General features: G+C 42.6%; 6 protein-coding genes across 21 annotated transcripts; 2 read left to right on the plus strand and 4 right to left on the minus strand.

Moving 5' to 3' along the window:
* The first annotated feature begins 22,442 nt into the window (after positions 1-22,442).
* On the plus strand, positions 22,443-63,673 carry Ccdc66 (coiled-coil domain containing 66). 3 transcript variants are annotated; one of them, XM_090320682.1, is made up of 18 exons: positions 22,443-22,526; positions 24,906-24,970; positions 25,603-25,628; positions 33,973-34,420; positions 36,557-36,722; positions 36,884-36,987; positions 45,381-45,499; positions 46,631-46,693; positions 53,116-53,366; positions 53,556-53,640; positions 55,661-55,822; positions 57,301-57,445; positions 58,121-58,246; positions 59,893-60,380; positions 61,487-61,527; positions 62,184-62,404; positions 62,610-62,731; positions 63,478-63,673. In XM_090320682.1, exons 1-18 carry the CDS (start codon positions 22,516-22,518, stop codon positions 63,562-63,564), a joined length of 2,730 nt encoding a protein of 909 aa, XP_090176808.1. In that variant the 5' UTR covers positions 22,443-22,515; the 3' UTR covers positions 63,565-63,673. The 3 variants fall into 3 exon arrangements, with proteins under 3 accessions (XP_090176808.1, XP_090176826.1, XP_090176817.1); XM_090320700.1 differs by lacking the exon at positions 22,443-22,526 and adding an exon at positions 22,927-22,992; XM_090320691.1 differs by lacking the exons at positions 22,443-22,526; positions 25,603-25,628.
* Tasor (transcription activation suppressor) lies at positions 51,481-117,725 on the minus strand. Of its 10 annotated transcripts, XR_016533002.1 has the most exons (25): positions 117,269-117,724; positions 107,198-107,343; positions 105,307-105,399; positions 104,493-104,565; positions 103,611-103,702; positions 103,111-103,272; positions 96,280-96,404; positions 90,898-90,929; positions 89,897-90,002; positions 89,099-89,202; positions 88,684-88,787; positions 86,489-86,561; positions 86,312-86,383; positions 84,399-85,100; positions 78,332-78,723; positions 77,174-77,318; positions 76,431-76,490; positions 72,136-73,058; positions 70,485-70,607; positions 69,731-69,890; positions 68,561-68,669; positions 66,892-67,070; positions 66,542-66,706; positions 65,586-65,785; positions 51,481-53,299 (listed from the first exon to the last, which is right to left on the minus strand). XR_016533002.1 is itself a non-coding variant. In XM_090320645.1 (24 exons), exons 1-24 carry the CDS (start codon positions 117,606-117,608, stop codon positions 53,289-53,291), a joined length of 4,491 nt encoding a protein of 1,496 aa, XP_090176771.1. In that variant the 5' UTR covers positions 117,609-117,725; the 3' UTR covers positions 53,212-53,288. The 10 variants fall into 10 exon arrangements, 9 of the variants coding, with proteins under 9 accessions (XP_090176771.1, XP_090176741.1, XP_090176722.1 ...); XM_090320645.1 differs by lacking the exon at positions 65,586-65,785 and having other exon boundaries at positions 53,212-53,299; positions 117,269-117,725; XM_090320615.1 differs by lacking the exons at positions 51,481-53,299; positions 65,586-65,785 and adding an exon at positions 64,521-65,508 and having other exon boundaries at positions 72,136-72,935; positions 117,269-117,722.
* Positions 117,726-128,942: 11,217 nt separating this feature from the next.
* LOC150066484 (uncharacterized) lies at positions 128,943-130,084 on the plus strand. The gene is given in 4 exon segments (XM_090352928.1): positions 128,943-128,948; positions 129,457-129,697; positions 129,700-129,720; positions 129,723-130,084. Coding segments are annotated over 4 exon segments (630 nt in total).
* A 15,011-nt stretch (positions 130,085-145,095) lies between these two features.
* Positions 145,096-434,412, minus strand: Arhgef3 (Rho guanine nucleotide exchange factor 3). 5 transcript variants are annotated; one of them, XM_090320712.1, is made up of 13 exons: positions 434,240-434,412; positions 399,154-399,246; positions 349,429-349,495; positions 290,150-290,212; positions 184,676-184,783; positions 169,136-169,306; positions 164,844-164,906; positions 161,778-161,874; positions 161,561-161,637; positions 155,327-155,584; positions 150,557-150,727; positions 148,220-148,406; positions 145,096-147,617 (listed from the first exon to the last, which is right to left on the minus strand). In XM_090320712.1, exons 2-13 carry the CDS (start codon positions 399,195-399,197, stop codon positions 147,265-147,267), a joined length of 1,659 nt encoding a protein of 552 aa, XP_090176838.1. In that variant the 5' UTR covers positions 399,198-399,246; positions 434,240-434,412; the 3' UTR covers positions 145,096-147,264. The 5 variants fall into 5 exon arrangements, with proteins under 5 accessions (XP_090176838.1, XP_090176835.1, XP_090176836.1 ...); XM_090320709.1 differs by lacking the exons at positions 349,429-349,495; positions 399,154-399,246; positions 434,240-434,412 and adding an exon at positions 320,893-321,063; XM_090320710.1 differs by lacking the exons at positions 290,150-290,212; positions 349,429-349,495; positions 399,154-399,246; positions 434,240-434,412 and adding an exon at positions 210,433-210,626.
* Positions 434,413-453,202: 18,790 nt separating this feature from the next.
* On the minus strand, positions 453,203-532,507 carry Il17rd (interleukin 17 receptor D). The gene is made up of 13 exons (XM_090355078.1): positions 532,382-532,507; positions 486,108-486,165; positions 478,831-478,956; positions 474,250-474,368; positions 473,619-473,739; positions 470,518-470,562; positions 470,269-470,420; positions 466,912-466,977; positions 462,251-462,305; positions 461,653-461,763; positions 459,515-459,699; positions 455,780-456,719; positions 453,203-454,417 (listed from the first exon to the last, which is right to left on the minus strand). The coding sequence occupies exons 1-13, from the start codon at positions 532,505-532,507 to the stop codon at positions 454,305-454,307; spliced, it is 2,217 nt and encodes a 738-aa protein (XP_090211204.1). The 3' UTR covers positions 453,203-454,304.
* Positions 532,508-558,494: 25,987 nt separating this feature from the next.
* On the minus strand, positions 558,495-560,128 carry Hesx1 (HESX homeobox 1). Its single transcript, XM_090355089.1, has 4 exons — positions 559,823-560,128; positions 559,100-559,299; positions 558,736-558,837; positions 558,495-558,642 (listed from the first exon to the last, which is right to left on the minus strand). The coding sequence occupies exons 1-4, from the start codon at positions 559,977-559,979 to the stop codon at positions 558,544-558,546; spliced, it is 558 nt and encodes a 185-aa protein (XP_090211215.1). The 5' UTR covers positions 559,980-560,128; the 3' UTR covers positions 558,495-558,543.
* Between the last annotated feature and the right edge of the window lie 12,398 nt (positions 560,129-572,526).

A 572,526-nucleotide genomic window follows, 5' to 3' on the forward strand; every position in this document is an offset into this window, starting at 1 on the left:
TATCTCATATGGTTATAGTAGTTTACCTCATTATCTGATATATTGTACATCTGTGTATTTGGCTATTTGAAATAGGATAGGGAAGGGGGAAAACAAGATGAGGGGCGGAATGGAGGGAAGGAAATGGGGACCAAGACATGAGAAAGGGTATCAATGTATGTGAAGTAATGCACCTTCTACCTGGTGAATATAATGTAGCTCTTCTATTAATTACAATAAAATATATGAAAAAATGTATAATAGGTTTAAGCCAGCTGCTGGCGCCTCACACTTGTAATCCTAGCTACTCAGGAGGCTGAGATCTGAAGATCATGGTTGAAGCCAGCCCATGCAGGAAAATAAGAGACTCTTATTCCAATTAATCACCACAAATAGAAGTAGTGCTCTCCCTCAAAATGGTAGAACACTAGTCTTGAGCAAAAAGAGCTCAGGAACATTGCCCAGGCCCTGAGTTAAAGGCCCATTTCAGACAAAAAAATTATATAGGTATGTATACACACATACACACACAACAGGTTTCAGACACGTGAAGAACAAATACTTTCAAATTATATAACAGTAACTGTAAGATGCATCTCAGTTCATATTTTAGTGTGAAAACCCAGTGTAGAATTGATGAAAATTAAGCTGGGTGCGGTGGCTTATGCCTGTAATCCTAGCTATTCAGGAGGATGAGATCTGAGGATCTTGGTTCAAAGCCAGCCAGGCACTAAAGACCAGGAGACTCTTATCTCCAGTCTCCAGAAAAGGGGAAGTGGGGCTGTAGTTCAGGGTTAGGGTGGTTGCCTTGAGCTGAAGAGTTTAGGGACAACACCCAGGTCCAGGGTTCAAGCCTCAACCCCTCCCCACCAAAAAAAAAAAGAATTGATCAAAATTAGAATCAATTGTGACAACCTGGGAACTTAACATATCACAATAAAATATTTGATAGAGTCTACCCTATGTTTGTATGTCTTTCTTTTTCTAAATCAAGAGATTCTAAAAAGTGAGCATACAGTGAAGCTAGATTAAAAGATTCCTAATAGTATTTTTTACTGTTTGTAATTCAGAAAGTCAATGGATTTAATGAGTTGAGAACTTCTGAATTATCATGTGTACCAGGTTTTTGTTTGTTTATTTATTTGTTTGTTTGTTTTTCTGGTGTCAGTCCTGGGCTTGAGCTCAGGGCCTGAGCACTGTCCTTGGCCTTTCTCAAGGCTCTACCATTTGAGCCTCAGCACCACTTATGGCTTTTTTTCTATGTATGTGGTACCGAGGAATCGAACCCAGGTCTTCGTGCATGCTAGGCAAGCACTCTACCACTAGGCCAAACTCCCGGCCCCCATGTATACCAGTTTATCATGGAGAAGACAATTTTTCTCAAAGTCACAGTCTAGTTTCTATTCCTTACTAGAAATCTATTTTGTGACTATATTTTCTATATTTTGCAATGTCTGCCATTTATCACAAAACTACTCAAAATGAACAATCACAAACTTACAGAACTAAGAAGATTAGAAGGATCAATAAGATTATACCAAAACGCCCAGTGCAGGCATGCCTTCTATGTCCCTTCCTCCTGCAGGCCATTCAGCCTCCATTCCACCTTCATTCCTGGTAAACAGGCATTTCCTGTTTATTTCACCATTGAAGCCCCCTAAAAATATATTGTGGTCATTAAATCTTCTTGAGTAAGTGATTGGGCATCCCTGCAGGGGATCTTACCATTGATCTAAGAGATCCAGTCTTTGCAAACAAGCTGGAGAAATCTGTTTCAACAGCAGACAAAACCATGTTTGGTTCCAACTGATCAAATCTATGTCTTCTTTTTTTCTTGCCAGTCTTGGGGTTGTCCCTGAGCTTCTCTAGGCTCAAGGCTAGAGCTCTACCACCTGGGCCACAGTACCACTTCCAGCTTTTTCTGTGTATGTGGTACTAAGGAATTGAATCCAGGGTTTTATGCATGCTAGGCAAGCATTCTACTACTAGGTCACACTCCAGGCCCCAATCATAGCCTTTTTATGGCTGTTTTCAGGAAGAAAATTTCTTTAAAAGTATTTTTAAGTAGTTTTACAAAAAAGTTGCCATTCAACAAAGCAGCTTATGAATGCAGCGTGTCTTGATCAGCATCACCCCTTCGAACATTCTCACCCCAATCCATCCCCTCCCTCACTTTTCTTAGTTTTGTAAGATATATATTAAATTACTTTATCACTTAACCAAGTCGTTAGCATATATAATACATCTTGATTTGTCACCCCTTCGATGTTTTCTTTTTGTCCGTTGTGGGGCTTGAACTCTGGGGCTTGGGTGCTGTCCCTGAGCTCTTCAGCTCAAGGCTAGCGTCCTACTCCTTAAACCATAGCCCCACTTCCCATTTTCTGGTGCTTAATTGGAGATAAGTGTCTCATTGGCTTTAGTGTCCAGGCTGGCTTTGAACCTGGATCCTCAGACCTCAGCCTCCTGGGTAGCTAGGATTACAGGCGTGAGCCACCATGCCTGGCTTTCTTTCAATATTTTCACACTCTTTCTATCTGCCCTATTTCTATACCTTATTTTTAATTTTGTGGTATATACAGTAAATTATTCACTGTATTCTTTCCTCTTCATCTCTCTCCCCCTCTCCCCCTACCCCCCCCAATCACTGTAAGTACCCATTTCCTGGTGTGTGTGTGTGTGTGTGTGTGTGTGTGTGTGTGTGTGTCCTGGGACTTGAACTCAGGGCCTGAACACTGTCCCTGAGCTTCTTTTTTCTTTTCAAGGCTAGCTTTCTACCACTTGAGCCACATTACCACTCCACTGCTGGCTTTTTCTGTTTATGTGGTGCTGAGGAATCGAACCTGGGGATAGTGCCTGCTAGCCCAGCACTCTGCCACTAAGCCACATTCCCAGCCCCAGCTGCTAATTCTTAGAAGAGAGCTCTGGGTACCTTTGGATCTCATCCTGAAGGAGGGGCCTGCCTGACATCCAGGCTGTCCATCATAGAATCCTGCACTGCAAACCCTCCTTGGCCTGAATATATTCATGGAGAATATTTCCCATTACAGCTAATCATGTGTGAATGATCAGCAGACTCTGGGAACTGTAGCCAGAGATGTTCCTCTTCTCCTCTGGAAACTAAGGACTCACAGCCCTTTGTGATGTCACCTGTGACGTGGGGCCGCAGACATGTGGGCACATGACTGATGAAGTCAAAACATAACTAAAAATTGTCCAGGGGTCAGCAGGCCACAGGCTGCTAGGTGATTTTCTAACCCCTAGGGTCTGTCCTGCTATCATTTGCATGTGCTGGCACCAGAAGGGCTACTATCAGTCTGGTCCTGCATTTGTCCAATATTCTGATGTTTCCAGGAGCACAAGTTGGCCTGGATACGGTTCTCCCGGGACGTCTCCTGGCACTTTCTCCTCAAAAGGTTCCAGTTCAGTGCAGAGGATCAGTGACTTAAACTGACCGACTGCCACATCCCGAAGTTGTGTTCCTACCTGTACACTTTCCAATACTAGGACTTGAACTCAGGGCCTGGGTGCTGTCCTTGAGCTTTTGTTCAAAGCTAGTACTCCCCTACTTCAACCACAGCTCTACCTCTGGCCTTTCCTTTTTCTTTCTTCCTTTCTCTTTCCTTCTCCCTCCCTTCCTTCTTTCTTTCCTTCCTTCCTTCCTTCCTCCCTTCCTTCCTTCCTTCTTTTCTCCCTCCCTCTCTCTTTTTTCTTTCTTTCTTACTTCCTTGTTGGTGACCGTGACTGTGGGGTCAGTGACCTTGGACCCGCACAATTGAGTACACAAGGAAGTAAGCTCTTATCATGATTTTGGGCTGTGTCAATAGCTTCTCATTTAACCTGTTTTTATTTGCGAGGGAATCCCCATCACAGCAAAGCATCGAATGCAGTGAGAAATACAATGTTTAGTGGCTTCCCCAGCAAGGGGGGTGGCCAAGAAAAAATTAGAATAAGTATCTACAGTAACATGAACATATTTTAATCGGCCAAATGATGGAACATGCGTGACATCCATCTGCCAAATGTGATTAGAAAGCAGTCCTCGTGGATTTATACCTAAATGGGGGGCTGGTGAAAAAGGGACACAGTTGGAGCAAGTCTTAACTATTTGACGTGCCGCTTCTCTAGATAATTTAAACTGTCGGCGCAAGGCTCGGCTGTTTTGATGATGGATGGCATGTGACTGCTTAGCAAGTTCAACCTGAGTTAAGTAAACTCTGGTGGCTGAGTCAGTAACTGCATTGCCCTCACTTAAAGGGCCAGGAAGATTAGTGTGAGCTCGAACAAAGCCAAAAAAACAAGGGTGGTTGCGAGAACAAAGCAAAGTTTGTACTTGGCGAAATTGGGTCTGAATATTGGAGTTAGTAGTTCCAATAAAGGGAACAGTTTCTATGACTTGAAGAGCACGAATTACATATTGACTGTCTGAGTATAAGTTAAAGGGCTCGTCTTGTAACAGGACGAGTGCTTGTAAAACAGCCTCTAATTCCACCTCTTGGGCGGAGGAAAAACCTGTAACCCAAGATTGAGTTTTCCCATTAATGGTCAAAGCAGCCGTTCCATTTGAGGATCCATCTGTAAATACCAAAGCGGCAGAAGATAAAGGCGAGGCCTGTACTATGGAAGGAAATAGAAACGTATGACACGCAGCAAATTGGAGAAGTTTGTTCGACGGGTAGTGATGCAAAATTTTTCCCGTATAATTGGCCCAAGCAATGGCCCAAGGATCGCAATGGGCGAATAGCCAATCCTGTTGTTGTAGATTATATGGGACACAGATAAAATGAGGTTCCTGACCTAAATATTTACGGGAATCCACTCGGCACATATGTATCAGATTAGCTACCAATTCGTAGTAGGGGGTCAGCACTTTGCCGGGTGTTGATGGTAGATAAAGCCATAAAAGTGGGCCATCCTGCCACAATACAGCAGTTGGGGAGTGAGAAGTAGCTAAAATGTAAACTCCCCAGGGTTTAGAATAGTCACAATAGGTCATTTGTTGCTGGGAAATTGCCTTTTCTACAATTTGGATGGCCCTCTTGGTGTCAGGATTTAATTCGCGCAAGGATGTAGGGTTGGTATCTCCTTTTAAGAGATCAAAAAGGGGTTTTAACTCTCCTGTGGAGAGCTTTAGATAAGGCCGAAGCCAATTTATATCTCCTAAGAATTGCTGAAAATCATGAAGAGTTCTTAAGTGGGAAGTTTTTAATTGTATTTTTTGGCTTTTAAAATAGTGTGGGCCTAATATATGGCCTAGATATGTAAAAGGGGGATGTTCCTGAACCTTTTCAGCTGCTATTATAAGGCCAAAGAGGCTCAGATCTTGCTTTAGTTGTCCAAAGGCTTGTCGTACGACGATAGGGTCAGAACAAGCCAACAAGATGTCATCCATATAATGAACAATATAAACAGAAGAAAATTTTTCACGAGTGGAAGAAATGGCTCTAGCTACAAAACTTTGACATAAAGTTGGGCTATTTGCCATGCCCTGTGGGAGCACAAGCCAGTGATATCGCTTCATGGGTTCTTTAAAATTAACAGAGGGGACGCTGAAGGCAAAGCGCTTACAGTCTTGGGGCGCCAGGGGTATAGTATAGAAACAATCCTTCAAATCTATAATAATCTTATAAGTATCCTTTGGGATTGCCATGGGTGAAGGCAAGCCAGGCTGTAGGGCTCCCATCAGTTCCATGGTGGCGTTCACTTTCCTCAAATCCTGTAACAGCCTCCATTTACCTGACTTTTTCTTTATAACAAAAATTGGAGAGTTCCATGGAGAGTTAGAAGGGGCCACATGCCCCAAGTCCAGCTGTTCCTGTACCAGCTGCTGTACTGCAATGATCTTTTCTAGTGAAAGAGGCCACTGTTCAACCCATACCGGTTGTTCAGAGAGCCAATTTATGGGATCAGCATGAGGGGGAGGGCAAACGACAGCTCCCGTCAAGGGATACCCTAATCCTTGTCTCGTAGGGTGAGACTGGGGTTGGAGTGGCTCTAGCTCCCCCTGTGCTGCTCGGCCTAGTCCCCTAAAGGGGAGGAGGCCTTGATCAAGTAACTGCTTAGTGACCGCAGCACTAGGACTAAACATATACACTCCCATTTTTTCCATGATATCACGACCCCATAAATTAATTGGCAGATGATCCAAGACAAATGGCTGAAAATGACCAGAGTGCCCTTCCTCATCTCTCCAAACAAGGATCGCACTGCTCTGCTGTGGGTCAGTCGCTTGCCCAACCCCCTGTAGGGAAGTCATAGAGGTTGTCAGGGGCCATTGGGTTGGCCAATGTTTTTTAGATATCACAGACACATCTGCTCCTGTGTCTAATATTCCTTTAAAGGGCTTTTCTTGTATAAATATAGTCATCTCAGGCCTCTCTTGTTTTATGCTTTGTACCCAATAGATATCAGAAGATCTAAATCCTCTCTGTCCACATGGGGAATTAGCAGTCTCCCCGGGAGGTAAAGGCACAAGTATTAATTGTGCTAATTTTTGACCGGCTGGGATCGATACCACGTGTTTCGGGGCAGAGGCCATAACTTTGATTTCTCCAGTAAAATCCTGGTCAATTTTGCCAGGTGTAATCTGTATCCCTTTAAGGGCTGAGCTACTTCGCCCTAACAGCAATCCAGCCACTCCTGGGGGAAGGGGACCGAAGACCCCCGTGGGGAGAGCTTGTGTCCCCATCTCTGGGGTCAATACTGAGCAGGTGGAGGAACAGAGGTCCAATCCTGCACTGCCTGGGGTGGCACGGAGGAGGCTGGAGACTGATCTTGGGGGGTTGTTAGAAGATGCACTTGTGGCCGAGAAGAGGGAGGGACTGCCCCATGGTTTTGCGGGGCCAGGGGCTGGCCCCCTCTCCAGTTTCCCGAAAGCGGGCGGCCATTGCGATCTGTTCTTGACCTGCAATCTTTAGCCCAGTGCTTCCCTTTACCACAGCGTGGACATGTGCCAGGTGATTTTTCTCTCTTTTGCCTGGCCTGGCGTGGGCATTGCATCATCCAATGTCCTATTTGTCCACAAGAAAAGCAACGCCCTGGGGGTCTAGCATCCCGAGAATGCCGCTGACCTCTATATTTTAGAAACTCAGTAACAGTCTTTCCTTGAGGAGCGGCGGCTAAAGTAAGGCCTTGTACATGGGAGGGTCCAATATCAGCACACAGTGAAATAAAGTCCGTGATTCCTCCCTTATTCCTATGGGGTCTGATAGCCGCCTGACAGGCGGCGTTGGCATTTTCATAGGCTATGTGTCTAACTATACTCTCCCTTGCATTCTCATCTTGTACTAGGCAGTCTGCAGTCTCCATTAATCGAGACAAAAATTCTAGATAAGGTTCATTCAGTCCCTGTTTAACTTCTACTAGATTTTTTGTACGATTGGAATTGCGTAACTTTTTCCAAGCCTCTCTCGCCGCAGCATTTATTTGTAAATAGGCCTCCTTTGCATAACCCAATTGATCTTCGGTGTTTTTATAGGTTCCCTCTCCTAACAACTGATCAACAGTGTAAGGCAGGTTCTTAGACCTATTTGTTTCAATTTTAGCCCGACACTGTGCAGTGAACTCTGTCTCCCATAATAAGTACTCTCCTGCACTAAGGCATGCTCTGGCAAGCCGCTTCCAGTCATTTGGGCATGCAATACCAGCACACGCGGCCTCCAATATTACTTGAGTAAAAGGGGCAGTTGGCCCATATTGGGAGCAGGCATTTTTTAAATCCTGTAATAGTTTAACAGGAACAGGCTGATGGTATACTTGTTCATCATGATCAACTAAACTAGGGAAGCATCGAGGCCCTGAAATACCTTCCCTCTCTCTAGCAGCCTGAGTCAGGTTTAATTGCGATGCACTGTGCCTGGTTGTAGTGCCTGTTAAAAGGGACTTGTTGCTAGGGCCTTTAGGCTTGCCTAAAGGTTGAGAAAGGGATTGAGGCCGTAAGGCTGCAGCCGGAGGCGGTGGGTGTGAGGGGTAAGGTTTAGAATCAGACACCATAGTGGCCTGAGGGTCATATCTCTTTCCTACTTCTGGGGGGGCTCTCTGCTCTGTCCCCATTTTCGATAGAAGATGTAGCATTTCTTCTAACTTCTTCTCTATCGTAGCCACCCGGCCCTCCAATGACTCATCATAACTTTCCTCCTTGGTATTCAGACCTGAATTCTGATACTCAATATCTACTGGTTGTTGTTCCCTTTGCAAGATCTCACTTAGACTCTCTTGGGCTGCGGCATATGGCTCAGCCTCAGGTTCTTCAGAAGGGTCCTTTAACTCATAAAGTTCCCTTAATTCAAGATTAAGTTCAGCATTTTCATGTAGAGGATCTATGCATTCACTTACTAAACTCCATACAGTAGCAGCCTCTATTGGGGTCTTCTCGGGGCCATATACATCATAATAATCTAGAATTCTTTTTCCTATCCGCTGCCAGGCTTTTTGGAATTCCTCCTCTATAGACCTCGGGCATGCCTCCTCGACAAACTGTAGGAAGCTCTGAAGCACCCCTTTTTCCACCTGCGTTCCGTGGGCTTCAAATAGGCCTGTTAAGATCGGTAGAAATAACCCATGGCTATTAGCTTGACCCATAATTTTTACTCCTGACTATACACTCTCTTAAGATCTTCTCTTAATAGTCCTACGATGTGTTACCACAGGGAGGGGTCCTTCACCTTCGTCCCAGATTTTCAGGGTCCCTGTTCAGGCGCCAGATGCCGGGGCCAACCGGCAGCAAACCAGGGTTCGCAGATTGGGGTTCCTGAAATAGGGGGCAAGGACTATGAAAAATTAGAAGAGAGACAAACAGATGGGGTTCAGGAGGGCTACAGCCCAAATCAGGAGCCACAGCTTAAGAAGCCTGTCGCCCAAGACCGTAGCCCCGTTTATTTCCAGTTCTCAATCTTAAATACACTTCTTTAAACTAGGGAACTGCCAGGGGCTACATTCGTACAAACAGTATCAAGTCTGAAATAGGTTGAATGAGAAGCTATCAAGTCCCAAACAGGTTAAATGAGAAGCTATTGACACAGCCCAAAATCATGATAAGAGCTTACTTCCTTGTGTACTCAATTGTGCGGGTCCAAGGTCACTGACCCCACAGTCACGGTCACCAACACTTCCTCCCTTCCGTCTCTTGTCCTTTAGTTCTTTCTTTCTCTTGTAGTCTGTGAAGTCTTACAGACTTTCTTCTCCGGGCTGGCTTTGACCCATGATCCTCAGATCTCATCCTTCTGAGTAGATAGGCACAAGCTACAAGTGTCCAGCTTTCATTTCACTTGGTAAAGTCACATTCAAGCCTTTACGTCTATAATCTGCCCATCACTGTCATCCCCATTTCTTACCCATAGTGAGCACAAGCACGGACTAGGGGAATCACCCAAGTCCCATGCTGGGATCCAGGCCCCTGGGGAGGAGGGAGCACTGGTAGTGAAGCTTCACTTCTAGCTGCCTTGGACTTGAGCCTTGCAGATGAAACACATTTTTGTTGTTGTTGTTTAGTTGGAAGAATTCAACTATGCAAAGTTTATATAGGACCTATTGAGGTGTGAAGCCATTTGGTACTGGGTTATTCCATGTGGAACCAGCTTTCTAGTCTTTATGGAATGTGTACAGATCAAATACATCACTGGTCTGCTAGCAAAGCATGGGACAATGTAATGGTAATAAAGTAAGATGCACAAAATTTCAACACTGTGAACATACCACTCGGGCCAACAGTTCACAAACATTATTCTTATTTTAATGTAAGTTTAGATCTTCCTCTTCCTTTTCTTTTTCTTTGTGAGTCCTGGGGCTTGAACTCAGGCCTGGGCACTGTCCCTGAGCTCTTCAGCTCAAGGCTACCACCCTACCCTTGAGCCAAGCCCCACTTCCCATTTTCTAGAGGTTAATTGGAGATAGGAGTCTCAGGTTCTTTTGTGCCTGGGCTGGCTTTGAACCTTGATCTTCAGATCTCAGCCTCCTGAGTAGCTACGATTACAGGTGTGAGCCACCACTCCCAGCACATTTCCAATTTTTTAATACTTGCTTTTATTTCCCATACTAGATTCCCATCCAGAAAATAATTGCTTATTCTTACATTTTTAAGTTTTTCCACAAAATTTTCCTGAAGTATTTTCAAAGCAACTTATCACACTAATTCCATTTTTTTTTGCCAGTCCTGGGGCTTGAACTCAGGGCCTGGACACTGTCCTTGGTTTTTCTCAAGACTCTACCACTTGAGCCACAGCACCACTTCTGGCTTTTTCTATGTATGTGGTACCAAGGAATGGAACGTGGGTCTTCGTGCATGCTAGGCAAGCACTCTACCTGTAGGCCAAACTCCCGGCCCCTCAGCACATTTTTTAACCTTAAACTTACCTAAGATGGCACAAGTCTCTTTTCCCTTCCAGGAAGGATTTGAGGAAATTTAGTGATCCAGATACAAAGGCAAGTGATAGTGTTGGAAATCAGCTTCCCTGAGTATTAACTGCACTTACTCAAACCACAGGATACCCTTCTCTCCTCTAGTATGCTCAGTATCCCAGAGAAAGTCCACAACTCCTCCTGAAAGCCATGACAGCCAATGGCAAACGAAGCCACAAAGGATTTGAAGCCACTATGATAGAGAAAGCACCTCCTTGGAGAAAGCTAGTGTTCTAAGGTCAGGTTAGACTGTGTACTACTGTGATCTGAGTAACACAGCGGCAGAAACCACAGGAGGAGTTGAGCACAAACTGAACTTCAGCAGGGGCCTATCTGTTAAGCATCTGTCTCAGAGATATCTGTGGCTTGAGCACATTTCTCAGCTGATGAAATCAGACAACTATCAGAGGAGAAAACAAGAACTGAACAGCCCCGCACTTAGCTGTGAAACGTAAAATAGAGCCAGGCTAGGGAGTCAGATGGACAGAAAATTGGGAAAACTTTGGGAGTTTCATTGGCACTTTTCTTGTGGCAGCTGTACTGTGAGAATGTGGCTTTGAGAAGCCAATAAAAAGAGCGGATTGTGGTAAACTCCTTTATAGCTTGGAATTGCCATAGAGATAGGAGCTGCTGTGCTCATTTGTGGCCACTGTGATAAAAGAATGTATCAAAAGTAGTATTATCGCCTCCTGTTGTTTCCATTTAAACAAGGCAAGCAGCTGTCTGTATGAGTGGAACCCCTTCGTTCCTGCCTCAGGACAGCGCATCTTCATTCTCAACTGCTCTTCACGAGACAGAACACTCCTTGACTGCCATTAGTTCTGACAGGATCCTGGGGAAGAATCCCTATCTTTAATCTTAATTCCAGCTGTTCAGAAGAAGCAAGATGACAGAAAAAATAAAGAGAAACCTGGAAAGAAGCCATTCCACAGTGTTTTGAACACCACAGGATCCCCCTTCTGTCAATCACACTACTTCTATGCTTTATGTCTCAATGTCCCCTAAATACCTGAAGCCTGAATCCTACATATAGTGCCTGGGCCACATCCTAGATTGGGGTCTGACTTTGAGATGAGAGTTAAGGTCTCTGCATTTATGCTGTGTTTTTCCTTAATAATCCCGGTTTCCCTACAGTCAATATAACATATCAACTAATTTATGTGAAGAATCTGAACTTATGTGGAATTAAATTTCTTTTTTTTAATATTTCATTCATTGGGAGAATAAACTAGTGATTTCTCTGAATTTTGCTTTGGTTCACATATCCTGTGAAGCATATACTTGAATCTTGCATGTAATGTGAAAGCTTGCTTAGTTCAAAACTGAACACCTACCAAAACTTTCCCTCTCCAGCCAAAGCCCCATGGAAAGGACAGCTTAATAAGACAGAAACATTAAGATAACAACATATAATATTTCTAGTGATTGAGAAAACACTCGCAAGAACAGAAAGGTGAGTGACCCTGGCGTGATAATTAAATGGCATGGATTTGTGTGATTCCTTGGATTTGAACTCAGGCCTTTGCACTGTCCTTGAAGTTTTTTGTTTCATTTTAAAGAGTACCTCACAGGAAGATCTATACCTTTGTCTGTTTTGAGAAACACTGATTTACCTGTCACACAAGTCTGGATAAGAACTACTTTGGCTGGTTAACCTAAGGCTTGCTTATACTATTTCCCCCCAACCCCACTAATGACAATCACTCATTAGCTCATTGTCATTAATCAAGAATTTTGAGCAATGTTTATGAGATAATGGCTTGAATATTTGTGGCATTGGATTATGGATACTAGTAACATTCACTGAACTCAGGACATCAAGCACAACTTGAGAAAAGAACACACAGAATTCTGAAAGGATCTTGGGAGAGCCTATTGGTGATTTAACAGTGAGGAGGAGATATCCAGGCAGTAGACAGGGGAGAGAATGGAGGACCACTAAACAGAGAAGCCTTGTTCCAGAAGACCATCCATTCTTGAGTATACCAGGAAAAAAAAACATATACAGACCGTGCTGTGTTATCCTCGTAGAAAACTGTAAGATACCTCAAATTATTATTTTTTTGGTTTGTTTTTTGCCAGTTATGGTGCTTGAACTCAGGGTCTGAGCACTGTCCTTGGGCTTTTCTCAAGGCTAGACCTCTGCCATTTGAGCCACAGCACCATGTCAGATTGTTTCTATGTATGTGGTATAGAGGAATCAAACCCGGATCTTGCTAGGCAAACACTCTACTACTAGGCCAAACTCCCAGCCCTCAAATTATCTTAACTCTTGATGCGATTGGACATTGTTACATGTGGGCCTGTGATGTACTGAGGTAGACAGATTATAGTTGAAGAAGATGAGAGAGGAAAGGCCCATTGTTTGGGTCTCAGGTATCTCTTTGAAGTCTGCTAAAAATATTTGGTACTTTCTACCTCATTTTGACCACAGACACTCCTTTTCCCAGTTGTCTAGGGCATTGCAGGTGCAGTCAGTACAGGCTGAGCTCATCCAGTGTCCTGCTCACACTGAAACACATCTCTTACTGGCCCTGCATTTCGTCTGGCAGGTAATTACCATGTTAAAGAATGACTTTCTTGCACTGTGCCAAATCCTGAAGCAAAAGAAGAACTCAGGAAGGTCAACTCTCAGGTATCCATTCGTTTGGAGAACCTTTTCCACTTCCTCTGGAAAGAAACTTCTCCACCTCTCTCCAGACCTCCAGATCTAGAAACCTCTGCTCTGTCTTCATCCGGGCAATACATGCCTGGAGGCAGGTTTTGCAAGCTGGAAGCTCCCTTTGTTTCTGAAGTTCTTCAGAGGAAGGAAGCAGTCTTCCAAATGCAAGTCTCTGAGGGTCACAAAAGACCCTGAGATAAAAGTTCAATATAACTTCATAGTAACTCTGTGTCTGGGACCCCATAGCCCCACCTTCCTCTCTTAAATTGAAAGATTGTTACAGCCTTAGTTTTAACTGATATTGGTTGGTTTCCTACACTTGAGTTTCTTCTTCCACTGCAGCACTCAACCCACTCCAGTTATCATAAATAACCGTATTTTCACCATTGTCAATTTTAAGGAATAGTTTTACAGATACAGAGTTTACAAACATTACATTTTCTTGTAAATATATTCATTGAAATATCCAGTAATCACATTTATCTAATGTCAGAGCATCAGTATGATAAAACTATACTGTGTGATACTCTAATAGTGGACATTTCTCACAGAGATTTGTCTACACCGCAGAGCAAACAACACCAAAACAGAACCCTAATGTGACCTATGAACTCTGACTAACAACGATATCCATGTGAGTTCATCAGTAATCACAAATACATCTCTAGTGCCGCGTATTGATCTCAGGAAAGGCCATGCATGTGGGATGCAGGGTATCTGAATAAAAATTCTGCAATTTCTGTTTAACAACTCAGTTGAGAAATGAACCTAATATTCATCTAAAATAACTCTTGGGAATAACTAGTCATTGTCTTAAATATTACTTTATGAGGAATAACAATGCAAAATCTTGAAGAGCCTGGTTTTAGTATGAAATTATGATCTCTTATGGATGTATATGTAAAGGGGTGAAACAGTTTATTCATTTAAGATTACAAAGATTTATAGTTCTAGAGACAAACATAGAGCTTGAATCTTACTGATAGTTTTTTTTCTCGTTCAGGGTCTCATTATGTAGTCCAGGCTGTTCTGAAACTCACAGTCTTCCTGCTTGTGTCTTCTGAGTGTGGGGATGTGTGTTTACTAACATGCGTGGCTTCTACTGGTAGGTTAATAGAGTTTCTATCATCTTTGCTAGTGTTCTGGATGCAAATGATCTGTTTTGCCATTCCTGGGACTTGAACTGAGGGCCTGAGCACTGTCCCTGGACTTCCTCAAGGCAGAGCTCTACCACTTGAGCCACAGCTTCACTTCCAGCTTTTTCTATGTATGTGGTACCAAGGAATCAAACCTAGGTCTTCATGTATGCTAGGCAAGCACTCTACCACTAGGCTAAACTACCACTTGAGCCACAGCACCACTTCTGGCTTTTTCTGTGTATGTGATACCAAGGAATAAACCTAGGGCTTAGTGCATGCTAGGCAAGAACTCTATCACTAGGTCACACTCGCAGCAGCCAGGAGGGTTTTCTTGATACATGGTTTGGCTTTGCCTGAGATACCTGTTGATAGGCATTATATGGAAGTTTCTGAGCTTTTAGTTTACATGAGTCATGTCAAGAACATATATGGATGTGTTTTCTCTTCTACTGTTCTTAGGCATGGTACACACCTGACAGATTTTAGGTCAAGAGGCATGTTGTAAAATCATTCATCAACATTTCTCATATAAATTTTTTTTCTGAGTCCTACAACATAGAGACACAGCTAGAAAGAAAAGCTCTTCTTTTCATTGAAGAGTCATTCTTTGGTTCCTTTCCACTTTGGTTCTGTCCAAAGGAAAGGAGATATACGGAGGACCTATATGTGCTTAAGAGTCTGGGACAATGATTCACACCTGTAATTCCTTCTACTTGTGTATTGGTAGGCTCATAGATTGAAGCTAGCATAGGCAAAATTAGTGAGACTTCATATCAAAAAAACAAGCCAGGTGTTCTGGGATATTCTTTATGCTGGAGGCATAAGTAGGATCATAGTCTGAGGCTGGCCTGGACAAATACATTATGTTCTGTTTGAAAAATAACCTAAAGTAAAACGAGCTAGAGTGTGATTCAAGCCACAAGCTCAGCAAACCCCAGGTCCTGAGTTTAAATCCCAGGACTAACTCCACCCTCACCTCCAAAAAGGAGCATGAGCACTCAACCTCATATATTCACAAGAGTTGATAATAAATGGTACGTCCTGCATTATCCATGCAACAAGGGTGAAAACCAGGCATTAATAGGGATTGTAGACCACAATGTCAAAGAAACATAAAGAAGGCAAGGAGGCTTGAAATCTGAGGATTAGGGTTCCAAGCAGGCCAGGGAGAATTTTTGTGTTCATTTCCAATTCATAGTATTTTTCCTTAATTGTTAAAAAGGAAGTGCCAGATATTTTTTAAATTCACAAAAACACAAATCTTCCTCTTTCAATCATGAAGTTTGGCATTCAATCCTGGAAGAACAAGAAGGATTGCCAACTCGATTTCTTTTTATTTTAACTAGATGATAGCATTGTTGGCTACAAAGAAAATGGCTTTTATATATGTCAAAATGAAACTCAAATAATCTTCCCTCTCTATAGTTTAAGGAATTCTGACTGAACAGTTTTGATTTATTATCAGAAGTGAACTCAGATATCATAAAGCACAGATTTTTCAAGAGTTTGCCTCTTCCAAACAATGTCCTTTCAGTGACAATTGAATTACCCTTTCCCTGACCTCCTCCTTCACTCTCCACAGAGACTCTCATTGTGGTGTGAAGGAAGAGGGGCAGAGTCCTCCAGCCTTGCTTCTCTAGGAGGGAGCAAGCTCCATGCCACCGTGCAATTTCCCTAGCACTGTGAACATTCAGGCATTCTTTATCACATGCTCCATTTCCAGCTCTTAATCCCATTGGAGAAGGAACAGACAATTTCCCTGAATGCTTATGCACAATGAGTACATGTTATTTGAAAGGGTCAACATACATGTTGCATTCATCTAATTCCCATTTGTGCTTTTGAATCTTGAACGATCTGCTTACTCTAGAGAGGGCTCCCTGCTTGGATGAGATGGATTTGAGTTCTACTGCTAGGAGGTGAGCCAGAGCTACTTTCTTTATAATATTGCTGTTCTTCTGTCTAGTTGTCCTGTCTTTTATTGATAGAAAAATTTAAATCTTTAACTTCTATGTGTTTGCCCTATTGAGAACTATGAAAGACAGAAACTATGATGAATCAAAATATCCTATAGCAAAGAGTGTTATACAATAAGGAGCAATTTCAAATACACTATGAAATTCAGAAATAAAAGTAGATTTGAAAATTAAAGGCAAATAAAAAGAATAAATAAAAATGTCCAGTGAATATATTTAAAACATCACCATTTATAGTAATCAAGAAAATGAAATTAAAAGAAATCTGTGCTTCATTTCTATGAAGTCATCAAAAATTTGAATGTCTAGTCCTATTAAATGTGGGAAAAAATGTAAAGAGATGGGGTTGTTATATTTTTAACGCAGAAACTTGACAACACAAAATAATTTAATCTACCATTTAGGAGAATACAATTTCAAACAAGTTGAAAAGAAATTCAAATTCTCATGAAAGAAACTTAAGTATTTGAACCAGAATGCATTCAAAAGGTCATGCATTGCAACAGTTTAAAAATAACAAGTATAATTATGATATAGTGGAACGTAAAATATATTCATCCAATGGAATTAATGTAGCTATTGTATACAAAGAAGTGGTTCTATACACATTCTTTAACATTTTTATTATTATAAAAGAGTTGTACAAAATTCTATAAGTTAGGTAATGCTTCTGAACAATGTCATCCCTTCCTTTACTTTACTCTTTCTGTCTTTGTTCCCAAGTTGCATAGTTCATTTTTTACTTAGTGTATATTGAATGCTATGCCTGCATTTATACACCCTTCCTCTCTTCATTCTTGTACTACCTTTTGCCCCCCACAAAAAGACAACCAAGCTGGGTGCAGTGGCTCATGTCTGCAAGTCTAGCTAATCAGGAGGGCAAGATCTGAGGATCAAGGTTCAAAGCCAGCCCGGGCACCAAAGGACCTGAGACTCTTATCTCAATTAACCTCTGGAAAATGGGAAGTGGGGCTTGGCTCAAGGGTAGGGTGGTAGCCTTGAGCGGAAGAGCTCAGGGACAGCACCCTGGCTGAGTTCAAGCTCCATCACACACACACACACACACACACACACACACACACACACACACACACACACACAACAAAACAAAAACAAACTACAACAAATATATCCCCATATCCTGGCAAATGTAATAGCTCTTTAGCTGTACAGAGGAATTACACCTTTGGGTTCCTCCCCTAAGTGTATCTTTCTTTAGTTTGTTCCTTTGTGTGTAAATCCACGTTAACCTTGTAAATGTTATCATGTCTAGTTGTATTTTAGATCTAGCTTTTGTTAGAAAATATGTACCATTTATCTTTTCTGAGCTTGGCTTGCTCCACTTAACTTTCATCTATTTTTCTGCCATTGACAAAATATTATTATTCATAAAGGAGTCTGAAAAATAAAATTTCAGCACAAAGAAAGAAAATATTAAGGTAACACATATGGCATGCCTGTTTTAATGAGACTCCTCAAAATATAACACTATTTAAAATATAAAATTTTCTGCTACTCTCCTCCTACAAGGATCAAATTTAAAGCAATAGGTCAACAATCCCCCAATGTGTTTACTATCTTGTAAAGAGAGAAGAAGGAACAGAGGTGACTATTCTGTTTTGAAAAAGAGAGAGCAGAGGAGGAAGACAAGGGAGAGGTAAAGAAAGATGTATAGATAAGAGCAGTGTGCAGAATGGGACCAATTTTCAAGCTAGGCATCACAGTACATGCACACTGGATTCATCTGGCACTGCTATGTGCTGCTGAGGGGCAGAAGCTGAATTGTCAGAACTCTAGCCAGGGCCATGTCCAAGAGAGAGAAATCCTGCCTCTTGGGTGTCCAGGCTATGTGGCACTCATGCTCTCCAAGTGCTCAGCAACAAACAATCCCACATCGGTCTGCCCATCCACACTCAAATAGACAGAGGTATGGATATCAAATAAATAGAAACCTCCTAGCACCACTCGTTGATCTCTTATTTGACCATACATCCAAGAACTGCAACTTCTCAGAGACATTTCCTGTACTTTCTGTTCTGGTTGCCTTCTGGTCTCTTGATTCTAATTCATTTGTCCAAGTAATTAAGTCAGATAGAAGATTGGCACTCACATTCTGTAAGATTATTATTATTAGCAACCTAAGATTGTGTTGAATTTCTGTATTATTCACTTATCAGAAGTACTTATAGCATGTATATATACCACACTCTGTAGGAGCAGATACAGCATTGTACCACAGAGCTGCATGCCTCTCATGAGGTGGCCTTACAAATAAAAATTACACAGATCTTAACTGAACTGAGCACTTTGGGTTAAACTAATAGGGTGAAATTACAACAGTTCCAGGACATGTAATATGAACGTAGTATTTTTTATGGCTCAAACAGGACACAAGTTCCCATATTCAAAACCTTGTAAATAAAACTCAATGACAGATTTTTAAATAACACTTTATTTCTACTTTAAATTCGCAAAACATAAATCACTGAATAGCTCTCAACAGTTATTTGATTAGGGAGTAGCTTTATTAATTGTAGAATTTAAAGTTTCTAACTCCTTTAAGAATAAGAGATGGTATAAAAATTTTGGATACAAATCATCCCTTTATGGAAAAATATAGAGACCAGTGAGGGTTATAATTCTCTTAAACATTATAAGGTTCTGTGTGAAAAGAAAAGTAAATACAAGGTGAGGACCAGTAGCTCATACTTGGAATCCTAGCTAAATCACAAGGCTAAGATCTGAGGATCATGTTTTTAAGCCATGATTCTTATCTCCAGATAACCACCAAAAAAAGCCTGAAGTAGAGCTGTAGGTTACAAGGTACAGCCCAAGCTTTCAGCAAGAAAGTCAGGGAGGGAATGGTGCTGTGGCTCCAGGTGGTGAAGCACTAGCAGAAAAAAGCTCAGGGACAGTGCCCAGACCCTGAGCTCAATCCTCACCACTGACAAGAAAATTAGAAACAAAAAGAAAGAGAGAGAGAGAGAGAGAGACAGAGAGAGAGAGACAGAGAGAGAGAGAGAGAGACAGAGAGAGAGAGAGAGAGAGAGAGAGAGAGAGAGCGCAAGAGGAAGGAAGGAAGGAAGGAAAGAAAGAAGGAAGGAAGGAAGGAAGGAAGGAAGAAAGAAACTCAATGATTGCACCTAGACCCTGAGTTCAAGCTTCAGGACTAGCACATACACAATAAAGTAAATATGTTGAACTAAAACCAGTGCCAGTGATAAGGATAGTTCTTCACTTGTCACAAATTCTACTTTAAATAACTACTTGAATTATACCACTATTACCAACATGCATTGAATTATTTGCCTCAGCTCCAGATTTCAATACTAATGGCCTGACTCCTTGATTAAGTGCTATCTGACTGAAACTCCAGAGAAAGATAGGAAACAGTTTGTGGTAAGCCATATTTTTTTCTCATCTGTGCACAGACCTTGTGCAATTTGAATCTATACAACTCTATTTCCTGCTTCATGGTACAATACATAAAGCAGGCAACACATCTGTCCACAGCCAAGCAGGTGAAGATCCTGAGCTTGGAGCTCTAGGCGGAGGTAGAACAGGTCACTCCTGTGCTGGGGGACAGAAACCACTTGTCACTCTCCAGCTTGCTGTGTGTACTCCTGGCTTACACCTTTTCTTGTAGACCAGTTTACTAATGATTAGGGAGATTAAGGATGAAGTTCTTAAGAACACCATGGATATGAAGTATAAAGGAGGATTACACAGTAGCCAACAACTGTACCTGCAGTTGGTTTGGGTCCTAAGGTAGTTTTCCTCTTAAGGTATTTTCTTCACTACTTTCAAGAATCAGGTCCATTTTCTGATTATTATCACAGAATCCACTATGGCCCAGATAGTGACTAAAGTTCCACCAAATATATCCAGATCAAAGTTTTGCCTTATTCCCCTCATGATTTTCTTTCTTTGCTCTCCTGTTCTCCCTGTAATACTTAAGACATTTCTCAGAATTTCCCAATTAAGACCTTCATCCCTTCACACTTGAACGACTTGTATCATTTAATTTTGTCCTTCTATACTGTAGCTCTCTTTTGGTTTGTATTAAGTCCAGGAGACGGTCAAGACATACTAACTTCCTCTATGGAATTGTATTCACAAACTCTGCTTGAAATAGTTTGTAAGGAAGAAAAAGAGAAAATGAGCCAGGCACTGGTGGCTCACATCTGCAGTTCTATCTACTCAGGAGGCTGAGACCTGAGGATTAAGGTTGCCATCCAAATCAGTATAGAGTTCCGTGACTCTTATTTCCAATGAATTAGCAAAAAGCCAGAAGTGGAGCTGTGGCTCAAGAGGCAGAGTGCCAGCACTGATTAGGTAAAGCCAAGTACAAACAAGAGGCTCCGGTTTGAACTAGAGATGACAGAAAAAGGAAGGGTATGAGCAGAAGCAACAGAGGCAGCGGCGGCGGCAGCAGCAGCTGGTTATTGGTGGTACACAGTGTAATCTCACACTTGGAGTCTGAGGTGGGAGGATCCTAACTTTGAGGCCAGCCTGTACTACATAATAAGAGGCTGTCTCAAAAAGCAAGGAAACCCAAATTCTCTTCACAATTCTGCTTTAGGAAAAGGGCTGTTAGCATTTTTTCAGTGCTAAAACATCAGAGCCCAGATTATTTACTAATTGCACGGGCATAAATAGCCTGTGGGGAGGAAGATGGTTAAAATGGAAAATGTATTATATATTATAGTGAGAAGTAAAAGATGGGAGAGTGAGAAAGATTGTAATGTGCATGGTTTATTTTCTCCCTCAAAGGTTCTTTCTCTCCCCTACTTTCCTCTTTGCATTCCTGTCCACTAGGATATGAGCATCTCTGTCCAGAACACCTCACACTAAAAATCTCTTAAACCAATGCTCAGGTGAGTTTTAGCTTTTGTTTGCTACCAGTCCTGGGGCTTGGTCTCAGTGTCTGGGCACTGTCCTGGAGCTTTTCTGCTTAAGCCTAGGCGTATACCAGTTGAGTCACAGCTCCACTTCTGTAATCTAACCAGTGGTAGATTTCAGAAGGGATTCCTGAAGAAAGTAGCTTTTACAAGTGAGGCTTTTACAAGTGAGTCATACTCACACAACAATGGATAGAGATATGTTCTCTGGTGTTCAATTGTTCCATAGAAAGTGGCCATGGGCAAGTTACTTCTCCTTGTGACTTAAAGGTATAAAGGCTTAAGTAATCGTTTAGATGTATGCCTGGCACACACACAAACACACACATACACACTTTACTGAGCACTTGTGATGACTACTATTTATTTATCCTTAAGCAGTTATACAAAGGGGTTTCAATTCACCGTAACAATTTATGAGGTCAATGCAGGTTGATCAATGCCACCCCTTCCAACCTTCTTCTCAATCTCTTGCAACAGTATTTAAAAAGAGCTATAATGTGTCCAGCTTGAGAGAACTCCAGAATATGGAAACAAGAGGTTTATCTTTGTGATTGTTCTTCTTAATGTACTCTGTGAAGTTATTTCTTTTCTCTTCTTTTCCCCTTAGTGTTTACCTCATGTTGTTACTGTATCTCACTCTGTCACCTGGTATTTTGTACATACGTTTATTGTGCATTTGTAAATGGGAAGGTAAGGAAAAAACAAGGGAGGGGCTGAAGGAGGGAGAAAAACACGGGTTCAGAAAACAAGGTTCAAGAAGTAATGCACCTAATGAATGTAACTGCAACCCCTCTGTACATCACCCCAACAATAACATTTCAAAAAAAAAAGCTACAATATGTCAGGCTTGAGGTCAGGCTCACAGGAAGACACACACAATGTGCCTCTTTTTTTTTTTTTTAAAGAATTTATTAACGTTGATTTTTACATCATATTTTAAATGACAAGTTTAACATACAAGTGTTCAAGGAGGGAATCTCTATTTACAATCACTGGGACTCAGCATTTAGAACTCAATCACAATTAGGCTAAGGGTTTGTATGTCATAGAAACATTAATTTATGAAATAAAATTGTCTATAGTTTTGTTTGTTTTTAAACTAAATCTCCCGAAGATGAAATACGGAATACGGAGTGTAAACGAAAGCATTTACAGTTTTGTTCCTCCCAGTTTCAACCAACCACACTCGAGCTGAGGTGTTTCTCTGAAGGCCGCCAACTACGCCAAGCAACGGAAGGTCTCAACGTTCTGCTCCATCCGGTCCACTCCACTTCCGCTTCCGGGGCAAAGGACTCCCCACGTCTCCCCAATCGCGGAGCCCACTCGCCAGCATCCTCCACTCTGATTGGTCGATTCTCCCAGCTCGCCGGCTCTCCCGCATCCAATCGGAGTAGCGCTTGTTGAGCGGTGCCGGCAACTGTAGTACACAACAAGGACTCGTGGAGAGAACTGGCGGTTAGGCCATGAATCTGGGGTAAGTCGGGATGTGGAGCGGGGCCGCGAGTGGGGTTCGGCTGGCGGCTCGCGGGGTTTCGGGAGGGGCTCCCGGGGTGGCGGAGCGGGGATGCGGGCCGCGGCCCTTCCTCCCGGCTCGGGAGCCGTCGCGGGCCGCTTTCTGTTCCTCGTCCGCCGCTGACGCCGCGGGAGGAGAGGGGCCGGCGGAGAGGCGAGCTTGGCGGCTCGGGAAGGAGGCCGGCCCCGCCCTCTCCTCCGTCCCCTCGCCTCGAGGATCCCCGGCGCTCAGCGGGCGCGCCTCGCTGCTGAGCGGAGACGTGGCCTCTCGTCCCCGGGACCGCCAGGCCCGACGTCCCCGCACCGCAGATGAATGGAAGCTCACGTTCTAGAAGCAGTGATTGCCCAGTAAATCGGTCTGTGCCCCAGTGGAGTGCAGACCTGACAGCAGTTATATGCAAGATCGTCCCTTTCTTTCGTCGGTTAAGGTTCATCAACACGGGAACCCTTCCAATTCATCCCTTCCGACGTATTGCCTTTATGGTACTGGTACTGGGGTCTTGAATTCAAGAGCTGGCAATTGTCCCTTAGCTTTTTTCGCGTAAGCTGGCTCTCCACCACTGTAGCCACAGCTTCACTTTTGGGTTTTTGCTTGTTAATTGTCGATCAGGGTCTCACAGATTTTCCTGCTTGGGCTGGCTTCGGACTGCAGTTCTCAGATGCAAGCCTTCTGATTACACGTGTGAGCTATTGGTGCTCAGCCCAGTCATTTTCCGTTTAGTAAATACTGAGGTGTAATTTTCTCCTTCCTAGGCAAAGCTGTAAATTTCGCTTTTTCTGATCTGACCTTTCTCCTTGATGCTAGCTTTTTTTCACTTCTGTCTCAGTGCTAGTGTTGTTGGTAGTGCCTAACATTTTTTATTCTCATGTTGTCATATTAACCAAAGTATATTGTCATGATAGTAGCAAAAGAGTCACTTAATGTGAATATGTATTATTCGATATATATGTGAATATACATATGTACATACAAGTATATGTGTATACATTGTATGTACACCTATATGTGTGTGCACACGCATACATATCCACTCATGGGCTTGAGGGCAGGGCCTGGACACTGTCTTTGAGCTTTCCTCAACGCTACTGCTCTACCATTTGAGCCACAGCACCACTTTTGGCTTTTCCTGTGTATGTGGGCCAAGGAATCAAACCCAGGGCTTCCTGCATGCTAGGCAAGCACTCTACCACTAAGCCACACTCCTGGCTCTCAAAATTATTATTATTATTATTTGCCAGTCCTGGCGTTAAGTTCAGGGACTGAGCAATGTCCTTGCCACTTAAGCCTCAGCACCACTTTTGGGTTTTTCTATGTATGTGGTACTGAGGAATAAAACCTGGGTCTTCGTGCATGCTAGGTAAGCACTCAATCACTAGGCCATATTCCTAAAATAGTTTTTAAAATGGAACTCTAGGGGCCGGAAGTTTGGTCTAGTGGTAGAGTGCTTGCCTACCATACAGGAAGGCATGGGTTCGATCCTCTGTACCACATCCATACAAAAAAGTTGGAAGTGGTGCTGTGGCTCAAGTGGTAGAGTTCTAGCCTTGAGAAAAGTCCAAGGACAGTGCTGAGACTCTGAGTTCAAGCCCCACAATTGGCTAAATAAATAAATGTGGAACTCTATACTCAAGAAGTAACTTTTATGACATTGTTAACAGTAATTTTCAGGACTCCACACAATGTTAGCTAAATGAGATCATTATGAAACCAATAAATGTTAGCTAGATCTGCCTTGTTCCATTATCTAGTTGAGGAGTTTTAGTAACAGCATTATTTTTTGTTGTTTTGTTTTCAATCTAGAACTAAAAGTTAATAAATGATATGAAGCCTGGCGTTGATAGTTTATGCCTGTAATCCTATTTAGGAGGCTGAGATCTGAGGATGGAAGTTCAAAGCCAGCCCAGGCTGGAAAGTCCATGAGACCCTTACCAACAACTAACAACCTGAAAACAGGAAGTGGAGTTAGGGCTCAAAGTGGTAGAATACTAGCCTTGTGTGTAAAAGCTCAGGGACAGCATCTAGGTACTGAATAAGCCCCAGCCCCACCATTGACAAAAAATTGATAGTACGATAACAGGATTAATTTATTGCTTACCAACTATAAAAATTAGACTGCATTTTGAAAATGACAAATTCTTGGATTATTGAAAAGTTTCTAGGAAATTTTTTCTTCCTGTAGTTTTCTTTCTTTTGAATTGAAAAGCATTTTAAATTGAAAGGCTATTCTGATATGTACAAATATGCCTATATTTTCAAAGGATCAGATATACTTTCAAGGCTCAGGCTATTTAAAACATTGCATTTTTTAAAAATAATGACATACCTTCTTTTATATTGCAGAGATGGTTTAAGGTTGGAAACTGAACTGCTCCATGGAAAAACCAAGATAATATTATCTCCTTATGGTATGTTTTCTTACTGGAAATCTAAAATGTTAACTTCAAAATTCCTATATAAAATTTATGACAATCAGCAATAGTTTTACTTGAAATAAAGTGATATTTAAATACTTGCAAAAGCTGTTTTCCCCACATCTTCACATTCATTGTAGCCAAGTAAAGACAAAAGACATTATTGCTTTCTGCTGTCAGTATTCAGGTTAATAAAATTTAGTATTCTGATAGATTTCATGTGTAATGTTTGTTGGTTCTCTGTGTTTGCATATAGTGAGTATTCTTACTACCTAATGACAATTGCAGGTATTCTTTGCATCTAAAGAAAATTATAGTGTAACTATAGTTGCTAACATCATTTTTAAGTATTAGTTAGAAAAGTCAATGTACTTTGATACTTTTCTAGGTTATTTGTCTTGAGCCCGGCCCTCCATCTGCTTTTAATTTTACCTGGGGATAATGGCTAAAATAAATGAAAATGAAAGACATTGAACTACATTGTAAAACTTGGAACATGCATGCATTTGAGGTTAATGTGTGTTTTAATATTCACATCTTTAATACTAACTAAAAATTTTTTCTATGTTACTGCCCTAGTATGTTTTTTTGATTGATAGTTTAGTAATTTTTGTTTTCTTTTGTAGAACATAAATCAAAAATTTCTGTCAAGGTAAGCCAAATGACTTTGACCTCACTTGTTTTCCAACGTAAATTGTACTTTTCTGTTCAGGGGTTTGAAAATAATTCTTGGGAAATATCTTTGCACTTTGGGGTTTGGAAGAATGCTAAAGAGTTACTGTTGCCCGTTTTCAAGCTGGACTTTTCACAGAAATGAAATGTTTTAGAAAGCCCCTAATAACCCTTTTCTCTAGATCAGTGCTGTTCAGTAAAGTTTTCTGTAAAAATGGAAGAGTTTTAAATCAGTACTGTCCAGTATAGTATCCACTTAGTCACATGGAGATTTACCACTTTAAATGTGGCAAGTGTACAGAGAGACTATTTTTAATTTTTAATTAAAATTGATAGCTATTGCATGAAGCAGTGATACTCCAGAGATGTTGAAAAATATTCAGGCTGGGTGCCAGTGGCTTATGCCTGTAATTCTAGCTACTGAGGAAGCTGATATCTGAAGATCCCGGTTCAAAACCAGCCCAGGGACTGGAAGTGGCACTGTGGGGCCAAGTGGTAGAGTGCTAGCCTTAAGCTGAAGAGCTCAGGAACAGAACCCAGCCCAAGCTTCACAACCAACAACAACAGCAACCAAAAAATTTTTGTTTTTTTTCTATACCCACACATAAAAGGAAATTTGGATCACAAGTTTATCTTTTAAAAATTATTAGATAATTTTCCTGTTTTTTTAAATGCATAGCTAATACATGGGCTCAAAGGTTTTATATACATTTGTCTTTCTCCTTTAAAAGATTACACTGAGAGCTAAGAGCCAGGTGCCAGTGGCTCATGCCTGTAATCCTTAACCACTTAAGAGTCGGAGATATAAGGTATAGTTCAAAGCCAGCCCAGGCAGGAAAGTTCAGGAAGCTGGAAGTGGAGCCATGGCTCAAGTGATAGAGCACTATCAGGAGCAACACCCAACCTCCAGAGTTCAAGGGCCCCACCCCTTGTAAAAAAAAAATGTACATTGAGCTTAATTGGTAATTTTCCTTTAGGACAGTATTGTGCCCTTGTTCTGTAAACTATATTACCACTTTATTTTCCCAGTGCTGGTGATCCATTCCAAGTCATTACGTATATTAGACAAGCACTCTGCCATTGGAGCTATAATCTCAGTCCTTGAGATTTTGGAATATGGTCTTGCCAAGTAATTAGGCTGGGTTTGAACTCATGATCCTCCTGTTTCTGCTTCCAGGATTGTAGCCATGTGTTAGCATGCATGATAACTATTTTTTGTATATATTAGGAATTTTTTTCCATTAACAATATTTCATCTTCCTTTTCTGTAATTCACAATAACCTGTTTATTCAGGATCTCAGTGACTTTCTTTGTGGATAGAATTCTATTTGGATGATGTATTTTCCTTTATTCTGAGCCCTTGTTAGTTTTTTCATTTATTTTAAGTTTAATCAAATCAGAAGAGTTGCTTGAGTACCCAGCAGATTAATCATTTGATAAGGTCACTTATCAAAATAATTCCAAAAGCTACGTATAAAAATTATTTCCAGGCTGGGAGTTTGGCCTAGTGGTTAAAGTGCATGCACGAAGACCTGGGTTCGATTCCTTGGTACCATATACGTACAAAAAAGCCGGAAGTGGTGCTGAGGCACAAGTGGTAGAGCTCTAGCCTTGAGAAAGTCCAAAGACAGCACTCAGGCCCTGAGCTCAAGCCCAGGACTGGCCAAAAAAAAAAAAAAAATTATTTCCATATATGTAAACATTTGTTTTCCCTTTAATATTGTTCACTTTCTGCAGTTTCAGTGATTTGTAGTTAAAGATTTCTAAAAAGTAGAAAATTCCACCGGGAGCAGTGGCTCACTCCTGTAATCCTAGTTACTCACTCCTGTAATCCTAGTTAGTCAGGAGGCTGAGATCTGAGGATCGTGGTTCAAAGCCAGCCCAAAGCCTACCTGGGCACTAAAGACCATGAGACTCTTATCTCCAGTTAACCACTAGAAAACCGGAAGTGGCCCCTGTGACTCAAAGGGTAGGGCAGTAGCCTTGAGCTGAAGAGCTCAGGGACAGAATGCAGGCCTCCCATACCCCCCCCCCAAAAAAAGAAAAAAATTCCAAAAATAAATAATGTATGAGTTTCACATTATTTGCTATTGAATCATGATAAAAGCTATTTACCTGTTTCCTACTCATAACTCTAATCTTTCCTTGGTCCAGCATATCCTTGCCTTATAGTCATCAAATATCTCAGTTATCAGTTTATTGTTGAGGTGTCAGAGGTGCTCATATTTGAGTTCCAGAGGTGCTCAGATTTGAGTTTTGCTCCTATGTGGTTTCAGGCATCCACTGAGAGTTTTGCATTGTTTCCTTTATGAATTAGAGATAATTTCCCAGATGACAAGCTGATTGTAGTCTCTTCAGGGCATGACCACTCAAGTGTTCATCTTTCTGTTGATGTCCTAGTCAGATTTGCTTTAGTGACCATGTTTGTAAAGGTCTTCCATTTTCTTTTTAACTAGCTGAGGATATCTGGAGATGCCCTTTCAGTCTTCTGATAAAGTTACTGGTTTTAGACATGGTAGACTCATTACAGAACTTGTCATTTGTTTAGGGATATCTAATCTTGGAATTGTTGATCTCCTAAGTGTTATAATACTCCTACAGTAGTAATAGTAATAATACTAATAGTAACAAGAGTAAGACCTTGAGTTTAGACCTCAGTAGCGATGTATTTTTGGTATCATTATTTTGACTTGATAATGTTATCAAAATAACACCTTCTGAAACTATAACATAAAGTAGTTTGCCTGGATCATGCCTGTAATTCTAGCTACTTAGGAGGCTGAGATCTGAGGATCAAGGTTCAAAGCCTGCCTAGCACAAAAGGACCTGAGTCTCTTATCTCCAATTAACCTCTAGAAAACAGAAAGTGGGGCTAAGTTCAAGGGTAGGGCAGCAGCCTTGAGCTGAAGCATGAAGAGCTCAGGCACAAAGCCCAGGCCCAGGGGTAGGGTGGCACCCTTGAGCTGAAGAGGTCTGGGACAGCGCCCAGGCCAAGTTCAAGCCCCATGATACCCTCTCCCCCCAAAAATCAAAAGTTAGTTGAAATATGAAATGTTCAAAAATTGGAGAGTGGAATATCATAATATTCTATGTGAATCTTATGAAATTATGAGAATTGAAGGGAGGGCTGAGGTTGGGAGGGAAAAGGGAGAAAGCTGAAAGTGGAGATATTGATCAAGATGTATTATACCTATAAACTAATAATGTTGAATGGTACCTCTTCAGTTTTTTTTAAAAGGCATGCATACATTCATTCATTCATTCATTTATTTATTTATTTATTTATTTATTTATTTATTTATTGCTAGTCCTGAGGCTTGAACTCAGAGCCTGAGTGCTGTCCTTGGGCATTCTCAAGGCTTGTGCTCTACCAGTTGAGCTACAACACCATTTCTGATTTTTTTTTCCCATGTATGTGGTACTGAGGAATCGAATGGGTCTTTGTGCATTCTAAGCAGGCACTCTACCACTAGACCAAATTCCCGACCCCTTTTTGGGGGGAAGGAGGGGGTGCATTTTTGATGGCACTCTCCTGTAATCCTAGCTGCTTGGGAGGCTAAGACAGGAGAATTACCTGAGCCTTGGAATTAAGACCAGCCTCAGTAACATAGTTGGGATTTGTCTCAAAAAAGAAAATCTTTTTCATGAATATTTCTACATATGAGACTTGTGATATTCTAAAGGAAGTATATATTAGTGCTAAGTAGCACATTTTACATTTGAGATTCTTTGATTCTTCTGCAGAGCCTAGACCCATATAAATTGTGAAGTCAGACAGTATTAAATAATTTGAACATATAGTACTAGTAGAATTCAAACTGGGCAAAAGAGAAGCATGATATTTAAAAATGTTTCACAAAAAAGTTTTATGACATAGGCCGAGAGTTTGGCCTAGTGGTAAAGTGCTTGCTTAGCATGCACAAAGACCCAGGTTTGATTCCTCAGTACCACAGACATAGAAAAAAAAAGCTGGAAGTGGTGCTGGGGCTCAAGTGGTAGCTCTCTAGCCTTGAGAAAGGACAGTGCTCAAGCCCTGAGCTCAAGCCCAGGACTGGCAACCCCCACCCCCCAAAACAAACCCCAAAATTTTATGACATAAAGGCCATATTTACCCAGTTAAAATGAGTCTCATCCAATTTTGGGTCAGATTGCTTTTCATTGTTTAGTAACTTGAATATAAGTGCGTGCGCGCGTGTGTGTGTATATGTATGTATGTATGTATGCTGATCCTTGCATGCAAGTTCTGGGTAGGAAACAGTTTTTATCCCATGACTCAGAACATCTATCATTATAAAACTCTGCCCCGGCCTGCAGGGTAGTCAACTAGAGCTCGAGGAGGAGTAGACCTGAATGAGAGACAAACCAGACACGAAAAAGGAGACCAAGACAGTATTCTGATCAAGGTCTCAATCTTTATTTTGCACAACAGAATGTATATGTTTAGCAGAAAGATGATTGACGCAAGCAGGTTGCCTAGTGATATTGCTTAGTAACCATCTCTATACAACATGTACCTGAAACAAACCTGGGGAGGGGGTCAGGAGGTGGTCAAACTGTTTTTGCCAAACAGGATACATAAATCAAGTTATTTTTGCTTACAGAATATTGCAATTGGGTCGTCATGGAAGGGGTAGTAGAAACAATAAGCAATTCTTTCAAGTTACAGAGTCTTACAGCTACTGAGTTCTTTTAGTTTACAGAAACTTATAGTTTCTGGATATCATAGTAACAGTTATTTGGTTCCCAGCAAAACTCATGCAGCTTGTACTCAGGGTCTAGGTGCTGTGCATGGGCTTTTTGCTCAAGGCTCTCATTCTACTACTTGAGCCACTCATTGTTCCTCTTCTGGGCTTTTGGTAGTTGAAGATAAAAGTCTCATGGACTTTCCTGTCTGAACAGGCTTGGAACCAAGATCCTTAAATCTCAGCCACCTGAGTAGCTCGGCTTACAGGGCTGAGATAAAGTAGTCCAGCTGTATTTAAATCTTGATATGATAGTTCATCAGTTTTTATAGCCTCCCCTCATCTTTCTATAACATGTTTGAAATTGAACTGACCTCATGTCACATAAATTGCCTTTTATTTTTTTTGAATATAAAACTATTGACCACTGTTCACCATTATTTACAATAAAGTAAACTATATAGTTGGGTAACAATCTGATTACTACAATTTTTTTTTTCTGGCTTTTGTGGAACCAGTAACCTAACACTGAAAAAAATTGAGCCTACATGTTAAGAATGAGTTAGGGTAAAGAAAAAGCATGCAGATCAGCAATTATAAAATTTTGTCCACTCATTTAGGCCAGCAGGTCCTAAATAGTTGAAATCTAACCAGTTGATTTTACATTTCCATGAGCAGAGTCTTAGATAGCTCTTGATCTATGAGCTTTTAGTATATAGATTCTAATATTCTGTAAAGGAATGCTCATTATGGAAACTTTTAATGAAAGGAAATCAAAATTTATCTTAGTTGTCTCATCTGGGTGAGGGAAGCTGTTGATAGAGATACTTTTCCTTTCAAGACATTTTGCAAACGTATTACATTTGCTATCTATGGCAGAGGCAGGAGGACCTAAAGCTGAGGCTAGCCTGGCTACCTAGTAAGTTCAAGGCCAGCCTGAGCTGCCTAGTGACCCTGTCTTAAACAACAACAAAATAAAACAAGGGCCAGAATGTAACACAGTGATACATCATTTGCCACATATGCAAGGCTCTGGGTCTGATGCCCAACACCTCTAAATAAGCAAAATCTCTGAAACAAAAAACTACCTATGTGAGTATTTTGTTTACACACACACACACACACACACACACACACACACAAAAATTCAGGATGGTCCTTCAGCATAGCAGTTAAAGACAAGTTGTTCTGATTAAGTAATGACCAAAAAAAAGTTCATATATATATACAGATATATCTATATATATCTATATATATAACTATAAAACAATCTGTTCCTGAATACAGAGGAAATATACCATGGTATTAAATATTCTTTTCTGATAAAGGAAGCAACTACAGAAAGTCTTATATTTGTTCAAAATAACCAGTGCTATTGAGAGAAGAAAAACCTCAACTCTTAATACTACTTTTAAAACCAACACATCAGACTTGATTTTCATTAGAATGTGGTTGTTTTGTTGTGCCCAAAGTTCCCAATTCCCGGAAAGACCACCAGAGTCCAAGACCAATGCAAGCAACAAAGAGCCATTTATTAGCAAGCTTGAGCTTGGTCCTCCATACCTAAGAAACCAGTGACGCTTGAGGCCCCCAGTACAGAATTAGCACAGCTTTTATAGTACAGAATAAACAAGTTTTTTTTTTTTTTCCTTTTTCATTCTCACAGCCTTAGCCTTATGTTTTGGTTAACTTTTACATTGGAACACTCCTTCATTTCTTACTGGCTTTAATGCAGGATGGCCTTGCTAGCTGTGGAACACAGCTGCAGACCTAGAGATGACCTTTGAATGTCCTTGCTAGCTGTCTGAGTAAACAACTGATGAGCATCTTACAGTTCTCCTGAGAAGAAACAGTTGGGGGATTTCTCAGACTTCTGCAGAATGGAGGCTGCTTAGAAATAACTTTTTACTGAAGTTCATCATGCCCAGGACTGGCAAAAAAAAATAATAATTTCAGGCATGAAAGAGCAAAAAGATATTTTAGATTGAGATATTCATATTATCTAAAAGCTAAAACCAGTGAGGTGCTAGTGGCTCATTCTTATCATCCTAGCCACTTAGGAGGTTGAGATCTGAGAATCAGATTCAAAGCTAGCCTAGGCAGTTAACTAGCAACAGTAACTGAAAGACATAACAGAACAATGATGACAGAAAGAAAAGAAAGAGATCAAAAGAAAAGAAAGAGAGCTGGGATATGGCACAAGTGATAGACTACCAGCCATGAATGAAAAAGCTGAGTGAGGTCAAGTTGAAATCAAACTCTAGTAACAGAACAGCAAACCTAAAGCCAAGCTTGAACAAGGTAAAGGGAAGAAGATAATAAAGAGATGCTTTGAATATGGCATGGTTGTGTGTTGGACTTTCTTGAAGGAAGGAAATTTGGAAAAGGTGAGCCAGATGAAAACTTTTAGGGCATTTAATATTCTTTGACCCCAAGGGTCTTGTCTAACATTTGGGATGGGAGATGGGCAAAGAGTGCTGGGGATTGAACCTAGGCCTGTTCTCAGGCAAGTTCTCCATCTCTCTCTCTCCCTCTCATCCCTTGTGTCCTCCACCTTCCCTTCATTTCTGTAGCCCTTGTTTAATCACTTATGTCCTCAACACTTTTCCAGTAGGAGCAAACACACTAAAAGCTACAGTTAATATTACGTTAATTAAGTGATGTTTGAATAATTTCAGTTGGTTACAGAAATGTACAATGGATTAAATGGAGGACAAATGACATAGGTAAGCTATAATCTAGTAGTGGTCATCGAAACCTGAACTTAGGCTTGCCCTTATGTGAAGATGAGAAAGTGGTTTGGAAGCAAGATAAAATCGATATTTCCTAAGTAGTTTTGGGTGTAAACCTGGTTAAAATGGGCTTTAGGAGATGGAAATGGAGTCTAGAATTTAAGATGGAAAAATAATAGCATGTTTGTATGGAAACAGTTGCGAACATCCGAAAAAAAAAATTTGATTCTGGGGGAAGCAAAGAATTGCTAGAGATCCTCAAGAGAAGGACTGTGTAACACGAGGGCAGCAGCTTCTGTGGGTATAAATATTAAACTCTCCAGCTCAGTGGAGGTAGGAGAGAAAAATTGTTAGGGGTTTTGTGAAAAAAGTTGAATAATTACTAAAAGAGCAAGGAAGTAATTGGACTGAGGAATTATATGACTGCTACTTAGCATTTAGAGTATTTGCCAGAGTTGGGATTTGCTAAGTATGCCTGACAGAGAGAACGGAGAGCACAGAATGGAAAAATAAAGTTTAAAATTGTTAAGAAAGGAAACAAAAGCTGAAGGAATGTAGAATCAATATGTTTTAGACCCTGGTCCAGATAGGATTGTTGAAATTGGGATATGGGAGGGTGTGTGTTGGAAAAAAATAGGGGATGTTAATAATTGTTCATTGTTTGAAACTGAGATTATGGAGACTTGATAACTGTGGGTAGTTACAAGGTCATGATAAGATCACTATGGGAGAGAAAATTCTTAGTGTGAGTGGTGCATGTCTTAACCCCAGCACTCTGGAGGCAGAGTTCTAGGCCAGTGTGGGCTATATAGTCAGACCCTGTCTCAAACATCAACAACAAAAGTTGATTTTTCCATGGATAGCAGTACATGAAAAGATTGAACACTTCTTTTTTTCTTTTTTTAACAGATGGGAAATAAGAACAAGATTACAAAATGTCCTTTAAGAACAAAGCATGCTGGACACATTCTCAAGTCAACACAAAATACTTATCCTGTGGGTGAAAAACCTGTGCCAAAGAAGATAGTTGGTTCAGAAACTTCACAGTCAAAAAGTGAAAAAAATAGAATGACACTTTCCCCCACTAAGGATTTATATAAGCAGTATGCAGATAAAGACTGTCTTGATAACCAAACAGAAGTATCATCTGTAGCCCCTAATATACAGAAAACTAGAAATACCATAAATCCAGCTTTAGAAATTAAAGAAAAGCCCCACAAAAACCCCAACATAACTGAAAACATTGATAGCAGTGTGGTGTGTCTAACACAAGACCAACTACGACAGATTTTGATGACTATAAACCAAGGAAATGGATCTGTTTCTCTGACTAACAATGAAAACAATGAGAAAACAAGTAAGATTTTTTTGAGTATTTTTTCAGTATGTACTTTAGAATTTCTGATTGGTTGGCTTTTATGCAACTGCCTCTTAAATTTCAATTTAACATTTCTTTAAAAATAATTATTTTAGAGAACATGTTCTATTATCTAAAATTTCTTTTTTTGTTTTGGCAGTCCTGGGCTTGAGCTCAGAGCCGGAGCACTGTCCTTGGACTTTCTCAAGGCTAGCACTCTACCACTTGAGCCTCAGCACCACTTCCAGGTTTTTTTTCTATGTATATGGTACGGAGGAATCGAACCTGGGTCTTCATGCATACTAGGCAAGCACTCTACCACTAGGCCAAACTCCTGGCCCCTAAAATTTCTTTTGTGGTTATGCCATATTTTAGATTAGTGCTCAAAATATTCTTAAGAAAACTATAGTTTCTGCCGGTTTCAGTGGCTCACGCCTGTAATCCTAGTATTGAGGAAGCTGAGATCTGAGAATTATGGCTTGAGCCCAGCCAGGATAGGAGTCTATGAGACTCTTATCTCCAATAAACTATTAAGGAAAAGCCAGATATGGTACTGTGGCTCAAAGGGTAGACTGCTAGCCTTGAGCAAAAGAAGCAGAGGGACAGCACCCAGGCCCCGAATTCAACCCCAGGATTCATACACACAGCTTTTAATACAGAAAATTGTACATATTTTAGAATTTAGGAGGCTTGGCATTTAAGGTAATTATAAAATTATGAACATAAAGCAATGTTTTGTTTTTTAAAAATGGTATTTCAAATGAAAATTAAGATTTCACTTTAGTTGGTGACAGACACTGTTCCCCCGTCCTTGTACATGTTCTGCCTTCAATTCATGCTACGGTATGCCTTTAATCTTTTAGCCAATGTCAAATACACTTACATAAGCCATAGAGTGTTACATATTTTCTGTTTCACAATGTCAGGGCCTGTCTTATGTTTAAAATCCTTTGAATTTTATCTCTAAGGAATTGCAAATATGAAGGTGATAGAGCAATATCATTGTTTTTATTAGCTATTAGCAGAAAAGATAAATTGGACAGTCTCCTTTGGCCTCCTGTCTTTCTTGCGGGTCGGGTACCTCCTGAACATTCCTAACTTGTTAACTGTGGAGTCATTTACTTTATTTTAATTCATAATTTTCTATGTTAAGATAAGGGAACTTAGGGGCTGGGAGTTAGGCCTACTGGTAGAGTGCTTGCCTAGCATGCATGAAGACCTGGGTTCGATTCCTTGATACCACATACATAGAAAACTAGAAGTGGTGTTGAAGCTCAAGCAGTAGAGCTCTAATCTTGAGAAAGCCCAAGCCCAAAACTGGCAGATTACTAGCTCAAACACTATATGATATAAGAATCTTGTATTAGCTATACTTTCTTTTTTTTTTGAGAAGGAGCTAGAACAGGTCTGGAGCTAGCATGTGAGCCCTTTACAGAACATTTGATGTAGTAACGTACAAGTAGGAAGGTAGGCCATAGAGATAATGGTTCATAGAAAAGGGTTTTGTTGTTGTTTTGTTTTTCTTCAGTCATGGGCTTGAACTCAGGGCCTGGGTGTTGTCTTTCAGCTTTTTTTCCCCTCAAGGCCAGCTCTCTACCAATTTGAGGCTCAGTTCTACTTCCAGCTTTTTTTTTTTTTTTTTTTTTTTTTAAAGAACACAATCAAGGTAATGAACTTTTACTAAGCTATTTAGATTTATTTCTTTTTAGTTTGTGATTTGTATTATCCTATAACTTATGAAAGTATGTTCAGCAGGAGTAAAAAATGAAGTTTCTTTTTCTGGTGCTGTTTATTTTCTTGCTTGATACAAGGAAGCACTCTACAACTAGGCCAAACTTCTGGTCTCGGCAACTACTTTTTCCACTGACCCAGTCCCCCCCCCCCTTTTTTATTAAATAATTTATTAGCATTTATTTTTACATCATATTTCAAATGATGTCTTTAACAGGTATTCAAGAAGGGAATCTCTATATATAATCACTGGCACTTAGATTAAAAAAAAAACAAAACACCAAACTCATGTCATGGGATTATTGTGAGAGTTAATGTATAAGACTTCTTTAAGTTGTACAGAAGTATGGCAAAAATTATAATAAATGAAGTTCAGTGTTAATTTAAAAACATTTTTTCCCCTAGGTCAGGATAGTCTACATTTTAAAAATAGTCCAAATGAGCCAGAGGATGAGTGCATCCTGGGCTTACTACAAAAAGATGAAGCTGTTTCATCCATCCTAGTTGAAAATGCATCTCTCTTCAATAAAAACCAGGAGGCGTCTGAAAAATACGAGCAGAAAAGTGTCGTGTATGTAACTCATCCTTGTATTTCTTGGATCAAGTTGGGAATATGGTTTTGCTATATGTAGAGACCTTGCTTCTTAAAAGATTATTATTATGGATGGAATTACCCATATAGAAATATGTAAGTGTTAAGGTTTCTGTTTCCTTTTGTGTGTGTGTTTTTAGAAAGAATAAATGGCAACCAACTGACATATTTAGTACTCTGGGGGAAAGAGAACGTGATAAAAGTTTGTTGGAAGCAAAAAGAGCCCAATGGCGGAAAGAGCTAGGTAAGTAATTTTTGTACCTTCTGTTCTAATTTTGTTGGTTTATGAAGCAGTGAATGAGTCATTTTTTACGTATTATTAAGTCTTTTTTTTGTTACATTAGATATCTGTGTACATCTGTAAATGCATAAAAAGCTTTATAGTTTCACATTACCCTGTATCATCTTTTTGTTTGATATGTGTGATGTCTTGTAGCCCTTGTAGCTGAAGCAAATAGCTTTTTTTTTTTTTTTGACAGTACTGTGGTTTGTAGTTAGAACTTCCTTAGGTAGACACTCAATACTTTAGCTATGCCCCAGCCTTCAGACAAAAATTTGTAAACTCTCCTAACTTTCCTCTTTCCTATTTTTCCATTATAGAAATCATATGGGATTAAGAATAGCTGCATTTAAAAAATAATTCAGCTGGGAGCCAATGGTTCATGCTTATAGTCCTAGCTACCAGGAGATCTGAGGATCTGTAGATCTGTGGATCTGGTTTAAAGCCAGCCCAGGAAGAAAAGTTCCTGTGAGACTTTTCTTTTTTTAAAATTTTATTGTTGCAACAATGTATAGTAGAGGGGTTACTGTTATATTTGTCAGGTAGTAGGTGCATTACTTCTGACACATTCCTACCCCATCTCGTGTTTTTGTCCCTGTTTCCCTCCCCTGCTCTCTCCCAGTCATCTTGTTTCCCCCCTTCCCTTCCCTATTTCAAATAAACAAATAAACGTATATACAACATACCAGGTAACCAATTCAGATACCATAACCACATGAGATTAACCATAAGGGCAAAAAAAAGAGAAGAGAAATAGTACTTTAAGAACAACAGTCATACAAAGTAAAGCTCTTGTTTCCATATCCTAGAGTTCATTTTATTTAGTCTCATCCTATATGATTTTATATCCATCAGTTTTGAGCTATTGTAATCCTCTGCTAGGAGAGTCCTAGTGTGTACTAATGATCACAAATGAGGGAAACCATGGAGCCTGTGTTTCTTTGGAACTGGCTTACTTAATATAATTTTTTCCAAGTCTTTCCATTTCCTTATGAATGGGGCAATGCCGTTCTTTCTGATGTCAGCATAGAATTCCATTGTGTATAAGCACTATATCTTTTTTTTTTTTTTTTTTGCCAGTCCTGGGCTTGAGCTCAGGGCCTGAGCACTGCCCTTGCGCTTTCTCAAGGCTAGAGCTCTAACACCTGAGCCTCAGCATCACTTCTGGCTTTTTTTCTATGTATGTGCTACTGAGGAATCAAACCCGGGTCTTCGTGCATGCTAGGCAAGCACTCTACCACTAGGTTAAACTCCCGGCCCCAAGTACTACATCTTCTTGATCCAATATCTACTGAGGGGCATCTGGGTTGGTTCCATATCTTAGCTATGGTAAATAATGCTGCAATGAACATCGTTGTGCTGGTGGCTTTAGTATAGCATTATTTCTGGACATTTGGATAAATGCCAAGGAGTGACATTGTTGGGTCATAGGGGGGCTCTATGTTTAGTCTTTTGAGGAATCACCATACTGCTTTCCACAGTAGTTGAACAAGTTTACACTCCCACCAACAGTGTAGTATCAATCCCTTCTGGCCATATCCCTGTCAGTATCTGTTGTTATTAGATAGTAATGGCCATTCTAAGTGGCGTGTGGTGGAATCTCAAAGTTGTTTAGATTTGCATTTCTTTTATGGGCAGAGTTGTTGAGCATTTCTTCATGTATCTATAGGCCATTCTTATTTCCTCTTCAAAGAAGTCTCTAAGTCCTTAGCCCACTTTTTAATGGGATTGTTGTTTCTTTGAGGATTTGTTTTTGAGAGAATCAAGGTTTTGAGCTGATAAGAAGCCCTTGTCTGTTGTATGGCTAATGAAGATCTTCTCCCACTCTGGGTTTTCTATTTAACTTGCTAGCTACATCCTTTGCCATACAGAAGCTCTGCAGTTTAATGCAGTCCCATTTGTTTAAACTTTGTTTAATTTGTTGTATTTCTAGGTTTTTATTAAGAAAGTTTCGACCTGTGCCAAGGAGCCCTAGTGTGTATCCTATTCCTTCTTGTAAAGTTTTCAGGGTATCTGCTTTTTCCTCAAGGTCTTTGCTCCATTTGGAATTCTGGTCCAGGGCGACATATAAGGGTCCAATTTTAGTTTTCTACAGGTACTTACCTGTGAGACTCTTATCTCCAACAAACTACTAAAAAAAAAGCCAGAAGTGGGCCAGGCATTGTTGGCTCATGCCTGTAATCCTAGCTACTCAGGAGGCTGAGGTCTGAGGATCATGGTTCAAAGCCAGCCCAGGCTCTCATCTCCAATTAACCTTCAGAAACCAGAAGTGGCACTGTGGCTCAAGGGGTACAGTGCTAGTCTTGGACTGAAAAGCTCGGGGACAGCACTCAGGCCCAGATTTCAAGCCCCATGACCAAGCCCCCCCCCCCAAAAAAAAAATTAGCCAGAGGTTGTACTTGACTTAAGTAGTAGAGCCCTAGTCTTGAGTACAGAGAGGCTCAGGGACAGCACCCAAACCCTGAATTCAAACCCCAGGACCAGCAAAAAAAAATGTAGTAATAGTAATTATTATAATTCATTGAGCACCTCTGGTTCATGTATGTAATCCTAGCTAGAGGAGGCAGATACCTTAAGATCCTACTTCAAAGCCAGGTCAGCCAGACAATTCTGTTAAGACTTTTCTCCAATAAACCATAAAGTAGGTAGAACTCAAGTGGTAAAGTGCCACTGTTGGTTGATAAAACTAAACAGGAGTGGGAGGTCCAGTATACCAATACCAGGGGGAAAAAATTTACAGCTGGTTGCAATTTTGTATATTTTTACTTAGAAGTTATTATGAAAAATAATGACTAACGTATTTACTTTGTCCAGACTTTACCCTTAATATTGAGTAGACATTAGTAATTACTTAATTTTACAGAAATAAAAAATGGACAGGTTTTTGAGATTAACAGAAGCTACTCCAGTGCCATAACTAGAAGGGGTTGAATTGAAAATTGACTCTGAAGTTCAGATTTGTAGTTTTTAATTCTTTGTGTAAACTGAATGAAATAGATAAAGAAGTAGAATTTTAGAGTAATGCAAGTTATTCTGAAAAAAAAATAGGAAAACAGATATTCTTTTTTTTCTTCTTCTGTTGGAGTTTTTTATTATTAAAGAATTTATTAATGTTGATTTTAACATCATATTTTAAGTGACAAGTTTAACAAACAAGTGTTCAAGGAGGGAATCTCTATTTACAATCACTGGGACTTAGTATTTAGAACTTAATCAAAATTTAGGCTAAGGGTTTGTATGTCATAGAAACATACTAATTTATGAAATAAAACATTATGTCTATAGAGTCATAGGTTTTTATGTCTATATAGTTATGTTTATATTTCCATTACCATGTTCATAGCTTTGGGTATGCAGTTATTGAGTCCTCTTTCTTGTACTCTTTGGATTTAATAGCCATGCACCTTTTGTTCCTTAGGTCTTGACTTGTCTCACTCAACATGATTCACTCTTGATTCATCCACTTCCCTGTGATGCCATTATTTTATCTTGTCTGTTGGCTATGTAGAATTCCATTGTGTATATATACCACATTTTCTGGAAAACAGATATTCTTAACATTATGTTTATCTTTTTGTGTGTGCTGTACTTGATTGGTTGTGATATATTTTTTAATCCATACCCTAACAATTCTTCCCTACTTTTTGAGTTAGTCTTTTTTTTTTTTGTCAGTCCTGAGGCTTGAACTCAGGGCCTGGGCACTGTCTTTGGCTTTCTCAAGGCTAGCACTCTACCGCTTGAGTCACCAACACTTCTGGCTTTTTCTTATATGTGGTACCAGGGAATTGAACCCAGGGCTTCATGCGTGCTAGGCAAATAAATACTCTACCACTAGGTCAAACTCCCAACCAGTCTCTTCCTTTAATAACTTTTATTAGTATATATCATTAATGTATCATTAATGTAGGGTTCTCATGATAATTCCATAGATATATGAACAATTTCACCTTTCCAGCCCCATCTACTACTACTCCCTCCATCTTTCCTTTCTCTCTTCTTTCATTCTCTCTCCTTCCTTCCTTTCTTTCTCTTTCTTCTTTCATTCCCTCCCTCCCTTCTACCATTTGAACCTCCAGCCTGTTTTCTGTTTGTTGTTTGGAGATGGAGTGTCTCAGACGCTTCCTCTTAGGCCCAGCTTCAGCCTTCTGAGTAGCCATGATGACAAGTGTGAGTCATTCATGCCCCTTTACAGTGTTTTGTGGGTTTCATTTTGCTACCTTCATGATTGTGTGTGTAATGTACTTCAGTCCTCTTCATCTCCTCTTTCTACTAATCTCCCCTACTCCCCCATCTGCAGCAGTCTTCCTTCCCTCCCGCCCCCACCTTGGGCACTGCTCTTAAGCGCTTGAGCTCAAGGCTAGTACTCGGTTCTGGGGAATGGAACCCCCAGGGCTTTGTGCATGTTAGGCAAGCACTCTACTACTCGGCCACACTCCCAGCCCCAACAGTTTTCTTTTTACACCCATGTCCCATCATCATGATTAGCATTACCAAGATCATTGAAAGTTCATATGTAAGTGAATGAATGTCATAGTTGGCTTTTTAAACTTGGTTTATCTTACCAAACATGATGATCTGTAGTTCTATCCATAGTTCTGTAAATTACATAATTTCAGTCTTTATGGCTAAATATAACTTCATGGTATGTGTATATGTATGTATGTACATACATACACTAATGCATATATGTCTTTATGTATGTATAGGCATATATGTGTACATGTACCTGTATGTATATATGTATGTACATGAACATATACTGCACATGTACCTGCATAAATCTGCTCACATACATATATATGTATATATACTACATATTCTTTCTCTATTCCTCCACACCTAAATTGATTCTACAGTTCGGTTATTGTGAAAAATGCTATAGTCAATGTGTGAGTGAAGGTATTTCTCTAGTGTGCTGACTTAGACTTCTTTGAATCTTTGCCCAAGAGTGGTATTAACAGAATTATAAGCTAGTTATTATCTATCCTTAGGGTGTTTTGGCTGACTTCTTTTTCTTTTTTTGGGGGGGGGGGTATGTGTGGAGGGAGGTCAGTCGTGGGACTTAAACTCTGGGACGGGAGTTGTCCCTGAGCTCTTCAGCTCAAGCCTACCACCCTACTCCTTGAGCCCTAGCTCCACTTCCAATTTTCTGGTAGTTAGTTGGAGATAAGAGTCTCTGGACTTTTTAGTGCCCAGGCTGGCTTAGAACCATGAACCTGAGATCTCAGCCTCCTAAGTAGCTAGGATTACAGGTGTGAGCCACTGTGCCCTGCCCTGCCCTGCCCTCCCCTTTCCTCCCCTCCTCCTTTCTTTTTTTGTTACTGGGATTTGAACTCTGGACTTAGAGTTTGAACTTGGGGCCTGGGCACTGTCCCTGAGTTCTTTTTGCTCAAGGATAGCTCTCTACCACTTGAGCCACAGCTCCACTTCTGGCTTTCTTGCTGGTTAGTTGGAAATTAGTTTCCTGGACTTTCTTGCCTGGCCTGGCTTCACATTATTCTCCTCAGAACTCTGACTCTTGAATAGCAAAGATTACAGGTAACAGCAGCACCTAGCGTACTTTTAAGTTATTTTTGTTTTTATTTTTAATGAACTTCCAGACTTCTAATGAACTTGCAGACTGTTTTTCACAGTGGTCATGATAGTGTACATTTTTACCACAAGTGTACATGGCTCCTTTTTCCTGCATCCAATTTAGCATTTCTTGTTTGTTTTTGATTATAGTCACTATGATTGGAATGGAATGGAATCTGTGTAATTTTGATTTGCATTTCTCTTATGGATAAGGAACTTGAACATTATTAGCCATTTATGCTTCTGAAACCTATCATTTGCCTGTTTATTATATTATTTATTCTTTTGTTAATTTAGGTATTTGAGTTATTTTTAAAATTCTGAATATTAATCCTTTATTAGTTAAATGTCTGAAGATTTTTCTCCCATCCTTTTTATTATCTCTTCATTCTGGTATTTTATTTCATTTTAATTTTAAGCATTTCCATTTATCAATTCTTGCTCTTAATTCTATGCAGTTGGAGTTTTATCCAGAAAATAATGGTCTATACATACATCTCAGTTTTTTCTGTGTTTTCTTATGTAGTTTTAATGTTTCAGTCTCATGTAAAACCTTTTATCCATTTTGCAATGACCATTGCATAGGATGAGATGAAAGATAGGAGTCTAGTTTTCAGTCTTAAGCTTATAGATAATCAGTTTTCTCATCACTATTTGTTGAAGAGATTGTCTTTTTTTCCAATATATATTTTTGGCCCCTTTGTAAAAAATTAGATAGCTGGAGCTGTGTGGTTTCATTTCTGGATATTCTATTCCTTTTGTCTTTGTGTTGGTTTTGTTAATGTGGCTTGATAGTGTCATTCACACTTTGGTATTGTGGTACCTGTAGCATTGCACTTTTTGCTCAGAAATTCTTTTACTCTTTGAGATCCTTCACATTTCAAATGGATTTTTATTTCTTCTATTTTTTTTTTTTTGCCAGTCCTGGGCATGAGCTCAGGGCTTGAGCACTGTCCTTGGGCTTTCTCAAGGCTAGCACTCTACCACTTGAGCCTCAGCACCACTTCCGTTTTTTTTGCTATTTATGTGGGGTACCGAGGAATCGAACCTGGGTCTTCGTGCATGCTAGGCAAGCACTCTACCACTAGGCCAAACTCTTGGCCCCTATTTCTTCTATTTTTTAAATAAAGAGTGATATTGGGATTTTATGGGAATTACATTGAATCTATAGATTGCTTTCTGTAATGTGGCCATTTTCCACAATGTTAATTCTCCCAATCCATGAACACGGTATATTCTTCTATCATTTGGTGTCTTTAAATTGTTTTCTACAAGGTTGTATAGTTTTCACTCTAGAGGTCTTTCATTTCCTTAGCCAAGTTTACTTCTAGGGTTTTTGTTCCATTATTATGAATATAGTTGTCTTCCTGATTTCTTTCTTAGTCTGTTTACTGCTGTTTTGTCATGTCACCTTTTATTTATCCTGCTACATTGCCAAATGTATTTTTATTAGATTCAGGAATTTTTGGGGGGATTTTTTTTTTCTCCCCTGGAAGTAGTAGGGTTTGATTTCTACCTCAGGTGCTGTGCTGCTAAACACACATCTAGTCCTGTTTCTCCCTGGTTATATAAGCTTTTCTTTTTTCTTTTGGTCCGTCATGGGGCTTAGACTTGGCCTGGGCGATGTCCCTGAGCTCTTCAGTTCAAGGCTACTGCCTTACCCCTGGAGCCACAGGCTGTTTAGTAGGAGATGAGTCCATGAGACTCATCTCCCTGTCTTGCTTTGAACCTTGATCCTCAGATCTCTGCCTCCTGAGTAGCTAGGATTACAGATGTGAACCTCCAGCATCTGGCATAATCTTATTTTCTTGACGGGATTGGGATTTGAACTCAGAGTCTCATACTTGACAGGCTGGTGAGATACCACTGAGTCATGCATGTAGCCTGATTCTCATACGTTATTTTTAGCCTAGGGTTTTGCTTCCCACCTAGGCAAATTCCCTGAGGTATGATCCACCTTTGATCCACATTTTTCCTTGACTGTCTGCTGGGATCACAGAGTATTCATCACCACCTCCAGCTTCTTGTGTAGGCAGTATCACAGATGGTTCTGCTCAGGCTGGCCAGGCCCTATAATCTTCCCAGTCTCAGCCTCCCACATATCTTGGGTTAACAGATACATGCCACTCTGTCCAGCTATGTTGAGGAGTCTTGTAAACATGTTTGCTCTGTCAGGCCTTAAACTGTGGTCCTCTTTCTCCCAGCTTCTCAACTAGTTAGGACTATAGGCATGAGCCACCAGTGTCCAGCTCTGCACTGGCTGTTTTTGAAGTAGGTCTCACATAGTGGCTGAGATGATAACTGTATTCCACCATATCCAGCATCTTCTATTCTAAATCACAATCCTCTGATGTACCTAGGATAACAGGTACATCCCTCAGCGCCTAGCTATTTGTTAACAAGAACACTTGTGGACTTCTTTCTACCCAGGCTGGTCTTGAACTTTATCTCAACCTCTGAGAGAGCTAGAATTATAGGCATGAGTCCCCTGTGCCTGGCTTTAGAGGAAATGATGTTTAGAGGTATGATGGGTCTGTCATACATAGCCTTCATTATGTTAAGGGACATTCCTTTCTACTTCAGAGCTTTTTTATTATTAAACATGTTAAATTTTGTAAAAGTACTATGCAATTTTCCCTCAGTTATATTTATATACTGTATTAGCTTAAAATCAATTTTGATGAACTCTGTTGGCAATCTGAATTCTTTAAGGTCATGATTTGTTTGCATGATTCTTTCTTTACAGTTTTTGTACATATTTTTAAAAAGGACATTATTTACAGATGAACAGGTTGCTTTAAAGAAGAAGGAAAAGGAAGCTTCTGAAAAATGGAATAATCCATGGAAAAAATCTGAGCATGATATAGTGTGGGAAAAACTTCAAATTCCTAATCAGTCTAGGGTAAGAGTACCAAAATCAAGTGTTTTGCTTATGTCTTAACATAATACAGGTTAAGGTAGCCATCTTAATTAGTTTTTTGTTTTTTGGGAGTATGTGTGTATGTGTTACTGGTGGTCCTTGAACTCAGGGCCTGGGTACTGAGGCTAAAGACTGATGCGTTAACACTGAGGCACAGTTCAAGTAACTAGGATTGTAAGCAAGTATGAACCACCAGCACCTGGCTTAACTTTGTCTAACTTTTTTTTTTTCTCGGTCATGGGCTTGAATTCTGAGCCTGGGTGTTGTCCCTGAGCTCTTCAGTCCAAGGCTACCACTCTTCCGTTTGACCCACAGCACTACTTCTGGTTTTCTAGTGGCTAATTGCAGATAAGAGTCTTATGGGCTTTCATCCCTGGGCTGGCTTTTGAACCTCAGTCTTCAGACCACCTCCTGAACTAGTTAGGATTACAAACACGAGCCACCGTGCCCTGCAACTTTGTGTAACTTTTATAGTAGTTGAGTTTAAATATAACCCGAACTGGTTTGCTATGTCAGTAACTGGCAAGTGAGGAGGCCCAGCCTCCTAAACCTCCTATAAAGGAGCACTGAGGTATTTTTAAAATGCCACAGAAGGGCCAGGAGTTTGCCCTCGTGGTAGAGTGCTTGCCTGGCATGTACAAATACCTGGGTTTGATTCCTTGGCACCACATGTGTAAAAAGAAGCTGGAAATGGTACAATAGCTCAAGTGGTAGAGCTGTAACCTTGTGGAAAACCCAAGGATAGTGTTCAGGCCCTGAGTTCAACCCAGGACTGGCAGAAGGAAAAAAAAAGCCACAGAAGTAAACACTAACCCTGTAATACCTACCAACCACAAAACCCTGCTTCCAGGTCAGCCTCAGTGCGCACTCTGTGTTTTGTTTTGTATCTAGTTGACTTATTTTTCGTGGCAGTAGCAGAGATTGAAAGAACTTCAGGCTTGCAAGGCAGGTGCTGTATCATCACCTGCGCCATCCCTACAGCCCTCATGAAGACATAGATTGCGTTATTGTAAATATTACATGTTTACTTTTAGATAAAGTGCCTTTATTTTTCTTTTCTTTCTTTTGATTAATTTTTAAAGACTTTTTCTGACTCTTCAAATATTTTCTCAGTCTCCTTGTCAGGTTACAATGGCTGATGGGTATTCACTACTTAGAGATAACCAGATTTTAGAGGTAAGTCTGAACTGTCAATATTTAAATCCCTTATTACTTATTTCTATGTAACCTTTTTACATTTAAGGACTAACTCTGAATCTCTCTACTTTTAATTACCAGTTTTTGCCAATGTATTAGATAGCTTTACACCATATTTTTGACATGCATAATCCCATCGCATGAACATTTACACTTTACCCAGTGAAAATAATGCAGTAACCTAAAGAAGTGATTGGGATGTCAAAAGAAGCACCCTGTCTGATGAGTTAAGTATCTTATGGAACCCCTCTCCAAGTTAGGCAGGAGGGATTTCATAAGATATTCTGTTCTGCACCATGTAGGGCTCTTAGCATGTTAATTTATGGTAAGGAAAAGAATATAAAATTTAAATTGCATTTTTCTGCCATCTCTAAAGCACTTTTACATATTGTTAAATGCAATACGTTAATCTTAAAAATCCACAGAAGTAGTCTGCAGTTCTTGGTAGTAATACTGGTACTGGGGATTGAACTCTGGATTTTTGAGCTCTTTTACTTGCCTTTTTCGGGTCACAACTAGTTCTCTGTCATTTAAGCCACACTTCTATTTGGTTCTTTTTTGATTAATTAGAGATTAGAGTCTTGCAGATATGTCAGCTTCCTAGTAGGATGCCAGGCATTTGCCACCAATGCCTGGCAGTATGTCATTTTAGTTATTTTTATTTTTTTAAAAGAATTTATTAACATTGATTTTTACATCATATTTCAAATGATATGTTTAACAAACAAATGTTCAAGAAGGGAATCTCTTATGTACAGCTGGCACTTAGTTTTTAGAACATAATCAAAATTAGGCTAAGGGTTTGCCATTTATTTTTAGTTATTTTTATTCTTTTTATGGATTGTGGGGCTTGATCTCTAGCCCTTGGTGCTGTCCCCGAGCTCTTCAGCTTAAGGCTACCGCCCTATCCCTTGAACCATAGCCCCACTTCTAGTTTTTTAGTAGTGAATTGGAGATAAGTCTCAGGTTCTGACATCGCCCCATTTGTAAGGAAATGGAAAGACTTAGAAAAAAATCATATTAAGTGAAGTAAGCCAGACTCAAAGGAACATGGGCCCAATAGTCTTCCTCATTTGTCATAATCAGTAGAAACCTTGGGCTCTCCTAGCAGAGATTTACAATAGAACAGAATCTGGCAAAATAGTATGACACCAAATGTAAGGACCTCCAGGAGAAGGAAACAAAACCATATAATGAGTGACTGTTGTCCTTAATGTACTATGTTATCTCTCATCTCTTTTGCCATCCCTTGGTTATCTCATATTGTTACAATATTTCACCTTGTTATCTGATATATTTTATATATGCTTAATTGGTTATTTGAAGTTGGATAGGGAAGGGGTAAATCAAGATAAGCGGAGGGAGGGTGGGAGGGAAATGGGGAGCATGTCATGAGAAAGGGTATCAATGTTTATGAAGTAATGCACCTTCTATCTGTTGAATATAATGTAACCCTTCTATTAATCACAATAAAAAATATTAAAAAAAAAAGTCTCATGTTCTTTAGTGCCCGGGCTGGCTTTGAACTGTGATTCTCAGATCTCAGTCTCTTGAGCAGCTAGGATTACAGGCATGAGCCACTGTGCCCAGTTAGTATGTCATTTATTATGATTAGTTTTCATGGCTTTATAGATCATGCTTTATTTGGGGGTAAATCATACTATGATTGTTAATACAGATACCAGTTTAGCTAGAACTGGTGGATTACACTTGTAATCCTAGCTTTTCATGAGGCTGAAATCTGAGAAGCCAGCCCTGTACAGATTTTTTGTCTCCAATTAAGCAACAAAAAAGCCTGCAGAAATGGCGCAAGTGATAGAGCATCAGCTTTGAGTGGAAAAGGTAAGGGACAATGCAAGAGCAAGAGCTCTCGAGTATTTTATTTATTAAAGAAATTGAATTCAGCATTATTTTATTTTTGCCAGTCCTGGGCTTGAGCTCAGGGCCTGAGCACTGTCCTTGGACTTTCTCAAGGCTAGAGCTCTACCACTTGAGCCTCAGCATCACTTCCGGCTTTTTTCTATGTATATGGTACCGAGGAATTGAACGTGGGTTGTCGTGCATGCTAGGCAAGCACTCTACCATTAGGCTAAACTCCTTCTACTTTAATTAGAAGAATTCACCGTAAGTAAGTAACTGGGCCTGGGAGTTTACTTGTTGCTTTTTTTTTTTTGCCAGTCCTGGTGCTTGAACTCAGGGCCTGGGCACTGTCCTTGGGTTTTTTTCAAGGCTAGAGCTCTACCACTCGAGCCACACCACTACTTCTTACTTTTTTCTATGTATATGGTACTGAGGAATCGAACCTGGGTCTTGTGCATGCTAGGCAAGCACTCTACCACGAGGCCAAACTCCTGGCCCCTTATTTATTTTTTGACAGGGTTTCTCTATGTAGCTCAGAATCTTGATCATCCCAGGTGGTTTTGACTCCCAAATGCTGTAAGTTTAAATTTTTTTTTTTTTTGGTTGGTTGTGGGGCTTGAGCTTGGGGCTTGGGCCTCTGTCTCTGAGCCACAGTGCCACTTCCAGTTTTTGAGTGGTTAATTGGAGGTAAGAATCTCAGGAAGACTTGCTTCGAACTGTGATCCTTACATCTCATCTGCCTGAGTAGCTAGAATTACAGGCATGAGCCATTATGCCTGTCTGATTTAAAAGATTTTTATTAGCCATAACTCCAAAAATGAGAATGTAGGTCAAACAAACATGAAAAACTGTGATCTTAAACAGTATGCCAAAACTTTTATTGCTTTTCTGGTTCCAAAGGGAGTTTTTTTTTTTTTTTTTTTTTTTGATACATAACTTACTTTAATGAATTTGCCTTTAACACCAATGTAAAAACAAGATTTCTGCTCTTCCAACTATAAATTCAAATTCCAAAACAGACCAATAATATGTAAAGTTTAATAAGATTTGAACTAGAGTATCAAATATAATACAGAATTCAATTTAATGCTTTGTCAAATATTTAAAATAAACTTCTAAGTATTCCAAGTTATCAGAAGAGCTCCCCGAGAAGAGGATAGTACATGTTGGTGCTTATGTATTTGAAATAAAAAAGCAAAGAACTCAATATGAATGCAATTGGAGTACTTCTAAATCATCCTGCAATACCTGACAGGTAGTAGGTTCACGATCTTGGTGTAAGAAGTTACATCACAGAGTTTTAATTAGACTTCTAGACCCCATACAACAAAAAGAGAAACCCTACTAGTATATAGTATTTTTTCTTTTTTTATTTTGCCAGTAAGAGGTCAGAATCACTCAAATAGATGACTTACATAAGGCTCTGTTTCTGTTTCTGTTAGGAGGTACCAACATATGTGCAAGAACAATTCTCAGAGCTGAGGATTTGCACATGAAAGCAATTGGCTTTCACTTAAAGTAAAATTAATATATATACATGTAGATTAAGGCAAAACTTAACCCTGTGCAAATTACCAAAAGACATTCAAACTGAAAATTGATAAGGCAGCCACTGGAAAGGAGGCATAAAAAAAATTCTAGTGGAGGGCTGGGAGTTTGGCCTAGTGGTAGAGTGCTTGCCTAGCATGCACGAAGACCCGGGTTCAATTCCTCGGTACCCCACATACATAGCAAAAAGCCAGAAGTGGTGCTGAGGCTCAAGTGGTAGAGTGCTAGCCTTGAGAAAGTCCAAGGACAGTGCTGAAGCTCAGAGCTCCAGCCCAGGACTGGCAAAAAAAAAAAAAAAATTCTAGTGGATATCATAATTTTTGTTCAGTCATTAAGATAGCTACTACCAGTGTGTTCAGACCAATTAAAGCTGGAAAGAACATGAGAAACACAGATCAGACTGTCTCCTACTGTAGAAACAAATGCGTTCTAGGGAAAAACATAAGCTAGGCTCAAAATGAAAAATTTAAATATAGGATTCATATTTTTACAAATTACAACTGTAACCTGGTGCCATGCCCACACCTGTCATTCTAGCACTCAGGAGGCTGGAGTGAGAGGATGGCAAGTTCAAGGTCCCTGAGAGACAGACAGACAGACACACACACCAGAAAAAAATGTTTTTTAAAAAAGGGCATCAAATAGACTATAGATTGGGACTCATACTGAAAAACATCAGATCTTACCTAAAAACATTAGTGATATAAAATTAAATTTCAAGTATATTTGCATCTAATGTGGGCAAAATTATAACATTTATCAAATATAGGCTTGGAAATTATTTTCACTTTATCAAAACACTAGGGACAGTTTACCACAGTTTTTTTTTTTTTGCCAGTCCTGGGCTTGGGCTCAGGGCCTGAGCACTGTCCTTGGACTTTCTCAAGGCTTAGCACTCTACCACTTGAGCCTCAGCACCACTTCCAGCTTTTTCTATGTTATGTGGTACCGAGGAATCGAACCCGGGTCTTTGTGCATGCTAGGCAAGGACTTTACCGCTAGGCCAAACTCCCAGCCGCAGTTCTTAATATTCAAAACTAGATAGGAATTGTTTCTAATTACAAGGAGCCATAATGGTGTTTAAATTTGATGAACTAAAGCCCAATTCAGATTTAAAACAACAATAGCTAAGTTTTGAGAAGATTTAAATTTTTGTAATTTTACAATAGGTTTATTTTTAGTAACATTTAAGGGGTTACCTTTCTTTTATCAACGTAAACTATTCAGAGAAACGAAAATTTTTTATATGAGAAAAATACATTTACATGATAGACTCATCCTAATACTCAGGAATTACAATTATGAAAGTGGTAGTCTCCCTGATAAAGGGTACTGTTTTTTAAATCCCAAATAATCTAAAAAGTGCTTTAAATTGTTTTGGTATTCATCTTGGAATATCTCATTTTACTATGGTAGCCTTTTTTGCCGGGCAGCTGGACGGGATTAGTAGGTAGGTTGTATCTACAGCGAGGAAGGAGCTCTCAACTTGGGTACCATGAAGTGACATGGACCATTTTGGACCTTTCAGCGTCATACCAAGTGCCCTTTATTAAGTTTTTACAGGTTGCTTTGCATATGTGTGCTGTTAGTGGGGCTTGAATTCAGAGCCTGTGCTCTGGTAGCTTTTTCACTCAAGGCTGGTTCTCTACCACTTGAACCACACCTCCATTTTTGTCTTGTTAATGATAAACTGGAGATAAGAATCTCAAGGACTTTCTTGCCTACACTGGTTATGAACCGTGATCCTTAGGTATCCGCCTCCAGAGTAGCTAGGATTATAGGAGTGAGCCACTGTCATCCAGCTTAAACTGCTTTAAGTAAAGAATTAAGCAGGCAGGTGACTCAAGCCTGTAATCCTAGCTAGCAGGAGGCTGAGATCTGCAGATCAAGGTTGAAAGCTAGGTTCAAAGCCAGCCCAGGGAACAAAAGGACCTGAGACTCTTATCTCCAGCTACCCCTAGAAAAGGAAAGTAGGGCTTGGTGCAAGGGTAGGGTGGTAGCCTTGAGTTGAAGAGTTGAGGGACAGTGCCCAGGCCAAATTAAAGACCTATGATCCACCAAAGAAAAAAAGAAGAATTGAATTAAATGACAGTATGAGTGTATTATATTCTTTTATTAGTATATTTAAAACGTTTCTAAGGGGGCCTGGAGTTAGCCTACTGGTAGAGTGCTTGCTTAGCATGCACGAAGATCTGGGTTCAATTCCTCAGTACCACACACATAGAAAAAAGCCAGAAATGGTGCTCTGTCTCAAGTGGTAGAGCTCTAGCCTTGAGAAAGCCCAGGGTCACTGCCAAGGCCTTGAGTTTAAGGCCCAGGACTGGCAAAAAAAACCAAAACCCAAAATAAACAAAAAGCCTTTCTAAGGATGAGACTGTACATATCAATAGTATAATAGAGTTCTTTGACATATTGCTTCTCCTAGAGATAAATTCTTTTTTTTGTGATAAATTTGAATAACTTTGGCTCGATTTGTAATTATAAAGTAGTTATAAAAAAAAGAATTGAACTTTACAGGTAGTTTGGTGATTGTTGTTTAGGAAACTGTACTGTTGGAACAGCCTTTCAGTGCTGTGAAACAAGAACAGCAGGGAATATGGATTGAAGATTTAAGTAAAAAAACAAAGTGATTGGCAAAAGAAAATAGGAAAATATATATTCAAAGATAACTTTAAGAGACCGTATAGCTAAAGGAAAAAATATTCAAAACCCTTCATCATATAAACTCGAAACTGCCTATCAAGACAAAGTATTCCACATTTGCCCAAACAAACCTATTTTTTAAATAGAATTTCCCAAATGTTTAAATGCTTCAATTTTTCCAAACTTGTACCTAAATATATAAGGAACGAAAGCAGTATAATTTGGTTTATTCTTATGAGGCTTCATTAGCTCAGTGGTAACTCTTAGAAGTCATATTTGATTTATACATTTGGGATTTTTCATTGGAATAATTGGAAACTTTCTTAGTAGTTCTTATTTGTCACCATCAGAGTCAGGAACATGACAGATGGGCAGTGCATTTTGATTCATTAAAGAATCATCCTGGTTCTCAGTCTCGGCTGTCATCTCAGTTCACACCAAAACACCCGGAGTACTTCTGTGTCTCCCCTGACACTCAGGATCTGGCTGATGTCAGCAGTGTATATACTCTTACTCCTGGAAGTCAGATTGAACCTTCAGAGGAAGAGCATATAGTAGAACCTGTTAGCGATGTGGCTGTGGCAAACAGTCAGAAAACAAAGTAAGTTCATTCTTTAGTATTTATTGATTTAAGAAAGTGTATTTTAAGAGAATTGGTAGTATGTCTAATTGGTTTTAGGTTGGTATTTTTGTGGGAAATAGAAATGATTAGTAGATATCTCCAGCAGAAATGGTTAATTTTGTTGAGCCTGCCTTATTTTTTGATTAGCTAATTTATATATCTTGTCAGCTTTCTCCGTTCTATGACTGCTCTCTTGGACCCAGCACAAATTGAGGAACGGGACAGGCGACGACAAAAACAGTTAGAACATCAGGTATTAAATTGTAAAGCATTGTTCTCCTTAGTAATGGTCAGCATATACATACACCTTAAGTAAATGGAAATTACAATTTTGGTGTAAGCTTATAGGCAAAGGTCCTGTTCCATTCTATGATAAAGCTAATGATTATCCTATCTGCCTTGCCACTGCTCTCCGGGAGCCTTTAACATGGAAGTTCTGCTCATGATTTTAGGTCAGCCTGATTATTTCCTCAGAGTTCTGTTTAGGCTGATATTTCTTAAGAAGGAACTATAATATGGGGATTGACATCAAACATCGAATTTTGACTAAGAAGTCTAGCAGAGGGGGTGGGAGGAGGGAAGTAGGGACAAAAGCTTGAGAAGGTATCAATGTATGAGAAGTAATGTACCTACTATCGGCAAATATAGCTGTAACCCCTCTATACATTACCTCGACGATAAAAAGTAAAAAAAAAATCTAGCAGAAACCTTGAGCAAGCAGCTCAGGGACAGTGTCCGCAAGCCCCAAGATGGCAAAAAAGAAACAAGAAAGCTAGCAGATATTATGACATTAAAATTCCTAATTTGGTCTAATCTTAAAAGGACTTAATTCTAATTTTTTTTGTGGGTTTTTTTTTGTGTGTGCATGTCCTTAGTCTTTTTTTTCCCCTTTTTTCTTTTTTGTGGGTCATGGGGCTTGAACTCAGCCCGAGCGCTGTCCCTGAGCTCTTTACCTCAAGGCTACCACCCTACCCTGGAGCCAAGCCCCATTTTTTGTTTTCAAGAGGTTAATTGGAGATAAGAATCTCAAGTCCTTTTGTGCCCGGGCTAGCTTTGAACCTTGATCCTCAGATCTCAGCCTCCTGAGTAGCTAGGATTACAGGCTTGAGCCACAGCACCAGCTTCTTTTTATATCCCTTCCTAAAATCATAACTGTTTTTTTTTTGTGTGTGTGTTTTATTGACATTTGGTCTTACTTTTTTGCCTAAGCTCCTAACTTGTGGGCTTAGATCATCTTCCAATCTCAATCTGCTGAATGGCTGAGACTACAGATTCTAGGTATCCAACACTGTACTGAGCTGTGTAATTTTCTAAGCACTTTAATGCATGAATAATTTGTATAGTTAATTTTGAGTATTTAGTTGGGCATGGTGGCGCATGCCTACAATCTCGGTTATGTCAGACGCTGAGATCAGAAGGATCACATTTGAAAGCCACCCTAGGCCAAAGAAAAAAAAGGTCATGAAATTCCATCCCATTGGGAAATGGTGATGTGCACTTACCCTAGCTGTTGTGAGAAGCATAAGATACTAAGACTCTTGTGGCAAGACCCTGCCTCGATAACCAGTACAAAGAAAGGTTTGGAGGCATGGCTCAGTAGAGCACCTGCCAAGTAAAAAGCTCTCAGTTCAAAGACAGTACTACCCATTTAAAAAAAAAAAAATTAGCTTGGGCACAGTGGCTCATGCCTATAATCCTAGCTACTCAAGAGGCTGAGATCTGAGGATCAAGGTTCAAAGCCAGCCTGGGACCTACCTGAGACTCTTATCTCCAATTAACCTCCAGAAAACAGGAAGTTGGGCTTGGCTCAAGGTAGGGCAGTAGCCTTGAGCTGAAGAGCTCAAGGACAATGCCCAGGCCCAGGGGTAGGGTGGTAGCCTTGAGCTAAAGAGCTCAAGCCCCATGACCCTCCCTACCCCCCCCAAAAAAAGTAGAGGACCTTTTTTAAATTTATCAAGCAGTATTTAAAATATTATTTCTTCAGTTGCTTTTTTCTTTTATTCCCCCCTTCCCCCATGTTGCTGGGGATCAAGCCTAGAGCTTGATGTGTGTAGTAGGTAAGTTTTTTTCTATCAGTTCTAATGGTCATAGTAGAATTGAAGAAAAAAGAAAGGGAAAAAAACCATGCAGAACTTAACTAGACAAATAGATCAAATGAAATACAAATTTGTCATTTTAATTTTACTTCTTTGCATAATAGTTTGAGTGTAAGAATTGATACTTAAATTTATTATTGTCACCAAAGCTCTGATTTCTGTATTATTTATGACTAGAAAGCAATCACTGCACAAGTAGAAGAAAAGCGCAGAAAAAAACAACTGGAAGAAGAGCAAAGAAAGAAGGAAGAACAAGAAGAAGAACAACGTTTATTACGGGAACGAGAAGAAATGCAGAAACAGTATGAAGAAGACATCCTTAAGCAAAAACAAAAGGAAGTGTGTATTTACATTTAACTTGTGGAATTAACAATGTATGTTTTCAGACAAATAACTTGGAAGTTACTTACATGTGAACTCAGGGCTTCTTGTTCTCATGGCTTTTTTGCTCAAGGCTGGCACTCTACCACTTAAGCTATACCTCTAGTTCCAGCTTTTTGCTGGTTACTTGGAGATGAGTAGTTTCTGCATAGGCTAGCTTTGAACTGAGATCCTGGGATCTCAGCTTCTTTGAGTAGGTAGGATTATAAGCATAAACCACTGGTGCCCAGTCTTACAGGCTGTATTTTGAATTGGTGGAAACATAAGTGGAGACATTAAAACTTTGAATAAAGTTAGGAAGATGCCAGGTGTGGTGGCTCATGCCTGTAATCCTAGCTACTCAGGAGGCTGAGATATGAGGATCAATGTTCAAAGCCAGTCTGGAACTAAAGTTTATGAGATTCTTATCGCCAGTTAATCACCAGAAAACTGGAAGTGGTGCTGAAGCTCAAGGTGTAGGCCTTGAGCTGGAGAGTTTAGGTTCAATGTCAAAACCCAGAGTTTAAATTCCACAACCAACAACAACAAAAAAAAGGAAAACGAGAGAAGCTTTTATGTTTTTGTCACACGATAAAATTCTCAAATGCTGTCTTTACTGCCTTTGTGCTAATGGAGGGGTCAGGATTAGTTATAATAGCATAATGCTAGTCATCCATATATTTGATTATGATCTACGTATTAGGGGCTGTGTATATTTTATTCGTAAGCCATGATTATAATGTAATTGGCATTTCTATCCACATCTACCAATAAAAAGCTCATTTTTGCAAAATGGCTTGGATTGATGGAAGAGTTTATGGCTGTATTAGTGGTTCTCTGTGCTAAGATAACAAAGACTATCTTAATATCTAGGAGAACTTTTCTATTAAATGATTTAGACCTGGTAAGAATGTGGTCAGGTGCCATGCTTGAGCCAGTTCACAAAGAACACATCATATAATGACATTCAATTTCCAAAGACTAAAACTTTAGCAATAGAACATTTTCTTTTCCCATTTGGCATTCTTCACTGATTATTAGCTGGGAAGTGTGGTGCGAGTCATTTTCATTGACATAAATCATCCCTTTGTGTGATAGCTATATGCACATGAGAGAAATCAAAGTAGCACTTACTTGAACAGCAAAAGTTCATAAATGCTTTATTCTTTCAATATTTATTATAATCTTAATAGAATTACAGAATTAGACACTAGCTTTTAAAACTTAGAAAACTTTCATAAGTCTGAAATGAGCAGAAAGGTTTTTTTGTGTGTGTGATTTCATATCACAGCTGTAGAAAGCACGTTAAAAATGTAAGCTCCAAAAGGGAAGGGCTTTTGCTTGTTACCTGTTGTACCACAAGGATCCAGACAAGTGCCTGGTACCTAGGAAAGCTGAGGAAATACTAAGTGAGAGTAGTCAGTTTTATTTAATAACCGACATGTCTGTGTTGGTAGGAAATCATGACTCTCAAGACAAATGAGCTATTTCAAAAAATGCAGAAAGCACAGGAGCTGGCGCAGAGACTGAAACAAGAACAGAGAATCCGAGAATTGGCTCAAAAAGGACATGATACTTCTAAATTGATGAAAAATCTTCGTGGTAAGTGATTAACCAGAATTTATACCTTTTTGTAGATGATTTTAACTGCTTGTCTGTTTTTAACATTATGCAATAAAAAAATTTAAAGGAATTTCTGCTCTTTAGCTAATCGAGCTTTAATAATATAGGAGTGATTTTAGGTAATTTTTTAGAAGTAAAGCTAAAGTAAGTTTTCAGTATTTTGCACATAAATTTTTCTTATATATGGTTTATAGCAATCCTGACAGAGACAAATTTTAGAAATTTTAACAAAGAAAAGTTACTAAGTGATCTCTGTAAATACAATAATGGATAAGAATGCAAGAATTTGATGAAGTGTGTGTGTGTGTGTATGTGTGTGTGTTTTCCAGTCCTTGGGCTTTCTCAAGGCTATGGCTCTACCACTTGAGCCACAGCTACTTCTGGCTTTTTCTGTGTGTATGGTACCAAGGAATCAAACCCAGGGCTTTGTACATGCTAGGCAAGCACTCTACCACTGTGCCAAACTCCCAGCCTTAATGAAGTTTTTTTTTGCAGTGTTCATTCTGATCGAAGTTCTGTGTTCAGTTACTGTCATACATATTTTTTTCTGTCTCTATACATTTCCACCACAAAGCTGCATTCCCAATCTTCTATACATAAATTTCTGTCAATAACAGTAATATAGCATTTAAAAAATATTTTTCCCATTGCCAGTAGATGCAATGCAAATGGATGATAACCTTTCAAGTTCAAGATATGACTCCGATGAAGCTGGCAGCAAAATGAATTCATGTATCAGTTCTACTCCGTCTCCTAAGAAAGATACTAGTGTGCAAACAGGTATTCTTATAGAAACTTTTACTAGAAATTTCCTTAAGACTAAAGCATTGGTACTGAGTTCCATTTCAAATATAAAACTTTATGAGAATAAAATGATCTATTCTCCTTTTTTTTCCTTTTTGTTGATCATGGGCTTGAACTCAGCCTAGGTGCTGTCCCTGAACTCTTCAGGTCAAGGTTCCTGCCTGGAGCCACAGTGCCACTTCCAATTTTCTAGTGGTTAATTGGAGATGATTCTCATGGGCTTTAGTGCTGGGGTTGGCTTTGAATCTCGATCCTCAGATCTCAGACTCCTGAGTAGCTAGAATTACAGGTGTGAACCACCGCCTCCTGCTTTTTCCTTTTTTTCTTTAATGGTATTGGCTCAAACTCCACCATACCTTTTTGCTGGTAAATTGGAGGTATGGACCTTATGTACTTCCTTGCTCCAGTTGACTTTCAGCCATGATCCTCCAGGTAGCAAAGCATCCTGATTAGCTATGATTAGGAGTGAGCCCTCAGTGCATCTCTTGATTTTTCTTTTTTTTGTACAGGCTTTATTTTAGATGCAAATCATATAAATTTACTTCTCCCAGACCTATATAGGTTTGGCAAGTGGTTTACCATTGAGTTATACCTCCTACACACAACTTTCCCTTTTAACGGGCATTACTTGGTTTTAGTTTACTAATTTTTTTATTTTACCATTTGAGCAGTCACCATAATTAATTTTAGAACCTTTCCTTCAGTGAGATCTAGTAACCCATTAATAATAGTCGCAGAAGAATCTCTTCATATTCTAGACATTTCATGTTACTAGATCAAAATGTTTTGTGTTTGGCTACTCTGACTTAGGATAATAGTAAGTACATTATTCCTGAATGGTAGTCTGTTGTATGTATAATACTACATTTTGTTCTTTATTTGTAGTTTTGGGCTATTGTGAATAATGTTGCTTTTAACATTCATGTACAGATTTTGTGTTGACAGAAAACAATTTCTGGTTTATGTGATAATTGTCAAACTGTCCAGATTCCAAAGCAGTTGTCCAGCCACCAATGTAGTAGGGTTCTAATTTCTGTTTGTGATTGCCAATACTTGTTATGGGTAGCATTTTAACCACTTCTGAATTGCATTTTATGAGCATATTTTAGTTGAAGTAAATAGGCATTATCTCTTCCCCACCCCCTCTATAGCCCATGCCTATAATCCTAACTATTCAGGAGGCTAAGAATATGGCAGTTCAAAGCCAGCTTGAGAAGACTGAGTGTCTATCTCCAGTTAACCAAGAAAAGGCTAAAAGGGGAAGTGTTAAGCAGGAGCATGAAACCCTGAGTTCAAGTCTCATTATTGGCACAAGAAAAAAGAGAAATAAGGTCTTAAAGAGATACTGTAAAACATGTTTTATGTAGTGGAATTAGCATTAGTAAAGAAATTGATACATGCTTCACTTTCAATGAACTTTTGAGGACTTTATGGCTAGGGATTAAGCCATTCATAAAACAATGCATATGATTCCATTTACACCTATGGTAGCATACTGGTTCCCACTGGGATGGGAATGAGAGGTTGGTAGTTTCAGTTTTAAAATTGTAAGTCTTAAAGTGTAACTAATAAACTTTGTTATATCTTTATGCTTAAAAACTAATCATCTTTTTTTTTTTTAGATGACTTAAATACAAGAAATTTCGTTAATACACCATACTGTGGATCAGTGACAGAAAGGGAAAATACACATTGTTCTTCTCCTGAGATTTCTATAGAATTTGATGGACAACTTAACACTAAGAAAGACAAGCAAGGACTAAGTCAGGACAGAGTAGCCAACTTAGAAAAAGAAAACAGCTGGTATAATGACCAATGTAAACAGCCTGTAACAGAGAAACAAACAAAACTCATGACGAAAAGTCCTAGAAGGCCTGCTTGGAATATAAATAAGCCTCTCAAAAGGTATATTCCGGCATCTGAAAAATATCCTAAACAGCTTCAAAAGCAAAGAGAAGAAAAAAAAGTAAGAAGGCAGATGGAACTGCTTCAGTTGGTAGAGAGAAATAATTCTGAACACCTTTCTCACAATAGAGGCACTTCGCCAGAAGATGTTCAGTCATCCTATCCAGAAACAGAGTCAAAAATCAGGTGGCATCTAGGCAACAAGGTAAAACTCCTCTATCTCATTTTTAAATATGCATGCATTTCTAAATTCAAAACACAATCCTTTTGTTTTGCCAGTCCTGGGGCTTGAACTCAGGGCCTGAGTACTATCCTTGGGCTTTCTCTACCACTTGAGCCACAGCACCACTTCAGGCTTTTTCTGTGTATGTGGTACTGAGGAATCGAACCTGGGTCTTCATGCATGCCAGGCAAGCACTGTGTTACTAGGCCAAACTCAGGCACTATCAAACTTTGTGGTATAGTGTTTGTATGAAGCCCTGGGTTTAATTCTAGATACACAGAAAAAGCCTTGAGCAAAAGGAGGCCAGGTTCTGAGTTCAAGCCTCAGGAGTGGCCAAAAACAAAACCCACAATTCTCTGTAAACATGTATGCTTTGAGCTGTTTGTCTGAAGGAGTTAGAAAACTTTTTGTTAGGGATCAGCAAATTAATTCTATAAGCAAATCTGTCCATTGTTTTGTAAATGAAAGGTTTGTAGAAACACAATCATACTTGTTTTATGAATCATTTGGGTGACTTTATACTGCTATATCAGAGCTGATTAGGTGTAACACAGACCATATGGTTAGAAAAGTTGACAAACTTTAGTACTTGGCCCCTAACTGAAAAGAATCTCAAAAACAAGTTGGGCTTGGTGTGTTTCAGGTACCTGCAAATGGTACTAAGAAGGTTACAAGTCTGAGAGTGGCTAGCTAGAAGTGAGAGCATGTTGCAAGTAGCAGAATGAGCACTTGGAAAGCTTGAGGCTCCAAGTTCAATTCCAAGAACCACCGGAAGCAAACATTTACACCTCAGCAAACTTGTTTAGCACTTGGGAAGCTGAGGCAGAAGACTAAAATGAGTTCAAGGCCAGACTGGGTTACACCGTGAGACCCATACATACATACATACATACATACATACATACATACATACATACATACATACATACATACATTACATATAATGAAAGCAACAACAAAAATCCTGTTTATAGTCTTATAAGTAGCCAGTTGGAAGGTACAGAATTAGATTTGTTTGACTGGAGAATACTGACACTATTAGAAATAGATTTCCATTATAAGTATGTGATATCACTTGATCCTTTTAGGAAGAAGAACCTATGAAAATGAATTCCATCAGTGAAGAAAGGTATGTGGACTACTTTCATAGGTATTGAGTGCTTTGAGATAGAGGAGGTACAGAATATGTGCTCCAAGTCTACTCAGGTTAGGCACAAAGATGAAGATAAAAATGTAAGAGGAGTATACTTACCAGATGGTTAGTAGTTTGAGGGATAAAATAGCTTTTAGCTGGACTGGGCTTAATAGAAGGCATGGATGACATTCTCCTATCTTAAGGTATAGCTGGACAGTTTTTATTTACCTCATGCATGAGTGCTGAAACAGGCATGATGCTTGGATTGAATCAGGTAGGAAAACTAATTGGAAAGAATAGTAGTTACTTAAAGCTTTTTAGTCTGTCTTTTCTGCATGAGCTAGCTGGTTTAGAGTTGGCTCATATTGGATTTAGTTCCGGTGATGAGGAAATAAATTTATGAGGAGTTATTTAAGGAGAAATAAGACTTGTTAGCCCAACCAAAACTGTAATTTAATTCTGCTTTATATTGAGTACATATATGTAGCTAGTAAAAACTCAAATGAACACCCTTCTCTTGCCCTGTGTTTCATGAATGAAGCTTTAGGCTCCCTTATGTGATATTCCTAAAGGTGTGAATTATTGAATTAAAGAGATACGTTTATTTTTAAACTGTAAAATTTCTTATTCAAGCTTCTTGGTCTGTATAGGTTACAGTCCTCACCAGCTCTAGTAGTAAAAAACAGAACTCAACAAACTCAAACAAACACCTTACACTTACCACTAAAAAACAGCTGCAAAAAAGAAATAGTGCCAGAAGATGGTGAAACACCTGGGATGCAAACATGTAATTTTATTCCTTATGTTCGAACAAATGAGATATATTACCTGGATCCAGATGCACCCTTGTCTGCGCCTTCCACTGATCACGGTACGTAAACCACATATGGAAGATCTGCTGAACCTTCAAATTCATTCCTAAAAATTCCTACTTAGTTCTACAGAGCCTCATAGTTCTACAGAGCCTTATAAACCTAAGAGTATGTATGTGGGTTTTTAGGAAAAATAAATTTACTAATGAATCTTACTGCAAACTAGAAAGGTATTTGGCTCTTATAAATTTTGTCTGGTTTCAGATTGTAATCAAGAACAACGACTTGCGCTTGGCTCTGTCAGGGATCCACTTCTTAATCCCAACTTGGTGAAGAACCGGGATCGACAACAAGCGATTCTTAAGGGACTTTCAGCTCTACGACAGGTATAAGATCTTGTGGTGTGGTCGTGTACATGTGTAGCATACAGGTGGCCAGAAGGCTCACAAATTCAAAAAGATGAGCCTGTCTCAACTTTTTTTTTAGTATGACATCATGAGACAGTTGTTATACTGAGATAATTTTATTAAGAAATGTGTACATTTAACATCAAACATAATAAGGCCTGAAAATCAAATTTGTAAGTATGTGTTGGCAGCTGAACAGTATTGTCTGATCCCAAGAATATAGTTCAGCATGAAATGATTGGGCCAGTAAGCTCACCAGACATTTTCCCATACCAATTATGAATTATCACAGCTCTCTTATTAAACAGGCATACTTAAGATTATAGTAACATTTTTCTAAGAAACTTTGACTCTGGATTATAGTAACATTTTTCTAAGAAACTTTGACTCTGGTTATTTTCTAGTGTATGACCTCTAAACACTCCCCCAGTATCTCCCTCCCCATTTATTTCAGAAAGTTGGTTCTTGTGTTACCCATTCTTCCCCTTTCTAAAACTAGAAAATCATCCTATACTTTTACTCAGGTTTTTTATTCATTTGAAAATGGTAAGACTTTACAAATGCCCTTAATTATCCTCTGAATTAAAAACTGAAGCTAATGTAACTGACTTTGGAAACTCCTGAGGTATAGAGGAAAGAGCATGATGTACACACCCACCAACAGAGTGGCTACTCTTATTTCGCATAGCTAAAATAAACACTGGATGTTTCAAATGTTTTTTCAGGGACTTCTCCAGAAGCAAAAGGAGTTGGAAACTAATTTCATGTCTTTAGCTGCAAATCAAGAGAATTTTAGTTCTTCATTAATGTAGAAGGTCATCGTTGTCTTCTAAACAGTACTCATCATTCAACTGTATTTTTTAAATAGCCTAAGTATCTTTTTAAAAACTTGCACATTATGCAATAAAAATGCTGTTAAAAATGAATAAAAACATTTTTTTGTAGAATTAAAAAAAAATTTTTTTCCTGGTTCCTTCAGTCTCGTCATTTAACTCCTCTATACATACTTTTTACCTATCATAAACAGTCTGGAGTTCCTGTTTAACCTGTCTTTCAGACTTGCTTCCTTGTTTTAAAAACTAAGGACTATTAAAAAAAACTAGCCAAGGGGGCTGGGAGTTTGGCCTAGTGGTACGCTGCTTGCCCAGCATACACAAAGACCCACGGGTTCGATTCCTCAGTTCCACATACATAGAAAAAAAAAAGCCAGAAGTGGTGCTGTGGTTCAAGTGGTAGAGCCTTGAGAAAGCCCAACGACAGTGCTCAGGCTCTGAGCTCAAGCCACAAGACTGGTTTAAAAAAAAAATGTTGAGAGCTGGTGGCTCAAGTCTTACAGGTGGCTGAGATCTAGGATATCAGTTCAAAGGTAAGCTTGAATGAAAAAGCCAAGTGAGAGCACAAGGCCCTGAGTTCAAGCCCTAATACAGGCACCAAAATAAATATAAAATACTAAATCTTCACTTTTATTGCAATACCAAAAATTGTGTTTAGGCTAAATTTTAATAGCATTTCTCTTAGAAATTGCAGTTTTCAAACTGAGCTACAGGTAGTTACTGTCTGTGAGTTTATTAGTTCCACACTATGGTGTAGTAGGTGGTAATTCTAAGAGCCAAATCCAATATGTATTCCCAGTTTTCTAAGTCTAGTAATTTAAAATAGTTCCAAATTGCCCAGTGACTTCCATAAAACAAGTACTAATTATTAAATTTTAAAACAATCATAGAAGCTCTGAAAATCTTAATTCTCCAGAAACTTTAAAAAATGCTGCTTGATGTTTATTATGTACATAAGTTTATTACCTAGATGAAACTGCATTGTTAGATACATCTTGAGGTATAGAGCCAAAATCCTATAAATATTAACATCAATGGCTTATACCAGCGTAAAAACACTATACAAAGGCTTTTATCTAAAATAAATAGTTGACAATTTGTTTCAGCAAAATCTGACATGAGAGGAAATAAAAGTCAAGCCATTGCTGTTTTCTATTAACATCTAATTTTACATATAAAACAGACTTCAATTTGAAGTGCAACTACAGGTAACAAATGTAAAACTTAAGTGTCAACATGAGATAATTCAAGTACAATATGTTAAAAAAATATATTTATTTCAGTTTTTAGATGCTTCAGATGTTACAGGCCATCATGATTTAAATAAGAAGGAAAAACATTTTAGAAAGGATAAGAACCTTTTGTTTAAATGAAATATAAATTGTTAATTCGCTTTTAAGAAACAAAGTTCACAACAACCTGTTATTAAAAACAATCATTTTTTTTACCCTTAACTTAACGGAGATTTTTCTCTAGTGAAGCTTTTTGTAAGAAGGTAAAATTTTTCATTTTCTTGAGACTGATTTGATGAAAGGGCATATGGTGTCCCCAAAAACGTCTGATGAGTAAGAACATTAAAATGACTAAACTGATGGGACACACTTAATTCATTGTGATAAACCCAAGAATGGCTATATGAATCTTGTTCTGAATTGCTGTCCTCTCCTTCAGAGCATACTATAATAGGAGCTCTCTCTTCACAATCAATTTGGTAAGTCTTATCTTCTAATAAACTTTTTTGCACGTCAAGAGACGATTGCAATTCAATTTGAATATTCTTTTTTTGATCTGTTCCACTTGATCCTTTGGTTTCTTTCGCCAATATTTCTGAATGAAAACTGCTGAACACTTCTATATGTGAGATTTCATCCCCTGAATCCAGAGACATATCCTCTTCGTCCTTTTCATCGTTTTCTAAAAGAGCTACATTTAAAAAACAAAAAGTCCTCCTCTATTGAAATATACAGTATGTTTAAGTTTTAAAATTATACACTACTCACACAATATAATGCGTCAGGATCTGCAAGTCCACAGTCCCTTAAAGCTTGGTCTTCTGCCACAAGTTCACTTAGTCACAACACTCACACTAGATGTGAATGTCCAGACAATCCGATGCTACAAGCTTCTGCGAAATGTGTTCACGTTTAATGTTGGGAAATCCCAACTCCCAGCTCCAAAGGGGTTAATGTCAAAACAGCATCTAAAGTTATACGGTAATTCAGTATTTCATAAGACAAATATAAAATAAAAGTTTTGACATGTAGCTTTATTGAATTAGTAAACTGGTTAGCTCTATTGACTATCTCTGCTTTTCAAAACCAATTTCATTTGCGTAGTCTGGAACAAAAGCAGAGGCCACCTCTTCTGTGAGATGACTGATCTGTACTGTACTGTCTTGCAATTAAAATTGCTTCCTACACAAAGGGAGATTTAGCACTCCAGTGCTAAATCTGGCTTCCTACGATTCTTAACAGTAGCAGTCAATAAAGTTTACATACCTTCAAAGATAAAGAGCATAGTCCAAAGTGTGCATGGTCTACAGTGCAGATGAATGTATACAGTCTTTAAATAACTTTATTGACTACAGTATAATATCTGAGCAGATCTTGTATATGCTGTCTGAATGGCAAATACCTCAAAACATTTCCCCCGACACTGTTTTACACTGGAGTGAGGAGTTTCAAAGAGTATTTTATTATTTGATTAACCAAAACCATTTTTTTTTTTTTTTTTGTGGCCAGTCCTGGGGTTTGGCCTGGGCACTGTCCTTGGGTTTTCTCAAGGCTAGAGCCTCTAAAATTTGAGCCACAACACCACTTATGGCTTTTTTTCTATGTATGTGGTACCAAGGAATCAAACCTGGGTCTTCATGCATGCTAGGCAAGCATTCTACCACTAGGCCAACCTCCCAGCCCCCTTTTCTGTCTACCTTAAATAAAAGCTACTGAAAAGTTACCTGACTGGGACTCAAGAGTCTCAGTAGCACCAAGCGATGGAGGATTTTCTTCTGGGATTACGTTGTGATAGCCCACAAGATTTTTGAAGTTTTGCATGAAGTCTTCAGTAGATGCAACTACTATTCCATTTTCTGAGTAGCTGGAAAATATCTTGATATTCTTCTCTAAATTAAAAAAAAAATCTTCAAGGATATAGGCTTTATAATATACATGGACAAATAATGCCTGCCATATGTTCAACAAGCCCCTTCCTCTACATGTTCATAATCAACCACACCCATTCATGTTCCTGAAATTCCTTCAAGCTGCATTCCTTTATTGTAGTAAAAAGCTGAAGAACACCCTATACCTGTTAAAAAGACGATGTGTCGTTGTTGTATGTTTTGAGCCTGGAGCCTGATGAGGCAATCCAATTCAGGTGCATTTCGAGTTTGTGAATCACAGCTGTGATATGACAAAATTTCAACTAGATGTTTCTTCTGATAGACATTCAGAAGTGTTAACAGACTAAGAGCTTTGGCATTCAACCTGTGAAATTAAGCACAGTTATCTATATTTGCACTTAATGAGCAACCCTGTAACCTAGCGTGTTTTGTGTGTGTGTATGTGTGTGTGTGTGTGTGTTTGGTAGAGGTGCCTAAATCTCAATCAGGCATTTATTTAATAAATTACACACTTTTAGCTTTATAACTTAACATTAATGAGAAATAAACTTTCTATACGGTAAGAAAATTATTATAATTAGGAAGGTGACGGTCCTGCTGTTATTAGCAGTTAAACCTTTGTGTCTCAGTGGTTATATTCAATAAAAATTTGCTTTATACCTATTTCATAAGCTTTGAAGATGAGTACCTTCTAAAAAGGAAATCTACACAGAGCTAAACAAATTAGCCCTGCCACAAAATGTCAAAAAGTATCACATAAACAAAAGTTCTATGATCTAAGTTTAGGAAGGATGAACTATAAAACAATTTTGAACTAGCTTCTGGAATCTTAACACAATTACATTTCGTGGAAATGACCTTAGGAAGAATACAGCATCTCAAACTAATCAGTTCACGAAGCCTCAAGTAAACCAATACACCAAATATTACTTTGAGGCAATGTTAGCAAGGCTTCAACTAAAGAAAAATAAATTGAGATCATGCTAGAGCCATAAACAGAATAATCCAAGTGTACCTATTCACAACCAGAACTTCAAAGGTCTAAAGAATACCAGCTCCTCAGCTGGGTGTGGTGGCTCACACCTGTAATCCTAGCTACTCAGGAGGCTGAGATCTGTGGATTGAGGTTCAAAGTCAGACTAGACACTAAAGAACACCAAAGACCATGAGACTCTTATCTCTAATTAATCATTAGAATACATCTCATTCTTCAAAACTGGTAAGAAAAAACAGTAAATATACAAATCAAGTTCCTCTGACAAAACTTTTTTGCCAGTCTGGGGCTTGAGCTCAGGGCCTGAGCACTGTTCTTGGGCTTTTCTCAAGGCTAGCACTCTGCCACTTGAGCCACAGCACCACTTCCAGCTTTTTTTCTATGTATGTGGTACTGAGGAATCAAACCTGGGTCTTCATGAATGCTAGGCAGGCACCCTACCACTAGGCCAAACTCCCGGCCCTCTGATAAAACTTTTTAAAAAATTAAATTACATAGCCGAGTGTGGTGGCTCATGCCTGTAATCCTAGCCACTCAGGAGGCTGAGATGTGAGAAAGCCAGCACTGGAACTAAAGAACATGAGACTCATATCCCAATTAACCACTAGAAAACAGGAAGTGGGGCTGTGGTTCAAGGGATAAGGTAGTAGCCTTGAGCTGAGGAGTTCAGGGACAGCACACAGGCCCAGACTCCCCCTTCCCCAAAAAGAAGAAATACCAGTTCCTCGTAAGAAGGCCAGAATAACTCAGTATCTACATTTCCAATCAGCTACAGACAGTTGTGAAAACTGCTCATAATCTAAAAACATAGGGAAAAATGATGTTAGAAGTTAGAAAGTATATCAATTTCTAAATTTTACCTGCCCAGTTCCTTTAGTTTTTTCTGAAATTTGCAATGCACTTTCCACTGCCATTTTCCTTCTGGAGTGCTAAGTTCTTCAAGGAATGTTAAAAAAATTTGAAGGCTCTCTGTAGAGACAAGGAAATGCATTTTTAATTTAATCCACTCCACGCCTATATTGTAGAAATGCTTGTTATATAAAACCTTTCTTTTTAAAAATTTTTTCTTCATATATTTTTTATTATTCTCAATAGAAGGGTTACATTATATTCACCAGATAGAAGGTACATTACTTCACAAATATTGATACCCTTTCTCATGTCATGGTCCCCATTTCCCTCCCCCTGAAAACCTTACTTTGTTATAGCCTCATTCATGCCAAAGACAGGTTGACATAGGCCTAATTTACCTTAACACCTGTGTAGGGACAGGAGCATGGCCTAGTGGTAGTGTGCTTGAAGCCCTGGCTTCAGTTCCCCAGAACCACATACACAGAAAATGCCAGAAGTGGCGCTGTGGCTCAAGTGGCAGAGTGCTAGCCTTGAGCAAAAAGTGTTCAAGGATAGTGCTCAGGCCCTGAGTTCAAGCCCCAGGACTGGCCAAAAAAAAAAAAGAGAGAATGTAACATCTCTGCCTTAAAAAACAACAAAACGAAAAACCTAAAGAAAATAACAGTATCAGAAGGAATCAGAATGGAGGAGCAGGTACTTTACAGCCAATTTACAGGCATCTATTTCTAAGGACTAAACAGACATGAAAGAGAAGTGATAAAAGCTCAGGAAAAGATGGAAGTACACTAGATAATCTATGAATGACACAATATAAACACAAAAACAAGTCCTCAATTTTTTTTCAAAATCTAGAAAAATCTAGGTGCTCACATCTATAATCCTAGGTAGTCAGGAAGTTGAGATTTGATGATCTGGGTTCAAAGCCAGCCCCAGGCAATCAAATTTGAGAGACCCTATTGCCAATTAACCATCAAGAAGTTGGAAAAGGAGGTGTGGTTCAAGTGGTATAGTACCAGCCTTGAGCAAGAAAGCTAAAGAAGAGTTCAAGAAAGCTAAAGTACTGATGTTAAAGCCCCAGTACCTGCACACACAAAAAAGAACAAAAGAAAAACCAGAAAAGACAGAATATATATACTGAATATATACAATATATACTGAAAAGAATGCAGTAATCTTACCAATTGTGACAACTTCTGGATTTAGAATTGATTCATCAGATACAATAAAACCTCCAGATACAAATAATTCATTGTATGTATGATTTTTAACATCATCCAGGCTATCAACACCAGCAAAACTAACAGTGGGGAGTTTCTTTAAAGCTACCAAGCCAGGTACCTATTTTAAATACAAAACCAAAAGTACAGTTTTAAGGATGCATAAGGATTCAAGTGTGAAGTAACCTACAAGAAAAACCTAGTAAAATGTAATAGAGTTCATCTATGTTATCGAATGGCAGATGGCAAGTCACTCAAAAAATAGTATTTTCAGTATTATTTCCCCAAAATACACTAGGTTAAAATAGATCTGAAAACACAAAATAGACAAATGGTAACTTGTCTGTGGCCTATGACTGTATTTGACATAGGGCAAAAGATTATATGCTTAGGGGAATCAAGAAACCAGAAGAGGTAGGCTCATAAGACTGACTGAATACCATCAAATCCAAGGGTAGAGGTGGACATATAAATCTACATGACAGCACTAAGAGTTCACACATCCCCTACCATTCAGAGACTCAATGTTCTTACTTGACTTAATTTGAGTGACAAAAGGATCGCAGAGATTTGCAGGGGTACAATGACTTGAACAAGCCTATTTGTGGACAGGCCCTTAAGCTTTACCTTCCTTAAAGCTTGGTTTTAATAATTAGTTTTACTCCTATAAACTAAAACTTAGCAACAAAATAGCGACTTTAACTTAATAGATTACCTTGTGAATAAAACCTGCGATGTCTTCATTTTGGATAATAATTAATAGTTTATCTAGTTCTGATCTTCTTTCCAAAAACTGTTCTGGATGACATTCTGTATTGCCTAATTTGGTAAGATACTCCTGTGTAAGAAAACAACTAGATCAGCATTAAAATGTTTTTTCATGGGTGAACAAATGCAGCACTGGTACTCACTAGACACTATGTTGAAAATGAACTAGACAACTTGTGGGTGGGGATGGGAGGGAGAAATGGAGACCACGAGGGAAGGGTGACATTGTCTAAAAAGAAATGTATGCATTACCTGACATGAAACTGTAACCCCTCTGTACATCACCTTTATAATAACAATAAAAAATATAAAAATAAAGTTCTTTTTAAAAAAAATTTTTAGAACACATCAATTTAACACTGGAAATGCAAGTTAAACTGATCAAAATTTCTGAGCCACTCTAGGTTATAAGAAACCTATTTATAGTCTTCCTTAGTTTTCTGTAACAAAACAAGCAAAAATTCCACTTGTGTGGTTAAATAAATTCTCAAAGTGAGAATAAGCATTTAAAACTCCCAAGGCATTAAAAGTTAAATCCTATAGTTAGAAATACTAAACCAGGTATTATTCCAATGTGCTACCATGTATATTCCTTTTGCTACCTAATTTTATACCCCTATGTCCATACCTAAGTGTGTGTTTAATCCACGTACCTATTAGTGTATACTGGCGGAGTGAGTAATGAACATCTAGCCCAAAGGCCTGCGAAATCATTTGGCACCTGATGGAACAGATATAGGCTTGCCTCTATCAGCTGCCCACTGCCTGTCTACCTCCAGTACTCACATTATTACATGGCTTGTAATGACATTATAAATATCTAAACACCTCTTAGGAGAATAAAAGTTCCCAATTCCTGATGGTAGACAAATATTCCTTATAGCCAATTAATTGTCTTTCATGATTGGGAAATCAAAGGACTAGCATAGTTTTGATTAATAAAAGCTACAGAAAACTGTGATATGGCCAAGGTATTCAAAGCAACAAAAGAACATACCCAGTTGGGCACTGGTATCTATCTCACAGGAAATGTAACTGTGGTTCAAATGGTAGATTACCAACCTTCAGCAAAAAAGGGACAATGCACCGTAGAACACACATACACACACAAAATGAGTCATCAGATCACCTATGGACAGTTTGGTTTTCCTAGACGACCAATAAAACACCATATGAAATGAACACTAGCAACTTATTTTTCCTTCTTTAAAAAATAGGAAATGAAGTCACATTTTAAACCACTGAAAGTTTTAAAATAGTTGCAGCATGTACAGATAGGATGTTATTATTTTTTTGAGCTATGCTGAGGATTAAACACATACCAGGGAAGTATTCTTGTCACTGAACTACATTCTGACCGTCAAAGATATGTGTGTGTGTATATGTGTGTGTGTGTGCTCTTTACATTTCACATCAAGTAATGGATTTTAAAATACTATATCACAGGCTTTGAGTTTAATTCAATTTACTCATCCTTTATTCTATTCTGAATTGTCAAATATGTAAAAATGTATGGTCAACTTTTCTATTCTACTGCATAAAGATCAGACCAATAAGACAATGTCTATTATTAGTACTATTACATTTCATATAGTTACCTTTATTTCTTTAGAGAGCACACACTCTTCTTCTTCATGAATGTAAAACTTCACAGTATTTTTCTGGACATCTTTCATAATTTTAACCAAACTATTAAACACTTCAGGCTCTAACTGGCTTATAAAATTTGAAAGAGCTGGTGGGGCAGAAATGGTTATATCGCTGGGTGATTTTGTTATTTCTTTTTCTAGTGGTTCCCTAGCAATATCACCAGGTACAATATGGTCTGAAGTCATCATTAAGTCTGTGGCATGATGGGCCTGGTTCATTTCTATTTCAGTTAAAGTTGAAGAGGAATATTGCTCGTTAATGTCTTTTAATCCATCACCACAAAATGGCTCAAGGAGATCTTTATTGTTGAAGTCACTTGAAGAAATGGAAATGACATGCCGTCCCATCGTATTGAACATTATCGTGGTACCAGAATCATTAAGACTGACTGGTGGCAAATTGCCACCCTTGATTGATGCATTAATAATGATGGTATTGAGTTGTTCATGTAAACCATCTACAAATTCTTGTACACCAGCTTTGGAAGTCTTAGAATATATAAACTCAGAAAGTTGTTTCATCTTCTTTCGTGGTGTAATGACAGGTGCAGATATTTTACTAATATATGGAACATGCTTATCCTTCAAAACCTCTTCTATCTTCCTAGAAAAGACAATGAACTCTCCTAACACTGTTTTCTCTGTAGTTTCACTCTCAGCTGGAGGCTCTGCTGCTGGCACACACTGCTCTTCAACTGTCATCACCTGACCTGTCAATATATCATCCTCACTGGTGCTCTTTAGTATGTCTGTAAATGGAGAGGATGGAAACTGGTAATCAGAAGTTCTCTGTCTACTTATTACCCGCGGGTCGTTAGGAAAAGTTTCCTGTGGTGGTAGACACACCAGCTGTTCTTCTGGTGATTTCAGACCTACACAAGAAGAGTTTACTATTACAAGAGCAATCTAAAAACAGCAGCATTCAAAACAACAGCAACAATAACAACAAAAATGCCTCAAATCAGAAAAGGGACAACTCTATGTTTGGACTAATTATGCATTGGAAAATGAAAATTTCAAATGCAAACAAAACCTTGTTTGTTATGCTCTCTACTTGTGCGGTAGTCTTTGGATTTCAGCAGGGAGAACAACATTCCTTTGCTTTCTTTCAAAGTGTCAGAAAAAAAAATGGCCTATTCTGCATTAACAGTGGCTAAATGATTTGCTTTTTCTGCTTCCCTACCAATTTGAAGATTGGGTTTTTAGCAATTTCTATATTCCTCCATGTTTGAATTATGTATAAAGCAATGGAAAGAATGCCAAACACAAATGCTGTGTTTAGGACTCATTCTACCTACTTTCAGACTGGCTATCATATATGGAGTTGGCTAGTGGATTTTGTACAATGTCATGGACTTTATTTTATCAGGAAAAAAAGCTCAGTAAGACAAGAAGGGAAATACAGGTAAATTAAGGTCTTTCCTGAACATTTTGATTTTGTTTGAAAATAGTTCTAATTTTAGATAGAGGTGTTTCAGTTAACCCATGCTAATGGGACTATAGACTTGTGACAATCAGCTCAATCCATAAGATCAAAACATGACCTTGAGCGCATGTTTATGAGCCATGGTGACATGGTGAGCTGTGTGATGAACACCCATAATCTTGGCACTTGAGAGGCTGGAAAAGAGGACTGGGACATGGGCCAACAGCGAGACCTTATGGTAAGGGAAAAGAATTATCACAGATACTTGTCATTGGACAATAACAGCCATAACAAGTCTAGCAGTAAATAAATAAAATGTCTGAGTAGACTTAAAACTATGAGACTGGCCATATAAAATTAGCCAGGAATGTCCCAAATTTACAACATTAAAATACAGTTCAGGATGCATACAAAATGTCCCAAAGAAGCTAGGTATCCTGACCTTTGGGTCTTTAGAGATATAGATAGGGAGGATCCTTGGGTCTAAGGCCAGCCCAGGAAAATGGCCGCCCTTATCCCAACAAATAAACCGTATGCAGTAATGTACATTTGCAATCCAACTATGCAGGATTACAGTCTAAAACCACAACACACACATGCTCCCTGTATAAAAATTAAAGCATCAATGTTGATTTCTCCATCCATGAAGATAATAATAAAACTGTCCTTCCTCAAAAAAGCAAAAATAAGGCTGAAGGCAAGGCTTAAATGCTAAATGGCCTACAGAGCAAGTATCAGGCTGAGTTCAAGTCCACAAGGGCATTATGAGAAATGAATGGGTGAGCCACTGGAGAAAAAAAAAATCTAAATGGATGGTACTGTTCAGTATTTTTTAACCCCTTAAAATTATGTGCTGTGCCAAACATCTGATTAAAAAAACTATCAATAATTTTAAAACTGTACTGGTTTTAACTTTTTAAAATACAAATTCTCACTATGTATTCCAGGCTGGCCAGGAAAAAAAAAACCTCATAAAGCTTCACCTCATACTTCAAGCCTTGCAAGAACTGTACCATTCTGCCTGGTCTTGAAAAAACCTGCATCTAAATTGTATAGCTAAACATTAGGGAAAAAAATCAGCTTATTCCTGAAGGATTATAGATTAAAAAAATTTCCTTGATCATAACTTAAACCCAATTGGAGAAATTTCCACAGTAAGAAACCCTAAACCAAACAAATCCCTTACAGAAATTCACATAATCATCTAATTTTATTTGGCAAGAGTGTCCTTATATGATTTTATAATCACCAACTCTGTGTGTGTGTGTGTGTGTGTGTGTGTTGGTTATGGGGCTTGAACTAAGGGCTTAGGCGCGATCCCTAAGTTTTTTTGCTTAAAGTCACAGCTGTATTTAGCTTCTTGGTAGTTAATTGGAGATAAAGGAGTCTCACAGACTTTCCTGCAGCGCTGTCTTGGAACCGCAATCCTCAGATCTCAGCCTCCTCAGTAGCTAGGATTACAGGCATGAGCCATCAGTGCCTAGCTCAAAAATTTCAAAGAAAGTTTCAACTATAAACAACTTAGAAGACACCTATACATGAATATCCATAACAATGATTTTTTTTTTGTAATCAATTGCTATTAAAACATTGCAGTATTTTGACTTTTTGTCAGTCCTGGGCTTGAGCTCAAGACCTGAGTACTGTCCTTGGACTTTGTCAAGGCTAGAGCTCTACCACTTGACCCTCAGCACCACTTCTGGCTTTTTTCTATGTATGTGGTACTGAGGAATAGAACCTGGGTCTTCATGTATGCTAGGCAAGCACTCTACCACTAGGCCAAACTCTCAGCCCAGTATTTTGACTTTTAAGCCAAAAGACGTTTAAGAGTTAAAAGAGAAGTTGTGAGTTCTCTAAAGGTGAAGTTATTAAGGTATCTATACTTTCAGTTACAGAGTTATGACTACAGTATCCGAAGTAAGAGGAATGTTCAATAATACCTACAGAGCATACTGAAAGCATATCTGTGGTTCCTAATGAGAAAGAGTTGCTTATATATAACATGCTTAAAACCCAAACAGAAGGTAGAGGTAAAGAATCCAACACACAAGGAACTGTATGGGTTCCATTTGTCATAAGTTCAAGAGGCAAAAATAAATCTGTGGTAATGTACTCACTAGGAAGCCACAGAAGAAAATACACTATACCTTGTCTTGGGTGGTGGCCGTATTGTATACATATGTTAAGCATTTATGTGATATATACTAAAAAAAAATATACACTTTCCTATTTGTCACACGCTATTTTTCTTGTACTTTGTAAAATATTTTCTGGAGGAGATAAATTCCGAAAGGATGGAATCTACTTTTGGATTTACTATTCATTTCATTTTCAGTCTCAAATCAAGCAAAAACCACCACAAACAAAACCCACATGCTTAAGATTTCTGTATAATAAGCTACATGCTACAACAAAATGGAAACAAAAATATCAACATCAAACTCTTAAGCAAGAAAATAGTGTCCAGAGTTGTCTGCATAGAATTGTCTTAAACCAAATACCTATAGATATGATATATTATATATAGTCTTTTCAGATTCTTATATGGCATTTTTCAGAAATGCATTAGGAAAACATTCCAAATCATCATCTATTATAAAAAAATAATCCATGAATATTCAGTGACTTCCCTAAAAGTCCATAAGAATATTTGATTCAACTCAGTTTAATAATTTAAATATAAATATGATACTGTGTGAAATTCTCTGTATTAGCAGAACTTAAAGCAATGCCCTACTGATGAAGGAAAATGACAAAATGCCAAGCAGCAATTCTACTAAGGACACACTCGAAAGCAAAGCAAAGCAAGCCTTCTCACCTGGTGCTTGTTTCTCACCATGTTTCCCCACATGGTCTTCTGGACTTCTTGCATTTGTTCCTGAAGGAAAGCACCCATTATTTGCAGACTCTCTTCCTTGAACCCTATTAAGCACCTTTCAGCTAACCCCAAATGCTAAGAAATCCAACAACCACATCTTTTGCCTAAGAGAAGAGTTATTCAGACATAGGAAGTTGCTTCTCTTTCCATTCAGGTGATGATGCCTATCAACACCTAGATGTACTGCTTCAAATGACTCTCACTATAAAGTCTGAAGGTGTTTAAATGAAGAATTGTTAGGATCATCATCACTTATCTCTATTCTATGTATCCCACTCAAGTTGGTTTCTGCAGCTCAGAAAAAAGAGTACCTGTTCCCTTCTTGCCCTCTTGAAGTAGAGAGCAGAGTTTAATAAAAGCCTATGGAAACTCTAGCCTTGGAAATTCTTAGAATCTTTGCAGGTCTCATAGGTTCTAAGTCACAAGGAGGCAATTTTTCAGCAAAAAGTTGCTCATTTTTCCTTTCTAAAGTTTAAATAAAGATCTTTAAAGAAAGAACAGGAATAGGAAACTTGTACTATGAAAGCATTTCCAAAAATATTTAACAAAGATGAATAAGAACTTAGAGTACTAAGAACATGTATTTATGCACACAATAATTATAATATATGCAAATAATAACTTTTAGCACCATACTATACTTGACCAATGGTCTAATGTGTTTCTTGAGATATTTGCATTACCTGTAATGGGAATCAGCTTCCAGTGTATTTCAGTCTCTTCAACATTATTCGACTTAGATTGTTGTCTATGGAATCCATGTTCAGTGGGAACAGTGGGACACAAACTGCACTCTTCAAAATTATTGACGTTAATTAAATTTGCATCCTAAAAATTAAAGTACATATTCAATAGCTTTATTTTCAAGTCATTTAAAAAGAACAGACAACTATTTCTCACAGGAAATTCCAACTTCAATTTAGGTATTACAAAAGAGTAGCAGCAATATAAGAAAAGGCTATAGTCTCAATTTATTTACCCTCTCCAAACATTACTTCTGTAATGATTTAAAGCAGTGATTGATAAACTTTTAAGATACAGCACCAGTCAACAGTTAGCTGTGGTCAGTTAACTCCTGTCAACTATGTATTAAATATACTATAAATAAAGTATTAATACAGATTACTACTATATATTCCTCATCATATAAATCTCTAAACATTTCATCCCTAAAATAAACATCTCAAAATTACATGGAGAATGGCTTGGATATACACATATGACTTATTCAAAAAATATGACTTATTCAGAAATAAGCCTTTAGAAATACGGTGCCATCTAGTATTGTTCTCAATTGATGCAGACATTTCTTCCAGGAGCCAAAACTGTTTGTTGCTCAGCTAGAAATCAGTACTCTAAGCACACACCAAAATTAAAATGGATTCCTATTCGCATGAGAAATTCAAAGCACCTAACCTTATTTGTTACACTGGTGCACTGAGTTCAGCTGCTTCATCTGCTTCACCTTTTGAGTTTTTGTTACTGCCAGCAGAATGTGGCCAAAGTTTTGAGGATTCAATTTTATTATGAAACAATATGGAATTAACTCCCAATTTGCCATTTTTGACAAACATTGTCCAGCCTTACTTTCATCACAACAGGGAAAACTTAGACTACATATACAGCCCTATAAGCAGGAAGGAAAACAGCTACTTCAGCATTTATCTCTTGGTAAAAGAAGTTACAAGTACCCTCCAGGACATACATCTTTACTTAGAAGTACTTCTTAAAAACAACAACAACAACAGCACCCACAGCACACACCCACCCATCCTCTCTCCCTCTCACATATATACTTTCTGACAATTGTACACAAAGATAGCCAAAGAATACATGCTTACTTCTATCAAATGTAGCTTATGGTCAGTGCCTACTTCACTGGCAGAAATAGTAACAGGAAACTTTAAAGATGTGTCAACTTCTAGTAGTGGACTCTGAGCATTCTTAAAATGTACATTTTCAATTTTTGCACTAGTAGACTGCACATATTCTTTCCCATCTGATGTACAGTTTAACTCATACTCATGTCCGAGTTCTTCATAGGCATTATCAGTACTCAATCCTAAGGCTTTATTCACTGTGTCTGTCAGGGATGCATCAGAATGGCGTGCATTTGCAAGTGTTTCAGAGAGCCAATTAAACAGTGTATTGACATTAGGATTATTGGAGTTAGAGGTATCTTGCTGTTGTAGTCTCAAGTCACCATCATGTAAGACAACAGGTTGTGGAGACTCTGAGAAAAAAGAAAGAAAAGTTTATTTCTTGAAGTTTGAAAACCCCCATAAATACTTCAACAAATAAAATACACTTTAAAAATTATTTTTCAGGGCTGGGAGTTTGGCCTAGTGGTAGAGTGCTTGTCTAGTATGCATGAAGACCTGGGTTCAATTCCTCGGCACCACATACATAGAAAAATCCAGAAGTGGTGCTGTGGCTAAACTGGTAGAGCTCTAGTTTTGAAAAAGCCCAAGGACAGTGCTCAGGCCCTGAGCTCCAGTCCAGGAATGGCTTAGAAAGAGAGAGAGGAGAGAGAGGGAGAGAGAGGGAGAGAGAGGGAGACAGAGGGAGACAGAGGGAGAGAGAGGGAGAGAGAGGGGGAGAGAGAGAGAGGGGGGAGAGAGAGAGAGGGGGGAGAGGGGGAGAGAGAGAGAGAGAGAGAGAGAGAGAGAGAGAGAGAGAGAGAGAGAGAGAGAGAGAGAGAGAGAGAGAGGAGAAAAAGTGTGTATGTGTGTCCATTTAAGACACAGTTCCAGCATTTTTTGGGGGGTAGGGGGTAGCTACCTGGAGATAAGAATCTTATGAACTTTACTGCCTGGAATGGTTACCAACCTATGAGTTGCAGACATCAGCCCCCTGAGTAGCTGGGATTCCAAGTGTGAGTCACTGGTACCCAGTTAACTCCATTTTCTAGAATAAAATAAATCCTTCCAAAAATTATTTAAAAATTACTTTTAAACCATCCATTGTGGCCAGGTGCTGGTGGCCTATGCCTGTAATCTACTCAGGAGGCTGAGATCTAAGGATGTAGTTCAAGGCCAGCCCAGGCAAAAAAACAAAACAAACAAAAAAAAACTCCCTAAAGACTGGCAAAAAAAAACCCAAAACAAGACAGTTACCTCAAATGAACTACTCAAAAATCTAAGTGGCCGTGTGGCTCAAAGTGGTAGAATTCCAATCTTGAGCAAAGAGAGCTCAGGGGCAGTGTCCAGCCTCTGAGTTCAAACCCTACAACCCCTTCCTCTCCAAAAAAGAAAAACCCATGAATAGAAATTTCAACTATGCCATGGATTTTTTATAAATACACACAACCATGTATAACTATGGCTCTAAAATTTTACACAAAGGCTTTAACTCTTATTAAGTGAAAATTAGTATATCCTAATTTAGGATGCATGAAGTTGTAAACATATCAGGTGAGCACTCTAACAGTAGGCCACACTCCTGGCCCAGCTGTAAACACAGATAATATGTATTAATAAGACTAACTGGGGCGAGGCATGGTGATATACACCTGTAATCATTGCTTTATATTCAGGAGTTGGTGAGGCAGAGGATATCACTTCAAGGTTAGCCAAAGCAAAGCTAATGGGATGCTACTTGAAAAATAAACTAAGGCAGTGAAAAAACTTTGAACACAGATAAAATAGTACAGAAATGGGCTAGAAAGCCAAATGCCATGAATTCAGTCTTTGGTACAAAAAAATAAAATTAAATTAAAAGTTAAAAGTTAACTTTAGGAAAAAAAATTAACTTTAGGGGCTGGGAGTTTGGCCTCGTGGTAGAGTGCTTGCCTAGCATGCACGAAGACCCGGGTTCAATTTCTCGGTACCACACACTTAGAAAAAGCCGGAAGTGGTGCTAAGGCTCAAGTGGTAGAGCTCTAGCCTTGAGAAAAATCCAAGGACAGTGCTCAGGCTCTGAGCTTAAGCCCAGGACTGGCAAAAACAACAACAACAACAACAAAAAAAAAAACCCCAAAAACTTTAGGGGCCATGAGTGTGGCCTAGTGGTAGAGTGCTTCCCTACCACGCACACAGCCCTGGGTTCAATTCCTCGATACTACACACACAGAAAAAAAGCCAGTAGTGGTGCTGTGGCTCAAGTGGTAGAGCTCTAGCTATAGCCTTGAGAAAGCTCAAGGACAGTGCCCAGGTCCTGAGTTCAATCACCAGGACTGGCAAAAAGAAAAAAAAAAGTTAACTTCAAAAATTAAGCTTGCTGGGGGCCGGGAGTTTGGCCTAGTGGTTAAAGTGCTTGCCTAGGATGCATGAAGACCCGGGTTCGATTCCTCGGTACCCCACATACATAGCAAAAAGCCAGAAGTGGTGCTGAGGCTCAAGTGATAGAGCTCTAGCCTTGAGAAAGTCCAAGGACAGTGCTCAAGCCCTGAGCTCAAGCCCAGGACTGTCAAAAAAAAAAAAAATTAAGCTTGCTGGGCACAATGGCTGTTGCCTGTAATCCCAGCTACTGAGGAGGCTGAGATCTGAGGATCAAGGTTGAAAGCCAGACTCTTGAAAATGGAAAATGGGGCTTGGCTCAAGGGTAGGGCAGTAGTCTTGAGCTGAAGAGCTCAGGGACAGGGATAGCGCCCAGGCTAGAGTTCAAGCCCCATGACCACAAAATAATTAATTAATTTAAAATTAAGTTTAACTACTGTTACCTTATTAAACTTTGCCACCAAATCACAATGAAAGATATTTCAACAAAGAAAAAATACTTGCATTTATTATTTTGTTAATTGTTAGGAGATGCAAATTATACTTAAACTACTTAAATAGAAGATTTAATTTTATTTCTATTTCTTTAATACTTCTGTCTGTAAGGCATTGTCCACACTCAAAATCTAAACCAAGTATGCATCTGTAATCCTAGCATTCAGGAGACTAAAGCAAGATTGTCACAATCTCAAAGGCAGTGCAGGCTCTGTAGTGACTTTTTTAATTGCTGGGTACCAGTGACTCATGCTTATAATCCCTATTCAGGAGGCTGAAGTAAGAGGATCATGATTCAAAGCAAATACTAGACAAGTTCATAAGAACCACATCCTCTAATACAATCGAAAAATAGTTGAATTGGAGCAAATAAGCAAAGCAAAAGTAATTCTGGTATCAGGGAAAAACAAGGTTAAGTCTTTAATAACAAGAATACTTAAATTCATATTAAAGGCAGGATACTAAAGATACTGAAATCTCTGTCAAGCATGCCAAAAACAAAAGGAAGTATGTGGTAAACATATTGAGACAAATCCTAGCTACTCGGGAGGCTGAGATCAAAGGGTAGTGATATGAAGCCAGTCCTGGTCAATTAACCACCTGGAAACTGGAAGTGGCACTGTGGCTCAAAGTGGTAGAGTGCTAGTTAACCTTGAGCTGAATAGCTCAGGGTCAGTGTCCAGGCTGAGTTCAAGTACCATGACCAACAAAACAAAAACCAAAAAACATGTTGAGAAAGAGTTCCAAGCATGTATAAACCTTACTCATCTCCAGTGCCAATATATTTAATACATTTTCAAAGGGAACATTCAGAAAGTCATGTGCTTTAAAATACAGGAACAGGATTAGGTAAAAAGTGGTATTAGGATTCTTCATGTAAGAAGACTACAATGTGTCACAGAAATATAAAAGCACAGTACACAAATTTACATTGCAGTCTAATTTTACAACTATAATAATTATGACTATAATATAGAATTGTAGAGTGGGAAAAATTATGTGTAGGGTTACCTTTTTTTTTTTTTTTTTTTTTGCCAGTCCTGGGCTTGATCTCAGTGCCTGAGCACTGTCCTTGGACTTTCTCAAGGCTAGAGCTCTACCACTTGAGCCTCAGCACCACTTCCGGCTTTTTCTATGTATGTGGTACCAAGGAATCGAACCTGGGTCTTTGTAGAGGAAATAAGAATGGCCTATAGACACATGAAGAAATGCTCGACATCTCTGGCCATAAAAGAAATGCAAATCAAATCAACTTTGAGATTCCAACACACCCCACGTAGAATGGCCATAATCAAGTAATCTAATAACAACCGGTACTGAAGGTGATGTGGCCAAGAGGGATCACTACTACACTGTTGGTGGGAGTGTAAACTTGTTCAAACACTCTGGAAAGCAGTATGGTGATTCCTCAAAAGGCTAAACATAGAGCTCCCCTATGACCCAGCAATCTCACTCCTTGGCATTTATCCACATGTCCAGAAGCAAGGCCAGACTAAGGCCACCAGCACAACGATGTTCATTGCAGCATTATTTACCATAGCTAAGATATGGAACCAACCCAGTAGATGATTGTATCAAGAAGATATAGTACTTATACAATGGAATTCTATACTGGCATCAGAAAGAGTGACATTGTCCCATTCATAAGGAAATAGAAAGATTTGGAAAAAATTGTATTAAGTGAAGTAAGCCAGACCCAAAGAAACACAGGCTCCATGTTTTCCCTTACTTGTAACCATTAGTATACATTTAGGACTCTCCTTGCAGAGGATTACAATAGCTCAAAATCCATGCACATAAGCATATAGGATGAGACTAAATAAATTTTAGGATATGGAAACAAGAGCTCTATCTTGTGTGATTGCTGTTCTTAATGTACCATGTTATTTCTCTTGTTTTTGCTCTTATGGTTAATCTCATGTTTATACTATATCTGACTTTGTTACCTAGTACATTATATATACGTTTATTTGAAATAGGGAAGGGGACAAGCAAGATGATTGGGGGGGGGTAGGGGGAGCGAAAGTGAGAGAAAAACATGAGAAGGGGTATCGATGTATGAGAAGTAATGCAGCTACTACCTGACAAATCTAACTGTAACCCCTCTATATGCTACCCCAATAATAAAATACAATTAAAAAAAAGAATTAATAAGCCAAGGTCACAAGGAGATGAGAACATGTACGAGGACATATAGTCATATATAAATCTAGGAAAGAAAAAGACTTGAAAGTTTGTATAAACAGAATAATCAAATAAAATTTTATGCAATGACTGAAATGGTGTCCAACAGTGATATGTCTGGTGAAATGTACTTTTAACTAATTTAATCTGTTCAACAAAGTTGGAGAAGAGACAGATTGATGGAAGATGTGATTTTGATTAAGAAGCCCTGGATGCATAAATGAACACATTAAATTACAACTTCCTTGTACAATTATTTGAGGTCTAAACTATTTTTAAAAATTAATAGAATCTGTCACAATCAGTAATAATGAACAACAGCACAAAAATGTAAAATATTACACTGATGGTCCTGGAGCGCAAAAGAACTTTATTTCATGCTTATGGACTAGCAGTGTTAAAAATCCAAAAACCCTAGAAGAAAAACATGTTTTACATTACTTGCAATACTTATAATAGCACACTAAGAATCTATCATTTCTGTCAACTGAAACAGGTGTATAGCAAAACAAAGTTAAAGTAGAAAAAGTCAGTTATTACTAAATTTATATCTAAGAATTTCACTTTAAAGCTCAAAATGTCCCCACTTGCATTAAGCAACATCCTGTAAGAACTCAACATTCTAATTCATTTATGAAAGTAAAAGGGTATAAAAAAATTAAGAGCTCTGATCAGTATAACAGCTGAGTATAAATTTTGCCATACACTCCTAAACCAAACAATTCAGAAATCTATTGTATCAGGCTTGGCAAATGTTTTCAGTTCAGAGCTACGGCGATTACTTTAGACTTCGTAAGTCATGTAGTCCCTATTCCAACTCTGTAACAGTGTGAAAACTGTTATATCCATAGAAAGCAGTGGGCAAAGCTATATGCCAATATGATTTTATTTAAAAACATGAGTTTTTATTTGGCCCCAACCTTTTTAATTTGCAAGTTGTTATACTAGAAAGAAAAAGAACTCATTTTGTATATTTTCATTTGTTAATATGAGCAATGTGCTTGCTATTTACCTTCAAACTGATGGCAATTTTCAGGTAAATTACTTGTTTTGGCGAGTTTTCTCATATTTTCAGGTAGATCCTCAAGTTTCCTCTTCATGACTGATTTGCTTCTCATATCTTCGGTGTCTGAGTCCCCACCTACATTTTTTTTCCTACATTGAATTAAATTAATCAATTCTTTGACTCTATCCTCATCATAATCTAAAGAATGAGATGATTTTTGCTTTCTAGGTTTTATAGTTTCACTTCTTGAATTATTCCGTTTTCTAAATTTCATTTTTGTGCCATTCATTTCTTCTTCTTGAACTTCATAATCTGAAAGTGGACTAAACTGCTGAAGTTTTCTGTTTTCTTCAAATAGCTCTTTCAATCTAAAAATAGGTAACTGATACATTTCAGGTTGGAAAATATATGTATGCAAACAGTCATCAATATGGGACTTATTTTTGGGGGCTGAGTATAAGAATTTTCTATCATCTAATCGTGCATCATAAGAAAACATGATAAATTCTCGTTTCCCTGAGCCAAAACCTCGCTTAAAAAATTCACTTACATACTTTTCAACAACAGAATGAAAATTTATCGTATTTATATTTTTGAATTCCTTTCGACATTGAATCAAAGCAAATTGTAAAAACTGTGTTATTTTTAACACATCTGGCATGTTCTCATGCCTTTCCTGTGGTGCTGCATTGGTTGGACCTTTTTGTGCTGTAAATAAAACAAAGCAAATCATATTATTAATTAAGGAACTAATCAAAGAGACTTACAGAGTGTCAAGGATGTGTAACAACACCGATACATTAATTCTCAGCCAGATGAGTACCCAACCCATAAATATACACAGTATAGCAAATATAAACATGCTTCTGTCTAAAATATACCAAGAAGAAACTATAACAAATGAAAGAGCAGAAAACATGGTAAGATTTTCATTTTCTATTATGCCTAGGCAGTTCAAATGGCAACAAGCAAAATGTACGGAAGACAAGACAATAGTCATGCAATAATGATACCCCCTCCCCCAACTCTTTCTTTCCTCCCCCCAATCCTCTCTCCTCTCCTCTGTTCTGTAATGCAGCAATTTTGGCTTCACATGAACTATCTTTTCCATAAACAGACATACAGGCAACTAAATACCCAGATTGAAAGACTCATCCTTAATCTACAAGGAAGCAACTTGTAGGATCTCTTTTATGAATAGCACATTTTCTCTAACATTAGCGCCCCAAATTCTTACACATTTGGAATGATCTGATACTCAATCTGGCACATGACACTCGAAAGTCATTAAAATTTGGACAAAAAAATTGAACTTAAGAAAAAAAAATCACCTAAGACCTTCATAACCCATAGTCCTGTAACAAATATAATCAAACTTAAGAGTGAAAGCACTAAAAGAATAAAAAAAATCACTAGGCACGGTTGGACATTCCAGTAACCTCCAGATACTTGGGAGGCAGAGATATGAGAATGCCAGCTCAAGATCAGAATAAACAAAATGTTAGTGAGACGCTCTTTGAAAAGGTGGACAGAGGGTTCACACCTGTAATCTCAGCTATTCAGGAGGCAGAGGTAGAATGACTGAAGCCCAAAGCAGACAAAATTGTGAGCCCCTGTCTGAAAAATTAACTCAAGTAACAAGTCTGGAAGGGAAAGCTCAACTGGTAATGTGCTTGCCAATCAAGCACAAGGCCCCTAAAAGTTCAAACCTCAGTGCAACCAAAAAGAGGGATTTTTTTTTGTACCAAGAAAAAATCATAAAGAACATATTAAGACTGCTAATTCCTCTAAATAACTTCAGTTATTTCCCAAAACATGACGTAGAAAAAGAAAAAATGCTGGTAAGTTTTTCATCTGAAAAATTCAAGTAAAATGTAGTAATCACTTAGTAATTAGATTTCAGTATTCAAAGAACTTACATGTAATTATGGTTCTAGGTTCTTGAAACAGAAACAGGGCATGTAGGACTCGAGACTTGACTGTATGATGTTCTATAAAATAGAAGCCAAATTTATTAGCAAATAAAACAGAAGTCAAATTTGTTAGCAATTTCTTTAAAAAGTTTAAAGTGTAAAAACTAAACAGCAATTACCTACCATAAGGAGGAACCATCTGCTGAGGAGAAAGAAGAAAAAGGTATCCTTGGTCTCCCAAAGGTTTAACAAGAACCTGAATTTTTGGAAGAGGGAAAAAGTTATATTTGCCTTAATATCATTCACTGTAAGGAAGACAAATAGCACTTTCTGATAATTATTAAAAAAAAAAAGGAGGGGGCCGGGAGTTTGGCCTAGTTAGAGTGCTTGCCTAGCATGCCAGAGACCTAGGTTCGATTCCTCAATACCACATACACAGAAAAGCCAGAAGTAGTACTGTGGCTCAAGTGGTAGAGCATTAGCCTTGAGAAAGCCCATGGACAGTGCTCAGGCTCTGAGCTCAGTTCCCAGTACTGGCAAAAATAAAAATACAAAAAATATTTTAAAAAATTTAAAAGAAGAAATCAGGCATGCTCACACCTGTTGTCCTAGCAATTTAGGAGGCAAAGGATCACAGTTCTAAGCCAACCCAGGCATCAAAGTCGTAAGACTCTTAACTGTAATTAACTACAAAAAAAAAAAAAATCAGATGTGGAACTAGTTTTGAGCATATATCTCAGGACAGGGCTGGGAGTTTGGCCTAGTGGTAGAGTGCTTGTCTAGCATGCCTGAAGACCCAGGTTCAGTTTGGTACCACATACATAGAAAAAGCCAGAAGTGGTGCTGTGGCTCAACTGGTAGAGCTCTAGCCTTGAGAAAGACCAGAGATAGTGCTCAGGCCGAGTATAAGCTCCAAGACTAGCAAAAAAAACCAAACAAAACTCAGGGACATTGCCCAGGCCCAGACTTCCAAGTCTTGGGACTAGAGCAACAAAGGTTTTTTGTTTTTGTTTTTTCTATCTTTAATAAAAACAATGCTCCCAATTAAAAAGCCCTTTTTAATGGTAAAACAAAAACTGCATCAACTGACTGCTGATTAACAGAATACAAAGCAAATGAAAATTTCTCATTCCCATAATGTAATCACAATATTATTGAAATAATTTTTCCAATTAATTATGAAACCAATTTGTTAATTTTTTTTCTGAAACTATATAAAGACTAAAGACTTCTAAAATTGGGGCTGGGAATGTGGCTTATCGGTACAGTGCTTGCCCAGCATGCATGAAGCCCTGGCTTCGATTTCTCAGTACTACATACACAGAAAAAGTTAGAAGTTTGGCTGTGGCTCAAGTGGTAGAATGCTAGCCGTGAGCAAAAGAAGCTGAGGGACATAGCCCAAGCCCTGTAGCAACAAAACAAACCAACAAATAAATAAAATTTGAGGGGTTTAGTTAAAAATGGTTAAGCACAGCTGGGTGCTGATGCTCATGCCTCTAATCCTACCTAGCTACTTAGGAGGCTGAGATCTGAGGATTGCAATTCAAAGCCAGCCCGGTAGTAAAGTCTGTAAGACTTTTATCTCTAACAACCAAAAAACCCCAAAATGCTGGAAGTGGAGCTGTGGCTCAAACAAACAAACAAAAACCATCATAGCTAGTTTTGAACAAGAAAAAAAAAATCAAACCAACAAAAACAAAACAAAACAAAAACCCCAAAACCAAAAAATAACGCCATGGCTTGGATTTTCAACCCCAGGATTAGCACCTGGCAGAAAAAAAAATATGTTTTCCGTAGGTCCTGTCAATTAACTAGAAGTTCTACAACTTTGAATCTATGCCTTCAATCTGAGCAATTATCTGTTGCAGTTCCTTTGCAATGTCCTGTTTGCAGCAGAAAAGCAGATTGTGATAATCATCTGTGTGAAAGGTAAACTGTCCCTCAATTAGTGTCCCTTCCTTTTATGATATTAATACAAACCGAAAATGCTCAAGAGATCATCTAGTTCCTCTGCTCTTCTGTGGTGAAGGAACTTCTCTGAAACTCCTCCAGGGAGGAAGACTGGGATAATGGTCAAGGAGGCAACACCTGTGCCTTGGGACTTTTTACCTATGCGCAAATCTTTCTCTCCTAGCCCTATTTAAAGTGAAGCCAATGTCTTTGTAATTCTGAAGAGAGGAGTACCAGTAACCTTTCCATGGCTGTGATGTAATAAATCTTCTATCTCTGCCCTCTGCCATGTTTCTTTGGCATCTGGAGGCAAGTGGCCAGACCTAATTTGGGACTTCCGGACTTTGGTTATGGGGTCTAAAAACCAATTTTTATGATCAAAGATATTTCCAAGGAAGATAAAGAACATCCAAACAGCTATCACTCACAAGTTTTTCTTTCTCCAGTTTTTGCAGTAAACTCTCCAAGTTATTTCCAATTCTTGGCTTTTCTACAACTTCATAAAGGCTACAATACATCCCATTCTTCAAAACTGATAAGAAAAAATCACAGTAAATATACAAATCAAGTTCCTCTGATAAAACTTTTTAAAAAATTAAATTACATAGCCAAGTGTGGTGGCTTATGCCTGTAATCCTAGCTACTCAGGAGGCTGAGATGTGAGGATCAAAGCCAGCACTGGCAGTAAAGAACCTGAGACTCTTATCCCAATTAACCACTAGAAAACAGGAAGTGGAGCTGTGGCTCAAGGGGTAGGGTGGTAGCCTTAAGCTGAAGAGCTTAGGGACAACCCCCAGACCCAGAGTTCAAGCCCCAAGATTGAAAAAAAAAAAATTAAATTACCTTCATTTGGACCTAAGTAGGTTTCCTTATAAAATAATGCTGGAGGAATTTTCTGTTTCAGATGATCAATGCTCATAACTGTTTCAACATCTAACTTGTCAGGACTGAAATAAAAAGCATGTTGCCACACTTGAATTTTAAATTCTAATAATGTTACCCTTCTCCCTCTCCCTCCTCCCTCTCTCCACTTTCTTTTCCCCTCCATCAGAAAAATAATATGCTTTATTTTGAAGAGTACTTGATACAGAATGCTCAGTTATCTATATAGAGGTAAACAGATTCCTAGCAACACTGCCACCTTCCACATTCTTAAGCCAGAAGCTAATCTATGTCGATTTACTAACTACAAACAATAAAATTTTATTTAAGATAAAGCATAAACTTTCATTACTTTTTTGATGTTCTGGAGAATTAAACCCACAGTCTTCATTCTACTACTATGCTACACCTCTGCCCTCAATTACAAACTGTTTAAATTTTCCCTAGCCTCTAATATTTCTTGTGGTGTCAACAAAAAGATCATTTAAACCTTTCTGTTCTGTTTCAGATCTATAGGACCTAAAATAACCTGTACAATTTAACTTAACTAACCATATCAAAGTTCTTTTCAACAACAACAAAAAAAGTTAACTTTTATGTCTACTATATGCAGAACACCAGCTGGGCACTGGTGGTACATACTTATATTTCTAGCCACTTATTTTAACTTCATAGGGAACAAAAGTGTGGAAAAAAAGATAAAAGCTAAAGAAACTGGAAACTGCAATGGTCAATAGCTATTTAATGTTCTATACTTACAGTTTAATAGGCAAAAATGCACGAGTGGATGACCTCAAAGAAATATAGCACAGAAGCTTCCCTTTATTTAAAAGTTGTCCTTGCCATAGGGTGTAGTTACATTTATCTAAATGAAAGTAATAAAAGATCAATTGCTTAATTCCAGGGAAGTAAATATATATTTACTAAAAGTAAAAAATACCTAGAACCAAGGTTTAAGTAGAAAATCATAGAATTTAAAGCACCGTTTGCTTAAAAAAAAATTCCAACTTTAATAAGTAACAAACTTGTATGAGAAACAATGACAATATAGTCACTGCCCTCTTAATTCCCCTAAAGGAAATTATATTAAATGTGGTTAACTATATGAATGCCCACAATGTTACCTATTTGCTCGTAAGTTATTGTTAATGTTGCTTGTAACTCATCTTTTTTTATTTTTATTTTTTTAGCTTTTACATCAACTTTATTCTCAGAGCCAAGCGTTGTAACAAATCCCAACTTTGCCAACTGCTGTAGGAATCATATTCCTTCTTAAATGTACCAAAATCTCATATTCCACCACGAGTTCTGGATGCACCTGTGTATAAGGTAATCATCTTTACCTTTTCTAAATGCAAAGCCTCTGCTGAACTTAATAGTTTTAAAAAGCAAGTAAGCCAGGCATGATAGCCCATACTTCTAATGCTCAAGCACTAGGGAAACAGGCTTTTTAGTATGAGGACAACCTGGACTATTTAAAAAATACAAGAAGTGGAGGGTGGAGGCTGAGGCAGGTAAACTATTTTTATCTTTAAAGATAAAATTGTGGTTTGAATAGTTTTACTTTTTTTTTTTTCAGTTAAAGACTTCTTCTTAAAAAAGTATGCAGGATGACAAAATGTTGATTCTGTATCATAACATGAACTTACTTGCTTTTCCATACTTTTTCAGATTTTTATTACTAAAATAAAAACATTTATTTATATTTTATTATTGAAATTTACTGTTTCAATTTATAAAACTAAAAAAAAGACTCTTACCTATGTTTCTATCTGCATTAAAGCTGTTAGATCTACAAATAAATTTTTAAAAAGAAAAAGAAAATTATTGTTTGGCAACAACATGAAAGTTAACATTAAGGGTCTTGAAATTAAATGTTAATTTTTGTTTGTTTGCAATGCTGGTGGTCAAATTCATGGCCTTAAGAATGCCAGGCAACCGGTGGACACTAAGCTACAACTGCAGCCCTGACCTTGTTTTGTTTTGTTTTGTTTTGTGCCAGTCCAAGACCTTGTACTCAAGAGGCCTGGGCGATTTTTGCTTATGAATAACATTCTACCATTTGAGCCATAGCTCTATTTCCAGATTTTTGGTGGTTAAATGGAGTCGACAGTTTCAGACTTTCCTGCCCACCATGGTTTCAAACAACAATCTTCAAATCTCAGCTCCCTGGGCCAGGAGTTTGGCCTAGTGGTAGAGTGCTTGCCTAGCATGCAGGAGGACCCGGGTTTGATTCCTCATTATCACATACATATAAAAAAAAAGCCAGAAATGGTGCTGTGGCTCAAGTGGTAGAGCGCTAGCCTTGAGGAAAGCCCAAGTACACTGTTCAGGCCCTGAGTTCTAGCCCCAGGACAGGCAAAAAAGAAAAAAAAAATCTCAACTTCTTGAGTAGCTAGAATTACGGGTATTAATCATTGATGCCTGCCCATAAGTGCCCTTTTTGTTTTTGTTTTTTGATCCTCCTGAACCTTGAACTCAAGGCTTGGGCTCTGTCTATCCCTGAGCCACTTTGTGCTCAAGACGAGCGTTCTACCCCAAGAGCCACAGTGCTTTTTCTGAGTAGTTTATTGGTGATAATGGTCAGGGTTGCACAGGCTTTCCTGTCCACGTTGGCTTTGAGTAGTGATCCTCAGATCTTAAGCTTTCTGAGTAGCTATGATTACAGGCATGATCCTCAGATCTCAGCCACCTGAGTAGCTAGGATTACAGGTGTGAACGACCAGCGCCCAACTTAAACATTTACTTAGTGACTATTAGTTATAATGGTTTATGATTCTGAATATTAGACTCTGAGGGATTTTTTTAGTTGTACTGGAATTTGAACTCAGGGCCTTGTGCTCAGCATTTGTGCTCATCTGGCATTCTTATCATTTCGACTATGTCTCCAGTCTAGCTTTTTGCAAACTGTCTTTTGTTTTCTTTGGTACTGGGAACCGAGAATGTTATATTTGCTAGGCAAGCACTCTGTCACTGAGCTACATCCCAGCTCTGTGTTATTTTTTTATTTTTATTTTTTGTTGGTCCTGGGACTTGAACTCTGGGTCTGGGCATTGTCCCTGAGCTCTTTAGCCCAAGGCTACCACCTTACCCCTTCAGCCACAGTGCCACTTCCAGTTTTCTGGTGGTTAATTGGAGATAAGAGTCTCATGGACTTTAGTACCAAGGCTGGCTTTGAACCGCCATCCTAAGATCTCAGCCTCCTGAGTAGCTAGGATTACAAGCATGAGCCAACGCAAAGGGCTCTGTGTTATTTTTAATGGCATACTGCACAAGAGAAAGAAAAGCATAAAGAACAAATTATATTTGTAACTATGCATTAAAATACTTAATGAACCAAAGACTGCTTAGAGAAAAAGTGCTTACAAGAGACTTTTACTTCCAATTTACCATGGCAAACATAGAAAACAAACTGTGATTCAAGTGGCTGAGCATTAGCCTTGAGTGAAAAGGCTGAGGGACAACACTTGGGCCTGAGTTCAATCCTCAGTGTACACACACACACACCACACACACACTTTTCTCCTATTATCATAATTATACAAACTTAAGGGAGGTAAGAAAAAAAATTACACAGCTAGTAGCTCACTCTGGTAATCTTAGCCATATTCAGGAGGATGAGACCTGAGGATTGATGTTAGAAGCCAGCCTGAGTAGAAAAGTCTCTGAGACTCTTATTTCCAATTGACTACCCAAAGCCAGAAACAGACCTATAGCTCAAATGATGGAGCAGCACCAGCCTTCAGCAAGAAAGCTAAGTTCAATCCAAATACTAGCACCAAAAGTAAAATAAAAAACAAAGGAGGGCTTTTCTTTTAAAATAAATAAGTAAATAAATAATCCTGAGTAGCTAGGATTACAAGCGTGAGCTAATGCACAGGGCTCTGTTATTTTTAATGGCATACTGAACAAGAGAATAAAAGCAGAAAAAACAAATTATATTTGTAACTATTGTAAATAGGGCCAGGAATTTAGCCTAGTGGTAGAGTGCTTTCCTAGCATGCACGAAGACCTGGGTTCAATTCTTCAGTACCACATAGAAAGAGTGGGAAATGGTGCTCTGGCTCAAGTGATAGAGCTCTAGCCTTGAGAAAGCCCAAGGACACTGCTCAGGCCCTGAGTTCAAGCTCCAAGACTGGCAAAAACAAACAAACAAAAAAAGATCCATTAACAGAAATTAGTTCATTAAACCCTGACTTCAAATAGTTTACAAGTTAATGAAAAAGGTATACAATAAACATGTAGAGTTATCAGATGGTGACAGCTTTAAGTTCTATGCAGAAAAAAAATTATAATGGATTTAAAAACTTTTAAAAGAATAAAAAATAGACAATGTTTTATTACATAGATTAATATGTATCTATGACATACAAACCCTCAGCATAATTTATGCTCTAAATCTAAGTGCCGGTTTATATATAGAGATTCCCTTCTTGAATACTTGTTTGATAAACATGTCATTTGAAATATGATGTAAAAATCAATGTTAACAAATTCTTTAATAAAAAAGAATAATAAAAAGGCCAGGAGTTTGGCCTAGTGGTAGAGTGCTTGCCTAGCATTCACAAAGACCCAAGTTTGATTCCTGGGTACCATACACATAGAAAAAGCCGGAAATTGTGCTGTAGCTCAAATGGTAGAGATCTATCCTTAAGAAAACCCATGGACAGTGCTCAGGCCCTGAGTCAAGCCCCAGGTCTGGCAAAAAAAAAAAAAAAAAAAAAAAAAGCTGGATGTTAACGACTTACCCTTGTGATTTTAGTTTCTCAGGAGGTTGATAATCTTAGGATTTTATATATCAGTTTGAAGCCAGCCTGAGCAGGACAAGTCTGGTGAGACTCTTATCTCCAATGAACCACCAAAAAGCTCTAAGTGAAGCTGTGGCTCAAGTAGTAAAGCACCAGTCTGAGCAAAAAAAGCTAAGGAATAGGGCCAAAACCCTGAGCCCAGCATACATACATACACACATATAAGAAAGGACTTACTAGCTGGGCACCAGAAGCTCATGCCTGTACTCCTAACTACTCAGTAGGCTGAGATCTGAGGATTGTGGTTTGAAGCCAGCCTGGGCAAGAAAGTCTGTAAGACTCTTATTTCTAATTAACCGACAGTAAACTAGAACTGGCATTAGGCTTAAGTGGTAGAGCTCTAGCCTTCAGCACAAAGAGGCTCAGCTCATGAACAGTGCCCAACCCCTAAGTTCAAGCCTCACAACTGACAAAAAAAAAAAAAAAAAAAAGGGCGAGGGCATTATTGAGATTGTCAGTCACCTTTAAGGAGTGACCTACAGGACTAGAGGAAAACAGCTATGTAGATAATTAGGAAATTGATGGGACAATAAATGCAGAGTCCTAAGGTGATAGTATTCATGACATACTCAAGGTAAAAGATACATGGTCTACATTTGACTGATATGAGTATCTAGCACTGCAGACCAAAATCAAAGTAAAGAAAATAATCTGGTGCTAGTGATTCACACTGTAATAACATAGCAAGCTTAGTGGCCAAATTGTTTTTGTTTTTGTAAAACACGCTTAATCTACTCAACCACCTGTGAGTGGTTACAACCACCTTTATTGCTAAATTTACATTTTCAATTGGTTAAAATGTCTTTAGACTCAGAAGGCACAGAATAGCAGAAGTACAACAGTTGGTGGGAAGCACAAGTCCAAGGATTTTTAGGCCAGGTTAGTTTAAGACCTAACCCCACAAATAACCAACATAAAAAAGGGGCTCAAATAGTAGACCGTCTAGGCCCTGAGTTCAATATTCAATACCACCCAAAACAAACAAAAAACAGCTTGAGATCACCACACTGAAGGAAAGGGGCTAATTTTGCTCATTGGCATTTAGGGACTTTATATAAGGGCTTGTAAAAAATCACAAATGAAACCCAAGATATGATAAGGACACCTGCTCAGCTATGTTTATCTCTGCACTATTCACAATAGCCAGGCGATGAAAACAATCCAGATGCCCTATTGCAGATGGATACAGAAAATGTCATATATATACACAATGGAATTCTACATAGCCAACAGACAAGATAAAATAATGGCATTTTCAGGGAAGTGGATGAATCTAGAGCAAATCATGTTGAATGAGACAAGTAAAGACCAAAGGAACAAAAGGTGCATGGTATCCTTAATATGTGGCTATTAGATCCAAACAGTATAAGAGCGAGGACTCAATATTTGCATACCCAATGCTATGGACATGGTATTGGAAATATAAACATAACTACATAGACATAAAAATCTATGACTCTATAATGTTTTATTTCATACATTAATATGTATCTATGATATACAAACCCTAAGCCTAATTTTGATTATGTTCTAAAAACTAAGTGCCAGTGATTGTATATAGAGATTCCCTTCTTGAACACTTGTTAAACATGTCATTTGAAATATGATGTAAAAATCAAGTTAATAAACTCTTTAATAAAAAAAAACACAAATGATACTAAATACTGGTTGAAATCAAAATCACTTAGCTTTTAAAAACTCCCAGTAACTAGTCTTCCAACTAGCACATGATTTAGGTTAATTTTAGTTTAATTTTCAAGAAACCTAAGCTGGGCACGGTGGCTCACGCCTGTAATCCTAGCTACTCAGGAGGCTGAAATCTGAGAATTGCAGTTCAAAGCCAGGCTGGGCACTTCAAAGCCATGAGACTATTATCTCCAATTAATCACTAGAAAATGGGAAATGGGGCTGTGTCTCAAGGGTAGGGCAGTAGCTTTGAACTGAAGGACAGTGCCCAGCCCCAGAGTTCAAGCCCCATGACCTGCCCCTCCTCCCCACCTCCCCCAAAAAAGAAAGAAAGCTAATATACAACATTTTAACTTTAAGAACTGACAAAGAACCAAATGATGTCTTAGTAAAAATTTAGTTTCTATTTCTATATTCAACAATCTGTCTTTCACAGATGATTTGTATTTTCTGGTTTGGTTGGCTTTTTCCTTGTTTTCCCTAGCAATGCAACCTTTAAACTCATAATGACCAATCAGGTATCAGACTGATTTCAAGAAAAATGGAAAGGGATGGGGTGGGACCACATGGCAGACACACATCATTCTGGAGGACCTGTAAAATTCACCTCTTTCCAACCATACCTAATTGCAAAACTCTATTTCTTACCTCAATGAAGATATAAATTTGGGAGTTTGTATTTCATCTTTGTAAGTAAAAGATACAACTGCATATGGACAGACATGTCTTGGTCTTCGCCTTAATTCATCAAAGCCATATTCATAAAAGTAATACTAAAAATAAGAGAACACAAAATTAACTTCTATGAATATGTAAAAAGTGAAATCTTATACTTACCTTTCTTTTTTTAATTAAAGAATTTATTAACATTGATTTTTCACATCATATTTCAAATGACATGTTTAACAATTATTCAAGAAGGGAATCTCTATTTACAATGACTGGCACTTAGATTTTAGAACATAATCAAAATTAGGCTAAGGGTCTACAGGTTTTTATGTCTGTGTAGTTGTGTTTATATTTCCAATACCATGTCCATAGCATTGAGTCCTTGCTCTTGTACTGTTTGGATCTAATAGCCACATATTAAGGATACCATGCGCCTTCTGAACCTTTGGTCTTGACTTGTTTCACTCAACATGATTTGCTCTAGATTCATCCACTTCCCTGCAAATGCCATTATTTTATCTTGTCTGTTGGGTATGTAGAATTCCATTTTATCACATTTTCTGTATCCAATCATCTGCAGTAGGGTATCTAGATTGTTTTCATTGCCTGGCTATTGTGAATAGTGCAGAGATGAACATAGCCGAGCAGGTGTCCTTATCATATCCTGGTTTATGATGTTCAGGATAGATGCCCAGGAGTGGTATGGCAGGATCATAGGGAAAGTCAATTTTCAGTTCTTTAAGAAACCTCCATACTGCTTTCCAGAGTAGCTGAACTAGCTTACAGTCCCACCAGCAGTGCAGCAGGGTTCCTTTTTCTCCACAACCCCGCCAGCATCTGTCATTGTCTGAGTTCAAAATCTTGGCCATTCCTGTTGGGAGTAAGGTAGTATCTTAGGGCTGTTTTTATTTGCATTTCCTTTATGACCATGGATGATGAGAATTTTGTCATATGCTTTTCTGCCATTTTAACCTCTTCTTTTGATAAGTCTCTCTTTAGCTCCCTTGCCCATTTAGTGAATGGTTTGTTGGGTTTGGGGAGGGGATTAGTTTCTTGAGTTCCCTGTAGATACTGGATTTTAAGCATTTGTCTGATGTATTATTGGTAAATATCGTTTCCCAGTTGGTTGGCTGTCTTTCTACTTTAGTGGCTATGCTTTTATCTGTGCAGAAAATTTTTATTTTTAGGTAGTCCCATTTATCAAGTCTCTCTCCAGTCTGTTGTGACCCTGGGATTCTGTTCAGGAATCTTTTGCCTGTGCTTATGAGTTCCAGTGTCTCTCCAACTCTTATTGTGTAGCAGTTTCAAGGTTTCCGGTCTGACATTGAGGTCTTTGATCCACTTTGAGTTAATGCTTGTGCATGGCGAAAGGCTGGGGTCAATTTTTAGTTTTCTGCATGTGGCTGCCCAGTTTTGCCAGCACCAGTAATTGAATAGGCTGTGATTCTTCCACTGTATATCTTTGGCTCCTTTGTCAAATACAAGTTGACTGTAGGTATGTGGTTCTATTTCTGGATCTTCTGTTCCATTGATCTTCTGGTCTATTTTTGTGCCAATACCATGCTGGTTTTGTTATTATGGCTCTAGAGTAGAGTTTGAAGTCTGGTATTGTAATACCACCTGCATTGCTCTTTTTGCCTAGAATTGTTTTGGCTATTCTAGGTCTTTTCTTGTTCCATATGAACCTTTGGATTATATCTTCTCTTTCAATAAAGAATGTCTTTAGGATTTTGATGGGGATTGCACTGAATCTGTATATCAATTTTGGCAGTATAGCCATTTTCACTATGTTGGTTCTCCCTAACCATGAGCATGGGATGGCTTTCCATTTCCTAGTGTCCTCTTTAATTTCTTTTGTTAGGCTTTTATAGTTTTCATTAAACAATTCCTTTAAATCTTTGGTTAAGTTAATTCCTAAGTATTTTATTTTTTGGTGGGCTATTACAAATGGGATCATTTTCTTGATTTGGCCTTCTGTTTGTGTATTGTTGGTGTACAAGAAGGCTACTGACTTCTGGAGGTTAATTTTGTACCCTGCTACTTTGCTAATGTAGTTTATGAATTCTAGGAGTTTGGGAGTGGCCCTTATTGGGTCACTGAAGTAGAGGATCATGTCATCTGGGAATAGGGATAGTTTAATTTCTTCTTTCCCTATGTGGATCCCTTTGATGTCCTTTTCTTGCCTTATTGCTCTGGCTAAGGGTTCCAGCACTATATTGAAGAGAAGTAGAGAGAGTGGGCATCCCTGTCTAGTTCCTGATTTTAAGATAAATGGTTCCAGTTTTTCACCATTTAGTATAATACTGGCTATAGGTTTGTCATATATGGCTTTAATTATTTTAAAGAATGTACCTCTTATTCCTATTTTTTCTAGTGCTTTCAACATGAATGGATGTTATATTTTGTCAAATGCCTTCTCCGCATCTAGAGAAATTACCTTTCTCCTTTTGACAAAGAAATTATTTAGGTATCTGAGATTAAAAAAAAAAACTGCTTTAAGCTAAAGCTTGTCTATGTAACCAAAATAAATTTAGTATTTCAAATGTATTTTGTAATACATAATTTTATGGGTACCAGTGGATCAAGCTTGTAAATCTAGCTGGGACCTGAGGATCTTGGCTCAAAGCCTGCCAGGGCAGTCAAACCCTCCACAGGCTCCTAACTCCAGTTAACAAGCAGAAAGCCAGAAGTGAAGGTGAGGCACAAGTGTGGATCACTAGCTTGGAGTGGAAAAAGACCATCGAGATTCCAAGGCCCTCAGTTTAAACCAGTATCAGCACTAATAATAAGTGATTAATCATTATTAGTATGACAAATAATAATGTACTTGAATATATCAGAGTTCATTATGCCATTCTTAGATATTTCAAGTTTACTTCTGAGAAGTTGACTACAGGGGCTATATAACGTATTTCCTATTGAAAATATTACAAGTGGAATTGCTAAGTGTCAAGCTCATCCCATAAAGCCAAAAGCCAAAAGTAAAATACTAAGAACACAAATGAAACCAATCCTAACTATCATTTCGCATATTATTTCAATAGAAAAAACACATCTGAGCTGGGCACTGGTGTCTCATGCCCATAATCCTAGCACTCAGAAGGTGGAGATCTGAGGATCATGGTTTAATACTAACCAGGCTAGCCTGGAGCAACAAAGCTCAGGGAAAGCACCCAGGCCCGGAGTTCAAGCCCCAGGACCAACACACATGCACAAACACATGCATGCATGTGTGTGTCTGTGCACGCACACATACACACGCACTCACACACTGATGAGTACTTTGTAATTATAACTCATACCTACCAATAATGCCACTACTATGCAGAGGGTAATGAGTCATATCCTTAGGCCTCTAAAAGTCCCCTTTTTCCCAAAAGCCCTCAGCTGGGTTGGGGATATGGCCTAAGTGGTAAAATGACAGTATAGCAAGCACAACACCAAGCCCTGAGTTTGTATCTAAGCACTGCTCCTCTCCTCACTCACTTAATAAAGACTAAAAACCTTCAAACACATGTCTTTTGTATTGATTATTCAAAAGAAGTCTGGGAATCAATCTAGTGCTGGAAAACCTGATCTGCCTAAAAGTACAAGGCTCATTACCATAAAAAAAAGAAAAAGAAAAAGAAAAGAGCCACATATTGATGGCTCATGCCTGTAATTCTAGCTCTTAGGCAGAAAAGTCCAAAATACTTCATCGCCATACTGATCAGCAAGAAGCCAGGCTTGAGGCAATGGGTACAAGAGCTCCAGTACTGAGTAAGCAAGTTGAGCAAGTATGAGGCTCTACATTCAAGCTCTATACCCTCTCAAAAAACCTATAATACATTTTACATTATACTAACAATAAAAATTAAAGAGACAAAAAAGAAACAATATTTCTAGAGAGGCTAACATCACTTCTTTCAATCCATTGGTACATATAATACCTTTGAACATTTTTTATATTTGTTTAAAATAATTACACTGGGCTGGGAGTTTGGCCTAGTGGTAGAGTGCTTGCCTAGCATGCATGAAGATTCTTTAGTACCACATACATAGAAAAGCAAGAAGTGGTGCTGTGGCTCAAGTGGTAGAATGTTAGCCTTGTGGAAAAAGCCCAAGGACAGTGCTCAGGCCCTGGGTTCAAGGCCCAGGACTCCCAAAAAAAAAATAGTAATAATAATATAATAAAATAATCACACTGACTATACATAGTTCAATGCCTGGTAAAATTCTAATTTCAAATTAACAAGCAAAAAGCATGAACTGGGTGTGGCTCAAGTAGTAGTGAAAAAGTCATAAGGCCTCAAGCCAGCAACACACACACACACACACACACACACACTCAATCATAAAGAATGAAATTCTTTTCAGTAACATGGATGCAAATGGGGACATTATGTTAAATGAAATCAGTCAGACAAAAACCAAACTACTGCATGTTCCTGCTTCTTATGAGAGCTAAAGAGTTAATCTCATAGAAGCCAGCATGGTGGCTCACGCCTGTAATCCTAACTACTCAAGAGACTGAGATCTGAGGATCAAGGTTCAAAGCCAGCCGGGACACAAAAGAACCTGAGACTCTTATCTCCAATTAACCTCTAGAAAATGGGAAGTGGGGCTTGGCTCAAGGGGTAGGGTGGTAGCCTTCATCTGAAAAGCTCAGGGACAGTGCCCAGGCCAAGTTTAAACCGTATGACCCACCAAAAAAAAAAAAAAAGTTAATCATACGGAAGAGTGGATTCTAATGAAGGTGAGATAAGCATGGGGAAAGAAGTGATGGAGATAAGACCTTGTAGGGCTGCAATTAAATAGGAGAAATCTTTTCTTTTTATTGTGCTGAGGATTGAATGCAAGGCTCAAACATGCTAAGAACAGACTACCACTGAGCTAAAATTCCCAGCTAAGAATAACTTCTAATGTTGTATAACACAGAAGAGTAATTACAGTTTATAACAAGTAATTGTATTAATCAACTAGAAGAATTTTTTTTTAAGTGTGTGCCGGTACAAGGCTCATATTCTTACTCTTCCAATCTTCCTCCAAGGCTGACAGAATATTCTATTACTTGAACTACACCTCCATGCTCCATTTTTCTTTGAATCAAGATCCTTCAGATCTCAGTCTCTTAAGTAGCTAGGATTTCTGGTACCCAATTAAGGTTGTTGGTTGTTTTTTGCTTTTTTTTTTTTTGCCAGTTCTGGGCTTGAGCTCAGGGCCTGAGCACTGTCCTTGGACTTTCTCAAGGCTAGAGCTCTACCACTTGAGCCTCAGCACCACTTCCGGCTTTTTTCTATGTATGTGGTACCGAGGAATCGAACCTGGGTCTTTGTGCATGCTAGGCAAGCACTCTACCACTAGGCCAAACTCCCAGCTGTTTTTTGCTTTTTGTGTGTGTGTGTGTGTGTGTGTGTGTTTTAAGTCAGTTATGAGGCTTGAACTCATGGCCTAGGTGCTGCTGCTAAGCTCTTTTGCTCAACACTACCTCTACCACTTGGAGCCACAGAACCACTTCCAGTTTTCTTGTGGTTAACTGGAGATTAAGAGTCTTACAGACTTTACTGACCAGTGCCCAGTATTATTATTTTTTTTAATAGTACTGGAGATTGAATCCAGGAACTCACATAGATTTTTGGGAGGGAATGGTCCCAACCAAAAGAAATAAATGTTTAGGATGATAGATATGCCTGATAACCCTAATCACTATACTCTGAATACTGACTGTCACACTGTATATCAATTAACAATAATTTAGGAAAGAAGGAAAAAAACTAATGTACAGTTTTCTGTATTATACCTGATAAACCCTAAAAATTAATTCTAAGTTTGGAAATTAAAGTTAATATATAAAATTATTAGTCTGATATTTCAGGCAGTCTGATATTTGCTTTGAAAAATAAGCAGTACTTTATTGGACCAGAGGATTTTTAGACGAGAAAAATTTAAATTTCAAAATGTTACCCCATGTCAGTGGCTTACACCGGTAATCCTAACTACTCAAGGAAGCCGGAGACCTGAGGATCATGGTTTGAAGCCAGCCTGTGCAAATTAGACTCTCAGCTCTAGTTAACCATTCAAAAGTGGGAAGTTGTGCTATGGCTCAAAGTGATAGAGCAAAAGAGTTCAGGAACTCAAGCCTGAGTTCAAGTCCCGACAACCAACAAAAAAATTTAAAAAATTTAAAAAATGTTATGACTTGCTAGGCATGGTGGCTCATGCCTGTAATCCTAGCTACTCAGGAGACTGAGATCTGAGGATTGCTGTTCAAAGCCAGCCTCCTAGGCACTAAAGAACTTGAGATTTTTTTTTGGCCAGTTGTGGAGCTTGAATTCAGGGCCTAAGCACTGTTCTTGGACTTTCTCAAGGCTAGAGCTCTACCACGTGAGCCATAGCACCACTTCCAGAAGAATCGAACCTGGGCCTTTGTGCATGCTAAGCAAGCACTCTACCACTAGGCCAAACTCCCAGCAAGAACTTGAGATTCTTATCTCTACTTAATCACTAGAAAACAGGAAGTGGGGCTGTGGCTCAAGGGGTAGGATGGTAGCCTTGAGCTGACAGCGCCCAGGCCCAGAGTTCAAGTTCCAAAACAACAACAACAACAAAATGTTAGGACTTATGTTAAAAGGCAATTTCTGTATAAAACCAGGCTTCAGGGATACTACATTTCTGAGTCATCTTGGATACACTAAACAAACTTGAGTAATAAAGATTCTGAGAAAACCAGAAACTGATATAGTAGAGGAGAAAACAAGAGATATTTTCAAAGTTTAATAACAAAATAGATATAACAGGTTGCATAATTAAAATGGATCCCCAGGAACTTACCTGAGTAAGCTCATAGGCTCTGTAAGCCAAAAGGGATGTAATTCTACCGGCATTCTTTGACACATGGCATTCATGCTTTGGTGTTGGATCCAAAGCACTCTTATTTAATGTAGGTTCCAAGTTTTTAACACTCATGGGGTCAAATATGCTCTTTATTTTACCCTAAAATAGAAAAAAATAATCTCTTAAGTATGTATCCAAACATGACTTTCACTACATGAAATATAGCAAGTAAACAAATTCTATTAATAAAAACATCACTAATCTAAATTACATCACTGACACACTAACCTGTCATTCTTTTCTTTGGAAAACAAACTGTGAAGCATGGCTAGCTTAGATCAAAGACAGCACGTAAATCTCTTAAAGACAGCTTCATATTCTAACAGGTATGGACTTTTCATTTCTCCTAAAGACCTGGAAATTGAACTCTTAAACTGCTAAAATTTAAATTTAAATCACATGGTATCTGATACATGTCTATATAAAGTTAAAATTACCTTCATTATTTTAAAAATAACAACATCACCTATCGCCCCAGCTTCCAAAGGATTAGCTTGCAATAAATCAGCATATCTAGATAGGTAAATACCTAAAGAGAAAAATATGAGCTTGAATTACACAGAAATACCAAAAAAATCCAAATCGTTAATCAATAGTAGAATAGAGATACAAGATATGATAGGGGTGTGTGCGTGCATGTGTATATTGGGGATTGAACTTAGTGTTCTGAACTTTCAACTTGTTTTTTTTCTCTCCCAGGCTGCCATTCTACCACTTGACCCACACCTCATTTTCAGCTTTTTGCTGGCTAATTGAAGATACAGTCTCATGGGCTTTTCTGCCTGGTCTGACCCAACCGTTATTCTCAGATTTTAGCCTCCTGAGTCACTAGGATTACATGTATGAGTTACCAAAGCCTGGTACTATCTGGTATCTTTACAAAGAAAATGAAATGTCAATCAAGACAGCAGACATTGAATCAAAGTAAAATGAAACGGGAGAGAAAAAATTAAAACTGAAGAAATTTTATAAAACCATGTGGACTAAAACATTTCTGGGAAAGAAACGGGAGCACCTTGGCCTTGAAATTTTGAAACAAGTGCTTTATCACCCTAGCTGTACCTCCTACACTTCTCATTTTTATTTTTTTGAACATGGTCTTCTATTTTTTGTTCAGGAAGTAATCCAATAATGTACCACCTCATCTAACGTAACATTTTAAAAAGCAATCTCTGGGGCTGGGAATGTGGCTTAGTGGTAGAATGCTTGCCTAGCATGCATGATACCCTCAGCCTCCTGAGTAGCTAGTTACAGGAATGAACCTGGGAATTTTTAAATGGCAACTTAATGTTAGGTAAATCTAATGAGAAAGAAATTACCCATGGAAGGACTGCCAAGAATCGTTATTTTGGACTGGCCCACCTGCAATCCTTTTTCACATATGCTTTGAACCTAAAAAAAAACCAAAATATTTCATCACAACACTGAATACAGTAATTTGTAAATTTGTTTTAAATATAAGCTTCTAAGCTATATATAGTCTACTTTAAAGAAATTTCCTATGCATATTCCAGTTTATGACTAAATATTAGTATAAAAATTAGTCCGTCAAAGCAAGTGTATCAGGAATCCATCTTTATTCTAGTTATGAGACAGTCTTAATTCCTCTTACAATTCAACCATTCTCCTTTTAAACAAAATTTTAAAGAAAAAGTAATGGCTACAATAACATAAACAACAACTCTAGATAGTAAACATATTATCAAGTATATTCTAGGGGAATAAAATAGGATTATCAGAGGAAAAAAAAAAAACACTTGAAAAAGAAATTATAGAAACAACTAGTTAATCACTCTGAATCCCATCTACCAAGAAAGTGTTAGTCTATAATTAAATGAATTGTTGCAAACTGTGAAATCAGGGGCCAGGAGTTTGGCCTAGTGGTAAGAGTGCTTGCCTAGCATGCACCAAGACCCAGGTTCGATTCCTTGGTACTACACACTTAGAAAAAGCCGGAAATGGTGCTGTGGCTCAAGTGGTAGAACTCTAGCCTTGAGACAGCCCAAGGACGGTGCTCAGGCCCTGAGTTCAGGCACTAGGTCCGGCAAAAAAGAAAAAGAAAAAGAAAATAAAATTGTGAAATTAGTTTCAAGGGAACACTGTCAACTTATTTTGGCTAAAGCGTTAACTCACCTGGTATCGATCAACCATGAGAAATGCATAGGATTCTGAAAGTTCCTTGTCTAAACGGCCATCAACCTTAAGTTCTTTTCGTTTCTCTGCAAACTAAATAAAATGAAACCCAATCTGTAATAACTACTTGCCATATTATACTTTAAGCTGAGTAAAATCTTTTTCTAGTTTCAACAAGTTTTTTTCCCCAAGATCCCAAACCAATCAAAGTAGAAATATTTTTTCTTTCCCTATTCTGCAATTCATTTTTTTTCCCACAGTTGCACTGCTTTTTCATTCAAATAGTTGAATAAACATCTAACATCTGTGAATTTTTTGTTGCTGTTTTGTTTTTGTTCTAGTATTGAGGCTTTGAGCTCCTGACTTTTTGGCTTAAGGATAGTGCTCTACTAAAGCAAAGCTTGAGCCACAGCTCAACTTTCAGTTTTTTGGAGATTAACTGGAGATGACTCTAAGACTTTAATGCCTGTGGGTGCTCTGCCATGAGTGGCTCCAAACAGCAATGCTCACATCTCAACCTCCTGAGTAACTAAGGGTACAGGTGTGACCCACCCAGCTCCCAGCCCCTTGTTAATTTAAACTGAATTTCTATCTAAAATTTGTAATACTCCTAAAAATTATAAATTCATGCTTTAATCAATCACCAACTATATAACAGGGTGGTTAATAAATGACCAACTTTAAAAAAAAAAAAACCTATAATCTCAATCAAGGTAAGGATATATTCTCTTTTCCTTTTCCTCTCTCCCTTTTTCCTTTTTCCCTTTTCTCTGTGATACTGGGGGCTGGGACTCAGGGCCTAGGCACTGTCCCTGAGCTCTTTTGCTTAAGGATAGTGCTCTATCACTTGAGCCATAGCTGCATTTCTGGCTTTTTTGTGGTTAACTGGAGATAAGAGTCTCATGCACTTTTCCTGCCCAGGCTGGCTTTGAACTGCAATGCACAGATCTCAGCCTCCTAAGTAGGTGGGATTATAAGTGTGAGTTACCAGCACCTAGCTAATACTGTACTTAAAAAATAATTATTCTCCTTTTTAGGCATATTAATATAAGCTCAGGGTAAATATGAATTGGTATACATTTCTTGGCACTGCTAAAATGAATCCTAATCTGCTGGCTTTACTTAGCAAATACCCAGAGATGGTATTTGAGACAGAGAATACCTAACATTTTACATTAGTATTCTTGCTATTACTATTCACTAATAGGAACTTGAGTAAATTTTCATCTAAAATTTAAGAAACAATCCCAATTATACCATGAAACTACATCAAACTCCTAAACTTTTAATTTTTTTTCTAAATGTCACTATCATTGCTACCTTTTGAAGACATTTTCATTGTTAAATTAACCACTAGAAAACTGGAAGTGGTCCTACGGCTCTAGAGGTAGGGTGGTAGCCTTGATCTGAAAAGCTTAGGGACAGTGCCCGGGCTGAGTTCAATCTCCTCAACTGACCAGAAAAAAAGAAAGAAAAGAACAGCATTTAGAACTGGGAGGTAGCCCACCATGCACAAGACAATGGGTTCATTCCTCAACACTGCAAAGAAAACAGATGGCATTTAAAACTTTACCCTTCTATAACGTGGCTTTCAAAAACTAGTACTTCTAGAAAAAGAATTTGTTACAGAATGTCAATTAGTTCTAAAATAAATCATAAACCAGGTGCCAGGAGGTCTTGACTATAATCCTAAACTACTCAGAAGACAGACCGAGAATCTGAGTTTGAAGAGAGCCCAATTAATCAGCAAAACACTGGAAGTGAAATTATGACTGAAATGGTGGAGCACTAGCTCAAATGGAAAAAGCTAAGAAACAGCACATAGGCCCTGAGTTCAAGTCCCAGGTGCACACACACACATGCATACTTACAGAAGCAACTTAAAACATACCTCCTTTTCCAAAAGCTCATTATGTATTAAGCAAGCCCGCTTGTAGTTAAAATTTGTAACTGAGGTTTGTTCAAGGTAAGATGAATGGAGAATGTTTAAAACATCTTCAAATTCTCGAGAACCTGGAGTTAATGGCTGAAAAAGTGCTAAAAATAAAAAAAAATTAGTTGTAGGATTATTCCATCCTATTAAACCTATTATACCTATTATAAAGGTTTAGTAAATTAATTTTAAAGTAAAAAAGATCAGGACTATTTAATTTTTGTGATGTGTTAGTCATACTTAGTATACTACAGAGTAAGCCTTGTCTCAGAAAACCAAAAAGCCAGCAGCTAGTGGCTAATGCCTATAATTCTAGATATCAGGAGGCAAAGATCAGAGTTTCAGTTCAATGCTAGCTCAAACAGAAAAGTTCATGAGACTCCACATCCTATTGCCCAGCCAAATGGAGGTGTGGCACATGTAGTAGAGTACCAGCTGAGTAAGCAAGCAGAGTAAGAGGCTTGAGTTCAAGCCTTGGTGTGTACATACATATACATATATACATATACACACACACACACAGTTTTCACTATAGACAAAAAATTCATAAACTATGTTTATTATATTCATTTTTATTTATTTTCTGCCAGTACTGGGGCTTAAACTCAGATCCTCAATGGTGTCCCTAGCTGGTGCTCTACCACTTAAGCCACAGCTTTACTTCTGACTTTTTAGTAGTTACTTCAAACCATGATCCTCAAATCTCAGTCTTCTGAGTAGCTGAAATTATAGCTGTGAGTCACAGGCACACAACAACAACAAAAACTTGCCCAGGTGCAGTAGCTCTGCCTATAATCCTAGCTACACAGGAGACTGAGATCTAAGGATTATGGTTCAAAGCCAGCCCAGGCACTAAAGACCGTGAGACTCTTATCTCCAATTAACCACTAGAAAATCAGAAGTGGCCCTGTGGCTGAAGGGGTAGGGTGGTAGCTTTGAGCTGAAGAGCTTAGGGACAGTACCCAGGCCCAGAGTTCAAGCCCTAAGACCAACCAAAACCAAAACCAAAACCAAACAACAACAAAAACAATATGAAAGATCAACAAATACCAGTTTAGATACTCTTGGGTCACTAAGGAAACCAATGCTCTACTTACACATACTCTTAAAATATGCCATCTGGCAACTATTTATAAATAAGCTATTATTAATGTATTTTCTTCACATAGTAATTAGGATTTAAAAGATATGTTGTTGCTGGCCATTGGAGGCTCATACTATGATCCTAGCTACTCAGGAGGTTGACATCTGAGCATTACAATTTGAAGCCAACCTAAATAGGAAAGTCTGTGAAACTCTTATCTCCAATTAACTACCAAAAAAGCCAGTGGGTTGTAGTCATTTGCACCTATAATTCTGGTATTCAAAAGGACATTAACAGGAACAAAGTTTGAAGCTAATCCCTAAATTTATGAGATCTCTTCTCAACCAATAAAAGGCTGAGTGCTGTGTTATACCATTCAGGCCAACTCAGGCATACAAGTAAAGCCAGGCACTGGTGGCTCATGTCTGTAATCCTAGCTACTCAGGACGCTGAGATATGAGGATCATGGTCCAAAGCCAGTCTGGCTTGAAAGTCTGAGACCCTTATCTCCAATTAACTACCAGAAAACTGGAAGTGGTGCTGTGGCTCAGGTGGTAGAGCACCAGCTCTGAGCTGAAGAGCCCAGGGACAGAAGTCCAGGCCCTGAGTTCAAGCTCCAAAACCAAAACAAACAAACAAATCAAAACAAAAAAACGGAAGTGGTGCTGTGGCTTAAAGTAGTAGAATAATAGCCTTGACCAAGTGTTCAAGTAGAGTGCTCAAGCTCCGAGTTCAACCCCCAAGAATAAAAAGAAAAAACAACAAAAGCAGAAAAGGCTAGAGACATGAAAAGTGGCACAGTGCCTGCCTGATAAATTCAAATTCCAGTACAAAAACAAACAAATAGAAACCTTATATCCAATATCCATTCCTGAAAACCGAAATTAGGTAACATTTGACATTGCCCAAAGTTAATGTTCAAGGCAGCTGGGATTGAAAATTAAATTCCCTAATTGGTGCTACAGCACACAAACACAATCCTTGCTGCTCAGAGGGGGCTGATGATCATGATTCTAAGCCAGCGCAGGCAGGAAGGTCTGCAAGACTTTCATCTCCAAGAAGCCAGCAAAAAGCTGGAAGTGGAACTATGACTCAAGTGGTAGAGCACTAATCTTCAGAAGAAAAAAAAAAAAAAGCTCAGGGACGATGAACAATACCCAGCCCCTAAGGTAAAGTCCCAGAAACAGCCAAAATTTATATCTATCTATCTATCTATCTATCTATCTATCTATCTATCTATCTATCTATCTATCTGCTTCTAGACTCCAAACTTGCAAGTAAAAAAACAGAAAATCAGAAGACATAAACACCTGTAAGCTTCAAAATAATTTGGCACATGCTGGCATTGATAGTTTTGCAAGACTTATGAGCAAAATTATAAATATCCAAATGGCCGTGTCTGTTCCAATCCAATAGAGAATTAAAGATATATGATTGGTTCCTCACTCTATGGATCAGAAAAACACGGAGGAAATATAGCCGTAGTAAGTAAAGCTATAAAAAGAATAAGGAATGGGGCCTGGAGTTTGGCCTAGTGGTTAAAGTGCTTGCCTAGCATGCATGAAGACCCGGGTTCGATTCCTCAGTACCACATACATAGAAAAAAGCCGGAAGTGGTGCTGAGGCTCAAGTGGTAGAGCTCTAGCCTTGAGAAAGTCCAAGGACAGTGCTCAGGCCCTGTGCTCAAGCCCAGGACTGGCCAAAAAAAAAAAAAGTTTAAAAAAAAAAAAAAAAAGAATAAGGAAATTTGTCAGGTACCAGTGGCTATAATCCTAGCTACTGTGAAGGCCAAGAACTAAGATCAAGGTCTAAAATCAGCAGAGGTGGTGGCAAATCTGTTCCACTTCAAGCTCCAATTAACCAGCAAAAGAAAGAGAAAACAGAAATGGAAGGTAGATCCCCAGCAAAAAAAACAAAAAACAAAAAACTGTGAAACCCAGAGCTCAACATCCAATACAGGCTGGCAGAGGTGGCTCACACCTGTAATTCTTGCTACTCAGGAGGCTGAAATCTAAGGATCTCTGTTCAAAACCAGCCCGGGCACTACAAAGCCCGTTAGACTCTTATCTCCAATTAATTACCAGAAAACTGGAAGTGGTGCTGTGGTTCAAGGGGTAGGGCCGAAACCTTGAGCTAAAGAGCTCAGGGACAATGGCCAGGCCCAGAGTTCAGGTCCAACAACAGACAGGGGAAAAACAAATCCAATACAGAGAAAACAACAAAAAGAACAAAGAATTACATTATATGTAATCAGATCTAGGGTTTGTTTTTTTTTTTTTTTTGCCAGTCCTGGGGTTTGAACTCAGGGCCTGAGCAATGTCCTTGGGCCCCCTCAAGACTAGAGCTCTGCCACAGAACCACTTCCAGCTTTTTCTATGTATGTAGTACTAAGGAATTGAAACCCTGTCTTTGTGCATGCTAGGCAAGCACTCTACTAGTAGGCCATGCTCCTGTACATAAGAGGCTGAGATCTGAGGACTGCAGTTCAAAGCCAACCTGGGCATGAAAGGTCTGTGAGACTCATCTCTAATTAGCCACCAGAAAACTTTGAGCTTGTGCTCAAAGTGGTAGAGCACTAGTCTTGAGCTGAAGTGCTCAGGGACTATGCCCACACTGAGTTCAGGCCCTAAGACTGGAAAAAAATAATAATAACATTAACCCATGGAAGAGGAGGAAATAATTAGCAAAGGTGGTCTGCAATTGAGTCAACAGCTGTTCTACTAGTGATTAATTTCTTATGATTTAAAATAGTTCATCTGTTCCGTTAGAATTAATCACTTTTCTTTTTAAAATTACTACACAGAAAAGAAACTAATTCCTGAAGTACTATGTCAACAAGATTGAACATAGTGTAGAATAAGCAATGAACACACTGAGAAAGATCAAGCTGAACTAGTCTAATTTGATTTTGGGAGGCTGTGATATGGCCAATGAAAAAATTTACTTCCGTTATTTATAATTTGTATATTCTATGAGGATGACCTAATTCTGCTGAAATTTTCCTGTTTTTGTTTACACTAAGTAGGGAAACTCATCAATCATATCCAACTACTGAAACAACATGGAAATTTCTTTTAAGAATGAGGTGTAGAGGTCTGGGAGTTTGGCCTAGTGGTAGAGTGCTTGCCTAGCATGCATGAAGGCCAGGGTTCAGTCCCTCAGTACCACATACATTGAAAAAAGCACGAAATGGTGCTGTGGCTCAAGTGGTAGAGCTCTAGCCTTGAGAAAAGCTCAAGGACAGTGCTCAGGCCCTGAGTTCAAGCCCACCACTGGCAAAATAAATAAGAATGAGGTATAATACAGTCAAATACAGATTCAATGCAATCCCCATCAAAATCCCAAAGACATTCTTTACTGAAAGAGAAGATATAATCCAAAGGTTCATATGGAACAAGAAAAGACCTAGAATAGCCAAAACAATTCTAGGCAAAAAGAGAAATGCAGGTGGTATTACAATACCAGACTTCAAACTCTACTCTAGAGCCATAATAACAAAACCAGCATGGTATTGGCACAAAAATAGACCAGAAGATCAATGGAACAGAGGATCCAGAAACAGAACCACATACCTACAGTCAACTTGTATTTGACAAAGGAGCCAAAGATATACAGTGGAAGAATCACAGCCTATTCAATTACTGGTGCTGGCAAAACTGGGCAGCCACATGCAGAAAACTAAAAATTGACCCCAGCCTTTCGCCATGCACAAGCATTAACTCAAAGTGGATCAAAGACCTCAATGTCAGACCGGAAACCTTGAAACTGCTACACAATAAGAGTTGGAGAGACACTGGAACTCATAAGCACAGGCAAAAGATTCCTGAACAGAATCCCAGGGTCACAACAGACTGGAGAGAGACTTGATAAATGGGACTACCTAAAAATAAAAATTTTCTGCACAGATAAAAGCATAGCCACTAAAGTAGAAAGACAGCCAACCAACTGGGAAACGATATTTACCAATAATACATCAGACAAATGCTTAAAATCCAGTATCTACAGGGAACTCAAGAAACTAATCCCCTCCCCAAACCCAACAAACCATTCACTAAATGGGCAAGGGAGCTAAAGAGAGACTTATCAAAAGAAGAGGTTAAAATGGCAGAAAAGCATATGACAAAATTCTCATCATCCATGGTCATAAAGGAAATGCAAATAAAAACAGCCCTAAGATACTACCTTACTCCCAACAGGAATGGCCAAGATTTTGAACTCAGACAATGACAGATGCTGGCGGGGTTGTGGAGAAAAAGGAACCCTGCTGCACTGCTGGTGGGACTGTAAGCTAGTTCAGCTACTCTGGAAAGCAGTATGGAGGTTTCTTAAAGAACTGAAAATTGACCTTCCCTATGATCCTGCCATACCACTCCTGGGCATCTATCCTGAACATCATAAACCAGGATATGATAAGGACACCTGCTCGGCTATGTTCATCTCTGCACTATTCACAATAGCCAGGCAATGAAAACAATCTAGATACCCTACTGCAGATGATTGGATACAGAAAATGTGATAAAATGGAATTCTACATACCCAACAGACAAGATAAAATAATGGCATTTGCAGGGAAGTGGATGAATCTAGAGCAAATCATGTTGAGTGAAACAAGTCAAGACCAAAGGTTCAGAAGGCGCATGGTATCCTTAATATGTGGCTATTAGATCCAAACAGTACAAGAGCGAGGACTCAATGCTACGGACATGGTATTGGAAATATAAACACAACTACACAGACATAAAAACCTATAGACATAATGTTTTATTACATAGATTAATATGTATCTATGATATACAAACCCTCAGCCTAATTTTAATTATGTTCTAAAATCTAAGTGCCAGTGATTGTAAATAGAGATTCCCTTCTTGAATACTTGTTTGTTAAATATATCATTTGAAATATGATATAAAAATCAATGCTAATAATTTCTTTTAATAAAAAAATGAGGTGCAGAGCCAGGTGCAGGTGGCGCACACATGTAGTTCCAGTTACTCAGATAAAATCTGAGGACTGAGGTTCAAAGCCAGCCAATCAGGATAATCTGGAGACTCTATCCTCCATTACCCAGCCAATGCCAGACCGTAGTTATGCGTCAAGTGATGAGTGCCTGCCAACAATGTGTAAAAAAGCCATGTATGTGAGTGAGTGGTCCTGATTTCAAGTCCCTGTACTGGCACATACACATAAACAGAATGAGGCTTGGCCCCAGTTGCTTCAAAAGAGAACTGCAAATGTTGCGGCAAGATGGAGTAATGGGAGAAAAAAAAAGAAAATCAGCCATTAACTGTCCAGGACTAAATTAGTAATGGAAACCTAGGAACTAAAGAACTGAATTATGAGATTCCATTGTGATCTATAGAAATTAACTAAAATGAACATTTTTCAGAAAGTACATCACTATTCCATTTTCTAAGAATTTCAGAGGGAAATACTATATCCAGTATATTACTAACTTTACCTTTGATGTCAGATATAGAACAAAAGATATGGAGAAACACCTACTAACAACACATTCTACACTTTCTAAGTGGAAGGACAGTGTCGCTTCACAGTTCCACCATTAAATATTACATCAGAGATAATATATACTCTTCTAAAATACCTGCCTTCTAGCCAAGAACTAGTGGCCTGTACTTGCAATCCTAAGTACTCAGAAGGCTGAAATTTAAGTATGGAAATTTGAAGGCAATCTGGACAGAAAATTCTGAAAGATTCCAATTAACTATCAAGAAGCCAGACTCGGAGCTATGGCTCAAGTGGTAGAATTCTCTGAGTTCAAGACCTAGTAACCGCACAAAAACAAAACAAAAATATATGCCCTTCTAGTCAACAGATCATTATCAATTAGTCAGTCAGTATTGACTAAATTACATTCATAGTGAACATAATTTCTCCATGTCAAAATTCTCCAAGGTTCAGCCTGGGCACAAAACAACCTGAGATTCTTATCTCCAATTAACCTTTAGAAAACTGGAAGTGGAGCTTGGCTCAAAGGTGAGTGGTAGGCTTGAGCTGAAGAGCATCCAGGTCAACTTCAAGTCCCATGACCCATTTTTAAAAAAAAAAAACAACTCCAAGGTTGAATGCATATTAGGTATTTCTAAACTTAATAAGGAAAAAACTTCACATTTTAGGTCCTAATAAAGATTTTTTTTTTTTTTTAGCAGGTACTGGGGTTGAACTTCTAGGCCAGTAGCTCTAGCTTGGCTTCTCTGCTTATGGCAGGCACTCTTACCACTTAAGTCATGCTTCCACTAAAAATAACAATCTTGCTACAAGTTGAGAAGCGTCTTCAATCTCAAATTCCAGTTTCAAAAATTTACTAATTGACCTTAACTCCTCAGTACTTCCACTTTCTCATCTGTAAAAAGGAAATTGTACCTACCATACAGAATTGTAGAGATTTGTTAATCTATGCAAATATGCTTAGAATAATGCCTATTATGCAGTTTGTCTGCCAATATTATCACTAAATTAAAATGAAAATATTTTGGATGTTATCACTATAACACAGTATTACTTGTAAGATGTTTAAAAAACAAAAAAAAGTAATGTCCTAATTAAAATGTCCCTAGCAAATAGGCACAAAGGTCTGTAATATTAAGATATCAATGAAAGAGAACTCTTGACACTGAAAAATTGGACAAGACATATTTTAGCAGTGCACAATACCTGCACCAGAGGAAGCAAGAGTGTGTGGCAAGTCTTGACTACACAGCCCAGACCATTTCAAATAACCAGAATACATATCTATTAAAAATAACTTAATAGTCACAATAACGATTCTGACTTCTTTGAGTAAGAGTATCTAGCCAAACCTATACATACTGAGACCTTTCAAACCTTCCAGCTGATGGTATGAAACTACCAATACCTACACTTCATTTTAAAAACAATAACAAGTTGAACTGATACACTAATTTCTCAGTTTAGGTAGGATAAAATCTGTGGTGGTGGTAAAATAGCTGCTTATTTGTTTTAACTACTGCTCAGAATATATTTAGATAAGTTAACAACTATTTTCAGTAAACATGAAAAGTTCATTGTTATAACCCTTACAGGTGAGAGGTAAACTCTTTTGTCTCTAAGCAAAATGTAAAGTATAAGCTGTTTCTCAAAAAGAATCATACTCCAGAAAGAAAACAAAGTTCTTATTTCTTAACTCCTCATTCCACTTTTGAGTGTGTTTAAGTGTAGTCTATTACACAACAATCTCTGGATTTGGTTTATGTAATCCAAAGAACACATTCGAAACAACTTTCTAAGAGTTTTCAGACCAATTTTCCAGTCGTAATGAAAGTGCAGTTTTGTTTTTAACTGTAAGTAGCCAGGTGCTTGTGACTCATGCAAGTGATCCAAATAACTCAGGAAGCTGAGACCTGAGAATCGCAGCTGGAAGCCAGCCTGGGATTAAGTTCCGGAAACTCTCATCTTCCAACTAGCCATCAAAAAGCAGCAGCGGCTTCTGAGCACTAGTCTCAAGCATAAAAGCTCAGGATTGACACCCAGAGTTTCAAGCCCAAGGATCAGCACAAAAAATAAGTAAAAGGTGTATCATGGTTCTACATATTTTTAGGGATTAAATCCTATTTTTTGAGCTGGATGCTGGTTGCTCAAGTGGTAGAGCACCTGCCTAGCAAGTCAAACTGCAGTACCTCCACCACCACATACATGGAGTCTTCAAAAGGCTTTTATCAAGTTGAGAAAAATAACTAAACCCCTCTACCATAATAAAAATATATTTCCAAGTAGCAATTTCTACTGGGCATTTATCTTCCACAACCATACAACTTCATTAAACACACCCGAAGAACTGACTATCTTGGCCTATATCTGGAAACAAAACTCCTTTCAAAGGTATTTCTAGAAACATGCGTCGTGTTCACAGACAAAATTAGCTTCCTTTTTTCCATAAGGTTTCCCACCTCATGTTTTCCTCGGCTCTGACATCTAAAGAAACTTTCTTTGCACCTTAACTGATAAAAACTCCAAAGTATTCTTGTTGTGCAACTGAGGCTGGTTATCAAATGCATGAAGCTTCGTCAAAAAAAAAAAATCTGAAGCCACAGAGAAAAACTGCGAAGAAGGTCTATCAGAAAGAACTTTAAACCAGATCCAGGATATTTTAAATGGCTGGACAGTCAAAAATATTGTAATAGCAAAAAGCAAGTTCTACAATATGGCATTACGTTGTTTTTTTGAAAGCAAATAGTGTAACTTTCCACAGTGGCTTCAAAAACCAAATCTGGACTTCCTTAGAACCTTAAATTCAAGAGCAAGGTGGAGTCTTTAGGGTATAAAGGAATTTTTTTTTGCTCCATAAGGAAATTGTGCCAAGAACCCACCTTTCCATTCTTAAAAAAAAAAAACCATACCAAGTATGGATTTAAAGAGAGATCTCATCAATCGAATGCCTGAGTACCAAGAGGGAGGAAAAAAACCTACATGGTAATGAAGTGTGATGGAAAAGAAGTGTGCATGGATCACATCTACTAATGGCGATTTCTAAGTAAAGGAAGATGCTGACATGAAGCAAGTAGACACAAGAGAGCTGGAGAACTTCCACAGAGAGAAGCACTTGTGGTCCTGAGCACGCCACAGCCTTGGAGAAAGAAAGCTCGAGAATCCACGGCCACGGGGCTATTTCCTTCCATAAGGAGACTTGTCAGAAGCATCTCTGGAGGACACGCCAGCTTCTCTGCTTTCGGGGGTGGGGAGGGGCGCCGGGCACCATCTTTCCTCTCGGGGAGCAGCAGCCTTATGGACAAGCTTCAAACCTGAGCTACTTTTCCACTTCCACTGCTTTCCTCGGGCGCCGAGCGCGGCAGCTGTGCGGCGAGGGCCGCGGGCGTGTGTGCATGAGTGCGGGAGGGAGACAGAGAGGTCCTACCGAAAAAGATGGAAGGGAGAGAGGAAGAGGGCCGGGAGGAGGGGGGAGGCACCACCTTTCTTTTCTCTGCTCTTCCTGGGGATCTGAAAGGTCCTCCTAACGGGCCTTTCGGGCTCTTCAGGGCCTTTAGGCGGAGCGGCCGGGCCCGGCTCGGCGGGGTCGGGAAGCAGCTCGTGGCCGAGGCTCGGGGCGGCCTCGGGCGCAGCGGTGTCCGCAGGCCCCGCGCCGCCGCCGGGCTCCGCGCCGGGGAGGCCGCCGCCGCTGCTGCCGCCGCCGCCGCCATTTTGTGCGGAGGACTCAAGCTTCGGGAATGCCGACTGCATCTCCTCGTTGGCGTCGCCGTCCCAGCTCGTCACGGCCGGCAGAGAGGGGTCTGTCTCCACCGCAGTCGCCATCGCGCCTGGCTTGGGGAACCCGAGAAGATTCGGCCGGCAGGCTGGGGGGAAGGAGCAGCAGGCCGGCTTCGCCGCCTCGCTGCTGAGTCCCCCCACCCCGGGCCGCCGAGGCTACCGGCCGCGCTCCCGGCCGACCCAACGGCTAAGGGGAGAAGCGTCTAGACGAGCGTCTAACGTGCGGCTCCGCGTAGAGCGGCTCCGGCCCGGGCGGCTCCTCGGCCGCACCCCACCCCGCCCCCACCCCGCCCCCGCCCCCACTCCAGCCTCTTAACGTGCTCGCGTCGGGGCCGGGAGGGGGCGGGCCTTGTCGGGCCGCTCCGCCAGTGGAAACGCAGCACTCACCTCAGCGGAAGCGGACAGCCAGCGCCGGGGGGGGCGGAGCCTCGGGACGCCGAGCCCGCCAAAAGGGGCGAGCTGCAGGCCGGACTGCAACCTCGACGCCGCGGCTATTGGTGGCGTGCTGGTCCTCTTTGGCCCTCGGAGAGCGTCCGGGCCGCGCCGCGCCGCCTCCGCGACGAGAGCCGGAGGCGGGCTCGGTCGCATTCCTTCCGGCGTCAGGCGCCTTCTGTCTGGGGGTTGAGACCACCCATTAGGCCCAGGAGTCATGTGACCTGGAGCTGGCTTTAAAGCTGTGGTGTTGCCTGCCATCCACCATTTCTGCCTGCTCCGCCTTTCCAGGCTTCAGTAACTAAGTGCTTGAACCGGAGACACCTGCTTGCGAGACCAAGTGCCTGGTATGCTTTCCTCGAATTTACAGTTTGGGTCGGTCTGTCTGTCTGTCTGTCTGTCTGTCTGTCTGTCTCTGGGACTTGAATTCTGGGCCTGGGCGCTGACCCTGCCTCTCCACCACGTTGATCCACAGCTCCACTTCGGGTCTTCTGCTGGTTAATTGGAGACAAGAGTCTCACGGACTTTGGTGCCCAGGCGGGCTTTGAACGGCCATCCTCAGATCTCAGCCTCCTGTGTAGCTAGGATTGCAGGCGTGAGCCCCAGTGCCAGTCTACAACCCAGTCCTGAGGGGAGGGTGTAAGGGAAGGAATATAGGCCGGACTCCATCATCATCAGACGGGGGAACCGTGAGGGGCACAGACCTTCCCGCGGGGTTGGAGGTTATCCAGGGACTGGGTTGGGGGGGGGGCTTATATAGGGCTTAACGGGAAGCAAAAATTAAAAGATGGGTGATGGTCTCTTGAAGGCCCAGGCTCCTTCTGGGATGTGGGTTCTATTATCAGCTCGGGACCAAAGTAGAATGACAAGCAGATAAGCACACAATCCTTGACTCAATCCTTCTCATATCCCATACATAAAAGGATTGGGCCTAGAGGGAAGCGGCAGATCCTTCAGAGGGGAGCTGCTGAGTTTTACACATTTGTACCTTCTTTGGCTTTTGAGTTTTTCCTGTAGTAGATATACGTAACTGTAACACACGCACACGCGCACACACATGCACGCGCACACACGCATGCACACACATACACACACATATACATGCGAGCCAGTTGATATAATCCCTTAAAAGAAAACTTGACAGGTGGAGATGTCTTTGTTTTGTGCTGGTCTTGGGGCTTAAATTCAGATTCTAGGCCCGAGCCTTGGGATTTTTTGCTCAAAGCTAATGCTCTGCCACTTGAAGTTTATTGGAGATAAATTTCACTTTCTTGCCTCAACTGGGTTTTTGGAAGTTTATTGGAGATAAGGTTTCATGGACTCTGTTGCTCCTGCAGGCTTTGAATTGGGATCCTCAGATCTCAGCCTCCTGAATAACTACGATTTCGGGTGTGAGCCAACAGTGACCAGGCTGAGATCTCAGGATGAAGACTTGAAGCCTGCCCTTATAAGTTTATGAGATTTACCTACAAGTTACTACCCAAAAAGCTGTTTTTTGTTTGTTTTTGTTTTTAGTTTGTTTTTGTTTTTAGTTTCTACCTAGCAAGCTGAATTTACTGAGTTTTTTTCATTTATTAAGCAGTAAACAAAGCAATTGACCTACTTTATTTCCGTTTAATCATCAAAACAACATGCCAGGGAGATATCATGTTGCACAACTTGTTGGGAGATATGAAACAAAGTTACAAATCAAGATCGGAAGCCTGGAACAAACTAACAATCAAGATTGGATGCCAAGTTCATATAATTCCCTCGGGAAATACTGCTTCTTCAAGACCTAACCTTCACAGCAGCCCTGCACTTTTAAGCATTTTATGAAGGAGGATTGATACTTAGGCTCTCCCAAGAAGCAGGATCAGGATTGGGACAGAGATCTCTGTTCCTAAATTGTATCTCTGAAGAAACTGATAGGACAAAAAGATAATTGTAGTAAAACTGCAGTCCTTGTCAGATGGGTGCCACTTAAAAAACATTCCCCCAAGAACCAGAAGAAAGTTGTTTAATAGATAATATGGAAAAGCCTTCACAAATTGCCCCTTCTATTTGAATTAGGAAATCAAGGGTAAATGAAGTTAATTATTGGTTAGTAGTTAATTTAACTTTTTAAATGATGAAAAATGAAGATGGCTTGGTTAAAGAACATGGAACATTGTTTTTGAAAGTAACTTTGTTGAAAGGAGTGACATTGATCAGGATGAATTGTATTCCTAAACCAATTTGTTAATTGGCAACCCCTTTGTACAACTATATAAAGAGTAAGGGGGGGGGGGGAAGCCCTATAGCTAAGTGCAGAGCTACTTCAAAGTAACTAGTGGCCCAGAAGCTGAGATCTCAGGATGAAGACTTGAAGCCAGCCCATATAAGTCTATGAGATTTACCTACAAGTTACTACCCAAAAAGCTGGAAATGGTTCTGTGGCTTAAGTGGTAGAGCACAGAGAGGCTCAAGGACAGTGGTCAGGCCCTGAGTTCAAGCCCCAGGACTGATTATACATAGATTTTTTTTTTTTAATCCTCATAGTGGTAACATAACTTGCTTTTTGCTTTTTTTGCTGGTTCATTAATTACATCACTAAATGCTCCTTTTTATCAAATCAGAAGATTAGTAGGCCAGTTGTGGTGGTTCATGCCTGTGATTCATGCTTATAATCCTGACTACAGAGCTACTCAAGAGGCTGAGACCTGAGCATCATGGTTCAAGACAGCCTGTACAGGAAAGACTTTTTTTTTCTTTTTTTGCCAGTCCTGGGCTTGAGCTCAGGGCCTGAGCACTGTCCTTGGACTTTCTCAAGGCTAGAGCTCTACCACTTGAGCCTCAGCACCATTTCCGGCTTTTTCTATATATGTGGTACCAAGTGCATGCTAGGCAAGCACTTTAACCACTAGGCCAAACACCCGACCCAGGAAAGATTCTTATCTCCAGTTAATCACTAAAAATCGGGAAGTGGAGCTGTGGTTCAAGTGACAGAGTGCTAACCTTGTGCAAAAAACAAACAAACAAACCTCATGGATAGCACCCAGGTTCTAAGTTCAAGCTCCAGCAGACATACACAAAAGTAAGTAGAAATCAGTTACAGGCAGGACATTCAGTTGGCAAGCCTGCTTTACCAGAAATGTCCTAGACTGTGTTTAAGGAAGCCACAAATTGAGGGGGAAAAGAGTACCTAAAACTAAAGCCAGAGAGAACCATTAGTCTTTCACAGACGTTTTATTAGGAAAGAAATTGCTTTTCAATGTGTATTATTTATGTAAAACAATGAACCATGTAACTTGAGGATTGGAAAGAGAGGATGGAAATGGGGGAGAATGAAGGAGTGGGAGAGAATGAAGGAAGGGTGACATTGACTAAGAAGCATTGTAATAACCTGACTTAATGGAGTGGTAATCCGTTGGACAACTACTTAATAATAAAAAGAGTAAAAATTTCTTTTCCATCCAAAATCAATATAAAAATCCTAGTGAAAGCCATGTACTGGTAGGTGCATCCTAGCCCAAGCAGCAAAGTCCATGAGATTCTTCTCTCCAATTAACCAGCAAGAACCAGAAATGGAGGTGTTAAGAGCACCATTATTGAATGTTTTGCTCAAGGATAGCACAAAACTCTGTGTTCCAGACCCAGTACAAGCACAAAATTAAAAAGCAAAACCAAAAACTTAGTGAACATTTTACATATTATTTTATAAGGTCTAAAAAATGGAAAGCTCTAAAGTACAACTTTTTAACTATTAGATTCCACTTGGAAATATTACTAACATTGAATATTAGAAATAGTTTGTTGGGGACTAAGCACTGGTGGGTACTAAGAATATAAGTAAATGCACATTTACTCTGTCACATTTTTACATCTCAGTTGGGAACATATGTAAAACAAGCACCTGTAAAAATACTAAGCAGAAACCTAAAAATGAAATAAGTAGTCCTCTTGGGAGAGGCAGAAAAGGGGCTATAAATTTGCCAAATCTCACCTAAGTCAGAAAAATCAACATTGAACTACATAGCTAAGGGGGGTGGGGTAGGGGAGGGACAGGGGAGGAACTACCAGAGATGCAAGAGCTACCACAGGTTAAAAGTAGAAGCCTATGGTAAAGACATAGCTCCAGTCTGTTGTCCTTTACCATCAGTAATGGGAAAAGCAGAAACACAAGAATACTGTATTTAGATTAAAGCCGAACAGTAAATAACGTGTCAGAACCACAATTTCTGTACAAGCCTAGGAACAAAATATTCATGATAACTCCTCATTTTAAAAACAGGAAGAAGAAAAAAAGAGCCAGGTACTGGTGGCTCCAGCCTGTAATCCTAGCTACTCTGAGAGGCTAAGGATTACAATTTGAAGCCAGCTTGGAGCAGAAATGTTCATGAGATTCTCATCTCCAATTAACCAGCAAAAAGTCAGAAGTAGATGTGTGGCTCAAGTAGTAAGTCTTTAGCCTTGAGGGGTGAAAGCCAAGTGAGAACTGGAGGTCTTGAATTCAAGCCCCAGCACTGGGCGGGGATGGGGTAGGACGCAGGCCAGGTGCTAGTAGATCAAGTCGGTAATTGTAGCCACTCAGGAGGCTGAGATATGGAGATCATGGTTTCAAGCCAGCCTGGACCGGAAAGCCCACGAGACTCATCACCAATTAACCCCTGGAAAACTGTAATTATCGCTGTGGCTCCAAGTGTTAGATCGCTTGCCTTGAGCAAAAGAGCTCAGAGATAGCACCCAGACCCTGAGTACAAGCCTGACAACTGACAAAACAACAAAAAATAGTAAGCTAATCAAACTTAATACACAAGGCCCTAGGTTCATTCAACGGCAAAGAAAAACAACTTTCATTGAAGACTTTGTATGTATAACAGGCTTTTCTCAGGGCTTTACTTGTGCTAGCGCATTAATCCTTATAAAGGTTCTAATGTTGTTCTACTTTTATAGATGTAGCTGCTGCTACTGCTTTTTTGGCTTATATTGTACAGGAGAGAGATATCATTGTTTTCTCTTTAAAATGGTTAAATTCTATGAAATCTTCTCATAAACACAAATAGTAACAAACCAGAAAGCTAATGCAGGTGTTTCAGAAGTATCCTTGTTTAAGTATAAAGGAATTATAGAAGCCAGGCACAGTGGCTAGGTACTCCTCAATTTAAAGCCCTAAGATGCACATAAAACTTTATTATAATGGTAGTACCTTCCAAGTGAATATATTACTACTAGGACAAAGCTTGTCATTTGAAAAAGCAATTTAAAAAGCAAATTTTATGTGTCTTTTAGGTAAAGATGTATATTTTGGTGCTCACAAATAATTTGAGGGTAAGAGGTCACGTTGGAAGATTCCCTGGAAGTTGTAGGGAAAGATAATAAAGGCCAATCAATAAAAATACCATTAACACCTAATAATTTTAAGGACTAATCATATGAGTGAAGACAGTATTATAAGATTATAGCTCCATTGTCCATAAAACAATGTAGATTTCCTTGGAAGGCAATAGAGGGAGAGGGGATTGTGTTTGAGGCCTGTCCAAGGTGGTTATGAGTAGGGGACTTTTCAAGATTCCATCTTGGGCCAGGATGGTGGCTCACGCCTGTAATCCTAACTATTCAGGAAGCTGAGATCTGAGAATCAAGGTTCAAAGCCAGCCCGGGCACTAGGGCACTAAAGTCTGTGAGACTCTCTTCTCCAATTAACCACTAGAAAAATGGAAGTGGCACTGTGGCTCTAGGGGTAGGGTGTTAGCCTTGAACTGAAGAGCTCTGGGACAGTGCCTAGGCTGAATCCACATGACCCCCCCCCCAAAAAAAAGATTCCATCTCAACAAATAGATGGGCACAATAATAATTACATAAAAATAAGTTCCTAGCCCAAGTCTGCTCAAGAGATCTTGTCTCAAGAAATAGCCAACACAAAGGGACTTAAAGGGTTGAGTACTTGGCTAGTATGTACAAGGTCTTCAGTTCAGGTCCTAGTACTACTAAAAACATTGAAATTCTCATATCTGTGAGTTTGAAATTCTAACATCTATGAATTTGGAGCTCAATAATTCTATTTCTGTGAGGTTATCTTCTTTCCCCCAAAGAATTGTCTGGTTACTTCCTGAATATTTGAGTGTATTTCAGGGAAGCATGAGAAAGTTTTAGGCTAACAAGAAACTGAACTGTGGTTGACTTGTTAATGTCTAAAAAACAAAACAAAATAAAACACCCACAATGGGGAGCAACAACAAAAGGAAATCTCAGTTGAAAACAATACAGTTAGGGATCTGGGTAGCCCTTCACCCACACAGCCATTAACTAAAATCCCCAACTCAGGCACAGGAGGTTAGAAGTGGTACTAGGCTTTTAATTGTATCACTTCTGAACTAAGCTCTTTAATATTAAAGACACAAATGAATGTATATTGACATAAAGTTCAAGAACAAATCTTTAAAAATCTATGACAGTAAAAGTCAGAATTAGCCAGGTGCCACTGGCTCATGCCTCTAATCCTATCTATTCAAGAGGCTTTGAGGATGTGGTTTGAAGCCAGCAGGGACAGAAAAGTGAAAAGTCTCTGTGAGACTCTGTGTGTGGGGCGGGGGGACAGGGTGTTATGGAGCTTACATTGGGCCAGGGCACTGTCCTTGTATTCTTCAGCTCAAGGCTACCACCCTACCCCTGGGCCTGGATGTTATTCCTGAGCTCCACAGCTCAAGGCTACTGGCCTACCCTAGAGCCAAGCCACACATCCCATTTTCTGGATCTTAATTGGAGATAGGAATCTCATGTCCTTTTGTGCCTAAGCTAGCTTTGAGCCTTGATCTTCAGTTCTCAGCAATCTAAATGTTTTTACTCCTGAGGCATACAGGGGTCAAGAATACATTTGCTATTTTACTAACAGACTGAGAATGTGGCTTAGTAGTAGAGTGCTTGCCTAGCATGCATGAGGCCCTAGGTTCAATTCCTCAGTATCACATAAATAGAAAAAGCCAGGATTGGTTCTGTGACCCAAGTTGTAGAGTGCTTGCCTGCAATGCATGAAGCCCTTCGTTCAATTCCTTAGTACCATGAACAGAAACAGCCAGAAGTGGTGCTGTGGCTTTAAGTAGTAGAGTGCTAGCCCTGAGCAAAAGAAGCTAAAGGACAGTGTCCAGGCTCTGAGTTCAAGCCCCATGACTGGCAAAAAAAAAAAAAAGAGAAATTTCTAATATCTCACAGAACATGATTTGGGGTTATCTCCAATAAGTATTTTCTAGAATGTGACTTACTTTAAGCAAACTGGATCCATTATTTGGGAATATTGATTTCATCCAAATATAGCTTAGGATGTAAACTTGGCACCAGTACCTCATACCTGTAATTCTATCTACTCAGGAGGATGAGATCTGAAGATTGTGGTTCAAAACCAGCCTGAGAAGACAAAAGCTAGAGATGTTAATCAGCAAAGAAAGCTGAAAGTGGAGGTATGGCTCAAGTAGTAGAATAAGAGGGTGTAAGGCCCTGAGTTTAAGCCTCCTTACTGGCGCACACACAGTAATTCACATATCTATTCAAGTATCCTTCAGGTATATACATATGTATGTATGTATGTATGTATGTATATATTGTGCATTTGAATAAACAGGTAAACATTACTTGGCAAGTCCAAGGCTTGCTGAAACCTAAAGGGTTTAACAGTTTGGTGGGATGAGCTAGCAGCTGACTCATCAGGATCATTTATGCCATGTCTGCTGAACAGAGTCCCAGGTTTATATTAACTGCATGCTTTGGCCAATAGAGTTCTATAAATTGGGAGGCTGGTGCCAAGGACAAGAATTATACAGAAAAATGTTGCTCAAGAAAAAGTAATATACTACAAAAGTTAGTGAAATATGTGAACACTTTCAAGAGAAAAGCCTTTAATTTTTTAATTTTTAATTTTTATTTTTTGCCAATCCTGCGGACTGCTCAGGACCTGAGCCCTGTCTTTGGGCTTTCCTCAAGGCTATTGCTCTACCACTTGACCCACAGCACCACTTCTGGCTTTTCTATGTATGTGGTACTGAGGAATTGAACCCTGGTCTTTGTGCGTGCTAGGCAAGCACTCTACCACTAGGCCAAACTCCCAGCAGAAGCCTTTAATTTTTATACTGCTATAATAAGGGAGGGCAATAGAAAGTTGCCTGGGACTGTTTTAGAGGGGATAACTTACCTCACTATTCAATTTGAAAGAGGATTAGTAAGTTGGGAAAAAAGGAAGAAGCATATAAAAAAATAATTGAGGGCCGGGAAAGTGGCTCAGTAGTAGAATGTTTGCCTAGCATGCATGAAGCTCTGGGTTCCAGAGCTCTTAGTACCAGATAAACAGAAAAAGCCAGAAGTAGTGTTGTGGCTCAAGTGGTAGAGCACTAGCCTTGAGCATAGAAAGGCTCAGGGACAGTGCCCAGGCCCTGAGTTCAAGTCCCAGGATTGGCAAAAAAAAAAATAGTTGAATAATGCATTAAATATTTTTTGGGACCAACCTGCTATAGGACTCTCAGCTGAACTATAAAGTAGATTCATCCCAATTGTTCATGTATTGTGTAGTGCTTTCATACCTATTAGTCTTCTTAGCCATTGCCAGAGAAACATTGACACTTTGGCACAATACCTTCATGAAAGAATAAACAAACCATGGAACATAAAGTCTGTAAGTTAAGAACAGAAATTACTCTGCATTCTTTCCCAAAAGAATTCCATTTTGGCTATTTAAAACAAAATTCCATTTGGGCGGCTAAGGCAAAAGCTCAAAGCTAGCTTGGGATATATAGCCTGTCTCAAGCAAATAAATAAGTAAATTAGCTTTAAATATAGCTTTAAATGCCGTATTTCAAATATCCTTCATAATATTCCCCAGTTAAGCCAATTTTACCCAACTAACATAAACATAAGTAAAAGTGTTGGCTAAAGCCAGGAATTTGGCCTAGTGGTAGAGTGCTTGCCTAGCATGCATGAAATCCCAGGTTTGATTCCTTGGTACCACATACACAGAAAAAGCAGGAAATGGTGCTGTGGCTCAAGTAGTAGAGCTTTAGCCTTGAGAAAGCCCAAGGACAGTGCTCAGGCCCTGAGTTCAAGCCCCAGGACTGGCAAAGAAATAAAATTAAGCTGGGTCCAGTGGCTCATACCTGTAATCCTAATTACTCAGGTGGCTGAGATCTGAGGATCACAATTCAGGCACTAAAAAGTCTGTGAGACTCTTGTCTCCAGTTAATCACCAGAAAACTGGAAGTGGCACTGTGGCTCTAGGGCTCAAGCCTTGAGCTGAAGAGCTCAGGGACAATGCCTAGGCCCAAAGTTCAAGTCCCATGACTGACAAAAAAAAAATTAGCTAAAAAGAAACCTGTAAAAATAGTGCTCTAGCAAAAATAAATAAATAAAAAGAAAAAAAAGAAACAACAAAAAAAAAACAGCCAATACAACCTCACATCTTAGTACTCTTCAATGGCTCTAATAAGATGGACAACTAATTATTATAAATTTTCTTCTAAGAAGTCCTTGGAAGTCAGCCAAGTTTAAATAGGGTAATTATGGATCTATGGTTGCAATTTACATAAATTGTAAAAATATAACACCAGCCATTTATCTAATTGAAGAAAATGTGGTTTTAGGTTACTTATAAAGGAATTCTATTTGTGGTTAGAGCTATTTGATGATTAGTTCATCTCTTGAGAATCTTAGTTTCTCTTGGGAAAAACATTGTAATAATGCTCAAAAGGTAAAATTTTGCTTTTCTAGGCAACAACTGAAAACATGAAACAAATACCACCAAGTGGGAAAATGTTTTGAGGGTGGCAAATAGGGGAAGGCCCAAGAATGGAGGAAAGAAAGTTGGGAAAGAAGGGTATATTCGAATATAGCACTTGCTGTATTTGATGTACACTGTGTAAAAAATTGAACTATAACTTGTGGGTAAGCACAGGAGGGGACACGGAGAGAACCAAGGATGGGTTGACATTGACTAAGAAGCATCTGAATTCATAACAACTTAAGAACTGCAATCCCTTTGTACAACTATGTAATTATATTTTTAGAAAACAAGCTGAGTATCAGTAGCTCACACCTATAATCCTAGCTGCTCAGGAGGCAGAGATCAGAATATAGTGATTCGAAGCTAGCCCAATTAGGAAAGTCCATGCCATTCTGTGCTCCAGTTAATCAACAAAACACTGGAAGTGTACTTGTGACACAAGTGGTAGAGCACCAGCCTTGAGCTATAAAAACTCAGGGACAGTGTCCAGATCTGTGCTCAAGCCCAGGACCCACAAAAATAAATAAGTGAATAAATAATGTAGTAAAGGATCAGGAATTTGGCCGAGTGGTAGAGTGCATGCCTAGCATGCACAAAGACCCAGGGTCGATTCCTCGGTACCACATACATAGAAAAGGCTGGAAGTGGTGCTGTGGCTCAAGTGATAGAGTGCTAGCCTTAAGATAGCCCAAGGATAGCACTCAGACCCTGAGTTTAAGCCCCGGGAATGGTGGCAAAAAAATTTAAAAATGTAGTGAAAATGCTATTTACATACATCTCTGATAAAATTAACATTAAAACAACAATCTCATAATGTTTTGGAAGATATTTATACTAAAGATGTTGATTATTTTCCATGATGCTTTGACTTTCCTTTCTCTGGAAGCATTCCTCCCATTCCTAATTCCTTTCCTGCCCCATGTTCACAGGCCCTTAAGAAGGTGTTCTGGTTCCTGTCAGTGTAACAGGCAATGTAAGCTATTTAAAACCATCAGATTCATTCTGACATTTCTTGCATGCCACCAGATTCTATTCCTAGCATATGCAATAGCTCTTATAATCTCACATAATTGCAAACAAGATACTTTTAAGTTTAGGAAGTTATTCAAGCAAAATTCTACTTCCCTATTGGTGTAATACTTATGTATCCCCCAAATGCCTAAATTGAAGTTTAATCTTTGATTTGATTGCCTTAAGTGATAGAAGCATTAGGGTGTGATTAGATCATGGAGGTGGAGCCCTCATTAATGAAATTAATCTTATTGCTGGGGTTCTTGACAGCTGTGAAGACAGAAGGCTAAGAACCAGAACCTGGTCCTCAGCAGATACTGAATTGGCCAGCTATTTGATCTTGGACTTCTTAGTCTCTAAAAGTAAATCTCCATTGTTTATAAGCCATCTAGCTTATGGTATTGTTATAGCCTAGACATTTATTTCTTCCTTACCTAGAGAAAGCTAAAATATGACCAAAACTCAATGTGCTGACACTGGTGGCACAAGCCTGCAATACTAGCTGTTCAGGGGACTGAGATCTGAGGATGGCATCTCAAAGTCAGCCTTGGCAGGAAGCTGTGAGCCTTGACTGAAAAAGCTGAAGACCGTGCCTAGGCCCTTAGCACTGGCATAAACAACAACAGCAAAACCTCTTAAAGCCTCCATTGCATATCTGTTACCTAGGCAACTGGCACACCTGGAGACTGGCACCTTCCCTTTTCTGAAGTCACATCCGGAACCACCTAGGTCCTGCCTCCTCCCGTCCCCCCTCCCTACTTAAACTTGGACCCTGCCAGGCGTTGCCCCTTTTCTCCTCGGACGCTCACTTGGTACTTTCGCTTCCTGACGCCGCCGAGGTCGCACGCTCGAGGCCTGCTGGTCGCCGCCGACATTCACTACGTTGCCTCCTACCTTCTGGCCGCCCTTGAGGGCAACTCTTCCCCCAGTGCCAAAGACATTAAAAAGATTCTGAACAGTGTGGGCATAGAGCGGAGGATGACTGCCTGAACAAGGTAGTGAGTTGAATGGGAAGAACATTGACGGTGTCATCGCCCAAGGTGTTGGCAAGCTTGCCAGTATGCCTGCTGGTGGAGCTGTAGTTGCTTCTGCTGCACCTGGCTCAGCAGCTCCTGCTGCTGGTTCTGCCCCTGCTGCAGCAGAAGAGAAGAAAGAAGAGGAGTCAGATGCTGACATGGGATTTGGCCTGCAAATCCTGGGTAGGGTTTCTACAGAAATTCAGGATACCCTAGGTTCTACATGCTCAGTCTGCCCTGAAGAACAGCCTCTCCCCGCTTCCACTTCACTGGCCTTACTGAGTCAGCAAAAGATTTCAGGCTCTAAGGTCACTTCCTCATCCGCTGAAGACATTTCCTGAACTGCCCCAGTCACGCCTCCCTTGAACAGTGAGAGGTTCCTTGGGCTCTGAGGTCACCTCTGCATCCGCTGTGGTCCCACCTCCTGCCTTTCCCCATACTATCTGGCTCAACAGGAGTCCCCTCTGTCTTCACATGCTCCATCTTGTGCTGGCCTGCAGTTTGCTCTCCTCCCAATAAACTCTTTCCTCCCTGGACCATGTGGTGGGTGTGTTGTTTGTTGGTTTGGTTCCAGCAAACCTTATACTAACCACCCCCAAAGTGACTTTTTCTCCATACCCTCTCTACCCCAGTCCTTTTATTAAGGCATCAGTACCAGGCAGTAAACCATAAAGTAAAGCTGCTAGGGTTTTTTTTGTTTTGTTTTTACATTCATTAGTTGTATTAGGAGAGTTTCACTGTGACATTCCCACATACATGTACATTGTATCCTAACCAAACTCACTCTGTGGCTTTCCCTTTTCTACTCCTTAAAACAATTTCATTCTTGGAAGCTTACCCACCCCCACACAACCAGCTCTTTTGAAAGATTGGCACTGAAAATGAATCCTTTCCCACCAAGCCCCTAGTTTTTTTTTTTATTGTACTTAGTAAAAGGGTTACATGATATTTGCCAGATAGAAGGTGCATTAATTCACATACATTGATACCCTTTCACATGTCTTGGTACCCATTACCCTTCCCCCCACACTCCCCACCCGTCTTGGTTTTCCCCCCTTCCCTATCAAATTTCAAATAACCAAATACAAACAAATTCAATGTATCAGATAACAAAGTGAGATACTATACCAATATGAGATAACCAAGGGACAGCAAAGGAGATGAGAGACAACATAGTACATTAAGGACAACAATCATTCATTATATGGCTTTTGTTTCAATATCCTGGAGGCCCTTTCAATTAGCTTCATACTATATGGCCTTATGTATCAAGATTTTGCTCTATTGCAGATCTCTGCTAGTAGAGCCCAAGGTTTCTACTGATTATGACAAATGAGGGAAACCATTGAGCCTAAGTTCCTTTGAGTTTGGCTTACTTCACTTAATATGATTTTTTTCTAAGTCTTTCCATTTCCTAACAAATGGGGCGATGTCATTCTTTCTGACAGCAGCATAGAATTCCATTGTGTACAAATACCACATCTTGTTGATCCACTCATCAACTGAGGGACATCTAGGTTGGTTCCATATCTTTGCTATGGTGAATAGTGCTGCAATGAACATTGTTGTGCTAGTGGATTTAGTATGCCCTTGTTTCTGGATGGTTGGATAAATGCTAAGTAGTGGAATTGCTGGGTCATAGGGGAGTTCTATGTTTAGCCTTTTGAGGCACTGCCACACTGCTTTCCATAGTGGTTGAATGAGTTTGCACTCCCACCAACAGTGTAGTAGTGATCCCTCCTGGCCACATCCCCTCCAGCATCTGTTATTATTCGTTTTCCTGATCCTGGCCATTCTAACTGGAGTGAGGTGGAATCTTAGAGTTGTTTTGATTTGCATTTCTTTTATGACCAGAGATGTTGAGCATTTCTTCATGTGTCTATAGGCCATTTTTGTTTCTTCTTCAGAGAAGACTCTCTTTAAGTCTTTGGCCTATTTTTTAATGGGATGGTTGTTACTTTGGAGATTAGTTTTGGAGTGATTCAATTTTTTGACAAGCCCCTAGTTTCTAGACAAATAAACCACCTCTGCCTAGTTCAGCCCGGTGGGCTGGGCTAAGCAAGTCTCACAAATTAAAACCAACCAGGAAGTCTTGAAGGTGGGCTCTAACTCAGAAAAAAAAAAGGCCCCCTAAATGAAGAGCCAAAATAATTTGCTCCATCCCCTGTCCAGTCTTCAGGAGAGCCTTTTCTTTCACTTTGCAATACACTTCTCTTCTGCTCAAGTTTTCTCCCTTTCCTGTTGTTTTCCAGAGCCGGGGACAAAACTCAGGGCCTTGCACTTGCCAGGCAAGGGCTCTTCCGCTGAGCTAAATCCCCAACCCTTCCTGTTGTTTCTATACTATCTGAAGCCCTAGAGCCCATCACGCTTGCATGTCAGATAATTCATTTGATGATTCATTGGTCTGGCTGTTGAACAACTTGTATATGCCAAGAACTGTATTTGATACAGGGAATAAGATGTAAGTCGCAGTTCTCATTCACAAGTACACTCAAACTCCTAAGATCTTTCTCACAGGCTGCTCCGCTTCCCCTGATAAATATCTACCTAGCTACCTACTTACCTATTGGTTGCACAGAGTTTGAACCAGGGCCTTGCTGTGCACCTCAACCCTCCTAAAGCCATTTTTGGAAACAGCCCTGGAGTTAGGGAAAGCCTGAGGAAAGAAGTACCTTGGAGCATCAAAAGAGTCCAGATTCAGAGTTCTGTGAGAAAGAAAAAGGAAAAGGGAGCCCTGAGACAATGAAAAGGTTTGGGAAGCTTGACTGCTATGATGGAATTAGATAAAACTCCAGCAGAATCACTACAGGAAAGTGATTTACTTGATCCTGTTAGCAAATGAAAAGAGTTGAATGATTTTAGGTGAAGGTGAAGCCTGATACTCCTTTCCCCATGTGTGTGTGTGTGTGTGTGTGTGTGTGTGTGTGTGTGTGTGTGTGTGTGTGTGTGTGTGTGTGTGTGTGTGTGTGTGTGTGTGTCAGGCCTGAGTACTATCTGTTAGCTTGAGGCTAGTGCTGCACAACTTGAAACAAAGTTCCTGTTTGCTGGTTAATTGGAAATAAGATTCTCACAGACTTTTCTGCCCAGGCTGGCTTTCAACTATTATCCTCAGATCTCAGCCTCCTGAGTAACCATTTTGTATTCCTTTTTTGGTGGTGCTGGAGATTATACCCATAACCATGCTCAAATAGGCAAGTGCTCTAACATCTTAGAAAAATCAGTCTAGCTCTTTTATTTAGTGGATAAATTTTATGTAGAACAGAGGCAACAAAACCAGTTAGGACCTGCAGGGACAAAAACTAGATAAATATAGCTTAGAATTGTGTCATCGTGGATAATTGTCAGCAAAGATGCAAACCAAGGTTATACTGCAATGTAAGAGATTGTCAAAGGGAAGATGCAAAGAGATGTAAGAAATTAATAGTGGAATAGGTTTTCGCTCAGCAGTCCAGCCTAGCATATACAAGATCCTATGTTACATCCCTAGCACTATATGAAAAAAAAAGTAACCAACCACAGAAAAGAGCCCAAATGAAACAGTAACCAGTAGTAGTTACTGGGCTTTCCCACACTCCCCACACTACATTCCTTTCAGCAAGGTAGAATTTTCTATAAGTGCCGAGGCTTGGGGAGGGAAGGGTATGCTTCAAGTAGTTAGGCCTGCTTGCCTTAGCAGGCAGAAAGCTCAGCATTAGCTCAGTAAATAACAAATTCCCAGTAGGGAAATCAAAGGTATGTGGGAGTACAGATCAGGATGGGAGAGGTGTGTATGTGCCCAAACTGGGGCTTGAACTCAAGGTCTCTCACCTCTCCAGGTTGGTGCTCTACCACAGCCACAGCTCCACTTCTCACATTTTGTTAACTGGAAATAAGAGTCCTGGAATTTTCTGCCTAGGTTGACTTCAAACATCAAACCTCTGATCTCAACCTCCTGAATAGTTAGTATTATAAGTGTGAGCTACTAATGTACTGCTATTATATTTAAATACACACACACCTTACTGAGGCTTGAACTCTGGGTTCTGCTTTTTCAGCTTTTCAGTCAGGCTGATTCTATACCACTGGACCCACACCTCTTTTTCCTGGTTATTTGGAGAGTCACTGGGATTTTATCTCTTTAGTACCTAAGATTATAGATGAGAGCCACTGATCCTTGCCAAATTTTGCTTTTATGGTAAAAGTAGTGAAAAATATATTTAGGGAGCAAACTTGAATCAAACACTTGCAGAATACCTAAGACACTTTCTTGAACCTTTAGATTCTGAGAATAGTACCAAACACTGGGTTGGGTGTAAACTAAACTTTATACCTATTAATATGTTAATAGTGAAAAACAGGATTAAAGTAATGTCCCCTGCACATCATGAGGATATACACAAACATTCCAGCAGAGGGCAGCAAAACTTCATTTAGTAGGTTTTTTTTAAAACAGCTTTTCTAAAAGTACTTAAAAAGATATTATCAAATTATTGTTCAGAAATACCACACTATCAACAAGCATAATAATGAAGTGAAAAAGGCCCTTTCTGAACAAGAAATGCGGTGTAATGGGTCATAGGGGTGGTTTGGCAACTGCATTGGTCTTAGAGGAAACTGGAAGTAGCAGAGTTGATTTGGGATCTGGTAGGAACTTGGTGGTACAGCAGGAGGTTATGGTGTTGAAGGTGGTGGCAGCAAAGGTAGTTCTGATTGTGGCAGCTATTGCGGTGGTCCTAGCTGCAGTAGTCAAGGAGGCTGTGGTAGACCAGGTTATGAAAACCTGTGGTGAATAGTGTTGCAGTTGTGGTGGAAGCACTTCACTGGAAGTGTTCTCGTGATGGAGGAAATTTTGGTGGTGGACATCGTTACAATTTTGAACACTTTAGTGAACAACAGCAAATTGTGCTTTCATTAAGGGGGAAGTTTTGGTGGAAGAAGTTTTTGGCAATCCACATGGTGTTGATTTTGGTGGCGGCTTTTTTAAATTGACAGCAAAAAGGACTTCAGTCCTTGAGAGAGCCAAAGCAAGCGAGTAAAGAGCTGTCAGGAAAGCTGCGATTACTTTGAGACAGTTGTCCCAAATACATTAGAATTGTAAAATCTGGCACAGAGGGAATAATGATGTATGGTTAGAACACTTGTTCAGGACTGTCATCGCTATAGTTTGCAAAGAGTGCAACCATTGAATAATGCAATGCCCTGACAATAGATGTACATTCCTGAGGCTTTCTATCTGTTGGAATGTTTTTTTTTTTTCTTTTCCTTACATCAGGTATATTTCCCTGTAAGTTGCAGTAGTACCAAGAATAAAGAATTAAGAAGTTTTAATTTTTCAATATTTGTGTAGTTTAGGTTTTTATTTTAAAACATTTAAAAAAATTTTTGTGCTGATACTGGGGCTAAAACTGAGGGCTCTGTGCTGTGGTTTGGCTTTTCCATTCAAGGCTAGCATTCTACTGTTTAAGCCACACTCCACTTCCAGAGTCTTAAAAGTTTTATTTGTTTTGCTATTCAGGCTGGCTTCTACCTTTGATCCTCAGATCTCTGCCTCCTAAGAGAGTTGGCATCCAACTTTTTCTACATTTTAGTATAAAACTTGAGTTCTGAAAGTGTTTCTTTGTGAGGTGATGAGTAGAGATTGTTAATTTCTATTTTGTAAAGAAACACCTACTGACTTGCAGTTTAAAGAGATTCTCTTCATTTCCAAACCGTGATGTGAATACATGGAGAGACCAGATACTTGTATTTGTGTAGTATGTTTTAGATACATAGGACTGGGTATTTAAATGAGCACATTTGTAAATTTAATAGCATTATGATTGCCTTCAAATAAAAAAAAACTCAAAAAATTCCAGAAGAGTTATGTGAACATATACATATTCATATACTTATATATACAGTTTATTTTGCAAACATTTTAACTGCATTTACCTCCCCCCCCCAAAAAAAACAACAAGGATTGTGTGTTTAAAAGCTACATGGGCTAGGGATATATGTATACAATATGCATGTATGTATATGTGTGTTTGTGTCTATGTGTGTTGACAGAGTAATTGTGTGATTGTACTCTCACAGTACTTACATTTAGGCAGGGAGCTCTAAGACTGTTGCAGATTCTTGGGTGTCAGGGAACAGAAGTTGCAGTAGCTTTATGGAATCATTTGAATGGTGGTTTTCCAACTATTTTTTGAAGTCAAGTTTAATACAAGGAATCTAAGTCACTATATATATGTGTGTGTGTGTTTGTCAATATATATATCTGTGTGCATGTTTATTGTGAACCTTAATCACAATAGTCAAGTTATGGAATTAGCCTTGGCATCCATTAATGGATAAATGGCTAAAGAAAATAGTATGTACAAACAATAGAAGTATTATTCAGCCATAAAAAAGAATGCAAATGTGTCCTTTGCTGGAAAATGGAAAGAACAGGAGGTGGTCATGTTAAGACAATAAGCTAGATTTGGGCTGGGAATATGGCTTAGTGGTAGAGTGCTTGACTAGCATACCCTAGGTTCTATTCTCTAGTGCCCATTAAACAGAAAAAGCCAGATGTGGTGCTGTGGTTCAAGTGGTAGAGTGCTAGCCTTGAGAACAGAGAGGCTCAGGGGCAGAGCCCAGGCCCTGAATTCAAGCCCATCATCATCATCATCTAGATTCACAAAGACAAATACTTTATGTTTTGGAATAAGGAGGAGGAGGACTAGAAATGACAAAAATGGGTAGTAGGGAGGAAAGTGTGATCAAACTTCATTATATACATGTAAATCTAACAAAAATAATAAAAGCTATACATTAATCTAAATTTTCAGGGTTTTTTTTGTTCTGTTTTTAAATCATGAGAGCCCAGAGCCACTGGCTCACATCAACAATTCTAGTTAGTCAGGAGACTGAGATCTGAGGATCATGGTTCTAATCTAACCCAGGCATACAAATCTAATAAATAAACACTTATCTCCAATTAAACAGCAAAAAGCCAGTGGTTGTGATGTGGCTTAAATAGTAGAGCATCTAGAGTTAAAGCCTCAAAATAGGCATAAGAAAGCAAAACCATGATTTAAGATACAACAGAATTCTTTTCAAAAATATATTGTATCTCTATGCCTGTGGTTCCTTATCTGAAAAGTGGAGATGGTAAGTGTAGTTCATGTCAAGAGGTTGTAGGGCAAGTTAAATGTAACAGAAAGCTTCTAGCTTTTTTCCCCTAATCTGTAGTAAAACATATGTAACAGAAAATTTACCATTGTAACCATTTTAAGTGTACAGTTCAATAGTATGTTCACATTGTTATACAATCCATCTGCAATCCTTCCTTCATGCTGCAAAAATGAAACAATACCAAGTGGAAAAAAAAACTCCCATACCCCTCTTCTCAGAGGCTGGCAACTACCATTTGACTTTGTCTTTTAAGATTTGACTAAGGCAGTCAAACAAGTAGTCATTTAGCCCGTGTGCTCTTGTGACTGGCTTATTTCATATTGTCCTTACTTATTTCTACTGTGTCATTCATATGTATGGTATCCTCATCCCTACTGTGTCCTTATCCATACTTTTACCCCTTTCTTTCCCCAGTGGACCCAATAGACCTGCTGGCCAGAATAAATAAAATAAAAACCAGCTTCCTTCCCCTCTTCCCCTCTCCCCCTCTCCCCTTCTCCCCTTCTGGATCCCCTCCCCTCTTCTTTCCTTCCATGTTTTGTCCCCCCCCCCCTTTTTTTTGTGCCAGTTCTGGGCTTGAGCTCAGGGCCAGAGCACTGTCCTTGGATTTTCCTCAAGGTTAGAGCTCTACCACTTGAGCCTCAGCACCACTTCTGGCCTTTTTTTCTATGTATGTGATACTGAGAAATCTAACCCAGGTCTTCATGCATGCTAGGCAAGCACTCTACCACTCGGCCAAACTCCTGGCCCCTGTTTTGTCCCTTTTTTGAGATTGGGTTTGTATTTTCTCTCCCTCCCTCCCTGTCTCCCTTCTCCCCTTCTCTTCTCCCCTCCCCCTCTCCCCTTCCCTCCCCTCTTCCCTCTCCCTTTCCCTCCCCCTTCCCTCCCTTCCTTCTTCCCTCCCTTCCTCCTTCTCTCCCTCCTTCTCCCCTTTCCCCAGAAGCATTAATAAAATCAGACTGCAGAAATATAACAAAATTCAGTGCCAGGTACCAGCAGCTTGTGCCTGTGATTCTAACCATTTGGGAAGTGGAAGTGGGGGCTAAGAGTAGGTAGATCACAGCAGACTAACCTGGGAGATAAGATCATGAGCCCTTTACTTAAATAAGAGCTAGGTGCCCTGATGGGAAGCCTAACCCAGGCTTTTGTACCCAGCTGTGCACCTGGGCAGGAAGTAAGATCCTATCTAAAAAGTAATCAACAGAAAAACAAGGCTGGTGATGTAGCTCAGCACAAATATCAAAAAGACTTGGGGGAAAAAGATAAAGTGAGGTAGTGCATTGCAGCAATTAGGACACACAGACAGGAGGATGGATGGCTCAAGATCCTTACGTGACAGGTAATGAAATGCTATCTCAACACAGAAATGAAAAAACAAACCTGACAACAACAACCCAGACTCTATATTCAGTAGGAAAATATAGAGGAATCCCTGACCTCAACAACTAGATTATAGGTTTGAGACACCAAAATCTAGTTCATTGTCTAAATCGTTGTAGCAGTCACCTTCTTTAGGTTAACATGCAGCTCACACTTAACTTCATGGTGTCTGGTTCCAGTGACCATTTTTCAGATTCTTTTCAATATTGTTGTGATGTGTGTGGTTTCTCTGTGCTGCTGGGACTTCTGCAGGTCCTTGGTGGTGGACTGAAGTAGCAGAGTGGGTTTCCCAGGCTGAGCATTTGTGTTGAGCAGGTCCATGGGATAAAGATGCTTCCCTGATAGATGTTTGTTACGGCAGGGTGTGTCTTGCTTCCTTGGTCAGGTGCTAGTGTAACAACGTTCTGTCATCTCCTGGTAGGAGAGGGGAGACTCATGTCTGAAGAGACAAAGAGGCTTCCTGTGCTTGGACCTTTTGTAGCAAGGTCATTCTTAAGGGTATCACTCAGATTTTTTTCCCCCCGCCAGTACTGGGGCCTTAAACTCGGTGCCTGGGTGTTGTTCCTGAACTTTTTTTTTCTTTTTTTTTTTTTTTTTTTTTTTTTTGTGCAAAGTTAGCACTCTACCACTTGAGCCAAAGCTCCACTCCCAAGTTTTTGGTGCTTAATGGGAGAAGTCTTAAGGACTTTCTTGCCTGGGCTGGCTTTAGTCTTTGAGCCTCAGATCTCAGCTTCCTTCAGTATCTAAGATTGCAAGTATGAGTCGTGGGTACCTGGCTCAGTTGTGTAGAAGGAAGTGCCATCTGCCAAATGCTTGCTTGCAAGCAAGCACATACAGAAGGAGGGCCGCTCCTTTTTTATCCCTAGCCCAGCAGGCCCTGACACTCTGCTTGCCTTATCTGAGTTCAGCTTCACAATCTGCAAAGGATGTGGCTTCATTAACAGGATATAACGAGCTTTTTTTTTTTTTTTAACAGATGTCTTAAAGTGCAGCAGGAAAAGGATATAACTAAAATGTAATTAAACAAGGGCCAAGCTACTTGGCCAAAGCAGGATTTTTTTCAGAAAAACAATTCACACAAGTTAAACAGAAAACAAGTAAAACTACTTGGAATTAAGATGCTTTTCTCCCAAATATGGTACAGTGGATCTTCTCCCCAACTTGCTTATTGTGCAAAACTAAAACTTCAACCATTTATTTCCCCACTTTCCTCATTGCCAGCCCTGGCAGTTCCCTCTCTAACTAGTCTGTGAATTGGACTACTTAAGAAACCTCTAATCAGCCACCAGTGGCACAGGGCTCACACCTGTAATCCTAGCTACTCAGGAGGCTGAGATCTGAGGATTGCAATTTGAAGCCAGCCTGGGCAGAAAAGTCTGTGAGACTCTTATCTCCAATAAACTATTCAGAAAGAGCCAGAAAGTGGTGCTGTGGCTCAAGTGGTAGAGTGTTAGCCTTGAACACAAAAAGACTCGGGGACAGCATCCAGGCCCCGAGTTCAAGCCCTAGGACTGGCAACACACACACCTCCAAAACAACAACAACAACAAAACCCCTCAAACCTCATATAATTGTCTTTTGGTAGCAAAATGTCCCCAAAGTTCATTCCATAGTTGTAGCATGTCTGAATTTTCTTCCAAAGCGGAATATTCCATTCATCAGCCTCAAGGACACATGGCATTTCTAGTCCTATTTCTAAATGGGTGAGGCAGGTAGCCTGCTTGGGCTTCCTACTGTAGAGATGTGTTTTACTGAGAAACCTCTGAGACTGAATGAATGTATGAATTGAAATAAAAATGACTGATTTAGCTGGGTGCTGGCGGCTCTTGCCTGAGATCCTAGCTACTCAGGAGGCTAGTTCAGGCAGGAAAGTCCATGAGACTCATCTCCATTGAGACTCTTCATCTCTAATCACCAGAAAACTAGAAGTGGAGCTGTGGCTCGAAGTGATAGAGTGCTAGCCTCGAGCACTAAAACCCAGGGGACAACCAGGCTTAACCTTAGTGCCTAGGTGTTGTCCCTGAACTTTTTTGTGTGCAAAACTAGGTGTGAGTCATGGGTACCTGGCTCAGTTGTGCTGTATCTCTCAGTGCGAGGGGAGTTTAAGCTCTGGTGAGGCTATTTCTGGTGGTGCTAGGTGTTGGATCCTCATTGCCCAGACTGTTGTCCTTGATGGGCTTGTTTGATTTCAAGGAGGAATGAGTCTACCTGAGCCAGCTTCTGTTGCCAGGTCAGGAAATAGAGCTAAGCCATCTGTTAGGTGGGTAGTAAGATGCTCTGTCAATGTGTTGTTCCTCCAATCCCATCTCAGCTCTGCTTGCATGCCTGCTTTGTCACTCTGAGGTTTATAGTTGTTTGAAGGGTGAGGGTCAAGGAAGAATGAGTTTACATTTGTCTGCCTCTATTATTTTTGCTTGTGGCAAAGCATAACACCATCTTCAAGTGTATAATACAGCAGTGGTGTCACCTGTTAGAAAGGAACTCAGCAAGGCAGGGTATACTTCTGCAGAAACCCCCATTACTGACAAATAAGAAGGCTACTGTATTTTTTTAATGGCCTATTCTAGTCAGCATAATCCCAGCAGTCAAGATGTTGAAGCAGGAAGATCTCAACTTTGAGGCGGGCTGGGTCTGTATGTCAAGACCATGTCTCAGACATTTAACAGGGGCCAGGAGTGTGGTCTAGTGAGACAGTGCTTGCCTAGCATGCAAGAAACCCTGGGTTCAATTCATCAGTACCACCTACACAGAAAAAGCTGGAAGTGGTACTGTGGCACAAGTGGTAGAGCATTAGCCTTGAGAAAGCTCAAGGACAGGGCCTAGGCTCTTAGTTCAAGCCCTAGGACTAACAAATAATAATAACAACAGGAAACTAAAAACAAGTTCTGTTGCAAAAGTACTAGCAGGAATGGCTTGGGCTAATGAGAGTAAATGAGGATAAATGTGATCAAGAAGCTTGTTTGCATATATGCAAATACAGTTAAACCCTTTGCTACTGTATTAAGAAAGGGGTAAGAAGTAAAGGAGAGTGTTTGAATGGGTGAGATTGATTGGGCTGTTAGATGTATGTATAGGAATGTCACAATGAAAACCTTGTACAACTAAAGTATAGTTAGTAATAAAAACAAAATAATAGAGGCAAATATGAATGTTTAAAAGAAAAATTCTGTGTGTGTACCAAATTGCATTTATTCATTTACTAACCCATGGACATTGAGTTTTTTCCACCTCTTGGCTATTGTGAATAATGTTACAATGAACATGAATGTGTAAAATCTTTCTGTTTATTTGAAAGTTTTTAGCAATCTTTTGGCCATATACACTGAATTGAGCTTGCCAGATCATGCAAGTGATCCTATTTTTAATTTTTGAGGTTCTGGCATGTTCTTTTTCATAGGGACTGTACTGTTTTATGTCCCTAGTAACAACCCACAAAGAAAGAGTTCCAAATTCTCTACATCCTTGGCAAAACCAAACACTTGTTCTCTGCTGTCTCTCTTTCCTATCATTTTGTTTTGTTTTGTTGAAAGCAGCCATCCCAGAAGACCACACAGACACAGTCTCATCCAGCTAAAGGAGTTTATTGTCAGCAGAGAGAGATACACTTCTTTTTCTCTTTTCTTTCTCTTTCACTTTGTGTGTGTGTGTGTATACGTGTATGCGTATGTGTGCGCGCCAGCTCTAGGGCTTGAACTTAAAGATTCCCATTAGGAACTCTTGCTCTTACTTGCAGTGTGTGTGTGTGTTGTAATTTTATTTTGGGGTGCTGTATAGAAGGGACAGAGTTACATTCGTCTGGTACTGAGTACATTACTTCTTAAACATTGATACCCCTTCCCATGATTTTCTCCCACTTCCCCTCCCCCTACCCCTCCCATTACTTGTCATTTTTTGCTTAGGGCTGATATTCTACCACTTGAAAAAAAATATTTCTGTCTCCCCAATCTCCTTAGTCCTTTGCAAATTTCAGCAGCTAGTGTATTGTTCCATGGCTCAAGATACTGTTTTCTTTTTTTTTTTTTTTTGTCTTCTGCCCTGGGGCCAGGAGTTTTTTGTATTGCTGAAACTAGAACCTGCTGGACAGCTTATGCGATACCTTTTGACTTGTATTCTTCAAGTTTGGTTTATAGGCATGGACACTGTTTCCAGTAGTGTGTGAATCCCCTCTGATGGATTTCCCCCAGCCTCATGTGAACTTCATGTGTGTTCCTCGTGTGTACACTAATCTGTGAACCCATGAGAGAACTCTTGCTTCTTTGCTTCCTGGTACTGAAGTTTAAATTCCATGCCTGGTGCTCTTGCTCACCTTGACTGCTAAAGCTAGCTCTGCTTTTTGCTGATTATTTTACCTGAGATGGAATCTCTCATACTTTTCTGCTTAGGTTGGCTTTGAACTGCAGTTCTCAGGACCTCCGCCTCATAAATAATAGGTGTGGGCCTCTAGTGCCTGGTGGAGGAGGGACTCTGTAGATCTCTGATGCTGTCTCTCAATGAATGCAGTAACTTTTTTTTCTCCTTCAATATTGGACATTAAACTCAGGGTCTATAATTTGTTAAGGCAAATGCTTTACCAGGTGAGACATGTTCCCAACTCATTTGTTTGTACCTTGTTTCTCAGATAGGGTTTGCTAACTTTTTAGTCTGGGCTGGCCTCAAAGTAGTAATCCTCCTGTCTTTTAACCTCCTGAGAAGCTGGGATTATAGCCAGGTGCACTACCAAAAGTATTGAAGGCTTGGTCCCCAGAGCATGTGTGTTCAGAGGGACTCTGGGAGCTGATTGGCTCAGGAAAGCTGTGACTTCATGAATGGATGAACCCATTAATGGATATTTATTTATTTAAGCCAGTCTGGGGCTTGAACTCTGGGCCTGGGCACTGTCCCTGAGCTTCTTTTTGCTTTAAGTTCGTGTTCTATCACTTGAGTCACAATGCCACTTCCAGCTCTTTCCATGATTAATTGGAAATGAGTCTCATGGAGTTTCCTGACTGGGCTGGCTTTGAACCATGATCCTTAGCCCTCAGCCGTCTGAGCAGCTAGGATTACAAGTGTGATCCAGCAGCACCTGGCTATGTATGGATTTATAACAGTGCTACTGGGAAGTCACGGAAACTTCAGGAGGTAGGGCCTAGCTGAAGGGAGCAAATCGTGGGGACATGTCTGATTCGCCCCCGACTCTTGTTCTATTCCTCTATCGCCCCCATCTACCTTCCTAACCTCCATGAGGTGAATAGCTTTCTCTCAACATGTGTTTACTGCCTTGTCATAGGCCCAAAGGCAATTGGGTCAAACATCCATGAACTGAAACTGTGAGCCAAGATAAACTTTCCTTCTGGCAGTCATATTGAAAAGGGGTCTATTTCCTGAATTCCAGGAGGATGGGCTGGTGCACTGACTCCAGTAACACTGTATGACCATTCTTACTGATGTATCTCCCAGGGAATCCTCAGACTTCTGGAAAATGAGCCCAAAAATGAGCATCTGGCAGAATGTTTGCCAAGGTGGTAGGTCACAGCTTCCTGTAACCAGGCATGCTGAAACAAGACTGTGGCTGTGAAGTTTGAATTCTTAGCTGCTAGAGACTGTGCTGGGAATGGAAACTAAAACTGTTAGTTGTGGTGACCACAACCCAAAAGTTGAAACCACACATTACTTCTGCACAGAATTCTACATCTGGCTCTTTTCATTGCTCAAAACTGCAAGGATTCCATTTAGTTGTATATAAAAGAACATCTGCAGAACAGAATGAAGAAAAACATTCCTTCCTCAGTCATTGGCACTCACAAAATGTCAGTACAAATGCATTCCTAATATTCTGGTAACCATACATCCGCTAGTATCAACAGCCAATTCAAGAGAAAGATGGAGTGGATAGCCAGACTGGCACGGAAGAACAAAAAGGAAAGAGAATTATGTATTTGAGATGAAATATTGGCTTACACTTATTTATTTGAATATAGGGGCTTATTATAACAAAACCAACCATGACACTTACTGGAATGGAGAACTGGCTCAGAACTCTTTCTGTGAAGTAATACACAAGTGACTGAAATTCCAATAAGAAATTCAAGGGGAAATTTGCATTCTCTTACTTATTCTTAAGTTTATTACCTGTCACCTATATTAACAGAGATTCAAGTTTTTTAAATTATTTATTTTCTTTTGGTGGTACTGGGGTTTGAACTCAAGGCCTTTCACTTGCTAGGCTAGTGCCACTGAGCTGTACTTCTAGCTCTCATTTCTTTTCTATAACAGCTGTGACTTATCACTTGATTCTGTGCATAGCACAAAGTCACTAAACTTAAACAAATGAATATAGGATGAAAATAGGATTTATATATATATGTAAATTCTGAAGCAGCTTTGATTAACCAAAGCATTTTCCTTCTTTCTTTTCCTTTCCTTTCCTTCTTCCCATCCTTCCTTCCTCCCTTTTTACCTCCTTCCCCCTCCTTCCTCTCCTCTCCTCTTTTTCTCTTTCATTGTTTTTTCCTGATACTAAGGTTTGAATTCAGGGCCTTGTGTTCTCAGTTTGTTCACTTGACTTGCATGCTGCCATTAGAGGCATAAGCCTAGCTTTTTGCTGCTCATTTTAAAGATATCAAGTCTCGTGACTTTTCTGCCCCAGCTAGCTTTAAATTGTGAGCCTCTCAATCTCAGCCTCCTGACTAGCAAGGATTATAGCTGTAAGTCACAGATACCTATAGCCAAAGCCTTTATTTCAATGTGCTTGATACTGTTAAGTCTGTACTTGGTATTTTATAAAGAAATACCCACCCCTCAAGACAGCTGAAATTTGACAGCTTACAGCAAACACTGGACACAGGAAGGATAACATTTTAAAATGTAATTTATTTGAAATGTTTCCAGAAAAGTTTAAGGCCACTGTACAAAAAACAAACATTCATTTTATCAAAACATTCATTGACATTCTCCCCAAAGGCCAATCAATGTCTTATGGAGTGGCCGATGGTTCTGCAAAGGGGACTCATTTAGTTCCCCATCACCAAATGATTTTGCTCAGCTTTCCTTTGCTTCTGTCTGCAGCAGCTTCAACTCCTGCTAAATAATTTGAGAAACAAAGCAGTTTTAAATAAACTTGTATTAGAAAAGATTCACCATGTTTAAAATCTATAAATACAGGGTTGACAGGGTAAAATTGACCATAGTATTTTTTGTTTTTGAAAAAGAATAATGCAGTATGCCTTGTTTCTATATTGATAAATCTTGTCACACAACATCTTTTGAGTGCACATGATATATGTACATAATAAAAGGACAACTGTATTTGCTGCTTTTCTGTAAACTTGACACAGAAGATTACAAAACAAACTTTTTTTGGCAATAATTTAGAATCACTACTATGAGTGCTGGTGTGGGTATAATTTTGCATAGGGCATCCTAAATATTTACATTTGCAGGGAGCTTTTCCGTGTATGGTATTAACTTTTTTTTTCTTTTTTTAAACAGTCTGTACTTCACTTGCTATGTAAATCAAGGCTGGACAAAGAGGCTGCCAGTTCAGTTGACTGATCTTAATTAATCAGAGTTAAATGACATTGACCTCAGGAGGATAAAGTTACATATTTGATTACAGCAGAGAACCAGAAATACAAACTGATGGTTCAAAGGCAGGGCAAGAAATTCTAAGCTCTGTCCTTTCACCAAAGGATTCATCCCCATAGTTTTCCCTTTTAATGTTTCCATAGAAGGCCTGGCTGAAATGCTTTTCCCTAATCTTCCCTTTCATGAGTTTTCACGTTATTATGGGTTTGTGTGTGTATGTGTATGCACGCATGTGCCAGTACTGGAGCCTGAAATCAAGGCCTCAAGCTCTCAGTCAACTTGCTTGCTCATGGCTCATGTTCTGCAACTTGAGACACACACCTCCAGTCTAGCATTTTGCTGCTTGATTTGAGATGAAGCTGCACAGAATTTTCTGCCTAGTTTGGCTCTGAACTGTAATCCTCCAGATCTCAGCTTCCTGAGTAGCTTTAATTATAAACACGAGCCAGCCACCAGCTTACTGTTTTGAGACATGATCTCACTAGGCTTTGAACCCTTGATCCTTCTGTCTATGCCTCTCAAGTGCTGGGATTACAGGTGTGCAACCATCTTATGTTTGTAAGCAAGAGCCACTAAGCCAGTCACAGTCTCGTTTCTTGTTGCCTCCACCACACTGTAAAACAAAAAAATGAAGACAGAGCTTCCTTGTTATTCTGGCAGGTGTCCCCAGCATTTCCCTCGGGTTCTATTCTGATGTAGACTGGAAGCAGCATTCCGTGGCAAGCACTGACCTTGCTCCACTCCTCCTGAGGCCATGTGTGCTTCCGTTCAAGAGTCAGAGCTGGCAGCTGCTTATTCTGGGCCCTTCTAAGGCCAGACTCTATCTCATGTCCTCATAGATTACTGCATCAAACCTGCACTGGATGAAGTTGCCAAGGGTCAATGTTTCTTTGCAAAATTAAGCCTTTAGTGTCTCAAGGGATATTTCGTGCTTTCTGGTTGAATACCACAGAGCCAAGGTCACTTGAAGGGTTGGACTTTCCTGGCTCTCCCTCAGCTGTCATCCCGATACCCTGTTTGCTAAGCTTTCTACATTCCAGGCATTCAGCTGCCATGTGGAGGACTAGAGCGCACTAGAGAACTTTGGAAGATGGGTTCTTCGAGCAATCTATGCAAGACAGTAGTTTAGAGATTCTTTTCTTTCTACTTCAAAAAAAAAAAAATCCAGCAGGACAACTGAAAAGTAACTTGTTCCAGTACCTCTCCATTCATCCAGACACTTGTGAAACACAGTAACGGGTAGAGGCTGCCTCTGATTTCAGCGGACACGGATCGATTGGCAATGACAGTACTAAGGACAAAGGTACAAAAACACAAGAGACAAGGCCAACAGTCACCAAAAAAGTATGAAAAAGTGCTTCTCCAAACTGCTCCATGTGTGGAATGCAAATACTGTGCAGGTAAGACATAGGTCTACTTCTAGGAAGGCGACACCCCTCTGTCAGACGTTGCTTTCCACGGGCCTGCTGTTCCCACAGGAAGAGTCTGTCTGTTCCATTCGCTCACAGTCAAGGCTGACCTCACTTGTGTCCATACTACAGTCTGACTCACTGCCAGATTGGTCCATCTGCTCAAGTTTTGTTTCGCCTCGGAGCTCCCTGCTCTCCATGGTGGAACTTAGGAACGGTCCCTCAGAGGCAGAACCCCCAGCCTGCGCAGCTGCACACAGCACTGTTTCTTTGGCTTGACGAATACAGTTGAGCCACTGTTGTTTGTTGAAGGTGTCATTGGCTTGTAGTGAGTGGGTCTGACTTTGGGATCCATTTTTGAAACTGACCCTGAAGAAGTTTTTAACTGTAAATGAAAAATACATGAAAAAAGAGTCATTTCCCCAGGCCAAGGATCATGGTTCAAAGCCAGCCTAGGCAGGAAAGTCTGTGAGACTCTTATCTCTAATAAATTATTCCAAAAAGCTGAAGTGGCATTGTGGCTCAAGTAATGGAGTGCTAGCCTTGAGCCAAAAAGAAGCTCAGGGAAAAGCCCAGGCCCAGAGTTCAAGCCCCAGAGTATGGTTTTTGTTTTCCTTGTAGCCTAAGCAGCCTGCCACACATGATACTTGGTTGGGCCTCCAGAGTGCTAAGATTAGTCTTGTGTCATTGTGCTTGGCCCCTCACCAGCTATTCTTAAGTCTCTTAAGAGAGCTGTCCACTAGTTAACTACAAAACCCACCATATGGAACTGGTGCCACAGGGATCAGGGGTAGCAAGAATGTTTCTATCCCGACAAGTCCACTTTTCCAAGCATACTTTTACCAGACACAGGGAGAATAGAGAACACTAGCTATGGCCGGATACATGGATTCACAGACGGGAGACTGATTGTACACTCAGCAAAATGCAGCAAGAACACTGAGATGAAATTAGCTCCAAGTCCCTGTGATGCAAACTCATACGTACTTCTCTCATTGTTGCTGAAAGCCCCTCGCAGGGAGCCGCCCAGCCTCACTTCTCCATCCTGCAGGTCTTCCAGCAGGAGGTCCTTCACAGGGATTGGCTGCCGGTACAACTGGTAACACAACTGTTCATTGTGGGTTACAGCTCGGGTAATCACAAGCACTTCTTGGAACAAGAAAACATGAAGTTTCTAGAGAAAAAAAATACACACAATTTCCTTAAACAGTAATCTAATATGTGTAGTCCTCTGTGGTGCGAGGGCCACATGCAGCAGGTTCACAGTGGATTATGATTTATGTTCAAGTCCATGTGTGTATGTGTGTATGTATATATAATTGCTTTTCCAATAATTCTTGGCACCCACAGAGAAAGCCTTTCTAGCTAGGTGCTGACAGCTCACACCTGTAATCTTAGCTACTCAAGTGGCTGAGATTTGAGGATCATGAAAAGTGAGATTCTTATCTCCAGCCAGTAGAAAGCCAGAAGTGGAGATATGGCTCAAATGATACAGGGCCAGCCTTGAACTGAAAACCCAAGCTAGAAATCAAGGTCTTAAGTTCAAACCCTAGTACTGGCACTCATATACTCACAAAAGCCTTTGTGTTCACAAATACCTGTAGCTAGGGCTTATTAACTCTGAGGATCCAATTTATAGTGTAGTTCACAATCTAGGCAGACACATGGCCTCCAGGTCGAGAAAGAGGAAAAAGGGGTATCGGATAAAAGGAATACTAAAGATGGAAAAAGAGCCAGGTGTGGTGGCTCACACCTGTAATCCTAGCTATTCAGGAGGCTAAAATCTGAGTGCTGGGGCTCAAGTGGTAGGGCAGTAGCTTTGAGCTGAAGAGCTCAGGGACAGTGCTCAGGCACAGAGTTCAATTCCCATGACCCACAAAAAAAAATAAAAATAAAAAAGGAAAGGAAAAAGCCTCCCTGGCTTTGGCTTTGGTGTATATACCCAATACTCTATGAGATCAAATTTACCAATAGGCTGTAGAGGATAAAGCTGTATAACAACACCTAATATTAATCTTTGTTTCCCAAACTCATAAAGCACTTGTTATTTCAGCCACAGAGTGCATCATCAACCTTATCCTGTAATTCCAACAGGGAAGGATCAGGGCATGTTGCAACAGCCGTAGCAAAAAGGATCCAAGAGCCAGCACTGCGGGCTGCTGCCTGTAATCCTAACTACTCAGGAAGCTGAGATCTGAGAAGGACAGTTCAAAGCTAGACCGGATAGAAAAGTCTGAATGGCTTATCTCCAGTTAACCCCCTGAAAACTGGAAGTAATGCAGTGGCTCAAGTGATAGAGTGATAGCCTTGAGCTGAAGAGCTTAAACTCAGGGCATAGGCTCTATCCCTGAGCTTCTCTATGCTCAAGGCTAGAACACTCTACCACCTGAGCCACAGTGCCATTTCTGGCTTTTTCTGTTTATGTAATACTGAAGAATTCATGTATGCTAGGCAAGCCACTTGCCACACTAAGCCACATTCCCAGCCCAAGATCTCTCTCTCTTTTTTTTTTTTTTTTCTTTTTTGCCAGTCCTGGGCTTGGGCTCAGGGCCTGAGCATTGTCCCTGGATTTTTCTCAAGGTTAGGGCTCTACCACTTGAGCCACAGCACCACTTCTGGCTTTTTGCTACATATGTGGTACCGAGGAGTTGAACCCGGGTCTTTGTGCATGCTAGGCAAGCACTCTACCCCGCCAAACTCCTGGCCCTCCAAGATATTTTCTTAAGTACAATAATAACCACAGTAATAATGTAATAAAAGGGGTGATATTAACTGTTATACATTTCATTTTGAAGGTTGTAATCTAACAAAATAAAAAGCTGGTAAACTTATATTGGTTTCCAAAATTCTTTCTGAATATGTATTGGCCCATGATAAGAAAATATCTTAAAAGATGTATGGAAGCATGGCTCAAGTGGTAGAATACTTACCTAGCTATAATGTGAAAGAAACAACTGGGATATCTATGATGAGCTGGTGGCTCACACCTGTAATCCTAGCTACTTGGGAGGCTGAGATCTAAGGATCACAGTTCCAAGTCAGCCTGAGCAAGTAAATCCATGAGACTCTTTATTTCCAATTAACCAGCAAAAAGTTAGAAATGGAGCTGTGGTTCAAGTGGTAAAGTGCTAGCCTTGATCCAAAAAAGCTCAGGAACAGTTTCCAGACCCTGAGTTCAAGCCCAAGGACTAATACCAAAACATACAGAAAAAAAAAAAAAGCAAAATATGACAGTAGATGGAGGAATAGTAAGAGGAAGCTCTGATGAAATGATCAGGGATCGGAGAAGACCCAAAACAAGATCTCAAGAAAGTAACGGCTTACCACACCCCGGCTGTTCTTCAGTTCACCATGGCAACACAGGACCCTTGAACAGTCAATCAAGGAGTCTTTCTGGCCTTCTTCCAAGTAAAGAAGGCGTTCTTTATAATAGCGACATTCAGATTCCCCAGTCTTCGTGTTGATTTCTGCGACAATTCCTTGGATGATGTTTATCTATAGAAACAGGGGAAAGGATATATGAGGAAAGTCAATAGTATTCCATGACATTTGTTTTTTTTTTGGTTATTTTGTGGGTGTTGGGGCTTGAACAAGGCCTGGGCGCTAAACCTGAGCTCTGCAGTTCAAGGCTATCCTTGAGCCAAGCCCTACTTTCCATTTTCTAGTGGTTAACTGGAGATACAGTCACCAGACCAGCCATTGCTCCAATATCTGCCCAACATGTATGGAAGTGCAAAAAGTTAAAGAGCAAAAAGTCTAAAAAGCCTGTAATTTTTTTTTTAAGTATGTCATTTTCTTTCTTTTAGGAGGTTGAGGGTAGAAGGATCTGAGTTCTAGGCCAGCCTGGGATAGTGAAAAAGAAATTGTGGTGGTGATGTTGCTGTTGATGACGATAAATGTGTGGCGTTTGTGGCTGTACTCAAGGCAGGTACTCTACTGCTGAGCTATGTGCCCCGAGGGGTGTAGGGGTGTGTGTGTGTGTGTGTGTGTGTGTGTCACAAACTTTCCTGCCTAGGCTGGCTTTGAACTTCTCAGATCTCAGCCTCCTAAGTAGCTAGGATTACAGGTGTGAGACACCAGTGCCCAGTCTCATTCTGGCACAAGGTTTTACTCCCTGCCTGGTTATCCACCAAGACTGATCCACCTATCTTAGGCATCCTGCTGAGATGGAAAATGTTGGACTTTTCCCATGTGTGAGAAGTAATGCACCTACTATCTGGTGAGCATAACTGTAACCCCTCTATACAGTACCTAGGTAATAAAAAATAAAAAAATGGACTTTTCTGCCAGGGCTTGCCTGAAACTTCCATTCTCCGGCCTCACACTCATGTAGCTAAGATGACAGATGTGTGCCAATGTGCTGGACAACAGAGGTCCCCAAAATCTTCCGCACAAGCTAGCCTCCAATGGCAGGTTTGCTTATCCTAGTCCACCCTTCCACATGGTAAGTTTTGAAAGAGATCTGTGGAACTCAACAGTCATGGGTACTTCCAAGAAGAAAAAATAATTTCCCCAAATAAGCTGAAGTCGTGAGTCACACTTCACATGAATTGAACCAAGTTTGTTGAGTACCTAGTGCTAGGTAGAGAAGGTCCCTAGCCTTCAGAAGCTTAGAACATATGGAGGCTTCTAAGAAATTGCTTTGTAAGTACCTTACTATGTTCTTCATACAGAGATGAGGCCATACTCTTCAAAAAAATTAATGCCTGCTTTTAAAATGGCCATGGCTTATCTTTCCAGTTAAGTATGACAAGGGCAGAGGAGGTCATGAGCCAGCATTGAGTCTGTTCTCCAAGTGGCCAAAAACGTATGCACCACAGACACCTCCTAATTGAACTCGGGGAATTAACAGCCGGCATAGCACATGAGGACTCATAAATTCAAATGCCACCATGGTTCCTTAGGCAGCTATGACTACCTCCAAATACTGCTCTTTCTCTGGTATTTGGAAAAAATACAGACAGAACAAGGGACACAGTGTGCTGTCACCCCATAGTCTGTGTAGATATTTGCTACAGTAACTCCGCACACACTTTCATTGATTAAAATGGTGTTTTGTATTTATGTCTCCCTGAGTATCATGTTCTGAAGTCTTGAGGGAGGTTTAGTTTGCAGTGTCAGGGAGGGATAGAGTTCATACAGCAGATTTCTAGTAATAAACTGTCCTGGTAGTGATGCATTTAAGCTTATTGTTGCAAACTGAAATGTACTAATATAACTGTATAGGGGTGTAGTGCTGGAATCATCACAGTGGAATCTGAAAGCCCTAGTCTTTGTGTCACAATGTCATCAGCTCAAGTGAAACTGAGCTCCTTGTGGCTGCCTGTTCGAAGGAGGATTGAGTTCAAGGATTATTTTTGTGTGTGCTCGGTGAACTCAGGGCTTGAGGCTTTCCCTGAGATTTCCTTGAGCCAGAATTCCACTTCTGGCATTTTGGTGGTCAATTGGAAATAAGAGTCTCATATACTTCATTGCCTCAGCTGGCTTCAAATCTCCATCCTCAGATCTCAGGGAGGATTACAGGCATGAGCCACCAGTGTCTACTCCTCCCTCCCCCCTTTTTTCTTTGTAAGTTCTGGGGCTTGAACTCAGGGCCTGGGCACTGTCGTTGAGCTTTCTCAAGGTTAGCACTCTACCACTTGAGCCACAGCACCACTTCTGGCTTTTTCTGTGTACGTGGTACTGAAGAATCCAAACCCAAGGCTTCGTGCATGCCAGGCAAGCACTCTACCACTAGGCCATACTTCTAGCCCCTCCCCCAATTTTAAAAAACAAAACAGTTGGGGAGTTGTGGTAGGGATGGGGCAGCAATGGTTTGCCAGATCATTTTCTGTCTGAAACAAATTTTAAAGTTCAGTCAACTAAACAGCAATTCTGAGACATAGCTGGATATCCAGTTCTACTTTAAAAAGCTCTCTTTGGGGGACAGTTTCATTCATTCATTGGTTCATCTGCTCATTTATTCACTTATAGTGGTATCTAGACTTGAACTTAGGGCCTCATGTTCTTGCTCTGCCTTCTTTTTTTTTTTTGCTCAAGGCAGGTGCTCTACCTTTTGAGTCACATTTCTCCACATCTGACTTTTTGGTAGTTAACTGCAAAGTTGTCCACCTGGGCTGGCTTTGAATCAGCTCAGATCTCAGCCTCCCAAGAGGCTAAGAACTACAGGTATGAGCCACTAGAACCTGGCCAAAACACTGTTAAGACATGAACAGGTCTTAGCAGAGGACGGAATGTAATCAACCCTCTAGTTGCAGTTGCACCCTCTGGCTTTTCCCCTTTGTGTAGATGGAAATTGATTCAAGGAACATACAAGTTGATCTACATTAGCACTGTGGGGTTTAAGAGTACAGAGCTAAATAGTCCTGCTCATTTGGAAAAGAAGGGAAAATATGACATCATAAATGGGCCTTTAGAAGGCTTGCTTTGCAGACACCTTGAAATATGGGAATGTTGTACTTTGTGCACAGTTCTGCCTGATTCCACTTTTGAAAATGGCTTTACATTTTCTGTTCAAAGGACATTGGTAACTTGCATGTTCTTTCATATTGCAATCATCTTTTTCAAATTCAAACTTTAGTTCTCGGTAAAGAGGACAATATCATTTCATGGTGTATATTAAAAAGAAGGTATCTCTTTAGTAAAACAGAACAGGTTCATTCTCCACAAAAGTAATTATTTAGAGCTGCTTTGATTCCTGCAGACCACACACTAGGATGAACTATGAAGAGGAAGAACTCAATCACTCCCCTCCCAGTACCCAAAGGACGTGATAAAGTGAGTGGGTCTCATCTCCAGTGCCTGCGGCCCTGCCCCCGCTGCCTCCAAGGCCTGGTTTATGTGACTTGGGCCTGTCAGATGCCCAGAACACCTCATGAATAAGGAGTCTTTCCCCATTTTAATCTATCCTCCATGGCAACAGAAAGGTCTCAGCACAAATACCACCTGGTACTCAGCTATCTGCAATTGCAAAGGCAACAGGGTTCAAAAACCTGGCTTGTTTCCCACATCAATATACAGGGCTCTTACGCAGAAAGGTACAGGATTAGAACCCACGTGAATGGAGATTTGAATATCAGTTCCATCACTTGTTGGCTCTGGACCTGAGCAAGCTAAGCAACTTGTCCCAGAGGAACCTAGAAAAATGATTTCCATAAGGGAATCTTATTCATATTTTATGCTTGAGGAGCAAACAACAACCCCCCTCCCCCATTTACTTACTCTTTCATAAGTTAGGAGTATTGCCTATGAGTTTTATCTATAAAACTGATTTTAAAGTTAACTTGAAGCGGGGTGCAGGTAACTCACTCCTGTAATTCTAGCTGCTCAGGAGGCTGAGATCCAAGGATGGCAGTTCAAAGCAAGCCCAGGCACAAAAGTCCGTGAGACTCTTATGAAATTAAGCACCAGAAAACTGGAAGTAGCGCTGTGGCATAAGTGGTAGAGCACTAGCTTTGAGCTAAAGAGCTCAGGAAAAATGCCCAGGCCTAGAGTTCAAGCCCCATGACCAGGAAAGAAAAAAAATGGTACTTGATAAATGTCACTAATTATTTTTGTTGTTGGTAGTACTCATAATTATTAAATCCCTCTGTTGGAGACAAACTGGCACTCTGCTCAGTACGTTCAAGGCTTTTGATAGTCAAACTATAAATATCCTGATACTATTGTATCTATTAAAACAGGGAAAGCCAAGTGCAGGTGGCTTGTGCCTGTAATCCTAGCCATTAAGAATGCTGAGATCTTGGGGCCGGGAGTGTGGTAGAGTGCTTGCCTAGCATGCACGAAGACCCGGGTTTGATTCCTCGGTACCACATATGTAGCAAAAAAGCCAGAAGTAGTGCTGGGGCTCAAGTGGTAGAGCCCTAGCCTTGAGAAAAATCCAGGGACAGTGCTCAGGCGCTGAGCCCAAGCCCAGGACTGGCAAAAACAAAACAAAACAAAACAAAAAAAGCAAGATTGACAGGTACCAGGCCTGGAGCCCAGCGTTCTGAGGATGGCAGCACACAAAAACCCACTCATTCCCACATATGCAGTATACGTGAAACTGCCATCCGAATGCAGAAATGAGCAGGTGAGAGAGGGGGAGACACTTACAGCTTCTTCCAGGTGCTGTTGATCGGGATTATCATTCGGTGTGTGCCGCAGGATTTCGCGAAGAAGCAGAGGGTATTTCACCAGACGGCTTCTTGGAATATCAAGAAAATTCCAGAGATCCAGCTTGCGGCTAAATGGGGATTCTAAACATCGTTGGAGGAAATCCTGGACTCTGTGGTCTTGCTTTTTGTGATCCAGCAGGGCTTTTGCGGCTACTTGATTACTACAATAGCTGTCATAGGAGCTGAGGCAAGGCAGCTAAAAAGGAAGCATCCAAAAGAGGTTGGGAGTTAAAATAATTTAGCTCGGAAGCTACAAGGCACTCACTGGGACTAAGCAAATAGCATACTAGTCTCCAGACTTGGTCAACCCTCCTCCAACTGCATGGCTGGAGAAAACCACATTATGGAATCCTCAACACAGAAAAAGTGCACAGGTTCTTAAGGCCTTGACTGGCCTCCATTTAACCAGTTATTTTCTTTAATGGTAAGACCCCTATCACAATTTGATTCAAAGACATCAGAAGACAAGCTACCTTGTCTGTTCTGCCTTTGTTGATCCTGAAGTTTGAACTCAGAGCCTTATACTTACTACATGAGCCATACCCCATACCCCAGCCAGCCTGATGTCTATCTGTCCACCCACCTACCCCTCATCTACCTAATGTTTACATTAGGATCTCCCCTCCTCTCCCCCCTCCCCCCTCCCCCCTTCTCTCTCCCTTCCTTTCTCCCTCCCTCTCTTTCTTTCCAGGGCCCAGGTACTGTTCCTGAGCTTCTCTGATCATGGCTAGTACTCTACCACTTGGCCCACAGCTCCACGTCTGTTCTTTATTTTTTATTTAGTAGTTTGTTGGAGATAAGAGTCTCATATACTTTCCTGCTCAGACTGGCATTGAACAGCAGCCTTCAGATCTCAGCTTTGTACCGAGTAGCCAGAATTATAGGCATGAGCCACTGGTACCTCACTAATAGGATTTTTAAAAAATTATTCATATGAAACTCATGTAGAGGACATAGTGGCACACACACCACACATGAAGCACTGGTTACACACCACAGTGCAGCCCCTGGTGTGGCTCACTGCCAGCACCTCTATATTAGTTACAATTACCTAATTCTGGGGCTGGAGGGCATAGCCTAGTGCTTGAGCTTGAGCTTGAGCTTGCACAAAGCTTTGGGTTCCATTTCTTTAGTACCATATACATAGAAAAAAACCAGAAGTGGTGCTAGCCTTGAAGAAAGCTCAAGGACAGTGCTCGGGCCCTGAACTCAAGTCCTAGAACTAGCAATAAATAAAGTTACAAAGTCTTAAGAGCTTCTCATCCTTTTTTTAACTTGACCCTCTTCATGGCCCCTGGGGCTCAGCATGGTAACTGGAAGCTAAGAATTGCAGTAATGCGAAGCCAGTGTTCACATCACCTGCTCTTCAGAGGGTTCAATGCACGACATGACAAAGGCGTGTGTCTCTTTTTCTTCATCCTCAGTACTCTGTGAATGCTATACAATACTTAGTGTTTCCAGTGAATAGATAAATGTTTACTAGATGACAAAATGATGGAATATCTGATGGCTTGGGAGCATTGCTTAAAAATAACAGCATCAGGGCTGGGAGCTTGGCCAAGTGGTAGAACGCTTGCCTACCATGCATGAAGACCCGGGTTCAAGTCCTTGGTACCACATACATTTAAAAAAAAAGCCGGAAGTGGTGCTGAGGCTTTAATGGTAGAGCTCTAGCCTTGAGAAAGCCCAAGGACAGTGCTCAGGTCCTGAGCTCAAGCCCAGGACTGGCAAAACAAACTCAGCATCACTTGAAAGTTTAAATATTCTACTCCTTTTGTTTACACTTGGTATTGAAGTCATAAACTCACTGAAACAAAAAAATTACTGGGGAAGTATTTAGAAGGTTTACTAGTAGGTTTAACATTCAATGTTTTATACATATAATGTATTATTACTTTGATTTGTGTTGAAGAGTTTCAGAAATTCTTCCTCCACTTTTTATTTGAAAGTAATAACAAACACCCACGCATACATACACCCCAGATGTGGTGCTTGTAATTAAAATTTTCAAAGTTAATTAAAAAGCACCCCTGGCTCTTTTAAATTCATTTCCACTTCCTTGCCTTTTAAAAGACCTGGAAACAACCAATTTCATTATGGAGAAGCAAATTAGCAGAACCCATCAGATGTAAACTAACAGGAACCCCAGCCACACTGCTATCCAATGGCCCATTAGTCTCTCTGAGCCCACCACCTGCTACCATGGCAACAGAGAGGCGCTCTGTGTCTGTGTCCACACCTGATGGGCTCAGTTCCTGGGCATGAGTGGTTCAGGCTACCTAGTCCAGCTAGAGAAGATCACACGTGATCTTAATTAGATACAGGAAGACTGTATATATCTTGGTTTTTCAAGTACAGCCACATTCACTTATTTAAAATTTAGTGGCAGATTCTGGAATTGGAAAATCAGATTGAAAGACAAAAGTGAACAGTGGTTTATAACATCTTTCTCCACCTGTAAAATGCCTGTACTAATGTCTTCCTTCCTTTAGTGAGGCTCAGTATATAGAATATGTAGCTTAGAGTGTGCTCCTGGTTATGAATCAGTAACAACTAGCTATTTTTTTCCTGTGATATTTAATTGAAGAACTTGTAGTTTAGGGAAGTAAAGCTACTTACTCAGCTGGAGTTTAAGGCTTGTTCTTACATCTTCCCTTAAAGCTCTGAAATAACTTGATTATCTCTATGAATAGACAATCAAGAATTTATGAGAAAAAAAATCACTTTTCCAAAAGAAATTCTAATCCTCTGACATTGTGAAAACTGACATAAAAAATGTATTTTTTTTTGCTCCCACAGACTCTGCTTCTCTCTTTGAATTAAAATTTAATTAGAACCCAAACTACCATGAGAACTTGCTACTTTGGAGTACATATCAATTATTTTATCACTGGATCAGTCACTTGGGCAGTTGTTTCTTGTTATGGGAAAGGCTTGCTCAAACAAAGTGATCTGTTAGGAAAGGGGGCAGTGATCTGCAGTAACTAGGGAGGTTCCCTGAAAAAAAAAAGTAACCACTCTGTTTAAGATCTTAAAAGCAAAAGTAACGGATTCATTCTAAGGTCAAAAGGACCAGCTGGCACAGCCCCTTCAGATAGTCCCTTGTTTAAAAGTTTTTTTTTTTTGTTTTGTTTTTTCACTTTTTTCCTTTTGGGGGGGGGAGGAGAAGAAATAAATCAAATTTTCTGGGTTTAATGGGCTCTGACTTTTCTCATTCAAAGTCCACAAAGTTGTTGACTTTGTTCTGAGAAAAAGACCAGAACTCAAACACATGTACCTCTTGGTTTACAGTTCCCACTCACAAGAACTCATCTGCGATTAGAGGAGGGAAAACATTTACCAGCCCATTGGGCCTGATAAATAAGGACCATTTCTCATGGAGTTTGGCAACAACGGGCCAGTTGTCCCGGGCTGAGTCCCGTGTACTATATCACAGCCCAGATAGACAGCAGTGTGCTATCTATCCCCATCCCAAATGAACTAACAGAAGTGACCAATATGTTTTAAAAAATGGTCATAACTTGGCAAATTCCTCCAACCTGTGTTCCTAGTACAAATTCACAATGTGTGTATGATGTTTAAGAAAGACATGTAGTATATATTCTAGTATTATTGTGTCTTCAAAACCAGAGTGCTCATCCTGTCCATGGCACATGGCCTCTCTGCTTCTCATCAAAGCACTCCACGAACCATAAGGAATAACTCTCCTCACTAGACCTCTGCTGACTCTAGTTGGCAGGCTCTCTTTACAGAAATTTCTTTGTGGACTAAAGAGAGTGAAACTTCTACTGTGGCTTCTCATATCATGAAAGTCAAAAGTAAAAGATGAATGATCTCTCATGAAATATTAAGACCCCTTTGCTAAATTAGTCCTTGTAGAACATTACTGTCTTTCAGATATTCAAGATATTTCAGCCTCAGTGCTAAAATTGACTCATAAATTAAAAAGCTAGCTGAGGCATGAATTTCTTCAAGATTTTGGATTAAAGCAGTAGTTGAGAAGCACAAAGTAAGAAACCAAGATTTAAAACTTTCTGCAACTCTTCTCCACATCCTCACCAGATGCCCTGCCCTAGTTCCCGGTTCCAGTGGGATATCCCGGGTCACACTCAAGCCAGGACACTTTCTTAGGATGTCTCCTTGGCTCTTTAGATATTCTCCTAATCAAGCCAAAATGCCTTATCGGCTGGAAAATTGAGGTCAGTGGCCCAACCTTTAGGCTTGTGTCCTCCAGAGTGTGACATAGGCTGGGTCCCAGGGTCTCCCTGTAGGTCCCCTCTCAAAGGCTAGCCATTCTGGGCTTGGAACCAGATCTAAAATTTAAATTAAAAAAAAAAAAAACCTAATCTGCTTTAAAAAAAAAAAAACACACTTTTCTGCATATCCATTTGGCCCGTGGGGACTGGAGGGTTAGGAGAGAGGAAATTCACACGGTGGTGGCAGGACTCACAATATCACTCTCCAGAGAAATCACTCTTGTGCTGCTCTGGCTCTTAGCTATTTTTCTGAAATGCTGGGTGGAATCTAGACATGTAATCTAGTCTGGGAGAAGTCATCAAGGAAATCAATATTCAGAACCTGCTTCATAACAAATATCACTTGGAATTGGGGTGGGACTTTGTTAAGAAGAAACATTCATATACAGTTGAACGAATAAACCCCATTATGGGCCCCACAGCACAGAATCCAGACCTAAGACTATAAATTCAGAAGCTCTAACAAAAGCTCATAGCTGATTTCTTCATGAAGTCAGGAAAAGGAGCAGGTCCCTTTGGGATAAGTCAGCATACATGCCAAGCTCTCCTATGAAGCAACTATGTATCATATATGTGTTAAATATTAGCAATATGTACTTATTACTTTGCTTATGAAAGGACATTTAGACTGAGTTTTTTTTTTTTCTTTTGGTTGGTCATGGAGCTTGAACGCAGAGCCTGGGTGCTATCCCTGAGCTTTTCCAGTCAAGGCTACTGTTCTACCACTTTGAGCCACAATACCACTTCTAGTTTTCTGGTGGTTAATTGGGGATAAGTCCATGAGACCATGGACTGCCAGTTGGTGGCTCATGTCTGTAATCCTAGCTACTCAGGAGGCTGAGATCTGAGGATCAAGGTTCAAAGCCAGCCTGGGCACAAAAGGACCTGAGACTCTTATCTCCAATTAACCTTTAGAAAATGGGAAGTGAGGCTTGGCTCAAGGGTAAGGAGGTAGCTTTGAGCTGAAGAGCTCAGGGATAATGCTAGAATCCTCAAATCTTAGCCTTCTAAGTATCTGGAATCATAGACAAGAGCCACCAACAGTGCCTAGTTCTGTAAGTTCTTTTTGTTTTGTTGTTGTTGTTGTTTTTTGCCAGTCCTGGGCATGAACTCAGGATCTGAGCACTGTCCTTGGGTTTTCTCAAGGCTAGCACTCTACCACTTGAGCCACAGCACCACTTCTTGCTTTTCTATGTATGTAATATGGAGTCTCCATGAATGCTAGGCAAGCATTCTACCAGTAGGTCAAATTCCCGGTTCCTCGATATGTCTTTTTATTAAAACTTTTTGTGGATGATGAATAAGAATATGTCACTCAATCTACTGTGTTAAAGATGGTAATATACTAATAGTTGGCCTGAATCCCAATACTATCTAGTTCTATTTTGATATAAAACTGCTAGTAGTTTCATGTGTACTTATTTTACTGTGAAAGTGCCATATTGTCTTTACAATAAATTTGCATTAAGCAAAAAAAAATTCCATGCTTTAGAGAGCTAAAGCTTATGTATTTAAGAATATTTTACCAGGAATTTGATTTTTTTTTTGCCAGTCCTGGGGCTTGAACTCAGGGTCTGAACACTGTCCTTGGTCTTTCTCAAGTCTAGCACTCTACCACTTGAGCCACAGCACCACTTCCATTTTTTTCTGTGTATGTGGTACCGGGGAATCGAACCCAGAGCTTCATGCATGCTAGGCAAGCCCTCTAGCACTAGGCAATGCTCCTGGCCCAAAATCTGATTTTTTTTTAATGTGAAAACAATATTTGCGAATAAGAAAAGTCTAGCTAAAATGAAACTCTATATAAATTATCAAAAGCTGTCTTCAAGTATGAGGCCCTGAATTCAGTCCGCAGTATTGAAACAAAGCAAAACAGCCAAATCGACCTTCATCCAAGACCAGAGAACTTTTCTTACCCAGCCCACCAGGATGGGACCGACGTGTTCAGTGGAACCATCAGGCTTCCGAACATCTCGAAGCTGACTAAGGAGTTCTGCCGAAAAACAAACAGAATGCTTGTTTTGAACAGGGCTGGAAGTAGGTTTGGGGTTATTCACATGATTACATCACTGACTGGTTATAAGACAACTCAAATAAAGCTGCAAGTCCTAGAGTCTGGGAACAAAATGATACCTTCATGTAGAGGAATCAGAGAGTCCAGTGTTCCAAAAATTTGATTCAACTCCTGTTCTGTCATGATGGAGAGTTTGAGCATCGGGTCGTGATAGGCCTGCAAGACAAGATATGAACACCCGTGTTCAAAGTCAGGAGCCCAGCTCTTCACAAAGAAGTACTGTGTGTGACGGACTCATGGCTCTCCCTCACGACTTTATCATCTCACTGTGGAAGTAGCAGAGAGGTATGGCTGAGAGAGGAGAATCCAGTTCTACCTTTTGCTTTTTGTGGTTGTTGATAAACGATAGCAGGTTTGCTTTGTTTGTTTTTTTTCCTTTTTAAAGCTTCTGCTACACCCTCAAGATAACACAATTCTGTGAAGCAGCCCAAATGCTAGGTATGGAGACTCAATTATTATGTTTTCAAAATAACAAGATCCTATAGCTTGAAAAAAATCCTTTATTCAAAACTAGCTGTGAGGCTTTTTTCAATGCATTCATTGTAAAGAAAAAGTGGTTTGTCATCCCTTACTATTGACAACACCACAAAACCTCTGCCAATCCCATAAACTTATGAAAGGTACTCAAACAACACGTTTATAGTTACATGTAGACTTCAATACCAGAATATAAAGACAGAGCTGGGTGCTGGTGGCTCACACCTGTAATCCAACAACAAAAAGAATGTAACAGAGATGTCACAGTGCTGGTCTTCACTAGGCTTTATAAAAGTTAACTGTAAAGATTGGATTTTGGTTTTTGCTTTTGCCAGTCCTGAGACTTGAACTCAGAGCACTGTCCTTGGACACGTTTTGCTCAAGGCTAGCACTCTACCACTTGAGCCACAGTGCCACTTCCGGCTTTTTCTGTGTATGTGGTTCTGGGGAATCGAACCCAGGGCTTTGTACATACTAGGCAAGCACACTACTAGGCCACGTTCCTGGCCCTAAAGATTGTTTTTAATCGATGCAAATTAAATATTTGTTTAATAAACAATTCAAGATGAACAAGAGGAGAAATGCCACATAACAGAAAAAAAATTAAAAAAGACCAAGTTCATAGCACTCTAGAGGGTCGAAAGGCTAAAGTGTGTAGGAGAAGTTCTGAAGGTAGAGACAGAGACAATAAATACTGTGGAACTGAGTGCTGTGGCATGGATCAGTGGTAGATCAACTGCACAGTGAGCATATGGCATGGGGCGGGGTGGGAGAGGAAGGAGGAAACAAACTATACTGCAATTGGTGCTGGAAGTTGGGAGACTGGCTGGCTGAACAGACAGAAAAGGCAAGACTACGGTATGCCAGAGGATGGCTGTGAAGTATCTGAAGGTGCTTGTACTTGGGAAATCTTATTCTCCCCACCCCCATCCCTCACTGTTTGAGATGGAACTCAGGACCTTGAGCATGCTGGGCAAGAGCTCCTCCACTGAGCTACAACAATCACATGCACGTGAAGAACTTTTTTTTCTTTTCGGTCACTACTAGGGCTTGAACCCAGGCAGGGCCTGTCTTACTTGCTTATAGCCTGTCCTCTTTCACTTGAGAAACACTTCCAGTCTCACTTTTTGCTAATTAATTGGAGATGAAGTCTCACAGACTTTCTGCTAGCGCGTTTTGAAACACCATCCTCCTGGACAGCTAGGACAGAAGGTGGCAGGCAGCGGTGTTTGCCTGAGTCGGGGAGTCTTGATGCCGAAAGAGGATGTTGGTCATATCACCAGCACGTGACCTTCCTCTTCTCTTTTCCTCCTGCAGTCCTACCTGAAATTTGGTTTCTTGGTTGTGTTTCTAGAAAAATTGAATTTTCATCTCAGGAATGCTAGTGGTGGGCTTCGCATTAGCCCAAAGTTGGACTGAGGACTGTTTAAAGGAGGAAAGCACCCTTCCATCCTGGGATTCATGCGCCCGTAATTATCACATCAAAGAATCTGGCTTCTGAACTACAGGAATTCTGTACTTCAGACTCTTCTCATTTTGACTGGAATGCAAAGGCTTTTGGAGGCAGGTTTGTTGTCAAGGACATTAATGATGCAAGGCATGCATTTCCTCCCTCCACATGTTGATTAGGAAACAAGTGTCGGGGCTGGGAGTTTGGCCTAATGGTAGAGTGCTTGCCTAGCATGCATGAAAACCGGGTTTGATTCCTCAGTACTACGTATACAGAAAAAGCTGGAAGTGGTGTGGTGGCTCAAGTGGTAGAGTGCTAGCCTTGAGAAAGCTCAAGAACAGTGCTCAGGCCCTGAGTTTGAACCCCAGGCCAGAAAAAAAAGAGAGAAGGTTTTCAGCTGGGGCTATGTAGAGCTTAGTAAAAAGATCATGTGCATAGCATGCTCTAGGTTTGATTTCCAGCACTAATAAAATACCAAAAAACAATCTGGGCACTGGTGGCTTATTCCTGTAATCCTCTCTACTCAGAAGGCTGAGATTTGAGCATCACAAATCCAGCCTTGCAGAAAAGCCTATGGGACTTTAAGCACCAAAAAAAAAAAGGCATAAGTGGAGCTGTGGCTAAAGTGGTAGTACTCAAGCCTTGAGAGAAGGAGGAAAAAATAACACAAAAACAAACAAACAAACAAAAAAACTCTTGAACCCCAGGACTGCACAAACAAACAAAACATGCAAATGAAACTAAAAAAAAACCAGAAGATGAATTTCCTTATAAAATACCATGAGTAATTACAGTGCAGTTGCTTAATTCACACTTTGTCCACTTTCAAGATCCAAATGCCTTCATTTCTAAGGCAGTTCCTGTGTCTTTCCTTCTTGTGGTCAAAGCAATCCTGTATGTAAGACCTTTAAGACAAGGAAACACAGAGAAAACCCCACCTGTAGTGCACTCTGATTTAAGCTGGTGTTTGCTTTGTGGTTCATGAGAAATACACAGAGGTGACCCCTAAAGTGCCAGGTGGAGAAGCAACTCTGCCCCCTTGCTTCTGCCATTTCCACAACGCTTGTTCCGTGGGTACAGGTTCCTCACAATATCTCAGGACCTGTCTCTGTCAGGAAGAGGTGTTCCTCAGATGATGAAATCACTCAAGAGGAAACAATAGGAGGCGAGTCACAGGACAGGTTAGTGTTGACTTTACCTTTTTTGCTAATTTCAAGTCCTCTATCAAGTCTTCTTCTCCTTGAGAAAGCTCAAAGATTGCCTGCATGGAAAGATAAAATCTATTTACTGAACTCTTTCTCAAATTCAAATAGTGCTGACTGCAGCACTTCAAGCTTCAAATCTGCTTAACATAAGAAATATATCTTAAATCATCTAACTCCAGGCCAAGTGAGGTAATGGCTACGCAAGCCTGTAATCCTATCTCAAGAGGCTGAGATAAAAAAAAAAATCGTGGTTTAAAGTCAGCCTGGGCATGAGTGCAGGCACACACACACACGCACACGCACGCACGCACACACACATGTGCACGCACTCTAACCTAAGTGCAAAACTTAGTAGCAAAAACTTGCAAAGAAAAACAACACATTTTCTGTATAATGAGCTATTCTTAGGAGAAAGGGTTTCTATTGTTTCCCACTCAGCAAGTCAGTTGTTTACATTTAGAAGCCAAAAAATAGACAAATATCTTAGGTAAAACCAATGATCACGATGTATTATACTCATAATCTGACTTGTGGAACTGAAACCCCTTTTTACAACAGCTTAAAATAATAATAATAATAATAAAAGGTAATTTTTTAAAATTACAGTTTGAGCCATGGATTCTGCATCTTTGTTAGGAGCCTGTCCTCAGCAATGCACCCAGCTGTGTTATTAACTGGGCCTCCTCCATTGTTTGTCTCCCTTCTATTCCACAGAAGAAGAATCTCAGCAGAAAGCTGCAGTCACTATGTGATCTTGTTCTGAGGCCAGGATAGCAGCACGAATCTAATATTTTATTATTCTAAACAGGATTGGGTGATGTTAATTCATTCTACAGTACTTCTCAGCCACAAGTACACTACATAATGACAGGAGCTCATTGTGTGTGGAAGTCCATAAATGGACTATTTCCAATTTGGATATATTAAGCCATCATCACTTAAAGAACTATGACACCCAGAACACTCCCATTTGGGAGTCTGAATGTTTGGCAAATGGTGTCTTACTGAAGGACTACAAGTCAGATTATTCCTGACACAACTATGGGTGTGTGGGGGTGGGGGAGACTGTTCCTATAGACTAAGCAAGCATCAAGTTCCGCAGTGGATATCAGCTGCATGTCCTCTGATTCAGCTGTCACTATCCACCTTGGAAACAGCAGCAGATCTCCTAAGGAAGGGCCCAGCCCCCTTTCAGATACCGATTGAAAGCCTAGATTCTTTATCTGTACAACTGGCTGTACAGCAGGGTTCCCATGCCTCTTCTTAGGTTTGATTCATTTGTTAGGGCAGCAGTTCTGTATGCTGGATGAGTGCCAGGTGAGAGGATGAGCAAGAGAAGTACTGAGAGGACATGCAGAGTCCTTGCTCTCAGGTACACCGTGGAGCCGGCAGGTGCCAGCAATCTGAAGCTCTAACCCTCATCCTTCTGACAGAGACTTCCTAATCACCGAGTCAATCATTGTTCCTTGGCTGCCAATTTAACCTTTTGCTCCTCTCCCTTCGCCAGAGGTTAAGGGCTGGGGTTCAAAGTCTCACCCCCCTGGAATCCTGCCTCTATCTCATGGGTGACCAGTCCACACCTGCAACTTTGAAGAGCTCACAGCCATTATTCAGTATATTAACATCCAAAATATCCTGGGAAATATGCATGCTTGGAAATGGAGATAAAAAGCAACTATATACGTTAACCAGTAGATTTTTGGTGCATGCATTACATTACAAACTATTACTACCACCACCACTACTGCTATTATATTTTAGCAGTACTGGGGCTTGAATTCAGCAGCCCTCACAAGAGCTTGACCTCTTGGGCCATGCCCTCAGCTATCAGGTTTTTATTGTTGTTTTTGTCAGTCCTGGGGCTTCAACTTAGGGCCTGGGCCATGTAGCTGAGCCTCTTTGTGCTAAAGGCTAGTGCTCTATCATTTGAGCCACAGAGCTGGCTTTTTCTGAGTAGTTTATTGGAGATAAGAGTTTCATGGGAATGTGGCTTAGTGGTAGAGAGCTTGCCCAGCACGCATGAAGACCTGGGTTCAATTCCTCAGTACCGAGTAAACAGAAAAAAGATGAAAGTAGTGCTGTGGCTCAAGTGCTAGCCTTGAGCACAGATTGGTTCAGAGACAGATCGCAGGCCCTGAGTGCAAGCCTCAGGACCTCCCCTCCCTAGCCCCCCAACCCCCACCCCCACAAAAAAAAATGGTACTCTCTCATAGGCTTTTCTGTTCAGGCTGTTTCAAACTGCGATCGTCAGATCTCAGCCTCCTGAGAAGCTAGGATTACAGGCATGAGCCGCCGGCGCCCAGCTCTCAGCTCTTTTTGTATTATTTGTTGGATAGGGTCTTGTGGTTTTGCCAGGCAGCTCAAACAGTGGTCCTCCGTCTATACTTACTGTGTAGCTTGTGTAGCTCAAGTTCAGCATTTTTTTTTTTTTTTTGAGAGGAGTTCTTGCTAACTTTCCCCCTGGGCTAGCTTCAAATTATAATCCTTTGAATCTTTGCCTCCCAAGCAGCTGGAATTACAGGCATGTACCACCATAGCTGGCCATGTATTATTTGTAGTTTTTTTCATGTATTACTTTTAAAGGCTTTTATTTATTCATTGTTGAATAGATAATACACTTCCACTGTACACAGTTATGGTGCATAAATGGGCACATGGAAAAATCTTTTCCCCTTACCATCTTCTTTCAGCCCCCCTAGAAGACAACAAACTTTACCATTAGTTCTTCGGGCAGCCTTCCAGAAACAGTTTTTGGTTCTATAAGCAGATACATATAAGCACACACATTCATCTATTTTCATACACATGGTAGTATATTCTGTATCCTATTTTTACCTGGTTTCACTTAGCCAAACACAGATGAACTCTCTCAGGTGTCTCCATAACTGAATAGTATCTCATGCTCCTTGTAGTGAAGACTCTTTCTGAATTAATAGTGTTATAAAAATTACTGCAAGCCAGGTGCCAGTGGCTCAAGCCTGTAATCCTAGCTACTCAGGAGGCTGAGATCTGAGGATCGTGGTTAAAACCCAGTCCAGGCACGAAAGACAGTGAGACTCTTATCTCCAATTAACCATTAGAAAACCAGAAGTGGAGCTGTGGCTCAAGGGGCTGTAGCCTTGAGCTGAAGAGCTCAGGGACAATGCCCAGGTCCCACAACTGACCCCCCCCCCAAAAAAAAAAAAACCCAACATTACTGCAACAAGCAGTCCTGTACCTTTTCCTTTGGGTACAAATAGGCCCAGAAACAAAATTCCTAGAAGAAATTGGGTGCAGAAGTACAAAGCACTGAGTTCAAGCCCTGATATCAGTGCACATATTCCTAGAACTTTTTGCCTGGTCAAAGAACCTGGAAAGCTTTCAAGTGATGTCCTTGCTAATGTCATGTTTGCAATGAAACATCCACATTCTGAGAGTGTCACTAGAGGAAGCCAGGACACAAGTCCTCTCTTAAAGGGACTATCATAGCTATTTAGGGCTGTGGCTACAGAAAATTTTCAAGGAATGAAGTGAACTATGTTCCACAGAGAAGAAATTTTTCCTTACCAAGCTGAATAGAAGTTCTTTCAACTGGCTATTGTATAAAATATTCTAAAATTATAATATATTATTATATTATTGCATATTATTACATATATTACTATATATTGTTATATTACACAGAATATAATATATATTTCTATATAGTATATTCACATATATTATAAATATACAAAATATATAACATTGTATATTACATGATAGACATGATATATATCATATACATAATATATATTAATTTATAATTTGTATCTTATTACATAGTAGCATTTTATCTATTTTATAATTATATTTAGTAATTATATACATTATAAAAATATCAAGATATAATTAAAATGGCTATTTTGGTAAAGTTCAGAATTTCTGCCTAGACATTTGGTTTCCACATCTTTGTAATCTCAGATTTTCACCTCAATTTCTCTTGAGGGTGCTAGGGTTTGAACTCAGGGCCTCGCTTTACTGTTTGAACCTCACCCTGGTTCTCACATCCATTTCTTGGTACAGTAGAGGCTGCACCACCCAGCAGGGCTTGTGGTTCACTAAAGGTAAGGGAGGAGGAAGAGGAGGAGAAGGAGGAGGAGAAGGAGGAGGAGAAGGAGAAAGACGAGGAGGAGGAGGAGAAAGAAGAGGAGGAGGAGGAAGGGGAGGAGGTGGAGAAGGAGAAGGAGGCGGCGGCCTCTCTCTGGCCTGCAAGGGACCTCTGTGGCTTGCCCATCTTTGCCCGCTTCTGGAACCCCAGTTGTACCTCCTGACGCTTGATTTCCTTGGAGGTAAGCATCTGGTTGACACACACGTCGAAGGTCTCGCTCCATAGCTTGCTGTCTCTCCGCTTCGTGCTGGAGGAGGTGGCATTTCGGGACCAGGGGCGGGGGGCGAGGATGTCCGGGCGGCTCTCACTGCGGAAGCTAATGGATCGCTGAACAATGAGAACAAACCATAATGGACAGGCTCAGTAGCAGGTCTGGTGGATCCTCTGAACACTTTCCTGTAGGCTTTGTCAGAATATAAATCATCTATTCAAAGAAAGCGAGCCAGGGCACAAGGCTTTTGGGAATCGGGGCCTGGCTTACGTGCTGTGCTGAGGAAACCTGGACAGGGAGCCCAGGTCACACAGGTGCTGGGCTGAGAGCAGCCACTGTGTACCCGGGACAGCAAATGTGCTACAGGAGCAGCGTGTGGCAGGCCATGCTCACACACAGGCAGCTCACCCATGGCCACTGGGCGTTCCTTTCTAGTGGACATCGGCCCTTTTCCACAGGACAAGGGACAGCAGCGGTATATGGCCAGCAAAACAAAATGAGCCAGCATACCTGTGTTCTCTCTCTCTCCTTCTCCCCCCCACCTCTCTCTCTGAGCAGGGTCTCATTCTCTTTGGTATATCCTTGTCCCCTGGTCTATAGTTTAGGTGGCTGACTTCCCCTGCCCTGACAATAAGACAATTACCTTCTCCTTGTCGGAGGAGGTGCACATTCCCCCCCCCCCCAATTGGCTTCAGGATTTATGAGAGAAATGATTAATCTACTCCCCTAAGACTGTAAGTGCAGGAGATATTACAATAGAACCTTTTTGCTACAACTCTCCTGGGTCATACAGAAAAGCCTGTGTGGTGGCACACAGAAGAACAGAAAGACACACCCAAGGTCAGAGCTACTGCATGGCAAAGGAAAGAAGGGAACAAGTGTTATCAACCTTCACTGTTTGAGCCCCTGGATCCCACTGTGCCTGAAGCCAGGCAGAGCTACCCTTAGACATCCATTTCTAGTTATTTCAGACGAGGTTCTATAACCTAAAAAAGTCCTGCCTACTATTCATAGGAAATACCATGTTGGCAACAAATGATGTCTACCCAATATCCCTGCTTCTTTTCCAAGAGGCCTTTATTGACTCTGGTCTAATGCCTGAGTCCAACCTGTGGGGGAGAGGAGCAAGACACGCCTCAGGACAGACACAAAGCACAGGGAAAGACGATAAATGCATCTGTAGTCTTTGGCCTGCGAGATTTTAACACATTCACTGGAAACTGTCAGAGCAAAGAGGCATGACTGTGCTCATGCCCTCGTTTATTAAGTGTCCCTGGGAAGTTCCAGCGCCTTATCTTGGCATATGAAGTCCTTTGTGAGCTGACCACTGGTAGTCATTTAGAATCAAATTGGCCACTCAAGAAAAAATGAGTTTGCATGTGACAGATGAGGAGATGTCATTAACATGCTTTAAGGTAGTTATCAATTATTTTGCTATTCAATAATAACATTTCAATAATGTAAGGATTTTTAAGAGATAGGATCTCTTATCTCTTTATACTAGCCCCGGACTCTTGGGCTCAGTGACCCTCAGCCTCATGAATGGCCATGGCTACAGATGTACCCTTACCATACCTAGCTCTTAAAGAGTATTTTTTTTGCCAGTCCTAGTCTTGAGCTCAGGGTCTGAGCACTGTCCTTGGACTTTCTCAAGGCTAGAGCTCTATAACTTGAACCTCAGCACCACTTACAGCTTTTTTCTATGTATGTGGTACCATGGAATCGAATTTGGGTCTTCGTGCATGCTAGGCAAGCACTCTACCCCTAGGCCAAACTCCCAGCTTAAAGAGTATTTTTAAAGAGAACTCACTTAAGTTGGACACTAGTAGCTCACACCTATAATTTAGCTACTCAGGAGGCTGAGTTATGAGGACCACAGTTCAGAGCTAGCCCTGGCAGGAAAATCTTTGAGCTCTTATTTCCAAGTAACTAACAAAAAGCCAGAAGTAGAAGTGTGGCTTAAGTGATAAAATGCCAGCCTTGAGTGAAAAACCCAAGTAAAACTTGGAGGCCCTGAATTCAAATGCTGTGCACATTTATGCATGCATGCATGCATGCATGCACACACACAAAAGAATTCATTCAATATAGGAGCATTGTGAAGTTATAATTACCTACCTTCAGAATATTATCTAGCCATAAAGACAATTCTGAGCAAATTTAACAGTTAAAAATTGTTTCTGGGGGCCGGGAGTTTGGCTTAGTGGTAGAGTGTTTGCCTAGCATGCACAAAGACCTGGATTCAATTCCTCAGTACCATTTACATAGAAAAAAAGACAGAAGTGATTCTGAGGCTCAAGTGGTAGAGCTCTAGCCTTGAGAAAGTCCAAGGACAGTGCTCAGGCCCTGAGTTCAAGACTAGGACTGGCCAAAAAAAAAAAAAAATGTTTCTGTGAGTTCAAGTCCCACGACTGACCTCCCCCCACCAAAAAAAAAGTTCTTTCTATGGAAGTTAAAATTAGATGCTAGCTATTCAGGAGGCTGGGAACTGAGGTTTATGGTTTGAAGCCTGCCTGGCAGGTAAGTATGTAATCTACAATTAACCACCAAAAAGCCAGATGTGGTAGAGCACTAGCTTTGAGCAAAGAAGCTCAAGGACACTGTCCAAGAACTGAGGTCAAACCCCAGAGCCAGAAACAAATAAATAGATGCACACTATATAACTGTGGAAAGAATGTTCATGAGTCAAGACTTGAATAAAATGCCATAAAATTCTCTTGTTTTAATCCTGTGAACATTTAAAGGTAATTTCTAGCCTACATTATATATATATATATATGTTTTTTTTAATCATCCAAGAAAAATACATGAAAAGCACAAGAAGTTTGCAAGGGGCCTTGGTGTTCTCAGAGCCTTCTGGAAGCAGGAAGTTGGCTGTTTGCAAGTAATGACATGAGTTCCTCCAGCTGGCCTGGGCTTCTGTTAGCTCCAGGGCTGGTTAAAGGGCCAGCTTTGTTTAGGAGATGAAGAAAGCACCTGCACCAATCACACAGCTCACTCATGGCGACTCAAGAATCCTATAGTCTTTAAACATGCTCCCTTATAAACAATAACTACACTAAGTGGCACTCAGAGTCAATTAGCCACAGCCACTACAAGGTCAAAGGGGCCCAGTGAGTCAGAAGTAACCCCTTGTGGTCCTGCTGGCAACTGGGGAGAGGAATTAAAGAACACAAAGGAAAACACAATGGAGAACTGGAAATGAAATGAAACCTTTCCACTTCACTTGGAAGAATCACCCCTCTCATTCCACCATCAGCCTTGACCAACTTCAGACTTCTCCACACACATTTAAGCAATTTACACCAGCTTTCAAGCACAGAATATGAAGTGCAAATCCCATCTTTTTTCCACAAGCCACTTTCTAGAAGTACCTTTAAATAAGTTCCTTATAGACCTTTCCAGACATTTTCTATTCACAGAAAACACAATGTCTTTTTTTTTTTTTTTTTTTTTTTGCCAGTTCAGGGTCTGAGCACTGTCCTTGGACTTTCTTAAGGCTAGAGCTCTACCACTTGAGCCTCAGCACCACTTCCGGGTTTTTTTTCCCCTCTGCATGTGGTACCGAGGAATCTTCCTGCATTCTAGGCAAGCACTCTACCACTAAGCCAAACTCCTGGCCCCAATGTCTTCTCTTTTTACACAACAATATCTTTGCATGTTCTTTTCAGTAGTTAGTCCCCATTCTATGGGCTTTGTTCAGTTATCTCCTAAATGTGGGATAATGACATCATTTCAAGCCTCTGGCAATTACAAAAGAAAAAAAAAGGTCAAAGTGATATTTCTGTAAAGCAGACTTCTGGGATAAAATTCCCTAAGAAGAATAAACATACTATTTTATTTATGTGCTTATTTATGCTGCTGGGTACCAAACCTAGGATTTCACATGTTCTCAGCAAGCTCCAGAGCCTCTCTAGCAGCACCATTATAATGTTGGCACGTGCCAAAATGCCATCCACATTAGCTACGCGCTCACTAACAGGTGGCTATCCATCGGACAGGCAAAACCACTACACCTCAATTCCTGTCTTGGCTTGTGAATGGAAGAAAGATTGAGCATATTTTTAGGCATTTATTGAGACATTTTTGGAGAGCTGGGGATCTTTGTGTCGTTTGGGGAAGTGAGAGACGGGTGAACTATCTGAAATGAACGCTAGCCTTAAGAACCCCCACCCACTCCTTTTGTCCTTTTGACTGTGGGGGTTCAGGGTACTATGGGGGCTTTCAAGGAAGGTCCTTATGTGCTTAGATCTTTGGATTCAAATTCTCTAATTCTCCCTTCCACCCTGCAAGGGGAGAGTTTCTTTTTTTTGTTGTTTTTTTAAACCACTCCTGGGGCTTGAACTCTAGGCTTGGATGCTGTCCTTAAGCTTTTGTGCTTAAGGCTAGCACTCTTACCACTTAAACCACAGCGCCACTTCTAGCTTTTTGGGGTTAACTGAAAACAGGAATCTCACAGACTTGACTGCAGGGCTGGCTTAGATCTCAGCCTCCTGAATAGCTAGGATTACAGGCTGAGCCACCAGCGCCTGCCTTTCCTCTCATTTTAACTAGTGAAAGAACTGAGCCTTAGCAGATGGTGGAATCCAAAATCATGCCAGTTTCCTTCCAAAACCTGATCCTTTTTACTGCTGCTTCCATGGAGTCGTATATCGCAACAAGCCCTAGCTCCTGTCTTCTGATGACAGAAATCTGGTTAAAGTAGAATGACAGTTGATCTTCGACCAATCAAGCTTCAGAGTTCCATTTGCATTAGGCTGATTAAGCCAAGCACTTTCGTTTTGTTTTGTTTTTTCCCTTACTCCACTCAGAATGGGAGTAAGGTTCTTTATTCCAAAAGAAGAATAAGGAAAGAGGGTCAGGTGTCAAGTCAGCAGCTGGCTGGCCAACACAGGCAAGTGTCCACAACAACACTGACCACGCTAGGAGTGGACTAGGACTGTCTGAATGACAATCCAAGTCTGCTGTGATGTGATGTGGTGTGATGTGGTGTGATGTGGTGTGGTGTGATGTGGTGTGGTGTGGTGTGGTGCGGTGCGTGTGCCCAAATGGATGAATTCCCTATGCTTTCTTAGTCTATGGAAGTTTCTCTGCCTTGTCACTGAACACTGTGAGTGACAAAATCCTTTACTGGGGGCAGGGCTGTCTGCATGATAGGACTATCGAGCGGCATTCTTGGCCTTTAGTTATTTGATGTTGGTAGCATTCCCATCTCAGCTGTGTGAGCCACAATCTCTGCAGACACTGCCATTGTACCCTGGAGTGAGATACTGAAAATGAGAGCCCCAGCCTTGCGAGGGCTCAAAACAGAAACAGGTCAATGGGTCCGCCTGGCTACGAGCATTCTGGGACTAAAATGAAAAATGTTCCAGGACAAGGAGGAGTTTCCGTGAGGGAATCTGTTCTAGCAAAATAACAACAATAAAAACCCTCTTTGGGGCAGGGAGTTTTGCCTAGTGGTAGAGTGCTTGCCTAGCATGCATGAAGTCCCAGGTTCGATTCCTTGGTACCACGTACATAGAAAAGGATGGAATTGGTGTTGTGGCTCATGAGGTAGAGCACTAGGTCTTGAGAAAGCCCAAGGACAGTGTTCGGGCCCTGAGTTCAAGTCCCAGGACTGGCAATAATAATAGTAATAATAGTAATAATAATACCTTCCAAAGCTCATAGCTGCTGGTAGCTAACACAATAATGGCCACAAGGCACACAGAGAATGCAGATTCAAGAAATCAGTGTCCAAGCTTAGCCTGAGCTGGTCATGTGGAGAAGCTGCAGAGAGGCCTGTCTGTTAGGTGGAAAAAGAGCCCTTGACACATGTCAGAGGAAATGCAAGCCCTGTAGGTTGACAGGAACAGATTTGATTTGTTAAAGCTGTCTGTTCAGTGGGGTGCTCCTTCATCCTCTTCCAAAAACAGACTGCTCTCCACAACCAAAGACAATGCGATCCAAAACACAGGGTGTTCAGACAAGGTAAATTCACTTGTCCTCGTGACTATGTTGCTAGTTGGTAGCAGATGGTTCATGATTAAATGGATTGGGGTTTAGGACAGGAGTGCAGGAGAAAACTACATTTGTAAAAGGTGACTTAAAAAACAAAAACAAAAACAGCACCTTGGAGAGAAGCCCTACAAGAAACAAGTGATGGCATAAGTGTTGGAATAGGAATGGAGTGCAGCTGTTCAACTCCAAAATACAGATCTGGGTTAAGCTTGAAGGCTCTAAAGTAAAATAAAATGGCTTCAAGGTTACGATAACAAGGACCTCACAGAGATGCCTAAATCATGGTATGTCCAAGTCTTAGCCAGATGCCTGCTGCTATCCCTGATAGTCATTGCTATCCCTGATGGGTGGCTCTGGACTCATGGCTACTCTTCCATTAGTGCTGGCATGTGCACAGTCCCTTCTATCCACAGAGGTGTGCCCCAAAACCCCCAGTGGGGACCTGAAGCCACCGACAGTACTACTGTATCTAATAGGTACTGTTTATTTTCCAATACACACATAGCTTATGACAAAGGCCTCCTAAGAGGTGCTGTAAGATTAACAGTGAGTAATAAAAATATAACCATTATAAAAATACACTATAATAAAAATTATTTAAAGCTTACCAACTGTTTATTCTTGGAATTTTCCATTTAATGCTTTCTGACCATTGGTAGTGAACCTGTGGAAGCTGAAATCATGGATAAGGGGAAAACTCCTGGTGTGTGTGTGTGTGCACACGTGTGGGTATGTGCCATCACAGGGCTTGAACTCAGGGCTTCATGCTGTAGCTTGTTGGGAGCCGTGTAAAGCCATGTCCTGATCACTCTCTGCTGAGGCTTGTAATAGGGATAAAACACGTGGGCCTCTTTGTCCTGCCCACCTGTTCTGCTGCTAGGCTCCTGCACCCAATATAAGGAGGAGGGATTTGGGGAATAAAGAGAGAGATCTTCCTGCCTTGATGAAGCTGCATGGCGTCTCTGTTCGTGCTCCAGGGTAAGAAGGCTGAGTGCCAGAGGACAGTGGGCCCTCTCCTCTTGCAGCTTGGACTGGTTGGGGTATGTTTTTCCCCATCCCCCCTCCTAGTAGAGAGGGACCAGGGATGAAGGACCCCGACAGTAGCTCAAGATTGGCACTCTACCACAGCTCTGTTTCTGACTTTTTGCTAGTTAATTAGAAATAATAATATTAGATCTGTCTATCTGGCTGGCTCTGAACCGCAATCCTCAGATCTCTGCCGCCTGATTAACTAGGATTACAGGTGTGTGCTACCAATACCCAGCTCCTGATTGCTTTCATCCATTAACAACGCCACACACATCTCTGAATACTTGGCCCAAATAGTTCCTTGGAGAATCTTTACTACAATAATTTATAGGGAGAGAAGAACAATAAGTCAGTATACATATATCTACCTATATATCTATATCTGTATCTATTTTTTTTGCCAGTCCTAGGACTTGAATTCAGGGCCTGGGCACTGTCCTTGGACACTTTTTGCTCAGGCTAGCACTCTGCCACTTGAGCCACAGTGCCACTTCTGGCTTTTTCGGTGTATGTGGTACTGAAGAATTGAACCCAGGGCATCATGCATGGCAAGCACTCTACCACTAGACCACACTCCCAGCCAAGTCAGTATAATGAAAAGCTAGGTGTAGTGGTACAGACCTGTCACTTCAGCTATGTAGGGAGCTGAGATCCAGAGGACTGCAGTTACAGGCCACTCAGAAAGGAAAGTCTAGGAGAGTCTATCTCAGCAGAAGAAGCTGGAAACAATGGCACACACCTGTCATCCCAACTATGACTGAAAGTATGTGACAGGCTGATGACAGTCCAGGTAGAGTCTAGAGAAAAAATAAATCAAGACCTTATCTCAAAATAACCAGTGCAAAAAATGATCTGGAGGCATGGCTCAACGATTGATGCAAAAAATGATCTGGAGGCATGGCTCAACGATTGAGTGCCTCTCTACAACTATGAAGCCTTGCGATCCAGCACAGTACTGCTAAATTAAATGAGCAACCTCCCCACCAAAAGGCATTAACAGGAAGTTCTCCCCTGGATGCAGGTAGAATTTCTACTTTCCAATTCTTAGTTTTCTACATTTATTTTCTGGACTTTTTATGAACCATGAAAAAAAGTAGTTGACAAATCATGTAAAACCATGAACACCAATTTAAAAGTAGCACTACAGATAGAAAGTCACAGGTAAAAGAGGTCCCAACCAATTTATGACCAATAAATATCAAACCTTAAAGACCCAGCAGGAGGTGAAATCTTTCTGCAGCTCAGTGAAATTACAAATAGATTAAATGACAGCTGAAGACATTATTTGGCTTAGGTATATAGAAAATTCCTCAGTGCTGGGCACAGTGGCTCACACCTGTAATCCTAGCTACTCAGGAGGCTGAGATCTGATGATCAAGGTTCAAAGCCAGCCTGGGCACAAAAGGACCTGAGACTCTGATCTCCAGTTAACCTCTAGAAAACAGGAAGTGGGACTTGGCTCAATGGTAGGGTGGTAGCTTTGAGCTGAAGAGCCCAGGGACAGTGCCCAGCAGAGTTCAAGCCCTACAACCAACAAAGAGGGGGGGGAGAGGGAGAGGGAGAGGGAGAGGGAGAGAAAGAAAGAGAGAAAGAAAGAAAAAGAAAGAAAGAAAGAAAGAAAGAAAAAGAAAGAAAGAAAGAAAGAAAATTTCCTCACTGCTGGGCACAGTGGCTCACACCTGTAATCCTAGCTACTCAGGAGGTTGAGTCTTAAGATTGTGGTTCAAACCCAGCCTAGGTGCTAAAGTCTGTTATCTTGAATTAACTACTAGAACACTGGAAGTGGTGCTATGGCTCAAAGGGTAGGGCAGTAGCCTTGAGCTGAAGAGCTCAGGGACAGCATCCAAGCCCAGAGTTTAAGCCCCACAACTGACAAAAAAAAAAAAAAAATCTCCAGGGTTTGGGGGTATCTGCCCAACCATCCTCATTCAGCACCTCAAAAATGGCCCTTGCCGTAATAAAATGCCCCAAGAGCTGGAAATTATGACTTCCATCCAAGAGATGAGAGGTAAGGGACAGCCGGGCCACTCTGCAATTTGGGTGGCTGTTTTGCAATCCTGGCAAATCAAAGGCTTTGTTATGACTTTTTGTGAGATGCTTATTAAAAGAGGTGTCCTAAATATCCTGTAGAATCCTGGCTCGAGCAACCACTGGCTATGTGTCCCTACCCATAGGTCTCTTCTCCATGAAGTTGACCTCACAGAGTTCTGGAGATGCCATAAGGCCCACAGTCTGTACAGGGGCTGTCCCACTGTAAGTACTTAAGAAACCGGAAGCTTTAATGACAGGCTTTAATCTAGCAATTAACTAGTTACAATGGTCTTCCATTATTCCAGGAACAGTGATGAACAGGCAAGAACCAGAAGTTCCTCTTGATACTGGACACAGGTTACTTCTCAGCTACACCTGTCACTTCCAAGGTAGTCAGACAGTCTGACTTCTAGTTGCTTCCTGCAACACACACTTGTGCATCCATTCCCCCACACAACCCAAGCTTGTCTCTATGTCTGTCAACTATCTAGGGACCAAAAACTCTTATCAGTGAATGAGAAGTTGGTGACATAAGACCAAAGGATATTAGGCAAGATCCTTAAAGAGGAAAATTATGGTTGCCAGATATGGAATTAGGCACATAAGCTTGGGAATCTTCCCCCATATTCCTCATATGAGATGACTGGTTATCACATTCCTGAAAGGCTCATCATCCCCTTCATTTTACCCATCTCTGAACCTCCCCAAACTCAACACAGATTCCTCCAAACGTGTGCCATTCCTTGGTAGGCACCCATCTTTGATGGCCCGTACCAAAGCAAGAACTCAACAACAAACCCCAGGCCATTCCTAGGCTCACTTCTCTCTAGTATATTTTATCACATAAAACTTTCAAATTATATTCATTTTGGGTTGTAAAAGTGACATTGTTATTCTTTATATTTAAGTTGAATAGAAATAGATAAAGCATTACTTCCAGCCCACCTACTCATTCTCTACTCATTTGTAATTTTTATGTAATGGAGGACAATAAAAGAAAACAAAGAAACTGTAAAAGTCTCCTTATAATTGTGAACTCAAGAGATAACTACTGTAAAGAATTTGATTTCCTATTTTATTACACATAATGTGTATCTATATATGTATATAGATACACACACATGTGTATATACATATATGTACATATATATCCTAGTATGTATATAACCGTGATACTACCAAAAACAAATCAATGAAGGCCATTAATTTTCCTACATTTATGTTGCATCTAGGTTACATAAAATAACGTCAGCCAGTCACTGGTGACTCACACCTGTAATCCTAGTCAAAGAGCACAGCTTGAAGCCCTTTTAGGAAGAAAAGTTCCTGAGACCTTTATTTTCAATTAAAAAAACAAAAACAAAACAAAACTGAGACGGAGCTGTGGCTCGAATGGTAAAGTGCTAGCTTTGAGCTGAAAAAACTCAGGGACAAATGGGATCATTTTGTTGATTTCTCATTCTGTTTGTTTATTGTTGGTATACAGAAAGGCTACTGACTTTTGAAGGTTGATTTTGTATCCTGCCACTTTTAGCTTAATTTTAATTGTTCTTAAATTTATGCACCAGAGATTGCATATAGCTTTTTTTCTTGAATACTTATTTGTAGAATGTGACATTTGAAATATGACATAAAAACTCAGTTTCATGTTTTAATAAAAAGTTTAAGAAAAGAAAAAACATCAAGGTACAGTGCCTTGGCCCTGAGTTCAAGCCCCAGGAGCAACACACACACACACACACACACACACACACCCAACAAACAAAACCTAACTACTTCTAGATCTAAGGGCCAAAAAAAGAACCACTGAGAGAAATCCTTGTTCAGCCAAACAATTCTCCCTGCAGGGGTGACAACCAAGAGAGGGGATGCGTGGTTTATTGTATCAGCTAAAAAGGGCAGGCCTCCATCACCAGACTGGAACCCCAACTCCGGGCAGGCCTCCATCACCAGACTGGAACCCCAACTCCTGAGAATCTAAGAGCAGCACAGTCACTTTTCTAATAATAATAGTAGCTATTATTATTTACTACTTAAAAAACAAGCAACAGGATCTCAGATACTACATGTGACCTTAAGCTGAGCTCAGTTTATCTAAGATATATATTTATATCTACAATAATACTGGAAAGAAATAATTAAAATACTAGCAGGGGTTGTTATGGAGTAGAAGGACAGACATGTTCTTTTTTTTCCTTTTCTGTATTTTTCCATGATGAACATACGTGTTTATCACGGAAAAGAAAGAGGTTCGTGTCCACACAGAACAAAGGGCTCAGATCACAGCATTCCATGGCTAAGTAGACTTGGCTCAAATGTGCCCAGCAGCTGTGCACAGATGTGCACAGTGAAGCAGGGCTGAGGCTGCAGCTGGACCATGGGGAGCTTGCTTTCCCCACTCTCCACCAGAAGAATACACGCCAGCCTCCCTCAGCGCTTTCAAGCAGTCCAGGAGGGAATTTATAGGCCCAGAGGGATCCAGACATCTGTGATTCAGTCTACTGACCACACTGCATTAACCTTCCTGTCGAGGAACAGAGAGCCATGGAATCGGGCTCCCTCCCCAGTGTCCACAAATGCTGCCTTTGTACGGAAGCCCAAGCTCCCAGCCCATAGGAGTGTAAAGGAGGCAACACAGAACAAGTCCCCCAGTGTCTTACTGCAAGCACCACTCATACTTGTGAATGGGCATTTAATGTCTTTGCGACAGGCTGCCAGCCCAGAACTCCCCAATGTCATGGGCTAACTGCAGTCTCCTAAGGGCCAGAGGAAGGGCTGCTAAGTGCTCCAGTATTGATGAAAGCATCAGGTTAGGACTTTAGGTTTCTTTTACTCTATAATTAAAGGAACCTAATCTTAAAGACATAACTGGATATCCAAAGGCATTAATATAGCTCTGAGTACCAGGAGCTAGGGGAAAGGAAGACAGTAACAGAAAATCAAGCTGCTTCAGCTTCAAATCATTTTCGAAACATTCCAGACAGGGTGAACAGATGCTAGGAGACTTGAAGCACCCTTACTTCTCTTGTTTTGCACTGCACCCCTATTAGAAATGGCACTGAAACCTACACAAGAAGGATGGATGCAAAGCCGGTCCAATGAAAACCCCTTTGGAACTCACATCTCTCAGTCTAGCCAGAGAGGGACCCAATCAGGAGTCAATTGCTGGGATGCTAGGGCAGGAAATAATGCTGCAGAAATTGCAACATATGCCCCAAGGTGAGTTACAGGGAGGTATTTGGGGGTGAGGGAGGGGAGGAGTGATGACATTCTCCATGCTTCCAGGGCATTCTGCAAACATGACAATTCTCTCTGTTCTACTTCTCTAGAGCAATAAAAATTTCCTAAATGGTCAACTATTTCCTGCAGTGTCTCCTGTATGGAACCCTCAAGAACAAAAGAAAGGAAGTAAAACTTACTTGGGGAGCCAAAAGAAAGACTTGGAAGGCATGATATGTGACACAAAGGCCTGCTACCTCACACATACCATCTGAGGGGTATATTTCCATATATGAATTCCTTTCCCCACAAGCAGGTTGTTCAAGGACTGTGTGCATAACCAATATGAATAATTGTTCTATTTCTTTCCTCCTTTTCCCATTGAGATAAGTTTTCATGTATAGCTCAAGCTGGCCTTAAGCTCTTGATTCTCCTGCCTCCTTCCGTGCTGGGATTATAGTTACATAGCACTACACTCGGGTAAATCATTTCTGTCTCAGCAAGGTTATTTCTGTTTCATACATGTAGCCTAGAGCTATCTCTTTACCATGATATCTAAAAAGATAAACATTAAAATGATTTTGCCAAAACAAAAACATGCAGAAATACTGAAGTATTGAAGCCAATTTTCTGTTTTTCTTTCTTTTTTTTTTGGTTGGTCATGGGGCTTGAACTCTGGGCCTGGGTGTTGTCCCTGAGCTCTTCAGCTCAAGGCTATTGCCCTACCTCTTGAACCACCAAGCCACTTATGGTTTTCTAATGGTTAACTAGAGATAACTCTGTTTAGTGCCCAGGCTGGCTTTGAACTGCAATCCTTAGATCTGCCTCCTGAGTAACTAGGATTACAGGCGTGAGCCACCGCCCCTGGCCATGGAAGCCAGTTTTCAAGGAGCACAAACATAAAAAACCTGTGAGTCAGCAAGCTCAGAGAGACACATATAACAAGGAACCAATGGGTTGTCTAGTTACACTAGTTGTCTAGAGTAACTACCTTAGTCATCTAGTTACTCAAGAGGCTGAGATTTGGAGGATCAAAGTTTAAAATCAGTCCTGGCAAGAAAAAAAAGGAAACAAAAATTGGGCTGGAGACATAACTCAAGTGGTAGAGTACCAGCTAAGTAAGCAAGCTCAGTAAGTATGAGGCCCTGAGTTCAAACCTCAGTACCACCAAGAAAAGGAACACAAATATGTTTTTGCTCATACTCAGAATCCTAGACCTGAATGATAATAAATACAAAAGATAATTATAATAATGATAATAATAATACAAGGAGGCAGTAGGGGAAAAGGGTAATGAGGTGTGTATCTGAATATGATTAAAAATCTTATATTGAAACTTGAATGTAAAATAAATATATTTCTCATCAGCTTTCTGCAGAGTCTTCAGTGAAGGCAGGATGGTAAAAACAGAAAAGCAATTGCAGAGGATGCGGTGGGAAGGTGCTTGTAGTCTTAACTACTCTGAAGCTTGAGATCTGGAGGACAGAGGTTTGAGCCTAGCTCAGGCTGAAAAATACACTTAACTCAAAATAACCACCCCAAACAGGCTGCAAGCATGGCTCAAGAGATAGACTAGCAAGAGAGCAGCCCTGAGTTCAAACCCCAGAACTCTGGGTATCTGATAAAGAGTTTTGATTCTCAAGGGCAAAGTCATCTTTGCATGTTTTTTAAAAAATGCAGATATTTAACTATTTTACAGTGTGTTTGTATATTTAAACATACTAATGCTCTTTAATTAATCAAGTGTAATTATTTATTAAACCAAGTGTAATTATTTATTATCCATTGGGTTTACTTGTAGATTTATAGGCATATTCTAATTATTACAAATGAGGGAAACCATGGAGCCGGTTTCTTGGGTCTGCTCACTTAGTATAATTTTTCCAGGTTTTTCCATTTCCTTACGAATGGGGTGATTTCATGCTTTCTGAGGGAAGCATAGAATTCCATGGTGTATATTTACCACATTTTCGTAATCCATTTATCCACTGAGGGGCATTTGGGTTGAATCCATATCTTATTTATGGTAAACAATGCTGCAATGAACATGGTTGTGCTGGTGGCTTTTCTGTACCCTTTGTCTTGTATGTAAGTTTATCTGAATTGGGGAGGGGAAAGGGGAAGCACAGAAACAGTGGGACAAGGGGTGAACCAATTCAGCAGTGATATTCACTAGACATTAGGTTGGAAATGGGGGTGGTGGGAGGGGACAAACTGGGAGAGAATGAAGGAGGGGGTGACATTGAAATGTACTCATTTACCTGACTTATGTAACTGTAGCCCCTCTGTACATCACCTTTACAATAAAATTTACAATTATTTTTAAAACCAGAAAAACCCTACTGAGCTGGGCACGGTAGCTCATGCCTGTAACCTTAGCTACTCAGGAGGCTGTGATCTGAGGACCATGGTTCAAAGCCAGCCCAGGCAATAAAGAACATGAGACACTTATCTCCAATTAACCACTAGAAAAACAGGAAGTGGGGCCAGGTAGCCTTGAGCTGAAGAGCTCAGGGACAACACCCAGACCCAGAGTTTAAGCCCCATCACACACACATACACACACACACACACACACACACACACACACACACACACCCCTCTCTACTGGACAAGGTATGATCCTAGCTACTCAGGAGGCTGGGATCTAGTGATTGAGGCTGAAGCAAACTCAAGTAAGAAAATCCATGAGACTCTGATCTCCAATTAAGCAGTAAAAGTGGCTGGAGTATGCCGGCTTTAAGTAGAAAAATCTGAGTTCTTTCCCACACTTTGAGTTCAAGCTCTAGTAATCACACATAACAATCAGTCTATCAATTAGTCATCCAATGGTAAAGCTAATGCGCCTTTTTTCTTTCCTTCAAGTATCTGGCTGAAGTTGTTTCTCGAGGTGTACTTTGCTGCCCCCGGTTCTACTCCCCACCAGCGCCTACCATGTGCTGGCTTCCTCAGGAGCATTTAAAATAAAAAACCTGCCAGAGTGCATGCGAGTAGGGCACAGAAATACAATTATAAGAAAAATGCCAAGAAGTAGTTCTGAGCCCACCTGATCCCTGATTGTCACTTGAAGCCATTTTTCTTCCTTCACTCTTCCATCTTCTATTGAAACAGACATTGATTCAAGTCAGCTTGGAACCAGCAAACATTCTGGACAGGACAGGGGAGCTCTCTGCTTCCCAAGTATGAAGCCATTGTGCCTTTCTTACCTGCAGCGTTTGGCTAAAGCGCTTTAACGGCGTGGCTTTCACAGGTGGGATGAGGTTTGCTAGCGATGTGACTCTGGAAAGGGGTTTAACCCGCTTATTACTAGGTTCCTGTAGGGTTAAAAAGAGAGAGAGAGGGAAAATGTCAAGGTTAATTTCTAAACGGGAGTAATTCTATCGTCTCACTGCATCAGCTGCTGGCTGGACACCCATTTAAAGGATGTAAACAGGGTCCTGTCTCACTCCAACTCCGTGGACAGGACCTGGCTTAAGAGCAGAGAGGAAAACTGACAGATGTGAACGAGGTGGGGCGGGGGAGAGAGGGCAGTTCGATCAGGACAGAAGCAGCTCCAGGATCTACCAGCCTTTAATTCAGAAGCTTCCACTTCAATCATTCTGCCCACCCCAGTAGAGAAAAGTGACCTCTGATTTCCTCTGTAACAACGCTGCCAGACACTGACGCGTCTTCCACTTCTTCTGGATTCATCCTTTTCAAAACCTTACCCCACCTTGTCTGGAGCCTCTTTTCTTTTATGCAATGGCTTTTCTATAGCACAAAGATGATTTTTTAAGCCAATAAATTAAAATTTTATTCTTCAAAAAGAGATTTCTGGGATCTTAAGAAAGTATCTTAGTATCTACAGTGCATTTCAAATGTACATATTAATATCCACAAATTAAAAAAAAAAAAACTCTGAGAGCAAAAGAAACCAGACAGGAGGGGAAAAAAATCAGTGGTTTCGACACTATTTATAGCTACTAGTTTTGTTAATCACCTCTGCAGAAAGTATGTTTGTACATCTGAAATTGGCTGATGGGTGAGAGGAAGCCTATTTGTTCCAATGACTGCAGACAAAAATTACATAAATAAAAACAACAGGCTAAAAGAGAGAGATGACAGAGACAACAGTTTACAAAAGACAAAGAGAACAGTTACCCTTGTCTTCCTAAGCTCCATCTGACCTGTTGTAGCTGCTGGGTGGCACATGAAAACGCCAAATTTGGATGGAAAAAGCCAAAGCAGACAATTGTGGCAAACCTCAAACATTTCCTGATGAAGGACCTAGATGCTCATCTTTCCTTCTCAGCCATTACTCTCAAGTTCTGTTGAGTGAACACTCAAGTTCCAGTTCTTCAGGCCAGCCCTGCAGAGCATCTGCAACATAGCAGGTGCTTGGTGACTCTGGACTTCTACCAGGATGTTTTCATGTCATCATAGTATGCCCTTGCCAGTCTCAGAAATTAGAAGTCAACTCTGAAATAGACTGGCCCCAAAGTTCGCTGGTATTGAGATAAAATAAATTTAAACTCACGTAAAAAGAAGTACAAAAAAATCCACAATATGTCTAAGAGTCACTTCATGATCACTCAAAATGGTCGATCACTTTTCTAAAACAAGAAACTGACTCCAGACTGCAGCACAGCCCTCTGGATCCCGTGCTAAGCTGAAACAGATAGAGAAAACTCTCAGAATGCTCGGAAGGCTCCATTCCAAAATGCAAAGAAGTCTCTCAGCGTGGTTGGTTGAATTACATACAGATAGAAGTGCTGAAAAGAAAGCTCCAGTAAGTCCTTCTGCTGTGCCGTCCTTCAGGATGTTCTGTCCTGAGCCTCTGCACCCACAGAGGATTTGGAAGAAGAAAAAAAAAATCACGTCACAGCTGCACCATTGGCATATTGAATCCTCACGTGTGCATGCGCACGCACAGCCTCTCAGGCATCTCCTGAATTGCTCCAAATGGCTCCTGTTTAGGTTGTGATAGCTCTACCTTTGGTAGCATAAACTAGGCTGCAGCAAGTGACTCCCTGCGGGTGGAAACAGGACTTGGTCTCAGATAATCCCATATGGAGTTCAGAGCCTAGAGATTCTGAGCCTCATTTTAATGGCTGCAGAGGCATACATTTCTCTATCTGTACGGGGAGGTTGAAGGGCAAACAGCAGCTGAGTTCCCTTGCTTAAAGGGCGGGGGGGGGGGGTGGGGGGGGTAGGGAACGCTGGGCACTTGGCAGGCTGCAGGCTGAGCCTGCTCCCCTCCACTTGCTGTGTCATCTGTTCTAAGGTTCTGCTGAGTCTGCGACCCATTTTACATGACCTAGTGGGAGAAGCATTAGCCCCCACAGCTCTAAGACATAGGTTCAATACAAATGCCAGCTCTTCTGTAGGTGAAGCATGGGGGCTACTTGAGATCCCCTGGAAATTGTTTGCCAAAGGCATTGCCCACGTGCCCGTGACGCACAGTCGAGTCAGAAGCCACTGCCATGGGATTCAGCATGCTAGGATCCAGCAGTGCAGCCAGGTGTTTTGGTTCAAAACCAGACCTCTTCCAGGTCAGTGGACCGAGAGGAGTGGGGCAGGGAAACATCTGTGCCCATTCAACACAAGGAGAATGAATTATGGTCTCCTCCTTGAGGGCTTTGGTGAGAATAGGAGATTAAAGAACTATTCCTTGTCTAATTAGATTTTTCTTTTCCATTTACTCAGTTTGGCTCCAGCTACATTTTACTGTTATCTAAAGAGAGCCCTCAGGGAAAATGTTTCCAAATTCTAGCCAAATAGCTCTACTGAGACTAGCAAAGGCAATACTACTGGTGCTTTCAGGCTTTGCAGAGAAATGGTAGAATGCAATTTGCGGAGGGTTCCTAGCCCAAAACCTCAAACTGCCTCAAGCTGGGCAAGGTCAATGCTAAACCCAGGAAAAACAGCACCCTGTTTTGAGTATACACAATATCTCAGACACATGAACTTAAAAGAAGGCATGCAGAAGAATCTCTAAAGAACTTACAAAGAGGCAGAAAAGGCAATGAGCATTCCACGTGAACAAAATTGTCTCAATAACAATATATTGCTTCATGTTTTCTAAGCTTCATAACTTTTTTTTTTGGTTTCTTGTCTTATTGCACTAGCTAGGAACCCCTGCATGCATATTGATAATTACAAGCCAAGACAGTAAGTACACCAGTCGAATTCCTGATTCTAAAGCAATTTAATCTTTGTCTTGCCAAGAGTAGGGGGTGAATCACCCTTTACCAAGTATCAAGTACCCTTTCACACCAAGTTTGCTGTGAATTCACAATGACTTCTATTGACTGTTTTATCTGTTTTTCCTTCACCTACCTTTTAGGAGGACAGAGAAAGGATGGAGGAGGAGAAGGAGATGGAAGAGGAGGAGGAGGGGGGGGAGGGAGAAAGAAAAGGAAAGATGAAGAGATGGAGAGAAGGAAAAGAGAATAAAGAAAGGCAGCATAGAGGTTTTTTCAACCGAAGATGTGATTTCACAGTTTAAATTATCTCTTATGCTAAGTTATAAACAAATGTACCTTTATTCTTAATACAAGTTTTTTGTGTGGGGCTTGAATGCTGGGCCTGTCCCTGAACATTTTCTCATGGCTAGTGCTCTACCATTTGAACCACAGACCCATTTTCAGCTTTTTGGTGATTAATTGGAGATAAAAATCTCACAGACTTTTTTCCTGGATCAGCCTCAGACAGAGACCCTCAGATCTCGGCCTACTGAATAGCTAGCTTTACAGACGTGAGTCACCAGTGCTTGGTAAATTTTTAATGTAACTTTTTAAAAAAGTAAATCAATTTTTATATTCCCTCACTGGGGAATATAATAATCCTGTATATATCTAATCCTGTATAGTATAAGAAAATGACTACCACATCAATATAATCTCCAAAAACAGGGCCATAGTCCAGTACTGGTGGCTCATAGCTACTCAGGAGAGGCTAAGATCTGAGGATTATGGTCTAAAGCCACTAAACCACAAAAAAGAAAGAAAGAAGGAAGGAAAGAAAGAAAAAAAGAGAAAAAAAGAAAGAAAGGAAAGAAGGAAGGAAAGAAAGAACAAACAAACAAATAAATGAATAAATAAATAAATGAAGTTGTGGCTCAAGTGGTAGTGCTTCTAGCCTTGAACAAAAGTTGTCAGGGACAATGTTCAGCCCCAGGACCAGCACCAAAAAGTAAAACACAAATGGGCTATTAAAATAGAAGCGAGGACTAGGAATTTGGCCTAGTGGTAGAGTGCTCGCCTAGTGGAAAACGGGGGGTCGATTTCGTGGAACTATATACATAGAAAAGGCTGAATGTGGTGATGTGGTGCTGTGGCTCAAGTGGTAGAGCTTTAGCCTTAAGAAAATCCAAGGACAGTGTCCAGGCCCTGAGTTCAAGCCCCAGGACTGGCAAAAATAAATAAATAAAAGTGACATACAAGAATCTATCACCCATCTTCCTCTACTCCATTTCTGTATCCAGAGTGCAGTTAGAAGCAGTGCAAAGATGATACACATATCATCAGCATCAGCTCCTCTGAGAGTCTATTTTCGCTGAGTCTCAAACAGCTGAGAAGGCCTTTCTAGCCTGTGGAAATAGCAGGGAGACACGTGGTAACCCTCTACATGGCTTTCATCAGCCTCACGTTAAACACTTCACGGTGACTGAGAAATGATAAGAATGCACTAATACTCCTCACAGGAACTTGTTTCAGTGTTTGACATTATTCCTCCAACATTCCTACAAGTTAACTGTTAGATCCCCACTTTAAAAAAGGAAAACTGAAGGTTGGAGTAATCCACTTGCTTCAAGTCATTTTGCTGAAAATACACACAAGAAACTGAATGATCATGATTTAAATCCATGCAGGCTGATTCCAAAGTTCAGTACGTCTACCACAGCTGACTTTTCCTGTAAGGGGATAAGCAATAACTGTTGTAGTCTTTGTGGGTCATTCAGCCTCTGCTCTTTTTCTTGAAGTGCACTGGGGTTTGAATACAAGGCCCTATGCTTCCTAGGCAGATACTCTATCATTTGAGCCACCACCTCTAGCTCTGTTTTGTTTCAGTTGTTTTTCAGGTAGGATTTTCACAGTTTTGCACAGACAACCTGAATCACACTCTTCCCATCTAAAGCCTTCTGCTAGTTTTTGTGCCTGGGTTGGCCTCAAACCATAATCTTTCCCTTCTCTACCTCTTACATAGTTAGGATTAAGAGGCACAAGCCACTAACACCTGGCCTCTTCTTTTTCAACTACTAAATCTATATAAAAAGTATTCATATGGGGCCGGGAGTTTGGCCTAGTGGTAGCGTGCTTGCCTAGCATGCACAAAGACCTGGGTTTGATTCCTCAGTACCACATACATAGAAAAAAAAAAGCTGGAAATGGTGCTGAGGCTCAAGTGGTAGAGCTCTGGCCTTGAGAAAGTCCAAGGACAGTGCTCAGGCCCTAAGCTCAAGCCCAGGGCTGGCAAAAAAAAAAAAAAAAAGTATTCATAGAAAGTTCACCATAGTTAGTCTACTTAGTCAGGTCACATCACCTGCCAGTGGTGCTCAGTTTCAGCTCAGCTTTTACTGTGCCATATTTCATGAAACTGCTCTCTCAAATGGCATTCTGAGTCATTTGCAAGCCCCACTGATGATATAAGATTGATTTTTTTCAACTTCCCCTGGAATGCAGATGATATATATGACTCTACACTATCCTACTGCATTGTATTCTTTTTGCTTTCTAAACAGATCACTCTAAACTTAATATCAATTTTCTCTGATCATTAATATGTATGAATAAAAAGAAATAAAACAGATAGTGATGATTGTGGGATTTACTTTGAAATGAAGGTAAGGTAGGTAAAAATGGAGATATCAGAATTGGTTAGGGGTGGATTATTGTCAAAACTGGGCTCTGGGCAAAGGAGACTCAATCAGCAATCCTGCTTCGGACACAAGTAAAAATCTTCACAATTAAAAAGGTTTTTTAATGACCAGAAAACTGTTTTACAAGTCTATCAATAAATGCTAGAATGGGAAAGCCAAGTGTTACCTGAGCTTTCTGCATCAGTTGTTAATTGTGGGCCTAAAAGGGAGGAGACTAAAGAGGCATGTACCTTTCAGAACAGAAGAAACCTAGTCAAAGGAAAAAAAAAAATCCCCCATTGATTCAGTAATTCTCATGCATTAAGGACTAGAATATAGAAAGTGCACACAGCTGAGAAACTGAAAAGTGAAAGAGCCACTGCACTGCATTAAATGTCAAGGATGGCAAGTCCCCTGGAGAAGCACCAGCCCAGCAACTAGACTCCATGAATTCTTCCTACTCTATTAATATGACTTGTTTGTTTGTTGCTTTCCTTAGGAATCCACCACCAGACTCTATAACATAAAACAAACCAGTAGAGGTCAACTCTGATGTATTTGTGAAAACCAGAGGGAAAAACAATGTAGGCTCTTTAAGATCAGACTGTCCAAGGACAGGAGTTCTGTTTGTTTTACTTGGTGAGCATGTTTTCCTCCTAATCGGTGCTTTTCTTCTAGTTCTATGGAATCACTGTCTTCTTCCTAGAAGGAGGCTGAGACCCACCACCCCTGCCTGATCCTCACCTCCATCCAACAATGCTCTGGGAAGCTGCAATAGCCTTGACTCTACGGAAGTGGCTCAGCTTGCTTTACTGCTGCTCACCAGGATTCTCAGTACTCAAAACTTCCAGGTCACTACTGTGTCTCATATTCTTCCTTCCTTTCACACCTTCCACTGCCTACCCCCATCACCACTGAGGAGTACTTGTACCCCTGACTCTCCTTCCTTCCTGGCTCTAATCTGCTTCAAATAGGCTCCCTCTGTGGGGGTGGGGGGGCCATTTGGGTGTTTATATACCATACAAAATTATCAATAAAGGCAGATGGACGGTGGGCATTATAGATCTGTCTTGTCATGTACCAAATGATTTTGCGGGCTTATATATCTATCTAATCTATTTATTTTAGAGATAGCTCTCATGTTGTGTGCTCTAAGGCAAATTCTTCACTTTCCGTGACATGGGGAGCTAGAGCAGTGAAAATAATTGTGTGGTAAAAGCTGCACTTGACTGGAATCTTAATCTGTGGTAGGCACTGAGCTAAGAGCTTTGCATACATCTGTTCATGTCATCTTTAGAACATTCCTCCCCATTTTACAGGTGAGTAGGAGCTTCTGGTGGCATATGTCAAGTGGCTGAGACAACATACGACACATTTACTGGATTACACACATCTGCTGTGCCACTCTGACCACCAGACAATGACCATGAGCACATGGCACAGTGCCGTGTGCCCAGCAAGCTCTCAACAGAGCCTAGAACTGGGCACAAACACTGGGGTATGCATGTCTTTTACTGAAGATTATTCCTCCTTTCCACCTCTGTCTGTGAGAATAGGCAGACATTTCATCACTCAATATATGCATGCTATTTTTTAAAAATTGATTTCGAAATAATTTTAGATTCACAGAAGAGTTGCAAAAATAGAACAGAGTGCTCCTATGCATCCTTTACCGTCCTTCCTCTGGGGTTAGGATCTTACATAACCACAAGGCTTTACAAAACTGAGACGTGAACAACACTAGAAGCAAACATTTAAAGAAGTTTTTGAGATTTTACCAGGTTTTTCATTAATGCCTTTTTTCCCCCAATCTGAAAGCCCATATTTTTGTTGTTGTTGTTGTTAGTCACAGGGCTTGAACTCAAGGCCTGAGCACTGTCCTTGGGCTTTTCTCAAGACTAGCACTCTGCCACTTGAGCCATAGGACCACTTCCAGCTTTTTCTATGTGTGTGGTACTGAGCAATCGAACCCGGGTCTTCGTGCATGCTAGGCAAGCACTCTTACCATTAGGCCAAACTCCCAGCCCCCAGTGTTTTTTAGTTTATCATTTTATCTTCAGTTTGCTCCAGTCTATAACAGTTTCTCAATCTTTTGATCTAATCTCATAGTAAAATACTGTAGTCAGGTTTGTTTGTTTGTTTTGCCAGTCCTGGGGCTTGAACCCAAGGCCTGGGCACTGTCTTGGAACTTCCTCAAGGCTAAAGCTCTACCACTTGAGCCACAGTCTCATTTCCAGACTTTTGATGGCTGGATGTAGGACTAGCTAGGATTATAGGTATATGCCAACAACATCCTAGCTTACATTGGATTTAAACCTCTTGGCTTGTGGTACTTTTAGGCAGCAAGTTTAAGAAATGATCAAGCCAGGTGCGGTCGCTCATGCCTGTATTCCTAGCTACTCAGAAAGCTATGATCTGAGGACCACGGTTCAAAGCCAGCCTAGGCACTAAAGACCCTGAGACTCTTTTCTCCAATTAACCACTAGAAAAATGGGAAATAAGGCTGTGGTTCCAGGGGTAGGATGGTAGCCTTGAGCCGAAGAGCTCAGGGACAGTGCCCAGGCCCAGAGTCCAAGCCCCATGATGGAAAAAAAAAGAAAGAAACAATCATTGGTGGCAAGCCTGGCTTTCTCCACTGTAATGATACCACTTGATAACCCTGCAGTGAATACAGTTTGTTGAGGAGTTATTTAGTGTCTATGGGTAGTCTTGTAAATCCAATCCAGAGAGTATTTGCCTCCTGTGTACACAGTGTCTCGAGGTCAGCCTTGGGGAGTGGCTCTAACTGCACAAGGAGAAATGGAAGGTAAAAACGGAGTCTAAGAGTGAAAAGCAGCTGGAGCTGGCAGGAGAGGGGAGGGAGGAGCAGAGCAGGCAGTTTACACAACTGCAGGGAGGGCTTCATGGTGCTGTTTGGACAATACAGGGGGCTTAGGGGACAGGAAAGGGAGGTTCCTTGGAACTGGCAACTGAATCTTGGTCTTATGTTTTTGGGAAATGAAAGGACAATAATGAAATGATCGTTCCTACTTCCAAAAATTTCCATTAACGTTGTTTTTCTGCTCTCTTTCCTCTGGCATACAGTTAATTAACCTGGTGGCATCGGTTACCAGAAGATGAAAGGCAAATGATGAGCCCCAAATTCCAACGGAAAGCTGGCTTCATTGATTAAGATACACATTTCAGAATGAAAGAGTCTCAAACCTACAAGGTGAGCAACAGATAAACACAGAACCTTCATTTTCTTGCACAGAAGTTTATGCATGATTCCAATCAAGGCTCTAAGGTCTGTGGATAGTTACAGTGCAGGAGGAAGAACTTTAGGCAGGATCTCTGCTAGGTCCTGGATCCTCTCAAACATCTAGGCCACATCTTTGTGTTTGTTTTTGCCAGCTGAGTCTGATTGCCCATTGCTCTCTGGCTCAAGGGTTCTCTTCAACATTAGAGTAAAAGGAGAAAATGCCAATGTTCCTCAAGCCCTTAACATATTGAGGGTGAGAAAGTGACGCTCATTCACTGTGAATCAGTTCTTAACTGAGTTGGCATCTAAAGCCTGGTGAGCTCCTATGGCTCAAAAGCCCAGAGATCACAGTCATCTGCTTTGCAGACAGCTTTGAACAAGGGAGATGTCAAAATAGCTAGTTGAACCCAGAGAATGCTAGCTTGAGCTTCTGAAGCCATACCCAGATTCCAACCCCAAGTCCTGCACACAAAAACCCAACACAACCCAATGGTGAAGGACTTAAACATTAGGATTTCCGTGGTGTTCCTGGCTTACTTTCCAAGGCCTTCCATGCTTTCTTCTCCACTTCCAGTCCAACACACTTTCAGGCAAAATACTATAGCTCTCTCCTGTTCAAATATACTGAATAGCGAGATGGAGAAAGGGGGAAGTGATTAAGAGTTCTTTTTTCTTCTTCTCTTTTATTTTGTGTGTGTGTGTGTGTGTGTGTGTGTGTGTGCTGGCACTAGGGCTTGAATTCACAAGCCTTTTCACTCTTGCTAGGCTCTTGCCTTCAAGGTTATAATTCTATCATTTGAACTATATTGCTAGCCAGCGTTTTATTTTTATTTTTGTTGTTGTTGTTGATTATATGGAGATGGGGTCTCTTGGAGTATTCTACCTGTGTTGGCTTCAAACTCCTATCCTTAGATCTTAACCTTCTGGTTTGCTAGGATCACAAAAAGCCACTGGCATCCAGCCCAGAGAAGCGAATCATCTTATTACAAAGTGAAGAGGATTGATGTCCAGGACCTGACTGTGTTCCTGAGAGCTGACCTCAAGCAAGTTACTGCTTTGTTTTTTGAGACATGATCTTACTATGTAGAACTGACTGGCCTTGAACTTGTGATCCTCCTGTTATCAAAGAGCTGAGATTACAAACACAAGCCACCATACCACACTAAGGTTATTGCTTAGAAAGGTATTCTGTTCTACATTCCTATTATGAAGAAATTTTGTTTTGTTTTGTTTTGCTGAATGGTGTATGTGCTGGGGGGGGATAATTCAGTAAAAATAGGGACTCTCTAAGAACCAGACCAGGTAGCAGCCTAGGTTAAGAACACAATCTCTCAGTGCCAGTAAAATAAAACAGAAACACTGTTTCAGTCTGCAGTTTTGGCTGAGGTTTTACTCCTCAATTACTTTCAAAGTTTTTCCTTTCAGTCAACATTTGAAGGGAAAGTCAACATTTGTTCTGGCAGCAAGCCCACATTTGTTATTTTATTAGTCTGCTACTGGTTAAATTGGCCCAAGATTAGACACATCTAATAACCAGCCCTAAAACACCAGAGTTTAGCAGAAAACCACACTGGAGCTCTCTTACACAGGATGTTACCATTGATTAATCCAGGGCAAGAGAGAAATACGCACACCCACACCTGAAGAGCTTCTTTCAGCCATTTCCAGCCCCTACTGCCTGAGGCTCATCTTGGTCAGGCCCAGACAGGCAGAGAAAAAGAAGCCAAAGATTCACATCTCTCTGAGGTCCCTAGTTCCACATCTGCCTCCAAGCACAAAACTTACCCTGTGGAGGCAGAAAGGGCCAGAATCTCAAGGCTGTGTCAGTGCATGAGTTTGGCCTCCTGAAAAAGGAGGCTGAGATCTGAGTATCTAGGCTTGAGGCCAGCTAGGGCAGGAAAAATCTATGAGACTCTTCTGTCCAATAAACTACCAAAAAGGGGTTCGAGTTTGGCCTAGGGGTAGAGTGCTTGCCTAGCATGCACGAAGACCCAGGTTTGATTCCTTGGTACCACATACACAGAAAAAAAACTGAAAATGGTGCTATGGTCAAGTGGTAGAGCTCTAGTCTTAAGAAAGCCCAAGGACAGTGCTCAGGCCCTGAATTCAAGCCCCAGAACTGACAACACACACACACAATATAGGAGGTCTGCTGTGGCTCCAATGCAAAGGCCACACTGGGGTCAAGAAGGGAAGCATGGGGGCAAGGATGCCACACAAGTGATGCAACCTTTTGTCCTACCCCTGCCCAGGTCTGGAAAGTGGGGCTGCAGCTGAGCCTTTTCATGTAATGATGCCTGGAAGTGACAATGATGTCTGCTCTCAGCCCGGGGCCCCAAGAAAGGCCTCTGTGTCTTTGGAGTTCCTCACCTACTTCCCACTGCCTTCTTAGAACCCCTTGTGTGAGACCTAAGTTCTGTCTTGGCTAATCTGAGTTAAAGGGATGCCCTGGCTCCCTCTGGGGCTGGGTTGGAGGTGAAGGAGAGAAGCAAGCCACAGGGGACTTCCCACTCTGCCTAGGAGCTTAGGAACTGAAGTGTACCGAGGACCTTTACAGACTTCTCTCAGGGCCAGGAGCATGGCCTCTGTGGCAAGTGATTAAAGCCTTACCACTCTGGTGGAAAGATATGTGTCATTCTTTGCAGAAGATCTAAGGATAAAATACGAGTCAACCTTTAGGGCAGAAACTCAGACCTATGATCTGGAGCCAGCAATGTAACCTCTCAGGGCTTAGTCTGTTCCGCCGTGAAGTGGGAAAGACCCTTACCACCTTAAGAGTTCTGGGCAGGAGCACATGAGTGTGTAATGTGCTCGGCACAGAAGAGGAGCATCGCTCTTATTTTACTTCTAATGTCCTGGGAACCGCACAGAGTCTCCTCCAGCCTGCTCTCCTGCCCCCAATTCCCTGAAGCACTGGATTTTTGCCTCAATTTTCCCAAATCTCCTGCCATCAACCATTCCCCTGGTCTCCTGCTCAGGCTACTGAGGCTGCTAGGAGACCGAGTATTTTTTCTTTTTTTGCCAGTCCTGGGCTTGAGCTCAGGGCCTGAGCACTGTTCTTGGACTTTCTCAAGGCTAGAGCTCTACCACTTGAGCCTCAGCACCACTTCCGGCTTTTTTCTATGTATGTGGTACCAAGGAATCGAACCCAGGTCTTCATGCATATTAGGCAAGCACTTTAACCACTAGGCCAAACTCCTGGCCAAGACCGAGTATTTTGATTCCACATTCCTGCCTTCCCTTTCTTCCTGTAGCTTCATAATCTGTTTAGTCAAGCTCTGGGGTGGTAACACAAATTGGGGAGTGGTTTGGCAGGACCCAAAGCTCAGCTGAAGGAGAGAATATCAATGGTGAAGATAAAAGCCAAGATCAGAGCCCAAGTGGAGCAGGATCTGTACGGACTCTGCCATCACCCTGCTGCTGAATTCTGGGCCACAATAACTTCTCTGCAGCGTCATCAAGCCTCGAAATTGTTTGAGATTAGGTAATGAGAGCAACCTCCCATTGTCAGATTTAGAAAGTGGAATTCTCCTACAAAAAAGAATGTGTTACAACAGAAAGGACCACACAGACCCTCACACCTGTCTTCTCATCTACCTGTCATTTTTGACTCTCAGCATTATCTCAGCTTTCCAGAGGAGGAAAAAGAAGTACACAGATTTAAAAAGAATGCACAGATTATATTTTGATCTCTCTAGAGATCAGATCCACCTTGGGCAAGCTAAGCAGTCAGGTCTGCCATCAGAGACTGAAGAACAGGCAGGGTCTAAGACCTCCATTTCTGGCTGCTGAGTAAAACCTGAAAGGATATGTGACAAGGTCACCAGGAACAGAGGCTGAGACCACAGGCCAACTATTGCTGTCTCATAGTTTTCTATCTTTGGCAAGAATGATGATTTTTTTTTTTTTGCCAGTCCTGGCGCTTGAACTCGGTCTGTCCCTGAGCTTTTTTTGCCTGAGGCTAGCACTTTACCATGCCCCATGTTTCTAACAATGGATCTATTTATAATTAAGTGCCCTCCTGATGGAGAGTGCAAAGCAACCTAATCTACAGTCCTCCGCTTACCTTGGGTCTGTGTCTGTGGCTGGGATAGAGTTAAGATTTTTGGATGATGACTAAGTTGCTTCCCTACCTAGAACTCATACACTTCCGGTTTCACAGTCATTCTTGGAACAACTACAAAAACCACATTCATTTTTTTTCAACACTCATTTTTCATTCTACCTGGCAAGAACAAATATGAAGCTTGCCAGTATTCTTGGAATATCTATTATGAAAAATAATAATATCCAGTGCCAATTTGGATTCCTAGGAAAGTTGAGAGAGTGTTTCCTACAAAGAGCAGAATTACCATGGAGCAGACCACTGATGAGATGACCTGCCACAGCATCGTCTCAGCTCACCCACATCCAAATACGTGCTGCCTGTGGATCCTGGGGACCCATCCAGGGCTTTCTCTGGGAGAGACCTTCGTTTGCCCACTTGATATTCACATTTCATTTCAAAAATGTCACTTGACAGACAACGAAAGGATCAGTTCAAAGTCCACTCAGCTTACAAGTGGCCAAGTGGTGATTTGAACTCAGCCCATTCAATCTCACCCTCAAATCCAAGTTGAAACGTAATCTTGTCCGATTTCCCCACCAGAAGAAGAAAAGGAGGATGAGTTAACTGGGGTCAGCTAGAAGTTTGAAACTTTCTTTGGTGCTTCACAAAGGAATAAAATATATATTCTTAGGATGGAAATCTAATTTTTAAATATGACTAACATGTAGCCTTGAATAATTACTGTGATATACTAATATATATATATATTAAGACTTTTTACTGAAAAGTCTTAATATCTGAAACCTGGTTTCTATGCTTAATGTTCAGATTTCAAGTTGGGTCTGCAAATGACTGTGCCCCAAACTTGAGAACTTGAGTTCCAAACCTAGAGGAGTTCTCCAAACATGTCTAACTAAGTTTCTAATCTCCAGGGACTGCTCTGACAAAAAATATTTTTGCTTATGTATGGATCACACAAACTATTATGCGCTGAACACTTTCAGAAATTGTTATACTTAAGTAAATATATTGTAAAAGTATATATACTATATCATCACTGTAAATGAAAAATCACTACTATCTTGCCAGAAACAGAAAGTAACTTTAAAAAAAAATGAGCCCTGAGCTTGGTGCCAGTGGTTCTTGACTGTAATCCTAGCTACTCAGGAGGCTAAGATCTGAGGATTATGGCTTGAAGCCAGCCTGGGCAGGAAAGCCCATGAGACTCTTATCTTCCATTAACTATCAAAAAGCTAGAAGTGGAGCTGTGGCTCAAGTAGAAGTGTTAACCTTGAGCACAAAAACTTAGGGATAGCACCTAGACCCTGAATTCAAGTCCCAGGACTGGTGTACACACACACACACATACACACACACACACACACACACAGAATCCTGTTATACTCTTGGTACTCTTGCCTGCGTAAAGCTCCCAAGCCTTGAGGTCTACACCTTGCTACAAAGACAAATTCCCAACTATGAGAAAGGCATCAAAGCCACATTAGCTCCAAACTGAAACCTGGCATAAGAGAACTACAAAGGGAGAAACTGGAGATAATGTGAGGTCTTGTCTCTCACCATTTGGGCCACCACTTTCTGGCACCACAGTGATCTAATGCAGTTCTCTCATTCAGAAAAAAAAAAGACTGAGGGGGCTAGGAGTGTGGCTTAGTGGTAGAGTGCTTGCCTAGCATGCAGGAAGCCCCACATTCGAGTCCTCAGTACTATGTACACAGAAAAATCTAGAGTGGTGCTGTGGCTCAAGGAGTAAAGTGCTAGTCTTGACCAAAAGAGCTCAGGGACTGTACCCAGGCCCTAAGTTCATGCCCTAGGACTGGCAAAAAGAGAAGACTGAGGTTCTGAGAAGTTGGGGCTATTTATGTTCTGTCCCTAGCTAGTGAGGAGCTCTTAGAAGAACCAGCTTAGAAACAGGCACCATATTTAGTCCGTCTCTGAAGTAGGGTCCTGGTACTCTGATATTGATGCTAGAATCAAACTCTGTCTCCCAGTTCCCTTGGAGTCTGGGCAGGAGGCACTCAGACACCAATAAGAAAAACAAGGTCTATTTTTTTCTGATACTCCCTCCTTCAGAGTTCTCAGATAAGCCACCAGGCGGCCCAGGCGGAAGGAGATAGATGGAGGTGGTTACCTCTGAGCAGTTACTGCTTAAGATTTTCCCCTCTTCTAGCATTTTATTTCCCTTTTCACAGTGGTTTCTACGCCCTTCTGCAAGATCACACCCAGATGCACCCATGAAATCACCAACCAGAAAACAGGAGGCCTGCCAGACCTGTGAAAATGAACCAACACCAACCACCCAAACATGGCAGGGTTGCGATGGCCCCACATCCCGCCCCACTAAGTGAAGTCGGAAATGAAAAGCTGACTGGAGTGTAGCTCAGCATGCAGGAGTCCCCAGGTTCAATCTCCACCTTTGGCACTGCAAAGAAAAAGTCTTCACCAGTAATCTTTAGTTATCTCTTCTGTGTTTGCTTGGGGTCATTTTTGAGAAGCCTGTATCACTTGGGAATTGTGAAACAACGTTAGTGTGTCAATATGAGATAACACATTTGAGAAGGGAGCATGAACTGATTTTGGGCTCAGGCCAAAAAGCAAGTAGTGAAGGCTGCAGACTAGAATCAGATTGTTGGATTTAAGTTCCAGCTATAACATTCCTAGCTGTGTATTCCTAGCTGTGTATTCCTGAAACTCTAACCCTTGGCATCTTCATCTTTGAAATCAGGGTAATTTGACTTAGGTAGGTCAAAGAATATAACAGTATTGTGAAACAAGTTTTTTAAAAAATATACGAACAGGGCCGGGAGGCTTACCTAGCATGCATGAAGACCCTGGTTCAATTCCTTGGTACCACATACATAAGGAAAAAAAAGCTGGAAGTTGTACTGTGGCACAAGTGGTAGAGCTCTAGTCTTGAGAAAGCCCAAGGACAGTTCTCAGACCCTGAGTTTAAGGGCCAGGACTGGCAAAAAAAAATACACAAATAGAAAACAAACATTACTTAAAAGTTGTTATTGTGAAAAGGTCTGGACATATACTTTCTCTCTCAGAGAATACAAAAATAGGGACATGGCTCAAGTGGTAGAGTGCTTGCCTATCAAGCTCATGGACCTAGAGTAAAACCTCCATACTGAAAAAAGAAAAATAAGGACAGATACCAGTAATCTCCATGTTTCAGGAGGCTGATACATGGAGGATCACTGTTTGAGGCTTGCTCTAGCCAAAAAGTCTGCCAGACTCCATCTCCAAAATAACCAATAAAAAGCAGTACTGAAAGCATTGTCCAAGTGGCGGAACACTAAACAATCAGAGAAATCAAAGACAAACAAGTATGAGAACCTGAGTTCAAACCCTAGTACTGGCAAGAAAAAATTTAAAAAGCTAGAATGCCAGGTCCAATATTTTTTTTTTTTGTCTGTCATGGGGATTGGACTCTGGGCCTGAGTCCTGTCTCTGAGCTCTTCACCTCCAGGTTACCCTCCTACCCCTGAAGCCACAGCACCACTTCCAGTTGTCTAGTGATTAATTGGAGATAAGAGTCTCATGGCCTTTAGTGCCCAGGCTGGCTTTGAACCTCGATCCTCACATCTCAGTCTCCTGAGTAGCTAGAATTACAGGCATGAGCCACCACACCTGGCTCTAGATCCAAATATTTTAATCTTTTTTGTCTTTTTTTTTTTTTTTGCCAGGCCTAGGGCTTGAACTTAGGGTGTGAGCACTGTCCTTGAGCTTTTTTCCTCAAAGCTGTCACTTGAGCCATAGCTGCCACTTGAGTCATAGTACTTCTAGCTTTTTCTATGTATGTGGTACTGAGGAACTAAACCCAGGTCTTTGTGCATGCTAGGCAAGTGCTCTACCACTAGGCCAAACTCTCCACCCCTTGCCTTTTTTTTTTTTTTGATCGGCTGTGGGACTTGAACTCTGGGCCTTGGTGTTGTCCCTGAGCTCTTCAGCTCAAGGCTACCACCCTATCCCTTGAGCCACAGCACCACTTCCAACCCTTTGTCTTTTAATTTTTGAGACAGGATCTCATGATGAAGTCCAGGCCAGCCTCAAACTTCTGATCCTGTCTCAGTCTCTTGAGTGCAGGGATTATAGGTCTATGCCACAGTACTGAGTGATATTTTTGGTCTTTTAACATATACTATTATTGCATTTTCAGCATCAAGCTTTAATGATCAATAAAAATAGGCTCAATATCAGCCAAGACTAAATAGTAACTGATTACTGTTCTACATTTCATTTCTGTAATTCCTTCATTTCCATAATTCCTATTCAACTAAACGTATCAAATAATCTTTATTTTCATATTCATATATAGATATATAACCACTTATTAGTATCCTTTGCCCTTTTATCCACACAGGTCTTGGGGTATTCTTTTACATCTAATATATATATAATATAGATCTATGCATACACACATATATAGATACATAGATACATATGTGTATATGTATGACGAAGATGCTAAACTGTGCATGTATGTATGGTGCTTGAGTTTAGGGCCTTGTGTTCTCATTTGCCTTTTTTGCTCAAAACTGGTGCTTTACCACTTTGATCACCTCTCCACTTCTGGCTTTTCTGCCTGGACTAGCTTTGAACCATGGTCTTCATATCTCAGTCTCCTGAATTAGCTAAAAGACAGATGTAACTAGCCAAAGATACTCATCTTCAGTGTGCCAGCTTTACTTAAATGCATTTGCTTGCATCTCTTGTCTAAGGAAGCACATTAAACATGGAAGAAATCTTACTTGGTAACATATTACCGTGTGGTGTTTGGGGGCTGATTAGCACGATGAAGGTATCAAGAAGAAATAAGCAAGAAGGTTCTAGTACAGATACTGCATTTGGGAAAGGGAGAGGAGCCAGGAACATCTAGCCAGAAGGAATGCGCCTGGATGGAAGGTGTATAAGAAGATAGAGAAGGCAGTGTTCACATCTCCCAGGGGACGACACATTAGGAAGTGTGGCTGTAGCATACACAGTTCCAGAAAGCATTGCTACACCTCATGAAGGGTCTTCTCAGGGTCTATCCTGAACAAAGGTGGTGTACACAAAGGGGGGTTGTTTGTTTTCAATCCTTGGAGGTGTCAGCATAGTTTGGATGGCTCCTGCACTTGGAGAAGAATTGGGCTGCATGTTCTCAATAGGGCTACAAGGTACTTTGATGCAATGATCCTGTCATTTCCTGAAGGCTAGTTGTGTTTGTGTCACAAAACCCTGGAAAAGGGCGAGTTCTTTTCTGCTTCCCTCCCCATCTTAAAAGCCAGGGAAAACAAATAAATAAAGTCCAATGAATGTACCATTTCGGTTTTTGGTTCAGCTCCAGTGTATTGAAGTTTAATAACAATGAGAGCTGCCTTCTCAAAAGAAGACATCATGGTACAAACCAAGAAGCCAGCACAAGTTTTTCTAGTCTTAAAAGTAACACTCCTGCTGGGTTCTGGTGGCTCACACTTATCCTCCTAGTTCTTCAGGAAATTGAGATCTAAAGATCCAGGTTCAACACTAGCCAAAGCAGAAAAGTCTGTGAGATACTGTCTCTAATTAACCATCAAAAAGCAGAAAGAAGAGTTGTAGTTCAAGTGGTATAGTGCTAGCCTTAAGCAAAAAAAAAAAAGTAAAAAGCTAAGCAAGAACTAGAGGCCTTGAGTTCAAGCCCCAATACCACCAGCACAAAAGTATTTTTTCAGCCAGTCAAAAGTACACATCATTTCCTGACAAACCTGTGACAATCTCTACACCAAGATCTTGAGTGTCAATTTATGTCAGTTGTGGGGCTTGAACTCTGGGCCTGGATGCTATCCCTAAGCTCTTCTGCTCAAGGCTACCACTCTACCACATTAAACCACAGAACCACTTCCGGTTTTCTGGTGCTTATTTGAAGATAAGAGTCTTACAAACTTTTGTACCTGTTTTGAACCACAATCCTCAGATCTCAGCACCACTTCCAGTATTCTGGTGGTTATTTGGAGATAACAGTCTCACAGACTTTTTGTACCTGAGCTGGTTTTGAACCACAGTCCTCAGATCTCAGCCTCCTGGGTAGCTAGGATTACAGGCCTGAGCCACCGGCGCCTGGCTCAATTTATTTTAAACACACACACACACACACACACACACACACACAATTAGGAACAACTGGGCCTTACTGATAGCACATGAGTGACATAGAATAGATGGCAACAAGGCCCGGGGCGGTGGCTGAGATCTGAGGATCACAGTTCAAAGCCAGCCAGGGCACTAAAGACCATGATACTCTTATCGCCAATTAATCACAAGTAAACTGGAAGTAATGCTGTGGCTCAGGGTTAGGGTGGTAGCCTTGAGCTGAAGAGCTCGGGGACAGTGCCCAGGCCCAGAGTTCAAGCCTCATGACTGGCAAAAAAAGAAAAAAAAGAGAATAAATAGCAACAAAATTGCAGCAGTTTTTTCATTTCATGTGTGACTTCAACCCATTACCAACACTGATAAATTATGCAAGGCAGCATACATCATAAGGAACTCTTCTAGAAACACAGACACACACACAGAGTCAGCCTCTCTCTCTCTCTCTCTCTCTCTCTCTCTCTCTCTCTCTCTCTCTCTCTCTCTCTCTCTCTCTCTCTCTCTCCCCATTAATAAAAATTACATTTCCACGAGCCTTTGCAAAATTAGGTTGTGATCAGTAATTTATTTTCATTCAGTAGTTATGAAAACAGTGGCACCCGTCCAGGATTTTATAGGCGATCACAAGGTGTCTTTTAAAAAAATGATACAATTTGCAAATACCCAGATGGTGGCTGGGTCTTCCAGTTATTGGTTTACACAGAAGGCTGGTGGTTGATGAAGATAAGCAAAATGACTAACAGAAGAACTCACAGTGTCACCACCATGAAGCTGAATATGCAGAATTCTGCCAAAGACCAGCTCCTGGAGCAGGTGGGGGGAAGAAGGGGGATGCGGCGGGGTGCAAACCTCAACTTTGTGGGACACAGCCAGACTGTGAAGTGGGCTGCCAGAAGCGCTGGCTTGTGGCAGTGTCTCCCACCCTGACACTCAGGGAAGATTGAGCCTTCAACTGTCAGGCAATTTGCTGGGGACAGGCGGGTTCCTCCTTAATATGGGATGTGGTAAGGAGCTTAGTGATGTATTCACTGGAGGCAATGTGATGTGTGGTTGGGCAAATACAGACTGCACGGATAGGCTGGGCTGTGAGTTATTATTTCTCCACCCCGTAGTGTACTTAGAAGCTATTACTCTGCTGGGCGTCTGTTTCCACTTCTACAAGAGAAAACAATAACACGTGGCAATCTCATAGGATTGCTGTGGTCAAACACTTACAGTTAAGCCTCCAATGCACCGCTCTGTGTACCACAGCATCAGGAAATGAAGGTAACTATTGGGTTTCTTTTCTCTCTCTCTCTCTCTCTCTCTCTCTCTCTCTCTCTCTCTCTCTCTCTCTCTCTCTCTCTGTCTCTCTGTCTCTCTCTCTCTTTTTTCTTTTGCTAGTCATGGGGTTTGACACTGTCCTTGGGCTTTCCTCAAGGGTAGAGCTCTACCACTTGAGCCTCAGCACCACTTCCAGCTTTTTTCTATGTATGTGGTACAGAGGAGCTGAACCCAGGTCTTCGTCCATGCTAGGCAAGCACTCTACCATTAGGCCAAACTCAGGCCCCACTATTGGTTTCCTTAACACTATTTTACACATCATTTTTAAGATGCAGAGGTCTTGCTGGCCACTAGTGTCTCACTCCTGTAATCCTAGCTACTCAAGAGGTTGAGATCTAAGAACTGAGGTCCAAAGCTGACCTGGACATAAAAGTCTGTGAGTGAGCCTCTTATCACTAACCAGGAAAAAAAAGCCGGAAGTGGGGATATGGCTCAAGCAGTTGTCAGCTTGAAGAGTGACCTTGAGCAAAGAAAAGTTAAGTAAGAGCTTAAGGTTGAATTTGAGTTCCAGTACCAGCACACACATAAAAAAAATGTGGAGGTCTTGATGCTATTTATTTAACACATAGTGTCTTAGACACTATATGTTAAGTACTGAATATGTATGTGTTATTTCACTTTACCTTCACTATGATCCTGGAAGTAAGATTATCATTATTTCCAACATGAAGGTTCTTTTTTTTTAAGGGACGGGTAGTCCAGAAATATTCTCAGAAAAACTTTCCAACTCAGTGAAGCTTTTATTAAGAATTTGAAAATGATGGACCTCATTGGCCCATAAGTACACTGGAAAGTGTATCTCTTTCCAACTGTACTGTAGTGTCCTACAGGCAGGCCTGTTTATATGTTCACAGTTAACTTACTTTTCTTTAGTCAAAGTCATTTACTGCCAGGTGCCAGTGGCTCATTCTTGTAATCCAAGCTACTCAGGAGGCTGGGATCTGAGGATCTCGATTCAAAGCCAGCCCATGCACCAAAGTCCTATGGACTCTTATCTCCAATTAACCACCAGAAAACTCTGTGGCTCTGTGGCTCAACGTGGTAAAGCACTAGCCTTGAGCTGAAGAGATCAAGGACAGCACCCAGGCCCAGAGTTCAAGCTCCACAACCAAAAAAGAAGTACAGCTCCAGGTGGATGTGATTTTTCAATGCATGGGTTCACTGATGAGGCATAAATCATATCAGGAAAACTAAGTGCTCCCTACCCTGTAGCTCAGGCTTCAATGGCACCTTCTCAGTTATATATTCAAGGTCATATATGTGAATTTTGTTTCACAGCTTAAAGTCTTCTATGTACATAGATATATTTGAAACATAGTTTTGCTACTCCAAAAGATCATATATATATATATATATATATATATATATATTTTATATTTGCCAGTTGTGGGGCTTGAACTCAGGGCCTGGACACTGCCTTTGGACACTTTTTGTTCAAGGCTAGCGCTCTGCCACTTGAGCCACAGTACCACTTCCAGCTTTTTCTTTTATGTGGTACCAAGGAATCAGACCCAGGGCTTTGTGTGTGCAAGGTAAGCACTCTACTCCTAGGCTACACTCCTGGCCTCCAGATTATATATTTAGAATATAATATTTTAAATGTTTGGTATCCCTCTTCCCTTTGCTCCCATTGGAAGTAAATACCCTTAAATATTAAAAGGGCCACCAGTATTGAATGCTGGACTAAATCCATCAGGAAATCTGGCCCTGGATCTTGGCTCAAGGTGATTTTCTTTGTATATTTCTGCAAGTTCCCTCCCTTTGGTGTTGTTCTTCACAAAGCAGAAAGAATAATGCCTACTTTGTTAACCTCCAACATGGTGGGGGAGGGGGAAGGGAAATCTCAAGGGTGACACTAGACATGGTAGCATTAGAGAAGGGGGAAAATCTGTTATTCGTAGATCATGTGATTTTTCCCAGGGCCAGGCTAAGTATACTGGCTGAGTTAAAACCATAATTGACACCTTGGAGCACAGGATAATACTGAACTCTTCACATAGTCATATATAAATCTGGTCTACATGCTGCAATGTTTTATCATCACAGAGAGACAAAAGCAATAACTATATATACCACCAACCCAATCAGGCTTGATCCTGATCCACACATAAGATGGGGACCCTTTCAGTTGAGTGAATTGTTTATCAAGTTGTTCGAATACTGCCTTAGAAATGCCAGAAGTGCCTTTTGGTTTTCATGAAAACTCTTCAAAGCTTCTCTCCAGGCTCTAGCTTCCTTACCCAAGGTGTCTGCTCAGCTGAGAGGTTTTTTATTTTTTTTGTTTTGTTTTTTTAAAGCAAAGTTCACCACGGGGAAAATAAAATAAGGGTTCTTTTTTGTTTTGTTTTGCCAATCCTGGGGCTTGAACTCAAGGCCTGAGTACTGTCCTTGGGCTTTTTTTCTCAAGGCTAGAGCTCTACTACCTGAGCCACAGCACCACTTGCAGCTTTTTTCTATGTATGTGGCACCAAGGAATCAAACCTGGGTCTTCATTCATGCTAGACGAGCACTCTACCACTAGGCCACGCTCCTGGCCCAAAATAAAGGTTCTTAATTCTAATGACTGTTTCTCTTTTAGGGAACTGATCACACATTAGAACAATTCATATGTCTACAGTGAGCAAGCAGTCTCTCCAGGCAAGGAATACGAAGCAGCCAATAATATGAAATCATAAGCTGAGCAAAACTGTATTAATGATTAAAAGAAGTAAACGGGACAATGTTCACATCATACTGAGTTTCTCTGTGAGAATCCACAGCTAAGTACTAAACTCCTTAGATTTCATGGTTAATGATTAGAACCAGAAGGATCCAACTAGTTATAGGTATTAATATTAAACATATGAGATCCAACCAACACATACATGTCCTAAGAAATATCAGATTATGGAGACAGAAATATCACATATACACTGTGTAATCCATGCAAAATATTTTCAGAAGTCTAAGATAGATCCTTTAAAGAAAATAAAGATAAAATTTAAACATCTTTTTTTGCTTTCATTGGATTTTAACATCAAAGCAAACAAAAAAGGAAGTATTTAAAATTAAATTTCAAGTAGGAATTTTATTATTTGCTTTTAAGAGAAAAAATCTGCAAGATTTTTTACTCAAGTAGATAGCATCAAATGCACATAATTGCCTTTGACAGTCTTGGGGTGGGGGTCATGCTACAATGACCTTGCTGGCACTATCCTGCTTCTACCACACTTAGAAGAAAAACAGCCATTGCAAGTCTGGGGGGCACAGGTACTCCCCAAAGATATTCTAAGTATGTTTGAAGGTCAAAACCCTGTTATTCTGCAAAAGTCTGTAAATAAACCTGTTTTTTAAATTAACTCTCTGTCTACAAAAAAAATCAATGTTTAAAATATATTTTCTGAGGAAATAATATTCAATGTGCATAAAGAATGATATAATCATGTTTTTCAAGAGGCAGACAAGTGAATGCTGTTTTTTTTTGTTTGTTTGTTTTTTAATACATCTACAAATACTGCTGACACCTACTGGTAGACAATATATGTTAGAAGCTTACCAAAAAGCTAGGCCTGCAAGGGTTGGTTGCTTGCCTTTTGTGCTCATCATGAAACTAGGAAACTTCCCTTGAAATGCATTTAGATTTCTTTTTCCAACCTGACTATCTCTGTTATTAGAAGGGATTTTATGCCGAATTAAAGAAGCCAAGACATACCTCTACCTCAACATATACAAAGCATATTTTACCATGATTAAAAACCTCAATGATATACCTGAATAATATTTAACAACTATCTCCAAATCATATCGAACACCCATCCTTACTCTCACACCAGGATATCCTCACAAAAATGGGAAAGAAGCTATATCTTATCCTCTGGGTCTAGCTACTAAGGAGAAAAATTAATATTTAGCCCTTGAGGATCATGTTTCAGAACACTGGAGATCTACAAACATATATACACATGAGGAAAAGGAAAGATTAAAATAGCTGAGTTCACATAAGCCCTCAACTAAACTATTCAAAAACACAGAATTCAGTAAGAGCAAAAAAAGATTGGCAGACCCCAAAGCTATTCTCATTATTTCTTTGCCAGCCTTCACTTGTTCACTAAATTGACTGTGCTTTTCTTCCATCCAGAAGGAGTTTGAAGGGACATTTCTCCACTTATTAAAGTAGGAAGTTTCCATTGCAACCTCATGATGTCCATTCTGAGTCTGATCAACCTTAATTCTATGCGGGTACCAATTGGTGAAAACTTAAATACAAATCTAAATGCCACTAGAAGCCACCACATTCACAACAGCCACTGGGGAACAAAATCTCTTTTTGAAATATTCACCTGAACTGACTGAAGTGTTGAGCAGTGGTAGAGGAGAAAATCAGTCTGTGCTCAATTGAGTCTATCAGAGACTGACTGGAGTCAGCCTGGGAGAGACAGTGAACCATCCTCTCATGTATACATAGATAAGTTAGGGAGCCACTATACACACTGAGCAGACCCCAGGGTGGTACCTCAAGAGTGCCTTGTGCACTCCTGCCTCAGCAAAACCCTTCTCCCCCAGTGGTGGTTTCTCTTAGCCAAGGAGGAGAGAGTGGAGCTCTTTCAGATACACTCAGGAGCAGCAGTGAAGAGCTGGATCGTGTGGGTTCCGCCATAGCTCAGACCTGGCAATGCTATAGTGTAGTGAAAACCAGCGAAGCATTCTCCACCACCTGAACCCCATCTACCTTTAAGTCCAGTGGGACTTTGCCAGAGAATAACATCCAGGAAGAAAAGATCGACTGAGCACCGACTAAGAGGTGTCCTTCAGCATACCCTCAAGGCTTCCTGCCCACTGGAGTTTAATTCCCCCATCTGGGCGACAGACACTCAAAAGACTCACTCGGTTCCAACCCTGGAGCTAAATGACCCGTCCCTCCCCACGCACTAGCCACAGGTGACACGGATACTAAGTGCCTGTCGGTCCTGTCCAAATAGCTGCAAGGCTAAGTCTGGCAGGTGAAAGTCTGCACTGGCCCCCAATGACCTCCTCACTCCCCTATTCAAGAGGAAAGACTTGCTTTAAAGGTCAGCTCTTCCCGTATCTGCCTGCTGATGAAGCCGGGGAAAGCCCTGGCTTCTGGTCCAGACAGCAGGTTCATCTTCAGCCAGCCCCGGCAGCACCGCCAGGCGCGGGAGAGGAAGGGACCTGCAAGCAGGCGCGGATCCCGGCTCCGGGGCCGGGGCAGGCAGCCCACAGACCAGGGAGTGGAACCCGAGAGATCGGGCGAGGGACAATGGGCTGCGGGGGGGAAGTGGGGGGAGCCAAGAACCCCCTGAGTGAGCGGGGAAGCGAGCAATCCCGAGCCCGGAGGGACGGGCGGGCGGAGGAGCCCGGAGAGTCCGGGTGGGGGGCGCCCTACCTCGGCGTCCTTGGCCACGGCGCTGCCCAGGGGGACCTCCAGACTGCAGTTGGCCCTCTTGACTGTGAGGTAAAAGGGGTAATCCTTGGCCACCATGGCGGCTGCCGGGCCTGCCCGTTGGGATGTCACCGCTGATCCCAGGTGACTACAAAACTCCCAGGTGAAAGGGGATCCCAGCTCCACGGTGCCGGGCGGCGGCGAAGCGAGCTCAGACTCGAGACAGCCAGCGTCCCGCCGGGCGGCCCTGCAGGGCGCTGGGGCGGGCCGGGGGCGGGGCCGTGCGCGGCTCCGCCCAAGGGGCGGGGCGGGAACGCCCCCGGACGCAGGGGGGCTGGGCCGGCCTCCCTGGCGGCTGTGCGTGGGGTTTGCCCTCCTCCCGACCTGGGCACCTCCACCTGCCGCACCCCTACTCACGGTTCCCTGGTGCAAGGGGCGGGCGGGGACAGAGGGGGCCCCGGCAAAAAGCCATGGCAGGAAAGCCTTCTCATTAAACAAAGGCGCTAATGCTCTGGTTCGCCTCACTCCCTGGCCAGACTCCAGGCACTTATTTTTTACATGAACGTAATTGGAGTCATATTTAAATAGTGCAACTCCCTTTTGGGGGGAGGGTAGCTTCATGACTTTATTGATAGTTTAGAGGTGATACACAGCGGGGTACCTTTACATACATCAGGTAACATATACCTTTCCTTCCTTTTGCGTATATCACCTTGTTCTCTCCCATCTCCAGCATGGTTCACTTTCATCAGTGTCCAGTGCAGGGGGAGGGGAATAAGGGAGAGGAGGAGGCTCTGCTGCTGCACTTTTCTACCCATTTTCCCCATGATTCTGTGCCCTCCCCACCCCTTCCCTCAGATGTGCACGAGTAAACACACTGCATATGAGGTAAAGAATGGAGTCATCAGAAAATAGGAAAAAAAATTAAGAAAAAGGTCCTTTGTTTCCATATCTTCAGAGTTCATTTCAGTATGTATATTATGTCATATACAGATGAAGAGGTGTTTGAGTATCCCCACTTGGTGATTTTTCTCTTTTGCTCTCACTGTACGTTAAATGCCTAGAGTCCTGAGAACACAGGCCAACGAACCCATTTTAAGTGTGCAATTGGCTGAGTTCTAACACCTACAAAGACACCTCCACAATTAGGACACAAAACATTTCCCCCCCAGTGCCCTCTAGTTTCTGACTCTGCACCTACTCCTGAATATAGAGAGGAGGGTAAGAGGCAGCCTGCCACACTGAAGGGCAACCAGAAGTTCTGTTTTCAGTCCACAGCTGTGCAGCCATGGCAGGGCCCTGCCCTACCTTTTGGAATCCTTTCTGGAGAAACCTGGACTTTGTGAATGTTGGAGGATCAGCGGAGAGGTGCTTGCAGAAAGCCCCTGTCTGGATAGCAAGAAACAACAACAACACTGCCACAAGGCTGTGGTAACAGTCGTCCCCATAAACTTTACTCCTTAGGAATGCCATTCAGCCAACAGTCAAAAAAGGGACTAATCTAGAGGTGCAGTGGGGCAAAGTCTCCCAAGTGTTGAACTTGGTTTAAAAATAGTTGCAGCTGGCTGGGAGGGGTGGGGGTGGGAGTGGGGCTGTGCATTAGTAATAGAGCACGCTAATACTGGTAAAGCCCTGGGTCCAATTCCCAGCACCAAAGAGGGAAGCGAACAAGGAGGTTCTGAGTCAGGTGGCCCAAGCCTAGAATCCAAGCTACTTTGAGGACAGACATCAGGACTGTCATGATTCATGGCTTTGTAGGGGCAAAAGTGAGTAAGACCTCTGTCTCCATCAACAGGACAGATGTAGTGGCCCATGCTGTAATCCTAGCTAGACACGAAGAAAATATATGAGGATCACAGTTCAGGCTAGCTCCTGGCAAAAACACAAGACTCTAATTGAAATAACTAAAGGGTGTGGGGGGGTGGAAGGTGGTGGTGTAGTTCAAGCCAAGATGCTAGCGCTAAATGAATTCAAACCCCATTAGGGTCCCAACCACCCTCCCCATACCTCCCCCCTCCAAAAAAAAGAAAGAAGAAAAGGAGAAAAGGTTAATGCAAAAAAGCGCAATGTAGTAACCATTTGTGCTAAAAACACATCTACTAAAGAATACCATATATTTTCTATAGAGATATATGTGTAGGTCAATAACATTGAACACTGACTAAAAAAATCCACAGTAAATACCTACCCTACTGTTTTCATCTGGGATTTTTAAAAAATTGAGTTAGAGGACAAAGAGGACTTTAAACTTACAGTGATTTTTTTTTTGGGGGGGGGTCGGTCATGGGTCTTGGACTCTGGGCCTGGACACTGTCCCTGAGCTCTTTAGCTCCAGGCTACCACTCTACCCCTAGAGCCCAGCACCAGTTCTGGTTTTCTGGTGGTTAATTGGAGATAAGAGTCTCATGGACTTTACTGCCTAGACTGGCTTTGAACCTTAAGATCTCAACCTCCTGAGTAGCTAGGATTACAGGCGTACGCCATCACACCCAGCTACTGAATGTTTTTAAAGTATAGAAAATATATTTTACAAGAAAAATGTTTGTGTATCTCTTGCAAAATTAGAAATTATTTCTTTAATTTGAAGCTATTATTTACAAGGTTACTCTGTAAGATGTACAGTAGGTTTTTTTCCCCTTATGTTAAAGTCAGAGTCACTGGGGAGACACACCCTCTAGCTGTTATATCCTGGGTGTGGGGAGAGATGAGAAAGGACTCGTCTAATCCCTGTCTAATGTTCCCTGCTTCCAGCAGAAGAACAGAGAACCCAGTAGTTCCAACTTTCCACGCAGGAAGCCTCCTGATATATGGTTTTCATCCCAGATGGCAAACCGATAACCTGGCACTAAACCCACCCACCTTCCTGCCCTGCCAGTGTACAAACACTGCTTTGCAGAGTAGGAAGCATCTGGTCCAGTTAGAAGCTATGATTGCCATACCTGTTAAGAGAGCTCTGGAATAAATAGGGTCCATTTGAGAATGAAGGTCTCCCTCAAATATCTAATGTAAAGTAATGGGCTGATGAGAAACCATGGAACGAGAAAAGAAATAGAATCAGTTCAGTGGAAGCCCTGCTAATGGGTTGGGGGTGGGGGTGGGAGATAGGGGAGTGGAGGTAGTGGGGATAAGGTGAGTGCTCTCAGAAGCCCTGCAACTTGGCCATGGTTGGGAAGGATAGAGGGAACTCCATCTCCAAGGACATCTAGCTTAAGCAACCCCTGAACAGTGCAGCCAAAGCCGGCCAGAGGACAATGACATGTCTCATTCTGAGTCAAAGGGCCCAGAGCTATGCCTCTTTTTTCTCTGCTTTTTGTGCTGGCACAGACCCACCCTCTCAACTAGAACACTCTGACCATCGAGCCAGTTCAGAAATGGGCTTTGATCCCTAGTGAAACTTGTTCGCTAGGCATTGATCTCCAGTTGAAAAATATACTGACAGCACATGATGAAGAGAAGCAAAGTCTCACCGTCAAGAGTCTGGCTGCTTACTGCAGAATCCCCAAGACCATAAATCCTAAGACATCCCAAGGTGAAGTGCAATTTGGAGCAAAGAATGGCCCTATTGAGTGATATGGATATGTATTTTGTCATCCATATACATTTTATTTAAAACAGGTTTTTTCTGCTTTCCAATCTAACATATGCACTTCAATTTGCAACTTACAGCTTTTCTACTATACATGCAGGCAGAGACCACACACACACACACACACACACACACACACACACATATGCTGGTATGCATGCACACATGCGTGTGGAGAGAATGCTTTTGATGTGAAGGTATTAAAACAGGCATAATGAATATAAAGGAGACATAGGAATATGGAATTCCCTCGGTTGATCTGGTTCTTCTAAGCTTCTCCTAGCCTGATTCACCATCCTAAATAGGATTTGGTATTGAAGTATGTATGTTTTGATGTGACAAAGCTTGTAAACTCAGGTTGGCAATTTTGAGTATATACAAGCTATACATTCGGGAATGTTCAAGGCCAGATGTGATGGTTCTCACCTGTAATCTTAGCTTCTCAGGAGATAGAGATTTGGATGGCTATGGTTTGAGACCAACCTGGGCAAAATAGTCTACAAGGAGCCAGATGTGGAGTGTCACATCTCTCATCTCAGCCATACAGGAAATAACAGGGAGGAGGATTACAGTATGAGGCTGACCTGGGTAAAAATGTGAGACTATATTTGAAAAATAATTAAACAAAAGAAGGCCTGGAGGTATGGTTCAAGTGGTAGAATGTCTCCCTAACAAGTGTGAGATCTTAAGTTCAAATCCCAATACTGTTCACTTTCCTCCAGTATTTTTCCAGTGGTATTTTTTGAACATATGCAATATTCACTTTGTTCCCTTACTTCAGAAACTCTCCCAGTGTAATGCACTGTTCCAATAAGTAGTGATTTGGGGTCTGCCTGGGATTCCAAGCAAGGTGTGTATATCCAAAGCCTGTCAGAAAACAGGTTGCTGGGGCAGGAAGCACAGCTGTGTGGTAATGTGCTTTTCTAGCATGCACAAAGCCCTGGGTTTGATTTCCCGGAGCCACATACACAGAAAATGTCAGAAGTAGCACTATGGCTCAAGTGGCAGAGTGCTAGCCCAAGGACAGTGCCCAGGCCCTGGATTCAAGCCCCAGGACTGGTGGAAGAAGAAAAGAAAAAAAGAAAAAAAAGGAAACCAGGTTGCCTTAAAGTATGGCTCCCAAATACAGGCCCATGGGAAGTGTCTCCATGAAGAGCAGCCCTGCAGCGCTGCCAGCCTGAGAGTGCCGAGTCAGTCCACCTCCATCCTGCCTGTATGTGTATGTGTTTATGGGTTTAGGAACAAGACTGCCTTACCAGGCTGCTCCACTCAAAGCAACAGCACAAAGTTCCTTTCAGAACTCTACCTTCAGCACAAGCAGTTCTAATCCTATAAAGCGCCTCACAGTCGGATAGGGTTCCCCACACGCCAAGAGCCTGCAGACTGGAATAAAAGAGCCTGTTCTGCATTTCCAGGACAGGTGCCAAGTGCAGGGCTGAGTTCTTGCCCGTGCTGGGAGGGATAGTTGTGCTGCTGGTGGAGGGTGTGCCTCCACACCCACGGCCACCGCTGGCAGTTAGACTCTTTTAGACAAGCTGAAGGCTGGGGAGCCCACCTACCGAGCCCACAGCACTTCCAATTCTAGTGCTGAGACTTAGCACCCATCACAGTTTGATCAGTGTCACACTTCTTATCACGTAAGGTTCTTTTCCCCCTATACATTTATTAGTTCATTTGTTTGTTCATCCATTCATCCATCCATCTATCCATCCATCCATCCATCTATCCATCAAACCATAATGTACTGAGCTTCCTGCAGGTGAGATGTATGATCACCTCTCTCTCCCCCCTCTCCTCTTTATCCATTCCAGACCTACATGGCAGGCACATCTGTTCAAAGAATATGATCCATTTTAAAACATGGCTTGTGAGCTGTGACCTTTGATGTACATTTTCAGAAGAAGCTTAAGTGACAGCAGCGGGGCTTTCCTGGTATCTGGACCATCTCTTCTACCTGCTAATTTCCCATAGTCTTGTAGTTAACATGCTGGGTTCACTCATGTTCCTCTTCTCCTGTCCTCTTCCCATTTAGGAGACATTTGCAGTTAATGATAAAGGTCTTCTGTGACTTCAGTCTTGATGAGGAGGGAGAGTGGCAGAGAATCCTGAGAGATCAGGACAGGCTTGTGCTGCTAGCGAAAGGTGCCAGATCACATGTAAAACCGCACATTGTTATTAATCTCCTCTGCCTTGGGACATAATGAGCTCTTGGCTAGATTTATGAAAATGCATACTTGATTCTTACATTTTTTCAAAGAGCTTGTTTTCTGGAAGAAGTCTGAAAAACCAGTTAAGTGATAAGAAATCTTTTTCCTGAGTGAGCTAATCCTCCAGATTACTAGCTGTAATGTAAAAAACAAAATAAAACAAAAACTAATAAAAATTAACTATGAAAATTAGTTTGCTGTGATATACCATAAACTTGTGAGTTTCTTACTCACTAGTTTCTTATATCATTTTTTTTTTTTTACAACCAGGGTGGATTCTGTCCTCCAGGGACATTTGGCAATGTCAGATACCTCTCTTTTCTTTTCTTTTCCTAGTCCAGGGGCTTGAACTCAGGACCTGAGCACTGTCTTTGTGCTTTCTTAAGGCTAGGGCTCTACTACTTGAGCCACAGCACCATTTTTGCCTTTTTCCATGTATGTAGTACCTAGGAATAGAACCTGGATCTTCCTGCATGCTGGGCAAGCACTCTACCACTAGGCCAAACTCCTGCTCCCACCCCCAGATATCTTTCTGATGGCCCCTGGAAGATGTTAGGGTCCTACTGGTGTCCAGAAAGTAAGCAGAGGCCAGAGATGTGGGTAAATAGTTAAAATGCCTAGGACAACTGCCCCCAAATCCAACATTCCAGCATGCTCCTGTTGAAGCTTTGAGTCAAAGAGAGAATAGAGCTAAAAGACACATCAGAGCCAAGAAATCTGTTGGCTTTCACCTCAGAGATCTTTCTCCCATCAGACCTTCATAAGTGTCAGATGTCAGCTTAAGCTCAGCAGAGCAAAGAAACTGTGCACAAAGGTCACTGCCACACCTCAAAGCCTCCTGACTGCCCAAGCCTACCTCTTGGCTAAACAACAGATCACAATAAACACAAAAAGGAGCCAGGCAACCGTGGCTCATGCCTTTAATCTTAGCTACTCAGGAGGCTGAGATCTGAGAATCTCCATTCAAAGCCAGCCCTGGCACAAAAATCCTTAAGACTCTTACCTCCAATTAACCATAAGAAAAACAGAAGTGGTGTTATGGCTCAAGTGGTAGAGCACTACCCTTGAGCTGAAGAGCTCAGGGACAATGCCCAGGCTTAGAGGTCAAGCCCCACAATCAACCAAAAACAAACAAACAAAAAAGACAAAAGAATGAAGAGGAATCTAGGAGGTAGGGAGCTGGGGTAAACAAAAACATTTCTCAAGATGCTTCAGAAATAAAAACTCACTAAACAACACACACACAACAGTAAAAGTGTCTAGTGAAAGCTAGACACCAGGAGCTCATGACTAGCTGGACTCTAAGCAGCAGAGTTCAAAACCAGCAAAATTCCTCATACTCCTCTCCAATTAACGAGTTAAAAGTCAGAAGTGAAAGTGTGGTTTAGGGGGGCAGAGTGGCAGCCTTGAGCAAAAAAGCCAACCAAAAATAAAAAGTGCCAAATTCAAGCCCTAGTGCTGGATGAAGAAGAAAAGTCCATTGAAAATTAATTTTAATGAAATATAATTAAATAAACTAGAGATGGAGAAAGTAATTTTCAAATAGATCTCTTCAGAACCTTTGCCATTATACTTAGTTGTTTTTTTTTGAGGGGGGAAACAAACTCAGTGATTAAAAGCCCCGAAAGCTCCAGTACTTCTTGATCTGAAGCATTTGCAGCTGCATAGCAGGTGCAGTCAAATCCAGTATCATTCAAGATTTTACATTAAGAATCCATGTCATGTACAGAATTTGAATGGATGGCTGTCAGCAGGTTTATTTAGCTTAAAGAAACAAGTGAGCGTTTAGGAATTTTTTCGTCTAGTATTAGAGAATCTTTGACCTGGTGGATAGGCCGAATTTGTTGAGAGTATTACATATTTGGAGACCAAGAATTCAGTAAATTTGCTCTATTCCAAAATTACTTATTCTCCTCAGCCTATAGCTAATGTATGCATCTGTGTAGGATGATACATCTACATTATGTACAGGGATTAGAATCTGAAGTGTTAAGGCTGCCTTTGGATAGAGGTGTTTTTCTCTTTTGCTTCCTACAAAATCAGCAGGCAAAGGACTGTATTTTATTGAACCTGAGATGTCACTGGCTGCACAATATCCGTTATTATTTTACTTGAGCCTATACTCCTAGCTACTTGAAAGTTGGAGAACAGGGGGATTATGGTTTGAAGTCAACCTCCACAGAAAGCTAGCAAGAGTTCATCTTAATCAATAGCTGTCATCCTGGATACATCTGACGCAGGATGATTGATGGTAGGCCAGTCCTGGCCAAAAAATAAAGTTTGCAAGACACCAATTTGATAGAAAAAGCTGAGCACAGTGATTCATAGCTATAATCATAGCTCTGGTAAGATAATAATCCAAGCTGAATGGGGTAAAAGATCCTATCTCAGGGCCAAGGAGCCTGGCCTAGTGATAGAGTGGTAGAGTGCTTGCCTAGCATTCATGAAGACCAGGGTTCGAGTTCTCTGTACTACATACATAGAAAAATCCATAAGTAATGCTATGGCTCAAGTGGTAGAGCTCTAGCATTGAGAGAAAAGCTCAAGGCCAGTGCTCAGGCTCTGAGTTTAAGCCCCAGGACTGGCAATAAAACAAAAACAAAAACAAAACACCCTATCTCAAAAATAACCAGAGCAAAAAATGCTCTCAAGCAGTGCAGACCTGCCTAGCAAGCACAAAGCTCTGAGTTCAAACTCCAGTATTGTAAAAAAGAAAGGGAATAAAAGGGAATTATATTGTCAAATGAATTATATCATGCAAACACCTGTAAGATATATGATTGTTAAAATGTGGAAGGATGGGCTGGGAATGTAGCTTAGTGATAGCACACTTGCCTAGCATGCATGAAGCCCTGGATTTGATTCCTCAGTACCATACAGACAATAATAATAATAATAATAATAATAATAATAATAATAATAATAAATGTAAGAGGAGCCTGATGTTGGTGCTCATACATGTTATCCTACTTAGGAAGCTGAGACCTGAGGATCACAGTTCAAAGCCAGCCTGGGCAGGAAAATCTGTGAGACTCCAATCAACCACCAGAAAATTGGAAGTGGGACTGTGGCTAAAAGTGGTAGAGATTGAGCTTTGAGCAAAAAGAAGTCAAGGACAGTGCCCAGGCCCCGAGTTCAAGCCCCACACCCACCAAAAAAAAAAATGGTGAGAGGAAAACAAGGGAAGGAATGAATGAGTAGGGGAGGGATGAGTGAGAATGTTGAAAGGAGTAACACTGATCAAAAAATATTGTATTAATAAACTGCTTTGTTAAATGGCAACTCCTTGGTAAAACTACTTAAAGAGTAAAAATCAATAAATTAAAATATGAGAGGAAATGTGAATAGCATCAACATACAGCAATGTCTGTTTAGGCAGGCATCTGAGAGCCAGAAGGGATTTTTTTTTTGCCAGTTGTGGGGCTTGAACTCAGGGCCCGAGCACTGTCCTTCGACTTCTCTCAAGGCTAGAGCTCTATCCTTGAGACACAGCACCACTTCCAGCTTTTTTCTACATATGTGGTGCCGAGGAATCAAAACCGGGTCTTCGTGCACGCTAGGCAAGCACTCTACCACTAGGCCAAACTCCCAGCCTGAGCCGGCAGGATTTTAGGGGGAAATTTCCAAGGCAACTTGTAGTAAAGTCAACTGATGAACTTATGAATTGCCCCCAGGCCCCACTTTGGTCCACTGGTTTAGACTCTTTTGAAGTAGAACCCAGAAATTTTTATTTTCATCAATACCCTGAAAGAACCTTGTTATGAATTAGAATGAATCAGCACCGTGCTATGAACTATAATTACCTGAAATCCCCTACAAACCCTGACCACCCCTCCCCTCCCCCCGCCCTGTGGTCATTGATGTTTAGGCCAGATGGGCCTAAGGGTCATTAGCCCAATGGTCATAGCAATGAAATGGGCTGGGCACAAATGGCAAAGCACTTGCTCACCATTCTGCTAGGTTCCATTCCTAGCACCACAGAAGCAGAATTCAGACTGGGGTTGTTTGTTCATGGAAGGGCAGGCTCTCCACATCTGAATGCATCAGAAGCTCCATGCAAACTGCCATCTAAGCCACCCACCAGGAGACATATTCTGGTGCTAGGGATGTGATTTACAATCTGGCATCCAGAGTGAGTACCAATTAAGAACCTGCTTATCTTCATTGCCAAAGGGCATGAGTGCATTTAAGTTAAAAAAAAAATTAGCAGTGGAGAATGAAAGGAGAGTACTTGGCTTGAGATGTTTACCTGAGAAAAGGCCTGGGGCTGGGGAGGGAGTTGGGTGCTCTGTAACAGGCCTTAATTATAGAATGAGTCAAACCAGCAGAACCAGGCTCAGGGACTCTTGGCAATGTGTCATCTGGTAAGAACTGAAGTGCGCTGTGTGTGCAACAGGGCAGGCAGCAGCCCATTGGCTGAAGGGATCCATGTGCTGTGGGCACAGGTTGAGTTCTACAGAGCTGATGGGGACAGGCAGGTGTGTTCACCAAGAACTCTGGGTAATGAAGCGGGAGTCAAATTATGGGAACTTTTGCTGTTTTACTTCCCCACCCCCCATCTCACATCCAAGTTCAGGGTTAACAAATACAGTTTTCAGGTGACCACAATTCTGACCCAGCCCAATAGGAGGATGAACCAAAGCCTGATTGTCCATTTATCATTGTCCTTTATTTGGTTCTTCAACTCTGGTGGTTTGGCCTGGTTAATTTCTCTCCATCAAGGTCATGTGTGTACCCCAAGGCAAAGGCCTACCTGCTTTGTGTCCCCACAGCACGGAGTATCTTTTCCCCCACTCACCCTGCCCACATCAACTATCTGGTCTGCCACAGCCCTCACGGGGACCAGGACCTCATCCAGCTTGCTTGTCTATACATCTAGTCTCTTTGGCCAGGGTGACATCAGTCAACAATGGATCCATATTTGTTGAGATGAATATTAAACTGAAAGGGGCTGATTGGAGCAGACGGAGAAGGAGCAGAACATTGTTACAGGACCACAAAGTTACATGCAGCAGGTGAGCACTGTGGGCTAGTGGAGATTTGGAAGGGTAGACATAGGGCCTTGATGTTTATACTACTTGAAGGCTCCAAAACTCATGGCAACCACTTTGGAAGATGGTGCCTACAGCTGAGGCGGGGGGGGGGGGGGTGTGTGTTAAGATGTTGCAAATGCCAGCATTTCCCTTAGCTTTTTATCCACCCTTCATGGGAAATAATGATTTCTGACTGGGGTGAACTGCTGAGGAAGACTGAAACTGGAGACCCAACAATGTCAAACCATTTCTGTCCAAAGGCACCTTGCAACATGCACATCTGTCTTCTCCTTTTCTGAGAAGGGGGAGAGGGAGAGGAAGAGGGAAAAGGATAGGGAGAGGGAGAGGGATAGGGATAGGGAGGGAGGGAGAGAGAGAGAATGGGTACTAGGATTTGGGGGGGGGGGGTTGAAGCTCTATCACTTAAGCCACACCTCCACTTCTGGCTTCTTGCCAGTGGAGATGAGAATCTCTCAGATTTGTCCGCCTAGGCTGGCTTTGAACTTCAATCCTCAGATCTCAGCTTACTGAGTAGCTAGGTTTACAAGCATGAACCACCAATGTCTGGCACCTTCTTAGGTCTTTGATTCTACATTAAGCTTTCAATTTCTTTTTTTAACTTGTTATGCTCATACTAGTGCTCTATACAGTGAATCTTTGTTCTCTTGAGGTGGGTCCTGAGGGGCTGGCTTCTTTTGGGGGGAGAGAGAAGGGGGAAGCTGTCTTCCCCTGCCCCCTTTTTTTTTCCACCAGTACTAGGACTCATGGTATGGGAGTGATCCCTTAGCTTTTTCTCTCAGGGCTAGTATTCCACCACTTGAGTCACTGTCTCACTTCCTGCTTTTTGGTGGTTAACTGCAGATGAATCTCAAGGATTTTCCTGCCCCACTAGCTTCAAACAGTGATCCTCAGCTCTCAGTCTCCTGAGTAGCTAGACTTGCAGGCATAAGCCAGCATCACCCACCTTCCTTCTTCCTTTCCTTTCCCACTCCTACCCCTTGCTGGGATGGGGACTTCACTGTACGCCTAGACTGGTCCTGAAATGCTAGGCTCAAGTGGCCTCCGCCTTAGTTTCCTAAGAAGCTAACTAGCTAGCTTGTTCTCCATCTCGGAGTCTTGTAAGAGATGCCTTGAGAGCTTCCTCTGGCTTTGAGACAGTACATGGTGAGCCAAACTCATCTGTCAATGAGTGGGAGAAGAGTGGGAAGGAGGCAGGCGAATGAAAAGTGTAAAAAAACCAAATAACAACAACAAAAAAAATACCCTCATGTGGCTTCCTTCTTGAACTTTAATAACCCTGAGCCCTGCAGGCTGAGAAAAACCAAATGTGATGGCAGGTACAAGAAGGGCTTTGGTGCCAGGAAAATTCAGTAAGACATAACTTTTACAAGGTAGGCAGTGAATAAATGCCCTACAGGAACAAAACAAGCTTTTAACATCTCCAGAGCTGGCAGCCAGATGCCTGAAACGCTGGCTTAAGTGCATTCACAACACTCACCTGACAATGTTTCTACTTGAAAGTGGAACTATCTTCCAGGAGAAACAACGGAGAGTGAGAAGAGCTTTTTATGATTCAGGGGATTCATGTTTTCATTGCTACAGCAAGACCCATTTGAATGCATGCTGGAGGGTTTCTACATGTTTTTTAGGTTTTTCTTTCTTTTTTTTTTAAAAAGACATTCAGCAGACTGCCTTGGTTGCTGAAAAAATTATCTTTCTGTCCTGGCTGGGGAAGGATCCAAGCTATGGAATTATTGAGAAGATCTGAAATGACAACTCTTTCATCTGGATTCTGCTCTTATAAAATGGGGTTTGGGATGTCTTATTACATTTTACTCCTACAGCGTTCAAGGAAGTCCCTGTCATCAAAACTCAAAAATAAATATAAAAATAATGCTAGCAGAGCTAAAAAAAATTCCAAAGGGATTAGCATTTTGCTTCAGTTTCCTGTTCATAAAACTTTATAAAAACAATCCACCAATTAAAAAGAAAGTCCACAACAACAGGTCATATTCTTTTCCTACCAGCTGGCTCATGTGCATTGGCAGTGAGGTGCCATAGTATTTCTTGAATTATGGGCTCCATACCCCATGGCCTTTTCTTCCTGCGATACCTCAACCCACTGCCTGCACTCCTGAATTCAGTCCAACCTTCTACTTTAGGAGCTGAGCAGACATGCCAGTTTTCTACTCTATTTGTTCAGAGGAAGCCAACCAGCTCATTTGTCCAGAGGAAGCCAACTAGCTCGAAGTGGGAATGACTCAGGCTTCCTTTCCCCAAGTTAATTTCTACTTCCTGAGGAATTCTCCCTCCCCCCCCTCGCTTTCCCCCAAGTTAATTTCTACTTCCTGAGGAATTACTTTCTTTTTCTTTCTTTCTTTTTCTTTTTTTCCCTTCCTTTCCTCCCTCCCTTCCTTTCTCTCTCTCTCTCCCTCTCCCCCTCACTTCCTTTCCCCAAGTTAATTTCTACTTCCTGAGGAATTTTCTTTTTCTTTCTTTTTTTCTTCTCCTTCCTTCCTTCCCTCCTCCCTCCCTCCCTCCCTCCCTCCCTCCCTTCCTTCCTTCCTTCCTTCCTTCTTTCTCTCCCGTTCTTTTTTTTTTTTTTGCCAGGCCTGGGGCTTGAACTCAGGATCTGGGCACTGTTCATGACCTATTTTGCTCAAGGGTAGCATTCCACTACTTGAGCCATAGTTCCATTTCTGGCTTTTTGATGGTTGAGTCTCACAGACTTTCCTGTACAGATTAGCATTTGAGCCATGATTCTCAGCTCTCAGACTCCTGGATGGTTGCAATTACAGGTGTGAGCCACCAGTGCCCAGTCTGAAGAAACTTTTAATAAAGAAGTTTATATTACAAAGTCACAAAGTAAAGGCAAAACCCACAGTCTGTTCCAGAAAATTGAAAATAAGATATATCCATTGCTCATGACACCAATGTTTAAAGAATAAGAAATTTTCCTCCTAACCTGGCTGTATAGAAAAACCATTGTTGTTGGTTTGTTTTCTTTGGTTGTGCTAGGTATCACACCTAGGGTCTTGTATACTCATGGCTCTACCACTGAGCTACACCCCAGCCCCATAGTAAAATTTTCTGTGTGGAATATTCAATATACCACCTTACAGTTCCTGGTACGATGAGGAAGAATAAAGCTCATGAGTGAGAAGCTCAGATTCAATATCAAGTTCTTTTTGGCCAGGTGTATGGCTTTGAACCACTTGTCTAGTGGTCCAAACCTTAGTGACAACAAACCTCAGTTAAATCATCTGTAAAGCCAGGCATGGTAGCCCACACCTGTAATCCTAGCTACTCAAGAGGGTGAAATCTGAGGATCAAAGTCAGAAAACAGCCAAGGCAGAAAAGTCTGTGACACTCTTATCTCCAGCCAAAAGCTGGAATTGGAGCTGTGGCTTAAGTGGTAGAGCACCAATCTTGAACAAAAAGCTGGTGCATATGTGTATATGCACAACCCCCCACAAAAGTCTGTAAAATGAGCATATGAAAGTTTCAGCAAATAAGAGGTTTTTTTTAAACCATGTGGGTAATTTAATAATAATGATAATTTAATATATAGAAATCTGAGTTTTATGTATATAGTAAAGAAATTCAGTTTGCTATTAATCTCTGTGACAAATCATTGTACTCCCTTTTTTTCAAAATGAATTGGAAGGGAGAGAGGGTGGATTTAGAGACCTGTCATTAATGCTTTCAAAGGGATTAAGTCTCCATTTTAGGCCCATAGTTTCCAGTATGTTTTGATTGTTGGACATACAAAAGAAGCAGTGAAAAATTAGAGACTCTAGCTCCACCATTAAGTCTGCTGTGTGACCTGAGACAGGTCAACTAATTTCGTTGAAGTGTAGATTCTTTAACTACAAAACAAGCACAAGGACGAGAGTTTGGCCTAGTGGTAGAGTGCTTGCCTAGCATGCACGAAGACCCAGGTTCGATTCCTCGGTACCATATACCTAGAAAAAGTCAGAAATGGTGCTGTGGCTCAAGTGGCAGAGTGCTACCCTTGAGGAAAAGAAAAGCCCAAGGACAGTGCTCAGACCCTGAGTTTAAGCCCCAGGACTGGCAAAAACAACAACAACAACAACAACAACAAAAAATCCAAAAAACAAGCACAAGCATTTCATCTTTAAATGTGTTCCTGTGATTCTAAAAAAGAACATTTGGAGAACTGTCTTGACGTTATGCTATTTTATTTCAGGAAAGTCTCCAAATAACAATGATACTGTTTCATACTGATGGAAGTGCCACTGTCTAAAATCACCACATTTGGAATCAGCAGCCTGTAGCTTTGAGTTAGTTAGGAGTAGTAATATTGTATAAGGGCACGTCAGAATATTAAGTTTTCCAGGAGATGCACATTCATACCAGTCAACAGCAATGTAAGGCAAGATGTTGAAGTTGAGAAAATGGTGAGAGGCCAAAAATGGGACGGAACTGGCCTAAAATATACCACTGTCACTTAAAATAAGTATGTGGCCCAGTGCCTGTGTTATCTAGACAGCACGACCTTGGGGTCTGCTGTCTTTTTCCTCCAGGCCTGTGACAATTACAAGAGCTATCATCTGCTCCTCATGGCTTGGCTCTGGCTGCCTGTGGCTTTTCCTCCGTCCTAACTTCCTCTGTGTCGTTCAGGAGCACTGCTCCTACCCTGGGACAGGGCTGTTCCAGCTCTATTCTGGATACCAGTGTTGATGCTGGCGCAAGAGGCTGGTACTACTCGTTTCTTGAGGATGGGGGATCTGTGCAACCTCCAGAACAACTGTGACAAAAAAAGTATTAATGATGATATTGTACACTTACAAAATTGAGAAGTCAAACTAAATAATGTCCTCTAAGGAACAGCTATAGGCTGATGATTCCAAATGTGCTGATTTTAGACAGAGGCACTTCTTTCAGTATGAAATATATCAGTGATATTTGAAGTTTCCTGAAATAAAATAGCATAATGTCAAGATAGTTCTCCAAATGTTCTTTTTTTTAGAATCACAAAAACATATTAAAGATGAAATGCTCCTGTGTATTTATTTTTTTTGCCAGTCCTGGGGCTTGAACTCAGGGCCTGAGCACTGGCCTTGGGCTTCTCAAGGCTAGAGCTCTAGTACTTGAGCCACAGCACCATTTCTGGCTTTTTTTTAATGTATGTGGTGCTGACGAATTGAACCCGGATCTTTGTGCACACTAGGCATGCCTACTACTAGGCCAAACTCTGGGCCCAACTTCTTATTTTGTAGTTCAAATGTCCTGCTCAATAAAGCTTTATTATACTTTTGTTCTTCTGGTTTTACTTTCCTTCCCTCTCCCCACAATATTGAAGATTCAACTCAGAGCATTATGCTTGCTAGGCAAGTACTCTACTATGTGATCCATGCTCCCTGGTCTTACTGCTTTTAGTTTTGTTTTTCAGGGAGAGTATTGTACTATATTTGTCTGGCAGATCCTCCTACTTCTGTTTAAGTATACACACACACATATATATACATACATATATATATAATTACAGGATTGTACCACCAGGTTCAGCCTAGTTTCATTAAAATATTTGGTTTTCCCACTAAGCTATAAGCTTCCACAAGGGCAAAATCATGACTCTTTTGTTCAAGGCCACATCCTCAGTACAAAAAAAAAAAAGGTGTGCAGGGGTGCAGGTGAGAAGAGCTCATGAATGATGTGGATATTTGATGGGGAATTGTCTGACATTTGCTATTCCTTGAATCTGTATGAAGTCCTCAGGTAACTTTTACAGCAATCCTATGTGCATTTCTATAGTGGGAGAAACTAAGGCACATGGAGTTCAAGCAACTTACTCTAAGTCCCACAACCAGAAAGTGTCAGAATTGGGAGTTTAAAGGCAGGTATTCTGCTTACAGAATCTGGAGTTCCAATTATGAAGTGGACATCTTGCAGGCCACTGAGCCATCAGCATGGCCTGATGTCCCAGCTTGTGATATCCAGGGTCCAGAATTCAAAGCCTGGGGAATTTGACTGAAAGAGTCAGGATCCATGGGTTCAAATACTGACCTGGCAATTCTGCACTGACCTTGGGACAAGGCCTGGTCATGACTTTTCCCAGCTGGTCCACCAGGGGGCTAGAAAGTCACTCAAGTGCCTGTCAGGGGTGGACCTCAAGCACTAGAGTCACTCTGGGCATCGTGCTACATCAAGACAAACCCAGGGTACTCACCTGGGTTCTTTGTCTACCAGTGAACTATCTCCAACAATCCATCAAGCAAGTTACTCCATCTCTCAAAACCTCAATTTCCTCATCTACAATTAGGATATAATAGACTGTACCTCAAAGAGCTGAGATAAACATTAGACAGAAGCTAAGTAAAGGGGCCAACATGTAATAATTCCATAAACAGTAGCTAGATTTACTATGGGCAGATAGAGCTGAGAGGTTAGACCAGGGAAGGAAAGGGTATTTTCAAAGTCCAGCATCAAAAAGCCTGAAACTCCGAGCATTTCTAAGAACAGGTTATGTACTTGCCATATTCCCCAGGCAACATATATCAGATTCATTTTTCAAACATAGATAGATTTAACTGGGGATAGGACAGAATGCATCATTGTGGTTTGGGAAGTTCACTTCTAAGTTCTGAAAAGCTAGAGAATAACATTAGCAGCCATTTGCTCTGTGCCAGACCGATGGCAAACAGGTGGCAAGCATTCCCTTGGTGAATTCTCACAGCCTGTGGAAGAGGGCACTTCCCCTGTCCCATTGATTAACACAGGAACACTGAAATAACTGGCTCACAGTCACACAGTGGGCAAATAGCCACAGCAGAACTTTGTCTTTCTAAAATGCATATAAGTTCTTAGCTATGTAGTCACAGCCCTGCCCAGGACAGATGGCCTCAGATTCCCCAGGACAACTGTGCCCCCAATATGGGCAGGTGGCTTTATAAGAAGGCCACATATGCGGGCTTGACTCACCTTGAGATTTCATTCCTGTTCACCCACAAATTCTCACTACTATAGAAGAGTCATAACTTTCTGAAGCCCTGTTTTGATCAGATAGAATGTGCTTGGATTAGTTTCTCAATCGGAGTCTGTGGAATACTAATTGCTTACACATTCTGCCCAGGAGGTCAGGAAGACGTCACCAGCTGACCCTCTGTCCTGGGATTCTAGTAGGGTGAGTGGAATGTATTAGTTGTGTTAGCTATACAATCAGTTATCATCAGTTTCTTCCACCTCAAAAATACTGGCTCATGCCTGTAATTCTCACTGCTCAGAGGCTGAGGTCTGAGGATTTCAGCTTAAAGTAGCCTGGGCAGAAAAGCCCGAGACTCTTATCTCCAATTAACCATCAAAATGCTATTAGGGGAGCTATGGCTCAAATGGTAGCATATCAGCATTGAGGGAAAAAAATTAAGGGACTGTACCCAGGCCCTGAGTTCAAACTTCAATACCAGCACACAAAACAGGGAGAGAACAGGAATGAGAAAAACTTAAGGGAGTCATAAGGAAGAATTTGGGGTGCTCATCTCGAAGCTGAGTTTGTACAGCAGTCATAGTGTCCCCACATTGCTTGTAAGCTTATTGGGAGGTACTTTGGGATGAGGAATCTGGTGGAGAAGAAAGCAAACTTCCCTTCTCTTGAAATGATCAGTGTTACACACAGCAAGTATTGAACAGATGCAGACAGAAATTGAATTCAAAAGAAAGCTGAGCTGGATCAAACTAACAGAAGTTGAACTGCTGCTTGGAGATGCATGAATGAGTCAAGAACGCTAATGAGTTCTTTTGTACTCAGTTACCCACTCTGCCATTGCAGATCCAGTCCTTTCCTCTCCCAGTGGGGGAACCACAGGTAACCCCTTCTCCTCCAGTGGCTTCCCACACACTTGGAATTTCAACCAAGGGCAACTAGGTAGGGTAGCTAAGGAGCTCTTGTTTTCACCTGCATCGCTGCCCAGAACAGTGGCAAATCCTGTTTCCTAAGTTTCCAGCTCAGTTTTTGGAGCTCAAAGAAATATGAAAAAAGGGGAAGAGGAAGAAAGCCATGAATATATACGTAGTTCCATTTTATTTATTATTTTATTTTGTGCAAGACCTGAGGTTTGAACTCTGGTTCTTTTGCTCAAGGCTAGCACTGTAGCACTTGAGTCAAAGTTCTGCTTCTGGCTTTGGAGTGAGGGCTGTAGTTTATTGCAGGTAAGAGTCTCATACTTTACTGCCCAGGTTGGTATTGAACTGTGATCCTCAGATCTCAGCCTCCTGAGTAGCTAGGATTAGAAGTAGAAGCCACTGGCATGTGGCTATTTTTTTTCACTCAAATAAAAGGAAAGGTGACAGTACTAACAGGAGGCGGACCTACTGTGGTGTTTCTATCTACAAACACTGAGAGTGACCACAGCCTTGAAGAATTGCTGTTGTTTTCATTCCAATGCAGGACTTCAGACTAATCCAGCCTCCTGACTCCCAGCTGATGGATTACCACGAAATCAGGCTCGCATGAGCCATGTCCCTCAGGTCACAGAGTAATTGTGTCATAGGTGCTCGATAAACGTTTGCTGAATGCATTACAGAACAAAGGGAAGAGACCTCTGACCACATATCCAAATACTGTACAATAAGAGCAAGTGGACTTACCATTCCAATGTCCCAGGTCTTGCACAAAATGAAATGGTAAGTGGTAAAGTTTCTGGGCTAAAGGTGTGGCTTAGCAGATGAGGCCCTAGGCTGGCAACACACACACACACACACACACACACACACACACACACACACACACACACACACACACTCTTACACTTCGTGGTAAAAGTTTAAGTCCAAAATAAACTCTCACAAGTTTCTCTACAGTATTACCCAATATGCAAATTCTAGACCAAGTTTCAGGTTTTCCTTTGAGCAGTCCTTCCACATCAGCTCAGGTCCCGGAGACAGCAGACAGCGTGTGAGGTCCCCAGACAGCTTACCAAAGTCACTCACGAATCAGGTGATTAGTGGTTGCTTTTATTACTAAACATTTGGTAGAGATACAACGTGATGCAAATCATTTCTCCACCTAGAACCCCTGGAGGGCAGAGCCTGGCCCATCTGCCTCCCTTGTTCCCTTCACAAAAGTTCTTGGGACCCAGGACTAAGCAAGGGACTTCTAGGGCTGGACTAAGAAAGGAATGAGTCCAGCTGGAGGATTTTAGGGCACTATTATTCTTTCTACATTCCCTTTCTTCCAGCGGTTTAAATGTCTTGACACTATCCAAGCTCTTCCCAGGGCAGACCATGACCATCCTTAGCCCCATCCAAACACTTCATGAAACCAGGCAGCAGAGGCTCATGCTTGCAATCCCAGCTGATCTGAAAGGCTGAGCTCAGGGAATCACCGTCCAAAGCCAGCCCAGTCAGAAAAGTCCACGACATTTTACCTCCAATTAACCAGCAAAATGCCAGATTGGAAACATAGCTCAAGCAAGAGGTCTAGCCACAGTCCTGGTGTGTGCTCACACACACACACACACACACACACACACACACACACACACACTCTCAAAAGATCTGACACTCAATTTAATGAAGTTATATAACACAGTAGATGTTTCCTATACAGCATTCTCCTTTAAATAACCCTATGTGGAAAGCACCACTATTCCTATAGCAAGGATGAATAAAGCAGGCCTCTAAGATCACACAGTGACCACATGGCAGAGCAGAAATGCTAGGGTCCCACTTTCCAGTCCTACACTGAAACCCCAGTGTCAGGTAATGGTAGATACTTAAGTTATAGGACACGCGCTAGAGAGCACCAGGTAAACATTAGTAAGTATACTTAAGCTGTCAAGAAACACTGGAGAAATGTTAAGTTTATAAAGTGTTGTTAATAAAATGAAGAATAAAAGCCTCATGAAGGCACCTATGAAACACATATGAATGTACATGAGGTTTAAAAACACAAAAGTATACTTGAAAATCATGACTGGGTGAGCTGGGAGGTCTGCTAACTCTGGCGATGTGGTTATGTTATTTTTAGAATTCACCAGGTAAAAGGAGGGACTGGAACTGATGTGCACGCAGCTGCTGGAAGACAGAGGCATCTTGGGAGTGGTGTTTTCATGAACACTGGAAGCCCACACTTTCCTCAAATACCTCCTCCTCCTCTACTTACTTCTTTGGAATTCTACTAAAATAAAAGAATCTTGATCTCATTCCTTTCCAATGACCTGTGTGAAGATTTCACCTACTTTGATTAGAAGGCAAGAAGTGTCCTATGGTATTCTCTTGTTACTGATATACAGGAACACATTACAACGTAAGATGACTGTCTAAAACACAATAACAGGGACAAAATAACTCAAAGAGTCTCCAAAGGTTAGGTAGTTTCATGACTGGATTGAGGTTCTTTCTAAGTATCATGAAATCCTCTTGCAAGGCCATTTGTGATCAGCATGACTAGAAAGCTGAGTATCAGTTCTTCAGAGTCTAACCCAGGCGCAGAGAATTTGTATCTACCAGACTGCTAATCATTGCCTAAGTCTCAATGCACAGCCCAGAGTCTCGTGTTTGCTTTCTTCTTCTCTGAGACCCAAGTGACCAGCTCCAGAGACAAGAGACAAGACCAAGAGACCAGAGACAATACCACTGCAAGGTTTTAGACCCAGAAGTGTTCTGGGATCTCCAAAATATCACTGATGGAAGGTTCTCCTGATTAAAAGCTGATCTATACAAGCATGCATTTTTTTGTAATTAATTAAATTCCAGAGATGTTCTTTGGGGAGGAAGGGGGAAAAAATCCCCAAACTAACTAGAACTCATGTTATTTTTAATTGCCAGAATTAAGGCTGACATAAATAATAAATCTCCTCTCTCTCTCTCTCTCTCTCTCTCTCTCTCTCTCTCTCTCTCTCTCTCTCTCTCTCTCTCTCTCTCTCTCCCTCCTTCTCTCTCTCTCTCTCTCTCCCTCTCCCTCCCTCTCCCCCTTCTCCTTCCCCTCCCCCTCCCCCCCTCTCTCATCCTGGGGACTGAACTCAGGGCCTGAATACAGTCCTTGGGCTTTCTCAAGGCTAGCACTCTACCACTTGAGCCACAGCACCACTTCTGGCTTCTCCATGATTGTAGTACCCAGGAATCAAACAACCCAGGTCTTCATGCATGCTAGGCAGGCACTCTACCACTAGGTCAAACTCCTGGCCTAATAATGAACTTTTTGTGACAAAGTTTCTGTAACTTCATGGGATGACTGCTACTTGAGAAAGGCTCTCACACACAGAGCCACTTGTGATCCTGTGTGGTATTCCTCAGTAGATTTCATCACAGCTTTTCAGGCTTCCTTTTAAAATTTAAATGAAAGCCCGGCTTATGCCTGTAATTCTAGCTACTCAGGAGTCCTAGATCTGAGGATCAAGTTTTGAAGCCAGCTTGGTCAGTCTATGAGACTCTTATCTCCAATTAATCAGCCCAAAGCCAGAAGTACTAGCCTTGAGCAAAAACCTAAGGGACAGTACCCCTACAGGCTCAGTTCAAGCCCCAGTATCAACAACAATAACAACAACCAAACAGAAAAGAATGAAAAAGGAATGATCCAAGCTCAGAGACAGGGATATCTGCTAAATTTATTGCATGGAGTTAGTTTATTATTTGTTGGAGAGCGAGAGCGAGAGCGAGAGCGAGAGAGAGAGAGAGAGAGAGAGAGAGAGGGGGGGGGGGAGGAAGTGTGTGTGTGTGTTACTGGTACTGGAGCTTGAATTTCTTTCTTTCTTTCTTTTTTTTTTTTTTGGTGGGTCATGGGACTTGCACTTGGCTTATGTGCTATCCCTGAGCTCTTCAGCTCAAGGCTACCACCCTACCCTTGAGCCACGCCCCACTTCCCATTTTTCTAGGGGTTAATTGGAGGTAAGAATCTCAGGTGTTTTTGTGACCCGGCTGACTTTGGTGTGAACCACCAAGCTTGGCATTTGAATCTCTAACTTGGTTTCTATCCCTTACCTTTTTCTGTTCAATGTTGACATTCTGCCACGTGAGCCACAGTTCCGCTTAAAATGTTTTGTGGGTTAACTGGAGGTAAGAATTTCTCAAATTTTTCTGATTGGGCTGGCTTTGATCTGAGATCCTCAGATCTCAGCCTCTTCAGTAGCTAAGATTACTGGCATGAGTTACAGGTGCCCAGCTTGAGTTAGCCGGTTATGCAAAAGAAGACCTTTTATACTTCTGCACATCAGAAGAAATAAGTAACACAAAAGATAGTTTTCTGGACAGAGACCGTTAAATGGTTCATGTTCAAGTAAACAGAATTCTAGAAATTAGGAAGAGAGAAAATTACATGGCGCTTCACAATCACTGCAAATAAGAGCATGCTTAACTCTGAAATGTTAGTGATCTTTTCTTTCAGAAAAATGAAGATTTTCTTGCTACTGCAATAATTTTGGAGGGGACAAAAATCACAGCCAATATAAGATAGTAATAAATGATTGTTTTCCTAGCTGCCGGTTCCTCCCTTGTTCCTACATTGTTTTTTATTTATATAATTCTAAAAACTGTTGTTAGGACTGGAAATATGGCTTAGTGATAGAGTGCTTGCCTAGCATGCATGAAGCCTTAGGTTCGATTCCTCACTACACCATATACAGAAAAGGCCGGAAGTGGTGCTATGACTCAAGTGGTAGAGCGCTAGCCTTGAGGAAAAGAAGCTAAGGGACAAGGCTCAGGTCCCAAGTTCAAGCCCCGAGACTGACAAAAAAAAATCTGTAAGTAGTTGTACATAGGTGTTTTAATTCAACCTGTCAGTTTATGAGTACAATGCACCTTGATCAATCACTCCTTCCATCATTCTCCCTCATCCATCCCTACTCCACTCAACCGCTCAAAATGATCTGGTTTCATTTTCACAGGTGTACATTTATCCACCTTTCCTCTTTCCATTCTTCTGCTTCCCTCATGCTTTGACCTTTCCCCTTCTGACAACACACGTTTCAGCCTCCTGATATTCATAGTGTTAAACTATGTTAGCTGTTCTAATCAGTTATAGCCTTACAAGTCTCCCCTGAATATGCCATCCTTAACTTGATATGTTTGTCTATATATGCTTATGACCCTGTATATGTTTTCATACCTGCTTATGATTTAGGTCTAATTTCTCCATATGAGAGAAAATGTGCCCTTTGTCTCTCTGAGCCTTATATCACTTAACATAATGTTTTTTTCCATTTCCCTAGCTGGCCACTTACTGGGGGCAGCCCTTAGCTGTGTAACTTCCTTTCATCTCCATGACAACCCTCCATCAGGAGCTCAGTCTAGATAAGAAAACTGAGGCTCTGACAGGTTCTACCATTTCTGTGAAGTCACAATAGCAGGGCTATGATTCCAAACTACATATGCTTAAAAGTCCAACCTTTGAACCACTGATCTACAGTTATATAATTACCAGGTCTCGCAGGCTGATCCTATTTTTCAAAACAGTGGCTAATTTCTTAGGTCAGACATGATGGTCAAGTTGATTGGCATCCTGCTTCTTCGTCCTGCTTCATATAGAAACATGAAAAGGAAGTCCCACCACGTAAGCCGCTGTAGTAACTACTGTGAATCTTTCCTAGAAAATGAAAGAGACTTCTTTTTTTTTTTTGGTCGGTTATGGGACTTGAACTCTGGGCTTGGGCATTGTCCCTGAGCTCTTCAGCTCAAGGCTACAGCCCTATCCCTTAAGCCACAGAGCCACTTCTGGTTTTTTGGTGGTTAATTGGAGATAAGAGTCTCATGGACTTTCATGCCTGGGCTCGCTTAGAATTGGGATCCTCAGATCTCAGCTGCTTCAGTAGCTAAGATTACTGGATGAGCCACTGTGCCCGGCATGAAGGAGAATTTTTAAAACGTGAACTGTGTTTTATTTACCATCCATTAGAAACTAATCTATGTCACGATTGTTAGATAATCTGATGGAATTGCTCACTGTTCAGTTTTTTTCTAGTGCAAATAATCACCTTTGGAAAAGAATGAGGAAGGCTGTGAGGCAAAAAGATCAGGGTCTCTCCTGCTGGGGCTATTATGTAAGAAATGAGGTGCGCTAGCCATGGGTCTCAGTGTGCATGGCTGTCACTCCCAGCCAGGCAGACACAACAGCTGCTGCCATTTCACTCACAATAACCAAGTACACTGGGTGCTGATGGCTCAGGCCTGCAGTCCTAGCTACTCAGGAGGCTGAAAGATGAGACTTGAGGTTCAAAGCCAACCTGTGCACACAAACCCTTAAGACTCCTAACCCCAATTAACCAGCAAAAAGTCAGCAGTGTTGGTATGGCTCTTGAGTGAAAAAGCTAAGCAGGAGCAGAGCTTCTGGATTTAAGCCTTAATACTCTAATACTGCATCTTCATACACACACACACACACACACACACACACACACACACACACACACACACACATACACACCACACACACACAGTACCAGTTTTGGAACCTCATTCAATTTGAGACTTTGTTCTTTTACCCTAAATTGTCAGTGGTTAAGAAGAAGAAAAGATGATGTTCTTTTTTTTTTTCCTGGCAATACTGATGTTTGAACTCAGATTCTCCCACCTGCTAGACAGATACTCTTACCACCAAGCCATGCCTCCAGCTTTGATTCTGCGGATTATTTTTGAGACATGGTCTTGTTTCTTGGGTGGTTGTGTACTTAGCTGTGATCTGTTTCCTTTAGACTGGTCAGTTGTGGACTGCTAGATCTAGCTCTCCACTGAGAAAGAGTCTCATGAACTTTTCTGCTCAGGCTGGTCTCAAACCTCAATCCTCCCAAACTCAGCCTCTCAACTATCCAGGATTATCGGTGTGAGACACGGGTGCATGGCATTTACATCCTGCTGGGCTCTGGTATCCACCTCCTCTTTCCCCCCAAAATTTTGTTATAATCCTAGATAGCCATTATAGTAAAAGATGGATAGTTAAATTTTCTGTTTTCTTGATTTCCTTTTGTACTACCAGTGAAGACTGCAAAAATCTACTTTTCCTGATCATCACAGGACTACAATTTAGTGAGGCTTAATTCTCATGGGCTTAACAATCTAGACTTTCATTGCTTGTGCTGTGGCATGAGTATGGATCACTTAAAGAGCTCTGAGTAGAGTAGCTCATGTAGTACGGGCTTTGGCTCACTCTGCATCAATTTATTCCTCTTCTGATAACAGTTCTCCAATTTCCTTTTGAGAAACTCCTCCGTCTGCTGAGTCATCTTCCGTCTGGTCATAGTGATTGGCTCTGGAAGAAGCCTAGAAACCAGTGTTAGGATTTGCCCGGAGAACTTAGTCAGAGTACCTGAAAGATTGGAGGCAATACGCTGCCTCTGGCTACTAGTTGCCATATTTCCACCAGGGGGGTAAAGTCTGATGATGGAAGCAACAAGAAAAATAATAGTGAAGGCAGAAAGTTAAAGAGAGAAAGGAATTCTTAAAGAAAAAGAAGCACCTAGATCCAGCTATGCCTGAAGCAGATACCTCCCAGACTTTTCTGTTACATAACTGCCAAATCATCTTGCTCCAAGGAGTTAAAATTATGTTTCTGTTACTTACGACTGGAATTCATGACTCAAACACACTTAAGGAAGTACCGGCTTTTTCCTTCTTCAGGATTTATATTACATATATAAATCTTGCTTCCCTCTCTAAGATTGCAAGTTCCCTGATACTAGGAGACAATATGACAAACTATTGATAAAGTCAAATTTAACTACCAAAGTCACTTTCAGAATAGCTAAGGAATCATTCCAGAACCACAGCAAAGAGAAAAATAGGAAGATGTAAAGAACAGTTGAAGGAATAAAATAAGTCTCAGAAGTCTCCAGAAGCAGCCCTACTCCCTGCTTGTCTCTTCCCCTTCTCTTTCCCCTGCACACTCAGCCTCAACACTCATGACCATGGAAGTGACGACACGTGCTATCTTCCCATGTCCATCTTGGAAATTCTGGCAGAAAAGCCCACAGCTGAAATGGATAGACTAACAGTGAGCCAGGCACTGGTGGCTTCCGCCTGTCAGCTACTCAGGAGGAAGGCTGAGATTTGAGGACTGCAGTTCAAAGCCAGCCTGGGTAGGAAAATTTGTGAGGTTCTTACCTCCCATCATCTACCAAAAAAGCAGACAGTGGAGTTGTGGCTCATAGAGCAGAGCACTAGCCTTGAACATGGAAGTTCAAGGACAGTGCCCAGACTCTGAGTTCAAGCTACACACACACCAGTGGGCTGGGTTGCCTCTACAGAGTAGTTTTACACCATGAGCCTCCTCTACTGATGTGTCTCATGAAGAGGGGGTGTTTTCTAACTGTAAGGAGGCTTCCAGAAAAGTCAGGTTGTTAGCCATGTTCCCCACATATCAAGTACAGGTCCAAGTACTAGTTCCCACATGACACCCCACAGCAAGCAAGGGGATGCTGTGGATAGCACTCACGCCCTTCACAGTGCCCTGTGGGGAAAATTCCGTGACCACCTCATTCTTCAGAGGAGGCAACTGAGACTCAGAGGTGTGATCTGCCCCTGGCTACAGAGCTGGAGAGTGGTGGAGTGGGGGTCTGAAACCCCATAGTGTGGCCTGAATGTACACTCATGACCTCGGTGATGGGGTGGGATGGTGGTCACTGGGTGGCAGTGGTGACATCCTGTCTCTGCCTCAGGCTGAGTATTTCTCCTCTATAGTCACATTAAATGGAATCTTCCAGCCTGACCTGCCATTGGTTAACCTTGCCCAATTACTTCTCTTTACCTCCCCAGCCTGCCTACTGCTGTCCCAGCCTGATCTGCCATTCCTTGTTGGACCTGGCATCCCTGCTGTATGCAACAATCTCCCTACAGCATGGCAGCCAGAAGTCTTAGAGTATTCCTTTCCCCTGGCCCAGGTCATCCCAGGGTCCGCCCACTGGGCGAAACCCAAGTCCCTGCCACATGGAACCAAATGCCCTGCAGGACCAGAGGTCCTGTCTTCTCAAGTCCCACCTCCTTTTTTCTCCTCTCACTGACTGGGTTTAGGCACATCCCCTGTCTTCCTCATGATGGTGACAGACACACAGTGAGGTGAGTTTGTACCAGCTGTCTGTGGCCCACTGCCACATCTCTGCAGGACTGGACCCTTTTAGTTCTGGGGTATCTGCTCACTGTGCAGGGATGCAAATACTCATCTCCTCCCCCTCCTGGGCTCCCCTGATCCCCATGCCAACTCTTCACACCAGGACTGTATCTTTGTTGACTGATGCTATGTATTGTCTCCCAGGGAAACTACAGGCTCTGGGAGGGCAGGGGGTCTTGTTCCGGTATTTGCTGATTTATCATAAGCATCTCCAGCAGTATCTAATAAATATTTACTGATGAGAGAATGGAATTATCTTACTCTCATCAAGAGCCCTGTTTGAAAGTCAGATAACGTCTTGCACAGTTTCTGTTCAGATCCCTGGTATTTAGCCCCTGTGCAGCAATCAGCTCTGTGACTGGAACTTTCTACCCCTTTCTCTGCATTTCACATCTTCTCTATTTTTTTTTTTGTCTGAGACAGGGACTGGGACTCTGATACTTGCTTTCACTCATTAGCTGGCACTATATCATCTGAGTCATACCTCAAACCCTTTGCTGTCTTCTTTACCTAAACTAAGGTAGGGAGGTCTTCTATATCCTTGACTTTCCAAGGGGATTTTAGGTAAGAGCCTCTGTCCTAAACCACAACTGAGGGTTGGCAAACTTTTCTATGAAAGCCAATAATAACCATTTTAGGCTTGGCACATCATGCAGTTCCTATGCAAAGATTCACCTCTATGGACAGTATAAAAGAACACATTGTACTGGATTATTTATAAAAGCATCAGAGGGTTCAGCGCAGGTGGCTCATGCCTATAATCCCAGCTACTCAAAAAGCTGAAATCTGAGTGTAGTTCGAAGCCAGGCCTGGCAGATAAGTCTGTGAAAATCTTATATCCAATTAACCATCCAAAAGCTGGAGGTGTGGCTCAAGTTAGCAGAGTACCAGCCTTAAGCAAAAAAAAAAAGAAGTTAAGGGAGCACATAAAGCCCTAAGCCTAAGCCAGAAATGGAGCTGTGATTCAAGTGGTGTAGCACCACCCTTGCATGAAAAGCTAAAGGACAGTGCCCTTACGCTGAGATGAGTTCAAACCCCAGTATTAGTCCACGTGTGTGGGTGTGTGTGTGCGCGCGTGCGTGCGCGCGCGCGTGCACGCACACACACACCCACACACCCACACCCACCAGACAGTGCACAAGACTTAGTTATAATTTGCCTGTATCAGACCATGGAAGAAGGGTGTTAAATGTTCATCTGTCATCCATTCTTATGAGGCCTGCTTATCAGAGGTCTGGTCTTTCCCAGCTGAACTACAAAAGACATAATCAGCATTTTAAGAAAGGTAAAGGTCTCTCCAATTCTATGGTAATATTCACAAAAAAAGAAATGACTCACTTCTGCTCTTTCTCTGGACCTAAACTCTAGCAATCTTTGGGTGAGTCTGCTGATCATGGGTTCTCAAACAACAAACAAGAAGCCTTGTGTCCAGGTCCAGAGGGGAGTAGGAAGGGTAGAGCCACGGGATGAGTCACTGGTGGATCAGATCTGCGTGATGAGGGACAACAATGTTCCACAAGAAATGCACTCATTACCTTACCTCTTAACTGTGACCCCTCTGTACACCAGCCTTACCCAGTATCTTTTTTTTTTTTTTTGGCCAGTCCTGGGGCTTGAACTCAGAGCCCGGGCAGTGCCCTTGGGTTTTTCTCAAAGCTAGCACTCAATCACTTGAGCCATATCGCCCCTTCTAGCTTTTTTTTTTTTCTTTCTGTGTATGTGGTACTGAGGAATTGAACCTGGGCTTTGTGCATGCTAGACAGGCATTTTACCACTAGGTCACATTCCCAGCCCCTGAAATTTTTAAAAATGTAAAAAAGGCCAGGAGTGTGGTCTATTGGTAGAGTGCCTAGGATGCACTGGGTTCTATTCCTCAGTACCACATATACAGAAAAAGCCGGGAATGGTGCTGTGATTCAAGTGGCAGAGCACTAGCCTTGAGCAAAAAGTATCCAAGGACAGTGCCCAGGCCCTGAGTTCAAGACCCAGGACTGGTTAAAAAATTAACAAAAAGTAAAAGTGCGTGATGGTGCTGGTTGGGAGGGGCCATGAGGCAACATGGTAAGAGTGCGGACCAGAATACCCAGAACCCATTGGGGTCTTAGGAGGCAGACAGGGGTCTTCTGCCTTCTTACCTCTTTCCCTCTTTCCTTTCTCCTCCCCCTATCTCTCTCCCTTCTCTCCCTATTTCTTTCCTCTCCCCCCATCTCGGTCCAGCCCACGACCTGCTCTATGCTAGCTAGGCAAGTGCTGTGCCTCTAAGCTACAGAGAAGGCCTTTTATAGACTCACCCCCACCCGCATCACTTCAACTATTCCTTTTTCAACTGCTGTGATTTTCTTCCTTGAGAGTAAATCATAGCAAAGTGGCTATGAATAATATAACAAACACTAAATAAACATCACCCAGAATTTATGACTCAACATTTCATTAAATTTGCTTCCAATGTTATTATTGTTGTTGTTATTTTACCAAATAAGAGAAATACAGCATAGCCAATACAGTGAATACCTCCTTTTCCACATCTCACATGTAGCCACCTCCAGTGACAACTATAACCCCACCCCAACCCCTCCTACACCACAATTAGTTATTGATCCTAGCCATTGATCATTATAAAAACATCTGTATTGAGATAAAATTCATATCACATCAAATTGTGATCTTGACCATTTTAAAGTCTGTAATTCAGGAGCCAGGAGTTTGGCCTAGTGGTAGAGTGCTTGCCTAGCATGCATAAAGATCCAGGTTCAATTCCTCAGTACCACATACATAGAAAAAGCAGGAAATGGTGCTGTTGGCTCAAGTGGTAGAGCTCTAGCCTTGAGGAAAGCCCAAGGACAGTGTTCAGGCCCTGAATTCAAGCCCCAGTCCTAGCAAAAAAAAAGAAAATATGTAATTCAGGGGTGATTATGTATTCCCATTGTTGTACAATGACCACACTGAATTTTAGAACATTCTTTTTTAAATATATTTTTATTGTAATTAATAGAAGGGTTACATTATATTCACCAGATAGAAGGTGAATTACTAGGACATTCTTTATTTATTTATTTATTTATTTATTTATTTATTTATTTATTTATTTATTTTGCCAGTCCTAGGGCTTGAACTTGGCCTGATCTCTGTCCTTGGGCTTTCTCAAGGCTAGAGTTCTACCACTTGAGCCAACAGCACCACTTCCAGCCTTTTCTATGTATGTGGTACCAAGGAATTGAACCTGAGCCTTCATGTATACTAGGCAGGCACTTTACCACGAAGCCAAACTCCTGGTCCCTGAATTCTAGAGTGTGTGTGTGTGTGTGTGTGTGTGTGTGTGTGTGTGTGTGTGTGTGTTAGGAGGGTTATCTACATTAACAATTTTACCTGATAGGCAGGGGGTCTTTGTTTGTTTTTGCCAGTCCTAGGGCTTGAACTCAGGGCCTTTTTGCTCAAGACTAGTACTCTGCCACTTGAGCCACACTTTTCCTGTATTTGTGGAAAGGAATTGACCCCATGGCTTTGTGCATGCTAGGCAAGCACACTACTACTAGGCCACACTGCTGGCCCCGATACGCTGCTTTTTCAAGAACATATATGTTTGGGAAATATAAGCTTAGATCTCACTTTAGGAGTTCCCTTATCCCCAGAGTATATCGAACCCACACACTCACAGAGCCAGGTAGCTGCTCAACTTCTCAATATTCTTTTTCATTTCAATACTGGAGACAGAACCCAGGCCTTTTCCTATGAACAGCAAAAGCTCTACAAGGAGGCTTGGCAAGTACTCTACCACTGTGCTATGTCTCCAGCCCTTCAATATTCTTCAGTGCCACTGCAGGCCTTCTGGTCAAAAAGCAGGGATGGGTAACAATGGTATACATGGCCCATGAACCAGAGCACAAATGTCACGTTTGAACTCAGGACACTGTCACACCCAAATTTGTGAGAAAGACAAATTCCCAAGCTCGTCCCACACCTAAGTCAGAAACACCCCAAGTCCTCCAGGTGATACTAACAGGGTTTACGGTGGGCACCCCCTTCTTCTTGGGGGAGGGGGACTGGTACTGGGGCTAGAAGTCGGGATCTGGATGCTGTTCTTCCTAGACAGCTCGTGTTCTGCTCCTGGAGCCACAGCTTCACTTCTGGCTTTTTTGGAGGTGGTTAATTAGAAAAAATGTCTCATGGACTTTCTTGCCAGGGATGGTTTTCCAGGGATGGTTTTGAGCCCTAATCTTCAGATATCAGGCTCCTGAGTAGCTAGGATTGTAGGCAGGTAGCACAGGCACTTGGTAGAACTTCCCTTCCTGACAAGCTAGAGGCAGAGGGAGGAGGTCCTAACTGCAATACTGAAGTAGTGGGCCATGGAGAGAAAGGCTGCTTTCATTTACCAGAGACCCCAGATCCTGGGGGAAGCAGGGCCATGTGACCCGATGAACCTCACATACTGAGGAGAGAGTGGCAATTCTGGGAACTCACCAAATCTGTCTCTCCCCAGTCTTCCCTTGGACTTGGTAAGGTATAAAAGAGCCATCAATAACCACATGTTATTTGACTCCATTTCTCTGAAAATTCTTGCCAGACAACGCAGAGATAGAACACAGATAAGCAGTTGTCTAGGGTGGAGAGAAGGGCAAACACAGCAACTGTTACTGAGTACAAGAGTACAAGAGTTTGCTGGGGGTGGCAAGAGATGATTTTGTGATGATATCAGTAACAGTCCCACAACCAGACTACAGAACGGTACAAATACATGAATGCCACACAATAGTATAATTAAAAATGGTCAGTTAAAGCTTGATGCAGTGGCTCACGCCTGTAATCTTAGCTACTCAGGAGCTGAGATCTGAGGATCATAGTTCAAAGCCAGCCCCGGGCACTAAAGTCTGTGAGACTCTTATCTCCAGTTAACCACCAGAAAACTGGAAGTGGTGCTGTGGCTCTAGGGGTGGCTCTAGTAGCCTTGAGCTGAAGAGCTCAGGGACAGCGCCCAGGCCCAGAGTTCAAACCCCATGACCGACAAAAAAAAAAAAAAGGCCAATTAAATGAAAAGATAGATGGTTAAATGGGAAATACTTCACAGAGTACTAGGCAGTAATCATTCAACTGATGATTACAAAAGTTATAGTCCTGAATACTGGTGGCTCACAGGTGTAATCCCAGCTACTGGGGGTAGGGCGGGGGACACTGAGCTCTAAGGAGTGCAGTTTGAAGGCCGCCCAGGTAGGAAAATCCAATTAACCATCCAAAACAGCTGGAAATGGAACTGTGGCTCAACTGGTAATAGCTTTGAGCAATAAAAGCTCAGAAACAGCTCTTAGGCCCTGAATTCAAAGTTTACAACTGGCACACTGGCACGTGCATGTGCACACAAACACAGAGTTGATATTTATAGGAGGAAAATTGAAAATGAGATATTTTTCCAACAATAGCATACTAATAAATCTATGTCCTATGTTGAACAATCTGATACTACACAGATATTAAGAAATTTTAAAATGGGAATTGGAAGCATGCTCAGTTGGTAGAGTATCCCCAGTGAGCAAAGCCTTAGGTCCCAAATTTGAGTCATGGTCTTGCAATAACACCAGCTAAAAAGAATTTTAGAATCACCAGGTGCTGGTGGGTCATGTCTGCAATCCTAGCTAGACAAGTGGCTGAGATGGTAGTAGTCAGAGGCCAGTGCTGTGCACTACAAAGTAACACAAGCAAGCCAGAAAACAGAATCTGTACCTCCTGTCACCTGATTCATAGGTTCTTAATTACACACTCAGCAGTTACATACTTTCCAGACCAAGATAAAAGAGCCGTTCTTTCAATAGTAAAATTATGCTTGGTTTTGTTGGTGACTCTGGGGCTGAACTCAGGGCCTCATACTTGCTGGGGTACTCTACCACCTGATCCACAGCATCAGCCCTGAATTACAATTTTTAATCTTTCTTTCTCTCTCTTTTTTTTTTTGCCAGTCCCAGGGCTTGAACTCAGGGCCTGAGTACTCTTCTTGGGCTTAATGTACCAGTTGAGCCACAGCACCACTTCTGGCTTTTTTCTATGTATGTGATACCAAGGAATTGAACCTGCTAGGTCAAACTTCCAGCCTTACATGAACTTTCACCCTATGAGTTTCTGCAAAATCCACGTAATGGTGAGGATGATGGGCACAGTGACTCACACCTCTAACCTTAGCTACTCAAGAGGTAAAGAGCAGATAGATGGCAGTTTGAGACTGCCCTGGGAAAAAAGTTTGTAAGACCCATCTCAACAGAAAAAAGCTGGGCATGCTACTGCATGCCTGTCATCTCAGCTATGGCAGAACATTAAATAAGAATATCACAGTACCTTGGGGATAAAGATGGGCCACATCTCAAAACAAAACAAAACCATAGAGGGAAAAAGGATAAAGACTGGGAAAAGGGGCTAAAGGCATTATGTTCCCTTGAAAGAAGACTTAGTTAGCTTTAGCAGAAAGATTTGATATGCATGGCTCTGTCCTCTCTCCCTTCCTCCCCTCTTTCCTTCCTTCTTTCCTTCCTTTATTTCTCTCTTCTTGAGCTCCTACTGCTTCCCTGGAATACAAAGCCATAGTTGGCTTTGTACTTTCTTATACTATATAGAAAATGTCCTAGAAGGAAAAGCACAACTATGGAGCTGAGTCACTACTGGTTCACACCAACCTCTGAAGAAAAAGAACAGAAAAACTGAATCATGTACCTCTACACAGTCTTCCTGTGGAAAAAAGGTGGATTTTTTTTGGAGCTCAAGAAATTAATGAAGGCCTAGCATGGCAGCACATGCTAATAATCCCGGCACTGGTGAGGCAGAGGCAAAAGGACTGTAAATGTGAGGTCAGTCTGAACTACACAGCAAAGACCTTGTCTTGGAAAAAATGAGGCGGGGAGGGAGAGAGAGAAACAAAAAACTCTGACTTCATTCTTTGTTTCCTGTTTCCTAAAAGGGAAAAAGAATGAACAAGGGTGGTGAGGGAGGGGGTTGTTTGTTTTTTCAGTCCTGAGGTTTGTACTCAGAGCCTAAACACTCTCCCTAAACTCTTTTTACTGAAGGCTAATGCTCTACTCTTTGAGCCACAGCGCCACATCCAGTTTTCTGGTGGTTAAATGTAGATAGGAGTCTCACAGACTTTGGTGCCCAGGCTGGCTTTGAATGATGATCTTCAGCTCTCAGCCTCCTGAATAGCTAGGATTATACGCATGAGCCACTGGCATGCAGCCTGACTGTTTCTTCAATAAGAAAAATGACAAGTATTTTGATTCCCTTTAGTTTTCCAAAAGTGGGGAAGGGAAGCAAGCCCGTGTCTCTTAGAAAACTGTTGGTGTTTAATATAAGCATTTCCACAGCTTCCTGACAGCTGTGCAAGGAAGGTACCTCGTCCACTTCAGATGAACGTAAACCCCCATTCTCACTCAGGCCTCTCCTGTTCTCTGAGCTGCAGAGATAAGCAAGAGACTAATTGAGCAATTTTAGGAACAGGCAGGTTGTATGTTTTCTATCATCAGTGATGGAAAACTCCTAAAGCAATGAAGGGAAAGGAGTTTGATTTGTGTGGGTCTTTTCAGGATTCTTGCATATTTTCTTCTTGCACAGACATGTCTTATTAACTTTGATCTATTATTCTTTGTGGGGAAAATGGTAACTACTTGAGATTTTTTAATGAATAATTCCAAAACATTATAAATCCCATCCTAGGATTACTCTAATTCATTCATTCATTCAGCAATTTATTTATTCAACAGTTTATTTCCTCACTCACCCACATAGATCAGACAGAAGTCTATATGTCTTCAGATGCCAAAGTGATCTCAGTCCAAACCAGTTAAAGGTCTTAAAAAGCAACTATACACCATCAGTACAAAGAGACCCTGTGTAAAGTCAATGATGTGAAAAAATTCGTCTGCATTAGGGAGCTGACTTCACTCTGTTCCAGAAGCCTATTGTCAAAGTGCACCATGAATTCATGCTTTCAAAGATACAGAACTCGTGGAAAGCATGCTTTTTACTATGATACATAAATGCTTTCCTAAGGGAAAGGAGGAATCAGGATCTAAGGCAGAAATTCAAAACATGAGCCGGGCACTGGTGGCTCATATCTGCAATCCCAGTTACTCGGGAGGCTGAGATCTGAAGATCATGGTTTAAAGCCAGCCCAGACATGAAAGTCCAGGAGACTCTTGTCTCCAATTAACCAACAGAAAACTGGAAGTGGTGTTATGGCTCCAAGTGGTAGAGTGCTAACCTTGAGCTGAAGAGCCCAGGGACAGTGCTCAGGCCCAGAGTTCAAGCCCCACAACTGACCAGGAAAAAAAAATGAGCCGCTAATCCTAGCTACTCAGGAGGCTGAGATCTGAGGATCGAGGTTCAAAGGGGTAGGGTGGTAGCCTTGAGCTGAAGAGCTCTGGGACAGCGCCCAGGCCCAGAGTTCAAGCCCCATGAACCACAAAAAAAAAAAAAAAAAGAAAGAAAGAAATTCAAGATGTTTATCTCTAGCTAGCAATTCCTGCATTCTAGAGACGACTTTAACAAAATACTTCTTTACAGGGTGGGGATTAAATCCAGGACTTCTAGCATGCTAAATAAGATCTAGAAAGACCTTATGTACTTGTACAAAGTAGTTTTAATTCAACATATCAGTTAATGAATATAAACGTATCTTGATCAACATTGCTCGAAAGGAAACTATTTATTTATAAGAAAGTAGATACTGCAAGCAGTGGCTCATGCCTGTGATCCTAACTACTCAGGAGGCCGAGATTTGAGGATTTTAATGCAAAGCCAGCCCAGGCAGGAAAGTCTGTGAGAACTTTATGTCCGATTTAGCATCAACAAACTAAATGTAGAATTGTGGCTCAAGTAGTAGAGAGGTAGCCCTGAATACAAAAATTCAGGGACAGCACCCAGACCCTGAGTTCAAGTCTGAAGATCAGTATATATGCATGCATGAATGCACACACAGGCACACACATACATACACAAAGGCTAGAAGAAAGCACAGACGAAGTGGAAGAGTGCCAACTTTTGGAGAAAAAAGGCAATGAAAGCACCAGGTCCTGGGGCTGGGAGTTTGGCCTAGTGGTTAAAGTGCTTGCCTAGCATGCATGAAGACCCGGGTTCAATTCCTCAGTTCCACATACATAGAAAAAGCTGGAAGTGGCACTGAGGCTCAAATGGTAGAGTTCTAGCTTTGAGAAAGTCCAAGGGCAGTGCTCAGACCCTGAGTTCAAGCCCAGGACTGGCAAAAAAAAAAAAAAAAAAAAAAAGGAAAGAAAGAAATAAAGCACAAAGTCCTGAGTTCATCTACTACTGGCACACACACACACACACACACACACACACACACACACACACACACACACACACACAAAGCAAGCAAACAAAGGAATAGGAGGAAGCGAAGAATCCAGACATTCCCTCACTTTGCTGCCATACTCAGAAAAAACAACAACAACAACAACAACAACAACAAACAAGTGGTGCAGGGCAGATTCTTTGCCTGGTCCTTCTACATGGTACTGCCACCTCATGGCTGAGCTAACTGCTCAGAGCAACTAGTCTCCTATCCTTAATTTACAAGTGTGTCCTGCCAGTTCATCTGGCAGAACAGGAGGATAAAAGATGGTTCTGTAATTACCATCAGGACTTAGACAGGATGACAATCACGGAATTGACTATTTTGTAAAGCTGCTTGAAGCTGAAGGAAGGAATGCAGTGTGGGCCGAGCCTGTGGAAGCCTGCCCCCTTGTAAATGCTGCCCCAAGGCCATCACCCCAGTGATGAGGTCATGACAAATTGCAACAAGCCTTGACAAAACGTTCCTTCCTAGGAGCCAGTAAGCCACTGGAAAAGTCAGCTCTGGCTGCCTGAGTCCACCCCAGCTGCTATGGTGTGCACACGGTCACTGCACAACTGTTCTACAACTTCAGCGGGATTGTTAAGTGTGTCTTAAGGTAGCTAGAAAAGCTCTTCCTTCCTTCCTTCCCTCCTTTCTCTCCTCTTCCTCCCTTCCCTTCTTCCTTTCTCCTTCCTTCCTTCCTTCCTTCCTTTCCTTCCTTCCCTCCGTCCCTCCTTTCTTCCCAGTGGCAGTACTGGGGCTTGAACTCAGGGCCTGAGCATTGTCCCTTAGCTTTTTTGCTCAGAGGTGGCACTAAACCACTTGAGTCACAGCTCTACTTCTAGCTTTTGGATGGTTAACTACAGAACAGAGTCTCACAGACTTTACTGCCTGGGCTGGCTTCAAACTACTTTAGCTAGGGATACAGCCAGATCAGAGAAGCCATTTCTAACATGCAACTAAAGGACGGAATGGCCACTACATCTAAGTGCCCTCTTTCCCAATCTCTCCCCCACCCATCTCTCTCTCTCTCTCCCTCCTTCCCTCCCTCTCTTTCTCACCTTATACTGAGATTTTAACTCTGGGCTTTGTACTTGCTAGGCAAGAACTCTACTGCTTGAGCCATGTTTTAGATTTTTCAGATGCTTTCTGACTCTGACTCTCAAGTAGCTGGGACTATAAGCATGTAACACATGATCAGTCCCAAGTGCATGTCTTTTAGTAGTAGTACTAGGGTTTGAATTCAGAGGCTCATACTTCCAAAGCAGGTATTCTACCATTCAAGCCACACAATTTAGGTTCTTGCAGTGAACATTTTAAAGTCAATTAATTCCACTCCTGGGAATACAGCCTCTAAAGCTACACAAAAGTATACCAGTAAAACTTCATCACAGGGTATTTTTTTTTATTTAAAAAGAATTAAATTGGGTGTTGATGGCGCATACCTTTAATCCTAACTCAGGAGGGCTGAGATCTGAGTTCAGATCTTGTGGTTCAAAGCCAGCCAGGAAAGGAAAGTCTGGGAGACTCTCATATCCAACTAATCAGCAAAAGAAAAAAAAATCTGGAAGTAGAGGTGTGGCTCAAGTGGTACAGCCCCAGCCTCACGAGAAAAAGTTAAGAGATAGCATCCAGTTCTTAAGTTCAAGCCCCAGTACCAGCACACACAAACATACATACACACAAAAGTACTTTAAGCAATATACTTTATTCCCATAATAAAACTTAATTGCAATATTATATACCCTTTAAAAATATGTTGCAGAAAAAAATCTCTATTTCCCAACTTTTCCATAATAAATCAATATTTTTGTAAAAATGCAAAAAAAATCACTGGAGGGTAAATTTTTATATGACTTAATTTTTACAGAATTAATAACTGAAAAAATCCAATACTACAGTGTTTTAGGGGTACACATCTACATAAGATATATTCACTCCCATATTTTTAGATATTAAGATCTAGATTCTATTACTAAATGATCACTAATTTTTTCACTAGTAAAATGAGAAATAAAGTAATAAAAAGGACATGACCAAGTTCTAGTGCTCATTCCTTTAATCCTAGCTATTCAGGAGGCTGAGATATGAGGGCAGAGGTTCAAACGATTTGTTTTAAATCTATGAGACTCTTATTTCTACTTAACCAGCCAAAAGTGGTAGTGTTGCTCAAGTGATAAAATACCAGGCTTGAGAGTAGGGAATCCAAAGGAGAGCTCAAGGGCCTGAGTTCTAGTGTCAGTACTGGCACATGCACACACACACACACACACACACACACACACACACACACACACACACACAGAAGCTGTGAAGAAATGTTCTAAGACCAGCAAACTGATGTAAGTTCGTGGACTTTATCAATACCTATCTTTCTTCCTAGAATTCCCCAAGGCCCGCATATAATTACAACATATCAACAGCCTTGAACTGTAGTTCAAAAGTAAAAAGATTTCCTGGCCCACAAAGAATACGATCATGAAGAGAATTTACACAGTAACTGGGGGCTTAGACTTGAGACCTGCCAATCAAAAGGCACTGATTCCTGGAGCCAGGTCTGGGAGTGTGACTTAAGAGCCAGAGTCTTGCTTAACGAATTCCTGAAATATCAGATCCACACAATACAGCAAAATACACTGACTGATGGTCACAGCCATTCCAGAAGGCTAAATGACCTGTGTCAAAGGCAAGATGGCAAGATGCCTTTTATATAAATAGATACTTCTGTACAAGATTTTTTATATGTTTGTGTCATTATATAGTGTAGAGATGGTATTCTGTTGCTTAAAGAAGACTATGAGGTTCAGTCTTAACAGTCTGTTGTTTCCTTAGTAGTAAGATACTAACAATATTCTCTCCTTCCCCCCTCCTTTTTTTCCCGTGCTGGTTATTAAGTCCTTGTGCCCTCCCTTGGTTTTTCCTTCAAAGCTGCTACTATCCTAACAGCTCCAATTCTGATCTCTTCCTGGTTAACTGGAAATAAGAATCTCATAGACTTTCTTGCCTGAGCTGGCTTCCAATTGTGATCCTCAAATCCCATCCTCCTGAGTAGCTAGGATTACAGGTGTGATTCACCACTGCCCAGCTCACTGTCTTCTTTTTGCCATAATGTGTAACATAAGGGGAAGCTGAGTGAATGATACACAGGAATTTCCATCTCTGCTGTTTTTCTGCATATCTAAAATTATTCCAGGTAAAAGCCTATTAAAAATATAAAACAATGAAGAATGGGGTACTGCTTGTGTATCTCTTACACTCTACACCCTCTCCTCCAAACCTTAAGGCTATGGTATACTCACTGACAGGGTATGCTTGCAACTCACCATTGCAACAACCCTGTGACCCCAGAAGTGTCCCTGTCTTTGTAACTTAACAGCTCCTACTAGAAAAGTGAACCTGGTCCCTACGTTTGCAAAATCTGGGAAAGTTGTATGACACCCCCTACACCTCATGGGATCTCCAGGCTCTCACACCCGGACACATTTCATCTGACAGGAAGCCTGTGGGATGACTTCAACTACCAGATCACAGCATTAGCTCATCTTGGCCATGTGTCAACCTCTATATCTTCCCTCAAGTTACTAAGAGGAAATGGAGGATGAGACTGTTCCGGCAGCCCACCTCATTCTTAAGTGGGTATTTTTAGCACTCTGACGCCAAGAGATTGCTTTTTCCACTCTTTTCTTTTCTTTCTTTCTCTTTTTATAAACACAAATTTATTGTTAGATTTAATATATAAGTTGCTACAATATCTTTAAACTTTATTTTTTGGGGGGGATGATGGTTCAAGCTGGGCTTGAACTCATGGCCTCTTGCTCTTGATTGGCTCTTTCACTCAAGGCTCGTCCTCTGTCACTTGATTCACACTTTCACTTCTTTATTTTTATTTTATTTGATTATATTTATTCACTCATTTTTTGTACTAATACTAAGGGCCTTAGCACTGTCCTTTAGCTTTTTCCAATCTAGGCTAGCTACTATTCTACCACTTGAGCCACAACTCCATTTCTGGCTTTTTGGTAGTTAATTTGTGATAAGGGTCTTCAAGACTTTCCTGCCCTGGCTGGCTATGAACTTCAGTCCTCACATTTCAGCCTCCTTAGTAGCTAAGATTAAATGTGTGAGCCCCAGTGCCAATCCTTTATTTATTTTTAAATGTTGAGGATTAAAATGAAGGCCTCACACATGCTAGGTAAGCACTCTACCACTGAGTAGCATTCTCTATCTCTCTTGGTGTACGTGCTGGGATGGGTTCTTGACACGTTGGCCAGGCTGTTTCTGAATTCCTGGATGCAAAGAAATCTCCCCCAGTCAGACCTAAGTAGCTGGGACTACAGCTATACAGCACAGCAAAGAGGTTATATTTAAAAACTACTTCAAGCTAAGTATCAATGGCTCACATCTATAATTCTAACTACCTACTCAGGAGGCTGAGATCTGATGACTGAAGTTCAAAGCCAGCCTGGGAAGAAAAGCTGGAAGTGGAACTGTGGCTCTAATGGTAAAGCATTAGCCCAAGGCGGGGGGGAAAAAGGAAGAAATAAAAAGTTTAAGGGTAATACCCAGGCCCTGAGCTCAAGCCCCAGGATCAGCAAATTAATTAATTAATTTAAAAATAAAAATCTAGCTAAGGCCTGGAGTGTGGCCTAGTGGTAGAGTGCTTGCCTTGCATGCGCCAAGCCCTGGGTTCAATTTTTCGGAACCACATATACAGAAAAGCTGGAACTGGTGCTGAGGCTCAAGTGGTAGCGCACCAGCCTTGAGAAAGCTCAAGGACAGTGCCCAGGTCCTGAGTTCAAGCCCCAGGACTGGCAAAAAAGAAAACCAAAACCAACTATATAAATATACAATAAAATAAAACAAAGTCAACTTCAGACTTTTTCTGTCATACTCTATGAAAAAAACCCACAGTGTTTAGGGGGCTTGTCAACAATGGTCCAGAGCAGGAAAACAAAACACCAATTCATAGCGTGGCAAATATTTACTGTGTCCTGTGGTGTATTTACTGTTCAGTGATCCTACAAAACAAACGTCTGAGGACAAGAGGTGGCCCACCCTTCTCTAGGTTCCCAGAGTTTCAAAGCAGGAAAGGGGCAAAGATGTCATTCAGTTCCCACATTATCCAGATAAGAAGGTTGAGGATCCAAAGATGCTCTCATCAAACATCTGCTCTTAAAAGTATCTCAGTGGCAACACCCATCCCCAAGCCACCACGTACTGTTTATCTGCCTCTTCTCCCATGAGATTAGAAATGTATTGTTTCAAAGGGACTCATGATACACCACGAGAGAATATCATACCTAGTTGATAAAAGTATGCAGAAAATGCCAGGGGTGAAAGCTTTACCCCGGCTAGGTTCCTGTGGGCCATCTCACTCACCTCATTTTGAAACAGGAAAGACAACTCCAGGCGTGCACTTGCAAATTAACACAATGACATCAAATTAAAAGGTCTGTCATTTTGTTTTGGGTACTTATACTGGGATTTGAACTCAAGGTCTCGCACTTTTGCTTGGCTTTTTATCTGCTCACAGCTAGTGTGCCACCACAGGATAACGTCAGGTATTTTGCTGGTAAATTGGACATAAAGTCTCATGGAGTTTTTTTTTTTTTTTTTTGCCAGTCCCGGGCTTGAACTCAGGGCCTGAGCACTGTCCTTGGACTTTCTCAAGGCTAGAGTTCTATCACTTAAGCCTCAGTACCACTTCTGGCTTTTTTCTATGTATGTGGTACCAAGGAATCGAACCCCAGTCTTCGTGCATGCTAGTCAAGCACTCTACCAGTAGGCCAAACTCCTGGATTTTTTTTTTTTTAACTGTGACTGGCTTTGAACCTCTATCCTTAGAGCTCAGTCTCCAGAGCAGCTAGGATTACAGGCATAAGCAACCAGGGCCTGAAAAACTACTTTTAAGTTACTTTTTCATTTATTTCATCAAATAAAGATGAAAATGCTTTCATTTTCATGTAATAATTTCATGTGTAATAATTTCTAGGATGTTGCTCTATGAAATTGCACAGTTAGGAAGATTTACTGAGATAGAAAAATTTTAAGACTAAAATAACAAAGTTCCTGTTATAAATCTATACAGTCAAGCAATATTAAAGAAGGCTACTAATCCCAGAATCTATCAACCTTAAGCACACTTAGCACTTCAGGGTGCAGAAATGCGAACATTCCCTTCTCCCTGTACCCTCCCCACTACAGTGCATGAGCACCTCTAGATTCTCATTTGTTCTGACTGGGATGGCAAAAGACCAAGCTCCCTAGGGATGCCTGCTGTGTCACTAGAGCACAGGAGACAAACCTGTAATGCATGGACTGGTATGATACAATCCATACCTGCAGGACCTGATCACTTAATTCTTTTTTTTTTTTTGCTAGCCCTGGGGTTAAACTCAGGGCCTGGGCATTTTCCTTGAGCTTTTTTTTTCCCCTGTCAGTCATGAGGCTTGAACTCTGGGCCTCCATAGTGCTGTTCCTGAGCTCTTCAGCTCAAGGCTAGCGCTCTACCACTTGAGCCAGAGCACCACTTCTGGCTTTTTCTGTGTTTATGGTACAGAAGGAATATGCCTTCGTGCATATTTAGGCAAGCATTTTACCACTTGGCCACACTCCCAGCCCTCACTTAATTCTCAAGAGAAATGGCACAAGAAATCTTGATTTTTTTTCTTTTCTTTTATGCAATTTTTGTTTGCCAATCATAGGACTTGAACTCAGGGTCCAAGTACTGTCCTTGGGCTTTCTCAAGGCTAGAGTTCTGCCACTTGAGTCACAGCACCACTTCTGGCTTTTTCTAAGTATGTGGTACTGAAGAACCAAACCCAGGTCTTCACATACGCTAGGCAAGCACTCTACCACTTGGCCAAACTCTCAGCCCTAGACTTCTTTTCTTAAAAAGCATATAGAACGCACAGCAGGCTATGTCCAAAGCAATAAGATCCAAGTTAGGTTATTTATATAGTTAATTACATACTATTTTCCCCCTGAAAGCATCACTAGCAAGATGTGAATCTAGTTACTCAGGAGGCTGAGATCTGAGGGTCCTAATTTGAAGCCAGCCAGGATAGCAAAATCCATGAGATGCTCACCTGCAATAAATCACTCAGAAAAGGCCAGAAATGGAGTTGTGACTAGCATTGGAAACAAAAGGGAAAAAAAGCGCAGGGACAGTGTCCAGGCCTTGAGTTCAAGACCCAGGACACACGGACACACACACTCACACACACACGCACGCACGTAAACACACACATGCACACACACACGTACACACATGCACACACACACGCACACACACGCCACAAAAGCAGCAATGGAAAAGATTCCAGAGATGGCAAGGAGGAGGATTCACTGCCTCTTTCTCCACTCCCAGCTCTTTCACTCACTTTCTGTGTCCTCCAATTCGACATAACTTACCCAGCTCCCTGCCATTAACTCTGCATGTCTCTCCCTCTTTCCGCATCAAGGCACTTAGCAAGCTGAATGGCGACACGATTTTTCTTTTCCTATGTCCAAAAGCTAGTCAGGCAAGTGCTAGAGGCAGGTGATGACTTGGTGCATTTGATATAAAACTTAAACATAAGCACCCACAGTCTGATGAGATGTTTCTAAGGCTTTAGTTTCATAGTTGCATACTCAAGAGACCTCAACCCTCCCCCCAACCACACCACTTAATTAGAAAAATTCTTGGGTATGATTCTGTGCATTACAGAGGACCTATGTAATCTGTGTTTTACCTCTCCCTGCTATGGGAGCCATGTGAAATAGGTTCTTCCAGGAATTACAGACTGAGTGCTCATTAAAGAAGTGGACTGACAGGGGACAACTTAAAGGAATAACAAAAACATCCAACATTTCAAAATGATGATAAATAATGGCGACACTGTTGGCTGAGGTTATACCCAATCAGGAGGATGGCATTTGTCGTATTTCTCACTGGACACCTGCTGGCTCACATCCGTAGCCTTAGCCACTTGGGAAGTTGGGATTGGAAGGATGAAGGCTCAAGGCAGCCTCAGTAGAAAAGTGAGATGTGAACAGTTGGGCACTGTGGTGAACTCTATCTTTCAGTTATGTGGGAGGCTGAGATCCGGAGGCCTTCAGTGCCCACTCAGGAAAATCCATGAGACTGTTTCTACCAAGAGAAGCTGGATATGGTGGCATATATCTGTAGTCACCAGACCCTGAAAACCAGGCAAACTGTGGTTCAGTGCCTGCCCAGGCAGGAAGTGAGACCCTATCTTAAAAGTAACCAGTGAGGCTGGGAGTTTGGCCTAGTGGTAGAGTGCTTGCCTAGCATGCACGAAGACCAGGGGTTCAATTCCTCAGTACCACATATATAGAAAAAAAGCAGGAAATGATGCTGTGGCTTAAGTGGTAGAGCTCTAGCCTTGAGAAAGCCCAAGGGCAGTGCTCAGGCCCCAAGTTTAAGGCACAGGACTGGCAGAAAAAAGAAACCAGTGGAATAGAAGAGCTAGAGGGCTAGCTCTGCTAGTCAAACAATCATGAGGCCTTGAGTTTAAGTCCACTGCTAGCCAGCATAAAATGACCTTTTCCTCTTGATACTATTTTAAGCATCACCTCACAAGCTAGGAAGTGTGTGTTATTAAGTCCACTGCCTGGTGAGGAAGTTGAGGTGAAAAGGGTTAAGTCCCCAGGTCACCAGCAAGCCATGGAGGCAAGATGTGAATCCACACCCCATCCCCCCACCAACACTAAATCTACCACACTGTGTCCATGTTTCCTCAAGATGGTCTGGCACCACTAGATTTGAAGTTGCAGGCCAATATATGCATTGTCTCTCTCTGTGTGTGGAGCACATGTGTACATGTGTGTGTGTGTGTGTGTGTGTGTGTGTGTGTGTGTGTGTGTGTGTGTGTGCGCGCGCGCGCGCGTGAGCCCTGGGGCTTGAACTCAGGGCCTGGACACTGTCTCTGTGCTTCTTATGCTCAAGGCTAGCACACTACCACTTGAGCCACAGCACCACTTCCAGCTTTTTCTGTTTATGTAGCACTGAGGAATTGAACCCAGGGCTTCATGCATGCTATGCAAACATATTACCACGAAGCCACATTCACAGCCTGATGATCTGGTATTTTTAGGTTACTTTTTCCCTCTTTATTGTTGAAATGACTGCAACTTTTGGTTGTAGATAGCCTTGATGGTTCCCATTTTATTTAAAAATAACTTCTAATTATATAAGTAACATGAGTATGTCCTTTCTGTAATATCTTCAGTGTTCAGATGACATTAAACTCCTACCCAGATTGCATTAAAATTATTTTAGTTAAAGCAATGTTAATGAATAATAATAATAAACATCATTAAAACTACTTAATGAATTTATAATTTCAGGTCACTTTCTACATATTATTGCAAAATGTATATTACTGAAAAATGTCTCCATAAGCAGCCCAAGCTAGCCTCAAACGCTACAATTTCCTATTTCAGCTTCTAAGGGCTGCAGATAGGGGCTACCATGCCCAACTTGCTTTTTTATTATTTTATATTATAAAATACGAAGATATGCAATTCAGCCTTTGCCTGTTCTATCCTACCATCTCTTGAAGTTCCATGATACACCAGAGGAAGTATGTCTCCAATTTGTGCCCCTTTCAGTTTCTAGAATATTTCATTCATTTCTACAACAATACTAGATGAATGACAAAGTAGGTATAGGATCGGCCTGGGTTCCCTAAGTCTGGGGACAATGACAAGTTAACAGGACACACAGACAGAATCTCTGAATCTCAGCCTCACACTGGCCAACTGAAGCTGTTCCAGGAGATCCTACCTTTGGGTTTCCAGTTCTGAGAACACACCAACTAATAACACATAAGGGATGCAGAGGTGAGTACTGTGAACGTACTGTGAATGCCTCATTAACTTTTCTCACCACATGACTAAACTTCTGCTACAGGCATGTTGCCCTTGAGTCAACATCAAATTTTTCCTTTAATAGTTTAATAAGCAATTTGATTTTTTTTTCTTATTTTTCTTCTTTCCCCACCCCTTTTTCTTTCTTTTTCTGTTTTTTTATTGTGCTGGCCCTGGGCTTAAACTCAAAACCTGGATAATGTTCCAGATCTTTTGTGCTAGTGCTCTACCATTTGAACCATAGCTCCAATTAAGTGATTAATTGGAGATGAGAGTCTCATGGATTTTCCTGTCAGGCTAGCTTTGAACCTCAATCCTCAGATCTCAGCCTCCTAAGTAGGTAGGAGCCACTGGCACCTTGCAGATCCCACAATGATTTAAACACATCTGACAATAACTTGGCATTAGACTTCTCCACGTCAACTGAGTTGTGTAAGGCACACATAGGGTTTTAAAACTTTTGTTCTTAAAATTTCTTTTTGTTGTTGTTATTGTTGGTCTTCAAGTCAGTGACTGGGCACTGTCTCTGAGCTCTTTTGCTCAAAGCTAACACTACCACTTTGAGCTGCAGCTCCACTACCAGTTTAGAGATAAGAACACACAGAAACTTCTCTGCCAAGGCTGGCTTTGAACTGCTGTCCTCAGATCTCAACCTCTGGAATTGCTAGGATTAAAAGCATGAGCCACCAGTGTCCAGCTGAAATTTCTTGAGATTTTAACATTAATTATTATATTTTGACCATGTCTGTTCAAAATTCACATGGAATGGATTTGTGAATAAAGCAAACTTACCATAATTATCTTTCTAGGTTACTGTCAAGATTCTGTAAAATAAAGAGGAAGAGAAGGAGGAGGAGGAGGAGGAGGAGGAGGAGGAGGAGGAGGAGGAGGAGGAGGAGGAGAAAGAGGAGATGGAGAAAGAGGAGGTGGAGAAAGAGGAGGTGGAGAAAGAGGAGGTGGAGAAAGAGGAGGTGGAGAAAGAGGAGGAGGAGGAGGAGGAGGAGGAGGAGGAGGAGGAGGAGGAGCAGGAGGTGGTGGTTACCAGTGGCTTAGCCACTCAGGGGGCTGAGATCTGAGGATCATGGCTTAAAGCCAGGCCAGGCAAGAAAGTTTGTCAGGTTCTTATCTCTAATAAACTATTCAGTAAAAGCCAGAAGTGTCACTGTGGCTCAAGTGGTAGAGCACTAGCTCTTGAGCACAAAGTGGCTCAGGGACAGTGCCCAGATCCTGAATTCAAGCACCAGGACCAGCCAAAACAAAACAAAACAAAAGGACCAGGCTTGGTGGCTCACACCTATCATCCTAGCTACTTGATAGGCTGAGAGTAGGCTGAGATTAGGAAGATAGATGTTAGAGGATAGCTTAGGCAGAAAACTTCAGAAGACCCCCTTTCTTAACCAATAGCTGGACATGGTGGTATGAACCTATCATTTTAGCTACGTGGGAATTTGAGACTGGAAGAATCAAAGATCCAGGCCAGTCCAAGCAAAAAATTCTCTCAAGATCCCACTTTGGTGGAAGAATCTGGGTGTGGTGGCATGTAACCTGTTCTCCTAGCTACAGCAGGGAGTATTAAATAGGAGGATCACAGAAAGACTCTCTCAAAATAACCAGTAACTAAAGATACAGCTCAGGTGTATCTTTACCTGCGAGGCAGGTAAAAGTGAAAACTGCAAATCAATTTCTATTGTATAGAAGGTTCCAGTTTATATTCAAAAACAACTTGCTCCCTTCAAAATGTTTTATTAGTTATCAATATGAATGTAGAAATGATTATGCATGTAATTAAATAAATATTATATCTTATTAGTATGGGTACTGTAGATTTATAGGTTGCCACACTGTGACAGAGTGATATGCTCAAGGGAGACCCAGTATAATTCCAGGGTTAGCTTTTCTAAGGGCCATTAAATTCTTCTTTCTTGTGGATTATTATAAAATTAATAAAAACAATGTTTGAAATGGACATCTGAAAAGGAATAAATTCTTGCAGGCCAAAAAGAAAAGAAAAGGAAAATAAAACCAATACGAAGCACCACTGCCAGAAGATTCCAACCAACCAAGCAAGACTACAGATATCCACCTGACAGACTCGGGGAGGAGCTTATGGAAATGCTCAACAAGGCTGTGACATCACCAAAGTGACATGAAGATGGAGCCTGGGGGAAAGGACTTACCATGGTCACTGGCCAACATATAAAACTTCCTATTAGTCTTTTAAATGTTGGCTTGCTTGAAATTTTCTATAATGGGGGGGGTGGGGTGGAGAACACAGGAAACTGACTTTGAACTCAGGGCCTCACAATTTCTGGGCCAGCACTCTACCACCTGAGCCATGTTTCCAGTCCTTTTTGGTTTAGTAAATTTTCAGATAGGATCTTGCATTGTTTTCCAGGGCCAACTTTGTATGCCTTTCAGATAGGTGGGATACAGACCAGACATGTACCACCATACCCAGCTTTTAAAAAAAAATTTTGATAACAAATTTATTATTGAGATATCCAATATACATACAGCTTTTTTGACAAAGATACTTATAGGCATTAATATTAAGATTAACTAATGTTCAGACCATTGAGTAAAAATGGCTAATTCATAGGAACTGGATTTAGACATATATATATATATATATATATATATTTTTTTTTTTTTTTTTTGCCAGTCCTGGGCTTGAGCTCAGGGCCTGAGCACTGTCCTTGGACTTTCTCAAGGCTAGAGCTCTACCACTTGAGCCTCAGCACCACTTACAGCTTTTTTCTCTATGTATGTGGTACCGAGGAATTGAACCCGGGTCTTCATGCATGCTAGGCAAGCACTTTAACCACTAGGCCAAACTCCCGGCCCCTTAGACATATATTTTAACAGATTTTTAATCTTATTATACAATACGCCAACATATTATGCTCTTTACAAGCATAATGCAAAAGCAAATGGGCACAATTGTGAAAAGAGAGTAAAATTTTAAATTATTTTGAAATACAATATTTACCAATAATAAATTTTTATTTAAGCAGTCTTGTTTCTGAATAAAACTAGGCAGATCCCTGATATTTAAAAAAGATGAACATTTAAATGTCTTGTTTCAAAGTGAGAAGAACACCCAGCTTTTTTGTTGAGAGGGTTCTCTTCCATCCCCTCAGCCCCCCACCAGTCTCAAACCCAAATCTTCCTGAATAGCTGGGATTACAGGCATGAGACACCATGCCTGGCCCTCAAGCTAGATGACTTTTTTTTTCTTCTTTATGAGTTAAATAAGAAAATAAAATATATGTAAAGGACCTGGAATTATTCCTAAACAACAACAACAAAAGGATGTGCTCAAGAGAAGGTAGTTTAGTATTATTCACTTATAACAGAAGTTATCTGGGAGGCAGAATAGTGATCACCTCCCTCTGCTTACATAGCTGAATAACCACCATTCGACTCTCCCAGGAAGATATCTTAAAACACTTGCTGTACCTGTGACTTTTCTGAAAGGCTGAACTCAACATTAATTAAGACCAGCAGGTGTCCGGTGCTTTATTTAGCAAAGCCAGTAAAAGAGGCTTTATTTTTATCCTAATTGCAGTGAATCAACCATCCCTTGCCTCCCACTGATATGGGAACCAAGGCTTTTATGAAACCACTTTATCCACCTTCCTGGGGATACAAAATCACACCTCTGTGTCCTGTACCCACAGAAACATTAGTGTGTGTGTGTGTGTGTGTGTGTGTGTGTGTGTGTGTGTGTGTGTGTGTTGGGGGGGTCAGGAACTTAAGCCATTCTTCTTGTACAACTTCACATGGAAGTTGGAGTTGTGTTTTATTTAAAAAACAAACATACAAAGGAAAGAAAAAGGTTTTCTTGGGCAAATTTATATCTAACAGGATTTAGTGGTTATCTCCAAGTTCATGCTGGTCATAGGGACCCAAAGTCTGAATCCTCCTCCTTTTCTTTTCTTTTTTTTTTTTTTTTGTGGGTCCTGGGGCTTGAACTCAGGGACTGAGCACTGTCCATGGGCTTTTTCAAGGCTAGAGCTCTACCACTTGAGTCATAGCACCACTTCTGGCTTTTAAAAAAATGTATGTGGTACTGAGGAATCAAACCCAGGTCTTTGTGCATGCTAAGCACGAAGCACTCTACCACTAGGCTAAACTTCTAGCCCCAAGTTTCTTCTTTTTTGTCTGTGTTTCCATCAAGGACTTGAACTTCTAGGCCTGGTTGATGTCCTGAGCTCTTTAAGGCTAGCACTCTATCTACCAATTTGAGCCACAACCCCACTCCCAGTTTTCTGGTGGTTAATTGGAGATTAGAGTCTCACAGACTTTTATGCCTAGGATAGCTCTGAACCCCAGTCCTCAGATCCCAGCCTCCTGAGTAGGCATGAGCCACTGCGCCAGCCTGTTTCTTTACATAACCTTTTCCCTTCTTCTTCCTTTCTTTTCTATTTTGCTTTTTGTATTGGTACTGGGACTTGATCTCAAGACCTGAGTGGTATCCCTTAGCTTCTTCCCTCAAGGTTGGTGCTCTGCTCCTTGAACCACAGCTCCACCACTGGTGCTTAATTGGAAATAAGAGTCCCACGAATTTTCCTGCTTGGGTTAGCTTTGAACTATGACCATCAAACTCAGTCTTCTGAGTAGTAGGATTAAAAGTGTGAGCAACCTTGTTCTTTTCATCTGTAAAATGGGGACGGTGACAGTCACAGATGCTCAGGGTTGTTAAAAGGTTGAAGGAGACAATATATGCTGACTCGTACAGTACGCCCTCAAAAAGCATTAGCTGCTTCTATTATTCTCACCCCCTGGTTCTAGGTGAAAGGCTCTCTCCCATTCACCCCCCGCCCCAACACACAATGCTCAAGCCTGTTTCCTTAGAGATGATGTTATACTAACCCCACTAACCTGAAATAGACTGGTCCTTTTCACCTTTGGATGAAATGACAAGAAATTTAACTACTGAAGCAAAAACAAATATTTTTTTTTCTATTTGATACAAGTCTTAAAAGTTGCACAAAACATTGAAGGATGTCTCCCAAAACACACTTTCATCTAGGTTGACTGTTTCTAGAATCCAGAGAACAATGAACTCTAAAAATACCTTGCCAGCCCATCCATCTTCCCTGTTTCCCCCTTTGAGGGCCTTCCATCCTAGCTGGGGCATGATAATTGAAAAACATAATCCTTGCACCTTAGATCTGATTAATATAGGTTATTTCTATGTGTGCTCTGTCAGCTATTATAAATATTAGCTTTTTTTATATGTGCAGGTCCTGGGGCTTTAACTCAAGGTTTAGGTACTACTGTCCTTTAGCTTTTTTGCTCAGAGCTGGCACTCTATCACTTGAGCCACAGCTCCACATATGGCTTTAAAAAAAAAATGGCTAAATGGACTTTCCTATCTAGGATGGCTTTGAACCAGAATTCTCAGATCTTAGTCTCCTGAGTAGCTAGGAGCCACTGGTACCGAGTTAAATATTAAGCTAAATAATAATTTCATGAGGCAGGTACTAGTGCTACTGTTACTATTACAGATGAACAAAGGCAAGACTTGTGCAAGACCATGCGGCAGGTGGAGATTGAAGGCCGAGTGCAGATTGAAGCCCACCTGGTCCGTATTCTATTCCTGTCCATCTCGCTGCCTCCTGGTGAGGGGAGTTCCCTTTGATTACATCTGAGGTCCAGCTGTGTGCTGGCACAGGTGGCACACACATCTCCTCACCCATGTCCCCTGTGTCTCCAGACCCTGCTTCTCCCTTACTTCTCTCTCTTGTCCCTCAGGTCCTTTGCAGTGGATTTAGCATCACCTTTGCCTCACCTCTGAATGAGCTGCCTTGCTCCAATCTTTCTTCTAGTTTTCCTCCACTCCCCTCTCTTTTTTGAGCTGAGTATTTATTTCATAGCTGAGGCTACACAGTGATCCTCTAGCCTTAGCTTCCTGAGTGCTGGAATTACAGCACTCAGTGTTTGTGAAAACTCATCCCGCACCAATACATTTTAATCTGGAGGGATTGTCAATAATCTTAGCAGGAAAATTAGGACAAACAAAAAAACAAAATGAAGAAAATTAAGCTGAGTTCCAGTAACTCACATCTGTAATTCAAGACTCAGGACCTGGGCAGGGAGTTTGGCCTAGTGGTTAAAGTGCTTGCCTCACATGCATGAAGACCCGGGTTAGATTCCTCAGTACCACATACATAGAAAAAAGCCAGAAGTGGTGCTGAGGCTCAAGTGGTAGAGCTCTAGCCTTGAGAAAGTCCAAGGACAGTGCTCAGGCCCTGAGCTCAAGCCCAGGACTGGCAAAAAAAAAATTAATTAAAAAGACTCAGGACCTAAATATTGGGAGGTTCAACAACGTCCTAAAACCTGGCTTTCCCATGTTTCTACAGAGATGCTGGTGGTGAAGGCGTGTCACCCAAGGCATTATGGGAAACACAGATAGGAGGATCATGGTCCAGGCTGGCCTGAGTAAAAAACATTAAGACCAAATCTCTAAAATAAACAGGGCAAAAAAGGCTGAAGACATGACTCAAGTGGTAGAGTGTCTACCTAGCAAAATGTAAGACTGTGAGTGCAAACTCCAGTACTGGGAAAAAAAAAAAAGTTACTGCCTCTCCCCAGAAGTAAACCTTCATCAAATCATTTCAGATGTAGCACTAATATGAGGCACATGGAGTGACATTTCATACCAGTTAGAAGCCTTCAAGTGGTTCCAGGCAGAGCCTTCAGCTTTGCGGAACTTGCCCCTAAGGGTTGTTACCTGGCTCTCTCTGGAAGATCTAGCTATCACAGAAGACCTGCAAGTCCCCCACACAAGTGACTCCAGTGCTCCCTGCCCTAGCCATTTACCAACCCCAGCCTTAGCTAGGCTTCCCGCTTGAGTGCAGAATGCCTTGCAAACAATAGAGGTAGGCCAGTCAGCAATCATTTCCTAGCAAAAAAAATGAGTAACTTTCGGGCCTGGAACGCAGCCTAGTGGTTGAGTACACACCTAGCATGCACGAAGCCCTGAGTTCGATTCCTCAGTACCACATACACAGAAAAAGCCCAAAGTGGCGCTGTGGCTCAAGTGACAAGAGCACTAGCCTTGACCAGAAAGTGTCCAAGGACAGTGCCCAGGCCCTGAGTTCAAGCCCCAGGACCAGCAAAGATGGGGGGAGAGGGAGGGGGAGAGAACTAAAGAAACCCGTAACTTTCTCCTGGGACATAGGATGAGGGTCCCTGATGGCCTGCCATCATCAGTGTTCTTCCTGTTTTTCCCATCCTTTGGTCCTTCTAGGGACAGACTCTGAGTAAGTGTCCTTTAACTAAGTATCCTCTTCTCTGGCGTACATCAGATCCTAGATAAAAGAGAACCCATGGACCTAGCATTCCTCTTAGGAGACACAGCTGGAAGCTGCCTTTGACCCTCTGTATGCTGACATCCCTGTGGGAGTGGGTACAACGCACTCCAAGGCCAAAACTGCTGTTTTCTCACTTTATCAGCTCAACACTAAAGCACTAGGCCCCTTTCTCTTTACAGGCCGAAAGGAAAAACAAAACAAAACAAAATCAAACTGGTACATTGCTTTTTGTTCTGGAACAAAAGGAAAATAATCTACAGGATGATCACAAGTCGATTCACCTGTTGTCAATCCCCATTTGTAATAATCTACCACTCTTAATGGTCCACTTGAAGAAGAAAATGTGAAATATGCAGCTTATAATCTTTCCAGTTTGGGACAGAGCTACCTGGTCAGACATGTCCACTTCCTCCTCTCACCTGTTCTTGTGCCTCCCTGCAATTCTGGTTTCTCTGGCTGTTCGCAGCAAATGTCTAGACTGCACCCCCAAGTCAAGCTGCGAGCATCATATGGCCCTGGTGGCTCACACTGTGATCCGAGCTACCCAGGAGGCTGAGTTCTGGGGATCACGAGTCAAAGCCAGTCCAGGCTGCCAAGTCCAAGAGACTTACCTGTAATCAACGTGCAAAAAGTCAGAAGTGGATAGTTGGTTCAGGTGGTAGAGTGAAAATCTTGAGTGATAGAGCTAAAAGATAGCATGTAGGCCTGGAGTTCAAGTCCCAGTACACACACACACACACACACACACACACACACACACACACACACACACACACACCCCCCAGGGCTCAGGTTTTGTGTGTGGTTCAAGTAGTAGAATCTGCCTAGCAAGCCCAGGCCCTGAGTTTAAAGTGCAGTATCACCACAATCAACAACAACAAAAAAGGGTCTATTAAGGGGTAAGTCTGATGATAGTTTAAGAATGCACATATCTTCCATCTTTAATAATATAATCTTAAAAACAAAATTAACAAATGCCCTTAAGTGTGTTGAGCCTCAACTACCTACCATGAACCTTCATTTTTCTCTTTTCTTTTTGTGAAACATCTATTACAAGCTAGAAGTTGTGCTAGGCTTCACAGGTGCTTATGTGCAAGTAGAATGTAGGCTCCTATAGAAGCTTCCAGAAGGGGATCCTCTGAGAGGGTCACAGAAGGACTCTGTGGAAGTTTCATGAAAGGCTGAGACCTGGGGAACAATCAGATGAAGATGAGACAAAGAAAGCATGAGAAAACCTAATGCACTGATGGTGGGACTGAAAATTAGTACAACCACACTGGACAGCTGTCAGGAGGCTCCTCAGAAAACTAAACACAGACCTTCCCTATGACCCAGCCTTGCTACTCCTGGGCATCTACCTCGAGTATCACAAGCCAGGATATGTTCATCCATGTTCATTCCCACACTATCCAAGATATGGAAACCATCCAGATGCCCCACCAAAGATGAGTGGATTAAAAAAGGGAGTATTTATACGCAATGGAATTTTACAGAGTAATTAGAAAGAATAAAATAATGTCATCTGCAGGAAAAAGGATGGAACTAGAACAACGCATGTGAAGTGAGGTAAACTATGCTCAGACAAATGGAGCATGTTTTCTGTGATATGTGGAAATTAGATTTAAAATATACTGGGATATAATGAATTATACAGGATTCTAGATATACACAGTGAAACCAACAGAAGATACTTTTAGGAGAGAAACACAAAGGTGCAATGCCTAAGGGCTTCTTTATATTTATATAACATAATACACATACTGAAATGAACTCCAAGATATGGAACAAGAGACCTCTTCTTTTTTCCCTTTTTTAGTTTTTAATGATTCTGTCTTCTTTATCTTACGTATGGTGTCTTCAAATGTCCATCTTAGGAAGGGCTAGAGGGGAGGGCACAAGACTCAAGGGAAAAAGAGTGACAAAGTACAGCAGTAGTGTTCACTGGACACTGATGGAAGGGAAACAAACTAGGAGAGAATGAGGGATCAGAATGCACTGTACAATGGAAATGTACTCAGTACCTGACTCGTATAATTATAATCCCTCTGTATATCACCTCTATAGTAACAAGAAAGTAACAATTAAAAAAAAAAAAAAGACTGTACTAGAAGATCCCAGAAAAAGAACTCAGGCATTCAGATTGCGTGGTATAGAGAGAGAAAGACAGGAATAATGACCACAGGGCCAGGCACAGTGGTTCAGGACCATAACTCTAGCCACTAGCCAGGTTGAAAAATGAGGAACGAAGTTTTAGGTCAAACAGGACAGAGAGGTTCTTGATATTCCTTCTCAATCAATAGCTGGGTACAGTGGTGCATGGCTGCCATCCCAAACTCTGTAGGCATTCCAGGCAGGAAAGCTCCCAAGACTCTCTTTTCCATGGAAGGGGAGCTGGACCTGGTGGTTTGAGGCAACAATCCTAGAAACAGCAGGAAGCCTGAAAGTAGATGGATCACAGCTCAGGTTCCCACCAGAGAAGTAAGAGCCCACCTGAAAAATGCCTAGCAAAAAATTGGACTGGAGGCATGGTTCAAACTGTAGAATACCATCCCAGAAGACACTAGGACCTGAAATCAAAACCCAGTACTATGAGAGGAGAGAGACAGAAACAGACACACAGAGAGACAGAAAGAAAGAGAGAAGGGAGGAAGGGAGAAAGGAAGGAAAGGAGGATGGGTGAGCAGGCACTAGAATCTGAGTTCAAACACCAGCAGTGTGAAAGGGGGAAGAGGGGGGAGAAGGACAAGAGAAAGGAAAAGGAGAAGGGGAAGGGAGGAAGACTGAGGAGGTGAGCAAGGTCTTGTCCTTGAAGCCACCTTAAGGCTTAACCTCAGGCTCTCTTTGAGGCATCCAAAGGCACCTTGTGTTTGAGGAAGATGCCACTGGCTTCAGCCATGGGAATGAATTGGGGGGGGTGAGCAGGCAGCAGCAGCAAGGGAGGGACTCAGGAGAGAAGTGGAAATAGGAGTGTGGCTGGAGTGGAGAGCGTTGCCAGGAGAAATGCATGCCCAAGAGGAAAGGCCACTGGGGCAAAAGAAAAGTGGAGGATCCCAGAGAGGTGTGGGAGGAAGAAGGCCTGACTCGGTATGGGAGGGAGAAGGAAAGCAAAGAGCTCAGCATTCTACCAGCTGCCCCTCTAGGAAGGTAGAACCATTGGAAAGCACCAAGGCACATTAAATACACAGCTCGTGGAGAGAAAGAAAGTAAAGGGCTAATAAAGAACATAAGGAGAGAAAATGACCTAAATTGGACATGTGTTTGGAGAACTATTAATAACTGAGTGTTTATAGACATCTCAGTCTTGTCTCCAACTCCTTACTCAGTAGCTTCAAGAGCTAACATGAGCCCAAACCATTCTTACGCCATTAAAGTCTAGTAAAATTGTTCATATTTATTGCTGGTAAATGAAGTCTGTCTTTCATGAAAGCTTATTACATTAGCAACTTATAAACACATCCCTTCTCCAGAGGAAGCTGTCCTGTTGCACACTGTTCCCCATCTTCATGCCACAGCCCCAACCTCTACTTCCACCCTCTGGGAGAAAAGGCAGCTCTCTTTCTACACATTAACACAGCCTCTCATTTACCTGTATCATTTATTTTATATTTTTCTCAACAGGAACCAAATTCTAGTCCACCTTTAAAAAAAAATGCCAAGCCAGCTACTCATGCCTGTAATCCTAGCTAATCAGAAGGCTGAAATCTGAGGAGCGCAGTTCAAAGCCAGCCCAAGCAGGAAAGTCTGTGAGACTCTCATCTCCAATTAATCACCAAAAAGAGGCAAGTAGAGTTGATGCTCCAGTGGTAGAGTGCTAGCCTTGAGCAAAAACAGCTCAGGGACAGCACCCAAGACTCATGACACACTCACTCACACACATACATGCACATACACGCAGGCACGCACACATTACATTTTTTTCACAGTATCACTCAGGATATATATACATTACAGGATATAGATATATATATACTATGCATTATATAGTTACATTATTATATATTTCCACTATAATAAAAATGAAAATCCTGATGTCCAAAAAAAGAAAGTTACTCATTACCTGACTTATGGTAACCTCTCAGTATAGCACCTTAATAATAACAATAAAACTATACACACACACACACACACACACACACACACACACACACACACACACGCTCTTTCTCATATATTTGCCAGTCCTGGGGTTTGAACTTAGGGCCTGAGCACAGTCCTTGGGCTTTCCTCAAGGCTAGAGCTCTACCACTGGAGCCACAATACCACTTCTGGATTTTTCTATACATGTGGTACTGATGAATCAAATCCAGGTCTTTGTGCATGCTAGGCAGACACTCTACCACTAGGCCAAATTCCTGGCCCAAAACTATATTTTTTTAAAGTCTTCAAGCTTTTCAAGAGCTCAGCTAACTAAGGCTTTCTTTGCCTCCCACAATTGATCCATTTACTCTTTTTTTTTTTTTTTTTGCCAGTCCTGGGCTTGGGCTCAGGGCTTGAGCACTGTCCTTGGACTTTCTCAAGGCTAGAGCTCTACCACTTGAGCCTCAGCACCACTTCCGGCTTTTTTCTATGTATGTGGTACCGAGGAATCGAACCCGGGTCTTCATGCATGCTAGGCAAGCACTTTAACCACTAGGCCAAACTCCCGGCCCCTCCATTTACTCTTATACTAAGGTCTAAACAATGTTATTTCTTTGAAAATTATATTTAAGCTCTCCCATATCACTTTTCCTTTAAAATAAACTATGGAGACCAAAGCTTATGATAGTAACGCCAGATCATATAACTGATAATATGACCAAGAGAAAGACAATACTTAAAACATATTTTTTTAAAACAACAACAACAACAACACATTTTTCCCTCAGGAGAAAGAAATGACTAAATGCTTAAAAAGATAAAAATTAAGATTAAGGGACTGGGAGACTTGCCTAGCATGCACGAAGACCCAGGTTTGATTCCTCAGTGCTACATACATAGGGAAAAAAAAGCCAGAAGTGGTGAAGTGGCTCAAGTGGTATTGCTCTAGCCTTGAGAAAGCCCAAGGATAGTGCTCGGGCCCTAAGCTCAAGTAGTCCCAAGCTTAGCCTTGGGTGCTCCTTGTAGCTGGTGAACACTGCTGTGACTTACTCCAAACCTCGACTGGTCACATTTTGGCACTATGCCAGGATTAAGCTGGTTCCTCCAATCCCTGCTGAGGTCCCCACAGCTATTCAGAGCCTGAAAAAAAATAATCCATAATGCTTTAAACAGCTCAAGTTAAGGAAGCTATGCTGGATGGTTTGGTGGCCACTAAGGTATGGATGTGGTTTTATATTGGAGAAATCATAGGCAAGTGTAGCATCGTTGGCTATGACGTTTGAAGAACAATCTTAACATCTGATTCTATTTGATTTATTATTTGAGTGTTCTTGGACATATATTCAGAATGTTATCTGAATAAAATGAGTCAAAAAAAAAAGGACGTGGGGAAATATTCTCTCCTCAAAGCCTGGCCCCTTTTCCAATGGCTAGATGAAAAGCTCCTATCAGGTTTCTGGGTACACAGGGAAGGCAGCCTCCTTCCAGACTAAAGGTCATCAGGGCTGCTCTCCTTTTCATTTTTGGCTGCTCTACCACCAGGCCAAGGCTGATTCCAACCCTACCCCTGAGGATCCTCCATGCCAGATTGCATTTGCTTAAAACATACACACAGGAGCCACGTGCTGGTGGCTCACATCTGTCATCCTTGCAAAGCAAGAGGCTGAAATCTGAGGGTCCTGGTATGAAATGAGCAGGGGAAGAAGCCAGTCTAGGCAAGAAAAACTCAGGAGACTCATCTCTAATTAACCAGTAAAAAGTCAGAAGTGAAGCTGTGGCTCAAATGGTAGAGCACTGGCTTTGTGCAAAAAAAAACTCAGTGCCTACCTAGGCCCTGAGTTCAAACCTCAGGATCAGCACATGCACATGGACACACACACACACACAAAAAACACACACACACACACACACACACACACACACACACAGAGCCAGGCTGCATGCCTTGTTCTTTTTAAGGTCCATGAAATTGTTATTAACACTCCCCCGCTAGAAAATGTTTGTGGCCACAGCTGAGTGTGTCCCTGACATCTGCTGACAAAGGACTCCCAGATGATAGGACGGAGAAGAAAATGAGCCCCATAGCCCAGCCCAGCCCAGCGCGCCCCACTTCCCTGGAGGAGCTGCTTCACTGGATTCCCCGACTTCCCTCCCACATGGTCATGGACTGCAGGGTTCTGTTTGCTTTTGCTAATGAGTCACACCTGGTGTGATTTAGCCAGCAGCCTCATTGAGGCACAGTCTTCTGTTGCAAAGTATCCAAGGTGCCCTTAAATTCTTGTCTTCTTCCTTTAGCACAGAGGGGAGCTGTTAGGTACTTATGTGAAGAAACCTGCAAAACAGTCTTCACAAGGAACCAATGCATTTACCTTCTAAATCTACCAGAAAACAAAAATAAAAACCTCATACAGCCAAAACATCAGAGATGAAGAGGATGTAATACAGCACAATTTTATAGCTGTAGAAATTGTGGCCCAGAAAAGTAAGATGACGGGTACCAGGACTGATGAATATACAGTGATAGAATTCACCATAAAACCTAAATTGCCTTACCAAGTCTAGATGGGAAATGCTTTCTAATCACTCCCTTCCAGGGGAGACCCAAAATCATACACATGGGACATTGCTGTTCTTTGGTTTGGTTTTTGGTGCTGCTCCTGGGCCTTGAACTCGGGTTAAGTTCTTTCCCTTAGAGCTTTGTCACTCAAACTGGGTGCTCTGCCACTTGAACCACACCTCTACATCCAGCATTTTGTTCGTTATTGTAGATGAGTCTTACCAATTGTCCTGCCCAGGCTAGCTTCGAACTTTAACCCTCAGATCTCAGCTTCCCTAGTAGCTAAGATTATAGGTGTGAGCCACTAGCACTTACTTGGCTTTGGTTACTTTCAGATGTTTTAAAACCAATCTGCTCCAGACAGCAGCAAGTTCTGTCCCACCATAAGGCCCCTGTACACCCTCCTCCCATGGGCACAACCTGTACTTTCCTCCCAGATCTAGCTCACACCCTTCCTTCTTTCACATCCACTTCCTCAGAGAAGATTGGCTTGACCTTTCAGGGGTAGGTCAATGTCCTTGGCTAAACACCCCATTTTTCATGCCCTTATATTCATTTCCATTTGATATGATATTTTTTAAGCTATTCTGTGTGTGCTCCAGTCCTGGGGCTTGAACTCAGGACATGGGTACTATGCTTGAGCTTTTGTACGCAAGGCTAGCATTCTACAACTTGAACCACAGCTCCATGTTGGTTATTTTTGGTAGATCACTGGAGCGTGAACCAAGGTAACAGTGCTACTCACAAAACAATATGTTGGAAATGAACTTTACACAACTTGTGGGGGAGGGAAGTTAGGGGGAGGGAAAGTGGCAGAAAAATATGGGAGGGGTAACAATGACAAGAAATGTACTCGTTACCTTATGTATGTAACCATGACCCCTCTGTACATCACCCTAACAATAAAATTAAAATTAAAAAGAAGAAGAGTAGTTAGGATTAAAAACAGTTTAGAAAAAAGAGTAGTTAGGATTGCAGGTGTAAGGCTATTCTTTTTTTTTTTTTGCCAGTCCTGGGCTTCAGCTCAGGGCCTGAGCACTGTCCTTGGACTTTCTCAAGGCTAGAGCTCTACCACTTGAGCCTCAGCACCACTTCTGGCTTTTTTTTTTCTATGTATGTGGTACCGAGGAATCGAACCTGGGTCTTCATGCATGCTAGGCAAGCACTTTAACCACTAGGCCAAACTCCCGGCCCCGTGTGAGGCTATTCTTAAGACTGCCTCCATCATTGAATTGTTACAGCTTGGATCTGAAATGCTCTCTGTTGGTCATGGGCTTTGATAATGGATAGTCTTTTGAGAACTGACTGTATCACAAGAGCTTTGACCGCATTAATAGATGAATGCATGAGTGACTTCATAATTTGATGGACTTTGAGGAGGTGATAGAAACTTAGGAGGTGCACCGTGATCAGAGTAGGTTGGGGTTAGAAGGCTGGCTTAATTATAGAGTACTAGGCATGGAGCTAAAGGGCCAGGTACTGAATCTGAGTCCTTATCTCAGACCAAAAAGAAGGAAGAGAAAAGGGAAGGAGTGGGTTTTTGGGCTGTGCCCTTGAGGACTAAATCATTTTCCCTACCCTTGTTGCTCCTCTTTTTGCTTTCTGGTGGCCCTAAGGTGGCTCTGCTCCACTGCCAGCTCCCTGCCTACATATGCTGCTGTCATGGATCCAGACAACCTGGAACTGAAACCAAGAGCAAAACTCCCTCATCCCTCCTTTACAAGGATCTTCTCAAGCATTCTGTCAAGGCCACAGAGCCCAAACATGGTCTGGCTTTCTCACCAGCTTATTTTTTTACTCCAAGTGCAGACACGTTCACACAATAAGAATACAAAAGGCTCTCAAGGATCTGACAGTCTGGAAATTTCACCTGTAAATCAGAAATCTAACCACTCATCAATGGCACATAAATGTAAACATTCTTGAGAGAGAGGGTCTCCATAGCTTCTTCTCCACTGAGGATTTGAATTCAAAAGCTTACTTTCTTTGGAAGCTTGCTTGCTGCTTGGACATTCTATTACACATACTACAATAACACTTCCTCCTTGGGAAAATGTCTCCCTCGTGACTTTGCCAACAACATGAAACGAAACATAAGCCCCCAAACTAAACAAAACCTCTTGCCCCAAAGGCCATTTTGTGTCCTTACTATGCGATTCTCAGGAGCCCATCCATCATGCCTTTCATCACGTAACACAGGGCCATAACCTTCCCTTGATGCCATCTCTGTTTTTAGACCCATTCTCCACAAGTCTCTAGAAGCTGGCTCATTTCTCCTTTCAGGAACTCCTGGACGGCCTCCTGGGGAGAGAGCACTTGCCAGGCCTGTTTCCACCATCTGACAATCACTGAAATTAAATTCCAGCCTTAATTTCTAACCAGAAAGCAAGAAACACAGCAAAATATAAAGCAGAGTGTGGCAGAGAACACGTTGTGGTGGCACATGGATTGCTAGAACAAAGAAAAGGGATGGAGCAGTGAGTCACCAAGGCTTAGGAAAATTACTCTTTGGTGACATAATAATGGTAAAAATGATAGGAAGCATGAAATGTGAAAGACGATGTAAGAATTAAGGCCGGTTTGTCTTTTCCTCAGCCAAAGGTAATCTTCAAATGTGTAAAGATTATACACAAACCAGGTTAAGAAAAGGCTTTCTCTTTATTTCTCATCTATAGAATTAGGCTGATTCCTGTGGCTTTGATGACTTTTAGACTGGTGGCTGGTGGGGTCTGGGCTGTGAACTTGAACACTGTCATGGAATGCAAGCTTCAATCTGCCCTTCCCCCCAGCTCACAGGCTGAAATCCAATCCTCAATGCAATGGTATTCAAAGATGAGGCGTCTGAGGGGTAATTATGTCATGCATGAGAGTGGTGCCCTTCTAAATGAGGCCCCCAGAGAGCCTTCTTGTTCTCTCTCCACATGTGAGAGTCCAACAAGAAGTCCCCAGCCTACAAACCCTGAAGGGACAGCCCAAGAGCTCCCCCCCCCCCCCGCCCACCGCCGCCCCACACACTTAGACATGAATCATCCTGACATCAGACCTGCAGCTTCAGGACTGTGAGAAATAAATCTCTACTGTTGATAAGCCACGCAAGGCTATGGGATTTTGTTGTAATAGCTCAAGAGAAGGCAGCTATCCTGTTCATGGTACAGTTGTCTCTGTTAGCTTCTAAGTGACTTCCAGTGCACACACACTTTTCTATTCAGTCACTAGCGTGATTAAGATGATTATCAGGCACATTTGAGGGCCCATTCCTCTTATAGGTTTCTACAATCTTTGAAGCTTCTAGTCCCTCTAAAGCTCATTATGTTATTCTAAGTAAGATAATCCAAGCATAAAGAAAAAGGTAAGCCAAAGTGAGTGGCTCGGCTTGGCTGGCATCCTGCATCCCTTCTCCAGAGGACAGAAGTGTTGAGGACGTTCAAGATGCAAAGCCCCCTCCCCATGATGGCTAGCAAGTATCAGAGGGAGAGATACAGACCGTGCACCGCTACTGCCCTGCTGTGTGTCACCCAGAGTAGACTCCTGCCCACCAATGAAGGCCATCAGGCCTAGAAAGTGTATGGACAAGGCTTCTTAAGCTGTCATCACAGGAGGACTGTGAACACTGCTGTATACAAAACCAACACCCACCAAGTGGAAAGAAACGTGAGACTTGAACAATGTCATGGAATGCAAAATGTGTTGCAGCTACACAGAAACTTTCCACTCAAGAAGCTGTGATCTGAGGACTGCCATCCAAAAAAAAAAGCAAAAAAAAAAAAAAGCTCAGGCAGACAAATCATGAGACTCTTTCACCAATGAAGCAGCAAAAATCCCTGGAAGTAGAGGTATGGTTCAAGTGATACAAGGCCAGCTTTGGCCAGAAAAAGCCAGGTGAAAGCCCAAGACCTTGAGTATTGGCACAAAAGAAAATGGAAAATGTCTATTCCTACCATTCTCATGGAAGATTGCTACAAGTACCTTAGTCCCATGTCTTTTAGACACTTGGCTTTCCCTCTTTCCTCTCATCTCTAGGCTGACCTAGCTTGATTTGTTTATCAAAGGGTCCTTCCAGAGAGGCCTTCTGTTCCTCTTGTTTTATTCGGTTTCTCCACAAATAAAAGAAAGCAATGATAGGTATGGAGGAAAAGAGACATTCTTAAGCTGCTGCCAAAGTAAACAGAATTCACATCCAAAGTCAGTGTTAAATGTCAACAATGGCATGGCCACTTGATTCCTTATCTGATGAGTGTTTGTTACATGTAGTTTTTGCCAGACACTACCCCTGATGTTGGAGAATATGGAAAATAACAAAACTGCACTCTAGGGTGGGGAAACTAATATTAAATAAATAAAATAAAATAAAAATAAAAAATAAAAAAACACTGGGGGGTGGGGTTAAGTGTTAGAGTGTTTGTCCTAGCATGCCTAAGGCCCAAAGTACTGCCAAAAATAATAAGAATAAACTGTCAAGTGAAAATAAAGGCTACAAATTAAAAAGAAATGTCAGTTGTGTGTGTGTGTGTGTGTGTGTGTGTGTGTGTGTGTGTGTGTGTGTGTTTTGCCAATCCTAGGGCTTGAACTCAGGGCATAAGCACTGTCCTTTGTCTTTTCTCAAGGCTAGAGCTCTACTACTTAAGCCACAGCACCACTTCTGGCTTTTTTCTATGTATATGGTACTGAGGAATCGAACTCCAGTCTTCATGCTAGGCGAGCATTCTACTATTACTAGGCCATGCTTCTGGCCCTGTCAATTATTTTTAAAGAATGAAAGACAAAAGCCAAATGAAGGAAGGGATGGAAATGCTATTTCATGTAAAGAGATGGAAGAAATCCTTTCTAAGGGGGCTCGGAGTTTGGCCTAGTGGTACAGTGTTTGCCTAGCATGCACATAGACCTGGGTTTGATTCCTTGGTACCACATACATACAAAAAAGCTGGAAGTGGTGCTGATGCTCAAGTGGTAGAGCTCTAGCCTTGAGAAAGTCCAAGGACAGTGCTCAGGCCCTGAGCTCAAGCCCAGGACTGGCAAAAAAAAAGAAAAAAGAAAAAAGAAAGAAAGAAAGAAAGAAATCCTTTCTAAGAACATTTGTGTAGGAACCTGAAGGAAAGAGGGGAATAACTTATCTAGGTAAATAGAAATGTCAAGTGCAAAGGCCCTGGGGTACAAATATACACGAATAGGAGATGGATCAGTATGGTAGGAACACAGGAAGAAGAGTGGCAGGTGAACAAGTAAAGAAGTAAAAACATGACTGGATGTTGGGTCTTGAGGTCCACTGAGAAGGTGTGCCAGTGCCTTAAAGGAGGGCTTCAAAGGAGCAGTGTAAAAAGTGGACAAGCATGCGCCACCATGCCTCAGTCAGAAGCTTAGCTTCCTCCTGTGGTCAGTGGCTGATGGCTAGCAGCACTCGATAAAGTAGATGACTGACTCAGTGTCTGCACTTCGTGACTGCCTTGAAGCAGAATGAACAAGTAAACTCACTGATGCTCTAGTCATGAAAAAAATGTCTTTGGTGGACTATCAGCCAGCAGGACTGCAAAACCACTGCTTCATTTTGCCAAAGAAAGAACTCATTCACACTCATTGAGTTCAGTGCTTAGTAGAAGATTCTCATGTTAGAGATGGATTTTTTTTGAGGCATGTGTAGAGGCAGAAAAAAAAATCTCCTTTATTGTAAGACAGGAAGGAAAGTCAGCCGGCTGGGGAAAGAACAGGGGAACTGGCAGGGGAAAAATCAGGAGGTCCCGCAGGTAACCCAGGCAACTTGGTAGGCCTATGCCTGTCACTGGGTTTCAAATGCTTTCCTTCCCACATTGCTGATCACCCCAGCATGTAGCTGCTCAGACTGGGCTGGTCTCTCCAGAAAAACATCTCAGCTGCGTTCCAGTGGTTCACACCTGTAATCAGGAGGCTGAGATCTGAAGATCCTGGTTTGAAGCCAGTCCAGGCAGAAAAGTCAGAGACTCATTTACCATTAACCAGCAAAAAACCCGAAGTGGTATGACTCAAGTGGTAGAACACCAGTGAAAGAGCCAAGAGTGTGAGGCCCTGAGTTCAAGTCTCAGTACACAGACACACACACACACACACACACACACACACACACACACACACCTACCTATACACACACTGCATAAGTTACACATCAAGGCACACTCCTTTACATTTCTCAGTAGCTCCCTGAGAATGTGGGTGTCCAAGAATGTAAAAATGACACACACACACACACACACACACACACACACACACACACAGTGATACCAAAGTGGTCATGGACCCAGCTCTACAAATGCTTCTTTCCAGGGAATAGGTATCAGATAGCATGGAGGAAAGGATGTGGAAGGAGAGAGCATCTGCTATGGAAACTTGGAACATATTACCAGGCCCCAGATGAGACCTGATGAAATTACTAAGCCATTTAAAGGAAAAAATTCAATTAGCTAGGAATGGAAGCCCAGATGGTACTTCCTAACCAAGATTATTTACATAACTTTCAGGTGGACACAACTGGATTAGAGTATAGGAATAAAAGAAAAATATGAAGTAAATATTAGTTGCTAATGACTTGTACCTGCAAATGACCTTAGTCAAATGGCATTGTGGCCAGCCAAGGTAGCCATCCATGAAGAAATAAAGACAAATGTGGCATGTACGTAATATCAAATATTAGCCATAAATGGATGGAACAGGACAACATGATTTTAAATGAAATAAGCCAGTCTCAGGAAAACAAGTATTATGGTTTTCTCATATGCAGAAGCCAGATCTGAAGGAAAAAACTGGAATGTAAATGGGAAATTATTTAGGAGGGGAAAGAGTGAGAGGGAAAAGGAAGGGGAAAAGAGAGGGGGAGAATATGACTAAGTACATTGTAAGCATGTATAAAAAGGTCATAATGAAATTCACTTTTAAAATGTCAAGCGGTAACCCAAGATATGATAAGGACACCTGCTCAGCTATGTTCATCTCTGCACTATTTACAATAGCCAGGCGATGGAAACAATCCAGATGCCCTACTGCAGATGAATGGATACAGAAAATGTGGTGTATATATATATACATGGAATTCTACATAGCCAACAGACAAGATAAAATAATGGCATTTGCAGGGAAGTGGTGAATCTAGAGAGAATCATGTTGAGTGAGACAAGTCAAGACCTAAGGAACAAAAGGCGCATGGAATCCTTAATATGTGGCTATTAGAGCCAAACAGTACAAGAGCGAGGACTCAATAGTTAGACACCCAATGCTATGGACATGGTACTGGAAATATAAACACAACTACATAGACATAAAACTTATGACTCTATAGACATAATGTTTTATTACATAAATTAATATGTATCTATTACATTCAAACCCTCAGCCTAATTTTGATTTGTTCTAAAAACTAAGTGCCAGTGATTGTATACAGAGATTCCCTTTTTGAATACTTGTTTGTTAAACATGTCATTTGAAATATGATGTAAAAATCAATGTTAATAAATTCTTTAATTAAAAAAAATGTCAAAAGGAAGCCAGGTGCAGTGCTCACACCTGCAATCCTACTCAGAATACTGAGATGTGAGGATCGCAGTTCAAAGCCAGCCCAGGCACTAAAGACTCTGAGGCTCTTATCTCCAAATAGCCACTAAAAAATGGGAAGTGGAGCTGTGGCTCAAGGGGTAGGGCAGTAGCCTTGAGCTGAAGAGCTCAGGGACAACGCCCAGGCCCAGAGTTCAAGCCCCATGACTTACCCCCCCACCAAAAAAAAAAGTCAAGAGGAAGAGGAGAGAATTACAGGTAAGAAAGCATAATCAATTGGATAAATATGATCGAAGAACATTATATATTTGGAGGGAAATACTGCCTTAAAATCTTCTCACATTGTCCAACTAATATACAGTAATGTGGGAAAACGATACTATGATAAACACACTCTTCGTCTGGATGGTTTTCGGGAATCAACTCATGACTTAGGCACTGTTCCTTAGCTTTTTCACCACAGGCTTTCTGCTCTACCATTGAGCCACAGCTCCATTTCCAGCTTTATGATAGTCAAATCTGAGATTAGAGTCTCTTGGACTTTTGTGTCCAGACTGGCTTCAAACTCTGATCCTCATATCTCAGCCTCCTGAGTAGCTAGGATTATAGGCATGAGCCACCAGAGCCCCGATAAAGGGCAGATTTTTAAGGGAACTGAGATGTAAATTTGGTTAATATATTCTTTAAATGAATAGTGTATATCTATCTATCTATGTATGTATCTATCTATGAAACTATGGATGCCAGAGAGGAACTGTATTTCTAGGTGTGTAAAGGGTTTTTGTTGGTACTGGGGTTCAAACTCAGGGCCATAGAACACCAGTCAAACAAACCAAGCAAATGTGCAACTCTGAATTCAAATCCCAGCACTGGAAAAAAAAAAAGTCACAGGTTCCTGCTCTATGAAGGCTGGTTCCTCCATGATAAGAACATTTTTCAAATCTCTCACATAATTCATCAAGATCTCACACTGGCAAATATAATCTCTTCAGTTAGCAAGTTCCAGAATAGCCCAGGAGAAAAAAAAAACCGGTAGAAATGTCATCTTATGTGATTATCAGGGCTCTGATGAGCAAAGATAAAATAACAGTGCTGCTATTCTGTGTCTGGCTGAACACATCCCATCAATGCAGCAGCGTTCAGCTTCATGGAGAAGGGAGAGCTTTCTTACCACCCTATCCACATCAGCTTTTGGTCTCTGTATGTGCATGGTACTCAGAAAGTAACTGGTAATCAAAACACAGGCACAGTCGTCTAAAGTTGCTAATAAGACTAGCGAATTACCCCACAAATCACCCACACTAGAAGTCACAGAGCCTAAGGCTTCCCTCTCCTTTCTCCCCATCTGGGATGTGGTATGTGAAGTTGTGGAATCAAACATCCTGGGCTTGAACCTGCAAGCTCTGACCCTGAGCTCACTGCTTCAATCTCTGGGCTTCACTTTCCTCATGGGCAGACAGAGTATGGTGCCACTCATGGCTCCTGGCTTGTGGGAATGGAAGGAGTTAGGAGAGCAGAGCGCATAGGATAGGGGACTAGATCTCACTGAAGGTCAGGCTACTTGCTAACATAACAATAACACCTCTGGTTAGTAGAGCAATTGAAAGGATGGGCTTGGATTGCAGTTCCAAAAAAATGAAGCCAGGTAAGTTGATAACTTCTGTGCACTCTTTTCCCTCAGCTCCGAAGGGGTAGATAAAATGTATACTAGCACAGTCTAAAAACTCCACATAATAAAAACACTCAGTAGTGACTGTGCTCTATATATTCATGGCCACACCCATACCCAAACACATATAGGCCATCTTCAATGGTGGCTTTGGCAGCATAAAATTAGCCTACTCTTGGGCTGGGAAGGTGGCTTAATGGTTGAGTGCTTGCCTAGCATCCATCAAGCCCTGGGTTTGGTTCTTCAGTACCACATAAACAGAAAAAGCACAGATGGTGCTGTGGCTAATGTGATAGAGCACTAGAAGCTCAGGGATCGTGCCTAAGCCCTAGGACTAGCAAAGAAAAAAGAAAATTAGCCTACTCCTGAGTCCAGAGCTACATACTATAGTATGTAGTGCCAAGACTCCAGCAATCTGGTTTTTTCCCTTCACAAATTCTGATTCAGATCCACCTCCAGGAAATCCACACTATCAAAAATAAGACCGAACAGCTCAGACTCGCCTATGTGATAACCCACAGTGAGACTCACTGAGTCAGTCACCCATTCCATCCTAGGTGGATTTACAGAGCAACTGTGACAAACTCTGTGCAGTTCATCGATGAACTCAGCAGCAGAGCACAGCTAACCACACACCACAATAAACATAGGAACGGCCCACTGAGTGAGTGAGTCCAAAAGACTTCCTGCATTCTCCTTCTGTGATAAATACTTCCTTCTCATCTTCTGTCTTAAGAGTTTTAAAATTCTGTCCCTTCCTAGTATTTCTGGGTCCTTTGCGTTCAGTCATTCACACAATAAAAGAGATATCAAGTACTCATTATTCTGTGTTTATTGAGCAGCTACTATGAGCAAAGGCATGTACTGGGAACAGAATGATTGAGAAACCCAGTCTTCCCAGTGAGGAGCTCTGGGCTGGCTAGGGAGCATGGGCAGGAAGCAGGGATCAGGGTGCTGTATGATGTAAGCCATGCCTAGGGTGGTGGGAAGAATGACAAGAGAGAGAAATAACTGAAAGGGGAGACTCCTCGAAAGTCTTGGAACCTCTGAGAGAGGGGTTGATGATGAGGGGAAGTGGCTAGGAGCCAGGGAAGTGTTTCGAGATGGCCGAAGCAGTCTGAGTTTTAGACGTGGGAAAGTAGTAAGCACAAAGGCACTTCCTGGTGGCCAGATGGAAGCAGGATGACTGAGAAATGGAAAGAAAACCAGAATGGCTGGCTGCTATATAACTGTGAGAATGCAGAGATTCTGAGCAAGAGGATGTCCCACAAGGGGCAGGCTTCGGAAGCACTGCACAGTCTGGAAACCTGGAGGCAGAGGCTCGCTTCTGTGTGCAGACCTATAACCCCAGCTACCGAGGAGCTGGCTCAAAGCCAGCCGGGGCAGGGAAGTCCTGGAGACTCTTCTTTCTAATTAACCAATAAAAATCTGTGAGTTGGGACTCAAGTGGTAGAGAGCCAACCTTGAGTGAAAAATCTAACACACACACACACACACACACACACACACACACACACACACACACTAACCAAATTTAGAAAAATCAGCTGGTGCTGTATGGAGGCAGGGAGGCCACAGAGACAATAAAGAGTGTGAAGCAGATGCTAACCCACTGAGTAGAGCCTGGAACCCAGTCTTTCCAAACTTGCCTCCTTAGGAAGAGAGGAAGACAAGGGCTCAGTGCATGCAAACACTGTACGGACTTCTGTCTAGATGCCTCGAAGGGGACCACGGTGCAGAGATCTCAAAAGCACTCCCCAAAGTATTCCTTGGAGAAGCTTCAGGAAGGCTCAAGAAGGGCAGGATGGACATGAACTCAGGCCCCACCCTACGTGTGGTTCAACACCTATTCACCAGGGGAAGGCTCTCCAGTGGGGAAAGGAACCTCAGCCACCTACTCCATGGCCACTGAGAGAGACAGGGACCAGGCCCTGACAGGGGCTCTCCTAAAGAGTGCGTAGGACCAGGAAGCACATGTCCCCACTACACAACAACCTTAGCAACGGACTCAAGGATGCAGTGGGAAGAGAGGGGACAGGAAAAGCTGAAAATGACCTCCAAGTCCAGTGAGCTTTCTGTACGAGACACTTCCAGTGGCTTTAACCTTCATTTCTATTTCTTCCTACCAGAAGGGTAAAAAGAAGCCTATGTAAAGGTTTAAAAACTATCCATACCTCAGTCTTTATCTCCCCACTAAAAGAAATCAGCCAAGAATATTCTTGGATACTTGGCGTGTTAATAATAGTGAGAAGCCAGAACTTCCATAAATTCCCAAGAAAGGTTCAGTAACTGCCTCTGACATCAAGTACTCTGTGGTTATTCAAAGTAATGCTCTTAAAAGAATATTTTTGGATGTAGTGACATTTTGTCATTGTAGTAAGAAAAAAAGTGTAGGAATTAAATTAGTGTTTAAGGCCAACGCAAAAACTGTTATATGATGGCAGGGTAGAGTCGCTCACGCCTGTAAACCCAGCCTCCTGGAAGGCAGAGATCAGGATTGTGATTTGGAACAAGCCTGGGCAAAAAAAAAAAAAAAAAAATAAGATTTCCATCTCAATCATCAGTTGGGGTGACGGTGTGCCTGTGTGTCTAGCTATGTAGAAAATAGAAGTAGAAAAAGAGGTTCAAGCTGTTTCTGAAGAATTACATAAGGACCCTACTTGAATAATAAATAAAAGTATAAAAGAACAAAGCATGGCTTAAATTCTTGAATTCAAACACTAGTATGTGTTTTAAAATATACTTTAAAATATATACATATTCACAGCAAGTTTATAGGTGGGAAAGGAAGCAAGACACAGCAGCTCAGTCAAGAATGGTGTTGGGAAAGGTTTTGGCTTGACCATTAAGGAGATATTTTCTTGGTTACACTGGCTTTCACTCTCCTTTGAAGTATTTAAAACATTTAAAATAGTTCATGATGAACACATTTGTGTGTGTGTGAGTGTGTGTGTGTGTGTGTGTGTGTCTCTGTCTATGTGTATGTACTAGTGCTAGGGATTGAACTCAGGGCCTGGGCATTGTCCCCGAGCTTCTTTTGCTCAAGGCTAGTGCTCTACCACTTTAGCCACAGCACCACTTCCAGCTTTTTCTGTGTATGTGGTACTGAGGAATTGAACCCAGGGCTTCTCGCGTGCTAGGCAAATGCTCTACCACCAGGCCAGGCTTCAGGTCCCAACTACTGCACTTTTTTATCCTTTTCCCTCCAGTTCTGTGCCCTCCCCCCACTCCTGAAGATATACAAACCCACTGCGTAAGAATCATCAAAAAACAAACAAAACATAAAAATAAGTAAATCAAATGAATGTTTTGTCCTGAGCAGATCCCTCATCTTGGGGCTCTCTGTCCAGAGTCTTTTCTGGTTCCTCCTGAGCCCCTCCGCCCCTCACCCCAGCATCTCTCACGAGGTAGCTTTCGACTGAAACCGTGCTGTGTGGGGGTGCCATCTCTCTAGAACCATCCCACTCAGATCCTCTGACGTGAGGAAAGAGCTGTAGGCGGCTTCTGGGAGCATCTGCAAAGTGTTCTCAAAATGTGTGCTGCCTTTTTCATTTTGTGTTTTCTGCAAAAGTCTGTGTTCTACTCTGACCGGAAGCTGGGGGCTCAGCCAAGTGCTGGGGAAAAAATAGAGACCAATTATTTCATCAACGAGAGTGTACTCGCCAGCGCACACCCATGTTACCACACGCTTGAGTGAGGGGAGGGAAGGAGAGGGCAGGTCTCTGGGGCTGTGTCAGCACTGAGGCTGGAAGAACCTTCTAGGGTCCTGTGTCAAAGGAACTCTCTCTTTTTTTTTTTTTTTTTTTTTTGCCAGTACTGGGGCTCAAACTCGAGGCCTGGGCACTGTCCCTGAGTGTCCTTTGCTCAAGGCTAGCACTCTACCATTTGAGCCACAGCACTACTTCTGGCTTTTTCTGTAAATGTGGTACTGAAGAATCGACTCCGGCTTCATGCATGCCAGGCAAGCACTCTACCACTAAGCCAGCCCCAAAGGAACTCTTACTACAGAGGTCTGCCTGGGGTCCACTAATGTGCTGGAATCACATCGGAGTCTTTTTTCCTCCACAAAGGCTGCATTTTGTTATGTAATCCAGATGGGCCTCACCTTACCTCAAACTCATGAACTTCCTGTTCATCTTAGCCTCAGTGCTGGGATTGCAAGTGTACATCATCAAGTCCATCTAACACTTCTGGGAGGGGGCACATACAGGCGAGTGTACACACCCACACCCACACCCACACCCACACACACGGTAGAGCCTTGCACTTTTGCTCTACCTTTATGTTCACAGCTGGAGCTATATTACTTGATCCATGCCTTCAGTCTGTCATTTTACTTGTTACTTGGAGATCGAGCCTTGAGGACTTGTCTGCCCAGGCTGGCTTTGAAATGCAATCCTCAGATCTCAGCCTCTTGAGCAGCTAGGATTTATGGTCATGAGCCACCAGTGTCAGGCTCGCTTACTTTTTAATGAGAACAAGACTTCACCCTTGTTGATGTTTCCTACCTTTTATATCAGAGATACATTTCTTTCAAAGGATACATAATAGGAGAACATGCTACTAAAAAGAAAAGCAGCCAGCGCCAGTGGCTCACACCTGTAATCCCAATTACTCAGGAGGCTGAGATCTGAGGATCCAGGTTCAAAGCCAGCCTGGGCACAAAAGGGCCTGAGACTCTTATCTCCATTAACCCTTAGAAAATGGGAAGTGGGGCTTGGCTCAAGGGTGGGGTGGCAGCCTTCAGCTGAAGAGCTCAGGGACAGTGCCCAGGCCAATTTCAAGCCCAGTGACCCACAAAATAAATAAATAATGAAATGAAATTTAAAAAATAAAACACAACAACAATTGAGCAGTATTTACCAAGAAACCACTGTGTGCATAGCACTGGGCAGAGGATACAATGGAAACTTGCTCACCATCCCTCAAAGACCCCTGTCTCTATTTGGCAACTTCTTGTCCCAACCTCCCATCTGGTAGTTGTCTTTCCACTTATTAAAGGAAATAAAAATTGAGAGTTACCAACATCACTTTCCTAAACCCCCACATGTTCCAGCGTGACTCATGCATAGGAGCACACCTTTTTTTCTTCAAGATACTTTCCACTACACATAAAAAGAGATTCAAAACAACTCTGTGGGTGTGTGCATACCAGGGCCTTGTGTTCTTCTTTAGCTCTTGGTTTTTTATTGTTGTTGGTGGTTGGTTGGTTTGTTTTTGTTTGTTTGTTTGTTTTTTGGTTGTGGGGGTTGAACTCTGGGCCTGGGTGCTGTCCCTGAGCTCTTCAGCTCAAGGCTATTGCTCTACCACAGTGCCACTTCCAGTTTTCTGGTGGTTAATTGGAGATAAGAGTCTCATGGTATGTTTTGTGCCCAGGCTGGCTTTGAACTGCGATCCTCAGATCTCAGGCTCCTGAGTAGCTAGGATTATAGGCATGAGCTACCCAGGACAAAACAACTCGTAAACAGCATGTGTAGTGGTACATGCCTGCAGGCCCAGCTAGCTACTCAGGACATTGAGAATGGAGGATGGTTTGACCTTGGAGTTTGAGGATGATTTGGGTGAAACAGTGGGAGACAACATGCCCAAAACAACTATAACCAGGTACCAGTCTTAGCAATGCCACTGATTCAGGCTAGGACTATGACCTTCCAGGAACCAACCCACAAAGGCCATTTAGGCCTATTAAGATAATCAATTTCTTGGGCTCAGATACTGATTTAAACATTGTCACATTTATAGCAAATCATCTCCTGTCTGTCATATGCCCTGTCATCTCCATATGACTATAAGCCTCTGTAGAATTGGCAGAGCAGCGGCTTCATAGCCTTACAACTAACAGCTCCCAGGATCCTTGTAACTTATACAATATAATATAACATCATATAATATAATACAATGCAATATAATGATTATTATAAACGTATGTGATAATAGATGGAGAAAACAGCCCAAGTTCTTATAAATATATTGCCAGGAGTCAGGAAAAAAAATGCCAAGCATTGTAGAAATGAGGTTCAGCTACAGCTGAATCCCTTCAGCATAGCCTTGTGGCAACAATGGGATACAATTCTCTGCTAGAAAAGTCTCATTACTAGCTAGGCACTGGAATGTCATGCCTATAATCCCTAGCTACTCAAGAGGTTGGAATCAGAGGACCCCAGTTCAAAGCCAGCCTGAGCAGAAAAGTCTGTGAGACTCATATTTTCCATTAGCTATCCCCTCCCCCCCAAAAAAGCTGGAAATGGAGCTGTGGCTTAAGTAGTAGAGCGCTAGTCTTGAGCACAAAAGCCCAAGCACAGTGCCCAGGACCTGAGTTTGAGTGCCAGACCTGACACAAAGAGAGAACTGTACACTGAAGATCATATCAATAAACTTTGTTATCTGAGAGTTAAGTGATCTTGATAAGATGGCAAGGTCATTGAGCACAAGACAAAAGTCAAACTAAAACTCAGAACAACTGTAAGTACTTCTTTTATAATACAGGGTTTAGTGGGTTTTGATTTTAAAAAGCATTCAGAGACACATTTTCCTGAAAAATAAACACCAAGATGTAGCTGAGGAAAACACGTGATCTTAGACATGCCATGTACTAAAGCACTGCCTCCTTTGGCTTCTACTTCTTCATTTGAAAAATGAAGGGACTGAAATGCATGATGACTGAAGGCTCTTTTACATTGAGAAATTTTTCAAATTCTACAGCAAATTTCTCACAAGATTAAAAGTATTCAAACATACAACAAAATCTTATTTCAGATAAGGAAAGTTTCTTAGCCTCACCTCTTAGCAACAGAATTTCCAATAAGTAACATAAAACCTAGAAAAGCATCATCCTTTTGTCATGTTACCATGGCAACCTAGAAAACTGGCCCAATACCAACTGATAGTGTGAAAACTGGAACAGATAAACACCTCAAGGTGAGATAAAGATGCTCAAGTATGGCAGTTAGATGCCAGCCCTACTCCATCTCGGCTATTCACATCAGAGAAAATGTCACTAATTAAAAGTAGCTAAAAAGCTGGGTGCTGGTGATTCACCCCATAATCCTATCTACTCAGGAGACTGAGATCTGAGGATCATACTTCAAAGCCAGCCAAGGCAGAAAAATTCATGAGACTCATCTCCAATTAACCACCAGAAAGCCAGAAGTGGAGCTGTGGCTCAAGCGCTAGCCTTGAACAAAAACACCTGAGGGACACACCCATGAGTTCAAGCCCCATGACTGACAAAAAAAAAAAGATAAAGATTATTGGTTATTGATTATTATTGATTATTCCAATGTACATATGTTATCACATGAGAACCTTTTTGTGAATGTTGAATTTAAGATTTTCACAATGGTTTTAAAAGACCATATCCCTAACTTTTTAACAAGTGGAGAAACTGGAGTAACAGATGGAGGAGGGGACTGGCCAAAGAGACATTGTTAGTTATAGATAAAGCCAAGACCAACTTAGGTTTATTTTTGGTGTTACTGAGATTTTGAACTAAAAACCATGAGCTTGCTAGGCAAGTATTCTACCATTTAAGCTATACCTCCAGGGCTTTTTGCTTTAAATACTTTGATATAAAGCCTTTATTTTTGCTTGAGCTGGTCTTGTTCCCCAATCCTCTAAGTAGCTGAGCCACTCACTAGTCTTGGTCCTTAAGTATTATTCTTGTTACTTTCCCCCTGGTAGGGGAATCTGAACTCAGAGTCTTAGGCCTCCATTGTTAATTCTTCATTCTTACATGCCTTCTCATTCCCTAGCATTAGCTTTCATGATCTGTGCAGAGGAAATACCAAGGCCTAAGGGTATTTGATGGTAAACTCAAAGTGAAAAGTGGCTGCAGATGCAGAGGGACCAAAGGGAGACTCAGATCCCTAGCCCAGCCCAGCCCTGGATGAGAGAGGCTTCCAAGGGGCATTCAAAGGATATGGAGAGGCTGTGACAGGAACTGGGTATGAACAAGCCCCAAAACTCGTCAGATGTTTTCCCCTATCACCACCGGCATCCAACTTCCTGCTTCCTAAGCAGGAACTGGAGTTAAATCTCTCTCACAATTTTTTTTTTTTTTGGTGGGTCATGGAGCTTGAATTTGGCCTGGGCACTGTCCCTGAGCTTTTCAGCTCAAAGCTACCACCCTACCCTTGAGCCACGCCCGACTTCTCATTTTCTAGAGGTTAATTGGAGATAAGAGTCTCAGGTCCTTTTGTGCCTGGGCTGGTTTTGAACCTTGAGCCTCTTAAGTAGCTAGAATGATAGGCGTGAGCCAGGGCACCCGGCTTCCCACAATTTTTATTTATTTATTTTTGCCAGTCCTGGGCCTTAAACTCAGGGCCTGGACAATGGACACTAACTTTTCTCAAGGCTAGATCTCTACCACTTGAGCCACAGCACCATTTCTGGTTTTTTTCTATGTATGTGGTACTGAGGAATCGAACCCGGGTCTTCGTGCATGCTAGGCAAGCACTCTACCACTAGGCTAAACTCCTGGCCCCACTCCTGCAAATTTTTTTTTTTTTTTTGCCAGTCCTGGGCCTGAGCACTGTCCTTGGACTTTCTCAAGGCTAGCACTCTTACCACTTGAGCCTCATCACCACTTCCGGCTTTTGGCTATGTATGTGGGGTACTGGGGAACCGAACTTGGGTCTTCATGCATGCTAGGCAAGCACTTTAACCACTAGGCCAAACTCCCCGCCCTCCCGCAATTTTTATTTATTTATTTATTTATTTATTTTTGCCAGTCCTGGGCTTGAGCTCAGGGCCTGAGCACTGTCCTTGGACTTTCTCAAGGCTAGAGCTCTACCACTTGAGCCTCAGCACCACTTCCGGCTTTTTTCTATGTATGTGGTACTGAGGAATCGAACCCGGGTCTTCGCGCATGCCAGGCAAGCACTTTAACCACTAGGCTAAACTCCCGGCCCCCTCCAGCAATTTTTAAATGCAGTCTTTCTATCCTTTTCTCCAAATGAGGAAACATGACACACAAATTCAACATACAAAAATCCCCACTTAAACAAAGATCTACTGCTAGGGCATGGCTAACTGGTAGAATACTTGCTTTATAAGTACAAGGCCCTGAGTTCAAATCCCAAAAGCCCCAACTAAGATCTATTGATTTTAACACCACTACTCGTTCTACCATGCTGCTGGAGTCTTCTTTAGCCAAGCTGTCTGGCTGCTTAAGCCAGTAAACACCTCCCTGCCCCCTCCCTCCAAGAATGCAAATACCTGCTCCATCTTCTTGAACCAGCTTCTAAAACAGCATAGTGGGATGGATTAGATTCTGCCTAGACCTTCTAAGTTTATAAAGAATTCACTTATGTGAGAAATGGCATCCATGATAAACAACTTGATTTGCATATTGAAGTGGGCTATATAACTTTTTTCAGCAAAACAGGAAAAAAAAATTCCTCGGCTTACACCTTCCATAGTGGAATCCTAGAAGCAGACAGCATCATTGAGGGATGAAAGACCATCTCATGAACTGGGTTGAGGCTGGAGATAGAAGGGACCCAACTTACACTTATGTCGAGACTGCAAAGGCTGACAGCATCTTCATCCTGGGTGCTCTGCTTCCGCTTCCGCTGCAAAACAAGAAAACAAAGCCCAAATGTAAACAGGGGGCATGGCTTGCATGAAAGAAAGCAAACAGTTAAATAGCATATATAACCCTTAACCAAGAGAACTGTTCTAGGAATAATGGGAAAGTACTAAGCTCTAGGACAATTGATTTTTTTTTTTGGTCAGTCATGGGGCTTGAACTCTGCTGGGCACTGTTCCTGAGCTCTTCAGCTCAAGGCTATTGCCCTACTCACTTCCCGTTTCCTAATAATTAATTGGAAATAAGAGTCTCACATTCTTTAGTGCCCAGGCTATAGTTTTGAACTTCAATCCTCAGATCTCAGCCTTCTGAGTAGCTAGGATTATAGGCGTGAGCCACCGTGCCTGGCTGTATTATTCTTATTTCTGCTGTTACAGTCTATTTTTTTTTTTTTGGCCAGTCCTGGGCTTGGGCTCAGGGCTTGAGCACTGTCCTTGGACTTTCTCAAGGCTAGCACTCTTACCACTTGAGCCTCATCACCACTTCCGGCTTTTGGCTATGTATGTGGGGTACTGGGGAACCGAACTTGGGTCTTCATGCATGCTAGGCAAGCACTCTACCACTAGGCCAAACTCCCGGCCCTACAGTCTATTTTCATATTTTTTTTTCTTTTGTAACTGTGTCCATTTAACATTTAAAAACTTAGACACCAGGCTCAAGCCCAGGACTGGCAAAAAACAAAAAAAAAACAAAAAAAACAAAAAAACAACTTAGCCACCAGAGTCAGAATTCAACTAGCTTGAAAGGACAGATTAAAATGGCAAGAATATCTAATTTTCTTTGGGGAGATACAGGTATTCCATTTTCAGAGCTGCTTTTTACTTGGATAGTTTGAATTAATTCTAAAGCTCACCCAGTATCTTGATACAACCACAGTACAACAATGCTGGGGAGAGCAGGGGAAACTCATTAGCTAGCCACAGACAGAACAGACACAGGACTAATGGAATAGAACAGAAGTCCAAGAACCTGAACCCTCATTATAGCCATCTGCATTTTGACAAAAAGAATAAAAAATAAGCCAGTTTCTCTCAGTAGACTGAGAACTGAGGATGGCAGTTCAAAGCGTGGGCACTCACTTCTATGAGACTCTTATCACCAATTAACCACCAGAAAACTGGAAGTGGTACTGTGGCTCAAGAGGTAGGGTGGTATCCTTGAGCTTAAGAACTCAGGGATAGTCCCCAGGCCCAAAGTTCAAGTCCCACAACCAATAAAAAAAAAAAAGAGTAAAAAATGTACATAGAGGAAAATACAGCCTCTTTACAAAGAGTGCTAGAAAAACTACATGTAGAAGATTAGGACTAGACTCCGATCACTCTAAAAAATTAACTCAAAGTGGTTCAATAATGATGTTGATATAAGGCCTAACTCACTAAAACTACTACAGGAAAATGTAGGGAAACACTTGAAGGTATAGGTGATAGGAAATTATTTTCCAAGTAGGATTCCAAGTGCCCAGGAAATAACAATAAAACTTTGAAAGAACAAATACTCCAGGCCGGGAGTTTGGCCTAGTGGTAGAGTGCTTGCCTAGCATGCACAAAGACCCAGGTTCGATTCCTCAGTACCACATAAATAGAAAAAAGCCGGAAGTGGTGCTGAGGCTCAGAAGTGGTGCTGAGGCTCAAGTGGTAGAGCTCTAGCCTTGGGAAAATCCAAGGACAGTGCTCAGGCCGTGAGCTGAAGCCCAGGATTGGCACAAAAAAAAAAAAAAAAGAAAAGAAAAAAGAACAAATACTCCAGTTAATAAGAGTAAACAAATTGAATTCAAAAAAGTATAAATGAATAATAAATACATGAAGAAATTTCCAGAATCCTTAATTATAAAGGAAATGCAACTAAATTATATTACAATTTCATCTTACTGCAGCCAGAGTGAGAAGTAAACATCCAGGAAGTAACAACAAATGTTGGAGAGAATGTGAGAGTAAAGTACCCTCGTGAGCTGCTGGTAAAAATATAAATTTGTAACCACTATGGAAATCAAAAACAATACTACCATATTTTTCTTGGGTATATATCCATGTAGTATATATCACCATACAAGAAAGATACTGCACTATTCACAATCCCCAAGGTGTAGAATTAGTCTAGAAACCCTTCAACCAATGAACAGATAAAGAAAATCTAGTACATTTACATGTCATTAGCCATAAAGAATGAAATTATGTAAGAAAATGGATAGAACTGGAGTCTATGGTGTTAAATGGAATAAACTAAGCTCAAAAAGCCAAACATGCCATGTTTTTGTTCATATTCTGAATCTAGACTTTAAATGTTAGAATTCTAGAAGGTAAAAGGCATTGAAGTTCATCCTCTTTACAGATATAAAGTACAAAGAAATCTAACAATATTATTGGGAAAAGAATAGAAAATAATAGAATGAATTTCTTCAAAGTATGTTTTCTGCATATATGGAATCATCCCAATGAATCTCCCTGTAGTGTCAATATATGGTAATTTTGGAGAAATAAATGTAAAAAAGCCCCTGGAATTCAGAAAAATTATTAACTAAAGATCATTATTTGCGGGGGAGGAACTAGAATTTGAACTCAGAGCCTCATATTTGCTACGGCAAGCACTCTACCACTTCAGTCATGCCCCTAGCCCTGTTTTCTTTTATTTATTTTTGGATAGGCTCTAGCTAGCATCTTTATCTGGGGCTGGCCTCAAATTATGATCCTCCTACCTATGTTTCTTGAGTAGTAAGAACCACAGGCATAGCACTTATGCCTGCCTGGCTTGTATGGTGGTCACACTAACTTACGCCTAGGCTGGACTCAAAACTTCTGACTAGTAGGCTTACAAGCATCCATGCCTGAGCCTCTATAGGTAATTTTGTTTAAAATAAATTTATAACTTTATGGCAAGGGAAGCCAATCAAATTAGGTACAGAAACATACTTTTCACTTGTTTTTTTTTTAATTCCATATACAAACTGTAAGAAAGCTTATCAAAGATGTATTCACCTCTTCTTTATCCTCAGCTCAACTACCCAAGGAAGTCTTCACCTTTCCCTCCTCTCTCCTCCCCTCCCTTCCCCTTAAGTGCAATCTGCAAAGAGATACCTAGCAGGCTATCCCACTGTGTATGAGTGTACAGTGCCTACAACGAGGCCTGGTACATAGTAGGTACCTAAAAACAGACAGCTCCTATCACATATGACATAGACAATCAAGGCACAGATGTGTTATTATTTGATATTGTTAGATTGTGGAGCTTATAATCTTATTGTTCCACTTCCAGAGATTTGTCAACTGTATCTACTGACTAAGCAGCCATCCCTGTCGGCTGTGCAGAGGAGAGCAGAGGATTTTCCTCCCCCCCAAAGACATGCTCCCCCTCCCCCGCATAACTCAACAGCAGGGTCAGAGTCCCCAGCCTAGTGGCTGCCAGACACTTCCCCATTCCTCAGTGTCAAGTGTAGAAGACAAATGTGCTCCAGTGGCCTTTTTAATTATGCTACCACCAGTTAATCCAGGACAGAATAATCTTCTTAAGAAACTCACAAATTTTACAAAATAATCTGCCTGGATTCTAAAGGTGAAATTTTTTTTCTTGTCATTTTTAATTTATTACATAAGGTGATGGCTTAACACAGCTAGCAATAAAGAAGTGAAGTATAAACTGAGCTGGAAGCAAAAAAATTCACAAAGCATTACATAATTGTTGTTCATTAAGTATATGTTTCCTGAGCACTTTTGTGCAAAGATCTTTTCTGGGCATGGGATTTCATGAGGTATAAACCAGATAATATTTTTTATACATGGTAACCAGAAGTAAAAATAAAAGAACTGGGTGCAGTGGAGCATGCCTATAATCCCAGCATCTGAGAAGTGAAGGTTAACATATCACAGCCCAGACAAAGTTAACAGGAGCCTCTATCCGAAATAAATAATTAGAAGCAAAAGGACTGAGAGGATAGCTCATGGTACAGAGCCTGTCTAGCAAGTATAGGGTTCTGACTTCAATCCTCAGTATCACAGGGAGAAAGGGAGGGAAGGAGGAAGGGAGGGGAAGGGAAGGAGGGAACAAAATAAATTGTGATCTGTGTTCTGAATAAGTCAGATACAATGCTGAGACAGAGACAGATAAAATAATTTACAGAATCAAATGAGGCTAATTTCACAGTTCGCATTCTGATTGTTTGGGCTGACTTTTCTATGAGACATAAGCCCAGGAAGACAAGACATGGTCTTCCACGCTTCTAGAGCCTCATAACACACCTGCTACAAGGCCAAGCTTCTCCTAAAGTATTATTCCTTGATTTTTTAATTAAAAAAAAATGTGGTTGATGTCTTTGGCTCCCTTTGGGAAACTTGTCCTTTTTTTTTTTTGCCAGTCCTGGTCTTGAGCTCAGGGCCTGAGCACTGTCCTTGGACTTTCAAGGCTAGAGCTCTACCACTTGAGCCTCAGCACCACTTCAGTACTTCAGGCTTTTTTCTATGTATGTGTTACCGAGGAACCGAACCTGGGTCTTCGTGCATGCTAGGCAAGCACTCTACGACTAGGCCAAACTCCTAGCTCAAACCTGTCCTTTTTATCACTCACTCAAGTCCTGAGCATCCAGGTGTCCAGAGCGAAGGGCTGAGATGCATATGCACTCCATTAGCAGGCAGCTCATGAGCTCTCAAAGAGGGCCACACAGGGCGCCTGCCTTCCACAGGCACAGTGTGCAGCACGCAGGGCAGAACTTTCTCTCCCATACTGGAGAGGCTGGGCTCATGGCAGTGGTAACAGAATAGCTCAGGGAAGAAATCACTAGTGGACTAAGCCACAGAACCATGGGCATAAACTACGAAGAAAGTAGAAAGCAGTGTGGTGACCACAACACTCAATCTGTGCCTCACAAAAGTATAAATACTAACAGGATCAATACTAACAGGATCAATGTTATCAGTGAAGACTGATGTAAAGGCAGTTTTTTGTGTGTTGGTTTTTTAAGGAGTGGGGGATACTAGGTCTTGAACTCACTAGCACTTTACCACTTGAGCCACAGCTCCAGTTCCAGGTTTTTGCTGATTAATTGTCCTGCCTGAGCTGGCTTTGAACGGCCATCCTCAGGCACTAGATATCAGCCTCTTGAGTAGCGGGGATTATAGACATAAGCTACCAGTGCCTGGTCAATGGCAGCTTTTGTCTTTCAAACATTCACCATGTGTTTATCACAGAGCAAAATTCTGGTAGAGAGAATATCATCCAATCATGGTATCACAGACTGCCAGAAAAGAACTGGCACTATCTTCATCCTAGAAAGGGGGAAGACATGGCTGTGGGATCCATGGCTGTATGATTTGCAAGAGGTAGAGCCTGTGTTCTAGTCTGCTTCCCAGCATGCCATCCTGTCCCAGATCTTGCAGAGGAGGCATGATGCATCTAGACAACTAGCCTTCAGAGACCCAGGTCCCTGTCCACTGTGAGACGATGGCCACTTACCCCTCGTGTGTATCTCTAAGCACAGATAGCCTACCATGGGGAGCTCAAACGCAAGAAGGACCATGTGTGAAATGCCTTTACACACTCAGTCCACCCAGGTTCCCAGCCACCTGAGGAGCCCAGGGCCTGCCCTGACATAGCCTCAAGTTTCCTGAAGCTAATGCACAGTTCACCTCCCTTAGAACAATGTAAACAAAGGTCTAGGATGAGCCAGTGACAGCACTGCCATCTCTGCTGGGACTGTGGCACACAACTAATTCCACACCCCTCATGTACTGAGCACTGGGCAATGAGTAGCTTCTGAATGGGTGGCTCAAAGAAAGAATGAATAAAGAGGCCAGTGTTTTGATGGTGATACCTTTCCCTTCCATGAACACACCTGGCCATCACAACTTTCACAAGCCAAGGGCCCTCAAGGCTGAAATGCTCAATTTCAAATTTCCTTGGAAATGTGAAATAAGAATGTCTTTTCTTATGATGGAGGCCTTACTGGGCCTTAAAATACACAGACATGAGGCAGCCACTGGGGGCTCACACCTATAACCTTAGCTACTCAAGAGGCTGAGATCTGAGGATCACGGTTCAAAGCTAGTCCAGTCAGGAAAGTCTCTGAGACTCTTGTCTCTAACTAAGCACCAAAAAAGCTATAAGTGGAACTGTGGCTCAAAGTGGTAGAACACTAGCCTTAAACACAAAAGTTCAGGGACAGTGCCCCAGCCCTGAGTTTAAGCCCCAAGACCAGCACGTGTGCACACATACACACACACACACACACACACACACACACACACACACACCACAGATAAGTTGTGAGGCATTGGCAAGCTTCATACTTCCTTTGAGAAGGAAGATCAGATGTATTTAAGGAATCACTAACAAATCTTTCCATGCCCCAGTACTAACCTAGAGTTAGTCTGTGTGATTTAGGAACCTGTCATCCAAACCTCATTATACCTTAAACAGGAAGGAAACCAGCTGAACCAAACCATAAATGACTGCAGGGAGCTGCTGGGCTCTTTATCCAACACCTACCTTTCCCCTGGGGATGACAAGGAACAACAATGACAGAGAGGTGGGATCAATGGGCTCTAGCACAGTGATTCTTTAGGCCTGAAAGGAAGTTCATGGAAGTATTTTCTAGAAGTATTAGAAAACTATCTCTTACTTCTCTGATCAAAAAAAAAATCACCTGGAGGCCTCTCTGTGAATGTGAAAACTAAAAAGATTTCTGCTGAAGCTAGTGATGTACTTCTGTAATACCAGCATTTAGGAAGCTAAGGCAGAGAGACTGAAAGCTTGAGATCAGCCTAGGCATGACTCCAGTCTAATCTGCATAGTAAGACCACGTCTCAATCAATAAATCAATCAAAAACAATACATGTCCTGGGTGCTGGTGGCTCACACCTATAATCCTAGCTACTCAGGAGGCTGAGATTTAAGGATCATGGTTTGAAGCCAGCCCAGGCCGAAAAGTCCCTGTGAGATGCTTAACTCCAACTCACCCCTCAAAACATAGAAGTGGTGCTATGGTTCAAAGTGGTAGAGTGCTAGCCTTGGGCAAAAGAGCTTAGAGGCATCACCCAGGCCGAGTTCAAGCCCTATGATAGAAAAGCAAAATGTATTTATTATTGCTCCTGTAGTAGTTTGTGATTACTGTGGGTGTAATTGTTTTGTGGCTATTTGACATTATGGAGCAAAGGGGTATCTAAGAGATGGAGTATGGGAGAGGATAACACAGAATGACACGTAAGATACCTAGGAAGGCTGGGAGTTTAGCCTAGTGGTTGAGTGCTTGCCTAGCATGCACGAAGACCGGGGTTCGATTCCTCGGTACCACATACATAGAAAAAAAAAAAAAGCCAGTAGTGGTGTTGTGGCTCCAGTGGTGGAGCTCTAGACTTGAGAAAGTCCAAGGACAGTGCTCAGGCCCTGAGCTCAAGCCCCAGGACTGGCAAAAAAAAAAGATACCTAGGAAGCAGCCTGGCTCTTCTCTACCAGCCCCAAGTCCTACATGGTTGTCTGCAGAGGCCATCTAGATACCTTCAGACTCATTTGTAGTAGGCTTTCCTTCCTCTGCAAACCTGACTCCCATTTTATTTTATTATTACTATTATTATTATTTTGCCTGTCCTGGAGCTCGAACTCAGGGCCTGAGCAGTGTCCTTGGGCTTTCTCAAGGCTAGTGCTCTACCACTTGAGCCACAGCACTATTTTTGGCTTTTTCTGTGTATGTGGTACCAAGGAATCGAACCCAGGGCTTCATGCATGCTAGGCAAGCACTCTACCACTAGGCCATGCTCCCAGCCCCGTACCTCCATTTTAAATGACTGAGATTGAACTGATTAGTGTCAGAAGAGCCCTGAGAATTAATCATGGGGCTTTTCTATTTAATAATCAGGTGAGCAGCACAGCAAAGATGCAAGGAGAGAAAGCACAGCTCCTGTCTTTACAGCAAATGGGCTCTGATGAGGCATTTATAATGATTACATTCAAACCAGATTGCAGCCCTTTCTTAGTCATCTGTTCATTGGCAACAGCTTTGGTGGCTTCAGAGGCTTTGATGTCCTCCTTTCATCTTGCAGCATTTGGGAAGATTAGTGACAGGATGCTGTATTCTTGTCCTTGATATAGCTGCAACTTAATAAATTCACATTGGAGCAGAGTGAAGACCCCAAATTCGTTCTGTTTCCGAAGGTACACGGTGTTTGTTTTCCTCTGTGTTTTATTTTTTCATGTGTCTTTTTTTAAAGTTATTACCCATTTCAGGTAGTGAGTACATTTCTTTTTGGACATTGTCCCCTCTTCATTCTCTTCCAGATTTTTTTCCCTCCTGTCTCTGCCCCCAAGCTGCACAGTTCATTTTCAATCTAGTATCTGCTGAGTCCCACTGCTGTTCCTCTATATTTTTTTTGCCAGTCCTGGGGCTTGAACTGAGGGCCTGAGCACTGTCCTTGGGCTTTCTCAAGGCTAGGGCTCTCCCACTTGAGCCACAGCACCACTTCTGGCTTTTTCTATGTATGTGGTACCCAGAAATTGAACCCGGCTTTTCATGCATGCTAGGCAAGCATTCTACCACTAGGTCAAAGTCCTAGCCTTCTCTGTATTTTATAAGTGCACTCTGGGACTTTTTTTTTTTAACCCTAGACTTCTCATTATACCCACAGGGTAGAGAATCTGGAAATTGCAACTCCTGTGTGACTGGGTGCTCATGCACTATTTTTTTCCCCCAGTCCTGGGGCTTGAACTCAGGGCCTGGGCACTATTCTTGAGCTCTCCCAAATCTAGTACTCTACCACTTGAGCCATAGTAACACTTCCAGCTTTTTCTGAGTATGCAGTAGTGAGGAATCAAACCCAGAGTTTTATGCATGCTAGGTAAGCACGCTACCACTAGACTACACTCTCGGCTCTTCATGTGCTGTTAATGGTAGTTTGGAGAAGCTGGCCAGCATTTGATGGCAGATTTGGTGATTTCTTTGCTAGGAACATTAAAGGCACATCATTTCACCTTTGGGACCTCAGTTTCCTTGTTGTCAGCATGGGGAGATTCATGCACATCCTTGGCAAGGTGGTTGGGGGAGTTGAGTGGATCGCTGTGGGTGGGGCAAGGTCTTGGAATCAGACCTGGTGCTCAGTTACTGCTCCCATGTTCTTTATTCTTATTGTTATGATTAGTGGCAACAGTTGCAGAAAACTTCTATTTATTTTTTTCACTGATGGAATGGTTTTATACTAGTATCAGTGTGTGCAGGTACCTAAGGAAAATCCAATGTCTTAGCTAGGCACGGTGGCTCATGCCTGTAATCCTAGCTACTCAGGAGGCTGAGATCTGAGAATCAAGGTTTAAAGCCAGCCTAGGTACAAGGGGACCTGAGACTCTTATCTCCAATTAGCCTCTAGAAAATGGAAAGTGGGGCTTGGATCAAGGGTAGGGCAATAGTCTTGAGCTGAAGAACTCAGGGACAGCACCCAGGCCAAGTTCAAGCCCCATGGCCCATAAAAAAAAAAAAAAGAAAGAAAGAAAAGAAAATCCAATGTCTTAAATGTTAATTCATTAACGTGATTTTGATAAGCTCAGGTAAGCATCTATTAGGATTTTTTTTTCCATTCAAAGAGGCTTGAACTCAGGGCCTGGGCGTTGTCCCTGAGCTTCTTTTGCTCAAGGCTGGTGCTCTACCACTTGAACCACAGCACCACTTCCAGCTTTTTCTGTGTATGTGGTATTGAGGAATCAAACCCAGGGCTTTGTGCATGCAAGGCAAGCACTTTATCACTAGGCTATGCTCCCGGTCTTCTATTAGGACTTTTATCATGGACACTTGTTTTATCTTGTTTGGAAGTAGAGATGCAGCAGCCTTGGCCAGGGAAGGCTTTCCTTTTCCCAAGAAGGAAAAAAAGCTCAAAGCAAGTGGGAAGAATGCGCTAGCTAGCTAGTGACACTATTCACAGCCCTGGCAGCCATAGCAGTAGCCCCCCGCCACTCCTTAGCTACCTACAGACCACTCTTCCCCCAACACTTGACATCAGACAAAGTAGCCTTAGTCAACTTTCTTAAATTCAGTCTCACTTTTCTATGTATAACAAGGATTGTTTGTGTGTGTGCCAGTACTGGAGCTCTCCCTTAGCTTTTTTTCTCAAGGCTAGTACTCTACCACTTCAGCTATACCTCCACTTCCATCTTTTTGCTGCTAAAGTAAGACTATCAGTTTTACTTGCCCGGTGAGCTTTGAAAGTCAATCCTCAGATCTCAGCCTCCTAAGGGGCTGAGGTTACAGGTGTGAGCCACCAGTGCCCAGAGCAATATGTAATGAAGATTATTAACATCTATAAAGCCCCCAGGATGCAGTTAGCTCTTAATTGGTAGTTTGACATCCCAATATCCTAGCAACAGAATCAGGGACAGGTCAGCAGGAACTGCTTTATATACTCAGAACAGACAGAAAACTACACAGCTGGAGGGATAGCAATAACAATTCCCAAAAAGATTGTCCTGGAAAACCCCACAGGATCACAGGTCTAAGATGGGAGAAGGGTTTACATTTACCAAGATTTTCAACAATAAGATGTGACAGGAAACACACAATTGAATTAACCAGAGTACTTTTCCCTAGACCTTCTAAATTACTATAATTTCCTTTTTTTTTTCTACTGCCTGTCAGGTGCTCTGAATTGGATTAATCCCACTCTATTTATCACAGGTGCTTCCCAGGCCCTCTTTATTTCCATTTCCAAAAATTCCTGATGCTGGGGAATGATGCTGATTCCTGATGCTGTGTGGTCAGTAAATACTTTACCATAGAGGTACACGCCTCTAGGGGAGAGGTGTTATTTATTAAAATCTTTCATTGATACAAGGGTTTTAAGCCATTTTCAAAAAATGTAAATCATATACCCACAGACACCCATTCCCATACACAGAATTGTGAAATTGACCAAATAATTACTTAATTTCTTTCCTTTCCTTTTGTGTGTGTGTGTGTGTGTGTGTGTGTGTGTGTGTGTGTGTGTGTGTGTGTGTGTGTTGGGGAGGATGTTCACGCATTGCACACGCCAGAATAGAGACTTGAATTCAGGGCTTGGGCGCTGTCCCTGAGCTTCTGAGCTTAAAGCTAGTACTCTACCATTTGAGCCAGAGCTCTACTCTCAGTTTTTTGGTAGTTAATTGGATATAAGAGTCTCATGGGTTTCTTGCCCAGGCTAGCTTTGAACCACAATCCTCAGATCAATCCTCTGAATAACTAGGATTACAAGTGTGAGTTAAGCCATTGGGCATCTAGCTAAATTCTTTTTTTCTTTGTTTCTTTTATCATCGATAGGAATACTGGGAACCTGAGTGGACAAGGAGAGTTCTCAGTTCTTTGAGCCACAGTACTACTTCCAGCTTTTTTCTGTGTTTGTGGTACCATGGACTGGAACTCAGGGCTTCATGGATGCTTAGGTGAGCACTCTACCACTAGGTCATACTCTAGGCCCGAGAATTCTCAGTTCTACACTGACTTGTGGCTTATGGTCTTATCCTCTCCTGTGTAGAAATACCCTCAGTGCTGATGAAACCTTGTCAACCACAGTGTTCCACTCACTTCTGAACAGTTCCCAAGTATCAGCAGGTGGGCTTTTAACCACATAAAGAGGAAGCTTTCTGTCAGCGAAAGTGTCTGTCTAGTCCTCAACTCTTTGGAGGCAATTTGCCACACAAAGTAGCGATAAGGAGTGCTGGATTTGCACTTGCCAAGCTGCTTTCAAATCAGAACACCTTTACAAAAAAAAAAAAAAAAAGATTTAGGCTGGAAGTATGGCTCAGTGATGGAGTGCTCGCCTCATGTGTGAAGCTCTAAGTTTAACCCAGGGAAGGAGGGGAAGGAGGCAATGAGGGCACATACAAGACGGATCCCCTTACACAACCATTTAGTGCTGATCATGTTGGAACTCACGGCCTGAGAGGGTGATGTTTGGTTTCTGTGTGATACATTCTGGCTGTGTAAAGTAGTGCCTGCCTTCTTTTTCCTTCCCTTTGCTGGGATATATAACTGCCTATTAAGAACTAATTGTAGCTGGGCATCACTGGCTCTTGCCGATATTCTTAGCTACTCAGGAAGCTTAGATTTGAGAACTGAAATTCAGCCAGGGCTGGAAAGTCTTGTCTCAAAAGGCTGGAAACAGAGCTGTGGCTCGAGTGGTTGAGAGTCCACCTTGAGCAAAAATGCTTAGGGATAGCACCCAGGCCCTGAGTTCAAGCTCTAGGACATACCCCCACACACAGAACTAATTGTATCCTGGGGATTTTTGCATGTGTTGAATCCAGTATTGTCACACGTAAGGGAAGTAGCATTATGGCCATTAGCATTGTGCAAGCAACACTACTGGCAACAGCCTTCAGTCAACAATGGATTAGTGTTGGCAGGTATAACCCCAGCCTCCCAGAGCTCAAGAGGACAACTCTGCGGTGGTGGGGAGTCACCTGACTTTTTTTTTAAACTACATCCTTCTAATATATGTACATGAGCTCACCCAGTGCTTGACACATCATAGATGTTCAAGAAAATGTTCATCAGGTGAATGGATTACATAATAAAATGTCTCTTTTCTCTGGGCAATACTGAGGTCTGAACTCAGGGTCTCATGCTTGGTAGAGTAAGTACTCTATCACTTGAGCCACACCCCCAGCCCTTTTGCTTTTAGTTGGTTTTACAAATAGGGTCTCTTGCTTTTGCTTGGGTGGGCCTCAGACTGCAATTCTCCAAACATTCACTCCCCAAGTAGGCAGTGTATACCACCATATCCAGGTTGTTTTCTAGGTTCCAATCATCAAAAATCAGGAATATTATGGGCCTTAAATAAAATATAATACCCATAGATGATACTTCTTGGGCTGAGCACTGGTGCCCTGTAACCTTAGTTACTCAGGAGGCTAAGATTGGAAGATCATGGTTTGAAGCCAGCCCAGGCAGTAAAGTTCTTGAGACTCTGATCTCCAATTAATCACCCGAAAACTAGATGGGGAGCATGGCTCCAAGTGGTAGAGTACTATCCCACAATGGACAAAAAAAGAAATTGGATAGTTTTATATTTGCCTTGTAACAAATATATTCATTTATTCATATGCTAGTCAGTAAACATTTGCCAGGCTTGCTCTGTACACTAGGTTACATACCTGAAATATCTGAAGAAATTCTGAACACAAAAGAATTAAGTGTTAGTAAAGCAATGTTTTCCTGGCAAGTGGATTAAATGCTGGATAAGTATGCTTTGATTTTTCAAACTCTGGGTCTTGGTTTCAGACCTCAGGATGAAAGTGATCGGGACAGACTTTGAAGCAAAGATTCGGGATTAGGAAAAAATGCAACACCAAGGACGTCGCCTTCGCTTCGGTCCATTTTTGGCTTACTACGAGATTAGCTCTCCCCTAAAAACTGACAGGACGTGATAGAGCCACTGCAGAAGCCATGCTCAGAATACCTGTATGTCCCTAGTGTTTGAGGTTCTCTTGCCTCTCACCCCATCACTGAGGTTACAGGAGGACAGCTGCACAAGGAAAATGTCCCTGCAATCACCGTTGACATCTTTCCAGACACTTCCATCCAAAATGGTGACTGGCTCTGGACCTACTCTGATTTGTTTCTCCACAGACTAATGGCAAGAGCCTCATTCTCCAGCAAGTCCTGACAGCTCAGAAGTCTATGGCTCTGCTGAGTGGCTCCAACAGGTCGGGAGCAGGGCCTCTGTTATAGGCTAGACCAGGGCTTTTCTGAGGCTCTAGAGGTAACACTGAGGTAATACTACCCTGAGATGCTGGTGGTGTATTCTGGTTACTCTCTGAAGGAAGAGTGTTAGTTTATTACAGCTCTCTTTAGAGCTGTTTCTTGCCTTCTGAGCAAGAAAGATTTCTTTAAGAGCTGACAGGCAGCCTCTTGTAAAAGTTTCCAGTGTTGTTTAGAAGAGAGGTGTTTTTGATTAAGTAATATTTAAATTGTCTTCGTCATGTGGTTCAGCTAAGACCCAAGAAGCATCTGAGCTGACCAGACACACCAGGTCCCACCGGGCTGGGGAGAAACAAATAGACACAGGCCTTTGGAAGGGAGGGCAGAGTATGCTGATCACCTGTGAACTTGTTTCTTCTTTGGCAAAATTATTTTAACATAATTTCAAACTTATAGGAAAGTTGGGAAAGGCCTAGAATGAGTTAGTCACCGGATGCCAGTGGCTCACACCTATAATCCAAGCTATCCATGAGACTAAGATCTAAGGATTAGAGTTCAAAGCCAGTCCAGGATGGAAGTCCATGAGACTCTTATCTCCAATTAACCACCAGAAAACCAGAAGTGGCACTGTGGCTCCAAGTGGTAGCCTTCAGCCTTGGGCTGAAGAGCTCAGGGACAGCACCTAGGTTCAGAGTTCAAATCTCACACCCCACAAATACATAGATACATACATACAGACATATAAAAATAAAGAAAAAAAGAATGAGATAGTTGAATACGACACCTAGATTCAGTAACTACTAAAATTTTGTCCTGTTTCCTTATTTGTCTCTTTTATTTGAAATAGAAAAGGGAAGGGGGAAACAAATGAGGGGATGGGGTGGGGGAGGGAAATGGGGACAAAAACATGAAAAGGGATATCAATGTGTGTGAAGTAATGCACCTTTTATCTGGTGAATATAACTGTAACCCTTCTATTAATTATAATAAAAAATACTTAAAAATAATAAAGAGGCAACAAATTTAACATTGACAAAATATATCAACTCATTCACCACTTATTTAATATGCAGACTATGCAGGCAATGTTTTTGTTTATTCATTTGTCTATTGTTTTGGCAATATCAGGATTTGAACTCAGGGCCTTGTGCTTTGAAGAATATGGTGCAGTCATGTACAACTTCCCTTAAAGTGGATTTATGAAATGTTTCCTCATGACTAGATTCGAATTATGCACTTCAGCATATTTTTCCTTAGGAAGTGGATAGTGTCTTATTTAATAATACATAACATGGGTTGGGTAGTATTGGCTTGTCCCATTTGCAATCACAGTCAATATTATTGGTATTAACTTTGATCACTTAATTCACTGTTTCACCCCTTATTATTTTCCCACTTAGTAAACTGAAACTATGGAATGTCTTATTCTTTGTAAAACACGAATTTTCACATCTGATGATTTTTAACTCCATCATCCCTTCTTTGTGAGCTTCAGTTTTCCCTCCTCTGCTATGCATTACAGGAAAGCTTTCCCACTCCCAGCCCATCTGTGATTTCCCTTGCTGAAGTTTCAGATACCTATAAGCAACCTCAGTCTGAAAGTATTAAATAGAAAATTCTAGAAACAAAAAAACTTAGGTTTACACTTGTACACCTTGCTCAAAAGTGTCATGGAGTCTCATACATCTTCTCGCCCGCAGTCGTTCTGCCTGGAATAATCATTTCTTTCTGCGGCAGATCCATGCTGCATGCACAGTGCTTACTCGCTGTCACTGAGTCGTTGGACTGTGGGTAGATAACAACAGTGCCAAGAGGACCTGGTACTACTCCTGGTTCCTGCCATCCCCCGGGGGTCTTAGATGGTATCCCTTATGGCAAGGAGGGCTAAATTACAACAATGTGGACTCACAGACTATTTTATTCAGTGGGTTATAACCCACTACTGTCATTTATTCCCATGCTCAGATTGTCCCAAGCTTACCAAGGGAAATCCCTATACACTGGTGCCTGTGTCCTGCTCATTCACATACATGACATTACTTTTTGAGACAAAAATGAAAGTACAGGCTCCTCTTGTGTTTCTCCTGATACAGACCTAGAATCAATCTTTTCTTCAAGAAGGCCTGGCTCTTTTAGTGGATGGTATTAAAAACCAAGATTTGGGGCCAGGAGTGTGGCCTAGTGGTAGCATGCTCACCTAGCATGCACAAAACCCTGGTTCCATTCCCCAGAACCACATAAACAGAAAAAGCAGAAGTGGCACTGTGGCTCAAGTGGCAGAGTGCCTTGAGCAAAAAATGTCGGACAGTACCTAGGCCCTGAGTTCAAGGCCCAGGATTGACAAAAAGTAAATAAGTAAATAAACAAATAAATAACCAAGATTTAGGCACTAGCTGTGTGCTTTGCTGACTCCTCTCCATAGACAAAGTCAGGAAATAAATATGACTATGAATGAATAACCTCAAATTCACTCTGGGGTTTCGGTACTAACAATACATACATACATACATATATATATATATATATATATATATTAAAGATTTAAGTGTTGCTGGGTGCCAGTGGCTTATACCTGTAATCCTAGCTACTCATGAGGCTGAGGTCTGAGGATTGCAGTTCAAAGCCAGCCTAGGTAGGAAAGCCTGTCTTATCTGCAACTAATCAGCAAAGAGCCAAAGGTGGAGGTATGGGTCAAGTGATAGTGTCAGCTTAAGTGAAAAAGCCAACTAAAAGCATGAGGCATTGGTTCAAGCTCCAGGACTGGCACAAAACAACAACAACAAAAACCCTCATTCTTGCTGGTGGCTCCCACATTGTAACACAAAACACCTAGGTAACTGTCTCATACATTTTGCTGCTAGTAAGAAGTCTAGAAAAAGCAACTCTCTGGTTCTCTCCTGGGATGGCTAAACAAAGCTTTCTCCTTTCTCATCCTTTAGAGAGAGAACTACATGTCCAGTCATGGATTAAAACTGAATTTCCCATCTAATAGGCCTAACTTTAGCCACAGGAAATGGGAGTGCTTAGGGAACCCAAAAGGGTTAGCCGTGTTCTGTTTGCAGATGGAACATTATCTCTATCCAGCCTTCTTCCTTCCCCATTTTGGGAGGGGACACATCCCAGAGTAGTTCTGGGGGCAAGCAGGAAGCCAGACCTGCTCACTCTGTTTCCTGGTTGGCTTTGTAAGAGATTTCCCCCTCTCTGTTTCATAGTCCTGTATCACAAATTTATGTTCTCTATGGTTGGTAATAAGCGATACCCACAGGATGTGTTAGAATAGCTATTTTAATGATGAAAAGCATCCAAAGCTGAAAAAAGCTGAAAGCCCTCTACATTGAAAACAACCAAATACCTGTAGATAGAAATGCTTCCGATTAGTTTTCTAAAACTTTTATTCAGATATTTCTCCGGCCTCAATATGGTACACATAATTTTCCGAAATGTGTTTATATATTTTTATCAGAAGTTGTCAAGACATCACTGATGCCATCATTCTTGCCTGACCCATAAAATATAAAATACAGTAATTAGTAACAGATAGGGCCTGCTTTGTCATCTCTTATTTAAGGGCCTGGCACTACCAGTGTGACCTTGGGCATTTCACTTGCCCTTTCTCCATCTCAGGGGGCTGGACCAGAACAGATGACAGCTAAAGCTTCCTTCTAATGTTTAATTAGCACACATGGCCAAAGAGAGTACTGTCAATGGGAGAGGAAATTGATCAGAAATCTGCAATTGGAAAACACTTTCTACAAATAAGTGCAAGGGCCTCTACTTGTCTCAAAAATCACAGACTATAATAACCCCATCTACATGTAATGTTTAGAAAAAGGGTTTGCCAAGATCCTGGCTACCCACAGATGTAGCTCGAAGAAACAGACGAATGAATAACAAACTTTATGGGCCAAGCACCGATGTCTGACTCCTGTAATCCTAGCTACTCAGTCTTTTTCTTTTCTTTTTGCCAGCCCTAAGGCTTGAACTCAGCTATTCAAGGGGCTAAGATCTGAGGATCATGGTTTGAAGTCAACCCAGGTAGGAAAGTTCATGAGACTCTTATCTCTAATTAACCACTGAAAAACTGGAAGTGAGCTGTGGCTCAAGTGGAAGAGCACCAACCTTGTGTGAAAAAGCTTAAGGACCATGTCAAGGCACTGAGTTCTGATCCCAGTATAGATAAATACACACACAACACTTCTGTGGGTGTCCTTAAAGACCAAAAAGCTAATATTAAGCAGGACCAATGACCAATGGAAGCAAAACAAAATGGCAAGGAATTAAAAGTGGGAAAAGAGAAAAGAAGAATGAGGAAGGGAGAGGAAAAGACCCAGGTTCATATGGCACTGATTCTTCCTATTCATATTAGCTATTTTTCTCTAAAGTTGCCATAAACATGGAGTTGGTAAATATAAAAACCACTGCTCCTAAAAATATCACTTCTGGTTGCTGTAGTTTGGTCAACCATGTAGTTTGGTCAACCAATCAACACACAACCTTTCATTATATGTGTTTCTGTTCCAGACACCTTATTTAATATAGTCATTCAATTAGTTCGGCACCACTGAACTCATGCATAACCCATGCCTATTTGACACACATCCTTCTCTCAGCCAGGCATCAAACTGCTTCTGACACTAGTAGCATTTCAGCACCACACTCAATGACCACTTAAACAATGAAGTCACCTACAGTAAGTACTAAAATGCAAAAGCATGTCACTTAAAAGACCCTCATTCATGGGCCGGGAATTTGGCCTAGTGGTAGAGTGCTTGACTGGCATGCACGAAGACCCAGGTTCGATTCCTCAGTACCACATATGTAGCAAAAAGCCAGAAGTGGTACTGTGGCTCAAGTGGTAGAGCCTTACCCTTGAGAAAATCCAGGGACAGTGCTCAGGCCCTGAGCCCAAACCCAAGATTGGCAAAAAAAAAAAAAAAGACCCTCATTCAGCACCTGTTCACGATCTGAGAGGTGGCACAGGCAAAGGATCTCTGTGACATGTGAGGGAGGGCTCAATTGTCATGGCAGGTGCTACTGAAGATGCACTGTGATTTGGGGTCACAAAAACATTTTACAGAGTGACAAAGATGAACTCTGTGACAGTATGTGCAAATGGAGAGAGAGAGGGAAGCAAAAAGAAAAAAAAAGAAATACAAGAAGCAAAGAAATGAACGTTTTATCCAGAGAGCTTTGGGACTGCTGGTAGGGTGCAGACCCTGCACAGAGGGCCAGGGCTGCCCAGGCAGCTGTCCAGTCCTCTGTCATGCCTAGTCTTACTGTAAGTGACACACCATGCCAGAGACCAGACTAGTTATAGACTCTGTAGGGACCGGAAAATGGAAAAACATGGAGCCCTTTGTCAAACTGTTACAAGAAGACACAGACCCAGAGTACAAACCCAGCAGGTAGCCCTTCCCAAAGCAAGGCCCCAGGCTCAGGGCCCTGACTCCGGCCTGTGGGGAGGCCTGGCCCAGGGAGAGGCACTGAAGCAGCCCAGGGAAGGTGGGCCTCAGGGCTCTGCTTGGCACCTCAGACTGGGTCTAATTTAGTATCCTCAATGAAGAGCCATGCACCCCAAATTCCTGCCAAAACTGTAAAAACAATTGACCGGAAACTTTCTACCTAAAATGAAGAGTAGTATTCCAGTTTTTGTTTTTTGTTTTGTTTTGCTTTGTGGAGCTTGAACTCTGGGCCTGGGTGCTGTCTCTGAGCTCTTCAGCTGGAGGCTATTGCCCTACCCCTTGAGCCATAGCCTGACTTCCCATCTTCTAGTGATTAATTGGAGATGAGAGTCTCACAGTCTTAAGTGCCTGGGCTGGCTTTGAACCATGATCCTTAGATCTCAGCCTCTTGAGTAACTAGGATTATAGGATTGAGCCACTGTGCCCAGCAATACTCCAGTTTTTGACTCCTTCCTCACTTAGGAAACCAGTCTGCTTCTGTACACACACACACACACACACACACACACACACACACACACACACAGAAGAAGAGGAAGAATAGGAGGAGGAAAAGGAAGAGGAAGAAGGAGAGAGAGAGGGAGGGAGGGATGGAGGGATGGGAGAATATCCTTAAGGAAAAGACTTTTCCTGGAGTGACTCCAGGTCCGACTTGACATCTTATCCTCCCAGATTGGGGGGGCGAGGGTAAAGGTACAGTGACATGGTGGAAGAGGTTAAAGCAAGATGTCATTGTACTCCCTTAGATTGGCAAACTTGAAGTCCTAGAGAAGAAGGGGTTCACTTCTGGGCAAGCTGAAGACTGACACACTGCACAACAAGCTGCCTTTTTGGAAAAGCTAGCATGAGTGCTTAGAGTTCTAGCCAGGATGTTTACAATAGCAAAGAACTGGAAATCACAGTAATGGCCATTGGTAGGAAGCTAGTATTCAAGGTATGTGCTAACATGTCTGAGCTAGCCTTGAATGAAAAGAGTCCAAGGACAGTGCCCAGGCCCTGAGTTCAAGCCCCAGGACTGGCCAAAAAAAAAAAAAAGGAGCCAAATATAGTGAAGCTAAACATCATTTAGCCAGTCTCATGCATGTCCAAACTCCACAACTGCCCTGCTTTATGCTATGTTATGACTGAACCTGTAGAACAGGTCTTGGTCTTGACCTTCCACCTGCCAGAACTCTTCTGCTTCTTTTACACGAGTCCAAAGATCTCCAACTCTAAGAAGGGCTGAGTTAATCTATCCCTTAGAGTTTTCTGGGTTTGCTTTTCAGATACTTTATTTTTGAATAGATCATACAAATGGACAGGATTTAATTCCAAAAGGGCAGTGCCCCTCTTTCCTGTGCCTACCACCCCCTCCTCTCCTAGAAGTAACCACTGACCAGTTCTACATTCCTCCAGAGCAGGCCTCAACATTTCACCCAAACAACAGCGTAGTAAGCATCCTGCTTCCACTGTTTAACATTGTGTCTTGGAAAACAAGATACACAATATCTTGGAACACTTCCCAGGTCATCCAACAAAAAATAGCTTCATTTTTTAATAGATGCAAAGTACATTTTTAAAAAATTGCGATAATATATTGATCTAGGCTGCCCAATTACAGGGTTTGCATGTAGTTTCTAATCTTTTGCTGCAGAAAATGTCACTTATTTATTTGTTGTAACAGAGCTTAAACTTTGGCCTTAGCGGCAACTTTTTGTTGGTTAACTGGAAATAAAAGTCTTGAGGATTTTTGTGCCAGGATGACTTTGAACCTCGATCTTCAGATCTCAGCCTCCTGAGTAGCTAGGATCATAGGCGTAAGTCATGGTTTTCTGGCTGCAAATGTCCTTATATGATCCCATGCATGTGCACAAGAGAATCTGCAGACTAATACCCAGAAATGGAATGGAATATAATCAACACTGACAAATTGTCTTTGGTAAAGCTTCCTCCAAGGTGTACTCCTGCTAGCCAGCCTAGAAGGGTTCTGTAATCTAACTTTAAAATTTTCTGCAAATACTACAGGTGAAAAATGATACAGTGGTTAAGATGAAGTTGGTATCTTTTCAAGATACCAAATCAACTCTCTAGTGCTGCACTTTCCAAGATGATGTATCTAGGTACATGAATCTGTTTTAAATTCACATTCTAGTGAACTAAACCCCAGTAAATTAAGTAAAATTAAAGACAAGGTCTGGTTCCTCAGCAGCCCTGGCCACTCCTTAAGTGCTCACTGTCGCCTGTGGCTAAAAGCCTTTGTCCTGGAAGGGGAAGACACGAAGCACCCCGCCATCTTGGCAAGTCCCCAGCAGTCTGTTCAGCACTACCTGTGGCTATCACAAGCCACAATGTCTACCAGGCACTCACAGAGTGGCCAGTCCTGGAGAAGATATGAGAATAGACCTTACATGGTGAAATGTTAGGATATACAATAGATTACTATAATCATTCTCATTTATTTCTCTTTATTTTTTCCAATGTGGTCACTAGGAAATTCTATTCCTACTGGACAATACGATTCCTGAAAACAGAGCTCTGAAAACACCTGGATTTTAGCTTTTTTCTTTCCTTCTTTCTTTCCTTTTCTCTTTTTCTTTTTTTTTGGGGGGGGGGGTTTGAAATCATGGCCAGGGTACTCTCCCTTAGCTTTTTGGTCATCTGGTTGCTTTATCACTTAACCTCCTTTTTAGGTTTTTGCTGTTTAACTGGAGATAAGAGTCTCACAGACTTTTCTGCACAGGCTTGCTTGGAACCATGATCCTCAGAGCTTAGACTCCTGAGTAGCTAGGATTACACAAGTGTGAGCAACCAGACCCCAGCAGGATTTTTCTTTTTTAAACAGAAAAACTAGCCAGGTGTGTGGATAGACATGGATCTTTAATCCTCTCCTGTGACTTGAGTAATGCCAGCCTTTCGTTTTCTCCCATCCCACATACCCATCTATTTGCTCACTTGATGAACCTTTAAGATATGCACTTAAAGCTGGGTTCAGTGGCTCACATCTGTAATCCCAGCTACTCAGGAGGCTGAGATCTGAGGATCGAGGTTCAAAGCCAGCCTGGGCACTAAAAAGTCTGGGAGACTCTTATCTCCAATTAACCACTAGAAAACTGAAAGTGGCACTATGGCTCAAGGGGTAAAGCGGTAGCCTTGAGCTGAATAGAGCAGGAACAATGCCCAGTCTCAGAGTTCAAGTCCCACCAAAAAAAAAAAAAAAAAAAGAACTGCAATTAATATTAATACAAAGAAAAATAGACTCATGGGGTCTCTTTTTTATCCCTACCCAGCCCCACCCCACACAGAGGCTGGGCCCCACAAAAAGGGAGGTCTGTCACCATTCTGGTGACAAAGGACCAGCCCTGGAATGAGGCCAGCACATGGGCGGCCACCTGGGCAGTCACAGACAGGAAGCAGTGGCATCGCTGACCCCAAGCAGGGGCTGATTTCCTGGTGGCTGCAAAAACAAGGCATCAGAGAACAAAGTGCCTTGGAAACTAAGAATAGAAGAATGGCCTGCGTTAAGATTTCCAGGACTCTGCCAGAACAATGCCTCCCGATCTGTTCCCACTCCACCTTACACCCTGGGCTTGACCTGGTTTCAGCACCAATGTCCTCAGAAAGTCATCTCTATGCACAGTTCAGGGTAAGAACTGAGGGACACAGTGGAAAGGGGAGACGTTGGGCTCTACCCAAGACATGACACCCATATTTCTGGCATGTACATCTTTTGCTTGAGATAGGAGGTTCAAGAAAACTCAAATGTTGCAACAGGAGCCATAACATAAAAAGGACGGTATACTAAAAATGAAAGCGAGAAGACAGAATTATGCCTGAGCACAGATCATCTGCTCGGGAGAAAACATGAATTTTATTATTACTATGGTGAGTTGTGTGTCTTTGAACAAGTGGACTGGCCTCCCTGAATCTGTTTCATATAATCTATCACTAAAGCAACTAAGTAATACATGCTTTCCTAGTTCTTCAATGGGAAAACGCTATGGGCCCTTCCCACATGCCCATCTTCTTCCTCACTGTCTCAGTTATGAGTTAAGACCTCAAACCTAACACTGGAATCCAAATGCACAAAAACATGTCTTCACTGCATTGATTTCTTAAGAGAGGGACACAGGAACTTATCAGAGCTGAAACTTTTCAGAAAGGCCAGTTGCTTGTGATTGTACACTCGAGGATGCACAGAACCTCTAGGGGACAGAGGGCTGGTAATTAGTGTGGGCCTGTAACTTTCTCTGGCCATTACCATATGGGCGGGAGAGATAATACCAATTCCAGGCCTTGGCTGTGTGCTTATGCTTGCCCCTCTGGATCTTCTGACATTCACAAGAGAAGAACCACATGTGACCCCAAGTGGGGCAGATACTCCCTACCCTTCTAGCACTACTGCAAGCACAGCTTGGGTCTGTGTGGTTGTTGCGCTATGAAAACTGGTTGAGAAGAACCTCTTTTATCCACATGAAGAGACAGAAGGCAAGGTGCAATCCTGGCCTCTCTCACTTCTCACAGGGTTGAGATTTCAGATAGTGGGTCATTCTGTGGCTTTCTTGCCACTTCCTCTCCAGGCTAGTAGCGAGCCATTGCAAAAAAGATAGCATAGACTATAGATACATGTACTTTGGCCATGTGGGCCCTTGGTGCAGAGTCAGGCACAAAGCTAATTCTCAGATGAGGCCTGGTGAATTTAAGGACGAGGGTTGCTGTTCATTCCTATGGAAGGAGCAGAGGTCAGAACAGAGCAGGCAACAGCTGAGTCTCAGGGACCCAAAGCCACAGATTCTCTAGCCTCCCAAGTGATGGAAGGGGCATTATTACATCATGGTATAACATAAACTCATCTCAGATCATGACAAGTAAAACCATATGCTTTCATTAGAATGCATTTTAGAAAACAGACCCAACCTGTGTCTAAAAACAAAACCAAACAAACAAAAAAGCAGCCAATCAGAGCCGCAAGTTTGGCCTAGTGGTAGAGTGCTCGCCTAGCATGCATGAAGCCCTGGGTATAATTCTTTGGTACCACATACACAGAAAAAGCTGGAAGTGGCACTGTGGTTCAAGTGGTAGGGCGCTAGCCTTGAGCAAAAAGTGTCCAAGGACAGTGTCTAGGTCCTGAGTTCAAGGCCCAGGACTGGCCCCAAAAAAAGAAAAAAGCAGCCAACTGAAATTAACAGTGAGAATGAACCAAGAGTGTGCTTGGGAGGCAGTGATGAAAAATCAGTACACACAAAGAGCAAGGGGTTTACTGCAGGTCTCTCTGTCCTATAAACCACCACGAGAAGAACTGGGAACAACAAGGGGCTCTGTTTGAAGACTTCACAGACTCAATTCCATTTTATCTATTTGTTTTTAATTTCTTGATGTGCTGGAGTTTGAAGCTAGGGCCCCCTGTTGAATTCAACCCCCCCCCACGTCCCCCCTCTAGTACTAGAGATCAAACTCAGGCCCTAGGCAATATCCTCTTTTTCAATCTATGTTGGCACTCTACTGATTGAACCATAGCTCTTCTTCCAGTTTTCTGGTCATTAATTAGAAATAAGAGTCTTGGGTACCTTTCTTTTCTTTCTTTCTTTCTTTCTTTCTTTCTTTCTTTCTTTCTTTCTTTCTTTCTTTCTTTCTTTCTTTCTTTCTTTCCTTTTCTTTGCCAGTCCTGGGACTTAAACTGGGGACCTGGGCACCGTCCCTGAGCTTCTTTTGCTCAAGGCTAGCACTCTACTACTTGAGCCACAACACCACTTTTGGCTTTTTCTGTATATGTGGTACTAGGAATTTAACCCAAGGCTTCATGCATGTACTCTACCACTAAACCCCATTCCCAGCCTCTCATGGATTTTTCTTTGAACTGCAGTCCTTAGATCTCAGCTTCCTGCACAGCTAGGATTGTAGACATGAGCCACAGGTACCTGGCTTCAGGTTCTTTTTCTACTTTTTTTTTTTAAACTTAGTCGTGGACTTTTTTTTAACTCAGGTCTTGGACTTTTTCACTCAAGGCTAAAACTCTACCACTGTGAGCTACAGTACCACTTCTGGTTTTCTAATGGCTAACTGGAGATAAAGAGTTTCATGGAATTTCCTGCCCAGGCTGGCCTTGAACTGTGACCCTCAGATCTCAGTCTCCTGAGTAGCTACAATTACAGGCCACTCATACCTGGTTCCAGGTTCTTTTTTTTTTCTTTTTTTTTTTTTTTGGCCAGTCGTGGGCTTGAGCTCAGGGCCTGAGCACTGTCCTTGGATTTTCTCAAGGTTAGAGCTCTTCCACTTGAGCCTCAGCACCATTTCTGGCTTTTTTCTATGTATGTGGTACCGAGGAATCGAACCCAGGTCTTCGTGCATGCTAGGCAAGCACTCTACCACTAGGCCAAACTCCGGGCCCTGGTTCCAGGTTCTTAATGGCTGTGTCTCTTGTCCTTGGATGGAGAACCTGGTTCCAGGAGGTCAGCGTCACCCAAGGTTAACTGCAGAACCCAGAAATTGGATCCCAAACTTTTGACTCTCACTGTTTGCTCCACAAAGAGCAGTGTGAGGCAGAAGTAGACATTCCATGGCAAAGAGGAAGATGAGCAACCCACAAGACAAGCAGGGACAAGATGCCCAAACAAGCCAGACAGCCAGGCTTCAGTGGCATGTGAAGAATATGGAGAAATTAGAAAAATGGAGTTATTCAGAAAAGAGGGCAGATAATGTATGGAGTAACACTGCTTCCTGAGCACTTCCCAGGAGAGCTGCCCACCCAGCCGGCACCAGGAACTGATTTTAAGTGACATCCACATTGGTTATATTTAGATCCCAAAGTCCCCATTGTTTCTGTCCCAGCCAGAACCACCACCCTGACCTTTGTCCCTTGTGAGTCACACATGTGAGCATTCTATGGCCAGAGGCTTTCTTGGGGTCTGCTTTGAATCATCTAACCTCTCCTAGCTCCAATGTGAGTCCTGGGTAAGCTGTGACAACCCAGCTGAGCTGGGAACTTTACAGAAAGACACTGCTTCTTTCCCTCCACAACAGCAAACCAGACCCAAGTTTTCTCAGGACATAAGTGTTTTGCACCTCTGTGGTCCCTGAACTTCCACACAATGGATGGATGAGTTTCACTAATAGCCCACCAGCCTGTACGATGGCATGGGCTCAGAGTACGAACTCTGACAGGCACTGTCCTGAGTGACTTCAGTCATTCTGCATGACAACCCCACAGCTGGGCACTGCTTATTATCCCAGCTCAGAGCAGAAAAGAGGATTCAGAGAGGTCTGATAACACACCTTGGATTGCATGGCTGGTTACAACCTATCTGGTTCTAAACTTCAGGCTCTTAACTATCAACTTCTGCTGTTTCCATAGATACAGAACTACTCTAACCAGATCTAAGAAGATGAGAACCGGGGTGTGGGGGGAAGGGGAGACAGAGAGAGAGAAAGGGAGAGGGAGAGTGTGTTTGACAGTTCTGGGGCTTGAACTCAGGGATTGGGCACCATCCTCACTTTTGTGCTCAAAGCTAGAGCTCTACCATGTGAACCACAGCTCCATCTCTGGCATTTTGGAGGTTAACTGGAGATGAGACTTCAAATTTTCCTTCCCAGGCTGGCTTCAAACTGCTATTCTCAGATCTCAACCTCTTGAGTAGTTATGAATATAAGTGTGAGCCACCAGCACCTGAAATGAACATGAGAATTTTTAAAGGGTTCCTTCTCTTTCCCCTCTTCTCCCTCCCACATCTAACCCTCTGATTTCCCCATACCCTTTTTTTTGGAGACTCAGAGCCCATGTTTCCAAACTCACTCAATAATACATTTCCAAGAGCCAGAGTCAGTAACCAGCTAGTCAAATTCATTGAATTCAAGATGTCTTTGGAAATGTGTGTTTAATTACACTTTGTTGAATCATCTGATCTTACTAGATTTTACTTTTCACATAAAGTATTTTCATTACCACAGATACCTCTATCAGAGCTGAAATGAGATTAGAGACATAGCCATTTGATTAGCAGGGCAACTAAGTCCAAGTAGGAAATGACTTTGTCATGGGTATCACTAAGTTAGATGCTAACTGAAACACACTCAACACTTACCAAAAGGAGCTGTTCCTCAGATGCAGAAGGTAGGAGACCTAAAAGGAGCTCTGAATAAAACCATCACATAGCCCCTACTGGTTAGGGATGTTATTTCTGGAACCATGTTGCCAGTTAGGTGACCTTGAGCAAATTAGCTTCTCTATATCTCAGTTTCACTATCTGCAAAATGGGGACAACAATAACCCATCCTTATATGCTGTTAAGAATTTCATAAGCTAGCTGGGTGCAATGGCTCACACCTGTAATTCTCCTTACTCAGGAGATGGAGATTGAAAGGCTCAATAAATGAGGCCAACCTAGGAAGCCTAGGCTGGTGCTGGTGACTCCTGCCTATAATCCTAGCTACTTAGGAGGCTGAGATCCGAAGACTGTGGTTGAAGTCAGGAAAATCCGTAAGACTCTCATCTCCAATGAACTACTCAAAAACTAGAATTAGCAATATGGCACACAGTGGTAGAGTGCTAATTCTAAGGCACATCACCAGGCCCTGAGTTCATACTCCAGGGAAAAAGAAAGAAAGAAAGAAAGAAAGAAAGAAAGAAAGAAAGAAAGAAAGAAAGAAAGAAAGAAAGAAAGAAAGAAAGAAAGAAAGAAAAGAAAGAAAGAAAGAAAGAAAGAGGAGGAAGAGGAAAAGAAAGAGAGGGAGGGAGAAAGAGAGAGAAAGGAAGAAAGCCTCTCTCAACCAAAAAGCTGAACACATGGGTATATGCCTGTCATCCTAGGTATTTGGAGAACATGAACAGGAGGCTCATACTTCAGGCTTGCCTGGGCATAAAAGTGACATCTATTCAAAAAATAAGGGAAACAAAAACGATTAGGGGACATGGCCCAAGTGGTAGAGTACCCAGCAAGTGCAAAACCTTCCTGTTCAGGAACTGGAGGCATGGCTCAAATTGTAGCTCACCAACCTTGAGTGAAAAAGCTAAAAGAAAGCATAAGGCTCTGATTCAAACCTCAGTTACCAGCACAAAAACACAAAAACAAAACAAACCCTAGTATAGCAAAAAAAAAAAGCAAATGTGAGAAAAGTGCTCAGAACTATAAGCATCTAAATAAACATAAGCTACCACTGTATTACATTATTATTAACATTGTACTCTCTCACTTGAAACCAACCTTTTTTTTTTTTTGGTCAGTCGTGGGGCTTGAACTCTGGGCCTGGGTGCTGCCCTGAGCTCTTCAGCTCCAGGCTACCATTGTACCCCTTGAGACACCACAGCTGGCTTTAAGTTCCTATCTTAAAGGTTCATCAAGTGAGCAAATAGATGGGTACGTTGGGTGGGAGAATACGAAAGGCTGACATTACTCAAGTCACAGGAGAGGATTAAAGATCTATGTCTATCCAATAGCAACAAAAGAAAAACAAAACCCAAGACTGAGAGAAAATGTCTGCCTATCAAATAAGGGATAAATATCCAGAATATAAAGAGAATTCTTAAAAGAAACTAAAGACAAACAACCTGATTCAAAACATGACAAAAGACTCAGACAGGCATTTCTCTAAAGAAGACATATATAAATGGCCAACACACACCTGGAAAGATGTCTGACACCACTAATCATTGCAGATTAGCCATCCAAAGCCCTACACTGTGACAATGCGTCACACCCACAGGTGAGTTACAAGCAAAAAGCCCAGAAAATTATAAGTGTTGACAAGGTGTGGAGAAACTGGAACTCTCATGAACTTTTACCAGAAACTGGAACTCCCATGAACTGTAAAACAGCACAAATGCTGGGGAGTTCTTCCAAAGTTAAAAATTATATTCCAGCAATTCCATTTTGGGATATATAACCTCCACACCCAAATTAAAAGCTGAGTCTCAAAAGATTATCTGGCTCACATTTGTAATCTTTAGCTACTCAGGAGACTTGATCTGAGGATGACAGTTCAAAGGCAGACCAAGAAGAAAAGCCCGTTATACTCTTATCTCTAATTAAACATCAAAAAGCTGGAGCTGTGGCTCAAATGGTAGAGTGACCAACCTGATGAAAAAGCCATGTGAGAATCTGAAACCCTGAGTAAAAGCCCCAATACCAGCGTGTGTGTGCACACACACAATGATATTTGTATATCCATGTTTGTATATCCATTATTCACATTGCTAAAACACGTAAGCAAGTCAAGGATACATTGACAAGTGGATGGATAAGTAAAACGTGCTGTATAATAAATCAGAATATAATTCTGCCAAAGGAAGGGAAATTCTGATGCATGCTACAACATGGATGAACTCTGAAGGCATTATGCTAAATGAAATAAGCCAGTAGCTAAAAGACAGATATGTTTCCTCAGCCTGTGGAAGCTACTTCAAGTTACTGTTCAATGGGTGCAGAGTTTCAGTTTTACTAAACAAAGAGCTAGGAGATGGATATTGGGATAATTATACAATATTACAAACGTATTTAATATCACTGAATCATATGACTGAAAATGGATAAGATGGCAAATTTAAGTTCAATGTATTTTACCACAATAAAAACCATCTTTTTAAAGTCTGTGTGTAAAGGATCATGGGAAAGAATGTGAACTATAACTGCAAAACCAAAATCTTAGAAACATAATTTTGATGAGCAGAATAGAAAAAGTACCGATATTTCCTTTTATATTCAAAACACCCATGCCTATCCCCAAATATACGTAGTAAATAAAAGGGACAGAAGGAGAATAAGCTATAGAACTCTTACTGGCATGTCACCTCACAGAAATGAAACATTCCCAGCCATGTCTCCCCAAATAACCCAAACCACGCTCCAAGGCTCTGCATGAGATGAGTATCTAATTCATCTTCCTTGTCATGACAACTCTGGACACTAGAGAAGCCTAGCAAAGAGTCGCGCTAAGAGTAATGAGCTTTCAAAAGCAACTTTAGCCACCTTCCAATTCAAAAAAAGAAAAATGACCCTTGAAATCCACTTTATGAATAAGTAACATCAAAGTACAAGACAGATACACACTTCTCTCCACTTTTTCTTCCTTTTGTTTAAAAAAATAAAAGTGGGGCTGGGTGGCTGTGGTAGAGTGCATGCCTTGCATGCATGATGCTCTGGTTCAATTCCCCAGTACCACATACACAGAAAAGGCCAGAAGGGGCACTGTGGCTCAAGTGGTAGAGTGCTAGCCTTGAGCACAAAAAGGCTCAGGGACAGTACCCAGGCCCTGAATTCAAGCCCTAGAACTGGCCAAACAAAAAAGTGAACTGCTAGCATCATGGAGCACAGAATACTCAGCCCACTCTCTTCCTTTCCTCCAATCACAGATGGCAGAGGACTCTCTGACAACAACCAGTAGTGTGGCCACTACAACCACACACAACACTAGTATTCAGCACAACCACAAATTCCTTCCTGATTCTTAGAAAGATGAAGCCAGAATCTGGCTCCATCATTCCTGCTGTTCCTTGAGTGGTAAAGGAACGCTGTGCCCGCCCACACCCCAGCTCCTGGCACGAGCAGAAGCTCGAGTAGGGGCTGAGAACATCCACCCTAGGGACCACAGCCAGCTTACCTGCGTGTGGACAGAGAAGCAGCACCACACCGTGGGGCACTCCGAGCTCATCCACCCGGAATCCCAGGCCCTAACCGTGGGGAAGCCTTGCCGAGGGGATTCTCTGAGCAGTGCTGAGCATGGTTTCCCTGAAGGAACTCCTCCCCACCACTTGGGCTGCATGACAGGAAGTGACAGGGGCCATCAGTTACGAATGTCAGAAGCAAGCAGAGAGCTGTACCAGCCCAGGGCTATCCACCTCACTGCCTGCCTGGGACAGCTGCTCTCTTCACTGCATGCTTGGCCTTCTGGCATTCAAAGAAAGGTCTAGTAGACTTTCAGATCTGGCTGACAATCCTCAGCGTATAAGAGGCAAACAATACTCACTGGGTCCCCACCTAACACCAGGGTGGGTGTCCTACAGCTCTAGGGGATGTGCTGCCTCCCCTGGGGATTAGTGGGGGGATGGGAGGGTGGAGGTGGACAGACAGTCAAGAGGATATCACTATGAGATGGGACAAGAGGGTGACAGTGAATAGGAATCAATGGTCCCCTTCAGCTTTGCTCTGCCCAGGATATAGAGCACACACTGAGTCTAATTTCAAAGCAACTACACACCCATCCGTTCCTTTTTTTTTTTTTCCTTACGCAAATCTGGCATTTTCCCTCCAGAGCCCTTTCAAAATAACTACTTCTGGAAACCTTCCCTTTGACTTTTGTCCAAGAGCACAAGAGACTATCCTGCTCTCCTCAGACTATAAAAATAATGTTCTCATTTCATAGATTGGCGTTCTCATCACGATGAGCCCCTTATCAGGGGATTAAAAACTATGCTGGAGTCCAATCCTCTCCTACAGAAAAAAACAAAAACCAAAAATAAAACACTACAATCTCCCAGCACAGTGGCTGAGGCTCTCAAGTTCAAAGAGATCCCAATCCATCCTAGATTTTTAATGATTCCTTTTTGTTTACTTCTCTAATGAGGTAGAATTTAGTTTGCCTGGGCGCTGCCCCTAAGCTCTTCAGCTCAAGGTTACTGCTCTACCCTAAAGCCAAGCCTCACTTCCCGTTTTCTAGGGGTTAATTGGAGATAAGAGTCTCAGGTTCTTTTGTGCCCGGGGTTGGCTTTGAACCTTGATCCTCAGATCTCAGCTTCCTGAGTAGCTAAGATTACAGGCGTGAGCCACCGCACCTGGCTTGCCAAAAATCTTTTTTAATTGAACATTTATTTGCAGAGATTCTGCCTGGGCTTTCCCAGGCTTTCTTACAAATGCACCGATTTCAGAAGGCAGCCTCAGCCTCAACCCTGACTAAGGTCAAAACCCAACACATGAGCAGATCCACTGGGACAGCGAACTTTTGGCCTAACAGAAGAAAAGCCAGTGCACTGCTTGACTTAGAGTGATAAGAGAGCAGGCCCCCCCATTCATACTTCTTGGAATTTGCAAACAAATATTAAGGGAATCAAGAATTAACTGTGCCTATTGAATGTGTTTTCTACAGGGACACAGGCTGAGATGCAGACTAAGAGATGCAGGGGCAGCACTGACGAGTGCTAGGAGGCAGAGGAGCAGGCTAGGTCATAATGAGGAGGTGCTTCAAAAGTAAATAATGTCATCCAGGTGCCAGTGGCTCACACCTGTAATCCTAGCTACTCAGAAGACTGAGAGCATGGCTCAAAGCTGGCCTGGGAAGGAAAACCTGTGACTCTTTTAATTAACTAGACCGAAGTAGCACTATGGCTCAGGTGGTAGACTGGTAGCCTGGAGGAAAAAAAAAGCTCAGGCATAGTTCAATCCCTAGGACACATAACACACACACACACACACACACACACACACACACACACACACACGTGCACGCGCAAACACAGGTAAGTAATACAAATGCTTTGGTAGAGGTCTGAAAAGCTTGGCTCTTACTTCAAGGACTATGAAAACTCACACCTGTTGAGGAAAGACGGAAGTGAAATCACTATAAAAATACTGCAGGCTAAGCATCTGTGTGACCAGTTTTTAACAATGTGTGTCCATCAGCCAACAATTAGGTAGGCTGGTTTCAGAACATCCTTGGCATTCCCTATTTCCCTAAGTTGAGACCCTACAAAACAAGTGGGGTTGCACACTGGCAGGGAAAGAGCAAGAGGACAAGAGGCAGTTTCTCATCTACACAGGGAGCCCTACATTTATTTGTACCTGAGATCAGCCAGCCTTGCTGACAGCTGAGCTAACGAAGAATGCCAGTCACCTGGGGACCCCTGGAAGGTTTCCCTAATGCCAGCCTTACTTGGTGAGCACCAAAGGAAATATGAGATGAGCAGAGCACACTAGAGCTTGTTTCTTTTCTGGAAAGAGAGGGTACATTCACCGCAATAAATCCTAGAATGATTCAACCTAGGTGTCAGCTGCTGCCTGTGAACAGGGCAAAGAGGAAGTGAAAGCCGTGGGCTGCAGCACTTAGTGGCAGAGCTGAGACTTCAGTTGGGTTTGGGGTAGGGAGCAATGGATGAGGGAGGAAATGGGGAGGGGAGCCAGCAGATGGCTGGGCAGGGGACAGCAGCACAATCTACAGAAAGGAAGGAAAAGCAGGGGCACAGACATTTCCCTTGCCACCACTACCACTCCGACCAGAAACAAGAACTTCAGCAATGAAATTAGTCCTTCTAGACAACCCCCTAAGAGGAAAATTTCAGCACTAAGAAGCTCCTAGTTTGCAAAGTTCAATGGAAGCCTCAAAATGAGAGTTCATAAACAGCTGTCTTTGTTTAAGACCAAAAAAAAAAAAGAAAAAGAAAAAAGAAAACCATTCAAATACGTTTTCTTCCTGGGTTTTTTGAATATCTAAAGTTATATAGTGTCATCATAATATAGTCAAACCACACAGAACAGTATAAATTGAGAAAGGTACAGGTTAAAGCCAGATCTAGACATAAGCTCACAGACTTAAATGGCCTCCGAAAGCAGAGGCCCACCAGTTCTGGGTACCACTAAGAACATTTGTTTTGCTAGGCTCTTGCTCATTTGGGCCCAGGGTGACCAGACATTCTACTTCCATCAAGAGAACCCTGAAAGCTAGCTGCTGGTGGTTCACACCTGTAATCTTTACTCAGGAGGTTGAGATCGGAAGATAAAGGTTTGAAGCCAGCCCAGATAGGAAAGTTTGTGAAATCCTGATGGCCAACTAATCACCAAAGAAGCCAGAGGTGGAGCTGTTGTTAAGCACCAGCTTTGAGAAAAAAAATGCTAAGGGATAGTGCCCAGCTTTCCCTGAGTCATTGAGGAGCCAGAGAACCCCACCCAGGGCAAGTAACACCTTGATGATAGCCCCTTTGGGGGATCAATCATCACCTGGTTTGTGCCTTTTGGGGGGGTACTAGTAGCAATTTTTTGCCTTTTATTAATTATGCCTTGCCTATTTAGGTATCTAATATTCTCATCAAGAGCATGAAGATCTTTATGAATCAGACCGTCAACCAAGTGCTTCTTGGATGGTACCGGGCTGAACAGCCACTCAGGGAAAACCCATATTGATTATCCTCCACTTTCCAGCAGGAAGTAGTTTCAGAAGAAATCACCATCACCCATGTTCCCACTGAGATATCCGTACCTATTAACAATAAAGGGGAAAATGTCAGTGTCTCCCCTTCCATTTTGACTTAACCACCTCCATCTTAGGTCCTCAGCCCTTTCCCTGAAATCAGATGGTCAGACCAGGCCTGGCCACAATGGTTAACTCCTGAGCCTGATAGCCTCCAGCTACTGAAGCGGAATGCCTACCACCCAGACCTAACCACAACTGTTGCAATCAGCAAACCCCGGCCCAGGCTATGTGTTATAAAGATAGCCTGCTTTGCACAAAGACAAGCATTGTGCCCAGCCCAAAAGGCACAGCCTTGTCAGCTTGCTGACAATAAAATTGGTTAAATGTAACTTAGTGTCCCCATGGTCTTAGGACAATAACATCTTTTCCACTTCTAAAACATAAACAGTAACACTGTTCAACCACTGAACCTCCCACAGAACACCGAGGGCATGTGTCCATGTCATGTACCTGCTCACGCTCAACCTCTTAATGCAGAACACACTAGCTGGGTGAAAGAAACAAACCATTCCGCCCCTGCCCTGTGGATGGTGTACAAACACAAGCAAAGGACGTGCTCCAAATGTTACTTTGCCTCTGCTAGCCCTGAGCATTTAACAGCTCATGATGGAAGTGCACCTGTGAGCAGATGTTAACACATCATCAGGCTACACATTCCCTTCCCCCCTCCCTCCCTAGCTCTTTTTTTTTTTTTTTTGGAGAGGTCAAACCAGGAGTCTTTATTACAAAACCAGCCACTGCAAGAAGATGTGTCCATTGCAGTACATCCCTAGCTCCTTTGGTCTCTGTACTGGGGCTTGAACTCAGCACCTCATCTCTGTGTGTATATGTGTGTGCACGCGTGTGCGTGTATGTGATTCATGGGACTTGAACTCAGCCTGAGCACTATCCCCTGAGCTCTTCAGCTCAAAGCTAATGCTCTACGGTTTTGGGCCCAGCACCTGTTCTGGTTTTCTAGGGGTTTAATTGGGGACTTTTGTGCTTGTGCCTGGCTGGCTTTGAACTGTGATCCTCAGATCTCAGCCTTCTGAGTAGCTAGAATTACAAACATGAGCCACTGGTGCTCGATTTAGGGCCTCGTGTTCTTGCTTTGCCCTTTTGCTCAAGGATGGAACTTGAGGTAGGTCTCCCCCTCCAGCTTTCTGCTGGTTAATTGGAAAATAAGAGTCTCAGAGACCTTTTTATCCAGACTGGCTTCAAATCATGATCTCAGCCTCTTGAGTACCAAGGATTACAGGCATGAGCTACTAATTCCTTGCTTTAAATTCTCTGCCAGGAGTTTGGCCTTCTGGTGGAGTGCTTGCCTAGTATGCACAAAGACGTGGGTTAGATTCTTCAGTACCACATACATAGAAAAAGCTCGAAGTGGTGCTGTGGCTCAAATGGTAGCACTCCAGCCTCGAGAAAGCCCAAGGACAGTGCTCAGACCCTGAGTTCAGGACTGGCAAAAAAAAAAAAAAAACCCAAAAAACACTTTGTGTGGCGGGGAGGGGGTTATGGGACTTGAACTCTGGGCCTGGGCACTGTCCCTAAGCTCTCCAGCTCAAGGCTATGGTCCTACCCCTTGAGCCACAGCACCACTTCTGGTTTTTCTGGTGATTAATTGGAGATAAGAGTCTCACAGACTTTTTAGTGCCTAGGCTGGCTTTGAACCGCCATCCTCAGATCTCAGCCTCCTGAGTAGCTATAATTACACCGTGCCCAGCAAAAACCACTTAAAAAAAAAAACTCAAAGCCTCCAGCTTGTTAAGATATGTGCTCTTCTACTTAAGCCAAACTCTACTACTTAAGAGTCTCTGGCTGACTTTGACTGGGAGTTGCTTTACACGGTGATATTCTTGCCTTTACTTCCCAAATAGGTAGGATTACCAGTGTGCCCTACTACACCTTTGATCCTTACAATTGTTCCACAGTGGGCCTTAAAATCATCTGGACTTAGTCAGGTGCCGGTGGCTCACAACTGTAATCCTAGCTACCCAGGTCTGAGGTTCACGGTTCAAAGCCAGCCCCAGCACAAAAGTCCATAAGACTTATCTCCAATGAACCACCAGAAAACCAGAAGTGGTGCTGTGGCTCAACATGGTAGAGCACTAGCTTTAAGCTGAAGAGTTCAGGGACAGAGCCCAGGCCCACAGATCAAGCCCCATGATCAACAAAAACAAATAACAACAAAAAAAAGTTATTTGTAGCTGGGCGCAGTGGCTCATGTCTGTAATCCTACCTACTCAGAGGGCTGAGATCTGAGGATCAAGGTTCAAAGCCAGCCCGGGCAATACAAAGCCAAGAGACTCTTATCTCCAATTAATCTCTAAAAAAATGAGAAGTGGGGCTGTGGCACAAGGGTAGGATGGTAGCCTTGAGCTGAAGAGCTCAGGGACAGCGCCCAGGCCCAGGGGTAGGGCGGTAGCTTTGAGCTGAAGAGCTCAGGGACAGCACCCAGGCCAGAGTTCAAGCCCCATGACCCACAAAAAAAAAAAAAAATTGCACTCTGCAGACTGAGACTTAGAAGGGAAGTGTGAACCTACCTCTAGCACAAAGCCTGGAAATGCAGAGGCCCGTTAAGAGGGGGACCAGGTTGTCTGGTTTCAGCGATTCTGCTACCCAAATGCCTGTAGCTTCCTGAAAAACCAGCAAGTTCCCTGCTCTGAGTTATTCTACAATTGGACACATTAGACCCAAACCACTAGAAAAGAAAAGGGTCTCTCACAGTACAATTCACTTGACACTTGGAAAGAAAGATCTTACTTTAAAGCCTCTCTTCACGGGCATCGCAGGCAAGCCCTACACACATTAGTGAGATGTTAACACACACACACACACACACACACACACACACCTATGAAACTGTGGGGGTGTGACTTCTCAGAGTTTGATAGTTTTCTTTAAGTTTGTGGCGCTGAATCATATACATTTCTATGTGGGAAACTACCTATAAGGTACTTTCAAAGCAGCCTGGCCCCTGTGTTCCCATACTTGGGTAGAAAAGCAAACTGGTGACAACCTCTCATTGGACTCTACAGAGACCAGTACCCAACTACAAGGACTTAGGGGTACACTGAGGCCACGCTCCTATGCTTCCTATATTGTTACTCATTACAGCTGAGGCCATCTTCTGAGGACAAGTTCCAAGACACTGTTTTCTCACCAAAAACTTGGTGAGGGGTATATTTGTTACAGCGATGAGATTTCATCTGCAAACCACAAAACGGTTAGATTTCCTTCTTCACTGAAAGTCAGAAAGTGCCAAGCATGGTGGTTCACACCTATAGTCCCAGCATTCAAGATGCTGAGTGACTTTGAGGCCAGCCTGGGCTACAAAGTGAGTCCCAGCTCAGCCTGAGCTACTTAATGGGACTATATGATGATAAACAAGGGCTAAGGATGTAGCTCAGTGGAAGAGAGTCCTTGCTTGGCATACTCAAGGTGCTAGGTTCAAATCCCAACACTGATTCTTTCTCTTTCAAATTTATTCTGTTTCTATTCGTACCTAAAGAACTGGAAGTGCCTCAAAGCCTTTAACCAAATCCATTTGGTGCCTACCATTGTAAATGATTCCTCAAACTGAATTGAAAAATAGGAAGTAGAATAATCTCCATAGAAATGAAATGGCATACAAGAGGTTTTTCTTAGTTGTTTTTTTTTTTATATTTTTCCTTCAGTTTCCCCCCCCATTTTAGTTTATCCCCTGTTGTCCTTGTATTTGATTTTGGTGTCTTGTGTCTTGTATATACATTTATCTGAATTGGGGAAGGGAAGGAGAACAACAAAATGGTGAGCCAAAGGACAAAGGTAAACCAATGCAACAGCAATACTCTTAAGACAATATGTTGAAAATGAACTGAACAACTTGGGAGGAGGGGACAGTGGAAGAAAAATGAGGGAGGGGTAACAATGATGGATAAGAAGTGTACTCATCACCTTACAGATGTAACTGTAACCCTTCTGCACATCATCTGACAATAAAATTAAATTAAAAAAAAAAAAGAAATGAAGGGGGCCAGGAGTATAGCCTAGTGGTAGAGTGCTCACCTAGCATGCACAAAGCCCTGGGTTCGATTCCTCCATACCACATACACAGAAAAGCCAGAAGTGGCGCTGTGGCTCAAGTGGCAGAGCACTAGCCTTGAGCAAAATGTGTCCAAGGACAGTGCCCAGGTCCTGAGTTCAAACCCCAGGACTGGGGGAAAAAAAAAAGAAGAGCAAGGAGCATAGCTTAGTGGTAAAGTGCTCGCCTAGCATGTACAAAGCCCTGGATTCAATTCCTCGGTACCACATACTCAGAAAAGGCTGTACATGGTGCTGTGGCTCAAGTGGTAGAGCTCTAGCCTTGAGAAAGCCCAAGGACAGTGCTCAGGCCCCAAGTTCAGGCCCCAGGACTGGCAAGAAAAAAAAATAATTAAAAAAAAATCAACTCAGGCCCCTAAGTTCAAGCCCTAGGACTGGGGGGCAAAATGAAATGATAAAATGAAATGAAATGGTACTAGTGACCAAATGAAAACAGTCAACTGACTACTGGTTTAACCAAGGCCCTAACAGGAGAAGTGCTCTTCCACAGGTATGAGGTCTCTGAAGCAGCTATCAAATTCTGGTAACACAAGGGAAAACCCCTATTTTTATGTTGTGGTTAAGAGGAGAGTTACAACAGGACAGTGTGGTATATTGGGCAGAGAGGCAATGAGAAATACAAACTTGTAAGTCTGTAGTGCTTGGGAGCTGATTTGTGATAGAATGTCTTTGAAATTACTCCTCAGTGCTAGAAGCCACGTTGTTTGGTGTGTGTGTGTATGTGTGTGTGTGTGTGTGTGTGTGTGTGTGTGTGTGTGTGTGTGTGTGTTAGTACTGGGGGCTTGAACTCAGGGCCTGGATGTTGTCTCTTTTAGTTTTTTCACTCAAGGCTACCACTCTACCACTTGAGCTATACCTCTATTTCTGGTTTTTTGGGGGGGTCAACTGAAGATAAGAGTATCATGGACTGCCTGCCCAGGCTGGCTTCCACCCATGATTCTCAGATCTCCCAGCCTCCAAGTAGCTAAGATTAGTGGGCCATTGGCTTAGAATCCAATCTTGAACAAATACCCTGCCCCTCCTACCATAACTGTGAACAAACAAAGGGTCCAGACACAACCCTAGCCATGCCAGGGTGCTTTATTCAGTTTAAGAGATTCAATATATGTTGATCCTTTTGTGAAAAGAAACTTTGCTTAATAACCCAGCTCAGCAAGATTACCAAATGTTGAGAAGATTATAGGACTAGATCTGCCTTCCCAAATCAAGAATGAATAAATAGAGAAGTCTCCATCTATACTCAACAGCAATAACTAATAATAAATGATGCTCCAACATGGAAAGCTCCACAGATTGCTAACCAGGACTAATTTCCGTGATCTGTATTTTTTTATTTTCTCTAAACAAATCCAAACTTTTAGAACCAAATTCCACACAATATTCTGGCATCTGATATATACACAGCTATTCAAAATGGTGAGAGGTGGAGGTGGAGAGAAGCTGTCTTTTTAGAGACGGCTATGCAACCCTTGCTGGGTTTATGGGTTCCACTGCTCTTGCTAGAGAATTTCTCTCCATGGAGCACACAGGACCTGCTTGCAAATAAGCGCATTTATTTCTAAGAAACATGAGCCCCCTGGGTATAGCTTTTTGCAAGGGACTGTCAACTTCTCTTCCTTATACTGTCAGTTAAAAGCAAAACTTCTGTGGGTTCCTGACCTCTGCCCAATTCTTAAGAAGAAAAAAGGTTTAAAAACTGATTAGCTGATAGCTATCTGCCAAAGAGCTTCCTTGCTTGGAAATGAGACTCACTATTTGGCATCTTATTGCCAAATCAGGTTAGAAGTGGAAAATCTGAATATGGGGAAAGGGATGGTATTTCTCATACTTAAATTGAATATTCAGGAGGATGTTAAGAAATAATTTGCTACTTAAAAAAAACCTTCAATGAACTGAATGTCTGAGGTAAAATATATACCAAAAGGAAAATTAATTTTTTTAAAGTTTCTCAGTGTTATTTTGACTCTAGATTCTTGCTTTGGGGATACTTTGTGGGAACGACTGGTGGGCTGGCATAATGAATTGTAAATTAATACAGGGCTCTACCATTTACTGGTCAGATGACCTGGTAAGTCACTTAACTTGCTTGACCCTTGGTTTCCTCATGTACAAAACAGGACTAATAGTCCCTTTTCTCTCTCCTGGGGTTATAAGGACAGACACTAAGAGACACTTGTATAAAGAAAGAACAAAGGCTTAAGGGGACATACGGGACCTCATATTATTTTTTGTATAGATTCACATTTTTCCATAATAAAATGTGAAACAAAAATATATTTTTCCAAAGAGAAGAGGAAGTTTTTTATGTAATTATCGACATTAGCAAGTTGGAAAAGCAGAACTAAATTTAAACAAGCAATTTGAGTTCTACCCTGGTTTGAATATGAAAGAACTATACACTGGGCAGCCAAAAAGAACAAGGCAATGGAGGGTTGGGAGTGGACATGCATGATGATGTTTTGATGAAGAGGAGGGAGAGCAAAAGAGAAGGAGAAGAGCAAAAATACCACAATGGAAATCAGTAATGGTCCATTGTCCTTTCTTCAGGGGGGAAATGGATGGCTAAAACTTGTAATTATGTGTGTGTGTGTGTGTGTGTGTGTGTGTGTGTGTGTGTGTGTGTGTACACGAGCGCATGCATGCATGCATGTGTACATGTGTGTATGTGAGTGCACAGATTTATTTAACAGCCAAGGCTGGCCTTAAACTCATGGTCGTCCCATTTCAACCTACTGAGTACTAGGATCATGCTCCACCAAATCTGTCTCAATTCATCTATCTTCCCCCTCGCCCCCCTCTTCAGTCATGGGGCTTGAACTCTGAGCCTAAGCACTGTCCCTGAGCTCTTCAGCTCAAGGCTACCAACCTTACCCCTGAAGCCACAGCACCACTTCCCATTTTCTGGAGATTAAGAGTCTCAAAATCTTTTGTGCCCAGGCTGGCTTTGAACCTTAATCCTCAGATCTCAGCTTCCTGAGTAGCTAGAATTATAGGTGTGAGCCACCACGCCCAGTTATCTATCTATCTATCTATCCATCCACCCATCCATCCACTCATCCATTCCTCTCTTGTGGGGATTGAACCCAAGACCTCACTCATGCTAGACAGGTGCTCTACAACTTTAGCCATACCCCTGAGCACTGTGTTTTTAATGCTGACTTCTCTGAAACAGCTGTGTCCATCTAAAAAGTTCATGCGTTCTACAAAAACACCCTCAAGAAGATACCAAAAAGCACATTTTCCTCCATGACTCAGAGCACTCCTTTAAACCTACCCACCAGTGAAAGTAGGTTTTCGTTTTATTGTATATGTGTTCATGAGGAGTGCTTGAAGAATAAGTGCTGCTACTCCCCTCAACTCTCCTTCAATCAAAATCAGAAAGGAATTCCCAACACACTGGGGCACACCAAAGGGATTCAGGGAAAGGGCTCCACTCAAGGGACCAAGAACTAGTGCTGGAAAGGCTGCATCTCCTTCCAAGCTGAGCTCAGCTCTGATGCTGTCCCTTTAAGTGAGACTTCCTGGTGAGGTGGAGGGATTTCCTCCTGCAGCTTCCTGGAAACCATGCACATAAACAATAAACTCGGAGGCAGAGTCACAGACAATAATGCTCATGTTCTGGCTGGAATCAAAAGCAATTAGAAGCCCTGACAATAGCCAGGGCATTTCCAACAGGAATAGAGCTCTGCATAAACAGCCACCTGCACAAACCCAACTGATCATTAAAAGCCAGTTCCTACTCTCATCCGGAAGGAGAGGCAGAGGTAGTTTCTTCCACATTCAGTGCTTTCAAATGATTACTTTATCATTGCTTTCAGTCAGTGTGCAAGAAGAAAGCAGTCAGGCCTAAGGAGAGTCACTGCCTACTACCCAAATGCTCCAGGGCCCTGTGGGTTGGGTGGGAGGGGAGAGGCATCAATGGCGCCGGGTGTCTGGGGTGTGTCATGTTCCAGCAGCAGAAATTCTGTTCCTAGGTTTGGGAGCCGCAGCCCAGGCACCAGAGTCTACAATCTAGCAAAGGAGAGGAGAGTGGGAATAGTGTCTTCTTAGCCTCCCTTGCAGTCAGGGCCCCTGGCGCATAAATTAGGCTCAGCCAATCTGATGTTACTGCCCTACACTTGGCCTGAGAAGCTGGAACCCTAGCAGCCAGGACACTGCTAGCCACATTCTACAGGGTGGTGGTTTGCAGCCACTGGACAGCCATGCTTTGGAAGTATGTTGGTGTTATAAACTGTAGTGCCCGCCCATTCCCACAGTGGTAGCAATGGGTGGTGGCGCTATTTGGAGCTATTCCTGGCTCTCTGGTCCTTCCAAATATATCTGAGTTACTTTAGATCTTTTAATAAATTTCTTATCTGCTGAACAGTCAAAACTGGCTTTGTTGCTAGGAGTTCATTCCTGCAAACCCAAAGAGAGGATGAAGGAAAGATGTAGTCTAGAAACGAGGTGCACATAAGGACAGGGGCTCCTCCAACAATGGCAGTGCAGAGACTGGCCCTATCTCCCTTCTGGGGATATTATTGCCTCCCAAGCTCGCGTCAGTTTCGGTTCCTCTTCTACCTAAGGTCCTTTGCACTTGCTATTTCTCTCCAGAAAACACACCTCTGGTTCTTCATATAACAGCAGAATTCTTCTCATCATTGGATCTCAGCTTACAGACTTTCCCTGAAGGACCATTCCTCCCAAATCACATTTCTTGTCATGATACCACTCTGTTGCTTTCCTTACCAGTACTTACACCATGTTTGTAATTAATACACTTTACTTCATTTTTATTTCTTTCCCAATAATACTGGAGACTGGACTCCAGCTAGGCCTCATGCTTGCTAGATAAGCACTCTACTTCATCCACTCCTCCAGAAGCCCCCACCCCTTTTTGTGCCAAACTAGGGCTTGAACTTAGGGCCTCATGCTCTTGTGCTTAGCTTCTTTGTTTGAGTCTAGAGCTCTACCACTTGAGCCTCTCTTCCACTTCTCCCGAATTATGCTGGTCTTGGGAATTTTGCTGCCTTCAAACCATGATCCTCGGGGCAGGGAGTTTGGCCTAGTGGTGGAGTGCTTACCTAGCATGCACGAAGACCCAGGTTAGATTCCTCGGTATTATATACATAGAAAAAGCTGCAAGTGGTGCTGTGGCTCAAGTTGCAAATGCTAGCCTTGCGAAAAGCCCAAAGACAGTGCTCAGGCCCTGAGTTCAAGCCCCACGACTAGGGGGAAAAAAAAACCAAAACCATGATCAGACTAAGTATCTAGGATTATAGGCATGAGCCACCAGCACCTGACTCCAGCCCCTTTTTGTATAGATTATTCTCCAAGACTGGTCTTGTTTTATGCCTGGGTCAAACCAAAGTTGCAATTCTCCTTTTGTGCTTCCCCCTTTTATTAGAGATCACAAGCACATGCACCCAGACATTGTGCTTCCCCCGTGGCTGGGCACCCACCACCATGCTCAGCCATTGAGTGAGATGAGGGGTCTCATGAACTTTTATGTCTGGGCTGGCCTTGAACTGTCATTCCCTACTACCTACTACCCAAGTAGGAAGGATTACAGACTTGGGCACTGTGCCAGGTTCCATTTCACTATGAATAATAATCACCACTGACTGACAGCCTGATTTCCAATTGGGAAGCTTAAGTTTTACTTAATGACTGCCTATTGAGACTGGAACTTTTCATTACCCTGAATTCGTAGAGGATGACACAGTTCAGAAGGGCTAAGGAAGCTGTCCCATGTGCCAAGCTTGGCAGAGATGGGACAGGAAGTTGAACTCTGGGCCTGTCACATGATGGGTTTCTTTAACACAGTTACTCAGGCAGCAACTGAATGAACAAAGACCGAATGCAGGTGCTGGGGCCATAGGAATGTCCTGGCTAATGGGGAGCCTCTATCCAGTGGTCCAGATCTCCCCACAGTCCTCCTCAGGGAAGATGCACAGCCTCCTGTGTAAAGGATGAGGCTGGCTTTCTTCATTCAGTTCAATTAAGTCCAGCTCTGTTCACTACGTTGTGCAAAAATACTTAGAGGCTCATAAGCCAGAAGGACATGAGCCACTGTTCAATCTGCCATGTCCCACAGTCCTGGGGCACTGGAAACACAGAGGGACAAGTCCCAGGGACTTCCCACAGGCAGAGGAAAGGGGCCAGAGCAGTACAGAGGGAAGCAGATTATCAAAGATAAAGAGCCTATGGGAGGACAGGGCTGGAAGGTTAAGCTGAGAGTGAGAAAGCCAAGGCGGGAATCCCAGCTCCAGAGTGGAATGTTTCAGTGACAATGACATGCCCAGATATTAAATGCTTTGTTTTGGGGGGAGGTGGGGGGAGTTATAGGGCTTGAATTTAAGGCCTAGGTGCTGTCCCTAAGCTTTTGTGCTCAAGGCTAGTGCTCTGCCACTTGGAGTAACAGCTCCACTTCTGGTTTAATTGGAGAAAAGAATCTCATGTACTTTCCTGCCCAGGCTAGTTTCAAACCATGATCCACAGATCTCAATTTCCTATGAAGCTAGGATTACAGGCATGAACCACCAGCAACCCACTTAAATGTCTTTTTTTGGGGGGGGCGAGGGGTGTTAGGAATCGTAGCCATAGCTAGATTTTATTTATTTAATTAACCACTGAACTATCTTTACGGCTAAAGCCAGTCAATACTGGTAAGATGTTCTGGTGATTCATTTCCTATGCATGTTAAAGTATACATGAACATAATAGCTAAATGTCAGGAGCTATACTCACAACAAAAAGCCCCATTTCTCTGCCTCTCACTCTGTCTTATTGCTGGAGAAATACAATACATTTGCCCTTCCAACAGAAGAAGGTAAGCATGGCCCTTCCCTCTTGTGCTGTGATACTGGACAGAGCTTTCACATGAATAATTGATGAGAAAAACCAAGAAATCCCTCTCCATGTGAACTTAGTGATCAAATCACCTCTATCCAGATTCTCCCAAAAGGAGAAGTATGTCTCTATAAGGAAGGTCTCCAGCATGAACCACTGAGGCCAAGTCTCACCTCTGAGACCCTAGGAAATCTGAGGATTGCAGTTTGAAACCAGCTCAGGTAGGAAAGTCTGTGAGACTGATCTCCAATTAACTATCAAGAAACTGGAAGTATAGCTGTGGCTGAAGTAATAAAAGTCTAGCTTTTTTTTTTTTTTTTTTGCCAGTCCTGGGCTTGAGCTCAGAGCCTGAGCGCTGTCCTTGGACTTTCTCAAGGCTAGAGCTCTACCACTAGGTCAACTCCCAGCCCCATAAAGCTCTAGCTTGAGCAAAAAAGCTCAAGGAGCCAGGCGAGGTGGCTCATGCCTATAATCCTAGCTACTCAGGAGGCTAAGATCTGCAGATCAAGGTTAAAAGCCAGCCTAGGCACTAAAGACTGTGAGACTTCAATTAACTACTAGAAAACCGGAAGTGGTGCTGTTGCTCAAGGGGTAGAATGGTAGCCTTGAGCTGAAGAGCTCAGGGACAATGCCCAGGCCCAGAGGAAGGGTGCTAGCCTTGAGCTGAAGAGCTCAGGGACAATGCCTAGGTGGCCCAGAGCTCAAGCCCCACAACAGGGGAAAAAAAAAATTTCAAGGACAGCACCCAGGTCCAGAGTTCAAGGATCTGGACTGGCACACATGCATGCACATACATACACCATCACCACTCACAAAGACTTTGTCAACCAAGATGAGGGACTTGAACAGACTTGGGAAATCACTTGCACAGTGACTTCCAAGGACCAGAGGGTACAACACTGAGGTTGTAACCTTACTGTCAGTTTGCTGGGTGCTATACCTCTTAGAAAAGTCACCCTTCCTGAGAAACTTAGCTTCATCATTTCTGCAAAGGCAATAATAGCAATAGCATACCTGCATACTTTGTGCCAAGCACCAGGGCTCCGTTTCTACATTAATGGAAATCTTCCCCATGGCCCCATGAATGACATACAGTCACGATGCCCACTTCATACATGAGAAAACACAAGGCTCAGCAACACTGAATAAACAAGGCTCAATCACCCAAGGACACACCACTACCTCAACGTGTAGGAAAACTGATGCAGAGTGAACACACTAAGACAGCCCCTAGTTGCACGAGTGCACACCTCCCTTCATCCCCACACACTTAGTAGCCCTCTGCAGGAGGACAGGAGAGTCCAATCTGGCTGTGGAAATTATTACTTTCAGGAGGTAGGGGCAGTTGTGGGCACCGTCCCTGAGCTTTTTCTTTCTTTCTTTCTTTTTTGAAAAGTTTTAAGCCTGCTATGGCCTCTTCCACTATATTCCAACCACAAAGGGATCTGTATTGGTTATTTTGCTTCCAGGTGGCTAGAATAATGGTGATAGGTAAGTGAAATTCCATTTTATTATCAAGAAGACAAACCATATGTCTGTGTCTGTCACCCCAAGAACTTCATACAGCTGCTCTGTAAGTCAACCATGCCCAAAATGAATCCAGACTGACGGCCCATAACAGAATGCTTCTCAAACTTTAAGATACCCACAGATCAGCTGAAGATCTGTGCAAAATGCTAATCGTGATTGGGCCAGGGGAGGAGCCCGTGATATGGATCCCTCACAAGCCACTAGAGATGCTTTTTCCTAACAGCCATAGACCACACTTTGAGAATCTTTCAAAGAGACATGGCAGGGCTTTAAGCAGATGTCCTATCCCAAATTCACATTTCCTACATTCCTACAACCCCAACAACAAGTGGTGGCTTCATTCTAAAAACGGAGACGTGTGCGTGGGCATGATGTATCTTTAAAGTTCTAATGTCTAGGCTCTTGTAAGAAGCACAGTATCTGCAAGATAATCTCCTCAATAGTCAACAGCATGCTGGTTTGGAGATGTTTGGTTTTCTTGGGGGTAGGAGGTGACCGGGAATGCACTGAGGTTTGAATTCAGGGCTTTGTGCCTGACTAGGCAGATGCTCTACCATTGGAGCCATGCTTCCAGTCCCTTTTGCTCTGATTATTTTTGAGACAAGGTCTCTCATATACCATTCTTTCTGTTGAAATGGGCACAGGGAAGATGAACTCCCCACCCCCGCCCCCAGGCTGGCCTGGAACTACAATCTTCCCCATCTCAGCTCCCATACAGCCAGGATTACAGGTAAAATCCACCAATCCCTGGAAAGACAGCTGTTCTTGAAGTTGATCCATGTTTAGACACTATTGACCGCGTAGAAGTTTCAGGAATGGCTCTGGATAGCCTAAAACAGAAGCACCTGAAACCTCAGAGGTCCCCACAGCTGATCATGCACCCTGCACACACCCTGCTCTCTCTCCAAGACACTCCTTCTCACTGTCCTGCAGGCTAACCCAGCTCAGCTGCAGCCACACCTCTGATAGCTGGGCTACCTGCTAACATGGCCCAACAAAACTGCAGAAATACAAAATGGGCAGCATTAATCTTTTAAGTGAAAACAGTAACACAAATGAAATGGCTAAGGGAAGGAGAAAGGAATTTACTAAGGCAGATGTGATGTTCAAGTATCAGGCTCTGTGTAGGAATGTGATGAGCTGTGGGGAGATAGATAATAGATGAAACCACATGGAGAAGTCACTTCCTGAACCACAGGTGTTACAAGGAGAGCGAAAGTGAATTGAGGACAAGTATTTTGGTGGCTCATATGCTAGGCCTTTAGTCATTCTGGATAATGACAGGAGTATATTTTTAAATAGAAGAGAGAAAAAAAAGACATGAAATGAAGATCGGAAGGATAAGCAGCAGGAGATTTTATTATGTGTTGAAAACAGCAAATCTGATCTTTCTGTACCAGGCTATACAGTTAAAAAGGCTATTTTAGTCTAAACCTCCAGCTTTTTCCCTCCTTGAGAAGTTTTAAAAGCAATTACTGATAAAACTTTTATTAATACCTGGCCCAGGCTCTCCCTAAGAGCATCTGGTCAGATTTTAATCACACAAATTACACGATGGGAAGCTTATTGTGGAGGAGATTTTTTTTTTTTTTGCCAGTCCTGGACTTGAGCACTGTCCTTGGGCTTTCTCAAGGTTAGAGCTCTGCCACTTGAGCCTCAGCATCACTTCCGGCTTTTTTCTATGTATGTGGAACCAAGGAATCGAACCCGGGCCTTCGTGCATGCTAGGCAAGCACTTTAACCACTAGGCCAAACTCCCGGCCATGGAGCAGATATTTTTTTAAAAGACAAGTACCGCTTGACTAGTGCTCATGGCTTTGCCTGAAATCTTTTTAACTGCTCAAGAAACTAAGATCTGAGGATTGTAGTTTGAAGCCAACTGGGGCAGAGAAGTCCATAAAATGCTTACCTCTAAATAATCAGCAAAAAAAAAAAAAACTGGAACTGAGGGTCCAGTGGAAGGGTATCAGCCTTGAGAGAACGCCAAGTGAGAATGTAAGATGCTAAATGCAAGCCCCAGTGCTAGCATGCACACACATGCGTGCACACATGCACATAGAGGCCAAGTACCTCTCTGACCTCTGCTACTATGGATTTGAAATATCTCCCAAGCCTGTTCCCAACTTGATGTTACAGGAAGGTGGCAGGACTCAGTGGAAGGAAGTTAGCTTCTTGAGGATGTGCTTCAAGGGAAGGAGGCATTGGGACCTGAGCTCCTTCCCTCTCCTTGCTTCCCAGCCTCCAAGAGCTAAGAAGCTTCCTCCACCACCAGTTCCCACTAAGATGTTCTGTGCTGTCACAGGCCCAAAGAATCATGGCCAAATGTCTAGGAATGGCTACCTCTAAATAGGGATCCAAAATAGGCCTTTTCTTCTTTAAGTTAACTATCTCAAGAATTTTGTCACCGTGAATGAAAGCTAACAAACACCATCCACAAATTCCTAATACAAATCTGCCATTTGTAATCCTCTGAGTTTCAATAATAAAAGCCAGAGAAGAAATCTACAAATTCTGAAGTCCAGCATTTTCTGTAATTTCCCCAGTGATATTCCAAAGTATTGTCTCAAGATTGTCACCCAGAATCTGTTAAAATAAGGGGTACCAGCACATTAAGATACAATTCACTTAGTAATATTTTACTTTTTCATTTATGTAATTGTCTCAGAGATATAATTTCCCTCTTTACAGAGTACACAGTATTTATTCTCTTTTTCCCCCATGCTAGGACTTGAACTCATGGTCCAGGTGATATCCCTGGGCTTTTTTATCCAAGGCTAGTGCTCTGCTACTTGAACCATAGCTCCATTTCTGGCTTTTTGGTGGTTTATTATTGAAGATAAGAGTCTCACAGACTTTGCTGTCTGGGCTGGCTTTGAACCATAATATGTATAAGCCACTGGCACCTGACCAATATACAATCTTATATGGTATTTTTTTCCCTCTCAAATACCCTTATAAGATTTATTGGGTGTTTTGTTGTTGTAAGAAGATAAAGCCAAGGGCCGGGAGTTTGGCCTAGTGGTTAAAGTGCTTGCCTAGCATGCATGAAGACCCGGGTTCGATACCACATACATAGAAAAAAGCTGGAAGTGGTGCTGAGGCTTAAGTGGTAGAGCTCTAGCCTTGAGAAAATCCAAGGACAGTGCTCAGGCCCTGAGCTCAAGCCCAGGACTGGCCAAAAAAAAAAAAAAAAGTAAAGTATTTCTTCGGGGCTGGGAATTTGGCCTAGTGGTTAAAGTGCTTGCCTAGCATGCTTGAAGACCCAGGTTCGATTCCTTGGTACCACATACATAGAAAAAAAAAGCCGGAAGTGGTGCTGAACCTCAAGTAGTAGAGCTCTATCCTTGAGAAAGTCCAAGGACAGTGTTCAGGCCCTGAGCTCAAGCCCAGGACTGGCAAAAAAAAAAAAAAAAGAAGATAAAGCCAAAAGTTTCTCTAACTTCCCCTTAAACCCTCACATACAAAACTCCTCCTAAACAACTCTGGGATTGAGGCTAATTCATTACATTTCTAACTTAGATTCATTTAAATTTCCTATCACAGATGATTTTCATTCCCAAACTTTAAAATACATGACTTTCATATTCTTTTTTGTTTTCAAAGCAAAACAAAGTAATATTTGTAATGACCATTTACTGAAAAAAGCATTACTGATACTTTACATATTTTCTTTCAATCCTTTCTGGTTATTTTCTTTGGTATTTTGGGGACTTGAACTTGGTATCTAGTGCTTTCACTCATTGCTGGCATTCTACCAGCTGAGCCATGTCTCCAATCCCCTTTCTAATGATTTTCGAGCCAGGATCAGTAATATGTGCAGTTTATCTTTCAAACATACCACATTCCAGAGGTTGGTGGCTCAGGCCTATAATCCTAGCTACACAGGAAGTTGAGAGCTGAGGTTCAAAGCTGTTCTGGGGAAGAAAAGACCATATGACTCTTGTATCCATTTGACTACCAAAAAAAAAAAAAAAAAGATGGGGCCGGGAGTTTGGCCTAGTGGTTAAAGTGCTTGCCTAGCATGCACGAAGACCCAGGTTCAATTCTTTGGTAACACATACATACAAAAAAGCTGGAAGTGGTGCTGAGGCTCAAGTGGTAGAGCTCTAGCCGGTAGCTCACACCTTAAATCCTAGCCACTTTGGGAAGTCAAGATTGAGAGAATGGCAGCTCAATATTAGCATGGGCAACAGGTTAGCAAAGCCAGTAAGCCAGGCTTGGTGGCACACACCTGTCATTCTAGCTACACTGAAGGCAGCAGGAAAATCATGTTCTAGACCACCTCAGACAAAAACTCAAGACCCTATCTGAAAAATAATATATCAAAAAGGAGTTGTGGCTATAGTTCGTCTATAGCACTTATCTATCAAATGTGAGACCCTGAGTTCAAACTCCAGTACTGACCCACCCCAAAAGTCCAATCTTTAGACTGATAAACTGAGGTCAATGATTTCAAATGTTATCTGAATATCAAAATATCTTTGGGGCCAGGCACTGGTGGGTTACATCTGTAATCCTAGCTATTCAGGAGGCTGAGGTCTAAGGATGACAGTTTAAAGCCAGCCTGGGTAGGAAAGTCCTCTGAACAAAACATTACTCCATCTCAACCAATAGTTGAGTACAGTGACACATGCCTGCCCTCCCAGCTATATGAGATGCTTCAGGTTCTAAACTCATCACACTACAAAATGGACTGTAATAGAAGTCAGTCTAGGCTTAAACACAAGACCCTATCTCCACAATAATTAAAGCAAAAAAAAAACAAAGACAAGCACGCGGCTCAAGTGGTAGCAGTGGTAGCACAGTGACCTAACATGCATGAAGCCCTAAATCCAACACCTAGTACCATCAAAAACAAAAATTGTTTTGATCCCTCAAAGCATGCTAATTCTTCCCACATCAAAAACCCAAATATGAGAAGAATGCAGTCATCTGTTGGAAGATTTCATTGGAAAACTAATGTGCTGTGGGGCAGAAGCCAAGAACGATCAGTTTGGTACCAGTTTGTGACTAAGCAGAGCAGCAAAATACATTCAGAACCAAACCAATCACCAAATATCACAAGACATCTAAGACCTGAATAAATCAATAAATCTGACTCTAACTCAACAGTAAGCAGAAGGAATTCCCAGAGGATACTCAAGGACAGATAGAGATGACATTTAAAAATACATTCACATCTACTCAGGAGGCTGGGATCTGAGGATTGCAGTTCACAGCCAGCTCTGACACTACTCAAGGGACAGCAGCCAGGCCCAGGGTTCAAATCCCATGACCGACAAAAAAAAATCACACCAAAGAAACTCTTTGGTCAGTTTGATTTTTGGAAGTCAGTCTAATTTTCTGTCACTTGCAACTAAGATTTCCCAATTCACCCTAGAAATCAAAATAAAAGTATCTTTTACCCTTTATAATATAGGAACTAAGAAAGGGACTGACTGAAGTGATCACTACATAAAATAAACACAGGTAACTATAAATTCTGCCCCTAACGTACAAGCTCACACACCTGGCAAAAAAGCTCATTTGAACTCCATAGATCTCAAATATGGCCAGAAAAAGCAACTGCTTTGAACCTAAGGAAAAGCTCAATGTGCACAGCATATTTTTTAGCATCAGTAGCCTAACATAACATGGCTTGCCCTCACACATCAGCAGCTATGCTGAGACCCACTGGACAAAACACAAACCACACATGGTCAGCAGCAGTTCACATCAAAAAGGCCTTTACTGGTAGGCATGGTGGCTCGTGCCTGTAATCCTAGCTACTCAGGAGGCTGAGATCTAAGGATCAGGGTTCAAAGCCAGCCTGGGCATTAAAAACCACAAGACTCTTATCTCCAATTAACCACATAGAAAACCGGAAGTGGGGCTAAGGTTCAAGAGGTAGAGTGGGTAGCCTTGAGCTGAAGAGCTCAGGGATAGTGCCCAGGCCTAGAGTTCAAGCCCCATGACACAACCCCCTCAAAAAGGCCTGTAGTGCCAGGAACAATGGCTCACACCTGTAATCCTAGCTACTCAGGAGGCTGAGATCTGGGGATCCAGGTTTGAAGTCAGCCCAGGAAGGAAAGTCTAAGAATCTTATCTCCAATTAACCACCCAAAGCCATAAAGTAGAGATGTGACTCAAGCAGTGGTGTGCTAATCTTGAGCACAAAAGCTCAGGGACAGTGCCCAGACCCTGAGTTCAAAACCCAGGACTGGCACCCAGAAAAAAGGGCATCTATTGAACACATGCCTTTGGTAAACCCTCATTTCTGATATCTGGAACCTCATGATGAGGATTATGGTTTTATGTACAAGTGAGGACACAGCATTATCTTGGTCACCTAACACATCTGTGACCAAGTAAATGGGAGGCTTGAGAAGACTGCAATCAATCCTCCCTCCAGGCTAATATCCCGGCCCCAAAACACACACCTGTTCATCACCTCGGCTTTCATTACCACTGTCAGGGTGTGTAAGGTGTAACAAAATCATTCATTAACTAACTACTTAATTACTATGGGTTCCTGGGATGCTTCTGGTCTCCATTTTCCCATCTGAAAATGGGATAATGATAGTGTAAACTGAGTAAGGCTACTGGGGGGATGAGCTGACTTACAAATGATAGGAATGGTAGCACAGTGAAAGAACTAAATGAATAAAGTTTATTATTATCTCTATTTTTTAAATTATTTTTGTCATTTTAACTTATTTTTGAGATGGGCACCATTGTGCATGCCTGCAAGACAACTATTTAGGATGTAGAGATAACAGGATGCAGAAATAGAGCCCAGCAACAAGTCATTCAGCAACACTGGGGTTTTTCCGACTTACTTATAAATAGATGGCAAAGAAGACATCAGTGCATCCTGGAGAAGGTACAGAAGAAAGGGTTTGTTCCTGTCTTCCCAGGGGACAAACTCCCTTTGGAGAATAGCATCAAGCCCCTGCTTTGAGCTGCACACCCTCCACTCCATCCAAATGGCTCTAGTAGAACTGCTAATCCCAAAACCCTGGCTCCTGCCACAGAGGGAGGACATATGGCCAAGACCTGTCCTGTCACAAAACTCTGTCTTGTGTCTACAGTGACTAGACAAGGCACAGCTGCATAGCCCAGGTCAGAGCAACTCAAATCTTACCCTGAGATTTCATCTACATAGCTTTAAGGCAAATATTTCACTCTTTGCTCAGGAAATAAATGACTGTTTATGCCCAACATCTCCCTCCAAAAAAAGTCCACGTGCAGCAGGAAAGGATGAGCTAAAACTCTTGAGGGTCACACAATTAAGAGAGGAATTCTCCTTGGATTTAGCTAGGGCAGAAGTCTACCTGCCTCAGTTTACCTCAGTCACATGAGTAATCAGGTCCATGCTTTCATCTGAGCAGATTTTCTCTGAGTTCTACCTCTTATAACTAATACACTAGGCTTTGTTTTCTCACTTAGAAGTGAAAAAGTTGGGGCTGCAACAGAATGTCCTTTACACCCCTGGAGTCTAAAACATTCTTCCCAAATGGCCTAGGGAAAAGGAATACCCCAGTCACTAGATATGTCTGAAATGTGGTCAACATCCATTAAAAACTCAGTTCCAGTCCTCAAACAGTTCAGCAGGCTGCAGCTAGGTATTCCCTAGTTCACTTAGAGTCAATAGCAGAATCAATACCTCTCTCTCTCTCTCTCTCTCTCTCTCTCTCTCTCTCTCTCTCTCTCTCTCTCTCTCTCTCTCTCTCTTTCTCTCTCTCTCTCTGCCTGCCTCTCTCCCTCTCTCCTTCCTCTAATAGGAGAAACTGTACAGTATATTCCTCTCCCTCTCTCCTTTCCTCCCTCCTTCCTTTAGCAGGAAAAGCTGTACAATATATTTTCAGGAAAGACCTGAAGCTCTGAGTTCAGCACCTAGATGGAGAACAGATATGCTGAGAATCCGACAGAGGTGACATCTGGGGGCAAGAGCTCCCAGGTCCCACTGCCCAGCCTGTCGATGTTCCTACCATGCCCACCTCCACCCAAAGCTTGCTTTTAGCCCCTCTCCAAGAACATGTTTGTAGCCTTTCCCCACCCCCCAGCCCTATCCTGGGTCTAATGAGAGACAGGAGCAGCAGGAGCAGCAATCCCTTACCAGTGACTGGAAAGGTCCTGAGAAGCTGGAAACACTCAGAACCTTGTCTCCTTGCAAGCATGGGGACAAGGGCATCCTGTGACCAATAACTGTGGCCAAGGACAGGGCTAAACCACTCTGGGTGAACAAACAAGACCATTTTTTTTTAATGCCAGTATGGGGGCTTGAACTCAGGGGTCCATACACTCTCCTTTGGTGTGTGTGTGTGTGTGTGTGTGTGTGTGTGTGTGTGTGTGTGTGCATGTACACACAACTCTGGGGCGTGAACTCAGGACCTGGGCACTGTCCTTGCTTTTGTGCTCTACTACTAGTGCCACAGCTTTACTTCTGACTTTTTGTTAGTTAACTGGAGAGAAGAGTCTCAAAAGACTTTCTTTCCTGGGCTGGCTTTGAACTGTGATCCTCAGATCTCAGCCTCCTGAATAGCTAAAATTACAGGCATGAGCCACTGGCACTCCTCAAGACGGATGTTCTGTCACTTGAGCCATGTCCCCAGTTCCAAGTTTCTGCTGGTTAAATGCAGTTAACAATCTTACAAGGTATCTGCCTGGGCTAGCTTCAAACTGTGATCCTCAGATCTCAACCTCCTAAGTAACTGGGATTATAGATTACAGCTACATGTGTGTCTGACTGGATCCTTTTTTTCTTTACAAGCTAAAGAGGAATGGGCTTGCAAATACTTACATAATGATTTCCTGTGGCTTGTATATAAATATGGCAAATTGGCTAGCCACAGATTCTAAAACCTTTCTCTCTAAATAAAGAAGAAAAGAAAGTGTTCACAGAAACGCTGTGTTCCAAGGTCCCAGCTGGAGAGCAGCATGCCCAGCGCTGGCCCACACACATGAGCACCAAGGTTCACTACAGAAAGCGGAGCAGCCTGCCAGTGCCTCCTCCACTGCATCCTGGTGTTCTGGGCCCTTCCTCAGTTTCAATTACCATCTGGATGATCACACAATAAGTCTGAGAAGCTGTCTCCACCAGGTGGGGTTCCCCTTCCACCTGCAGTGTGCAGAGGACTTCTCCAAGGTAGAGAAGGAAGCATTTGGTCAGGCCCCACCTTTTCCCTCCTGGGTATTTCCATGTGTTTGTTTAGTTTATTGAGAAGCCCCAGAGGCAACAGAAATCAAAGCAAGCAAAAGACACCAAGATATATCCACACTGAAGCTAGTCTAATCACCCAAAGGACTTTAGTCCCTCAAGCCACCCTAACAACTGGCAAACAAATTCACTTATTCAGATCATTACAGGACTAGAGATCAAACCCGAGGCTGCACATGTTGCTGCATCCCCAGCCTTTATTGTTTGGACACAGGGTCTCACTGTGCAGCCCAGGCTGGACTTGTGCTCCTGCCTCTACCTCCTGAACACTGGAATTGGTTATAAGTGCATTGTCAGCATTCGATTTTTAAATATTATCATTGCCATCAATTTGGCAAGAATGAGGTGTACCAAGGGTCACTTAAAGCTAGTATGGACCAAATATATCTTCCCTTGGGCAAATAATTTTACAAACCAGAATTAAACTAAAAGACAAGCTTAGACAATGCCACTCCTTTCTTATTCAAGAATTGTACTTACTACCTGCCTTATGGAATTGTAACCCTGTACAACTAATTAATAATGAAACTGTATTCAAAACCCACAAAGCTTTTTTCCCTTTAGTTTCCTGTTCTTTTCTTTCCCTTCCCCTGCCTCCCCTTCTTCCCTCCCACCCTTCCTGTCTCTTCTTCCCATCTTCCTCCTCATCCTATTTTTTCTTCATGTTTTTTGTTTTGTTTGTTTTTGCCAGCCCTAGGCCTTGAACTCAGAGGCCTGAGCACTGTCCTTGGGCTTTTTCAAGGCTAGAACCCTACCACTTGAGCCACAGCACCATTTCCAGCTTTTTTCTGTATATGTGGCACTGAGGAATTGGACCTGGGTGCTAAGCTAGGCCAAACTCCAGGCCCCTTTTCTTCACATTTTTGAGCTAAGGTCTTCCTATGTCATCAAGGCTGGCCTTAAACTAGCAATCCTTCTGCCTGGGCCTCCCAAGTTCTGGGATTACACACATGAGCCACAATACCAGCTAGGAAATATCTTGCAAAGGGAAACAGCTGAAAGGGTCTCTGGGCTATATGCAAGAGTGTTTCCCAAGATGTGAGACTTTCATCACTAAAACCAGAACAGTTTCTTGACAAACTCGGGATTGGTTACTGCCCTGGGTGTGCATTCCACACTTGGCTAATGACCACTGTTAAGTCCAAAGAAGAACAATACTGGTGAGAAAATCGATAGAAAGGGCTAACACAAAAGTCCTCCAAAACACCAGTTGATACATTTTCTCATGTGTACAGACTGCAAAAGTCAGCAAAAGGAGGTCGGGCATGGTGGCTCACGCCTATAATCCTAGCTACTCAAGAGGCTGAGATCTGAGGATCTGAGCACTAAAAAGTCTGTGAGACTCTTTTTTTTTTTTTTTTTTTTGGTGGTGGGGATTGAACTCTGGCCAGGGTGCTGTCCCTGAGCTCTTCAGCTCAAGTCTACCGCCCTACCCCTTAAGCCACAGCACCACTTCTAGTTTTCTGGTAGTTAACTGTAGATAAGAATCTCCAGGACTTTAGTACCCAGACTAGCTTTGAACTGCAATCCTCAGATCTCAGCCTCTTGAGTATCTTAGGATTGCAGGTGTGAGCCACAGAGCCCAGCTCAGTGTGGTTCAGTGTCCTGCTGTGGCTCAAGGGGGTTGGGGGAGCAGTAGTCTTGGGCTGAAGAGCTCAAGGTCAACACCCAGGCCAAGGAGTAGGGTGGTAACCTTGAGCTGAAGAGCTCGAGGGCAGCACCCAGGCCCAGAGTTCAAGTCCCATGACTGACAAAAAAAAAAAAAAGCCAGCGAAAGGTTTCACAGTCAATGATTCTAAAAAATGTACCCAGTTTCATCAATTCTCCTCTGAGCATCCATGCACAGGGACACCTCAAAGGCTCTGAGAAGTCCTGTAATGACATGCATATTTAACAGGGCATATTCAGCATGTTCTGCCCACACAGCCTTTTTGCAGCTAATGGTCATGACCATCCGACTGAAGATACTCTGGACCTCATCCATTAAACCACAAACAATGTAGGGTACATGGATTTGAATGGGAGCACCTGCATACCTGCTTCACCAGCTGGTGTATCTGTTGTTACTCCAAGAAAAGCATACTGTAATCTATACCTAAAATAGTGATGTGATCTACTTGCTGGTGGCACTGGGCTTGGACTCAGGGCACTCTATCACTGTGCCATGTTTCCATCCCTTTTGATTCTGAGTTTGTCTTTCAGGTACTCTTAGACTGGACTCAAACTGAAATCTTCCTACTTCTGCCTTCCATGTAGCTGGGATTTCAGACATATGCCTCTAAATTCTCTCCTAAATTATTTTAAAATAAAACATTAGAGGCAAAAGGCCTGACGATCTATACATGATAGTAAGATGTGAAAAGATCTAGTCAGAATAGAATCAAAAAAACAAAGATATGAAACCCTGTCAACAACATGTGAATTTTGTATCACGTGGCTATGAGATGCATTCACTTCATTCCTTCCGTCAGTCAACAACTAATGAAACATGAATATGCCAGGCACTGAGCCTGCCGGAGACACAATCCTGAACAAAAGAAAGAGACAATTCTCTATTTTACAGCTGCAGCTTGGGACTGCCAATCTTAAACTTCAGAAGGTACAGAGCCCCATGATTAAAAAGTACCAAGAGCAAAGGAGGAGACTCAAGACAGATTTAGGAGGGGGAGCTATTCCTAACCACTTCCCAGAATGTCATCAATGCTTAGATCCTAGGCGAAGCGGGCAGGCCAGTAGCAGCATGTGTAGGAGTACAGTGTTGGGGGGAGGGAGGAGGACAAGACAGCGTAGTCAGAGAGCCCCAAGCATTCTCTACAGAGGGATTTTTCCCCCTCAAATTAGGATTGGAGCTCAAGGTAACCCACAGTAGACTTCCATGTATGTAACTGTTACTATCACCATGATTACAGCACAGAAGACCACCTCGAATCAGGAGGAAGCTCTGCATAACCCCTTCCCCACAATGCCTGCCCCCCCTCACCCTGCCATGCTCAAAGGGGACTCCTGCTTTGTGCCTGGGAGAATCTGATGACTCCTTTTAAAGTTGTGTCAAGCTCACAGACTTGGAAAGCAAAGCTTCCCAGGAAGACATAAATCTGTATGTCACACGTTCTGTGTTTCCTTTCTCCTTCAGACTCCAAAGAGAGCAGGTCTTGTCTCTTTCCCAAGATGCCCGCCCGCCATGTTCAGGCACACTTTCTGAGTCATGCAGGGGTGCTGTTCCCCAGTGGGGAGACAAAATTTTATTAGTAAAGCTATCTTTCCTCCCCACCCCCACCCCGTGGTGGCTGATGGTTTCTGGAAGGTGACACTGTTGGCAAGCAGGCACTCACCCCTCTGAAATTCCAGGCCTTGGGAGTGGGAAACATGGGAAAGTTGTTTTGTCTCTGTCGTCTGGGCCTGGAAGAGAAGACAAGTCAATGTGTTCATTATTTGCTGAGGAGATGCTCAGAAGAAATCGCTGCCTGGAGATGTGACCCCAGGGATATGAGATGGCTGGAGTTTTCAGGGGCCACGGTCCTGTCAAACTCCTCCACAAATCCCATGAGGAAAACTCCAGCCAGCAAACAGCCTTTCATCCCTCACCCTAAAACAAAACCTTACAACCTGCAATGTGAATGCAACTGAAAAGTCAGACCAGCTCCCGATGTGTCTTTGTGTCTCCCCAGTGAGTAATTCCCAAATGGAGGCCATCAGGTGATGTTTATGGCTTCAGCTCTGCCTGCAACTCTCACTTGGTGCTTGTACACTGGGGAGCCACAACACGCCTACGAAGGCCACAGGTGCCTTTTCTATGTGGGGAGGAGGGACATTACTGGAGAGAAAATACAAAGACTCTCACTTATCACAAAAATGTTCTACCACTTGAGGCACCTGTTGTCCCCAGCCCTTTTTTGCTTTAAGTATGTTTTCCACACACTACCTCACACTTTTGCCCGGACTGTGATCCTCCTACTTCCTCCCCCAGAGCAGCAGCAGTCACAGGTGTGAGCCACCATACTCAACCCCAGACCCAGGCTTTTTAAGTGATGATCAACTTGGCATGTGGCCCTGCCTAACAAGTTGCTGCTCATCTCTTCCCTGGGGGCCCTCTTGGCATGCATGGACAGATCTTAAACGTAGTGAGGGTGGCTTCAAGTCCAGTCATCACAGGAGGCCCAGGACTCTCAAGAGCCTGATTTCTGTCTGGCAAGAGCTGCTTTCTTGCAAAAGGAGGACCAGCTTTCCTGACATTTATATGAAGCAATAAATTACCCACTCCCTCACACCTCCCTCCCCTAAACTTAAACAAGCTATCTGTCAACATAGATCTACAGATCTCATTGTGAGCTGAGAAGCAGCCCTGGAAAAGGTCCTGCTTTGCACTTTTCCTGAGGCTTGGTGTGCTAAAATGGTGTCACTGTGGCCTCCCCCCTGAGCAGACAGAGACTAGCAGCTGGCTATTGGAGCACATCAGACCCGAGTAAAACTCTTAGTTGTAACACATACATACACACACACAAAATAAGATCATGAGCTGATTAAAATAAGAGCAACTAATAGGCATTGAGTGCCTACGAAAGCAGGTGCCATTTTTAAAATTTTATTCATTGTTATGATTAAGGGGATCTACAGAAGAATTGCCATTTTTCATAAATCAGGTAATGAGCATGTTTCTTTTTGGGCAGAGTCACCCAGGTGCTAACATTTGACACAGTAATCCCACGTCCACTTGCCACTATTATGGCTAGTCTGGACAGATAAGGACCTAAGCCCCTGGGAATGAAGCTCCTCGGTAAAGTGCTCACCTAGTGCAGAGAAGGTTCTGGGTCCCCTTTCCAGAGCTGACAAACAAAAGCAACCCCCCTGAGACCTAGGGATAGTGATTGATTGGATTAGCATCACACAGATAAAATCAAGTTCATTCAAACCTCACTTTTCACAATGTTTCATTAGCTGTGGCCCCGAACATGAAGTTCACTTGTTTTGTTTTGTTTTGAGCTTGGGCTCGAGACCTGCATTCCTGTTTGGCCTTTTTTTTTTTTTTTCATCATACCACTTGAGCCACACCTCCACTTGGGCTTTTGGCTGGTTAGTTGGAGATAAAGAATTTCATGGCATTTTTTCTGCTGAAGCAGACTTCAAACTGAGATCCTTAGATCTCAGCTAGGATTATAGGCAAGAGCCACCACTGACATCCAGCTTAAGGTTCATACCTTGATCTTTGGCTTTCCTGTGTGCTAAACGGGGACTAAAGTCCACTGGATAGAGTCAGGATGAGATGAGATCTCCACTTCAGACTCGGTCCCGGACAAGTCATTACGTATGTCCACACACGCACACCCCATCTAAGCCTCGCTCTAAGAACAGAATCCAATCAGAGACACGGATTTGCTAAAGACCTGGTCAGTTCCTGCCCTCCTATCTCACCTCCCTCACCAGAGTGAGCAACAGAACCAGGCCCAGGTGCCTGGCCACAAACAGACAACAGGAGGGTGGCTAATTAGATTGCATATCCTGCTCTGTTAAGAATGTGTTAGTCCCAGTTCTTCTAAAAGGAAATCTTTGCCTTAAGAAACATTTTTGACAATACTTCAACACCTTGGTTTTATGGTCTTAATTATCACTTAATGAGCTTTACAGCTTCCAAAGCAATAATATAAACCAACCTATTTTCAGTAAAAGTACTCTGGCTTCACAAAAGCTCACACCCAACATTAGCACAATAATAAAGAAAGTCAACAATAGCTGTGTAAGGGTCTATGTACTTTCTAATACCTCCAAGTCTTAAAACCTCACAACATAACCTTAGAAGACAGATTGCTACATATCATTTTAATATACGATGTACAAATATTACAGTGGAGTTATATAACACATGGCTGTGACAACATATACTTTCAAATAAACAATGTTACAATTTCATATTAATTTTATATAATCTTACATACTCGATGTTAGGTGATCACAGGGAAATATTGATTACTCCATGTTACAGATGGAGTAAAATGGGGTTCAGAGGAGTTAAGCCACATGCCAAAGGTCACACAGCTGGCAGGTGCAGTTCATCTCCAATGGAGAAAATCCTTCAACTCCAAGAGGATAAGCGAATGTTTGGAAGAGGGCAGCCCAGTGGCTTCTCGGGAAGATGTCAGCCGTAGGAGTCAGAGGTTGCAGTCTGTGTGAACAATCTAGGAGCCTGCCAGCAGGCAACATGCCATCACATACGCGACCAAGGCCACCAAGAGAAGGACCATACACCCAGGGAGACTTCTTCCGTTTCAGAAGCAACTTCTGTGCAGTCAGTAAAAGTTAGCCATAAAGTAACCCTGAAATCATGTGCCCGTCACACAGACATAGTGGGGCCTTTAAATAGGGCTGTCACCAGAGCTGAGGTTCTGGGTGGAGAGCCAATGGAACTTCCACCCAATCCACACAGAGTGGAGCACAGGTGCCCATATGCCATGGGCACTGTGGCTACAAAGGTGACAGGATGGGGCTGGGAAGACAGCGGCTCCTCCTGGCCTCCTCCCCTCCTCCCCTGTTCTCTCTGAAGTTAACCATAGCAACTGCCAGCATCTGTTTTAACTATTTTAATTTCTGAATTCCCAAGCCAGAACATCTTGCTAACAAAACTTGCCTTTTATTGCTTTTCTTTTGCTTTCCCTATCCATGAGAAGACTGGTAAGCATTCCTAAAGCTATGCTTTAGAAATGTGTACCATGCCCAGTATTTTTGTTCTGACTGGGCCATAAGAAGGTGACAGGGTCTTGCACATTGCGACTACACGACTGAGGACAGGTGCTGGGGCAGGAACTCATCATGGCAGAGAAAAAAAATCTCATCACCCAGGGGCATATTTCCCAGTAGGCCAGGCTGCAACTCTGACTCCAGATTTGTTCATCAATGGCGGGGGAGGGGGGGTATGTGTGCAGTAATTGGAGAACCTGAGAAATGGTCAGCTGCTACAGTAGCTTGGAGGCTTGATGAACCTCTTTAAAAGTTCTGCTGAGATCCACCATGGAAAGAGAGCCCTGAGCTCTGGATAATGGATCCTTGCCTATGAATCTCTGTCTCTCTGTCTCTATCTCTCTCTCTGTGGCTCTTTCTCTCCCTCCCTTACCTTCCCCCCACCCCTCCTGTTCTCTCCATTCAATGCTAGTCCTAAGGCCTGAACTCGGAGCCTGGACCTTAACCCTTAGCTTTTTCTCTCAAGGCTGGTGTTGTGCCATGTGTGCCAGTCCTTAACCTCTGGCGTTTTTGTGATTAACTGGACCATAAGAGGTCTCACAGAAACCAGGGGCTAGTGGCTCACACCTGTAATTCTAGCTACTTAGGAGGCTGAGCTGAGGATTGTAGTTCAAAGCCAGTTCAAAGAGGAAAGTCTGTGAGACTCTTATTTCCAATGAACCACCAGAAAACTAGAAATGGAGCTGTGGTTCAAAGTGGTAGAGTGTCAGTCTGGAGTGAGAGAGCCCGGGGACAACACCCTGAGTTCAAGCCCCATGACCACACATACAAAAAAAAAAAAAAAAAATCTGATGGGCCTGGCTTCAAACCATGATCTTCCATTCTCAGCCTCCAGAGGACGCACAATTACAGCGTGGGACTGCCACATAGCTCATTGCCCGTGAATTTTAGTCACTGGTGCTGACTCAGCACCTTCCACCCAGGATGGCAGACACTAGACACGTAACAGCCAACCAAGTGACATGCTTCCTGCTCTCATGTCCTCACAAAAACCACACACATACACACAAGTATGGGAACACACACACACACACTAGAGGTAAGATTTGGTTTTAGTGCTAGTGCAGAATGCCAAAGGGGTTAAACCAAGGTTTAAGGGGCTAGATGCTAGAGAGGTCTCCAGGAGGAAATGAGACCTGAGAGGAAACAGCCCCATACCCAGAAAGGGGAAGCAGGGAAGAGCTGCTCAGGCTAAAGGAAACGCATGAGGTAAAATGTCAGACAAAATACACACATTGGTGAGGAAAAGAAACCACCAGCCAGGAACACTGATGAATTCTATTCCAGGCAAGGTGGTCACACCACCATAGCCACTACTGAAATTAAAATTTAAATTTAAAAAGGAAGCCAAGCATTGCACCTGCAATCCTAGCTAGGCAGGAGGCTGAGATCTGAGAAATGAGGTTCAAAGCCAATCCAGGCAGGAAAGTCTGTGAGATTCTTATCACTAATTAACTACCAAAAAGTCAGAAATGGACATTACTGGCTTGCCCGGCTCAGCCAGGACCAGCCTCCATACACCTGCTAGCTTCTTCGGCACCCTCCGCCTCCCACCTGGATTCCATCTTCTGCTCCCACCTCACCAGTCATTTTGCTGTGTACACCTTTAGAACAGCTCTGCATGAATAAGTACAATCTTCCAGAAGGACAGCTACCATGCCTCTCAATCCATGCCATGGAAGGATAGATTCTGCCCAGTGACTGGGACCATACCTGCTACACAGAACTGGCTCAGCCAAGCCCCAGCTGTGTGGTGCAAAACCGGTGACTGAACCTCCCTGGTGGCTAGTCCCTTCATCTGCGAAATGGAGCAGTATCAGGGCCCTGGCATATGAAGCATGGGTCCCTTTGGTGGAGACAAGCTCGATAAAGTCACAGATCGAGAGATGTGGGTTTTGCTGGAGCTTCATCCCTAATGCCCAGAGGACAAGTACTGTGTACTGTGCAGCAAGTGTGGGACACAGGACAGGGGGCCTGGGGAACTCTGGCTCTGGCCTGGGATCTGCACTGGCCACCACTGCCTCTCCTTCTCCAGAGGCCAAGCTGGGTTCCCAGTGGCACTTTCCAAAGAGGGCCCCAAAGGTCACAGCTTTCCAGTGCTGCTCGGAGGAGCAGCCACAAGGGACAAGGGAGAGATGGCAGGCCAGGCCTTACTAAGCCTAGCATGGCTCCCTTCCCTCCTCTTCCATCCAGGAGAAAGAACCTGAGAAGTGCCACAACCTCCAGCAGGAGATCAAAATCAGAGCGCTCCAGACACACCAGGGCCTTTGGTTTCCACAGTTCCAGCTCCGAAGCGGCTGTAGAGGCACAGGACTGCGAACCACTAGAACAAAGCTGAACTACTACAGAGACACAGCACTGCCAGCGGGTGATTGCTGGTTGGAGCCAAGGCTCTGGCAGGCACCAGGATGAGGGTCATGGTGACCTCAGGCCATTTATACAACTTCCCTAATCCTAATCCTCAGTTTCCAATTCAAACATGGCTGTGAAGGGCTTTCAAAGAATTTCTCTAAGGAGTAAACAATTTCTTTTTTTCTTCTTCTTCTTTCTTTCTTTCTTTTTTTTTTTTTTTTTTTTTGCTATTCCTGGCGCTTGAACCCAGGGCCTGGGCACTGTCCTTGAGCTTCTTTTATCCAAGGCTAGCACTCTACCACTTGAACCGCAGTGCTACTTCTGGCATTTTTTGTTTATATGGGACTAAGGAATCGAACCCAAGGTTTCATGTATGCAAGGCAAGCACCCAGACTAAACAATTTCTATAAAAATCTCTGCCTACTATGTAGCTCACAGAGCACCTAAGAAATATTAGCTTTAAATGTCTGCATAGAGTATAACCTGTGCCAGGTTTCCCTTTAGAAATAGGGACATGGAAAAAAGCAAAACATAGGCCCATTATCTCGGAGCCTGCTTAAGGAACTGGTAAAATCGATGGAGAACAACATAGCACATGGGAGTGGGCAGGGTTGGGGGGTGTCAGTGGCTTTTCTTTATGAAGGACTCAGGGCAGGCTCCTCCAAGAACATGTTGAGTGAGTAGAGACAGGAAAGAGGAGGGAAAATGTCTTAGGTGAGCAGAAAAGCATATGCAAAAGAGCTGAGGCAGGAAATGCTTTATGTAAGTGAGGGGCAGCAAGGCACCAGTGTGGCTATAAAGTAAGCAGAAAGTCACAGAAAGTACTGGACTCAGAGGGTAAGAGTGTTAGAGAAAGAAGCTCTAGAGACAGGAGGGAAGTGAAGGAGTTCCCTCCATGGTGCAGAGATGGCAGGAACCTGGACATGGATGGTGGCAGAGGAGGTGAGAAGCAGTAGGAAAATGAACATTTTTAAAGGTGGTAATAACAGGATCTATCAAGAGCCAGCTGGGAAAATGCAAACACAAAGAATTTAAGGGTTCTGGAGCCAAGCACTGTGGCTCACACCTGTAACACTAGCGACTGTGAAAGTGGGGAACAAGATGATCAGAGTTTGAAGCCAGCCAGAGGGAAAAGTTCCCAAAGCTCTCTTTTCAATCCCTAGCTGGGTGCAGGGGTGTGTGGCTGGCATTCCAGCCAGTAAGTCACTTGCAAGGCTGAGACTGGGAGAAATCATATTAGAAAAGTCTCCATCTCAGTGGAGGCTAGGTGTGTGATGGTACATACAGATCAAGACAGGAAGCCTAAAACAGGTGGATCATGGTCCAGGCATGCACCCCACCCAGGGAAGGAAGTGAGTCACTATCTCAAATATAACTGAAGTAAAAATGGCGGAGGTGTGGCTCAGAGACAGAGTGTCTATCTAGCAGCACAAGGACCACATCAAACCCCAGTATCACTCACACACACACACACACACAAACACACACACACACACACACACACTAACTCTAAGATTTTAAACTAATTAAAAAGGCCTATGGGGGCTGAAACATTGGCCTAGTGGTAGAGTGCTTGTCTAGCACGCATGAAGACCCAAGTTTGATTCCTCGCTATTAAATATTTAGAAAAAAAAAGCCGGAAATGGTGCTATGGCTCCAGTGGTAGAGCTCTAGCCTTGAGAAAGCCCAAGGACAGGCCCTGAGTTCAAGGCCCAGGACTGGCCCCCAAAAAAAAGAAAGAAAAGAAGAGGCCTATGGGAGAAGCAGATGTACAGATGCAGAATGGGCAGCATTTTATTCAGAAAACGAACCCCAGTAATAAAAGGGGGTTTTCTAGAGGCTAAGAAGCAGAAATCCTTGAAGGTGGAAAGGGAACAAAGCAGGTGTAGTCACACCCAGAACATTTGCAAAGCTGAAACTCCTGATAGAAATGAGAAGGAAAGAAGAGATTTTTACAAGACACCACTCTGCCTAAAACTTACTCTATTTCCAGTACATAGCATAGCTGAAAGACTTTCTCGAACTTTCTAGCAAGAATCTCTATGCAGCACAAGTCAGGAGACACTATTTCTGACATCGTGGTACAGGAGAAAGAACTCACCCACATTCCCCCAGTTCGAGGATTTCCTTCCCCTCCCTTCACTACAGGGATTTATCCAGAAAGAAAAAGAAAAGGGTTATTTCCCACTGGCTTTCTTGTTGACATCTGGATCCAAACACTAGTTGGAGAAGGCTGCTCAGACTTCACATGATTAAGTTAGCTGTAAACTGACCTCAACTGCAAAATTCACAGTATATTCTTAAAATAATGTCTTGAAAAATCTGAAATTTTAATATCAAAGGGAAGAAAAAAACTATACAAAGCATCAAATGCTGTTTTCAAAGTGTCTGGGGTGAAGCTGAGTGTTGGTGGCTCACACCTGTAATCCTAGCTACTCAGGAGGCTGAGATCTGAGGATCACAGTTCAGAGCCAGCCCAGGCACTAAAGTCCATGATACTCTTTTTTTTCTTTTTTTAAAATATTTTTATTGTAATTAATAAAAGGGTTACATGATATTTGCCAGATAGAAGGTGCATTAATTCACATACATTGATACCCTTTCACATGTCTTGGTCCCCATTACCTTCCCCCCACCCCCACCCCTCATCTTGTTTTCCCCCCTTCCCTATCCAATTTCAAATAACCAAATACAAATATATCCAATATATCAGATAACAAAGTGAGATACTGTAACAATATGAGATAACCAAGGGACAGCAAAAGAGATGAGAGATAACATAGTACATTAAGACAACAATCATTCATTATATGGCTTTTGTTTCAATATCCTGGAGGTCCTTTCAATTAGCTTCATACTAAATGGCCTTATGTATCAAGATTTTGCTCTATTGCAAATCTCTGCTAGTAGAGCCCAAGGTTTCTACAGATTATGACAAATGAGGGAAACCATTGAGCCTAAGTTCCTTTGAGTCTGGCTTACTTCACTTAATAGGATTTTTTTCTAAGTCTTTCCATTTCCTAACAAATGGGGCGATGTCGTTTTTTCTGACAGCAGCATAGAATTCCATTGTGTACAAATACCCATCTTGTTGATCCACTCATCAACTGAGGGACATCTAGGTTGGTTCCATATCTTTGCTATCGTGAATAATGCTGCAATGAACATTGTTGTGCTAGTGGATTTAGTATGCCCTAGTTTATGGATGGTTGGGTAAATGCCAAGTAGTAGAATTGCTGGGTCAAAGGGGAACTCTATGTTTAGTCTTTTGAGGCACTGCCACATTGCTTTCCATAGTGGTTGAACAAGTTTGCACTCCCACCAACAGTGTAGTAGTGATCCCTCCTGGCCACATCCCCTCCAGCATCTGTTGTTATTCGTTTTCCTGATCCTGGCCATTCCAACTGGAGTGAGGTGGAATCTTAGAGTTGTTTTGATTTGCATTTTTTATGACCAGAGATGTTGAGAATTTCTTTATGTGTCTATAGGCCATTTTTGTTTCTTCTTCAGAGAAGACTCTCTTTAAGTCTTTGGCCCATTTTTTAATGCGATGGTTGTTACTTTGGAGATGAGTTTTGGAGTGATCCAATTTTTTGAGCTGTTGATATATTTTAGATATGAGGCCTTTGTCCGCTGTATGGTTGGTGAAGATCTTCTCCCACTCTGTAGGCTTCCTAATTAATTTACTAGCTACGTCCTTTGTCATACAAAAGCTCTGCAGTTTAATGCAGTCCCACTTATCCAGCCTTTCTCTGATTTGTTGTAATTCTTGGTCCTTATTAAGAAAGTTTCGACCTGTGCCAAGGAGGCCTAGTGTATCTCCTATTCCTTCTTGCAAAATTTTCAGTGTGTCAGGTTTTTTAAAACCCTGAAAAAGGAAATTAAAGCAGAACTAAGGAAATGGAAAAACCTCCCATGCTCCTGGATTGGAAGAATCAACATCGTGAAAATGACAATCTTGCCGAGGGCTATCTACAAATTCAATGCAATACCCATCAATATCCCAATGTCATTCTTTAAAGAAATAGAAGAGGCAATCTAAAATTTCATATGGAATAATAAAAGACCCCGTATAGCAAAAACACTTCTTAGCAGAAAGAACAGCACAGGAGGAATTTCAATACCAAACTTTAGACTCTATTACAATTATCAAAACAGCTTGGTACTGGCACAAGAACAGGCCTGAAGACCAATGGAATAGAACTGAGGACCCAGATATTAAACCACAGACCTATGGCCACCTAATCTTTGACAAGGGAGCCAAAAAAATAGAATGGAAGAAAGATAGCCTCTTCAACAAGTGGTGCTGGCAGAACTGGTTAAGCACCTGCAGAAAACTAAAGTTGGATCCTTCTTTGTCACCCTGCACTAGAATTAACTCCAAATGGATCAAAGATCTGGAGGTAAAAGCTGACACACCGAAAACTTTCCATGAGACTCTTATCTCCAATTAACCACCAGAAAACCAGAAGTGGTCCTGTGGCTCAAGTGGTAGAGCACTAACCTTGAACTGAAGATCTCAGGGAAGCTCCCAGGCCCAGAGTTCAAGCCCCAGGACTATCCCCACCCAACCCCCCAAAATAGTGCTCACTATCAGCCTAACACTATTTTAAATATTTTATACAGGGCCAGGAGAGTGGTACAGTGCTTGCCTAGCATGTCCAAAGCCCTGGGTTCAATTCCTTGGTACCACATACACAGAAAAAGCTGGAAGTGGTGCTGTGGCTCAACTGGTACAGGGCTTTACTCAAGGACAATGCCTAAACCCTGAGTTCAAGTCCCAAAAGTGGCATATAAATAAATATAAATAAATACTTCATACATTGTGTGTGTGTGTGCATGTGCGCACATGTGAGCACTGTGCTACTTAATCTTAATCTAAGCCACAGATTAAGAGCCTCACAGATTTTCCTGCCCGGGCTGGCTTTGAATTGTGATCCTTAGATCTCAGTACCCTGAAAAGTTAGGATTACAGGTGTGAACCACTGGTACCCAATTCAAAATTCTTTTTTATTAGGGCGGGGGATGGGGGGAGGGCTGGAAGAGTAGGTTAGTGGTAGAGTGCTTGCCTAGCATGCATGAAGCCATGGGTTCAATTCTTTAGTACCACACAAATAGAAAAAGACAGAAGTAGTGTTATGGTTCAAGTGGTATAGTGTTAGCCTTGAGCAAAAGAAGCTCAGGGACAGTGCTCAGGCCCTAAGTTCAAGCTCCAGGACTGGTAAAAAATTAAATAAAATAAAATAAGGTTTTATTGTAAAGGTGATATATAGAGGTATTATAGTTACATAAGTCAGGTAAATGCGTATGTTTCTTTTAGAGCAGTGTCACCCCCTCCCTCATTTTCTCCCAGTTCTTTTCCCTCTCAACTCCTCTTACACATAAAAATCTTTTTTAAAAAATCCACAAAGATTAAGTAGCACATTTTTCTATGCATAATAAAGTTCACTAAAAATGCCATTGTACGCATGGTATCCTTAACATGTGCATATTAGATCCAAACAGTACAAGAGCTACGACTCAATATTTGGTTACCCAAGGTTATGGACATGGTCTTGGAGATATAAACATATCTACATAGACATAAAAATCTATGATAGGCTGACTATATACTCTATAGACATAATGCTTTATTACACAGATTAATATGTATCTATGACATACAAACCCCCAGCTTAATTTTAATTATGTTCTAAAATGTATGTGCTAGTGATTGATTGTATATAGAGATTCCCTTCCTAAATACTAGTTTGTTAAACATAACATTTGAAATATGACGTAAAAAATCAATGCTAACATAAAATCTTTAAAAAAAAAAAAGAAAGAAATGTAAAAACAAAACAACAAAAAAGTGCCATTGTAGTCTGAAGTCAGACCAGGCACCAAAGTCTGTGACTCTTATCCCCAAATAATCACCAAAACGCTGGAAGTGGAGCTGTGGCTCAAGCAATAGAGCACTGGCCTTAAGCACAAAAGTTCAAGATAGTGTCCAGATCCTGAGTTCAAGCCCCTGAACACACACACACACACACACAGACACAGACACACACACACACACACACACACACACACACACACACCAACTAACAGGCCCTGAATCCAATCCTTAGTACAACAAAAAGAAGAAAAAAGAAAGAAAATAAAAGGAATTTCCTATCTACAGATGTCATCTTTGCTCAGGCACTCACGAAGATTTTTGTCTGAAAAGTCTTTATATTTTATTCAGTACTACAATGGTCAGCAGCTAATAAATCAGTAGGCAGGCAATCCAACACCTCAAAAAAATTACAGTCTGAAAAATGAGTCCTCAGGAAGGAGCATTTCTTAATATGGGTTCTGTTGATTCTAACAGCTGAAAACACCGAAAATTCTAAAGTGAGCCAGCATAACTTACAATGGTTTATTGACTTGATACAGGACCTCCCACCATCTCTGAAGTAATTAGAAGCTCCTTAAATGCTGGTTTTGGCAGCAAGCAGGGCCACACATAAAAACATGTTTATTCCCAAACTGTCAGTGAAAACCAGGGGTGGGCTGGGACAGGCCGGTGGGCTGGGGCAGGGCGGGCAGGAATGCAGGTGGAGAAGCGGGAGGGAAATGCCAGGGGCACTGGAGGAGCTGAGATGATTTTAGTCTGTGACACCCATCAATTCTGGATGACCCCCGAGCCAGCTGACAGAAAGAGCATGGGGAGCGTGAGGCACTTCTGAGTCAGAAAGAGTAACACTGTCAGCATTTTGCTGATAATAATACTATCTGTGCTGCCCATTTTGTTCAGATTATTTCCCTAGACCTTCACTAATCTTGTGGTGGAAGTAAGGGTTGTGGAAAGGGAGGCTGTGACGGCAGCACTGTGGCTCGTGCCTGTAATCCTGGCTGCTCAAGAGGCTGAGATCTGAGGTTGAGGTTCAAAGCCAGCCTGGGCAGTGAAGTCTGTGAGACTCTTATCTCCAATTAGTCATCAAAAAGTAGAGCCGTGGCTCAAGTGGTAGAGCACTAGCCTTAAGGGTAATTGCTCAGGGACAGCACTCAAGTTCTGAGTTTGAACCCAGTTCTGGGATGGATGGATGGATAGATAGACAAATAGATGAACAGATGGATAGATAATAGATAGGAAGGAGAGGGGAGCGAGGGGAGGGAAGGCTGGGGTACTGGTACTATCTAGGAATGCCTCATGGTTATGAGTGAGCGGGGCCAGGCAGGATGCTAGCCTCTGAACTCTACCGAGTTCAAAGGATATTTCTGGCCATGTAAGCCACGAGAGCCCCAGATTGGGAATTGGGGGAGATGGGCTGTTATTCAACTATGTACTACTCTCCAAACAGTTCTATTAACACTGTTCACTGAAGAACACAGAACGTCCCAAGTCCCACACTCATGGGCACCTCATCGCCTTCCTGCTCCCAGCTGGTCCCCATGGAGAACAGGTCAGAGCTTACATCAGCGTTGCCATGGTGGTAGCCATAGCAACCTTCCCTTGCTGTCCAGCCAGAGATGCACAGCTCAGCTCTGATTCAGGGATGCAGCCCTCACATATTTATCCCTTTACCTATACTCAACTTGTTCGAGCTTTTCCAAGGTTGGGGGCTCCCCAGTTCGCTGGATAAGCTGGATCAGGCCTATACATATTCAGACCAACAGAACTGTGGGTTCTTGCAGAGGCTGTGCAGAAGACAGAGAGGCAGAATGGACAAGCTTACAGTTCAAGGGGCCTCAGTGCCTGGTAGTTAGGTGAACTCCAGCTTAGATGCTTGCTAGCTGGTGACCCTGAGCAGATGACTTGGAGACTGTGAACAGGGATAAGATTAGCATTTATACTGGGAAGTAGGAGCAGAGGAAGCCATGCAGAGGACAGATGGGGCACAAGCTGGCCCTTCTCCCCCATTCTCACCAAGATGATAGGGCTGGCTCTGGCACAGTGCAGGGATTCTCAGCTGTTCCCCACTGTCCTCCAGTGCAGCAGTTCACAATTTTGAGGGAAACAGAGAGCTCTGCTATCTAGAGCACAGGGAGGGACAAGGAAAGCAGACTACACACAGCCAAGTGCAGGGAGATATGGAAGTCATGTCTACCTGCCAGTAGACCACATGGCTTCTCTGACAGGGAGGGTTGTTGTTGTTGTTTATGGGGTGGGGGTGGGGGGAGATAGGATCTCACTATTTTGCCCAAATTAGTCTTGAACTCCAGACTCAAAAGATCATGCCATCTCATCCTCTGGATTATCGGATCCCATACATGCATGAAATAGTTGTTAAGGTTCAAAAAAGGTTTACCAAGCAGATACCTGTGGCTCACGCCTATAATTCTGGCTACTCAGAAAGCTAAGATCTGAGGATCTTAGAGTAGAGCCAGTTCAGGCAGGAAAATCCTTGAGATTCTTTTGGTTTTTTTGTTTTTTGTTTTTTGTTTTTTTTGTCCATCATGGGACTTGAACTCTGGCCTGGGTGCTGTCCCTAAGCTTTTCAGCTGAAGGCTACTACCCTACCTCTTGAGCACAGTACCACTTCCTTCTTTTTTTTTTTTTTTCTGGTGGTTAATTGGAGATAAAAGTGCTGCCAGGAGCTTTGAACCAAACTACCAAAAAGCCAGAACTGGAGCAGTAATTCAAGGACCAGTCTTGAGCAAAAAACCTACAGCCCGAAGTTCAAGACCCAGTACCAGCACCAAAAAGAAAAAAGAAAACAAAAGACGGTCTGAAAACTAAGGAAAGTCAAAAGAGTTGGGGGCATGGTTCAAGTGATAGAGCACTTGCCTACACAGAATCCAAACTTCAAGCAAGGCACGGTGGCTCAGCCTGTAATCCTAGCTACTCAGGAGGCTGAGATCTGAGGATCAAAGTTCAAAACCAGCCCAGGCACAAAAGGACTTGAGACTCTTATCTCCGATTAACCCTTAGAAAATGAGAAGTGGGGCATGGCTCAAGAGCAGGTGATAGCCTTGCGCTGAAGAGCTCAAGGACAGCACCCAGGCCGAGTTCAAGCCCCATGACCCACAAAAAAAAAAAAAAAAAAAGAACCCTAACTTCAAGTCCCAGTACCATCCCTTCTGTCCCCAAAACTGGTAGGTAGAAAATGACATACTGAACTAACAGGTTAAAAGAGAAAGATAAAACACTGTAGATGGTGCTAAAATTTCTTCACTCTTCTTGCATACTTTCTAAATGGACTATATGACTTTTTTTTTTTTGCCAGTCTTGAAGCTTGAACTCAGGGCATGAGCACTGGCCTTGGACTTTCTCAAGGCTAGAACTCTACCACTTGAACTATAGCACCACTTCTGGCTTTTTTTTTCTATGTATGTGGTACCAAGGAATTGAACCCAGGTTTTCGTACATGCGAGGCAAGCACTCTACCACTAGGCCACACTCATGGCCCTATATGATTTTTTTTCTGAAGCTCAAAAAAAAGCTGCCAACGCAATCCACAACTGAGTGAATATTCTTTCCCCACCCCCTCCAACTTCAATAAATTTTGAAATAGCAATGGCTATAGAGGAAAGGATAATATTTTGGATTTGTTTGGCTCAGAGTGGACTCTGGAGGAAGGAAAAGAAAACAGGAGGCGGCAGGTCTTGGAAATTGGAATGTGATCCTTCCAGACGCTTTAGTGGCCCCACTGTGGCCATCACCCAGGCGGCCTTCCAAATCCCGGAAATCCAAAATGTTCTGGGAAGAACACTGATTTGCTTTTCTTCCCCCGCCCCCAGCTGTGGGCCATAAGAACTTCCAAAGAGAAACAAAGAAGCATAAGGAAGTCTAACATGAACACATGGTTTGCCTGTCCTGCCCAGAGGTCACTCAGCCACCACAGTGGCTGGTCCTCCAGCTGACCAGAGGTTCCTCACCTGCCTTCAAACAGGATGCTGCTATCTTAGCTATGCCCGATTGTTCCACAGACAGGCAAGGGAGCAGCATGAGTCTAAACGCACAGAAACTGAGGTTCCAGGGTAAGACATGGTTTGGGGGTCTCAAGCGAACAGGGAGTTAAGAGTTTGAGGACTCTTTCCCCTAAGTAACCAAGCTCAAGCACACAGGTTTGTGGTTGTTTTGTTTTTTGCCATTTAACAAAGCACGTTATGAATACCTGCATCTTGATCAATGTTACCTCTTTTAACATTCTCGTCCATCCCTCCCCTCCCCGCTCCTTTTCCTCACTCGTCTTAGTTTTGTAGAATATACACTGGATTTTTTTTTCCAGTCCTGGGACTTGAACACAGGGTCTAGGCATTGTCCCTGAGCTTTCTCAAGACTAGCGCTCTACCACTTAAGCCACAGTGCCACTTCTAGCTCTTTCTGTGTACATGGACTTGAGGAATCGAACCCAGGGTTTCATGCATGCTAAGCAAGCACTCTACCACAGGGCCACACTCACGGCCCCTATACATTGGAATTTTAATTGAATTTTCCTCCTCTTCTCCTCTTCATTCATCTATCCCTTTCCTCTTGACCCCATCCCACCCCTTTAGAGTACCTGCTTCCAGATGTTTTTTTTTTTTTTTAATAAACTCTGATTTAAGGCACACATTTCTTTACCTAGCATCGAGGGATAGTCTGTCATAGAGTGTGTTGCAGGCAGTGAGGGGAGGCACAGACCCTAACAAATTATCACTTGGTGGAAGGTGGGGACTGACAACCAGGGACCAAGTGAAGTAGCCTGGCCGGAGAGGAATGGCTAGGCCAGGAGCTGAGCCCAGGGAAGAGGCTGGAGAAAGCTCTGTTCAGAGAGTTGGATGGAGACAGTGGATGCACAATACTTCTATTTTCTCAAGGCAAGCTCAGGGGAACATCAGCTTTGCTCAGTTTCAGATGCCCCAGAGTTCTACCAGAGGCAGCTTTTAACAGTTTGTCCAGGGTGCTGGAGTCTAACAGGAATGGGCATGAGTCACCAGCAGAGGGGATTATGAGGTGCACACATGCGTATGCCCGTGTGTGCGCACATGCGCACACATACACACACACACACACACACACACACACACACACACACACACACACGTCCAGTGCCCTAGGGATCTTAGCATCAGGTCAAGAAGTGCAGTGAGGCTTAGCCTGGCCTTTCAAGATGGAAAGTTTGGCATGTGCCCTGCTTCCACCAGTATTCGTTCCTGTTTTTTAGATCACATGTCTGAGTTCCAAGAACCTTGGAGAATGTGTCTTGCTCTGATAGCAGATGTTAAAATAACAGCACAGGGAGCTGGGAATGTGGCTTAGTAGTAGAAAGCTTGCCTAGCATGCATGAGACCCAGCTCCTGGGTTCGATGCCTCAGCACGACATAAACAAAATAAATAAGTAAAATTACTTAAAAAATATAATAATAACAGCATGCGAAAACAAAGGGATATTGATGAAAGTAAATTTTCTAGGGCTGGGGATTCAGCAGACAGAACAAAGCCAGAGCAAAGTCTGCATGGAAGATGATGGCATAGTGCCCTCTGCTGGCCAAAATCAAATAAAGCTGCTGAGCTGCCCATCTACCTCCGCAGGGGGCCAGTTTCAAAACCCCTGGAGGATGAAGGGTTACCTTGCAAAACCTACATTCCCAACCTTGTTAAAACAGGTGGAAGATCCGGCTTAGGGCCTGCCTGGACATAAAACACAAACATTTTATTGTTATTATGATGGTGGTGTGCACGGGAGTTACATTTACATCAGGAAATGAGTGCATTTCTTTGGGGACAATAGCACCCCTTCTGCCACGCTCTCTCTGTTTCTCCCTTGCATCCTATCCATAAGTTGTATAGTTCATTTCGGCACAATGTCTACTGAGTACCACTGCTGCATTTGTTCCCTTTGTCCCTCCATTTCTGTGCCTCCTTACCCTTCCAAAGACAGATAAACAAGAAAAAAGAAAACCAAAACAACGAACAAAATTCCTTGTTTCCATTTCCTGGAGTTCATTTCAATAAATATTATTTATATTTATTAGAGGCACACAGGCATTGTGCCTTTGTATTATCTTAAGAATATCTTCCTCACTGGGGCCGGGAGTTTGGCCTAGTTGGTAGAGTGCTTGCCTAGCATGCACAAAGACCCGGGTTCAATTCCTCGGTACCACATACATAGAAAAAAGCAAGTGGTGCTGAGGCTCAAGTGGTAGAGCTCTAGCCTTGAGAAAGTCCAAGGACAGTGCTCAGGCCCTGAGCTCAAGCCCAGGACTGGCAAAATTAAAAAAAAAGAAAAAAGAATATCTTCCTCAGACAGGAATGTCTGAGACATACATCTCCAGTTAACCACCAAAACAGTAGAAGTGGAGCTGTGTGAAATGGTAGAATGCCAGCCAGCCTTGAATTTAAAAAAAAAAAAAAAAGCTCAAGCCCTGAGAGTACTATCCTCAAACCAAATAGATTGTAAAACAACATTAAAATATATTTGGCTCACAGTTGTGATGATTACCAGATATATTCTTAAATATCTCCCAATGCAGGGGCCAGGAGTTTGGCCTAGTGGTAGAGTGCTTGCCTAGCATGCTTGAAGACTCAGGTTCAATTCCTTGGTACCACATACATAGAGAAAGCCAGAAGTGGTGCTGAGGATCAGGTGTTAGAGGTCTAGCTTTGAGAAAGTCCAAAGACTGCTCAGGCCCTGAGTTCAAGTCCCAACACTGGCAAAAAAAAGAAATCTCACAGCTCAGGTGATACAGCACCTGCCTAGCAAGTATGAAACCCTGAGTCCAATCCCCAAAAAAGAGATTTTCTTTTTTAGACACCAGTGTAATTACAGGCACACCTGTAATACTAGCTACTCAGGTGAGACTTTTTATCTCCAATTAGCCAGCAAAAAGCTGGAGGTAAGTGTGGCTCAAGTAGTAGAGCATCTGCTTTAAGTGAAAAAGCCAAGCAAGAAAAAGGAGGCCCTGGGGCCGAGAGTTTGGCCTAGTGGTTGAGTTCTTGCCTAGCATGCACAAAGACCCGGGTTCAATTCCTCGGTACCACATACATAGAAAAAAAAGCCAGAAGTGGTGCTGAGGCTCAAGTGGTAGAGCTCTAGCCTTGAGAAAGTCCAAGGACAGTGCTCAGGCCCTGAGCTCAAGCCCAGGACTGGCAAAAAAAAAAAAAAAAAAGAAAGAAAGAAAAGGAGGCCCTGTGTTCAAGCCCTAGTACCTACACTAAAACAAAACAAAAGAAAAAGCCAGGCACCAGTGGCTCACACCTGTAATCCTAGCTACTCAGGAGGCTGAGATCTGAGGACCAAGGTTCAAAGGCAGTCCGGGCACAAAAGGACCTGAAACTCTTATCTCCAAATAATCTCTAGAAAACGGGAAATGGGGCTTGTTTCAAGGGGAGGGAGGTAGCCTTGAACTGAAGAGCTCAGGGAGGAGTTCAAGCCCAAAGAACCACAAAAACAAACAAACAACAACAACAATAAAAAAAACAACAACAGTGGTCCAGAGAAGGTAGCACATTTTATTTGGGGTGACAGAAGTAGGAAGACTGAGGTTCAAGGCCATCCTGGGCAAAAACATCCCATCTAGCTGGGCATGGGGGCTTGTGCCCATAATTCTAGCTACTCAGGAGGCTGAGATCTAAGGATCACAGTTCAAAGCCAGCCCAGGCACTAAAGTCTATGAGACTCTTTAATTAACCACTAGAAAAATGGCTCAGGGGTAAGGTGGTAGCCTTGAGCTGAAGAGCGCTCAGGGACAATGCCCAGGCCCAGGGTTCAAGCCCCACGATTGATGTCCCCCCCACACAAAAAAAAAAACACATTCCATCGAAAAGCCTAAGTAAAACATGGGTCAAGGTAATCAAATGGCATATATAGCTAATATGATGCCTTTTGCTCAAGCTGGACAACTGTCAGAAAATGAAATCATTGTTTAAAAAATTTCACAAGGGGGGCCAGGAGTTTGGCCTAGTGGTAGAGTGCTTGACTAGCATGCACGAAGACCCAGGTTCGATTCCTTGGTACCACATACTTAGAAAAAAAAGCCAGAAGTGGTGCTGAGGCTCAAGTGGTAGAGCTCTAGCCTTGAGAAAAATCCAAGGACAGTGCTCAGACCCTGAGCTTAAGCCCAGGACTGGCAAAAAAAAAAAAAAAAAAAAAAAAAAAAAAAAAAAAAAAAAAAAAAAATTTCACAAGGGGGGCCAGGAGTTTGGCCTAGTGGTTAAAGTGCTTGCCTAGCATGCATGAAGACCTGGGTTCGATTCCTTGGTACCACATACATAGAAAAAAGCCGGAAGTGGTGCTGAGGCTCAAGAGGTAGAGTTCTAGCTTTGAGAAGTCCAAGGACATTGCTCAAGCCCTGAGCTCAAGCCCAGGACTGGCAAAAAAAAAAAAAAAAAAAATTCACAAGGGCAGGGTGCGGTGGCTCACGTCTGTAATCCTAGTTACTCAGAAGGCAGAGATCTGAGGATTGAAGTTCAAAGCCAGCCCAGGCACTAAAGTCCGTGAGACTCTTCAATTAATCTTCAGAAAAGGGGAAGTGGAGCTGAGGCTCAGGGGTAGTGTGGGAGCCTTAAGCTGAAGAGCTCAGGGGACAGCGTCTAGGCCCAGGGTTCAAGCCACATGACCCACCAAAAAAAAAAAAAATCTCACAAGGGTTTGGTAACAATACAACTTTTCATCCAATGAATCCCTGTGATGAGATTCAAAGTGCTCAGAAATCAGCCACCAGGGGGCAGAATCGAGTCATTTGAACAAATTTGACCTCAACTTGAGAGGCCAGTAGGAAGAAACACATACCATCTGGTGTGGAAGCTCAAACTGAACTCGTAAAAGATTTTCTGTTAAAATAAAAAACTGCAGGATATGGATAAGAATTCTGAAAGTTCCTGGTAAGTCCGGGCTTCTAGGACCTTTGTTGACAAGGAAAGAGGTAACACACTATGGCCAACAAGCCTTAACCCAGTGATGTGAAGCCACCACACTGCCACTAAGCTAGTAGGGAGCAAGGCCCTGGGGACCTGGGGTTCAAAGCTCTCTACACACAGCCCTGAGCTAGCTACCTCATCCTCCACTAAGCCCACTGTCTCAGTGCCTGTGTACACAAGCCTCAACAAGAAGCCACCAACTTTCAAATATGAGCCTCCTTTCCTCACACCTAAGTCTCTTTTCAGTCTCTGCAGGTGCTTGGCTCTGAGTGTTCAAAGCCTGCTAAAACTCTTATGTGAGGTGGGACCACTGGGAGTGACAAGCTCATGAGGGACTAGATCACCCACCAAGCTCCTGTCCCTCAGGTCTGCACAGCCTCTCCAGCCCCAGGGCCAGAGCCAGTCTCTCTGCCATGCCTCCTTCACTCCACAACCCTCCTCAGGGTGAACTGCTCTCCCTCCAGCCCCCAGTCTCAATTCAGCCTGTCTACCCACAGCCCACGGGAGAGCTGCTGTCAAGAGAAAAACAACTGCCAAGCACTGTGGAACATGCCTATGCCAGGAAGCACGGAGGGAGAGATCGCGTGGAGTACTTAATGATCCCAGCGCCAGCTCTGCACCGCTCACCATACTGTCATCACCCACAATCATCAGGAAATCAGAGGGGTCTTGAGTTCTACTCCTTCAAAGTCTTCACATTCCAGCTTGAGAATTCTTGAGAGATGCCAACTGTATAACTTTCACAATTCAAACCATCTTGCTTTTGGGGGGATGGGGACAGAAGAGGGGTGTCCATGAAAGCTCCTCAGCTTCCTGTCTGGAAGAGACAGCACTGACAGCTGTCCTGAATCTGCAGGGTGTGGCACACAGTTTAGATTTCAGACTTACAAGTTATTTACGCAACAACAAATCAGTCACATCACAAACTGACAAATGCCTTCCAAGCAAACTTTCACATTCAGCCAAGGTTTCCTGCACAACCGGAGTTGAAAAACAACCACTCCTTTATTCATCCCCTAGAGCCACACAGGACAGAGATGCTGCAAGCCTCCTCTGCACACACAAGAACAACTAAGTCAGTGAAACTCAGCAGAAAGAGGCTACCATTCTGCATCTGGCAAGGCTACCAGATACCAGACTTAGACACCAAGCTCCCATTCCAAACTCTTTCTGCCTTTTTTTTCTCCCTCCCCCTAAGGCCAAGAGCAACCCTGGCTCCACCCCAAGGGTCTCGGTCCTGCTTTCTTAGCCCCAGGAGCCAGCACAAGAGGCAGAGTGCTGGGATACACAGCCCCAGTGGGCCAGCAGGGGGCAAGACAGTCCAGCTGCAGCTGAACAGCCTTTGCTTTGAATTGTTTTTATGCTAGTTCTGGGGTTTGAACTCATGGCCTGGATTCTGTCCCTGAGCTTTTGTGCTAAAGGTTAGCATTCTACCACTCTAGCCACAGCTCTGGCTTCTTGGTGGTTAGTTGGAGAAAAAGAGCCTCAGGGATTTCCTGCCCAGGCTGGCTTCTGATCTCAGACTCCAGAATAGGTAGTTTTGCCAGCATGAGCAGTCAGCACCAGCAAGCCTTTGTTAACTCAAGGTGTTACAAGGAATGTTCAATTTGGGGCACCTTGTTGCCTTTTTTCTCCTCATGGTGGATGAAGGAGAACCTTGGCTAATACTTTCATCTCACTGTCACTTTTTCAGCCCTCAGATTGTCATATGCAAACTTTTGTTGTTGTTGTTGTTTTGGGGTTTTTGTTGTTGTTGTTGTTGTTGCTTTGTCTTTGCCCATCCTACAACTTGAACTCAGGGCCTGGGCACTGTCCTTGAGCTTTCTCAAGGCTAGCACTCTACCACATGAGCCACAGCACCACTTCTGGCTTTTTCTGTGTATGTGGTACCGAGGAATCAAACCCAGGGCTTCATGCATGCTTGGCAAGCTCTCTACTGCTAGGCCTCGCTCCTGGCCCATGCTTCCACATCTTTATTAACATATATTAGTTGTACAATTGGGAGGTGTTGTGACATACATATATGAATATAATATAGTTCAATCATATTTATCTTCTCTATTACTTTCTTGTGTGTGTAGGTATGTGTGCGCTATGTAGGCATATACTAGAGCTCGAATTCATGACCTCATGTCCTCAGTTTGGCTTTGTCACTCAAGGCTGTGCTCTACCACTTAAGCCCTAGCTTTTCATTACTTACCAGGGATAAGAATCTCTTGTATTCGTCTACTTGGGCTAGCTTCAAACTGGGATCCTCAGATCTCAGCCTTCTGAGTAGCTAAGATTATAGGTGTGAGCCACCAATGCCTGGCTATCCCTTACTACTTTCTTATGCCTACCCCTACCCCACTCCCCAAAAATCAAGTCTTTACGGAAGAGTACATAACAAGTATGTACTAAGTACTAACAGAAAAGTCACTAAGTGTAGAAATGCTTAATCTCTCATCTTGCTCTGTGGACTTGAACCCTGACTCTCTTGACTACTTTGAGCCTTCCCTTCCTAGGCCATAAAATTGGGCTAAGGCTAAGGTAAGATATCTACCATAAGCAATTTTTGAAAAAAAAAAAAAAAACCTACCAAGTGTTGAGCCCAGTTCTAGGAATATGCTGTGCTAAACAAATAAATAAATAATGGCCATGTGACTTATCATTCACCTCCCAAAGCCTCCTACACATCTTCAGCAATGATTTCTCATGCCAACTAGAAGCAGAGTGACCATAAACTCTTTACTCTGTGTGTGTGTGTGTGCGTGTGTGTGTGTGTATGCACCAGTACTTTAAACTCAGGGCATCACTCCCTCATCTTTTTTCCCCTCATGATTAGTGCTCTTCCACTTGAGCCACCTTTCTCTTTCTACTTTTTTTCTGCAATGGACATAACCACTTTCCTATAAAATAGTACAGTCCCCTCAATCCCTGACATAAGTAACCATGTCCCCAAAACAAGAATGGATTTATGTTTCCTTAAAAGATGGGCCGTGGAGGCCGAGAGTTTGGCCTAGTAGTAGAGTGCTTGTCTAGCATGCACAAAGACCTGGGTTCAATTCCTCGGTACCACAGACATAGAAAAAAGCTGGAAGTGGTGCTGTGGCTCAAGTAGTAGCCTTGAGGAAAAGTCCAAGGACAGTGCTCAGGCCCTGATTTCAAGCCCCACAACTGGCAAAAAAAAAAAAAAAAAAAAAAAAAGACGAGCCATGGCAGTGCACTCCTCCAATCCCAGCACTCAGAAAGCTATCTCCAGTCCTCTCAACCCAGAAGAGATGTTTTCTCAAAATCTGTGAGGGAAACCAGTTCCTCTTTACATGAGCTCTGTCCAGCCAAAAATTCAAAGTACAATATTGGGGTAAATAAAACCCACTCTGATGGGCACCTCACATGTGAAATATTCCTAGCTTCAGAATTTGGGAGATGGTGAGAGGGTGATACATGCTTAAAATCCCAGCTACTCAGGAGACAGGTCCCAAGTTCAAGGCCAGCCCAGGCAAAGGCAGCAGTGAGATCTCAACACAATTTAGGAAAAAGGGCAGGGGGACTGGGAGAGGAATAGAGTAGTAGTGTACTGGCCTACATCAGGCCCTCATTTAATGATGACACATTTACATGATACCCTACACTTTAGTCAGTCCTAAGATCAAGTCTACTTTACAGAGGAAGAAGTTCTACACTGGGCTACTACCACCAGTAAGCAGTGGAATGGAAAGTGAGCCCAGAGAAGCAGCTTCAGAGAGCCATCTGTCACCTCACTGCTACCTGTCAACGCCTCCCAACACACACACAGTTAGCTGGCACAAGAAGGGCAAGAGGAGGATGGCCAACGGGAACTGTGTATTGTACGACAGGACATTCTCAATATGAATCACCAACTCCTCTAACCACACCAGGGCCAGTGCTCCAACTGCCAAGACAGCCTGGCTGGCCCACCACTGAGCTCCATCCACCTCCACACTCACCTCAGAGAGGACATCAGTAAGGCTCCTTCCTCTCTCCCCATGTGTGAGGTAGAGGATGGCATGTACTGGGCACCAACACCGGGCCTGCTCACACCACCAAAGCTCTGTGTGCATGCAAAAAGCTGCAAGCCCTGCCACCAAAATACACTCGGATCTGCTAAACAATTCCTAGTGTGCAGCCTTGTCCACAAGCAAGATCTTGTTGGGACTAAAACAGGATTCTTTGTTAAGACAGGATAAGCACCACAGCAGGAGAGACAACTGATAGCTTTCCGTCCAGTAAGTCACTTCGTTGTAACAGTGTGCAGATACAACAGATAAAGCCCCCCTAGCACCTGGTGACAGTCAGTGCTTAATGAATGTTGAATGAACCCAGGATCAGCAGGAGCTACTTTTGGCCATGTTCCCCTCTCCTTAAGTCACACAAAGCAAATGTATATATAGAAACTACCCCAGCCCACACATTAAAGTAATGTGAGAGTCAAGTGCCCAGAAGCCCAGCTATGCCAACACCTGCTGGTGACACTCACAGCTAGTGATATGGAGACCCTCCACCCCAAGACAGATCACCGTTGTTTTAAAACAAACCATCCAGGGGTAGTGGCTTTCCCCTCAAGGAAACCCCACACTTTCAGCCACCAGACAAAGAGCTCATTAGGCCCAGCCACATCCTCTGGTCCCCAGTGTCAGTGACATCTTCAGAGCCATCAGAGAAACAGCTCCCAGGAGGAGCCCACATGCTGACAGGCGACACCCAGGGACGATCAGATTTCTATCAGTCACGACACATGGTGTTTCTTGCTGGCTCCAACATGGGACTCCAGTCACCCACCCCCAACAGGCAGCGGATCGGCTTTTAATACTTCCTGAACAATTAGGCCCTTAAGAAAAGGCTCCCATATCAGTGACACCATCAACACCAGTGCTCCGACTGCCCTGACGGCCTGCCACACTCTCATGTGCACACGCCCTCAGGAAGGAGCCTGAAAAGCCATCTCAATTGGACCCCAGGAACCAAAGTCTGGCTTAGCACCTGGAATCTTGACACTTAGAGAACAAACATCCTGGCTGTGGGTTTGGGACTGTAAGCTCAAGCCATCCCAGGGAACGCCCTGAGAGGACCAGAAGGCAGAGGGTGAAGACTCTGGGTACTGAGCACAATCACCATGCTGGGTCTCTGATACTACTGTATGTTTGGAGTAGGAAGACTGATGAGTCGTACTGTACGGTGACTCAAAACCAAGCCACATGCATATCATTCATGTGTAAAAAGTAAATATCACAAGGTGGTGGCTTGATGCCCAGAAGCCTAGCTAGTCAGAAGACTAGCAAGAAAGTCCACAAGACTCTTATCTCCAGTTAATCGCCAAAAAGCTGGAAGTGGGGGTATAGCTCCCATGGTAGAGTGCCTGATTTGAGTACAAAAAAAAAAAAAAGTCAAGCAAGAGCAGAAGTGCCCTAAGTTCAAGGCCTCCCCATCCCTCTAAAAAATGTTAATAAATACTCATGTACATGACTTCTTTCTCAGTGAATTCTAGAACTCTAAGGATTGGTTGTAGTGGGCTTCATCACACTGTAAATCACACACTGTCTTTCTTAACAGCCGGAAAAACCAGTTGTTCCCGCCATGACTGGTTTCAGGAGCACTTCTCACAGCACTGGAGGAGAGGCAGCCACAGAAGAGTCATCCCAGGCGGCTTCCACTGAGGCCTGTCTCCACTGACTTGATTTATTCTGTGATTAGGCTCAGGCAGTGAAGACTTGGCCTTCCAGCTAAAAGCAGGCATGAGGTTTTCAGCCGAACCTCCAGTTTTTAATGTCCCTGGTAGTCCACAGGAGATGAAGACGATTCCAGCAGCAAGCCGCCCAGCCCCACCCCTCCCCAGCACAGGCCCCTCCCTCCAACTTAGCCCCTGCTTGCTGGCCAGGGAGGAGCAAGTTCTGGGAACTTAGAAGCTCATGAATCACCATCCCCAGCCTCACAGCTGCTCTTGGATCTTGGGCAGCTCCTTCGAGAGATCTGGCTTTGATATTTGGGGTCTACAGGGCAAAAGTCAAAACTCTCCTTTTTACAAGCAGATTAGGAAAGCATGCTGGAACAGGAGGACCCAACCTTGCCTCTTTTCTCCAGCATATTAGAAAACACCCTTTCCTTTCCTCCCCTCTTCAGTCCTTTTTCTCTCATGTTGAGACACAGTCTCACCACTTAGCCAGGACTGGCCTAAAATGATCTATTCTCTCATCTCACCTTCCTCTGTGCTGGGATTAAGGGTGTGCACCACCATACTTGGTTCAGGAAACACTTCATTCTGGCTTTTTTGGTCTTTTACCAAAGATTTGTTCCTCATCACCTTATTGTTTCACTAGGTGGCTAGGGTATAACGCCAAAGACCAGCTTGGTCTTTCCTGGCTGCATAGAAATTTTCCTAGCTCAGGATATAGAAACATAAGCCATATAATGAATGATTGTTGTCCTTAATGTACTATGTTTTCTCTCATCTCTTTTGCTGTCCCTTGGTTATCTCATATTGTTACAGTATCTCACTTTGTTACCTGATATATCGGATATATTTGTATTTGGTTATTTGAAATTGATTAGGGAACGGGGGAAAACAAGATGAGGGGTGGGGGTAGGGGGGAGGGAAATGGGGACCAAGACATGTGAAAGGGTATCAATGTATGGGAATTAATGCACCATCTATCTGGCAAATATCATGTAACCCTTCTATTAATGACAATAAAAATATATGGAAAAAAAAGAAATTTTCCTAGCTCTCCTAAGAGCTAGGAAATATTTTAAATGATACAGATTATTGGACAGAAAATCCTCTGCTGAGCCACACTAAATGTGGCAGAATTAAATTCCTCTGTCTCTCAGTATGACTGATCTGGGAGGCAGCCCTGTCCAGCACAGCCTCTTCTGGGACTGGTTAGACTCCCCTCTCTGAACACTCTCTGCCTCCTAAGAAGGGTGGGAGACCGAGCAAAAACATAGTGATACAAGTGGAAGCCAACAATCTGTGTTGGGAGGCAGAGTTATCAGCATTCAAAGCCAGCTCCTGGGTCACAGACAGGTCATTTCTCTCTTGTCCTCAGTTTCCACACCTGTAACTCTCAAAGGCACAAGCACTAATGTCTCTCATGCCCTTCACAAGCTGGTAGCTTTTCAATTCTAGCTCAAATGCAATGAGGAAAAGAACTGTTAGGTAGATGGGAATAAAAAGTGAAGGACACGCTAGGCACAGGAGACTGAAATCTGAGGATCCCAGGTTGAGGCCAGTCCTGGCAAGAAAGTCTGTGACACTCTTATCCCCAATTACCCACAATAAAAGGCCAGAAGTGGAGCTGTGCTTCAAGTGGTAGAGGCTAGCCTTAAGCACAAAAGCTAAGGGACAGTGCCAGGGCCCAGAGTTCAAGCCCCAGGACTATCATAGTGCTTCTTGCTCCCACAATGCATTGAATTCCTGCTCCAATGCTTCTTCTTATAATGCCTTGGGTTCCCCACTCAAACACCTTCCCATAATACCCTGGGGTGCCCACTCAACCAATGTGAAGAGCCAGTGCAGCACATGCACAGGCCATCAAACAACAGCCCAAAGCCCAAGGAGATACAGGAGTAGCTGCAAACTATAAAATCTGCTCCAATGGAGAGGACTTCATTGGATTCATCTTTTGGGGCCCCTTTCTTAGTAGAGTCTCTTTCTCTTCTTTAATGTGCCTTCCTTTCTCTATGAAATAAACTTGCACTTCCACAGCCAAGATTCCTGCCATGCCTCCTGGTGCCTGTGCTTCACACTGAGTGTGGCCTGCTTGCTGTTTCATCTCCAGTAAACATGCCCCAAAGAAATGTACTCTGTAAGCCCTCTGCATATCACCTTTATAATAACAATTAAAATAAACTTGCACTGTCTGCTTTTAAACATTTTCCTGCCTTTTCATTCTTTACTTGGCAGAAAAAACAAACTCAACCCTAGATGGCAAATGCAAGTTTAAAAAGAGATTTCTTTGCCAAACACTAGCTGCTCACTCCTATAATTCTCCTCAAGAGAATGAGATCTGAGGATCACAGTTGAAATCTAGCCTGAGCAGGAAAAGTTTGAGACTGTTAGTTCCAAGTAACCACCAAAAAAAAAAAGCTAGAAGTGGAGTGGCGGTGCCACTTAAGTGGTAGAGTGTCAGTTTTGAGTGAAGCTATAGGATAGAGCCTGGGCCAAGAGTACTGGGATGGATGGATGGATGAATAAATTTTCCTCAATTGCCAGCATTTCGTTCTGATGGTTTTCATGGTGTGACATTAGATCTGAATTTCTGTCTCTTGGGAAGGTAAAAGATTTGGTCCTGGGGAGAAGGAAGGCATTCCCAGTGGGAGGCAGGAACTGAGAATAGAATGAGTTCCCCAAAAAGGGAAGTCTAGCTCTCCCTTCTCATCACCAGGCATTCCACATTGAGTGCCTATTGGTAAGTCTGGCTCTTATGTCCCCCTTTAACATATTACTTAGAGTTTCCTCTTTTCGTTTCAACTAGAACACTCACAAACCAACTACGAAGTCCAAACAGTTCATCAAAAAGTAACAAACAAAACTGAGGATCGGCCAAGCAGGAGGCCTGTGCCCAGCCTGCCAGATCCTAACACTGATCATCCCCGGGACTAAGATCTGCTTTTAAAAGTTCCCCAGGAGACAGGTGCCAGTGGCTCAAGCTTGTAAATCCTACTCAGGCTCAGAAAGCACTGAGTTTCACTTCCAGAACTGACACAAGTCTTCCACCACTACAGGACTCTCCTCCCAAGTCATTTCATCACAGTCGTCACCCTCTGTATCACTGCCTGGACACTTGTATTCCAAAGGAATGCAGGAAACCATGCTGCAGATATAATGTGATTACAATGAAAATAATCCATGTGCATATACACACCAGGGCCCGGTGATGATCACTAGTTAACTCGTTATATTTTCTCCTTTTCCAAAAGTCCTGAAAGGGATTTGTTTGTTTTTAATAATAAATACAAATTCGCAGCTAGTAATATAATACACAGATTTTTTTTTATTATGAGCCACCAGCTGGGTCTGCAATTCTAGCTAGTCAGGAGGCTGAGGACCGGATCACAGTTTGAAGTCCAAGCAGAAAAAGTCAGTGAGACTCTCTTTCTCCACTAAACCAGAAGTGGAAGTGTGGCTCAGTGGCTGAGTGCTAGCCTTGAGCAAAAGAAGCTCAGTGACAACACCCAGACTCTGAGGTCCCCCCCAGGACTAATACAATAAACAAATAAATAAATGGAAAATTTATAGCACTTATGGTTAAATCCAGCCTTTCTCCGGTCTGTATATAAAAAGTTTTATTGGAACTCCATTATAGCCATTTTTCAATAAATGACTGACAACTGCAGATGTGTGTTGAGTTACTAAGTATAGACCCCTTCAAATGTGGCCTAGAAATCGATCTAGAAATCAATCTCGGATTGCCCTCTACTAACCACATAATCATGTGATTCTTTTTTTTTTTTTTTTGCCAATCCTGGGCTTGAGCTCAGAGCCTGAGCACTGTCTTTGGACTTTCTCAAGGCTAGAGCTCTACCACTTGAGCTTTAGCACCACTTCCAGCTTTTATCTATGTATGTGGTACTGAGGAATCGAACCCGGGCCTCCGTGCATGCTAGGCAAGCACTCTACCACTAGGCCAAACTCCTGACCCCAATCATGTGATTCTTATGTTCTGTTCCAGTCCCCATGGGTCTACCACAAAGCAAATGGGGCAGAAATTACAAAGCCTCTCCCCTCTTACCTCTCCCTTCTAAATTTTGACCTGCCACTTCATGGGCTCCTTCTTAGGACGGTATCCCTAGGCCTGGGACTGTAGCCTCTGGAAAGGGTGCTTTTTCATTTTTTTCATGTATTTTTTATTGTAGTTAATAGAAGGGTTACATCATATTCACCAGATAGAAGGTGCATTACTTTCATTCTACTACTCAAACTACATTGGTTCCACATTTGCCCTAGGGAGTTTCACCACCTGAGGGCCATGTCTCCAGGCCACATGCTCAGTGGAAATTCCCACAGGGCCAACTGTCACTTAAAATGAACCTCAGCACTCTCTGGATGTTATGTTGACAATGAACTACACAATTTGTGAATGGGGAGGGGGGGACAAACAGAGCAAAGAAAAGGGTGAAGTTGTCCAAAAAGAAATGTACTCATTATCTGACTTATAAAACTGTAACCCCTCTGTATATCACCTTTATAACAACAATTTTAAAAAATGAAATTAAACAAAACACTTCATAAAACCCCAGAAGAGTACTAAGAGCAGACCTGCTGTTGGAAAGTCTCAATGGCATTCACATCCACATAAAACAGTGCAGAAACTCTCAAGACACCAGCACTTCAAGATTAGGGGAAGATGGAGAAATGGCCGAAAAACTGGTTGTTTTGTTTTGTTCTGTCTCTTCCTCCCTCCTTCTCCTTTTCTCTCTCCCTCCCAACCCCCCTTTTCTTTTCTTGTGTGCATGTGTGCACACATGCGTGCATGTGTGTGTGTGTGTGTGTGTGTGTGTGTGTGTGTACATGTTGGGGCTTGAGCCCACACCCTGGGTGCTGACCCTTGGCTTTTCTACTTGAGGTAAATGTTCTACCATGTGAACCACAGTTCCATTTGCAGCGTTTGTGGATGTTTAATTAAAGATATGAGTCTCATGGACTTTCCTGCACATTGTGTCCTTCAACTTCAGTCCTCAGATTTCAGCCTCCTTGAGTAGCTAGGATTATAGGCATGAACCACTGGCACTCAGGCTCTATAACTGCTTTCTAACTGGTGTTGTTGCTTTCAAGCACAACAAAATGGAGTTAAGTCACATAAACAATGGACATGCCTCATCTTAGTATTTCAAAAAACTGCGGGGGGCTCTGGTGGCTCACATCTCTAATCCTAATTACTCTGAGGATAAAAGTTCAAAGTCAGCTGGGGCAGAAAGTCTGTGCAACTTTTATCTCTAATTAACCATCAAAAAAAGCTCAAGTGGTAGAGCATTAGCCTTAAGCAAAATGAATCAGAGACAGTGCCCAGGCCTTGAGTTCAAGCCCCAGGATCAGCACAAAAAAATAAAACTAAACAAGCAAAAAAGGAAACAAAGACCTCTCCAACCCATAGGATTAGTGTGATGGTGTGATGGCAGTTTTTACATTATCCAAGAGTGTTCAGAGCCCAGTTGTCACAGCCAAAGCCCACACATGCCTGCAGTCAGGAGGCGAGCATCCTTCAGTCCGACTCTGTCCCTCCCTGGTCTATTCTTATCTTCTTTCCTTGGCTCTGGGAAGGGGGCCATCTTTGTGGAGTGCAGCTGGTGGGTTGGATAAGCAGGTGTCCAGTTTGGAAATGACCTTGCCTAGCCACTGGTGGGAACTAAGAGAACAAGGAAGTCACTGTGTCACTGTCTGTTGGGTACCAACCGGAGACAAGGCACAGTAGGGCCAGGAAGGGAGGTGGGAAGTCAGCAAACAAAGCAAATCTGCATGATGTCACCCAGGAAGAGAGAAACTTCACTGAAATGCAAAACGAAACTTCTAACAATACAGATTTATTGAAGAGCTTCTCAATCTGAAGTGGGGGGGAAGGGGTGTTAAACAAATATAAACAGCTAATCCTTATAAACATCCAGGCAAAAGGCCACATTCTGGGTGGGGCTGGCAAGAAGCTAGAGGGAGAGGAAGGCAGGGAGGGGTGAGGGCAGGCTGGTCTCAGTGATCTCAGTGGGCCAGGGCTGTGTAAAAGGCAGTTACTGTATCACTCCTGGATATGGTCCAAAAGCGGGCCGGGGCCTGGAAAGAAAAAGTCCACTAACCCGATTCTTCACTGAATATGGGTTAACTGGCTCACTTCCCTGCAGCTCAAGGGGCTCATTGAGACTGAAGGGAGCGATTTTCAAAATGAAAAGGCTGAGCCCACCAAGCCAGTGCCTTTTCTCTCCTCAATGGGATTGATTTCAGGATGATCAGACTCCTGCGTCCCCAGGAACAGGACCTCTCCCTGCTCCCATCAGCTCCTGGGACCCAACCACCCAGATACTCATCCGCCTTCCTCCCACAATGAGTCACCTGTGAAAGCCATACACTATCCCCCGGGACAGAAGGTGGACGCAGGAGAGGTCCATTCACACTTCTCATAGAGCCAACTGGTCCCTTCCTGCCCACTACTCTAGAAGACGCTACCCCACCCTTGTTGGCCGAGTTTTCAGTCAACTCTTCCTATGACTAAGGCTCAATGATCCTCTACACAGAAGTAACCTCTTGAAAACCAAGGCACAACTCATTTATGACACGTAAGAGCCAGAAGCTGGAGATCAATCAAGACAAAAGGTTAGTAAGACCCTGTCTCAACAACAATAAAAAGCTGGGTTCAATTCCTCGGTATCACATTATACAGAAAAAGCCAAAAGTGATGTTGTGGCTCAAGTAGTAGAGCGCTAGCCTTAAGAAAGGCCAAGGACCGTGCCCAGGCCCTGAGTTCAAGCCCCAAACTGGCAAGAAAAAAAAAAAAAAGATTTGAACCAGAAGGAGGGAAGAAGATAGTGGAGAAGCAATAGGGAATCACCCTAGCTCTCTAATCCAACAGAGATTTAGGGTCTTAACACACACTTCTCCCAGAGAGACTGACAACAAGAAAATATAGAGCCAGGCGTGGTGGCTCACCCCTATAATCCTAGCTACTCAGGAGGCTGAGATCTTAGGATCATGGTTCAAAGCCAGCCCAGCAATTAAGTCCATGAGGCTATTATCTCAAATTAACCACTAGAAAACCAGAAGTGGCACTGTGGCTCAAGGGGTAAGGTGGTATCCTTGAGCTGAAGAGCTCAGGGACAATGCTCAAGCCCAGAGTTCAAGCCCCGTGACCAACAAAAAAAGGAATGAAGAAAAATTTACACCTAACAGACAAGAACAGAAAACTGTGAAGTGCCTTCCCACCTCCCATCCTGTGACTGCAGCGCAGCTGAGTTAAGAGAGCAGCCAGAGCACACAGCGACATAAACCAGGAAGGAAAGAAGAGACTGTGGCATCCACACCCAGAGATCTCCCACAGCGTTGCCCGTCAACCCACAAACAACGTCAGGAACCGTGAGTACCCTGCCAGGTACCCCTCCCAGGGAACACTAGCACCCAGAGTGCTTGGCCTAGACTCCTTCCTCCTGCCCAAGAAGAGACACCACACTTGAGGAGAGCAAAGAGGCCAGAGCCCTTCCTCATCCCCTCCCCAACACCCCCACATTCACTTCTCATGGAAGACCATCTGGACCAATACTGGGTGGGCGTGCACTAGGACCCTGCATCCTTCACTGCCCTGGCTGCCAGCAGAAAAACCTCGTTGGCTAAAAGACATAGGGATAATTTCCCTGCATGGAGGACGGCATAATCCCTTGCATTTTATCTGACTGCAGTGGCATCAAACTAGTTCTTAACAACAAAACATATTGTAGAAATCACTCAAACACATGGAGAGTGGACAACATACTACTGAATAATACCTGGGTCATAGAAGAAATTAAGGAAGAAATTAGAAAGCTCTTAGGAGAGAGGATCAAAAGTGGGACTAAATTAAAATAAAAAGATTTTGCACAGTTAAGGACACAGTTACTAAACTAGAAAGACAGCCAATCAACTGGGAGAAGATCTTTACCTTTACATCAAAGGCCTAATATCTAAAATATACAAGGAGCTCAAGAAATTAACTCCTCGCAAACCTAGTAAACTGATCACTAAATGGCTGGTGAGCTAAGGAGAGTCTGCTCAGAAGAAGAAGAATGGTTTAAAAAAAAATATGCCAGACACACGTAGCTCACACCTGTAATCTTAGATACTCTGGAGGCTGAGATCTGAGGATCTAGGTTCCAAGCCAGCCCAGGCACTACAAAGCCTTGAGACTCTTATCTTCAATTAATCATTAGAAAATGGGAAGTGGGGCTGTGGCTCAAGGATAGGGCAGTAGCCTTGAGCTGAAGAGCTCAGGGACAGCACCCAAGCCCAGAGTTCAAGCCCCATGACCCCACTCCCACCCCAACCCCCACACACATAAATTCCATGATGAAATGCTCTCCATCCCTGGCCATAAAGAAATGCAAAACAACTTGAGATTCTATATCACGCCTGTAATTGGTCAATATTGTGAACAACAACAAATATTGATGGGGCTGTAAGGAAAAGATGCCCCACTACACTGCTGGTGGATTATAAACTAGTGCAACCACTCTGGAAAGCAGTCTGGAGGTGCCTCACAAAACTAAACAAAGACGTTCTCTACAACCCCTCTCCCTTCCCACTCCTGGGAATCTACTCTGAACACCCTGAGCCAGGATATGATAAGGATACTTACACAACCACATTCATTGCTGTACTATTCACAATAACCAAGATATGGAAACAACCTAGATGCCCCACAATAGATGCGTTGATCCAAAAAATGTGGTACCTACATGCAATGCAATTTTACATAGACATTAGGAAGAATAAAATAATGTCATTTGAAGGGAAATGGAGGGAACTAAAATAATCACATTGAGTGAAGTAAGATAACCTCAGAGAAATAATGGCCTGTGTTCCTTCTGATATACATATGGTTGATCTAAATAAAACACACCGAGATGACAAGATATATACAGGATTCTAGATACTCACATACAGAAGACCAAAAAAGAATACCTTTAGAAAGAAACACAAGGGTGCAATGCCTAAGTTCCTCTACCTAAATTATCTAAAATAAGAATGGGAATGTGACTTATCCGTAGAGTGTTTGCCTAGCTTGCATGTGTTGTGCCAAGATTGTTCCATGTTCTGGGAATGACCCCCTCCCCCCCTTGTTTAGGGCCCATGTACTTGAACCCCAGGTGGTAACAGCTTGATGCTCAGTGGTTAGACACCTGAGCTCTGATTCGACCAGTGGTTTGAGTTAAATAGCCAATCAGGTAATTGTACTTTTCCTATAAAAGCAGTGTAAAGTTCTTGCTCAGGGCCTTTTCAGCATTGCCGGCTTTGGTACACAGAGGCCCGAGTCGAGACTCGTAAATAAAATGACCCCTGCTTTTTAGCTTTGATTGTGGCCTCTGGTGGTCTTTTCGGGGTTCTAGGAATTCGGGTACAACACATGAAGCCCTGAGTTCAATTCCTCAGTACCATACAAACAGAAAAAGTTGGAAGTAGCTCTGTGTCTCAAGTAGTAGATTGCTAGTCTTGAGCATAGAGAAGCTCAGGGATAGAGCCCAAGTCCTGAATTCAAGCCTGTGCGAGAAATAATAAATAAGTAAAGAAATATTATCTAAAACAATATACATAGTGAAACAAACTCCAGACATGAAAACAAAAAACATTTTATTTTTTAGTTTTAGGGTTTTTTTTAAAAAAAATAATTCTGTCTTCTTTAACTCATGTACGGTATAGTCACATGTATCTCTTCAAGAGGGTGGGGGAGGGTACAGAACTCAAGGGAAAAAAGGTGAAAATGTGCAGCAGTGAACTGATTAGATACTGAAGAAAGTGAACTATGGGTTAAAATGGGAAGGAGAGAATGGGGAAAAAAGGAGGGAACAGATGACAGATGACGCAGTACGAAAGGAATTGTACTCGTTATCTGATTCATGTAACTATAATACTTGTCCATCACCTCTATAATAACAATAAAGTAAATTTTAAAAAAAGGTTTGAACAAACACAGTCTGACATTGGAACATATGCTTTGCTTTTCTTTCCTCCCTTCCTTCTTCCTTTATTTCCTTCCTCCCTCCCTTCCTTCCTCCCTCCCTTCCTTCCTCCCTCCCTCTCTTCCTCCCTCCCTCCCTTCCTCTCTCCCTCCCTCCCTTCCTCTCTCCCTCCCTTTCTTCATTCCTTCCCTCCCTTCCTCTTTTCTTACTTGCTAGGCAAATTCTCATTCTCTCTCTCTCCCCCCCCCCCCCCGTCTCTCCCCCCCCCTCCTTCCCTTCTTCTCTCTGCCAGTCCTGGGGGTTAACTGCTCAGTGGCTGGGCTTGAGCCACAGTGTGCCACATCTGGCTGGCTTGCATTCTTTCTTTCTTTCTTTCTTTCTTTCTTTCTTTCTTTCTTTCTTTCTTTCTTTCTTTCTTTCTTTCTTTCTTTCTTGTTAGTCGTGGGGCTTGGATTCTGGGCCTGGCGCTGTCCCTGAGCTCTTCAGCTCAAGGCTATCGCCCTACCCCTTGAGTCACAGCACCATTTCCGGTTTTCTGGTTGTTAATTGGAGATAGGAGTGTCAAGCACTTTAATGCCCAGGCTGGCTTTGAACTGAAAACCTAGGATTTCAGCCTCCTGAGTAGCTAGGATTACAGGTGTGAGCCACCCTGGCCTTTTCTGAGTCACTGGTTGTAGATAAGAATCTCACAGACTTTCCTTTCCTGGCTGGCATCTCAGTCTCCTGAATAGTTCAAATTACAAGCATGAACCACCAGTACTGGTGATAGGCAAACACTCTATTCCATTTAGTCTAGTCATGCCTCCAGTCTTTCTTGCTTTTGATTATTTTTATCTGGTAGGGTCTCACTCATGTTGCCTGGAGCCAGGCTCATATCAGGATCCTCCTACCTCTGCTTCTCACATAATCGGGATAGCTCTCCTGTGAATGTTCCACCTGGTCTACATTCAGCCACAGTATGGTTCATTTTAAAATTGAACTTAGGGGGCGGGAGTTTTGCCTAGTGGTAGAGTGCTTGCCTAGCATGCACTAAGACCTGGGTTTGATTCCTCTGTACCACATACACAGAAAAAGCCAGAATTGGTGCTGTGGCTTAAGAGGTAGAGCACTAGCCTTGAAAAAGCTCAAGGACAGTGCTCAGGCCTTGAGTTCAAGTCTCAGGACTAACAAAAAACAAAACAAAAAACTGAACTTAGTATCTCAATGCAACCCTTATTTATTTTTATTAATTTTTAATTTTTTTTTTCTTGATGGTCGTGGGGCTTGAACTCTGGGCCTGGGCAATTAGTAGTTTTGTTTTAAAATCAAATTTCAAATTATAAAGTTACACTAAAATATTTGTGTTTGAGGCAGGGAGTAATTATCAGCTTATTTCCTTTTCTTTCTGCCAGTCCTGGCACTTGAATCAGGGCCTGGACAATGTCCCTGAGCCTCTTTTGCTCAAGATTAGCATTCTACCACTTGAGCCACAGCACCACTTCCTGCTTTTTCTGTTTATGTGGTACTGAGGAATCAAACCCACCAGCCCATGACATCACACTATCAAGCATTACACGTGGTGATACCCAGTTGCCAGGGCACAGTGTCCCAGGGCAGCTCATAAAGCAGCAAGAATGTGAACACAGGAATGTCCAATTCCAGCACCTACTATCTTTACCATCTCTTGAATGATTTTAGGACTTTCCATGAAAAGGGATGGTTAAAATGAACAACTAAGTTCAGAGATGAAAACCCAGGAGGCAGGCACACAATGGGGGGGGGGGGGGCGGTGACAGGTAGCCAAGTAGCTACCAGCCACAAGCCTGCACCGTAACGAATTCTCCAGCCTGTGTCCCTAGAGGGCCAGGGGCGTCCTGTGCACCCCCCAGCCCACCAAGCTCAGAGCCCTCTGGATGTGGCCCTGGGGCTGTGTCTCCAAATCCTGGTGATAGCAGGTAAGAGCATGGAGGCCACAGGCCTCCTGGGTGTGCTCCTGGGAGGAGGTCTGGGGGACAATCACTGCTCAGCCCTTCAGCTGACACACTGACTTTCACCTCAATAAAATCGAGACGGAAAGAAACGATTTGAAGAGACAACCAATCAAATCAAGCAAAACTTTACCAATAAGACTTTGCGACTAAGCTAAGTACTTGTAGCTCATGCCTATAATCCGAACTACTCAGGAGGCTGAGATCTGAGGAAAGCAGCTTGAAGCTAGCCGGGGCAGGAAAGTCTGTGATGTGACACTCCTATCTCCCACACTGGCCACACTGATGTAAACACAGGACCAATCGCCACCTATCTATATCACCCTGGCTAATGTTCCACCCATACATTAAGTACATTTGTGCTACTGGGCCTTTGCATATGCTGTCCCCTCAGCTGTGACTTTTCTCACGAAGGCTTTGCAAAGGCCTGCTCTCTCAACATTCAGATTTGTGCTTAAATGTTACTCTCACAAAGAAAATTTCCTCCTATCTTCGTAACTAAAAGCCCTTTATCCCCACCCCTTCATCTTACTTGAGTTTTCTTCATAGCACATGTCACCAGCTCCCACTGCTTATACATTTTTGCATTTGTAGTTTGACTTTGCACCAAAAGGAAAGAAAGTAGAAACTGCTGTTACTTCACTCACTGTTATATCCCTCACCCCAAACACAGTGCCAGAAGGGATTCAGCACATATGAGTTGATAGTGGATGGATGGGTAGATGGATGGGTGGATAGTATATGGATGGGTGGATGAATGCTGTCGACCCACTCACCCTCAGCCAGGATTTATTCCTTCTGCATCTTTCTTGGATGGCTGCCATACCCCTAACCTGATCTCTCAGCTGTGAATTTAGTCTCCCCATACATTTTTGTCCTGTTCTAGCCACAGTTCTTTTCTCAAAATGCACATGTGATCATCTGAGTCCTCTGCTGCAAATGCTCTAGCGGCCTCGGGGATTCTTAAGAAAGAGTCTGAGCTCTTCACTACCAAGGCTTATGGGGCCCAGCCCCAGCCCCAGCCTTAGTCATCCTCCATTATTCAGCCCCGCTGAGCTACTTATTATCTCTTCATCTAGCATATCACACCTTTCTAGACTCAAGGTCTTTGCATATGTTATTCCTTCCATAGAGCTCTCCCTTAAATTCCTTCACTTAAGCCTTTATCTTTGGTCTGCTGTCTAGAGAATCACTAGTCTACCTCAAAGTCCCCACAACTCCTCATGCTTCCCTGTCACACAGTTATCACTGAAAATTGGCTTGGTAAGGTCTGTGCCTTCCTGGACTTGAAAGGTAACAAGAACCAGCTTGTGTAATTCACAGCACCCAGTACAAGGTCTGGCACCCAGTGTATGCATTTTCTTGGCTTTAAATTAGGCCTCCTCCACGACTTAGAAAAAAATCATATTAAGTGAAGTAAGCCAGACTCAAAGGAACATAGGCTCAATGGTTTCCCTCATTTGGCATAATCAGTAGAAACCTTGGGTTCTCCTAGCAGAGATTTGCAATAGAACAAAACCTAGATACTTAAGGCCATATAGAAGGAGCTAAATGAAAGGACCTCCAGGATATAAAAACAAAAGCCATATAATGAATGATTGTTGTTCTTAATGTACTATGTTATCTCACATCTCTTTTGCTATCCCTTGGTTATCTCATACTGTTACAGTATCTCACTGTTATCTGATATATTGGATATATGCGTATTTGGTTATTTGAAGTTGGATAGGGAAGGGAGGAAAACAAGATGAGGGGCAGGAGTGGGGGGAGGGAAATGGGGACCAAGATATGAGAAAGGGGGCCGGGAGTTTGGTCTAGTGGTAGAGTGCTTGCCTAGCATGCACGAAGACACAAGTTCAATTCCTCGGTACCACATACATAGAAAAAAGCCGGAAGTGGTGCTGAGGGTCAAGTGGTAGAGTGCTAGCCTTGAGAAAGTCCAAGGACAGTGCTCAAGCCCTGAGCCCAAGCCCAGGACTGGCAAAAAAAAAAAAAAAAGATATGAGAAAGGGTATCAATGTATGTGAAGTAATGCACCTTCTATCTGGTGAATACAATGTAACCCTTCTATTACAATAAAAATATATGGAAAAAAAGTAGGCCTCCTCCAAATTTGCATGAGGTACATTTGTGTCCCATATGATACTGCTTTTGGTACAGTGACTCACCATCCACACTCAGAGCTGACCACATGCACACACACGCGCGCGCACACACACACACAATCACAGAACACCTGAAGATCTGCCCCTCCCAAAGCACCCCTATAGGCCTTATACACAGAACTCACTACCCAAATCGGACCAGGATCTCTCAAGGAGAGAAGAAGGGCTGAGGGTAAGCACTCACCCATGGGAGGGCCAGAGCAGATAACAAAGACAGTAAAGGTGAAGACTTCCTCTGTCATATCCACCTTGCCACCATGTCTACAGGGCTGATATGAAACACATTCAATCTTAGGATAAATACAAGGCAGAAGTTAATGCTTTGAAAAATTATTTTTTGAAGGCAAAAAATACAATGGATACCACACGCTGATGGCTCACGCCTGTAATCCTAGCTACTCAGGAAGATCACGATTCAAAGCCAGCCTGGGTATGAGAAAGTCCATGAGACTCTTAACTCCAATTAACCACCAGAAAACTGGAAGTGGTACTGGGGTAGAGAGTTAACCTTGAAGAGGAGCTTAGGGACAGCACCAAGCCCTGAGGTTCAAGTCCCACCACTGACAAAAGGAAAAAACAACAACAAAAAGAATACAATGGGACTGTTAGGAGTCTAGCAGTAGATTACAACTTAGTAACCTGCTCCTGTCTACACATTCCATATTCCTGCCATAACACTCATGTTTTGTGATATCCTTTGTCCCTTCTGTGCAACATCTCCAGAACACTGATCCACTGCTACAATGCTCACCTCTCCATGGATGTCTCTAGAGAGGAGGAGGCTCTCCTTTTGTGTTTTGAGATGTAGATATTATCATAAAGGTGATATACACAGGAATTATATAAAGTCAGTTATATAAAGCGAGAGTAGATTATTAAAACTCACCCATGAGCCAGGTGCTAGTGGCTTGTACTTATCATTCTAGCTACTCAGTAGGCTGAGATCTGAAGACAGCAGTTCAAAGCTAACCCAGGCAGGAAAAGTCTGTGAGACTGTATCTCCAATTAACCCCCAAAAAGCTGGAAGTAGAGCTGTGGTCCAAGTGGTAAAATTGTGGTTCAAGTGGTAGAATGCTTACCTTGAGCAAAAAATCAATCAATTCATCCATCGATCTCAGGGACATTGCCCAGGTCCTGAGTTCAAGCCCCAGGGCTGGAAAGAAAGAAACACACACACACACACACACACACACACACACACACACACACACACACACCTCACCCATAGCATCACTCTGGGCAATGCCCAGGGTTCAATCCCCAATACCACAAACAGTTCACACATTTAGTCCTCCTTCATTATCATAACACACCAGAATTTTCTGTGCATTTGATCACAGGGTTAATGGTGAGGCTCACCAGAACACGGGTGTGGGCAGGGGCCACATTAAATGTCTGCTCACTCACCCTTAGCACAGGGCCTGACAGAGGAGTCCTTCTGCAATAGTTCCCAAGCAAACAATGCATAACATAACAAAAACATGACCCATGCAAGGATGCAGGCCAACTATTATAAAACAACTACGATTGCAACACCATTACACTGAGAAGAGAAATTAACACTGAGAAGTAAGCCAGACTCAAAGGAACATAGGCTCAATGGTTTCCCTCATGTGTCATAATTAGTATAAACCTTGGACTCTCCTAGCAGAGGTTTACAATAGGGCAAAACCTAGATACATAAGGCCATATAGGATGAGGCTAAATGAAAGGACTTTCAAGATATAGAAACAAGAGCCATATAAGGTGTGACTATTGTTCTTAATGTACTATGTTATTTCTCATCTCTTTTGTTTTCCCTTGGTTATCTCATATTGTTACAGTATCTTACCTTGTTATCTGATATACTGTATATATGTTTATTTGAAATAGGATAGGGAAGGGGGAAAACAAGATGAGGGGAGGGGTTGGGGAGGGAAATGGGGACAAAAACATGAGAAGGGGTAGCAATGGTTGTTAAGTAATGCACCTTCTATCTGGCCAATATAATGTAACCCTTCTATTAATTACAATTTTTTAAAAAAAAGAAAAATCAACACTGAAACCTGAGGTGGATCTCAGGGCATGCAATGAATTTCCCCACCCAGCTTCAAGTAGGATGCTCCAAATCAACTACCATCACACAGCCACTACCAGCTGAACACACCTCAACAGGCAAAAGCTCACGGGATTAAGCGGCCCCTCAACCAACAGATGGTCTGCTGCCCCACAGTATCTTCCCTCCCACCACTTGCTGACCTAACATTTGGCTCCTGCCACTGGAAACACTGACGTACCTCCAGAGCAAGCGTTCCGCTGCTGCCTGGAAGGAATTTCCTACAGATCCCCCAGAAGGGAGATTTACAGGACACATGTGGCCTCCACCCATTAAGAAATTGACATAGGGCACAGGTGGCACCAGTTGCCACTCTACGGGGGGGGGAGTGGTCTTGAGCACCCTTTCTACCAGATAAATTGCTCATAGACAAAGCTTCATGCAATGTCAGGGTTCTACCAGCTGGGATGCATAAGCTATATGTGCTGGTGCCAGCTCACAGTGCTGTGCCCACTGGACCCTTCTCTAGTTTATGTGTCTAGACATTTACCAAATCTGCCTGGGCACAAAGAAAATGTTTAGCATTTGTTACATGAATAAGATCTAGCCAGATATCAGGAGCTCATGGCCTATAATCCTACCTATTCAGGAAGCTAAAATCTGAGGACCATGGTTCAAAGCCTGCCCAGGCAGGGCAATCAGTGAGACTCTTATCTCCAATAAACTACCAAAAAGCTGGATGTGAAGCTGTGATTCAAGTGGTAGAGCACGAGCCCTGAACTAAAGAAGCTCAGGGACAGTGCCCAGGGCTCTAAACTCAAGTCCCAGTACCAACACAAAAAATAAAATAATAATTAAAAATAATGCATTTGAAGAAGTGATCACCCCATTTGGGACTACGGGAAAGCAGTAAAGGTTATATGTCTTGACAGCTTCTGCTGGCTCTGAGGTGAGTGGGTAAACAATTTATAGACTGGTCCCATAAGCTAGTTGTTGTCTGGGTACCTAGAGAAAGAGCTAAGCACTTCTTAGCACATGAAATGCCCATATCAATCACCTTTACCTGCATGAGCAGAGGGAGACTTGAACATCTGTAATTGGCAGGGATCATCACCACGTCCACTAGCAGTATCCCTTGTCATTGAGTCACCTTGTGGGAGGTGACTGCCTAGAATTTGGAACATGCCACTGGGTTCCCCATGGGATAAAATGCCTAGTTCTTTGCATTTCAATAAGTTATGTAACTATGAAGCCCAATCCTACCAGTGGGACAGCCTCAGCAGCTCCTCTCTATTCTGCAGAGGGATTCTGAGCCCATATCTGCAGGGAGAATGGAAAAGAGTCTGGGAACCAGATGGGGCACCAAGAGGCCTGGGACCTTGGCTTTGCCAAGGGACAAATCAGCCCTAGACTTACCACTGCCTGAAGCAGAGGCAATTGCCATGTGTTACACTGGGTGTCTTTGGTGTCTTGAGCCAGTATGGACACACAGTCCCTTGGGAAGTGGCCACATTAACATATACTGTAATTCCCTGTGTGGAAGGCTGGCCAGGCTCACCAAGGAACTGATGGGTTTCTTTTTAATAGCTTCAAGGAAGGTCATCATGTTTGTTCTGACTTGAGGAGTATTTCTCTGTTCCCCAAGCTGGTCTTGAACTCCTGGACTCAAGTGATCTTCCTGCTTCAGTATCCCCAAAAGGCTAGGACTACAGGTATGCTCTCAGGTATGCTCTGTGCCAGGCTCCATGGGAGATCTTTTTGCACTACTTCCAGCTTTTTCTGTTTATGTGATACTGAGGAATTGAACCCATGGCTTCACATATGCTAGGCAAGCACTCTACAAATAAGCCACATTCTCAGCCCAGGAGATCTAACGTGAGATTCCAGTGCTTGTCCTTGGCCAGTACAAGCACAGATAAAGATCAACTGGGGCTTTAATTCCTTCTTTTTTTTTTGTTTTGTTTTGGGGAGAGCAAGAAACTAAAAATGCAAGGCTCAGAAGCCCAGGTGTAATGATGGCTCTGCTACTCCTTGGCTATGCAAACAGCCTAGCCCTTCTCCTCAATAAGCCTCATTCCTCATCTGTGAAATATGCTACTTGTCTCATGTCCTAGCCACAAAATGGAAGACTGGGTGGAAGCTTGAAGGGCTCTGGATCCAGAGTATCCCAGGATGATCTATATGACAGCTGATATGGGGGGCAAAGAAACCCCTCATGCTTGTTTATATTGTGGAGATTCTGACAAGTCCTACAAGAGGGGCCCCATTTAAAGGGAAAAAGAAAACTGGAGGATGAATAATATTGAGATATACTGTAACTATGTATGCAAAAGGAACCTCAGTGGAAGTTGCTGATCAACAGGGATAGTAGTGGGGCAGGAGGGAATGGGGGAAGAAAGGCTTTGTATGGAGGATGAGCACTAGCAGGAGGAGGATGGGTTAACAGGAGAATGAAAAAGGAAGCATACTCTCAAAGATATTTGTTTGCCAGGCGCCAGTGGCTCACACCTGTATTCCTAGCTACTCAGGAGGCTGAGATCTGAGGATTGCAGTTTGGGGCCAATTCAGGCAGAAAAGTCCCCACGAGACTCTTACCTCCAATTAACCACTCAAAAACTGTAAGTGGTACTGTGGCTCAAGTGGTAGAGCACTAGCCTTCAGAAAACTCAAGGATAGTGCCCAGGGCCTGAGTTCAAGCCCCAGGACTGGCAAAAAAAAATCTTATTTTGGGGCCGGGAGTTTGGCCTAGTGGTAGAGTGCTTGCCTAGCATGCACGAAGACCCGGGTTCGATTCCTCGGTACCACATACTTAGAAAAAAGCTGGAAGTGGTGCTGAGGCTCAAGTGGTAGAGCTCTAGCCTTGAGAAAGTCCAAGGACAGTGCTCAGGCCCTGAGCTCAAGCCCAGGACTGGCAAAAAAAAGAAAAGAAAAAAATCTTATTTTGATTTATTGTGATATAGATAGACTAGTCTGTAAATATAAAATTTTGGCTTGTATATACAAATAGAATACCCAAGCATATTACAGTTAGCATAATAAAAATTCATATTAACATAAATGTAAAAATACATGATGTTTTCTCTATTGCATCATGAATGTAAGCATTCATTTTAACTGTGCTTGCATTGTAATTCAAATATATTTGGTACACACTATTTTTTTTTTTTGTCAGTCCTGGGGCTTTACACAGGACTGAGCAAAGCTCCAGAGCTTCTTTTGCTCAAGCTTTCTCATGGCTAGCACTCCACTACTTGAGCCACAGCGCCATTTCTGGCTTTTTCTATTTATGTGGTACTGAGGAATTGAATTTAGGGCTTCATGCATGCTAGACAAGCACTCTACCACTAAGCTACATTCTCAGCCCCGGTGTACACTATTATGTGACATATTACCACCAAAATTAAAAGAGAGAGGGGGGGAGGGAGGGAGATAGAAAAATAAAAAAAGAAAAGAGGGGTCAGGAGTTTCGCCTAGTGGTACAGTGCTTGCCTAGCATTCATGAAGACCCAGGTTCGATTCCTCGGTACCACATATACAGGAAAAAAAGCTGGAAGTGGTGCTGTGGCTCAAGTGGTAGAGCTCTACCCTTGAGAAAACCCAAGGACAGTGCTCAGGCCCTGAGTCCAAGCCCCAGGACTAGCAAAAAACAAAAAAGAAAGAAAAGAAATGAAAAGAAAAAGGAAGTATATGGTCAAAGTAGATTGTATTAATGAAGCCAGGTGCTAGTGGCTCCTAACTATAAATCCTGGCTACACAGGAGCTGAAATGTAAGGATCAGGTTCAAAGACAGCCCAAGAAGAAAAACCCATGAGACTCTTATCTCTAATTAACCACCAAAAATCCAGAAGTGGCACTGTGGCTCAAGTGGTAGAGAACAGCCTTGAGCAAATAAGCAAGACTGAAAGCCCCAGTACCAAGACATGCCGGCATACATATACACACTCACACAACCACATGTATAAAAAGAAAGCAACTCAATCTGTTGTGATTGTTTTAGGAAGGGGAAGTGGGGAAAGGGAGCACTATAGAGAAACCTGTGGGGAAATGTCTCAATGAAATGCCCTCCTGGATAACTAATACATAAAGAAAGAAAAAGGGAGGCCTCATCTCACTGATCTTCAGCCATCACTGGACCAAGAAATCAGGGGATAGTCTCCTGAAAAGCCTATTCATACAAGGAGAAATGATATTCTAAGGAGCTAGCTCTGAAAGGTGACAGCTTCTCTGAGAAACGCCTTAGAGAGGTATTGTGTCTTTCTCAAGGTCACGGAGTGCCAGAAGGAAGGGAAAGACTTGGAAACCCCATGTCACTCTTCCTTCAGCTGACTTTCTCCTCAAGGTCAGCAGCTGAGCCTATGAAGGGTAGAGAAATAGGGCAGGTCTCACACAGAGCCTTTGGGCAGCAAGGAAAGAACTTATAAAAATCAGTGACCAAAACAGCCCTGGCCTAACAACGAGATGGAAGCTGATACGGGGGAAACCCTAAACCCACAGGCGTCCAGAGCAGGACTCTGTGCAGAGCTTCACATTTATGCTAGCCAGGCACTCCTACCACAAAGTTCCATCCTCTGCTTTGAATAGAATTTCTTGATCTTCAAATGAGATCTAAAGTTAAAGTGGAACTGGAACATTTTCTATCTTTCCACAACTCAGTGTATGAACATAGCCTAATAAAAAAGTGCATACACTCCATGACAAATATGCCCTCCCTGCCACAGAACCATCTAGATGAGCCTGAGTAAGGCTGTTAATTCTAGCTGCACACAAAGCAGGGGTGCTGGAGGTACTCGAGAGCCACATCCACGTGCTGGCTGGGGATATGGCCTCCACTCTCATCTCCTCCTATCTCCTCTCAGAGTACCAGGGATGCAGTGGACCAGCTGAGCTTGACCATGGCAACTGTAAATATAGGTGCACTGATGCAAAAGCCACATCCCCAACAGAGCCTCAGCCAGCCTGGCTGTTTACTATCCAGAGTGCCCAGTGAGAACCCTGGGCAGGAGCTGAGGCTCCCGGGCTAAGTTGTTCTTTTCTTATTTTTTTTTCAACTTACACTGGTTTTGAATGAAATCCCATCGGTCCCTAGGGCTACAAAAGTGACAAGACCACATCTCTCTATCTTCTAGGTCCTTACCTTCGAGGGCCACTATAAATAAAGATAGGTAGGTCAAGTAAACATTCAACAACTTGTGGCCAGTGATGGCCCTGGAGATGCAACCTTCTGAACCTTCAGCCTCTCTGAAAACTCTTGGAGATGAAAGGCAAAACAACCCAGATGTAGGCAGCTCAAGCTTGTAATCCCACCTACTTAGGAGGCTGAGATCTGAGGATCATGGTTCAAAACCAGCCCAGGTAGGAAAGTCCAAGTGTCTCCAATTAACCACTAAAAAAGGCAGAAGTGGAGCTGGCTCAAGTGGTAGAGCACTAGCCTGAAACAACAAAATGGAGAGTATCAAGACCCTTGGTTCAAGTCCCAAGACCAGCACCAAAGACAAACAAACAAAAAAGGCAAAAAAAAAAAAAATAAAGAAAAAAGAGGGCTGGGAGTGTGGCCTAGTGGTTAAGAGTGCTTGCTTAGCATGCACGAAGACCTGGGTTCAATTCCTTGGTACCGCATACATAGAAAAAAAACCAAAGTGATGCTGTGGTTCAAGTGGTAGAGCACTAGACCTTGAGAAAGTCCAAGGACAGTACTCAGGCCCTGAGTTCAAGCCCTGGGACTGGCAAAAAAAAAAAGAAGCCCCGGGGATGGATGATGATTAGATGCTGTTGAGAAGAGAGGATGAAGAGCAGGGACCTCTCGTGGAAAGGGCCTGGGCTGCCTAGATGCACTGAGCCCTGGGTATCAGAAGCTAAGTCTCCACAAGGACAGAAGCTTACAGGCTCCACTGGGAAATGAAACCAGGTGACTGTGTCCTGAGAAGATGAACATTCCAGAGTAAGGAGAAGGGAAAGAAATTCCAACCCCAGAGAGCCTCTTTGTCAACCCACAAAATTAAAGAGCAGACCTAGGGTGGGGCAGGAGATGGGAAGACAGCAAAACTGCTACCCAGAATGACTGAGTTCAGTTTATTAGGTCTTGAACTCAGGGCCTGGGCACTGTCCCTTAGCTGTTTTTTCTCTCAAGGTTAGCACTCTACCTCTTGAACCACAGCTCTACTTCCAGCCTTTGGTTAGTGAAGTGGAGATAGGAATCTCATGAATTTTCATGCCTACCCTGGCTTCGAACTCAGATCCAGCTTGGACTTAATCTTAAAATGCACAAACCGGATGGCACAGCCACCCCTCCTCAGTAACTCCTTTCGAGAACTCTGTGCCCATACACCAGGAAGAATATACTTAGAAATACATCATAGCATAAGTGCAAAGCTTGGTATCAGCATCGTCAGGAAGGTATCCACAATGAGTCTTCCCACACATTCTGCTTCGGCATGAAATTGAGAGGGATCCATATATTATCTCGGAAACTTTTTAAAGACATATTATTGAGGCTGGGAATGTGGCTTGGTTGTGGAGTGCTAGCCTAGCAAGTATGAAGCTCTGGGAGTTCAATTCCTCAATAGCACAAAAATAGAAAAAGCCAGAAGTGGCACTGTGGCTCAAGTGGTAGAGTGCTAGCCTTGAGAAAAAAGCTCAGAGACAGTACCTAGGCCCTGAGTTCGAACCCCAGCACTGCTCCTACCCCAAGGCACATTACTGAATGTACTAAAGGGTTACAAAAGAGTTACAACAAGTAGTGTGTGACAGCATGCCTTCAAAAAACAAAAAAGCAGGGCTGGGGGTGGGTAGAGGGGTATGTAGCTAAAATAGGAGAGTACTTGCCTAGTATGTAGAGGTTTTTGAGTTCCAACCCCAGCATTACCAAAGGAAAAAAGAAAGTATAGGGAGTTTTTCCCTTATATATTCAGCCACCTAAAGAAAGTTCTTGAAGGAATTATATACCTGATGTGCATTAGAGAGATATACAATTCACTTCACAGGGAGTAGGATAGGGACTAGGAATGAAAATGGGGGTCAGTAAAGCCCCCCTCTGTGTGTGTGTGTGTGTGTGTGTGTGTGTGTGTGTGTGTGTGTGTGTACGCGCGCGCATACCAGTACTGGGGCTTGAACTTGGGGTTTTATGCTCACTTGGTATTTTGCTCATACCTAATGACCTGCCACTTGAACCACGCCTCTACTCCAGCATTTTGCTAGTTAATTAGAGATGGAGTTTTACAGACTCAATCCTTATATCTGGCATACCTAAGTAAGTAGAATTACACATATGAGCCAGTAGGGCCCAGCTTCATCATCTTTATTTGTAACAAAGAATATATACATCCATTTATTGCTGTTTGTGTGCCAAAAAATACAAGATAAATGTTCACTCTTACCTTTCCTTGTTTGCTTCCATTCCTCTACAGATGCACTGATTCATCACTCTCAAGTTGACCTTAGACACAGTGTGACAGGTCCAGAGTTTGTTTCTTAAAAAAAAAAATCAACATTTACAAGGTTAAACAACAACTGGTACATTTATGTTGCTGAACACACAAAGCAGTGCATTATCTGGGATGTAGCACAAGTGGTAGAGGACCTGGCTAGCAAGCTTGAAGTCCTGAGTTCAAATACTAGGAACACCAAAAGAAAAAAAGAGGCTATATTAAATAAAAGAGAAATAGTTCAAGAGATACCCAATGTTCACCAAAATAAATTCTCCTTTCTTCCAGTCACAGGCTTATCAGCCATAATGCAAAAACCTGAAATTCAAAATGCTCCAAAATCTGATATATTTTGAGCATCAACATATTACCACAAGTAAGTTCCACCCACAAAACAGTGCTATATGATTTTAAAATGTTGGCCACAGTTAAAGTTGGGCTGTGTGTACGTGTACAGCACACATAGATGAATTTCATGTTTAGCCTTGGGTCTATGCATCTTCTAAACACGAGTCATAGTATCTTCTAATGCAAGGGCTTCAGAGTTGGGGGGCCTGGCCCAGAAGGAGGGACACAGACAACATCTACAGAGTGTGAGCATGTTTTCATCACAGAACGCATACTAGGGAAGGTAAATGTCACCCATATACCACATACATACGATACCTACATTGAAGGATTCAGGCTGAAGAGCCTGGGAAGGAAAGAGGAAGAGGAAGATGGAGAGGAGGGCAGAGCTAGAGAGGGACTACTCGAATAGTGTGGAGGATTTGTCCATTTTACTCCCCCGAGTACTTGTCCTATGAGGAGCCTGGACAGTCACTCTTCATCCTTGGCCACAACATTCCTCGACACTCTCTCTAGCTGTGGTTTTATTTATTTATTTATTTAGTGCCCATACTGGGGCTTTAACTCAATATCTGTCTTGTAGCTTTTTTTTTTTTTTTTGCTCAAGGCTGGCACTCTACCACTTGAACCACAGCTCCACTTCTGGCTTTTTCTGTAATTAACTGGAGATAATAGTCTCAAAGGCTTTCCTTTCCTGGGCTGGCTTTGAACCATGATCCTCAGTAGATCAGGATAATTTCGACTACCATACTCTGCTAAGATGCTGCTCTCTATCCCACCCATCTGGCCATACCAGCTGCTTTGACCACTGAGCTTCACAACACTGCCTGACCACATCACTGGCCTCTCAACCTCCATCTGCTCCACTATGGGCTGGACTTCTCCTGGATTAAAGCACCATCTGAATAAACTCTCGAAGCAGGACTAGATTCTGTGAAAGAGTCAGTGCTGGGGAGACTCCAGTAGCACCCTTTCATTTGACTTGCAAAAGACAAGCCCTGAGGGCCGGGAGTTTGGCCTAGTGGTAAAAGTGCCTGCCTAGCATGCATGAAGACCCGGGTTCCATTCCTGGGTACCACATACATAGAAAAAGCCAGAACTGGTGTAGTGGCTCAGGGTAGAACACTAGCCTTGAGGAAAGGACAGTGTTCAGGCCCTGAGCTCAAGCCCAGGACTGGCAAAAAAAGAAAAAGACAAGCTCTGAGATAGGTATTTTTTAGCATCTAGATGCCTGTCTGGGGCCATTGCTCTGGCTTCCATCAATGCTAACTACACCAACTGAGGCAGGTGAGGCCTGGAATGGGCAAGAGTAATCATGTGCATCTGGAAGAAGCAGAGATGGATGGGTAATGGGACTTGAGTTCAGAGCCCCAGAGATACATACCACCGCAATAGTGCTGCAAAGGGTGAGGGGAGAAACTGAGCCCATAGGGGTCATTCTGTAGCTGGGAACACTTGGACCTACTGCTTTGCTTGCTCAATCTGCAACACAGTAACCATGGCGAGAGGACATCACATTTCATCCCAAACGAATAGAACCCAGCCACAAGGGATCATTGGTTCATGCTAGTCAGGACTTCGTGGAGATTTTCCTCCCAGGATAAGAGGAGGAATTCTGTAGGGAACCAGGTATGAACCACCACCCTTCAGCCTGCAAACAGGGGCAGAATTGGGGGACACCTTCATTATACCAGGCACTGAGAGATACTGAGGAACAGACACTGATGTGGATTGTTTCACTGACTTCAAACTCACACCCCCTGGATTTCAGAGCTCAATCAATTTCCAGAGCAAACCCACCCTAATGGAGGGTCGATCAGGTATGTAGTCTGTGCTTAATAAATATCTATGTCAGATACCTATGCTGAATCACTTAAAAAAAGAAGTGCACTAAAGACCGGGGGTATGGGTCTTCATGAGTACCCAAATGAATCAAGATTCTTCATCAAGCAAGACCTTTTCATCTTCAGCTCTCAGGGGACAGCAGGGACATGCCCTTTGGGAAGATTTGCAAAAATCCACAGCCCTTGCTTTGGGAGTTAGGGATGTGGGCTTTAGAAACATTTATCAGCAAACAACAGTCAGGGTCTGTCCTCCAGGCTTTTATCAGAGCTAGAGCAGGGAGACAACTAGATACATATTCTCTAGCTGTCTCCCAACCTCAAGGCCAGAACCAGTCAGCTAAAGGCTGACTAGACAACTTGGCCTGGGACCACAAGGCCCCAAGCCACCTGCCCCAGATGACCTTACACTACTACAATGGCCAAGAAGTCAGACCCAGAGCCCTTGGCTGAAAGCAAAGCCACCACCCTTAACAGTTGATGTGCTCACTACATTGTGCCAGAGATAGCAAATGACCCAGATGGCTGTGCCATCGTGGAGGCCTCCTACTATGTTCTGGCTGCTGGCCTGCACTCAGGTATTCTCTTCCCTGGAGGCCTGACCTGTGTCCCGTTACCAAACAATACCCAAGGCCACAATGGGCTGGTATGGTGTGGTTTTCAAGCATCTTGTAATCAGCCTCAGGCCTCCCATGGTGGACACAGACAGACTACTGAGAGTCACACTTCAGGAAACACTGCTTGCATGTTCACAGCGAGCCACGGGATCAGTGAAGGGCAGCTCAGTGTGGAGTATAAGGTAACAGAGTTGGCTAGGGGCCCTATTACAGGACACGCTGACCCTTGTAGCACTACAGGGAAGAACTGCACTGGGAGAGAGAAGTCTGGGTGATCCAGACTGGTGCTGGAGTGGGGGCATCCCAGCCTGGGAGCGGGCAGTGCTCACTGCTTTCCTGCTCAGGGCTCAGTCAGTTCAGGGTGGAGCTTTGAAGCTGGCCATGGAATGAGAAAACACAATAAGTCACGGCTGGCCTGCCTCCACTCATATCCCTCAAAGCTGACTGGCCAGCATGTCACATAATATGTATGTATAGATAGTTCGTAAAGTTAAGAAGAAACAGTTCTTCTTGGGATATAGCTCATTGGTACACTTGCTTACATCATGCACGCAACCCCAGGTTCCATCCCTATCAATAGAAAACAAAAATACTTAATTATTAATGTTTCTGTCAATCCTAGGGCATGAACTCAGGGCTAGGTACCGCCCCTGAGCTTCTTCTGCTCAAGGCTAGTGCCCTCTCACTTGTGGCACTGCTCCACTTTCAGCCTTTTGGTGATTAAATGAACATAAGAGTCTCAAAACTTTCCTGCCAGTGCTGGCTTCAAACCATAATCCTCCAATCTCAACTTCCTGAGTGGCTAGGATTGTAGGTATGAGCCACTGGCACCTAATTTCTACTTTTTGTAATACTGAATGGTACTCATTTGAATTCAGGGCCTAGGCAGGTGCTCTACCTTGAGCCATGGTCCCTTGGCCCTTTTTGCTTTGGTTGATTTTCAGATAAAGTTTTAAGTTTTACCCCTATCCAGTAGATCTGTGCGTAGCTAGGCCTCTTGGGGTCACATCACATCAACATGTCCAACTGGTCCAACATCTCTCTAACGTTTTATCACAGCAGGCCTTGAACCACAATATTTCTGATTACCACCTCTTGGGCTTACACAAATGAGTGAGTCATAAGTGAGTCAGGCGTAAGACTGGCTGGAGATGACAGCAAGCTTCAATTACATTGGTACCACACGTGATTTTAGAGTAACATGTTTCAGGTTGTTTCCAAGTTTAAAACAAAACAAAAAGAAAAACAAAACCTTGGCTGTTGCAACATAAAGTAATAAAGCAATAATGAAGGTTTATATAGTTGTAAGGGGAAGAAAGTCAAATCAGGCTGATAGGAAGAGGGAAGGCTTCTTGGAAGAGCTGATGCCTGGGTTGTTCTGAAAGATAAACAGGGACCTAGAAGGCAACAAAGTAGAGCCACTCTGGTTAAAGGACACAGGCTAAGTAATGGCATTTAGCAAGCTCAACCACTCACGTCCCCTCTTGGTTCCCCCCTGAGAACCCCAAGGACAGGCTCGGGAACTTCCTGAAGCTCCTGCCATACTGGTTCGTCACCCTAACCCTAACAACATGACACATGTCTTCACCTGCCCTGAGCTCCAGGGCCCTGAGCGCTGCACGCTGAAGAGGGCAGTGCTGCTTCTCCGCTGAAATAATCCACACCTGCTGCACAATCAGGTCACCATGGAGACATCACCGCACAGCAGAAGAGGTGAAGTGCCCTCAGGAGGACTCGGCCACCCCAGAATCACAGAAAAACAAGTCTCCAAGTGGCAAACCACATAGCGCCCCCAGGCCCATAAACCACTATCTCCCACAGCAAGAAGAATGCTAGAGACGCAGGACCTCAGGCACTATTATTTCCAAACAAAGTCAGGATGGTCTCAGTGGGGAAAAAATAAAAAAGATCCCACAGGTTGATATTATTTATTACCAGACAAGCTCTAACTCCACTCCCTGCAGGTGGCATGAGACAGTGAGACTCAGTTCCTCCAACTGGAACATATGGATGCACAGGGGCATCGACATTTGCCCCTTCACCAACAGACATCTACTGGGAAATGGCAGACATTCACAATGGCTGTGGAAAAGGTCTCATGCCTCTGTGGGTATGTGTGTGTGTGTGTGTCCCTGGACTTAAACTCAATGACTGGGTACTGTCCTTGAGCTTTTTTGCTCCAGGCTAGTGCTCTACCACCTGAGCCACCGTACCACTTTCACCTATTTCTGAGTAGTTTATTGGAGATAAGATAACTGCTCAGGCTAGTTTTGAACCACATCCTCAGATCTCAACCTCCTGAGTTACTAGGATTACAGGGGGTGAGCCACTAGTGCCTACCTCACACCTACTTTTCAAACGAGATTAAGACTGGAACCTCTGAAAACACAACCTTCATACCAGAGTATGGATTCCAATGTACTTCACAGAACTGACATGTGTCACACTTGCAAACTCAGGTAGCAGATGGCAGCCTAGTTCATCTCATCATCATCTGCCAAATGCAAAGGCAAACGTGTACAAATAGCACACCTCATGTCCAAAACCACTGCCATATAGGGGGGAAAAAAGAGCTGTCTAAGGAGTTTATAAATAATCTCTCAGGGAACTGTCCCAGTTAGCCACCTAAGAGACAAGTGAAACATCATGACAATCCATGGTGCACTAATTAGGAGCACGGAGGTCCAAGAACCATGTAGGACCTGCTCTCCACTGCATGAGGTCACATGAGGCTCCCATGAGATGTACACTGGTACCCCTACTTCATCAGGATGGAGTCGAGCTCCAGCCTAAGCAAAGTGGCCAAGCTCCAGCAGCTAGAACTAGACGAATGTGATGACCAGCAGTATCATCAAGCTCCTGATCCAGGCTCCCAGTTTCAGTGTTCTACTGGTTCCACATGTGAGTAATTATACAGCCTGAATTCCACACAAAATAACACCTCTGCTATCTCTTAGCTCCATCTCTGTGCTCTGATCCCAAATGTCAGTGAGGAAAGAACCTGCAAAGAGGAGGTCCAAGTACAGCCTGGAGGGGAATTCTAAAGTTAGTGAGGGAAAGCCCAGAATCTAAAATTCCCTTAAGAAACCTTGTAAGGAGGGGCGGTGTTGTGATGGAGAACGCCACCGCAGCATGGAGGCTGGTGCCCAGGGTTCATCTGCACTCCAGCCGCCTTGGTGGTCAGAACAAAAAGAAACAAAATGTGAAGTTGGTGAGCCAAAAGAAAACAAAACCTGGGTGCAGGTGGCTTGTCTATCATCCTAGCTACTAGGGGGTCTGAGACCTAAGGCCTGCAGTTCAAAGCCAGCCTGGGCAGTAAAGTCAATAAGGTAATCCCTCACCTATTTTAGGAATTACATTCCAGAGATAGGTGAAAATTGGTGAAATAGCAGCAGCATTGTTTTTATTTTATTATTTGTATGTTTTTAAGGCTTTATAAAACCTTCCCACTCTCCTATAAACCTTTCCACTCTTTTTTTTTTTTTTTTTTGGCCAGTCCTGGGGCTTGAACTCAGGGCCTGAGCACTGTCCTTGACCTTTTTTTCTCAAGGCTAGAATTCTGTCACTTGAGGCACAGCACCATTTCCAGCTTTTATTTTTTCTATGTATGTGGTACCAAGGATTTGACCTGGGTCTTCGTGAATGCTAGGCAAGCACTCTACCACTAGGCTAAATTCCTAGCAGTTTTCTTTTTCCAGTCCTGAGGCTTGAACTTAGGGCCTGAGCACTGTCCTTGGGCTTTCTCAAGGCTAGAGCTCTATCACTTGAGCCACAGCACCACTTCCAGCTTTTTCTATGTATGTGGTACGGAAGCCTGCAGGGCAGAGGGTGAGGTGGGGGAATCCCTTCAGCTCGGATATCACTCTTCAGTATTCAAGGAGAATGAATAATTGGCAGTGCTCAAGAGTGAGTCCCTAAGTTAGCTTAAGGAGAAGCTTAACTTGAGTTAAAGCAGATGAAGAGGAAGAAGATGGGGAAGGGGAAGGAGGTCTCCTGGACAGACCTAACAACATGCATCCCCAAATTGTTGGAATATCAGCTGTGAGAAAGACAGCTATCGTGCCAGGTACTGGTGGCTCATGCTTGCAATCCTAGCTACTCAGGAGGCTTAGATCTGAGTGAGGATTATGGTTCAAAGCAACCCCAGGGCAGAAAAGTCTGAGAGACTCTTATCGACAACCACTAGAGAGCCAGAAGCAAAGTTATGGCTCAAATAGTAGAGCAGTAGCCTTGAGCCAAAAAGTTCAGGGACAGAGCCCAGGCCCAAAGTTCAAGCCCCAGGGGGTCCCCCTTCCACACAAAGATAACTATCATTTCTTTTTCTTTTTATTATTATTGATAAAGGTGATGTACAGAGGGGTTCCAGTTACATAAATCAGGCTGAAGGATTGACTCCTGCCTTATTCACTTGGACCTGAAAGCCCTCTCACCCAAAGTAGAGCATTCCATTCTGGGCCTGGCTAAGGACACGGCCCTTGGCCCCCAAGAGACCTATTTTTTTATTTTCTGCTTCCTTGTTAAGACCCATCTAAACCCTACCCCAAATCCAGTCCCTCATACAACCTCCATGCCTGAAGGAAGATTGGTGCCCCTTGATCACAATGAACAGTCCTGGCCTGTTGAACATTGAGTCTGGTCTATTACTTTTCTGTTCCCTTCCATTTTTCTAACACAGGTAATGAGTAAATTTCTTTCTGGACAATTCACTCCTTCTCTCCCTCCTGTCCCCACCACAAGTTGTATAGTTCATTTTCCACATAGTGTCTAATAAGAACTATCATTTTGTGGCAGCAGAGAAACACAAGATGAAACAATCTAAATACTTGGATTCCACTGAAAGATAGAGCAACCACTATCACTACCCAGAAACCTCTCCTGGCACCCAGCATGGTGGGACTTGCCTAGGCCTATGGCTTAAGGACAAAGACTTTGCCTTTCCATGATAAGAGTCACAGCATATGTGAGCCAGCATTCAGAGATCATTTGTGTCCTAATAGGACAGGTCTCCAAATCTCCTTTCACCCCTGCTGAGACAGTCTGAATCAGACTAAGGCCAGGCCTGGGAATCTGTATGCCTTAACTCTGCCCAGGAGACTGTGGCAGCCAGCCAGAAACTAGGATGCTCTCGAAAGTAGAGCAGACCAGTCTCTGGGCTCACCTAAATAAGCCACAAGGCTTCATGCACCAGAATGGTCCACGTGAGGCTCTGAGAAGACATGGTCCCTGCCCTCTGAGGATATAGACAGTTACAAGCAGCTGTGTTCTCTAGGGAAAGCTCAGAAATTCACGTGACTGAGTTCCACTGCCTGGGTTTAAGGAGTCACAAGGGAAAGCAAAAGCAACACCTGACAAAAGGGAAACTGGATTTTGGGGGACTCAAGCCTGTATTCCTAGCTACTCAAGAAGCTGAGATAGAGGCCGGGAGTTTGGCCTAGTGGTTAAAGTGCTTGCCTAGCATGCATGAAGACCAAGGTTCGATTCCTCGGTACCACATACATAGAAAAAAGCCAGAAGTAGTGCTGAGGCTCAAGAGGTAGAGCTCTAGCCTTGAGAAATTCCAAGGACAGTGCTCAGGCCCTGAGCTCAAGCCCAAGACTGGCAAAAAAAAAAAAAAAAAAAGCTGAGATAGAAGGATTATAGTTTGAAGCCAGCTCAAGGAGGAAAAAAAGTCCAGTCCTTGAGACTCTTACCTGAAATTAACCAGCACAAAGCTGAAAGTAGAGGTGTAGCTCAAGTGGCAGTGTCAAACATTGAGCAAAAAAAAAAAAGCCAAGTAAAAGTAAGACCCTGGGTTTTTTTTTGTTTTGTTTTGTTTTTCTTTCTTGTTGTTTTTTTGTTTTTTTGGGCCAGTCCTGGGCTTGAGCTCAGTGCCTGAGCACTGTCCTTGGACTTTCTCAAGGCTAGCGCTCTACCACTTGAGCCTTACCACCACTTCTGGCTTTTTTCTATGTATGTGGTACTGAGGAATCGAACCCGGGTCTTCGTGCATGCTAGGCAAGTAATCTACCACTAGGCCAAACTCCCAGCCCCTGTTTTGTTTTTCTTTCTAATCCAGGTGTGAAAAAGGTCTAGGTGCAGTTGAAGTTCCTGATGAAGAAACACAATTGAGAGTTTTTCAGTGATAAAATCTGCATATTTGTATTTCAACAATGTAGCTAAAACTTGATGTAAATTCCTCCTTTTTTCCCTTTTTTGGCTTAATAAATATCATTTATTCATATGAAATCTTTATATGTTCCACGTGTTAAGAATAAATGTACATTAAATTTTGGTTTAAAAAAAAAAGTAAGACCCTGAGTTCAAGCCCCCCAGTGTCAGTGCCATAAATAAAAATATGAGTAATACATAAGAGAAATTGGAAGCTGGTGGCTGGGGAGACAATCCTGACAAAGAAGCCAGCTCTGGGCAAGTTGAAGGCCCCCTAAAGAGGAAGCCATACACTTACCCAGAACCTACTACATGCAGCCTGGGGTATAAGGCTAGCTCTGTTCATCTTCACTACAACACTTAGGTCCCTAAGGACCTAGTGTCAACAAGAGATAGGATTAGGATTTGGAGCCAGCAGCCACACACCTACTTTCTGCACCCATATCCAAAGTCTAGGCTCTCTCAGATTCTGAATCCAGAGACCTAGGAGGTGTCCTCAACCCCTCTGTCCTCTCCTTCGTTAGTCTAACTCACAACTAAGGCTTGACCTACTTCTCTTTCTACTCCCTCTTCCATTCCCAACTAGGTTGCTAGTACTTTCTCCACGGTAGTCCACTGTAGAAGACGGGGAACAAAATGAAGGCTAAGCCGTGCAGTTACTGTCTGGTTTTCATTCCTCCTCCTCCTCCTCCTCCTCCTCCTCCTCCTCCTCCTCCTCCTCCTCCTCCTCCTCCTTCTCCTCCTCCTCCTCCTTTTTCTTCTTCTTCTTCAATTTGCTGGTCCTGGGGCCTGAACTCAGGGCCTGAGCACTATATTCAAGGCTGACACTCTACCACTTGAACCACAGCCCCATTTCCTTTCCAGCTTTTTTTTGTTTATGTGGAATTAAGGAATTGAACCTGGGTCTTCATGCATGCTAGGCAAGCACTCTACCATTAAACTACATTCCCAGCCCTTCAACTCTGAATTCAGGGCTCTTAGCAACTTTACAGGATGTTGTTCAGAACCTGCTTCTCTAGGAGACAGGGACAGAGAGCCAGGAAAGTTCTAGGATAAGCCCCTGGGCAAAGTAGAAGGGTATGTTAGTTGTTAGAAAAATTGTGTGTGTGTGTGTGTGTGTGTGTGTGTGTGTGTGTGTGTGTGTGTGTGTTGCACAGCTGGTCTGAAGTATGTACGGAGGAAACACTAGGGGTTGAAGTTGGCCAGACTAAAGGGAAGGCTAGCTATATACACATAAAGCCTTGGGCCACTGACAGCAACTAGGGCTAAGCACAGACATTGTGGGCAGCCATGGAAACTCTTGGAAGCAAGGGTAGACTGCATGCCTGTGTATGCCGGGACAAGCAGGAAGGAGCCAAAATATTCAAAGGCATTCCAAGGGCTCCTGTCACTCAGCCCTGCCACAACTTTCACTTTTCCTCATATCTCTGGAAGGTAATTTGCTTATATTATATGACAAGAAAACAGAAATGCCACTTTTTTTTTTTTTTTTTTTTTTTTTTTTGCCTCAAATCCTGGGCTTGGGCTCAGGGCCTGAGCACTGTCCTTGGACTTTCTCAAGGCTAGAGCTTTACCACTTGAGCCTCAGCACCACTTCCAGCTTTTTTCTATGTATGTGGTACCGAGGAATCAAACCTGGATCTTCATGCATGCTAAGCAAGCACTCTACCACTAGGCCAAACTCCCAGCCTCGAGACGCCACATTTTGAGAGGTCAAATTGGGAATCTTTATTAGAAGGCCAGTGACTGTAGGTGGACTCTTGTCACAAAGACCTACAGCTCTGCCAATACATTTAATACTGTCAGAAAACTGAGCCAGAGCTAGAGAGGGAAGAGAGAGCAGTAGAACAATACCAAGAAACCAGATCAGCTCCAATGGAGAGCTGAAGTAGGACACCATAATGACCAAAGAGCCAGGAGATAGGACACAGAACACAGGACACAAAGCATGGCATACTGGTGCCTGAACTAGTGAGGGCCTAAATAGAGGAAGGGTCACAAGGAGCTTGAGAGTTCATGACCAAGACTGGCAGGTCCATTACCCTATTGTCCAAGTCCCTGCCCCTGACTCTAGAAACTCAGGCACATCCATCACCTGGGAAGTGGGATTTCCCCTTCCTCCACTATGAAAGATGGCACCCATTAAACCCAATCCCCTGTCATCCACCATGTGGCCAAGATGACACTGGTTAGATTCAGCAGCCCTACTTTACTTACAGCTTCCTACATTTTAAATCTTTATGTTCTTCTACCCAGCAGTTCCAAGTCTATCAAGGAACACCTTTTCCTATCAGCAAAAGAGAAATAATGGAGAATAAGTCAGAGGAGCTAACTCTACAATTCCTCTTCTACAACCCTAAAGCCAGGTATAAGATTCAGGATTTACCAATAGCCAGGTACTGGTGGCTCATACCTGTAATCTTAGCTACTCAGGAGGTTGAGATCTGAGGGTAAAAAGTTTGAAGCCAGCCAGGGCAGAGAAGTCCATGAAACTCTAATCTCTAGCTAATCAGCACTAAGCCAAAAGTAGAGGTGTAGCTCAGTGGTAAATAGCAGTCTTGAGTGGAAAAAAAGCCAAAAGAGAGTGTGACACCTTGAGTCAAAACTCTCAGTACCAACACTGACACACACATACACACACACACACCCTCAAAGTATGCACTGTCACTATTCATATGTCATCCTATCAAGAGCTTGACACATGCCATGTTTGGCCAATGCCACGACCCAGTATGTTGTTCCTTAATCTCTGACCTCTCTTCCTCATATTCCATGGTCCTTGGGACAATGTCACAAGTTCTGGTCCCAAGATCTGCACTCTCAACTCCTATACATCCTCATCTTCTCTGGATAAAGCAGCTTAGAACCTTTTGGGACATGGCAGATCACAAAGACATGATAAAAGCCACATGGTACTTGCATGCAGATGCACAGGCAGGTCAAAAATACCATCCTGTGGCAGGCAACACATCCAGCTAGAAAGGAAGTGTGTCTTCTTGTCAGAAAGAACATCTAGCAAAGGAATCGAAGCACGTGGCCAGAGAGTACAAAACCAAGGACACTTCAGCCCACCAGTTTGAGATAAGGCTGAGCAGTGACAGAGTGACAGAACTGCCTGGGGTCAGCAACATCACAGGACCAGCCTGGGTATGGGAGCAGGCTCAAGAGCCCAGGCAGACTGAGGCAGGTTTTCCTGGCAACCAGTGTCACACCGTAGGACACACATGGATGAGAGCAGGGAGACATGCCCAAAGAGCCATCAATGGTGCCAGGGGAGAAACCCCAGGCAGGGAATGGCTGACCTCACACCAGCCTCCATCTCCAATTCCCCTCCAGTCTGCCCTGACCTTTGGCTTTATCTTCCTAGATACTACCACAGGCTGGATGTTCTTTTTTCCAGTCTACACACAAATGAAGAAGTTTTCAACATGCAAGTAGTAGTCAAAGCTTTAATATACAACTCAATAGCATTTTAAGATACTGTATCCCAAATAATCCCCAATCAAAGCAAAAGATAAAACTACCATTCCCCCAAACAAGAAGACATCCTCAAGCTCCTTTCCAGTAATACTGTACCCCAAGGTAACCACTCCCTTGTTTTCTAACTGCATGACTGGCTTTGCTGATGTTGTGCTTATATAATGCTTGCCTGGCCCCTACCTCTGGCTTAATGGCACTCTAAGTTTTATCCCAGCCACTGGTGTGGACAATAAGTCCCTCTTTCTCCCTGCGAGTGCATTCCATTGTATGCAATATTTTTATGGCTGTGCATATTTATCTGGTTATGGATATGTATCTCATTGTTTCCATTTGAGGATAGTAATGAATAACAGTGGCTTTGCACATTAGTGTATATGTCTCTCATAGTTTGTATCTAGGAGTGAAACCGTGAATATTTTCTAAGTAGACACAATCCAAAATAATTTTCCAAAGTGATTGTACGAATTCACACTCCTACTACCTGTATATGTAAGTTCCAGTTGCTTCCTATCTTCAACAACATCTTATCTGTTGGTACTTTTCAGTTTAGCCATTTTAGTGGGTAAATAACAGTATCTCATTGTAGTTAAATAGTCTTGTCTCCAGTACCTAGTTAAATAACAAGTTCAGTATCTTCCCATAGGTTTAGTGTTCATTTGGATGTTCTCTTTGGTGACACGCTTGCTCAAGTCTGGCTCTTTAAAAATTAAGGCTAGGTGCCAGTAGCTCACACCTATAATCCTAACTACTCAAGAGACCAAGATTTGTGGATAGAGGCTCCAAGTCAGCCCAGACAGGAAAGTGAGTGAGACTCATCTTCAATTAACCACCAGTAAACAGGTAATGGAGTTGTGGCTCTAAAGTGGTAGAGTGCTAGCCTTGAGTGCAACAGCTCAGAACAGTACCCAGGCTCTGAGTTTAAGCCCCATGACCATTCCCCTATCACCCCCCCCAAATTAAGATATTTAATATTATGGGGTTTTTTTTTCACTTTTTGGGGGTTGGTTGTGGGGCTTGAACTCAGGGCCTGGGTGCTGTCCCTGAGCCTCTTTGTACTCAACACTAGCATTTGAGACACAGTGCCACTTTTGGTTTTGGGGGGAGGGGGGTTGGAGGATTTTTGAGTGGTTAATTGGAGGTAAGAGTCTCACCAGACTTTTCTGCCTAGTTTGGCTTCAAATAGCTATCCTCAGATCTCAGCCTCCTGAGTAGCTAGGATATAGTCATGAGCCACTGAATGCCCCAGCTATTGGTTTTAATTTAAGTATTTAGTATTGGCTTTTAGAAACTATATATTCTGGATACAAATTCTTTGTTGGACACATACATTTCAAATAGGTTTTTCTAGTATCTTCTCCCAGACTATAGCTTGCTTTTAACTCAATTACCAATCTCCTTTGATAAAGAGTTTTTGTCTCATGACTGGATGACAGAATTTTGCTCTGTAACCCAGGCCTCAAATTAGTAATCTTCTTGCCTCAGTCTCAAACGCCCAGTGAAAGGTTATTAATTTCTATTCTACTCTATTTTCTGTGTACCAGACCTCATGTGCTAACTCCTACACACATAAATGAGAACCAGTAGTTCTCAGTAGTGCATATGCTATTACAGGGGCTTATATTCCGGGCCTAGTGTTCTTGCTTGGCTTTTACCATACAGCTAGCACTGTACCACTTAAGCAACACTTCCATAATCTGCCTTTTCTTATTACCTATAGATGAATTTCTCCAATTTTGCTGCCCAAATTTGGATTTTCCTGCCCAGGCTGGCTTCGAATAACAATCCTCAGATATCAGCCTTCTGAGTAGCTAGGATTACAGATGTGAACCACAAATGCTCAGCTGTGGTAATGCTTTCTGTGTCTTAAGATTTCTGTTGTCTATAGGACTGATCTGGTTTCTCACAGGTTCTAGTGACGTCCATGGCTCAGTCTCTGGGCTTAACTACCAGAATGTTCCCACTTCTTGTCAGGCCAGCTCCTCCCCACACTCACAGCCTGGCCTCACGGTAACAAGAGAAAGGCTGTCCCTGAGCACTTCTACACAATCATCTTCTCTCCTCTCATTTTCCAGTGGTCTCTCCCCAGGCCATGAACATGGTATCTGCTCATCGTAGACTACATTTCTGACCATGGGTACTACCTAACCTGGCCCCTGAACATGGCACTCTGTCATAGTGTTATTTTGTAAGAGGATTTTGGAAAGTCTTGCAAGGTCTTTAGAGGACATGGGAAAAGTTTGCATTATTGTTTGGGTTTCCGAGTTTTCTCAAATGACAGGCACTGTGAGTCTATATTCTGGGGGGAGAGAGATTGGGTAAGATGCCACTGAAGGGCAAAAAGAGGATTAGGGTATGAAGGAAATTACACTGTCCCAGGGAGAAGACAAAGATTGCTTTCTTTTTTTTCCCTTTCTTTCGTTTCTTTATTACCATCTTAGTATTTCCTTGTGATGGTTTATAGGCATTTTATGACATTTTAGATATCATAAAATTATTTCTGTGTGTGTGCCAATACTGGGACTTAAAACTCAGGGCCTGGTGTTCTTTCTTGGCTTTTTCTCTCAAGGAAGTCCCTCTACCACTTGAGCCACAACTTCATTTCTGGCTTTTTGCTGGTTAATTGGAGAGAAGAGTCTTACAGATTTTCCTGCCGAGAATGCGTTTGAGCACTAGGATATAAGCATGACCTACCAGCGCACAGCCACAACATTCCTTTCAAGTATACAATTCAGTGGATTTTAGTATATCCACCAGATCATAACCATCACCATTAAAACCAAAACATTTTCAACATCTCCTCTTCCAAAATAATAGTAGCCCATTAGCAATTACCATCCATTTTCCTTCCTCTACTTTCTATTTCTATATTCCCTCTTCCTTCCCCCTGGTGATTTAACCATACTCATACTTGCTAAGCAAGTACTCTACCACATATGCCATATTAATCTCTATGTATGTCTCACAGACATGTGTTGTTATTGTTGTTGCTGTTTTTTCTTGGGGGTCTTGAAGCCTGAACTCTGGGACTGGGTGCTGTCCCTGAGCAATTCAGCTCAAGGCTACTGACCTACCCCTGGAGACACAGCCCCACTTCCTATTTTCTAGAGATTAATTGGAGATAAGAGTCTCTTGGACTTTAGTGCCCCAGGCTGCTTTAAACAGCAGTCCTCAGATCTCAGCATCCTGAGTAGCCAGGATTAGAGGCATGATCCTCTGCACCCGGCTCACAGACATGTTTTAAGCTATGTTAGTTGTGAGAGACTTTCTTGTTTGATTTAATAGTCTACGTGAAGTAAGCTTTTCATAAATGAATGAACTCCCATTTTCAAATTTAAGTACAGAGAAATCATTTTATTAGCATATAGTAACTATATACATGGTACAAAATAATGTATTTTGTGATGATAGTTTTGTTGTAATCATTTCTTTTTTTAAAAAACCAGTACTGGGCATTGAACTCAGGGCTTGAGCACTGTCCTTGGGCTTTCTCAAGGCTACAGCTCTACCACTTGAGCCACAGCACCAATTCTGGCTTTTTTATATGTGGTACCCAGAAATCGAACCCAGGTCTTTGTGCATGCTAGGCAAGCACTCTATGACTAGGCCAAACTCCCAGCCCCTAAATTTCCTCTTTTTAAAAGAACTTGTACCAGAGTTTGAACTCAGGGATTTGTTAAAGCCGAAATGGTGCTTGTGGCTCAAGTGGTAGAATGTTATCCTTGAGCAAAAGAAGCACAGAAACAGCATCCAGGCCCTGAGTTCAAGCCCTAGGACCAGCAAAAGAGGGGGGAGCAGACTGACTCAAGAACAGTGCCCAGGCCATGAGATCAGGCCAGCAAGAGAAGGGGTGATATTATCCAAAAAGAAATACACTCTTTACCTGACTTATGTAACTGTAACTCCTCTGTGCATCATTTTCTTTTTCTTTTTTTTTTTCTTTTTTTTATTGGTTGTGGGACTTAACTCTGGGCCTGGGTGCTGTCCCTAAGTGCTTCAGCTCAAGGCTAGTGCTCTACTACTTCCAGTTCCACTCTACTACCACTTCCAGTTTTCTGGTGGTTAATTGGAGATAAGAATCTCAAGGTCTTTAGTGCCAGGGTTGGCTTTGAACCTTGATCCTCAGATCTCAGCCTCCTGAGTAACTAGGATTATAGGTGTAAGTCACCAGCGCCCAGTTGCATCACTTTTAAAATAACTTTAAAAAAAATTAAGGACCTATCCGTCAAGGAAAGGTTACATATTCCCCCACAATTCCTTTCAAATGAAAGTCCCAAATGAACTCATGGTTACAGGGATAATCCTAGCTACTAAACTGGCTAAGACATGAGGATCTCAGTTCGAAGGCAGCCAAGGAAGACTTTTACCTCAATTCATCACTAGAAAGCCAGATGTGGAGCTGTGATTCAAGTAATAGAGCATTAGCCTTGAGAGAAAAAGCCAAGTAAGAAGAACAGAAAAAGGATACAGGTAGGCTCTGCCCATGTGTGGCCCAAGGTCAAGTGACCCATCCACACAGCCCATTTCCTCCTGAGGTCTCCTACAGAGTAAGAGTGAGAGCCACATACAACAGATACTCAGTAAATGTAGCGTTGCTATGTGTGCTTTCAACAAGGAGCTAGAAGTCAGTGCTGATGGCTCACACCTATAATCCCATTCACCTAGAAGCCATTCCAGCCATAAAAGTCCATGAGAGTCATAACCTCCAAAAAACTAGTCAAATCCCTAAGTGGAGATGTGGTTCAAGTGGTAGAGTACCAGCCATGAATGAAAAAGCAAAAAAGGAGTGTCTGGTACTGATGGTTCGCAACTGTAATTCTACCTAGCTACTCAGGAAATTGAGATCTGTGGATCAAGTTCAAAGCCAGTAGAGGCAGAAATTTTTTGTTCATGAGATTCTTATTTCCAATTAAGCACCAGAAAGCCCAGATGTAGAGGTGTGGCTCAGGTGGTAAGAGTCCCAACCTTAAGTAAGAAAGCCAAGAACAGTAGGCCTTGAGTTTAAGCTTCAGTACCAACACAGAGAGAGAGAGAGAGAGAGAGAGAGAGACAGAGACAGAGACAGAGACAGAGACAGAGACAGAGAGAGAGAACACTACAAAATAATTCTGGACAAATTGCTAGTATTGTAAGAAAACTCAGTCACAAACAGAGAAACCACCACTTAAAAGGCCAAATCATTGGAGAGCCAGAGGACTGACTCTGGTCTCAAAGACCAGAAGCACAGAATGCAGCTAACACGAAGCTTATGTAGACCAAACTCACACTAGGTGTGTGGAAACAAACCCAACAAAAGTGTTAGAGGAGCAAAGCAAACTGGAAGAGGACACTTAAACCTCAGAGAAAAGCAAACCATCAGGGAAACAATCAGGAGAAATCAAGGGCTAATTCTCCAGGGGAAGCAAAGACCCAGTCCCCTCACTTCACCAGGTCCAGCAAGGAACTCCCAACAGGAAGTATGTTCACCTGCTCCACCCCAAATTAGGGATGGTAAGGAAAGCTCACCACAGCAGTAGCCTCTGAGTCATCACTCAGTCCCTCCCTGCCATATTCCTTTGTTCCTAGATGAGCTGTGACTCACCCAGGCTCTGGTGCTGGCCTGGGCCCTTCTGACCTTCTGAATCACTGAGGAAAGCGCATGTGCCATCTCCTCTTCCTCAGGGCTTACCTCACCAGGGGTCTGGCACTGTGCCCAGATCCTGCTGCTGCATCAGGCCACACGGGAATCTCTGAGGTCTTATGGGCAATTTACAGCCCTCCCACCACCTCCACCATTACCACTATCATACCCACTACCTTTACCACTAAAACTGGCATCACCATCACTGTAACTGTTATGCTCACAACTATTACCATCCCACTCCATCACTACCTCCATCACTGTCACTGTTACCAGGACTACCACCACTACCATCAGAACAACTATCACCATCACAACTATCACCAACACCACCATGACTACCACAACCACTGCAAGCGTCATGTTAACCACCATTACCACTACCTCCACAACGTCACCACCACCATCATCTCCACAACTACCACTTCCACCACCACCACCTATTCTTTTCTGGCCTTTGCCTGTTTCTTTTCTTTCTTTCTTTCTTTTTCATTGTGTGTGTGTCATTCTGATTTAACTCCAACCTATAAAGACAAAATCTTAGCTGAGAGTTTAGCCTAGTGGTAAGAGAGTTTGACTAGCATGCACGAAGCCCTGGGTTTGATTCCTTGGTACCACATACTAAACAACAACAACAACAAAAAGCCAGAAGTGGTGCTATGGCTCAAGTGATAGAGTTAACCTTGAGCAAAAAGTATCCAAGGACAGTGCCTAGGCCCTGAGTCAAGCCCCAGGACTGGTAAAATAAATTAATTAATTAAATAAAGACAAAATCTATGAGTTAATAGTGCTCACCCTTAGGCTCCTCTTAAGCTTTTTTTTTTTATTGTGGCAAAAGGTACATAAAATGCACTGGTTTAAGCCCAGCACCAGTGGCTCATGCCTGTAATCCTAGCTATTCAGGATACTAAAATCTGAGGATCCCAGTTCAAAGCCAGCTCTGGCAGAAAAGTCTGTGAGATTCTTATCGACAAGTAACTACCTAAAATCCAAAAGTAGATCTGTGACTCAAGTAGTTGAGCATTAGCCTTTAGCAAAAGAATTTCTGGGACCTGAGTTCCCTAGGACCAGCACTAATTTAATAAATACACACATGTACTTTGTGTGTGTGTGTGTGTGTGTGTGTGTGTGTGTGTGTGTGTGTACACTGCTTTCTATACTGCTTTAACTATTTTTGTATGTGATAGAACTGGGGTTTGACCTCAAGGAACTCTACCACTCAGCTACATCTCTAGCCCATGTGAACCATTCATAAGCATAAAGTTCAGTTGCATCTGGAACATTCACAGTGTTATACAACCATCACAGCACTTTACTCCCAGAACACTTTTGACATCCCATACAGAAACTCTGAATCCATGAGGTAGAAGTTTTTACCTCCTTCCCACACCTCAGTCGCTGAGAACCTCCATTCTTCTTCTGTCTCATCTTTGCCCAATTCAAGGAATCATGTAAGTAGAAACTACAACTCTTGTACTTTCTTGGACCCAATAGAAACTGTTTTATTCCTAGTCCACTTTTAACGCTCTGGTACCAGAACCAAAGCATGCACCTCACTGAGGCATTCTCCATCTGGGTCACATACTGTTCTAAGGACCTGGGTTGGTTTGCTTGTTGGCTTGCTTATTTATTTTTAGTGCTGGTCCTGGAGCTTAGAACATGGGGCCTGGGTGTTCTCCCTAAACTTCTTTGTTCAAGGCTAGCACTCTACCACTTGAGCCACAGATCCACTTGCTGCTTTTTGGTGGTTAATTGGAGATCAGTCTCGTGGGCTTTGAATTGCAATCCTCAGAACTAAGCCTCTTGAATAGCCACGATCACAAGTGTGAGCCATGGGTACCTGGCATGGCTTTGGGTTTATTAATTCACTGAGTCCTCAAAACAATTGTGTGAGGTAAAATGTGATCATTTTAACCCTGTTCTACAGTCAAAGAAACCAAGACTGTCAGACAGCAGTGCCAGCACCTGACCCCAGGTGCAATGTCAGACTGCTCTGCTTCCCTGGCATCCCAGCCCCAACAGCACACTTAGGAAGACTTCTGAACATTTCATCTTGCTCAGGACTAAGAGCCAAAACCAAGAAGGAATGGAGAAGACAGTCAATTGGGTTTGACAAACCAGTTGTTTTTATTGTTGTTGATGTTGCTGCTAGTCCTGGGGGCTTGAACTCAAGACCTGGATGCTGTCCCTGTGTCTCCTGTGTCTCTATCTCATGGCTAGCATTCTCCTATTTAAGCCATAGCACCACTTCTGGCTTTTTGTGAGTAGTTTATTGGAAGTAACAGTCTCACAGACTTTTCTGCCTGGGGTGGCTTCAAACTGCAATCCTCAGGTCTCAGCCTCCTGAATAGCAAGAATTACAGATGTGAGCCACCAACATCCAGATGATTTTTTTTCCCAAATGTTTTTCTTCTGACCTATTATTCTTTTTGTCTGGGTAGGAGGAGGACTGTTAATTTGCACTTGAGACCTTGGACTTGCTAGTCAAGAACTCTACCAGCTGAGCCATACCTCTAGCCCTCTTTTTTTTCTTTGTTTTGGTTTTTTTGTTTTGTTTTGTTTTTGTGAGTCATGGGGCTTGAACTCTGGGCCTGGGCATTGTACCTGAGCTCTTCCACTCAAGGCTACCACCCTACCCCTGAAGCCACAGGGCCACTTCCTGATTTCTACTGGTTAACTGGAGATAGAGTCTCATGGACTTTAGTTCCCTGGGCTGGCTTTGAACCTTGATTCTCAGAACTCAGACTCCTGAAGTAGCTAGGATTACAGGTGAGAGCAACCATGCCTGAGATATAGTTTTGCTAACTTTGCTCAAGCTGACCACTACACACTAGGTTCTTGGAGTGAAGACTAACTCGGTGTGAGAAATGAGGCCTTATTAGAAGATGGCTGAAATAAGGCAGTCAGGGAATCCAAAGGCCTGCCCTGCCCCACTGCACCTCACCACTCAACATTTAGCAAGTCCTTATCTTATTATGAGACCAGACATTCCTGATCACCTTCCCTGACACTCTGAACAAGTTACCATGACCCGAGGAACCTACAACCCCACCTGTCTTGGTCTATATTCAGCCTTGAACTAGTAACCAAAGCCATAATCAGCCCAGCTTGGCCACAACCCTTGCTCAGGCTTGAAAAGACAAAGGCCAAGCACTGGACACTGCCCTGAAATCCACAAGGACACAAACTGGAAGGAGTCCAGCAGCACTGAGCAGACAAGGTCAACCAAAAGTGCTGCATCAACTCTAATACATCAACTCTTCAAAATACTACTTAGCTACTAACAAGAAATGAAGCATAAAGAAGCCAGATGTGGTGGCTTACGCCTATAATCCTAACTACTTAGGAGGTTGAGATCTGAGGATCTCTGTTCAAATTCAGGCAGGGCAATAAAATCTGTGAGACTCTTATCTCCAGTTAACCATTAGAAAAGCGGAAGTGGTGCTGTTGTTTAAGGTGTAGGGCAGTACCTTGAGCTGAAGATCTCAGGGACAATGCCCAGGCCCAGAGTTCAAGTCCTACAACTGACAAAAAAAAAGAAAAGAAAAGAAAGAAAGAGAACATAAAGACTACCAGCAACTTTAGGAGAGGAAGGGAAAATGGCTTTTGCAAGAAATATTTGGTTGGAAAGTCAGTCAGCTCTCACTTTCCCTGTCATTCATTTATAGATAGATAGATAGATAGATAGATAGACAGACAGACAGATGTAAATATATTTTGGCGTGTATATAGATATAATATATATCACAAATACATGATGTATATGAGAAAATATATATTAATACTTTTATTTTAAATACTACAAATATTTTACATCAATATATTTTTATATATATTACAAATATTTTAAGTATATTTTAAAATATAATATATATCTACATGTATGTGTTAATAAACATGAGAGTCATATACATGTACACAAGTGCATGTAATAATTTATAGGTTTAGGGCCAGAAGTGTGGTCTAGTGGTAGAGTGCTTGTCTACCATTCATAAAGCCCTGGGTTTGATTTCTCAGTACCATATATACAGAAAAAGCTAGAAATGGTGCTATGGCTCAGGTGGTAGAGTGGCAGCCTTCACAAAGCCCAAGGACAGTGCTCAAGCCCTGATTTCAAGCCCCAGGACCACCAAAAAAAAATTATAGGTTTAAAAGACCTGGCCAATTGGCTGGGAGTTTTGCCTAGTGGTACAGTGCTTACCTAGCATTCATGAAGACCCAGGTTCAATTCCTCCATACCACATACATAGAAAAAAGCCAGAAGTGGTGCTGTAGCTCAAGTGGTAGAGCTCTAGTCTTGAGAAAGCCCAAGGGCAGTGCTCAGGCCCTGAGTTCAAGGCCCAGGATTGGCCAAAAAAAAAAAAAAAAAACCTAGCCAACTTGAGGGTGAAGAATGGAAGGGAAAAATAGAAACAAAAGAAGGGTTAACACTGACAAAGAAGCATTATATTCATAATCTGTAACTACCCTGTACAACTACTATATAACAAGAATATTTTTAAACCCCCAGGCAGTGAGTGCCAGTAGCCCACACCAGTGACACCAGCTACACAGGAATCTGATCGAGAGGATAAGGCTCAAGGCCAGTCTGGGCAAAAATTTGTGGGATTCTATTTCAATAGAATAAACGGGGCGTGATGGCACCAAGTTTGCATCCCAACTAAAGCAGGAAGTGTAAGATTACAGTCAGGCCCAGAAGAGACAGGAAGTGAGACACTATCTCAAAAATAAGCAGACCAAAAAGGGCTCAAAAAATGTAGGCAACAATTGCATTTTGTTTCTACTAGCTAAATTTCCCTTTATCAGTTCAATGACCATTAGTTACCTGTTCCAGGTATGATTCAGGAAATGCAATGGTGACAAAAAAAAAAACAAGAAAAATTCCAGGGGAGGGGGGCTGGGAATGTGACTTAATGGTAGAGTGCTTGCCTAGAATTCATGAAGCCCTGGGTTCGATTCCTCAGTACCACATACACAGAAAAAACTGGAAGTAGCTCAAATGGTAGAACACCAGCCTTGAGCACAAGGAGGTTCAGGGACAGTGCCCAGGCCTTTAGTTAAGCCCCACGACCAGAAAAAAAAAATTCCAGCTGAGTACCAAGAGCTCACACCTATCATTCTAGCTACTCAAGAGGTTGAGATCTGAGGATCCCAGTTCCAAGTAAGCCCAGGCAAGAAAGCCCATGAGACGCCTCTCCAATTAATTAGCAAAAAGATGAAAGTGGAGTGGTAATTCAAATGGTAGAGTTCCAGCCTTGAGCAAAAAAGTTAAGAGACAGCACCCAGACTCTGAATTCAAATCCCAATATAGGCACACACACACACACAAAAAGGAAAAGGAAGGGAAGGAAAGAGGAAAGGAAATGGAATGAGGGATGGAGAAAGGCAAAGCAAAATTCCTGCCTTTGTGGAACTAACTTTAGTGAATGAGGCAGACCACAAACAAGATATATAATGAAACACAAGTAGACTGGATAATTATATAGCAGGAAGAAGAAGTAGTAAAGAAGAGAAGGCAGAGAGGGATGTTGGAGAAAGTGGTTAAGGCACTTTTTTTTTTGGTGTGTCATGGGGCTTGAACTCTGGGCCTGGACGCTGTCCCTGAGCTCTTCAGCTCAAGACTAACACCCTACCCCTCTAGCCACAGCGCCACTTTCAGTTTTCCAGTGATTAATTGGAAATAAGAGTCTCACCGTCGTTAATGCCCAGGCTGGCTTTGAGCCACGGTCCTCAGATCTCAGCCTCCTGAGTAGCTAGGATTACAGGTGTGAGCCACCTCACCCGGCTAGGGTACATCAAGTAGATTAAGAGGTGTAATACCTATTGGGGGTCAACATCCTCTAAGCTTTGGAGTTGATGCTAGGCCAGTCCTGGGCTTGAACTCAGGGCTTGAGCACTGTCCTTGGGTTTTCTCAAGGTTAGAGCTCTAGCACTTGAGCCACAGCACCATTTCCAGCTTTTTCTATGTTGGTGGTACCAAGGAATGGAAAACAGTGGTAACAGCTGAGACACAATGGCCATGGAGGTCTGAGGAAGTGAGGGAGTGAACGCTGCAAACTTAGGAGAACTTTTTCAGGAAGGAGGAAGAACAAACACAAAGGCCTTGAGGTGGGCAATCAGGAAGCACCCAGGCTAAGTCACTTGGAACGGGGTTACGAGGGGAATGGGCACTGGTGGCTCACACCTGTAATCCTAGCTACTCAAAAGGCTGATATCCGAATATCAAAGCTGAAAGTCAGCCTGGGCAGGAAAGTCCATGAGACTCTTTTTTTTTTTTTTTTTTTTTGGTCAGTCCTGGGGTTTGAACCTGGGGTACAGGCACTGTCCTTGAGCTTTCTCAAGGCTAGCGCTCTGCCACTTGAGCCACAGCACCACCTCCAGCTTTCTCTGTGTATATGGTACTAAGGAATTGAACCTAAGGCTTCATGCATGTTAGGCAAGCACCTATTATTACTAGGCCACACTCCCAGTCTCCATGACTCTTAACTCCAATTATCCACCAGAACAACTGCGAAAAGTGGCATGGACACAGAAGCAGGGGCACAGGCTGTGAGCAGAAGGCACATTTTGAAAGTAGATACAGTGAATCTGATCAGGATGAAGGTGAGAGAGACAAGAGTCAATCGTGTTATCCAATAACCCAGACTGAGTCTGAGCAAGCTGCAGGAGGGCTTGTCAATCACTGAAAAGTAGATGTAGAAAGTAAAATCCAGGAAAAAGAATTTCAGAGGGACTGAGAATGTGGTTTAGTGGTAGAGTGCTTGCCTAGCATGCATGAAGCCCTAGGTTCAATTCCTCAGTACCACATAAACAGAAAAGGCTGGAAGTGGCATTATGGCTCAAGTGGAAGAGTGATAGCCTTGAGTAAAAGAAGCTCAGGGACACTACCCAAGCCTTGAGTTCGAGCCCCAGGACTGGCAAAACAAAAATTTCCTGAACTAAATGTCAGTGATGGTTGTTCAGTCTTGTGAACATGCTAAAAAATACTACTCTTATTAATTTTTTTGTGCTAGCATTGAAGCTTGATCCCAGAGCCTGGGTACTGCCTCTGAGGTTTCCACTTGAGCCACAGCTCTAGTTCTGGCTTTCTGATGGTTAATTGGAGAAAAAAGTCCGATGGATATATTTGCCTGAGCTGGCTTCTAACTGTGATCCTCAGATCTCTGCCTCCTGAGAAGCTAGGATTACAGACGTGAGCCACCCATACCTGATTCTGAATTGTACACATTTTATAGCATGCGAATCACATATCAATAAGTTATAAAAGTAAAAACTGGCTGGCCACCAGCAACTCATGCCTGTAATCCTTGCTACCCAGGAAGCTGAGGTCTAAGGATCTCAGTTCAAAGCCAGCCTGGGTAGAGAGTCTGTGAGACTTCTATTTCCAATTACCCAGCAAAAAGCTGGAATTGAAGTTGTGGCTCAAGTAGTACAGTGCCAGCCTTCAGCAAAAAACCTGAGAGAAAGGCCCTCAGGTCAAGCCTTAGTACTAGCACATAATCAATAAGATAATAAATAAACTTTTTTTTTAAATGTCCTGAATGTCCTGTTCTCTTATAGGCTGAAATCCCACATGGCCAGGGTGCTTCCGGTGCCCATAGCTGCTTGACGGCTTGGGGCAGAGGCAAAGACACTCAAACTTTGCCTGACACTGAAAGGTTGCAGAGCACTTAGTTCCCAGAATCCCCTGAGCCTCACTGTGAGCCTTTCCATGTAGGCCCATCAAGTCTCAGATCTCTGGTATTAAACGGGAATACACACACACACACATACACACACACACACACACACACACACACACACACACACACACACACACCGTTCCACTCAAAGCAAGAAAATCTACACCATGCCACCAAATCCATCAGTCTATGCTGCCCACCCCTCTTCATAGGATTCAGCCTGAGAAATAGCTCTGCTAGGCGATGTCGTCACTATGTGAATAAACAGCAGAATACACTCAAACTGGCAGCACAGGTCAACCCCTTCCTGTGGCTTCTGATGTTATGAAGAGACTGGGAAAAGCTGGGGGGCATGAATCTGCTTCCAATATGACACAACACACTGTTTTACACAAGTCCAACTTTGTGCCTGAGATGAAAGTCTCACTGTGTTGCTCCAGCAAAACTCAAATTCCCCAGGCTCAAGCGTTCCTCCTGCTCTACCTCCTGAGTAACTAGAACTACACAAGTGCACCATGATGCTTATTCCATTTAAAATAGAGCTAGGCACTCGGATCACTGCCTGTACTCCTAGCTTCTCAGGAGGCTGAGATCTGAGAATTATGGCTTGAAGTCAACCCAGGCAGCAAAGTCCTTGAGACTCTTATCTCCAACTAAAAACCAAAAACAAGCCTGAAGTGGATTTGTGGCTCAAGTGGTATAGCACTTGCTTTGCGCCCCAAAGCTGAGACAGTATCTAGGCCCTGAGTTCAAGTCCCAGGACTGGCATACACATAAATTGGCAGTGCAGCTTATTAATAGCAACATTATCATAACCAGACATGAGAAATGTGTCTTCTTCACTCACTGCTGTGACATCATTAGGCAACAGAAACAGCTGTGCCCCATCACAATCTCTAGGACCCTAATTGCTTTCTGATGCCATCTTTGACTCTGGCATATGTCTGTAAATGAATCAGTCATGAGACAGGAATTCCTCTGGGACACTCTCCTCCATGTAGCCATATCCACTCCTCAGAGCTGAGGACTGAACTCAGGGCCTTGCACTCGCTAGGCAAGTGCTTTTCCACTCTCCCAAGGACCCACTCCTGCTTACAATCCTTGCCTTCCTCTGCTCTTCTGTACAACTTCAAAAACACTGTCCTGCAGGGTGCAGTGGCTCATATATGTAATCCTAGCTACTCAGGAGGCTGAGATCTGAGGATCACAGTTTAAAGCCAGCCTGGGCATTAAAAAAAGTGAGACACTTATTTTCAATTAATCACTAGAAAATGGGAAGTGGGGCTGTGGCTCAAGGGGTAGGGTGGTAGCCTTGAGCTGAAGAACTCAGAGATGATGCCCACGCCTAGAGTGTTCAAGCCCCATGACCCACAAAAACAAAGCAAAATAAAGCACTGTCTTTCTAGGTATTTTGAGCCTTGCCTCTAACCTAGCTTTTTGCTGGTTATTTGAAAATGGAGCCTCTAGTTGGCTGCCCACTTTAGCTTCCTGGGGAGCTAAGATTAGAGGCATGAGCAATCTGCATCTAGCTGTTAACTTTCTTCTTTTCTTTTTCTTTTTGCCAGTCCTAGGGCTTGAACTCAGAGCCTGGGCACTGCCCTTGAGCTTTCTCGTAGCTAGTTCTCTACCACTTGAGCACCACAGCACCACTTCCAGCATTTCTGTGTATGTGGTACTAAGGAATCTAACCCAGGGCTTTCTCGTGCATGCCAGGCAAGCACTCTACCTCTGAGCCACATTCCCAGCCCCCAGCTGTTAACTTTCTCCATGAGCATATGTTATCACCACAGCACAGGGCTGCTCTCATCTCCATCCACTCTCCACTCATCTCCTGCAGACTGTTTGCATCCCCTTCTCTCAATCTGCCAGCTCTCTCCTCCAAAGCACTTGGGTGGTCATCTGATTATGTTTTGACTCATAAAGCTGGCCAAGGATTAGTGAGGTCCTGCCCAGCCCAGAACACATGAACTGTGAGTGATTTCTTAAAGAAATCCCTGGTGTTTGCAAGACTGCACAGAGCTTTTGTAAAATGAAAGCCAGGCAGAGAGAAGATGGTTCTCCCACCCTCTGAGAAGATGTGTCATGTGAAGAGGTCACATAAGGTCAACTGAGCTGTACCTTCTGAAGCTGGGCCAGAGTCAAGGCACCAATCCTCAGCACTGAAGCACACTTCCTTCTTTGGAGGAATGGATTTTATCATCATGTTCTTCCCCTAGCTTTCTGTTCACAAACCCATCACTACCGCCTAGGGTAAAAAAAGTTTCAATGTTGTGAAGTTCTCAAAACAATGTCTAGCACACAGAACATTTTTTACTCCAGAAACAAAGGAAAAACTCTGCCTTTGGGCTGGGAATGTGGCTAGAGTGCTTGCCTAGCATGCACTCTTGGGTTCAATTCCTCAGTACCACATAAACAGAAAAAGCTGAAAGTGATGCAGTGGCTCAAGTGGTAGAGTGTTTTTTAAATGGCCTTAAAAAAAAAGAGGCAGTAATAAATAACTTCAACTACGTACACACACACACACACACACACACACACACTCGTACATGTGTGAAGCACTGTTCTTGTTTAAAATGCAAGCTGTTTGCTGCATCTGGGCTAGAAAAGTGTGAGGATCTGAGGTTTCAATTGCATTTTTCAGAGCTGTTTCTTAAGGGTAGAAAACAAGGTTCCCAGTGATACAAATGTAGTCAACTCCGATTTTTCTTTCTTTGTCCTAAAGAATAAAACCTCTGGCTCATGCCAAAACGTTACATCTGCAACACATAAGTGCTTGTGGGGGTTGTGAACAAAACGCTTAATATGTGTGGTTATTCCTTTTTATTCTTTTCGTTTTGTGATGGTCCCAGGGCTTGAACGCAGGGCCTGGGCTCTGATCCTGAGTTTCTGCACTTAAGGCTAGTCTTTTATCACTTAAACCACAGTACCATTTCCAGGTTTGGCTGTTTTGTTTTGTTTTGTAGTTTAGAGGAGATAAGAGACTCACAGACCTTTCTGCCTGGGTTGGCTTCCAACCACAATCCTCAAGATCTCAGCCTCTTGAAAACCTAGGATTACAGGCTTGAGACACCAGCACCAGGCTCCTTCTTATTTTTTTTAACCAGTCCAGGGACTTGAACTCAGGCACAGTCCCTGAGCTTCTTTTGCTCAAGGCTAGTACTCTACCACTTGAGCCACAGCGCTAGTTCTGTTCTGTTTTGTGTATGTGGTGCTGGGGAATTAAACCCAGGGCTTCATGCATGCAAGGCAAACATTCTACCATTAGGCCACATTCCCATCCCGCTCCTTCTTATTCTAGTTCCTTCCTTCAAACCTCAGAGAACTGGGAAAGGAGAAAATACCTTAGCAGTAGGAACCTTCCCTTCAATGAACCTGCTTCACCCAACAGACAAAGTGAGGTGATGTAGGGCCTGACTTCACTGGGGATACCCACTACCTGTAGTGGTTTCAGAGCTGGGGGCCTCCCCACACCCAGGTTCTCACCTCCTCAAAGTTAAAAGGCCTGGGCATTGAGGCAGCAGGTGCCTGCCATTCCCAGCACGAAGGGTAGCCAGGGCTGACAGATGCCTCCCAGCTCACAACCTCAGAATGAAAATATCTTCTTAGAAGCCTCCAGCCTACGATAAGCCACCACACTGCATTGTGTCACTGCTGACAACAACAAACAGCCCTATACAATCCTGGATGCATGTCTGTGCAGGCTGAAGGGCGGGCTCTGAGCTTCTCTGCACACTCAGCAACTAGGGCAGATGAGTGAGTGACAATAAAGTACCAAGGTTTCTTGCTGAGGGTTGTCAAGAGAGTGAGGCCTTCCCAGCTCCCTATCCCCACCCCAATATCCAAACCCATGCCAGCAACATCACTCTTATCAAACTATCAGTTATTCTGGATGCCAGAAGACTCATGCTTGTAATCCCAGCTACTTAGGTAGCTGAGATCTGAGGATCAGAGTTTGAAGCTAGCCCCGGCCAAAAAGTCCAAATTAACCAGCAAATATCAGGAAGGTGGCAGAGTGCTAGCTTTGAGCAAGAAAGCTCAAGGACAAGCTGGGCATGGTAGCTCACACCTATAATCTTATATACTCAGGAGGCTGAGGATCAAGGTTCAAAGCCAGCCCAGGCACTAAAGACTATGAGACTCTTATCTCCAATTAACCACTAGAAAAAGAGGAAGTGGGGCTGTGGCTCCAGGGGTAGGGCAACAGCCTTGAGCTGAATAGCTCAGGAACAATGCCCAGGCCTAGGGGTAGGGTGGTAGCTTTGAGCTGAAGAGCTCAAGGACAGTGCCCAAGCCCAAAGTCTAAGCCCCATGACCGCCAAAAAAAAAAAAAAAAATCTCAATGATAGTTCCCAGGCCTTCAATTCAAGCCTCAAGACAAACAGACACACACACACACACACACACACACACACACACACTTAACTGTCTTTTTGCACACATCAATAAGCTGATCTGAAAACTCACAGGAACCAAGGATAAAATCAGCTGATTCATACTTTGTGTTTGCAAGCTTACTAAAAAAGCTATGTAATTACATTTACAAACTGGAAGACAAAGATAAATGAAACAGAAAAATGAACTAGGGCCAGGAGTTTGGCCTAGTGGTAGAGTGCTTGCCTAGCATTCACGAAAATCCAGGTTGGATTCCTTGGTACCACATACATAGAGAAGCTGGAAGTGGTGCTGTGGCTCAAGTGGCAGAGTGCTAGCCTTGAGGAAAAAGCCCAAGGACAGTGCTCAGGCCCTGAGTACAAGCCCCAAGGATGGCAAAAAAAAAGAAAAAGAAAAGAAAAGAAAAATGAACTAAAACTAAGCAGGGCTTGATGGTACAGTACCAGCTACAAAACTAGAAACTCTTAGAAGAAAACACAAGCATAAGTCTTTATAATCTTGGATTAGGCAAGTTTCTAAAGTGTGAGAGCAAAAACCAAAAGTTGGAGTAGGAAAAAAGATATAGTCAGTTTCACCCAAACTAATAATATGTACTCAAAGAACACAAGAAAGGGAAAAGGCAGACACAGGATAGAAGAATACACTGTAAAATCATCTATCTGAAAAGGTACTAAGCCCAAAACATACAAAGAACCCTACAAGAGTAACAAGACATGAACTATATTTTGATTGTGTGTATGCATATAGACATGTGTGTGTATACATACATGAGTGTATGTGTTCATGTGGTATATACATACGTATTCATATACATGTATGCCTCTGTGCATACATTTATATATGTGAATGTTTATACATACATGAATATTTGTAGGGTTTTGTGTTGTTGTCATCAATCATGGGACCTGAACTCTGGGCCTGGGTGCTGTTCCTGAGCTCTTCAGCGCAAGGCTACCAACTTACCGCTGGAGCCACAGCGCCACTTTTAGTTTTCTGGTGATTAACTGGAGATAAGAGTCTTATGGACTTTTTAATGCCTGGGCTGACTTTGAACCGCAACCCTCAGATCTCAGCCTCCTGTGTAGCTAGGATTACAGGAGTGAGGCACTGTGCCAGGCTATTTGTGGGGTTTTTAGGTCTAACTTACACATATGAGCAAAAACATACAATATTTGGCTTTTTGACCTTGACTCAAATTGAAAGTGAATAATTTTGCTAGGCACTGGTGAATCCTATCTGCAATATTAGCAACTCAGGAGGCTGAGATCTAAGGATGAAGGTTCAACGGCAGCGTAGGCAAACATCCATAAGATACTCTTTTTTTGGGGGGGGTGGATGTTTATAGTAACTTCATTCCTAATTCATCAAATCTTTATTTATAATTAGCTATTTACAATAGTAACTCTATTCATAATTTACTAAAGATGGACCGGGAGTGTAGCCTAGTGATAGTGTGCTTGCCTAGCATGAACGAAGTCCTGGGTTTGAGTTCTCAGTACCACATACATAGAAAAAGTCAGAAATGGTGCTGTGCCTCAGGTGGTAGCCTTGAGAAAGCCAAAGGATAGTACCCAGACTGAGATCTGAGGCTCAAGATTTGAAGCCAGCCCAGGTAGAAAAATTCATGAGATTCTTATCCAAATTAACCACCAAAAAACCAGAAGTATCGCAGTGGCTCAAAGTGATAGAGGGCTAACCTTGAGCAGAAAAGCCAAACATATTACCCAGGCCCTGAGTTCAAGCCCCATGACCAACAATAAAGAAAAAGAGAAATGAAAAAAAGAGGTGATGTTGGGAAAGGCAAAATGATCTTTGTTTCAAAGTGTGCCCTGGGCCACACAGTGAAAAACATAGGCAAGCACAAGACTGGATCTAATATTTATGATCTAGCTCCAAGGTAGGTGAAACAGCTGGATTCCCTTACACATATGCCAACAAGAACAAAAACAACACCTGGAGAGAAGATGTACTAATGGAGAATTAGGAGGATCCCAAAAAGGACATCCCTGGAACAAAAACCATCTTTACTGGCATTAGAGAGCAGAGTGCCAGTAGTTCACACCTGTAATCCTAGCTACCCTGGAGGCTAAGATCTGAAGATTGTGGTTCAAAGTTATCCTGGCAGTCTCCATAAGACTATCTCCAATTAATCACCCAAAAACAGGAAGTGGAGCTGTGGCTCAAGTGGTAGAATGGTATCTTTGAGCAGAAAAAGCTAAGGGACAGCACCCAGGCCCTAAGCTCAAATTCAAATACTGGTGGCAGCAGCAACAATAGCAGCAGGAGAAGGAAAAGAAAGGCGGCTAGCTAGCTTTTCTCAAAAAGAGCTATAAATGAGTAATAGCCACTGCATCATCTATCATAAAATAAATGTCTCATGGCTTGGGTGTGTGTGTATATATCCACTCGGAGTGCTGCTCAAAGTGGTAAAGTTCTAATCTTAAGTACAAGTGGCCAGAGACTGTTCCCAGGCCCTTAGTTCAAGCCCATGGTTGGCAAACACACACACACACACACACACACACAAATGGGAGAATGTGAGCAGTGGTCAGGGAAGCCTCTCCAGAGCAGACATCTGAGCTGAAGTTACAAAGTGCAGAGCACAGGGGAAAAAAAAGTGCTGCAAGCTATGCTCAGGAAAGGAGCAAGCAAGTACAGAGGCTCTGAGACCAACAATTTTCCACCAGCCCAGCGCTGACAGGCAGCCTCTAAACCCACAACCTGCTTTCTTCCTTCCCCATCTGACCTTCCTCCAAGATATTCTCAAAGTGTTCTTGAATTTTCTGCTTGAAGGTGTGCTCTGAGCAAGAAATATGTGTTCCACCATCTCCACTTCCTAAAAAGGGCCTGCCCTGGATAGGCTAAGTGCCTGTTCCACTAATAGCACACAGGTTGGTGAATCAGATAAGAGAGGAGCCCGCAGGAAAAATATACACATGTGCTCCAATGTTGAGTGTAAATTTCAGGAGGATTCTAGGGTCCAGGTTCAGCACTCCTACTGGTGGAATTCAAGGAAAAACAAAAATGTACCCAGGCACCAGTGGCTCTCACCTGAAATCCTAGCTACTCGAGAGACTGAGATTGGAGGATTGAGGTTCAAAGCCAACCTGGGTGGGTAGGAAAACCCATGAGACTCATACTACCATTTAAGCCACAAGTGTAGTTCAAGTGCCAACCTTGAGAGAAAAAGCTAAGGACCAGTGCCCAGGCCCTGAGTTCAAGGGTACTTCCATTTGTGCTGATGAGCACACAGACACATACACACAGGAGAAAGAGAAAGGGGTGGGAAGAGGGAGGGAGGAGATGAAAAAAAACAAAAACAAACTAAAGAGGTGTAGTTGCCCCTGGAAACTCCACTGAAACTGTGACAATCAGCTGGAAAGGAATGGCCCACAGGCCCCTAGGCCTGTAAATAGAGTTCTGCACTCATACTACAGGGTGTCAGCTTGCCAGGGGGGCCCAGAGCTGTACGGAATTCCAGAGAAACCTCACTGCCTCCCAATCCCAACCCACAAAGGCAAGTCAAACCTTCAGTCACACACCCAGAGCTTCCAGGTCCAACCCTGCTTCCCAACAGTGTCTTTGACCAAGATCATCTCTAATCCCCCATGCTGAGAAACACTTCCAACAACACTGGTTAAACCTAAGAAGGGTTCTTGCAAGGCTGAGGTTTTCCACTCTAGAAGGGAGATTATGCTACTGGGTAAATAAGGCCAGATCTGTAGCAGGAGCTGGGGGTGGGGGAAAAGGGGGGAAGCCAGAGCAAGAGGCTGCAGGTCATATCACTAGGAGTGCAATGAGCACAGAGTCTGGCATGACAATAGCAGCAACTGACACACACAGAAGTTACTGTGTGCCAGTCATTACCGAACGCACCTTAGCCTCTGATCCTTGGTATCCATGGGTCTATGGTAACAAGGAAGCCCCCTTAAGAAAAAATTATGCATGTTCAGGATGCACACAGTTCAGCACTGTTCTGTAGATGCTGGATTCATTTTGCCCATAATGCCACCCACCACTTCAACAAGTCTCAGATTTGCACGTTGGCACTTCAATTCAGCATTGTGTGCCAGGAAATACTCATCAGAGCACACAATGATTGAAACACAACTGACAACTACACAGGACAGACTGGGAGTTTCAACAGCATCAAGTGCAGCGGGCATTAAAACATGTTGAAACTTCTTTTGGTTTATTATTTTTTATCATTCTGGTCAAAACTGCATGGAACAAATCTAATTAATATCCACGGTTGTTGGTTCTGTAATCCTAGCTAATCAGGAGGCTGACATCTGAGCACTGCAGCGGAAGCCAGCCCAGGTAGAAACGGTGGTGAGGTTTATCTGCAATCAACACAGTAGACAGGCTGAAATGGAGGTGTGGCCCAAGTGGTAGAATACCAGCTTTCAGTGGAAGAGACAAGGCTTTGAGTTCAAACTCCAGTACAATCAATACAATAAACATACTAATGAAGAAACGGAGGCTCAGACAGGTTAATGACACAAAGCCAGCAAGGCTCTCCTTGAGATACCTCAGGGGAGAAAGCCATCGCTCCTAAGGCAGTGAGTGCATGGAACGATTAAAAACTTAAGTTTTTGCAGGGCAACCGCTGTCTAGCCGTTATCACGTCCATGCGGGAAGCAACCCTGGTCCCGGCCATAAATCCTGGGAAGCCGAGACCTCCAGGAACAAGCCGCTCGCAGAGCCTCTGCCACGTCCAAGCCCCACGCGGAGCCGGCGCGCGGGGCGGGAGCGGCCGGCCGCCACCCAGCTCCTCCGGCTCCCAGCACCCTGGCCCCTCGGTGTCCGCCACCCCGCCTCCCACTCCGGGACCGCCGGTGTAAAAGCCAAGGCCGCCACGGGCGAGCCCGGGCGGGTCCCCGCCCCGCCGCCCGGAGCCCCGCGCCCACTGACCTGGAGCAGGACGTCTGGAAAGGGGGCGCGCCCGGACAGGTGGCGCCGCCCCGCGGAAACGGCTCCGGGAACTTTTTCTCCCACTCACGGCCAGGGGACCGGAGCCGGGGGGTCTCGGGCCAGAGCGGTCGGCCGTGTGGTGACTGGCGGGTGCGGGTCACCTGCGCGGCGCCCCGGGGCTCTCACGTGCCCCGCGGGGTCTCTGAGGAGAGAGGGGGCGCTCGAGCGCGGTGGCGGGTTCCCACGGGAGGGCCGGTCCGTAGAGGTCAGGTGGAGGGAGGCCGCACTCGCCTCCGCACCCCGCTGCTCGCCCGCCGGGCCGGAGGACACCCGCGTCGGCGGCCGGGTGGGAGGCGGGGGGTGGCGGGCCAGCGGGGGCGGCTCCCCGGGGCGGGGCGGGAGGCGGGGGCGTCTCCTCAGCCCGGAGGGAGGCGAGCCCGGGCGGGAGGCGGGGGCGGAACCCCGGGGCGGGGCTGGGCGAGAGGCAGGGACGGATCCTCGGGGAGGGGCGGGGCCTAGCGGGAGGCGGGGGCGGCTCCTCAGCCCGGAGGGAGGCGAGCCCGGGCGGGAGGCGGGGGCGGCTCCCCGGGGCGGGGCGGGGCTGGGCGGGAGGCGGGGGCGTCTCCTCAGCCCGGAGGGAGGCGAGTGCGGGCGGGAGGCAGGGGCGGCTCCTCAGGGAGGGGCGGCTCCTCGGAGAGGGGCGGGGCCGGAGCCTGGCGGGAGGCGGAGACTGCTCCTCGGGGCGGGGCAGGGCTGAGCGGGAGGCGGCTCCTCGGGGCGTGGTAGGAGCGTCCCCGGGCGTCCAGGCAGGCCGCGGGAGGCGGGGCCCAGGACCTCCAGGCGGGGCGGGACGCAGATTGGGGCCCGACCCCTGCTCTCCTCACTCCCTGCCCGAGTCTCCAGTGAGGCTGAGAAATCGGGGTGAGGGGGGAACCGCCCGATCGCGACTCCTGTGGAGCGTTCGGAGAATCAGAAAAGGGGGTTCATAGCCAGGAGCCGTGGCTTCTGCTCCCGGGCCGAGAACGCTGGAGCCAGCGTGGAACCCCCGCCCGGCTCCCCGAGCCTGTCCCGTGTGGCCCAGCTCCTCCCCGCTTTCCTAGCCCGGGGCGTGAAGAGCCAGGACACGCCTAGAGCTGCCCCGGGCCGGGCGTCGGCCTTGCAGGTTCTCAGGACGAGCCAGCGCCACGCCCAGGGCCCGGGTCACCCGTGCAGAAAGCAAAAAACACGGCCACCTGAGTCAAGCGTTTCTTAACGGCTTCAAGCGAAGCATGCTTCCTATCCTCTGGATGACATGAAGTCAGGAGGAAAGGATGCTCTAGAACCCTGGGGGGGAGAAAGTTTGAAATCACTGGATGCTTCCAGGTGCCTGCTGTGTATTCTCGGTGCAGGCATCGAACACTCACAGCAGCCTCCAGTTGTACAGGACCTCGTGTGGGACACACATTTGAAGACAGCAGCTAAGTAGAGGTGAGACCCTGGACGTGGCGAGCCATCCTCGTGTAGGAAGAGCTTCAGAACAAGGTACCCAGGTTCCAGGCAGTACCAGGGCTCTGAGAGGCCCCTACACGGACACCGCTAAGCCTGTTTCACTGGAGGAGCAAGCTTTCCTGGTAGCATCCTCAAGATATAGATTTTCCGATCCAGAACTACCACGAGGTGTTCTGAACTCACTCTGAACCAGCTGGGACATTCTTCCCAGCAACCTCTGCCTAACTGCAAACACAGCCTGGAAGTGTTGGTCTCTTCCTGGCCTGAAGCCCACCTGTCTGACAAAAACAAAATGGAGCATCTTGAGCAAACTGACGTACATTCCAGTAGCTGCACCCTCATCCCAAAATGGCACCAAAGGTGCTACTTCACCCAAGACCTGGTGTCTTGTGCCCTGTCTACTTTCTGGTCAGAAAACACATACTCTCCTGAGCACTTCATTTCTAAAAACAAAGCTCACCCTGCCCCAACCCATCCCTAGAACTCTTTCCCTTCTCCATACTATGGCAGATCCCTGCTACAACCAGCTATGCTCACAAAATAAATTTATTAAACAAATGGCAACTATCCCCTCACCCAGAGCTTAACAGGTACTTGACTACTGCATTGTCGCCTGAGTTCTATCCAGTCTTGTTGAAATTTTCTTCCCATTAACTCAACTATTATTATTATTATTATATTTTGCCAGTCCTGGGGCTTTGAACTCAGGGCCTGAGTGTTCTCCTTGAGCTTTCTCAAGACTAGAGCTTTACCACTTGAGCCATAGCACCATTTCCAATTTTTCTATATATGTACTACTGAGGAATCAAAACTGGATCTTCGTCCATGCTAGGCAAGCACTCTACCAATAGGCCAAACTCCCAGCCCTGAACAATTATTTTTGAGTGTCTATTTACACACCACACTCTGTACCATGGTCTGGGGAACAGTGGTGATGCCAAAGTAGACAATCTAGAATTTTTTGGGGGGGGGGCTAGATAAATCCCTTATGAGCAAGTAGGTAGCAGAAGACACATCTGAAGAAGTGCTGAACCACCAGAGAGCTGTATCCAATGGGCCTGGGATAAGCCCTTATAAAGCAGGAAAATGAGCAGTGTAGAGGCCCAGAGGCCAGAAAACCCAGGCCACACTATTGGAAACCCATGGAGAAGGTATGTAGGAAAACGAAGCCAGAGAAACCACTATAGCCAAGATAAGACATCAGACCTTAACCATAGAAATCTTTTTTTTTTTTTTTTTGTCGGTCATGGGACTTGAACTCTGGGCCTGGGCGTTGTCCCACTGCTACTACCCTAACTCCTTGAGCCACAGCACCACTTCCAGATTTCTGGTGATTCATTGGAGATAAGGGTCTCAGGGGCTTTGGTAGTGCCTGGGCTGGCTTTGAACTTTGATCCTCAGATCTCAACCTCCTGAGTAGCTAGGATTACAGGCGTGAGCCACCATGCCTGGTTTTGACCATGGAAATCTTTAGACAGTTGGGCCAGGAATGTGGCTTAGTGATAGAGGGCTTGCCTATTATGCATGAATTCTAAAGTCACACATAAACAGGAAAAGTTGAAAGTGGTTCTGTAGCTCAAGCGGAAGAGTGTTAGCTTTGAGAAAGCTCAAGGACAGTGCCCAGGCCCTGAGTTCAAGTCCCAGGACTGACCAAGCCCTGCCACCCCCCAAGAAATTAAAAAAAAAAACCCTCAGAGCTATCATGGGTCTGAAGATAATACACAGGCTGCTGAGTAAGAAATTGGCACAGTGGTTGAGTCTGTTGTACACAGCGAACGGCAATGTGCCTTTTTATTACTACTAAAGGCAGACTGATTGACTTAATGTTCTATACTTCCGGGATTCCAGAAAGTAAAACATGTCTCCAAGTATACATGTAGATTAACAATAGGTAAGTTTATCCATAAGGATTGTAATGCGGCTCTCAAGAACATGTTGGGCCTGGAGGCTGCTCTGGGGAGATAGGAGGATCTGGTTGAAGGACTTGCTTCCAGTGCTTAGGTAGAAGAGAGAACATACAAGGGCAGAAAATCGTGGATGACTCTTCTATGAGTTTGGAAAGTGATGAAGAGGCCAGAAAACATTGATGAGAAACTATCTTCTCTCTCTTTTTTTTTTTTTTTCTTCAGTCCTGGACTTGAGCTCAGGGTCTGAGCACTGTCCTTGGACTTTCGCAAGGCTAGAGCTCTACCACTTGAGCCTCAGCACCATTTCTGGCTTTTTTCTATGTACGTGGTACTGAGGAATTGAACCTGGGTCTTTGTGCATGCTAGGCAAGCACTCTACCACTAGGTTAAACTCCCGGCCCCTACGTTCTCTCTTTTAAATACTGCATTAGGCATCAATGGCTCATGTGTATAATCCTATCTATTCAGAAGGCTGAGATCTGAGGTTCACAGTTTAAAGCCAGCTTGTGAGACCCATATATCCAATTAACTAGCAAGAAGCCAGAAGTGAAGACGTGGCTCAAGTAGTAGAGGCACCAGCCCTGAAATGGAAGGAGACAAGTGAGAGTGTGAGGCTCAGAGTTCAAGCCCCAGTACGGGCAAAATACATGCATATATACATACATACATACTAAAACTTTCTGGTTATATATTACCTTCTGTTGCAAAATATATGGGGAGAAAAGGTAAATAATGAAGATAAAATCCACCCACAATCAGAGCTCCTAGGGATAGACCCTGTATGAAAAATAAAGTAAGCTAGGCTTTGATGACTTGTTCCTATAATCCTCACTACTCAAGGGGCTGTACTCTGAGGATCATAGCTCGAAGCCAGACAAGAAAGTCCTTGAAGCTGGGCACCAGTGGCTCATGCCTGTAATCCTAGCTACTCAGGGGCTGAGATCTGAGGATCAAGGTTCAAAGCCAGCCCGGGCAGTAAAAAGTCCTTGAGACTCTTATCTCCAATTAACCATCAGAAAACCAGAAGTGGTGCTGTAGCTTCAGGTGTAGGGTAGTAACCTTGAGCTGAAGAGCTCAGGGACAGCACCCAGGCCCAGAGTTCAAGTCTTTTTTTTTTCTTTTTTATTGTAATTAGTAAAAGGGTTACATGATATTTGTCAGATAGAAGGTGCGTTAATTCACATACATTGATACCCTTTCACATGTCTTGGTACCCGTTTCCCTCCCCCAAGAGTTCAAGTCTTACAACCAACAAAAAAGAAAAGAAAAGAAAGGCCATAAGGCTCTTATCTCCAATTAACCATCAAAAAGCTGGAAATGGAGTGGTGGCTCAGGTGATATAGTGTTGCTTGTGAGCACAGGACAGTGTACAGGCCTTGAGTTTAAATCCAGGGCCAGCACAAAAACAACAAAAAGAAATTCTTCGCAAGGCACTGGTGGCTCACACTTGTAATTCTAGCTACTTAGGAGACTGAGATCTGAAGATTGTGGTTTGAAACCAGCCTGGCAGAAGTCCAAAAGACTCTTAACCACCAAAAGGCTGAAATTGGAGCTATGGCTCAAGTGATAGAGTATCAGCCTTGAGCAAAGAAACCAAGCCAAACAAACAAGCAAGCAAGCAAGCAAACAACAAAAAGCCAGCAACTCCTGTCTGAAAGCAAGTCCTCTCTGCTCCCATCATCTGGATTAAAAGAAAAACTGAGGAGTATGGCTAAGCAATGGAGTGAGAAGATAAAGCTGAGGAGAAAGAAACATCTAGGCCAGATGCCAGAGGCTCACACCTGTAATCCTAGCTACTCAGAAGACTGAGATATGAGAATGGCAATTCAAAGCCAGCCTGCGCACGAAAGTCCAATTAATCAGCCAAAAACCAGAAGTAGGGCTGTGGCTCAAAATGGTGGCTCTAGCCTTGTGCTGAAGAGTTCAGAGCACTCAGGCCCAGAGTTCAAGCCCCACGACTAACCAGAAAAAAAAAAAAAAAGGAAGGAAGGGAGGGAGGTTGATTTAGGCTTGGATCCATCATGAGCCCATTCTGGAAGTAGATAAAAATTTCTCAGGGTGGCCTGGTACATGGGACAGTAACAGGCTTCCAACACTAGGGGATTCAGACAGAGTCTATGTGGCAAAAAAACAAACAAACAAACAAAAAAAAAACAAAAACAAACCCAACCTTATATCTACAGGAATCATCCATCCAGTCTGCAGACAGACTCTGGGAGAGGGAAACATCAATACAAGGCCAGCCAGCTATTTAGGAACAAATATTCTCCATACTGAGAATGGAGCCTGATTGTGATTTGGGAAAACAAAGAACAGAGGAAGTTCACTCCCCCAAGAGAAACTTAGTTCATCATGACAGCTAAGATAAACAGTAATGTTTCTGACCCTCTGTCATATACAATACTGGACAATCCTCTTTTATGTGTGTGGTATGCTACTAAGAGCCAAATCAATGGCCTTGTGCAGCCTCTATGTGTATGTGTGTATGTGCCAGAGCCTCTATCAATTGAGTCATGCCTCTCTTTTCAGCCTTTTGCTGATTAACTGAGGATAAGAGCCTGTCTCTCAGATATTGCTTACCTGGGCTGGATTCTTTCTGTGATCCTCAGATCTCAACCTCTTAAATAACTAGTAGCTAGTAGCATGAGACATTTGTGCCTGGCTTCTGCATCTTTCTTTTTGCCAGTCCTGGGATTTGAACTCAGAGCTGAGCACTGTCCTTGGGCTTTCTCAAGGCTAGAGCTCTACCACTTCCAGCTTTTTCCATGTATGTCCTACTGAGGAATCGAATCCAGTCTTTGAGCATGCTAGGCAAGCACTCTACCATAGGCTAAACTCTCAGCGGATGCTTCTGCCTCTTTTAAGTTCTAGGAATACAGGTATTACCATGCCCAAGCTCTCTGCTTGTTTTACCCACAGCAACTCATAATGCAGGTCTGTTTTCTACTGCCATCTGATAAATGAGAGCCATGGAGATGAGAGGATTTGCCCAGGGTAACCAGTAGGTGGTAGGGTTAGGCTTGCAAGCTGCTAAAAGCAGTGGAACCCAGATGGAAGGTTATTCTAGTGGGCACAAGGTTTTCTACCGCATACTCACTCAAGATGAGATCATTGACTCTGAAGACATGTCAGAACCCAGGCTGGGGTCAGGGAAGATTTCATTATAAAGATAGGTTGGAGACAGACATGTTTCATGCAGAAAACATGTCCAAAGGTTCTCAGCAGAAGCACAGAGCTGAGGAAATCTTAGAATAGACTGGAATGCTTAGAGGGAAGAACAAAGGCCATATGAGAACTTTGGTGTTAATTTGTAGTTTCAAATAAGGAGACACCCAAACAAATGCCTATCTCAAAGCCATTCTCAGCTGCTCTTTTCAAATGGGATCTCCAGGAGACTGAAGTCTACTCTCTGTCTAGCCTATAAGCTTTCCAGGAGCAGGCTGGGGGAGACTTTCAGGGAGGACATTCTGCTTAACTGGACCTTCCTTAACCTGGACCCTGGAGGCCACATTCCCACAAACAACACTATGTGCCGGGCTCCTTGTCCACCATTAACCGGCTTCACTCATGTCCCTGCCTCATAGCAGCCCTTTTTGAACTTTACAGATGGGAGAAGTAAGTCCTACAGGGTGCAAGCCACCGGACAAGGGTCTCAAGTCAGAAAACTATGACATGTAAATTCAGAATGCTGGAAACCAATAACCTCTTTTTTTTTTGCCAGTCCTGGGCTTGAGCTCAGGGCCTGAGCACTGTCCTTGAACTTTCTCAAGGCTAGAGTAGAGCCTCAGCACCACTTCTAGCTTTTTTCTATGCATGTGGTACCAAGGAATCGAACCTGGGTCTTCGTGCATGCTAGGCAAGCACTCTACCACTGGGCCAAACTCCCAGCCCCCCAATAACCTCTTTTAATCACAATAATAATGCTACTAACAGTTTTAAAAAAACATTCATAATGAACTATACCAGTACAAGGTGTTTTGGTGCACCTAACTTTAATGGTATAAAACCAAAACGTAGGTTTGGCATTTAATGCTAAGCACAGTTCTGACTTCCTTGGCCAGTTTTCCCCTTGCCTAATCTTGCTTTGTCTTGAAGCTTATCTTTGTCTATTCTATAGAAAGTTGTGTTGGGGGGCAGGGAACAGGAAGACACCTAATCCTAAAAGATGTCCAATTTTGGAAATTGAAAAATTAGGCTTCAGTTTGGGAAACAATCCATACTTTTGTTGATACTCTCAGCAGGTCATCTGTGGGCAGAGGGGCCTTGCAGCAATTGTAGAAACATGTGTAGAAACATATGACTCATACCTGTAATCCTAGTTACTCAAGAGGCAGAGATGTGGGAAATCAGCCAGGTAGTTCAGTTCATAAGACTATTTTTTGTTGTGGTTGTTCCTAGACTAAGACTTGAACTTGGCACCTGGGCACTTTAGTCTTTTAGCTCAAAGCTAGTGCTCTACCACTTCAGCCACAGCTCTATTTCAGACTTTTTTCTGCTTAGTCTCATAGTCTTTCCTGCCTGGGCTGACTTCAAACTGTTATCCTTATATCCCAGACTCCTGAATGGAGATCATAGGCATTTTCCACTTGTTCCTTGTTCCACAAGACTCTTATCTCCAATTAACCACCCAAAAGCCAGCATGGAGCTGTGGCTCAAGTGGTAGAGCACCAGCCTTGAGCAGAAAAGCTAAGAGACAGTGCCCAGGCCTAAGTTCAAGCCCACAGAACTCACTCACACCCCCCCCCACACACACACATACACACACCAAAGTTAAAAGATGACCTGGGAGAACCAGACTTACTCTTAATGTTTACATGAGAAAGGAACCATGTCATCAGCATTGCTACTCAGGCATTTCTTTTCATGTGAACTATATTGAGGCTCAGTGATGACATTTCAGTCCCAAAGCTACAAAGTTCCCAATTGGTTCTACCCAATCACTAGACCTCAGAATCTCCAAACTGGGGGTGCTGATTACTCCTTCCAAATAAAACCAGGGGGCTACTTTTTTTTTGTCAGTCCTGGGGCTTGAACTCGGCCTGAGCACTGTCCTTTGGCTTTTTCCCCAAGGCTAGCACTCTGCCACTTTAGCCACAGCACCATTTCTGACTTTTTCTATGTATGTGGTACCAAGGAATCAAACCTGGGTCTTCATGCATGTGAGGCAAGCACTTTACCATTAGGCCAAACTCCTGGCTACATTTTTATAAAGAGTTTTAAGGTCTGAAAGCATTGCTGTGGGAGCTCTGCTGGTAGTCAGAGGTGGCAAAAATCATCATTTCCTCTCTGATGCTCACTTTAGGGACAAGTTTTGCTTTTTTTTTTTCATGCATGCATATGTGCCATGTATAACAAACTCAAAGCCTTCCGCTCTACTTTGGCATTTATGTTCAAGGCTGAGCATTTGAGCTATATTCATTTCAGGCTTTTTGGTGGTTAATTGGAGATAGTTTCACAGATTTGTCTGTGGTACAAACCATGATCCTCAGATTTCAGTTTCCTGAGTAGCTAGGATTATAGGTGTAAGCAACCAGTGCCTAACTCTGGTTTTTCAGTACTCCAATTCTTACCTCTACATGGATGACTGGGCCTTTACATGGGACACAGGTGAAATCTAGATGGACTCTGCCACTAGCCACCTGAGAGCTCATGAGAAAGCCTGCTTTCTTGACTATAAAATGAGCACAATAGGGTTTCTAATAAACTATCAAAAAAAAAAAAGGAAGGAAGGCAGCAGCAAGTCAGGAAGGCAAGAGAGAGAGAAGGAAGGAAAGAAGGAAGGGAAAAAGGAAGAGAGGGAGGGAGGAAGGGAAGGAGAGAGAAAAAAAAAAGAAAGAGGGGTGGGGGCAGGAGTTTAGCCTAGAAAGCACGAAGACACAGGTTGGATTCCTGAGTACCAGATACATAGAAAAAGGCAGAAATGGTGCTGTGGTTCAAATAGAGCTCTAGCATTGAGAAAGTCCAAGGACAGAGCTCAGGCCCTGAGCAAGCCCTGGGACAGGCAAAAAAGAAAGAAGGAGGGAGGGAGGTAGCAAGCGCGCGTGCACAAGCAGGCAGGCAACCATAAGTGGACCTGTGGCTTGAGTTGTAGAATACTAGCCTTAAGCCAAAAAGTTCAGGGACAGGCCCTGAGTTCAAGCCCCAGGACTCGAGGGGAAAAAATAACTGTGAAAGTAGAATTATGTGTGTCAAGCAAGGCTCACTAGAGCAATTAACAGGCATCTTTTCTCCTGATTTATGAGTGGCTCCAAAATTTCAGTGTGTTGTTTTTGTGTTCAAAGCTATGAAGAAAGTTAATGTGTTCTGTGAGCCACAATTCATTCCGTGTTCAAGCATTGTGCTAAGACGCCACTGCGCATCAGAGGACAGGATAAATGGTCTCGGTCAATGGTTCCTCCCATCAACAGCGCAACTGGTATAGGTCACTTTTGCCTCCTCTTTCTGAGGCAGAACCCTCCAAAAGCCATGTCACAAGCCCCACACGTAAGTCTAGAACAGGACAGATGTTCTAAAATAATGACCCACTAGTTTTAGAAAACATTTTATTGAATGCAGAAATTCTAACAAACACATTGCAAATGTCAGCAGCGACCTACAAGCACCTATTTACAGAGTTCTATGCAAATCAGACATGTCAATAGCATTTTCAATGTAAAAATAGAGCACACTTCTACAGACTGTGAGTGCTCAGCATTTCTCAGTATTTGTCCCACAGAGGACAGACTTAAAAAACAAGACAAAAAGTAATGACATCAATAACTGCTGTTTTCCACAGGTCCATGAGCATAGGAATAAGGAGCTTCCACAGAGAATGAAAAAAAAAATTAACCAATAGTAAAAAAGTTGTGCTATAAATATTACACTTGGTTTCAACAGAAATTTCTGCTGCTGTACCAATCTACTTGACAATAACAATACTTTCAAAAATAATGGATGAGGATGTTAATGAATCCAATGTCTGTTTTTTGGTTTTTTGGTTTTCTTTGTTTTTGTTTTGCTAGTACTGGGCCTTAAACTCAGTGCCTGGGCACTGGTTCCTGAACACTTTTGCTCAAGGCTAGTATACTGCCACTTGAGCCATAGCACCATTTCTGGCCTTTTCTGTATAGGTGGTACCAAGGAATTGAACCCAGGGCTTTGTGCATGCTAGGCAAGTATTCTACTAGTAGGCCACAATCTTGGCCTCCAATGTCAATTTGTCTAAAAATTAAAGCAGCCATTTCCAATTACGTCAACAAACATAAGATTGCTCCTCTGAATCCCCTTGACTGTTTTATATGCTGAATACAGACACACAAGGAATGGACTGCTTCTGTCAGATTCTGATGGTAGGAAACACAAAGCCTGGTCAAGAGACAGCCTCAGCTCCAGCCCTTGGGAAAATGGAAATGCCCCTTGAGGTATCTGTGGTCATAGCTGAATTTGGACAACCAAATTACGAGAAAGACAACTGGCTAAATTTCTAAGGGGGTCTCCCTAGGGAGTCACATGTGCTTGCAAATGATCTCCCAAACAGCAAGAGGGAGGTAGCACTTGGCAAATGTTGGCATCACCTCTCTAGCGCTGAAACTGAAATCTGCACCATTTAATAATATTGTGAGTAACAAAAGCAAATATGGAGATGGGTTTAAAAAAATCACATCTTAAATTGGGAGTGTGGGGTAGCTGCCACTCAAAAAAACTGAGCTTGAAGAGTACCCTCGAATTCAAGAATGGTGCTAAACGTATCAAGAATAAGCGCCAAGTGTGTGGTGTCACAAGACAGGACGGAGGACTATCACCGAGAGAGGAAAAAGGAAATCAAACCCAAGGTCTGGTAATCCATTAATTCTCAGAATGAATATAAGTGATATACCAGTTTTAACTATAGCTTTCATTGAAAGAGGATCCAGGCATGTATCAACTTTCCTAGAATGATCCCTGAGCTTGGCTGTATTACAAGGCACCAATGTGAATAGGCTTCCATGTGCTGTTGTGGTAAGTAAACCAGTGTGAAGCTGAGAAACAAGAGTAGTGCGGAATATGAAGCGCTGGACAAAAGCTGTGAAGAATGGCTTAAGTGGGTGGATTATTTACACTGAAGCAAAACCAACAGGAAGATGATTTCACTGTGGTTTTCAAATACAGGGAAGGTGGCCAGCTGTTCTTTTTCCACTATACCCCTACACAAAAGTAGGCTGGCTTGAATTTCTACAAGGAAGATATAGAAGGAACTAGCTGATTGACAGGAAAAGTTACAGAATCTCCTTCACTGAAAATCAGGAATAATATCCACATCTGTTGACCTGGAATAATTTAGGCACAGCCTGTCACGATGCCTGGAAAGAAGCATGTTAGATGGTCTAAGCTTTCTTTCCTTTTCTAAGTTTTAGCCCCTGGTTTCTGAAAACAGAATCAAAGCTATTGGCTTACAGTCAGATTTCCTTTGGTTTCCTTTCATGCCGTCTAAGTAAATGGCGAGGGTGACCCAACACTCACAGGACTCCAGCTATCTCAACATCAGGAAAAGCTTTTCTCCTCATTACCTGTCTGAAACCTCAAAAAAAAAAAAAAAAACACAACAGACAAATTACAGATATTTAAAACACAAGATAACCTAGTCCGAGAGCACACTGGGAGATTTTCTGCCTGTTTCCCCAAGTGCCTGTTTCTTTATAAATTCAGAATTGGACACCACCTAAAAATACAATTACATCTCTGTAAGACCTTGTGCAGTTGTGGAGTTCAAATGAAATTGTCCCAAGCATGGTACATTTTAAAATCTTATCTTGATTTTTAAAAATGTTAACAGAGATGCGGCTTTAATTCTTTCTGAATAGGGAAGCAGGAAATGTTCTCTTTCTACTTCTATTTTAACCCTGTTACAATAAAATAAACCTCTTACGTCGTGAAGTTCCTTTTTGTGAGATACCCTGAAATGCTTTCCATGAATGGATCTCAAGGACATGTTCATTTTCATGGTAGCTAGTAAACTGAGGTAACACCTCTTTATCCATTCTCCCATGACAGAAACTGGGAAACCTGAAGCAGGAACTGGATCGCCTAAGCTATGCAAAGTGTGAACTTTTCTGTCTCTGAATCTCTTAGCTAGAGTGGCACCTTTCTGTTTCCTTGCCTGAGGGAGCAATAACAGAAGCCGGGATGGACAAGGAAAAAGAAGAGAGAGAGAAGTTCTGCTGCAGTCATATTTTGGCACTAGTTTTCTCAGCCTTCCAAGTCACTCAGATATGGCCCTGGGTCTGAAAGCAGAAAACAAACTCTCAATGGTATGTGGAGCCACTTCTCTGGATTTATGCTACCAAACCAAATCCTAAAATAGTTTAATCTCTCTCTTTCTTTCTCTCTCTCTTCTTTTGGTTGGTTCTGGGGCTTAAACTCAAGGCTAGGGCACACTTCCAGCTTCTTCTGTGATGTGGTAGCAAGGAATCAAACCCAGGGCTTTGTGCATGCCAGGCAAGCACTCTACCACTAGGGCACACTCCTATACCTGCTTAAAACTCTTTTTACCATTAATTTTCCTTATTTAAACCTTACTTTGGAGATGGACTGATTTTCCCATCATAGATGTGTCAGAGCCAGGCAGGTAATGAGGTATGGCCCCTCTCAGAGCCAAGGCACTGAGGCAGGTTATGTGATAAGCCTATGGTTACAACTCCTCTAGGGGAAAAAAAAACCAAAAAACAAAAAACCCACCTTTGGGCCGTTCTAACCAGCCAGAGTTACATGAGTACACTTTCTGATGTACAAAGCAACACAATGACCTCTTCCTTGATGTTAACACCTACCATTCAGACCTCTTCTAGTGGCACATAACTAGAGACTAGAGGATGGAGACCCCAGAGTGAAAACTCTCCATACTCCTAGACCCAGGTTAGCAAAAGGAATTCTACTTTTATTCCTAGAACAGCTCTTCTGGGTTAATAACATAGGTTCCACGCACCCCCTCCACCCGCCCCCCATTTTTTAGGGAACTGCTCCTTGGCTTCTTTCTTCAGATAACTGGGATGCAGGGTGGGGATCCATCTTGGCTATAGCTAAGGGACTACTTTGATACCAATAATCTGAAGACTATAATGTTGCATGACCCCAGTACCACCTGGGGGAAAGGAAACATGCACCAAAGGTGGAAGTCTAAATTTTAACATCATCTTAGACTTAGATCAATTGTGTAAGCAAAACAGGAAAAAGAACTGTTCTAGGTAATTTTAGCTAAAACATAGGAAAACCTCTCTTGTGGGTTTTACAAAGCATTTGGATTCTTGTTATTTATAAGATGTCCACTCATATTATATAATTAAATGCATTCTACCTGTGTACAGCAGATATATGCAATATAATAAGCCAATAGACTTTATAATCTCTTAGTGTTTGATGGTTCTTTTATAGAAAAAGCCCTACCGACTATCCATAGAGGAAATATAGTTTACTTGGCTTTCACTAGTATCTTTTTTGACTATTTTGTATGTACTGTGCCTTTTCCATTCACAGCTGGTGCTCTACTACTTGAATTATGCCTCCAGTTCCAATTTTTTGCTCATTATTTCAAGGTAATAGTCTACTGGATTCCTCTGGTCAGGCTGTCTTAGAACCATGATCCTCAGTTCCCAAATATTAGGATTTAGGCATGAGCTATTGGTGATCCACTCTTAGGCTTTTTTTTTTTTATTTAAAAGAATATGTAATGGGGCCAGGAGCATAATCTAGTGGTAGAGTGCTTGCCTAGCATGCATCAAGCCCTGGGTTCTATTCCTAGGTACCACATATACAGAAAATGCTGGAAGTGGTGCTGTGGCTCAAGTGGTAGAGCGTTAGTCTCAAAGAAAAGTCCAAGGACAGTGCTCAGGCTCTGAGTTCAAGACTTAGGCCTGGGGGTGGGGGGGAAAAATCGGTTGAGCCAGACACCAGTGGCTCACACATGGTACTCAGGAGGCTAAAATGTCAGGGTCACAGTTTGAACTCAACCCAGGCAGGAAAGTCTGTGAGCCCCTTATCTCCAATTAACCACCAGAAAATCAGACAGGGAGCTGTGGGTCCAAGTGGCAGAGGGTGAGCCTTGAGTGAGAAAGCTCAGGAACAGTGCACAGGCCTTGAGTTAAAGCCCTGCAATCAAAAAGTAAAAGAATAACTTGGATGTATTCTGAGTCTGGTCATCATCTGGTCTTGATCATGACAGTCTCTCAAATGAGTTTTCAGGCAACTAAATTTCTTATGTCATCTTCTAAATTATATAGGGAAACTCTCTAGCTCCCTCTTCCCAGTAAGGCCAACAGAACACTCTCAGTAACAAGTGTCAACTCTCTGAATTCCTTTTAAGATTAAAGGGCCAAAGTCACTTAGGGAGAAAATGAAATAGGGTAGATAGACAAAAGAGTCAAAGAAATTATATTATTTTCAAAAAATGTCAAAAGGGCCAGGAAGTAAACTGAAAGAACAGATAAAGCTCCCCCCCACCATTCCTCCTTTTAAATATTAAGTTACAAAATCAGGAGATATGGGAGTACTACCCAAATCTGCCTTCTCCTTTGAAATGGTAAAAATCTGGAAACTCACTGTATATAGGCAAAGACAAATAATGAAAACCTGGTCTGGCTAAAAGAAGGCCTGAAGGTTACCTGTGTTTTTGGTAGACATCACCCATCTTACCTACTCAAAACCACTAGCTAATGAGTGGGGGTTGCTAGACTAACATAACCACATATATTTTCCCAGCTCAGAAAGAACACTATTTCTTTTACTATTTCTCCCTACTTTCATCTTGTTATATTAAAATAAATTCTTGCTAAAACCTAGAGGGAAAAAATGACATTATGAAATGTAAAGAAGCAGCCCAGTGTGGTGGCTCATGCCTGTAATCCTAGCTATTCAGGAGGCTGAAATCTGAAGAGTGCAGTTTGAAGTCAGCCAGGGCAGAACCATCCATTAGACTCTTGTTTGTAACTAAACACACACACACACACACATACACAAGCCAGAAGTGGAGCTGTGGCTCAAGTAGCAGAGCACTAGACTTGAGCAGAGCTCAAGGACAATGCAAAGGCCCTGAGTTCAAGCCCCATGACTGACACCCCCTCCAAAAACGTAAAGAAACAGTCAAAACATCTACATTCAAAATCAGATCAACTTTCTATGAAGAGAGGGTTTGACAACAGCATTTTCTAGTGGCACCTGACCTGCCATTGATTTGGCTGGCTTTCGTATCTTACTATAGGTCACAAACTGGCAGCCAGTGGGCCAAATTAGGTCTGGCAATGTATTCTGTTGGTCTTAAGTTCCCTTTAGAATTTGTAAATTTAGCTGTCAATACTTAATCCGTTTTTCATCTTCTATTGAAAAATGAGATAACAAAGTACTGAGTGGCTGCCCTTTGTTGATCGACAAGACCTTCAGTTTGCCAGAATCTCCACCATGGCCTCTCACTATGAGAAGATATGTTGTTTCCATTAACCTTCACACAGCTATTTTTCTTATACCTGGGCTCAGAGGTACCTGCTATAAAATCAAAGGGTCAGTAATCTTCAACTATAGAAAATAAAGAGTAGTAACTTTCACATTGGCATTGCCCACAGTTTTCCAATAAGGAAACAGTGATTTCTCCCTTCCTGAGTAAGACAATATAGCATTGAGGTCCCTAGGGGCTGCATGGGGTTTTGTTGTTGTTGTTTTCCAGAAGGAATGCCACTTTTTCCTCCAGGAACTAGACCCCTCCCCCCACTTCTGTTTCTTTTAAAGAAAAAAAACTATTAAATGCTGAAAAATAGTGTAAAATCCTGTATTCTCGCATTTTTAGAGGGATAAGTCTTCCTATCTATTTGCATAAAAGTCAGGGTCCCTAAGACTAAGGCTGTTAAAAAAAACAGATACAAAAAAAATGGTTATTTAGTAGAAAGACTGAACTCTGACAAGCATATGAACTTAAATATCTGTACGTAAATGTACACTGATTCCAAAAATGTCATTTAAAAAAAAAGACATTTTTTTAATACATAAAAAAACTTCTATGGGGCTGAGAGTGTGGCTTAGTGGTAGAGTGCTTGCCTAGCATGCTTGAAGCCCTGGGTTTGATTCCTCAATATCACATAAAAAGAAAAAGCCGGGGCCAGGAGTTTGGCCTAGTGGTAAAGTGCTTGCCTAGCACTCGAAGATCTGGGTTCAATTCCTTGGTACCACATACATAAAAAAGCCAGAAGTGGTGTTGTGGCTCAAGTGGTACAGCGGTAGCTTTCAAGAAAGCCCAACAACTGTTCAGGCCCTCAGTTCAGTACCCAGGACAGGCAAAGAAAAAAAAAAAGAAAAAGCCAAAGAGCCAGAGTTTGGCCAAGTAATAGAGTGCTTGTCTAGCATGCATGAAGACCTAGGTTTGATTCCTTGCTACCACATATGCAGAAAAAGCCAGAAGTGGTACTATATGGTTCAAGTGGTAGAGTACTAGCCTTGAAAAGCTCACAGATGGTGCTCAGGCCCTGAGTTCTTGTCTCAGGACTAGCAAAAACAAAACAAAACAAAAGACAAAAAAGAAAAGAAAAAATCCGGAAGGGGCACAGCAGCTCAAGTGGTAGAATGCTAGCCTTGAGCACAGGCTCAGGGACAGAGCCCAGACTGAGTTCAAGAGCCAAGACTGGCAAAACAAACAAACAAACAAACAAAACAACCTTGTAACACGGGACTATTTCCAATTAGTATTTATATGTCAACCAAAACGTTCATATCCTAACTTTAAGTCCCAATCTCATTTTTGGCTCAAAATAATGTAATACTTGGCTGAGTTCCTACCCAAATACTTGAGCCTACACTGGAATGATTTCTGATTCTTTCTGGAGATAAATGTATCTTAGAAGCCTTAGTTTTGGTCCTCTGGAAGAGATTCTACACTGACATGGACAGACAGGGTCCACTGAGATAGTCCCAGGTACTGGTAGCTAACTTCTTATCCTAGTCCATGGGCTCTCACCAACCTGCATATTCTCCCCAAGTAAAAGTATCTGAACTGGATACCAAATCTTTCCTGGGGGGCACTGGTAAGCTGAAGTACACAACTAGCTCTCTACTTTCAACCTTCTTAGTTTCTTCAAATTCTGCTTATCCCTGTCTCTTTTCCCATGACATCTTCTAAGTTATCCATAAAACTGTCATTTCTGATCAAGGTCCTTCTCTGAGATGGTTTCTATAATCTACTGCTGTCTCCCATGCATGACTTGGAAAAAACTTTCTTAAATTCCATCTTCTCATTTCTACTGTCTGTGACAATTTGAGAGACCAAAAACGAGGCTCTGATTAGAACAGATGTTTTGGTTAGCTGTAAGAAAACTTATTCCCAGTCCTAGCATAATGGGGAGAGGCTGGACGTGGGGGTAGGAGGAAATCCTAATGATGTTTAACTTCATTATCAATTTACCAGCTTATTCTGAGTTAAACAATCATAGTTAGTTTCATTACATAGCATGTCAAAGTTTAAGTATATGTATTAGAAACATGAGTATTTCAAAATAGGCTCCCAAACCTTACAATCAAACTATAACATCATGACGATTGGACTAGTGTACTTTTTTTCCCTCCCATTTTCATAGCAAGTGAGTTCTACAGTGAGCTCTCCGCCTACACCTTGAGATCTAGCTAATAGTTTTCCCTCCTGGCCATCTAGACATTTCTCAGAAATGCCTCATTTCACATGCAGCCAAGTATCTATCCTAAAAGTGGTTCCCAGGCTCCTCTTGGGATATAAAGCAAGTCATAGCCTCCACTTAAAAAAAAGAAAAAAGAATCCCTGATAATGTTCCAAGTACATTTTTATCCTTTAGCAAGCAATCTGGGCCCACTAATCTCCTTCACACAATGTATGCTTAGGATTGAAATCAAGGCAGCCTATGAGGACAGGAGCTCTGCAGTCCTCCTGGATTCCACAGTGACACAGAGGAACAACTCTCCTCTCCAGGGATGCTTGCTTCGTTTTACAGGGAGATAATGTTACGGCTCACTGTCTTTCCCTCAGAGCAGCTGCAGGAAATTTGATGCCAGAGAACAGACAAGCACGTTCTCCCAAGAAGCTGGCAGCTGCCTTTGTAGAACAGGGAGGAAAATATTTGCATTCAAACTACACAAAACAGCTTCTTTCCAGCAGAAAGCCCAAACCCCTCTCCCCCACCTGCATAGCACACCCCACCTTGGATCTTTCTCAGGATCTTTCCTGCTGGTTTTATGTGATGAAGGAGCAAAATCCAGAGTCCCAGGCTGAATGCCCAGGCAATAAGCTGCCAAAATCCAGCATTCATGTGGGTGGGGGGGGAAGAGGGGCAGTGGAAAAAGATGCTCAGACCCAGGTATTCTAGGGAATGAAGATAAGGATTTCCATAAAGGAGACCAAGACATCATTACACCAATGTTAATCAACAAGCACTATGTGAACATGTTTTTCCTTTGGAAAGATTTTGTAGAAAAGTTGTTCATAAAAATAGAAGAACCTTTAGGATGGGCACCGTTGGCTCATGCCTGTAATTCTAGCTACTCAGGAGACTGAGATCTGAGGATTGTGATTTGAAGCCAAACCCCCTCCCTCCCCTTCACCTCTCCACAGGCAAGTCTGTGAGACTCTTATCTCCAATTAACCACTAGAAAACCAGAAGTGGAGCTGTGGCTCAAAGTGGTAAGAGTGCTAGCCTTGAGTAAAAAAGATCAGGGACAGCATCCATACCCTGAGTTCAAGCTCCACAACCAACATCAACAACAAAAAAACAGAACACTTACTTTTTTGACAGTTCCCTCTTTTCTATTTCTTAAAAAGAGGTTTGTCATTGGTCAAAACCAGTCAGAAGACTAACTGGCCACCACCTCCCCACAGCTGTTATTTCAGTGGATTTAATCCCTACCGCTCATGACACAGCTTTAAGACCCAAAGGCCAGCTGAAGTGTGATCTGTAACTTCCAATAAAATAGCCCAGCTGGGTGAGTTTCTTAAATTTCTAGACACTATCATCTGAGCTATAACACAGTAAACATACCCCAGCAAAACATGTTAGGCAGCTCCACATAAGAGCTACTCAGGTCTAGCAGAGATTCTGGCCTCTTCTGCAGGTTATCAAACCCACTTTGGGTGGAATGATTACATAATCCAGATCTCGACTAGTCATGTCACCCAGTCATGTATTCTGGGTATAGTATGCATTTTATATAAGTGAGTGGATATTCAGTTACTTCATGACCCTTGATTCATGGTACTGTAGCTTCCACATTAAAACCAAATAGGAATATCATCTGAAGTAAGACAGGGATTCCAATCGGCTGGCTCTTGATTTCTGATGTTGTAATGATGTTAAAAGTATTTCAAATCAAAGTAGCCAACAGAGTAAGTGAAATCTGCAGAGCTCGATGAAGCTGGAATGATCCATACAGGTACCTTCCTGTTTCTCTTTACCTGTTTCCTTACTATCTCCCAGAATAGGCTCTAATCCAAGAACTATTAAGCTGTTGTCCAATCCTATGGACATGCTTTTCAGAGCTCTGTGTGAAGCCTTTGCCAAGGTATCTGGTAGAAAAGTAGGGCAGAGGGGAGCAAGTACTGTCCAGAACATCCATGTATGAGCCCACCAGTCCCAATAGGCCATGCAACCACAGAGATGAGTTGGGGAACCAGAGAGAGGCGGCAGCTAAAGTGGCAATGCTTAGACTCTTCCACTTCATTACAAAGGAGCAACTGTGTGGAGTTCATCAGTGTAGCTGTAGCAACCAAGTTCTGCTTTGCACACCCCAGAGGTAAGATGCTTGGAAAGAAGAGTAGGAGGATCCTCCTCACCTAAGGAGAGAAGAAATGAAAGAATCACACAATCATTGCACGTCACTGGTTCTGGCACTCATGCCAGAACATCTGAGCTATATAGGTTTAGTACAAATGAAGCAAACAACCCAACCAGCTCAAGATGTGGCATTCTTATTCTCTTAACAAATTAGTTCCTTCAGCTGAGGAAGACACCCTTCCTGAGGGCCAAAGGTTTGCATGTATGTCTTTAACTAGTTACATAGATGGTATCCTGTATCCTGCTGGGGCTGGGGGAAGTGAACTCTCCTACTCAGCCCTCCTACCTGGGGCCCTGTGTTACCCAGGATAGAAAGAATACTATACCTGCAAGCCTCAGGCTCAGTATACATAGTCATAAAGACAAAGGAGACTGGAGGGCAGTAAATACTAGAGACACATAGAAAAGTATCCAAAGCTCCCTTGGAGCTCAATGTGTTTCAGTATTCCAGTGTTTCTGGAGTTCAGAAAGATACATATTAAATATTGGATAATATTCCTAAGCAGGGTGTAGTCCGCTCACCACAGAAGCTCAAATAAGTGAGTATCTTCATTACCCAGAGGATAAATCAAAACTGTCAAACAAGTTGCAAAAACAGAATTACAAACAGCTTGATTATCACTATTACTTCCCAGTAAGGTAAGTAGAAACAAAAACTAGGAATATTAATGGAGGGAGGGAGAGAGGGAGACATGGAGGGAGGGAGGAAAGTAGAAAGAAAGGAAGGAAAAAAAGAAACCAGGTACCAGGGGCTCATGCCTGTAATCCTAGCTACTCAGATGGCTGAGATCTGAGGATAGCAGTTTGAAGCTCCGGCAGGAAAGGCCATGAGACTCTTATCTCCATTAACCACCTAGAAACTGAAAGTGGTGCTGTGGCTCAAGCATACAGCACTAGACTTGAGCAAGCAAGAAAGCTCAGGGACAGTGCTCAGACCCTAAGTTCAAGACCCACAACCAAAAACAAAAACGAAAGGAAGAAGAGAAAAGGAACCAAACCTGGGGTTGGAGGCGGCTCAGATCATAGAGCTCTGGCCAACAGGTGATACCAAACTTCAGATCCTGAGTTTGAGTCCCGGAATTGATCAAAAAAAGAAACGAATGGCTAGGAGTTGGGCCTAATGTAAGAGTGCTTGCCTAGAATGCATGAAGCCTTGTGTTCGATTCCTTGGTTGCCACACACACAGAAAGGGCCAGAAGTGGTGCTGTGGCTCAAGTGGTAGAGCACTAGCCTTGAGAAAGCCCAAGGACAGCGCCCAGGCCTTGAGTTCAAGCCCAGGACTGGCAAACAAACAAAAAGAAAAGAAAAAAAGAAAGGAAAAAAAAGCAAATTGACTTGTGGCCTCTACTGGGGCACCTTACCCAGGCCCGAGGAGGAGGACACGCTCTCGGTCAGGGAGGACGTCTCCATCTGGTCTGAGGAGAGTCCCTCCATGAGAGGCAGAGACAGCTCGGACGAGGGCACCGAGGAGTCGTAGATGCCCGAGTCCCGAGGCATGTCCGAGGTGCTGCCGGCCTTCAGGGCGTGCAGCAGGGGTGAGAGGGCGCAGCCGCCATCACGGGAGTCTCCCCCGGGCCCGGCGTCCCCATCCCGGCCCGCGGTCTGGCTCTCGGGGTCCACCGGGGCCGCGGCCCCCAGGGAAGCCGCCTTGGCCTTCAGGCCGAAATCGCTCTCTCGCCCGCGTTTGAAGACGACATCATTAAGAACGAGGCCGGAGTCAAACTTCTCCAGGACGGGCTCCCGGGAGCACAGCGAGGGAGCATGGAAGGGCACCAGCTGCTTCTCGAACCAGTCCGGCTGCTCATCCATGAACCGGTGCATGTTGCAGATGGCCACGTACAGGGAGCGGCCGGACTTGCTCCGGAAGTAGTTCCTTCGACTTCCGTGCCCCGGATGTGGGCCCGGCTCCTGGAGGCCGGGGTCTGCAGAGTGCAGGTGGGAGCAGAGCTGGGGAAGGTGGTCCATGAGTTTGTACTTTGAGCTCGGGTCCAGGGCGCAGGGGACATCCCCTTCACAGGAGTAGTCGAAGTAGACGGCGATGACCTTGCTGAGCGCTGCCGACGAGCTCTGCTGGGCCTGGCGGAGCTTTTCCACAATAGCGGACATGGCCACCAGGAAGAGCTCCCCTTTCCCCGAGCCGTGGCCGCTGCCTCTGTGTTTGTAGTTTCTCTTGTCCACAAAGTACTTCATGCCTTTGGAACACACCACAATGATGAACTGGGACTCGTGGATCTTCTGAATGACCCACTCTTTCTGTCCTTCCCTGCAAAGGCTGAAGTCTTCCCAAAGGTCCAGAGCCACCTGGAAAGATCAAAAAGGCAACTTACTCCGATGTGAGGAAGAAGAATGCAGAAAGTCCAAGAAGGCGAATGTTAGAGGAGGTCCTACCATCTGCTCCTTAACTCTTATGAGCAGGGTTATCTGTAGGCCCTGGGTTATCTAGTAAATGTTTGGAGAAACAGTTCAGGTTCTGTCTTGAGGGTCCTAATAGCCGACCGTCCACAAAGGTTTGCCATTCATCCACTCATTTCAACATCATGTGCTGTCAGCGTTACTACTGCTCTAAAAGTGAGGACTCAGAAGCACAGAACATTTTATCTAAGAACAGTTTAAGTCACTATAGAGGATGCTCTTAAGGAAACTATAGGGTAATAACAGGAACTGGGATTGGTGTATATGAGTGCAGCTGCCAGAGGGATGGGGAGATCTTTGGAGAGAAGGCTAGTAAGCTATAAGAGAAAGGTATAGATGAATGATCTCAAAGTATTCTGGAGTACACAATCTAGGTGATTCACATCTTAAGAGTGTCACTGACAAAGAGGACCTCTGGCAACTCTCACAGACCCAGGGTTAGACAGTCACTGAATGCTAGAGAGGAAGGCAATTAACTAGATATGGATTATCTGGTCATATGGATATCAACTCACTCTGAATGACCTTCATCAAGACCTACAGTGTAGCATCTGTACAATGCTCGTGTGCAAGAATACCTTATCTGACCCCTAGGAAGAGCCTGATTGTTTTTCTGTTTTGGTTTGGTGACATATGTGGCTTCTTAGAGGGTATCATGTCCTCAGAACACTTTGATCTGATTCTTCTGTCAATTGTATTGGTGTTCAAAAACTAATTCCTGGGGCCAGGAGCGTGGCCTAGTAGTAGAGTGCTTGCCTAGCATGCACAAAGCCCTGGGTTTGATTCCTCAGTACCACATACACAGAAAAAGCTGGAAGTGGTGCTGTGGCTCAAGTGGTAGACCACTAGCCTTGAGAATGCCCAAGGACAGTGCCCAGATCCTGAGTTCAAGCCCCAAGACTGGCAAAACAACAACAAACAAAACCATTCCTACCTTTGATTAATTCCACTTCCAGGCATTTCTCTTTGGGAAATAATCCACAGTGGGGCAATATTGAACTACTGGGAAATTTAACAATTCAGAGTAATTCAGTTATAGTAAACCACTATTAGGAATCATGTATTTAAATTATAGTACATATAGAGCTCCTAATAGTGTATAAAATTATTAGGAAAAGCTTCATTTCTGAAGCATAATATTATATGTTTGAGTTCACAGTATCTGTAGGTGCTGATCTGTCAAGCTTATGGCATTCACATAGGAGGAAACTGGGCCAAGCCCTTAAATACATTTTATTTGCACCAGAGGGCAATCTTACCACACAGAAAGAATGTGAAAGACAGGCCAATGGGGGTGATTTCAAAGTACAAATAACTCCATTATTGTGCAAATACTGCATTTTTAAGAAGCAGGTACCCCAGTATTGCAAAAAAAAGAAAAAAAAAAAAGAGAAACAGGGTATGACTTCCCTGGTAACTTTGGGCTTCACTCTAAAAATGACATTACTGAAAAGCTATCTGCTAGTACTTAACTCAATTATGGTTAAGAAATCAGAGCAGATATTCAAGCACATGACATGTTACTGTTTTCTGGAGTGCTCCTATCCTACCTCCTGTTCTTTCCAGCTACTGTTCTCTCCTATCCTACTGGTCTCTCATTTTTCGTGACTTCATATCAGTCAATGGCCTGACAACTTCACAGAGTCCCTTGTTAAACTCTGCTCCTTGGTCCCCAAGATTCCCTTCTACTGGCAGTCCACCTCTCCATTTCCCCTTCTTAGTAAAATCCTCTTAAGGGATGGTTGAACCTTCCTCAGATAACTGTCCTCACTTATTCTCTTCTTTGACTGTTCACTGGAACGTCTTTTGGGCACGTGCTCACTGGGATGTCTTGAGTGACAGCTCCCACCCCAGTTGCATGTCACCATGGTAGCCACTGGCATTATTACTGCTCACAAAACTACCTGCCAGGTGGGGGCTAATTCAGATTTTCAAGAAGGAGTTTGAGAAGGTTAAAACCAAGTATTATGAAATACTTAGTGCTGGTGATGAGAACAAACCAGAAAATGAACCCCAATTTTGATACTATAACACTAGTTAGTGGCAGATGTTGTTGCGTACCGGTAACTCACACCTTAATCCTAGCCACTCAAGAAGCTGAGATCTGAGGATTGTGATTTGAAGCCAGCCCAAGGAGAAAAGTTTCGTATCTCCTATAATCACCAAAAAGCCAGAAGCAGAATTGTGGCTCAAGGTGTAGAGTGCTAACTTTGGACAAAAAAGCTCAGAGACAGTGCCCAGGCTCTGAGTCCAAGCCCTAAGAGTAGCAAGCGCACGTGCACACGCACACGCACACACACACGCACACACACACACACACACACACACACGTCACCCCTCTGCACAACACTCTTACAATAAAATTAAATTTTTTTAAAAAGCAGGCTAGAGTTCAGCCTAGTGGTAGAGTGCTTGCCTGGCCTGCACAAAGATCCGGGTTCAATTCCTCAGTACCACATACATAGAGAAAAGCCAGAAGTGGTGCTGTGGCTCAAGTGGTAGAGCTCTAGCCTTGAGAAAACCCAAGGACAGTGCTCAGGCCCTGAATTCAAGCCCTGGGACTGGCCAAAGAACAAAAACAAAAACAGGTGTCACAGAAGCAGGCCTAGAGAGTGAAGAAGATAGAAAAGAGGGAGTATGGAACATACATGCTCAAGGGGAAAAAAAGAGACTAGATTCTGTACCTCACAGCCACAAAAGTCCTGTAGAAAGTAGGCAAAGCACTGGATGACGTTCACATGATTCTGGCCGTCTTTGCTGGAGTAGCAGAGGAAGACCTTGGGCCGGGGCCGGAGCCTCTCCCTGGGGACTGCTGCAGTGTAGGTGGAGGACTCAGAGCTCTCTTCATCCAAGTGTGAGTATATATTTTCTAAATTGGGGAAAAGATGGGGAAGATGAGAGGTATGCGCAATCTTTTGTCTTCTTTCATATGACTTCAAATTCAGTGATTAACTTCAGGAACAAACAGTTGTATATCTATGCACAGTCCTTGTCACCAATTTATCACCCCCTTGGAACATTACTAGGACTGGTACATCCAGTTTCTATAGCTAAGAATCAAAAAGTAAAACCAAAACTAAAACAAGAACCAGTAATCCTAGCTACTCAGGAGGCTAAGATCTGAGGATCAAGGTTCAAAGCCAGCCCAGGCACTGAAGTCCATGACACTCTTAGTTTCAATTAACCACCTGAAAACCAGAAGTGGGGCTATGGCTGAAGGGGTAGGGAAATAGCCTTGAGCTGAACTCAGGAGACAACACACAGGTCCAGTGTTCAAGCCCCACAACCAACAAAAAACCATTGTTTTCTTTCTCGTGTGTGTGTGTGTGTGTGAGAGAGAGAGAGAGAGAGAGAGAGAGAGAGAGAGAGAGAGAGAGAGAGAGAGAGAGAGAGACACAAACAGACAGACAGACAGACAGAGACAGAGAGAGACAGAGAGACAGAGACAGAAAGAGACAAAGATAAAGAACTATTGCGCTTGAACTCAGAGCCAGAGCCAGTGTGCTCTCCCTTAGTGTGCTCTTCCTTAGCTTTTCTTTGCTACAGGCTGGCATTCTACTACTTGAGGCACACCTCCATTTTGGCTGATTAATTGGAGATAAGGGTCAAACAGATGAAACTGCCTGGGCTGGCTTTGAACCTTGATCTTCAAGTCTCAATCTGCTGAGCAGCAAGGATTACACAACAATCATGCTTGATTTGAAATTGACTTTTGACAAACCAAGGAATGATGCAAGAGCTGCTCTGGTCCATGAAGTACCTAGAACTGGCGGCAACCAAGTACCTATTTGACTAAGTATGGACAGCAATGATCTTTAAAAAATTAGAAACATTTATTGAGGCGTCATTTACAAGGGCAAAGTATACAAATATTTCTTCCTTTCTTCCTTCCTTCCTTCCTTCCTTCCTTCCTTCCTTCCTTCCTTCCTTTCTTTTGTTCTTTCTTTCTTTCTGAGCTCAGGGCTTGAGCACTGTCCCTGGGCTTTCTCAAGGCTAGAGCTCTACCACTTGAGCCACAGCACCACTTCTGGCTTTTTCTACATATGTGGTGCCAAGGAATCAAACCCAGGTCTTCCTGCATGCTAGACAAGCCCTCTACCACTAGGCCAAACTCCTGGACCTGCTATCCTCCTTCTTAGCCTCCAAATTCCTGGGACTATAGTAGTATACATCATACCCAGGAAGAAGTACATAAATGTTAAGTATACACATCTGTAGCCTCCACACAGACCAACATAGGGATATTCTCCAGATTCCTAGAAAGTTCTCATATGACACTTGATTTTTTTAAATTTTATTCATTTATTTTTGGTGGAATCCTGGCTAGTTGAACTCAGAGCCTGAGCACTGTCCTGGAACTTTTTGTGCTCAAGGCTAGCACTCTACACCTGCGTCATAGCTCTACTTCCAGCTTTTTTGGAAGTTCATTAGCGATCTGGGTTGTCTTCAAACTGCCATCCTTAGGCCTTAACCTCCTGAGTAACTGGGATTATAGGCGTGAGCCACCAGTGCCAGGCAATACCTGACTCTTGTAATGCCTTCCCTCTACCTTTGCTCAAACCTTATACTTCCCTTATGCCCTTGAATTTACTATTCTGAGTTTGAGAATTTAGTTATACTTGTCCTTTTAGTAGCTTCAAAAACTTTCATGTAAGATGTTTTAATTCTGGAAACTACAGAAGGCAAGGAAGAGATGAGAAGGAATGAGGCTTCCCAGATGCTTGCCTGGAGGAAGCAGGGGCTGCAGAGTATCTGTTGGCACCCAGCACTGGCCTAGCTCTTGGGAAGGGGAGGGAGAGGGACAGAGTGCACAAAGAGATACCTTGCTGCTTCTTGCGGCACATCACAGTGAAGAGCGTTGCAAATGCGGATATGACAACCAGTGGCACCGTGATAGCCACTGCTCTGATGGGCCCAGCCCATGGGGAATGCACTAGGAAATTTCAGAACAAAGGCTCTTCAATTTAACATGTATAACAGATTCAAACAAATAACAACAACAAAAAACCTTTACATTTTTTTTGGTCAATCTAAGCTACCTAACAGGTTCTAGGACTTCATAACCACCTTTCACTAGCTGGAATGGTAATTATGAAAGGATCTGGTGGCTTTTCTTTCTGGAATGATGGAAAGCAATTCGACAGTTCAGAGTCTTGTGGGACAGCAAATACCTCTGAGTGAGAATTTTACCTAAAGAAACCTCTCCACCCAAACACATTTTTCTGCAAGAACAATTGCCTGTTTATGTAGTCTAGCTTATGAGACACCACACTAGCTTTAGGTACTAACACCAAGGTGGGAGAAAGTCAAGATTTGATAGAACTTCACCAAGTTGTTTTGTTTATATAAACCAGGAAGTACAGAGAACTGAAGTGATCAGATACCCTGGTCTAGAGTGGCTAAAACCAAATCATTCTTACCTGGTTTTAAGGCATAATGCATCACTTTTCTTGTTGTATTAGTGTCATCCACCAGCTGCAAAACAGAAAATGATGATATATTGCATCATATATATATATGTGTGTATATATATGTTATAGGTATAACATATATATAACATATATGTATACATATATATATATTTAAGTTATACCTGTAATCCTAGTTGTTCAGGAAGTGGGGATCAGGCAGATCCCTCACTGTGGGATAGCAACCAGATCAAAAATGTTCATGAGACCCCATCTCAATTAATGGATGGGGAGTTTCACACCTGTCATCCCAGATACAGCAGGATTTTTTTCACCAGTCTTGGGTCTTGAACTCAGGGTCTGAGCACTGTCCTTGGGCTTTCTCAAGGCTAGAGCTCTACCACTTGAGCCACAGCACCACTTCCAGCTTTTTCTATGTATCTGGTACCAGGTCTTCATGCATGCTAGGCAAGCACTCTACCACTAGGCCAAACTCCTGGCCCTCAAGAGGAATTTTAAATGGGAGAATCACATTCTAGGCCAACAACAGGTGAGAGTTCCCAGAGCAGAAAGGGCTGGAGGTATGGCACAAACAATACAAGGCCTGCCTACCAAGCATGAAGCCCAGTTCAAATACCAGGGAAAGTGGGCAGGTGGGCAGGCAGGCAGGCGGGCGGGCGGGCGGGCAGGCAGTCAAGGCGGCAGATAAGAAGGCAGACAAGAACGCAGGCAGGGAGGGAGGGAGGGAAGGAGGGAAGGAGGGAAGGAAGGAAGGAAGAAAGGAAGGAAGGAAGAGAGGGAGGGAGGGAGGGAAGGAGGGAGGGAGGGAACACCTTAACAAAAGTATTTCTACTAGGAAAGTGAAAATCAGCTGGCAGTGAGGGATGGATGCAAAAGAAAGCAGAATGGCTATGGGAAGTGAGCTGCTGGGGCCTGTAAGTCACTCACTACGCTGACGCTAGCTGCCATGTCTCCTCATATTCATCTCCACTTTACCAACTCAAAACTAACTTTATATGTACAAGTAGAATTCTACTTTTCCTTGAGCCTATTCCTGCTCTTCACTCCTAACTCACACCTAGTAACTAGATTACCTGACCATCATTTGGTTTTATTTGCTTTTTGAGGATATTTTTTCCTTCTTTTCTTTTCTTCTCTCTTCTCCTAGAGCTTTGGAGCTGTCCGGGTTTATTTGTGTGTATGTACACACCTACTCAACTCTCCTTTTACATCCCACACACTAACCCAATACAACACCAGCTAAATTTTTCTCTGTTTTTCTAATTCCATCTTCCAATTAAAACCCAAAAGGCTTAACTTGTACCTTTTTCCACCCTATATAACCAAACACTTTGCAATAATCCAATAGCCCTTCTCATCTCTTTCCAGCTATCACCTTGACTAAGGAAAGCCTTCACAGAGCATGAAGACATACCCTGGAACCTATACTATCCAAAACAACTCAGAGAAGTTCATTAGAACTTACCATTAGTATAAGGCCTCACTTCCCATCTGTTAACAGCCTATGAAACTAAGGTTCCTTATCTAAAGTACAGAAGAGTCCACAAACAGTGTCTCCAACACTGAAATTGACTGAAGTTGACTTTGTCAACTGAAACACACCATGCTATTTTATATACCACCACCCAGACTGCACCCATTTTAAGGAAGAGGCAAGAAACCATCAACTGTAAGTATATAGATTTTAAATCTTCCAAAAAGCTTGGACCCAGGGGCCGGGAGTGTAGCCTAGTGGCAGTGTGCTCGCCTAGCATGGGTTAGATTCCCTGGAACTACAAACACAGAAAAAGCCAGAAGTGGGGCTGTGGCTCAAGTGGTAGAGCGCTAGCCTTGAGCAAAAAGTATCCAAGGACAGTGCTCAGGCCCTGAATTCAAGCCCCATGACTAGCAAAAAGAAAAAGAAAAAAAGGCACTGGTGGCTCACTCCTGTAATCCTAGCTACGCAGTGGTTTAAACTAGCCCAAGCACGAAAATCCAAGAGACGCTTATCTCCAATTAACCACCAGAAAACCGAAATGGTGCTGTGGCTCAAGTGGTAGAGCTCTAGCCTTGAGCTGAAGAACTCAAGGACATCGACCACACCCAGAGTTCAATCCCTAAGACGACAAAAAAAACTTAGACCCAGATGAATAAGCCCCAGTGAAAGATCACCAAATTCACGAATAAACAAAGCAATATATTTTCTTCAGAAAACCAATAATATAGGGATGGAGGTAAAGTGGTAGAGTCCTTGCTTACAAAGAGAGGCTCTGAGTTCAAATCCCAGCACTGCCAAAAATAAATGAAAAAGAGCAACAGATGAACTCTCATGGGCAATTTTACAACAAACATAATGTGACAATGAAGGACTTAACCCAGACTGAAGGAAAAAAGTCTTGAGCATTTGACTTACTAGAAAACTGGGCAAATTAAAAAAGAATTTGAGCTGGATGTGGTAGCTCATACCTATAATTCTAACTACTCCAGAGGTTGAGATCTGAGGATCAAGGTTCAAAGCCAGCCCAGGTACAAAAGGACCTGAGACTCATCTCCAATTAACCTGTAGAAAACGGGAAGTTGGGCTTGGCTCAAGGGTAGGGTAATAGATTTGAGCTGAAAAGCTCAGGGACCATGCCCAGGCCCAGGGGTAGGGTGGCAACCTTGAGGTGAAGAGCTCAGGGACAGTGCCCAGGCCAGGTTCAAGCCTCAATGCCCACAAAAAAATAATAATAATTTGAACTTGAGAAATGAATAAATAAGAGATATCAAATGAATAAGAGAACACAAATAGCTTGAATAAACTAAAAAAGCAATACGAATCTGAGAGAGGAATTCTATAAAGAGATGGAAATCTTGAAAAAGTATCAAACCAAAATCCTGAAATTGAAGAGTTCAACTGCCTAAATAAAAATTCAATCAGAAGCCTTTTTTCATTGTATTATTTATTTATTTTCTTATTATTTTGGTACTAATAGTGGGGCTTGAACTCAGGGCCTGGACCCTGCCCCTGAGCTTTTTTGCTCAAAGCTAGCACTCTACCACTTGAACTACAGCTGTACTTCTGTCATTTTTTAGAAGTATTTTTGCTTTTCCAATTCTATAATGGTGAAATAGAATACAAGTAGTTATTTCAAATTTCGTATATTGGCTCAGACTTGCTGTCTTAGAATATGATTTCTTTTAGAGAACATTCCAAAGGCTGAAATGTATATTGTGCCACAACTGGGTGAAATACGCTATATGTCTGCTAAGTCCATCTGGTATAAGGTATCATTGAATTGTGAGGTTTCTTCATTGATTTTTGTTGTTGTTGTTTAAGAGTAAGATATTCAAAAAAAGAAAAATGGGTTGGGAGTTTAGCCTAGTGGTAGAGTGCTTGCCCAGCATGCACAAAGGCCAGGGTTTGATTCCTTGGTATTACAAACACAGAAAAAAGCTGGAAGTGGTGCTGTGGCTCAAGTGGTAGAGCGCTAGCCTTGAAAAAGCCCAAAGACAGTGCTCAGGCCCTGAGTTCAAAATGGGGCTTGGCCAAAAAAAAGCCCAAGTGGAACTGTGGCCCAAGTATTAGAGTGTTAGTCTTGAGCAAAAGAAACTCAGGCACAGTGCCCAGGCTCTGAGTTGAAGCCCCAGTACTAGCATAAAAGGGAAAAAAAATTATGAAAAACAAAACCTAAAGGAATTCATCATATTAAACCAACATTTCCAAAAATACTCAAGGAATCTTGGCTCAGAAGATATAAATATGTCACATATATACATACATACATATATGTATATGACACATATACACACTATACACATATATACTATACGGCAATGAAGAAAAATGAAATCATGTCACTTTCAGAGAACTAAATACACTTGGAGGACATCATACCAAGTGATGTAAGCCCTTCTTAAAAACAACAAGACAGGGGCTGGAAGCCCTACTCTAGTGGTAGAGTGCTTGCCTAGCATGCATGAAGCCCTGGGTTTGATTCCTTGGTACCACATACACAGAAAAAGCCAGAAGTGGTGCTGTGGCTCAAGAGTAGAATGATAGCTTTGAGAAAGCTCGAGGACAGTGCCCATGCCCTGAGTTCAAGTGCCAGGACTGGCAAAAAAAAATCATGTATTTTTCCTCATATTTGCAGGAACTATGCCCAAAAGTATACACGTTCATAGACATGAACATATATACATTTACATAACTATATACACAAATAAATGCAAAACTTTGAATTTAACTAAGAAAGATGGGAAGAAGGAAAGGAAAAAGAAAAAGAAGTTGAATGATTTTGAAAGAGGATGAGTGCAATGAAAATATATGGTTTGCAGCTAGAAAAATAGAACAAGGAAATCTGTTGAAACTGTTTCAGGACGGGGAGAGGGATAATGAAGGTAAGTCTGCCTAGAATATATTATAAATATGTATGGGCATGTAACAATGAAATTTCCCCACTGTATGACTACTTTAGGCTAATAAAAATTGAGATAGATAGATAGGTCTAAAGCAGAAGGGCTGAGGGTGTGTGGCTTAAGAGGTATGAGTGGTAGCATGACTATCTAGCAAGTACAAGGCCAAGTTCAGACTAAAAAAATAATATGACTACTAAAAAAATAATAATTGTTCACAAATTTCATTCTACAGAACTAATAATAGGGCTTCTTGTACATAGGGCATTTGTACATACCTCCATTATATAATCCCCAGGAGAAATGTTTTGAAGGAGGCAGCTGGTTGTCTCTGTATTCTGTTCCTGAAAAGATACAAGAAAATGGTCACCAGGGTTTCTCCCTTCCCCTAGTGTGCAGAGACTTCAGTTTTGATCACATTTTCAGAAGATGTAATTAGGTCCGAAATCTAGTAAGTTTATCTGCCGCACATTACCTGAACTTCACTTTGATAAAATGTCTGGTAGAGCACAGGGCTCCTGTGCTTAGCATGTAATGCCTTCAGAAGGAATATTTCATTTGAACACACACATTTTTATTTAACAGAAGTATGGGGAAACATCACTATGCATGTATTTTGTCAGAATTTTAACTTGAATAGAAGCTCTACGAGGTTTAATGACAGAGGGTAAGAACCAATGGGCCAGTAAAATTATGACAGTACCTGATCAACACACATAAAAACGTGCAAGATGAAACTGAGTTTTGACACAATGATCAAAAACCTCTCTTGGAGATGGGAAGAAGATGGCAGCCAAACAATTGAGAACTGTCCTAGTGTTTTCTAAAGAAATAGAGATTTGAGGTCCTCACACTCACTTTTCCCCTAGAGATCAACAACAACAACTATATGAACAAGTAGACAATCACTGGAACTGAAAAAACTCGTAACTTGTACATATAAGGTTGGGTGGCAGAAGGAACCCCTTGGCTGGGTGGAGGGAGTGGCCTGCAGCCCCCCAGGACACCAGACCTGAATGGTGAGTCTGCAGTGTTCAGGCACAGAGATTTGCCACAGTGCCACCAGTCAGCCCTCACTCCTCAGGAGACCAGCCTGATAGTGACCCACAGAGCTTGGCCTAAACTGCTCCCTCTCGCCCGAGAAGGGGCACCACATTTGAAGATAAAGAGACCAAAGCCCTTCCTCATCCCTACCGCACCTGTTGGCTCCCAGCAGAGGGCTACCGGGACACATACTGGGGGGCGCGGGGGGGGGGGGGAGGGGGAGGGTGCTAGGACACTGTGACCACCACAGCCCTTGCTATTGGCAAGGAAACTAGGCCTGTTTGAATACCACACATACAGAATCCTGCACATGCACAGAAGCCCGCCCCTTCCAAAACTTCACACGGATCCTGGAGGCCTGAATCTAGTCTCCCCAGCCCTCCACAGCAGAGAGGTCTAAGTGCCCAGCTACTGGCAGACTGCTGCCTGGTCAGGAGCCACTGTACACACTCTGGAGGCCAAGCACCAGCCACCTGAAGAGAGCCAACCCAGGTCCAAAAGGCTAACTCCTGGGCACCTAATGAGATCCCACCCCTCCTGAAGCATGCACTCATTCCCAAGGCCTGAATCTAACCTTCCCAGCCCCTGCTGAAGATGGTCTCAGCTAGCCTGGGGCCGAGGGTACACACAGCTGCTTGCTGGCCCAGGGACTCAGTGAGGGCTAATCTACCTGGTGTGAGCTAGCCCGGACCACGCAAGGGCTGCCACCTGTCGGGTATGAACACTCAGGCCTCGGCTCTGACAATCCCTGAATCCAAATGCATAAATCACAATAAAAATATTACAAGACTCATGAACAATCAAGACAACAAGCCAAATCCAAAAGCCAGTCACAATCCAGGGGATGACCCCAGTGAGAGTGAAGAGATGGAGGGCAAAAGAACCATTAAAGAAATGACGACAGGCCGAGCACGGTGGCTCATGCCTGTAATCCTAGCTACTCAGGAGTCTGAGATCTGAGGATCAAGGTTCAAAGCCAGCCTAAGCACAAAAGGATCTGAGACTCTCATCTCCAATTTACCTCTAAAAAACAGGAAGTGGGGCTTGGCTCAGGGTAGGGTAAAAAGCCTTGAGCTGAAGAGCTCAGGGATATCACCCAGGCGGAGTTCAAGCGCCATGACCCACAAAAAAAAAAAAAAGACAGACAAAAAGAAAGAAATGGTGATGGGCTGGGAGTTTGGTCTAATGGTAGAGTGCTTGCCTAGCATGCATGAATATCCAAGTTCAATTTCTCTGTACCACATACAGAGAAAAAAAGGCAGAAGTGGTGCTGTTGCTCAAGTGGTATAGCCCTAGACTTGAGAAAGCCCATGGACAACACTCAGGCCCTGAGTTCAAGCCCCAGGACTGGCAAAGAAAAAAGACAAAAAAAGAAAAGAAAAGAAAAGAAAGAAATGGCTAATGAAATAAAAGGGGGGGAACATAAAAAATAATTTCAAGAGTACAGAGAAAATCCAGGACACCCAAAAAGAAATGGTGATAAAAATAGACATACCTCATTAGAAAACTGAGCTCAGGGACAGTGCCCAGGCCCAGAGTTCAAGCCCCATCACACACTCACACTCACACTCACATACACACACACACACACACACACACACCTCTCTTGGTACTTGCAGGGAGTGATCTGGTCATCTTGTGTACTTCCATGAAACAGTCCTACTCCTTTGATCATCTTTAGTTGTAGACTCTGATGACTGAGTTTCTATTTAACCTTGGCCCATGGTAAAAATCAGTTGTACAAAGAGTAATGACTCAAGTTCTCAATGTCACTGACATGAACTTGGGATATAAATTTAACTATACAGACATATAAAACTTATGATGGGATATATATTCTATAGACACTGATATTTAGATCAGCTTAATTTTAATTTTGTTCTTAAATTTATGTGCCAGTGATTGCATACAGACATTCCATTCTTGAATACTTATTTGTTAAACTTGATATTTGAAATATGATATAAAAAATTAGTGTTAATAAAATCTTTTAATAAAAAATCAATGGTACAGTAAATTGCTTATAGCTTGATAAGTGATATTTTTGTGTGACCTTGAGCAAGTCAAGTGACTTTTCTGAGTCCCATGTTTCCCATCTATAAAGACAACTGAGGGGTTAATAGTGTGACAGTAATTTTTGTTTCATGGAGTGGTAAGGATTCAGGGGAAAGAAAGCCTAATATATGCCACAATGAGGCCTGCTGAATGTTTAACATATTGAACAGGTGAAGAACTTAAGTGGTAGAGCACTTGCCAAGTGTAAGGCCCTGAGTTCAAACCCCAGTGTCAAACAAAACACCTAACATAACCTAAAAAATAAAACATACACATTAAACACACACACACACAAAATATTAATTCATTTAATCCATTAGTTATATATTTTCCAGACTACCATACCACCAGAAGGAGGAAATAACCAGGAAGGAAGGGACAACGGCACAATAGTAAATGAGATATATATAGCAATAACCATTGTCCAGTGTCTACTGACCATCAGAGTCAACAGTTTATATTGGGCCACACAGATCCCGGAGTCAAGGAATCACTTTGAAACACACTGGGCTCCTTACGTCCACGTGGCTGCTCACCTGCTTACAAGTCTTTCTCCTGAAAGGTCCTTCATGCTTAAGCTTATAATGAAGATAGAAGTAATGAAAGCCGAAGCTGTGTGGAGCATGGTCAAAGGACACTTGCATATCTGAACCGTGCTGGGTGATGTTCAGGTTCCGAGGCTTCCAGACTAGGAGGAAAAAGAACTCAGAGTCAGCACAGAAGGACTCAAGCCTCAGCCCAAACAGCATCCCAGGAACAACGTGGTTAAGGACAGTTCTACTTACAGGGTTTACAGGCCAGGTTGTCTGGTTGTAACAATAACTCACAGGCTAATAAAAGAGAGAGATTTTTTTTATTTAAAACAATTTAATATTTGCTTCTATTCAACAGTTCAATAAAATATAACTGTATGGTATTGCTGGTGGTATTGCACTCAACCAGGGCAGTTCTATCTCATGAAAATTTAAACAGTCCAATATAAAAAATATTAATGCAGTATAGTTTATGCCACATGAATGAAAACAACAGAAAGTCACTTTTAAAAGCTTGTCAGGCATTACATAGTATTAAGGCTGGAGGCCAAGGGCAGTTCATGTTTCTATCAAGTAGAGGTTTAGTTTTAGCTGTCTTTGCACAAAAGCCTTGTGAAGTGGCTCTAGTAACCGCACGAGGTTGTTTAATCTTCAGAGTGATTGAATATAAAATCTTAGCCAGGCATAGATGGCTCATGGCTGTAATCCTAGCTAGTCAAGAGGCTGAGATATGAGGATTGTTTTAAAGCTAGTCCAGGCAGGAGGTCTGTGAGATTATTATCTCCAATTAAACCAGCAAAAAAGTCAAAAGTGAACCTGTAGCTCAGATGGTACCATCTCATCTGAGCTGAATTCAAGGCTTAGTATTGGCACAAAATAAAAAAAGAAATCTGAAAAGGGAAATGCTGATGTAGTGAAAAACCAAAAATCTCACAGAGAAGGACTGCAATCAGATCACAGAGGGAATTTCAGAACTGACTGTCAGCTGACTATCCTTGGCTTTCAGACAGGAAGACTGTTCAGGATGCAGTAGGCACTACTACTTCCAGGTGACTGGATACCAAGTTTGAAAGCAATGGGTCTGGAAGATTAAGGAGATAACATGTACAGAACAGCTGGGAAAGGTGAGCTACTGGAACCTCCTCACATGGCTTGTGGTATGGAATATGAACTCCACAGCTGGACTTTAGGGTTCCAATCCCGGCTCTAGACTTTCTCTTCCTGTTTCTCATATAGACACCACATCACACTCTTATAGAGATAAACTATATTAAAAATTGGAAGCATTTAGAACAGAGCTTGATACGTTCATGTTAAATCCCCCACTCACCCCAATCCCAGGGCTTGAACTCAGGGCCTGAGCTGTATTGTATACTTGGACACCTTTTGCTCAAGGCTAGTGCTTTGCCACCTGAGCCATAGCGCCATGTCTAGCCTTTTCTGTGTATATGGTTCTGAGGAATCGAACCCAGGGCTTCATGCATGCTAGGTGAACACTCTACCATTAGGCTTTTCTTCTGGCCTCTCATGTTAAATCTTTCTAGGAAGAAATCATCTTGGGAACACTGCTTAAATTTCTTTAATCTACTTTTTACTACCCTGATAACAGGCATAATGCATAACCATTTCATGATCCTGTCTTTTAACCCTTGAGTCAACTCATACTTGTGTATGTTGGCATTGGGGCTGGAACTCGAGATCTAGGCATTGTTCTTTAGCTTGCTTTTCTTTTCTCTCTTTCTTTCCTTCCTTCCCTCCCCTCCCCTCCTTTTCCCTTCCCTCCCCCCTTCCCTTCCCTTCCCCTTCCTTCCTTCCTTCTTTCTCTCTCTCTCTCTCTCTCCTTCCTTCCTTCCTTCCTTCCTTCCTTCCTTCCTTCCTTCCTTTCTTTCTTTGTCCTAGGGCTTGAGATCAGGGCCTGATATTGTCCTTGGGCTTTCTCAAGGCTAGAGCTCTACCACTTAAGCCACAACACCACTTCTGGCTTTTTCTCTGTATGTGGTACTGAGGAATTAAACCCAGGTCTTTGTTCATGTTAGGTAAGCACTCTACCATTAGGCCAAACTCCCAGCCCATCCTTTAGCTTTTTTGTTTAAGGGTGATGCTGTACCACTTAAGCCACACCTCCACTTCTAGGCTTTTGCTGATTAATTGCTGGTAAGTCTCATAGATTTTTCTGCTTGGGCTAGCCTTGAACCTTGATCCTCAAATCTCAGCCTTCTGAGTAGCTAAGATCAAAAGTAAAAGACACCAGAGGCCAGCCATTTATACTTTTTTTTTGGGCCAGTCCTGGGCCTTGAACTCAAGGCCTGAACATTGTCCTTGGGTTTTACTCAAGGCTAGAGCTCTACCATTTGAGCCACAGCACCATTTCTGGCTTTTTTCTATATTTGTGGTACTGAGGAATTAAACCCCTGTCTTCGTGCATGCTAGGCATGCACTCTACCAGTAGGTCAAACTCTCCCATTTATACTTTTTATTCCTAGGTTTAAAAAAAATCACATTTGGTTTTGGTTTTCCTAGGTTGTAAAAAATCACATTTGCCTTTTACATGCTAGGCAAGCATGCTCAGTCACACCTCCAGTCCACAAAAATCACATTGTTTTGGTACCTGGCTGTCTTAATGGTGGTCACAATGTCCTCAAAAAGTAACTGTCAGAGCCAAACACCAGTGGCTCATCCTGTAAATCCTAGCTACTCAGGAGGTTGAGATCTGAGGATCACAGGTCAAAGCCAGCCTAGCATGAAAATCCATGAGATTCCAATCTCCAATTAACCACCAGAAAACCAGCAGTGGCTCTGTGGCTCAAAGTGGTAGACTGCTAGGCTTGAGCTGAACAACTCAGGGACAGTGCCCAGGTCCTGAGTTCAAGCCCCATGACCAATGACTAACAGCAACAACAACAAAAACAGTAACTGTCAGGTCTGATTTAGAACAAACTAGGAATGGTGGTGTCTCTGGTTAAGTTAATACGGTCTAACTAACCTTCGTTTTTAAGAATATTTTTCTATTCTTTTTTTTTTTTTTTTTGTAGGGCTTGAACTTAGGGCCTAGGTGCTATCTCAGAGCATTTTTGTCAACATCCAATTTTCTAGTGGTTGGTTGAAGATAAAGAGTCTTATGAACTTTCCTGCCTAGGCTGGTTTCAAACTGCAGTCCTCAAATCTTGGCCTTCTAAGTAGCTAGGATTACAAGTGTGAGCCACTGCCTCCTGGCAAAAATACAGTTCTAGAAGCCTTTTCTAAATGTTCTTCTTCTTACCCTACTATTTCATACTAGTATCTGGTGGGCTTTTGAACACATTTATGCACAGAAAATCACTGAAACTCACTCAGCTACCAAGTAGAACACTCACCTCGGGTCCTAAAGAAGAAGGGGTGGTAATTGCTTTCGTTTTTGATGGAAGGGAAAGGGACAATCTTTACAAAGTAATCTGTTTCAAATTTCATGTTGAGAAAAGGTTGAGATTCCATTCCCTAAAAAGGAACAAAATCATACATGGCATTATAGAGATACCACCCACCCTTCCACTTACAGCCTGACTGTCACCCAGACAAAATTCCAGGGCCCAAGAGAAGCACTAAGTCACTATTTCAAAGACCAAGTTTGAGCTTGGATCTCCAACTCTGAAGACGGCCAGTACTGTCTGATCTTTGGCAAGCAAGGAAGCTATGGATTGCTCACATAAAAGCTCAGAATTGAGGGGAGAGAAGATTGAATCTCCGAAACTCTTTAGAGCACAGACATCTTCCAGGAAGGTTTCTGAATGCAACTCAGGACTCGTATTTACCACAGAGAGGTGCTAAAGAGTTTCTTAGTGAGCCAAGAGAAGTTCTGGGGTTGCCTTCCCATTCTCCTACCTTGGAGAGGAGGGCTGGACCGACCCCACAGCCCTTTCTGCTACAAGGTTAGCCTTTCAATAGACCATTCAGAACCCAGCAAACAATGGCAGGTCTTCAGAAGCACATTTTCTGGGTGAGACTTACAGTTCTTTTTAAGCTACTGTCAAGCTGCTTGGGGTCCTTTAGAATCAGTTGTTGGCACTGTCTTCCTTCAGACTTCAGCTCCTCCAGTATTACTCGAAATCCTTTCAGGAATTCGATGCCTAGGCAAAGCAGAATGCTTTTGTGAAAAGCGGACCTAATTACTTCTGAACACACTTTCCTCCTCCAAGGTTACCATTCTCTCCACCCACACACCGGAGGTAAAGGACTTCTTACTGTGCGCAGAATGTCTGTGTTCATACAATGGTAAAGTGCATTCCCAGCATTTTTCTGGGGCATGCCAGGTGATTTCCTCTGTCTCACCACTGCTTATATAATTAGTGTCTGGTCTGCCTCGCCATTTCACAAATACTCATTGCCTCGGGGATACGAGGCTGGAATCACAGTTGATCAGAACAGTAGAATATGTAATTCCTAGATCATGGAGCAGGAGTGTTCAGCTGGGAATAAAATAACTTCCAGTATTGACTAGAGAATGTTTGTATGCCATGTTTCAATGTCAATGTTTGGCTCTCTTATTTTCTGGCATGTTTTTACTCACCGATTGAGCAAATTCACAACAAAGTGTGTGTCTGTATTCAAGGGGTTCCTAGGTTTGAGGTTAAATGGTTTAGGAGAATGCCAATGTGATTTATAAAGCAGTTCTTACTCTAATCACACCTGAAAGGCACTACCCAAGGACTGCCCTGTGGGAGCTTTGCACAGCCCTCAGAGGCAATGAGATGCCCGCAGTGCTGCTGAACAGCACAGGCCCAGCCTCTGGCTACCTGAACTTTCCCCACTAGATGCTTTCAAAAGGATTAAGCCTTGATAGCCACAAGAACCAGTACCAAGGCTCTGTATCCCATGGAGACTAGAATGGTTCAACTGCAGCTGGAGATCCCCGACGCTGGCCTCAATTGGCAAGTATCAATTTCACATTCTTTCTAAACACTACACAAGGAGACATTTTCAACCCTTCCCCTCCTAGGGCAAAAGTAATGACACAGGATGCAATTAACCAGGTGGGAAAATTATTAATGGCAAAGGCCAGGGAAATCTTTTTTGAATACGCTCTCTAAATCCTATAATTATTTGACTAAGAGAACACATTTCATGGTGCATGGTGTAGGGGAGAGCCACAATTAGAGCCTCATATTATAGGTACAAAATTCTACAGTAAACAGGAACTAACTGTGCCATGCTATTCTTAAGCCATAATGCTTCTTGTGATGTGACAGCCAGCATACCCATCGCCAGAGATTCACATGTGATGACAAGATACAAGATCTTTGGGCCAAATGATTTATTAGATCTCTGAAGATTTTTGCCTGTTAAGATTAAGAAGGGGGAGTAAAAGACTCCTGAATAAAACCTTACTATTGAATTTCTACAGTGTTTATAAAACTATTGTTTAACAATAGCTAGGTTACTGATATGATTAAAGGCCAAGTACCTCAAAAGTACTGATCCACTAGAGTGAGCCAGTGTGGTTCTAGTTTTATTTATTTATTTTTGCTGGTCCTGGGGCTTGAACTTGGGGCCTGGGCTTCTCCCTGAGTCTCGCTGTGCTCAAGGCTAGTGCTCTACCATTTGGGCCACAGTACCACTGCTTTTTCTATGTATGTGGTACTGAGGAACTAAACCCAGGGCTTCATGCATGCTAGCAAGCATTCTACCACTTAGCCACATCCCCAGCCCCACTAGTCTTATTTTTTTTGTCTTTTTTTTTTTTAATCCAGCCTACAAATCATGATGCTAAATGAGGGGCTAAAAATAAGGGAAGCAAATGTAAATCCTCTGTTTCAGGGATGTTAACTCCTAAAAGTTACAAAAGTTATACATCTGGCAATCTTACAGAGAAGTTTCTACTAAAAGGACATTCTTTTTTTTTTTTTGCCAGTCCTGAGGACTGAACTCAGGGCCTAAGCACGGTCATTGTGCTTTCCTCAAGGCTAGTGCTTTACCACTTGAGCCACAGCAACACTTCTGGCTTTTCTATGTATGTGGTAGTGAGTAATCAAACCCAGGTCTTTGTGCATGCCAGGCAAGCACTCTACCAAACTCCTGGCCCCTGAAGGGACATTCTTATGTGCACTCTATCTCTCCTTTGGTCTCTCTCTCTCTCATCATTTAAGCTCATTAAGGTACAATTATTCCCATTTACAGATGAGGAAGCTGAGTGTTGGTAGTTTACCAGCTTGCAATCAGGCTACTGAAGAAGCTAAGATCTGGGCCAAGAGTTTGGCCTGGTGGTAGAGTGCTTGCCTAGCATGCATGAAGACCTAGGTTTGATTCCTCAGTACCACATACATAGAAAAAGCTGGAAGTAGAAGTAGCACTGTGACTCAAGGGGTAGGGCAGTAGCCTTGAGCTAAAGAGCTCAGGGACAACACCCAGACCCAGAGTTCAAGTCCCACAACTGATTAAAAACAAAACAAAAAACCCACTAAGATCTAAGAATCTAGGAGGTTGGAAGCCAACACAGGCAGACAAACTTAGATCCCCAGTTAACCAACAAAAAGCTAAAAGTGATAGAGTGAGCTCTGGGTGAAAAAGCTATAGGAAAGTGCAAGGCCCAGAGTTCAAGCTACAAAACAAACAAATTGAGAAGCCAAGTTTAAGAACAACTGACTGACCTGCCCAGGACCACAAAAGAATACAAAGGCAGATCAGGGTTCGAGCCCTGTAAGTCTCTGGCTCTGTCAGTACCCTTTAGTCCGCGTGTTTTCCTGCCTTCTAAGGCGTTTCCCATAGAACCTGATAGAAACTAACAGGACTTATCCATCTACTCCAGCCATAAATCATAACCCAGGAAAAACACAGCCTTCTGCCCTTACCATCCTGTATGAAATCTTCCTATCACCAGCTCATGACTTTCTAATGAGGAAATCGCAATTCCTTAGACCAAGCTTCAGGCAGTTGAGTTTTAGCCACTTAAGTATTATATGGATTGACCTTTGAGCCACAGAAAATTAGTTTTATCTTTAAATAATAAAATGAAATTATTTTTGAAAACCTATAGGGTGTATTTATGTAGACAGTATTTATGTAGACAGGTGAATAGGCCCCACAGACTGTTCTTAACCTCAATCTGGTTCTGAGATTTCTCCTGTTCAAATGAAGAGATCTGGTCTTACCCAGGTTCTGGCTCTCCTCTGTTAGCTCATGATGGACCGTGAGGTAGGTCTTCAAAGAAGCTTGGACTCCACAAGGCTTGCCTCTAAGTGCCTTGTATGAGAGGTCGATTCAAACCAGGTATGGCAGAATGTATCAGTAACAGAAGGATCCCAAGTTCACAGCCAGGTTAGACTAGTGAGACCTTGTCCCTGCTCCCCCAACCCCCACCCAAAGAAAAAGACCAATTCTTGGAAAACTCAAGCCTAGTTGAAGAATCATTTTTTTTGGGGGGGGGCAGTCATGGGGCTTGAGCACAGGGCCTGGGCTCTGTCCCTAAGCCTTTCTGTGCTCAAGGATAGCACTCTACCACCTGAGCCACAGCACCACGTCCAGCTTTTTCTGTTTATGTGTACTGAGCAACTGAACCCAGGGTTTCATGTATACTAGGCAAGCATTTTTTGGGGGGACCATCTTGGGCTTGAACTCAGGACCTGGGCACTGTCCTTGGACCCTTTTTGCTCAAAGCTAGTGCTCTATCACTTGAGCCATAGCACCACGTCTGGCTTTATCTGTATATGTGGTACCAGGGAACTGAACCCAGGGCTTCGTGCATGCTAGGCAAGCACTCTACCAACTCGAGTATGCTCCCAGCCCTGAACAATCTTTGTTTTTCTTCTAGGTATTAGCAATTCACTTAAGAAGAAAGATTTAGTCAACCAGAATCCCAATAGGTAAGATGTGTTTTTTTTATTTCTGTGTTCTTGATTGTTCTGGAGCGGGAGATAGATACACAGCATAAAGTTTCAATTTGTTGCCAACTTTAAAAATTATTTATTGCATGGTTTCTCATGAAAACCTGGATTTTCCTGAAAAAAATTACCAAATGTTCCAATACTGGATCCATATGGGCTTGTGAATTTGGCATTCTGGATGCCAAAGACATTTATGTCCTTAGATGGGCCACAAGTTCTCCTGGCACTGCCACCTCTCTCCCTGTGATTACACACAGGCCAAGGCTTTAGTGCTATCAAGCGCACACTATTATTTATCAAACCCATAATTCTTTTAATCACAGCCAAGGAAAGAAGAGCCATAGGGGGCTAGGAGTTTGGCCTAGTGGTTAAAGTGCTTGCCTAGCATGCATGAAGACCCGGGTTCAATTCCTCGGTACCACATACATAGAAAAAAGCCGGAAGTGGTGCTGAGGCTCAAGTGGTAGAGCTCTAGCCTTGAGAAAGTCCAAGGACAGTGCTCAGGCCCTGAGCTCAAGCCCAGGACTGGCAAAAAAAAAAAAGAGCCATAGGGTATAGCCTCAAGCTGTGTGTTGGTCTAGCAAGTGAGTACAATCAAATACCAAGTGTGCACATGCCCAACCCAGTGCCAGCTTCCTCTCATCAAGATCTGCCTGCCTAAGTGGTCCACACACACCCCAGCTCACCACAGCAGAGCTGACTTGCCACTTACCTAGGGCCCCTGGGGACCAAAGAATGGTGACTGCCACTTGGTCGTGGCAAGCATATTGGCTAATTGTGATGTTCTGGGCATCAGCAATCACATGCTTCCCCACTGGATTCATGTAGGTGGTACAGTCTGGAGAGTTGGGAAAAATGAGAACAGTTATATTTGTATTGTATTTTCAATTTCAGTTTACCAAACTACACAGAACATTTTATTTAAAGATATTTACCTGATAGGTGCTGGTGGCTCTCACATGTAATCCTAGCTACTTAGGAGGCTGAGATCTAAGCACCATGGTTCAAAGCCTGCCTGATCAGGAAAAGTCCATGAGACTCTTATTTCCATTAACAACCAGAAAACTGGAAGTAGCACTGTGGCTTAAAGTGGCAGAGCACTAGCCTTGAGGAAAAAAAGCTCAGAGACAGCACCCAAACTCTGAGTTCAAGCCCCATGACTGACCAGGGGGAAAAAAGGGTATTTGCTTGAAAAGTCCAAATATGACATTAAAGGCTGACTATGGTTTGGGAAACTATAAGATGAAGCACAGTGGGGCATTGGTAGCTCACGTCTGAAATCTCAGCTAAGCAGGAGGCTGAGATCTGAGGGCCATGCTTCAAAGCCAGCCTGGGCATACAAGTTCACGAGAATTTTGCTTCTAAAAAGTGAAGGCATGGTTCAAATGGTAGAGGGACAGCTTTGAATGTAGAAAGTCAAGAGGGAGTGTAAGGCTCTGAATTCAAGTCCCAGTATACACATACTTTGTCTCTATCTCTGTCTGTCTGTCTGTCTGTCTGTCTGTCTGTCTGTCTGCCTGCCTGCCTGCCTGCCTGCCTGCCTGTCTCTCTCTGTCTCACACAGACACACACATATGCAGCAGAGTGATTTATTTTTAGTACCATTACCACCACATACCCTCCTCCAGTTAAATATTAGGATAAAATGAGAAAGATCAACACAATGTATTATTTGTGTGTCTAGCAACAACTTCTTTTTAACTCTTGTAACATTAGTAAATATTTTCATCAACTCTAACAATTTAATGTAAATTAGTAAATATGAAGGAATATATTGACAAGATATTTGCTTGTTTCTAATCTGGAGAATGGAGACTGGTAGAACTAATAGGAAACTAATAGGAAAGGCATTAATAGGTAGATATGAATCTGCACTAAAGGGACTCACAGCCACAGTGCTAAATAATGCTGACAGTACCAACACAAGGAGCTACCTGAGCCGCTAGGAGGTAAGGACGCTTATTAGCGTCCAATAGGCAAAACTTTGCGTTTCAAAAGCCATGTAGCTTCAAAGATACTACAATCACCACAAAACCCAAAAAGCCTCACACTGCTCAAAATACACACGCGCGCGTGCGCACGCGCACACACACACACACACACACACACATACTATCTTCTTTGATTTGGTCTGAGGCCATGAGTCACTGCCACCAGCCAGTAGAATCACAACCATATAAACTTCTGCATCACCAGGTACTGCTAAACAAAGGTAAAAAACTGCCCAAAGTTTTCAGCCAGTATCAAGCTGGAATTTCAGAGTATGATGGCACCATTGTTCTATCCACTCTTGTAAGGAAACGAACAACAACCACAAAACCTTGGTCATTCCCAGCAGACAGTAGCTCATAGTTCTCAAGCTGCCTCCTCTCCAGATTTTTCCTCAGGGAGCCCATAAAATAGCTTCCTCCATATTGTTTCAAAAGGTCTTCATGGGGGGCTGGGAGTTTGGCCAGTAGTAGAGTGCTTGCCTAGCATGCATGAAGACCCCGGTTCGACTCCTCAGTACTACATACCTAGAAAAAAACTGGAAGTGGTGCTGTGGCTCAAGTGATAGAATACTAACCTTGAGGAAAGCCCAAGGACAGTGCTCAGGCCCTGAATTCAAGCTCCAGGACAGGCAAAAAAAAAATTGTTTCAAAAGTTCTTCATGCTATTAAAGGTCCAAACCTGCAGGGCATGCCACGGAAGCAAAGCAGACTTTTTAGGGGTAAAACATTTCCAGCATGTTTCCAAGAAACTCAGAGTAAGCTGCATTATACATTCTCCATGTTTATAACTAAAATGTCCATTGAAGACATTTGAAAAATGCAAAGAAATATAAGATCAAAACAACGTAAAAGTCATACACACTCTTACCACATGCAGGTAACTGTGTAATCTCTTTTTTTAAAACTGTTTAGCATGTGCATATTTTTCTTGTTGAAGTATAGAATCTATATGGTAGGTTGCACTTTCAACCTGTGTGTGTGTGTGTATAGCCTGAACTCAGGGTCTGGACACTGTTCTTAAGCTTCTTTTATTCAAGGCTAGCTAGCACTCTACCACTTCAGCCACAGCTCTAGTTCTGGCTTTTTGGTAGTTTGTTGAGATAAGAGTCTCATATACTTATCTACCATGGCAGGTTATGAACTGCCACCCTCAGATCTCAGCCTCCTGGGTAGTGAGGATTACAGGTATGGGCCACTGACGCCTGGCTGCACCCCCACTTTTTAACTCCAGCATTCCCATTTCCTTGTGTCCTGATTTCTGGCCTAACCATATTATACACTCTCCCTTCCCTAAATTCCAACCAGGTTTAAAAACAGTCCTATTACCAGGTAAGTGCTCATGGATCTTACATAGAATCCTAGCTACTCCAAGGGCTGAGAACTGAAGAACCAAGTTTGAAATCAGCCCCAGCAAAAACAAAAATCTACAATACTCTATTTCCTAGTAGCCTGGGTAAAAAAAAATTTTAAAAACCTGGTGTGGCTCAGTAGTGAAGAGTCAGCCCCAAGGAAAAAGCCAAGCTAATGTATAAGGTCTTAATTTTAAAAGATGACATTTACATTTTACTATTTCTTCAACTGAAAGAATGTTAATAATAAAACCAAATTCTACTTTTGATTAAAATTTACTCTCAAAGCAATCATCTTGTATTTTCCTTTTTTCTTTTTTATTTCTTTCTTTCCTTCCTTCCTTCCTTCCTTCTTTCTTTCTTTTTGTTGTTGGTCTTGGGGCTTGGACTCGGGGCATGAGCATTGTCCCTGAGCTCTTCAGCTCAAGGCTACTACTGCCCTACTCCTTGAGCCACAGCAACATTTCTGGTGTTCTAGTGGTTAACTGGAGATAAAAGTCTCACAGTCTTTAGTGCCTGGGATGGCTCTGAACCAAGATCCTCAGATCTCAACTTCCTGAGTAGCTAGGATTACAGGTGTGAGCCACAGTGCCTGGCTTCACCTTGTGTTTTCTGACTGCAGAAGAGAAATTTAGGACATGAAGAAAAAAATATCACCATCTCGTTTAACATTTACATTGTACAAACAAGGGTTGGACAAGGGGTCAGTGACCACTGACTGGCCCAGGGACTCCTCTGAGGATCCCACATGTGGCCATTTGAACTGAGTATATTATTACTCCTAGTAGAAGCTCTGCCTGGGTTCAGTCTGTAAAAAATTCAGTTGAGACTAGTTTCCCAATAAAGAAAAAGGCAAGATCCTATTCTATTTGTAAAAGTTCTGGTATTTTCATTTATTCAGGTCTGTGATGTAAGAGAAATCAAACCTAGCTCTGAAAAGATGCATCAACAAAAATGAATCTTAGGTAATTTTATCTTTGCTCATTTCTAATGTCAAAAGTAATACTCTTTGGGTTTCTTTAAATACAGTTATGCAAATATGAAAAAAGTGTAAGAATTTTTTTTAAATGTAGTATAACCTACTTAGGTATATCCCCTCAAGAGCCTAAAAGAGAAATGTGAAATGCTGGGTCATGAGAGGCAAGGAGACCCGTGAAATTCATTCATGACTTACTAGAAAGACATTTTCTTTCTTTGTACCATAAAGTGACAAAGAAATAGAAAAATCAGGTTGGTAGTTCACACCTATAATCCCAGTACTCCAGAGGCTGAGGTAGGAGAGAATTCAAGACCAGCCTGGGCTACATAGAACAACAAAAAGGTTTTTATAGTCAGCACTGGTGGCTCACACCTATAATCCTAGTTGCTCAAAAGACTGAGTGGAGGATCATCATTCAAAGCCAGTCAACTTAGCAAACTCCATCCAGGAGCCGCCTATCACCAATTAACTATCAAAGAAGCCAGAAGTGGAGCGGTGGCTCAACTGGTGGAGCACTGGACTTGAGGAAAAAAGCCCAGGGACAGTGCCCAGGCTCTGAATTCAAACCCTAGGACTAGGACATACATGCACATGCACACACACACACACACACACACACACACACACACACACACACACACACACGTGCACCCATGCACGCATACACACACAGAGGGTTTTTGTTGTTTTTTGTTTTTTTGCCAGTCCTGAGGCATGAACTCAGGGTCTGAGTGCTATAGTTGGGTTTTCTCAAGGCTACAGCTCTACCACTTTAGTCACAGCCCCGTTTCCAGCTTTTTCTATAGATGTGGTACCAAGGAATTGAACCCCGTCTTCGTGCATGTTAGGCAAGCAACTCTACCACTAGGCCAAACTCCCAGCCCCACACACAGAGTTTTATAACAATAATTTTGGTGAAAACTTGGTACTTCCTAGTTATTTGAAAAAGAACCAATGATCAGTCAAGTAAGCAATAATAAGAACTTCCTTATGAAAGAGAGAACTTTATCAATGGAAGCTTTACAGGTGTAGATACTTTGTCACAAAACTCATTTTAAATTAAAGGCAAATGACAAATGCTTACTTGCAGCTGACCAGAAAATTCTGGACTCTTAAGTGTAATACAAGATCTGCCAGGGCCAAGAGTACATTATTAGAAATTAACTTTCTAATGCAAAGATTCTTTACATATGAATTTAATTAGCTGAATCAAGTATCTTGGACCTTCGAATCTTTCATTACCATATGGCACGTACCCAGAGCACACACACATCATTATGGTGAAATGGCTGAATGTCACATGTGCCATGCTTAAAAAAGATTCTCAAGCCAGCAACCCTAAGTGTGAACCTGGCATGCCAATTTATGACCGTGAAAATCCTCCCTTAGTATTGATGATTCCAGAGACCCCCACGTGTAGACCCTGAGTTGCTTGGCTCCCTCAGAGCTGAATCAGGCTTTAGACATCATCACATACCAGTCATTTAAAAATATAAACTGTGGGGGCCGGGAGTTTAGCCTAGTGGTAGAGTGCTTGCCTAGCATGCACGAATACCTGGGCTCGATTCCTCGGTACCACATACATAGAAAAAAACCGGAAGTGGTGCTGAGGCTCAAGTGGTAGAGCTCTAGCCTTGAGAAAGTTCAAGGACAGTGCTCAGGCCCTGAGCTCAAGCCCAAGACTGGCCGAAAAAAAAAATATATATATATGTATATATGTATATATATATATAAAAATTGTGGCCACTACATAGAAATATTTTCATATAAATAAAAGCAGCTACTTAGAGAAGATCCTATATACTTGACCAGAAAAAGAATCCTTAATTTTTTTGGGGGGGTGGGTCATGGGGCTTGAACTCTGGGCCTGGGTGCTGTCCCTGAGCTCTTCAGCTCAAGGCTACCTGCCTACCCCTGGGTCCTGGACACTGTCCCTGAGCTCTTCAGCTCAAGATCACCATCTTACCCTTGAGCCAAGACCCACTTCCCACTTTCTAGAAGTTAATTGGAGATAAGAGTCTCATGTTCTTTAGTGCCCAGGCTGATTTTGAACCGATTTTGAACCATGATCCTCAGATCTCAGCCTCTTGGGTAGCTAGGATTACAGGTGTGCCCCACCACACCTGGCTAAAGCATCCTTAACTTATCCTTGGAAAAAATTTTAGCCAGAAAAGGCAAAAAAGTTACTTGTATTCAAACTTAGTAGGACTAGCCTCTAATATGAATCAATTACATTTCAAAACATATACTGTAGGCTAACAACCAAGTTGAGCAGATGTAAGCATGACTTTATTTAAGCCTTACAATGATGTTAAAAGGCAATTTGTGTGTGTGTGTGTGTGTGTGTGTGTGTGTGTGTGTGCACTCATGTGTGCCAGTTCTGGGGCTGGGCCTTAGCTTTTTCACTCAAGATTGATGTTCTACCACTTGAGCCATATATCTACTTTTGTTTTTTGCTGGTTAATCCTGCTTGGTTGGTTTGAAACTTCAATCCTCAGATCTCAGCCTCCTGAGTATACAGAATTACAGGTATGAGCCACTGGCACCTGGCCTCTATTTTCTTTTTTTCAATTAGCAAATTAAAGCATGGAAAACATGCCATAACTCACAAAATTAGATGAGGAACTGGAGTTGAAACCTAGGTCTAAGTCAGAAACCATTAGCTGGAGACCCCGAGGCTAATATGGAACATTGGATTCACCTGGTGCATCCTATGTTTGGAAAAAGTTTACAAAAAATGCTATTGTGTGTGTGTGTGCGTGTTCCAGTACCTTAACTTTTTCTGTTCAAGGCTGGCACTCTACCACTTGGGTCACAGCTCTACATTGGGTATTTTAGTTGTTAGATGGACATGAGTATCTTGCATTTGTGTTCCCAGATCAACATTCAATTGCAATCCTCAAGTCTCAGCCTCCTGAGTAGCTAATATTATAGGCATAAGACACCAACGTCGATTTTGTTTGACTATTCTTGAAAAATATATCTGGCTATACTCTATGGGAATTCCTCAAGATTACAATGAGCTGGAGTCAAAAAATACTCCCTTCATGCTGGGAGCTGGTGGCTCACACCCGTAATCCTGGCTACTCAGGAGGCTGAGATCTGAGGATCTTGGTTCAAAGCCAGCCCAGGCACTAAAAAGTCCGTGAGACTCTTATCTCCAGTTGACCACCAGAAAACCAGAAGTGGTACAGTGACTCAAGTAGTACAGCTGCTAGCCTAGAGCTGAAGAGCTCAGAGACAACGCCCAGGCCCAGAGTTCAAGCTCCATGACCAACAAAGGGGGTGGGGAATCCCCTCAGATCAGACTCAGGCTATCTACTTTCCTATAGTCCTGCATTTTGGGCAGCTTTGCCCCTTTGTCCTCTGTTGAGCTTTACTAGCCCAACTGTGTTTGTCCTTAAGGACAAAACTATGTGCTAAGGAACTCAAGAAAGATCCTCATACAGAATGTTTGTGAACACTCTGGAAGACATTTGACCTGTTTAAGCTCCTAAATACTTCAGTGGCTTATCCAGGACAGCATTAGCTACAGTATGTTGACAAACCTGAACAGGTTCAGAAAATTCTGGAGCCCCAGGATCTGCAAGGCTTGGGCTTGATTAAGTACAGTGGGTAAAGCTAAACAACTGACATAGTTCCATTCTTCATGGTGAAGACAGTTACTTACTGTCGTATCTGAAGGTGAGGTTGTGCAGCCCATTGTTTCTGCTGGCCGGCCCCACTCCCTGTGGGAAAACAAGACACATGTTGCAGAGTGAAGCCAACTAACTATTGCAGCCCCAAATCCCATGGAGTCCGGGCCCATTTAGCAGGCCAGAGACCACATAAGCATCAGCCATCACTCCTTGAACTCATTCCATGACCCCAATTACCAAATGCCTTCCAACCCTAAGTGTCCTAAGTTCCAGGCCATGGGAATCATGAGCACTAGCTTCTCCTAAGACAACCATGGCAGGCTGCTCTATGTTTAGGGCTTAAAGAATTCATTAGCAGTAAGATTGGAAGAGAGACCAGGGCTGCCAACTGGAGCCCTTCCACTTGGATCTACTTTGAGCACTGATTGGTCATAAAATTCTCCTACCAGACACCCTCATCAGAGAGCTCTATTAAGCCTGGACAGATAGGCAATTCCTCAAGTCGAAGGAAACCGGTTTTTCACCCTAAGACATTCTGGGAATGAGTGTGGGAATAAGCCGTTAGTTTTAATGAGAAAATTCTTCACTGCCCCCATACCTATGCTTGGAATACACAGGGTGGGTCATAAAAGAAAAGGAAAGAAGAAAAAAAAAAACTTAAAAGTCTAACTCTTAACTCTTGGTGATGTGGCTATTAGCCATCTGCACTCTTAATAGCAGGGCTAACAACTCAGCCAAGCTTCCCCTTTAATTACAGCAGCCACAGAGGAGCCCCAAATCCTCCTGTTGACCCCAGCTTTTCTTAACATACAGCTTATCCATCATGGAAGTTAGTCCCTGATTTACTAACTTGGATCTAACTGTTTGACTATTCTGCAATTGTGCCTTCAGTACTAATTGAAGAATTCTCTGAAATACCTTTATTCTGGAGTGCTAAGTGATGGGAAAATAGTCTAATGACACAGCTAAAGTTTCCACTTAACGAGGAGAATATTGGGAGAAACCATATGCTGGCAGGCCTGGTATTTAATGAGCAATTGTTACAGTGAGACACAATATAAGGAATACATCTAATGGGGCCCAGGGTTTCAGGCCACAACCCTATTACATCCATATGCTACGGGCATGTTCACAATGCTTGTCCTGAAGCCAGGCACACCCACAGAAATCAGATTTCTGAGCTCAGATATATATGGGCCTTGGGAAAGCACAGCTGTGCAGAAATACACACACTCACCCCAAACAAGCAGTAACACAAAAACTAGATCAGCCCTGATCCTCCCAGGGCTTCCCTTCTTCCTAGTTCATCTTTCTTCTCTAGCTTCTTCCTCCAATCCTTTTCCACATATATAAGACTCCAGAATTCTTTACGTGAGTTGAAACTTTGAGAAGTGCTGTGATCATATTAGAATCCTAAGTGCATCCACGGCTCCTTAGGGACAAAACCAGACTGCAACTAGAGGCTGCTAAGCAGCAGAGATCTAATAACAACCAAGGAAAGCAATCCAATTTCCAACCATATCGTTTCCCAACCATATCGTTTACCTCCCTTCAAAGCCCAGATATAAACTTACTCAGCCCCTGTGATGAGCCATACATTAAGCTAGATATAGTGGTGAACATAACAGCCTTGCCTCACAAAATGAAGTAGTATGACATCCTTTCAAAGAAGTGTGATTGAGGCTGGGGAGCATGGCCTAGTGGTATAGTGCTTGCCTAGCATGCATGAAGCCATGGGTTCAATTCCTTGGTGACACATAAATAGGAAAAGCCAAAAGTGGTGCTGTGGCAGTAGAGCCCTAGCCTTGAGAAAGCCCAAGAACACTGCTCAGGCCAAGTTCAAGCCCAAGGACTGGCAACCAATCAATTAATAAATAAATGTGATATACAGAGGGGTTACAATTACATAAGTCAAACAATGAGTACATTTCTTTTGGGACAATGCCACTATTTCCATTGCTTTATCCCAGTTTTTTCCTTCCCATCCCCACCCCCAAGTTGTATAGTTCATTTTCTACATAGTGTCTAGCCTATCCTGAACCCCACAGGCTGGGCACTTAGCTATGAACCATACTAGAATCCTGCTCAAGGACTTTGGCCACGAAGGTGAGCTCTAATGTAGCTCTGCTACATCTGTTCACCCTTTATTCCTCCCCAAACAAATAAACAAACAAGACAAAAAGAAAAGGAAACATAACAAAGGAAAAAACCTCTTGTTCACTTCTGGCTTTTTGGTGGTCAATTGGAGATGAGTCTCATAAAACTGTTTTGCCCAGCCTGACTTTGAACCATCATCCTCAGATCTCAGCATCATGAGTAGTTAGGATTACAGGCATAGACCACCGGCACCCAGTACCATCTGTGTTTTTGTGGTTGTGATTGTTGATCTATCTATCTATCTATCTATCTATCTATCTATCTATCTATCTATCTATCTATCTATCTATGTTTCTCTGGAAGAGAGTGAGTTAAAAAAAAAATCATGAAGCCATGCAGAAGACAAACTTTTCAAAAAGGAAATACATTCTGTTTAATAGTATGTTACAAGACATATAGGAAATCTAGTTACTTGTGGGACTAACTTTTCCTTTGTTCCTGTTTCCCTGGTATGTCTATTGTAGCATGATTTTTTGTTGTTGTTGTTTTGGTGCCTGTACTGGGGCTTTAACTCAAGAATCTTAGCTTTTTTTGCTCAAGACTAGAGTTCTACCACTTGAGCCACACCTCCACTTCTGGCTTTTTGCTGGTTAGTTGGAGATAAAGAGTCTTATGAGCTTTTCTGCCTGGGCTGCTTTAAACCATAATTCGCAGATCTTGGCCTCCAAAGTAGCTGGGATAGTAGGTGTGAGCACTGGTGTCCAGCTTTTGCAGTCTGGTTTTTATAGACATTTATTTCCACCTGCAACAGCCAATGGACTGTGGAAGAGAGTCCAAGACTGTGAGTTGTATTGTATTGTGAATGTAAGAACCTCAATTCCTCCAAATAAGATCTCTGTGATACATGGAACCTAGTTCAGAAAGGGCCCCAGTGAGTTGGCTTCACCCAGTCATTATCCACTGATCATCCCAACCTGTCTTGAGTTCTACAGACTGGGCACATAGTTATGAATCCAATCTGAGTCATGGTCTCAAGGAGCTTTGGCCATCGAGGTGAGCTTATGTAAGCTCATTCCCCTACTACCTGTCTTTATTGGCTCCCTGTCCCTTTACATCATTCCTAATATGATCTTCTCCTGCCTACTTCCTAGTCACTGCCAGTTTCCAAACCTCTCAAGCATATCTTCAGGCAGGCCTGAATTCCCAGAATTCTTTTCTTGCTTCACATTCCCATAATTCAACTAGAATGGCACTTCTTGAATGTAAATGGGAAATGGCAATTATAATTCTACAGCAGCCAACTGAAAACCCTAAATCTATGTACATCCTAGCCTGGTCATGGAACTGCAGTAAGAGACATCATAACCCACACTCTGAAGACCCTTCACTGCTGGAATCCTTAATGCACAGCTTCTCAGCAACATGCATGACAAATGCTTCTCCTGGCTGTCTTCAGCTCAGCTTCAGCTGTTCCAGAGACCTCAGAATCCACTTGAGAAATGCTTATTTCAGCTATCCCAAAAGATGCTGCTGCTTCCTTGACTTTGTGGCAACAGAAATGATAACTCCCAAACAGGCCATATTCTAACTCAGGAACACGAAACTGTTCTTTTACAATGCAAATGGGACTCTGCAAGTGTGCAGATGTGATTAAGGATGCTGAAATACAGAGGGTATTTGGGGTTATTTAGATGGGCCTGGCACATGATTCAGGTCTCTATAAGTCTGGGGTCCAAAAAGTTCTTAGTCTCCTCCGAAAAAAGAATTCAGGGGCATGGAGAAGAATTAAGCATGAATGGGTTTATTTGTTTAACACCAAAGCAAGGCAAAAGTGCACCCTTCTAGACAGGGCAATGGATAGACTCAAGAAGGAACATTATACTGTAGGTCCCAAGACCATAAGCTGTTATTGGGGTCTGTAGACATGGGAGAAGTCAGTCCTGGAAAGTTAAAGTGTAATTAACTTTCAGAGATTGGGGTGTGTGTCATCAGATCCTTCTCTATATTACTGGAGTAGGGCAAGTTTTGTTTTGCTTTTTTTTCTTGTATAGGTGATGTACAGAGGGGTTAGTTACGTAAGTAAGGTAATGAGTACATTTCTCTCTTTTTTTTTTAACCAGTCCTGGGCTTGAGCTCAGGGCCTGAGCACTGTTCTTAGACTTTGTCAAGGCTAGAGCTCTACCACTTGAGCCTCAGCATCACTTCTGGCCTTTTTCTATGTATGTGGTACCAAGGAATCGACCCAGGTCTTGGTGCATGCTAGACAAGCACTCTACCACTAGACCAAATTCCTAGCCCCATGAGAACTTTTCTTTTTGAACAGTGTTACTCCCCTCCCTTGTTTTCTCCTGCCTTCCCCCACAGCAGGGGGAGTTCTTGACCTTGGATAGTCAGGTAGTAGGGGCATCAGGTCAGCAAAACCCTAGGTATGTTCCAAGTTGCTCAGTCAACAGTCTAAGATGTGATTGCTTACTAACTGCTAAGCAATTGTTCCCTAACTGCCTAACTTCTAGGTTAGGCACAAAATGAGAAAGAGACTAAAGAGTTAGTATCAAGAGAAAAGGACATGTGACAATAAAAGCAAGAAAGCGAAGGGATGGAGGGAGGGAAGGGAGAGAGAAAGACAAACATAGAGAAAGTTTAGAAGATGCTATACTTAGTATTCTGAAGGCAGAGAAGCTAAACAATGTAAGCAACCTCTCCAGAGGTGGACAGCTGAGGAACAGATTCTCCCTAGAAGCCTCAAAAGGAGTCAGCCTTGCCAACTCCTCAATTTTAGGAGCTTCAGGCCTATTTTGGACTTCTGACCTCCAGAACTCTAGGACAGGGTGGTATCACTACAGTGTTGGCGGGAGTATAAAGTTGTTCAGCCACTCTGGAAAGTAGTATGGAAGTTTCTCAAAAGACTAAACATAGAACTTCCCCATGATCCAAGAATTCCACTCCTGAGTATTTATCCAAATGACTACAAACAAGGCCATACTAAAGCTACCAGCACAATCATGTTCACTGCAGAATTATTTACCATAGCAAAGATATGGAACCAACCCAGATGCCCTCAGTAGATGAATGGATCAACAAGATGACACAATGGAATTCTATGCTTCCATCAGAAAGAATGACATTAACCCATTTGTAAGAAAATAGAAAGACCTGGGAAAAATTATATTAAGTGAAGCAAGTCAGGCCCTAAGAAATGTAGGTTGCATGGCTTCCCTAATGTGAATAACTAGAATATGTCTGATACACTTAACAGGGAATCACAATAACCCAACTGCTAAGTGTGTAGGACCACATATAATGAAGTGTATCAAAAAATGAATTCCAAGAATTGGAAGCAAGAGATTCTTATTATGTCCTGTATGCAGGTATTTCTATTTTATTGTTTTAGTTTTCTGTACCCTTTGTCTTGTATATAAGTTTATCTGATCTGTGGAAGGGAAAGGGAATCACAGAACCAGCAGGATAATGGATGTACAAGGCAACAATGCTACTTACTAGACACTATGTTGGAAATGAATTCTACAACTTGGGGTCATGGGGGGGGGGAGTAGGAAGGGGTGAGTGGGAGAAAAATGAGAGAGTAACAGTGTTTAAAAAGAAATGAAGGCCGGGAGTTTTGCCTAGTGGTAGAGTGCTTGCCTAGAATGCATGAAGACCTGGGTTCAATTCCCTGATATCACATACATAGAAAGGGCCAGAAGTGGTGCTGTGGTTCAAGTAGTAGAACTTTAGCCTTGTGAGAGCCCAAGGACAATTCTCAGGCCCTGAGTTCATGTCCCAGGACTGGCCAAATAAATAAATAAATAAATGCATTTATTACCTTACTTATGTGACTGTAACCCCCGCTCATCACCTTTACAATAAAGGTATTTAGTAGTATTGTTTTAGTTTGTGTAAATTTTTGTAACAGCAGCAATTGAAAGCTAATATACACATAGATTTCACCTGCAATATGGATGAACTAGAGCTCCATATCACACAGGCATGTATAGTCATTCTTCCACCATACACTAAGAAATCAACAGTCATATAAGAGGTCTTTCTCCCTGGCTTCAGGCATGAAGTCACTGGGGTAAATTATATATAGGTCAAGAATGCAGAACCTACTCCCTCTCTTACTCATACCCTAGGAGACACCCAGGAGTCCTATTTCCTGCCCAATACCTCCCATAGTCTTCAGGGGTAATGAGTGGCCAGTTTGGGTAGGATTTCTCCTTGAGGGTAGAAAAATTGGGGCCATTCTAATCAAACTAAGGCCCCTGTGAAGTGGAACCCTTCACATTTTTAATCTGATCTGTGTGCAACCAACTTCTTCTTAAGACTTCATGCATATGCATCTCATAGATAAAACTGAGATTATAGCTGTGTACAAGCTATAATCCCTTCCCAAAATGTGCCAGGTCATGATCCTCTCATTTCGTTAGGACCAACCCACTGTCATTACAATGAACTCTTCTCCTACTCCTTAAATCCTATTAATCAGCAAAAAAGCCAGAAGTGGAACTGTGGCCCTGTGGTAGAATGCCAGCCTTGACTGAAAAAGCTAAGGGAAAGAGCCCAGAACCTGAGTTCAGGCCCTAGTACTGGCACCAAACAAACCACCACCAATAAACCATAACAACAACAGTAACAACAACAAAAACCTAACAGAAGCTAAGCGCAGGGAAATTGACAAAGGAATGCCAGACACAAAAAAGCTCTCAGAAAGTACATTCCCAAATCTCGGAGATTGTACATGTGATAGAGATACATCAGGGAAAGATGGCGGAAGATGATGACCAGTAGGCTAAGGACTGTGGTCTATGGTACTTGCTGTGAGAACTGGAAGACCCCTTAACTCCATTTGTAAAAAGTGTACAGACTGGGCCAGGAGTTTGGCCTAGTGGTTAAAGTGCTTGCCTAGCATGCATGAAGACCAGGGTTTGATTCCTCAGTACCACATACATAGAAAAAAGCCGGAAGAGGTGCTGAGACTCAAGTGGTAGAGTGCTAGCCTTGAGAAAGTCCAAGGACAGTGCTCAGGCTCTGAGCTCAAGCCCAGGACTGGCAAAAAAAAAAAAAAAAAAGTGTACAGACTGGTGTGAAAAGGAGAGGCTGAAGACAAATTCCCAAGACTCCTGCCCCCACATTCCTGGGCCTGCCACATAGTTAGCCCTTGATAAATGTTAGTTTTCTGCCTAAAAAATTGATTAAATGACTAAGCCAGGTAATATGTACAAGAACTTGGTACTTCATACAGATTTATGGGTTTTGAATCAGGGCCCTCTCCAACAACAACAACAAAAAAAAACAGATAAGGTCACTTACAAAGCTGGCCAACAGGTTTGTAAACTGTTCTTCAGGAAGCAATCCCAGGCTTTTACCTACTATTTTTTTTTTTTTTTACTACATAGGTTTTTGATATTTAATGAACTCACAATTAAAAGTACATGTTTGTTGCCTGTTACTTAAAACCTATAAATGTCAATGCTGTGGCCTCAGGGTGCCACATTCTTAGTTAATTAGCCACTCCAGTTTGCTGCACTAATGAGCAGCTTTCAATTTGTTCCAAGAGGAACTAAGAGGGGCTGGGAGTGTGGCCTAGTGGTAGAGTGTTTGCCTAGCATGTACAAAGCCTTGGGTTTGATTCCTCAGCATCACATACACAGAAAAAGCCAGAAGTGGTGCTATGGCTCAAGTGGTAGATTGGTAGCCTTGAGAAAGCTCAAAGACAGTGCCCAGGCCCTGAGCTCAAGCCCCAGGACGAGAGAGAGAGAGAGAGAGAGAGAGAGAGAGAGGAGAGAGAGGGGAGAGAGGGGAGAGAGAGAGGAGAGAGAGAGGAGAGAGAGAGGAGAGAGAGGAGAGAGAGGAGAGAGAGAGAGAGAGAGAGAGAGAGAGAGAGAGAGAGAGAGAGAGAGAGAGAGAGAGAAAAGAAAGAAAAGAAAAAAGAATTAAGAAGCGAGGACTCAGTGCCTAGAATTCTAATACAAAATTCCTTTGGTTGGTGCTCTATGTACGTAGGAGCAGAAGCAGCAAACAGAAACATGATAAGGGGAAAAATTTTAAGTGCTCTAAAGGAATAAAATTCAAAAGATAAAACCAGCATCATGCTCCAGCCATATGGCAAGAAGCAAAGGCCTGGCCACAAAGTCAGTCACTGGGTAAGATTCCTCCCAGAGAGGCTGGGAGCCTTCATGGAGGGCAGGATCCATTCCACTGTTGACTGAGGAGCCCTGAGGACTCTAAGCCCTTTGAAGATACTAACTTCCTGTCCACTTACAGCAGTTCAAATGCATTGTGCAAAGGATAGGACATGGTGGGCGTTGGTGGCTTATGCCGGTAATCCTAGCTACTCAGGAGGCTGAGAGGATCTCGGTTCAAAGCCAGCCTGGGCAGAAAAATCCTTGAGACTCTTATCTCCAATTAACCATTCAAAATCTAGAGGATGTTGTAGCTCAAAGTGGTAGTGTAACTAGCCTTGAGCAAAAGAGCTCAGGGACAGTGCCCAGGCCCTAAGTTTAAGCCTCACAACTGTGAGGGGAGGGAGGAGGAGCGTGGGGAAGGACAGCCCTCTAAATGTGATGCTTCTTTCCCAGCTAGGTCTTAACACAACTATATTCAAATTAACTAAGAGCTTTCAGAAAACAGGGAATGTTTTAGTGAACAATTCATCAGACAGAACTATGAGGCCAGACGACAGGTAGTAAGTAGCTCACACCTAAGGCTTAGATCTTAGGATCACAGTTCAAATGCAGCCTACAAGAAAATATGTGAGACTCATCTCTAATTAACCACCAGAAATCCAGAAACAGAGCTAGAGCACAAATGATAGAGAGCCAATCTAAGTGACACAGTCCAGGCCCTGAGTTCAAGCCCCAGTACCTTTATGTGCTGTAAGGTAAATCAGATACAAATCCAATCCTGAGAAAACAGAGAAGCCACATTTTGAACTATCCAACCAGGAGTCTTTATTGGAGGCCAGCATCTGAAGATGGACTTTACTCACCCTGAACAAGGCTTACACAAAGCTTTTGAAGACAAAAAAACCATATGCTTGGATGAGGGCTAAGCCAAAGCAGATCTCATTAGGACATACTCAGATATAAGCTCAGATATCAGCAGAACTCTTCCACTTAGAGAAGATAAGGCCTCCACCTTCCATATAGAGGGGAAATCTTACAGGCTACTCAGAAGTGGGTAGGTAATTGAGGAAGAATCAGCGCATTCTCTATGCAAGGCTTTCAAAGCTATGCCATTTATATCTCTGAAGCAGAGCTTTCCCAGCTAACCATGAGGTAGGTATCTACAAATCAACCAATGGCCTTTCTCACCTCTAGGCAAGAGGTACTAGACTCAGCCTCCTTGCTGCATATGCACACACATGTGCACATGGGTGCACATGCAGACACACCCCTAGGCGGATTTTTTTTTTAAGACATAACTAGTAACTATTAATAAGGCCAACTCATACTTTCTAATGTCCATAACATTCCTGGATGAGATAAAATGGTGACAGAGAGCACAATGAAGTATAAAATATAAATCCAGACCACACTCTTGCCTGTGAGCAATGGACTTGAGGAGGAGGTTAAACTCAGATCATGTGACTCTGGACTAGGTTTAGATGGTTTCATAAACAGACAGATCCCACTCACTTCAATGCAAACCTTTAACTTAAAAAAGAAAGAAAAAAAAAAGCAATGCAGAGAAACCCCAGGTGATGTAAGCTGAAGAGAATGCTGGCAGATCCAAAACATAAGGAAAATAAATCACAAAGCCAGCTCACGCCTGGATCTATTCAAGATATATTTCCTCCACATTCCTGGGAGCTGTTTCTTTCTCTTTTACTCTCCCCACCTCCTCAGATGCAACCTACTTCAGAAACAGATGCCAGAAGTTTGATTTGGAGAAGTGGGGGCTTTGATATCTAGCAAGAAAACAGGTGAGCTCTGGGGGAGTGACATGGGCTTCCTTCAAGTAATTATTTCACTGGCCAAAACAAAACAAAAACAAACAAACAAAAACCCCTGGCATTCTTAAGCTAATTGAAGAAATCTGCTCAGGGAGGTAGGAAATGACCACTAAGCAGGTCTGTGCACCAGACCAAAGACATAATCATGCTTCATCTCTGACATGCTGCTAATCAGCACACACATGTTCCTAATTTCATGCTCCCCAAAGGAAAGCTGAAGGGACAATTGTTTCTGAGCTCTAACATGGAGTGGGTGCAGACCAAGTTACCATGTGTCTTGCTGATAAAAATGAAAACCCTAGCTCTTTTCATAGTCCTTCCTCTATATCAATCTCCCCAACTGATTCGTTCAAGAAAAAGATGTGTCAGGACATTTTACACAGTTTTGATTCTCAGCACCTTCTAAAATGATGGTGGCACACAGAGATTACTATGTTTAAAATGTCCTCCCCTGCTGCTGACTTTAAGAGTTGTTGTTAGTTGTGGTGCTTGAACTCAGAGCCTGGGAGATGTCCTTGAGCCTCTTTTTTTTTTTTTTTTTTTTTTTTTTTTTTTCTGCCAGTCCTGGGGCTTAACTCAGGGCCTAAGCAATGTCCTTGGACTTTCTCAAGGATACCACTTGAGCCTCAGCACCACTTCCGGCTTTTTTCTATGTATGTGGTACCAAGGAATTGAACCCGGGTCTTTGTGCATGCTAGGCAAGCACACTACCACTAGGCCAAACTCCTGGCGCATCCTTGAGCCTCTTTGTGCTCAAGACTAGTGTTCTACCACTTGAGCCACAGCGCCACTTCTGATTTCTGAGGGGTTAATAGGAGATAAAAGTCTCATGGGGAATTTTCTATCAGGGCAGGCTTGAAACTGCAATCCTTGGATCAGCCTCCTGAGTAGCTAAGGCAACAGGAATGAACCACCAGCACCCGGCAAGACTTTTATTTTTAAATTGCCTTACCATTAGACTATACCCATTTGATTAAAGTCCAGAGGATATCAGGGTACAGGCCTCTGCACACACAGGCTTGAAGCATAGATGCATGTGGGTATGTGTACATGTACATACACACATACACACACACACACACACACACACACACACACACACACACACACACACACACACGATTGTATTCCTGTGTTTGAAAACAAAATGAAGCAAAGCTCCATAGCCTCCTGTTTTTCAAAAGCAAAAAGCGCAATCCATTTCTCCTGTAAGTCTATTAAGGATCTGAGCTGAGTGTTCTCCCATGGCTGATACTACTCATAGACAGGATTGTTCCATTCTTCTGAAAATGTGAAAGGCAGACTATAAAATATGCCTCCGGATGGAGGGCCAGCCCTTTCCCTCTGCTTCACACCACTCCCCTGCACTCAAATGAGAACCACATGTTAGCTCAAACCCCAGCATCTTCAAGGTAACAGGCAGCCAATCTTCAGCTTAAGAAACATACACAGACAATTCACAGAGATTAACTGGTTTTCTGTAAACACTGGGTAAAAAGAGGAAGCAAACAACCAGTGAAATACCTACCCAACGCATGAGCAAGTGGCTCAATCTTACATAGTTGTGAAAGGAACAAAAGACTTTAACTCCAAAAGCTCAAGAAAGTCTCTTCTAAGAATGAAAAATAGTGATTAGACAATAGAGAAAAACTTAAATCTAAAAACATGACTACCATTCCTAAGCTGAGAGGAAATGTTCAGCTCCAAACACAATTACTAATAAAAAGCTTTAGGACCACACAGCTTGCTGTATGCCAATTTGTGCCCACTTCAAATACTGTTTCTGAGGGTCAGACAGTCTCCGTATACTGTGTCACATCTGGAATTTTGCTTTCACAGCACGCGCGCGCGCGCACGCACACACACACACACACGCCAGAGAAATGGGAAACTGTGATGTTGCCATGGAGATCCAGCCCCCTCCCAGCAGGTCTCTGCAGAGACATAGACACGTAGAAACACACACACACACACACACACACACACTTCTCCAAGGTAGATTTCCCCCACGTGGAAATTATGGAAGGCTACTTCATTCACATTTTGGTGCTAATCCAGTGAAGGATATGTTAGAAAACCATGTTCCTCCCTGTGTATGCACATGGTGATCCCAGACAAAAAAAAAAAACTCCTTAAAATGAGAAGTGGGGAAGCAGCAAGTCAACATTAGACTCTGTTCCCAAACCCAGGGCTTCCTCACTTGCTCTAGAAGGGAGACAGGCTTCAAGTATCCTTTTCAAACTTTCCTGTTGTTCAACTACAAAAAGCCAAGCTGGAGCCAATCTGCTCCAAATGCCTGCCAATGCCAAGCTGAGCTCCTGAAACTATGCCTGCAGGGTGAGTAGCTAAGGCAGGGGGCTCCTTGTTTCTAATTATTAATGACTCTGGTGTGGTTAAGTGGGAACTGCGTTTCTAGAACACCTTTGGAGAATCCTTTGGTTTTCTGCAGAAATATTTAACAACACCATCTGGGGATTCCTAGCACCCCTTGAGGATACCCAAGAGCTTCTTTTTTCATATATTTTTATTGTAATTAATAGAGGGGTTTCAATTATATTCACCAGATAGAAGGAGCATTACTTCACAAACATTGGTACCCCTTTCTCATGTTTTTGTCTCCATTTCCCCCATCCTCCCCTCCCCTCATCTTGTTTTTCCCCCTTCCCTTTCTTATTTCAAATAAACTTATATACAATATACCAAGTAACAAGGTAAGATACTGTAACAATATGAGAATAACCAAGGGACAACAAAAGAGATGAGAAATAACACAGTACATTAAGAACAACATTCACTAATTATATAGCTCTTGTGCCCAAGAGCTTCTGAGGGGCTCCCACGCCCCAGGTCCAAAATCGTAATATGAATTTTTAAAAATACAAAGATCACAACTGAAAATGGCAGAGGAGGTAACATCTGTACTTGTCCACTCCTTTGGGATACACACTTCCAAATGGTCCCCTTCAGGGATGTATTCCAAGATTCTAAATGTATCTACACCAAGATTCCCCCCTTGGGTGCTTCACAGTCACAATCCTACTTCCCCAGGCCCCTAACTGGCTCCAGACTTCCATCTACCCTCCCAGGAGCATTCTCCCACCAGTTCTGACGACAGCTTCCTACCTAAAATACAGTGAGCTTTCCAATATGTATCCACCTCTCTGCAAGATCTCGCCTTTCCTGGACGATTTCCTGGAAATGAGGGCAAGGAATCAGCCAAGCTCAGAGGTGAAGTAACAGTCACCCACCCCTGTAGAGAGGGATGGAAGATAGAGGGTTGCAGACTCAACAATACTCAGCAACTGCTTGAGTTTTGAACTGAACCATTTCCAGCTAATCTCTTGGGTATTGCATCGTGAAATAATGTCCCAGAGATGATGATGATGGGTGTTGGGGGTGGGGGGAGAGGGAAAGACAGAGACAGAGACAGAGACAGAGACAGACAGACAGACAGACAGACACACACACACACACACACACACACACACACACACACACACACACACACAGAACAAATTTGTCCCTGCTTCCCTCACTCATTCAATAAAAAAAAACTTCTTAAAGCACCAGGAAGTCAGCAGCTTTGGCTCCAGGTGTTAGCACTTAGCGCATCCCGCCCAGACCCCTCCAGCTGAAGGCTGGCCGCCTGGGAGCCCGACACAGCAATTAGGCCCTTCCTGGGCTGGGCGCCTTTGTCCCCTCACTAACATCATTAGTGTCTGACTTCCTGTGCACAACAGGGCCTCCCAGGGGCAATCACTGGCTGACCCGGGCAGGGCATTAGACTTCCTTTGTCAAAGACCCTCAAATGTTAACAAGCATGTGAACAAGCCTCTCCTCCTCCACCCTCCCCTCAGCCTCTGGACAGGCCCACTACTTGGGGCAATTCACAAAGTTTCAGTTCCCCCCAGCTATGACAATCCTAGTTACTTGAGGGAAACTCCAAGTCTCAATGTAGAGGCCTCTGAACCTGATTTCCTAAGGCTCTTCCTGGGACTGGAAGTGAAACCTTAGTTTTAAGTAGAATCCATGTTGTCCAACTGTTCTGTTTCATATGTCATATTTGTTACAACTCAGTAAAACCCGACACTTTGTCCAAGATACAGGGATTCATGAAGCTTATAGAGCAGTGACATCAAAGGTAACACCTGTGTGTGTGTCGAAGCCTGGTGTGACAGCTCACGCCTGTAATCCTAGCTACTCAGGAGGCTGAGATCTGGTTCAAAGCCAGCAGGGCACAAGAGGACCTGAGACTCTTAACTACAATTAACCACTAGAAAACTGGAAGTGTCGCTGTGACTCAAGGGGTAGGGCGGTAGCTTTGAGCTGAAGAGTTCAGGGACAGCATCCAGACGCGCAGAGTCCAAGCCCCACCACCACCACCAACGACAACAAAAAAAAAGGAAGAAAGAAGTGTCTATCACTTCTCAGATCACAGGTGCCAATAGCCATGTCTGATTGAGTTTTATTGAATCAAGCTAAAAAAATAAACCACAGTTTGGCTAATTCTTAAGTTCCTGGAAATGGAGGAAAATATAACACCCAGAAGATGAAGAAAACAGCTGATTTCCCCACTCCTGCTAAATGGCCTTTGCAGAATGTAGTATTTGTGATCAACACACAGCACTGCATTAGGTTCTGGATATATTTTTAAATATTTGCTTAAAAACCACTCAGGGGAGTTTAGAATAACCTAAAGCCCCAGAAATCAGTTCTTTTACAGCTAAAGACTAACATGTGTCTTTGACTCCTACCAGGGGCAAATCTCATCCAAGCATCCAGAATCTTCACAGGTTTATCTTTGATAGGGATTATAAGTTCCAAAGGGCAAATGACTTCATTATTACTTCTGATTTTACCTTTTGCCAAACTAATTTTAAAATGGCAGGCAATCGGAAGAATATAGTACACTCAAACCCTAGTGATCCCAACTTTACACATCCCCACTTTCTTGGATGGAAGCCAGCAGTCTACCCTTAAACTATAGGTAATAAATCTAGAAGGCTTTCCTAATTTCCCTGTGATACCATATGGAATTCCCATTAATACACACACAAGTAACCACACACACATGCACATACATAATGACACACCAATTAAATCATTGGATGATAGGCCAGAAAATAATTGTGTTTCCCAAGAAGTAATCAGTTTTGTTTTAATTTTTCCAAACAGCTAGCACATCCTTTCTGGAAAGGAGTGGTAAAGAATGATGTAACAATGAAGTATGAACAACCTGGTTGACTATAGATTTAGAGAAGTATTTCTGTAGGTGCGGGAGGCAATGCAGCTTTCCCAGGTCTGAAAGTCTCCCTGCAATCTAAGTGTTTCTGGCACAAACTGAGACAGAGAGGTCAACTGCAAGGCAAAGTGGCTGGCTGGCTGACAAGGCAGAAGGAACTACATGTAGAGATTCATCTCCTCTCCTGATGACCTGTAATGGCTGAAGGTTGAATCTTTTCCTCTCTGCAAGGCTGAGGCAGGCAAAAGGCATATCCAGCCTCTTTTCTTGCTGGAAGAAGTCAATTAGGCTTTCTATGGAGAAATGTTTATAGGATCAAAGCATATACAGTGGAACTTAGAAGCCCATGTAACATTTTGTTACAATGTTAGTATAAAACAAGTGCTTGGGGGCTGGGAGTTTGGCTTAGTGGTAGAGTGCTTGTCTAGCATGCAGGAAGACCAGATTCCTTGGTACCACATGCATAGGACAAAAAAAAAAGCCAGAAGTGGTGCTGTGGCTCAAATGGTAGAGCGCTAACCCTGAGGAAAAAAGCCCAAGGACAGTACTCAGGCCCTGAGTTCAAGCCCCAGGACTGGCAAAAAAAAAAAGAAAAAGAAAAAAAGTGCTTGCTAGAAAAGATTAAACGTGTGTGTGTGTGTGTGTGTGTGTGTGTGTGTGTGTGTGTGTGTGTGTGTGTGTATGTGTGTGCTGGGACTTGAACTCATGGTCTTGGTCTCACTTAGCTTCATTCTAGGTTGGTGCTCTACCACTTAAGCTTCCACTTCCAGCTTTTTGCTAATTAACTGAAAATAAGAGTCTCATGGTTTTATCTTCCCAAGCTGGCTTTGAACTTTGATCCTCAGATCTAAGCCTCCTGAGGATTACAGGCATGAACCGCCAGCACCTGGCTGCAATTTTTTTTTTTTTTTTTTTGCCAGTTCTGGGACTTGAAGTTACGGCTTGAGCACTGTCCCTGAGCTTCTTTTGCTCAAGGCTAGCGCTCTACCAATTGAGCCATAGCAACACTTCCAGCTTTTTCAATTTATGTATTGGGTTTCATGCATACTAGACAAGCAAGCACTCTACCACTAAGCCACATTTCCAGCCTTTTTTTTTTTTTTAAGGAAAACTTAAAGGCTACAGTTAAGTTGATTTCAAACTAAGAAGGGAAAAATAGGTCACTGAGGCAAGCAGGCATGAGAACACTGATCTTCAGGACACAAGACAGAACATTTCCACAAATGCTGAGGTAGCAAAACCACAGAGGCACAGAGGATCTAGGGCTGTGGACAGCAGACTAGGAAAGGACAAAGGTATGGGTGGGCTATCTCCTTTATGCTATTTCCCATCTCCTCAAGTGGGACAAATACTGAGTGGTTCTCATATACAGATTCCTTAGGAGTATGTTTCGAAGTTCCTGTGGAAATCATAGTCTTGTCTTTTGACAAAGACTTTATTATTTTTATACACATAACAAGTTCATGAACTAAAGTGGTAGCGAATACCTATAATGCCAGCACTAAGGCAAGAGCATCAGAAGTTCAAAGCCAACCTGGGTTCCCTCTTTTTTTTTTTTTTTTTTTTTTTTTTTGTGGTGCTGGCCTAGGCACTGTCCTTGAGCTTTTTTTGCTCAAGGCTAGTGTTCTACCACTTCTAGCATTTTGGTGCTTAACTGGACTTTCCTGCCCTGGCTGGCTTTGAACCATGACCCTCAGAGCTCATCTTTCTGAGTAGCTAAGATTACAAGCAAGATCTTGTTTTTAAAAATTTTTATATAGGGGCTGGGAGTTTGGCCTAGTGGTAGAGTGCTTGCCTAGCATGCACAAAGACTGGGGTTAGATTCCTCAGTACCACATATATGGAAAAAAGCTGGAAGTGGTGCTGTAGCTCAAATGGTAGAGCTCTAGCCTTGAGGAAAAAACCCAAGGATAGTGCTTATGCCCTGAGTTCAAGGCCCAGGACTGACAAAAAATTAAATAATAATAATAATAATAATAATATGAAGGAGGAGGAGGAAGAGGAGGAAGAGGAAGAAGAGGAGGAAGAGGAGGAAGAGGAGGAAGAGGGAGGAGGGAGGAAAAAATTAACGAACCTGAAAATCATCCAATCTGGGGACAGGCACGCTGGCTCATGCCTAGCTACTCTGGAGGCTGAGATCTGAGGATTAAGGTTCAAAGCCAGCCCAGGCACAAAAGGACCTGAGACTCTTATCTCCAATTAACTTGTAGAAAATGGGAAGTGGGGCTTGGCTCAAGGGTAGGGCAGTAGCCTTGAGCTGAAGAGCTCAGGGACAAAGCCAAGGTCCAGGGGTAGGGCTGTAGCCTTGAGCTGAAGAACTCAGGGACCAAGCTGGGTGCCAGTAGCTCATATCGGTAATCTTGGCTACTCAGGAGGCTGAGATCTGAGGACTGCAAGTCAAAGTCAATCTGAACAGACAAGTCTGTGAGACTCATGCCTCCAAATAACCACCAAGAACCTGGAAGTAGAGCTGTTGTGGCTCAAGTAGTTAGGGTACAACCTTGAGTACAGATGCTAAGAGATAGATAGTGCCTAGGCCCTGAGTTCAAGCCCTTGTGCTGGTGCAAGCATGCACACGCACGCACACAATCCTCCATAATCCTGAACCCCATTATTTTGTAGTTGATCACTCCAGCCTGCCATATGCATCACACAGACTCTAGTTTTACCTAAGTAGATCCTCATACACAGAACATTTGTTCTGAGTAATTTCCACCCACTAGAAAGAAAAAAACAAGCCATTCCTTTTGAGAAAAACACATGGGACCTAAGGGAACAAAAGGAGCCTAATAAAGTGTTAGAAGCACTGGGCCAAATTCTTCCCAAGGGTCCAGTCTGCTTTAGTTATTCATCATCATTTTCTATGACAGGGAAGGGTCATGATAAGGAGTGAAACTGGCCCTTTACCCTGCTCCAGAGCCTGTGGTGCCTGTGGAAAAGGTAGATGTCAGATGCATTATGGACGCGCCTCTTGACACAGCAAACAGAAGCTGAGATTTCAGTAGCTCACCTACTGATGTGGGCATCTTGAATGCTGCTGTGAAAGGCAACTAAATGACTATAATTTTCTTGTATGTTTCTTCAAAATGACATAAATCTAGGGGATTTGATGATTTGTTGGCAAGTCTCATGTAAAGAAAGAACTGTGTAAAATGAAAAGGGAAATGGGTAAATTCAGGGAGCAGTTTGACAATGCCACCCCCCTCCCCTCCATGCACACACAGTAATTACAGCAAGTGACAACCTGAGTACTCCCCCTCTTTTCAGAGGACTGGAGACACTGGGACAACAACACCAAGATGGATTGATTCTAAAGGATAAGTGAAGAAAAGCTGAAACAATTTACAGGTAAAAAACTGCAAATTCAATTTTTGTGATGAGAATCAAACATGCATAGCCTGGGCATAGAAAGAAAAACAACCGGGCCGGGGGTTTGGCCTAGTGGTTTAAGTGCTTGCCTAGCATGCACAAAGACCCGGGTTTGATTCCTTGGTACCACATATATACAAAAAAAGCCGGAAGTGGTGCTGAGGCTCAAGTGGTAGAGCTCTGGCCTTGAGAAAGTCCAAGGACAGCGCTCAGCCCCTGAGCTCAAGCCCAGAACTGGCAAAAAAAAAAAGAAACCGGGGGGGGGGGGGGGGGGGGAGTTTGGCCTAGTGGTTAAAGTGCTTGCCTAGCATGCACGAAGACCCGGGTTCAATTCCTCGGTACCACATACATAGAAAAAAGCCAGAAGTGGTGCTGAGGCTCAAGTGGTAGAGCTTTAGCCTTGAGAAAGTCCAAGGACAGTGCTCAGGCCCTGAGCTCAAGCCCAGGACTGGCAAAAAAAAAAAAAAAAAAAAAGAAAGAAAAACAACGACTCAGGTCTCAGAAATGTAGCCCACTTTAAAGGCAATATTTAATTTTTTTTTTTTTTTTGCTAGTCCTGGGCTTTCGCTCAGGGCCTGAGCAATGTCCTTGGACTTTCTCAAGGATAGAGCTCTACCACTTGAGCCTCAGCACCACTTCCAGCTTTTTTCTATGTATGTGATACCAAGGAATCGAACCTGAGTCTTCATGCATGCTAGGCAAGCACTTTAACCACTAGGCCAAACTCCCGGCCCCAATATTTAACTCTTGCCTGAGGTTTCTCTCCTCCTCACTAATAAGCAACCTCAGAAAATGCCCCAGAAGTCTAAAGTGCTTGGAGTCTGATTTTACACAATCTGAGAAAATAGAAGGCCAAGCATGACTCTTGCTTCTAGGACTTCATGATCCATTTTAGAAAACAGAGCTAGAGGATAAGAAACCATGGTAGTGCTACACTTTCCAGAACACATGTGTTAAGGTGTGCAGTTGAGATCTGAGTGCAGTTAAGACTTTGGAGCAAGAAAGAGGGAATAGACAAGACAGAGGAAGGCTGGGAAGTGTCTTCACAGGGAGCCAGGATGCTGAAGTTTGTGGGCTTTGGGGCAGATAAAAAGGAAGAAGACCACTTCAAGCAGACACAGACACAACAGCACTTGTAGCCAATTGCATAGCCCTGCCCCAGCACATGCTTTCAATAGATGTTTGCCATTCACAGATGACAAGAGGCCCTCTTTGATCCTTTCATGATGAACACCTCACCTGGCCTGAAAAGAAGAGCACCATGGAAACAGGAGGGACAATTTGGTTCAGCTTTGCATGCAGCACACATCTTAGGTGAAAGAGAAGAAAGACCCAAAGAGGTCATTACAGATACAAGCGTAAGCCAGGATTGATCTCACAGTGACGGGGTCAGGGGAAGGACTCTGTGGCAGGCAAGGTGACAATAGGCTAGGATAAGGGTGGAGAGAAGAAAGAAACAATAAAATGGCTTCAAAGAATCCTAGAAATGAGTCAAAGGAATAATAAACCCCAGTACTTAAAAGACTGAAGGTGCCACTTACAAAACAGGAAGATTATAGCTGGGGTCACATTCCACACCTCTTATTGTCAAAGTGGGTTTGATGCCCTAATAAAGAGGGAGGAAGAATTTGGGTTACCACCTATTTCCAATTTTTGCATGCATGACAATAACTGTCACTGCTGTTGTTGGGATTGTTAGAGATTCTGTGGCAGTCTCCCTCAGCATTTCACTGCTCTTCCTCCATATGTCTTCACATCTTGACTCTGCTGTCTATATTCATTACAAATCAGTGTTGTATTCTCAGGTAGAAGTCACTAGAACTAAAGAGGTAAGACGTGTTAGCTTGTACCAACTCCATTAAAAATCTAAACATCAGGGGCTGGGAGTTTGGCCTAGTGGTAGAGTGCTTGCCAAGCATGCATGAAGACCAGTGTTCCATTCCTCACTGCCACATACATAGAAAAAGCTGGAAGTGGTGCTGTGGCTCAAGTAGTAGAACTCTAGCCTTGAGAAAGCCCAAGGACAGTGCTCAGATCCTGAGCTCAAGCCCAAGACTGGGGAAAAAAAAATCTAATCAGAACCACTATGCTAGTGGATGATGGTGGTTCACACTATAATTCTAGCTATTGAGGAGGCTGGTTTGAAGAGAGCCATAGCTCTTATTAATCACCAAAAAGCCAGAAATAGAGATATATGGCTAGCGTGCCGGCCTTAAGCAAAAAAACTAAACCGGAGTATAAAGGCCTAAGTTCAATCTTCAGAATAGGCATGGAAGGAAGGAAGGAAGGAAGGAAGGAAGGAAGGAAGGAAGGAAGGAAGGAAGGAAGGAAGGAAGGAAGGAAGGAAGGAAGGAAGGAAGGGCGGACGGACCCCGCCAAGCGAGGTCTCTATAAACCTAGATATGCAGGAGGTTGAGATCTGAGGATTGTGGTTCAAAACCAGCTCTGGCACTAAAGAACATGAGAGTCTAGCTGGACAGTGGCTCACGCCTGTAATCCTAGCTACTCAGGAGGCTGAGATCTGAGAATCTCAGTTCAAAGCCATCTTAGGCACTAAAGTCCGTGAGACTCTTATTTCCAATTAACCATTAGAAAACCGGAAGTGGCGCTGTGAATCAAGGGGTAGGACGGCAGCCTTGAGCTGAAGAACTCAGGGACAGCATCCAGGCCCAGAGTCTAAACCCCACAACGAACAACAACAAAAAAAGAAACAAAGAAAAAAAGAACATGAGATTCTTATCTCCAATTTACCACTAGAAAACTGGAAGTAGGGCTGTAGTTCCAGGGGTAGGGCAGTAGCCTTGAGCTGAAAAAGCTCAGGGACAGTGCCCAGGCCTAGAGTTCAAGCCCCAGACTGGAGGGGGGGTGGGGTGAGAATTAAATAACTTTAGGCTATATTGATAATGCTCTGTGAATTGTTTTTGTTTTTTTGCCAGTCCTGGGGCTTGAACTCAGGATCTGGGCACTGTCCTTGGACACTTTCTGCTCAAGGCTAGCACTCTGCCACTTGAGCCATAGTGCTACTTCCAGTTTTTTTCTGTGCATACTAAGCAAGCTAGTGCTACTGCTAGGCTATGCTCCCAGCCCTCTGGTTTGTTTTTTGAACTTCTGTTTGTGTTTAGGTCGAATACTAAGTATTAGTTATTATTTTTTCTTTGTTTTTTGCTGGTATAGGGGCTTGATCTCAGAGCCTTGTGCTCTTACTTGCTTTTCATTCAAGTCTGATATTCTACCACTTGAATCACAGTACCACTTCTTAGCTTTTTGCTGGGTATTTGGAGATAAAAGTCTTATGGGCAGGATTTTTCTGTCCAGGCTAGCTTCTAACCTCCATACTCAGATCTCAGTGTTGTCTCTGGGGGCTAACTTTAATCCATCATGTTCAGAACTCAGCCTCCTTAGTAGCTAGGATTACAAGAATGAGTCACAGTACTCAGTTTTTGTGAATGCTAGCTTTTAGACCACTTAGAAGTACTGGGTTAGTGACTCACACCTGTAATCCTAGCTACTCAGGAGGCTGAGATCTGAGGATCCAGGTTCAAAGCTAGCCTGGGCACTAAAGTCCATGAGACTCTTATCTCCCATTAACCACTAGAAAACCAGAAGCGGTACTGTGGCTCAAGGGTAGGGCAGTAGCCTTGATCTGAGGAGCTCAGGGACAACTCTCAGGCCCAGAGGTAGGGCAGTAGCCTTGAGCTGTAGAGCTTAGGGACAGCGCCCAGGCCCAGAGTTCAAGCCCCACAACTGACACTAACACACATACACAGACACACACATACACACAAAACAGTACTGGGTTAAACAGATGACATAATTTAGAATGAGTATGTTGTGGGTGTTGCTTGCAGCCACATTTTTCAGATAATTTTGTTTCAAAAACCATGAAAAGCGTTCACTGTTTCAGCAGTGGATTAGACAGTGAAGTGGGAAGCCAATCTTGGGGAGCGAAGTGACTTGGTGGTCTCTGTGTTTTCCATAGTGTTGTGGACACAGCAGCTGGACAGTAAGCCAGTAGCCATCTTAGGCACTTGTTTGTTTTTAATATATGGAATTGTGTTTTTACTTTTCATAACTGCTTTTTCTGCTTTCCTTATAAAACCAGAGGATGAGCACTGGACATGGTGGCACATGCCTATAATCTCAGCACTCAGGAGACAGAAGCTGGAGGATTAGGACTTCAAAGCCAGCCAGGGCTTTGAGACCTTGTCTCAAAAGAAAATAAAAGTCCAAATCAAAACCAGTTAGCCAAATAAATTTCTGCTCCAACTCTTTTTGTCCAAATTCTTTTGGTGAGTTTTTGCAAAAGGGCACTAATATAAGCATAAATTTTCACATTACATTTTGGATACTTTTATAACATTGCCACTATGTGCATGTCCATAAGAGTGACAGGTTTATATGGATCAATTCTGGTGTCACAGTTATCAGTCTTCTCGCTAAAAGAGGAAATGCTGATTAGGGGGAGTCACCCTGAAATCAGATTCATCTCTAGGATGATGCCTACCTACTGAAGTACTTCTAGACATATGCAGATTAGAATTGTCTTAATGAAAGATCAACCTTGTTTTCATAGCCATTTCCTAGCAACAAAGGAGTTTTCAAAGATTCACCCAAGAAAAACACAAATATTATTGGATGAGGAGTCAGGATAGATTCCACAACTGCAAACCTTTGGGTTCTCAAACCAGAACACAGTCATCTGGTTTTATCTACATTATGTCCACTAAAAGCATGCCATGTGGCAGAGCGAGCAAAGCAAGGGGACCAACAGAGATAGTGAGCATGCTAACAAGAAAGACACAGAAAGCAGAAAAAGTCATTTCCAAAAGGGACACAGGAGCCCCTTCCTCTCTGGACACCACCCCCTCCAAAAAATAACAAACCATAAACTTTTAGCACCTCTCAAGGACTTCAAAAGAAGTTTGGGCCTAGCAAGGGATTCTACAACTCCTAAGTACAATTTCTTTCTTTACAGTTTCATTAAAATAGGCAGGCAACAGTCCTTATAAACAAAAGAATCGTTTCAGTTTTTGCTTGGAAAAATGGGGCCCAATACACTCCTTCTGGGAATTCAGGGTAAGAGTTTTCCAAAAACAGTGTCCAGATGTGCTTAAACATTTAGTCTGCTCTTTCTTTGGGGGAGGAATAGAGGGAAAAATGAAGCATGGGAGAGACATTTTATTAAAAACTGAAAAGGTTATTACATTTTTCTTTGGCACACACACACACACACACACACGAACCTGTTCTCTGCTGAACAACCAGGCCAGAACACCTAAGACAGAACCAACTAGACATTGTCCCTAGCTCTGGGCAAGGAGGCCAACAGGCCAAGTCACCATGGTGCCACCAGCCTCAGCCTCAAGAACCTCTCAAACTTCCAGACTGTCCTTGGTGGCAAATGTTTGCACACATTAGTGATGAAATGAAATGGGGAGAAAGGGAGCAATTGTCAGAGGACTGACAGTCAAATTTTCAAGTGAGAGCTGGGTATGGGTGGTTGATGTCTGTAATCCTAGCTACTTAAGAGGCTAAGATCTAAGGATTGTGTTTCAAAGCCAGTCAAGGAAAGAAAGTGTGTCAGACTCTTATCTCTAATTCACCAGCAGAAAGCTGGAAATGAAGGTGTGGTTCAAGTGGTAGAGGGCCAGCCTTGAGCCAAAAAGCTATGAGACAGCACTCAGGCCCAGAGTTCAAGCTCCAGTACTGGCAATTTAAAAAAAAAAAATTTTTTTTTTTAATTTTAGGGCCAGGAGTGTGGCCTAGTGCTAAAGTGCTTGCCTAGCATGCACAAAGACCCAGGTTTGATTCCTCAGTACCACATACATAGAAAAAAAGCCGGAAGTGGTGCTGTGGCTCAAGTGGTAGAGCTCTAGCCTTGAGAAAGCCCAAGGACAGGGCTCAGGCCCTGAGTTCAAGCCAGGACTGGCAAAATTATTATCAAGTATTTCTGTATTAAAACAACCACTTTGGGGACAAGCTGAAATGTTTTGTAAACTCTACATTCCCCTTTTAATCTGGAAGCTTCTCTGAGACTGAGACTTCCTCAGCCTAGTGATTTCTTTTCCAGAGTCCTTTTTAACCATGGTGATATGTAAACAGATGGTCTGGTCTTAAGTTTGCCTTCATTTTCAGAGGCTCTGGGTGCTAACAGTAAATGAGTGTTTTAAACAGAACATAAATAAGGTAGACAGGGAGTTAGGCATATATTATGAATAAAAAGATAATACTAATAATAGTTTACATGATTACAAACCAAAGTTTATATGAGTGGCTAAGCCCCTTTCAAAGTACAGAGCAGCTGCTGGTTGGCAGAGGAAAATGGTATGTCAAAAATGTGACCTACCTTCAAGTTTGTTTAACTCCCTGTCAGCCACCACTTCCTTCCTCCACCTGACACCAGCACAGGCAGGATCCTTTCTGAAGTGGTTTTGTTTAGCAAGGTTCAGAATTGTCTCAGAACTAGAAAACATTTATTCATCTCCATTCTATCAGGCTAAGTTACCCTCATCAGGACCCCAGGCCAAAAATAGTGACCGATCAGAGCAATCCGTCCCAGGAGAACGTCCCTCCTGTCTCCCACAAGTCAGAGGAACATCTTCAGGACAAACCATCTCAAAAAGCAGGAAGCTGGGAGGTTGGGCCCCATACAGATATGATAAGCTGAGATTCCCAAAGCTTTCTTTTTTTTTTTTCTTTTTCTTTTTTTCTTGGTCAGTTGTGGGCCTTGAATTCAGGGCCCAGGCTGAGCCTGTCCCTGAGCTTTTCATTCAAGGCTACTACTCTACCACTTAGAGCCACAGTGCTACTTCTGGTTTTCTGGTGGTTAATGAGATAAGAGTCTCATGGACTTTCTCTGCTGACTTCAAACCAATCCTCAGATCTCAGCCTCCTGAGTAGCTAGCATTATAGGCATGAGCCACTAGCCTCTGCCCTCCTCCACGCTTTATTTGTTCCAGAAGACACTGACAAAAAATAATCCCCTTTAGCCAAGAGCCTTAAAGTTGTATATACTGTCTGTATTCCACAGACAATGCAGCTCTTAGCCACAGAGCACCTAGGATTCACACAGCCAAAGCTGCTTTCTAAGAGTGATTAAAACAGCTGCCATGTGCCCAAGATAGTGACATCCAGTTGGAAGACACCCTGGTCACCTGAGAGAAAACTAGGCAAGAAGGGGCATCAGCATCACATTTCTAAATTAGAATGCAGAGTTGGTACTCAAGGCACTTGTCTGGAGCACATATTCCTATGCCTACAGGGACCAAGATGCATCACAATGGGGAGACAGTCCCAGCCACTTATCTCCCCTCCAGTTTTGACAGATCATGAAGCTCATTCTGAGATTCTCATCCACAGCCAAGAGATTCTACAAAGGCAGTAAAAGCTTCAACCAGCGCAGGGCAGAATTGGAGAGAGAATTTTCAACAATAACACTTCAGGACCCCCGATCCCCTGTCCGCTGCCTCTTCCTTTTCTCTGAGCCTTGCCACAGCTGTGCAGTTAAAAGAACTTTCTTCTGGCAGAGGACCACCAGCTGTAAGCCACTAAAGGACTGCCAAGTCAGTAGGTGCTGTAAACGTTTGTCCACTGCTATGGGTTATTTGGGACAAGTGTGGGTATTGAGATAGAAGCTGATGACCCAGGCACCTCTCAGATGCGTTGGCTCCATGCTGTAGGTAAAAGGACTAGCTGAAAACCACCCAGTCCTTCCCACGCCAACCTGTTATCACTGCTGTTTAATCTCAGAACTTAAAGAGGGCGTGACCCCTGGAGACAAGGCTCTTCACCAAATTACCCTGCTCAGGGCTCCATGACCAGCAAACAGGTGCTGCAGCTCTCTTGCCTCTGAATGAGTGACTCTTCCCTAGCCACTCACCATCATTCCTGCCCTGGCCTGTGTCAAAGCCCTTTCTGGAGGTGTCCATCTTCCTTTCCTGATAGCCTATCAGGCATTCTTGTCCTTTGCTTTTTCTTTTCTTTTTTCTTTTTTTTTTTTTCTTTTGCCAGTCCTGGGGCTTGAACTCAGGGCTGGGCACTATCCTTGGGATTTCTCAAGGCTAGCACTCTACCACTTGAGCCACACAGTACCACTTCCAGCTTTTTTCTGTGTATGTGGTACCAAGGAATTGAGCCCCAAACTTCATGCCTGGTAGGCAGGCACTTTACCATTAGGCCACACTCCTGACCCCCTGCTTTAGCTTCTTAAAGTACATCTCTACTTCTATCTTCTTTTCTCTTCCTCTAGGCCAGTCTCCCGTGTATTCTCAAACTCCAGGCTCTTCATGCTGAGAAGAGTGCAGGAAGGGGTGGTAGCCACAGGTTCTTTGGTAGGATAACCACGTGCAGGGACCTTCCCAAAGTACCTATGAAAGCATAGGCTGTTCAACCAGGGCAGGTAGATAGTATCTGAGTAAGGACAAGAGCCCATTCCCTTCAGCCAGAGCTGCTATACTGTTAGCTTCATCCTGGAATCTGGGGAAAGGACTCATTGTTTAGGACAGGTAAGGAGGAGGTAAGTGTGTATGTGTAAGGATCACACTATTCAAACCTCTGTAGTATTCTCCAAGAAGATGACAGCTTAGTATAAATGGGGAAAGTAGACATAACTACTCAGTTTTGCAATTAACATATGCAAATTATATGCCAAGGGAACATGCACTTCTAATCAATTTTTATCTACAGGGCCTTTCTCCTACCCCTACTACCACCTTTTACAATACCCCACATAACCAGTAATTCTGACAGTTGCTGACAGAAACTTTCAGGCCTTTCAGAACTTCAATACTCCAATGTTATTTGGAGTTCAAGGGGAATCTGAGGCAGAAAACTAAATGAATTTAAATCAATCAGTAATAGTGCTGACATGTTAAAAACTAGGAGGTGTGAGGCGTCAAATTAGAAATAGATGCAGAAGTTAAATATATATATATATATATATATATATTTTTTTTTGGTGGGTCATGAGGCTTGAACTTGGCCTGGGCACTGTCCTTGAGCTCTTCAGCTCAAGGCTACTACCCAATCTCTGGGCCTGGGTGTTGTCCCTTAGCCTTTCAGCTCAAGGTTACCACCCTACTCTTGAGCCAAGCCCCACTTCCCATTTTCTACAAGTTAATTGGAGATAAGAGTCTCAGGTCCTTTTGTGCCTGGCTGGCTTTGAACCTTGATCCTCAGATTTCAGCCTCCTGAATAGTAGGATTACAGGCTTGAGCCACCACATCCAGCAGATTCAACAATTTTCATAATTGCCTGTAAGTCAGAAAGATTAAACCAACAATTTACATTGTTAGGCCCTATTTATTTTTTTAGACGTCTTCCTTAATACTCTTTGGGGTTTTTCTTAACTGTATTTTTTGTTGTTGTTGTTGTTGTTTTTGGTATTGGGGATCAAACCCAGGATGTTGCACTTGCCACACAAGCGCTTTGCCACTGAGCTACATCCCAGACCTCTTCCTTAATATTCTTGTTTTGTTTGAGTTGGGGTTTTTTTTGTTTGTTTGTTTGTTTTTGCCAGTCCTGGGGCTTGAACTGAGGGCCTGGGCACTGCACTTGGGCTTTCTCAACGCTAGTACACTACCACCAGCTTTTTTCTGTGTATGTGGTACCAAGGAATTGAGCCCAAAACTTCATGCATGCTAGGCAGGCACTCTACCATTAGGCCACACTCCCGGCCCCTCTTTAATATTCTTTACTAGGCCATATTTCACCCATACTTAGCTTTACTACAAAAGTTTTTTTGTCTAAGACATATTTAAACTTATTTCACTCATTGGCAGATGCTATACCACCTGAGCTGCATCTCCAACCCCTACTACTAGATTTAATAAATAATTTCAGAAGGTAAATCCCCACTGGAAAGATTCAGTCCTTCCTTTATAAATCCAGTATCAAGCTGGGTGCCAGTGGCTCTATAATTGGAGGCTGAGATTTGAGGATTGAGGTTTGAAGCCAGCCAAAATAGCCCCAATTAACCAGCAAAAAGCTAAAACTGGAGGAGTGGCTCAAGTGGCAGAGTGCCAGCCATCAATGGGAAAAGCAGAATGGGAACTTGAGTATTAATGAAGATAAGCCATAGGGATGATAAGGAGAGTTGGAGAGTGACCTGGCTCCAGACAGACTAAAATGAGAGCCATCTGTTCCCTGCCTACTGGCCTAATTGCTATTTCCTTATTAACTTCATTCTATGACCACCACAAGTTATTTATCACAAAATATCCAGGGAGACTGGTCTGCCTGACATTCTGCCCTGATCTCCACCTAGCTACAGCACTGCTCTAATCTCTATACGGGGCACCCCAAGATCCTTCAATGTGTTTTCTAATATTCTATCATTATGAAGGGGAAAAAAAACCCACTACTGCCAGGCATAGTAGCTCATGCCTGTAATCCTAGCTACTCAGAAGGCTGAGATCTAAGCATCATGGTTCAAAGCCAGCCTAGGCACTAAAATCTATGAGACTCTGATCTCCAATTAACCACCAGAAAAGCAGAAGTGGTGCTGTGGCTCAAGTGGTAGAGTACTAGCCTTGAGCTGAAGAGCTCAGGGACAGCGCCCAGGCCCAGTGTTCAAGCCCCACGACCGACGACAAAAAGCACAATTAATCACTATCTCAGTCAACCTCTGCATCACTTAAGATGAACATGGATAAATTGGGTTAAACAAAACACCAACCAAACTCGGTGTTATTTTTCAAAAATAAAAAAAGCAATTTTCTACACTTGACAGGACTACCTCAACCTGAGCAGGTCCTAAACCAGTCTTCATTCCAAGACATTTTTAATCTGTAGTTACCAAAGCCATTGGCCAGTCTTGCAGGGTTCCCTTTTGTCCTGGATTTAGGATGAGTCACTATTGTCCAGGAAGCATCAAGTACCACTGGACTTACTGTGTGTCCAGCTGAGCCAAAGTCCTGTGCTATTACCATCACTATGTCTGCATGTGAGGCAGAGATGTACAACAGGGTAGCTTCTAGCCACAAGGTGTGTGGGGGGGGGGGGTGTACTGGGGCTTGAACTCCTGGCCAGGGCATCATCCTTCATTTTTTTTTTACTCAAAGCTGGCCCTCTACCACTTTAGCTACCCCTCCATTTTCAACGTTTTGATGGTAAATTTGAAATAACAGTCTCATAGGCTTCCCTGAGTAGGCTTGACTTTGAACTACAATCCTCAAATCTAAACCTTCTTTTTAGCTAGAATTACAGGCAGAAATCACCAGTGCCTGGCTCCATTCTAGATCCTCAAATAGGCAAGACAATATTTCAAGTGCTCAAGGATCAGGAAAGAGTGGTACACTGTTACTGAATAGGACAGCACAAGAAAGCACATGTTCATCATCACAGAAAGTTCCACTGGACATAACTGAAGCAGAGTTCAGTACTTGCTCACATCTGCTTCTGCAATTCCAGGGGATAGACAGACTCTCCTAGCTGGTCAACTCTTCCCAGGTGTTTCCTGCCACCATCTGTACTTTATCTGATACCTAGGTGATAACTTGGTTTCGTGAGAAAGCATTTCCTTCTACTTTACAGTCAGTAAAATATACATGCATATAAGCAATTGCTTAGCCAGTAGCTCATGCCTATAATCCAAACAAATCAGGAAGCTAACATCTGAGGATGGAGGTAAGAAGACAGCCTGGGCAGAAAAATTCTGCTCATGAGACTCTAATGGATCAGCAAAAAGCCAGAAGTAGAGGCATGTCTCAAATGGTAAAGCACCGGCCTTGACTGAGAAAGCCAAGCGAGAATGCAAAGTTTTGGGTTCAAACAATGCAGGCACAAAAATAAACCAACAAAAATTGTTTATCTTAACCATCAGCACATAGAACATTCATTTGCAAACTCTTCTTTTACACACATACCCGATGCTTGGCAACCATGGATTTGGCAGCTTTACAAAAAACAAAAAGCTTGAATTCTTGGCTTTCCCCTGGAAATCCCACTTAAGCAGATCTGGGGCAAGGCCTGGAATTGTTCCCCTTTAGCTCAAGTGTGTTCCTCAGGTGATACTGGTAATCAGCCAGTATATGCCTAACCTGGGTTGAATTCAATCATCTGCAAAGTGCTATCTGTCTGGTCTCTGTCTCTCTGTCCATACCCGTGGGTTGCTTTGTTGCAACATAGTAGTCTTTCCTCTTAGGCAGGGTGCTTAGAAGACAAAGCAAACCCCACTGCTGGGGCATACACAAGGTAAGAACTCTGAGGCTCTGGTTTCTGGCAGAGAGAGGGGAGGGAGGGGGAGAGGGGGAGAGAGAGAGAGAGAGAGAGGGGTGGGGGGGGATAGAATCCACCCCAGGTCACATGGCCTCCCATCTTAATCCCTTCCTGGCTCTTGTGTCATGGAATCCTCGTGGAAAACAAGAAACTACATCAGAGCCTAGCTCTCAGGCTCTGGAAAGTGATGACTGAGATAGAGCTTTCAAAGGCTCTGGCAGCCAGAAAAGTAAGTCCAAGGGCCCTCTCTCTATGCATCATCATAATACAGATTCCCGCCTTGACTAGTTACCTGTTGGTAGTGTAAGAACAGTATTCCAGTTTATAATAAAACTGCAGACTTTTTTCAAAAACAAAGCAATGACAGAGATTTCTTTTCCCCTCTTAAATTCATAATCCTTAGGACAAGATACCAAATTCCACTGTTTTTGGAACTAATATCATAAAAAAGCTATACTTTCTTTTTAAATATATACTAGTTAAACAAGAGGGGTTTCATTGTGACACTGACACACATTTAAACGTTCACCCTCATTACTCTCTTCTAATAACCACTCCCACTCCTTAAAACCATTTTAACAGGTTTCATTTCTCTATTTTTATACATGCAGATAAACCACCCAAATTCCACATTTAAATGGGAATCTGAAAACGGTGGCATCATCTCAGAAAAACCTCTGCTGGACAAGAAACACTGAGAAAGAGGTCCTGACTTGAGTTTAGCCCATCTCTCTTGGTTTGTGCTTGCTCTGCTTCGGATTCCTGGAAACCACTGAAAAGTTTATGATGATCAAAGGAAAAGCAGGCCAACAGAAGAAATGCTATCATTTAATATCACATGTTTATTTAGCCCCACTAAACTGAAGAGAGATTGTTTGAGAGGGAGAGAATGCCTGCTTAATCAACTAAAAATACATTCATTACTATGCTATTCATCACAGCTTTCCTGAAATCAGACACTTTTGCCCCCAGACCATAAGATTGAAGTGATTTGAAATGAAAATATTTCCTGTCCACTGCTTGCCAGTTTCTAGCCCCAGAGTGATATAACAGATGACATCCAGTACAATAAATGCTTTTATTAACCATAAATTTGAGACTACTTTAGGGATTTGAAGTGTTGGGTTTCATGCTGAAAAAAATGTAATGTTATCCACAGACCATCAGCAAGCAACAAAAACAGAGATGCAGGTTAGGCTACTTTGATCAAATTATGGTGAAAATAAATCATCTTTTACATTTGAAATGGTAGTTGCATTCAGGGCCTATCTTCAAGGAGCACCACGAGAGTTTATTCATATGTCCTGGAGATTTTAATGGCAATCCATCCTGAGTAGACTTATAGGGTCACTAACTTATGCTAAACAGAAAGGAGGCTAAAGAGAGTTGAAAATTTCCCATGTTAAAATGGGAGCCCGGAATCAACTTTGGCTTTGGACATTTTGCATCAGGTAGTTCTTACCCTACACATGTTAAGATGCCTAGCAGCATCCCCTAGGCCTTATCCACCAAATGCCACTAGCGTCACATCCCACTTGTACCAACCAAAAATATGCCCAAATCACTTTCAATCAAAAATATATACAATATATACATATTATATATATATATATATATATATATATTGCTGGCCGGGAGTGTGCCCTACTGGTAGACTGCTTACCTACCATGCACAAAGCCCTAGGTTTGATCCCACATACACAGGAAAAGCTGGAAGTGGAGCTGTGGCTCAAGTGGTACAGCACTAGCCTTGAGAAAGCCCAAGGACAGTGCCTAGACCCTGAGTTCAAGCCTCAGGACTGGCAAAGAAAACAAAAGTGCTCTAAATCAAACCCTAGGTTTGTTTTAGCAAATACTATTTACTTTTTCTTCATCTGAAGAAAATGTGGGACCTGGGTAGCTGTGAGGTCTCCTTGCCCTTGTGCCCCTTCTACATGGGATCAAGTTGGCGGTGTGTGATTTCTCAGATGAATGCACCCCTGCACGCCCAACCCACCAGAGTTGAAGGCACTGTTGCCCTGGAAACAAGATCTCCCTCTCTCTCTCTCTCTCTCCCTCCCTCTCCCTCTCCCTCTCCCTCTCCCTCTCCATCTCCCTCTCCCTCTCCCTCTCCCTCTCCCTCCCTCTCTCTCTCTCTCTCTCTCTCTCTCTCTCTCTCTCTCTCTCTCTCCCCCCCCCCCCCCGGACCAGAGCACACCAGACTCAGCAAAAGCAAAAAAGCCACTCCTCCCAAGATGCCTCATATGGCCTTTGTGTCAGGGTACACCCCAATTCAGGAGCCCCAGCTCAGTGGGCTGGACTACTTCACCCCTGCCAGCATCCCAATCCTGCTTTCTGGCCTTTCACTGTCAGGCCAAAGAGGAGAGCTCACATTTGATGCCAGAAAAGAAAGCAAAAAACAAAGTTGAACCTCTGAGGTCCATTCTCTAGACGCTAAGTATCACACTATTGATCTCAACGTGACATTTCATGGCCAGCAGGGGAGGAGGCCCAGTGCTGAAAGCTGAACAAATGCCTAGAACACAGGCCTGTCTGAGCCTTCCCCCTCCCCCAGGACTTATGAATAAAAGATGGAGGTTTTGTCTCTGCTGTTTCCCTAGCACTCTGTAAGAATAACAACTTGTTGCTTTTGACATTTTAACTCACTTTGAAAAATGACCAATATTAACTTTACATGTCCTGGCCCTTAAAATGTGAAGGTGAGGAGGGCAAATAAAAAGACAACCATGTAATTAGGTAGATAGCAACTTGAGTTACTCTAATGAAACTTATATGTGAGGGACTCTAATAGAAACAATTTAGGCAATATACATCACATAACTAAAAGGTTGGATACTGGCTTTGAGGACATGCTTTGAGTGAAGTGGCCATTACTGGAAATAAAGTTCAATGTTTTCTTCACAAAGGAAAGAAATGGCTGGACTGGGGTGTGAGGAAACACTCAATCATAAACCTGTCCAAGCTAAATAGAGGTTTTTAAGAGGAACTCATTCTTAGTTGCTGAGGGCAACACCTACAACTGTTTGCAATAAGCCCGTGCGAATAGTAGAAGCCTTAAACAGTATTGCTAATTTTCAGAGAGCACAGCTGACTTCAAATAGTCTTCAAGGAAAAAGTTTATGACAAGAAACCACATGGTACCTTGCATTTTCTGTAGAAGTATCACATTAATATGAAACACTGCATTTAAAAAAAAGGATAACACAAGACTAAATTGTAGTTACCAAGTCTGTACATGTAATCATTTCAAATAGGAAAAAAATAAATTTTGCTTATGGCCAAGATGGTGTCTGTATTTATTACTCACCGATAACTAAAATAAAAGTTACACTGTCACCTTTAAAGAGATCTTGACAATACAGATGAGGAAATAATGAAAAAGCCAACTTATGGGACTGTCTACATAAAAGTGATCCAGCTCTTTCAGAATGTGTAATAAAGGACAAAACCTCAGGAGAAGAAACAGTTCTGGATTAAAGGAGAGGCCATTCTACATTATGACTCTGATATATTCAAGAGTGAAGACATTCTGGAAAGACAACTAAGGTGAAGTATGGTAACTCTGGACCAAGGAAAAAATGGGTGCTCATCTTACTGTTCTTTCCACTGTTCTATAGGATTGAAAGTTTTGAAAATATACAATTATAGGAAAAAAAGGAGCTTGTACAAGGAGCCCAAGTGTAGGTGACAGGGCTGCCTGCTAGAGTGATAAGGAGGGTGACAATAACTTCCTCCTCCTGTTCCGTTGCAAAAAATATATATATATACATATATACGTATATATATATATATATATATATATATATATGCTTCAAACTATTACTGATATTTAAAGAGGAAAACTCTATGCATTTCTTATTGTGGTGGTACCTGAGGCCTGAACTTGGGGCCTGGCCCTCTGGCTTGCTCAGCTTATTGGCTTGTTCAACTAATGGTCTACCACTTGAACCAGGACTTCTGCCTTACTTTTTTGCTGGCTAAATGGAAATGAAGTCTCAATGACTTTTCTGCCCAAGGTTTGGGCTGGAACCACGGACCTCTGCGTCTCAGCTTCCATGCTATAGGTGTGAGCTAGTGACAGCTGAAATTCTATGCTCTTAATGCAGACTAGACCCAAACTTAAAAAAAAAAAATTATACAATGTATAATGTGACTTATTATCCTATTATTTACGCAGCTGTGGGTTGGAAGCAGTATGCCTCATGTTTCTACTGTTAAAGGTCTCTTTAACATACTCTCTGTGTCTTTTCCTAGAATCTTCTCTAGCCAATGTATTATTCTCCTTCTCTATTTATCAGAATCCTTAGCAATCTAAAAGCTTTTCAGAACTCTTTAAAAATAAATCCTGCCTTCTACCTCGAGTCTTCCCAAATTATCTAACCCCATCCACCCTTTCCCACCCCCGCCCCCCACCCGGGTCCTGGGGCTTGAACTCAGGGCCTGGGCACTGTAGGTAATAGCACTCTACCACTTGAAACACAGCTTCACTTCCAACTTAGTACTGGTTAGTTAGAGATGAGAGTCTCACGGACTTTCTGGCCCAGAATGGCTTTGAACAGTGATCCTCAGATCTCTGTCTCCTGAGGTAGCCAGGATTACAGGCTTGAGCCACAGTTGCCTGGCCCCATAAGATAAAAGCAATGATTGGTTACACTAGTTTTTATCTACTATGCACTTTTTTTTTTAAAGAGTGAGCCTTTGAACTAAAAGAGAAGAAAGTACAGGAGACGGAAATTTGCTTAAATGAAAAGACACAGGAGGTAGAACTTGCATGTTTCAATGACATCAAAACCCAGGGAGGTGAACAATAAAACAGGCAGCATGTCCACAGGGGCCTGGAAAGGGATCTGGGTGGTGGTCCTCCTTGGTACCTGGGGTACTTGGAACCCCACTGTTCCTGAAAGAGGCACTGAAGCAATCTTCTGCTACCACAACCAGATGTTGCATTCTCTTTTTTTTCTGCTTAATTCTGGTAAAAACTCCATGACCTCTTTCTCAAATTAAAATGGCAATGCCACAGGAGCTATCTTTCGTGAAGCCTTCTAAGGATTTCATTAATTCATAGCCAGCCAACCAGGACTTTCCCACAGTCTCCCACAAAAAAAGCCCGGGAAGTCACTGATTGCTTGGTTGGATCTGAATATGAGCAGAGAGGTAAGATCAGAAATATCTAGTTCCTCCCACGGGGAGGCAAGGCCTGAAAATCAAAGCCCAGCAAAAACTCATTACCACAGCTGGCCAGCAAATCTACAGCCCGGAAAGAAGGCAAAGAGCACCTCTGAATCTGAATGGAGAAAAAAAGAAAAAAAGAAAGAATGAAAGCAAGCAAGCAAGCAAGCAAAAATGAGCCATGCACTGTGTTAAAAAGACAGTTTTTATCCAAAGTGAGGGTTGCTGGCATCTACTGCATATCTTACCAAGCCCAAAACTTGCATAGTACTAAGCAGTGATTTTGTTTATATTTTCCTCATCCGTAGGGCAGAGAAATAGGAACAGTCCAAGCAACGGATGCTCCCATCCCACAGAAACTCAACTCAGTCTGTTAACTATGAGAGAGACCCCAGGCCTGTAGTACAGCCTTCATCCACAACAGAGCATCCTGCAAGAGTATCAAACATAAGTAACTTGAGACTTTCAGAGAAGTTAGTTAGTTCTGGTGCTAGGATTTGAACTCGGGGCCTCACGTTCTCCCTTAGTTTTTTTCACTTAAGGGGCTCTATTGTACCTTTACTTGCAGCTTTTTGCTGATTTACTGGCAATAAGAGACTTATGGACTTTTCTACCTGGGCTAGCTTTGAACTGTGATCTTCAAATTTCAACCTCCTGAGTAGCTAGGATTACAGGTGTGAGCCACTAGTGCCCATCACGGAGGAAATTTTTATTGTCATCACTCAACTTACACACCACCTCTTCATAGAGACCAAAGTACTCAATCCTCTTGTAAAGTCATCCTTAGCTTCCCGTTTTAATCTCCTGCAGAGCACTCAGCCATTCAGGAAACATGCACAGTGGGGCCGGGAGTTTGGCCTAGTGGTAGAGTGCTTGCCTAGCATGCAGAAGACCTGGGTTTGATTCCTTGGCACCACATAAGTAGAAAAAAAGCCGGAAGTGGTGCTGAGGTTCAAGTGGTAGAGTTCTACCCTTGAGAAAGTAATAAAACAAAGGCTTCACCTTATAGGGCTGACAATGCAATGGAGAAGAAAAACAAATAAATATTATGATTATGTACACCTCGTGGGGAACAGTTTTGTGAAGAAAAATACAGTGAAGAAAAGGGACAGAGTACAAGGCAGTTGCTATTTTAAATAGAGTTGTCAGTCTAATATTTTCTTTATCCTGTTTTATATCCGCACCTTAAAACTAAGCTCTAGAAATCATACAGAACTCACAGAAGACACCCAAATAACCAGTGAATGAATAAATGGTAGCTGAGTGTCATGTTTACCCTGTTGTCACACTGAAGAAACCTTTGGCCCCTCCCTCATCATTGCTGACAGGGACATGTGTAGGCAAAATTCAGGGCATCTTCTGGTCTAATTCCCACCTATAGTTTTCACCTCATTGTCTCTCTTAAAGGAGCCTCCCTCTACTTCTGCCCACATCCTGCTTGCTTCCCAAACTGTCCACCAGTTCCTCTCAGAGAGGCTTGTCTTCTTCCTGGTATTCTCAATGCCTCCAGGTCATTCAACTTGGATTTCTAAAAAAAAGAAACAAACAAACAAACAAAAGAAACAAACAAACATGGCCTAGTGGTAGAGTGCTTGCCTAGCATTCACAAAGCCCTAGGTTCAATTCCACAGTACCACATACACAGAAAAAGCCAGAAGTGGTGCTTTGGCTCAAGTAGTAGAGCTCTAACCTTGAGAAAGCCAGGGACAGTGCCCAAGCTCTGAGTTCAAGCCCCAGGAGTGGCAAAAGAAAAAAAGAAACCCCCTTTCTGCTGCTTCTTTAGTACCTCCCTGCCAACATGGCTGGACACATCCAAACCAGAGAAGGATGGGATCAGTCTGACTGTGAAATCCATACTTTATGGGCCCAGTTAAAAGGCCCACAGTAGGAGACGAGCCTCCACTAAAGCAGGGGAAACGGAGGCAGAGCACAAAGCCAGAATGTTCAAGATGACCTCCAAGCAGGGCTTCAGACACTCACCTGTCCTAAAACTGTTTTTCACATGGGGCTTCAGGATGAGGAATAGCAAGAAGTGAGTTCATGCTTTTCTGGACCATGGACTCAGAACCCCTCTTATATCGTGGCCTCATCTGAATGGGAAGCCTCTGGGACAGGATGCTAATCCTCCTGTTTGTTCCCTAGATCAAGTTGGCAGAGTAGCTAATCAAAAACAAAAAATAAGGGGCAGGAAGTCTGGCCTAGTGGTAGAGTGCTTGCCTAGCATGCACGAAGACTGGGGCTGGATTCCACCATACCACATACACAGAAAAGCTAGAAGTGCTGTGGTGTTATGGCTCAAGTGGTAGAGCTCTAGCCTTGAGGAAAGCCCACTGACAGTGCTCAGGCCCTGAGCTCAAGACCAGGACTGGCAAAAATAAATTAATTAATTAAATTAAAAATAAAACAAACCAAAGTTATCCCCCAAATAGATCATGTAGAGCTTGGGATTCTGTGCAGTTACAATAAATCCTAACTGGAGGTTTGTGCCTGGATCCCACCCAGGGAAAATGTGCACACCCCAAAGGAGGCCATAAACTGTCACTCAACAGGAACCTGGCTCAGGACCACTGTAGCTGCTGCATTTGCTCTGCATTGTACTGCATTTTCCTCAGATAAAAGGGGAGCCATTTCCGGTGAAGAGAAACCAGAAATCACCTGGACAGAATAAAATCCCAGGGAAAGGGTTTCAAAACCATATGGCCTGTTTTGAGAAAATGTGCCTCTCCATTCCTTCCCCCTCAATTCCATCAACCTTCCCCTGCCCCCACCCGAATGCAACAATCCATCTCAGAACAGAAGTCTGGGGCCACAGCCAGTATTTTGTAAAGGGTTACTATGGGGAGGGAGGGGATGGGAGTCTACAAAATGGACAAAACAGAACGTTTGGAAAAATTCCCTCTTTTTAAAGCTATAAAGTACTTTTTTTTTCTTTGCTGTGCTGGGGAATTGAACACAAGACTTCACACATGTAGGCTGGCACCATACCACTATCTTCAGATTTAGCACTGCTTAAAATAATAATAATAACTTTTAAGCCAGAAGTGGAGCTGTGGCTCAAGTGGTAGAACACTAGCCTTGAGCAAAATCCCACCCCCCAGCAAAAAAAAAAAAAAACTCAGGGATAGTGCCCTGAGCCCTGAGTTCAAGTCTCAAGACAAGCACAAAAAAATAAAAATAAATATATATTTTTTAATCTGCAGTTTTAAAGATCAAATCCAGGACTTGCCAGGGAAGTACTATACTTCTAGCCCCTTACTTTTTAAATCTGGGGCAGAGGAGATAGGGAGGAAGAGTTATATTTAAAGCTCTAATCCCTCATGATTTCAAAAGATTAAAAGTATTTATTTAATGTGTGAAATGTAAATAGCCATTTCAACATTTTAATTAATGCTATCAATTTCCCTTCCCTATTCAAAGTTGATGTTTCAATGTTACATGGTTTTTCTGGGTAAGTTCAAGCAAGCTTCCCCACAATGCAGTAATTCTAATGAAAAGCCTTATTTTTTAATGTGTTAGATCAGATTTGGAAAGAAGAAAGTACAATAAAGCTGTAATGTCTTAAGCTTCCAACTGTGATTGTTGTCTACTGCCCTTTCAACTCCTAAGGTGCTAACCATATGAAAACAGGACTTTTTTTTTAACCATTAGGTTCACAATAAAAGCAAAAGCTTCATAAATATGCACAGTAGAGGGAGTTTTCCTTTGTGCTGTTAAACCAGAAAATTTATAGACTAACTTCCTTTTAGAAGAACGGTACATGTGTGTTCACAGCCCATCTTTATTCTGTCACCATCCCCAGGATTTGTTGAAGACAGCTAGTATCTAGTAAGTCACCCCTTTAAATGTTGTAGACTTAATTAGCTATATCTACCTTCCCTAGCAATTCCAAACAAGGAACAAAGGAAAAGAGAAGCCATTTTTATCTTGCTATACTTTGAACAATGGAGTTTTAAAACTTAAAACAATAAGGTCTACTACACAAAATTAGAGTTGTGACTTATTCAGGCCCCTTTCAGGACCAGAGTTTCAATTTTCAGTTTTGAAAAAAAAATTAACAGGTAATTGTTTTAATTGTTCAATTATTAGTTTCCTGCCTGATGTTATTAAACTTTCTTTTAAGATACTGTTTGGAAAAAGACAAGGGAGTTTCCCTAAAGACATTCTTTGGGTAATTTTCTAGCTACAGACTTTTTTTTGTTGTTACAGATTTCTTGTGTGAACTTCTGAAAGCACAAAACCAAATGCATAGAAGAGAAACAAATCCAAAATAGCTTACAATGAATACACATCATGCGCTTCTCAGATACCAAAGAGCTTCTAAGTTACACAATGAGAAATTCTGCAGATCCAATCACTTTAACCTGCTATTATATAAGTAATACATAGACTACTTTTCATGTATAATTTAGGCATCCCTTCTTTATTTAAAAAGAAAATCCTCACTTAGGAATTATGTCAACGTGCTCAATTCTAAAAGCAAGATAGGGAGGGCTGCCTTACAGATTTCCCCCCTCCCCCCAAGCCACACTTGCTGGAGTCTTGCTCTTGCTATAGTCTGCAGAAAAATTATCCCTTTCAATAGGATGTGATCACTCCAGGGCTTGTGTCTTTTCAATCAGCTGGTGGCCCTATGGTGTTTAGAGTGGCAGAGGGGAAGTGGCCTGTGGTTAAACAGAGGAAATACCAAGGCATTTTAACAGAGCAAATAGTCTTTTTACTTCCCACCAGGAAGAGCTTCAAAGAACAGGGGGCCTCAAGGAGACAATGTGTTTGTTGTAGGGCCATCAGTCACCTAATCATATGTCAGGCCCATTCAGAACTTCCTGGCAGCAAAGACAAACACAGCCCCAGAGGACAAGGTACCCCACTGACTGGAACTAGCCTAGACAGCCCCCAGGGCTTGTAGAGGGCATTAGACCCTCCAATCTGGGTGAAGATGGGAAGAAAAGCAAGCTAAGAGATCTGACTGCTCCATGGTATAATTGGTCAAGCTTCTGTCTACCTGAACCCACCCCCTCCTGACTCCACACTCTTACAAATGACAAGTAGGGCCAAGCTTCCAGAATCTGAAACACCAAGAAGCAGTAGGGAATTTTTAAAAAGAGGACAATAAAGTTGTTGATGGAGCACACAGATGCAGTTATCTGATGGAGCACAGACATGAAAATTTCAAGGCTGAGGAAAAAGGGGGACTAGAAGTAGGGGGAGGGAGGGGGATAAAGGGAGGGGGGAAGGAGGGAGAGAGAGGAAACCAATATGTTATAGTCCAAATGAAGCATACAAGGTACCCAAGACCTAAAAAGTAGTTCTTAGCCAGGCTTGCTGGCTCACATCTATAATCCTAGCTACTCAGAAGGCTGAGATCTGAAGATCAAGGTTCAAAATTAGCCCAGGCAAAAAAGGACCAGGGACTCTAATATCCAATTAACCTCTAGAAAATGGGAAGTGGGGCTTTGCTCAATGGTAGGGTAGTAGCCTTGAGCTGAAGAGCTCAGGTACAACGCCCAGGCCCAGGGGTAGGATGGTAACCTAGAGATGAAGAGCCCAGGGACAGCACCTAGGCCCAGATTTCAAGCCCTATGACCCACAAAAAAAAAAAAAAATAGTTCTTTCCTTTGTAGGGAAGCTGTATCTTGACCTGTGAGAATCTGATTTGGGTCCTGTTCTGAACTCCTTCTTGAGACAGTTTTCCAGACAAACCAGCTGACCTGGGGAGAAACCTAGATGATGTGTCAGGCACCCTTCTCTCTAGTCCCAGACCAGAAGCTCCACTCAAGCCAGGATACCTATCTTAAATGGCGTTCTAGGGGCTCTCCCTCTTTAACTGCCAACCACCAGCTCTGACAGTCTCTGCATTCCTAAGTTTGGTGAAATCATTTACAACCAAACTCTGGTTGATTGTTAATATTTAGAATGTGTCTTCTCTTCTCCTGATCGTGGAAGCCTGTTCTACTAAAGCAACAGGTCTCATTATCAAGGCAGATTGAAAATCCTCACAGGAACTTACTAAAATGACAATTCCTGGGCTCCATCTCCCTCTCGTTCTGAATTCTAGCAAGCTCCCAAGGCAATTCTGGACATCATTTTGAGAAATGACTTTTGAAAGGAGAAAAGTACAATAATGATCTCATTCAAGCAACTAACAAATTGTGAGGTAATAACTAGCACAATATATAAGTACCTGAGGGCCTGGAGGATGGATGCACCCACGAAGCTGGGAAGAAGGAGGAATACTGCTCAAGGACTGTTCTAGCAGGGAGAGCTTCTAATCGAGAGAAGCTGGAAAAATGCATCGCACTTCTTCAAAAAAAAAAAAATCTCTGAAGAAAAATGTCAACCCAGGGCTGAACAATTTGTAACTATGATTTCTAGAAGGGGCAGACAAGAACCTATGAAACATGGTCAACACAGCCACAGGATAGGCAGACCAGACACGGCCTTGAGGAGCCATGAGCTGCAAGTGAATGAAAACACATCCAATTCTGAATCAAATAAACATGCCTGGGCCCACAGCCAAGGAGAATTCTTGGATTGGACTTTTATCAGAGACCTAAATTTTAACCAGCTGGAATTTCTTTTTTTTTTCCAAGTACCACCCTATTCCTTCCTACCTTGTGAGATTAAGTATTTGCCTTAAATGGGAAACCTGCATTTTATTTGTAAAGATGATGCCAGAATCCAGAATCCCTGAAGTGCTGCCTTTTATTTTTTTAAGGGGGTAGCAATTGTGTGGCAAATATAATAGGCCAAGAGAATGTGTAACTCATTCAGGTAAGAATGCAGTAAATGTCCCTTCCTCCCAACTGCAGAAAAAGCCACTAAATAGAAATCTGTGTGACTCCTTGTTTCATAAATATAGGCTTCTCCATCAGCAAGATGGAGGAAGTTGGAAACCTCAGCACTACTAACTGGTATGATTAAAGTTTACCCATCACAAAACCACTATCAAGAAGCAGTTTAGAGCCAGTGTGAATGTGGAGGACTAAAATCCTAGAAGTTTTACAAATTGCTACTTCTGGGGGTGGTGGTACTGTATTACTGAAGCAGCGAAGTTGCTCTGGCAGGGCTCTGAGTTTTGTTGTTTTGTTTTCCTGGTTGTTGAGTAAGCGTGCCTATAACTCATTTCTAAAATACTAAACTATGTTCAAGATGGTATCAGCTTCTTAATTGCCCCACAAATAATGAGGAGGTTGTGAAACCTGACCACTTAAACCAGGCCAGCTTCTAGCTCCTCTGAGAGCAACTCTGAAGGGCCTGTTAGAGGGGCTGCAAGGCCTGGGGGAAAACATTCATTGCTATAGGGGCCAAGGATCTAGGAACAAATGGCCCCTGGAGATCAAGGGGGTCACTCATTCAGCTGCTCTCCAGCATCCAGATCCTGCCTCTCCTTTGGGTCTGAATTCTGTACCCTGCTGTCCCTCTCTTAGACTGAAAGTCAGACTCACAGACTTCTATATGAATCACATACAATGGACCCTATTCTGTGTTCCTACATACCCAACTAGGCAGGTAAGCATTAGCAGAGCTGAGGCTGATATCTACAGGCTTGAGTACCAAGACTAACTCAGCACCAGTCCTGAACAATAAGATACCAAGGGAAGCCCTGGGACATAGCAGCTTCTAGAGCATCTTACTTAGGGATGTGTGGGCAGGGAAAGCTTCCTGCAGGAAGTGATGATGCTGGAGCTGAGAAAGGAGTCTGGAGAAGAAAAAAGCAAGCGACGTGTGTGTGTGTGTGTGTGTGTGTGTGTGTGTGTGTGTGTGTGTGTGTGTGTGTGTGTGTGTGTGAATGTGTGAAGACCTGCTGTAGGAAAGCACAGGAGCTTGGTACTGACACCTTCCCTCACTACACACCAGATTTTCTGCAGAAGTCTGCAGGGTAGAATGGGCCCGGCTAAGATTTATGAGCTCCAGACTCTGAGGCTGTCAAGAAATTAGTCTAAAGAGACAGTGAACACCAAGCTCTAAATCTGATGAGAATGATGGACGTCTCTTACTTTCTCAAAGTATAAGAAATCAAAGAGCATTGTGTTCTGGAGGGCCTTCCTGAAGAAGTATCACCTGAGCTGAGTGTTAAGCTCTCAGGAGAGAAACGGGCATCCCAGGAGGAAGGAAATACATGTCCTGGCAGCACAAAAGGCACCAGGAGCTAGAGAGCAAGTTTGGTGGGGCACAGGCTGAGGCTGGAGGGGTGGGCATGCAAAGAGGGTGAATTCCAGGTGACAAGGAGCAACAAATTAGATTAGGAAGAGCCTAGAATCTGAGACACAACCCAGAGTCTTCCATGCTTCTCCAGGAAGGCAATGATGGCTCAAATAAAGAATTAGATGGGCCAAAGCAGGAGCCTGTGGTAGGGAAAAGAAGGCCCACATGTGAGTCAGATGAGTAGAATAAGATCCAACAATAATTCTGTAGGAAATAGGTTTAGGGAAGACACATTCCCACAGGTGCACAAAACAGTACCCCCGCTTTGAGCTTTGACTTCTTCAGAACAAGACCACACCCTAAGCATGAAATCTTCACAGGCTGTGGATGGTGACACAAAGTCACCTACACCACTGCAGGAAAGCAACCACTGTCTGTCCCAGCACTCAGGAAGCAGAGGCAGGAGAATGGATGGCCAATTCAAACCCAGTCTGTCTCAAAAAAAGGGGAAGGGGGTGGGAAAGAGAAGGAAAAGAGAAGAAAAAGACAAAAGGAACGGAGAAGAAAGGGAAGGAAGAGAGGAGAGGCAACTAGACACACCAAATCCACGAGTCACAGGTAAACTCCGAATATGTTATCTAATCAATCTAAATCTACACTTTAAGCAAGATGATTATCAACAGGTAACTGCCTTAAGAAAACTTAATATCTACTAAAAGACTGCAATGAAACAGAACAAGAAAATGTGCTGTTGCTCAAATGGGAAGGAAAGATGGTCTAAAGCCTTCATTAACAGGTGAGCAGGTTTGACTGACCACAGGGTCTACGGCCCTGTTGCTTACCTCTTCTAAGACCTGGCTTTCTGAACCATGCTTCTCTATAAATGGGGCATCTGTCCTGGGTCTTGTGTGTGCTCCTCAGAGTATCCCAGAAGTCAGTCAATCTTGGTCTAAGAAAAATACCCTACACCAGCACCCCCCTCACTCTGCAAGTCTTAAGTTAATCAGGAAATCCCCGATTTCCTCCCACCTTCTAAGTGAGGAAACTGAGGCTCTTGCTGCTCAGTAGTAGTGCCAAGGCTGTTTCTGGCCGCTGGGTGCCAAAGCCCGTTCTTTGCACAAAAGGCATGAGAGCTCAAACCAGGCAGCTGCCCTGGTCTCAATTGAGAGGCATTCAGTGGGCAGACAATAGAATCTGAAGGTCCTCGGCTGCCCAAGTCCAGGAGGGGACCCAGAAAAAAAGGGAGAGGGCAGGTGTCTCGGGTGTATCTTCTCTTATTCTCCGTCTTGGACCCTTCATACAATGTCAAGGGTGCGTCCAGTTCTGGGGAGAGGGCTCTAAGTACACTGAGCAACAAACTTCCCAGTATCCTCTCGTCTGGGGAACCTGGCTGGGGTCACAAGCCTGGTCACAGGAAAAAAAAAGAAAGAAAAAAAAACTACAACAAAAAACATCCTTAGCACAAGGCTGGGAAGGGGTCGTGGGTGACCGGTAGACCCGTGACACCATTTGTGAGGCCAAAGGCTGACCGGGAGCCAACTTCCTCCGCAAGTGAGAAAGAAGTTTGTGACCCCGTGGAGCGGACTGACAGCCCTACACAGAAGGCACAAAGGGGGGCTATGCAAGTGGGGTGTCCCGTCCCCAGCGATCCCAGACCCCACCTTGGCCTCGGGGACGGGGGGGAAGAACCCCACACTCGTGCTTCGAAAGCGTCCCGGCACCAGGTCCACACAGCTCGGGGAGTCGCAGCCCCAGACGCTCAGTTCTCGGGGAGCAGTGCCGGGAACAAAGGGTGGGGCGCACAGCCCGGCCCCGCCGCCCCCCGCCCGTCCCCGGGAACCCGACCCGGCCGGCAGCCGCGCCTCATTAGCAACACAAAGCCGGAGGTCGGCGGCCGCTTTCATCCCGGCGGGGGACGGCGGGTGCGCGTCCGGCCGGGGAGCGGCGAGGACCGGCAGCCCGAGGCTGGAGCCCCCGACCCCGGAGCCCGGAGCCCGGACTCCGCGCTCGGGCTGCGCCGCCCGCGGACACCTGTGCGCGCCGCGCCCGGGCCCGCCCGCGCCGGGTCCCGTCCGCGCCCCGCCAGGGCGCACACACGCCGCCCTCCGCCTTACCCTCCAGCCGCAGGTGTCCGCGCCCCTCGCGCGTCCGGAGCCGCCCGCCGCCACGGCCAGCTGCGAGCCGTTGAGACACGCGTTGACAGTGAAGAAGACGGAGCAGAGCTGCAGCCACGGGGCCATGGCCGTGGACTCTCCCAGCCCAGCCCGGCCCGGCCCTCCTCGGCGTCCCGGCCGCCTGACTCTTGCCAGTCCGGAGTGGGAGGTGGTAGCGGTCCCCGCGAGAGCGGGCCTCACGGAGCATGCGCCACCCGCCCTGGCCACGCCCACTCACTCCGGGTCACGCCCACTCACGCCGGGTCCCGCCCCGTCTACTTTTTTTTAGCTATGACCCAGCCCCCTAGCCACGCCCACGCCCCTGCTGAGGCTCGCCACCGCGGGCTGCCCCCACCTCAGGATTTTTTTTTCCCCCAATCCGAAGGATTTGTCCAAAAGTTGCCTGTTCCTTGCAAAAACTTGTAAAAACACAAAATATGTAATAATAGTCATTTCAATCATAATTTAATAAGCACCTGCTATGTGCCAGGTCTCTTCTTGTGTCCTCTCATTCATACTGGAAAGTGTGGGTGTTGCTGTTACCCGCATAACAAGGCCATTAGAGAAGTCCTGTGACTCTAGGACGAATGACAGGAGAACAGGCAGGGCTGTTCCCTGCCCTTATAAACTAGAATAAAAATTCTGCTAGTTAGCACACAACAAGTGCTCAATAAATACTACAATATATCGTGAACTGACTTATTTGCACAGCCACACAGCTGGTACTTAGCCAGAGTTAGATTCAAATCCAGAACTACCTATTCTCAAATTTACCCTTCTGAAGTATTATTTCAAGAAGAGGAGGCTGAGAACTGTAGTAGCCAGTTATGGAACTTATCCTTTCATCTCTCCGACTTATAATCTGTGCACTCATATAGACCCCCAGCCTTCATGCAACAGCTTTCAGACACTTTCTGTGCTTCTACTCCTCTTTTTTTTTTTTTGCCAGTCCTGGGGCTTGCCTGGGCACTGTACTTGAGTCACAGCACCACTTCCGGCTTTTTCTGTGTGTGTGGTATCTAGGAATGCAGCCCAGGTCTTGGTGCATGCTAGGCAAGCACTCTATCACTTGGCCACATTCTGAGCCCTGTGCTTCCACTCTCGTTTTTGTGTATAGTTCTTCATTTCTCTCTCTCTCTCTCTCTCTCTCTCTCTCTCTCTCTCTCTCTCTCTCTCTCTCTCTCTCTCTCTCTCTCTCTCTCTCTCCTGGATCACACAGATCTGAAAAAGTTAATTAGACCATTGGCTTCTGATTTAAAATAAAAAACATAATTTTTTTTTAAAAAGCTCTTAACCGGGTTTGGTGGCTCATGCCTGTAATCCTAGCTACTCAAGAAACTGAGATATGAGGATTGAGGTTCAAAGCCAACCCAGGCACAAAAGGATCTGAGACTCTTATCTCCAATTAACCTCTAGAAAATGGGAAGTGGGACTGTGGCTTAAGAGTAGGGCAGTATCCTTGATCTGAAGAGCTCAGGGACAGCACCCAGGCCCAGAGTTCAAGCCCCATGATCAAAAACAAACAAACCAAAAACTCTTTTGTGGTGGTATTTATTCAAGTCCATTCTAACCATCTCTTAAATTATCACTTCTCACTGTCCCTTCACCACCTGGCCCCAACAACAGTTTTTTTGTTTTGTTTTATTTTTGTTGGATTTTTTTTTTTTGGTCATAGTACAGGGGCCTGAATTCAAGGTCTGTCCTTTTTACTTAACTAGTACTCTACTATTTGAGCCATTTTCCACTTTGCCTTTGTAATTACAAATAAGATTCTCTTGCATTTTCCTGCCCTGGCTAGGCTTTGGATCTCAATTCTCAATCTCCTGAGTAGCTAGGATTACAGCTGTAAACCACCAGTACCCAGCTCTTCTTGGCCTAATTTTGATCTTCTCACTTCAGCAAGCCTTGGAAATAGACACTTCTGTTCATTCAGCAAACAGCCTCCACAGCATAATCCTTTTCAGAGTCTAGAATCCCCTTTCTCCTTGTCTGATATGGCTTGAGTTCAGCTGCTGCTAATATAGGCTTCTTTCCCTGGTGACAGCACACATGTTGCCATATCTTGGTATGGGAACTCTCCACTGACCCTGTGGTGGTTCTAGTTTGGCATGTCCCTTGTGAAGAGGGCTTTCTGGTAGTGTTAGCAGAGAGCTTGAGGACTGTGGACTCCGAAGTAGCTTCCCTCCTAGCTCCAGGGAGTATAGCCAGTCTCTCCTGAGCTCCAAGGGCTGGAAGCCATCCGAAAACTGGCATTTCTCCCAGGGCAATGAAGAATGGATGCTGGGTTCCACAAACAAAATCATCCACACTAGACTCAAGTGCTGGGATTTCCTGACCATGTACACTACTGAACAGAAATATTTTCTTACCACCAATCTCAGAGCTCAGGAATTCAGACGGACTCAGGGAAGTCAGGCACCACACTGTCTTTGGTCATCCAGCCTAGCCACAAGGTCTACAAAGACTGCTTCAGTGGCCAGAAGTGTGGCCTAGTGATAGAGTGCTTGCCTAGCATGCATGCAGCCCTGGGTTCAATTCCTCAGTACCACAAACACAGAAAAGGCCAGCAGTGGCATTGTGGCTAATGTGGTAGAGTGCTAGCCTTGAAAAAGCCTAAGGACAGTGCCCAGGCCCTCAGTTCAAGCCCCAGGACTAACTGTGGCTCAAGTGGTAGAGCACCATCCTTGAGAAAGCCCAAGAACATTGAGGCCAGGGGTTTAGCCTACTGGTAGAGTGCTTGCCTAGCATGTACAAAGACCCAGGTTCCATTCCTTGATACCACATACATAGAAAAAGCCAGAAATTGTGCTATGGCTCAAGTAGTAGAGCTCTAGCCTTGAGAAAGCCCAAGGATAGCGCTCAGGCCCTGTACAGAGGGGGATAGAGGGAGGAGAACTGTTGTTTCACTGCTCTCACATTCGGTCTTCTCCTCAGGATCATTTTGAAATCCCCATTGTAGAGGCTGCCATGGGCTGAGATGCAACCAAGGCTATCAAGGCTATAGAGGATGAAAGATGAAGGAAACTATAATGCTACTGGCCCTTTAATCTGCAGAGTTCTGCCTAGATAAGTGCCACAATTTATCAGCCAGTGCAATGTTGGAGGATTTCTGCTGAAAATCAGTGATAACAGCTGTGCATGGTGGTTCAAGCCTGTAATCCTAGCCACTCAGGAGGCTGAGATCTGAGGATCTTGGGTCAAAGCCAGCCTGGGCACTAAAGTCCATGAGACTCTTAATCTCCAATTAAGCAATAGAAAACTGGAAGTGGCCCTGTGGCTCCAGGGGTAGGGCAGTAGCCTTGAGCTGAAGAGCACAGGGACAGCGCCCAGACCCAGAATTCAAATCCCATGACCGACGGGGGGCGGGAAAAATATCAGTGATATGAAAGTATCCTTCCACATTTATTTATTTGTTTGTTTTGGTGGTCCTGGGGTTTGAACTCAGAGCCTGGGCTCTGCCCCTCTGCCTCTCTGTGCTCAAAGCTAGCACTCTGCCACTAGAGCCACAGCACCTCTTCTGGCTTTTCCTGTGTATGTCATACTGAGGAATCAAACCCAGGGCTGCATGCATACTAGGCAAGCACTCTACCACTAAGTTACATTCCCAGCCCATTATCCTCACATATTGATTTTGGCATGTCCCTTCCATTATTATCTTAGGATAAATTCCTAAAATGGGAATTACTGAATTATGCACACGTTAGCTGGCAAACTTCTCAATATCTATCATCCTCTTAATTACCTATGGTTATTCATGAGGCAGACAGAGTGTCATCATGTACTTGTTGACTATGTATACATTTTCTTTTGTTCAGAGGTGAACTTTCTGTGTGTGTGTGTGTGTGTGTGTGTGTGTGTGTGACCATGTGAAGGCTTGAACTCAGGATTTTGCACTCTCATTTGGCTTGATTTGCTCAAGGCTGGTACTCTACAACTCCAGCCATACTTCAACTTCCAGGTTTTTTTTACTGGTTAACAGGAGATGAGAGTCTCCTGGACTTTTTGGCCCAGACTGGCCGTGATTCACAACCCTCAGATCTCAGCTTCCTGAATGGCCAGGATTACAGGCATGAGCCACTAGCACCTGGCTGGAGTTGTACTTGATCATGTAAAAGCAGGAGAACCCTAACTAGGAAGAGAGTGCTATTCCCTAGGTTTTATCCATAACACCATGTGACTTTGTGACAGATAAGGCAGAGCCACACTCCTGTCTCCCTTTCTGTCATCACATCTACCCACGGTGAAACTCCTGTCACATCTCATTGAAAAATGGACAGCCAGAGACGGTCCCAGTTTTCTAAACAAAATGGTACAAGCCGAGAGGATAGGTCTAATCATTTGGTCTAAAACACAGAAAGACACCATTCAGGACTGGGAATGTGGCTTAGTTTTATAGAGCTTGCCCAGAGTGAAGCCGTACCACTCACACAGGAAAAGCTAGTAGTGGTGCTGTGGCCCAAGTGGTGGAGTGTTAGCCTTGAGCAAAAGAAACTCAAATACAGTGCCCAGGCCCTGAGTTCAAGCCCAGGACTGGCAACAACAACAGTAAAAAGACATCCCTCAGGTCATAATCCTAGCTACTCAGAAGGCTGAGATCTGAGGGTCATGAAGACAGCACCCAGACCCTGAATTCAAACCCCAGGAGCAGTGCATGAACACGCATGCACACGCACAGAAACACATCTTTCAGGTCCAGGGACAGAGAGGCCTTCCTGATTATCTCAAGTCAGAGTGGAGGTAGAAGGGGAGCTCGCTACACCAGAAGGTCAAATTTGATCAAGAAATTAAGGTAATGAATTGGTATCTGGTAACATCCTCTGCACATTCCTCCATTCTCAAGGCTAGCACTCTACCACTTGATCCACAGAACCACTTCCAGCTTTTTCTGTGTATGTGGCACCAAAGAATCGGACCCAGGGCTTCGTATATGCTAGGCAAGCACTCTACCACTAGGTTGGGCTCTCAGCCCTCCCATCTTCTTCTTATCCTAACCTTTCAGTATACTTGGGAGGCTGCTGGAGGTAAAGGGTGTGACAGAGAGAGGCGGGTGTCTATCTTAGAAATTAAATTAAAACGAGGGGGCCAGGCTCCCACACGGCCTCCACTGGGCCATGGTTTCCTGAAAACAACAGAAGAGCCCAGCAGCACGAGTGACTAAGATAAACCAGAAAGCCCTCCCCAAAGACTGCACCTAAATGTGCCCATAATAGCCAGGATTGCCTGTGGAACCAGGCACAGATTCAGCTCTCCCTCCCATTTCTGTCCAACTCACTTCTCGGTCATTAGTGCCTTGCCCTTTGCTTGGCATACGGGGCAAGGAATTGTCATCATATTCCCCGATGAGGGTGAAACTGAAGGTTCAGCAGATGGAATCACCTTAAGGTAAGGTATTCACGGGGCTGGAGCTGTAGCTCAGTGGTAGACGTCTGGATCGTTGGGTTTGGAGGGAACCATCCAGGACCAGAATCCCCCCACGCCTCCCCTCCGCACTCCTCCTATTTTTGACGCCTGCACCCATGTCATTTCTGAACCTCCTCTTCGCGCCCCGGGGACCGTCTGAGAGCCAGGATGTGGATGGATGGAAAGTCTGGGCAACGCACACGGCCCTGGGCGCCCTGGAGGTTTTAGTTGACCGCGCCCGCCGCCGGCGTCGCGTCGCCCTGGCTGCCGCGAGGGGGCGCGCGCAGGCCGGGCGCGGGATCACTGGACTCGCCTGGACTGCTTGCTCCCTGCTAGGACCAAGCCCTCAGGGCAATGCAACCCAGGGAGGGGCAAGTTTTAGAGAGAGTGGAGTTCGGGGTCTCAAGAATGCAGGGATAACAAATAAATAATAAAGATAATAATAAATAAATCATAAAGATAAGCCAGGCTCCTTGTGGAACACACCTGTAATCCTAGCTAGGCAAGAGGCTGAGATCTGAAGATAACGGTTCAAAGCCAGCCAAGAAAGAAAATCCCCAAGAGACCATCTCCAAAAGAGCCACCAGAAAACTGGAAGTGGCACTGTGGCTCAAAGTGCTAACCTTGAGCTGCAGAACTTAGGGACAGTGCCCAGGCCCAGAGTTCAAGCCCCATAACCTACATAAATAAATAGATAAACAAGCAAATAGATAAATAAGATGTGCCCAACCATTCTCATTATTTTAATAGCCTTTTTTCCCTCTTTGTGGTGCTGGGTATCACAGCCAAGGATTTACATATGTTAAGTAAGTGCTCTTGCTCCTGAACTATATTATCAACTCTTTAATAGAGTTGTTTGTCTTTTCTTTGCTTTTTGTGCCAGTAGTGAGCACAAACACAGGGCCTGGGCACTGTCCTTGGACACTTTTTGCTCAAGGTTACAGCTCTGCCACTTGAGCCACAGCACCACTTCTGCTTTTTTTCTATGTATGTGGTACAGAGGAATCAAACCCAGGTCTTTGTGCTAGGTGAGCACTCTACCACTAGGCCAAACTCCCAGCTCCTTACCCTAATAGATTTGTTTTTCTCACAATACTAGAACTTGAACTCAAGGCCTTGTCCCTTAACTTATTTTTTTTTTTTACTTTTTTTCTGAGGGGCCCTGGGGAAGTTCTGGATCTTGAACTCAGGGTCTGCAAGACTATCTCTCTACCACTTGGGCCATGACACCATTTCCAGCTTTTTCTGTGTATATGGCACCGAGGAATCAAACCCAGGGCTTCGTGCATGCTAGGCAAGCATTGTACCACTAGGCCACATTCCCAGCCCCTTAACTTTTTTTCAATGGTGGCACTCTACCATTTGAATTACAGCTCCAATTCTAACTTTTTTAGTGGTTAATTGGAACTAATGATGAACTTTCCTGTCTGGACTGTCTTTGAACCACAATCCTCAACCTCCTAGGGAGTAGGATTACTGGCAGAAGAATCTGACTTATATAGATTAAAAAAAAGAGAAAGAGAGCAATTAGAGAAAATAGAACAGAGAGAGTTCCCATGTTCCCTGTCCTGCACTAGTAGAGTACATTTGTTACAATTTATGGACCACTGTTGATACACTATCATTAATTAAAAATCAAACTTTGTATATCTTTAGTTTTTAATCTATTGTTCTTTATCTATTCCAATGTCCTGTCTAGGATACCATGTAATAGTTAGCTGTTGAATGGCTTGACAAAGTTGGAGTTCCTGTGTATTTAATGATTTTGACAGTTTTCAAGAGCATTGGTCTAGTATTTTGCAGGTGACTTCTACTGGGACTTGTCTGTTTTTCTCATTAGCTTGGATATAAATTTTTACTTTAATCAAACTATAAAAAGGCATATTGATACCAGTGGGTGTAAATAAAACCCAGCCTTTCTCTAACCAGTCCCTTTCCAGTCTCTCTCAGAACTCCTTGCTTCAATTCTGTGTGTGTGTGTGTCTCTCTCTCTTTTTTTTCAGCTATGGGACTTGAACACTGGGCCTGGGCCCTGGGCCTGAGCTCTTCAGCTCAAGGCTACCATCTTACCCCTGGAGCCACAGCATCACTTCTGATTTCCTGGTGATTAATTGGAGGTAAGAGTCTCACGGACTTGGGCTGGGAGCATGGCCTAGTGGTAGAGTGCTTGCTTAGCATGCACGAAAACCGGGGATCGGTTCCTTGATATCATATACATTAAAAAAAAAAAAGCCAGAAGTGGTGCTGTGGCTCAAGTGGTGGGTGTTAGCCTTGAGAAAATGTCCAAGGCAGTGCTCAGGCCCTGAGTTCAAGCTCTAGGACTGGCAAATAAAAAAAAAATCTCACGGATCTCATGGGCCTTTAGTGCCTGGGCTGGCTTTTAAACACAATCTTCAGATCTTAGCCTCTTGAGAACCTAGGACTACAGGTGTAAGACACTGGCTCCCTGCAAAGATTCTAGTTTCAATGTCTAATATCACACAAATTCCTTGAACACAAATATTGCCATGCCATACAGCTGACCTGATTATAGAGACAGCTACTAAGTGGTCAAGAGCATAGTTGTATATTCAACATGGATAAGTTGGACCAAGAGCAGGATAGTGTAATATCTTTTCACAGTTCTCCAAATGGCCTGCAATGTAAAACTCATGAATTACTTATTTCTGGAATTTTCCATTTAATATATTTGGATCACAATTGACTGGTGATAATGGAAAATACCAAAAGTAAAACTGAAGGGGAACAACTGTGTGTGTGCGTGTGTGTGTGTGTGTGTGTGTGTTGAATATTTTCCTCTGTCCAGTCTCTGGAAATCCAAAATTCAATAACAAGTATCCTAAAATTTATTCTCTAACTTTCTAGTACTTGTCAATTACTTTCTATCACTTAGCCACATCATTTCATACTTAGAACATTCCTGCAAGTAGATGAGTGTATTTACATTATAAATGTACTTCATAAATGAGTACATTTGTACTTTTATCATTTTCTTAATGTTTAAGAGGAGTTCCTTTTCTTTCTTGTCAGTCATGGGACTTGAACTCTGAGCCTGGGCATTGTCCCTGAACTCTTCAACTCAAGGCTACTGCCCCACCTCTTGAGACACAGCTCCACTTCCGGTTTTCTGGTGATTAATTTGAGATAAGAGTCTCATGGACTTTTTAGTGCCTGGGCTGGCTTTGAACCACCATCTTTAGACCTCAGCCTCCTGAGTAGCTAGGATTACAGGTGTGAGCTACCGCACCTGACTTGAGAGCAGTTCTTTTTTTTCTACTTTTTTTTTATTAAGGGATTTATTAACATTGATTTTTACATCATATTTCAAATGACAAGTTTAACAAACAAGTGTTCAAGAAGGGAATCTCTATTTACAATCTCTGGGACTTAGCTAAAATTAGGCTAAGGGTTTGTATGTGATAGAAACATATTAATTTATGAAATAAAACATTATGTCTATAGAGTCATAGGTTTTTATGTCTATATAGTTATGTTTATATTTCCATTACCATGTCCACAGCATTGGGTATGAAAATATTGAGTCCTCACTCTTGTACTCTCTGGATTTAATAGCCACATATTAAGGATTCCATGCACCTTTTGTTCCTTAGGTCTTGACTTGCCTCACTCAGCATGATTCGCTCTAGATTCATCCACTTCCCTGCTAATGCCATTATTTTATCTTGTCTGTTGGCTATGTAGAATTCCATTGTGTATATATACCACATTTTCTGTATCCATTCATCTGCAGTAGGGCATCCGGATTGTTTCCATCGCCGGTCTATTGTGAATAGTGCAGAGATGAACATAGCTGAGCAGGTGTCCTTATCATATCTTGGGTTATGTTGTTCAGGGTAGAAGCCCAGAAGTGGTATAGCGGGATCGTAGGGAAGGTCAATTTTCAGTTCTTTAAGAAACCTCCACACTGCTTTCCAGAGTGGCTGAACTAGTCTACATTCCCACCAGCAGTGCAGTAGGGTTCCTTTTTCTCCATAACCCCGCCAGCAACTGTCATTGTCTGAGTTCAAAATCTTGACCATTCTTGTTGGGGTAAGGTGGTATCTTAGGGTTGTTTTTATTTGCATTTCCTTTATGACCATAGATGATGAATATTTTTTCATATGCTTTTCTGCCATTTTAATTTCTTCTTCTGATAAGTCTCTCTTTAGTTCCCTTGCCCATTTAGTGAATGGTTTATTGGGTTTTGGGGGGATTAGTTTCTTGAGTTCCCTGTAGATATTGGATATTAAGCATTTGTCAGATGTATTTTTGGTGAATATCTTTTCCCAGTTGGTTGGCTGTCTCTCTACTTTTGCGACTATGTTTTTATCTGTACAGAAACTTTTTATTTTTAGGTAGTCCCATTTATCGAGTCTCTCTCCAATCTGTTTTGACCCTGGGATTCTGTTCAGGAATCTTTTGCCTGTGCCTATGAGTTCCAGTGTCTCTCCTACTTTATCATGTAGCAGTTTCCCAGTTTCCGGTCTGACGGTGAGGTCTTTGATCCACTTTGAGTTAATGCTTGTGCATGGCGAAAGGCTGGGGTCAATTTTTAGTTTTCTGCATGTGGCTGCCCAGTTTTGCCAGCACCAATAATCGAAGAGACTGTATTTGTTCCACTGTATATCTTTGGCTCCTTTGTCAAATACAAGTTGCCTATAGTATGTGGTTCTATTTCTGGGTCTTCTGTTCTGTTCCACTGATCTTCTGGTCCGTTTTTGTGCCAATACCAAGCAGTTTTTGTTATTATGGCTCTATAGTAGAGTTTGAAGTCTGGTATTGTAATACCACCAGCATTGCTCTTTTGAGAGCAGTTCTTTTTAAACATTCTATTTATTTTATTATTTTGCTATTTTGTTATTTTTTATTATTTCTATTCTTGTTTTTATGTGTATGAGCTGGTGCTAGGGCTTGAACTTAGCTAGTATTCTTCCACTTGAACCACAATAGAAGGTGAATCAACAGTATATAGGATAAGTCAAAGTCCAAAAAAATAACTACCAGGAAATGGGTATTTGCAAGAGGAGAAAAATGAGGCCACCGGAAGAGGAATAGAAGAATAAAGAGGGAAGAAGGGGAACATACAGGCAAGAATTCATTGTATGTATCACAGAGTTGAGAAACGTAAAGGGATAGGTAGAAGGGAGGTGAAGATGTTGAAGTGATGACCCAGATCAAGATCCAATGTACACATCAATGGCTTTGTTAAAAGACAAAAAAATACATAATCAAGAATTAGGTAAGGGAAGGAGTGGGTTAGGAAGTGTGGGGTGAGAATGTTGAAAGGGGTGACAGTGATGAAGATGTGTTGTATTCATAAACTGCTTTGGTGAATGGCAACTCCTTTGTACAACTACTTAAAAATAATAAAAAATATTCAAAAAACATAGAGAAAAAAGTACATAGTCACAGTTTTGAATCATTTTGTCATATTTCTATAAGATTAAAATTATATCAAAGACACATTTTTAAATTTCTTTATTGTTATTATAAAGGTGATGTACACTTAGGTAAGTCAGGAAATAAGTACATTTCTATTCTCTCTCTCTCTCTTTTGCCAGTCCTGGGGTTTGAACTCAGAGCCTGTGCACTGTATTGAGCTTTCTCAAGGCCCAGGGTTTCATTCATGCTAGGCAGGGCACTCCACCATTAGGCCATACTCCTGACCCATGAGTACATTTCTTTTTGGACAGTGTTACTCCTTTCCCTCACTCTCCCAGTGCATTTGTTGTTTGTTTTTTGTTTTTGTTTTTGTTTTGCTTTTGTTTTTAATGAGCTAGAAGAAATGTTGCAAGCTTTGCATAAAGACACCTAATGTGCTGCAGGGTCGGGCATGGCCGGCAATGCTGCACGCAGACTCCGGAAAAGTGCTCAGAGAGTCTCCAATATCCTGCATTCTTGTTTGTTTTTTTTTAATTTTTTTAAATGCAGAACTTTGGAAGCGCGACCCCGGCAGTAAGCGAGACGGCCTGGGGGACTCCTGGGAACCCTGGTGAGACGTTACATAATGGCAGCCGGCAGCCACGGAAGAATGTACTTCAGGCTTGCAGATTAAATAGGTCTATTTAGGTGCAGTGAGCGAATCCCGCCTGACCCCCCGGAGGGGCGGGGCCTGCCTCCCAGGCCCCGCCCCCGCCCCTCCACGAGACCCCGCCCCCCTCGACTCCCCGCCCCTCCCTGCCTGCGGTCTCTAGCCGGGACTCCGCTGGTCCAGGAGAGACCCGAGCTCAGTCGGACCTGCGGCCTCAGGCCTGCTCTCCAGGAGAAGCCCACCTCGGGACTCTCAGGGGGCGCCTCGGTCTGCTTTTGTAATACCTGATTCCTGGCTCCATCTAGAGATGTCTCGTCTCCCGCTTTGCAGCCTCGTGCTGAGAGCGACCAGGAGCGGCGTGCACCGCCCATTTCCTCAGCCCAGGAGCGCCCTGCGCCTGGCAAACCAGGGCGCAACCCCGGAAGGCCCTGAGTCTCGCCTGCCGCGCTGAGGGGGATCCGGGGGAGGGGGACGGTGACATAGGGCTGAGATAGATCACGGCGGGGAGAGTTCTGCTTTGGGCAAAGGAGAGACCCCCCCTAGCCACGCCCCCAACCCCCAGCTCTGCCCCTGTAGGATCTGAGACTGGGCTGAAGAGTAAACTACCGAGGGAGAGGGAAGGAGAGGGACGAAGGGGTCCAGCGACACAGAGGGGTCCTGAGTGGATATTTGGAAACTCAATTTCCCCTTGGCTTCCCATGGCTGTCCTGTGTCTGGGAACCTTCCTTTTGTGTCTCATTTTCTCTACCTTCTCTTCATATGCCATCCTTGAAAAGGCTGAGTGCTAGAGAAGATTTGATGGCAGCACTGGCTCCCAACAGCTGTGTGATGTTGGGAAACTCCAGAACCTCTCTGAGCTTCATCTCCTTTATCTGTAAGAGGCATTTCCAGAAACCACCTCCTAGGTCAGTGGGCTCAACCACGTGTAAGGGGATAGGGCTAAGAGGGGTTTCTCGGGGTGAAGGACAGCCTAACCTGGATTGTGTTTTATTTTCCAGAGCCTTGCACTGTGTTTGGGATACAGTAGGCACTCGATAGTTGCTTGCTAAATTAGTAGTGGAATGTGTAAATCGTAATCATTTCATCATGCATACATACATACATACATATATGTATATACATAAACATATATATACACATATGCATATATTATGTACACATATACATATACATGTGTATATGTGTGTATCTCACAACCCCTAGACTGATGATGGTACTGTAACAATGACAACAACAACAAAAATCCCACAGGGGCTGAGAGTTTGGCCTAGTGGTAGAGTGCTTGCCTAGCATGCATGAAGGTCCAGGGTTCAATTCCTCAGTACCACATACACAGAAAAAAAGCCAGAAGTGGTGCTGTGGCTCAAGTGGTAGAGCTCTAGCCTTGAGAAAGCTCAAGGACAGTGTCCAAGCCCTGAGCTCAAGCCCAGGACTGGCCAAAAAAAAAGAGAGTGAGTGAGGAGCTGAGAGAATTACAGCTGTGATGATTGCAAAATAAAAGAGTTGGCATGGTTCCTCCAGCCATGGGCTAGTTGTGTCTCATCCAAGCATGTCAGTAAGGCCTTTTCCTCTTAACGTGTATAACCAGTCCTGGGTTTGATTCCTCAGTACTACATAAACAGAAAAAGGAAGTGGTGGATGCTAAGTACCCGGTTAAGCCCTAATCTGCTCAACATAGCCTATTTTCTTAGCACAGTTATGGAGGACCTGGAAAAGATGATTTCTTCTTTAAAACTCGAATAAACTTTTTTTTTTTTAAAAAAAAAGGCATTTGGAGGAAACAGAAGAAAACATTAATGGCACTGTGACTCAAATTGTATCACACTAGCCTTGAGCCAAAGATGCTCAGGGACAATGCCCAGGCCCTGAGTTCAAGCCCTAGGAATGGCAAAAAAGAAAAGAAAAGATCAATGAAAGTATTCCTGAAAAAGATAAGAAGAGAAATTCCTTGCTTTAAGCAAAAACTCAGCCAGGCAGAGATATCCAAGACACTCGTATGTCCAATTAATCAGCAAAACTGTTGTTCACCTTGGACTGGCATGCACACATATAAAACCCAAAAGAATAGTCAACTTTGCCACCATTAGCTATAGATGAAGAAAATGTGAGTAGAAATCTTTCATAATAAAGTGTTTGCAAAGCTTCTGGGAAAAAATTATTGTTCATCTCTTATATAGCCAGAGCATAGTTGTGTGAGTGTATACAATATATATAAAATATATATTATTTACTAGAATCATTACAGACCTTGCAGTTTTCACTCTTCTCGCTAATGTCCCATTCTAAAAATAAATTTTAAAGTGTCCATGGACAGTGCCCAGTCTCTGAATTCAAGCCCCAGGACTGGCAAAAAAAAATTAAAAATTTTACACTGTTTGTTTTGGCGATACTGTTGTTTGAACTCACAGCTTTGTGCTTACTGAACAGGTACTCTAGTGTAGACTAAGTTTAGATTTACATAAAGATTAGGTTTAGGGTCTGGGAATATGGCTTAGTATTAGAGTGCTTGCCTAGAAGGTATGAAGCCCTGGGTTTGATTCCTCAGTACTACATAAACAGAAAAAGGAAGTGATGGTAGAGTGCTAGTCTTGAGCAAAAACAAACTCAGGGACAGAGCCTAGACCCTGAGTTCAAGCCCCAGGACTGGTTTAAAAAAAAAAAGTTTCCCAAACTTAACTGCCCAGGCTGGCTTTGAAGTCTCCTGAGTAGCTAGGATTACAGGCATAAGCTGCCAGCATCTGGCAACACCTAGTAACACATTTTATGACATAGGAGTACATGGAAGGAAGTAACCTAGTAGTTATCAATTAGCTGCCATTCAGATAAAAACTCTCTAACCTGGCTTGATGTGGAAAATTAGAGCTACCTAGGTGCTGGTGACTTATATCTGTAATCTTAGCTATTCAGAAGACTGAGATTTAAGGATCAAGCTTCAAAGCCATCCTTGGTAGGAATACTCCATGAGAGTCTTAACTCTAAACACCAAAAAACTGGAAGTGGCACTGGGCTCAAAGTAGTAGAGCACTACGCGTGAGCTCTTTTGCTCTTGTGCTCAGGCCCTGAGTTAACACTCAAAGACTGACCTCCCCTCACGACTCCCCTCAAAAACAAAAACAAAAACTGGTCCATTTAAGTACCAACCTTTGTCAGCTAGCTGTATACTAAACTTTGTCAGTAGAGGGCGATGAAGAGACATCAGGATGGAAGCAAATCTGACGGGTTTGCTCCTGCCTGCTGATCAGACTCCTGCTGCTTGAGCTGCTTCTCCTCTTCTGAGTTCTTGAAGCTTTTCTTGCACCTGCAATGCAGGCTGCTTCTCCAGACTCCAGCTGCAGAGCATAAGGGCATTTTCCCGGGTGCTCATAGCAGCTGCCTTATGCAGTGCACTGCAGCCAGTACCCATATCTTTCCCTGGTCCTGCTCTTTGGTTGTTTTTTTAGGAGTGTTTGTCCAGTGAGGGATATGAGTAGCTTTCCCGGGCACCATAGAAGGTGGCTTTCTACCAGGTTCTCATGGTACAGTACCATGGTAACTGCTCAGTCATTCAGTAAAAAATGTTTGTGCTCTTCCTCTACAACAGAGTCTGAATTTCTGCCCTGGCAAGGGGGCTCTTTCTTGGGTTGCTTTCCTCTGCTGTACAAAGTAGTTATTCCTTCTATTTCCTATTCTATTTCTTGCTAACCAATCTCTTGTTTCTTCAATCCCTTGTTATAATCCATATTTTCTCCCATTGAGCAATTTGTGTTCAAATGACTATGTGTTTATAATACAAACTGACTGGACCCAAGCTATTCTGGACCTGAAGTAATTCCAGAGTTGTTCAACTATGCCTCAGTGAGAGTCATGGGAGAAACACAATGACTCTCCAAAGAATGTTTGGTGGACAGTCCATTCCCATCTTTAGGGATTTTTTTTTTTTTGCCATTCCTGGACTTGCGCTCAGGGCCTGACCACTGTCCTTGGACTTTCTCAAGGCTAGAGCTCTACCACTTGAGCCACAGCACCACTTTTGGCTTTTTTCTATGTATGTGGTACCAAGGAATCGAACCCAGGACATTGTGCATACTAGGCAAGCACTCTACCACTAAGCCAAACTCCCAGCCCCTTTAGGGAATTTTTTAGTGTTGTTTTTTCCCATTATTATGCTGAACTCAAACCCAGGCCTCATGGATGTTAAGCTGGCTTTCAGTCTCCTTTACATGAGCACTAAGCCCATTCCTCAGGGCAACATCTTCACTCCCTAATCACCTCTCAAGGCCCCATCTCCCATTACCTTCACTTTGGGGATTAGGATTTGCTGGTATTGTGCTGGTACTAGGGCTTGTACTCAGGGCCTTGAATTTTTGCTTGGCTTTTCTGCTCATAGCTGGCACTCTACCACTTGACTCAACTTCAATCTAGCATTTTGCTGGTTAATTGGAATCTACTGGACTTTTCTGCCCAGGCTGGCTTTAAACAACAGTCTTCAGTTTTCAGTCTCCTGAGTAACTAGATTTAGAGGCATAAATCATTGGTGCCTGGCAAAGATTAGGATTTCAGCATAAAAATCTGGCAGTGGTGGGACACTCAATAATTCATCTGTAGCATCATCCTCATCATTATTTTGCCTGTAGTGAGGTTTGGATTCAGGGCCCCAAACTTGCTCATTCTAGTGCTCTTCTACTACTTGAGCCACACTTCCAGCTCTACTTTTTGCCAGATAATGGGAAATGCAGTCTCTTGGACTTTTCTACCTAGAATGGAGATTCTCTGGATCCCAGACTGCTGAGTAGCTAGGGTTATATATAGAAATAAATAAAATAACTTTGTTATTATTATTATTATTATTACTGTTATTTTTATTCCTTGTACATTGGGGCTTGAACTCAGGGCCTGCACAAGATCCCTTAGCTTTTTACTCAAGGCTGGTGCTCTGTTACCTGACTCACAGCTTCACTTGCATTTTTGTTGTTTTATGTGGTGTGTACGTGGTTAATTGGAGATAAGAGTCTCACAGACCTTCCTGCTTTGGCTGGCTTCAAACCTTAATCTCAGATCTCAACCTCCTGAGTAGCTGGGATTATAGGCATGAGCCACTAGTTCCTGGCTACATTTTCAATGTTAACAAGTTTATATGACTCTGTGTGTGTGTGTGTGTGTGTGTGTGTGTTGGTACTCAAGGCTTGAATTTAGGGCCTTGCACTCTTACCTGCTTTTTTCACTCAAGGCTGACACTATGACACCATCACTTGAGCCACACCTTTACTTATAGGCGCTTTTTTTTTTTAAAGAACTGAGACAAGGACTCGAATTCAGTACCTGATGTTTTTGCCCACTGGCTAGCACTCTACCAACTGAACCATTTCTCCAACCTCTACTTCCAGCTTTTTTTCACCCCAGTTCTGGTTCTTGAACTCAGGACCTAGATAATGACCCTGAGCTTCTTTTGCTCAAGGCTAGCACGGTACCACAGCACCACATCTGGCTTTTTCTGAGTAAGTTATTGGAGGTAAGAGCTTCAGAGACTTTTCTGCCTGAGCTGGCCTCAAACCATGATCCTCTTGATCCCCACCTCCTGAGTAGCTATATTATAGGTATGAGTCACCAGAACCTGGCTATTTAATTAAAAACAGATGTTTGACTATATTAACTAAATCTCAAAACCTTTGAACAAGGGACTATAATCTGTTTTGGAGTCAGGTAGACTCATTTTTCCTACAGAAATGTCTGGAACATTACAAAGAGTCTTCTCCTCCCCACAAAATATAAAAATCATAAACCAGTTACTTATAATTGGTGAGGGCAGGAAGATCTTGAGTTTGAAGCCATGCTGGGGCCAAGCAGGTGGGAAAGTCCAATTCAACACTAACAAGTTGAAAGTGGACCTGTGACTCAAGTGGTAGAGTGAACAAAAAAGCTCAAGGACGGCATTCTGGTTGAAAGCATAAAATTAGACTCTGAGTCTTATGACATGAAAGAAAGAAAGAAAAGATTAAGATGATAATGAGTCAGAATGCTGAGTAAGCCATCAATCCAAGCCAGAGCAGAAAATATAATTAGTGTTTCAGGCATGTTGTTCTGAGGATTCCTGGCTAATCCCAGGATATCCAAAGGCCTCCCATGAAGAGGGAGTCCCTATGGGGTGCAGCTGCTTTCTGCCCCTGTTTTTGCCTTTTTTTTTTTTGTAGCTAGGGTTAATACCATAAAAACCAAACAATGGCATTTTGCTCAGGTATCACATTTCTTCCCAGAAGGAAAACACTACACTCATTTTTAGTTTTTCTGTTTAGAGTATATCTTCTGGAATTTATACATTTTAAGTCCCCTACTCCCTCTGGTACATTTTAAGACAATTACTTGTGTTTTCTAAATTTATAGACTCCGAGTCATGTTTTTGTCAAGGTCTCTGTAACTTAGGAAATAGACATGAACAACAAAGAGTTGTATTCAGTGAGACTGTGTTTCCCTTCACAAATGCAGATCTGCAGTCACGATTTATTTATTTATTTATTTATTGCCAGTTCTGGGTCTTGAACTCAAGGCCTGGGCACTGTTCTTGAGCTTTCTCAAGGTTTGCACTTTACCCTTGGCCACAGGGTCACTTCTAGTTTTTTCTGTGTATGTGGTACCAAGGGACTGAACCCAGGACTTCATACATGCTAGGCAAGCACTCTACCACTAGGCCATACTCAGGGCCCAGGTCATAAGCTTTATGAAGAGGCCTATCTACTCTATCTATGAGATATGTACAAGTAATATCACAGGTAGGATTGTTGCCAAATGACTTCTGACTTTTCTGTGTGCTTTAAGTTTTCGATATCTTTTGTATATTATCTTAACAATTAAAAGGATATTTCCAGTTAATCACTAGTGGCTCATGTCTGTAATCCTAGCTACTAAGGAGGCTGACATCTGAGGATTATAGTTTGAAGCCAGCCAGGTAGAAAAGTCTGATACTTTCCAATTAACCAGCAAAATGCTGGAAGTAGCAGGGTGGCTCAAGTGGTAGAGCACTAGCCTTGAGCAGAAAAAGCCATATGAAAGCTCAGGGCCTTGAGTTCAAGCCCTAGTACACACACACATACACACACACACACACACACACACACACACACACACACTGCAACATTTTTCTAGTCCTTAAACTTTTATATTATCATGGTTATTACTATTACTAGTTAGCACTAAGGTTTGAACTAAGGGCCTCACACTTACTTAAACCACCATTTGACCCATGCCTCTAGCCCAACTTATTTTTTCTTTTTCTTTTCTTTTTTTTTGTCAGTTGTGGGGCTTGGCCTAGGCACTGTCCCTGAGCTTTACAACTCAAGGCTACCACAATCCACCATACCTCTTGAGCAACAGCACCACTTCCCATTTTCTAGTGGTAATTGGTGATAAGAGTTTCATGGTCTTTAGTGTTCAGGCTGGCTTTGAACTGGAGTCCTCAGATCTCAGCCTCCTCAGTAGCTAGGATTACAGGTATGAGCCACCGCACCCAGCAACTTAATTTTTCTTTTAATTTTTTCTTTCCTTCTTTTTTTTCTGTTTCCTCCCTCCTGCCCTACCTTCCTCCCTCCTTGCTTTCCTCCCTCCCTGCCTTCCTCCCTCCCTGCCTTCCTTTCTTCTTTCCTTTCTCTTTCTTCTTGTTTGTATGTGTGTAACTGGGTACTAAAAGGAGGATTTCCCACTTGGTAGGCAAGTACTTTATCACTTTATTACATCAAAGTTAGAAAATCTTATACAGATTCTAAAGAAATTCACTAATATTTCTTCCTAAGATTTGTGCATTGTAATTTCTAGCTCTTATTGTTATTATAAAGGTGATGTAAAGTTACATAAGTCAAGTAAATAATATACTCCTTGGGCCAGGAGTTTGGCCTAGTGGTAGAGTGCTTGCCTAGCATGAATGAAGACCAGGTTTGATTCCTCGGTACCACATATATAGAAAAAAGCCAGAAGTGGTACTAAGGCTCAAGTGGTAGAGCTCTAGCCTTGAGAAAGTCCAAGGACAGTGCTCAGGCCCTGAGCTCAAACCCACGACTAGCAAAAAAAATATATACATATATTCCTTTTTTTTTGCACTATTCACAATATCCAGACAATGGAAACAGTCCAGCTGCCCTACTGCAGATGAATGGATACAAAAAATGTGGTATACACACACACACACACACACACACACAATGGAATTCTACATAACCAACAGACAAGATAAAATAATGGCATTCGCTGGGAAGTGGATGAATCTAGAGCGAATCATGTTGAGTGAGACAAGTCAAGACCAAAGGAACAAAAGGTGCATGGAATCCTAAATATATGGTTATTAGATACAAACAGAACAAGAGCGAGGACTCGTGTACCCAATTCTTTCGACCTGGTATTGGAAATATAACCACAACTACATAGACATAAAACTTTATGACTCTATAGATATAATGTTTTGTTACATAGATTAATATATATAAATGACATACAAACTCTCAGCCTAATTTTAATTATGTTCTAAAATCTAAGTGCCAGTGATTGTATATAGATTCCTTTCTTGAATACTTGTTTGTTAAATACATCATTTGAAATATGATGTAAAAATCAATGCTAATAAATTTTTTAATAAAAAAATAAACTAGCAGGTCAGTTTGTGTAGATGGCCCAGTTGGGGTTTGAAGAGTAAGTCCACTTTTCTCATCTTGGCTGGTTTTAATTCCAGACTGCAGCCTGGGTTCAAGTCTACTTTCTGTTCTTCAGACTAAAAAGGCAACAGCTACTGAGGCACTGAGTTATAACATGCAACAGTGCAACAGGACATGAGGTATGGTGTAATTACCTTGTCATAAAATGCTACTTAGAGCAGATTGCTTCCCTAGGCCATCCTAAGGAAAAAGAACAGACATTAATTTCCTCCTACTGTTTTATATGAGACTCAGGGTATGCAATAAACATTTTAATGGGAAAGGGGCAACAAAGGGCTCATTTGTGGGACTCAGTAAAGCATGTTGCTACCAACAGCTTTCCAAAGGTAATTAGTAAGGAAAAAAGAAAGGGATAGGAATAAGCAAACAAGACAGGAAAAGGAGAAGGGGTGAATGTAGCAGGTGGTGGAATGGTAAAAGACAGGAAGCGCTGCATCAGTAGCTTTGGGCTGGTACAAGAAGGCAGGAGGGTCCAAAGGGAGCACTAAGCTTAGCTAAAGGCACATGGAGTTTTATTCCTATATGCTTAGTAATTTAGTGTAGGCAAGCAATAATTCTTACAGTGATTTGGGTCCCATATCAAGTGAACATACTAGCTCAGAGTTCTCTTAGACCAAGGCATGCGACAGGTTGGTGGTACTGTGTGTTAAGTTTGTTAAGGAGAGACTTATGCCATTTGTGTGATGTGTGTGATAAGAGGCAAGCCAGCGAAAATGGCTATTACCACTGATTAACTCAAAAGTTGACCACCAGCATACACAGCTATTGTTTCCAAAGCTCTTTAGCAAGGGCTCTGGCTGGCTGGCTTCACAAAAGACAAATGCCATTATGAGGGACCAAATAACCTTATTTAGACAGACATCAGATAATAGAGACGCTCTAGGTATTAGCCTGGCCGCATTAGTTTGATTTGTTACTACCGTTCACCTTGTCTGGGGCATTCAGGGAGACAAAAGCTTGGAATTACGAGGAACAAAGATAAGCTGTGGATTAGAGCTTGTGGATTTAGAGGGAAAGAGATTTCTGTTTTAAGGTTTTCATTTTGTTTGGCATTTCCTTGAATTTATTTAGTTTTTCTCTGAATATCATTATATTTTCTCCAAATTTATTAGCAATTGTAATTCCAAAATGTTTCCAATTGTTTAGTAACAAGTGATTTTAGAGGAAATACACTTGTAATTTTTGTATTGTTATTTTTTAAAATATTGGATGCTATTAGTACTGAGAATATATGGTCTTTTAATATTAATCTAGGGAGGCCTGGAGTTTGGCCTAGTAGTAGAGTGCTTGCCTAGTGTATATGAAGACCCAGGTTCAATTCCTTGCTATCACATACATAGAAAAGCCAGAAGTGGTGCTGAGGCTCAAGTGGTAGAGCTCTAGCCTTGAGAAAGTCCAAGGACAGTGCTCAGGCCCTAAGCTCAAGCCCCCCCCCCCAAAAGAAATATATATATATATGTATATATATTAATCTGGTATTTAATTTTTATTTTAGCTGTTATTTATACAATCTAAAACTGTATCTTTTTTTATTTTTATTTTTGTGGTGCTACAGGTCAAACCCAGGGTATCATACATGCTAAGTAAGCACTGTACCAGTGAGTGACATTCCTCATGATAAATACATCATTTCTATAATGTTACTTCAGTAATAAATGTGTATTTTCACTTCTACATATCTATCTATTATTGCCAGTCCTGGGGACTGAACACAGGGCCTGGGTGCTATCCCTGAGCTTCTTTGTGCTCATGGCTAGTGCTCTACCACTTGAGCCACAGCTCCACTACTGGCTTTTTCTGAGTATTTTATTGGAGATAAGAGACTCATGGCCTTTTTTGCCTGGGCTGGCTGGCTTCCAGCCATGATCCTCAGATCATAGCCTCCTGAATAGCAAGGATTATAATTGTGAGCCACCAGTACCGACTGTGAACAGCTTTTATAAAAAAGAAAGTAAATACATTATTAGTTGTTGACCCATGTCTATGATATTTTATTTTTTCCTAGATTCTGTAACTTTTTACAGAATTGGCAGCTCACACCTAAAAATCCTAGTGACTCAGGAGGTTGAGATCTGAGGATTGCAGTTTGATGCCAGCCTGGGCAGAAAGTCTGTAAGCCCCATCTCCAACTAACCACCAAAAAGCTGGACATGGAACTGTGGCTTAAGTGCAGAGAACCAGCTTTGAGTGAAAAAACTCAGGAACAGCACTCAGGCCCTAAGTTCAAGCCTATGTACACACACACACACACACACACACACACACACACACGTCAATTTACAGTTGGTAAATTGTGTTAGCAATGACAAAACTAATTGTAAAGAAATAGTAGAGATAGTATACACATGTATGTTCATACAGGATACTGTCATAAGCAAGATTTTTCTTTTTTGCCAGTCCTGGGGCTTGAATTCAGGGCTTGGGAACTGTCCTTGAGCTTTCTCAAGGCTAGCTCTCTACCACTTGAACTACAGCACCACTTCCAGCTTTTTCTGTGTATGTGGTACTAAGGAATCAAACCCAAGTGGGTTTGCATGCTAGGCAAGCATTCTACTACTAGGCCACATTCCTGGTCCATACACAGATCTTTTAAAATAAAGCACAAGAAGATCTATAATTTTTTTTTTATCTGTCATGGGGCTTGAACTCTGGGTCTGGGTACCATCCCTGAGCTCTTCAGCTCAAGGCTAGTGCTCTACCACGTTGAGCCACAGTGCCACATTCAGTTTTCTGGTCTCACTGACTTTGATGCTTGGGTTAGCTTTGAACCGTGATTCTCAGATGTCAACCTCCTTGTTAGCTAGGATTATATGCATGAGCCACTGGCACCTAGCTAAAAATTTTTAATAATGATATGTCTGAGGGATAAAGTTGGAGGCAGCTTATACTGTACTATTATAGTGTTTCATTGTTACATCTATGATTTTGAGGAATAAAAGTTTACTATCATTCACAGTCCCTTACACACCATGTACTTCCAATAGCCTAGTCCTGGTAATTACCAGCTTCTAATATCACAATTTCACAGGAGTTTAATAGACAGCAAAGTGCCATTCTGACAAATACAGTTCATAAAGAATGCTCCCAAGAAACAGTTGTTTTATTTTGTTGTGCTGTATTTGTGCTGGTCACGGGTGCTTAAACTCAGGGCTTCGGTACTGTCTTAACTTCTCTGTTCAAGGCTAGTACAGATCCACTTACAACTTTTTGGGTACTTAATTGGAGATAAGCATCTCCTGGACTTTTCTGCCCTGATTGGCTTTAAACCATGCTCTCAGCCTCCTGAGTAGCTAGAATCACAGGCTTGAGCCATGGGTACCAGGCTTGAAGCAGTTGTTTATATTGTGTAAAGCAGCCCAGTTGTCCTGGGGCAATATACTTAATAGCTTTCATCTTCCTGTTTGTCCTGCTTTTAATTCCTGTCTTGTATCTGAACAATGATGGAAAAGAATAAGCCCAGTTATTTTTGGGACACAGAGCTCTGTACCTTTTTTTTTTTTTTTTTTTTGCCAGTTCTGGGGCTTTGAACTCAGAGCCCAGAACTGTCCTTGGGCTTTCTCAAGGCTAGCACTCTATCACTTGAACCACAGCACCACTTCCAGCTTTTTCTGGATATATAGTACCAAGGAATTGAACCCAGGGCCTCACGCATGCTAGGCAAGCACTCTAACACCACCCATGCTCTGGGATCCAGCTCTATACCTTAAATAAATGTCTTTGTGGTGAATGATTTTTGAAAAGCTCTGAATTCTGAGTCAAGCTGATTTTCCTCATAAATACAAGTCAAACTCTCTCCTGTTAAAGAAAACCAAAAGGAAAGAGGGGGAAAAATTATGGAGAAAAATATACAGTTATCACAGATTTATAATTCAATAAGAATTTTCACTGAGGTTATCACTGGAAGAAAGGAAGAAAAGAGGATTAGGAAATAAAATAAAAGATAAATGAAGCAAAGGAACATTTTATTCAAAGAGAGTAAGTTGAAATATGGTCTCCATTGGACAGTCTTCAAGCTAACATAAAAAAAGAAATCAACTGACAAACAAAAAACCCCTACCTAGTAAGATCTTTCATTAAACTGGGAAATAAACATCCAACTCTCCATTAGGAGATCTTGTTACCCAGCTTCTTCTCTTTCTGCCTTTACCTGAACAGTACAACGGGAAAACAAAAAATGAAATGAAAACATGGTCTTATTCCTTCAAATGTGATTTTGGTGGTACATCATATTCATGTGTAGAAATATCACAGGGACGGCTGGGAGTTTGGCTTCGTGGTAGCGTGCTTGCTTAGCATACATGAAGACCCAGGTTCAATTCCTCAGTACCACATACAGAGAAAAAGCCAGAGATGATGCTGTGGCTCAAGTGGTAGAGCTCTAGCCTTGAGAAAGCCCAAGGATAACGCTCAGCCCCTGAGTTCAAGCCCCAGGATTGACACACAAAAAAAGAAATATCACAATGAACGCCACTTGTACAATGAAAATGTGATAATGACAACTTAAAAAAAAATAAAGACCTGCCGGCAGAGTGGCTCATGCCTGTAATCCTAGCTAGTCAGGAGGCTGAGATCTGAGGATCAAGGTTCGAAGCCAGCCTGGGCCCAAAAGGACCTGAGACTCTGCTCTCCAACTAACCTCTAGAAAACGAGTGGGGCTTGTCTCAAGGGTAGGGTGATAGTCTTGAGCTGAAGAGCTCAGGGACAGAGCCCAGGCTGAGTTCAAGCTCCATGACCCACAAAAAAAAAGGACCCACATTGTCAATTTAACAAACAAAAACTGCCCTGATTATTTTCAGTGATTATATCAAAACACATGGAGAAGGGAGATGAAGTATCCTCTCAGTCAATATTAATATGATAGCAAAATGAACAAGTGAGTAGAAATGGAAATAGGTATGAAGCCAGATAAACAATGTCACTTAATGGGGGCTGGGAGTTTGGCCTAGTGGTTAAAGTGCTTGCCTAGCATGCATGAAGACCCAGGTTCAATTCCTCAGTACCACATACATAGAAAAAAGCCGGAAGTGGTGCTGAGGCTCAAGTGGTAGAGCTCTAGCCTTGAGAAAGTCCAAGGACAGTGCTCAGGCCCTGAGCTCAAGCCCAGGACTGGCAAAAAAAAAAAAAAAAAAAAAAAAAAGAAAAGAAAAGAAACAATGTCACTTAAAGGAGAGAATGTAGAGGACAACATTAAATGGACTACAAAATTCTTCAAAAATGTGCATTTATGGGGCCGGGAGTTTGTCCTAGTGGTAGAGTGCTTGCCTAGCATGCACAAAAACCCGGGTTCAATTCCTTGGTACCACATACATAGAATAAGCCACAAGTGGTCTATAGCTAAAATTGGCCCTGAGAAAGCCCAAGGACAGTGCTCAGGACCTGAGTTCAAATCCCAGGATTGGCCAAAAAAAAAGTGAATTTATTTGCAGCCTAATTTTTCTGTACAGTGCAACACAGTGATATGAGCTGATGCCTTTATGTCTCTGCTTTGGCACAATGACTTCCCCTGGGAAAAGAAAAAAAATAAACCAACTAGAAAATGACATGCCTATAGGGATTGGTTTTGATAAATAGTAAGAAATTCTTCCTGTGTAATACCATAAATCAAGACAAAATTGAAGGCACAAATAAATCATAGCCCTACAATACAGTTAAGCACAATCATATTTCAAAACATGCTTGAGGAAATCCAACTAAAAGACAGTGAACCCTTATTGCTTGGATAACTTTACTTGAAATACAGTGTAAGTGGAATTTACTGATTTTAGCACATTAATTTATTAGATTAACTTTGCTCACTTAAAAATAGTTGACTTTTCTGAAAATGTTTATTAAAATATATAGGAAAAGTCTTTATTGGAACTGAAAAGTGCCCAATATATAATACAATCATAATTATATTTTCAGAAAAAAAGACAATATTCAGATTAAATGCAGGAAATGTCACATTATTAACAATTGATATTTCCATGATTCTTCAGGTTCTGCAACTGGAAGATAATTATACCAGTTTGGTTTTCTATCTATTCCAGGAGACTTGAGTTGAAAATTTTTTTTGCCATTAGAAACTGTGATTCTCTATGGGTTCTTTTCAGCTTTGCACGCCGATTTTGGAACCAAATCTACAGTTAAGGAAAAACAAAACAGGTCTCAGAAACTGTATTATTGTCCATGACATTTCAATTGCCACAAACAACAAGTACCATGAGTATTACCTGGATTCTGTCTTCATCTAAATTCAATTTTTGAGCTAAGTCTTCCCTTATATCAATGCCAGGATAGCAGTTTACTCTAAAGACATTTTCCAATACTTCAACCTGGAATAAGGAAATCATTTTTTTAAATGTTAATATTGCTCATACCACCCCCAAATAGGTTTTGACTTGTAAAACAAAAATTGCACTTATACTGTGGGCAAGTAATTCTAATACCTTTTGTTTAAAATGAAGTGATTATCTGGAAACCATTAAAATATGATAGCCCATTGCTTCATTAATAAGGTTTCTAAAATGGGATTCCTTGTCAATGAGCTTTTTGCACACCACGGAGTCAGTTATTGGATTGAAAAGAACGTCCCACCTGGTTTTGGGTAAACGCAGTTCTTGGTCTTCTGCCTCTATACCAACTCAATTCTTTTTTCAATAATAGTCTTTCTGAGGTTGAGATGTAATTTTCATAGTTCAAAGCTCTTTCTTCTGGCACTGGGTGATCCACAAGACAAGGAAATGTGATTCCACTGGGAAAACTTGGAACATGTAGACAGACGCTAGCATCTTTCTCTAAAAATCAGAAAAATAAACTCCTTCTTATGTGGTCAATCTTATTTTCCAGAGTGCTGTAGGAAGTTATTTCAATAACTTGTTTTCAATACCTTAGCTTGTGGGTTTCACAAAGAATTATCCCCTAAATAACCTAAAAACCAAAAGCTAAACAAAATAAAAATCCTGCTTTGGTGACAGGGAATATTTTAGACTCTAGTATTGGTCAGGGTCAATGGATTTAGAAACTCTTAAATGTTAAACATACATGGAAAGAGATCTAAAATAGATAAATTCAGGCCCTTAGTATGGATCTGAGGCATATTCTAGATTCTTTAGGCAGATTCTTACTGTTTTTTGTTGTTGTTGTTGTTGTTTTTTACTATTATCCCTGTCCAGCCAGAGGCATTCCAAGGCCTCAATGCTTCAGTGATGTAACTCAAGTTTCTGAATGAGATCCTACTTTCTCTCTAGCTTTGTAGAGTATGAAGGACTGTTAAAACAAAAACAAAAAAGCAATGACATTTAGAAAGAGGTAGCATACCTGAGGACCTCCAGGTGTCTGTCCACGGTCTGTAGGGTTTCATGGTTGGGACACAGTCTTTCTTCTGATCCAATCCTAAGATGCTCTCGATAGAAAACGAACAGGGAGAAGTTTTGCTTTCTCCAAGCTGAGCACCTTCCTGAAGGCTAGGACACATTCTCTGGTGGGCTGTACACAGCCACAGCTCTACCCTTTCTGGTGGGTTGGCTCCACGTGTGTGTGTGTGTGTGTGTGTGTGTGTGTGTGTGTGTGTGTGTATGTTACAGAGCTGTCTGGGATTTTACCTTATAGCTCCGCTGACAAGGGGGCTGGATTTAGAGAGTCACTAATTAAAATCCTATTTAAGAAAGTTTTAGCATGTCAATGAACACTTGCCCAACCTGGGGCTTAAGGAGTTAATTATTTGTTTGTTTGCAAGTAATTAGCAACTAATGGTTACACCAGGGGGGCTACCTACAGGGACAAAAAGTGTTATCTTTCCTAAACAGAACACAGACTTAACTTTCTCCAAAGAAGTGAAGCACTCCTCTTTTATTTGAAATCATTAATGTATAAAATACAACATTTTCTAAAATGTTGAAGTTTATACTTTCATGAACTCTAGTTGCTTAAACATACAAGCAAGATGGTAGAGCAGTCAAGCAATAAATGATCTTAAGTGAATTTTCTTCCATGGAAATGGGAAAAAAATAATCTCTTAATGCTATTACAGTATTTTGATGAAAAAGCCTGCTTTTCATCTGCATGTGTAATAGCGAATGCTGTCAATGAAAACACAATGATATTTGGAGTGCAGTTTGTTGGAAAAGCATAGCCATGTTATTAACACTGAGTGTTATTGTCTTCCAAGGGCCTGGATTAATTCTTGGGGATAGATGTACCGAGTATTTTGAATAACTAATGGACTAATTCCTTTCCTTCATCTCTTCTCTTTAAGTGAAAGAGAAACAAGTTTATGTGAAGATTCACCTGTAACTACCTCCAAGTAATTCAAATATACTGTTCAAACGAAAGAGAATAGCATTTCTCCTTTACAAACATATTTCGAAAGGAATAGTGTTAATTATAGTGTGTGTGTGTGTGTGTGTGTGTGTGTGTGTGTGTGTGTGTCTAAGGCCAATATATACACCAGAGTCTTGTTGCTAGGCCAACATTCTATTATTGAGTTACAAATCCAACAGTAAAGAAATTTCTTCCCTTCTGTTCCTTCTCCTTTCCTCTTCTTCTCCTTTCTCCACCCCCCCCCCACCAGCCCTTTTTGCTGGAGGTTGAATCTCAGAGCCTGTAGCACCCTAACTTCATGATCTACCAGTGAACTACAAACCAGCCCTGCTGAGATGCTGAATTGGGGTTTGGATGTCATGAAGTTAATAAAGCTTGTAATAAAAAGAATATTAAAGGGCCCCGAATGGTAGCCTAGTGATTGAGTGCTTACCTAGCATGCAAGAAGCCCTAGGTTCAATTCCTAGGTACCACATACAGAGAAAAAAAGGAAAAAAAAAAAAAACCAAAGCTGCAAGTGGTGCTATGGCTCAAGTGATAGAGTGCTAGCTTTGAGAAAGCCCAAGGACACTGCTCAGGCCCTGAGTTCAAGTCTAGGACTGACAAAAAAAAAAAAAAGAAAGAAAAAAGAATATTTTCATTTCAAAATTCTAAGAAAATGGGGATTTTTAAGTTTTTTTGTGGGTTTTTTTTTTTTTTTTTTTGCCAGTCTTGGGCTTGAGCTCAAGGGCCTGAGCACTGTCCTTGGACTTTTATCAAAGCTCTATCACTTGAGCCTCAGTACCACTTCCGGCTTTTTTCTATGTATGTGGTACCAAGGAATCCAACCTGGGCCTTCGTGCATGCTAGGCAAACACTCTATCTACCATGAAGCCAAACTTCCGGCCACTTTTTAAGTGGCTGTTCTTCCAAAAATGTACAACAGCTATAGTTCTTAAACTTTCTTTCTGTTCTTTCAGTAACTTTTTTTCCCTTTGAGACAACCCAAGTTGCCTCAATACTTCTCTCTCAGCTCCCAAAGTAGCTAGTGTTAATGGCATGCATCATTACGTCCCCAGCCTGTAGTATCTTCTTGAAGGTAAGTTCGGCTTCTCCATTATCTAACTGACTGCTAGACTTTCTTTAGCAAAGAGGCAAAGTACTCTTCATTTATAGAGGATATTGCTTCCAGAGGATGAAGTTTAAGCTCATCATATTTTACCCTATGATGACAGACTCAAGTATTAAGCTAAACATACAGACCCTAAGGATGGGTTCATAAGGATACATTCAAAATCACTCTAAGAATGACAGCTACTAAACATTCACAATTCGTGAGGATTTTGTATGATCCTGAAAAAGATTACACAAAGGAAGGGTGACCTTAATCTGCAAAATTTGGAGGTAAATAATTCAAGACTTCAATCTGCATTGAGACATTCATTTATTCATTCCACAACTGATTAAAAACATCCTTAGGGGGCTGAGAGTTTGGCCTAGAGGTAGAGTGCTTGCCTAGCATGCATGAAGACCCAGGTTTGATTCCTCGGCACCACATACATGGGAAAAAGGCAGAAATGGTGCTGTGGCTCAAGTGGCAGAGTGCTAGCCTTGAGGAAAAAGCCCAAGGACAGTTCTCAGGCCCTGAGTTCAAGCCCTAGGACTGGCACCAAAACAAAACAAAACAATATCCTTAGTATGGGGTGAGGGCAGAATAGCACTGGTGGCTCATGCCTGTAATCTTAGCTTCTCAGAGAGCTGAGATCTAAGGATTGCAGTGCCCCTTCCAGCTTTTTCTGCTTATGTGGTGCTGAGGACTTGAACCCGGGGCTTCTTGCCTGTTAGGGAAGCACTCTACCACCAAGAGACCTTCCCAGGCCCTCTAAGGATTACCACACCAGGTAAGAAAGCCCACAAAACTCTTACCTTCAATCAACTACCAATACAAACAAACAAAAACCTTCAAATGGCTGTTGCTCGAGCAGTAGAGTGCTATCCTTGATCAGAAAAGCTCAGAAACAGTGCCCAAGCCCTGATTTTAAGCCCCAGGACTAGCACAAAATAAAAAACAAAACAAAAACCTGAAATGTTCTTTGCCTTTATGAAGCTCACAGTGTTGGGGAAGGGGGTAGGAAGTTATCAGAAATAATGGAAGCAACTATTTCAACATGTTGATCGATGTTAAGAGTGATGATTAACCAGGTATGGTAGTGCATACCTGTAATACCAGCACTAGTGAGGCTAATAAGGCTTGGGCTACATAGTAAATTCAACCCAAGCATTTGACTATATAGCAAGGCCTTGTCTCATAATTACATGAGTAGTGATATAATAATGTGGATTCATTAGTCTAATTAACTTTTTTTTTAGGTGGGTCTGGCCTGGGCTTTGTCCCTGAGCTCTTCGGCTGGAGGCTACCACCCTACCCTGAGCCACAGTTCCACTTCCTGTTTTCTAGTGATTAACTGGAGATAAGAGTCTCTTGGCTTTGGGCTTTGTATTGCTCCACCTAGCTTTGAACCTGGATCCTCAGATCTCAGCCTCTTGAGTAGTTAGGATTAAAGGCATGAGCCACCTTGCCTGGCTCTCTAAAATTTTGGAACTATAAATAATAGTTTTCTAGGAATTTTTGAAAATACAGATACAATTAAAATATAAGAAAATAAATGTATGCACAATAAGGCACAGGAACAAAAGAGGACCCAAATTTGCTTGGATAAGTTTGAACAGGGCCAAGTGGTAGAGTCCAAGCAAAGACTTTCGAATTGTGCCTGACAAATTGGCAATATCATATAAACTGTCTTGCAATCTGTTGTTTGTTTCTGTTATTGGTAATGTAGTGACCTGTCTAAGTCTGATTTTGTTTTTGTAAAACTACTTACACTGCTTGGCCACCTGTGTGTGGTGTTTTCCTGGTGAACAGGACCACCAGAGTGGTGGGCTCCTTCAAAAGCTCAGTCCCACAGAAGGTCGAGGCTGCTCTCTATCAGCCCGAAGGTGGAGAATAGCCGCTGCGCTGCTATTAAACTGACTCCTAGCTCACTGAGTGCCGGTGACTCTATCACGGGATGCTTAGGGACTTCAAAATAGCTGGGATATTACAGATAATACTGTAAAAGCATTTCAGAGAGCTCTACCACTTGCACCTCAACACCATTTCTGGCTTTTTTCTATGTATGTGGTACCAAGGAATCAAACCTGGTCTTAGTGCGTGCTAGGCAAGCCCTCTACCACTAGGCCAAACTCCCAGCCCAAGCCAGAGATGTTTTAAGAAAAGAGTAGAAAGCTGTTAGCAAAATTCAAGATTGTCTTGGGGGCAGGGAGCGTGGTCTAGTGGTAGAGTGCTTATCTAGCATGCACAAAGCCCTAGGTTTGATTCCCCAGAACTACATAAAACAGAAAAGGCCAGAAGCGCTGTGGCTCAAGTGGAAGAACACTAGCCTTGTGAATGCCCAAGGACAGTGCCCAGGCCCTGAGTTCAAGCCCCAAGACTGGCAAAAAAAAAAAAAAAAACTAAAAAAAAAAAACAAAAAACAACCCAACAACAACAACAACAAAAACCCCACAAGATTGCCTTGAGATCAAACCCAGTATTGCCAAAACAAAGTTTGAAAGGTATCAATGGCTCAGATCTGTAATCATAGCTACCCAGATATACTAAGATCTAGAGGGTTACAGTTTGAAACCAGTCTGGGCAGACAAATCTGAATGATTCTTATCTCCAGTTAACCAGGAAAAAAAAAAATTGGGCTGGAGGTGGGGTTTAATTAAGGTGCTGGCATTGAGGAAGTCAGCCTTAACTGAGAGTGTGCTGAGGCCAGTTCAAGCTTCAGTATTGGCAAAATAAGTAAATAAATTAATCACATTAAAAAGAAATGAAAGCCAAGCAATATAATTTATGGCCAATCACGGCTAAGTGTAAGTATGTGTATGTGTGTGTGTTGAGTGGAGTGATACAGTAGAAGTATACATGAGTCTTTCTAATTTAATCAGTATTTCCTTGACATTCATAACTCCAGTGGTGTGTATATGATGTACAGATACTGGGGCTCTACTGCTTGAACCAGACATCCACTTCTAGATTTTGACTAGTTAATTGGAAATAAGATTCTCACAGATTTGTCTTCCCAGGTTGGCTTTGTATCATGATTCAGATCTCAGCCTCTTGAGTAATTAGGATTACAGGTATGAGCCATAACCCTGACTCTCTTGTAGATTGCAGTTATTCTGTAGAGGACGCCCTTCATTTGAGGCCATCTGATTTATACTCATGACTAAGTTTAGGCTGAACAGGTTGGTAGGAATCTCACAATGGAACCTGTGTTCTCAATGTTCCCTATGAAGTGCCACGTGTGTTTGTCCTATTACTAGGGATGTTTTACTTGAGTTTTGAAGATGGCATGTCAGACTCTTCACTATAAATTTATTTATTTATTTTTTGCCAGTCTTGGCACTTGAACTCAGGGCCTGGATAGGGTCATTGGGCTTTCTCAAGGCTAACGTTCTACCACTTAAAGCCACAGCACCACTTCTGGCTTTTTCTGTAAATATGTTACCAAGGAATTGAACCTGGGTCTTTGTGCATGCTAGGCAAGCACTCTACCACTAGGCCTCCCTCCCAGACTCCTTTGCTTTTTCCTTTTTTAATGATACAGAACTTTGTGAGGAGATACTTTAAACCTATGTAAATATTCTGTTTCTCTTCTAGCTTTCTATTTACTTCCAGAGTTTAGAACTTTCTCTTTTACTTGACTGATGATACTCTCATTATTTATTGGGATGTTTATAGTTCCCAAGTTGGTCAGTATGGGGACTCCTTTAAGCTGACTTCTATCATCTTTGTCACATTATTTTCAGCACTGTGTACTGTCTAGGATTATAAGATGTCCCAGGCATATCTTTTTCTAACCTTGCTTCAGGTCCTAGAATCAAGCTATTCCCCCCAAGAAGTAATTCCAAGGTATTTGAAAGACAAGATCTGGACTGGATGTTGGTTCACTGCTTTTAGATTATCTCTATGTCCAGGTCCTCCTAGTAGAAGAGTTAGGAAACAGATGTAACGTGCTATATATCCACACCCACAGCTATATTCATTCCAATGTTCTGGGACTTGAACTCAGGGCCTGAGCACTGTCCTTGGGCTTTCTCAAGGCTAGTGCTCCACCACGTAAGCCACAGCATCACTTCTGGCTTTTTCTGTGTATGTGGTACTGAGGAACTGAACCCAGGGTTTCATGCATGCTAGGCAAGAACTCTACCACTAGGCCATGCTTCCTACCCCCATCCTAACACTTTGAGCCACAGCTCCAATTCTGGTTTTCTGGTGATTAATCGGGAGACAGTAGTCTCGTGACTTGCCTGGCTGAACTGGCTTTGAACCATGATCCTCAGATGATCCTCAGATGATCCTCAGATGTCAGTCCCCGAGTAGCTAGGATTACAGGCATGAACCACCAGCGCCTGGCTAAATTTTTATTTTATTTTTTATGCTGGTACTTGGGTTCAAACTCAGGGCCTGGGTGCTGTGCCTTAGCCTTTTCATTTAATGCCTGCACTGTACCATTTGAGGCACAGCTCTATCTCTTGTTTTGTTTTTGGTGGTTATTTGGAGACAAGAATCTCATGGATTTTCCTGCCTAGATTGGCTTCAAATCTCAAACCTCAGATCTCAGCCCCTTAGCTGCAGAGCTGCCTTATTCCTCACTTTGATTCTGACATTTTGTACTGGGCAGAAGCCTTTCTTAGCCCACTTAAGCACCAATACCTGTGCTAGTACTGGGTGCTCCTACGTGCAAAAATAAAATAAAATAAAAAGACCTTTTCTCTGTGCCTGGATTCACATACCCCAAACCCTTCACCTTACTCTGGGGTACAGGGCTCTTGAGACCCTGTGCCAGGCTGCCCTCTTGTGGATATACTAATATTTTCAGTTGTAAAATCCTGAATAATTCAGGAAAAGAAGAAAAACTATAAGACTCATTTTAGATCCAATCATTGTCATCTGTTTTTCAGACACTGCTTTTGGCTCTTTTATTGAATATCTGTTGGCTAAATCACTAATTTTTTTCCTTTCAATTAGGTTTACTTAAGATATTGTTACTGTCCAGACATTGTGGCACATTCTTGTAACCAGAACTTGGGAAGCTGAGGCAGAGGGATCTTGTGTTCCAGGCCAGCTTAGGCTACATATTGAGACCCTATCTCAAAAACAAACAGATAATAATTTCCCATAACTTGTGATATTCTATGTCAATAATTCACTCAGCTTCCCCAACATTTGTTTCAAATCATGTCCCCTTCCCTCCCTCCCTCCCTCCCTCCCTCCCTCCCTCCCTCCCTCCCTCCCTCCCTCCCTCCCTCCCTTCCTTCCTTCCTTCCTTCCTTCCTTCCTTCCTTCCTTCCTTCCTGTTTCCTTCTACCTTTCCTTATTTTCTTTCCTCCCTTCCTTCCCTTTTCTTTTCTCCTCCTCCTCCTCCTCTTCCTCCTCTTCTTCTTTTTCTTCTTCTTGGCAAAATCAGGGTGAAACCTAAAGTTATCACAGCAGGGCACAGAGCTTCCTATGATCTGGCTGCCTCCCCCTCCCTTCTTACCATATTCCAATTTATTCTCATTGTAAGTCCTGAATCCAGCCAAGTCACTTCTGCCTTAGCGCTTTGGCCTTGTGTCTTGTTGGTCCCTTTCTGGGAATGCTCTCTCCTTAAATATTCCCAAGCCTCACTCCTGTGACTGCTTCAAGTGTTTGTTTAGATGTCAGTCTTTTCATTGACCCCACCCTAAAGAGATTATTTAAAATTATGTGTGTTCCATGTACCATTGCCTGTTCCATTTTCCTTTGCACTTGCCATCTTCTAATAGATCAGACTTCTAATACTATATTTATTTATTTATTTAGGCTACCTATCTCTACCTTCTAAACTGCAATTTTACAAGGGGGCAGTGATTTCTCTTCTCTCTCTCTCTCTCTCTCTCTCTCTCTCTCTCTCTCTCTCTCTCTCTCTCTCTCTCTTTTTTGGTCACTCCTGGCTTAAACTCAGGGCCTTCTCAAGGCTAGAGATCTACCACTTGAGCCACAGCACCACACCACTTCCAGCTTTTTCTATGTACGTGGTACCGAGGAATGTAACCTGGGTCTTCATGTATTCTAGGTAAGCACTCTACCAGGTCAAATTCCTGGCCCTGGGATTTTTTTTTTTAAATGCTTGTTCATTACATAATAAATATTTGTTGAAGACAGTCATTCCCTGAGGTAGTTTGAATTTCTAAAAATTGACTCCATAGTGCCATCTAGTGTTTGTAGAGGGATGTGCTCATTAACTCAGAGTTGCTTTAGTCATAAAATAATAATTGTGGAAAAGCAATTCTCAGTTACTAGTTTCCAATTATTTTTTTCTGTAAAATAAGTTTTCAATAAATAAATCATAATTGGGACATAATGGTTTCTCTAAAAGAGAAATCTCTTCTCTGACTTGCCTGATTCTTACTTTGTGTGTGTGTGTGTGTGTGTGTGTGTGTGTGTGTGTGTGTGTATGGTGTTATTGGGTTTTTAAGTTAGGGCTGTGTGCTTGCATAGCAGGCAGTTGCTTTACTGCTTGAGCCATGCCTGTAGCCTTTTTTTTGCCAGTCTTGGGCTTGAGCTCAGGGCCTGAGCACTGTCCTTGAACTTTCTCAAAGCTAGAGCTCTACCACTTGAGCCTCAGCACCACTTCCGGCTTTTTCTATATATGTGGTACCAAGGAATCAAACCCGTGTCTTTGTGCATGCTAGGCAAGCATTTTAACCACTAGGCCAAACTCCTGGCCCGCCTGTAGCCCTTTTTGATTTGGTTATTTTTCTGACAGGATCTTGATTTTTCCCTGGGACAGCTTGGAGTAGAATTTTCCTATTTACATTTACCATTGTAGCTGAGATGATTAGCACATGCCACCACATGCAGTGTTTTCTGCTGAAATGGGATCTTCTAAACTTCTTTTACCCAGGCTAACCTGAAACCAGGATCCTGATGATCTCAGTCTCCTAAGAGCTGCAGTGGATAGAGGTGTGGCACCATGCTCCACTATTGGTTGAGATGGTGGCTCAAAATCTTTTATGCCTCGATTGGCTTTGAACAGAATTCTCCTGATCTCAGGTTCCAAGTAGCTAAGGCATGAACATTTGTATCTGTTTCCATCCTTCTTGTGATGGTGAGACTATCATGTATCTTTTAACCTTGGGATATCTCCATAAATTCCTCTACATGCTCTGAAACTTTCAACTCACCCTAAACACTTCAACATAGCAATAGTTGTATTGTTTTGTTTGGAAACTGTGTTGTACTTGATTTCTCTAGAATATCAAAATACATGTGCTATAGTTTGAATGTTCCGACCATAATTCAGGTTGAAATTTTATTCCCATTTAGATAGAGAATAGAGACTTGATCCAACTATGGTAGTTGGTACCTTTGATGTGTTATGAGGGTAAAGACCTAATTCAGTGGGGCGATAGCTTTTTTTGCCAGTCCTGGGCTTGAGCTCAGGGCCTGAGCCCTGTCCTTGGACTTTCTCAAGGCTAGAGCTCTACCACTTGAACCACTGCACCATTTCTGGCTTTTTTGTACCGAGGAATCAAACTCCCAGATCTTCGTGCATGCTAGGCAAGCACTCTATCACTAGGCCAACCTCCCAGCCCAGCAATACCTTTGTAAGAAAAGCAAGAGTGAAGTGAGCCAGGTGCATTGGCTCATGTCTGTAATCCTAGCTACTCAAGAGGCTGAGGTCTGAGGATCACAGTTCAAATCCAGCCCGGGCACTAAAGATGGTGAGACTCTTTATATCCAATTAACCACAAGAAAATGGGAAGTGGGACTGTGGCTCAGGGGAAGTGTGGTAGCCTTGAGCTGAAGAGCTCAGGGACAGAGCCCAGGCCCAGAGTTCAAGCCTCATCACACACACACACACACACACACACACACACACACACACACACACACACACACACACACACACACACACACACAAGCAAGAGTGACCCAAATTGCTATGTTCTGTCTCATCATGAACCCTGGATTGCACTGAGACTTGATTGCACTAAGACTGAATTGAACTGAAGACCTAGATACTGTCCCTTAGCTTTTTGCTAAGGTTGGAGCTTCACCACTTAAACCATAGCTCTACTTCTGTTTTTGTTTTTCTTTTCTTTTCTTTTTTTTTTTTTGTTGAGTCACGGGGCTTGAAGTTGGCCTGGGCACTGACCTTGAGCTCTTCAGCTCAGGTACCTTGCCCTTGAGCCAAGCTCCACTTCCCGTTTTCTAGAGGTTAACTAGAGATAAGAGTTTCAGGTCCGGGGCCGGGAGTTTGGCCTAGTGGTAGAGTACTTGCCTAGAATGCACGAAGACCCAGGTTCAATTCCTTGGTACCATGTACATAGAAAAAAGCCAGAAATGGTGCTGAGGCTCAAGTGGTAGAGCTCTAGCCTTGAGAAAGTCCAAGGACAGGGTTCATACCCTGAGCTCAAGCCCAGGACTGGCAAAAAAAAAAAAAAAAAAAAAAAAGAGTCTTAGGTCCTTTTGTGCCTGGGCTGGCTTTGAACCTTGATCCTCAGATCTCAGCCTCCTGAGTAGCTAGGATTACAGGAGTGAGCCACCATACCAGGCTACTTCTGGCTCTTCTCATGGTTAATTGGACCTGAGAGTTCCATGGGTTTTCCAGGCTGGATTTGAATTGTATTTTTTCCCATCTCAGCTCCCTGAATGGCTAGCATTACAGGTGTGAACTGCTGGTATCCGGCTCCTTCAGAACTTTTTAGTTTACCTTTCATTTACCCCCAGTTTTCCAGGCCCCCGCCACTAGTTTTAATGTGGATGGTGCAATTTGGGCTCTCTAATTTCCAATTGTACCCATTTCTTGAAGGTGGTTCACCTCAGCTGAATAGTAAAAAGAAAACAATTTAGCCCGGCACTGGTAGGCAAATGCTCTATCAATGACTGGTTACATTTTCAGCCCAGACTTTTTAGAAGTTTGTAAAATACAAAGTTATTTGTGAAACAGAAATAGTTATTCTGTGTCTTTTTCTGGGCAGGGTTTTTCTAAAATGTGGGTTTGTGGCTGCTCTGATTCAGATTCATCTGGAAAGATTCCCAGACCAACCTACTACAGCAGAATTTTTTAGCAGGGCATAGGAATCTATCTTCTAACAACCTCTCCAGATAAATTTTTGTTTTTGTTGCCAGTCCTAGGGCTTGAACTTAGGGCCTGGCACTGTCCTTGAGCTTTCTCAAGGCTAGTACTCTACCACTTGTACTATAACACTACTTCTAGCTTTTTTTATGTATATGGTAAGAAGAATCAAACCTTGGTTTTTATGTATGCTAGGCAAGCACTCTACCACTACGCTTCACTCCGGGCCCCTCTCCAGATAACTTTTACATGTGTTTAAGTCTAGAAACTCTTGACCTAGGAGGATAATTTTTTTTTTTTTTGCCAATCCTGGGACTTGAACTTAGGGTCTGCTCACTATCCTTGGGCTTTCTCAAGGCAAGAGCTCTACCACTTGAACCATAATACCATTTCCAGCTTTTTTCTATGCATGTGGCACCAAGGAATTGAACCTCAGGCTTTGTGCATGCTAAGCAAGCACTCTACCACTACGCCAAACTCCGGCCCCTAGGAGGATAATTTTTAAAAGCAATGCACCAGAGTTATTTGGGTTGTTGGATTCTTTTTTATTTCAAACCACAGACCAGACCTTTAAGGGGTATCATGTAGAAATCTAATTATACAAAGACCAAATATAATTTTAGAAGACTAGTAATTAACAAATCTATTTACAAGATTGTACATCCTTTTGTGGTAAATTACATATGCAAAATGTCTCAGCGGGTTATAATGTGAGACAGCTCAAATAATTCTTTGGTGGATGTTTCCTAATCCTGACTTACCTTCCATAAAATTATCCAGCTGCGCAAAATTTTTACTACACTACCCACACACCAGTCTCCAGTAAACCCTGAGGCATTCTCTGAACAAACTTTGTTTCCTGTATAAAAGGAAATAGGCTTCAAACAGTGTGGTCAACTGTACAACACTAGCTTAATTAAAATTATTAAAAAAGAAAGCCAATTCTACAGATTTTAGATGTTTTAAAATAGTTAATAGGGCCAGGAGTTTGGGCTAGTGAGAGAGTGCTTGCCTAACAAGCACCTGGGTTTCACTCCTAGGTACCACATACATAGAAAAAGCCAGAAGTGGTTCTGTGGCTAGCCTTGATCAAAAAGTGTCCCAGGACAGTTCTCAGGCTGAGTTCAAGCCCCCGGGACTGGCAAAAAAAAAAAAAAAGTTAATATAATAATTTTGGATGAGAAGGGTACGCAATGACTTAAGGCTTTAACTAGTTTTATGATTTAAATAAACTACCTCTTCACCAAACTGTACATTAACATGATTTCATTTATTTGGTTTTTCTGTGCCAGTACTGGAACTTGAACTGAGGATCTGGATTGTTTTACTCCAGGCTAGCTCTCTGCCACTTGTGCCACAGCTCCACTTCTTGCTTTCTGGTGGTTAATTGGAGATAAAACAAATCTCACAGATTTTCCTGCTCAGGCTGGCTTTGAACCTACCTAAGTAGGTAGGACCATAAGCATGAGCCATTGGTACCCAACATTTTGCTGCTTATCATTGAGTAAGATTGCTAGAACTTTTTTGTTCTCACTGGCCTTGAGATCTCAGCTTTCTGTGTAGCTAGGA

This window comes from Megascapheus bottae, chromosome 2 (assembly GCF_031878675.1).
Source record: "Megascapheus bottae isolate mThoBot1 chromosome 2, mThoBot2.hap1, whole genome shotgun sequence".
NCBI classification, from domain to species: Eukaryota; Metazoa; Chordata; class Mammalia; order Rodentia; family Geomyidae; genus Megascapheus; species Megascapheus bottae.

What these genes read in the sequence shown, in the direction of transcription:
- Ccdc66 (XM_090320682.1), top strand. An exon ending in GATAATATTATCTCCTTATG is followed by an intron (nt 24,971 to 25,602) that starts GTATGTTTTCTT and finishes TTTCTTTTGTAG; the next exon opens with AACATAAATCAAAAATTTCT. An exon ending in AAAAACAGTTAGAACATCAG is followed by an intron (nt 53,641 to 55,660) that starts GTATTAAATTGT and finishes ATTTATGACTAG; the next exon opens with AAAGCAATCACTGCACAAGT.
- Tasor (XM_090320596.1), bottom strand. Translation starts at nt 117,608, where the DNA reads ATGGCGACTGCGGTGGAGACAGACCCCTCTCTGCCGGCCGTGACGAGC. An exon ending in CTACTTAGGTCCAAATGAAG is followed by an intron (nt 88,788 to 89,098) that starts GTAATTTAATTT and finishes TTTTCTTATCAG; the next exon opens with TTTTGAAGAATGGGATGTAT. An exon ending in AAACTAAAGGAACTGGGCAG is followed by an intron (nt 67,071 to 68,560) that starts GTAAAATTTAGA and finishes TTAATTTCACAG; the next exon opens with GTTGAATGCCAAAGCTCTTA.
- Arhgef3 (XM_090320709.1), bottom strand. Translation starts at nt 321,054, where the DNA reads ATGCAGCCCAAGTGGTGGGGAGGAGTTCCTTCAGGGAAACCATGCTCA. An exon ending in TCTGATTCCTCTACATGAAG is followed by an intron (nt 161,638 to 161,777) that starts GTATCATTTTGT and finishes GTTTTTCGGCAG; the next exon opens with AACTCCTTAGTCAGCTTCGA. An exon ending in AACAGCACCTGGAAGAAGCT is followed by an intron (nt 150,728 to 155,326) that starts GTAAGTGTCTCC and finishes CTGTTTCTATAG; the next exon opens with ATAAACATCATCCAAGGAAT.
- Il17rd (XM_090355078.1), bottom strand. Translation starts at nt 532,507, where the DNA reads ATGGCCCCGTGGCTGCAGCTCTGCTCCGTCTTCTTCACTGTCAACGCG. An exon ending in CCTCACCTTCAGATACGACA is followed by an intron (nt 478,957 to 486,107) that starts GTAAGTAACTGT and finishes CCAACTCTCCAG; the next exon opens with ACTGTACCACCTACATGAAT. An exon ending in CTGGGGATTATATAATGGAG is followed by an intron (nt 462,306 to 466,911) that starts GTATGTACAAAT and finishes TCTGTTTTGCAG; the next exon opens with CTGGTGGATGACACTAATAC.
- Hesx1 (XM_090355089.1), bottom strand. Translation starts at nt 559,979, where the DNA reads ATGTGTCCTAGCCTTCAGGAAGGTGCTCAGCTTGGAGAAAGCAAAACT. An exon ending in AGACACCTGGAGGTCCTCAG is followed by an intron (nt 559,300 to 559,822) that starts GTATGCTACCTC and finishes TCTGATTTTTAG; the next exon opens with AGAAAGATGCTAGCGTCTGT. An exon ending in TAGATGAAGACAGAATCCAG is followed by an intron (nt 558,643 to 558,735) that starts GTAATACTCATG and finishes CCTTAACTGTAG; the next exon opens with ATTTGGTTCCAAAATCGGCG.